This window comes from Pleurodeles waltl, chromosome 2_2, assembly GCF_031143425.1.
Source record: "Pleurodeles waltl isolate 20211129_DDA chromosome 2_2, aPleWal1.hap1.20221129, whole genome shotgun sequence".
NCBI classification, from domain to species: Eukaryota; Metazoa; Chordata; class Amphibia; order Caudata; family Salamandridae; genus Pleurodeles; species Pleurodeles waltl.
The window spans coordinates 448,507,558-449,084,273 of record NC_090439.1 but is presented as its reverse complement, the minus strand read 5'-3'; positions in this window follow the sequence as shown (position 1 = coordinate 449,084,273).

The following is a 576,716-nucleotide window of genomic DNA, read 5'->3' as shown; positions in this document are numbered from 1 at the left end:
TAGCAGTTGTAGGCATTAAAAAATGCTGATAAAATGGTGCAAAGGAATCTCAGAGATTCAGTTTTGCCATTTTTACACCCCCCCCCCCTTAGCGCCAGAACGCCCCACTTGCATACATTATGCGTGGCGCAGGCATAATGTGGCGCAAGGAGTTACAAAGTGGCGCAAAGCAAGCATTGCACCACTTTGTAAATATGGTGTGTGGTTTTCCCCTTCCAATGCCACATTAGCGTAAAAAAATGACGCTCATGTGGCATTGGAATGGTGCAAGGCCAGCATAAATCTGGCCCTTAATGTCTAAAATAGGTGTTTGTCTCCTTAGGCAACTTTTTTTTTATATTTTATTAATCCTGAGCATATCACAGGTCAAATGACATGTGATGTCACTTCCACAACCCCTGGCATTTTGCTGAATCGATATTCAAAGATATAAGACTGTTTTGTGGTTGCCTTTTTTTGTGGCATTAGGGTAGAGACTGGGAGCCAAAAGAAGAACTCAGCAAGTGTGAACAACATATTTGGAATGGGCATGAACCATAACACACATAAAGGCTTTGATGGTAAAGACCAGTTTATGATTCTAAAAATCTTAGTTGATAAGTGTGTTGCGGTTGAGGCATTTAATTCTCATTTTTTAACAAATTGACCTAGGGTGGTAGAAACCATGCATGGGAACGCTCTGAGTTAATTTAATGCTCCATGTATAAATTGTGTCATGGGGATTCATAGTTACGCACTTGGGCCCTCATTACGAGATTGGTGGTCTGCAGACCGTCATGGTGGAGATGGAGATTGCACCACTGCGGGACTGACAGTATAGACCGCCATATTACGAGTACTGGGAAGGCACCTGCAGAACACAGTCAAGTTTCCGTCCGAACCACCAATGTTGATGGACCGCTGTTGGAATATGTGACAGAACAACTAGGCCCTAAACAACTATAGCCTAAACCACTACTGCTAAACAACTAAAAGTCTCTACAACTGAGTACTGAACAACTACTGCCTAAACAACAATTGTGCCTGAATGACAATTGCGTGAACAACTAATATTTATATATATATATATATATATATATATATATTTATATTTTTTCTAAAAAACTAATAAAGCATAAAAACCAAAAAGAAAACCTTACCTTAAAATTAGTTGTTCAGGCAATTGGTATTCAGACACAATTGTTGTTTAGGCAGTAGTTGTTCAGTACTTAGTTATTGAGACTTTTTAGTTGTTTAGCAGTAGTGGTTCAGGCAAGTAGTGGTTTAGACCTAGTTGTTCAGGATGTTTCTCCTGCTGTTGCCGATGGAAGGCCTCTTCAGGCTGGCGGGGAGACAGTTTTCGTCCACCCTATTTCGAGGTTGCACACCGCCAGATCTTCAGGGGCGGTCTAACCGCCGTGAAAACCATGGTGGAAATGAACAACGTAAAAGGAAACACCCACCTTCTGGAACACAGGCACGTCCGTAGGCGCTATGACATGCGAATTGCAAGTCTTTCCAATGCTACTGCTGGCCACTGACATTCAGGACCAGCGACACCGATAGACACCGGCTGTAAGTACCCCATCCTAGGACACACTGGAGGGACATTAGTACACACACACACACACAGTCACCATACGAACATGTGCAAGGAAAGCCAAGACAAGCTATGTAGCATCGGCACCAAGGGTGCCGTTGTAGATAAATATTATTGGAAATATCAAAAATGTAATGATAATAACTATTTACAAAATGCCACAAGGGCCAGTGCATCACTGTCCAAATGTCCTGGGCACACTGTGCATGTGAGGAGTGCCCAACCTGAATCCTGACTGCAATGTGCAGACCTCCACAGGGTAGGTGCATCAATGAGTCATGTAGGCACCTCAGGGATTGGGGGGTGGGGGGGTGATCAGGGTTTGGATGGGGGAGTCCTTCTTCTTCTCAGGCATACCCTCCTTACTGTTCTGCTTTCAGGGGGATACCTTAGCCTTGACCCTCTTTCCTACCTTCTTAGATGGAACAGCGGTGGAGGCCACCACAGCAGGGGACCCAGGTGGAGTGCTACCAGGGCTGGAGGCATGAGGAGCAGGTGCCTAGAGTGCCCACAGACAGCACTGTAGACTGCAGTCTGTGGGGCATGGCTCAGCCCAGAGGAGGACAGGGAGGTGGAAGGCAAGGCTCTGGGAAGGGTAGCAGGGTGCTTGGGAGGAACAGGGACTGGGCCAGGAGATGGGAACAGGGAAAACTCATGCAGGAATCTCTTTCTAGGGGCAACTTGTAGGTCATGGGTTAGGTGTTTGGGAGTGGAGGGAAAGTGGATGGTTGATAGGTGTGTATGTGGATATGGTTTGGGTGCTGATGTGTGGGTGTATGAAATGTGTGTGCTGGGTATGTGTTGGGTGGATGAGTGTGGGCGTAAAGGTATATTGGAAGGAGGAGTGCAGGAGACACAGGGAGATGGCAGGAGGTGTGAGAGTGAATGTTGGGGTACTGTCTGCAGGTAGGGTGGATGTGCTGCATGTGGTTGTGTTGACTGTTGTGGTACGTGAGGATGTGGTGTATGGGGTGCATGCATGGGGTCAGCTGTTGTGGTGATGGTGGCAGTGACAGGACATGTGTCTGGAGCTAGGACTGATGATGTGGTGTCTGCATGTGTGAGTGGTGATGTGATTGTGAAGGGGAGCAGGTGGGGGAGTCATGGTAGGTAGTGAATGTTGTTGTACAGGGAGTGCAGAATTATTAGGCAAATGTGTATTTTGACCACATCATCCTCTTTATGCACGTTGTCTTACTCCAAGCTGTATAGGCTCGAAAGCCTACTACCAAGTAAGCATATTAGGTGATGTGCATCTCTGTAATGAGAAGGGGTGTGGTCTAATGACATCAACACCCTATATCAGGTGTGCATAATTATTAGGCAACTTCCTTTCCTTTGGCAAAATGGGTCAAAAGAAGGACTTGACAGGCTCAGAAAAGTCAAAAATAGTGAGATATCTTGCAGAGGGATGCATCACTCTTAAAATTGCAAAGCTTCTGAAGCGTGATCATCGAACAATCAAGCGTTTCATTCAAAATAGTCAACAGGGTCGCAAGAAGCGTGTGGAAAAACCAAGGCGCAAAATAACTGCCCATGAACTGAGAAAAGTCAAGCGTGCAGCTGCCACGATGCCACTTGCCACCAGTTTGGCCATATTTCAGAGCTGCAACATCACTGGAGTGCCCAAAAGCACAAGGTGTGCAATACTCAGAGACATGGCCAAGGTAAGAAAGGCTGAAAGACGACCACCACTGAACAAGACACACAAGCTGAAACGTCCAGACTGGGCCAAGAAATATCTCAAGACTGATTTTTCTAAGGTTTTATGGACTGATGAAATGAGAGTGAGTCTTGATGGGCCAGATGGATGGGCCCGTGGCTGGATTGGAAAAGGGCAGAGAGCTCCAGTCCGACTCAGACGCCAGCAAGCTGGAGGTGGAGTGCTGGTTTGGGCTGGTATCATCAAAGATGAGCTTGTGGGGCCTTTTCGGGTTGAGGATGGAGTCAAGCTCAACTCCCAGTCCTACTGCCAGTTCCTGGAAGACACCTTCTTCAAGCAGTGGTACAGGAAGAAGTCTGCATCCTTCAAGAAAAACATGATTTTCATGCAGGACAATGCTCCATCACACGCGTCCAAGTACTCCACAGCGTGGCTGGCAAGAAAGGGTATAAAAGAAGGAAATCTAATGACATGGCCTCCTTGTTCACCTGATCTGAACCCCATTGAGAACCTGTGGTCCATCATCAAATGTGAGATTTACAAGGAGGGAAAACAGTACACCTCTCTGAACAGTGTCTGGGAGGCTGTGGTTGCTGCTGCACGCAATGTTGATGGTGAACAGATCAAAACACTGACAGAATCCATGGATGGCAGGCTTTTGAGTGTCCTTGCAAAGAAAGGTGGCTATATTGGTCACTGATTTGTTTTTGTTTTGTTTTTGAATGTCAGAAATGTATATTTGTGAATGTTGAGATGTTATATTGGTTTCACTGGTAATGATAAATAATTGAAATGGGATTATATTTTTTTTTGTTAAGTTGCCTAATAATTATGCACAGTGATAGTCACCTGCACACACAGATATCCCCCTAACATAGCTAAATCTAAAAACAAACTAAAAACTACTTCCAAAAATATTCAGTTTTGATATTAATGAGTTTTTTGGGTTCATTGAGAACATGGTTGTTGTTCAATAATAAAATTAATCCTCAAAAATACAACTTGCCTAATAATTCTGCACTCCCTGTATGTGTGTCTGAATGGCGGGTGTGTGTCTGGCATTGGTAGCGTTTGTGTTGCATGTGAATGTCCTTGAGCTCTCGGTCTGTTGGTGGGGATGCATGCTGGTATGAAAGTGTGCTCTGGATGGGAAATGGGAGAGGGATGTGGGAGTGGGAACAGGTAGTTGGAGGGGGGACGGAAGAAGAAGGAACACTGGCTGCCATCAATGAGGAGGCCAGAACCTGAAACGATCTCTGAAGGGCAGAGGGCACCGTGAATGCCTTCCAGTAACACATTGGACTGTTGCATCTGGATGCCAGTCCCTGCATGACATTCATGATGGTTGTCTGCCCAACAGAGATGGACCTCAGGAGGTCAATAGCCTCCTCACTGAGGGCAGCAGGGCTGACTGGGGCAGGGGCAGAGGTGCCTGGAGCAAAGGAGATGCCCACCTTTCTGGATGAGTGGGCACCGAAAACTGGGTGGGGAGCTACAGGGAGGGCGGTGCTGGTAAGGGGGGTGGCGGGCAAAGATGGTGCATGCATAGGTCCTGAAGGCTCCGCCACCACCAGGGAGTCACCATAGGAGGAAGAATCAGATGATGCTGTAGATGTTCCAGTCTCCCCTGTGGTGCTATACTCACACTCTGTCCCACTGGTACCCTCGGCTCCACTGGTATCAGCCTCCTGGATCCTGTTAGGATGCAGCTTCCCCACTTGCCTGTGCCCCTTCTCCTTCACCAGATGTTGCTGTTGCACACAAAGACAAAGGGAGGGAGGGTGGGACAGTGAGAGACAGAGTGGGAGAAAGAGAAAAAGGAAGCAAGTGGTCAATGCCAGCACAAATGCCACATACAAGTCACTAAAACATACTCCAGGACCATGTCATTACATGCCATGCCTTCACACTCACATGCCACTGCAATGACAGCCCATGCGTGCCACCTCAGTCATGCACATGAGTTTCACACATACTGACACACATTCAATCCTGTACAGGATGAAACCCACCCCATTGGCTCATGGCTCTATACGATCACTAGACCCAAACTTTGTACTCTATGGGCGCTTGGTCACATACTTCCACAGCTACATAACCTAAGCACATATAGCTGTATGATGTGAAACCTCAGACTTCACAGACTACAGATACACCACATGGCAGCAGACAGCAGATAGGGATATGGCCCCAGCAACACTGATTCGATAGTTGGGAGTACAATGTGTGTCAACTCTAGAAACAGGAACCCTGTCCACATCTAAGACCCTGCTCATGTACTACACAGTTGCCCTGTCATCGATGCCATTTAGCAGTAAAGTCAACCCCAACTCACATCCTGCATGGCATATGAACACATGTATGTAGCACATTCAGCATCAATGTGTCCCAAGCCTTGTCATACAGTAGCTACCTAGCACACAGTCCACAGCCTTCACACACTGTACAGGGTACACCTATCACTCACCACACAACCTAAGAATGAATGTGAACTTACTCCCTTGTGGCTGCTGTGCTGTCCTCAAGTGCCCATCCACCTCAGGGGATGCCACCGCCAAAATGCGGGACATAAGGGGGGTCAGGGTCCGATGGGCACCCCTCTCTCGTTGGGAGGACGCCCCCAGCTGGGTCTCACCGCTCTTCCTCGCCCAGAGTCGCAGGTCCTCCCACCTCTTCCTGCAGTGGGTCCTCCTCCGGACATGGACCCCCAGAGTCCTCACTTGTTTGGTGATGGCACGCCAGATCCCCTTCTCTTGATGGGTGCTCACCTGCATGGATAACACAGAGAAAAGGAGACAGTCTTGTAGCATGGCATCTTAGGGACTCCAGTGGACACAATACATCCCTTGAACATACGCACATTTTAACCTTCCAGTTGTCCTCACAGCCCTCAGCCAGGTCCTTCCACAAGTCACTCATCCTCGTCCCAAGAACCCATCTACATTTAATTCACTCACAATCATAGTGCACTCACCTGCTACCCTGGTGCCCATACAACTGGGCATATAGGGGTAGGACACCCTCCATAAGCTTCTCAAATTCCTCCTGTGAGAAGGCTGGGGCCCTATCCCCTGCAGCATGTGGCATCTTGGCTACCAGTGGCAGAACACAGCTGCACACACAATGGAGGTATACTCAGCACGAGTGCCAGGAGTCAAGTGAACATGAGCACATGAAATGGTGGCCACAGCCACTGCGGACATCACTGCCACCACCACATTGATCGCCATTGGCTCATGTCTCCCAGAGGCAACTATGTTAACCAATGGAGAGTTGCACGGCGGTTGCAACCGCTTTCCGCCATGACGTCTTACGCCAGCAGAATTCGCTCACTTCCATCTGTCCTGTGCATGCAGGACAGGCAGCTGCCATTTTACTTTAACAATGTGTACAGAGGGAGTTTATGAGGTGCGTCATGGATGTTTAATAGTGGCCTGTGTACAGCTCCACTTCGTCCACACAGTCCTTTAAGCACATAATGATTGCCACTCCCTCCTGTTCCCAGGTACAGTGGAAGAATGATGGTGAGGAATGCTCCTGTCTAGAGGCCCCTATTCGATCTTTCCACCCTTGAAGGGAGTCACATCATCCTGTGCTATCAGCTCGACCGTCAGACCATCATGGATCTTGTGAGGCTGTTGGAGCCGGATCTGCGGCCTGGTCTTTGTCATCACAATGCCATCACACCCACAGTACAGTCCTCCACTTGGCAGTCCTCCACTTCCTCGCTCAGGGTTCATCCAAATAACAGTGGGCTTGACTGCCGGAATATCCCAGCCCATGTTCAGCAATGTCTTGAAGAACGTCTTATGTGCCCTACTGAAACATATTGGCAGCTATCAGGTTCCCCCAACGTGACGGTCTGTCCACTGTGAAAGCAGCCTTCTATGCCGTAGAACATGTGCCACATGTGACCGGGTCTATTGATGGTGCCCACATTGCCCTGGTGCCACCCAGGAGGAGTGAACAGGTGTTTAGGAACCATAAAAACTACTACTCAACCAATGTTCAGGTGGTATGTCTCGCAGACCTCGACATCACTCATATGACTGCCAGGTTCCCGGGGTCAGTGCATGATGCATACATAATGCGGAACAACATTATTCCACACCTAATGGCATCACTGCAAAGGGATTGTGTCTGGCTCATCGTTATGTATCATGTCATATGTGTGCCTCTGTATTCTGCACAATCTACATCACCTTCCAGATTTACCTACAGTTTTCAATATGCCAATTACATCTGTGCATACAAGTGACTCTGGTTATCCCAACCTGCCATGGCTACTGACACCTTTCAGGCATCCGACTACAGCAGCAGAAAACTGTTTCAATGAGGTCCATGGTAGGATCCAACGGGTAATCGAATGCACCTTTAGAGTGCTGAAAGCCAGATTCAGGTGCCTGCACCTCACTGGAGGGGCCCTACTGTACAGACCAGCATAAGTTGCCAGATCATTGTGGCGTGCTGCATGTTGCACAATGTGGCTATCAGACATCACATGCTATTACTGGATGCTGAGGAGGGTGCAGCTGTGCCAGTGGTTGCTGAAAGGAACATGGGGAGTGAAGAGGAGAATGATGACGAGGATGCAACTGATTCCAGAACAGAGCTGATACAACAATATTTCCACTGACATAAAGGTATGTGTCAGAGCCAAGCTATGTCAACAGTTGCAATGTCTGCCCTGTGCAGGGCTGCTACCTGGGTTGTGACTTTAATGTGGCTGTAGTGTGTACACATTACTATAGATGTGGTGCTGTTAACTGTGTAACCGAACTTGTAAATGATTGCTCCCCCTCTGGCACAGTCACATAAATTGGTAGGTCAATGGTCTTCCTGTTACATATGTGATGGCTGTACATAACATACTCATGGTAGATAAAGACGTAGACAGAGACTGTGCTCAAAGATGTTTATTTTATAATACAAGTGCAAGGGCTGATGAGTGGGGTCTGGGCAAGTGGGATCATCAGAGTACTTAGCCCACCTGTGGGGAGTCATTGTCCAGTATGATGGCCATGTGAAAAAGGTGTTATGAGAGTGGACAGTCAACATGGTGTCTCTGTGACACACAAGGGGTTATGTTCTGAAGTGGCTCACTTCCTGGCGGTGGCCTTGGCCTTGGCATCAGTGGATGCTGGATGTCTGGTTGGACGTTCTTGCTTGCGTGGGGGCTTCTCAGCTACAGGGGAAGGGGTGCTGATGTCCTGCGTGTCCTGTGTCAGGGCTTCTATTCCACTGGTTGCGGCTGACGTGGACAGCTCAGATGTGATCTGGATTATGGTAGGGGCCTGCTGGTGGGAGGTAGACTGATGCTGGATGGTGGCAAGTTCCGTTAGCACCCTTGCTATGGTGTCTACAGTGGCATTGTGGGTCTGCCACTGCTGCATGGCCTCATGATGGTTCTCCCTCTGTAGCGTCTTAGTCTCCTGTAGGGTAGTAAGGATCTGGGCCATGATGTCCTGGGTTTGGTGGTATGCACTCAGGACCTGGAGGAGGGCCTCCTGGCCAGTCTGATGTTGTTGCTGCCCCCTCCTTTGACCACAGATCCCCTTCCACTAGCCCTGGCCCCCTGTGCCTGTGCCCCTGTCACAGTGTGCCCAATCCCAGTAGCACCAAGGCCTTCATTGTCTGGTGCGGGTGCCCTTGACTCAGGCCCTTGTATTGTGGGGCACACCTCTAATTGAATGGTCCCTGAGGCACTGATTTGGGGACGAGGGGCTAGCTGTGGTGTTGTAGCCACACAGGAGGGTGAATCTGTGTGGTCCAGGTTGTGGCTCCTGGAGGTGGACTGGCCAGTCACTCCAGATGGCCAAGGCATTTCGTCGTCCTCCAGGCATCCACTGGGGCCTTCATCCTGGGAAGGGCTGTCTGACTCTGACAAACTCTGCTGGATGGCAGTAGCAGGGTTTGCTGTGGATGGAAAGGATGAGAGTTATTACGTGGAAATTGTCATTGTAGTGTTATGGTGTGCCACTTGTAGTGGGTGGAATCGTTACCCAGGGAAGGCAATGGCATTTGACGCAATGCTGACACCCCATGGTGAATTGCCTTTGGGCCATGCTTGTCATATTAATTGTAGTTGTGGGTTTGCTGTTTGACATTGCTGTAATTGGCATTGGTAGTGAGGTGGTGTTGGCTAGCAGTCTGGGTGGGCTGTGCGATGACTGTCCATGCAGGTGCACCATTGTGAGTTGTGAGTGTGATTCGGATCTGGCATTCCTAGTGATGGAAAGTGGGACTGGTAGTTGAAGAGATAGTAAAGGTTTAGCGTGTATTGTGTGGAGTGGGTGTGTGGATGGTGGTAGATGGGTGGTGTGGCATGCAGAGTAGGAAGGTGGGGTGATACTGGGGGTTGCATTCAATCCCTCCAATGATTCCTGTCAGGCCCTCAGGTTGCATGATGTCGAAGACCTTCTCCTCCCAGGTTGTCAGGTCAAAGGGAGGAGGTGGGGGTCCATCGCCAGTCTTGTTGAGGGCGATGTTGTGCCTAGATGCTCTGGAACAGACCTTCCCCCTGAGATTGTTCCACCTCTTTCTGATGTCCTCCTTTGTGCATGGGTAGCTGCTGACTGCGTTCACCCTGTCGACGATCCCCTGCCATAGCTTGGTTTTCCTGGCAATTAATGTTTGCTGGTCTTGTGCTCCCATCAGTTGTGGCTCTACTCTGACGATCTCATCCACCATGACCCGCAACTCATTGTGGGTGAAGCGTGTGTGCTTGTGGCGTGACATGTTTTAGGGGGTGCGTGCTATGCATGCGAGGTGAAGTGTGGGTGGATGATTGTTGTGGGGGTGTGTGCAACATGTGAATTATTGCTCTATGTGCAGTGGTTCGTGGGTCAAATATCTCTGGCTCATGGTGATATTCTCAAGGGTCTGTGGGGGCGTGAGGGGATGTGTATTATAAAGGGGGGAGCAGTTGTGTGTGGTGTGTGTATATTCAGGTGAGCGGTATTTAAACTGTCCAATCTGGTGTTCCCTTCTATTGGTGGTGATTTTCAAGCCCGCCGTGGGGCGCACCACCAATGGTTTACTGCCGTGCAGGTTCCGATGTGCTGATTTGTAACTCATAATGTGGCGGCCGGAATGGTGTGAGTGTGGCGGGCCCGGCAGACCGACAGTCGCTCTTTTGCCATCAGTAGCACTGGCGGTGTTGGATTTCTCGCTGTGTTATGTCGGCTTGGTGTTTGTGACTCGTAATACGGCAGGCACTGTACCACCAACACTGGAGGGATGGTGGCAGAATGTAGCATGTCGGTCTTGTCCGAAGACTGCCAAACTCGTAATGATGGCCTTGGTCTTCAAAAACAGAAATGTAGTGTCTCTTTAGTCTCTTTTAGAGTTAATTGCCAGAGGCTGCATTTTTGCATCTGAAAAGTTCCCCAATACTCCTCTCTGAATAAGAGATATTTTAAACTACTAAACAGCACATTCAAGATCTTGTTTTCTGTTCAAGTCTGATATCCTTGGCTGAGGTATTTAAGGAGTAAGAACATATTAGAATACTGTTGGAAAGTGGATTATTGGTAAGGGCAGGTAAGTACCTACACTGCGCAATAGGCCACTAACCTCACCTTAGGTCCAGTTAGGTCTCAATAAATTAAACCCAGCTCAACCCTTGGTAGCTTGGCAATGAGCAACAAGGCTTAATTTAGGAGACAAGTGTGTAATGCATTTAAAAATCAAAAAACAGTAAATAAGTAAAACACAAAACACAATAAAAATTCAACACCAAAACATAAAAATAGATCATATTTTTATCTTTAAAATGACACCAAAGCTAATAAAATCAGATAATGGTAACCGAGATTTTGTAAGAATAAGCATTTTTTTAGCGTCTAGAAACAAAAAGCTCCAATCTGGTCACACGTCGACCCGGGCAAAGTCAAAGTTTAAGGCTGACCGCGATGGAGCCCTGCTCGGCTGCAGCAAGCGGGAGGCCTCAGTCAAAAGTTTACCTTTGGACTTAGAGATTTTCTTCAGTGGGACAAAGTCGCCAGTCCGTTCCGACGTCCCTGGAGCCCTTCCTCAGAGACGTCTCATGGGAGACCTCGGTGAATATTTCTATGTATGCACTTAGATAATTTTTCTAGACAAAAATCTTTGATTGGCCAAACCTGAATCTTGATCTGACGTCCCTGGAGCCCTCTTCACATATGCTGCGTGGGAGGTCCCGGTCAACTTTCTATTTTGGACTAAGTCACTTTTTAGGAGATTTTCTTCAGCAGGACGAACCTGCAGGTCAGACTGGGTCGCGGTTGAGGCAAGCTGGTTAGACTCACCGTAGTGGGACGGTCCCTCTTTGGAGCTTTTTCCTAAAAGTTCACCAGTCTTCTCCAAACTTCTGGATCTTCTTCCAGAAGGTCTTTGAAGGTCCTTTATGAGTCCAAAGCTCACGCCAAGTTTCCAGAAGCTCTGAGTTGCTCCTTGAGCGTGCAGACTCCAACTCCAAGAATGCACCTGACTCAAACTCCAAAATGGCCACTGGACAGTGGGCAGCTGGTCAGTTTCTTCAGGATTTGATGCAGGGGACTCTGGTTAGCTATTTTTTACCTATAGCGAACAGGGAGTCCCTTCTTGAACCAGTTGAAGCCAGGCAAAGTAATTATTGTAGTGAAGCCCAAGTGTGCAGCTGGTGTAGACCTTCAGAGTGCAGTGTCCAAGTGCCAGTGAGGGGACCAGCAGGGCAGTCCTTCTTCTTCTGATGTTCTTCCTTGTAGGGATCTGAGGTGTGGGTGCAGCTCTGCCATATTTATCCTTGCTCCTGGGAGGAAAGCAGGGTATCAAGTCACAGGCAGGCCCCTTCCCCCTTTGATGACCACTTCCTGGGAAGTGTGGCAAAAATCAATCCTAGGGCGCAACATTTCTAAGAACTCCAACATGGCTGAAAGTGATTTTTGGAGGTTTGATCTGGCTGACACCACTCACTGGTGTGGCTAAAACTCCTAAACACACTCCTCTCCTAATTCAATCAAGAGGGCACCTAATTGTCTGGGGTTGCAGGATGTGAGGGAGGTGCTGGGCTGCTCCAAATGCCCTTCCCTGCTATTGAAGACCAGTTTAGCTGCTCTTCTCCCCATCCTGTTTCCCCATCTCCTGAGGCAGATCTCTTCCCCCAGGCACATCCTTTGTGTTCAGCCGAGGCCACTTCACACATCATCAAGGCAGCTTGGCAAGGCTGCTAGAGGCTGGGCAGTCAGAGAAGGCACTATGGAGCTGAAGTTTATAACTTTCAGGTAGAGTTTTAAATCTCTTTACTTGAAATAGTTATATTAAATCCAACAATTGTAAGTTGTGGGATGTATTAAAAAATAAATTTGATACCAAACTCAAGGCATCTGACACTTAAGGGGACTTTGTTAATTAAAATAAATTCTCCCCAATTTAGCCTATAGAGCCCATTCACTACAGTGAAGGAAAACTAATTTGGCTATTTCACCTCACCAGGGCTTATAATATAATTGTTATAAGGTCCCTGCATATAGCTACATGGCACCCAACCCTAGGGATACATAGAGCACACCTTAGGGGTGACTTATATGTAAAAATAAGGTAGTTTAAGACTTTGGAAGTGCTTTTATTTCCAAGTCGAAATTGCATATAAATTCAGGTTAAAAGCAGCCACCAAGACAGGCCTACCTTTAAAATGAGACTGGGCACCTCAGCAGTGCACCTATGGGTGCACTACCTATGCTGTGGTCCCTAAACCTACGTGCCCAACCATATACTAGGGACTTATAGGTTGACATAGCAAATTATAGTTAGCCTAATTTGCATACTCTTTTTATACTACGCACAGGTCCTGGGACTGGTTAGCAGGTACCCGGGCATCATCAGAGTCAGGAAAACACCAGCAAAAAGTGAAAAAAAGGCAAAAAGTTAGGGGGCCTCTGCAATCAGCCCTGTTTTCTCACAAATACATTATGTAATTAATTTAAAAGTTTCTTTTCTACCACTAAACTAATTTTCCTATTGCATCTTTTAAAAGACTCTCACATGCCCAATTATTAGGTGTTAGGGCCCTCACTTAGAAAGCCATGAGAAATCCCTCCTTTACATTCTTCAAATTTTGATGATTGTGCCACTTTGAGACAGGAAGCTCCCTGCCACTGTAGTGTACAGAATCTAATATATGCTAACTTAGACAGAGGAAGTTATTGGAGGAGCCGAGGGGCACCAATAGCTGCAAAAAAGGGCATGAATATAACACCACAGTAGAGGATCCACTTCTTTCCATGCTCTCTCTATGGAAAGGTGCCTCTTGTGACTTGTAAAGTGTAATATATGTGGTTTGAAGAATACTGTTTGGCTAGAGCATGAATGTTGAAGTTCAGATCATTTAACTGGGATATTGGCCTGCATGTGCACTTTTAAGCTTCACACAAGGACCTGGCTAACATTTGCTTTCTCAGTCTTCAAAAGACCCTTGAAAAATCCCTATCAGGATCTAGCTGCAGAAAATACCGATGATTCTACCCCGTGCTTAACTTGAGCAGTCTGCTTGCACATCCTTATTGTGGGGGCCTTCAAACTCACCGTTGAATTCAGAGCGACTCCCAGCTTTCAATATGTGAGTGGCTTGGTCTCAGTCATCACTAACCAGTGAACAGCAAATAAAGGACAAAGGGGACGTGCAGGAAGGTGTAAATTAATTCTTAGATTGACAACAATAAGAAGTGACCATAATAGTGGCTATATTGTGGAAGGAACAATGTTGTGTGTGGGGTGTTGTAAGACAGTAGGCTGCTGGTTAACTGGGGTGTAAGCTCCAGGCAAGCAGCAATCACAAGTATTCTCAGCGGAAAGCCCCAAGTAAACCCTAAATTTACCTGTGCTAAACCTTCAAGTAGCTTGGCTTAGAGCAGTCAGGCTTAACTCAGAGGCAATGTGTAAAGTAATTGTGCAACACTTCAAACAGTAACACAGTGGAAATGCACTACAACATATATACATATTATTATAGGATCCAACAGCAGTTTGAGAAAAAGAGTAGTATTTAAGAAACAAAACAAGACTAAAACAACAAAATCCAACAGTGGAACCAGAGATATTCACTTTTAGAGAGAAAAAAAAACTAAAAAGCACAAAGTGCCAACTGTGGATAAATGTTCGCTCTGGACCCCGACAAAGTCACAAGTTCAGGTTGATTACGATGGAGTGTGAGCTGACTACAGAGACCCAGTTAGGTTCACTGAACAGAGAATTTTTAATCCTTGTTTGCTGAGCGTTGTGAGGGTATGCATTGAAGATGTGTCGATCAGCCAAAGCGATGCATCAGTTATGAGGTGCAGCAAGGCTGTGATGCGAGGCCCTGCCTCGCCGTCAAGGATCCTGTTGATGGGGGCTTGCGATGCAAAGTCCTGCTTCGATGATGCATTGTGCAGTCAGGATGATGTGTCAGTTCTGAGGAGCTGTAAGGCTGTGATGTGGAGTCCAGAGTCATTGTCGAGGCAGCTGTCGAAGAGGGATGCAAAGGCCTGCATTAGGGATGCATCACACAGTGGCGTCTCTGATGAGGCAATGGGCTGTGATGTAATGTGGTTCTTTGTGGAGATACCAGTCCACGCAGCAGTGGTGATACATCAGTTCTGCTCGGGCTGTGTCATGCAGCAAAAAAACTGCGTCCATTCACCTGGGTCCTCAGTCATTGACAGAGCACCTTAGGCCCACCTCCAAGGGTACAGGACCAGTCTGGCACCACTTGGCAGAGTAGACTTACAGATGGCAAACTCAAGGTGCAGGTGCAGGTGCAAGGTTGTTAGAAGTCTGTGGTGCCCCTGAGGCATCAGAGCAGGGTGCTAGACAACTAGCCCTTGGAGTCACTCTGGGGTTCTGGGTTCAAGAGATGCTTTTCCAGTCCTTCTCACTCAGACAAGAGAGCAGCAGGTGAGAACAGCAGGGCAGCAGTTCTTTTAGAGAAGCAGTCCAGCAAAGTTGCAGCACAGCAGTCATTCCTCCTGGTACAGTAGCCACAGGTCCAGAAGTGTGCTGAAGAGTTTATGTCTCAGGTCCAATATTCATACCCAGGTATGCCTTTGAATTGGAGAGAAACTTCTAGCGACATACTTTTGCAGTGCACAGGTACTTTGCCTTCCTGACCATGTCTCCAGAATAACTACAAGGGATATGCAGCTGTTTGTGTTGAGTCAGGACTTACCCTATTTAAGTGTAAATCGGACTGGGTTCTGTACCTCCCTCCTATCCTGCCAGTGATGGCCCATGCAGGCACACAAATGTCCCTATTGTGTGTGTCCGTCTAGGAGGAATATACAAAGCCCAGCTGCAAACTTCCCTCAGTCATTTGACCTATAGACAGCCTGCAGGCACCAAATGACTAAGGCAGGAAAATGCCAACATTGTAGGTGTATCATTTTCAAAATTGTAATTAAAAATCTGACGTCGCCACATTAGGATTTTTCATTACAATTGCAAATAGCACAAACATGAACTTTTTACCTGGTCCCATTTGGAACTTACAGCTTATTAAATATAACAAGCTAACTCGAATGCTATCCTCTGGGAGAGGTAGGCATTGTAATAGTGAAAAGCAAATTTTTACTACCAGGACATGTAAAATGCAAGAGTACATGACAAACCTTTTAAATACACTGCACCCTGCCCTCTGGGGTGTCCAGGGCCTACCTTAGGGGTGACTTTCATGTATGGAAAAGGAAGGCTTGGACCTGTCAAAAAATGTATCTTGCCAGGTCGAAATAGCAGTTCAAACTGCTTACACAGGCTTCAGTGGCATTTCTGAGGCATGTGCTACTTCAGTGTATAGCATAATCAGTGCTGCAGGCCAACTAGCAGAATATATTTTACAGCCATGGGCATAGGTAGTGCCACTTTACCAATGACTTACAAGTAAATTAAACATGCCAATTGGGTATAAGCCAATTATACCATGCTTTAAGGGGAGAGAGCACAAGCAAAGTGTGTAAGTGCTCAAAGTTCTGGAAGCTAAGAAAAACAGGCAGAAAACAGGAGGATAAAGGCAAAAAGTTTGGCAATGACACTGCAGGAAGCGTCACACAGGTCTTTATAGGAAATTCAGCCATTGTTCATGTTGGACCACAGACTTTATGCTACCAGATGTAGGTAATAGAGATGTACCTAAAAAGTTGAAGAATGTTATCAGTTCTTAAATATTCTGTCTTTTTAACATGCTGGAAGGTATTGCCCCAATGAATTATGGACATAACTTTTTGTAACATTCTGCTATATTTGTCTGTGATGGGGAGGCCTTTTTAATGCTAACAAATGTGGTGGTGGATCTTCTACGTCAAATGGCAGATTTTACAAAATCTTTGCAGACCAAGCAGTAAACCTGAATGGATCACTTTGACTTCACCTGCTGGAAATCTGCCATCAAGGGCACCCTAAGGCCCTGATAATGAGAGTCAGAGGAGGGTAAGCTATTTAACAAATCTGGTAAATACCATTACCAAAGGATGAATTATTTTCTGTTGAGTAATACCTCATTATCCATTTTGTTCACTAGGAAATGAGGCACAATGCATGGAACTTGTATGAAGCACAGCAACTTTGTTTTGTTTTGGCTGTGTAAGGAGCCCTCAACTACCCCCAAAAATGTTGGCAGGTATGATTTGCCTCGGGAAAACCAGAAGGAGGGCATATTTATCACACAGCTTGGAATTCACATTCTCTTACAAACTGCTTGCAAAGCAATTGCAGTTTAACACCATGACTGAATCATGAACTTACACATGATGGTCCGATGATTGAAGTAGGAACGAAGGATACACACTCCTTCACAAAAACCCATTACTGTCCTCCTTTAAATCAAGTCTTTAGTACATGCAATTTTAAATTTACCTAAATTACTGAACATTTCCTTTAATTATAATTAAAAATGTAATTCTCACTGGTGTGGTAGGATGCTATTACACTACCGACCTTAGTAAAATGTGCATGTGCAAAGGCAGAAACAGCCCAGGAAGGGGGCCATGCACCTCCCTTCCCCCTTTTTGTTTATGGCCAGCCCCCAGGGGGGTGATAGTACCCAAGGCCAAAATTCGCCCAGGAGGGGGGCTGCAAGTCCACCTCAACACCTTTGCTAATGGTCAGGTCTCGGGTGTTGGAGGTCCCCTGACCTGCTCATAATTAAAAATTATAAATTTCCCCACAACCTGGAATAACTGGGGGGCAAAAAAACAGGTACAGGAGACAACACTTACTTTTTCAATTGTGCAGTGATTTGCAGATCCTCCGCTAATTCATGAAAACATTTTAAAAAACTGTTTTTGATCCCACCATGATGCCTAGAAGGTCAGGTTATTCCTACTTGCCCTTGTCTTATTTCTTGGGAGCTGGCTGAGTCTGAGTCCCAAGTTGGCTGCCAACACTTCCTGGTTGAAGTGGTGGCAGCCAATCAGATCTTATTTTGGGATCTGTCAGATCCGTGGAGGATTTGCATCCCTAGATATACATAAGTATTTTTTTCTTCAATAATTCTAAAAGTCCTAAATGGATTTCCACTAAATTACAAAAGGGTTCTTTCTGGACCAAGTTCTACCTTTCAGCCAAATTTGCTTTAATTCCGTTCAGCGATTCTGGTTGTAGTCATGTTCACAATCCCTACAAAAAATTGAATTGGAGAAACACGTTTTGTGAACACCCCTCTTTTTTCGGCCCCCACATGACAAATGACCCTGACATAGCAGATGCACTGGCTGACTGACTGGAGTACTGGTTTTGAAAATTTCATGGAAATGTGTCAAACGGCGCCAAAGTTATTACAAAAACAAAAAATGATCCACCTATGGAAACAAACATATATATATATATATATATATATTTAAGACCCATTGTCATACATAAGGACCCCCTCACAGACCCACTCAGACTCACACACTCACTCACAGACCCACAGAGACACTCATGCATCCACTCACAGACCCACTCAAACTCCCACACTTATACTCACAGACCCACACATTGACTTACACACCCACTCACTGGCACACTCTCACACTCACTGTCACAACCAAACACACCCTCTCACACTCAGAGAGGTAGGCCCTGTGGACAACTCCCCCCACACTTGGCCAAATGCCATACGCAGCATAGGGTTCGTGGTTATAGGGGTTGACCACAGCAGACAATCCCCTCCATGTGTAGCTGAAGGCCATGCAGGGTGGGGTAGGATTAACATATAATAATACAACATTACTGTTCATTAAAAAAAACATAGAAATTAACTGAAAAAAACAAAGGTTACAGGGACATTATAGTTACATTCTGGCACAAAACCAGAGAAATTCAGCAGTTATAGATATTTTAACTAACTATTACTCATGGCCTAAGATAACTCGCACCCTCAACATGCACTCCTAATTACCCGAGATGTTACAGCACTTATGACAACTTTTATATTATCAATAAAAATATCAATTAAATATTAGAAGTTAAATTATTGAAAAAACTGCATGCATTGTAGTTACCATAGGTCACGAGTTGTAGTTACTTGAAATACCTCTAACTATAACTGCTGAATTTCTCTGGTTTGGTGTGAGTAAATTGTGTGAATAAATTCAGAACCTAACTCTAACGTCCAGGTAACCTTTGGTTTCTTAAGTGAATATATATATATATATGTATATATTTCCTAGTAGTAGTTACAGTTACGATTTAGGGGCATATTTATACTCTGTTTGCACCAAATTAGCGTCATTTTGTTTTTACCCTAATTCGGTGCAAAACTAACTCCATATTCATACTTTGGTGCTAGACCCGTCTAGAGCCAAATTTATGGAGTTAAAGTCATTTTTTGGAAGTTGAATTCTACCTTGCCTTAATGAGATGCAATGTAGGCGTTCCCGTGCAAAAAATGACTCTATGGCCTCAACGCCATATTTATACTTCCGTGCAAAAATGGTGCACAGGAGGAAGAAGGGGTCAAACAATGGAGCAAAGCTAGCTTTGCCCCGTTTTTTAACTCCTGGGTCAGGGCAGGCATTAGGGGACCTGTGTGCCTATTTCCATGGTAGAACACCATGGAGTAAGCCCACAGGTGCCCTTCCCAGGCCCCAGGGGCACCCCCACCCACACCATAGGAACTGCGGAGGATGGGGGACCCATCTCAGGTAAGTACAGATAAGTACAGGTAAGTATTGCATTTTATTTTTTAAATTGCCATAGGGGGCCCTGAAATGGGCCCCCATACTTGGCACAGGGTGCAATGGCCATACCGAGGGGACCCTTGTCCCCTGTGCTTGCCATTGGGGTGGTGGGCATGACTCCTGCCTTTTCTAAGGCAGGAGTCATGTGGCATGGTAGGTTTAGCATCTTAAAATTACGCTAATCTGGTTAGAGTCTTTTTTTTTTTTTTTACTCTAACCTGCCTAAAGTCATTTTTTGGTGCTAAACCCTCTTCTTCTATACTGCCAGCCCCACCCGACTGAAGTCATTTTTTTTTACTCTAGCCTACCCTTTGCACCGGCTTGCACCATTCCATAAATATGGTGCCCGGCTGGTGCACAGAAATGGTGCAAGCCGGTGCTAAACATTTTGGTGCAAAACTGCGTTAGTGCAGTTTTGCACCAAAAAGTATAAATAAGGGCCCTAGGCCCATATTTTTACATTTTGACGCAAAACTGTGCCGACGCAGTTTTGCGTCAAAAATGTTACCGCCAGCTAACGCCATTTCTTTGCGCCTTGCAGGCGTCAAATTTATACTTTGACGCACAGCGGCGCAAACCACAGGTGTGAGTCATTTTCTCTGACGTACACCACAGCGTCACGTCGTAAAGGAAAATGACGTTAACGCGGTGGAAATGACTGTGAGCCGATTTACGACACCGCAAACCGGATATGTAGCGGTTTTTTACGCAATTGCGTCAAAATTCGCCACAAACACAGCAATTTGTGCAGAGGAGAGCCAAAATGGATCCCAGATGCTTGCACAGACCCCAGGAAAATGACAACAGACCAGGAACCAGCCAGGAGGACCCACACAACACCCATGACAGGAAGAAGAAGAAAAGAAAGTGTTGTATCAGTGCAGAGGAGCAGGAAATTCTGGTGACAGAGGTGACGAAACACCAGCACCAACTTTTTGTCACCTCAATGTTGCCAATCAGTAGGAGAGAGGCAATATGGCAACACATTGTTGACAAGAGTAACAGTGTGGCAGAAGTACGCAGAACAGTCATCGAGTGCAAGGAACGCTGGCATGATTGGAAGAGCAGGACCAAGGAAAAGATGGCCAGGAACAGGAAGGCAGCACTGCAGACTGGAGGTGGGAGTCCAGCACACCAGGAGGCCCTGGACCACATGGAGGAGATGGTCACAGCCGTCATCCCTGAGGAGATTGTCACAGAGATTCAAGGACAGGACAGCGCAGACTACCAGGAGACAACGCACATGTAGGGTAAGTCGCATGGGGAATTAAAATGCACAAATGTTAACTGCCAGCGGGGGGTATACCTACTACACAATGCATGTAAGTCATGATATTCAGGGAGTGGCATGGGTAAAGAGGCACGGAACGGGGGCATGGCCCGTTCAGAGGAAACCTGGGGCACACCACTACACAATACCAACAACCTTTCCATGGGGGTATGCAGCCATGCCAAGGATGTTGCAAAGATAAAGCCAGGCCAGGAGGGAAGGGCACAACGTCAAACTGGCATCCTGTCACAGATCAGCCACTATACTCCCTACATTAACTTGGGCCCAATTAACAACCTCTGGCCATACCTACAAGTGGAATGTTACACTGACAACAGTTGCCACTACCACCTCCACTGTGTGTGCTGGTCAAGTAGCTGATGGCAGTAACGTCCCCATGGATCTAAAACACCCAAATTATAGGGTTCAGGATGACAACGTTAACAATCCCCTGAAACAAGACAAATGTTCCAGTCCTGTCAAATGTGAATGTCCATAGTTGCCGCAAACATCAGTCAATGTCATCAACATTAGGAGGTACACAGCACTAATGTCATACCCATGCTGCATATGTCAGGGTCCACCCTGTCCCTGGGTCACAATGCAACATCCCAAATGTCATACTGCTCTGACAACAGCATTGAGGGGGAGGACACATGTAACTGGTCACAGAAATACACCTGCACAGTCAGAGGAGGAAATAGAACACTGCTACGACAATCGGACAATCCAATGTACCACACATTCCCCAACATCAGCAGTACACATTGCCAATGCTGACATCCATATTGTGCCATAACAATGCTATACATAGTATATGCTACATTTCAACTACATATAGGTGGATGTGAAAGATTAGAGACTGTGGCAGGTCCAGATTGTTCAGTGTGGTGCTAGTGCCATCAGAGCAACCACAGCCAGTGAAAGGCCTCACCATGAGAATGGAAGTAGAAGGAGGGTTGAGTAGGACAAGAAGGGGGCAATTCACTATTTGGCCAGAACCAACACCTAGAGGAGATGATGCTGACAAGTCCACAAACTGACCACAATACATGTGACATGCAGGTGGGGCATAGGCCTGGGAGAATGCCAATCTGAAAGACAGGAACAATGAACAGGAACCAAGATCACAATGTGAAAATAATCACGAGGCAGGCATGCCACATTACAAATGCCACAACACAGACACACTAATTGTACCGTATTTCATTACAGAGGACGATGGATCTCCTGCGGGTATGCCTGTCCAGGACTACCCTGGTGACATGGATGACGAGCTGACAAACATCAGCCAGCAGACCCTCCAAGAGGTCTTTGAAACCCTCCAGACCCCACCTTCAGTCACAAGGAGGAGCACAGAACTAGCAGCCATCACAGAGGACCCACCCACAACCACTATTGTACGACCTGCCAGCTCCAATACAGCTGAGGACTCTGACTACACTGGCACCAGCTTTGAGAGAACTGTAGTCGGAGTCCAGCAGGAGCTGGCCAAGGAGGGGCGGGTGGGGATGCAAACTATGGCAGCCAGCCTAGAAGGGGTGCGTTCGTGCATGATGTCAACTGAAGAACAGGCAGCAGCTATGCAAGGGCGAACAACTATCTTGCAGGAAGTAGAAAAAAGTCTGAAGGAAATCAGCACAGCCATAATACAATTGACCCAACACCTACAACAGCAATCCTGTCAACGCATGCACAAATGCAAAATTGAACCCCTCAGGGCCGACCTGGCTGCCTACCACCGTGATGTGGCTGCTATTCTTAGGAACCAGCAGATCCTCCTTGCTGCAGTCCTGCCCTTAAGACCCCCACAGTTAGCAGCTACTGGGATGTCTGACTCCATGTTTACACACACTGAGGTGTGTGTTGCCCCTTCACAACCACCACCACCAAGGGCAGAGGAGGCAACACACACATCAGAAGATTAAGACCAGGAACAGATCACCTTCACACTTAAGGGTACCCGGGAGCACTACTCCCTGCCACAGAGCCACCTATTACCAAGGTCCTGCGCTTTGTAACATGCCAGTCTTGCAACAACTGTACTCAAGTACTGTTCTGCAACCCACTGTTTATCTTGTCAGCCTGCCCTATGATTGCCTCTCACTAACTCATTGGCAAATCCTGTCCCTCTCCACTGTCTGACACTTCGCCCCAGCATGTCCAATGACATGTCCTTTTGCACTTGTGTAGGATTACAATGGAAGATGTCACTATAATGGACTCACAATCATGGACAATGTACATTTAGCACTACAGCACAGCCTATACTAACCTAACACTAAGCCCCCTAAACCCACAAAGTGGAAGGACCAGGAAAGAGGAGGGAGGGGAGGGAATCATGTCCGTCTTGATGTCTGCAGGTTGGCCCTCCTCAGGGTCTTCCTGATGGAATGCACCCGCCGGTTGACCTGTGCCACCTCCTGCTGCAATCTGTTCATCTTTGTTAGGACACGGTCCAATTTCCTTTGCATCTGAGCAAAAGCAGCAGGGTCAATGGCTGCAGCAGGGGTGGTCTGGGTGCCAGCCTAGGAAGTATGGGCCTGTGTTGTAGCAATGGCTGTAGGCTGCCCTGCAAGTGGTGCTGTGCTTAGTCCTGGAGCAGTTGCAGTTGATGGTCCCGTAAAAGTCCCAGCTGCTGTTGGTGCCACCTGGGTGGTAGTGGTGGTGCTGCTGGTGGTGGCTGTGGTAGACACAGAAGGGCCCCCTTGTGAAAATGCCCTCCAAGCTCAGGAGGCTCATTCATGGCGATATCTTCAGGCCATGTTGCGGTACCCAGACTCGACATCAAGTATGTGGCGGTATCACATTGCCCACCGTTGAAACTCCCTGACCTGGATGGGAGTCATATTTGCAGCTGTTAAGACAAATAGAAAATCAAACATTACGTACCGCATTGTGTGAAATGGCACAAGAAGTAAATCAGACAGTACATCTAATGTATTTGTAACAGCACATATCATCATACAGATCATTGATTGTCCCTGAGGAAGTACATGGCAAGCCAGCCTACAAAGGTCCTATCACACATAGCACATCCAAACCCTGCAAGATGGGTAACAACTGGCATGATTTTGGCATCACAGTTCTGCCAGTTGTCAGTTACAAATGATGCTGCACATCCTCCACCACTGCCAGGGCAACACATGTCATTGTACTGGATGGCAATCTAGGGCCACAAGATCTGCGAGTTATAAATGGACTTGCCAGAATTGAAAGCATGTGCTAATCATGAGTGGGTATACTAGGTTCCGACAAGTGCTTTACTGATTTACATGTCTGTGCACCAAACTTGTATCCTCAGTCCTAGGTACACTATTCGCAACCCTACGCCTGTGTCTGAGGGGGGGTGGACAATCAACTAATAATTTCTAACAACAAGCACACCCAGGAAGCTTAGGAAAGCTAGACATGTGTTTGGCCCAGCACACACACCACAGGTAAGGAGGATCTTCAAATAGGAGACAGCTAACCCTTGGACAATCCCATCAACACTCATGTTTGGAAATGCAGACCTTTATCCACATCATTTACTACCAGTAAGCCATGACACACACCTAGGCCATTGTACTCAAGTGCCACATACTCGTAGCACTACATGTGGAGCTACATGCTACTAGGAAGTTTGACATACAGTTTAACATGTTCGTTAGTGAATAGGGAAGCAGAAGTCTGTGGGTAAGACTTTGGCATCTCTATTCTGTGAGAATTTGGGTCTGGCTAGCTGACTAATTCACTAATATGGTCCACTGCTACTTTTTCTGAATCAGGTTTTATCCACATGACTCATCCCTATTCACATTGCCGTGCCTACAGGACTGACCTAGAATACTAAAATATGACGATAAGGATTCGCCAACTCAAAGATGGTAATAAAATGATATTCCACTAATGGAACAAAACAAATGATTGGCCAGCGTATCACCCCTTGCTATGTGTCCAACACACAGGAGTCCATCACACATCACCAGCTAACACAACACATAACAGAAATATCAACACTTACTGGAGATGTCCTCAAATCGAGCTACCCCGCCAACAGTGTAGGGTGCCAGTCCACCTGTAAGGCACAGAAGGGAGAAATGTGCTCAATGTCTGTGCACTGTACAACAATTCAAAGGACAAATACTATGTGTAAGATTAAATCAGAAAGTAAAGCCTCTCAAACATGATGGTACTGCATACTACATACCACAGCAAACATGTACAGACCCAGGGACTCCAGTGAGTGATACACACATATCTGCACACATGCAGTGGCACTAACTATCATGTGTTTGCAAACATGCTCCTTCATTAGTGAGCAGACAAAATCATGGAGTGTATTCGTCTCATCATGTGTATCCATGAGGGACATCCAAAGCCACTTTCCGTGAGGGCTGCATTACCAGTCAACCAGCCATTGTGACTATGACCAATTTATGACACAAAGGTACAATGTACAGAGGGCCAAGGACAGTTGTTAGCCGTCAATTTGTATCAGTTTTTTTCATTTTATGTGGCACAGCTATGATGAGTTGCACCAACCATAGAGAGATGAACCCATGTGCATACCTTTTGCCTGCCATCCCTAATTTAAATGTGGCACTACAAACTCCAAATACCAGCCTAAGATGTTAGCTGAGCGCAGCTAGAACGTGTTACGTATGTGTCCAAATCCAGATCAGACATGTATCCGAAATGAATGGAGGGGCACAATAATTCCTAATATTTTTTGGATTTCCATGATCGGTTTCCTGACACACTCACCGAACACACATGAGACATATGTTAGCGCCACATTGCTATCATCAATTGACGTGAAGCCTGCACTAATTTTCAAGCTCCTGTTGTGTTTATAAAGTTAGTCTAGCTGTTGCGTCAACAAATGACGGAAATGTGTCGGAAAATGCTATACCTCACAGGCAACTGTGGCCTATATCTATACACATTTTGCACCTGATTTGTGTTGCTGTTTGACACAAAGGCGGTGCAAACGTACTAAATACAAATGTATTCAGTAAGTCTGCGGAGCTCTTGCTTCCAAACAGCTCGCAATTGTGGTCCTTAACAAAGTAGAAATATGGCCCAGTATGTTTCACTAGCATTCCACACACTCAACAACATTGCCGGCAGATATTGTAAAAATCAGCTAATGTCACTACAAAGCACTTAAATGTGCACATCAGCATGGTTTGTACTCACCAACAGGGCCACCAATCACAATCCCCAGGTGGTCCAGCAGATCTTGTTCCCTGGAGACGAGGTCAGCCCAGCGGTGCTTCAGCTGGTGGTCGTTTCGTGGTGTTTTGTATATCCTCTGCAGATGATCATCAGGGGTAGGAAATGGCACACCAGCAAAATGAACCCACCCAGCTCCTCCTCTCCCATCCTGCCAATACGAGGCCTACCCAACATAATGGTACAAAATAGAAATAGGGGATAAAGGGGAACAAAGGAGAATAGGGGGAAAGTAGGACAGGGCATTTTTTTTAAAAAACTACTAACACACCCCAACTATACCCAAACTACCACTACCCACAACAGACTCCCAACAAAACAAAGACAATTGTTGACAACCTAAATGACCACAAAAACACTCAGACAGGATACCACAGACAGTTTTTATACACAAAAAGACAATTAAAAGACCACACTGGAGACAAAATCACTAAATGCACAGAGACAAATCGAGGCACAGTCAGGAAATATCACAGACTGCAAAGTGAAAGTGAAAGTACACCCACTGCACCTATTCTGTAAACAGGATATCCTATTATATCACTTTCTGCCTAAAATGTGGTGCGTTTTTATTGTCATGCGTCAAGTTATTATGACGCATGCAGTCTGCGCATCATTTTTTATTGACGCACAGGAGTAGATTTAACCCCGTATCCATATGGTTAAAAATTGTTTCCAAATTAACCAATTTTCAGAGGTACAGTGTGGAAAATGCCGCTCAGGGTCAATGGTTCTTTCAGGGCATTATGCGTCATTTTTCGGGCATAAGTGTCATTTTTAGACGCATGTGCATAATTTTTTTACGTGTATGAGGCAAAATTTCTGGCATTAACTGGGTTTGGGTCATTTTACCATTTTAATGGTACATTACAGTTGTGACAATACTGAGATAGGCTGATTGCACTCACTTTGGGCATGACGGTGTATGGGCACATGTGACACATCATACTACTGTGGACCATGATCCGCTACTTCATGTATAGGATTTTCACTCTTGACTGACGCAATAGATGACCAAACGTGTGTACTACATATATGTAGTACACAAATTGGGCATGTTTGGCGTCAGGAGAGGATAGCAAGGTGATGCACATAAGTACAATAACTCAATGCCTAATAGTAGTAGTACAAAACTTAATTCGACTTTCAGCAAGTCATAAAAGTATCAATTAAAACAAAATACGTCTATATATAATGACACGGTAAATAAATAAAAAGTGTAAAAGATATAAATATAAATGACAGTAATAAAAATACATATGAATCAATTTTCCATTCACACATGGCTATATGACCTCATTTAAATTTACACCAATGCCCCCATAGACCTTCTTACAGCTAGTACCGAACATAAAAAATTTGCCAAGGTTCCACACATTTCAATAGAGGATAAAACCTGTATGCTGATATACGCACTACGGGACTGACGCAAGTTAAGCGATCTTAAAAGAGGAACTAGGAGGGTCTTTCTCTGTTTTGTATAAAATTTGCAGAACAAAACCACATGAATCGTAGACTGTAATGACGTTGCGTCACAAGGACATGCCCTTAAGATTGGACTCCAATCATTCATAGTCGGGAAAGTTACTAAACGGTGGAAGGTATCTAACCTTAGTCTTGCGAGAACAAAGCGGTTCTGAGGATTTACCACATTTGCCAGATAGGGCTGCATACCCTCCACGGACAGAATTAATTGGTTAGACATTACACTGGGCTTTTTTGATTCCGCTTCCCATAGACGTTCTTCTAAATACTTCAGTGTTAAGACACTCCGTTCCTTCCTAGTAATGTATTCCAATGAGTCCGGATTTGTGTAGTATTCTTTACTACCCATGTCTTCAAAAAAGGTCTTAATATATCTCAACCAGGGGACTCTTAACGAATATGTTAGAGAAATACAATCAGATAAAATAGTTTTGTTTAGTCCAGTGTGTTCAGAGGTCCAAACTTTGTGCCATAATAACAGTGGCTGTATCCTTATCAGATCAGATAAAAACGAGACCCCTAACTCTGCGTGGATTATATACTATGATGTACCATTTGGTACCAATAACAGGTGTCTGAGGAAGTCATTTTCCACCCTCTGGATTGGTTTACAATTAATATATCCCCAGATACCTGATCCATACATCGCAGACGGAATACACTTGACTTTATAAATTTTTACCATGTTCGGGCGGGTAATCCCTCCTAGCTTTTTTGAGAAGATTTTCAGAGCCGCCGTTGTCTTGATAATCTGGTCCTTTTTCGTTTTCATACAGTGTGCCCAGGAACCCTTTATATCAAACATTATGCCCAAGTTTGAAAATGTTCGAGCTATGTCGACCTTCCCCCCTTGGGTAGTAATGTTTTTGATCTTGCCCTGTTTTCTACCACAATTCATTATGAAAGTTTTGGAGTGATTAACAGAGAGGCCCAAGTCTGTCATAAATCTTATGCAGGCAGTTAAAAGTTTTTGAAGGGCTAATGGTGTCCTAGCCATAAGAACTGCATCATCTGCGTAGAGTAGTACCGGAACGGCACGATTGCCTATTTGGGGAAGATCTTTACATCTAGTTGTCAGTTCAGATTCTAAATTGTTTATGTATAGTGCAAACAAGAGCGGGGCGAGTACACAACCTTGGCGAACTTCTCTTTATATGCTAAAAGGCCTAGTGCATTCCCCTCTTGTCCCATACCTTACTCTTGCTTTGCACCCTGTATAGAGGTCCCATATGAACTGAATTATTGATGAATCTACACCGATTCTACTTAGAATATCCCATAACTTCTCATGTAGTATGCAATCAAAGGCTGAAGATGAATCTATAAAAGCCAAGTACAAATTACTCTCTCTGGTCCTTGTGTACTTTCCAATTATGATGCTTAAGTTCAAACCCTGCTCCACCATTCCTATTCCTGTACGGAAGCCATATTGTACTGGAGACAAAATACCTTTTTCATCTGCCCATGTTTGTAATCTATTCAAGATAATTCTCCCTGCTATTTTAGCTGATGTGTCGAGTAGAGAGATTGGCCTATAGAAAACCCGGTTCAGCCGGTCGCCCTTTTTGTATATAGGGACGATAAAAGAGTCTCGCCATGATGATGGAAGGGCCTGTATACAGAGTGCCCTCAGTGTCTGAGTCAATAAGGGGCCCCATAGCTGCGTATTAGACTTGTATAAATCTATCAGGACACCATCAGGACCCGGCGCCTTCCCCGCTTTGCAAAAATTTATGGCTTCCACTACTTCCTCTAAACTGAACTGAGGTATTACTGTCAGGCGTGGGCTTTCCTGGACAACTAAATCTTTTGAAAGTTCTGGAGACTCTCGGTGGCTGGGGTAAGAATAAAGTTTTGAAAAATGTGCAATCCAATCCTCTTCGGAAATTGCAATTTCCATCCTGGGAGTGTGTCTATCCCCCAGCATTGGAGTGTTTATTGTTTTCCAGAAGAGGATGTTGTCCTTCGTTCGGCTAGCTTCATGTAAAGTTTCCCACAATTTTTCTTTCAAGATAGATTTCCTTTTTTTATGGCTATTTTGTATTCCTGCCTGTACGTGCGTATTTCAGTCTGACACCTTATTGGGAAACTTAGAGCCTTTTTTAATCTCTTGTGTGCTTTCGTGCAGTCATGGTCAAACCAGCCCATTTCCCTTCTCTGTCCTACCTTTCCCGTTCTAATTGTGAGAGCTTCATTTACACCTTGCGTAATCTGCAAGAAGGCACTTAGACACTTTCCTTGGTCAATGTTCTCGCTAAGGCAATCTATAAAGGCTTGATTATGGTCACGTATTAGTTGCTTAAGTAAGGTCTGTGGATCCGTTTGGGCCCATTGCAATGTGTATACGTTGCGTGAGGCTAATTCGATATCATTTACCACTGTGACCTTGTCAGGTTTGACCGTTATGGGGTGAGTTAGGGAAAGGTTCACACTCTGAGGGAAGTGATCACTTATCACAATGTCAAATAACGTATAGTTAGTAAGGTAATGTGCAAGATGGGTTGAAGTTAACACATAATCAATGACTGTATCTGCATCCCTTCCATTAAAGGTTGGTTTCAACTGAAGTGGTTCCGAAAATTGTTCCTTTACAAACGACAGATTAAACCTTTGGATCATTAGGTTCATTGCTTCTCCTTGGGTGCTATGAGTAAAATGGGGCCTTAAGCCAGTGTTTTCAGTGTCCCAGCCACATACCTCCCCTGAAAGTTCTTTACAAGGATGGACATTAAAATCACCGCCCCATATAATGAGGGTCTCACGCCTGTTATTTGCCCATATTTTCTCCAAGTCCTCACCCATCTCCGTTAAAATATTGGGAACTTCCCCTGGTGGTGCATTATTGTAAAAGTTAATGATCACTAGCTGGGTCTGCTGATCCAAATTACTTTCTATCATTTGATAATACGGTCTCATGGCTTGCATCTTTAAATTCCGTAACCATACTTTATTGGAAATATATGTGCATAGGCCTCCTTTTGGCCTACCGTGGTTAGTTTGCACAGCTGGAGTGTGGAAATTCTTATAGCCGCTTATATGAACAGGATCCAATAACCAAGTCTCCTGGAGACATAGGCATGAGAAATCTTCTATGAAGTTCACCCAGACTGGGTTATTGATCTTATTAGTTAGGCCTGCCACATTCCAATAAACTAGGGTTATTTCGAGTTTCTGCTGGTTTTGGCAATACACATTATTTATGATTATGGGGGGTATGTCACCATCTATTGAGTGGGTTACTGTTGGGAGGGGGTCTCTCTGGTTTATCTGGATTCCTACTAAGTTCCTTTCAGATTCCACTTCAGCAGGTATATCTTTCTTAGTTGTGAGAGACACTTCTATATTCGATTCTGGGGCCAGTTCGTAGGGTACATATTTCTTATTAATGCCGAGTCAATCTATGTCTTCTAAAGTTTTAAGAGGATGAAATCTATTGAAAAAGGGGATGGGATCTGGTCTGTTTATGGGTATTTTACTTGTTGATTGTGAGATCTCAGTATAGTGCCGCGCCAGTCTTTGATAAAAGAATCCCAGGGGTAGAAGGGAAATTCCTTCGGGGGTGACTTGCCTGGGTCCTAGTTTGCGGATAATTCTATCCACCAAATCAGGAGATGTAAATGAAAGGACCACACAGTCTCCCTCCAGTACCTTCCTACTACTTCCTACTCACTTGACTCTTCTGATCATTTTAATATCATCAAAGAGGGCCCCCACTGTTCCGGGGCCCAGACGGGTACCTATCCAATTAAGTGCCTTGTTCCTTAGTGCCGTCCACGATTCCTGCTGTTGATCTTCCGCAGGTGGGACGTTGGCCAAAACCACTACATATGGGGTGGCCTCCGGAGGAAGGTGTAAAAAGTCACTTGGGATGTATATAAGCTTCGAGGGTCTTATTCCACTGGGATGACTCCATCCTGAATCTGCCTTGGGGTGATCTATCCTAGTCATGGATGGAAGATTATTTGTTGTATTTGCTGTATTTAACGGAGTATAACTAATGTTAGATACTGTTGGAAGTGGTTGTGACTTGGTCAAAGGTTTGGAGATTGGGTATGATTGCCTAATGTTTAATGCTATTGATGGTGATGATGGTTGTAATTTCCTCTGGGGCTTTGGGTTCAAGTATAAATCATCTGCCCTATCTTTCGTGGCAGGTTGAGTATTAGTCTCATAATTTAAAATCAACGATGATGTACTAAAGGCTTTCTGTGCATCATATAAGTCCTTAGGTTGCAGGGATTTTATGATTCATAAACCTACTTCAAGATTAGATTCTACAATTTTTAGGCGCTCTGACAAAGAATCCAATGAAGCCTCAATTGATGATTTCAAGGTGTTTACTAAATCGTAGAGATTTATGAGGAGGGTTCGGGTTGTATCTGCTGAATTACTTAGAATTTTCCTTCGGGACGGTTTCTTTGATGGCAATTGGCCTGGAATCATTACTGAGTCTTTCTTTGACAATTTTTTTGGACCATTAGCTACCGTTCCTTCCACTGGCTTCTTTGAGCGTTTGGCAACCGGGGAAAGATCATCCGAAGTGTAGATTAAATCCGAATTATTTTGAATACATCCATTTATGTGGCTTTCTTCTATATTTACAGGCCCACAATTACTATGATTAGCATCATCTAATATCCCAATATAATTCGAAGATTGGGAGGTATGTTTGTTAGGAGTCAGCAATTTTCCCTCCGCATTAGCAATCTGTTTGTCTGTCATCCCCATCGCTCCTGAGATGTATTTTAATATGGATGTACTATCTTTTAAATTTGCGGGGTGATTCAGTGTTGAGTGTTTTCTTTTGCCCATATCTTATACTCTAACAGGCTTATTCTGAAAAAGAAGAAAAGCTGAGAGGGTGAATACAAATTGATTTGACTTGCCAACCAACCCTCAGCAATGCACTGCCCCAATTAGATTACTTGACCAAAGGATTAAATACACAATCAATATACACTGGGTTGTCAGACAGCTCAAGAGTCAGATCTCATATGAAAATAAAACGTTCTCACTTGTGTGTCCAGTAAACAGAGGACTTAAAGTGCTCCTCGGGATAAATGTATTTCCGAAACTTAGAAGACTTTACTGCCCCCTCGTCAAATCCACCGCACAATTACCAGTATTACGAAGGGCTACTCCAAGGATTCCACAGAAAAAAAATAATAATAATAATTAAAGAGGGGGGCCCAGCCCAGCCTCTTCCTGGCAATGACGGGCGAAGGACGGGCCCGCCCTTGGCCCAAGCTTCGCCTGGGCGCCGCCTGCGCGCGTCCCGTGAGGCAGGAGCACAAAGATGGTTTTATAGGGCTCCTGCCCTTCACTGCTGCCACCTCCTCTGTGAGCGTGTCCCACGAGGCGGGAACGCGATGGTAAATTTAAAGGGCTCCTGCCCCTGACTGCAGCCACCGCCTCCACAACAACGAGCACGTCCCGCGAGGCGGGAGCGCAAAGATGGTTTTATAGGGCTCCTGCCCTTTACTGCAGCCACCTCCTCTGCGAGCGCGTCCCGCGAGACGGGAACGCAATGGTAAATTTAGAGGGCTCCTGCCCCTGACTGCAACCACCGCCTCCACGAAAACGAGCGCGTCCCGCGAGGTGGGAGCGCAAAGATGGTTTTATAGGGCTCCTGCCCTTTACTGCCGCCGCCTCCTCTGCGAGCGCGTCCCGCGAGCGGGAACACAGTGGTAAATTTAAAGGGCTCCTGCCCCTGACTGCAACCACCGCCTCCACAACAACGAGCGCGTCCCCTCGTGCCTATGGGTCAATGTGTGTGCTTGGGCTACTAATATTGTTGTTGACCCACTGTGTGACAATCACAAGATGCATTATAGGAAATATGCTTGTATGCATGTGGAGTCAATGTGTCCAACCCTCAGATGCAAGTCAGTGTGGAAATGAGAGAGGACATTTGTTAGTCATACATGTAGCAACAACTGCTGTGTGCACTTTATAGTTTTTGGATAACATAAACACCACAAAAGACAAAGCATGCACTGGATAGATAGCAGACGGTTGTTCTTGTCAATGGTCCAAAACTTGGCCATCACATGTCATGGAATGTTGGATACTGCTTCCTAGGCACTTGTTGGTGAATCCACCATGAGTCAGGCACATGTACATACTAAGTGAGTACCATGTTTTGTGACACGGAGAGCCAAAGATAAACCACATTTGTAATGTCACGCCACAGTTGAGGTCATATAACTGAGCCACAACTCTCCTGTGGCAGTGGAGGACCAGCAGACTAAGCAGCACGTGGCCACATATATCCAGTTATCAAATGCACAGAGGTGTCTGGTTCATGTGTGTGGGCCAATGTTTAGCCTGTATATTTTATGGGGTCTATGTTGTCACAGTTATGTCCAAGTCTAGTCCTGAGTCTGTGGTGGCTAATCTACTAAGTCTCTTTCAGAGACCAATGGAAGTAAAGCCAATGAGGATTTGAGAACCCACATGGGGATGGTCCTACCCTGTCACTGCAGACGTGTTATGAGACTGTCAACAGGGCAACCTTGGTGTGCTGATATGATAATATCTCAGGATTCTTGTACTGGCAGGTGTCATCACAACATTTGTACACAGGTTGGCCTCTAAAATTCCCACTGCATCTGGGAACATCATAGCCTCTGTGCTGATTATTCTCGCAGCTATTCACCACGCACAGCCTATCAATATGTTGGGATCAATGTGAATCAGCGTGTGGACTGTCAGGGTCCTAACATGTGTGGACTTTTCATGCACATTATCTGACGTTGCTGGTTGTGCTGGAGGCACCATACCCAATCCCTGCATACAGCCATTGTACACTGTCACAATTTGTCACTCATACATACATGAGACCCAGACATGGGATAGGCCATGATTTGGGTATTTGGAGACAAGTTCCCAACAATGGTACGGTAAATAAACAGATTGTGCTATACAATGTATTTGAGTATGCATTGTAGACCCACCTGACAAAATACCCCAGGAGGAATGTGAGGGTTGGGAAAGCAACTATGATACAAATGTAGCCACAAGGAACCTTTAGGGTAATGCACAGACAGGAGCCAGTCAGGCTAACAGGATGCAGGGTCAATCAGGATCCAGACATTTCACAAGGTAAATACTCAGTGGTCTGACTGAGACTGGTCAGAGGAGGAACAAGACAGTTGAAATGGAAAACTGTGTTTGTCCTGTGTTTTGGAAGGTGACACATTACCCCATTACACAGCTGATTTGTATGGCAATGCATAACAGTGTGATCGATAAAATGGCAGCTTCTATGCTATTCCAAGCATCTGCAAGGGCAGTGCATGTTCAAATGGCTGGTCTGCATGGAGGTGCTCACAGGTGTGTGCTGCATCAGTTTCTCACAAGTCCTGTAGGTGAGATTTGAGTTCAAATGGCCAACAGTACCTTTCACATGGGAAGCAATCTACAGGTGAGAACAGGGCTTAGAGACTACAAGTCAGTGTATTATGTAACCTGACATCCATGCAGACAGAAGTACAATGACTATGGCATACCATACTAAAGGATGAAGCACACTGGATTAACATTGTGAGTCTGTGTGTGTGTAGAGGAGGGATTATCTGGGTACACATATTGCCATTCCAGGGACCTCTTAAGACGGGTGGGGTGAGACCGGGAACATGGGCGTGTCAGGACTTAGGACATGGGCTGACATGTACATGGAATGTCATGTGCGCAATGCTTGTCATAGCTGTGGCACTTGTGCTATCTATTTTCTGCTTATATGGAATTCTAGTCACACATAGTCCTTGCAGAGATAGGTGATGTAACAGTTACTGATATCAAGGGTCTGGCCATACATTCCTGTTACTAATGCAATTGCACATCCACTGCCTCATGTATGATGCTTTTTGTTCCATTATTGACTGATGGTGTCTTAGTTGTAAGCCATATGCAGCAATGAACCATGTTGCCAACATGTATGTGTGAAATAGGTGTGGTCCTCTGCTATTGCCCTTCAAAGGTGAAATGTACAGGATATATGTAATTTACAGTGTGTGTGAATGTGACTGTTGATTCATACGTATCACAATTGCTTTGGAAATGTCTGTGTCCTGATCGGTATATCAGCAATGCTTCATGAGGCTACACTCTTATTCTGATAGTTAGAGATAATGTTATCCAAAATGATTACCCAGACCATGATATGGTGATTATTATAGGTGTTTATTTACATATGTTAAAACAGTGGTGATGGTGAGTTGAGTCAAAAGAAATTGTTGACAATATGTTGGCGCCTACGCAATCCTGCAGCTGTGTTAGGTTGGTCCCCCTCATGTTGATGACCAGCATCCTCCTCTTCCTCCTCTTCAGGCATTTGTGGCTCTGGTTCTAATAAGGGAATGTTCATTCGTACACAAATGTTGTGTAGGATGGCATAGGTTAAAATGATCTTGCAGACCATTTCTAGTGAGTATAGGCACCTGAATCTTGACTTTAGGATGCCAAAGGTCCTCTCGACTATGGTGCGTGTCCTCCTATGTGCCTCATTATAGGCACGCTCTGCTGCAGTGCTTGGGTTGGCAAATGGGGTCATAATCCATGGCTGGATCCCATATCCCTGATCAGCTGAAAGAGAAAATGATTGAGATCATTTTGATGTAGCTTGCCCGATTAATATCACCTTGCATGGCAGTAGTTCTCTTGTGTTGTCTGTGACTCATTTGTGTTTGTGTTATTGTGTCGATTCCTAGGCTTCTAGGATGTACCATCAGCAGTGGGTTGTTTCCTTAGCTGGACGAGTGTTTGGCTGCTGACCGGATGTAAGCAGTATATTTTGAGAGTTGCAGTACAGTGTGTACTCCCTTGCATTGTGACTTGTGATACAGGTGTCCCTGTGTCTTCACTGGGGGTGAGATGATAGTTCCATACACAGAATCAAATCAACAGTGGTGGTAACACGTTTGCATCTATGTACCCTGGACATCCCATACATTTTGACATATGCAATAGATTAATTTAACCATAAATGAGACGCTTATATTTTGCAAGGTGACAATTAGCTAAACTTCTCCATACGTTGTGATCACTGACGTCTTAACATTTGACTGTACACTAATTTCACATGTGTGACAAGTTCACTGCAGACCTATTTCTCTGACTTGGCAAATTGACTCAGGTTGTAATGTCTACCTAGACTACTGAACATGGTCTAGTTCAGCTGGCTAACTTGGTTGTGAGATTGTCATTTTGAGTTTCAGAAGGTCCGTATGGCAGTACATCTGTTGTGTGTGTGTTAATTTGTCACAATGTGTATGTGTAGGGATGTGCACTTTCCATATTGTCCCATCAAGATGTGTTCTTCGCACAGTCCACTTGCCTCTTGTTAGTGGGCAATGGGAGAGCAGGAGTGATGTGAGATATTGGAACGGCCTCAATGATTGATTGTGACCTTTATTGTAGTCATCATACTGCTATGTGTGTCATGGTGTTTGACCTGAAGCAAATAACATTCCACACCCCTTACACAGTACGTAATGATTTGAAGGGTGTTTGATTGGGTGTTATTGATGTGTTATTGAAGTTTTATCTTTGCAGATGTGATGCCAGTTGGTGCCATGTGTTTGTCATTGTGTTGTTTTACATTTTCCCCTTGTGTCTGTGGAGTGCATCAGTTTTTATTTGGAATGGTACTTTGTCCCTAGGTGTGTCTCCCATTGGGTGAGAATATCACACATGCTTAGCGGTGTCATAACCTCAGTGTGTTCCTGTCCACACATCGATGTCGTGGTGTATGTGTTGCTTTTCCTAGAGGGTTGCTGTGCAGTGGGTATATAAGTAGGTTTCTGTACTTACCAACAAGTAGTCCATTTCCATATCGTCCATCCTGGAAGTGTTGATTGATGGTTCAGTGATGGAAGGGAATGAATCATGTACACTCCCAGGATACTTTGCCACGATGTTGGTGATCAATCCATGGTGATCCACAATGGCCTGCACATTGATGGAGTGTGTGTGCTTCCTGTTGCTGTATAGATGTTCAGTTGCAGCAGGAGGCACCAGGCGTACATGTGTGCAGTCAATGGCACCAAGGACGTGTGGGAATCCATCAATGAGGTAAAACCCCTGTTTTGTCTCCTGGTGCTTCTGCTGTGTTTTGGGGAAGCAGATATGGCAGGGTGTGAGTGTGATGATGGCATCCAGTACCTTGGGCAAGAAGGCGGAGATTGATGGCTGTGAGATCCCAGCAACTAGGGCGCCAGTGGTTTGAAAGGAGCCACTTGCCAACATGTGTAGTACAGCTAGCAGCTTGGTTTCTGGTGGGATGGTGCGGGGTGACTGCAAGCTCGGTGCCAACTGTGGCTCAATGTTGTGCAGCAGCTGCTGAATGGCTTGGCAGTTCAACTTGTACCCCTGGATGATGTCATGTTCCCTGAGGCCATGAAGGGTTGTCCTGGTGCGGAATATCCTCTCCTGCCTTCTGCGTTACCTTTGGGGTCCCTGCTGGTATTGTGGAAGCTGCTGTTCCCGTGCTCTGCGTCTGCGTGCACGCTGGATGAGAAGCACCTCCATGTCTTCCTTTTGGAGCTCTGCTGTTGCTTCTGTGTGTTTTAATTAAATACAGGTGTGTTTGCCCCATTTTAACACCTGTCCTGACCCAGGCGTTAATTTTTGACACAAATTGGGCTGTGCGTCATTTTCCGACTCCACCTCCCGGTCGTGCGGGATTTTTGCGTGGTAGCATAAATAAGGCGCTCAGGTTTTGAGTCATTTTTTGGACGGGAACGCCTACCTTGCTTGTCATTAACGCAAGGCGGTTTCCCTCATCCAGAAAATGATACACATGGTGGGATTTTGACATCCGCGGGCTCGGCGTCAAAGTTTAAATATGGTGCACGGTTTGCGCCAATGTGCGTCAACATTTTTGAGACACATTCAGCGCAAACGGAGTATAAATATGCCCCTTAGTTTCTATATAAAAAAATGTTTTTTTACTTGCGTATTTCTTTGGTTCCGCTTGATGAATCTCCACGAAACTTTCCTAAAAATTTGCCGGTTACGTCAGCTGCTTTCTGGAAAGCTTCAGGATGATGCATCCAGGGGGGCAGAGAAAAAGGGGGTCCCAAAACGCATTTTCCCCTTTCATTTTTCCATAGGGATTTTGAACAGCGATAGCACCCAAAACTACTAGACAGAATTACACCAAATTTGGCAGAAAGTAAGATCCTGGTCCAAAAAGCAAACTTTTTGTTTTGGTGTAATTCTGTTCTGTAGTCTTTGAAAAATTAAGGGGAAAACAAATGTGCATATATATGGATATGTATCTTTCACGCATCCAGCACACAGCGAATCCAACTGTGGCTCAATGTTGTGCAGCAGCTGCTGAATGGCTTGCCAGTTCAACTTGTACCCCTGGATGATGTCATGTTCCCTGAGGCCATGAAGGGTTGTCCTGGTGCGGAATATCCTCTCCTGCCTTCTGCGTTACCTTTGGGGTCCCTGCTGGTATTGTGGAAGCTGCTGTTCCCGTGCTCTGCATCTGCGTGCACGCTGGATGAGAAGCACCTCCATGTCTTCCTTTTGGAGCTCTGCTGTTGTTTCTGTGTGTTTTAATTAAATACAGGTGTGTTTGCCCCATTTTAACACCTGTCCTGACCCAGGCGTTAATTTTTGACACAAATTGGGCTGTGCGTCATTTTCCGACTCCACCTCCCGGCCGTGCGGGATTTTTGCGTGGTAGCATAAATAAGGCGCTCAGGTTTTGAGTCATTTTTTGGACGGGAACGCCTACCTTGCTTGTCATTAACGCAAGGCGGTTTCCCTCATGCAGAAAATGATACACATGGTGGGATTTTGACATCCGCGGGCTCGGCGTCAAAGTTTAAATATGGTGCACGGTTTGCGCCAATGTGCGTCAACATTTTTGAGACACATTCAGCGCAAACGGAGTATAAATATGCCCCTTAGTTTCTATATAAAAAAATGTTTTTTTACTTGCGTATTTCTTTGGTTCCGCTTGATGAATCTCCACGAAACTTTCCTAAAAAATTTGCCGGTTACGTCAGCTGCTTTCTGGAAAGCTTCAGGATGATGCATCCAGGGGGGCAGAGAAAAAGGGGGTCCCAAAACGCATTTTCCCCTTTCATTTTTCCATAGGGATTTTGAACAGCGATAGCACCCAAAACTACTAGACAGAATTACACCAAATTTGGCAGAAAGTAAGATCCTGGTCCAAAAAGCAAACTTTTTGTTTTGGTGTAATTCTGTTCTGTAGTCTTTGAAAAATTAAGGGGAAAACAAATTTGCATATATATGGATATGTATCTTTCACGCATCCAGCACACAGCGAATCCACGAGACATGAAGGGCTTTATTTGGCTTAGTGCAAGCTCTTCCGAAAGTTGCGCCCACCAGAAATGGGCAGAAGGGGTCAGGGTAGAAGTACTCTGACCCCATGGGAATAATGTATGGGCTTGTAAGGCATATATTATGAGTTTGAAAAGGTAATTACAAATCAACCACTCTGTCACTCTGCTCAGCGTGTCCGCCCGTGTAACATCACACCTGAGTGATGAACCCACCAATGAAAGGAAACAAAATGTATATTTCAGCAGATATTGCTGCACACACTGTGACACTCTCTCACAGACCCAGTCAGAGACTCATGCACCCACTCACATACACACTCTGATACTCATGTAGGCACTGATAAGGCTCACTGAGACACTCAGGTACCCACTCACTGGCCCACCCAAAGAGTCATGCACCCACTCACAGACCACTCAGAGCCTCATGCACCCACTCACAAATCCACTCAGAGCTGTATGCACCCACTAACAGACCCACTCAAACACTCATACACTCAATCACAGACCCACTGAGAGACTCATGCACTCACTCAGAGATCCACTCAGAGCCTCATGCACCCATTCACTGACCCATTCAAACACTCACACCCTCATCACAGACCCACTCATAGACTCATACACCCACTGATATAGTGATGTAGTCACTCAGAGGCCCACTGAGACACTCACACACTCACTTAGAGACCCACTCAGAGACTCATGAACCCACTCACAGACTCACTGAGAGACACATGCACTCACACAGAGATCCACTTAGAGCACCATGCACCCACTCACCAACCCACTCAAACCCACACAGATTCACATAACCACTCATAGACTCATGCACCCACTCACACACACACTGAGATATTTATGTAGGCACTCAGAAGTCTACTGAGACACTCATGCATACCACTTACAGACCCACTCAGAGACTCACACACCCACTCATAGACCCACTGAGAGACTGATGCACTCACTCACAGACCCACTAATAGACTCATGCACCCACACACAGACCCAGTCAGAGCCTCCTGCACCCACTCACAGACCCACACAAGCACTCAAACACTTACTTAAAGATCCACTGAGAGATTCATCCTCTCACTCAGAGGGCCACTCAGACCCTCATTCACCCAATCACAGACCCACTCAAAGGCTCACAACTCACACACTCATTCACAGACCCACTCAGAGACTCATGCAGCCACTCACATACCCACTCAGATAGTCATGTAGGCACTGACAGGCCTGCTGAGACACACAAGCATGCACTCACAGACACACTCAGAGACTTATACACACTCTCACAGACCACTCAGAGCCTCATACGCTCACTCACAGATCCACTCAGAGCCTCATGCATCCTCTAAAGGAGCCACCCAAATACTCACATGCACTCACAGACCCACTCAGAAACTCATACACCCACTCACAGACCACTCAGAGCCTCATGTGGCCACTCACAGATCCACTCAGAGCCTCATGCACTCATTCATAGACTCCCTGAGAGACTAATGCATCCACTCCTAGACCCACTCAGAGCCTCATGCGCCCACTCATAGACCCACTCAAGCACACACACTCATTCACATGCCCACTGAAACACTCATGCACCCACTCACATACCCACCCGAGTATTCACACACTCACTTAGAGACCCACTGAGAGAGTCATCCAGTCACTCAGAGATCCAATGAGACACTCATGCACCCACTCACAGACCTAATCACACAGCCTTCCACCCACTTATAAACCCACTCAGAACCTCATGCTCCAAGTCACAGATCCACTTATAGCCTCATGCACCCACTCAAAGACCCAATTAAGCACACACACACTAACTCACAGATCCACTCAGAGACTCATGCACCCACTCACATATCTACTCAGATAGGCATGTAGGCACTCACAGGCCCACAGAGACACTCATGCCCCCACTCACAGACCCACTGATAGACCTACAAACCACTCAGTGTCATGAGCCGAGTCACAGATTCACTTAGAGCCTAATGCACCCACTCACAGACCCACTAAAGCACTCATACACAGACCCATTAAGACACTCATCCAATCACTCACAGACCCTCTCAGATACACTTCCACTAATTGATAAGCCTAGTCAGAACATTCTCCATTGAATAATAATTGGTAATTGTAATTCCTGTGATGTATTCTAAAATGTAGTGATATATATGTTTAATAAGTAAAAACATATGCAAAATATGCTGGTTATTATTGTAGGAGGCTGGCCTGGTTTGTAGTGGGTACCTAAGGCACCTACACCTTATACAAAGTCCAGTGATCCCATATTAGTGAAATGTGCGCAGTGTCTAGCAGGTTGGGCTGACTAGGGGTAGCTGTATCAGAGCAGCCAAGGCTGAACTAGGAGACATGCAAAGCTCTTGCAATACCACTATTTTAGTGACACAAGGCCAAACATATCTTAGAGGCAATACTCCTACTGAAGGTAAGTATTTTGCACAATATACATATTAGTAACCAAAATCAGGTACGTAAACAGTCATAAAATAGTGCAAATAGTGAAAAAAAACAATAGGTTGCAATGGACCTAGGGGCAACACAGACCATATACTAAAATAGTAGAATGCGAATGTCGAATTCCCCCCTAGGCAAGCATAGTGTGAGGAGGGGCACTGGGAGTGTAGGAAAACACCAAAGGTTAGTAAAGTACCCCACCCAAGAGCCCAGGAAAGCAGGAGTAAAGTACAGCAAGGTTACTCAGAACACACTACAAGTCGTGATGAATAATAATTCAAGAACCAAGCAAGACTGCAAGCAACCAACAGGGGATTCCTGGACCTGAAGACCCGTGGAGAGAGGAGACCAAGTCCAGAGGTGGATGAAGAGTCCAGGAAGAACAGGAGCCCCTGCCCACCTGGAAGAAGGTGCAAAAGTGGATTCTCTAATTGGAAGAAACGTACAGAAATGCACCAAAGGAGATAGCTGTGGGTTCCAGCTTGGTGCAAGAGATGTCCCACGTCGGGTTGTTGGATGCTGGCTGTTTGCGTCTTTGGACTCCACCAACAAACCTTGGTTCACACAAGTACATGTTTTGCATCAAAGAGGAGCTGCCCGGACCCAGGAGGGACCTGGGGGTCTCAACTCAGACTGAGGAGACAGAGGGGGCTCTCAGCACCTCAGAGAGCCCTCAGAAGACCAGGCATCACCCAGGGGTGTCCCAGGATATGGGTATAAAGCAGTTGCAAAGTGTGGTTATTCCAGCACTACACAGAAGGATCCCACGCTGCTGGAGAACAACTCAGTGAGCTGTGCGTCACAAGATGGAGTGCTGGGAACCCGGGCTACGCTGTGCATTAAGAACTTTTGGAAGAAGTGCACAGAAGCCCAAGGAGCTGCAGAGGACGTGATGACAGGGATACTGTCTGGCACAGGGAAGCAAGCTCTTATCTCCACCAAATTTGGACAGCTGGACCTTTGGACAGGTGGGGTCACTTTGGTCCGCCACCTGTGTTCCAGGGATCATGCTCGTTGACAGGAGAGGGATCCCAGAGTACAGGGTGAAGACAGGCAGTCCTCAGAGACTGCATACCTTGGAAACTGTTGAATTTGCTGGCTGGAGATGAAGTTGGTGGTCAGAGGTGCCTTCCTGGATTCTTTGTTGCAGTTGATACGATGGTCATAAGCTGAAGCAGAGGATGAAGAGGAGTCCTGGAGGAATCTTGCAAACCGAATCTAAGGAAACACCCAAAGAAGACCCCGTAAATATGCCTGGGAGGGGGATTGGCTTCCTATCTGGAGGGGTCTCTGATGTCACCAACTGGCACTGGCCACTCAGATGCTCCCAGAGGGTCCCCACACCTTGGAATCCAAGATGGCTAATGCCGAGGACACTCTGGAGGAGCTCTGGGCAGCACCCCTGGAGTGGTGATGGACAGGGGAGTGGTCACTCCCCTTTCCTTTGTCCAGTTTCGCAACAGAGCAGGGACCGGGGGTCCCTGAACCAGTGTAGACTGGATTAAGCAAGGAGGGCACGGGTTGTGCCCTTCAAAGTATTTCCAGGGGCTCTGGGAGTGTACCCCTCCAATGCCTGTAACACCTATTTCCAATATGAGAGGGTGTAACACCCCTCTCCTAAAGAAAATGCATTGTTCAGCCTTCCTGGGATTGATCTGCTCAATCCCCAGAAGGGCAGAAACCTGTCTGTGAGGTGGCAGCAGCAGGGGCTGCGGTGGGAACCTCAGAGATCTGGTTTGGCAGTATTGGGGGTCCATGGTGGAGCGCCCAGGGTGCATGGAATTGGACCCCCAATACCAAATTTGGATTGGGGGTTCAATTTCTCAACCTTAGACACCTCACATGGCCATATTTTGAGTTACCATTGTGAAGCTTTATTTATGTATTGACATGTATGTAGTGCACGCTTATACTGGTGTCCCCGCACTCACGAAGTCTGGTGAATTGGCCCTGGACAATATGGGGGCACCTTTGCTAGTGAAAGGGTGCCCTCACACACAGTAACTTTGCACCTAGCCTTCAGTAAATGAAGGTTAGAGATATAGGTGAATTATAAGTTTCCTATATGTGCAGTATAAGGTGCAGTGAAAAATGACTGTGAAATAGTGTGTGCAATATTTCACTCAGGCTGCAGTGGCAGTCCTGAGGAAAGATTTGTATGAGCTCCTTATGGGTGGCAAAAGAAATGCTGCAGCCCATAAGGATCTCCTGGAACCCCAATGCCCTGGATACCTAGGTACCATATACTAGGGACTCTATAAGGGGAGTCCAGTGTGCCAATCAGAATTGGAATATGGAGTCACTAAACTATAGTGATAAATTTGGTAAACAGAGAGAGCATAAGCACTGGAGTTCTAGTTAGCAAAATTCCAGTGTCACAGTCAAGCATACTAACAACATATGTAACCACAAACTACGAGCACTGGGGTCCTGGCTAGCAGGATCCCAGTGAGACAGTAGAAACACTCTGACAAACAGGCAGATATGGTGGGTAACATGACAAAAAATATGATACTTTCCTACAATTGTGCATTGAATTGTGCTTTTAATTTGCAAATCCATGACCAAGTTGTGACTCCAATTTGTTCTTTAAAAAATAAATCAGAGTTTCTTTTACATTTAAAAAGTGTTTGGAATGTAGGATGGCTTTAATAGGAGCATTTATGTATCTTGGATGTATATGTTCAGTGAATATATGAGCAAATGCACAGTTTTAAGTTACTGAGGGATACTCTGTTGCCCTCATCTGTGAAGTGAACTCCATCTCTTCTGTATATTGCATCCATGTCAAAGTGAAAGTTATTAAGGTACATTGAGCCCATGTTATGGTCTATGAGAAATGATAAAACAGTGGTATTGACATGTTTCCTGGATTAGTCTATTTGTGGACAGAATGGAGTTGACCTCTGCCATTTCTGCCTCTGTCATATATTAGAGAACACGAAGGCAGTGTGAGGGGAAAGGTGCATTAATTGAACTAAGGTATCTGTCATTAGTATTTCAAGTCCTACTCACTGTGCCAATTTCATTACCACTACAGTGCACAATGATGAGGTGAGGGGGTTGGCTACCTCTAATACTATCAACCAAGGGAAGCAATTGCTGCCACCGTAATCAAATCTGGCCAACCCACATAATATCCACATTAGGAAAACCCAGGTACCTGTTAATGCCACTTTTGCTAGCATACTCACTAGCCCAAAAAAACATAGCTGTGACCTACAATCCACACTCAGAACATTTTGAAAGGAAGGAGTGTTTGCACACAGGAGAAGGCTGCAGCTGAATGAAGGAGCTTTCTAAATATGAGGTGGGTAAAATGGAGGGACTTGTACATTTAAAAAAATGCATGTATTCAATTGGATGTTGTGAAAAGAGTTATATGTTAAAGTATGTTGTGACTAACAAACATAAGTTAGTGAATATGGGATGGGTTCTTATTTTTTTAAGACCAATATATATTTTTTTTTATGTGGTCATATTTAGTGGTTATAAACCACACCTGCTGCAGCATTCAGTAAAGCTAGACTGCTGATAGCAGTCAATGTACTGAACCTTTGAACTCCTGGTACAGTACAGTGGTCTAGAGGAGGTTGCTATGGCACCTGTTGACATTCAGGGTAGGGAGAAGAATAGCTCTTAAAGGAAACAAACATTTGTCAGTAAAGAAGAGAATATGGAGGAGTAGGTTTTGAAACACGTTTTCCCAGATAAATAGCATGTGTATTTTTATGTGAAAAATGTTTAATAGAATAAAGAGAAATACGTTTTTTTTTCTTCCCTACTGGATTTCGGACTCAGTCGCAAAGTTACATGGTGGGGTCCATGCAGGGGGATTCGAAGGAGTCGCGACTCCTACAACACACAATAGGAAATTGGTCTACTGACTAAGAGTACAATATGGGGTTAACAGACAGTAACCATGAAAAACAAGTGTAACATAAATAAAACATGAAACAGAGCTTGTGATTTGAAAAGCATCAAAGTATTACAAAGAGCAAAGATGAATAGGTTGCCATTACTGGCTCCTTGAAGTGAGAGTGCGGTACCATTCTTAGTCTGAAATTTTATTCACTTTAAAAAATAAGAAGAGAAATGACATTGTGAACATGATTTATCTAATATCAAAAGGTATATAAATTCAAGTATTATTTTTAAAGTGAGTTCTGTCCATTAATAAAAGTAAATTAAAAAAAACTGTACGTTACATGCAAAAAAGTATAGTACATAAGGTCTGCTGACGTAGATGTTGATTATTTCATAAAAATGATTATTTGGTGGTACTAGACATTTTGAGTCAATGTTTGAGAATTGAAATTTACTTTTTATGTGGAAAGGCATTTGAAGCACTATAACTTAAATTTTTCCTTGATATTGGTTATGGTTGAAACATGAGGTTCATAGCTTACAGAAGTTACTGTAGGGGCCATTGGAATTATGCGGGAGAGATGGGACAAATTATGTGGCAGCATTGAATAAATTATGTAGGAAGTTAAGGAAAATTATGTGGCATATGCGGCAGGATTTTCTGATACTATTGCTTAATTATTTTGTTGTTTTCAAACTTGTTAACATTGTGTTTGTATTGTTGGACTAGTTATTAGTACTATTTCAACACCCAAATATAGTAATATAGCAAGAAAGATAAAACTATAGAAACGGTCTTACACTGAGTGGAAATACATGTGTTGTATTTTTACTAACGTTTTTTACAGTTTGAGTTAGAAATAATTTTTATGATTTTTTAAAAATGTGCAGAGTGTGTTGCAGATGTTGCATTATGTGGCAAATACTGCAAATGTGTAACTATGCAGAAATCACCAAAGCCTCACAATTGCGTATTTACAGTGAGCTTGTGTATAATATGTGAATATAATGAAAGATATATAGGTGCAGATTTCTAGGGTTTATGTTGTAAAGAAATGTAAGTATTAATGTATATTGTTGTGCAACTCTATTTTAACATGTGAAAAAAATAGACTATTTGTAATATTAACATGAATTTGTCCTGTTTCCTGTTGTGGTGATGTAGAAATATATGGGTAGATCTAATGCAGAGAATCATTCACCATGGTGCATAGGTTGTTGAGTTGTGAAAAATAATATTTTTCTTATGGACAAAATGAGACTATTGTATAAAGAAGCAATTTTGAAATATTGTTTTATTTGCACAGATCTATTTCTGCAGTAGAAGACATTTTAAAGATGCCAAAGAACACTCAACAGAAAAAGAAAGTGCACAAATTATATTTTCTACTTGCAGCTCATAAAAAACGAAAACAGCATGTACAGAATGTCAGTAAACACAAAGAATTTGGTGGTATGCCAACCAAAAAAACAACAGTTGTGGCAAACTGAAATACTTGCAAGATAGAAAAAAGAAACAGAAAAGTTCTAAATCCGTTGTACAAAGTAAAAGAAGTTATGAGAATAGAGGGAGGAAGTCAAACAAGAAAGGCAAAAGCTCACCTAGAAGGCAGCAACAGTTCAAGGAAATTAGAGTGAGGATGTTTCGTTCTACAGTTATTCAGAATCCTATAAAGAATATGAAGAAGTACAGAAAAAGAACAAAAGTGTTGAAACAAAAAGAATTGTTGAGGATACAGTTGATAGACATTTGATTTGAAGAAGAAATTGTGATAATTGAGAGGATGAGAGTGTTGGACAAAATGGTGTTGGATGTGAAAAGATGCAGCTAAAGGAAAAGACTTGTTCATAAAAGTAATTTTTGTAAAATATTTAGTGGAGAATGGAATCATACATCCAGCACAGAACCTTACTTTAATGAAGAAGCATATCTTCAAGAGAACACATAAGTACCTGCAGTGGATTCAACTGGTCGATGTCATGAAATGAAGAAAGGGACTCTAATTGAAAAATAAAAGATTATTCCCAGAGATAAGGAAACATTGATAGCTGAAGATGTTCAGGGTAGACATACACAGCACCCTATTTACCAGTGGAGTTTCTGTAGTATTTGTACCATTGAAAAACAATCTATTGATTTATTAAGAGCTGTTGTATGTGAATTTCCATGTTGATATCTTAAGAGAAAACTTTCAATTTTGCAAGGCTTAGATCTTTGCAAAGTAAGAAAGGTAAAACATTTACCAGGACATTCTTTGGCATGTTTATCTAGGAAAGTTTGCTATAGCACCTTTCATCACTTTATAATGTTATTAGTTTGCCATTCAAAGATGAGGAGTTTAGTTAGGAGACTTTACTATGTGAAGACACCAGCAGTATATTTGGGAGAGATGAATAGAATACTTTTGCATGGTACTGTACAAGAGCTAGAAAAAGCTAGTGACGATGTCCAGTTTTGTTTTTTTGATCCTGAAGAGGACGGTAAAGTGAATGAGGAATTTGTAGGTGTAGATTTTGCAGAACTGAGTTCAGGAATTGGTAATGATAACTTCCAGGAAGAGATTACAACATTTAATAGAACTAGTTCTGAGAAGCCAAATTATGTGTGTAGTTTTCTGTAGATGCAGGATACAAAAAGGAAATAAAGTTGTTATAAACTGAAGAGGAAAACAAGGAAAAGTGGGAAGAACTTGCTGCTTATTTGCTTGCAGAAGAATGTTTTAATTTGTCAATTCAACAAGTAATTTGTAAGCATTGCTATGACAAGTGAGAGGATGAGAGAACACCACCTAGAGGAGTCTATAATGGGTTAAAACATATAACTATCCCAGAAAAACTACAGTATTTGGATCTGTCCTTATACAATATGTACATCCGTTTCAAGCAATTATACATTTGGAACCAAAGACAGGTAAATTGCGTCCAACAGAGTTATTGAAAGGTCTTAAGGGAAGATTAGTGTATTTGCCATTAGACTTTAAAGAATGTTGAAACTATAAGAGATAATGAAGAATCGCCTATTAGTTTGGTAAATGCTGTACCTCAACCAATCAATCATAGTGTTTGTAGAGCATGCTACTCACGCGTGAGGGTCTCAAGGAACTTTTGAGGGGGTGGGAGAAGCTGCTACTGCTCGAACAGTCAGGTCTTGAGGAATCTCCTGAAGGTCAGTACCTACTAAGGATAGTACCTACTAAGAATGGGACAATTTGGCAAGAGTTGGTTGATGTTAATAAAGTTAAATAAGCCACATTATATATGGTACAAAATAATGTTTATGATAACAATTCTGATGTTGAGAAAAATATTGAAAATTCTGATGGTGAGACTTTGTCTGCAAGAGGATAAATAGAAAAAGTAGATTCATCCCGTTCAGAAAAAAATCTATGAGCACTACAATGTCCATCCATTACATTCCAAAGAAGTCACTGGTGATGCTATAGACCTGTACCATATGAAACAAGCTAAGGGAGAACCAATGAGTGCTTGGAAGAGTTTGGAGAATTGCTACTTTCCAAACTTGTTTTCCACAGGAGTTGGAGGCCAGTATGATGCTCAGCCTATACAAATACTTGCAGCTGAATAGCGATCAACAAGATTACACTCAGACGATCCAAGATTTAGACAGTGTATTCCATATATTTCCCTTCTATTTAAGAGTGACTTGTCTGGAATCTCATACACAGTGAGTCATATCTTAAAAACAGGAGTTAATCTTCAAAATATATGTGGAAGAGAGTTTCTTTACAAAGGTGAAGAAACAGATGAAAACTTCAAGTACAACAATCAATTTAATGGCGTGCCTATGTGGTACCAATGAATACTGGTTCCGTCATCATGGAGAAGTAAAATGTATACTGAGACCTAGGACAACCAATATGTTTTTTTACATTGAGTTGTGAAAAGTATGCATGGAATAATCTGATAGAAATCTTGAGTGGAGCAAACTATAATCTAAAATATGTTAATTTGAAGACAGCTGGAGAACTCTGCTCATTAGATCCTGCTAATGTTTGCAGATATTTCAACCACAGGTTCCAAGCTATGCTCACTTTTATCTGCATCAAAACCAATCCTCCTCTTGGAGAAGTAAATGATTTCTTTTGGCGGAAAGAGTACCAGTCAAGAGGTGATCCTCACATTCACATGCTACTATGGATAAGAGACACACCCATGTTTGGATCAGAAAGTGATCACTGTTTTGTTTTTTATAGAGCACTACGTGACATGTAACATACCAAACCAGACTCAAGTCTCAGAGCACAGGTGTTGCATTTAAAACACATGTATGTGGGAAGTATTGTCATTGAAGAAACAGGCACATAGAAAAATTCTACACACAATGTCGATTAGGATTTCCACGACCTGTTATTTCAAAAGGAAGAGTAAACAGCTTCCTGTCTTCAATGAGACATATACTAACACAGAACTCACCAAAGAACACAAATAACTTTTAAAAAAGTGAAGATTCCAAATATTTTAATGACTACAATCCTGGGATTTGAAAAATCTGGAATGCTAATATGGACATTCAGTTTGTTACAGATAACTCCATTGCTGTGGCTTGCTATGTGACATCATACATTATAAATTCTGAGAAAACTGCAATGAAGGAAATGTGAGAGGAGATTTCTGTATAGAAGACTTAGCAACAAATTGAATTTGTTCAGCTTGGAAATTCCTTACCATAGAGAAATGGGGAGTTATGAGGCATGTGACAGGTTAAGTTTGGCAAGTTTGTTCTCAAAATCTAAAGGAATTGTGAGGGTTAGTCTCGCTCTGTCTACCACAAGAAACAGAATATTGAAGTGTTTACCTGAAATGCGGTTCCTGCCAGAGTTTAACCCACAAAGTACTGACATTATTAAATCAAATATGTTGGACGTATACTATCCAAGAAGAAGTGCACATCTAGAGGACAAGTGTCTTTATGAAATTCTTCCAAACTACAGATATGAAAGTAATGTATCTGAGAATATGGACAAAGGAAAATATGCAGTTCATGGATGTATTAGATGTTTAGTCAAACATGAAAAAGAAAATGCAATTAACCAGCGGAGATTGACCTGTCAAACTCATGAAAGAAGAGAACTGTTTTAGTTAGCACTCCTTTGGTTGTTCAAACCCTGGAGTTGTGAATTGAAATTACTCGGGGATTACAACTGGTATGAAGATTGACTTAATGCTGTGAAAGCTACTGTTCAGGGTCCCATGTTCAATAACTACTAAAAAAATTTAAATGATGAGATACAAAAGGAAGCTATGATTGCAGTTGAGGATGCTAAGGATAGCTCTCAAAGCAGCCATAGCTCAGTACCTTCAATTCAGGATCCTCTTGGAAAACCTATTATTGAAAATTAAGCTGTAATAGCTATGAATGAAGTGGAAACTACAAAGCATTTGATTGTTTTTGGAGACCTATTACAACTCACTCCAGCAAAAGGGCTTTTTCACATGAAGAGATTTGAAACTCATTGGGAAATATTTGCAATGTCAACATGTGACTTTTTTTTAATATAAAGAACTTGTGAAAAATATGCATCAAACCTCTGATATGGACTATGGAAACATTCTAAAGGACATTAGAGTAGGAGTTCTAACAAAAGAGTGAAAACGTATGTTGAAAAGCGTACTTATTGAAAAACTGTTCTCCTGTGAGAACAAAGCAGCAAAGTGAATGTATAATTTTTGTAAAGAGGGAAAACATATAGTTTGTTTGATGCCTACCATTCAAATATTAAATGTTTAGAGTTATTATGCATAGTATAGGTAATTTTGAGTACTTCCTATATGCTTATGGGGATTTTTCAAATCCACATGACTGTTTTTATCCCCCACTTTTCAGTGATGAGATGCTATATACAGGTATTTTATAGTGTAATAGTATAGCTACTGAGAATAGTGGAGAGGATGAAATATAACATGTCTATAAAATGTGTAATTGCTGGGTTAGAAATTAAAAGTCACTTGTATTTTGTTCATAATATTATAATTTATTTTGCAGTTTACCAAGTGTAAATAGATATAAAAAAACATTTAAAAGGTTAACTATTATTTGTGTCATTTTTATCTTTAATACAGATCAAAGTACATTTTCTTATGACAAATAAACATAAGTAATTACTTGTTGCTTCATTATTCCATAAACCATAAATACACATATATATCCATTCACTCAGAGTCAGTTATCCACTCATTCACTCACTCTTTTGTATCCTTATCCATCCAGTCAATCATGTATACATCAATTCATACACTGTTACACTAAAATATACAATACATTATTCACTCAGTCAGTTACCTACAAAATCGCACATGCAAAGTAATTTACCTATACGTCCAGTCATACGCACTATGATTTAATTGTAGATGTACTGAGACACCAGTAGGTCACCTATGCAGCCACTAATGCACCCAGTAACTTACCTATATAGCTACTCCTACACCCAGTCAGTTATCCATATACTCACTCATGCACATATTCACTCACCCTTGCAGACAATAATGCAACCACTCATTCACCTATGCAAACACTATAACACCCAGTGGGTCACTCTTACAGAGACTTATGCAACTAGTCAGTTAACTATTCACATTCTTATGCACCCAGTCACTCACCTATACAGGCATACACTCTTGCAGTGGCTCACCCACCCAGTCCTCATGCACACAGTCATATATAAAGGAACCTAGTCACTCACCCATACAGGCAGTCATGCACATAGTCACTCAGCAATACAGCTATACATGCAGCCAGTTACTTGCCCATTCAGATAGACACTCATGCAGTTAGTTCTTCATATAGACACCTTTACACCTAGTTACTCAACCACATAGCCCTTGATGGATCCAGTCACTCACCTATACTGCCATTTAGCAGTCACTTGTTCACCTATACAACTACTCAGACACCCAGAAAGTCACCCATTCAGCGAACCACACACCCATGCAGCCACTCATAGACCAATGCATTCATGTATACTTGATATTGCACATGCAGTCACTCACTTATACAGATATTGATCCATGCTGTCACATATATATAGAGGCACTCACACAATCTGTCACTCAGCAAAAGATGGTCTCACATACCCAGTCATTGCACATGCAGTCAGTCACTTATACAGATATTGATCCATGGTGTCACATATCCATAGAGGCACTCACACAATCTGTCACTCAGCAACAGATGCTCTCACATACCCAGTCATTCACCTGTACATCAACTATCACACACAGTTTCTCACTGATACCAGCAGTTTTGGACTCAAACATTCACTCATTCAACCAATGAGATATGCCGTCACTTACCCATACAGCCACTTATACAGCCAGTCACTCACCTTTACATGCATGCCTGAGCCACTTGTGTTGAATGCTTTGGACTTAAGTGCTTATATTTGCTGCTCATGCCACAGGAATACTTTCTTTCACTCCCACTGGATAAAATCGTATTACCAAGCATGCATGTGACTTTTCGTGCATGTACCTTTTTTTCTCCCCCTGGCAGTCTAAAAACTGGCAGACAACACTTTCTTTCTTTCTTCGTGGAACAAAGGTCAAGGGCTGCTCCCCAGGGGGGCAACATATTTTTAGGCCCTTTCTGGCCCCCCCGGGGCCAGATCGGCCTATTATAATTAGACACTAGGGATTTTTTGGGGTTTATTTTGCATTTTACACGTGGGGCAAGGGTTGCTCCCCTGGGGATGCAAGTTGTTTTTAGGCCATTTCTCCCCCACTAGGGGGAAGCTAGGCCTATTTTTATTAGGCCAATCTAAAACTATTACACACCAGGGTTTTTTGATGACAGTTTCACGTGAGGGGAGCGACCCCTTAGGCAAGGGTCGCTCCCCTTGGGGGCAAATTTGTTTTAGACCATTTCTACCCCCCTTAGGGGCAGATCGGCCTATTGTAATTAGGCAGATCTGCCCCCAGGGGGGCAGAAACCCCTAGACACCAGGGATCTTTTTTACTTTATTTTATTTATATGTGGGTAGCGACCCGTTAGGCAAGGGTCGCTCCCCTGGGGGAGCAAATTGTCTTTAGGTCATTTCTGCTCCCCTTGGGGGCAGATTGGCCTATTTTTATTAGGCCAATCTGCCCTTAAGGGGGGCAGAAACCACTAGACACCAGGGATTTGTATTTTTGTGTGTTAATTTCACGCAAGGGGAGCGACTCCTTAGGCAAGTGTCGCACCCCTGGGGGGGCAAATTTATTTTAGGCCTTTCTGCTCCCCTTGGGGGCAGATCGGCCTATTTCTATGATGCTAATCTGCCCTCGGGGGCAGAAACTTCTTAGGCACCAGGGATTGGTGTAAGTGTCTGTGTGTGTTTTATTTGGGGGGCAGCCCCGTGGGCGAGGGTTGCTCCCTATGGGGGCACATTACTGTTGGCCATATCTGCCCCCCTTTGGGCAGATTGGCCTATTTTTGCATGGCCCACCTGCCCCCAAGGGGGGGGCAGAAAGCTCACCAGAGACTAGGGAAGATTTTTTTTTTTTTAAAAGAGGGTGGGAGTACGGCCATACCCCCACCCCAAGTAAATGGGGCCAAAGTTGTTCTGCCCACCAGTGGGCAGATATGGGAATGACCCCCAATTCACTCCCTGGGGGGAGGCAGAAAACCTACTAGATGTCAGGGAATTTAAAAAAAAATAGTGGAGTGGTGGCAACCAACCAGGATGGGCATGGTAAAGCCCCCACACCAACTGAAGGGGATAACAGTCTTTAATCTCTACCTCCGCACACTAAAACGTCTTATCACACGCCAAGCAAGAGGACATTTGATTATTTAGTTTGTGCTTTTACACTTGGGCCATGAGAGCTTGGCTAACTCTCAAAATCGTCCCACTTGGAATGGTGAGGGCTGCACTTTTTGGACTTTGGGAAGCTGCCATGTAGAAATATCCACAAGACCTAGGCACATCTGAAAACTAAACATCTGGGTGAGTTCAGGGTGGTCTGCTTCACATGCACCTCGAACCATTTTACTACGCACAATGCCCTGCAAACCTCCAACTTTGCTGGAAATCACACATTTTTCCACATTTTTGTGATGGAACTTTCCAGAATCTGCAGGAATTTACAAAAATTCTACCACCCACCTACACAATACAAATTCTGCCCCACTTGTCAGCCTAAAAATGTTTTTTTTTTCAAACTGCCCTTTTTTGACCCGCTTTGGTTCCCCCTCAATTTTGACATATTTTTGCCTCTTCCCTGTCACAGACACTTGGCCCACCTACACAAGTGAGGTATCATTTTTACCAGGAGACTGCAGGGAACGTTGGGTGGTAGGAAATTTGTCCCGGTGCGGTGATGCCACACAGAAATGTGGGAAAAATTCGATTTTGTAGCTAAATTTAAGGTTTGCTGAGGATTCTGTGGAAGAAAACACTGGGAGATCCATGCAAGTTACACCTCCCTGGACTCCCTCAGGTGTCTAGTTTTTAGAAATGTGTGGGTTTGAAAGGTTTCCCTATATGGCTGCTGACCCCAGGACCAAAATGGCAGGTACTCCCTCTACAAAAACAGGTAGTTTTGTATTTGATAAGTTTGATGTGTCCAGATAATGTTTTGGGGCATTTCCTTTTGCGGGCACTATGCCTACCCACACAAGTGAGTACCATTTTATTGGGAGACTTGGGGGAACACTAGGTGGAAGCAAATTTGTGGCTCCTCTCAAATTCCAGAACTTTCTGTCAATGAAACCAGATGAAAAAGTGTTTTTTTGGCCAAATGTTGAGGTTTGCAAAGGATTATGTGTAACAGAACCTTGCGAGAGCCCCACAAGTCACCCCATCTTGGATTCCCCTAGGTGTCTAGTTTTAAAAAATGCACAGGTGTAGTAGGTTTCCCTAGGTGCCGGCTGCGCTAGAGGCCAAAATCCACAGCTAGGCACTTTGCAAAAAAACTGCTCTGTTTTCTTTGGGAAAATGTGATGTGTCCACCTTGTGTTTTTGGGCATTTCCTGTCACGGGCACTAGGCCTACCCACACAAGTAAGATACTGTTTTTATCAGAAGACTTGGTGGAATGCTGGGTGGAAGGAAATTTATACCTCCTCTCAGATTCGAGAACTTTCTGTCATCGAAATGTGAGGAAAAATTGTTTTTTGGCCACATTTTGAGGTTTGCAAAGGATTCTGGGTAACAGAAACTGGTGAGGGCCCCACAAGTAACCCCATCTTGGATTTTCATAGGTGTATAGTTTCCAAAAATGCACACGTTTGGTAGGTTTCCCTAGGTGCTGGCTGAGCTACAGGCCAAAATCCACAGGTAGGCACTTTCTAAAAAACACATCCGTTTTCAATGTAAAAATGTGATGGGTCCATGTTGCATTTCCTGTCACAGGCATTAGGCCTACCCACGCAAGTGAGGTACCATTTTATTGGGAGAATTGGGGGAACACAGAATAGCAGAACAAGTACGTAAGACAGTGTGTAAAAAAGAAGTCTATTTGAGAAATGCCCTGTAATTCACATGCTAGTAACCCAGAATTCAGAGATGTCCAAACAACCACTGTTTCTCAACACCTTATCTTGTGCCCATTTTGGAAATGCAAAGGCTTTCTTGATATCTGTTTTTCACTCTTTATAGTTCACCAAATGAATTGCTGTATACCCGGTATACAATGAAAACCCATTGCAAGGTGCAGCTCATTTATTGGTTCTGGGTACCTAGGGTTCTTGATGAACCTACACGCTCTATATATCCCCACAACTAGAAGAGTCCATTAGACGGTATATTGCTTTAAACAATTGACATCGCAGGCAAAAGTTACAGAGTAAAATGTGGAGAAAACTGGCAGTTTTTTTTACCTCAATTTCAGTATTTTTTTTATTTCAGCTGTCATGACCCCTTGTCATTCAGAATTTCGTCAACTTTTCAGAAATGTTTAGCTTTCTGGGGTCCAGCATTGGTTTCACACCCATTTCTGTCACTAACTGGAAGGAGGCTAAAAGCACAAAAAATAGTAAAAATGTGGTATGTCCCAGTAAAATGCCAAAATTGTGTTGAAAATGTGGTTTTCTGATTCAAGATTGCCTGTTCCTCAAAGCTGGGAAGATGGTGATTTTAGCACTGCAAACACTTTGTTGATGCCATTTTCAGGGAAAAAACCACAAGCCTTCTTCTGCAGCCCTTTTGTCCCATTTAAAAAAACCAAAATCTTTGCTGTCTGTTGGCTAATTTCTTTGTCCCCTCCAGGGGAATCCACAAACTCTGGGTACCTCTAGAAACCCTAGGATGTTGGAAACAATTATGCAAATTTGGCAAGGGTAGCTTATGTGGACAAAAAGTATGACAGCCTAAGCGCAAACTGTTCCAAATAGACATAAAAAGGTCTAGCACCTGAGATGGAAAAGGCCTGGCAGTGAAGGGGTTAAAGGTGGGACATGTACTGATGTGTTTTACCTGGCCTAACAGTGAAATACTGCCACATTAGGTTGTCACTGTTGCAAGGCCTATTTCTCTCATAGGTTAACATGGGGACTGCCTTTAGATATCTTTTGACTGCAGTTTCCCTTTATGAGCAGATAGAAATGTGGAGTTTGGTGTCCTTGAACTCACAATTTAAAAATACATCTTTTGGTGAAGTTGGTTTTTAAATTTAAATTGTCAGTTTAAAAATGCCTCTTTTAGAAAGTCTGGCATTTTCTTGCCTAAACCGTTCTGAGACATTGCTTGTTTGTGGATTCCCTGTCTGATTCAGACTGACTGTTGGGCTGTTTGTGAATCCCCTCTAGACAGTGAGACAAAGGGAGATGGTGTGTAGCCTGCATATCCGGATGGGCGATATGAGCTAGAGTGGAGGGAGTAATGGGCACTAACACCTGAATGGGCTGTGCCTGCCCGCACACAATGCAGTCTCCAATCCCCTGGTGCATGTCTGGGGCCAGGCCTGGACAAGTCAGGATCCTGTGAACAACAGAGACTTTCTTCTGAAGTTTGCCCACATGAAAGGCTGAAAGGGGTATAAGTAGTGGCCCCAAAATCCTAGATTTTTAGATGACTTATGGAAACAAGAGGAACCTCTGCCAAGGAGAAGAGCTGAATAGCTGGAGGAAGAGTACTGCCCCCTTGCCTGTGACTGCGTTTTGCTGGGTTGGCACGAAGTTGCTGCTTCTGCCTGAAAGAGGACAAAGACTGGACTTTGTTGTACATTCCTGCTTGAAGAAGAATCTCTAAGGGCTTGAACTGAGCTTGCCTCCTGTTTTGAAGTATCAGGGCCATCATAAACTTCCCCTGCCAGCACCTGGACTCTCTGCTGAGACTCCTGCAAGTGGTGCCCTATCCAGTCCCTGGGCCCTTGAAAGGTGAAGTTGGCAGAACAAGAGCTGAAATCCATGCACAGAACGCCTTGCGAGGAAAGCTTCAACGCACGATCTGCAACGCGGCTGATAAATGATGAGCCACCCACTTTGCAGCTGTAATCGCATTCCACCTGCATTTCGGCTGGAATATCGATGCATCATGGCTGGTGAAACAACGCAATACCCACTTGCGGCCGCTGATAACAATGCAAACCCCACACAGCGTTATTTTCTAACACCACAGGACTAGATTTCACATGCATTGTCCTTGGGCGTCAAAGTCATCATGAACCTGCGCAGATCTGACGTGCCCTGTCCGGAAATCGACGCTTCGCTCTCTCTCTACCCAACCAGAGAAGAAACAATGCACATCCTCACTTTCAAGTAAGGAATTGATGCATTGCTGACTTTTTCACTTTATTTGGAGTAGGACTCTTATTCTTTTGAAAATGTATATCTTGATTTGTGTATGTTGGATTTGAGTCATTTTGGTCTTGTTTGATTCAGATAAATATTACCTACTTTTCTAAACAGGTGTGGTGTCCATTTTGAGGTGTTTTCACAGCATTACTGTGTGTTGGTACAAATACTTTATACATTGTTTTAGAAATGGGGTCTTTGGTTGGAGTCAGGTTACCCCCTGTCCAAGCAAGGACCCTCACTCTAGTCAGGGTAAGTCACACACAATCCAAATTATCCTCTGCCCACCCTCTGGTAGCTTGGCACTGAGCAGTTAGGCTTAACCTAGAAGGCAATGTGTAAAGTATTTGTGCAATAAATCATGCAGTACCACAGTAGAACACCACAGAAATACACCACACAGTGTTTAGAAAAATATATAGTATTTTTCTGGTAAGATGCAGGTCAAAACGATCAAGATTCAATAAGTATGCACTGAAATATCACTATAAAAATGATATAAAGTGTTGTTAGTCTTTGAAAAAGCAACAAGTGTCTCATGCAAGCACAAAGTACTTGGTTTGCGTTCAAATTCTCCACAAGGGACCGCAGAGGAGGAGATGCGTGGAAAACGGGGAGGTGTGTGGCAATTTTTCCAGTGCACACAGACGGTGTGTCATTGAGTTCTCACACAGGGCAGACTTTGCGTTGATTTACGGCATGTAGAATGTGATCCTCTTTGGGTTGCGGGGTTTTTGGATGCCTGATGTGCAGGGCGAAGTTACAGGAGCTACGTCGATCCGGTGGGGGATGCATGGAAAATTCCTCTCATGAAGTCAGGCTGCGTTGTTCTGGCTCGGCTTTGCATCAATCCAGTGGGCTGTACGTTGAATTTCCAGTCGCAACACTGGTGCTGCATTGATCTTGTCCTTGTGTAGTCAGGCTGCGTCATTCGGGTTCAGCGTGCAGTGATGCAGGCTGTGCAAAGTTTCTTGCAGGCTGTGTGGCAGTTTTTGCCACACAAGGAGTTCTTTTGCAGGAATGAAGTCTTTTTGGTCCTGAGACTTCAGGGAACAGGAGGCAAGGTCTATCCAATCCCTTGGAGAGCACTTCTCAGCACAGCCTGAGAGCAGCAAGGCAGCAGGGCAACAGCAAGGCAGCAGTCCTTCTCATAAAAGCAGTCCAGGTGAGTCCTTTGGGCAGCCAGGCAGTTCTTCTTGGCAGGTTGCAGGTTCTGGTTCAGGGTTTCTTCTCCAGGAAGTGTCTGAGTTGGTAGGGTCAGAGACCCTGCTTACATACCCAAATGTGCCTTTGAAGTGGGGGAGACTTTAAAGAGTGTCTTAGAAGTGCACAAGGTCCCCTTTAAGTTCTATCCTGTCTGCCAGGGTCCCAGTAGAGGGTGTGGCAGTCCTTTGTGTGAGGGCAGGCTACTGTCCTTTGACATGTAAGTGTCAGGCCCTCCACCCTCCCAGCCCAGGAAGACCCATTCAATATTCAGCTGTATGCAAGTGTGACTGAGCATCCTGTGTTTGGGGTTGTCTGAGGGAATGCACAAGGGAGCTGTCAACTAAACCTAGCCAGACGTGGATTTGTAAGGCACAGGAGGATTTAAGTGCAGAGAAATCCTTACTTTCTAAAAGTAGCATTTCTAAAATAGTAATATTAAATCCAACTTCACCAGTTAGCAGGATTTTGTATTACCATTCTGGCCACACTAAATATGATCTTGTTACTTCTTTCAGATCAGAATCTACCACTCAAACAGCCTATGAGGGTAGCCCTAATGTTATCCTAAGAAAGGAGCAGGCCTCACAGCAGTGTAAAACGAGTTTAGGAGTTTTACACTACCTGGACATATAAACTGCACAGTTACATGTCCTGCCTTTTATCTACATAGCACCCTACCCTATGAGCTACCTAGAGCGTACCTTAGGGGGTGCTAACATGTAGAAAAAGGGGAGTTTAAGGCTTAGCAGATACTTTTAAATGCCAAGTCAAAGTGGCAATGAAACTTCACACACAGGCCTTACAATGGCAGGCCTGAGGCATGGTTAAGCGGCTACTTGTGTGGGTGGCACAATCAGTGCTGCAGGCCCACTAGCAGCATTTATTCTACAGGCCCTGGGCACATGTAGTGCACTTTACTGGGGTCTTACAAGTAAATTACAAAAGTCAATTAGGTATTAACAAATGTCACCATGTTTTAAGGGCGAGAGCTTATGTACTAAAGTGTGCATAGCCCTAAAACCAGCATAAACAGTGTCCAAAAAGTGGAGGGACGCAGGCAAAAAGTTAGGGGTGACCACTCTAAGGCTGTCGGGTCTAACACATTGTTTCTGGGTTAAGTCTTTCTGCTCGTGCCAAGCTACCAAGGGTATGAATTGGGGTTAGCTAGCTGTGTTTCTCCTTTGCCCTGACTAGAGTGAGGATCCTTGCTTTGACAGGGTGTAACCTGACTGCCAAAAAAATACCTCATTTCTAACAATGACAAACATATTTATGATTTGTGGTTCAATTAGTGGCGCAACATTGGGAGCACAGAGGGAAATCTGAAATAATCAACAGATAAGGAGAAAAGAACAATCAATATTATTTGTTATATTGTCAGCCCATATCCCCCTTGCCCACTCTGCGACAGCTACATTTTGAGTGCATTAAAAATACCATAACTTAGTTCTAGGTGAAAAAAAGGTGTCATTGCCCAATGTTCATTTATTGACTTTATCAATAAAGAAAGATTTTTTAGGAATGAGTGGCAGGTAGGGTGTCAACTTAGTTGAGTAGAGTCCACAGATAAAATTAGCAATCCATGATGGTCTACAACTGACACAATGGAAAATATAGACAGAGAAACTACTTACAAAAATGATATACAAAAAAGAAAGACTCAAGGTTCAAGTACTTTAATGGGACCTCTCCCTCTGTCCCACCACAGGAAAAAGCCTCTATGTGTAGAAATATAGATATACACTTACAGAATAGTTATATGTTGAGATAGATGATGGACTCAAAAAATTCCAGATGTAAGGAGAGGACTTACTTTTGGGGAAACAATCAAAATCTTCCAAAGATCTATAATGCCGTCCTGATCCAAATGAAAAGGATGGCAAAGATGTCTGTGCTTAAATATCTTTATCCTTTTTTTGCACATTCATAAAAAGTAATTTAGGATATAAGGTCATTTTAACTCATATTGTTTTCACTCACCTTCTCACTGAGATATCCTTTAGTTCATTTGGATAACCAGATACTGAAGTGAATGGAGACCCCGTGATGATGACACCCACAAAATCACCTCACAGTGGTAACATTCACCGTTGAGGGTAGAATACGTGGTTGAGGGTATGTTGAGAAAGATCTCAGAGGGCCTGGAATGATATGTTATGAGAGTTCACTTCTTTTGGTTTTTAGTGTTTGGACAAAGGAAGCTGAATGAACCTTAGAGACAGCTTCTTTCTCCCTCCTTCACTGGTTTAGAGGTACAGACAGATCCATTCACTTAAACAAAAAGCTAGCAGTACATCTAATCTATCACCTGTACAGGCACTCACTCACCCAGTCACTCACTGATACAGTAAGAAACACACTATCTACATGCAAACACACACCCAGTCACCTCTATAGCTATTCACACTCCCAGTCAGACATCTATACAGCCACTTATACTCAGTTGATAATGTCAGCAGTGGTATCTTCAGTGATGTAACTGACCATGTCTTTGAGTGATATAATATGTGAGGTCATAAGCAGTGCATTACCGTGCACAAGTTATAGGTAGGTGACATAATTATAACTCAACAATTTCAGTGGTTTTGCATGTTTGAAAAATACTCCTAACTATAACATCACCATAACCTTTGTTTTTGTTAATGAATACACATATATATCACCAGTAGGTATTTATAGTTAGGACCATGTTTCCATACAAAAAAGCTTTTTTGTTACTTGTCCATATCTTTGGTGCCGTTTGATGAGAATTCATGAAATTTTCCCAAAAAAAGGGTTTCGGAGGATCTTGTACATGGGAAGATTCTGGGTGATCCATCAAGTGGGGGCTGATAAAAAGGGGAGGTGTCAAAAAATGTGCCTTTCACATTATGAATCCCATAGTGATTTTGAACAAGACTTTAGTCCGAATGGCAAGATGGAATTTACCTAATTTTGCCAGAAAAGTTAGCTTTTTGTTGTTTTGTGTAAATCTGCTCAGTAGTTTTTGAGATATTAAAAGAAAACCAACCATATATATATATATATATATATATATATATATATATATATATATATATATATATATATATATATATATCTGGAGCCACAAGCACTTTGCAAATTCACTTGCCCCGTACTCGCAAACCCTCAAGCCACAGGAATGCTCTTATTGGCTGGCCACAACCTAATCTGAAAGTTGTAGCCAGGCCCTATGGCCAACCCCTGTTACATGCAGCCAAATGCTGTGCGGGGCACAGGGCTGGGTGATTATAAGGGTTTTTGCAGCAGGTCCTGGCAGAAGCTTATGTCTGTGGCCGAACCTCTGCTGTTCACAGTCAAAGGTCTTGTGCAGCGCAGGGTTTGGTGGCTATAGGGGATAGCACCAGAGCCTGGCTGCAAGCCAGGCCTTTTGATGAAACACTGTTGTGCGGGGGCGAAGGTAGTGCCCGGTGCAAGGATGGGTGGTTATAGGGGCTTGGCCCTGCAGTCAGCCTCTGTTGCCCACAGCCAAAGGCTGTGCATACCGGTGGATGGATTAACATATAGTAATTAAAATAAAAGTTCACGCACCCTAAGGTAACTATAGCTCATGCCCTTGCCATGTTCTGTTAATTATCCTCCAAATTATAGCACTCATAACATATTTGATAACAACATTGATAATCTCACTGTAACATCTGCAGTAAAATTATTAATAAGGCAACTGTACATGATGGAGGCACAAGTTATAGCTACTTGAAATAACACTAGTTACAACTGTTGATTTTTTCTGGTTCTAAATGAGAAAATTCAGAACATAGGCCCTCATTACAACCCTGGCAGTAAATGCCGCCTAACTCCGTGCTGATGGCCGGCAACATACTGTGACCGCGGCGGTATGCCGCTATAGGTATTATGACCCACACAGAGAAATCTGTTACTATACAGACACCCACACAAGTCCGCCACACCAAAGGTCAGTGATAAATCGGCGGTACCAAAACCAACACCATTACGCCAACAGGAATACGCCCACAGTAATAGTACCCACGAATCACTGTGGTGGTCTTTCAACTGCGGTAAACCATTGGCAGTACACACCCCTGCGCTCAAAATACACACACACTTACAAAACTACACCACATCGGACAATTCAAAATACACACACCTGACACACATACACACACCACACCCACACCACTATAAAACACCCACCCACATTACCCACAACCCTTTCAACGAAAAAAAAGATAGCAAACAGAGAGCGACAAGCCAGGAGCACCCACTCATTCAGAGCCACTAAACACCATCACCCATACACCATCAACGTACCTCACAGCACACACTCCAACACATCACCCCACACATCACCCCACACATCCTCACACATACCACTCACACCATATCCATGGCACACCAAAGACACCCCAGGTTTTCAGAGGAGGAGCTAAGGGTCATGGTGAAGGTGGAACGACCTACGGGGAAGGTACGTTCCGTGGTTGCAAGACACCAGGTAGCTGTAAGAGGACTGGCGGTGGACCCCCACCTCCTCCCCCACAACTAACAACATGGGAGGAGCAAATCTTGGCGATCATGCATCCTGAAGGCCTGGCAGGAGTATCAGGAGGACTGGACTCTGGTAAGTCAATTCTTTACTACTTTATCCCCCCTACCTGCATGCCATCACATACCCTCACCCTCACTCCCATCACTCCACCACCTCATATATACCCCACTATCACAACCCACCCATCCCAATACCAAGCCCTGCATGCCACAACAATCCATGGAACCCCATCACAGACCTGCATGGACACCCATCACCACAGCATGCCCAGTAGAGAGAATCACCTAGCCCACAAACTCACCACGCACACAAGCCAAAGCTGACAGGGAAATCACAACCATAGAGCGAAACACACCCATTCACAAGATGGCACACGCAGATACAATAACACTTCATTTGCATCCCCACAGGACCCCTACTCAACATCACCAGAGAGGAGTTGACAGCAACATCCAGTCCACCCCCACAAGAGGCCAACAGTGACTACAGCAGCTCTGCACGCCTGGATCCTGATGACCAACCTGGCCCATCAGGGACCTCTGGGCAGTCGGTTACCCTGCCACAGTCCCAAGCCACCACGGAGCCTCCCTCCTTAGGAAACACTACCACAGCACCCACCCAGCGAGCCCATGCCACTGTCCCCAGGACACATCAATCAGCAGTGTGTCCACCATTACAGGGACCCCAGGCCACCCCACAAACACAGGACGATCAGGGACATGGGGTCAGTGGCAGTGGGCACACGGTTCAGGGGACAGAGGCATAGGACAACAGTGAAGCTGGGAGAACTGCTGTGCGACAGGGGGAGGACCGGCCCAGGGAACCCACCCTCCAAGAGGCACTCACCAACATCCTGGGAGTATACCACCATTCCCAGAAGACGATGGGCCAGATACTGGCCAAGTTGCAGGATACTCAGCGGCTGCAGGAGGGACAGTACCTGGGGATCAGGGAGGAACTCAAACACATCTACACCATCCTGGTCACCATTGCAGGGGTGCTGGCTGACATGGCCAACACCATGAGGGGAGCAGTGGCACACCAACGGGCCCCTGACACTAGCCACGCCGAAGAACAGCCCTCCACCTCCACCGGCACTAGTGGACACAGGAACAACAGGTCACCAGCACCCCACCTCCTGTAGGAGAACCACCCCGCAAGCAGTCTCTGCGATCCAGGCAGAAGCCAGAGAACATTGCAAAGACCCCTGCCAGGAAATAAGACTCTCCTGTTTGTCACCCTTCTGTCCCACTCTGTCACCCTTCTATCCACCTTGAACTGCCATTACTCCCCTTCCTATGCTCCCTTGGACAATGCACCTGTGATACCAAGAGACTGGACTAGAACTGGACCTTCCTCCACCTTCACCCCAGCCCACTGCACATCCCCCTCTACTTATAAGCACCCTTGGAACAATTACAAATCTGGAGTCTGCCAAATTAGTCAAATATGTATTAGTGCAACATTATCAAAGCATTGCAAGTCATATGCACAGTCATATTTACATTGGAATGACTTTTAGTGGGCAGCAGCAAAGGGTACAGTATGTGGCCATAGACATAGGGAAATCAGACTGCCATGTAAAATGTCCAACAGAAAACTGAAAAGTTGGGTGAAGTTACAGTGTCTTGCCTGTGTGTCACTGGAAGTACTGCTGTATAATATTACTTCTGTAGTCTACATCTTCTTCCTCTGCCTCCTCTTCCTCACTGTCCACAGGCTCCACCGCTGCCACAAGACCATCTCCAGGCTCATCCTCCTGCAGAAAAGGCACCTGGCACCTCAAGGCCAGGTTGTGCAACATGCAACATGCAGCGATGATCTGGCACACCTTCTTGGGTGAGTAGTACAGGGATCCACCTGTTAGATGGAGGCACCGGAACCTGGCCGTCAGGAGGCCAAAGGTTCTTTCAATTTTCCTCCTTGTTCGCCCATGTGCCTCATTGTAACGTTCCTCTGCCCTTGTCCTAGCATTCCTCACTGGGGTCAGTAGCCATGAGAGGTTTGGGGTAACCAGAGTCACCTGCAAATATCAAGGGATACCTGTTAGACACACACTAACCCTTAGGGACAACCCCATACCCAGACACCATCTTAAACTGTGTGGGGGCCTTGGGCTCACCTATTAACCACACCTGTTGCCTCTGGAGTTGGCCTATCACATATGGGATGCTGCTATACCTCAAGATGAAGGTGTCATGCACAGAGCCAGGATACTTGGCATTCACATGGGAGATTTACTGGCCCGCAAACACACCATCTGCACATTCATAGAGTGATAGCTTTTCCTATTCCTGAACACTTGTTCATTTCTCCGGGGGGGGCAACAAAAGCTACATGTGTACCATCAATGGCACCAATGATGTTGGGGATATGTCCCAGGGCATGAAAGTCAACTTTCACTGTGGCCAAATCCTCCACCTGGGGAAATAGGATGTAGCTGTCCATGTGTTTCAGCAGGACTGACAACACTCTGGTCAACACGTTGGAAAACATAGGCTGTGACTTCCCTGATGCCATGGCCACTGTTGTTTGGAAGGACCCACTTGCCAGGAAATGGAGCACTGACAGGACCTGCTCTAGAGGGGGTATACCTGTGGGCTGGCAGATAGCTGACATCAGGTCTGGGTCCAATTGGGCACACAGTTCTTGGATTGTGGCCCGATCATGTCTGTAGGTTAGGATAATGTGTCTGCCCTCCATTGTCACAAGGTCCACCAGGGGTCTGTACACCGGAGGATGTTGCCAGCTCATGTTCATTCTCAGCGGTCGAAGCCTATGGAGGAAAACGGTGAGCAGAGGGTCATATTCACACATCAATTGAAATAATGATGTATCTTTTCCTTTACAGAACCAGTATGTGAACTCGAGAGTCAGTTTCTGTGCCAATGTCTGCTGTGGCGCAGTTAGGTGCCATGGCCTGTGCCCCCTGAAATGGCGGCTGCCTGACCTATGAGGTGGGACAAGTGGAAATGAGGTAATTCCGCTGGCGTTGTGCACAACTTCACATTGGTTATCATTGGGCCCTATGGGTTCTAGGAGCCAATGGCGATGTACTCCAGTGGTGACGGTACGCACTGCAGCGGACGTGACCGCAATTTTCTATCTATTCACTCACTTGCTACCTGACCTTCAACAGGAGAGGACCTACACTGCAAGTGTTGCTGTGACCTGTGTCTGGAAGCGACAATGGCTCAAGTGTCTGGGGAAAGGGCCCCTGTCTTCACTTGGGAGGAGCTGGAGAGACTGGTGGATGGGGTCATACCCCAGTACACATTACTCTACGGTCCTCCAGACAAACAGGTGAGTACACTGTGAGCATGATGCGTGGGCCATGAATGTATGCGCTATGTGTGTAAGCCACATGTAGGGGGGGCTGAGGTGTCTTGAGCAGAGGGCTGCATGTATGGTGGTCAATGTATGTGCATCAGGGGATGGGAGGGATATGGTGGGCCATGAGTGTGATGGTCCTGACGGTTAACTAATTCCCTTTTCTGATGTCTTTTTCCTGTAGGTGAGCACCCATCAGAAAAAGGGTATTTGGCATGCCATCACCAAGGAGGTGCGGACCCTGGGGGTCTTTGACAGGCGGAGCACCCACTGCCACAAACAGTGGGAGGACCGTCGCTGCTGGGCAAGGAAGACGGCGGAGCTGGGGCTGCCCTCCTAACGAGGACGGGGTGCCCATCGTACCCTGACCCCCCTGATGTTCTGCATCCTGGCGGTGGCCTATCCGGAGTTAGATGGTTGCTTGAAGGCATCACAGCAGCCACAAGGGGGTGAGTACAGAATCTGAATCATGACTGTGCACGCGTTAAGGTTTACCTGGGTGGGGGATGGGGGCTGTGGGTGCCCCTAGGCTAGGGCGAACATGGCAGGGTAGGTCCCTTGTTGGGCAGGCTCTGAAGCACCTCTACCCCAATAGTATTAATGACCATCTACTACTAGACAGGGCCCTGTGGGTTTCAGGTGTGCAGCTAATGTCGTTAGGCAATGTACCCCATGGGCTGGTGACTAGCTTTGTAACTGGTAGTGAACGGCCTAGTGCATAGGGCTGCTCCCTGTGTGTTGTGTACGCCAGCTGTATTGTTGTTGGTGGTGTTGACCAAGTGTATCCTCTGTCTCCCCCCCCCTTTTTGTTTTGTCACCTTGCCCTTGTGTGCATTAGCATCATCTGGCAGAGGAGCAGAGGCATCAGTGACGGGGGAGCTGCATCCCACATGGGCCTGGAGGCCGAATCCACCGACGGTGAGGGCACCAGTTGGACGGAGAGTGAGGGGAGTACCACAACAGGGATAGGAGGGGAGACTGCAGACAGCTACTCCTCCGATGTAAGCTCCCTGGCGGTGGAGGACATCTCTGTGCCCACCCCAATAACAGGTACAGCCACCACCCCCCCACCAGCACCGCCCTCCCACCAGTCCCTCAGCGTGTTTCCCGTGCCCGCTCACCCAGGAGGATGGGTATCTCCTTCACCACAGGCACCACAGGCCCTGCCCCAGTCAGCCCTTCTGCCCTCAGTGAAGAGGCTATTGACCTCCTGAGATCCCTCACTGTTGGGCAGTCAACCATTCTGAATGCCATCCAGAGTGTTGAGAGGCATTTGCAACAAACAAATGCATGCCTGGAGGGCATTCACTCTGGCGTGGCGGCCCAACAGAGAGCATTTCAGGCTCTGGCCTCAGCACTGATAGAAGCCATTCCCAATCCCCTCAACCTATCCTATCCCAAGCACACCTTCAGACCAGCAGTCACCCAAATCAACACATAAAAGCGGCTCAGGAAAACACAAGCACCACACTTCATCTCACAGCACCATCCCCATGCAGACACACCAACATCCACTGCCTCCACTGTGTCCCCCTCCTCCTCCTTGTCCACCTCCCTCCCAGTAACGTCTCCACTCACACCTGCATGCACTACATCCTCATCCACTACCTCCATCACCAGCATGCCCATCACTACACATCCCTCACTGGCAGTCACCACCCCCACATCCATTCACACGTCCCCTGTGTCCTCTCCCACTGTGTCTGTGACCCCTCCTCCCAAAGTACCCAAACGCAAGCTCCCACCTACCCAACAGCCATCCACTTCACAATAGTATCCAGCCTGTGCACCTGCACCCAAACTCAAAGACTCCAGCTGCCAAACCTAAGGTCAGGAAGGGGCACAAACCACCAGGCAAGGCACGTCAGCCTTCCGAGGCTGCAGGTGAAGGCATGGTGGCTACCAGCACAACCGCAAGCACCACCACCTGCACCGCAGCCAGCACCGCCAGCAGCCCCGCCCCTAGGACCGCCACAAGCACCGCCACCTGCACCACCGCAAGCACCACTACTGTCAGCAGCAGCAGCCCCAGTGGGCAGCCATCCGAGGCTGCAGGAGAAGGGCTGGAGCCTCCCTCACAGCACCCCCACCAGCACCGGCACTACCACCACTTTTTGCAGCCTCCCTCCACCACTGGCAGACCTGGCACCTTCACCGCGGCCAGTACCGCCACCTGCACCTCTGCCAACACCGCTGCAGGCACTGCCGACAGTAGCACCACTACCAGCAGCAGCAGCACCAGTGGTCAGCCGTCCGAGGCTGCAGGAGAAGGGCTGGAGCCTCCCTCACAGCACCCCCACCAGCACCGGCACTACCAACACTTTGCAGCCGTAGCTGCCAGCAGATGGAGTCTAGCCCTGCCTCCATAGACTATAATGCAACCTGGTCCCTGCAAATCTCGTGCCTCAGACACCCAGGTGAGGGACTGTGATCTGCCACACCCCAAGTGTTGCATCACTGGGCACAAATCCCCCTCCAGAACCAGTAGAAGAAGGCATCCACTCACCCTATTCTTGGCAGAATGAAGCACACTGGGCACAAAGCCCCCTCCAGAACCAGTGGGGATATGCATCCACTCACCCTATCCTTGGCAGGATGAAGCACACCGGGCACAAAGCCCCCTCCAGAACCAGTGGAAGAAGCCATCCACTCACCACATCCTTGGCAGGATGAAGCACACTGGGCACAAAGCCCCCTCCAGAACCAGTGGAGGAAGCCATCCACTCACCCTATCCTTGGTAGGATGAAGCACACTGGACACAAGGCCCCCTCCAGAACCAGTGGAGAAGCCATCCACTCCAGAGACTGTGGCCTTGCACTCCCCAGGACCAAGCAGTGGGCAAACCCCCCACTTGAGAGACTGTGGCTTTGCACTTCCCAGTACCAAGCAGTGGGCAAACCACCCACTTGAAAGACTGTGGCTTTGCACTCCCCATGACCAAGCAGTGGGCAAACCACCCACTTGAAAGACTTGAGAGACTGCAGCTTTGCACACCACAGGACCAAGCAGTGGGCAAACCACCCACTTGAGAGACTTGAGAGACTGCGGCTTTGCACTCCCCAGGACCGAGCAGTGGGCAAACCACCAACTTGAAAGACTTGAGAGACTGTGGCTTTGCACCCCACAGGACTAAGCAGTGGGCAAACCACCCACTTGAAAGACTTGAGAGACTGTGGCTTTGCACTCCCCAGGACCAAGCATTGGGCAAACCACCCACTAGAGAGACTGGCTTTGCACTTCCCAGGTCCGAGCAGTGGGCACACCACCCACTTGAGAGACTTGAGAGACTGTGGCCTTGCACTCCCCAGGACATTGCTGTGGGCATGGAGCCCCTTGAGGAGCAGTGGTGTTGTCCCATCTTCCGGCTGAGGTGCCCCCCCTCCCCGTCCCCATGAGGAGCCTGTCTGTTTTCGACCTGATGTCCCTATAGTGTTCTCTCCGTATTGAGGCAGGAGTCAAGTGTGCGTTTGGTCTATGAGGTTTGGCTCAGTGGCCCACGGACATTTTGAGTGGACAATGTACTGCCTTATGTACATATTGTACATATTTTGTCAATACTGTATTTCAAGGTCTTGCGTATATCTGACTATTACTAAAATATCACTGATTTTACTCTACTCCTTTTGTCCTTGCATTCTTCCATGGGGTTACGGGGTGTAAATGTAATGTTGATGCATGTGCTTCTGTGTATGTGTTGTGGGTGTGGGTGGGGATGGGGGTGTTGCGTGTGTGTGTCACTCTCTTTTTCCTCCCCCTCTCCCCTGTGTACTAGGTGCAGTACACACCAATATTGTCGCCACTGCCGTTCGTACTCCTGGTGGATGAGGAGGTAGACCAGCATGGGCAGGATATCCAGCTCATGCTCCATGGCGTCCTGGTTGAGTGGTTTCCCTTCCAAGTACTGTTTACGCCGTGCTTTTGATGGTGTTGGTACCACCTCGGAAAAGCTGGCGGATGGGCGGGATGTGATGGGGTGCGTGGTACATTGACTTCCGCCTGTCTGTTGGCGGTTGCCGCTGCGGTGTTTGTTGCTACCGCTGTGGCGGTCAGTGTGTTAAAGTGACTGTATGTGTTGGCAGTTTCCGCCGTGGTTGTGATCCCATTTTTTTTACCACCGGCCTGTTGGCAGTATTACTGCTGCTTTAACACCGACCGCCAGGGTTGTAATGAGGGGCATAAATATAACGTTCCTGTAAGCTTTGGTTTTTAAGTAAATTTCAGGTTTTTTTTTATTCGAATTCCTAATTATGACCTCCCAGTAACATCGGTATTTTTAGAGAATAAACAATATATATATATATATATATATATATATATATATATATATATATATATATATATATATATATATATATATATATACATATATATATATATATATGTGTGTGTGTGTGTGTGTGTTTATATATATGTTTATATATATGTGTATATATATATATATATATATATATATATATATATATATATATATATATATATATATGTTATTGATGGATATATATATATGTGTGTGTGCGTGTGTGTATATATGTGTGTATATATATATATTTCTGACACATGAAAAAACTTTGGAGAAAATATTTATAATCCCCAAAAAAGGTTGGATTTTTTGTATGCAAAAAAAAAACAAGGTCAATAGTTTAATGCTAATATATTTTTCTGGTTTTAAGATCTGTAGAATTTATGCTTTGATTTATCACTGTGGAATGTGGGAATGAAGTCTTTATTGGATTTGTTATAGGAATAAATGTATAGAATGACAAAAAGGTGTTTATAACTACATTTCCCAGAATGCTGCATAATGGCAGACAATAGGAAAAAGTATAAATTGAGTGGTAAATGGATCACTCATTCACCGTGATCAAGACCTTTGGTGGTTGAAACGCGTTGGTGAAGTTTGGGTTTCTTTTCTCTTTTGGAAGAATAAATTCTTCAAACACAAGGTTTCCTGTGTGTGCAGTGTCTGACCTTGTGTCATTTGGTGGAGAAAGTAATTACAGGGTTGGCCCGTCCCTGACACGAGCACTGACTTAATGGACCGTGCTTTGATTGGGGCCATTTGGAGAAAAAAAAAAAATATATATATATACATATATAAAACCTAGGATCATGTTTCCATAGAAAACTCATTTTTTTGGCTTGCCTATATCTTCAACATAATTTGATGAATCTTCATGCAATTTTCCAAAAACGTTTGCAGGTGAATGGAAAGTTTCTGAGAGGAGGAACATTTCTAAACTAAACATCAGACCACAACACAAGGATGTATACAAGCAAAGTCACAACACAACAAAACATGACTAAGCAAAATAAAATATTAAAAGCAGAATGCAGCATTACAACTAGAGTACAACACTGCAACACTGCAATACCACAATACAGTAATACAGCATAAAAGCACAGTGGCACAATCCTGACAATGTTTCACATCAGCGTCTGCAAGATATCTATTCACCCCTAGTTATTTAAAATATGTTACCTCCCTGTTTAAACTAGTGTATTGGATTGGAACCCTGCAGTGCTTGATCCTACAGGGGCTACAAAGAAAAAAGACACACAGATGTATTTACAAGCCCCTGTGCGCTGCCGGAACATCACTTTTAATGATAGTCCAGTGGTGCACACTGCAGAGCCATATCTACAAGGCCACATAAGCCACCCTGTGTTGATTTTCTTGGCCTTGTAGATATGGAGTGAGGCAATGCAGCGCAAGTCACTGCGTTGTCTCACACTGCTATAGGGAGGCGTGTCATGAGCGTTATGGTGGGCGTTCCCATGTAACACCCATGGCGATTGACACTTTGCCAGATTTACAACATGCTGTTAACCTAAGAATGCATCAAAACCCTACGCCTTTCCTAGGGGAGGTGTGTCAAGGATAAATAACATAACTTCTCCTCATCTTTTTCTGTTACTATGAGTGTTGCATTCTGCAGCACACTTAGTAAAATGAAATCACCTCCATTGATTTTTTTTTTCAGGAAGGTGCACTTTCCTCCACAAAAATAATAATTGCCACAACTCGTTGTGCAAAGATGCCTGCATTGTCAATGACAGCCAATTGTGCCCCAGCGCTGTGATAGTTGACAGGAATGTGCTGTATCCTATAGATACTGTGCATTACTGCTCTGTTCTTTTGATTCAGCGCAGGACTGCAAGAAGGTTTGCAGTGCTGTCCTGCACCAAAACATTGTAACAGAGGCCCACAGTTTCTTTCAGTTCACTGTCAGGACCACAATGAACCTGAGGCTATCAAAGGAATCTGTCACCTATCCAGTTCACGCCACACATCACAAAGATACAACAACATATTGACTGCATATAGTAAGATCACATGCTTTTACCAAGCTTCGGTTATACCTTGATCAACCTCTTATTTCCTGACAAAACAAGCCAGTTGTTCTGTCACAAATGCGACAAGCACAGGAGAGAGGGGCATTCCTTCCATGTGACCTTCCTATCTTCCTTGAAATATCTGTGAATAATAGCCTGATACATAACTCTATTTTATTCTTGAAACAAGTCACCCCAAAAATTATAAATAATGTTACGTTGATGAGTATTCTACAGTAAACAATAATAGACTGTTATGGAATATCACCCAGGCAAAATATTCTGTATTGTGTGCTAAATTCTTCAACTGAGGCATGTATAGAAACATATTCAGTTCTGTATGGAAATTGTGATGTTTTGAATGCTAGAATTATTTCCTGCCATTGCATGCATGTCCCTTCAAGCATACTGTAGTCTCCTGTGTCCCAGCCATATGCCAAATTATTTCACCACCTTGGAATACCCATTCCCTCCATGCCAATGGTGGGTGGGTAACATGTCCAGACGAACATTTACCACACATTTACAGCACCTGACCATAATATCACATTACTCACCAGATGAGCCAACAGACTTGAGAGCTGCTGAAAAAAATGTTTTGTACCATTGTGGGCATAAAGAAATACTAGAGTCAGTGGTTCCCATTCTGACGGGGCCTCCACTACCACATACCTACATTCTTTATCTTACCATGCAGCTTTATTCTCTAAGGAGACCATTGGTTTGGTCCAAAGCAATGCCCCATTTGCATAGCACTACAAATATGTGCTGCAGTGTTGAGCCCTTCATCTTTTCTGGATTTCAATACCTTTCCTCTTAATAAGAAGTGATTGCTGAAAAGCAACATGTGCTCCCCTAGGTTTCAGGTATCCTTGTTATTTCTTTCTTTTGAAAGGAATTCCACTTATATTTTGTGTTAAAAATCTGTATTGGAGCGGATTCCTTAAATCATAAGGCAATTTGTGAGTGTTTCATCCCCTTTTGACAAGTGCCAATGCATGTCAATGCCCCAGAACCCAATTGCTACATTACTCTCAAATACACATGCATTGAGTTCTAATATCACCAATCCCTAAGTAGACCATCGAGACTGGAGGTATAACCAAAACTATATTCCATATACCAGTGGTTCCCAACCTGTGGTCTGGGGACCCCTGGGGGTCTGTGAAGCTTCTTCAGAGGGTCCGCGACTCCTTAGAAAATTAAATAATATTTCCAGATTAGGTCCACTGCTTTCAGCAATGTCTCAGTAAGGGGTCTCTGGTTCCGGTAATGATTCAGTGGGGGTCCCCGAGTTTCAGTAATGATAAAGTGGGGGTCTACAGAAGTCAAAAGGTTGGGAACCACTACCATACACCATAACCTCCATGACAAAACAAAATGTAGACTCATCTATCCTTAACTTAATAACAAAAAGTGTTGCTTGGTGCCCAGTAAGAGCCAACAGTTAGACAAATCAAACAGGTGATGTATAACGCTCAATAATCACAGCCTTTTAGCTGGGAGATCGGTGCACCACTCTATTATCCACTTAAAAACATTGTTGGGCTATAAAATTGTTTCTTAAATAGTGCAATATCTAGAACATCATGGAGCATGATATGGAAGGATATAATATTGTTTCTATGCTTGGTAAAAATATTGTTGTTTATAATAATGTGCACTTTTCATCATAGAAAATAATGTTGTTTTTGAACTATTTTTTCTGTTTTAATTTTTTTTGTTGTTCAAATAATTGTATTGAAGAAGGAAAATAACCGAAAAAAGATTAGGTGATGAGTGCACACAGCAGTGTACAGAGTGTATCAAGGGATATTGAACCACAGTCAAACATTTAAAGTATTGTACAGTAATGATGGCAATGTCTGTTGGTACAATTGTAATATATATTGGGTGTACTGTGATCATTTGTTGAAAACCAAAACACAGGACACCATTTGGCGTGAAGTCTGAGGACTCTGTGTGTGCCCGAGGTGTATGGATAAAGAGGAGACAGAAACAGACTGTACTTTTGCAGGTGTGATTTTGGCAAGGAAGGGGGATTGCCACATACTGTCCTAGGTGGCATCCAGTAAGTGAGAGGAGAGTTCCTCAGTTATGTATTGAGGTCAATTCTTTTTCATGCCTTTTAAAGTTACCCAATAAGCTGGGAAGATCAGATATGAGGTTTTTGTAGTTTCTTAATGGCGCTTTTGAGTTGAGAACTTGATAGGTGGGAGGGTCTGATGTCTGCTTAGGCAGGCAAAAGAAATGGGGCTCAAGATTGTCCCTAGGTCTCCAACAGAGTTCATTTTCTTTTTGGCTCTTTTCTCCTTCTAAATAAGTCCAGCGATTTGTCTAGTGACAGCTTTAAAGACGGAGGAGGATAAATTCATGGGGAGCATGCTCGAGAGGAAACTGATCAGAGGAACGATCATCAACTTGATGGAGTCCGTCCTACCCCACCATGTTATGTGTTTGGGGGACAAAGTTAGGTAGATCCTTGACTTTGGACAGTGCTTTGATCTCATTAATGTTGAGGGAGGATTTTTCTTTGCCAAAACCAGATGGCAAGATATTTGAGTGTAGTGAGTTGCCATTTCAGACCAGAGTTACCCACAATTGAGGATGTGCAGTGGATATTCATTGAGAAAATGTCTGCCTCCATGCCGCTGAGTATGTAGCTGAGAATTTGGGAGTATTTATCAGTTTCAGACATAATGTGGGGACTAGCCATATCTGCGTCTTCAGTGAAAATTAGAACATCAGCAGCGTAGGCTGTGACAGGTTATCTGTCTGAGTGGAATGGTATACCTGTGATGTTGACATTCTGTTTTAGGGAGGACAGAAGTGGATCATTAGCTAGTAGAAATAGAAGCGGAGCAGAGGGTCTAACTTCCTAGTCCCATGGGCCAGTTGGAATGTATAGAATAGTCAACCATTTATTCTGACTCTAGCCACTGGGTCTTTGTATAGTGCCATGACTATATGGATAAATGCCTTGCCAAGGTTGAATTTCTGTATTACCCCACACAGAAAGATCCAAGAAACTTTATCAAAGGTTTTTTCTGCGTCAAGAGCCATTGCAGCAGTTGACATGGTAGTAACCACGCTCTTTCTAGTGCATGGCTGAAGACCCGGATATTATCAGCGGCGAGTCTGCCCTTTAGAAATCCTATTTGGGATGGGGAAATAAGATTTAGTGTAACCCTCTAAAGTCTCTGCACCAGGACTTTGGGGTATAATGTACAGTTGGTGTTGATCAATGAGCTTGTTTTGAAATTCTTTACATCTAGGGCGTCTTTGCCCTCTTTCGGGATCACAACTATTGTTGCTTGAGCAGCGGACCCAGATATGTGTCCGGTTGAAGCATATTGGAAAAGGACTAGGAGGGAGTCAGATAGAAGTTCAGTGTAAGTTTTGTAAAACTTTACAGAGTAGCCATGAGGACCCAAGTCCTTCCCTGGTGTGAGAGATTTGATGGCAGAGATGATTTCTTCAGTTGTTATTAGGCCGTTGAGAAGGGATGTTTCTTCTAGGGAAGTTGAAGGGAGGATGAAGGGAGGATGCAGGGGTAAGATGAACAACAATTTGGATTAATTCATGTATTTGGCATGTACAGTTCAGAATAGAATTTATGAAATACCTCTAGGAATCTTTGTGGTGAGGTGACTGTTACACCAGTTCTAATCCAGTGATGGGTCTGTTGTTAGAGTATTTTAGGTACTTTGCTAGGGGCTTTCCAGCTCTATCTTTGCTGATTGACTTCTCCTTTCTGGTAATGGTCACCCATTTCTGCTCTCTTAAGCTTAGTATTTGGTTATTTTCATACTGTAAATTGCTCAGCTTAGGGATGTCCTTGAGGCAGCGGAGTGCTTGATGGATTTTTAATCACAGATTCAAGAGACTCAAGAAGTTTATTCAGGGATTTGTTTCTGGTTGCAGCTAGGTTCATCAAGGTCCCTCTAAGACATGCTTTCAAGGCATCCCTTCTGGTGGAGTCTGAAGTGTTGCCCAATTTGCTTTCTTTCAGGAATTGGTGTATTTTCTTGCTGATCTTGAGTTGTGAGGATTTATTATCAAGAGTGATCTTAAAGGTGGCATAACTTAGATGGGGGCTGGGTTTTGGAGATATTGAGGTCAAGTGATATACATGCATGGTCACTAATTATTATGGGTTTGATTTTGGGATTGCGTGATAGGGACAAGGGATTTTTTTACTATGATGCAGTTGATTCTATTGAATGTGTGATGGGTTGCAGAGTAAACTGTGAAGTCACTGCCGGATGGGTTAAGTAGTCTCCAGATATCATACAGGTTATTGTTTTTACAGCAAAGTACCATTTGTTTGTGAGACGTCCAAAGAATGTGTGTGAGGAAAGTCTATCTAGGACGCTTGCCTTTGGCAGATTGAATCCCCACCTGCGATTATGCCAATATTCTCTGGAATTTCTGAGAGATGTTTGTCTAGCTTTTTCCAGAATGCAAACAAATTGTCATTTGGGGCAAGTGATATTTACAATGGCAAGTTCTCTATTTTTGTGTTGAAATCCTAGTAATCAGCTATCATCTCTGACGGTCATGTGAGTGTGAGGGAACCTTGACTTCTGATCTCCTTGCAAATACAGTCTACAACTGGGGAAATTAACATTTTGGGATGCTCCGTGGAATAGAATCTGGCATCTCTGGTGGGCTATTAGTTTTTTTCAGTAAGATTGTGTTCCCCTTTGGTTTATTTCAATAATCTGCAATTATTTTGCTTTTTACTGGATGCTAGAGACCTTTAAGGTTTAGTGGAAAAATTCTCAGTATGGCTATATGTAATGACATAGAGGACTGGTTGTGTATGAATAGATCTTGGAGTATGAGAGGGAGACAACTTGGTGGAAAATAGATGAGGATCAATTGCAACATGACCATGAAGACCATGTGCCTGGGTCTGGCATGTGGTTTGAGGAGGTACGAGGTATTGGTATATATCGTTTTGTAGGAAATACCCAGTAAAGAAGGATCACTGTTTTATATATCTTGAGAAAATATGTTATAAGAGATACATAGGGAGTGTTGTAGGAGGAAGTTGTGGTTTTCTGCGTTCCTAGTTGCTGGAGTATATACCCTGACATAATGTCAGGAGAGTGGACTGGGTTGATGTATGAAGTATGTGGACACATAGCGGACCTGTTGTTAAGAGTAAGTCATGTGTGGATTTTATGACAGTCTGGGAGGTTAGGAATGACTAAGGGGGTTATTACAACTTTGGAGGAGGTGTTAATCTGTCCCAAAAGTGACGGTAAAGTGACGGATATACCACCAGCCGTATTACGAGTCCATTATATCCTATGGAACCCGTAATACGCCTGGTGGTATATCCGTTACATTTGGGACGGATTAACACCTCCTCCAAAGTTGTAATAACCCCCTAAGTGTGAGGGGGCAGTGAGATGGATAGTGGAGGGAAAGGAGAGGGAAAGCAAGAAAGATAGAGTTTGAGCAAAACAAAACCCCGGAGGATATCCCACGTGACACCCATACCCTGCTGTACATGAAACTCACAATTCCCAACCCTGTTTCGAATTAGAGTGAGCTAAGTCATGAGATGGCCAAGCATCAAAAGCGGTTCTCACAGCTCCATCTCACAGATGGTATAGAGTGCCTATGTAAGTATGCAAGCGACGAACAAGGTATAAGCAGATGAATGAGTCACATGTTGATTGTAAAGTCTGTAATATTGGTAGCCATGAAAGCAGCAACAAGACACCAACAGTTGAAGCATCACATGGCATGAAATGCAGGAAGAAAAACACAGTACTTGGTCTTGTAGTACACTATGATCAACAGCTGGGGTATCCCATGGCAAAAAGTACAAGTAGGTGCAATTGGTTAAACACAGTAGCTGATTGTGTGGTACATTAAGTACATTAAGAATGTCATGTGCATTAAGTACAATTTGTAATATAATGTAAGTACAACGTATGGTACACAATTTTCCTCATCATGCAGTACAGCAACATACGAAGTGATCATTTAACAAAGTAGTTAAGTGGTTAAGCAAGTAGTTAACTAATAAATTAAATGATTGTCATAGCTCAGTGAAGTCTGAAGGGTAAGTAGATGTGACTGCCATGGGGGAGTAGCAGAAAAGGAGCAGTACTGGTCAAGTCCTATGGGTTGGAGTGCAAGTCAGAGCTCACGTATTACAATAGAAGATGGTACTATGAGGAAATAAAGAATGACTGCCGAAATGGAACAGCAGAGAGGAAATAAACAAGATAGCATCCCTCATGGAGTAAGGGTCCTTACAGTTTGAGTGCTAGTAATGCAACAATAAACTTCTCATTAGGTACCATAGGATGTTGGTGGGCCAACATTTTACAATCAGTACAATTAAGCAAAAACAAGTGTTAGACCAGGAGTAGATCATAACTACATTGAGCAGGTACAATGAAGATGACCCAAAATGAAAGACACTTGGTAACAAGAAGGACAGGCTATGGATATAATGACCACTTCAGATTATGGTCTATGGGTACAGTAAAGGGAAGTTCAATATATTTTAAGCTTACATTTCAGTTTGGGTAAAATTATCCATAAAGGCCATGATGTCTGCTGGGGAGTTGAAGTACAGCACTTTGCCATTATAAATTATGCAAAACCTAGCCAGGCCTGCGAGGGAGAAGAGAATGTTGTCATTTCTCAGGGTTTGATGAACAACCATGAAACTTTTCTATTGTAGATATTCACCTTTGAGGAATCCTGAGATATTAACATGCAAGCTCCATTCCAATGGATTTACTGTTCTTTCCTCATGTGGGCAAGGATCGCCTCCATGTAGTAAAAGATTAGAGGTCAAAAGATCATAGTTTTGGGGCATTTAGAGCTTCCAGAAGATGGGTTTGTGGGTATACCTGAGGGAATCCTGTGCGCCCTCTTGGTTTCAATGTCCTTCTCAAAGGTAATGCTCAAAGTACATGGGATCCATGATTCTAGGAATACGGTGCAGGAGTTGGCATAATTTTTCACATTCTCTGGTACACCAGGAGTGATATGAGTGGTCCGTGCATTTTAGAGTTGAGCTGTTAGAGTCTTCTAAAGAGTTGATTCTAAACTCAGCTTTGGTAAGTCTGTTTGAGAGTCCCTGAGAAGGTCGGGGAGGGCTTGGATATCATGATCCGTGGCATTGGTGTTAAGTTTGGTTTCTTGCGCCAAATTGTGTAAGGCCACATGATGCTGTATTATGACCTTGATGTATGTAGACATATCCTCCTTGACTTTCATTGAGGATTCTGGTAATGGGGAGTCTGATTTGGGGTGTTTGTGTGGGGCCTTGCTGTATTTTTGCTGCCATGGTGAAGATGGGCTACAGGTAATTAGTAAGCTGGTAAGCCCTGTTGTGATGGGGGGGACAACTGAAGGTCAGAGATAGCTGAAGGGGGAGGCCAATGGTGTAATGACCCACCAATTATATAGAGAGGTGGCTCCTTGAGGCTCCCTGAGGATCCTTGGATCTTGGTTTAAGGTTCCTTGGGTCGATTATGCACAGTAGAGGAAAGTAGATTTTTTGGGGGTGATAAAACCCTGGGATGCACCTAGGATAGGGAGCTGAGCTGAGGTGAGCAGAGCGTGAAGAGAGTGAAAAGGAAGCGTGGTGCAGTCACTTCTCTGTGAAGCATGTAGCAGAGTGTAGGCAAGTTGGATGACGGCTGCCATATTGGAGCCAGGCATTAAAGTATGCCCATGCATTGATTGTTAGGAGTTGAGATCCCCAGAGGCAGTGTGCCTTTGGCAGTCACTGGAGCAAGTCTGTTCTAGATGAGACAGTGACCCCATAGGTGTGCAGAAATATTGGACAATGCGTTTCCCTTTCTAGAGGTCCAACAGTGTGCCAGCCACCAGTTTGAAACCAGGAATTGTGGCTAGCTACAGGTAATACAGACCAAGGTGTTCAGTGAATTTCTGTTAGGTGTACTAAGATGAAAATAAGTGGGCCCAGTGAGCAGGTAGAGAGGCATGATGTAAATGCCAATTGATTGGGGGGGTTCAGCTCCTGTCTTGGCGGTGTGAGTACAGCAGGTGAGGTGATAAGGAAGTGGACCATTGGCAGCCTGCAGAGGTTGGTTAAGCCTCACTGGACCAGTTTCCATTCCAATGGTTGAAAATACATTTTAATGCCTAAAAGGCCATCAGGAGAGAATGTGAGGCATGTGTTTAGGAAGCGCTGAGCTGTTTATGGGGTGATAGTTTCACCACGCAGGGATGATCTACTGCATACACATTTCACATATTTGATCTGTTGTGCAAAACAGCTGTCAGATTGCAACAAATTGTGAGAGCCTACTGGCATTGTTTGCCTGGCTGCTCATTGGTCTCTGTGCTGACATGTTAAACTGTTCTGCAATTAGTGAATATCGCACGATTCAAGGTGCTGAAACTGGTTGAGTTTGAAACATCGAGGGTGACGCTGGAATGGTGGTCTCCATCTTGAGTCCCACTCTGCCAGTGTACCTGGAGAAGAAAACTCAAATTCTCATCTGGTTCCAATGTCAATTTTTTCTGCAAAAAGTATTATGTGTGTGTTACGTTTTTTTGCTTTTGTTGACATGCTTTCTTTGTTAGGATGGACAAGCTGGGTTTGTGATGAGAGAGGATGGAGTGCAGAGCCGGCAGAGCAGACCGCCATTGCTCTTGAGTGCAAGACAGCCCCCCCCCCACCGTTTTAATTTCAAATGTGAAAATTTTATTCTAAGAGTTGTGTGTGTTTTGTGTTATTTTAAGTCATTTAAGTTGGTATGGATTTTGTTTTCTATTATGATTTCAAAGTGTTAAATGACATCTTTTAATGATTATATGTGGCAAGACATTAATTACATTAATATCATTTTGATTTGCTGCATTGTTTGATACTTTATTTAATTTTAATGAGCTGTGAATATTTGCAGTGGAATAGCGTGGGGAGTGTTAAAAGAATATTAAATAAATGCTTTAGTTATTCAGTTTGAAGTACATTCATTATAATATGTGATTAAAAATGTACACTAAACTTTAATGGGGTGTTGTTTTAGTAAGCGAATGGGTGTGATCTTTTAAATAAAAGTATAGTTCATTGATAAGAAATTTGTTTATATTTACATTATAATTGATGCATTATTTAGAATAATTTACTAATATATTTATTTAAATTAAAAACAGAGCAATATATTGTTTTTTTTACTAAAAGGTGTAAGGGGAGGAGATGTTTTATACTAATAAGAACAATTGTTTATGTTTTAATAATTCAAGAAGGTGATTTATTATTAATATATTTATTTTTCTTTAATAAATTGGGGTTGAAAATAAATGAGATTTGGCATTTGAGGGAGAGAAGTTGTTTTAAAAAATTGCAATAGAAAATAAATATTGTATTTTAGTAGCAATTATATTTTAGCATTTTAGTATATAATCTTTAATTAAGCAGACTAAGGGGGTCATTATGACCCTGGCGGAAGGCGGAGAAGCGGCGGTACGACCGCCAACAGGCTGGCGTTTTTTTTTGTTGTATTATGACCATGGCGGTTACCGCCATGGTCATCCGCCGGTTCTCCGTTCCGCCCGCCGGGCTGGAGACCAGGGTCTCCAGCCCGGCAGCCGTCACTATACCGCCGGCGGTATTTTGACCCGGCTTACTGCCATGGATTTCATGCGGTTTGAAACCGCCATGAAATCCATGGTGGTAAGCACTATCAGTGCCAGGGAATTCCTTCCCTGGCACTAAAAGGGGTCTCCCCCACCCCCCTCACCCCCACCCAACTCCCTCCCCTACTCCCCCCACTACCCCTGCCACCCCCCAAAGGTGGCAGGACCCCCCTCCCCACCCCGACCCCCAACATAGCATCACTCATACACACACGACACGCACGCAGGCACCACCAACACACATACACTCACACTCACCGACATACATGCAAACATCCACACACACAGTCAGACACGCACATCCACATTCAAACATACACGCACACATCCATAAAGACATACCTACAGACATACACGCACCCATTCCCAAACACACAACACCCCCGCAAGCATACACACACTCACACACCCCCTCTACATACACAGACGCACACCCCCATGCACGCACACAACACACAACACCCCCCCACCCCCCTCCCCTAACGGACGATCGACTTACCTTGTCCGTCGATCCTCCGGGAGGGGATGGGATCCATGGGGGCTGCTCCGCCGACACCACACCGCCAACAGAGCAACCTCCACTTCCCCGCCGCCCGCCAGTATGGCTGTTGGCGGCTCTCCATCCGTAAAAGGATGGAGAGCTGCCAACGGTCATAATAGGCCGAGCAGCAAACCGCCACCACTGGCGGTCTTCCGCACGGCGGTCCCTCAGCGGTCTTTTTCCATTACCAATGATTTCATGTCTGCTAATCGCCATTTTCACTACTCCCCATTTTGCAAAAAAAAAGCCACAATTATTTACACATCTTTTCCCCTTGCAACTCCAGTCTAAGGCGGGTATCTAATCCTTGATCAATGTGTGCAATTTCTCATCAGTCCCGGAACATGGTTAGCTGGTTAGCTAACTGGCTCTGTGGACGCTGTGGACGTTGATGCCGGGAGGCTTCCGGCAAGGAGAGGAAAGACACCTTGGGCACCGGAAAAGTGCTGACGTTCCGATGTGCCGCAGGTGCTGTGGGTGTTGCTGCCATGGCCACAGCATCGCAAGGGGGGCGTAAGGCCTGCACCACAAAGTAATGCAGCCAGAGGGGGAGTGCCGCTAGTGCTGCTGCAGGGCCTGTGTCGAGCCATGAGAAGAGCAGAGAGGTCTCTGGTCAGGTTTCCTGCCCCGTCCATCTCCCATTAGCCTATCTACCAATGTCCCTGCTTGACGCTCAGCGCTATGCGCTACGGAGGTTTCCCTGGCTGCCTTGCCTCTTCTCTTGTCCTGCTGCAGTTGTGATCCTGTGGCCCAGTTTGTGTCCCTGAGTGTAGCCAGCTGGCCAGGTCCCGGAGTGGAGGGGAGCTGTTTGTGGCCCAGAGTGCCAGGTCTAGCCCCTTTGATAAGGAAGAAGATAGCAGGTGGTCGCAGAGGGGGAGTGTTGTGTGTGGCAGTTGTGGGACTTCTTTGGAGAAACTTTGGAGGACCACCCCACCCTCCCCAGTCCCAATTGGCTTCTGGCTCACCGACCTTATCGGCCACCTGGTTCAACATTGGCAAATATTTGCTTATATTTGCCTCACCGTCTCATTAGAGAACATTGTGGCAGCTGGACTTTGGGGCTTCTCTGCTCATAACAATTAAGAGGAGGCCCCAAGAGAAACAGTGGTCTTGAGAAGGAGGCCCTGAGGAAGAGGAAGGGTGTGGAGTGCCGAGTGTGGTGTTAGTTGGCAGAGTACAAATCAAACATATGAGCCGGCACCTGGCGGTGATGGTGAACATAAAGGGCCAAAGGGCTCAAAGGGGGCACAGGTCGTGCAAAGTGGGTAGGGACTCGAGGTTATGAACTGTGAATTGCGGAGGCGGTCCTGAGCTGGGATGCAGTTGGAACCAGAAATTGGCAGTAAAACTACAATAAACTCTTCTTTCACTGGCGGTGCTGGTGGCGGTGTTGGTTTCGGTGCTGGCAGTGGTGGGGGAGGCTCCAACCCATCCCCTGCAGCCTTGGACGACTGCACACTTGGGCTGCTGCTGCTGGTAGTGGTGCTGGTGACAGTGCTAGTGGCAGTGCTGGCAGTGGTGGGGGGAGGCTCCAGCCCATCCCCTGCAGCCTCGGACGGCTGCCCACTGGGGCTGCTGCTGCTGGCCGTGGTGCTGGTGGCAGTGCTGCTGGTGGTGCTGGCAGTGGTAGGGGGAGGCTCCAGCACTTCCCCTGCAGCTTCGGACAGTTGCACCACCATGGTTGCTAATGGGGGCTCTGAATGAGTCCCAGCACCAGGCCTCCTGTTCTTCCTGTTAGCAGCTAGGGATTTCTCCTTGCCCTTCCCTGTCGCAGCTGGTGTTGCCTCCTTGCCCTTCCTATACACTGCTGGTGGTGCCTCCTTGCCTTTCCCTGTCGTAGCTGGTGGTGCCTTCTTGCCCTTCCTTGATGCACCTGGTGCAGGCACCCTGTCAGGTGCCCGGGATCCTCTCCCACCTGCAGTAGCACTGTGCCCCTGGACTGGATGGCTGAGGTGCTTGCCTGGGTTTTCTTCACCCTGGCCTGACGTCAAGGACGGGGGAGGGGAGGGGTTGGGAAGAGGTCAATGTAAGAGAAGAAAAGCTTCTTAGGGACTTTGGGGCGGGAAGATGGTGAAGGTTTGGGAGTGGAGGAAGAGGAAGTGGTTGTAGGAGGTGTCTGCTGTGTTTGGGTGCAGGTGCATGGGCTGGATGCTGTTGTGAGATGGATGGCTGTTGGATGACTGAGTGCCTGCATTTGTGTATTGTGGGAAGAGTGGGCACAGATACAGTGGGAGAAGACACAGGGGACGTGTGCATGGAAGTGGGGGTGGTGACTGCCATTGAGGGGCGTGTAGTGATAGGCGTGATGGTGGTAGTGGATGAGGATGTAGTGAGGATGTGTGAGTGTAGACGCTACTGGGAGGAAGGTGGACAACGAGGAGGCATGTAGGAAAGTAGCCTCTTTCTAGCATGGTTACCCCCACTTATGGCCTGTTTGTGATTGTGTGTCAGTGTGTTTTTACTGTGTCACTGGGATTCTGCTAGCCAGGACCTCAGTGCTCATAGATAAAAACCTATATGTCAGTGTGTTTTGCCTGTCTCAGTGGGATCCTGCTAGCCAGGACCCCAGTTCTCATAGTTTGTGGCCTGATATGTATGCCTGTGTAGTGCCTAGCTGTGTCACTGAGGCTCTGCTGATCAGAACCTCAATGCTTATGCTCTCCCTGCTTTTAAATTTGTCACTGTAGGCCAATGACTACATTTACAATTTCAATTGGCATACTGGACCCCCCTTATAAGTGCCATTTATATGGTACCTAGGTACCCAGGGCACTGGGGTTCCAGGAGATCAATATGGGCTGCAGCATTTCTTTTGCCACCCATAGGGAGCTCAGACAAACCCCTACACAGGACTGCCCCTGCAGCCTTTGTGAAATAACGCACATGTTATTTCACAGCCATTTTCACTGCACCTATTTAACTTATAAGTCACCTATATGTCTAACCTTACCTTGCTGAAGGTTAAGTGCAAAGTTACCAATTGTGAGGGCACCCTTGCACTAGCAAAGGTGCCCCCACATAGTTCAGGCATTTCCCCATACTTATGAGTGTGTGGACGTCATTACATGTGTGCACTACATACAGGCCAATACCTATACGTAGCTTCACAATGGTGACTCCGAATATGGCCATGTAACATGTCTAAGATCATGCAATTGCCCCCCCATTCCAAATCTGGTATTGGGGAGCCAATTCCATGCATCCTGGGGCCTCCACCATGGACCCCCAGTTCTGCCAAACTAGCTCTCTGAGGCTTGCACTGCAGCTACAGCTGCTGCCACCTCACAGACAGGGTTCTGCCCTCCTGGGGTCTGGGAAGCCCAGTCCCAGGAAGGCAGAACAAAGCATTTCCTCTGAGAGCAGGGTGTTACACCCTCGCCCTTTCGAAATAGGTGTTACAGGCTGGGGAGGGGTAGCCTCCACCAGCCTCTGGAAATGCTTTGAAGGGCTGAGATGGTGCCCTCCTTGCATAAACCATTCTACACCAGTTCAGGGACCCTTTCTCCCCTGCTGTGGCAGGAAAGTGGACAAAGGAAAGGGGAGAGACCACTCCCCTGTCCATCACCACCCCAGGGGTTGTGCCCAGAGGTCCTCCAATGTATCCCAGACTTCAGCCATCTTGCTTTGCAAGGTGTGGGGGCACTCTGGAGGGCTCTGAGTGGCCAGTGCCAACAGGTGACGCTAGAGACCCCTCCTGATAGATCCATACCTGATAAGGTAGCCAATCCCCCTCTCAGGGCTATTTAGGGTCTCTCTTGTGGGTTCTCTTCAGATTCTGCTTGCAAGTTTCCTTCAGGAATCCTCTGCAACAACTTCAGCATCCTCTGACCTTGGATCAACCGCTGCCTGCTCCAAGTAACGCTGTAATTGCAACAAAGTGCCTACAAGAGACACTTTTCTTCAGCAACCTCAGCTCCAAGTCAGCAACTGCAACAGTTTCCACAGTGTGCATGCTCTGGGGACTCCCTGTCTTCATCCTGCACCAGAAGGACTAAAGAAATCTCCTGTGGAGTGACAGAGTCACTCCCCTGCTCCAAGCATGCACCTTCCAAGGCGACGACTGGAACCCTGGGACTCCTCTCATGGTGACGAGCATGCTCCTAGGGACACAGAGGGTAAACTTTATCAACATAGACTGTCCTGAGGTCCTGCTGATGCAATTTGGAGGAGGTAAGACCTTGCCTTCCCCAAGAATTACAGTACCCCGGTGTTTTGTGTCTTCTTCGCCTCCTGAGGCCTCTGTGCACTCTTTGCAAAATTCCTTCATGCACAGCCTGGCCCAGGTCCCCAGCACTCCACCCTGTGACGCTCAACTCGCTGAGTTGTTCTCCGGCGGTGTGGGACCTTCTTTTGTTGTGCTGCATCAACCATGTTTTGCTCCTCCTTTGAACCTGGATCCTGCGGCTTCTGGGGGTGCTTTCTGTCATCCTGAGGGCTCTATAAAGTGCTGAGAGCCCCCTCTTCCTCCTCACACAGAGATGAGCCCCCCAGGTCCCTCCTGGGTCCATCCAGTGCCATTTTGATGAAGAATTCACTTTTGCCATAGCAAAGGTTTGTTGGCGCCTTCCAACACGAAATCTAATATGCAATGATCTTAATGCTGTGGGACATCTTTTGTATCATGCAGGAACCCGCTGGCATCTCTCTAGGGTGCATTTCTGAAGTCTTCAACTAACTGGGGACTCTTCTATTGCACCCTCTTCTGGGTTGGCAGGGGCTCCTGTCCTTCCTGGAACTTCTTTTGACTTCTGGACTTGGTCCCCTTCCTTTGCAGGTCTCAGGTCCAATAATCCAGCAGTTGTTCTTTACAGACTTGGTTGGCTGCTGCAAAATCCCAAAAGCGAGGTGTAGTGTGTCCTAAGGAAACTTGCAGTACTTTAATCCTGATTTTCTGGGCTCTGGGGTGGGCTAATTTACTTACCTCTACTGTATTCTTACTCTCCCAGCAATTCTGCACACACTACACTTGTCTTTGTGGTTCACATTCCACTTTTTTAGTATATGGTTTGTGTTGCCACTGGACCTATTTTCTCCCATTGCATTATATAGAATTTCCTACTATTTGCATTGTTCTATGACTATTTATTTGTCTAATTTTGGTGTCTAGTGTAAATATTGTGTATAATTCTTACCTCCAGAACGAGTATTGTCTCTAAGATATTTTTGGTACTGTGTCACCCAAATAAATACCTTTATTATATTGTCTTTACTTGTGTATAAGTAATTTGTAACTATAAGTGGTATTTCATGAGCTTTGAATGTCTCCAAGTTCAGCCTAAGCTGCTCTGCTATAGCTACCTCTATCAGCCTAAGCTGCTAGAATACAACTACGTTCACTAACAAGGGATAACTGGACCTGGTGTAAGGTGTAAGTACCCAAGGTACCCACTACAAACCAGGCCAGCCTCCTACAAGGAGGGGGACACAGTGGAGGCAGTGGATGTTAGTATGTCTGCATCTGGATGGTGTTTGGTTGAGTACCTGTGTGATGATGTGTGGTGCTTGTGTTTGCCTGAACCACACCTGTGTGTTGTCCTGGGTGCATGCTGGTCTGCCTGTGTGCTTGGGATAGGTTGGGGTTGAGGGGAATGGGATTGGGCAGATGAGGTTGGAGGGGGGAGGCTAGAAAGAGGGACAATGGCTGCCATCAGGGAGGAGGCCAGAGCCTGGATTGATCTCTGTTGGGCCGCCATGCCAGAGTGAATGCACTCCAGGCATGCATTTGTTTGTTGCAAATGGTCTGGCATCCCCTGGATGGCATTCACAATGGTTGACTGCCCAACAGAGATGGATTGCAGGAGGTCAATAGACTCCTCGCTCAAGGCAGCAGGGCTAACTGGGGCAGGGCCTGAGGTGCATGGAGGGAAGGAGATGCCCACCCTCCTGGGTGAGCGGGCACGGGAAACACGCAGTGGGGCTGCTGGGAGGGCGGTGCTGGTACGGGGGTGGTGGCTGTACGTGTAGTTTGGGTGGGCACAGAGGTGTCTGCCACCACCAGGGATCTTCCATCAGAGGAGGTATCACTGTCAGAACTGTCCCCTCCTGTCTCCGCCATTGTGCTCCTCATGCCCTCCATCCCACTGGTGCCCTCACCGTAGGTGGAGTTGGCCTCCTGGGCCCTGTGGGATGCAGCTCTCCCCGTCGCCGGTGCCGCTGCTCCTCCGCCAGATAATGCTAATGCACATAAGGACAGGGTGACAAATCAAAAAGGGGGGGAGTCAAAGGATACCCTTGGTCAATGGCAGCAACAACACTACTGTTGGCGTACATGACACACACACAGGGAACAGCCCTATGTACTAGGCAATGCATTACCAGTCACAATGCTAGTCACCGGGCCCATGGACAGGGATACCTAACGTCAAAAGCAGCCTACCTGAGACCCACAGACCCCTACTCAGTAGTGGAGGCCTACTGGCTTGGTGAGAGGAGGTTGACATCAGACCCTGCCCAACATGGGCCCTACCCTGCACTGTCTGGCCTGGCCTAGGAGCACCCACAGGCCCACATCCCCAACTTTAAGGCCACCCCACCACACACAAGTAGTATATTGGGGCACTGTACTCACCCCCTTGTGGCTGTTGTGATGCTGCCAAGCGCCCATCTAGCTCCGGATACGCAACCACCAGTATACTGACCATGAGGGTGGTCAGGGTTCGACGGGCACCCGTTCCTCGTTGTGAGGCCATCCCCAGCTGGGCCTCCACCCGTCTTCCGTGCCCAGCGTCTCAGGTCCTCCCACCGTTTGCGACAGTGGGTGCTCTGCCTGCCATAGACCCCCATGGTCCCCACGTCCATGGCGATGGAATGCCATATACCCTCTTCATGATGGGCACTGACCAGCAGAGAAATACACATAGGAAAAGGTATCAGTCAGACCATCCTGCCTGTTACACTCATGGCCCACAATAGCCCTCACATCCCCTTACACACAGACATTGCCCACCATACATGCAGCACTCTGCCAAGGGCCCTTACACCAAAGCCCCCCCACATGAGGCCCATACACACAGCACTCCATGCATTCATGCCCCATTCATCGTGCTCACAGTGTACTCACCTGTTGGGCTGGAGGCCCATGCAGCAATCGGTTGTGGGGTAGGACCCCATCCACCAGTCTCACCTACTCTGTGGGGGTGAAAGCAGAGGCCCTTTCCCCAGTGACACGAGCCATGGTCTGTTCCAGACACAGGCCACAGCAGCACTTGCAGTGTAGGTCCTCTCCTGTTGTAGGTCAGGTAGCAAGTGAGTGAACAGATAGAAAATGGCAGTCACGTTCGCAGTGATACGTACCGTCACCCCCGGCGTACATCACCATTGGCCACTGTAACCCATAGGGCCCAATGAAATCTATTGAGGATATGCACGGCGGTTTTCGACCGCCTCCCGCAATGACGCACAACGTCAGCAGAATTACCTCATTTCCACCTGTCCCTCCAAACAGGACAGGCGGACACCATTTCAGGGGGTGGCACACCATGGCACCTAATTGTATCACAGTACACATAGGCACTATTTGTGCCTATACATCAATATTGTGTTATAGTCACAACATGCAATGCAGTGTAGTGTTTGGAAATATAGAATACTGACCAGCTACTCACCGTTTGCCCCCTAGATTACAACCGCTGCGGAAGTATTGGAGATGGAGGCATCCCCCGTGTGCAGGCCCCTGGTGGACTTGGCAACAATGACAGGCACATTATCCTCACTTACAGACTGGACAGGGCCACAATCACAGAGCTGTGTGCCCAAGTGGAACCTGACCTGATATCTGCTATCCGTCAGCCCACCGGGATCCCCCCCTCTTGTGCAAGTCCTATCTGTGCTCCATTACCTGGCATGTGGCTCCTTCCAAGTGACAGTGGGCTTGGCAGCAGGAATTCCTCAGCCAATGTTCTCAATAGAGTTGACCAGAGTATTGTCTGCCCTGATTAAACACATGGGCAGCTACATCATTTTCCCCCAGGTGGAGGATTTGGCCACAATGAAAGATGATTTCTATGCTATAGGACATATCCCCAACATTATTGGGGCAATAAATGGTACACATATTGCATTTCTCCCCCGAGAAATGACCAGGTGTTCAGAAATCTAAAGAGCTTTCACTACATGAATGTACAGATAGTGTGCCTGGCGGACCAGTACATCTCCAATTTCAATGCAAATTATTCTGGGTCTATGCACGATGCCTTTATCATGAGGAATAGCAGCATCCCATATGTGATGGCTCAACTCCAGAGGCACCGGGTGTGGCTAATAGGTGAGCCCTGGTTGCCACACAGGGATTGTTGATGTATGGGTATGGTGTGGGCCCTAAGGGTTAGTGTGTGTCTAACAGTTGTCCTTCGATACTTGCAGGTGACTCTGGCTACCCCAACCTCTCATGGCTACTGACTGCATGAGGAATCCCAGGACAAGGGCAGCGGAACGTTACAATGAGGCACATGAGCAAACAAGAAGAATAATAGAAAGAATGTCGGCCTCCTGAAGGCCAGGTTTCGTTGCCTCCATCTAACAGGTGGATCCCTCTACTACTCACCCAAGAAAGTGTGCCAGGTCATCGTGGCATGCTGTATGTTACACAACCTTGCCTTATGTCACCAGGTGCCTTTTCTGCAGGAGGCGGAGGCTGGGGATGGGTGTGTGGCAGCAGTGGACCCTGTGGACAGTGAAGATAAGGAGGCAGAGGATGAGGACAACAGAAGTGCTATAATACGACAGTACTTCCAATGGCACACAGGTAAGACACTGTAATTACACCTTACATTGACAGTTTTGTATTTGACATTGTCACTGGCAGGCTGATTTTCCCACTTCAATGGCCACTTAAAGTGCCCTTTGGCATCTCTATTTGCAGATATTTGTGCCCCATTATCGCTCCTGGTGTGTTGACTGCAGCCAACTACAGGTCATTTCTATGTATACATTACTGTACAGTTATCTTGCAGTGTTTAAAGCTTGTAAAACAAATACATGGTTAAATGATTTACTTTTATTTATTCAAATGGCATTTATTTAAGTGCTAATGATTAGAGGGGGATGCACAATGGGCTGGGGTGATGATGGAGGAAAGTCCAGGGTAAAGTCCAGTCTATTTGTATCACAGGTGCATTGTCCAAGGGGGCATAGGAAGGGGAGCAATGGCAGTTTAAGGTGGAAAGGGTGACAGAGTGGGACACAAGGGTGACAATCAGGAGAGTCTTATTTCCTGGTGGGGGTCTTGGCAATAGTCTTTGGCTTCTGCCTGGATTGCAGGGACCGTTTGCGGGTCGGTTCTCCTTCTACAGGGGGAGGGGTGCTGGTGGCCTGTTGTTCCTGTGGCGGGGCCTCCTGTCTACTAGCAGCAGTGGAGGGGAGGGCTGTTTGGCGGTTTGGGTAATGTCAGGGGCCCAGTGGTGTGCCACTGCCTCCCTTATAGTGTTCGCCATTTTTGCCAGTACGTCTGCAATGGAGACCAGGGTGGTGTTGATGTCCTTCAAGTCCTCCCTGATCCCCAGGTACTGTCTCTCCTGCAGCCGCTGGGTCTCCAGCAACTTGTCCAGAACCTGGCCCATGATCTCCTGGGAATGGTGGTATGATCCCAGGATGTTAGTGAGGGCCTCCTGGAGAGTCGGTTCCCTGCGCCTGTCCTCCCCCTGTCACACAGCAGTCCTCCCAGCTTCCCTGTTGTCCTGTGCCTTTGTCTCCTGAACCGTGTGCCCCTGCCATTGACCCCAGGTCCCTGATTGTCCTGTGTTTGTGGGGTAGCCTGGGGTCCCTGTAGTGGTGGACACACTGCTGGTTGACGTGTCCTTGGGACAGAGGTATGGGCCCGCTGGTTGGGTACTGTGCTGGTGTTCCTGAGGGGGGAGGCTCTGTAGTGGTTTTGGGACTGTGCCTGGTTTACCGACTGTTGGAGATCCCTGATGGGCCAGGTTGGTCATCCAGATCCAGGCATCCAGAGCTGCTGTCATCACTGTGGGCCTCTTCTGGGGGTGGACTGGAAGTTGCTGGCACCTCCTCTCCGGTGACGTTGGGTGGGGGACCTGTGGGGATGCAAATGCAGTGTTGTTGTTTCTGTGTGTGTCATCTTGTGCATGGATGTGTTGCCCTGTATGGTTGTTATTGCCCTGACAGCTTTGCCTTGTGTGACTAGTGATTTTGTGGGCTAGGTGATTCTCTCTAATGTGAATGCCATAGTGATGGGTTTCCATGCAGGTCTGTGAGAGGTGTCCATGCCTTGGTGTTGCATGCAGGGCTTGGTATCGGGATGAGTGGGTTGTGATGGTGGGGTATGTGGGAGGTGGTGAAGTGATGGGAGTGAGGGTAAGGGTGGGGGTTTGTGATGGCATGCAGGTAGGAGGGGTGATAGTAATAGAGATTTGACTTACCAGATTCCAGTCCTCCTCCTAGTCTTGCCAGGCCCTCAGGATGCATGTCCGCCAAGACTTACTCCTCCCATGTTGTTAGTTGTGGGGGAGGAGGTGGGGGTCCACCGCCAGTCCTCTGTACAGCTATTTGGTGTCTTCCTGCTGTGGAACGTACCTTCCCCTGTAGGTTGTTCCACCTCTTCCTGATGTCATCCCTTGTTCTGGGGTGTTGTCCCATGGCGTTGACCCTGTCCACGATTCTCTGCCATAGCTCCATCTTCCTAGCAATGGACGTCTGCTGCACCTGTGATCCGAATAGCTGTGGCTCTACCCAGATGATTTCCTCCACCATGACCCTTAGCTCCTCCTCAGAGAACCTGGGGTGTTGTTGCTGTGACATGGGTATATTGTGAGTGGTGTAAGTGAGGGTGTGTGGGGTGCTGTGTTAGGGTGTGTGAAGTAGGGTGCATGGATGGTTTATAGGTGATGGTGGTGTGTGGCTGCGGTCTTGTGTGTGGTCTTGCTATCTCTCTTGTGGCACTTGTTTGTGATGGTAAAGGGTTGAGGGTAATCTGGATGTGTGTTTTATAGTGGTGAGGGTGTGGTGCATGTGTATGTGTCAGGTGTGTGTAGTTTGAATTGTCCAATGTGGTGTAGTTTTGTTAGGTTGTGTGTATTTTGAGCGTGGCAGTATGGACTGCCAATGGTTTACCGCCATTTAATGTCCGCTTTGGTGATTCATGGGTCATAATGCTGCGGGTGTAGTTCTGTTGGCCTAACAGTGTGGGTTTTGCTACTGCCAGTTTATCATTGACCTTTGGGCTGGCGGACCTGTGTGTGTGGCTGTATTGTGACGGATTGCTATGAGTGTGTCATAATATGGGTGGCAGTAATCCTCTGCGGTGACGGTATGTTGGCGGCAATCAGCATGGCAGTAAGTGGGATTTACGCCAATGTCATAATGAGGGACATATTCTTCAAAGGTTCATAGCTCCGGTTCCCCTTATCTGATTTTATTTGTTTTGATGTCAAATTAAAGATAAAAATATTTCCTATTTTGGTTTTGGATTTTTAAACCATTTCCTGTGTTTTATTTTATTACTGTTTTGTGATATTTTGACGCTTTACACACTTTGGGGCAGATTTATGGAAAGTGTTGCTGCACCAAGTGCAGCACCACTTTCCCTGTGCCCCTTAACACCCCCCTCTACCGCCACAATGTGTGCGCTGTATTTAAAATATGGCGCACCATGGCACAGGGTAGGGGCAATAGCATAATTTCTCATGATGCTATTGATGTACTCTTCAGGAGTAGTGCCAAAATATTGGCCCTACTCCTGCAGAGTGCATAGTGCCCCATTCTTAGGAATGGAAGCTCCCTTTTAACGCCTGCTCTTGCCAGCCCCACCAAGTACAGAGGTTCATGAGGAATCCAATCCTGAGGGGAAGGATCTGACTTCTTATGGAGGTACACCTTCCCTGCAAGTTCTGCTTGATTTGGCAGAATTGCAGGGGCAGGTGGGTCCTCTAGAGGAGAATGTGGCCAGGGACAAAGAGAGTGTCCCACTCTTGAGAGCCTGAGGCAGACTGACCCCAGGTAAGAACAAGGGGATGTTAGTGGGCCCCACAAGATTTATTGGCCGGATGGAGTCATCTACACTGAGTCCAGGGACCCCAAACCAGGGACAACCAGGAGAGTGGTAGTCCCTCAGAAGTATAGAGAATTCCTCCTAACTCTGAGCCATGATATCCCCTTAGCAGGGCATTTGGGGCAGGCCCAGACCTTGAACAGGCTCGTCAATAATTTTTACTGGCCCCATATATCAGAAAATGCCAAGGAGCTTTGCAGCTCCTGTGTCTTCTGTCAGGCCTGTGGCAAGACAGGTGGGACGCCAAAGGCTCCCTTGATACCACTACCAGTGGTTGGGATTCTCTTTGAGAGGTTGGAGATTGACATTGTTTGTCCCTAGACCCACCAATTGCCTCAAAGAACAGATAAATTTTGGTGGTAGTGACCATGCCACCAGGTATCAAGCGGCAATACCCCTCAGGACAGTCACTGTTCCCACAGGTGTGTTCACCAGAGTAGGATTCCCAAAGGAGGTGGTCTCAGTTGGGGCACACAATTTATGTCAGCCTGTTAGAAAGCAATCTGAGAAGATTGTGGTGTTACCTATAAGTTTTCCACCCCCTATCACCCCAGACCAAAGGTCTGGTGGAGAGGTTTAACAAGACCCTGAAGGGCATGATAATGGGTTTGTCTGACAAACTCACAAGGAGATGGGATGTTCTCCTCCTATGCCTTCTGTTTGCATACAGGGAGGTACCACAAAAGGGAGTTGGATTCAGCCCCTTTGAGTTACTGGTTGGGCATCCTGTGAGAAGCCCATTGTATTTGGTGAGAGAGTCTTGGGAGAAGTCTCTCAAGGAGTACAAGTAAAATGTGCTTAAATATGTGCTGAGCCTACGTTCACACATGGCCGAGTACATGAAAAAGGCAAACAGTAACCTGGAGGCCAGCCAAGATCTCATGAAGCTCTGACATGACCAGAAGACTATCATGCCTGAGTATCACCCAGGTCAGCTTGTTTGGGGTTTGGAGCCTTTGGCTCCTAGGGCATTTCAGGCCAAATGGACTGGGCCCTATCTAATTTTGGAGAAGAAGTGTAAGGTCACCTACATTGTGGACCTTGGCAACCCCAGGGTTCCTCACAGGATCCTGCATGTGAACAGATTAAAACCCAACCAAGGCAGGGCAGACATGACAATGCTTATGGTCTCAGATAGAGGGAAAGGAAGAGGACAGTGAACTTCAGCCAAACCTCCTATCCAGCAATGCACAAGATGGGTCAGTGGAGGGAGAAGTACTCTCCCAAGTTGACAGCCCAGCAGCAGAAAGACTGCAGACAATTTTTAGAACAGTTTGCTGAACTGTTCTCTCTTACTCCTGGACTCACCAATTAGTGTGTCCATTATATTGATACTGGTGGCAGCTTACCTGTCAAAAATAAGTTGTACAGGTTATCAGATCAGATCAAGGCCAAGATCAAGCTAAGGTAGCTAAGATGTTGGAATTAAAGGTAATTGAGCCCTCTGGTAGTCTTTGGGCCAGTTCAGTGGTACTGGTACCCAAACCTAGTCCCCTAGGTGGGAAAAAAGAGCTAAGATTTTGTGTAGACTACAGAGGTCTAAATGTAGTCACTAAGACTGAGTGCTCACCCCATACCTAGAGCTAATGAGCTCATTGACGGGTTGGGGGCTGCTAAGTTCCTGAGTATATTTGATCTGACCTCAGGATACTGGCAGATTGCCTTAAGATCAGGAGCTAAGGAGAAGTCTGCATTTTCTACCACAGAAGACCACTTTCAGTTCAAGGTGATGCCCTTTGGGTTGAAAAGTGTCCCTACCACCTTCCAACGGTTGGTTAAAAGAGTCTTGTCTGGGTTGCTTTAGGCCCTGCTCCAAGCAGACCTTACTATCAAGGCAATCAAGTGGCAGATAGGGCAGAGTTCAGTGGTGTACCTGGTCCACCTTGTTGGTGGAGGCCATGTATAGCCTGTCCAGCCACGATCCAGATTACCCAGGATTGGGAGGCTCCTAAAACCCAGACTCAGGTCAGGGCCTTTTTTGGTCTGACTGGTTATTACAGGAGGTTTGTTAAGAGCTGTTCAGAATTATGGGACCATTGTGGCCCCTCTGACAGAACTCACCTGAAAGAGACAGCTCAAGAAGGTCATTCGGACACCAGAGTGTCAGAAAGTCTTTGGTACTCTGAAAAAGGCTTTGTGTTCTGCACCGGTTCTAATGGCCCCTGACTACAGTAAAGAGTTTATAGTACAGACAGATGCTTCAGAAGAAGTGGTTAGGGCAGTGTTATCACAAGTCACTGAAGAGGGCTTGGATCAGTCAGTTACCTTCATCAGCAGGTGACTCCTCCCCAGAGAGAGAAAATGGAAGGCCAATAAGAGTGAGGCATTTGCTGTGGTCTGGTCTCTGAAGAAGTTGAGGCCATACCTGTTTGGCACTCACTTTCTTGTTCAAACTAACCACAGACCTCTCAGATGGTTCATGCATATGAGGGGGGAGAACCCAAAACTTCTAAGATGATCCATTTCCATACAGGGGATGGACTTCACAGTGGAACATAGACCTGGGCGTGCCCGTGCCAACAGAGATGGCTTCTCCAGGTTTTTCCACTTAGCTGATCATGACTACCAGGGTGTAGGTTAGTACTCATCACCTTTTATCTGGTTGGGCAGTGTAGGAAAGCCCTCCTTTTTGCCCTGGGCACCCCCAAACCTTTTGGACAGATTCTGGTGGTTACTGACTCTTGGCTGTGCCCTGGGTACTGCTAACCAGGGCGAGTGCTCTATGTAAAGTGTATATACAAATTAGGCTAATTATAATTGTCAGTACAAACCTACCTATGAGTCCCTAATATATGGTAGGCATGTAGGTGTACAGCCCCAGCATAGGTAGTGCACCCATAGGTGCACTGCTGAGGTGCTCAGGGTCATTTTAAAGATGAGTTATAGTTCTTAACATTTGTTTTTTTAAATTATATATATATATATAGATATATATATATATATATATATATATTTTTTTTTACGTTTTATTTTGTTGTTATTTTGGTGATGTAATGTAATCATTATTATGCAATTCAATATTTCTGACTAAAGGTTAGAATATTTTAATTTTCAATATCTTTATCAATATTAGGAAAGGCTTATACTTTTTCTTAGTTAAATATAGGAGGCCGCTATTTTTATAAATGATATTTGATGTTTATTTTTTTATTTATTTTGTGAATCAATATTGTGTGCATTGATATTGTGTAATCAATCTGCATCTGGAGAAATTTATATTTTTATGGGATTCAGTAAGGTGTGAATGGGCGCACAGGTTAACTGTTTTGCATCTAAATTAATAATGTTAGTGAATGATGTACACAATGGGGGGCCATGTCAAGGAGCTGTCGAGATTTCCAAGCCAATCTCTGTCTCTGTCAGAACTCAGCCTTGGGCTAGTTTTACCACCATCAGCACAACACAGTTCACACCAGCATTTCAGGGTGTCAAAAGGAGGTTTTCTTGTCAACAGTTATGAGGTTTTCTTAGTTGACAGGAAAAGACAATTATTCCCTGAAACAAAATCAGTGCTAGGATTAAACTGGAAACCCAAGACTGTGCCAAAAACAATGCCCAATTTTAAGGGGAAAAAATGTAAACCAGAAAAACCTTCCTTCTGTCAGACTAAGACGAAAAGCTAAAAAAGGCAGGAACAAGATTGGGGAATTCCATCTGAGCCCAGTGAGTGAACAATTGGTAAAATACAACTGTGACACAACTCAAGTCCATCTGGACCTAGGAGCCTTAGAAGTATCCCCATCTTGAGATTTGGAAAAATATTAGAGAAAAATAATTTTAAAAAGATAAATAAACCTAAGAATAACATAGAAGTCAAATGTGATTAAGATGTGTAAACAAATTTGCTGTAATACAACTTGACCTGAACTATGACATTTCAAAGAGGCCATAGGTTAAAATGATCTATTCTACATGCACTGTTCCAGAGACACCAGCTTTAGAAAACTCATCCCAGAATTACTAGCATACATTTCACTTTGACTAAGCTGAGACTTGCTAGAGAAAAGTAAAACAAGACCCACAGATGCTCTCAGAAGGAGAAGGAACACAAGCAGGAAACAACAGGGAGCTGCTGCCATGATCTAGGCTTGTAGGGATGATAAGGTACGGATGTTCTTCTTAGACAGGTTCTGTTGTCTCTTCAGAATAGAGCATGCACTCAACGCTTGTCCCGTGTTGATCCTCTCTCAGTGTTCTCCCTAGTAGTGCCTGTATATGCAGAGATTGCAAAAAGAACCACAATCAGTCAGTGGAAACCAGGGTGTGTGGGCCATGCCAGAAAGCCACTCTAGGTCGGGGCTTAAATCCATTAGTCCTCTGGAGAGTGCAACCCATCCCCGAGTAACAGGATTGACACCTTCTCCCCTTCCGACATAGGAGAAAAAGCTTAGGTGGATTTTAGCTGCAAGTATCCAGGGAACATCACGTTCCTCCCCAAAGACCAGGTATCTAAGGTTCCAAGTGGTGCTGAGTTGAACACTGAAAATGTGTGTGTCATTGACAAGACCTTGTGGTGAGAGTTGGTTGCCCAATAAGAAACCTTGGGAGTTTGATTTTTTGCAATAGTTGATTTGAATACTATAGGATTTGAGTGGAGTCAGTAATTGGGAGCAAGACGGTTGTTGTTGTTATGCAATATGAGAAGGAAATCACTTTTGTTCATTCAGATTTTGAGTGTGTTGGATAGCCTTGGTTGAAATGCTTTGTATCCTTTCTTAAGTTTGGTAGCATCTTGTTAGGATTTGAGTTTTGCCAGTGCATTAGTGGCTTTTCAAATCTAGTTCTCTGAGTCTTTCATTGAGGAGTGCATTGTATAAGTTGAAGAGTGTGAGAGATACAATGGAGCTCTGTGGACACCCAAATAGTCATAATATTTTACCAGTTCTATCTGTTCACCCTCTATGGTCACCCTCCCTCTAAAACAGAGATGAGAGTTGATTACCCTATATTTGGATTTTGATTAATTTAATTCTAGACCTCTGTATGAGCAGAAGACTACAAATGAATCTAGTTCAGAATGGAGACCCATAGGGGTTCTACATATGAGGCAAGAGTCATCGGCAAACATAAAGGAGGGGGATTAGTACTCCAGTGGACTTGGGCACATCATGTCTACAGTTATTCAGCCACTCCACTGCCCTATTGATGTAAAGGCTGAACAAAGTAGGTACAACAATGCATCTTTGCCTCATACCCTGGTTTATTAGAATCATATCAGTAAGATCCCCTTTCATATTCCACCTGACCCTCGCAAACGCATTAGCATGTAAAACTATCAGGATCTAGAGAAGATCACTTAGAATTTTATAACCTTCCCTAACCCTCAACAGGTTAGCCCTCGGAACAAGGTCGAAAGCCACTCTCAGGCCTATAAATGCTAGGTAAAGATGATCTTGCTTCAAGGTTACATAATTCCAACATAACACACTGAAGCAAAAGACCTGATCAAGGGTACCAACCCCACTCCAAAGCCAGCCTCTATGTCTTCAAGAGTATGGTTGTCCTGTATCCAATTTTGTCATCTGGCCAAAATCTGCCTACAAAAACATTTTGGTTAATATCTATTAGACAAATCGGTCTATAGTTAGCTGGTGAATCCCTGTTTCTCTTCTTGTATATTGGGATAATAATCACTCCTTGTCAAGACGGGGATAGCCACTCCCTTCATAATGGCATTACTAAGGACATTGAGATAAGGTATCCATACCTCCTGGTGGGATAAATACAAGTCACCAGGGATGCTTTTTCTTTTTTCATTTGTTTTATGGGCTGTAGCCAGTTCAACCATGCTGAAGCTAGTCGTTGAATGTTCCACCACTCCTAACACTCCCTCGAAGCAGCTTAATGCTGGGGGTTCAGATATAATAGACTTATCTTGTTCAAAGTTATGGGCCTTAGCCTGATCCCATTCGTTATATAGGTCACTAAAGTGGACTACTCACTTTTCTGGCAATACCACTACTTGAAGATGATTGTCAATGGTGCGTGAGCCTACAGGAACTAATTACCAGAAGGCCTTTGTATCTCTATTATGTAGTGCTCCAGTTAGTTGTGCCCATTGTTGAGCTTCCCGCCTTCTTTTTGCTCCTCTTAAAGTAACCTTGTACCTTCTTCTTGCAGAAACTCTATTGTACTGGTTGCCTCATTTAATTCAACCCACTGGAGCGTTTTTTGTCAAATGACAATCCCTAGAGAACCAACTTGACAGAGTTTTATAGAAATTGCCCCTATGGCCTTCTATAACAAAGAAATGCCTCAATTGTGCCATTAATTGCCAATGTAAAGTGACAAAGTTAAACTCAGCCAGTGCCTTAGGTCTAGTCATTTATAATTTTTTAACAAATAGCTCATTTATTTAATTTTGAACTACTATATTATTCTCAATTGCTGACCATTTAACATTCCTATTGTCTTTAGATGTCTCAATCGGCACTATATTTGCAACAATTTCCTGATTTAAATTTCAAGATATAGTAGTTAAAAATCTAGTGCACAGGGCTTCATGGTCACTATCAGCTCTTGTCATATCAACTAAAAACAGTCATAAGGCCCATTCAAGAAAAACATAATCTATGTTACTAGTGGTCAAGCCCCTTTGGAAAGTTGGTCGAGGAAGGGAATCAGATATTCTATCACCATTTATAAGTCTCATTCCAGACACCACAGTCAGAGCCTCTAGCTGTGGTGTCACACTAGTAGATTTTTCCCCACAGCCAGAGGATCCCCTGAACTGGTCTTTGCCACATTTAAGGGTACCAATTGATCTTCCATCAACCCTCCATACTTAAGTTAAATATTACAGTCTCCAGCTAGAATTCTATAGGCATTCCAATGGAATTGGCCCAACATATCAGCAAGTTCATCCTCGTATCAGACTCAGATCTTAACTATGGCAATACAAATAGCCCTTGAATTTCAGTGTCCAAAAGGTATTTACTAGTCATGAGGATTACTTTGACTGAAGGTAACAGGTCCAGCCTCAGCCAAACCAATAACCCACCAAAAGCCCTGCCAGCAGGAAACAGTACAGTATTGATGTTAAAAGTGACAAACCCCGATCTATATACTGGGTCAGTTGGATGTTTTTCCTTACATAATATAAGGTGATGATGATCTATAGAGTCCCCCCACACTGGATCTGTGAGCTTTGACCTAATCCCAGTGACATTCCATGGCAACAGCCTAATGGAGTCATCCTGATACAGCTTGCTTTTGGGCTTGCCTAGTAATTCGCCTGAATTTGGGGATCAGAAAACAAATGGTCTTTTTTGAGCATTAGAAAATATACAAGATGTTTGCTCAACTATTCTGATACAGTCCATAATACATAGGGGCTGTGGCTACATGGGGCAGCTGATTCTACCCCAGTGCAATCTGGAGGAATCTTGACCCCACCCCCATTGCCATTCAGTCAGTCAATTTCTGAGAGATTATTTGGGGCCCTGTGGAATGCAGATTCAGGGCGTGGATACTTTGGGTTGAATGGGACCTAAGGCTTAAATGCTCTTCCATACCATAAGGGGTTTTACCTTAGCCTTATCTGTGATCTCATGGTAGTTCTAAACCTCGGCTCAAGGGGCATTTATCCTTCCAATAGACCATGATTCCTCTGTTTCAACCCTACTGAATCTTTTTGCAAACCAGAGGTGCTACACCATCAAGCGTATAGGATGTCATCCCTAATAATAGATCTGCAGCCTCTTGTGTGTCTCAGCCAATGAATTGCTATGTTAATAAGTGAATCTCGAGTCTCCCTAGTTGTAGGCAGAAGTTTTGGAATGGTTATCATATATATCATACTGGTTAATATGGGACTTGCATCAATCACCACTACTGTTCTTCCCTTGTGACATGCACCAATTAACAAAGGCTCTTTTTGCTTTAATTGAGCCTTTAATTGAGATCCCTGGATCCCTGTAAGAATTGTGCCTTTGAGCAGCCAATGGTCCTGATCAACTTGCACTAGTATGCAGCCCTGCAGATTTAGACTGGCCACTAATCCTAGGGAGAGGTACTTTATCCTCATGGTCATGTTTCTCTCGGCCAGGACTTAGGGGGTCATTCTAACCCCGGCGGGCGGCGGGCGCCGCCCGCCTGGCGGGAACCGCCACTTGGCCGCTCCGCGGTCAAAAGACCGCAGAGGTCATTCAGACTTTCCCGCTGGGCTGGCGGGCGCCCGCCAAGGGAGTGCCCGCCGGCCCAGCGGGAAAGGCCCTGCAACATTGAAGCCGGCTCCGAATGGAGCCGGCCGTGTTGCAGGGGTGCGACGGGTGCAGTTGCACCCGTCGCGATTTTCACTGTCTGCTATGCAGACAGTGAAAATCATGCTGAGGCCCTGTAAGGGGGCCCCACGACACCCGTTCCCACCATCCTGTTTCTGGTGGTGAAAACCGCCAGAAACAGGCTGCCGGGAAGGATCCCCATGGCGGCGCTGCTTGCAGCGCCGCCATGGAGGATTCTCCCAGCCGGGGGTAATCCGGTGGGAAACCGCCGGACCAGGCTGGGCGACCGCGGCTGTCGGAATGCCAAATGAAGCACCACCAGCCTGTTGGCGGTGCTTCCGGCGACATCCACCCTGGCGGTCATAGACCGCCAGGGTTGGAATGAGGGCCTTAGTCTGGAGCAAATAGAAGTTACCTCACCTCTGTTAGTTAATAATGTACTATTTATATGTGATACCAGGGCAGAAAGATTATCCAACTCTTCAATCAATGCTTCAGCCAATCTGCACATTCAATCATGTAATGTCAAAGTATCTCCTTTTAAGACATTTGACTGAGCAATGGTACCTGTGGGACCTTCTTTATCCACAACCCAGAGTGACTTGTGGTCTACTGTTGTTCAATGTTAGACATCAAAATTTCAAATCAATTAGTCTGCTCAATATCAGATAGTAGAGGAGCAGACGATAACACCTATTGAGTCAGAAAGTCACAGAGTGATTCAGCTTGTACTAAATATTGAGAAGGTATCAGAAGATTAATGCCACTGGACTGTTTCTCCTTTATATTAACTCATGCAATACAACCCCCCTTTGTCCTAGTGAGGCATGAGTCAGTGAGCTTCTGTGCATTTCCCCTCCCCCTCTTTCCTCTGTGCTCCTACTTTAACTTAGATGCTAGCAAACATTCTACTTCCTCTATCAGTGCATCTTGTTGAGAGTGCAATTTCCTGCTGAATGTTGAGGTATTTCTTAACGCCTCCTCCCTCAGATAGCTTATCAGTTGCTTTTCTTTTCACCATGGCTGTTATAAACACCTTAATTTAGAGCAGCGCTACCAGTGTCTATTAAATAACATTAACATTCTGGATCTAACCAACAGTCTACCTCAGTGCAAATATAAATAGGAGCCTGGAAAATGCATGGCATAAATCATAAACAGCACTGTTTAACTCCACCACATGCTGCGGGTTAGTCAATTGTTTTAATGTAGTGGTTCCTTCCCACAGCCTGACGCCAGGAGGTTCCCTTAGATTTGTGTTAAATGAAACAGTTCAAATTCATAGTCTATTCTTACCAGTTACCATCAGGTTTAAACAATAAAGGTCGGGGTGGCCCTGCCTCTTCCTGTTACTGACCGGTGGAAGAAGGGCCCCCCTTGGCCCAGGTGTGGTCCGCGTGCATTCCACCCAGTGGGACTAATTGCCACGCTCCATAGCGCCTTGTCAGAAGGCAGCTGTGGATCATTGGCTCCTGTGACCCTCAGGATTCTGGGCAGTGAAGTCCCCCACTGAAACAATGCTGATGGACCCACACCTCAGGACTAGTTGCTGCGCTATATAGTGCCTTGCCAGAAAGCAGCTGTGGCTCAGTGCAGGGTCTGCCTTCCATGACCTTGAGGATTCTGGGCAGTGAATTCCCCCACTGAAGCAGTGCAGATGGACATGCACTGCAGGACTAGCTGCCATGTTATATAGCACCTTGCCAGAAAGCAACTGTCGCTTATTGCAGGGTTGGTATCCCATGCCCCTGAGCATTCTGGGCAGTGAAGTCCTTCGTTGAAGCAGTGCTGATGGACACGCACTACTGGACTAGCCATCACACAATATACTGTAGTGCCTTGCCAGAAAGCAGCTGTGATTCATTGCAGGGTCAACCCTCCATGACCCTGAGGATTCTGGACAGTGAGGTCCCCTGCTGAAGCAGTGCTGATGGACACGCACTGCGGGAGTAGATGCCACGCTATACACACATTGCCAGAAAGCAACTCTGGCTTGTTGCAGGGTACGTCTCCTGTGACCCTGAGGATAATGGGCAGTGAAGTCCCCACTGAAGCAGTGCTGATGAAGGTGCACTGCGGGACTAGCCGCTGCACTACATAGCACCTTGTCAGAAAACAGCTGTGGGTCATTGTAGGGTCCACCTCCCATGACCCTGAGGATTCTGGGCAGTGAGGATTTTTGCAGGTTATTTAGCTTCGCTACTCAAATAAAAGATTTTACTGGCTGGTTAACACTGCATTTATTATTTCAGTGGTGTTAAAAAAACTGGTTGCAGCAGACCTGTTAACCTCACCTTTTAAGGCCCATCCCTGATACAAGCACCAACCAACAAATTATCTACAGTGGGCAAAATTAAATATAAGTGAAGAACTCTGTGAGTTAAGAGTTACAATGTTACACATTGCATTTTATTTTATTTCTGTATGTATGACTTGTTATGCATATTCTATTGTATCAATGTCATAATTTTTTTTATTATAGAATACATTTTTTAATGTCCTTAAAATGCACTTTGCATTAATGATTTTACTTATATTACAATAATGTTGCATAAAACACATTTTAAATATTAGCATTTTATCCCCAACAGAAACCCACATTTCTCCAAATACTGAACAGATATTGCAATCTCAGGCTAACAAGAAATATTAAACATATGATGCTCAAAGGTACAAATCTTTCTAATGAGTACCAAAATCAATTAATAAAATTGCTTAATAAATCATGTAATATTGAAATGCATAACAAGTAACATATGTAATATAGTCCTTTATTGCTTTGGCAGGGCTTATAAATGTAGACACAAATATCATTGAAAGCCTTCAATGTCACTATATTAGGTTAGGTATTCTCCCTCTATATATATGTATATTACAGAAACTGCAGTAGTACCTCTGTATCTGTAGATATCATTAGGTAACTGTTTTCATCGAAAAGCCATTTCTATTTGCTAAATAGATGTTATATGTTTGGCTCTATCACAAAAAAGGTGTGTTTTTATTCCTCAAAACTGAAAAAAGCCTGAAATGTTACTCAAGAAAGTGCCTCTCCTTGGTGTAAATCATTCAGTAGTTTTCAATCCATAGACAACTTATATCACATTTCAAATGCTAAATGTACACTGTTGGACAGAGGAGCTTTGTCTCACATCACAGCATGCATTGTAGATCGGTAAATCATGCTGTAGACTTGTTGCACTTTGATTGTCTAGTCCTAAAACACATTATTGCAGCACCATTAACTAAAATGGTGCAAAGAGCATACCCAGACCACCAGGCCCATGTGGAAAGAGGACATAGGGATGCCCATAGCATGTAAAAACAAAATAGGTTGCTGTTTTCAACAGCACCACAGTGGGGTTTGGCACTTTGAGTAGAATGAAATGCAGGCTTGGCCCCAGACCAGGCATGGCAAATGGCTGTGCATAGCTGGGTTTGGCACCCTATGGCATTTAGCCAGGCACTATGAACAAGCCCTGCTGCACACGGCCAGACATGCACAGCTGGGGTTTGACATTCTGTGGGGGGGTTGAGCACAGGGCCTGGACAGAGCCCAAGACCTGCACCCAACCCCTGCTGTGCACTGCTTCTTACAGGCTCTGTGGCAATCTTGTGCTGTGCATGGGCAACAGTTTTGGGCCAACATGCCAAACAACATGACATTAAAGCTAGTAAAGCTGGTGATAACAAGATCCATTAAAAAAAATAAACACAACTTTTTGGGGATTAAAATAAAAATAACTGATAACACAGTGTCTAAATGATAGATGAGAAACAAAAATTGTTTTACAAATTATATTATTGGTCATATCACTGATTATATTTAAATGGCAACATTATTAATGAGATAAACTAATGATTCTGACACTGCTTTTCGCTTTGTGAATGAGGACCAATACAATAGCCAACGGTTGTCCTCTTATAAGATTCTCTGTAAGCCTTCAAATGATGCAAGAGAAACTGGATATTTCAGAAATGAAGCACTTTTGAGAAATACGATTGCCTTTTTATTTATATTCACTGATAGGATGGGTGCAGTGGTGGAAGGTCACCTGTAAAAACCTAGCTGCTGAACATTATTGCACGTTACACCCTTTGTTCAACCATCGCTGTGAAGACGGAAAGCTGAATAAGTAGGGTTTTAGTTGATCATTAAAGGGTACACACAAGACGTGGAGAGAGGCGAGCCTTGTAACCAACCACCTTGTTGGCTATGTCCAGCCAGAGTAGGAAACATGTGGATTGTTTGGTGCAGGGCCCAGCCACAGGGCAATCCAACCACCCAACGCGTAATTTATATTGGATGCAGAATCTGATGTGCACCAGGGCTTGCCAACACCCCTCACTGTTTATGTCAAACGTCTGTGCGGACTGGGACTGGCTGCATGGATAAGTTGATGCAGACCCTGGCCACAGGCTATGGTGTGTGGCAAATTTGCCCTATTTATGTATGGCTGAATACCATGTGCAGTGGAAGTTTGATGCTTAGGAAGGATTGGGTGCAGGGCCTTGCCAGAGCCTAAGCATTGAGTCCAAGACTAGAAGTGGATAGACAGCAGGAACTGGCCAGAGATTATGAGTGATGTCATCAATTATGTCATTTACCAGGTGATGAATGATGTAGTACATGAGGTCATAAGCAGTGCATGACAAAGAGCAAGTTAAAGTTAGTATATCAAGTTAAAAGCAGCGTATTTCAGTGCCTTTTCAGTTATTTTGTGTTAGCTCATTTCTCATTCCAACACCTAACCATAACATCATTTTAAGTGTGTTTATTTTAACATAATTTAAGGTTTTAGTAGTTAATCAAACTGTAACATAACTTTAGCAATTGCTTTTTCAATGAATATATGCGGGCTCACAAACACACACACACACACACATTCACAAACAGATAGTCAAACCATAGTTCTCTGCAAATTCTTTAAGGAATCACTGCCTGTACTCGCTGGTGTTAACACAAATATTTTAGGTAGAAATTATTATTGAATGTTTGTAATGAATTATGAAGTAAAATAATTAACATAGAAAAATAATGTGCATGTTTGAAATTGTGACCTCGGGGAGCGATCACCAAGATTCACAAATTATATTAAAGGACCAAGTAAAACATGTGAAATATTGAAAAATGTATTAGATTAATGTAGTAATATGTCATATTGAGAGATATATCCTATGTTTTGCAGTATGTTGTAGGCTTAACTTGGCTAAAGTCTTGGCCCAGTTTTGCCAGGCCTCGTGCAGAAGTTGTATTTCTAATGTGCAACAAAAAATGCTGACCATCTGAACTAACTGTGAACCGCTCATTGTTTAATAAAATTTTGCTTAGCTGAAACCTTTGCATGAAACAACGGACAGGAGATGATGGAAGAGAAATGTAGCAAATAGTGTGTAAAGTGCACTGAGTGTACTTTCCCAGGACTCGAACAATGAAGACACTGACTGGAGAAGAAGATGCAACATTTTCGATACCTGAGAACTGTGTAATATTAGAATTCATAGATTTGAGTTACGAAAATTATTGGGTGGAGTAAAATCGTGTGATTAATTGACCAATTAGGAATTGGGGGATAGTATGGGTGACCCTGATATAATGACGGGACAGAGGGAATTACAGAGAGATGATAGGGGAGAGACTGCGAGAGACAAGAAGAGATTCAAGATTCTGTCATTGGGCTCATACTCTTCGAGAGTCTGATGTGATGCTGATCAACTGATAACCTGAAGACGAAGACTGACTTTGTTGCTGATCCACATCGAGGATAGGTAAATATGACAATATGACTGGATTACCTTTTGTGTCTTTTCTTTCTAGGTACCAACTGCGATGTCTAATAGTTTTTCTCTGACTAGATGTTTTCCAAATTCATATTCTAAATAGTTTTTACATGAAGTCACACATACTGATGCTAATCTGGGTTAGGTGAGGTTCTCTACTCTGTGACACTGACAGAATTACAGAGATAAATGATTGACGGACTGATTTGCTGAACTTTGCTACTTATGTTGAAACATTTGCCTTTGATTCTATTGATGATTTATGCTAATACTCTAGAATATATACTGTTGCAAGTTTCAACTTGGTTATGATTTTGGATTTTACTAATGAATTAATGAGAGAATTGTTTTGAATTGAATAAAGTTTGAAATAAATTCATGATTTAGTATTGTAACAAATAGGGAATAAAAATTACTAAACACATACTGAGTTGTGGCTATTCATGACTGAAGGTCATGGTGTGATGATTATTAATTGTTGATTAATGACTAGATTTATGGTTATTGAGTTCTGTGTATCGATTAATCATAATCGTTGGTCACATCATAGCTAGGATACTCCATGCAAATCAAAAGGTTCATTGACCTATGCGTGTCTCCTTGTAAGCTTACTTATTAAGGACCAGGCGTGCTTGCAGTTTTTGGTAGGAGCTTGATGGTTAGTTTCTTTGGAGAACTAGTTATGTGGTGACCAAGGGTTATGGTGGTAGTTTGAGTTAAGTTAGTTGTTCATTATTACTGTAATTTGGATTTTGTTTTTCGAAATGGCAATTGTAGCAAGAAAGATGTCTCCCTAAGCCCAGAAATGACTTTCCCAGATCCTGGATCCTGCTACTAGAGTTGGGTATGTTCTCGGCGTCCTAGTGATAGTGTCAAAGTGATAGATTGTGCTTGCAAAGCTTAAGCAACTCACAGGTGAATTGTGACACATGTGAGGGAAGGTAGGGAGTCTGCGTACTCCAGCTGAGGTTTTAGTAGGAGTGTGCACACACCACAGAATGAGAGTAGGGAGGGGGTGAACTTCATATGTGTGAGGCACTTTGTGCTCAAAAATTGTCCACGTGGTTGTTGTTGATGTACGGACCCTGTGTGGTCTAAGACTCCGGAGTATATTGACAAGTGTAGGAGACACTTGGTTATATGTTGTAATCTGTCTGGTTTAAGTAGGTTGATCGGGCATGGTCAACAAATCAGTGTGAGAGGTAAAAGAGTAGGAGATAAATTTAGACAGAGATTTGGCGAGTTCTATGTGCACCAGGACAGACCCATTGGTCAGTTGAGAGTAAAATTTGCAGGTGGAATTTTGCTTGTGAATGTGGGAGACTGAGAAAGAGGAATAGCTGCATGAGTGAAAGGGCCATCAGTGAAAATCTGTAAGGCCGCTGAAGAGATTGTGTTACCTTCCTGTAGAAAACCAGCAGATTTGTTTTGGTTATTGGTTTGGTTAGTGCTCGCAATAAATTTGCATTAGTTGTGAGGTTCAGACTTTAGGAGGACGAGCTGCAAGACTTTGTCAGCCGCAGTGTGTGTGAGTGTGACATCATTTGAGCCCCGCTGGGATAGGTCGATTAGTGAGAAGAGTCCCGCACGGATTGGCAGCCGTCCGTGAAAGGCAATTGGTTGAGAACGTGGGTGAAAGGAATCCTGGCAGTAAAAGTCATTTTCTGAATTGATTTAAATAGACTAAAGTAGAAAAGATGACGTTTTTCAAAGCGTTTAAGAGTGCCATGAAGGGTGATACATACATTAAGGCCACAGTGGGGGAGCCTACCCCACCGGAGGGTTCTCCGGCTTATATTGTGATGGAGGAGCGAGGTGTCCCACCATGTCTTTGGTTAAAGCAATGGTGCAAGTTAACAGAGAAACAAGGAGCTTCAGCATTATCTGAGCATGGAATGTTTAATTTGAGAATTTTGGATCAATTACGGATGGCATTGTATGAGACAAGGGCCCTTCCAAGAGCACTATAATTTGAGGCTTTAGCAGTTTGAAAGCTCATAGCGAGACAGCAGCAAGAGATAAAGTTTCAAAGGAAAATAAGAAAGGTGAAGAAGTCTTTAGCTGAAGCAAGATGGGATTGAGAGCAAAAGAAGTGGAGAACAGTGACATTGCAGGACGTTAAGTTATTTCCAGCTATCACAGAAGAAAATGAGTCAGAAGGGAAAGGGGAGACTAGCAAAAGTGATAAGAGTTCGCCAGGGAGTAAAAAGAAGAAAAAGGCCTACATAGAAGAAGAAGATTCAGATGTTGAGGATCTTATAACTCAGGTGCTGAGGGACCGACCTCCACCATATGCGGTGCATGAGGGGGGTTCGAGTACTAGCTATGCTCCAGCTGCCCCAGCACAAGTGTCGGGGACAGTGGGACCAGTGCAAGCAGATAGTGGACAGGTGCAATGGGTAGTGCAGAGTACTCCTAATGTGTTCACTACGTCAGTGGTTCAAGCACAGATGCATCCACCACCAATACAGAGAATTTACCCACAGATACTTAGTGGTCCCTGCGGAGCACGTGGTTCTGAGACCATTGTTAGTCCAGACAGAACTGACTCTGATATTGATGCCCTAGGCACAGCCACAGGGTTTGCAGAAGTTTACACTAAAAACAGGGACACAGTCAGATGTGACTCCAGTGATGAATCAGAGCATGGGAGTAGCCCTTCCACAGAAGCAGCTCCAGATGCAATATGACTGCTGATTACTGTTGGTCCAACAGTACCATTATTTGCACAAAAGAAACCGATCACAGCAGAGCAGGGCGAAATGTCATAGAGCCTTGTGAGAAGAGGGGTAAGAGAACATGTCAAGTAGTTTCACCAATGGGTCAGACTTATGATGGATCTAGGTCATTAATGATCTTAGTCCACTCGTTGCACTTCCAGAAGCCGCAAATGGTCTGAGTGTAAGTCAGAGCTTAAAGCTTTTGACACCACAAACTCCAGGTACAGTGGTACAACAGGTGCCATTGCCAAATGCAAGTAATATTGCATTACAGTGATTGAGAGTACAGCAGCTGAATGAGAGGCTAGACAGTTTGAATATTCCACAGAATGTATTCAAGGGTGAAGAGCAGATTGATCCCGTTAGGCTGGCTACAGAAATAACTGAACTAGTTGAGGGATCCATGGGAGTAAATAGGTTAGAATCCTAGACGGAAGAAGAGTTGAGATACTTATGTCTGAGAATCACAAGAGAGAGATACATCAGAGATTGGCAGACTTGGCAGAAAAACATGATATAGAAATTTGAAAAACAAAACATCTGAAAAGAAGCTATTGGTTGGATTTTGAGGCAAAGGATTTTGAACACATGAGATCAGCTGGGATGATGGCGCACCTTAAGTAATTATTGCAAAGTGCTCAGATATGGGGAGAAGTGGGAAGGCAGATGGACAAAGAAGGATAAACAGAAACAAGATTCACAAGAAGGGTCTGAAAGTGTACAAAAAACATAAGGATCCATTAAAAACGTTTCCAATGAGGGAAATTCCAGGAGGGCAGTTTGTTCATGTTCCTTGGCACAGAAGTGATATTCTGTCATTCACAACTGATTACCCAAAGCTAAGGGAGAAACCAGTTGAATGGTATCAGCAGACAGACAGATTTGTAAAGCTTTCAAAATGTCTGTGGGAAGACTTGAATACTAATTTGGAAATAATGGTACCAGCAGATTTGTGGGTCGCATGCAAGAGGGCAGTAGATTGGCCAACAAGTGAACCAGAAAGGGATAGAGTTACAGGTGTACCCGCACCTGAAGTAATGAAACATTATTATAAGGTGATTGAGTTCCTGAAGACGAGAATTTCGCCTAAAAATATTGACTGGCAGAGAATTGACAGGACAGTGCAGGAGGTAAAGGACTCAATACATGCGTACTATGAGAGATTGTTGAAAGCGTTCAAGGAGTACCGTGGTAAGGAAGCCAAAGGACATGTTGGATCTTGCGTTCAGATTTGTAGAAGGATTGAGACCTGAAATAGGTCAGAAGATTAAGAGTCATTTGATTTGTTGGCAAGCAAAGCCTATTGATGCGGTGTTGCAGTATGTAAAATACTGTAGTGACAGACAGATTTGTAAAGCTTTCAAAATGTCTGTGGGAAGACTTGAATACTGATTTGGAAATAGTGGTACTAGCTGATTTGTGGGTCGAATGCAAGAGGGCAGTAGATTGGCCAACAAGTGAACCAGAAAGGGATAGAGTTACAGGTGCACCCACACCTGAAGTAATGAAACATTATTATAAGGTGATTGAGTTCCTGAAGACGAGAATTTTGCCTAAAAATATTGACTGGCAGAGAATTGACAGGACAGTGCAGGAGGTAAAGGACTCAATACATGGGTACTATGAGAGATTGTTGAAAGCGTTCAAGGAGTACAGTGGTAAGGAAGCCATCGAACCAAAGGACATGTTGCATCTTGTGTTCAGATTTGTAGAAAGATTGAGACCTGAAATAGGTCAGATGATTAATAGTCAGTTGATTTGTTGGCAAGCAAAGCCTATTGATGAGGTGTTGCAGTATGTAAAATACTGTAGTGTTGAAATCAAGTAGAAGCAGAAGAAGTTGAAGGGGAAGGCAATGGTGATGCAGATTAAGGCAGCTCAAACAGGAGTGCAGAGAGCTTTTGTGCAACAGATACCGGAGCAGCAGGGAACTGTTTTGTTCCAGCCTCAGATGAGAGGTAGGGGACATAGAGTCAATATGAATCGTGGACTGGATTTGAGTACTGTGGTGGTTCAGAATGATGTGCAAAGGATGAAGAAGATGTTACCGTGTCACATTTGTGGAGCTGTGGGACATTGGAAGCAGGAGTGTCCAATGATGGTACAGGAAGGTGTTGTTCAGCAAAGTAGTGACGTCAATACATTTCAAAACGTGAAAGTCTCAAGAATGAGAGGTCTTAATCCAAATTGTCAGAATAACATGAATCAGATGCAGACTCTTCAACCCATGCAGCAGGTACAAATGCCCTGTGCACAAATGACACAGTTGCAACCAATGCAGCAGCAGGGTCCTATGGTACCTAGACAGCAAATCAATCAAAAAAACCTCAAGCCCCGATGGAACAGCAACAAATGATGCTTACTCAGCAGGTCACGGGTCAGAGACAAGACAGAAGTAATGAAACAGTGCATCAATTCCCATTACATAGCGAGAATTAAATAAATGGGGAATGGATGAGTGATAGTTCGGATGAGGAGCCATGTATGCTTGCAGCCTCATTAAAGGGTAGATCAGCGAGGACCTTTGTAAGAGGGAAGGTAATGGGTCACAAGGTCTCATTTTCGGTGGACACAGAAGCTACATGTTCTACAGTGAGGAGTGCAGAAGTTCTAAACTTACCTCTTTCAGGAAGAACAGTCCAGATTGTGGGGGTAGCGAATACGCATTTGACAAATCCGATTACAGATCCAGTACAGGTTGAAATTGGCAACTTTCGGGGACTGCATAAGTTTGTAGTCTGTGATTCAAGTCCAGTATCCCTACTGGGGAGGGAATTATTGTGCAAGACCAAATGCTTAATTACTTGTTCAACGACTGGAATAGAGACAAATAGTGATGATGAAGAAGAAATAACTCCAGAAATTGAAAATGAGACTACTAATGAGGAATACCCATTGATTGAGTGTGTCCCAATGTTTACAGTGAAAGAGCTTCATGCAGATTTGCAGGGAATAGTACAGGAAAATGTGTGGGACCTGACAGGTAAAGAAGTTTGTTTGATCAAGGGAGTGGAGCCGATTAAAGTTACTTTGAAACAGAATGTAGTTTTTCCACAGCTTCCACAGTACAATATGGCACAAGATGTTCTAATAAAAGTTGCATAGATAATTAAAGATTTCTTGAAGCAAAGAGTTTTGAAAGAAGGGCTGAGTAGCCCATGTAATTCACCGATAATGGGCCTGAAGAAACCTTGTGGGAAAGTGTGAATTGTACAGGATTTGCAAAAAGTGAATGACATGGTGGTCAAGTGTTGTCCTGTGGTGCCAACTCCAGCAGTAATAATTTTCCAAATTCCATGCGATGCAGAATGGTTCACAGTGGTTGATTTGTCACAAGCTTTCTTTTCTGTGCCTCTTCATGAGGATAGTCAGTTTCTATTTAGTTTCAAATTCCTAGACAGAGTCTACAGCTGGTGCAGGCTTCCTCAAGGGTACACATCCTTGTTTTATCAGATTCTGAAAAAGAATTGGGAGTCATTGGAACTACCGTACTAATTGACTCTGGGGTAATATATTGATGATTTGCTGATCGCATGCAAAACAAGGGATCTTTGTAAGTACGACTCGCTTGCCCTATTGAATCACTTGGGAAAATTTGGACATAAGGTGTCACCTTTAAAATTGCAGTATTGTCAGAAGTCAGTGAAATATTTGGGACACCAAATTGAGAAAGGGTCAAGGAGGATTTCCAGAGAAAGGATTACAATGATATTGCAAAGAAGTCCTCCGACTTCACAAAGGGATGTCAGAATGTTCCTGGGAATGGTAGGTTATCGTTGTCGGTGGATTCCAAATTTTGCTGAGATTGCCAACCCACTGCAACAGCTGACACATAAGGATGTTACAGATCCTATTACATTAGATCAGGACCAGATGAAAGTGTTTACTGAGTTGAGAGAGAGATTTTGTGCAGAGCTCCAGCGTGAGGAATGTCTGATTACACAAGGCCATTCACATTGTTTTGTCATGAATGTGATGCTTGTTCTTTGTCTGTCTTGACACTGGTCCATGGAGGTACTTATCACGCAGTAGCCTATTTTTCAGCTACCTTGGACCCAGTTGCAGCAGCCTTACCGGGCTGTTTGCATGCAGTTGCCGCAGTTGGTCAAAGCCTTTCACAATCTGAGGGAGGAGTGATGGGATACCTCTAACGGTAATGGTAGCGAACTCGGTTGAAACTTTACTGAGAAGGACGAAAATCCAATATTTCACTGGTGCCAGACTGACAAGGCATGAGACAAGCATTTTAGGTGCTCCAAATGTAACATTGAAAAGATGTACAGTGCTGAACCCGGCAACATTACTTCCAAGTGATACTGTTGAAATTGAAAAAGAGGAAGACATTGAGCATGATTGTCTTGAGGTAAGAGAATTATGCACAAAACCAAGACCTGACATCAGAGATACACGACTGAAAGAAAATGGTTAAATTGTCTTTGTTGATTGTTCATGTCTTAGAGATGGAACAGGAACATTGAGAGCAGGCTATGCCGTGTGCATGATTACAGGTACATTAGAAGCTTCTTGGCTTCGAGGTGTATATTCTGCACAAGTAGCAGAATTGGTAGCTCTTGCTAGAGTGTGCCATGTATCTGCAAGATTGAGAGTCACTATCTACACAGATAGCCAAAACGGATTTGGAATTGTTCATGATTTTGGCCAATTGTGGTCGCAAAGAGGTTTCCTGACCTCTATTGGTTCCCCAGTAAGAAATGGCAACAGAATAAAGGAATTGCTTTATGCAATACAGCTGCCAGAAGAAATTGCAGTGGTAAAATGCTACGCACATCTAAAATCCGAGGACTAATTGTCACAAGGGAATGGATATGCGGATCAAGTCGCAAGGTTTTGCGCATTGAACTGTATATCGTTCAAGGACAAGTGGGAGTTGATGTCTGAAGAAGACACTACTTGTTCAGGTTTTGTATTAAGGGTGATTGACACAATGGAAGAATTTAAAACGTTGCACGGCAATGTTGACAAGGAAGAAAAGAAATTGTGGCTAAGGGTGAAATGTGTACAAAGACAATATGAGCTATGGGTATCAGAAGAGGGTCAGATGGTTTTGCCAAATAGTTTGCTGTCACAAATGCAAGATATTACCATGGTCAGGCACATATTGGGAGGGATGCCATGGTTCATTTGTTCAAAATCGATTGGTTTAATCCCAATTTTAAGGAAGCCGCAGAAGCAGTATGTCATCGCTGTGTTATTTGTCAGCAGTTAAATGCGGGAAAAGGGACCGTGGTAAACTGGAGCCACATTGGAAGAGCAGGAGGTCCATTCAGCAGAATGTAATTGGATTTCACTGAGATGCCTGCGTGTGGAGGTTTAAAATATGTGTTGGTGATTGTGTGCATTTTTTGTCACTGGATTGAAGCATACACCACAAGAAGAAATGATAGCCTCACAGTAGCGAAGTTACTTAGAGAGTTGATACCATGTTTTGGGTTTCCGATCTCTTTAGAATCAGATAGGGTAACACACTTCAATAACGAGGTGATCAAACTTTTGCATGCAGCACTAAACATTGACCAGAAGTTGCATTGTAGCTACCGCCCTGAAGCATCAGGACTAGTGGAGCAGATGAATTGTACCTTGAAATCAAGAATTGCTAAGATATGTGCAGCTACGAATCTGAAATGGCCAGATGCATTGCCTTTGGTATTGATGTCAATGAGAAATATACCTGACAAGAAGACTGGACTATCGCCCCATGAGATTCTTGTGGACAGAGCAATGAGATTACCAGCAGTACTGGCCAATGCACTTGTAAATATTACAGATGACATGGTGATGGACTACAGCAAAGGTCTGGCTGATGTGGCTCGCTCTTTTTCTCATCAGGTAAAAGCCACCACACTGCCACCAATTCACGATCCAGGGCACAACCTGAGAGCTGACAAGTGGATTGTTGTCCGAAAACATGTTTGCAAGATGTGCTTGGAGACACTTTGGAGAAGACCTTACCAGGTGATTCTAACAACTACGACAGCTGTGAAGTGTGCAGTACTCCTGAACTAGATTCACACAAGTCACATTAAGAAAGTGGTATGTCTACTGGATCATGAAGAAGCGTTGTTGAGAGCACCAACAACAGTGAAACAGGGTGCCGTTCCTGAACCAGAAAAAGGACAAAGAGAGTCTGAAATTGAACAAAAGCTTGTGGATTAAGGCTCAATCACCCATGTAAGAGACAAAGGTGAAGAATTACTGGAGGGTGCAGAAGAAACAAGCTCGACGGATACGGCAGGAGAGCCTAGCGCAGCAGGGGTTCCCCCAGAAGCAGACGGTGCTGAGAGACAAACAGAGCAAGTGCTAGTCTGAGAAGGGGAGGGAGTCGAGACGGATCAAAGTCAAAGCGATCTGACTCTTCCTGAGCCTGTTGCAGGTCACCAAGAGAAAACACCACAGAGAAAGAGAAGGATAAGAGTCCAATCCTGAAAAGAATACTGACAGAAGGATTGAGAAAAGGAGATAATTGGCCTGAGTCACAAGTAGAGGCAAGAAAGGAAGTGGTCATAAATCAAACAAAAGAGGAAGAAGTAGATACTACCAGAAAGGAAGAATTGAGTGAAGGGGAATAAAGTGGCGATCAAAAGTTGAAATGGAAGAGATTAGCAAGTTGGAGATACGCAGGTCCTGAATGGGCATATGCAACTACTAATGAATGGCAGCATGAGTTCATGTCTTTGTTTTGATAGGGAAGTTCCGAGTCAGTATTTTGATGTAACCTGAACTGTTGAACCAGTTTGAAATATTTCGAGAAAAGAGACTATTGAAAAAGAAACTGGAAGAGACATTGATAACCTGATTTGACATTGAAAACCAGATGTGACAAGCTGCTAATCGATTTTGACAAAGGAAAAGGGGTTCCTGGATGCAAATCTGTACTGCTGATAGAAGAATTGTCTATTTTTGAAATTTTCTGCGCTTGTCAAAAGTTACTTCTGCTTTCTGATTCCTTACAGATCATGGCTGAGTTAAATAATCAAGTCAGGGATCCTTGGAGCTGGAAATATATGAGTATTGGATTGGCAATTATATGTGAAATTTTGTTTATAGTGGTGATTGTGGGAATGTTTGTTCTTGATATGAAAGGAGCCAATCATACTTCTGCTTCTGAGACTACTACACCAACGGCTTTGGAGAAGTTTAAGCTAGAAGAGAAATATTTGCATGATTATACTAATGCTCAAGGAGAACTTTCTTCTAATGTTTTCTATTGGTTGTTGAGTGAGTATGTTGAGACGATGGATGCAAGGGATTGTCTTGTGTGTAAGCAAATTTCTTCGTCAGTTGAGGAAGGAGTTACGTACCATAGTCTTCCACTAACCTATGGGGTAAGTTGTAGCCTGCTACTAACAAGGTTCTATGATCAGGAGTATATTCAGTATTTCTATTCCAATTACGATGTAGTCTTCTTGTTTGTTCCTATCATTAGATATTTGAGTAGAATAGCTAGGGATCATGACATAGTATTGGTTAGAAGATTCTTTGAGCCTTCCCTAACGTTTGGGACAGCTTATGTGCACAAAATAACTTATCCTGCTTGCTTACACCTCTAGAGAAGAGCTTCTTAGGGCATACTGATGATAGGAGAAAAGCATTTAAAGAAAAATGAGAAAAAGGTTTAGAGAAAAGGAATGACAAGAATGACTATGCTTACACTGAAATGAGCTTTAGATTCATTACACATAGAGAAACTTTGTATATATAGGCCAAAATCGCTCACTGACACTTTAATTGTGGGAACCAGTGAATGTAGGCATGTGTTTTTGTTTCAGAGTAAACAGACTTTTATGTTGAATGGACAGGACCCTGCATTTCCAGGAATGTATTATATTTGTGGACTTGAAGCATATTATCATCTTCCAAGAGGATGGTATGGGACATGTTATTTGGGGATAGTATTCCCAAAGATTTATCAGATTGCTGACTTGAAAAAGTTTCTGAAATTAACTGAATTACATTGTAAGCGACAGAGGAGGGAATCCTCTTCTGTAGTAGTGGGAGATATATTTGGTGTGGTGATTCCTTCACTGGGAGTCATCCTGAACTCAATCAAGATATGAAAGTTATCTACTATTGTGAATAACATGTTGACAAATTTTACAGGGGCAATACTCCTGAAAGATGCTGAATTGGCTGTGGATAGAGCTATGACTCTTCAAAATCGTCTTGCTTTAGACATCCTTCTAGCGAGGGACAGCGGAGTCTGTAAAATGATTAACTCTAGGCATTGTTGTTCTCACCTTCCTAACAATAGTAAGGAGATAAGAGACTTACTTACTACCCTGACTAACTCAAGTAAGGATCTGAAAGAATTGAAGGAACCAGGGGTTTGGGAGAAGGTTGGAAAAGGATTTATTTCAGTGGGAAATTGGCTTAGTAATATTTGGAATGGGGTATTATTAAAAATCTTACAGGGAAATATTAATTGTAATTGTGTGCATATTAGGATTATGGGGTTCATGTATATTGTGTCAAAAGATTAAATTGAGGAGGTCTAAAAATAATCAGAGGCTGAAAAACAAAACAGGGAAAGAATCTATAGGGAAGATCTGAAAAGGAGACAAAATGCAGATGAAACTGAATTATAAGACTATAGATGATAAAAGTAGTGTGATGGCATATTTAGTCATCAGAGGAGGGATTGTTAACGCAAAAATGTTAATTAGAAATTATTATTGAATGTTCGTAATGAATTATTAAGTAAAATTATTAACAAAGAAAAATAATGTGCATTGTTGAAATTGTGACCTCAGAGAGCGATCACCAAGATTCACAAATTATATTAAAGGACCAACTAAAACATGTGAAATATTGAAAAATGTAGTAGATTAATGTAGTAATGTGTCATATTGAGAGATATATCCTATGTTTTGCAGTATGTTGTAGGCTTAACTTGACTAAAGTCTTGGCCTAGTTTTGCCAGGCCTCATGCAGAAACTGTATTTCTAATGTGCAACAAAAAATGCTGACGAGCTGAACTAAGTGTGAACTGCTCATTGTTTAATAAAATTTTGCTTAGCTGAAACCTTTGCATGAACCAACGGACAGGAGATGATGGAACAGACACATTTGCCTTTGATTCTATTGATGATTTATGCTAATGCTTTAGAATAAATCCTGTTGCAAGTTTCGACTAGGTTATGCTTTTGGCGTTTACCAATGAATTAATGAGAGAATTGTTTTGAATTGAATAAAGTTTGAAATAAATTCATGACTTAGTATTGTAAAAAATAAGGAATAAAAATTACTAAACGTATACTGAGTTGTGGTTATTCATGACTGAAGGTCATGTGTGATGATCATTAATTGTTGGTTATGGTTATTGAGTTCTGTGTATTGATTACTGAGAATCATGGTCACATCATAGCTAGGATACTCCATGCGAATCAAAAGGTTCATCGACCTATGCTCGTCTCCTTGCAAGTTTACTTATTAAGGACCAGGCGTGCTTCCACTGGTTATCCTGAGACATGCTTTAATGCATATTTTACTTCATAGAGATGGATAGATAGATAGATAGATAGATAGATAGATAGATAGATAGATAGATAGATAGATAGATAGATAGATAGATAGATAGATAGATAGATAGATAGATAGATAGATAGATAGATAGATAGATAGATAGATAGATCGATCGATCTACCAAAATGTGGAAAGAGAATGCTGCACTTATGCAGAAGTCTTTCACTTTAGGTATTTTTAGCCCCTTTACAAAATCCATTAAGACTCAATTACTAAATACCCACATGACCCCTTCACATTTTTAACCCTCTACTTTCATGCCTGCTTTAATATCGCATTACTCATTAATTCAGCCTGCACTTCAGGAAAGGCTTTCAATTCCACAGCTGCTATTCCAACATACTGGTGTTCAGGAATGCCTTGTTTTTCCTTTGAACGCAAAAATGTTAGCTTGTTCATTATAATTTGGATGAGGAAGATATTTAATAACTCATAGAAAATGGTCCTCATTTAGTTTTTTAAGAACATAATCTATAATTTGCATGTGAAAAAGGAATTCCTCAGATAGCGTACTGTGTGCCACACGTTTCTCATAATTGCAGAATGTAAGTACTCGAATTGTTCATTAGAACACTGTTGGAAGCTGCAGTAGAACACTGGGGATTTTACTGACAGACTGCTGAGGGTGCTGAAAGTACATTTCAACCTGCATATCAGAATGTGTTACTGACATGGATAAGAACATTATTTGAGTACTAATAGAAAATTGTGGAGCACCCACCATAATTTCTATGACAAAAAGAAACCCCTCATTTTGTTAATTTAAAAAGAAATTGCTTCATGTTTTACAGCTTGTTTTGCATCATGATGGCATCAGGTTTGCTACACGTTCCTAATAAGTACAAAAAGCTGTGCTTTAGCTGTTCATTAGAACACTGTGGGAAGCAGCAGTAGAACACAGGGAATCACCTACAGACCTTCAGGTCTGCGCCCCAGCTTCTGCAATGCCATCTCTGATTTTATCCCATGTCTCGCCATTGACTCCAAGCACTACATCTTCCTCGGAAACTTCAATTTCCACCTTGACGACCTTGAATACACCAACACCACCAACCTCCTCGAAAGCATGAACACCCTTGGCCTCACTCAACCAGCCACCAACCTCAAGGACATCACAGGATACCCAGTTGACTCCATCTTCACAGCCAGAAACAGAATCAAGTACAGCCACATTGTCAAACTCACCTGGACAGACCATTCCATTTTCCACTTCACCATCTTAAGCCCCCCCAAGCACGACCCCCATACCACCCAGTTCCTCTTACTTAAGATTGAACAAGAAACCAGAGAGCCAATGGGCTGATGCCCTCAACACCATACACATTCCCAACACCATTTCTTTTGCTTTAGGATGCATTTCTTAGGACTTTATAAAAGAATTGTCCTTTGTTTTTTCTCTGTCTCCCTTGTTTATGAGAACCATTGCTTTGTTTTTTTTCTTTATAGAGCACTTGGTGTTCACTTGTCACACTAAGTACTTTTTGTAAAATTATTTTAATTGTTCTCTATGCTGTATACAACATAACTACTAGAATCAAGTAATACCTATACTAATTGGTTTCGTCGTACCCTTCATTTGTATAATAAGGATATATATAACAATACATCATAGAATACTGTTGGAATTAATCACCTTTTTTTTAAATGATACTTATACGGACCTGTGGTTTGAAACAATACCCATGTCCATGTGGCGGTACAGCCTGCTCCAGTAAATATATACACACTTTTGCCCAATAAGCACTGCTGCACAAGCAATCATTTCTCATCTTTCTGGGAAGGGGTGACTTCTTCCAGGCCTGCCACCTACCACGAACATTCAGGGGCGGTGCCTGTAAACAAAAAATAAGTGCAGGCTCCTCAAACACTGAGAAGAAGTAATGTGGCCTGAGTAGTGACAATGGCAGGCCCTTCCCCATCATGATCTGACTTGCTACCATACTGCTGACAAGCAAAGTAATAAAATAAAAAAACAATAAAAAATAAAAAAGTAAATGTATTAAAGAAGAAATAGAAATGATAAATGTACCAAAGCGACCAGGAAAATAAATTAGGAATAAAACACTAAAAAACAAAAAAGAAGCATGGATAAGTAAATTACCTTGAGTTCACAAGCTTCCTATGACATAGCATTTACCACAGTAGTTTTACATCATGGTAAATATTACACTGGAATTCATTACTTTGTAGGACAGCACATCAAAATTGTGATTTCACATGTAGGTAAGCAATTATGTATTATAATTTTTGTAAAAATTGTTTTGGGGTTTGGTGATTATTTGGTTACATTTGCAATTTTATAAAAGGTTTGTGGTTAGGTTTTAAGTTATGGAGGTTTGGGATAATTGGGCTCAGAGATGCATATTTCTATTTTGGGATTGCAGCATTTTATTTTTAGTTTTTAGAGTTCAGGGTCATGGGGGAGATTGTTGTGTTTAAATGGCTATAAGGGGTTAATACTTCAATTTGAATTTATTTATTGGGATTTTAAAGTGTGGGTTAATTGGATATTAGTTTTTAGTTGTGGATATTTTTGGGATGCAGCATTGTATTTATATTTTTTAGGGTTCAGACACAGGTTTTTATGAATGACTATTGGAGCTACAGGGTTTATGTATAGAAACTGTATTAATTCACCTGTTTCTATAGGGTTCAGGACTGTTTTTAAAGCAATGGGTTATTGAGATATTAGGGTTGGGTGTTTTGGGGTGCTCACATTTAATTTTAAATTTTTAAGGTTCAGGGACATGGTTTTAGCATTTTAGGCACATGTTATTGGGAGTTTTGGAACAATGGGCGGGTAGTGTTTTAAATATTTGTGAGAACATTATTATAACTTAGAATTGTTAGAATAATCAAATGAAAAACACAACATGCTTTTTTGAAGCTTAATTATCGTAATTTATGTTTTCAAAAGGTTTTTAGTCATTAAACAATTATAAAATATGTTTTTATTGTAGCAACAATTATTTAGAATACTATAGAACTATTATTTTTTAGAATAAAGTTGTAAATATTTAATTAATTCAATACATTTCTTTAGTCTTTTTGTTTCCACCGATTCATATGGTAGGAATTGTCCTGCTTCTGAATTTAGGGTCACCATCTTTTTTACATTCCCTATTGTTACATTTGCTTCATCAGTCAGTGGAGACTAAGGGTAAAGATTAGAGTGGTGCAGCTGCAACTGCAGCCATCAGGTAAGAAACCTTTTTCTACATATACCTTAGGGGTATATTGATTGTATGGAAAAGGTAGAACAGGTTTAGGTAGGGGGTAATGTTGGTATTCTGAACTGCTTTTGTGTTTTAGCCATTTTTTTTCTTTAAAATGTTTTAGAGGTTTATGATGGTCTTGATTTTGGATGAAGCACTTATATGGATATGAGGCACTTATTTTTCAATGTTACGTGGATGTTGAAGGCACAACCTGGCTTCATTACCTCTTAACCTTCATTTCTCCATTAGTAATGGAGATTTTCCGTAGTAAAACATATTTTCCGGGTTTTTAAAGGCCACCGAGTTGGAATTGATATTGAATGTACTCTTAGTGGTGAATGTGTAACGCAAGCCCAAAATCCGATTTCTGAAGACATCCAAGGCTACCTTGTTTGGCCCTGAGTGGCTTCATAAATTTGGAGTAAAGCAATGCAGCACAAATCATTTTGTTATTCTGCCCTGCGTTCCTCTGCCCCAGGGAGGCGTTCCATTGGTGTTGTATGGCTATTCCTATGCAACATCCATGGATTTTGATACATTCCCAGATTTACGAGAAGTAGTAGACCTGAAATGCAACCAAATTGATATGTCTTCCCAGGTGAGGCGTAACAAAGAGAAATCTCTTTATTTCTCCTTGTTTTTAACTCTTTATATGTGTGCTGCATTTTGCAGCACATATGGAAAGAGGAAAACGACTCAGGGGATTGTTTTTGTGCAGGAAGCTGCCCCTTCCTGCACAAAAACTATCCTCCTCAAAATGCAGGCCCCCTTGCATCATGTTGCAAGAGTGCTTGCCCTGGGGCTAGGCAGCCAAAACAGCTTCAGCGCAGAGACAATGACAGAAATGCAATGTATTCTTTTAAATAAGCCCTTTCCCTGGCACTCAGCACAGTGCATCAAGGTGACTTGCTGTGCTGTGTGACTTAGGTATAGATATGAGCCATAGTGCTTTGTTCTTTCCCAAACAAAGTTGATGGTACAAACTCCAAACAAACCTATATTTGAATTCTCATTTTTTGGGTCTACTTGGTGTATTTATTGAACAATAAGCCATATTTTGGTGGAGTTTTTGATGGTTTGATTGTTGGATTTTTTTGCAGATGATTGGCTATCTTTGTAATTGAGAGGGAACCTAACACTACACCTTTTTATTTGAACAAAGAAGACAACCAAAGGTAATATTGAACTTTTCTTACTGTGAAATACCATGGTAATTTTTTTTGCAAGATAAGGTATCCAGGCCAAATTTGCCCTTTTTTCCAAAATCCTGGGAATTGTAAAGGTACCAAGGGTTTGTGAATTCCCCTGGAGGGACCAAGAGAATAGACAAAATATAGTAACATTTTGAGGTTTAAAAAAAAAACAAAAAAAAAATGCTCTAGATAAAAGTGTCTGTTTATTTCCCTAAAAAGATCATCCACAAATGGTTTACTGTTCTAAAGTCACCTCCTTCTTTCAAGCTTTTAGGGACATGCAGAGTTAAATAAAAAAATTGAATTTTGTACCAGCGTTTTGGCATTTTTCTAAGAGGTAGCCTGTTTTCCTTATTTTTTTGTGTGCTCTCAACCTGCTTCCAGTTTGTAGTAGAAACCAATGTTAAACTCATGGATGATCCAAAGAATCTATAGATTTATGCAAAGCAGACAACATTCCAAATCCAGCAAGGGGTCATATGTGTAGATCCTTCAAGGTTTCCCTAAGAAAAAAATGTTAAAATAAAGAAATATTACAAATGAGAAGAAAGATACAGGTATTTGTGACAACATTATGTCCACTAGACTTTTCTGGTTCCAGGAATGTGTTGGGTTTGCAGGTTTCCCAAGAACCCAAGGTACCCAAACCCAACAACTGAGCTGCACCATACAATGGGTTTTCATTGAGTACAGAGTACAGACCAATTCATATAGCGAAATAGGCAGAGTAAAAATATATATTTAATAAGTTATGTATTTCTGAAATTGGCACAAGATATGGAGTTTAGGAGCTGTGGCTATATATACATCTGTGAATTTGTAGGTACCTGTACTAGTGTACGATTTAGAGGGTCATTTTCTAAATTACATCTATATATACACTGGCTAACATTTGAAGTGCACAAATGCAGTGAGATCCAATTGATAATAACAATTGTTCTACTACTCTATCTTCTCACAAGTCTTCTGTTAATAATGGTGCCTCACTTGTGTGGGTAGGCCCAGTGGCCGCAGCAGGAAATTGACGAAAATGCAACATGAACTTATAACATTCTTCCTCTGAACACGAACCCTTTTTTCCAATGTGGGCAGCTCTAGATTTTGGACCCTTGCTCAGCTGGACCCTAGGAAAACCTACCCAACTTGTACATTTTAAACAACTAGACACCTAGAGGTATTTAGAGTGGGCTGACCTTCATGGTTCTCACTTCATTGTTTTACCCAAAATCCCTTGTAAACCTCAAACTTTGAATAAAAAGCACATTTTCCTCATATTTCTATGAGGGAAAGTTCTGAAAAACCTAAGTCTCCCAAAACAATGGTACCTCAATTGCATGGATAGGCCTAGCGCCCATGACAGGAAATGGACCAAAACACAACATGGACGCATCACATTTTTCCACCAAAAGCTGACCATTTTTCTCCAATGTGCATAGCTCTAGATTTTGGACCTTAGCTCAGCTGGGCACCAAGGGAAGCCTAGCCAATCTGTATATTTTTTAATGCTAGGCACCTATGGGTATCCAGGGCTTTTTCTTACCCAGAATCCCTTGCAAACCCCAAACTTTGACTAAAAAAACATTTTCTTCATATTTCTGTGATGGAAAGTTCTGGAATCTGCAGGCAGCCACAAACTTCCTTCCACCCTGCATTCCCCCTAAAAATAGTACATCACATGTGTGGGTAGGCCTAGTGCCAGTGACAGAAACAGATCAAACCAAGCTCAATGGGAGTACCCTGGCAAGGGCTCCCATTGACTTTGGTTTGAGCCCCTCCTGTAGCGGCCACTAGGCCCAGCCACACAAGTGGGCCGGCATTTTTACTGGCACAAGCGGGGTGATGTAGAGTGGTAGGAGTTTTGTCATTTCCTGTGGATTCCAGAACTTTTGGATACAAAACCTTGAGTGATCCATGCAAGTCACACTACCCCAGACTTACCTAGTTGTCTAGTGTTTAAAAATGTCTCTTGTTTGTAGGTTTGCATAGGTGACACCACAGCACAGTCCCAAATACTGCACCGATCCCATTTGCTTATCTCTCAAAATAGTGATTTAAGGCCTTCCACAAACGTATAAGAACTCAGGGTGATCAGAAACCTGTAGCTCCATGCAGAGTCCATGTCTCTCCATCATAGAAATGTGAGGAAAGTGTATGTACCTTAACAAAGTTTACCATTTGCAAGGGCTTCTGGGTAATATTTCTTTGACTTCCCTGGTTGTCTGTTTTTCAAACATTTGCAGGTTTGCCTATGTGTCGGCTGAGCTAGGGCCCAAATTCAATAGCTACCCATAATAAGAATAAAAAGGAGATCTTAGTAAGAGCCATCTTACTGAAAAAAAGGAGTTTTAATAAGAGCCATCTTACTGCCACAGATATAAATCTAGTACTAATATTTTGAAGTTAATCCACCACTTACACTGATTGGTTTTAGCATCTCCTGATATGATGGCTTCAAAGCACAAATATCTATTAAAGTATCTGAATATTCAAACCAAGAATTCTGAATGTGAGCCTTAAAGCCACGTCAAGACACCAACCACTTTATGGTCCATTCACACCCATTCATGCATCAGTCATGCATCATACACAATATTTTTATACCACAGGTCACGCACTCAATGCAACCGATCAGTGAGGTCAGATCAACATTGTAGGAAAGTACCATCTTTCTTGGCATGTTACCCCCAATTACTGCCCGATTGTCAGTGTGTTTTTACTGTCTCACTGGGATCCTGCTAGTCAGGGCCCCAGTGCTCCTAGTTTGTGGCCTATATGTGTTGTCAGTATGCTTGACTGTGTCACTGGAGTTCTGCTAACCAGAATGCTTATGCATTCTCTGTTTACCAAATTCGTCTCTATAGTTTAGTGAGTCCATATTCCAATTCAGATTGGCACGCTGGACCCCCCTTATAAGTCCCTAGTATATGGTACCTAAGTCCCCGGGCTATTTGGGTTTCATGAGATCCTTATGGGCTGCAGCATTTCTTTTACCACCCAGTAGGAGCTCATACAAATATTCTTTCAGGACTGCCTCTGCAGCCTGAGTGAAATAGTGCACACACTATTTCACAGCCATTTTCACTGCACCAGGTAACTTATGAGTCACCTATATGTCTAACCTTCAGATGCTGAAGGATAGGTGCAAAGTTACTGTGTGTGACGGCACCGTTGCACTAGCAAAGGTGCCTCCATGTTGCCCAGGACCAAATTCCCAGACTTCGTGAGTGCAGAGACACCATTATAAGTGTGCACCACATATATGTCAATACATATATGTAGCTTCACAATGGTAACTCCGAATATGGCCATGCGAGGTGTCTAAGATTGTGAAACTGAACCCCCAATCCAAATCTGGTATTGAAGGCCAATTCCAGAGCCTTTGGAAATTCTTTGAAGGGCACAAACGGTGCCCTCCTTGCAGAATCCAGTCTACACCTGCTCAGATGTGAAACTGGACAAAGGAAAGGGGAGTGACCACTCCCCTGTCCATCACCACCCCAGGGGTGGTGCCCAGCGCTCCTCCAGAGTGTCCCTGGAGTTATCCATCTTGGATTTCAAGTTGTGTGGATCCTCTGGGAGCATCTGAGTGGCCAGTGCCAGCAGGTGACATCAGAGATCCCTCCTGATAGGTGCATACCTGGATCCACCTCTCAAGGCTATTTAGGGTCTCTCCTCTGGGTGTTTCCTCAGATTCGGTTTGCAAGACTCCATCAGGACTCCTCTGCATCCTCTGCTTCAGCTTCAAACCATCGGATCAACCGCAGACTGCTCCAGGAACTGCAGGAATTGCAACAAAGGCCCTGATTTATACTTTTTTGGGCAAAACTTCACTAACACAGTTTTGCACCAAAAAGTTTAGCACCGGCTTGCACCATTTCTGTGCACCAGTCGGGCACCATATTTATGGAATGGTGCAAGCCGGTGCATAGGGTAGGCTAATGTTAAAAAAAAAGACGTTAGTCGGGTGGGGCTGCAGGCAGGTTAGAGTAAATAAAAATGCTTCATTTTGTGATTCAAAACATCCATACCACAAACCTCCTGTCTTAGAAAAGACAGGAGTCAGGCCCACCACTCCAATGGCCAGCACAGGAGACCAGGGTCCCCTGGGCATGGCTATTGCACCCTGTGCCATGTATGGGGGCCCATTTCAGGGCCCCCTATGGCACTTTAAAAAATTAAAATAAAATACTTACCTGTACTCACCTGGGATGGGGTACCCCATCCTCCGCTGTCCCTCTGGTGTGGGTGGGGGTGTCCCTGGGGACTGGGGAGGGCACCTATGGGCTTATTCCATGGTGTTTCAGCCAACCCGCGAATGTCATTATATGGCAGGAAGTACCGCCAGCCTGTTGACTGTACTTACCGCCACATTATCGCCAACCGCCGGAGTAGTAATGAGCCCCATTGTGTCCTATACCCCTTTTTAATAATGTTGGTTATGATATAACTTACCAATTGTGTTTGCACACTTTCAATGCAACTAGAAATGTTGTTGAATATGTCTCACAAGACATTTCTTGACTTACTATACTTACTCTGGTTCCCATGGGCAATCAAGGTGGTCCTTGTGTAGTATAGATAGGTTCCCCAACAAGCACTTCAAGATCTAGTCAAGCCTTTAAAATTTTGGGTACTCCGTGAAAACAAGATATACGTTCTGTCCACCAGTATGTGCTGTGTGGGGACTATACTACACTGGTCAATCAACAAACAAAACACCTACCACATTCTGACAGCAGATAAAAGTATCAGGCAAGCCATAAAGAAGTCTATGATTTCCTCAAGTATAGGAACTAAACTTTTGCAGCTGCTAGCCTAGCAATGTAGTGGTTCATGGATGGTAGGTTTCCATGCACAGCCATTGAACAGTTTTCCTAAGGACTGCTCCACCCCAGTTATTTTCCCAGTACTTCCCTTTTGTATGATACAGCATAAAGCAAGTAGGAAAACAAAGGACTGTCCCTAATGAGCACTGGGAACAGTAAACATGACTCTCCTCCCTATTTCTCTTTTTGAAGCAGACATTAAAACAACTCAGCCTTTTTGGGTGCTTTAGAATGTGTTCAGTAGTGTTGCTCCAGTAGCCTTGCTGCACCCTCCAGAACATATGAAGTAGAGGCTGCAGCCTCTGTAGCAGTAAGCCGTTAAATGACGGACAAGCGAATGTACAGGAAGACATGAGTCTTCCTGTGGTTATCTGATAATAAACAACATACACATTGTACTTTGTCATCTGGATCATGTGGGTAAAATGTTTCTTGAATCAAGTGTGAGTTTTATGATTCACATTGTATGGCTGAAGAATCTGGTTGTTCACTCTGCTCATGTACTTTTTGTAATCAAGTATACAGGTAGGCTTGTAAACTTTGGCTATTTGACACCTAACCATCATGTCTATCCAATAACTTGATTGCGAGCAGTTCCTTCTCAGACAACTCAGTGCTCTGGGATTCCTGGAGGTTCTTTAAAAGAAGCTCCTGTAGGAATCCTTTGTGGCAACAAAGAACTATACCTCAGGCCACAATGCCAGCTTTGTGCAGCTCACTGCACAACACTATTCCGCTATAGATATTGTCCACATGAAGGTTATAACCTTTGTGAAGGAATGGCTAGACAAGCTCTCATACAACCTATCCTGCGACTCCGAGCCTGGAAGGGCAACCTGTAGGGTTAAGAGTGGAGTCTTTCTTTGTATACACTCTGTACTTATGACCAGGAGAGCTCTCACACAGCATATACAGCTTGATGCCAAAGCAACTGTTATGCTTGGAATGTACTGCCTGAACAGCAGCTGCCCTCTGTGCAAGATCAAGGACCCATCAATGATTATCAACTCCTCAAGCGAAGTGGGAGTACTCTGGTGTGCCCTAGAACAAAAACAAACAGTGCCTCCATGCTCCATCAGAAATTGTAAGGCACGCATGCTACACAGTTTGCTCAAGAAAGGCAGCATCCAAAAAGAGATGGACATAGTCAAATAGCAGAATGTTGGCTGTATTAACTTTACATTCAGCATCGCCAGCGAAAGGTAGAATTTGTGGCTGAACTAAATTGGGGGGCTGCCAAGGGATGATTCTGTATGTGCATATGGTCACACGTGCCTGATTTCTGGGTTGGTTAAACCTGCGACTGTTGTCCCACTGCACAAACTATGCTTGCAAAAGGACAGTAAGACTGTCATTTTGTCCCTCAGAATCGCTGGAAGATGATTCATTGGATGGAACTCAGCTGACTGAAAAATCACTTCCATATTCTGCCCCATTTTCCTCTCCCTCAGATGTTGCCTTAGTAGCTGCTGTCTCAGTCTCTAATTCTGCCTCAGAGCTGTTCTCCATAACCCGAGTTAGAGCTTCAGCAGTCATCCACTTTTTGAGTTTTTCTAGGAAGGTGGCATTTCTGTTTGCAACTCACTTAGCTCTCAGGGTTATAACTTTGCATACAACAGAGGTCTCCTCGCAAATGATCTTACAGTGGTGGATTTCACACTGTAAATGATTCTGAGGGGTAGAATATTTATCTAAAAATGAGTTTGGAATCAATAAAATATGTAATAAAAATATGTGATAAAACCTTATTTTTTGTTGAAGTGTAGATTCTAACATTTAGAAATAGCACAGAAGTAGAGTAATAGAAAATAGTAGCCATGCCAATAGATGAACAGATCTGAATCCATTTTGTATAGTTAATCATATTTTAAAATCATACTGTAAATCATATAAACCACTTTTTAAATAAAATGGTTTACACCATATTAAATATTGCAAGACAAAAGATTATTTTTACAGTCAAAAATTAAAGTAAATATATTAACATGAAATAAACAATGCATGGTAAAGAAAAAATACATTTGTATACATCACATTGTGATGGAAAGGCAATTGTGGTAAAAACCACGAGGTGCAACAAGGTATTGCAGCATAATGTGTTACAACCTATTTACGGATTGAGCAAAAGAAAACAAATGAAAAATTGCAAGCTGCGTTTAAAAAAAATGAAATAGTTGGGCAGGGAGATGTTACTAGATAAGCACAGAACCAGCTACCACCTGACTTTGGCTTCACACTTGAATATGTCAAGTGATGGCATAATGGGCTGGCATATCGTATCATATTTTGGATGCAAGTGCAGCATTGAGGACATTTACCTGCATGATCCCTGCCTAACTTTCTTAATAAGCCTAGTTCTCATAACAATTCTATGTATTTTGCATTAAATTCTGCCATTTTCCTAGAGTGGAATGGGTATTGATTCAGGATTGAACTCTGCAATGCAAAAGGTTACACCACAACATATCAGCACAATGCATAAATTACATTGTTTTGAGAGTGCTGGGTTTTTGCATTTTTGTCGCCAATAGAGCGCATACTGCTCTGGTGATGACAGTACTCCCCTCTCCTAGCGCTCTAGCGCCTGGTTTGCTTGGATTAAGACGATGAAAGTGTCTCACAAATACTGGAGCATGAACATCAGATGCGGAAACCCATGAGTTACTTTCAGGACCATAACCTTTCCATGAGATTAAGTACCATAGATTATGCCCTCTCAGTTTAGAATCCAACACTTTCTTGACTTTGTATTCTTCTTCCCCTTGTACAAGAACAGGAGCTGGATGAGGGTGGACCTTTTGGACTACCTTTTTCAAGAGGGAAGTGTGGAACACTGGATGAATCCGTAAGGATCTGGGCAATTGTAGTTTATAGGTCACCGGATTGATTTGCTGAAGGACAGTATAAGGACCTATGAATTTGGGGTTAAACATGTGCTTCTTCTTGAAGTCTATATGTTTTGTAGAAAGCTACACTTTGTCACCTGGTTGATATTGCGGTCCCTCACAATGTTTCTTGTCAAAATGCCTTTTATATTTTTGTTTGGCTTTTTCTAAATGCTGTTGAATCAGTTTCTGGGTTTGATGTACATGCCGAATGGTTTCTGACACAGCTGGAGTAAGAGAACTTTCTTGAGGAATTGTGATGGGCAAGGTGTCAGGATGATAGCCGAATAAACCAAAAAAGGGTTTAACGCCAATAGAAGTGTGGAATGAGTTATTGTAAGCTAACTCAGCTAACCAGAGCATAGATATCCAAGAATGAAGTGCCTTTTCAGTGTAGGCACGTAGGTATTGTTTTAAAGTCTGATTTAGTCTCTCCGTTTGACCATCTGTTTGAGGATGGTGACTAGTAGATAGCATAGATGTCACTTGGAGTGTTTTACACCATGTCTTCCAGAAATTGGAGGAAAATTGTGACCCCTGATCGGAGAGGATACCCTTTGGCAGTCCATGATAACGAACCACTCTGTTCAGTAAAATAGTTGCCAATTCACTAGAAGTGGGCAATTTTTTGCAGGCGATGAAATGTCTATATTTCGTGAGACTATCTACTACGACCAGAATTACTGAATGCTGTTGAACCACTGGCAGACCAGTAATAAAGTCTAAAGAAATGTGCTCCCATGGACGACTTGGGTTTGGAAGTGGATGTAACAACCCTTTTGGTTTTGAATGACTTGTTTTAATGCGAGCACAAACTTCACAGTTGTTTACCATTGCTTTTACATCTTTTGTTAAGGTAGGCCACCAAAAATAGCGTTGGATCAGTTCAAGAATTTTAGGAGTACCTGGGTGACCTGCCGTAGGTATAACATGCAACCAATGAAACACTATCTTGCGAAGTTTGTTAGTGGGTACGAACAAACGAGCGTCATGAAAGGGTAAACTTTGCTTGATTGACCTTTTGGGATCTGCTTGGGCCCATGTTTGCCATTTTTCAACAGTGAAAGAGTTGTGAATTTCTTCAAAGAAATCTTCAGTTTTTATGATACATAGAACCTTGTCAGGAGCAATGATACCTCTGGAGGCTTGAAATGCAGGCAACGTGGTAGACTCTTAACGGGACAAGGCGTCAGCCTTGCGATTATCTTTACCAGGCCGGAAGGTTAATACAAAATCAAATTCGGCAAAAAAAAGCATCCAGCGTAATTGCCGAGGGGTCAAAAGTCTAGCGGAACTCATGAATTGAAGATTACAATGATCAGTATATACTGTGACAGTGTATTTGGCACCCAACAAATGATGTCTCCATTCTTTAAAGGCGTCACGAATCGCCAGAAGCTCTTTTTCAGCAATTACATAGTTCTGTTCGGCTTCGTTCAACTTCCGAGACATATAAGCTACAGGATGAAGTTGACCAGTGTCTTTATTTTGTTGTGATAAGACGGCTCCTATTGCTACATCTGAAGCATCAGCTTCCACTATGAAAGGTTGATTCGCATCAGGATGAGTCAAGACTGGGGCAGTGGAGAAAGCTTCCTTCAAAGTCGAGAAGGTTTGATCAGCTTCTGGGGACCATACAAACTTTTCTTTCTTTCTTAGTAGCTTAGTGATTGGAGCCACTGACTGGGAGAAATGATTTATGAACCTCCGGTAAAAATGTGCAAACCCCAGGAAACATTGTACATCACGAACAGTCTTTGGGGTGGGCCAATCAGATACAGCTTTTACTTTCTTTTCTGCCATCACCATACCTTGAGGGGTAAGAATAACCCCTAAAAACTCAACTGTGGTAACTTGAAACTCACACTTGGTTAGTTTGCAATATAAATGGTGTTTTCGAAGGGCTGCAAGAATTTTCTTGACATGTTGGGCATGTTCGTTTACATTGTCTGAGTAGATCAAAATGTCATCGATGTAGACAATGGCAAATATGTCGAGGTACTCTCTAAGAACATCATTCAAGAAAAATTAAAATGCTGCTGGAGCATTACACAGACCAAAAGGCATGACTGTGTATTCAAAAAGGCCATATCTTGTCTTGAACGCTGTTTTCCATTCGTCACCCTCTCTCATTCTGACCAAATGATAAGCACCTCGAAGGTCAAGCTTCGTGTAGATTTTTTCTCTCTTTACTTGTTCCAATAAGACCGGAATTAGGGGTAAAGGATATTTATTCTTGATGGTGACTTTGTTCAATCCCCTATAGTCGATGCAAGATCAAACTTCTCCATAAGCTTTTAGAACAAAAAACAAAGGCGAAGCTGCAGGAGACTTAGAGGGGCGAATGAAGCCATTCTCCAAAAATTGATCTAGGTATTTCCTTAAATGTTGATTTTGATGTTCTGACAGGGCATATACACGACAGTTGGGAAGAATAGCACCTGGGGCTAGATCAATTTGACAGTCATAAGATCTATGAGGAGGTAGAGTCTCTGCTCCTTTCTCATCAAATACATCTTTGTAAGATGAATACTGTTTGGACAGCTGAATTTCTTTCTCCGCGCAAGTAGCTATGTAAGAGTTGCAAACTCTTGGTACTTGAATCTTTTGGAGACATTGTTCGTTACATAGTGCAGATGAGAACACGATTTTTCGTTCTGCCCAATTGATCTCCGGATTGTGATGAGTTAACCATGGCAAGCTGAGGATAATCCCATATTGGGGAGCATGGATCACGTCAAGAATGATTTTCTCTTTATTTTTCTTTCTTTGATTCTTATCTTCACAAATCGGTGACAAAGGGATAGTCTGAAGAGTTACCGGACCTCCAGTCAAGAGTTTTCCATCGACTGCCTGGATGATTTCTGGGGTCTTCTTTTCAATACATGGGATCCCCCATGCACAAACCAATTGGGCATCAATAAAGTTCCCAGTACCCCCAGAATGGACTAGAGCTTTTTTGAAATAGATCTTTTTCTTGACCTGAACTCTTATTTCCAGTTTAAGATGTCTAGATTGTGAAGGGTCCACAGTGACACCCAAGAGCAACCCTTCTCTGCATCTTGGGTGTTTTTGTTACGTACTGCGCTGGACTTCTCACTTCTGGATTTTGGATTGGCGAATACACCAAGTCTTCCACAGGTTCTGGATAATCCCAGATAAGGGCGACCCCTTCTAGTAGCCATGGTGCCGCTTGACAGGCTACGCCAAAGCAGACCATACCCTCCAGAAGGAGTCCCAGAGGGGAAAAAACCCAACACTGGGGAAAAAACCTCTAATGGGAACTCCTGAAGGAAAACAAGATAAAACAGGACTTGACAACAGGAAACAAAAATAGGCAATATCCAGGGTATAAGGCAGGAAAAATGGAACAGGCAAAAATATCCCAAGGCAAAAGCAGGAACAAAGAAGAGGCAAAAATCTCCCAACGCAAAAGCAGGAACAAAGAACAGGCAAAAATCTCCCAAGGCAAAAAAGCAAGAACAAAGAACAGGAGCGAACAGCACAACCAGAAGGAAGTGTTTGCAACGCAAGGAGGAACAAGACTGACTGACTTATATACTGAGAAAAGGTAAGTGACATCACAGGAAAAGGAAGTAAGACCATCTTGGATTGGGAAAAGCCCATAGACCAGTATAGGAAAAAGAAAATAGTATAAAAGAAAAACAGAGCGTGCTGGGACAAAGGCACAAAGAAGACAAGATGGACACAACATGGCTAGAGACAGGCAAAAGGACCAACAAAAACCCACCGCCACCAACAAAAGAAGAAAAAAGGGCTACAAATAAGTGTAGCGCGACCAGGAGCGAAATATATGCTTCCCAGAAAGCATAGTCAAAAAACGCGGGGAACGGCGATCGGTAGCGCGTCCCACCCGCGAGGACAGAAAGAGACGCCACGTCATAGTGCGGCGTTACAGTTTTAGTTTAGTTTAGTTTTCCAACTCGACTGGTGCATTGGCTGAGACCTTCTGAACTGGACCTTGCTTGTTCTTTGGTTTGATTGGACAATCTTTGGCAAAATGACCTTTTCACCCACAATAAAGACATTGTCCATTTTTTCTGTGTAGGTCCTTTTCATCTTTGGTCAAAGGTCTTCTGATGGTTCCAATTTCCATTGGTTCCGGCGTTTTTTCATTCAGAGTTGTTGAGTCTCTGTTATCATGAACGCGCCATGAATATTTTTCAATCTTTTTGCGCGTTTCTTTACGTTCTGCTGAACGATGATCAAGTCTCAAGACAAGATTTATTCATTCTTGACAGTCTGTAGGTTGTGGGTCGATTTGCGCTAAGATATCTTTTAGTTCCTCTTTGAGTCCCTTGTAAAACAAGACCACTTGTTTTTCTTCAGGCCAGGAGATCTCAGCAACCAGCCGGTTAAAGTTGGCTAAATACGACACTAGGTCTTTATTCCCTTGGCGTAAATCTAATAATTCATGATCTGTTGACTGTGTTACAGTTCTACGATCAAAAACTCTCTCAAATTCATGAACAAAATTTCTCCAGTTGTACAACAAGGGACTATTTTTACGCACAAGAGGAATTGCCCAAGTAGCTGCATCCCCAGAAAGATATGATAACAAGAAAGCTACTTTGGACTGGGCATCTGGGAAAGTATTTGGTCTGCAGGTGAAGTGTAGTTCCACTTGAACCAGGAAAGACTGCGCTTTCAAAGGGTCACCTGAGAAACGTTCTAGGGGAGCTAAAGGAATTGCAGAGGGAACATTTAGGGAAATCGGATTACTTCCAGAAGCCTAAGAAGAAGTACCTGGCCAAAACACCTGTGGGGCTTTGTTCCTTCTTCTCTACCTTTTCTTGCAACTGACTCACTCTCTCTGCTAAGCTAGTTGTCAATTCTTTGGATGATACCACCTCTGCTTAGAGCTGGGTGATAGCCTTGACTAACTCGTCTAGCGTGGCCATGCTGAGAACATACACAAGCCAGGAGGATAATAATTTGTGGGCTCACTATTCTGTCAGAGTCACCAGATCCTAGGGGTCTGTGCACGTTCCCATCACGTCCACCACTGAACAGCTCCAAGACTCTGATAGATAAATCACAGAGACTGAGAGAGTCCAAGAGGGGAAGAGGGGATTAGGAAGGGAACCGCTGGGAAGGAGACCTGTAGTAAGGAAAAGGTTAGAACACACAATATGAACATTATATCTACTGAAATCAATACTAAACTATGATTCTAAGCCTAGTCACTCTGAAAACATGAACAATCTAAGAGTTAAGTTTAAAATGACTAAGTTTCAAGATGGCCAGATACCTGTAGGGGAATCAAGATGAATTAAATGAAAACTTTCTTATTCAAGTACTTTCCTTTACATGAGAATCAGAAAAACATTCTGACTAAATTTTAAACCAGTCATATAAACCCTGTTTTGAGAATGTATACTAGGACCATACAATATTGCATCTAGAAACTCTGGCCTTCTGTGTACTCCTAAAATGTTTCAACACAAATTGCGCATATAGCAGATATATATATATAGTAAACACCATAAAAGGATTGTGCACCATGAATAACACAATATGGATTCAGGAAACAAATCACATAACTTGTCAACTCGAATATTACATAATAAATATCTTAGAATAGTGGCACACAATAAACAACATGAAATAAACTCGAGGAGAGAATCGTGCGTCTTGCCGATTCAAGTGTCACCATGTAAAATGCCAAGAAATGGAAGCATGCAATGGATATCAAAGTCAAATCATCATTAATCGAATTGCGCGTCTTGCTGACACGATGTAAATGTCAAGAAATAGCAGCTCACAATGAATAACAAGATCAAAGTACAATGAAACAAATCGCGCTTCTTTTGCCGATTCTTAAGCCACCATGTAAATGTCAAGAATTGGTAGCGCGCAATGAACAACAAAGTTAAATCCTCATGAAACTAGTTGCGCCTCTTGCCAATTCATAAAACATCATGTAAATGTCAAGAAATAGTAGCGCGCAATGGACACAATGTTTAAACACCATAAAACAAATTGCGCATCTTGCCGATTCTTAAGCCACCATGCCAATGTCAAGAAATGGTAGCACGCATTGAATAACAAAGTCAAACCTTTATGAAACAAATCGTGTGTCTTGCCTATTTGTAAACTACCATATAAATGTCATGCCATGTCAAGAAATGGTAGCGCACAAGTAATCTGTTACTCATTTAAGAATTAAACCAAGAATATGAAAATTCTCAATAACGGTGTTGGGACAGTCCAACCACCGTCTTACTGCCTGGAACAATGATCACCAATGAAGGATGAAGGGCAGAAGACTGGAAGATCCAAATAGGCCGCCGGGACAGGAGCTCAGGAAGAAGCTGCTGCTCTGCACCGGGACCTCTGAATAGTGAGCACTGGGAGTTGGGCTGGCTCTCTTTTATAGAGTCTTGACCCAGCCCAGAACCACGCCCAGGCATGTTGCAGGGAAAGTCTCTGGAAGGCCCTGGAAAGGGGCCACACCCGAACACACTCTGAAAACCTGCAGCAATACATTGCAAAGGAACAGTATTTGTAAGCATATTAAAAATAACTTTTCAGGATTGAACTCTGCAATGCAAAAGGTTAAACCACAACATATCAGCACAATGCATAAATTACGTTGTTTTGAGAGTGCTGGGTTTTTGCATTTTTGTCAATGATAGAGCGTGTACTGCTCTGGTGTTGACACAAGCACAAATGCCTGCATTAGGTGAGCTGATACTGTTCCATCTGTGGTCAGTCATGAGAGTGTTATGGTGATGTTGTACACGATTATTCAGCCCACGCAATTTGTCAGTAGTTTAGCTTTTTCAAATACATGCCCACTGCAAACTGTGTCCTCATCCCATACAGTACTTAGAACATGTTGCTAGGAATGCCATGGGACTTACAATGTGCTTAGACAACCAATCTGTGACCTCAATTTCCCTGACAATGTGGGCCAGATTAGGTGGTCCAGAGGAGGGATTGGCATGCTGACAACATGGCATATCTAATACTGTGGTATATGTGGTAGGGCCTGCAATTGGTTGTTTTTCCTCACTTATGGTGTTTTGAGTCAATTTTTGTGCAAGCTACTGAGTAGAAGTATCCAGCTGAATGTAGGCTGTATGTTACAGGGCATCATGTTTCCCTACTTCCTTTACTTTTCAAACGCTGACACTAATGCTTTCCCTTTTTGCAGAAGTCGGTGTGGTCACAACTGTAAATTAATGTGATGACTACAGACTACTTTCACACAGTTTAATGGATTGTAACTTTTGGCATGTTCTCACACTGGTTATGTGTACCTCAAACTGACTGTCCATTGTATGAATTCACATATTGCATGATATTTGTCCAGGAAAATACAGGTCAATACATTGCATATTGTTGTAATTGAAGCACAAAACCTTCAGTTGTGCTCTAGTGTGTTTATTGAAGTGACAAAAAGGAAGGGATAGTGCAATAAAGGGGGGTGATGGTGGATGAAATCTTTAATGTAGTGGCCTAGTTGGTTTGTGGCACAGGTCCATAATCCATTGGGCCATAGGAAAAGGAGCAATGGCAGTCCAAAGTGAACAAGGTGTCTCAGTGGCACACAAGGGAGATATTCAGGAGGGGCTAATTTCCTTGCAGTAGTTTGGGTCTAGGCTACAGTTTCTGGTGTCTGTCTGGGTCTCAGAGAACATTTGTGGGGTGCTGGTGGCCTGTGAGTCTTGTGGCAGGTCCTACTGTCCACTAGTACATGTAGAAGGCTGGTGAGTACACTGGCTAGTGGAAGGGGCCCACTGGTGTATTGTGTACTCAGGCATGATGTTCGCCATGTAACCCAGTACCCCTGCAATGGAGGCCATGTAGGAATATAAGGCCTGCAACTGCTGCATGACCTCCTAGTGGTTTTCCCCCTGCAGCCACTGGTTCTCCTGCAAGATGGTAAGTACCTGGCCCATCCTGGCCTGGTATTGTTGAATTTCAGTACCAGGGTCTTATCATAGAGTAGCAGGGTTCCTATTATGGTCCTCTCATTCTGACTGACACACAAGCTGCCTGTGTACATTTATGTAGCATTTGCTGCTGAAACAGGTCTTTGTACTTAACAGACACCAGCTTTGTGTAAAGTGTAATTAAATATTAATGTGACTACTAAACACTGAACATATACAAAAATGAAGTGAATGCCCACAATTTAATAGGAAGTAAAGAAAATTACAAGACTCATATTTAAAAATATTTTTTTTGAAGAAGCTCACTCAAAACATGTATTGTATGACCACATATTTGTAATTGTATTATGAATAAATAGACAATAGTACATACCCAAGAGTTAGTACTTCATAAAAGTTTACATTTATCATAACTTGCTTAGCTTATATGGATGAGATAGAAAGTCGCACTGGTGTTGGTAATGAGTATGCTATGCTAGGTTCAGCTCAAGCTTTGAATAACACTGGGTATTTTAAAGAACACTGCTCTTACTGAATAAATCCATGTGCCGTCATGAGCTGTTTTGTTTCTTACGGAGCAGTGAACTCTAAATGTACCTTGTTGTAATAGAAAGCTCTGTATGCTCATGTGTATAATCGAGAGCAGAATCCGAGATTGTCTAGTTATTAAGCTTGGGTGAGGGCATTCTTCTGCCATGCCAAAGACCAAATACCATGGCATGCTCTGGGTCCAAAGTTTCAAGTAACATTGCCCCATTACATGCAAAAGAAATCTGTGTGTTACTATCTAATAATACTATATTACTTTGGGGGTTATTGCTATAGAAGACATACGCCCTCATTACAACCCTGGTGGTCCAAGACTGCCAGGGCTGTTCTGGAGGAAGCACCGCCAACAGGCTGGCGGTGCTTCCCAGGTCATTACGACCGCAGCGGAAGTGCCGTGGTTGCACCGCTGGGGCCGGCGGTTTCCCGCCACAATTGCCCCGGCGGTAGCAATCCGCCAGGGCAGTGCTGCTAGCAGCGCTGCCCAGGGGATTACGAGTCCCCCTACCACCAGCCTTTTCCTGGTGGTTAGATCTGCCAGGAAAAGGCTGGCGGTACGGGGAGTCGCGGGGCCCCTGCACTGCCCATGCCTCTGGCATGGGCAGTGGAGGGGCCCCATGACAGGGCCCGGTGCAGCTTTTCACTGTCTGCTATGCAGACAGTGAAAAGCGCGACGGGTGCAACTGCACCCGTCGCACGGCCGCAACACCGCTGGCTCCATTTAGAGACGCCTCCTGTGTTACAGCCGAGATCCCCGCTGGGCCGGCGGGGGGAAACTAGGTTTCCGACCGCCAGCCCTGCGGGGATCTCCAAATACCCACGGCGGGGGTGCGCCGCATTGGCGGCCGCCCTCCAAGGTCGTAATGAGGGCCATAATATTTTGGATGCCCTGAGAACTGATTCTTTAGGGTGTTTTTTACTGTAACACAGCATATTCTGATTGTAAGAAACTGGGTTACTGGTTGAGGGGCTGAAAGCCTACTTAAGCAGAAACCACAGTCCTTAACAGGGTGAAGTCAGAAACAAGCCCCACATTAATAAAAGAACTTAAATCCTGGTTGGGGAGCGTTTTGAAGTCCCATGTCCAGGATGTGTTGCACAGCTGAGGCCATGTGGGGTGCAGGTTTGAGATGCATCATGCAGCATCAGTTTCAGGGAGCTTTGGGGCTTCAATGTGAACTTCTTCATCATTGCTGAGGAGGCTATTGACAAGGGAAGCTTGTGTTGAGAAGTCCTGCATCAGAGAAGGATTGTGCAGCAGCAGTTCAGATGACTCTCTGGGCTGCGAGGTTGATGAGGAGTCCCTGTACGGGAAGAGTCCTCACAGCAGAGGCAATGCGTTGGTTCTGCTCTGGTTTTTACTGCATGGCAGAGAAGATGTGTTGGTTCTATCTCATTCTCAGGTGTGCTAGCAGAGCACCTTCAGGCCTCCTTCCAAGACTCCAGGACTGGGGTGACACCACCTGGCAGTGTAGAACTCACTGTAGAGTCCAGAGATTAGCCCTTGGAGTCACCCCGGTGGTCCAGGGTACAGGTTGCAGGTCCAGTCCTTCTCACTCAGGCAAGAGGGCAGCAGGCACCTGGTGAGCACAACAGTCCTCCTTCCTGACAGAGTCTTCCACAGGTGTAGAAGTGTACTGAAGAGGTCATATCTAAGGTCCAACATTTATACCTGGTGACTCCTTTGAAGTGAGAGAAGCTTTTAGAGGTTTCCCTTTTAAGTGCACATGTTTCCTGCCTCCCCTCGCCTCCCCTGCCCTGACTCTAGACTAGCTACAGGGGGTATGCAATCCTTGTGTGAAGGCAGGGCACAGTCTATTCAGGTGTAAGTAGGGCTGTGTGTAGCACCACCCACCCATGCTGCCAGTGATGTCCCATCCAGGCACACCTCAGGTGTCTATTGTGTGTGGCTATTTAGGAGGATTGCACAAAGACCCACTGTCATCTACACCCAGTCATGTGATCCAGATACAGACTACTGGCACTGAATGGCTAAGGCACGAATATGACAACTCTCTAAAAGTGGCATTTTCAAAACTGTAATCAAAAATCTGGTTCGACCATAAAAGAGGATTTTTCATTACAAGACAAAAGACACAAAGCATGAACTGTTTAGACGCTCCCATTTGGAGGTTACAGCTTCCTAAATGTAACAAAGTAACTCCAATGTTATCCTTTGGAAGAGATAGGCAGTGCAATAGTGAACAATAAAATTAAGAGATTTTCACTATCAGGACAAGTAAAACAAAATCAGATGTCTTCATTTTTAAATATACAGCATCCTGCCCTGTGGACTGTTTAAGGCCTATCCTAGTGGTGACTTACACGTATTATTAAAGCTGGTTTCAGCCTGGCAAAAGGTTTATTTTCCCAGGTCAAAATGGCAATGAAAAGCTGCACACACATGCTGCAATAGCAGGCCTGAGACAGATTTTCAAGCCTACTTAAGTTGGTGACACAACACATGCTGCAGGCCCACCAGTAACATTTAATTTACAGGGCCAGGGAACATGTAGTACCACTTTGCTAAGTATTTATAAGTAAATTCAATATGCCAGTCAGGGATAAGTCAATGTTATCATGTGAATTGAGTGTGCGCTTCTGACAATCATGGGAAGCTGGACCTACCTTGAGGTTTCATATGCTTCTCAAAGTTCACAGTTTCCTTTTCAGGATGCAGAAGTCCTCGCCCAACATGGTGGCATGTTCCATCATCAGGCAGACACTTCAACATCCAACAGATCTCAATGAGCTTGCATTGTTGTTTTCTTGTGTTTCATAGTATCTACGAATAAGCCTTTACTTTTGAAGGATGTCAATGTAGCCCATGTGCACACTTTAGTTCTCAATGGCATCAGTTGTTGCAATAGAGAAAGCTCATTATATTTCTCCTCAGGCATAATATTCATTACACACCACTGTCGATGATGAAAGGTATAGAAAAAACATTTATTTTCAATGTGATCTTCGGACGAAATTTTAATGGCTTTCGTGTCTACTTTTATTTGACTGGTATTTTAATTCCAAAGCAGCCAGTCCAACATGTGCACATTTTTCTGATGAAAACATCAACTCTCAACAATCATCTTATTCACTTTCGCTTGATACTGAGAAACTTTTTGACAATGATTTAGATGACGATTAACTTAGTTTGGTGTTGATTTGTCTCAATTGAATTTGTCGCTTGAAACAACACTTCTGGAACATTCAACCGGCCATTTTGTTTTCTCGCCATGGTACACTTACCTTTTCCTTTGCTTTGCAAACAGTTACAAAATGGTTACCCTTATCAGAGCCTTTGCATACCTGTCCAATGGCAGGACATTTTCCTTTGTGTGGAAATGACAATCTACACCTGAAACAAAATTTATTTTTCCTTGGTGACATCACCTTGTGTCCTTCAGATTTGTGTTTCTGATTGCTTTTCATGTTCATGACTGATTCACGATAGGCACCTCTGAGGCCTCCATTTCAGCAGCTTGTTGATTAGCCTGTTCTTCAGCTCTGGTAGACATGAGAACTTACTCCACACTAAGAATTTCTTTCAGCATTCGTCGTCTCAATGACTCTGACAGGCATCGATCAATAACTTTGATATGTATTGCTTCTTCATCATTGAATTCTTTGAATCTACAGTGTTTAATGAGCGTATCCAGTCTCTCAACACATTTGTCTATGGTTTCTCCAGCTCTTTGTCCTTCTTGACTGAAAATGTTAAATTTTGCTATCTACATTCAGCATTCAATTGAACTTGAAATTCAAAGCTTCTTTAATTTGACAGCATGTGGCTCCATCAGCTTGCTCCATTTTTTTATGACTTCTTTTACACTTTCACCAGCCAGATTCTTCAGGTACTTGATAATCTTTTTGTTATCTGTTCTTCTAGAACATCAATGAAACCATCAAATGTCTCCATCCAAGCAGTCCATCTAATTCTAATATTTTGCTTTTTGGTTATGTCCAATGGTGGAGGTGGTTTCAGGAAGACGGCAGCAATGTCACTATTCACTGGAATATCTGGGACTGGAGTTCTCTCCAAATTCACTTGGCGGTCCTGATGAATTTGTTCATGCACACCATCTATGAGGCCTTGTGGTGTGCTGGGCTCCGGGTCATCTTGGACAGTCTGTGGAACAGTGACTGCTTTGTTGGTCTCCATTGGAGCCCTTGACTTTCTGGAGAAATCTAGAGTTGTGCTGAGGTGCCTCCTGTCAGCTTTGGTAGTGTGCCGCTTCAGGTATTGAACAACTCAGTAAGCACAACCCTTGTGCTTTTTATTGGGTCTCTTCACCCGCCGCTGAGATCGTAGTGCTCTCCTGCTCAAGGCTAAGGTAAGAGTAACAACAGTATGTTTTGTTATCAGTTGTTCTGTCATCTAGCACTTTTTTCTGTGTCTGTTTGTGACCACTTTAGGTGCAATCACTCTGTTCACTGTTTACCTTAAAATTGCATAGTAGTGCAGGACCTCTCTGTATGGCCTTTCTAGCCAATTCTTGGACAAAAACGCTTAGACTTCTCAGTGAAGCTTTCTTTATCTTCAAACGCTTCACATCAGCTAGAGTTTTGATTGGACTCCACATACACCACCTGTTGATTCTACACTTTGACAAAGTCACACGTGGCACGCACAAGAGGTTTGCTTGGACCACAGCAAACTCTCTTGAGAGCACTTTCGATCTTCGGGTTACTTATACCCTATCTCGTCACCAGTTGTAGCATCCTCCCCAGCCTGGGTAACTGCCAATGAATACACCACACACTGAGGTATGTATTACACATGTTTATTCATCTGAAACCCAAACTCAACATTCTAAACCTGCAATCACTCCACCATATTCTAACACTCATCACAACTCTATGGAGTCCTTCTGGAGCCGAAAAGGTTCCAGCACTCATACTCATACTCATACGACACAACATGTGGGTCAGATCAGGACCAAAGCCTCCTGTATGTAACAGACAGATGGCTTTGGTACAATGAGAATCCTCCACATTTTAGCAGTTTACAGTGCTTAAATAAAGAATGAGTGCCAGTGGTCAAAGCTCTGCTTAGCAGTTCTATAAAAAATGTGCCTGTCAAATACCAAGACTGCATAATCTTAAATTAATCTCTGGCTTCTATGAACCATTTCCAGACACTGTTGCCCATGTATCTCACTCTTACCTGTCCCTGCTTTTGCACTTTGGGGGTCATTACAACATTGCCGGTAAAAGCCGCTTACCGCCGTTCAGAAGACTGCCAACACACTGCCAACAAACCGCCGCGGCCGCAGAATTCCGCCACTGCTATTATGACCCACATCTCGAAATCCGACAAAATTCAGACACCCACACAAGTCCGCCACACCAAAGGTCAGTGATAAACTGGCGGAAAAAAAACCTCCACCGTCACGCCAACAGAAATACGCCCACACTATCCACGTGGCGGTCTTTCAACTGCAGTATCCCATTGGCGGTACACATCCCGTGCTCAAAATACACACACTTCTACGAAACACCGCCACATTGGACAATTCGAAATACACACACCTGATACACATCCACACACCACTCCCACACACCCATTGCAATATAAAAAACGCACCCACATCACCCACAAACCCCTACGACCAAAAATACAGAGAGAAGGCCAGAGAGAGACACCAACATCCACAAACTAGCAGCCACAGGCACACAACACCATCACCCACACAACTTCCACACACAAAACACCACACACCACTACATATCACCACACTTATCACCACACACACCACCCCACACATCACCTACGCCACCCCATGGCACGGCAAAGACACCCCAGGTTCTCGGAGGAGGAGCTCAGGGTCATGGTGGAGGAAATCGTCCGGGTGGAGCCACAGCCATTTGGAGCACAGGTGCAGCACACCTCAATTGCAAGGAAAATGGAGCTATGGCGAAGAATAGTCGACAGGGTCAACGCAGTGGGACAACAACCAAGAAATCGGGACGACATCAGGAAGAGGTGGAACGACCTACGGGGGAAGGTGTGTTCCGTGGTCTCAAGACACCTCCAGGCGGTTCAGCGGACTGGCGGTGGACCCCCACCTCCTCACCCACATCTAACAACATGGGAGGAGCAGATCTTGGCGATTCTGCATCCTGAGGGCCTCGCAGGAGTCGGTGAGAAATGGACTCTGGTAAGTCAAACCTTTAACTACCATATCCCCCACCCTAACTGCATGCTATCACATACCCCCACCCTTGTCCCCACCCCTATCACTCCAACTCCTCAAAAATGTACCAATATCACAAACCACACATCCCAACACCAAGCCCTGCATGCAACAACAACGCATGGACACCCATCACTAAAGCATGCCCACTGCACATACCCATACACCCCCCTAAACCATTATCACACAAGCCCCCACACAGGAATGCCAGCACTGGGGTACACAGTCACCCACCCATTGCACACCATGACACACACAGATCCAATAATCATGCTTTTCCACCCCTGCAGGACCACTACCCAACATCACCGGACAGGAGAGTCCAGACATCTCCACCCCACCCACAGTAGAGGCCCACAGTGATGACAGCAGCTCTGTCCAAGTGGATCTAGATGACCAGCCCGGACCATCGTGGGACAGTCAGTTCCCCTCACACAGACACAGGCCACCACAGACCTTCCCCCCTCTGGTAACACCAGCACAGCATCCACCCAGCGGGCCCATACCTCCGTCCCCAGGACACGTCAATCAGCTGTGTGTCCACCACTACAGGGAACCCAGGATAACCCACCACCCCAACAACAAAAGGGACCTGGGGGCAGTGGTAGTGGGCACACGGTCCAGGGGACGGAGGCCCAGGAACACAGGGGAACTGGGAGGTCTGCTGTGCGACAGGGGGCGGACAGGCCAAGGGAACCCACTCTCCACAAGGCCCTCTCCTCCATCATGGGAGCATACCACCACTCCCAGGAAACGATGGCAACGGTCCTGGCAAAGTTTCAGGAGACCCAGCGCATGCAGGAAGAACAGTATTTGGGGTTCAGGGAGGAACTCAGAACCATCAGCTCTGCCCTGGGCACCATCGTAGGGGTGCTGAAGGAAATACTCAACGCCAGGAGGGACACTGTGGCTCTACAAGGGGCCCCTGAAACTAGCATGGACGATGAACTGCCCACCACCTGCGCCGGCGCTAGTGGACAGGAGGCACCGCCACAGGACCACCACACCAGCACCCCACCCCCTGCAGACGGAGAACCACCCCGCAAACGGTCCCTGAGATCCAGGAACAAGACAGAGCACGATGCCAAGACCCCCGCCAAGAAATGAGACCACCCTGATTGTCAACCCACTGTCCCACTTTGTCATCCTGTCCATATTGAAACTGCCCCAGCTCCACTTCCTATGCCCATATGGGCAATGCACCTATGAGACAAGTAGACTGGACTCTGCCATGGACACTCCTCCGCCATCACCCTTCACCATTTAACTTCCCCCTCCAATATTTTGTATGTAAATAAACACACCTAAAGCACCAAAAGATCTGGAGTCTGTCTGTGATTTTGAAATAGTGCATTTGCAATTACAGTGACAACATTTTCAGGAAATAGTAATGTCAACATACCTATGTTACGCAGCTCTAGTCCCTGAGGAATCTAAGCAGATGACACACGTTGGGACCCACACCTGTGAAACCGTAAGTGAAAGTGAAAACTCAGTGACCATACACTGGGTGAAATAGACAGACAGGATAGAGGTAGAAGCGTAAAAGTACTTGTTGTAGACAGGAATGTATTGTCACCTGTGTTTCACTGGAATTATTGCTGGATGACTGAGTCCCTGTTGTCAATGTCTTCTTCCTCCTCATCACTGTCCACAGGCTCCACAGCTGCAACAACACCGCTATCTGGACCATCCTCCTGCAGAAAAGGCACCTGCGTGGCAAAGCCAAGTTACGAAGCATACAGCAGGCCACGATGATCTGGCACACTTTCTTTGTGGAGTAGAATAGGGATCCACCTGTCATATAGAGGCACCGGAATCTGGCCTTCAGGAGGCCGAAGGTACGCTCGATCACCCTCCTAGTACACCCATGGGCCTCATTGTAGCGTTCCTCTACCCTGGTCCTGGGATTCCTCACTGGGGTCAGTAGCCATGACAGGTTGGGGTAACCAGAGTCACCTAATAGCCATACACAGTGCCTCTGGAGTTGACCCATCACATAAGGGATGCTGCTATTCCGCATGATGTAGGCGTCATGCACTGAGGCACCTGAACCTGGCCTTCAGGAGGCCGAAGGTCTGCTCGATCACCCTCCTAGTTAGCCCATGGGCCTCATTGTAGCGTTCCTCTGTCCTTGTCCTGGGATTCCTCACTGGGGTCAGTAGCCATGACAGGGTGGGGTAACCAGAGTCACCTGCAAATGGCGAGGGGCAACTGTTAGACACACACTAACCTGGAGGGATAACCCCAGACCCAGACAACCATTCCCACTGACTTGCTTCCAGGTGCTCACCTAATAGCCACACACGGTGCCTCTGGAGTTGACCCACCACATAAGGGATGCTGCTATTCCGCAGGATGTAGACGTCATGCACTGAGCCAGGGAACAAGGCATTCACATGGGAGATGTACTGATCGGCCAAACATACCATCTGTACATTCATGGAATGATAACTCTTCCGGTTCCTGTACACCTGTTCACTCCTGTGGGGGGGGACCAAAGCCACATGGGTCCCATCAATGGCACCTATGATGTTGGGGATATGTCCAAGGGCATAGAAGTCACCTTTCACTGTAGGCAAGTCCTCCACCTGAGGGAAAACGATGTAGCTCTGCATGTGTTTCAGAAGGGCAGACAACACTCTGGACAATACGTTGGAAAACATAGGCTGGGACATTAATGATGCCATGGCCACAGTTGTTTGAAAAGACCCACTTGCTAGGAAATGGAGCACTGATAGCACCTGCACTTGAGGGGGGATTCCTGTGGGATGGCGGATTGCTGACATCAGGTCTGGCTCCAACTGGGTACACAGTTCCTGGATTGTGGCACGGTCAAACCTGTAGGTGATTATCAGATTTCTTTCCTCAGTTGTCAACAGGTCCACCAGCGGTCGGTACACCGGAGGATTCCCCCATCTCCTCACATGTCCCAGTGGACGGTGCCTATGAAGGACAACAGCGACCAGAGAGTCAAACAAGTCAGAGGTATGTACCCACAGTCTACACAGAACACGAATCATACACAAAATCTGGCCTGTATGTGTGTGGAGAGTAGGCCTAGGTATGTATGACGCAGTTGGTAATTAGGCCTTGTGGGCCCCTGAAATGGCGGATGCCTTACCTCTAAAGTGGGACAATGGGATGTGAGATAACTGCGCTGGCGTTGTACACCGTCACAGTAGGCGCACTGCTGCATTGGTTAACATTGGACCCTATGGGTCCCAGGAGCCAATGATGATGTATGCCGGCGGTGATGGTATGCACCGCCGCAGACGTGACTGCCGTGGACGTGACCGCCATTTTCTAGCTGTTGAATCTCTCGATACCTGATCTTCGACAGGAGAGGACCTACACTGCAAGTGCTGCTGTGACCTCGGTCTGGAAGAGGCAATGGCTTGTGCGTCTGGGGAAAGGGCCCCTGCCTTCACATCGGAGGAGTTGGAGAAGCTCATCGACGGGGTCCTCCCCCAGTACACGCTACTCTACGGTCCTCCAGACCAACAGGTAAGTACACAAGGGGCATGTTGTATGGGCTATGCCTGTGTGGAGAGGGCTGGTTGTAAGAAGGAAGGGGGCAGAATTCTGAGTGCATGAAAGATGGTGGGTGCATGTGCCACATGGCAAGGGTAGGGATAGGGGCCACTCACTTTGACGGCGCAGTTGGTAATGACTTCTCTTCTTCCCCTGTACATTTCATGTAGGTCAGCGCCCACCAGAAGAAGGATATTTGCCGTGCCATCGCCAAGGACGTCCGGACCCTGGGGGTCCACCACAGACGGAGCACCCACTGCCGGAAGAGATGGAGGACATTCGCCGCTGGAGCAAGAAGATGGCGGAGGCTCAGCTGGGGATGGCCTCCCATAGTGGGAGGGGTGCCCTTCGAACCATGACCCCCCTGATGTTCCGGATCCTGGCGGTGGCCTACCCGGAGTTGGATGGGCGCTTGAGGGCATCACAGCAGACACAAGGGGGTGAGTAGACTCTCATTCAGCTGACTTTGCGCGCAGTGGAGGGGTCTGGGTGGGGGAGGAAGGCTCTGGGTTTCCCTAGGTCAGGGCGAGTTCCGTAGGCTAGGCCTCTTCGTAAGGCATGGCCCTGTGGCCCCCCACCTCTGTAGAGTGCCAAGTACAGGCATTCATGCACCTGTGTCATCTATGTGTGCAGATGTCGTCCATAGCCTTGTAGGCCATTTCCCAGGAATTGCACTTTAGAGCCCAACAGCGCGAAGTAGTGCAGGGGGCTGCTGTGTCTGTCTTGTCCGCCAACGGTAGCGGTAAGCCATGCACTCAACCTGTCTTTCTTCTGTTTCCCCCCCCTTTTTTGCGACCTCCCTGTTCTTGTGTGCATTAGCATCATCAGGCGGAGGAGCAGTGGCACCGGAGCACGAGGGAGCTGCGTCCCACATGGCCATGGAGGGCCACACTACGGACTCTGAATACACCAGTGGGACGGAGGGCGAGGGGAGCACCACGGCGGTGACAGGTGCTGAAACAAGCGACACAGACTTGTCCTCCGATGGGATCTCCTTTGTGGTGGTGGCAACATCTGTGCCCCCCACTACTACAGGTACAGCCGCCACCCCCCCTACCAGCACCGCCCTCCCAGCAGCCCCTCAGCGCGTGCCCCGTGCCCGCTCACCCAGGAGGGTGGGCATCACCTTCGCTCCAGGCACCTCAGCCCCTGCCCCTGTCACCTCTGCTGCCCTCAGTGAAGAGGCCATTGACCTCCTCAAGTCCCTCACTGTTGGGAAGTCTACCATTTTGAATGCCATCCAGGGTGTAGAAAGGGATTTGCAACAAACAAATGTATTCCTAGAGGGCATTCATTCTGGTCAGGCTGCCCTTCATCGAACCTTTCAAACTCTGGCCTCAGCACTGATGGCAGCCATTGTCCCTGTGTCTAGCCTCCCCCCTCCAACTTCCTCCACCCAGACCCAATCCCCTGTACCTCTGCCTATCCCAAGCACACCATCAGACCAGCCTGCACACATCTCACCACACAAGGGAAGCTCATGCAAACATAAGCACCACACATCCCACAGGCACTCACGCAAGTATCACTCACATGCAGACACACCAACATTCACTGCCTCCACTGTGTCCCCCTCCTCCTCGTCTCCCTCTTCCCTCCCAGTCTCGTCTACGCTCACACCTGCATGCACTACCACTACAGCCACTACGTCCCGCACCAGCACACCCACCACCACACCCCACTCACGTGCAGTCACCACCCCCACTACCATTCACACATCCCCTGTGTCCTCTCCCAGTGTGTCTGTGACGCCTCCTCCCAAGATACACAAAAACAGGTACACACCCACCCAAATACATCCACCTCACAACAGCCTCCAGCGCATGCACCTGCACCCAAAACCACAAAAGTTACACCTCCTACAACCACCACCTCTTCCTCCACTCCCAAACCCCCTCCAGCTACCCGTCCCAGTGTCTCCAAACAACTTTTCCTGTCCACCCTTAACCTATTTCCCACCACCCCCGTCCAACTCATAGGTCCCGTACTAGCACCTCAGCAACAAAATCTCTGGGACCAGTGGTGCCTGTTGTCACAGGTATGTGGAGGGCACCATGCCAGCCAGTGTATCACGGAGCCAGAGCACAGCCAGTCCCCCCCCTGTGAAGGGAGAGGGGGAAGACTCCAGCCACCCAAGCCGCTCACAGGGGTCCCAGGGGGAGTGTGGACTCAGCTGTGACTCCTCCCAAGGTGGGGAAGGGGCAAAAGAAACCCGCAAAGTCTGGGAGGAGCAGCATGGCGGAGAAGACCGCCATCATCCCTGCTGGCCAGGAGGCCACCGCCAGCCCCATCGTCGCTGCCCAGGAGGCCACCACCAGCCCCATCGTCACTGCCCAGGACGCCATCGCCAGCCCCATCGTCGCTGCCCAGGAGGACCCCGCCAGCCACAGCCTCACTGTCCAGGAGGACCCCGCCAGCCACAGCCCAGCTGCCCAGGAGGGTCCCGCCAGCCACAGCCCAGCTGCCCAGGAGGGCCCCGCCAGCCATAGCCCAGCTGCCCAGGAGGACCCCACCTGCCACAGCCCAGCTGCCCAGGAGGGCCCCGCCAACCACAGCCCATCTGACCAATGAAGGACTGCCAGCCCCAGCCCAGCTGGGCAATGAAGGACCTCCAAGTCAAGCACCGCTGAACAGGGCAAGGACCGCCAAGTCAAGCACTGCTGAACAGGGCAAGGACTGCTGAACAGGGCAAGGACCGACAAGTCAAACACCGCTGAACAGGGCAAGCACCGCTGAACAGGGCAAGGACCACCAAGTCAAGCACCGCTGAACAGGGCAAGCACCGCTGAACAGGGCAAGGACTGCCAAGTCAAGCACCGCTGAACAGGGCAAGCACCGCCGAACAGGGCAAGGACCGCCAAGTCAAGCTCCGCTAGCCCATGAGCGGCAGGGGCATTGACGCAACTGGGACCGTCACGGGGTGAGTGATGCACTCTGGGCATCAGTCCCCCTCCAGAACCAGTGGAGACATGCATCCACTACTTCAGTCCTGCACAGGATGATGCACTCTGGGCGCCAGTCCCCCTCCAGAACCAGTGGAGACATGCATCCACTACCTCAGTCCTGCACAGGATGAAGCACTCTGAGCACCAGTCCCCTCCAGAACCAGTGGAGACATGCATCCACTCCGTTTTTCCTGCACAGGATGAAGCACTCTGGGCACCAGTCACCCCCCAGAAACAGTGGAGACATGCATCCACTACCTCTGCCCTGCACAGGATGAAGCACTCTGGGCACCAGTCCCCCCCCCCAGAACCAGTGGAGAGATCCATCCATTACCTCTGTCCTTCACAGGATGTAGCACTCTGGGCAACAGTCCCCCTCCAGAACCAGTGGAGACTGTTATCCACTTGAGAGACTGTGGCTTTGCACTCTCTAGGATAAAGCAGTGGGCAAACCACCCACTGGAGAGACTTGAGAGACTGTGGCTTTGCACTCCCCAGGATAAAGCAGTGGGAAAACCACCCACTGGAGAGACTTGCGAAACTGTGGCTTTGCACACCCCAGGATGGTACAGTGGGCAAACGACCCACTGTAGAGTCTTGAGAGACTGTGGCTTTGCACTCCCCAGGATAAAGCAGTGAGCAAACCACCCACTGGAGAGACTTGAGAGACTGTGGCTCTGCACTCCCCAGGATGGCACAGTGGGCAAACCACCCACTGTAGAGACTTGAGAGACTGTGGCTTGGCACTTACCAGGATACATCAATGGGCATGGAGCCCCCTCGTGGATCTGGCATCGTGAACTCATCCGGCTGATGATGGTGTATATTTTGTAAATAGTGTATATATGTATATATTTGCTTACTGAATTTTTATATATTACAATGGTTACCTTCATTATCTTTTGTCTTTGCATTTTTCTGGGGGGGTTGAGGGGTGTTACTGTAATGTTTGGATATGCATTGGTGTGTGTGTTGTAGTGGGTGAGGGTGGGGGTGGGGGTTGGGGTGTTGCGTGCGTGTGTCCCTGTTTTTTCCCTCCACCCTCCTCTATGTCTGTAGGTGCAGTACTCACTGTGGTCTTCGCCGCCGGCGTTGGTGCTCCTGGTACAGGAGCAGGAAGACTGCCGCAGGAAGAATATGGAGTTCCGGCTCCATGGTGTCGTCGTTCCTCGTGGAGTGTGTAGAGGTGAGCGTTTTTCCTTCGAAATTATTGTTTCCGCCGTGTTTTTATCCGCGGTGAATCCGCCCCAGAAAAGGTGTCGGATTGGCCTGTCATAATAGTGTGGGCGGTACATTGTCTCCCGCCTGTCTGTTGCCGGTGACCGCCGAGCTGTTTGTTTGTACCGCCGTGTCGGTCGGAGTGTTAAAGTGGCTGTCTTTGTTGGCGGTTTCCGCCACAGTCGTAATTCCCAAAAAATTTCCAAACGCCTGTTGGCGGTCTTACCGCCGCTTTAACACTGTCCGCTAGGGTTGTAATGACCATTGTTTTTTCCGTCTTTCCCTTCTTTGTCCTTTCTTATTTAGGTTTTTCCTTCTCTTGCTCTCGGTCAAAATCTTTAAGGAAAGATAAGTGCTGATCCCCAAAAATTAGTTCTGGTGGGCCCCAATGGCAACCACCTGCTCAAAATAATTACAGCCAGTTTGGCAAAGACAAAAAATCAGAGTATTTCATATCTAGAACTGGCAACAAAAGAGTAATTCATGACGCAGCATTCGTCTGTCAGTCTCCAACACACCCTCACCATTATTCGTGCACTATCAGTGAATAAAACACTGCTAATATTTAGCAAATAAACTCAATAAAGATTTATTGATAAATAATCAATATCGTCGAACAACTAGTGAACGCAAGGTAAACATGATAGAAATTTCTTTTTAAAACGCGCTCATTTCAGTATCAGTCCTAGAAAAGCAATTTAAGCATCTGTCTCTCAAGCACTTTCAGTCACATCTCAGTAGCACAGTGTAGCAGAGAAAAAGATTATTTAGTACTAAGAAATTATAACTCCCCTGTCTTCTGATTTTAAATGCCAAAAATGCTTCAGTATTGATTCTTGGCTCAGCTCGCCACTACAGCACACTGGGAAGCGGAAAATATCGTAGGTCAAAGCAAGTGCTAATATATACGAATAGTTCAATGCCATATTACAGTTCTGAACGATTTTCATTATTTTTTTCTCTTTTGGTTGTCCGCAGATTTGTGTATTTAGTAGGAAATACAAAATGCTATTTTGTTCTAATTTATGACATGCACCAGTGCTGGAATTTGAGGTTAACAGCTTTCCACAATAGTAAATATATTTCTTGAAACTATCAATAAAAATACACTATTTGTCAGCATTGTTTATTCCCTGTTCTGAATTGAAAAAAAATTGTAACGCCCAGTATGCAGCTCAAACATGCGCCTAAATTGTATTGCTTGTAATGTGATCTCTCACTGCTCTGCACCATTACTCAGTGCATTGTTTCAATCATTGCAGATACTCTATTAGGTTGACTGTCACACGATGTGTGAAGAAACTGCTCAAGAACCATGACACAGTCTCACCTTGATTATTGTGTATTTGATTTTGCCATTAGGGTTGCTGACATTTGAAAGGTTAACTGCTGGGTCCAGCCAGGGAGTATTTAGGAATTTACTAAAGGGATTCTGAAAGACAGATCTCAAAAGATTGCTATCCTTCAATGAACTAAGGCCCATATTTATGGATGGGTAGTGTCGCTTTGGTGCCATTAATTTTGACGCTAAAACGTCACTAACCTAACTCCATATTTATATTTTCACTATAGACCTGTCTAGCATCAAAATATTGGAGTTAGCGCCATGTGTAGGATGCACAAAACCACCTGCGTCAATGAGATCCAAGATAGGCGTTCCAATCCTAAACACAACGCTAACCCCCTAGCGCCATATTTATCTCCATTTGCAGAAACAAAGTGAAAGGAAGAGGCAAGCATAAATAATGGTACTAAGCCCGTTTAGAACCATTATTTAACGCCTGGGTCAAATCAGGCTTTAGCGTGTAGGTAGGCCCATTACCATGGTGGAACACCATGAATTGGGAACAAAGATGCCCACCCCAAGATCCAGGAACACCACCACCCACACCACAGGGGCACTACAGGAGGGGGACCCCATGCCAGGTAAGTTTAGGTAAGTATAATATTTTTTTAAGTCCCTTTGGGGGCCCCTTACATGGGGCCTCCTGCCTGGCACTGGGTATGTTGGGCTTGCCCAGCGGAAACCAGTCCCCTGTGGTGGGAACTGGGGTAGTGGTAATGAATACTGTCTACACTTAGACAGGACGACAAAGCAAAAACAATAAGTGATGGGCGGAATGCTGAACATTGTCAAACATTCACCCCCAGTACAATGATCTAGGCCTAAATCCATTGTTTTTTTGCTGCCCATGCCATTCCAGTTTGGACCCAGCCATATGCAAATCATTCTTGACCCTGTTCCACATGGGAACAGTCCAGCCCGAACTGCTAGACCAGGTCTTCCCTGGACTGGAAACAAGCATCCTGGGACCGGTTTCAGGGTTTCACCCCTCATCAGCCAGGCTAGTTTGAATCCAGTGGCATGAGAAGCACGGGACACACATCTGGGCATACCTTTCCCACTTAGGGCGACAAAGCAAAACAACAAGTGATGGACAGAATGCTGAACGTTGTCAAACATTCACCCCCAGTACAGTGATCTGGGCCTAAATCCATTGTTTTTTTGCTGCCCTTGCCATTCCAGTTTGGACCCAGCCATATGCAAATCAGTCTTGACCCTGTTCCCCATGGGAACAGTCCAGCCCGAACTGCTAGACCAGATCTTCCCTGGACTGGAAACAAGCATCCTGGGACCAGTTTCAGAGTTTCACCTCTCATCAACCAGGCTAGCTTGAATCCAGTGGCATGAGAAGCACGGGACCCACGTCTGGGCATACCCTTCCCACTTAGGGCGACAAAGCAAAAACAAGTGATGGACGGAATGCTGAACATTGTCAAACATTCACCCCCAGTACAGTGATCTGGGCCTAAATCCATTGTTTTTTTTGCTGTCCATGCCATTCCAGTTTGGACCCAGCCATATGCAAATCAGTCTTGACCCTGTTCCCCATGGGGTGGCATGGTGAGCAAAATAATGGATGGATTAAATCCAGATCTGTGACTGGGGGTGAATGTTTGATTGGTTCTGCATTCCGTCCATCCAGTTACGCTATCCCACAGCATTTGTGTTTTGCTTTGATTTTGCCACCCTAAGTGCGCCGGGTATGCGCAAGACGTGGGTCCCGGGCTCACTGTGCCACTGGATTCAAGCTAGCCTAGCTGATGAGGGGTGAAACCTTGAAACCAGTCCCCGGATGCTTGTTTCTGGTCCAGGGAGAACCTGGCCTGGCAGTTCGGGCTGGACTGTTCCCATGAAGAACAGGGTCAAGACTGATTTGTATATGGCTGGGTTCAAACTGGGGTGGCATGGTGAGCAAAATAACGGATGGATTAAACCCAGATCTGTGACTGGGGGTGAATGTTTGATTGGTTCTGCATTCCGTTCATCCAATTACGCTATCCCACAGCGTTTGTGTTTTCGGGCTCACTGTGCCACTGTATTCAAGCTAGCCTGGCTGATGAGGGGTGAAACCCCGAAACTGTTCCCAGGATGCTTGTTTTCGGTCCAGGGAGAACCTTGCCTGGCAGTTCGGGCTGGACTGTTCCCATGAGGAACAGGGTCAAGACTGATTTGCATATGGCTGGGTTCAAACTGGGGTGGCATGGTGAGCAAAATAATGGATGGATTAAACCCAGATCTGTGACTGGGGGTGAATGTTTGATTGGTTCTGCATTCCGTCCATCCAGTTACGCTATCCCACAGCGTTTGTGTTTTGCTTTGATTTTGCCGCCCTAAGTGCGCCGGGTATGCCCAGACGTGGGTCCCGGGCTCACTGTGCCTCTGGATTCAAGCTAGCCTGGCTGATGAGGGGTGAAACCCCGAAACCGGTCCCAGGGTGCCTGTTTCCAGTCCAGGGAGAACCTGGCCTGGCAGTTCGGGCTGGACTGTTCCCATGAGGAACAGGGTTAAGACTGATTTGTATATGGCTGGGTTCAAACTGGGGTGGCATGGTGAGCAAAATAATGGATGGATTAAACCCAGATCTGTGACTGGGGGTGAATGTTTGATTGGTTCTGCATTCCGTCCATCCAGTTACGCTATCCCACAGCGTTTGTGTTTTGCTTACACTTAGACAGGAGCCATATTATTTGCCGCTAACCACTCTAATGCCATTTCAGACCCACTAGCGCCATTTTCCCTACCGCTATCCCTGACCGTCTAGCATCTTTTTTTTTAGACGCTAGCTAGTCCTTAGAGCCATCTTGCATCGTTTAATAAATATGGTGCAAAGTTGGCTCTAGGAAATGGCGTTAAGAAAAATGATGCAAAACTGCATTAGCACAGTTTTGTGTAAATTTTCAGAAATATAGGCCTAAGAATACTGGTTTGAGGCATGAAGGGGGAGATGTACAACGGTCAAGTAGTATTAGCACTGCGTCAAAAATCAGTGTTGTGCTGCAAGCATCAAACCTAATAGTGCTGGGTCACGGACTCAAGAATGCATACAAATAATGAAGTGTCACAGAGCGAAATGTAAGTGCTTCATGCATGTACTTAAAAAAATGATGCAAAACAGAGTAAAAGGACGCAGCGTATTTTGGAAGTAGTACACAAAATGGCTGAGAATCTTGCATCACAACATAAACATGTTGTAAGGCAGTTAGAAAAGGATCCTGCTTCCAAAAACTCTCTGGGAGGATCATAGGATAAATATTTTACACTAGAGGAGGTAGAAATATTAATAGCTGAGATAAGCACATCTAAGCATTAGCTGTTTGCTAATTCAAAAATACCTCAAGCAAAAACAAACCTTATTGTGGAATTCCACAGTAGCCAAAATAAATGCAATAGCACCTACCTCTAAAACTGTTGAAGAGTGCAAAAAGCATTGGCATGACTTCAAATGAAACGACAGCACATAATCTGCGTGCTGCCCTGACAACTGGAAGTGGACCTGAGAGCAACATTGAATGAACATCTATGGAGGCACAAGTTGCAGGTGTAATAGGACCTGACTTGGCTGGTGGAGTACAAGGTCCAGACACAGCTGACCTTGAGGACAATTAAGTTCATAGTTCATATTATATACATTTATATGGATTTAAAAAAGATAATGTTTCTTGCATTCATATTGTAAATATGTATTGATCACAGTAGTATTTGCCTATGCATATGCTATACGTGTTTTGTAGAAGAATGTAATAATGTGAGATGCATCACAGTTAAAGGGTGTCTGCGTGAGTCTACAATACAATTTGGACTAGAAGTGTAATCTTCCAGTGCAACAAAAAAAAGCCCATGCAAACTAAAATCATGTCCCTACTTTGTGTGAGTGGGGTACAATGCAGCACAAAATTTGGATAACAAAGGATAGAAAAGTATTTAAGTATTTAGGCCCATATTTATACTTTTTGACGCAAAACTGCGCAGGCGCAGTTTTGCGTCAAAAATATTACCGCCGGCTAACGCCATTTTGGTGCGCCGTGCGGGCGTCATATTTATACTTTGACGCACGGCGTCGCAAACAACAGGTGGGAGTCATTATTTTTGACGCACACCGCGGCGTCAAGTCGGAAAGGAAAACGCCATTAACGCGGCGGAAATAACTGTGGGTCGATTTACGACACCGCAAACCGGATATGCGCCGTTTTTTGATGCAATAGCGTAAAAAAAAAACACGGACACTGCCAGTTCACCAGAGGAGAGCCAAAATGGATCCCAGATGCCACTACAGACCCCAGGAAGATGACAGCAGACCAGGAACCAGCCAGGAGGACCCACACAAGAACCAGGACACTTTTAAGAAGAAAAGAAAGTGTCGCTTCAGTGCAGAGGAGCAGGAAATCCTGGTTAAAGAGGTGACGGAACACCAGCACCAACTGTTTATCACCTCAAAGTTGCCAATCAGTAGGAGAGAGGCTATATGGCAACAAATTGTCGACAAGATTAACAGTGTGGCTGAAGTACGCAGAACAGTCATCGAGTGCAAGAAACGCTGGCATGACTGCAAACGCAGGACCAAGGAAAAGATGGCAAGGAACAGGAAGGCAGCACTGCAGACTGGAGGGGGAGTCCAGCACACCAGGAGGCCCTGGACCACATGGAGGAGATGGTCGCAGCCGTGATCCCTGAGGAGATTGTCACAGGGATTCAAGGACAGGACAGCGCAGACTACCAGGACACAACGCACATGCAGGGTAAGTCACATGGGGAATTGAAACGCACTAATGTCAACTGCAACCGGGGGGGGGAAATACCTACTACACATTGCATGTAAGTCGTCATTTACATGGAGTGGCATGGGTAAAGGGGCACGGCAGGGGGGCATGGCCCGTTCTGAGAAGACCTGGGGCACACCATTACACAACACCAACAACAGTCCCATGGGGCATGCTGTCATGCCAACGATGGAGCAAAGGGAAAGCCACGACAGGAGGGAAGGTCACTACGTCAAACTGACATTCTGGCACTCGTCAGCCAACATACCTCCTACGTTAACTAGGGCCCTATTAACAATCCTCTAGCCAAACCGACAACTGCAATGTAACTGCAACAACAGTTGCCACTACCACCTCTGATCTGTGTGCAGCTCAAGTAGCCAATGGCAGTAACCTGCCCATGGAACATACATACCTAAATTAGGGGGTGAGGATGACATCTGCAACAATCTCCTGAAACAAGACAAAGGCCCCAGTACTTTCAAATGTCAATGCCTATAGTTGTCACAAACATCAGCCAAAGTAAACAACAATAGGAGCGACACAGCACTAAGGACACACCCATGCTGCATATGTCAGGGTCCATCCTGTGCCTGGGTAACAAGGCAACATCACAAATGTCATACTGCTCAGACAACAGCATTGAGGAGGGGACACATGTAACTGGTCACTGAAATACACCTGCACAGTCAGAGGACGAAATAGGACACTGATACGACAATCCAATGTAACACACATTACCCAACATCAGCAGGACCCATTAACAATGTCAACATCCATATCAGACCATAACATTGCCATGCTTAGGATATGCCACATGTCAATTACATTTAAGTCGATGTGAACGATCAGGGATTGGGGCAGGTCCAGATTGTTAAGTGTGCTGCCAGGGCCATAAGAACACCCACAGCCAGTGAAAGGTCTCACCATGAGAATGGATGTACACGGAGGGTCGAGTAGGACAAGAAGGTGGTAATTCTCGATTTGGCATAAACCAACACCTGGAGGCGATGAGGCTGACAAGTCTGATAACTCAATAACATATATGTGACACACAGGTGGGCCATAGGCCTGAAACAATGCCCATCTGAAGGACTGCAGATATTAATACAAAACAAGATCACAAAGTGAATTCATCAAAAGGCAGGCACGTCACGTCAAAATTGTCACAACACAGACACACTCATTGTACCCTGTTTCATTGCAGAGGAAGATGGATCTCCTGCCGATATGCCTGTCCCAGATTTCCCTGATGACATGGATGACGAGCCGATAAACATTCCCCAGGAGACTATCCAAAAGGTCCTTGAAACCCTCCAGACCCCACCTTCAGTCACAAGGAGGAGCACAGAACAAACAGCCATCGCAGAGGATCCACCCACCACCCCAATTGTAAGACCTGCCAGCTCCAATACAGCTCAGGACTCAGACGACACTGGCACCAGCTTTGAGAGAGCTGTAGTTGGAGTACAGCGGGAGCTGGCCAAGGAAGTGCGGGTGGGGATGCAAAATATGGCAGCCAGCCTTGAGGGGGTGCGTTCGTGCATGATGTCATCTGCAGATCAGGCAGCAGCTATGCAAGCCCTAAAATCTATCTTGCAGGAACTTCAGAAAACCCAGAAGGAAATCAGCACAGCTGTAATACAGTTGACCCAACACCTACAACAGCAATCCTGTCAATGCGTGCACAAATGCAACATTTAACCACTCAGGGCCGACCTGGCTGCTTACCATTGTGATGTGGCTGCTATTCTCAAGAACCAGCAGGCCCTCCTTGCAGCAGTACTGCCCTGAAGACCTTCACAGGGAGCTGTGACCAGGATGTCTGACTCCACTTCTTCCAACACTGAGGTGTGTGTTGCCCCTTCACAACCAACAACAACAAGGACAATGCAGGCAACACACACATCAGAAGAAGAAGACATGGAACAGATCACATTCCCAAGGAAAATGACCCGGAAGCACTAGTCCCTGCCACATGGCTGACATTTACCAAGGTCCTGCGCTTTGTAACTTGCCATTCTTGCAACAACTGTACTCAAGCATTGTTCTGCAAACTACTGTATATCTTGTCACCCAGCCCAGTGATTGTCTCTCTCCGACTCATTGGCTAAGTCTGTCCCTCTGCACTGTCTGAAACAGCAACCCCAGCATGACAGAAGCATTTTGGTAAACCCTTGTGTTGGATCACAATGGAAGATATCACTATAATGGACTCACAGTCATGGACAATGTACATATAGCACTACAGCCCTTTTCAATAAATAGCACTTACACAACAAATCTGTCTCTGGGTAATGTGACATATCAACTGCGCAGTAGATAATTGAAATGTCCCTACTGCCAAATAACTTAGCTTGTCAATACAACTGTCCAGATATTATGTAGTTAGAGAAATCTGCACAGTGACTATGATTGCATCATACTGTGCCCATCCTGAGGGAATAATCTGATGAAGTGAGAAACCATACACCACCATGCTGTGTTTCGCAGCAGCTGCTGAATGGCCTGCCAGTTCAACCGGTACCTCTGTATGATGTCGTGTTCCCTGAGGCCCTGAAGGGTTGTTCTTGGGTGGAATATCCTCTCCTGCCTTCTGCGCTGCCTTTGGGGTCCCTGCTGGTGTTGTTGTAGCTGCTGTTTTTGTTGCTGGGCTCTGCGTCTGCGTGCATGCTGGATTAGAATCACCTCCATGGCTCCCTGTTGCTGCTCTGCTGCTCTGCTGTTTGTTCTGTGTGTTCTGATTATATACAGGTGTGTTTGCCCCATTTTAACACCTGCCCTGACCCATGCGTTATTTTTTTACGCAAATCGGGCTGTGCGTCATTTTCTGGCTCCTCCTCCCGGCCGTGCGTCATTTTTGCCCAAAAGCATAAATACGACGCACGGATGTTTAAGACATTTTTTGGACGGGAACGCCTACCTTGCATATATTTAACGCAAGGCGGGTTGCCGCATCCAAAAAATTACGCACACAGCGGAATTTTGTCGTCCGCGGGCTCAGGCGTCACAGTTTAAATACGGGGCAACGTTTGCGCTGATTGTGCGTCAAAAACTTTGACGCACAATCGGCGCAGACGGAGTATAAATATGCCCCTAAACTCCTGATTCAATGTTTTGTGAAAAACTCTTGTTGGTAGATATGTAGTTGTATCAAAAGCATGGTTGGTGGCACAGGGAGGCACATATACCACCCATGTAAAGCCTCTCTGATCCAGAGTAATGCAAAGCATTCAGGTCTCAGTATTAACTCAATGTAAGTATCACTCACACACATGCAGAAAGCCAAGACACCCACAAAAGTGTAGGAGTAACTTTGAGACTTTTGGTCTTGATAAAATCAAAGATTTTTGTTACAATAGCACTAGAACATTTACTATCAAACATTTTATCAACTGTAACACAAAATTTGTTGTTTATGTTTTGGGATGCACTTGCAAAACCATCTATGTGGGAAGCACTAAGGCCCGTATTTATACTTTTTGACGCTAAACTGCGCTAACGCAGTTTAGCGTCAAAAAATTTTGCGCCGGCTAACGCCATTCTGAAGCACCATGCGGGCGCCGTATTTATTCAATGGCGTTAGCCGGCGCAAGCAGACCGGCGCTGCCTGGTGTGCGTGGAAAAAAACCACGTACACCAGGCAGCGCCGGCGTAGGGAAAAATGGCGCTAGGGCGTCTTAAAAATGGTGCAAGTCAGGTTGACGCAAAAAATCGCCTCCACCCGATTTGCGCCATTTTTAACGACGCCCAGACGCCATTTACATGACTCCTGTCTTAGTAAAGACAGGAGTCATGCCCCCTTGCCCAATGGCCATGCCCAGGGGACTTCTGTCCCCTGGGCATGGTCATTGGGCATTGAGGCATGTAGGGGGGCACAAATCAGGCCCCCCTATGCCACAAAAAAATATTTTTTAAAAAAATATTTATACTTACCTGAACTTACCTGAATGTCCCTGGGGTGGGTCCCTCCATCCTTGGGTGTCCTCCTGGGGTGGGCAAGGGTGGCAGGGGGGGTCCCTGGGGGCATGGGAGGGCAGCTGTGGGCTCATTTTGAGCCCACAGGTCCCTTAACGCCTGCCCTGACCCAGGCGTTAAAAAGTGGCGCAAATGCGGGGTTTTCTGCCCCGCCAACTCCCGGGCGTGATTTATGCCCGGGAGTATAAATACGACGCATTTGCGTCGCAGTCATTTTTTTGGACGGGAACGCCTACCTTGCATCTCATTAACGCAAGGAAGGCGTTCACGCTAAAAAATTACGCTCTTTACTCATACTTTGGCGCTAGACGCGTCTAGCGCCAAAGTATAAATATGGCGTTAGTTTTGCGCCTAATTTACGTCGAAAAAAACGACGCTAATTCGGCGCAAACGGAGTATAAATATGCCCCTAAACGTTCTTTGAAACTTAGAATACAGGAACACTTACGTGCCCTCAAAAACAATGATACGAGCTATCCACTAACTGCACACATAGCTTTGGCTCATCCCAACAATGGGATTTGGTTTCATGGGATTGACCACATTCCTACACATCCTAGAGGGGGCAACAGAGAACTAATATTACGTCAAAGGGAGACATTCTGGATCTGCCACTTACGTGCAGTTGACTTGGGTTATAACACCGATCACGAACTGCATTATTTCTTACAAGCGTAGTCCTGCTGTTTGCACTACACTTATAATCTTATATTGGGACAACAATGCTAAACTATATTATGAAGACTGTTTTTTTGTTATTCAAATGTTACTTAAGTTACAATGTATTCATCTTGATTTTCCATTTTGATTGGAACATATCCATTTATATAATATACATATTTACATTATTTGTGAAATTGGGCTGTTGTACTGATATGGACACCTACTATCAGATTTTCCTGGCTGCCCATTTTTGTATATTTTTCTGGTTTGATTATATTTGTGCTAATCACTTTTGGAATTTAATAACACACTAACCCCGCTGGGCCTTGAGGGCTTGCCTCTATTTGTACTCCATCTACTATTGTGTTACATTTGGCCCAATACTCTATATTGTTCTAGTATCTGATGATATCCAGTTTGTCTTCCTCTGTGTCATCTCTTATTTTAAGATGGACTTTTCATCCTAGTTTATCCATTTCTTTTCCCCTTTTATTTATTTTTATAATACTGTATTATTTCCTCTGTTCCTTCAAGTCTCTAGTGACCCTCTTTTTGCTTTGCCTCTCTGATGAGGTGGCATTTCTAAATATACCCATAATTGTATTTTTCTTCTTTTGTGTTTCTTTTGGACATCGTGTTCCGGCACTTTGGTGCTCCTATGTAATTGATCTTGATACATTTAAGATGGCCGCTGTTGTTTTGTTCATTTTTTATTTTTCGTCCTCTACTTGCATTTGTGACATTATCTATGCTCTGAATACACCCAAGATGGCTGCCGTCCTTTATGTCCTTCTTCTATTTTCCAATCTTTTTTTTACCCGGACTTCTGGCTTCCATTTACCCTTTAAAACGCTACTCCCGCAGGAGGCTTCTCCCCTTTTACTAAGCACCGGGACCGGCGCGTCACTTTTACCGGCTCGTCCTTCATACAAGACAACGGTCGCTCGGACCGTATTACTAATTACGGATTTGAACTGTCTGACTTGGTTTAACACTTTTCTTCTATGTGGTAAGATATCCCATGTCTTTACTTTTATTTCAAGGGAATTATTACCGCGTTATGGCGGTTCTACTCAGGGTTTTTCTTTTATACATAGGGTGTATCAACCGCATTATTTTGTAACGTTGTTCGGACCGCTTTACTCATGTTGGATCTTGACTAATTTTCACCATCTACTATTTTTGGTAAGACAATTTCCCTACTCTTTTTATTGTGCTCGCCGCTATATGATGGCAGAGTTACTTGGGGTTTCTTGTCTCTACACTTAGAGTGCACAGACCGCTTGCCTACTATATATATTTTTAAATATATTGCTTACTGTTTTTTCATTTAGGCAGTTTTCTTCTTGCCCCACTACTATTGATTTTTATTAATGACATGGATATCATCCTGGCGTGCCTAACTTATTTGCTTCTCACTTATGGTGGTGGTTCCTGTCTTTCGCATACATATATTATCCTGTGACATTTGCATTTATTTAAGTACACCATCACTTCACTCATCTGGCTCTTGATTTTTAGAATAGTTCGGCACTGGGTAGAAATTTTTGGTCTCTCTGCCTGTACAGCATTGATTTATCCACCTCTATTTTTCATCACATTTTCTCTGTCAGATTTTGCGAACTGTCTTGATTCTTCCCATTCACTTCCTGTGTCACCGATATGATACTACCTGTGCACTTTTAATGCATGTCCAGCGCATCCCACCAAACTGCTAACAGTAATTCACTCGGTGTTGGTACGCAGTGTATTATCATGATTGGTAACATGTAACTATTACCTTTCTCACATGTTATATGTTTCTGTTCTATGTTGCATTACAGCCCTGAAGAAGCCCCTTTGTTGATGGGGAAAACGCGTTAACACTTTTCTTCTTTGTGGGTGTATTGACCGCATTATTTTGTAACGGTTGTTCGGACCGCTTTACTCATGTTGGATCTTGACTAATTTTCACCATCTACTATTTTTGCCCTGAAGAAGCCCCTTTGTTGATAGGCGAAACGCGTTGGCTGTTATTTTTTGAACTACATGCTGCAATATGAACATGATAATTGTGTGGAATTAAAATAATCAAATGGAGGATTTGACTCATCTCTACTACTGGAGTATTGGATTGCTTGTTCATTATTTTTAATGACTCGTTTTCCTTGCGGTGCACCACCTGCTTTTTGTTTAACTCCAGGGCCTTACGGCCCTCTGTGCAGCAGGGGCCTTGGTGAAGTTGCATGCCTTCTTGATACTAGAAGTTATTACTTCCTTACTGAACACTGGGACAATCAAGCACTCTTAGGGATTTTGTGCGTTACCTATGAGCGTGCTGCATGGACTTTTTTAGAAGTAACAGTCAACCTACACAGATTGACATTGCCGATATGACAAACACATTAAAAAATATTGGATACAGTTACTGGTCTCAGAGATGATTTCAAATATATCACATAACTAAATGCTCTACTGTTGACTTCACGGGAAAAGATAGCTTCTGTCCTGGAGCACATTGCTGTAGCACAGGAGTCCCAGAATGCAACTATGAATGTAAATCAAGATCACTATAAAAATGTAGGCAACCACAGGAAGACAGTGTCTTCTTCTAAGGATGCATCTAATGTGATGTCCAATGAAGAAGAGGAACTGGGTCAAAAAGTGCAAATGAAATACTAACGTATTTACACTACATAAACTTCTGTTTACACTTAAAATATTACACATCTTGTGCATACATTGTCATGCAATATTCATGATACAAATGTGTATGTGAGTATTAATTATAAAGGTTTTTATTTAAATAACATTATCCATCATCTAATGTTGCTGTAATGTTCCTGAAAAAAGGTATAAACAAATGCGAAAAATGTTTTTCAAGAGATATATGAACAATAAAAAGCTTATAGAATATACATAAGACTTGTACTTTTTTCTACCTGAAATATGATTAGGAGCTTGCAATCAATACGTAGATTGTGAAATCTATAACATTCAAATACTTCCACAAGAAGCTGTGTCAGTAGAGATAGGCATAATTCACAATATAAATTGGCATGCATGAAGGGAAACATTTCTTCACTGTTGTGCAGCATTTTTATGATGCAAGCCCCAAGATTTACTTATTTGACTGTGCAGCACAAATATTATTGTGGGCTTGAAAGTGCTCTCATAGTGTAACCCTGCACCTAGGTCTTCCTTGATTTTCTCGGTGTTAAGGGGATGTTGCAAGGCTGTTAGATTGAAAATTCTTTGCAACTACCCATGTTTTGTGAAGCAAAACATGGTGTACTAAGTAAAGTGAGCAGAGCATTGGCCCCAAAATGCTGTCACTTTGAACTAGTCTTGAATGAAAAGGATGAATAAACCCTGGAGGCCCAGGGTTTGGGCCCCAAAAAATCCCTGTCGACTGGTAGGGAGGGCAGCTCACTCACAGACTCTAAAATGGCACCTCAGGACAAGCCACTGGGGCCTGGTGGTTGGTTGGCAGCATTATCACCCACAGGATTAGGATTATTCCTTTCATGCATGCAGTACGTGTACACGTTGACAACTTATGTTCTCCTGATATTCTAGGGGTCCTCACCTCCACCTTGTATCTGGCCTGAACAATCTCACACCCTAATCCCCTGCTGCTGACGTTCAAATGGAGAGGGACATGCACCTGCATTCCTAATTGGCACCTGAAAGCGATGAGCCTTGGGGACCCACGCTCGGCAAGTTAATTAGTGTGGGTAATAAGCATCATTTTGATGAGAACACTTGCTGTGCTTCCTCTCTACCTGTGGAGTGGTAGGCCTTTAAGGTTGTCATTCAGGGGCACTGTTTGTCAGAGTCCGTGGGGGTCTAAAAGACCCTATAGAGGGATATCATTGTTCATGAGCGGATCCTTAGGAATCCAAAGCACTTGCACCCAGAGAGACCGGACCTGCAGAATGAGTTGCTAGATGCAGAGTAGAGGAATGTGGAACATGTAGAGTGACTCCAATGTCTTGACGACCATAAAGCCGCTAAACACAGATATTGTGCTGCAACCATTTGCAGACTTCTGTGCTTAATTTTGACATCCCAGCAGGTTGGTTCCTGCTATATGATGCCCTAAATGGAGCTAAGCACATGATCTTGGGAGAGTGAGGTGTGGAGCCCCAGCTGCTTCATAGTTGCCTCTTCCTGTGTGACACCTCTAACACTGCTCTCTGGTCTCTGGATTGCACAGCACGCTGCAAGAGGATGTGTGTTCCCCCTTACAGCGCTGCTTGACTGCTGGGGCACAGACCTGAGGGCCCCCATTTCAGACAGGGGCTGATCTAAGATATGTGAGGCGGCACCTAAAAGTTCTTGGAACATCCGTTTCAGACTCATACATTTTTACATCCTTCACTAGGCATACCTCACACCCCTGAAGCTTAGTGTCTGTTTTCCACCAACCTCACCTGACTGCCCACGTTGTTGCGTTACTGCTGGAGATATCCTTCACATGCTATGTAGTTGCCCTCAGTGACCCTTTTAGTAATTCTGTGGTGCACCTATTGGCAGAGCCTACGAACAGTACCCTGACCCCCCATGCCTGGTTTTGCCCCTTGGTCCTTTATTATAGAGCTGCTAAACACAAAATCACCAGCAGGTTCACTGACCTAACTTTAGTGCTTGCCTTGCACAGAATCACAATGCACTGGAAACATGCAGAGGGTCCCCAGTTGAAAGGCTGGAGAGAAAATGTCATGCAATGGATGACGTGGGAACGATTGCTTAACTCCACAAGGAATGCCATTGTAAAATACCTATGGAGTTTGCACAGTGGTGGCTGACTTTCAGGGGTGCAAGGATGTGTGCACAGGGGATGTTTCTAAGTGTTTCATGGGAGGGGTGTCTGGTCTTCTTCGGTCCCTGATGAGGAGATGCCTCAGTATTGGATTTGTATACCGATCCCCTGGACTGGCACTGACCCCCGAGGACTAGCACACACTTCAAGAAGCTGGGAGAGGGCTGCCTTCCTATTTAATTCTTTTCAAGATTGCATCAGGTGGGGGGGAGCAGACGAAGTCAGCTGGGGCGAGAAGTCCGGGGTTGTTTTTAGGTTTATTGTTCAATGCTTTCAGATAGAGCTATTTGTGATCACAGTTATTAGGCCTTCTTACGACATGACTGCACTGTGAGTGCTCTTCTAGGGTGTTCCCCTGGAATGTTGTTTTGTGCCCTCTTATTTGTTTCAAGAAACTGTGACCATTATGCCGAATCCTGTGTTAGACATGGCCTTTATGGTACGTTTGTGTATATTTAGCTGAAAGTGCACTGGTGGCAATATTATATGTTTATGACAATAAAACTAAAACTCTGTTGTTAGAGGATGGTTCTGACCATCGGGTCTGCCCTGATTTTTCACTTTTTGACCTCCTGGTTTTTGACTTTTTACTGTGAGGAAGCCTCTAATGAGGGGACTCACGCACATTAAACACATGGTAAAATGGACTGCGCGTGTTTACCACTGGTGCCGCCGTGCTAAGGAAAGGCTGCTGTGGCGCTGCAAGGGCAGAAGGCCCCGGGCAGGTTACATGTGATCATGTGTGCGCATGGATGTGCATCCATGTGAGGGCTGTGGGAGGAGTAATCCTTGTGCAGGAGGAACTATGCAGAGTGGGTGGTGACCTGGAGTAGGTCTCATGAAAGGGGTGTACACATGTGAGGGAGAGTCAGTGTGCTTACTGTCTTTTCACTGTAGGGACACTCAGTTCAATGCCAATGTCAGTGTGCTTAAGGTATTTGCATTGTAGGGATACTCCATTAAATGTCAATGGGAAAGGAGGGCCTAGGGTGCAACTCCAGTTCTCTGGGGTCCACCAAGACCAGAGTCACACCAAAGCACACTGTAACCTGTAAGAAAAGAATGATGCAGTAGGTTACAAGAGCAAAGTTGTACAATTTATGGGTCATCCATGGATGTCATCTTTCTATGACTCAGCTCAGGATTAGGGCCAATTACTGCTCTGTCCAGTTGCTTGAGCAGGGCCTTGCATCAATCAGCCAGCTGTCATTCCGTGCCAGGAGCAGGCTGGGGCGGCCCTGCGAGGAATGTCAGTAAGGAGGGGCTGAGACTTTCAGAGCACATGTGGCAACTAACTCCTGGATGATGCCATTTTGAGATATCCCAGAAGACTGTGCAAGAAGGAGGGGACGGGGGCAAGGAAGTGACATGGCACATCTGGATAGGCCAGAGGTGCAGACCTGCTGGACACTTCCGCCCCCACTTAAAAGGTCCTGCACAGGGGAGAGCTCTCTCTCTTGGCTGTGCTTCACTGCTGGACACTGGGACTGCAGACGGGCATCATGGATAACTGGAAGGAAGAACCTCCTGACTGCCCTTGGGGCAGGGACTCTGCCCCTGAAGGATTCCAGGACAGCGAGGCGAAGGCCAGGGCCAGGCAAGCTGGCCCCCTTACCCCCAAGAGGACTAGTTGGGGAAAGGACTGGGCTAGTGCAAGGAGACCACGCTGCCCAGAAGGAAAAGAGTGAACCCAGAGGAAAGGTTGGCGCAGGGAGTTAGTGGGAGTGGCTCCCTATAATCTGGGACCCTTCGAGGCCAGGAGGCCTGAGGAGAGTGCTCCTGGTGGAAAGGGCTTGTCACCAGGAGTAAAACAACACATGAATGATGAAAATCGGCCAGGAAAAAGGATTGTGACCTTTGGAGAAGCAGTTAAGAAGCGCATGGGGCTCCGCAGCTGCTCGAGACCGTGCCCACGGGGTGGGCCAGGGCCCGGGGGCTGCTCCAGGAGGAAAAGGAGCGAGGGGAGTGCTGTTGCACTCCTCTTCTGGACGCAGAAGGGTCCCATGAAGGTTAGCCCGAAGTGAGTTGATGGGGGGGCACCGTCACGCACCCCCCTGCTGCAGTGGGTAGGGACCCCGGACCCTATCCCGGTGCCCCCTGTGGCCGAAGCAAAGCCGGGCGAAGATGTGGGGTTGGGGGTCCGGACCCCATCCTGGAGCCCATGAAGACTGAGGAGTGTGGGCCCCAAGAAGAAAGTGGCATCGGGGAGCGCCGTTGCGCTCCACGTAGAGATGAGGAGGGGCCCCGGACCCCATCCCGGGGCCCTGAAGGTCCCAGGAGGAAGGGGGAGTGCCGTTGCACTCCCCCAAGCAGCCCGTCCGGCCGCAAGCCTCCACGCGTCACGGTCAGACAAAACAGAGAAGGCCGTCTCCCGCGGCAGCACACGGAGGTGCTGGCCGTGCGGGGAGCCGGCGGGTGCAGCCAGGGGTGGGCTCCCTGGGCCGCCCTCCAACGAGGGAGCACTTGCCTTGTGTGGGGGTGTCTTGGTGGGACTCGGCATCCCCCAGGAAAAGTCTCCGTTTTGCTTGCACGGCGGCTCTCCCCAGCGCAGCAGGAGAGCCGCTCCTCTGCGGCTGCCCAAGCATGCTTTGCGGGGCAGGAGCTGCTGTTTGGTCCCCTAAACCAGCGTGTGGTGGTCCCAGGGAGATGGGGCCACCACCATATACTGTACATGCCCATGGACAGGGGGAGCTGCAGGAGCAGCGCAGCCTCCCCCCAACGCAGTTGGTGTCCCCACCCTAGGTAGGGTGGGACAATTGATTGATAACCCCCCCAAGGGCTCTACATGTTGTTACAGCCCAAGCTTCTGTGAAGTTTTGTTCCAGCTTGTGGGACTGTGCCTACCAGAAGTGTAAGCTAATATTGTCCAATGTATTGAACTGTTATTCAATGGTCAATTAGAAGTAATTCAAAAGTATTCCAAAAGTAATCTGAAAGTAATTCTAATGGTAAAATTGCTTGAATATGGTTCTATATGTTCCCTGATGATATTAATTTGAAAAATGACACTGACAGCTATCTTCTGGCAAGATAGAGGTATTTAATTGCAAATGTAGGTGTGTTCATTTCACCTTATTGTCAAATGTCAAATGTTCAAATGTCGTGGGATTGTTGGATTATATTCTACCTGGAGGAGACATGAGAGATTACACAATGTTTTCCCAGAGTGATTCCATCACTTTGTGTATATTTGTAGATTGTTACATAGTATTGAGTAGTGTGTGTGAGTATTAAATGTCCTTTTACTTTACCCTATGAGAGTCAAGCGCTACAATGGGGTGTTTGGTTCCCAGTGGCGGTCGTGTGTGGACTCATTACTTGTGCAGGCCACACAACTAATGACCCACCTTCCAACATCTGTAAAAAAAAAGAATAATAATTGTGCACATGGAAAAATGAGTAAGATGACAGTATAATCTACTCTAACATTAACCATCTAAAAAATGTGAAATACAGATATGATGATAGCAATGGAAAATAATGTCCACCACTGTATATAATGATTGTGATCTTTCAACATTGTTTTTTGAGGTTATGTGTGATATTTTCTCACAAACCCAAACAAAATGGTTTGCCAGCAACGCAAAATGTTGCAAGCATATTTTGTCATTGTGCAGCCCACATGTGCGCAGGTAGATGCATTTTATTTTCCATTTTGGACTACAATATACTCAAAAAATAATTTTTAGGAGAAAGTCAGCTAAAGTGGTAGATTGCACATTCCTGCAATGCCACACAGATATTTAGACAAATCAGGATTTTCTTGATAAACATTTGTGTTCTGTGCAAGGTCCGGAGATTTCCAAAACATCATGAGAAAACAGAGAAAAGTGCTAGTTGCAGCAACAGCAGGAAAATATTTAATGCCGAAGAAATAGGGATGTTTCCGTATTAGGTTGTACGGTACCTACCGCAAATGCTTCAAGCAGGAGGACATCTGGACCAAGGTTGTCCACTAGACGAGAGAAAAGGTCGGGGGGATAGACTTGCCTACTGAGTGAGAGAAGCCAGTGGAGCTGAACGGACTATCCAACAGGTGTAACATTGCTGGTCAAATATCGTAGCAAACGACAATAATTTGCTTCATCATGTTAGAATTGAAGTCAATGGACCTGTGGTTAGGTATATGAAAATATTGACATAAATACAGAAATGCCCCATTCTGTGTCCTAACATACATTTCAATTACAGTTATTTGATAATATACATTTATCGTTGCAATATGTAAGGCAATAGGTATCTTTTAATATAATAATATGATAAAGTGAGTAATATGGCTTCATAATTTTTTTAATTGAATTATTTCATATTATAAAGCCAATATCTATCTATCTATCTATCTATCTATCTATCTATCTATCTATCTATCTATCTATCTATCTATCTATCATCTATTTATCTATCTACCTATCTATTTATCTATCTATCTCTAGAAGTTTGCTACTACTCGGGGATAGTGTCCGACTAGACATTCAACTTGGGCAGATGCTAACCTACTGATATGCAGGTTGAAACAGCCAGATTTTAAGGGGGAAGCACAAGCACTTTAGCACTGAGTCCTAATGCAACCAACAACAAAAATGCAAAAAGTAGTAGTAGGAAGCTAAAACATTTAAAGACCATGCAGAAAGGGCCTGGTCCAACAAGTCCTTTACCTCCGTAAGATTTTCTGAGTTACACATCATTGTCACCTTTGCCCTGCACATGGCCAACATGCCAATTGAGCAGCATCTATCTCCTAACACCGGGCAACAGGAGGCCACTTGACATACCTCAGAAGTGTATCATGCTCCCTCCAACCCTCTCTTCATTCTCACAGGGCACAATCGGCTTGACAAGGACATGCCAATTTCAAAGAAAGACTACATGAATTATAAAATTCAAATTATAAAACTATATGAATTAGATGAAGTAAATGTAGCCTCTAATGCATATTCATATGTGTAAGCGTGTTTTATTATTAGTATTTTTTAAAAGGTGTACTAATGATTTTTCTTTCAAAAAGTATTTTTCTTTATATTGGAGATATCAAAAGATTATCAGCATTTGACAGCATATGACAGTCTCATACAGAACAAAGAAAAAGAGGAACATGCCATGTCAGTATACGTCATAAAGAGAAATTGTGAGAAAAGGCAAATCAATCATGTACCAAAGAAGAGGTGAGAGGCAAAGAGGAGAAGGAGCTAGTTAAGATCAGAGAGATAGGAGAGAGGAAGAGATGTGGTGTAGAGCATTAGTTAGATGTTTTGAGTGAAGGATACAGCAAATGGGGGAAACACATGGGCAAGTAGAGTCTTTAGTGGTTTAATTGTGTTTAAGTATAGGTCCAACTTCGACCATAGTAGCCTGGAATGATTGGTATAAAAGGTGCCATTGTGTATGATGCTGTACCCACTGACAAAGCGGACCAATACCCACCAAGCATGGAATGAGATAATATTAGCTTTTTTTCCAACTTTTCCAGGTAGTCTTGATACCTACTCAGTAGGTCTAAGAGGTGAAGGTCCCAAATGTCAAACTGTACAGAATGTGCAATAGTCAAAGGACTAAGTGCAACAATCAAATGATTTAGAGTAAGACTCATATTAAAGATGTTGTTTAAAGTATATTCAATAATTTGCGATACGTTGATTGTGACACGCAAAACCATGTCGCAATGCGATGCATCAAAAATTAGCAAATTGCAATTATTCGCAGAATGGCCTTTTGCGCATGTAATATACCACGAATTGCAATTAGGAGGTAACCAGGTGCAACCTATATAAAGATGCCCAGAATGACTCTACATGTGCAGGTTTGAGGAGCGGGAGGAGGAGACAGGAGCGCATTATCAGAGTGCGTATAACCCTTTTTGACCAGACAGAGGAGAAAATGCATGAGATGTACAGGTTAAGCCCAGCCATGATACTTGACCTGTTAGCAGATCTACAACCCTTACTGCAGCGCACCACACACAGGACCAATAGTATACCCACCCATGTGCAGGTATTATGCTCCCTGCACCTATGAGCCTCAGGGAGCTATCAAGGGGTCATAGCAGCAGCAGGAGGGGCTTCACAGAGTGCTCTCTCACACTTCTTCAATGCATTTCTCAATTCCATGCTGAGCAAAATACAAGAGCACATAAGATTCACCAACACCCCACATGAATTACAACAGACGAAAATAAATTTCTATCAGATTGCACAATTCTCACATGTCATAGGTGCCATCGATGGGACACATGTAGCAATCTGTCCACCATCGGCCACCGAGTATGTGTATCGGAACCGCAAGAACCATCATTCCATGTACATAAAGGTGATTAGCAATGCCTCCAACATCATAACTGATCTCGTGGCCAGGTACCCAGGTAGCACACACGACTTGTACATCTTTCGCCACAGCGGGATTCACACAAGACTAATTGCTGGTGAGTTTGGCGAAGGATATCTACTGGGTAATGTAATAGTTGACAATGTTGCATTGATGTAAATGTGACGTCATATATCAACAGTACTCATTTTACTCTCTGTTCATTCTAGGAGACAGTGCCTACGCAGTGCAGACCTATATACTGATGCCCTACCTGAGCCCTGCAACGCCAGCAGAGAGGAAGTACAATGCTGCACACAGGGCAATCCGCAGTGTGGTGGAGTGGACCTTCAGACTTCTCAAGAGCCGCTAGAGGTTGCATCCATGAGTGGAGGTGCACTACACTACAGCCCAGAGACGACCTGCAAAATTGTGGCTACATGTGCTACGTTGCAGAACATTGCAACGAGAAGGGGCATACCAGTTGAACCCATGGAGCCGGACTCAGCTGAAGATGGGGATCCCTTACCACCCCATCACCCAGTAGACAGGAGAAGTGGTGCAGAGGGCAGGCAAAGACGTGCTGACATCACGCACAACCGTTTCTGATATTAGTAATAACAACACCACTTCAATATTATGCATTACTGTAGTTAGCAACTTTATTACCTTGACTTCAGGTAACGTATGTATCAATAGGACATAGCCATGCATTGTAAGCAAACGTGCGATTAACAGTGTCACACTATTTGCATTATAGTATAACTGTATAGCTACATGTTACGGTAGTCCCCTGTAGCCCTCAATATTACTTCCTACGTCCACGCACTCCACTTGAGTGCTCAGTGGCCTCACTGGCACCTCTTGTAGCGGGTTCACTGACAGTACTGTGTCTGGTACTGTGACGCCTAGGATCCATCACAGGGGCTGTAAGACTTCTGAGGCTAGAGAACTCTTCACTATCCCCACCACCCAGTTCGCTATTTGTGGCACTGCGTGCTGTCTGAATTGCATTCTGAATTTTGGTTATTTGCACCAATCCCTGTGCAAAGTCCCGACTGCAATGTGCCATCTCCACCTGTATGCCCACGTCACGTCATGAAATCAAGGCAGTTGAGCTAGCGAGCCGATTGACCAACCTGCAGAATCAATCAAACCTTCCCATACATTGGTGATGGCGTCTACGATGGCTGACACGCCCCTGCTGAATCTCAGTGCAGAGGCCCCTAATGGCATTTGTCAACTCCTTTGTGTTTTCTGCTGCTGTTTGCTGTCCCTCATTCAGAGACTCCAACTGCTTGTGCATTGTTCCAATGTTTTCATTGAGTGCATCCATCTGCTTGTGCAGTACTCCCATATTGTCATTGTGAAACTCAAACTGCCTGTGCATTGCGCCAATGTTATGATCGATTGACACCAACTGCCTGTGCATTGGCCTCATGTAATTGCTTTGTAGGCGCTGCACTTTCAGCATGGAAGCTTTAAGGCCACCAAAGATTGATGGGCCCTCTTCTTCATCTATGTACTGTCTGCCTGCTGTATGACGCCCCCTGAGGGGAGTTGACTGACACTGGGGCAGGGACTGCTGTCTTCCTGTGGATCTAGCCTCTGGGGGTTGTGTGGGGACTTCATCCGGCATTTCATCTGAGTCCAGGTTATACTCTGGGAGAGGTAACACCCTTGCCATGTGTCTAGTTGGTGCAATACTGTAAGACTCACTGGTGTTTGAGTCGGACTGTGGCTGTGCTTTGACATCCCTCACATTTCCACATTCTGCTGCATCACGGCCCGGGACATCTGCAACGACAATGTGCAGCATGTCATTTATGAATATATCACAAGATGTTGCAAAATAGTAATAAATGTACACTGACATCGGATCACTGTGAGTTGTGTGTGCTGTTCTACTTATCACAATGCATCAAACTAACAGCTATTTTCTAAGGGGCATTTGTACATGCACATATGGGGATACACATCATTGCTGGCCTTACCTTTGCTGGTGCTGGGTGTCCCTGAGGTGTTAACGTCAGTGACACCACTGATAGCTTCAGGAAGCAGTGTGGGCTCCACCATGTCTTCCATTGGTGTGGACAGTGTATGGGTGGGTGGTCCTCCTCTGGTGCTCCTTGCCTCTTTTAGCCTGCTGGCTACCCTCTCTTTGACTTGGGAACACAAGTCATACCATTGCTTGCGTATCTCCTCAACATAGTGCTGCGCAACACCCACTGCGCATATTGTGGTCTGGATTTCAGACCCCAGTTTCCTCTTCTCACTTTCAGGTACCTGGAGTGCGTTCCTCCCAAAACGTTTGTCATTGTTCCTGACTACCTCTTCAGTGAGCACCTCCAATTCCTGCTCACTGAATTTGAGCTTGCACTTTCTGTCTCCTTTCTCCTTCACATTCCCATCATTGGCCATGTTAATGTTTGGTCCTGGCTGGATCACAAAGCTGGCTCCCCGGTGCTGGGCTGTGTCTCTCTGCCTGTTCCTTGGGGTGTGGCTCCTGGAAACAGGATAGGTTGAATCATTTCATGGTTGTGATGTCATCAGGCTGTTCTAGTTTGCAGATTTCGCAATGTGCGATGTTCAAATACCAAATCTCTATTTTTTTGCAATTCGGTATTTGCTAATCGCAAATTGCATTTGCAAACTTTAAGAAATCGCTATTACCAACTCGCAATTTTAATACATCCCATTTTGCATTTGCAAAATAGCTATTTTTTAAAATTTGCTATTTAAGAAATGCAAACCGGGAGCTTGATACATCTGGCCTAATATTTCTAAATGGTAACAGTTCATAATAATGAGTTACATTGAAAGCTACATAAACATAACAATCCAGATTTATAAAGTCAATATCCCAAGTCATATCTAACAAGGTTACAGTGCATAAAAGATTAGATTTGTTAAAATAACCCTTGTGTGACCCTTGTTTGTGTTTCTCATATTTGCTGGGCCAACAAAAGAAAAAATAATATTCAATGATCTCGAGTCAGGTCTCATAGATAAGATTTTAGTCCCTGCAGGTCACTGTCGGTTTGGCATATTCTTGGGATATACCAATCTTATAACCCTTCCAATCTAGTGATTTCATTTTTCTCAGTCATTCCAGAATAAGTTTTCTACGTTGATTATACAGTGATCTTAAAAGTATTGGTCTCGGGTTGGAAAGGGATGTTGAGCTTCGAGATAGAATTCTATGTGCTCTTTCAATTTCACAACTGAGATCCACAAAGATTGTGGCTGTCAGGTTTAAATAAAGGGAACACAAGAGTGGGCTTCCTATTTCACAAACCTACTATTCAGTTGATTCCAACTTCCGTGTCAGTCAGTGCATTTCATTAACACATTTTGAGCGTCTATTGTTTTATTGATTCTGAAATCAGCGTCCTCAAGTGTTTGCCAAGGCTTTGACATCTTGATGCAGAGCTGACATTTTTGATTGCAAACATTCAGGGGCATATTTATACTCCGTTTGCGCCGGAATTGCGTCGTTTTTTTTTACGCAATTCCGACGCAAAACTAACTCCATATTTATACTTTGGCGTTAGACGCGTCTAGCGCCAAAGTCCATGGAGTTTGCGTCATTTTTTAGCGTGGACACCTACTTTGCGTTAATGAGATGCAAGGTAGGCGTTCACGTCTAAAAAATTGACTCCGAGGCCTGTGCGTCGTATTTATACTCCCGGGCAAAATTCACGCCCGGGAGTGGGCGGGTCAAAAAAAATGACATACGGCCGCTTTTGCGCCGTTTTTTAGCGCCTGCAAAAGGCAGGCGTTAAGGGACCTGTGGGCTCTGAAGGAGCCCAGAGGTGCCCTCCCATGCCCCCAGGGACACCCCCTGTCACCCTTGCCCACCCCAGGAGGACACCCAAGGCTGGAGGGACCCATCCCAGGGACATTAAGGTAAGTTCAGGTAAGTAATTTTTTTTTTTTTTTTGTGGCATAGGGGGGCCTGTTTTGTGCCCCCCTACATGCCACTATGCCCAATGACCATGCCCACGGGACATAAGTCCCCTGGGCATGGCCATTGGGCAAGGGGGCATGACTCCTGTCTTTGCTAAGACAGGAGTCATTTCAATGGGGGTTGGGAGTGAAAAAAAATGACGCAAATCGGGTTGAGGCGAAAAATTTGCCTCAGCCTGACTTGCCCCATTTTTTCACGCCCAAACTCCATTTTCCCCTACGCCGGCGCTGCCTGGTGTACGTCGTTTTTTTCCACGCACACCAGGCAGCGCCGGCGGCTAACGCCGGCTAACGTCATTGATTAAATACGGCGCCCGCATGGCGCTTCAGAATGGCGTTAGCCGGCGCTAATTTGTTTGACGCAAAACTGCGTTAGTGCAGTTTTCCATCAAAAAGTATAAATATGGGCCTCAGTGTTTGCTTTAGTACTTTGCATCTTTTCATATAGTGATTTAAGTCACTGTAAAATTATGTCAGTATTGTTAGTCTTGCCATGTTTCCATTCCATAGGAGAGGTGAGAGATGGTGGGTCTGGATTAGACATGCTTTGTGTCCTAGTTTGCTTGTGTTCCGGTTGAGTGAGGACCTTACCTGGATTTTCAGGCTGGACTGTTCCCATTGGAACAGGGTCAAAAATGATTTGCATATGTCTGGGTTCAAACTAAGGTTCATGGTTTCCAAAATAATGAATGGCTGGGATGTGGCTCAAAAAATGAACGTGGCTAAGATGAAATCAAGCATTCCATTAATCACTTTTTTGTATACTTTAGTGTGTCACCCTAAGTGGTGCAGATGTGGGTCAAATGCACACTGTCTCACTGGAACCAAGGTATACCTTGCAGATGAGCCCTAATTAGGGAAAAACTTTTTCTAGGATGCTTGTGTTCTGGTTCAGAGAGGACCTGGCTTGGCTTTTTTGGCTCGAGTGTCAAAATTGATTAACATATGGATGGACTGAGATTCTGCTCACGTAATTACATTGACTGAGATTAATTCAAGTATTCCATTCATTCCTTTTTTGTATACTGACATTGCATAATTATGTACCATTTGTTGTAAACTTTTACAGTGAATGCCCCATTAGCTATAAAAACAACTATAATGAACAACAGCACCAAAGGCACCACATGCCAGTTTTGAGTTTTATGTAACACCAAGTAATTTGATGTAATTTTGCTGAAATTTCATGTAAATGTAGAAGCAAATTATGCAAATATCACACATCCTTACATTTTACCTTAGTAGCTCATAAAATTATTTGTTTATATACCAATGAACACAAAGACTCCTAGGGGCCATTTTCACAACCATATTTATGATTAAGGGAAGTAGCACTATATGGCTTTGTGAGTCAGCCCCGAAGCATGCAACCACTGATTATTGAATGTGCAAAGGGGACACAGTCCATTAAATGTTGAAATAATTGAATGTGATTATCCCATCAATATTCCAATGTTTTGCCAACTTCAGATGTTGCAGCCACTTCTCAGAATGGTGTAAGAGTATGTACAAAAGAATTAAAGAGGTACTGTTTTAGATACACCAAAATGCCTTTATGAATGGGTCACTGATGTCTAATGTGAAAGAGCAACACATATGTATATTTGGCCGGATGATTTTCACAGAGTGCAGCAGTTTCAATTTCACTGTTTTTCCAGCATCCTGTGTTTATACAAGTATGTCTTCAGCAAATTATGCCTCTCAGAAATATGTGTGGATTTTAGAAATAGGCTTAAACGCCATATCCCATAAAAGTTCCCTAACATCCTTTCTCATGTCCATGATGCACTTAAAGTTAAGCCACAGAGAGTTCTGTGCTAGCACATTTTAAAGATTACACAAGGTGCAGTTCCTCCATTCACAACAAGAAACATTTTCAGTCATGGTGCTCAATTTATTTTCTTTGATGATCCGTAAATTCCAACTTATCTTTCATGCAATGCAGTTTTTCAGATACTTCCAAACCATGAAGCCACTGAAAGACAGTGACTAGCCACTTAAACAGGATGGGCATTTGTATGATGCCCTTCCCTACCATTCCTTCCACAAATCTTTACTTTTGATACCATTAACCAATAAATATTCCAGATGGCAAAACATCATTCTAGTCACATTGCCATTACAATGGCACTGAATAGAATCTCTGGGTGAAATACTACCCCTCCACCTTATCACAAGACAACTGGGCCACAATTTACAATGGGGTGTTACTCGACTGAGAATTTATCTTAAATAACAAGAGACAAAAGGCGTCTGGCAAAACAGAAAATGGTTTGTTCAATAAAACATTACAGCTGGGAGAGCACTTACAGAATCAGGGTCTGAGGACTGTCTCTCATTGTATGTTGAATTGAAGCACGTTTTATATATTTCTCTGGGTGCATTAAAGTCATAAAACATTCCTGCCTCTGTAAAAAATGTGAACAGTTATCAATAAGTTGTAAATTTAATCCCAGATAGGAAATGCAGGTGAGCCTCGACCAGGGTTGGACACAATGAGGGCCAGTGAGTACGTCTCCAGATGTCCAGCCTGAGGGACGCTTGGTCACTGCATGTGCTGTGTGTGATGTGTCCTTATTGGTTAAATCTACCTAACTAAATGTGGCATCTAATGTTATGGTGTTTTTGGGGAATGCTCCCATCCCTCAGGCTATGTGTGCTTTATTGGGGACAATCCCCTGGGACCCTTGTAGTGTTGTTGCCTATCTGTGGGATCTGACCTAAGTTTTCATGTTTGTGTGTTTGCCTGTCAGCTAAATGTTACCTCACATGTGACCTGTCAGTCATTTACCTTCAGATCTGGGATGCAGTGCCTGCCTGACAATGTACCTACGTGCTGAGGTTGACGGAGAGTTCATGACGGGGGAATCTGTGTATGATAATGAATCTTTTGTGTATAAAAATGTCTTGTCATGCACATCATCATGCATTAATCCTATATCAACAGGGGCTTTACATGGGTGGTACTTCGGAGTTCCCAAGCAAACACCATACTTTATGATGCAAAACCCTTTCTGCCAGCATTAGTAAGCACAGTTTTGTACCAAAAAATAACACTGATGGAAAGCAGGCAGTTAAAACATTTTCAGAAGTAACCTGGTCTCAAACATACCTTGAGAGCTTTTTAACTTCCAACCTATGTGCTCAGTGAAGCCTGGTAAGCCATTTCCTTGTGAATGTCTCGGATTCCAAAATATGTATCAAATACTGGTTTTGGAGTGCCATTAACTCCAATCTATGTATTGATTTTTCATTGTAGTGACCTAACCCTACCTAGTACTCCCAGTTCTTCTTTGAGAATTTCAGAAGATTCCACTAGTTTATCTGATTCAACTGCTCCAATGTTATGATTATTTAAGAAACCTGTGAGTGTGAAAAAACAAAAGTATTCTGCTGTAAACTGTATAGAGATTATATGCACTCATGTCAACTGCCTTGTCTTGTAATTTCCAGTGCATTGTGTTTTCACGATAACCAGAAGTGCTGACTCGCAAACATCCATTTTCGATAAAAACAGAAGGTCAAGAAGTGACAACCCTGTTAAGCAGAGTAGCACCATTGCAGAGCAGAAACAGTATTGTAAGTTTTCTTGTTTATTATTTTGTCCTTTCCCCTTCTAGAAGTCTCTGAATACTAGGAATTCTTTCACAGGGCTTGCTTTCTCTTAGATTTGTGAGTGGGGGACTACTATCGGCTCCAGTGTCCCCTCCCCCCGATGGTTGGAACCAGGTGAGAGTGTGACATGTCATGCCCGTCCCAACATTGATGTTACACCGTATTACACCAATATAATGTATCATATACCCAAAAGACAGATAAACATTCAGATTCTTTTTTAATAAAAAAGAATCATTCTTCAGGATAATTGACTTACAAAACCGATCAAGAATCCATATTTCTGTGTCATGCCAAGCAATTATCTAATGGATAAATAAAAGAGTCCCTGGCAGATGTAAAGTAAGCAAAAAACAATATGCCCAATGCTACAAACTAATCAAATATTTATAGTACAAGCCCAACCCAAGTTTGAGGTTGTTCGTATGACCTTCCTTATTATTAATAAATGTTGTCTGTTTATTTGATGCCCAGATAGGCGACTCTATCACACAATCTTTAATCACAAACTATTTTGATTTGCTTGAAATGTCTCTTCATTTTATTGATTTAGTAAAAAAATGGTTTCCTGACTTTCTTAGTGTTTACCTAGTCAGGTGTTCTTTCTTTACAATTTTCCTTTCAATTTATCAGACAATTTTGTGTGTATAATATTCTTATGTCAACTGCATCAAAATTGGATGCCTGTCTCTTTAGACTTCCTTTCATTTAAATATTATCCTAAGGGTCATCATTTGGAATGTGACAAATGATTTGTCATACATTTTTTTGGCAGTCTAGGCCATACTTATTGGTGCTTCAGGTTTGTACATACTCATGTTAAAGCAGTGCACATATTTTGGTTTGTCTGGTTGTCTGCCCAACAACTCCTGCATGGGCATGGATCATGTATATCACACAAACTGAACTACATGTTAAATGTACATGTTTAGTAAAGATTTCTCATATAAAGATGGAGTCATTTGTCCTACTTCACTTCATAACTGTAGCTTAAACTGCTAAAATATGGATAGGATCCCTTTTTCTTGGTGTTCTTTGTGAAAGTGTCCTTTGCACTCTCTGCTCTGATCAAAATATTGCTCAAAATCTTATTGGGTTTATATAGACCACAATAGAAGGAGTGTACAAAATTAATAGTAAGTGTGGATTTGATAACAGCACTACTGCGAACGGTAGGTTCCCACACTTGAAATGTAATGTTAATGGATGATACTCTACTGAACCTTGGCAGCAACTTCCTTTGAACTTTTATCTTATTCCTTGGATTATATTACTTCTCTCAAATCTAAGTGCGCCAATCTGCAAGCTGACTCTATGCTGAACTCTCACCCTAAATTTGGGAACATATCACCATCTTACTGATTAAAGTGCACTGAATTGGACTTAAGAGATCCAGGGGGTGATTCTGCCAGGGTCGGCGGGAGCACCGCCAACAGGCTGGTGGTGCTCCGCAGGACATTTTGACCGCAGCGGTTCAGCCGCGGACAGAACAGGAAAACCGGCGGTCTCCCGACGGTTTTCCGCTGTCCTGCAGAATCCTCCATGGCGGCGCAGCTTGCTGCGCCGCCATGGGGATTCTGACACCCCATACCGCCATCCTGTTCCTGGCGGTTCGCCCGCCAGGAACAGGATGGCGGTATGGGGTGTCGTGGGGCCCCTGGGGGCCCCTGCAGTGCCCATGCCAATGGCATGGGCACTGCAGGGGCCCCCGTAAGAGGGCCCCACAAAGAATTTCAGTGTCTGCTGAGCAGACACTGAAATTTGCGACGGGTGCAACTGCACCCGTCGCGCATCCTCATAGAGGGGTGTTTCCCACTGGGCTGGCGGGCGGCCTTTTGGCGGTCGCCCGCCAGCCCAGTGGGAAACCCAGAATCACCGCAGCGGTCTTCTGACCGCGGAGCGGTGTTCTGGAGGGGGGAACTCTGGCGGGCGGCCTCCGCCGCCCGTCAGAGTTAGAATGACCCCCTCAGTTTGTTCCTTCCTTATTTGAAATTCTACCATTAACATTACATTTCAAGTGTGGGAACCTACCGTTCACAGTAGTGTTGTTTACCAAGGGAGGATTTGGGTCCATGTCCTCCGGTTTAAGCTCCCACAGCACAGAATAAAGGCATTTAATACAGGAAGTTATCCTGTTTGGACCCTCCTGTCTTGTTGGATGCACTTTTTTTTGGGTTTGATAACAGAATATGCCCATTATTTTTGATAATTAATTTAATGTGTGATGACAGTGGAACATATTTACTAATAAATGTATATCCACTTTTGTAATTTGTTTTTTTTTAATACCAGTGTGATTTTGATTGCGTTTTTCTTTGAGCTGCTGTGAATATGTCTTCTTTGTGGTGCCTTTTGCAAAAGTGTTCCAAACGCTGCTTTTGTAGCACTCTTAAAAGCTGATTCAGCTGATATTTGTTTGAGACTCAAGATGTGACTATATTAGAGTCCTGCAAAAAGATCTGGGGCAGTATACTACAAAGTGTCCTGGGGGCACAACAGTCGTGTGTGTCTGCTTTGTGCTAACCCAGGACTCTTTGGTATTACAGAAGGGGTTGCAGACACTTTTGTGGACACTTCGGTAATACTGATAGCACTGGTGCACATTGCACAGCGGCATTGCCCCATTCAAATGAGGGAATCTCTTTGCCTCAATGCCCACACTGTATTATGGATGAGGGCGCAAAGAAGCAGCGAGGAGGTGCACTGAGAGTGCGTCACAAAAAGGTGGCCTGCTCTCAGTGTGTCCCTAGAGGGTATCCCTTATGAAGGAGGTCCCCTGGACCCATAGACATCCCCTGCAGGCATGTACAATCAATCACTGCACCCCCCTGCAAGGAGATATATCTCCCCAGTTTGAGGTTAGTGGCTTGTAAACAGCTGTTCTGTATTTCACTTGAATGTCACCAGGGAAGTGTGAGGGCAGTGCGCACACCCTATTAGAGTGCACTTTCCCTATTGTGTCTGGTGCTCCTCTTGAAAGGTGCATCATGGCTGAAACAGGGACAGTGCAACCTATAAGTAATATGGCCCCTGAAGGATAAAAGGTTGTGATATATAACAGAGTCCGGACCTGTAGTTTTAAAAATATATATTTGGAACAAAACTACCATTTCAAGCAGTAATGTCAGCATTGAAATAATTGACATTTGGATTGTCTATTGACAAAGAACATTGGTTTCCGGGGTCAAGATTGTTTTATCAACTTGCTAGCACATTATGAAAATTAGCAACTTTTAACTGAATTTGCATACGCTTTGTAATTGAGCTGACAGCTGAGTGAAAAAAGAAACATTTAGGCCCATATTTATACTTTTTGCGGCAAACCTGCGCTAGCGCAGGTTTGCATCAAAAAGTAGAACGCCGGCTACCGCCATTCCTACGCACCAGCCAGGTGCCTTATTTAAGGAATGGTGGTAGCCGGCACAGGGCCTGGTTAGCGTAAAAATAAATGACTCTAACCAGGCAGCGGAGGCGTAGGGAAGAATGGGGGTTGTGCGCCAAAGAATGGAGCAAGTCAGATTAGAGTCAAAAATATGACTCTAACCTGACTTGCGCCATTTTTTGGCGCACAAGCCCCTGGACACGACTCCTGTCTTAGCAAAGACAGGAGTCATGCCCCCCTGCCCAATGGCCATGCCCAGGGGACTTATGTCACCTGGGCATGGCCATTGGCCACAGTGGCATGTAGGGGGCCCCACTTAGGCCTACCTATGCCACTTTAACATATTTTAAAAAATACTTACCTCCACTTACCTCTACTTGCTGTCGCTGGGTCTCTCCATCCTTGGGTGTACTCCAGGGGTGGGCGAGGGTGGCAGTGGGTGTCCCTGAGGGCAGGGGAGGGTACCTGTGGCCTGTTTCGATTGTCTGCGACCATGGAAGTAAGCCCACAGGTCCCTTAACGCCTGCCTTGACCCAGCGTTAAAAAATTAGTCTAAACGGGTATAGAGTCATTTTTTAAGGCCCTCCCCTTCCAGTGCGCCATTTTCACCCAGATGGATAAATATGGCGCATGGGTGTTTGAGTAATTTTTTGTATGGGAACGCCTACCTTGCATCTCATTAGCGCAAGGTAGTTTCCTGCATCCACAAAATGACTCTAACTCCATCTTTGTGGTGCTAGACGGGTCTAGCGCCAAAGTATAAATATGGAGTTAAGTTTGCGCCAAAACAAAAGGCACAAATCCGGCTCAAACTGAGTATAAATATGCCCCTTAGACTGGAAAACTTGAAACCTTCAGACTGAGGACCAGATTTACAACTCTGTCACACAATCCAGTGCATCATCCAAAGTTGCAGCCCTGTGTAACAGGAGGAGAAGAGTGGAAAGTGCTGTAGTGCTGTGTGAGTATGAATGACGGAACCCTTTTGGCTCCTGAAGGACTCCGTCTAACTGTGACTTAAGTGTTAGAATGCGGTGAAGTGAATGCAGGTTTAGATGTTGACTTTGCGGTTACACACAGACAAATAAAGACGTGTAATACATAGCTCTCTGTGTGGCATATTCATTAGTTGGTACCCAGGCTTGGGAAGTTGCTTCAACTGGTGACAAGATAGGGGATAAGTAACCCAAAGATCAACAGAGTTCTCCCAGAGAGTTTGCCATGGTCGAAGCAAATTGCTCATGCATACCATGTGTGTCTTCGTCGAAGTGTAGAACCGACTGCTTGCATATGTTCTGTCCAAATGCAACTCCAGCCGGTGTGAAGATAAGGAATGCGTCACTGAGATGTTTATGCGTTGTTGGCCAAGATCCTGCTAGCAGGGCCATGTAGAGAGGTACAGCGCACAGTGAAAGAAGTAAAAGAGTGCCAACTGACAGAACAATTCATAACAAAACATACTGTTGTTACGGAGTTGTTAATCAATGTCTGTCAGATTCATTCAGAAGATGAATACTGAGAAAACTTTTTGAGTCATTTCTAATGGCTGCCAGAGCTGAAGTGCGTTTTGATCTACAAGCTGCTGACTTGGAGACTGGAGGTCTACAATGTGAGTCAGTCATGAAGATGAACAGCAAGCAGAAAACCACAGCTGAAGGACACAAGGTGATGGCTCCATGGAAAAAGAAGTTGTGTTTTAGGGGTGGATTGTTTTTTCTACATGAAGGTAAATGTCCCGCTATTGGACAGATATGCAAAGGCTGTGGTAAGTAGAAACATTTTGTGATGGTTTGCAAGGTGAAGAAAAAGTAAATGCAACACAGCAAGACCACAAAATGGCTGACCAAATGTTCCAGAAGAATTGCTTGATGTATGCCTCCAAGGCTAAGTTACAACATCAGTTGAGACAGATTAACACAAAAGAAGTTGATCGTCATCTAAATCATCTTCAAAAGGTTTGTGAGTATCAGCATCAAGTGGAAGTGAAAAAGGTGATTGTGCAATGTCGATGTTTACTTCAGAGAAATGCACACAATCTGAACTGGCCTATTGGGAAAACAATACTAGTAAAAAAAAAGACAACATGAAAAAGCACCAAAGTCATTTAAACGTTGTACGAAGTTTACAGAGAAAATAAACAGTTGCTCCACACCATTCATCATCGACAGTGGTGCTTTGATAAATATTATGCCTAAAGAGAGGTATAATGAACTACTTCAATTGCTATGACTGATGCCAGTGAAAACTGAAGTGTACACATGGGCTGCATCAACACTCTTGAAAAGTAAAGGTTCATTCGTAGGGACTATGAAACACAAGAAAACATAAGTGCAAGCACTCATCCATGTACTTCAAGGTACCTCGTCAAGTCCCTGTTTACTCATATTCAGAACAGCTACAGATATGGGATTGATCTCAGTGAACTACAACATGAATGCTCATCGCAAAATAGTAAGTCAGCTCCCTTCATTATTTCATGCGTTAGGAAACTTAAGACTATGAAATTACAATTGCACGTTAATGAGGATGTCCATCCTATTACACAAAGACAGAAGAATTGCATTTAATTTACAAGAAGCTGCTGAAAAGGATCTTGAATCATTAGTTAAACATGATGTCATTGAGGGCTCTACTGGTCTGATGCAATGGGTTTCTCCCATTGTGGTAGTGCCCAAAAAGGACAGTGCAGAAGCTGTATGCATCTGGTGGATATGCGTCAAATGAACAAGGCAATAGAAAGGGAAGGACATCCAGGTTCACACATTGCTTACATGATAACACAATTGAATGGTGCAAAAGTCTTCTCTTGCTTTGATTTCAATAAAGGATATCATCACTTGGAACTCGAGAAGAATTACAGGTACATTACAACCTTTTCTACACATACTGATCTGTTTTAATACAAAAGACTCAGGCGGTCATTACAACATTGGCGGTAAAAGGCGCTTACCGCCGTGCAGAAGACCGCCAACACACCGCCGCGGACGCGGAATTCCGCCACAGCTATTATGACCCACAGCTCGGAATCCGCCAAAAGTCAGACACCCACACAAGTCCGCCACACCAAAGGTCAGTGATAAACTGGCAAAAACAAATCCTCCACCGTCACGCCAACAGAAATATGCCCACACTATCACGACACACGAATCCACGTGGTGGTCTTTCAACCTCGGTATTCCATTGGCGGTACACACCGCTGCGCTCAAAATACACACACTCTTACAAAACACAGCCACATTGGACAATTCAAAATACACACACCTTATACACATACACACCACTCCCACATACCCATTACAATATAAAACACACACCCACATCACCCACAAACCCCTACGACAAAAAATCTTGAAAGAAGGCCAGAGAGAGACATCACCAGCAAGAACAACAGCATCCACAGGCACACAACACCATTACGCACACAACTCCCACGCACCTCACACAACACACCACTCCTTATCACCACACTTATCACCACACACTCCACCCCACACATCACCTACACCACCCCATGGCACGGCAAAGACACCCCAGGTTCTCGGAGGAGGAGCTCAGGATCATGGTGGAGGAAATCGTCCGGGTAGAGCCACAGCTATTCAGAGCACAGGTGCAGCACACCTCCATAGCTAGGAAGATGGAGCTATGGCGCAGAATAGTGGACAGGTTCAACGCAGTGGGACAGCACCCAATAAATCGGGAGGACATCAGGAAGAGGTGGAACGACCTACGGGGAAGGTGCGTTCCGTGGTCTCAAGACACCATCTGGCGGTTCAGCGGACTGGCGGCAGACCCCCACCTCCTCACCCACAACTAACAACATGGGAGGAGCAGGTCTTGGCGATTCTGCATCCTGAGGGCCTCGCAGGAGTAGGTGGAGGAATGGACTCTGGTAAGACAAAGCTTTACTATTACATCCCCCACCCTACCTGCATGCTATCACATACCCCCACCCTCACCCCCAGCACCCCAACTCCTCACATATGTCCCAACATCACAACCCACACATCCCAACACCAAGCCCTGCATGCAACAACAAGGCATGGATACCCATCACCAAAGCATGCCCACTGCACATACCCATACACCCCCCTAAACCATCATCACACAAGGTCCCACACAGGAATCCTAGCACTGGGGTTCACGGTCACCCACCCATTGCACACCATTACACACACAGATTTAATAAACATCCTTTTATACCCCTGTAGGACCCCTACCCAACATCAACCGACAGGAGGGTCCACACATGTCCACACCACCAACAGAAGAGGCCCACAGTGATGACAGTACCTCAGTCCAACTGGATCTAGATGACCAGCCTGGACCATTGGGGACCTCTGGACAGTCGGTTCCCCTCACACAGGCACAGGCCACCACAGACCTTCCCCCATCTGGAAACACCAGCACAGCACCCACCCAGCGGGTCCATACCTCCGTTCCCAGGACACGTCAGTCAGCTGTGTGTCCACCACTACAGGGAACCCAGGATAACCCACCACCCCAACAACAACAGGGACCTGGAGTCAGTGGTAGTGGGCACACGGTCCAGGGGACGGAGGCCCAGGAACACAGAGGAACTGGGAGGGCTGCTGTGTGACAGGGGGTGGACAGGCCAAGGGAACCCACTCTCCACGAGGCACTCTCCTCCATCATGGGAGCCTACCACCACTCCCTCCCAGGAGATGATGGCAACGGTACTGGCCAAGTTTCAGGAGATCCAGCGCATGCAGGAGGAACAGTATTTGGGCTTCAGGGAGGAACTCAGAACCATCAGCTCCACCCTGGGCAGCATCGTAGGGGTGCTGAAGGAAGTACTCAACACCAGGAGGGACACTGTGACACTACAAGGGGCCCCTGACACTAGCATGGACGATGAACTGCCAACCACCTCCGCCGGCGCTAGTGGACAGGACGCCCCGCCACAGGACCACCACACCAGCACCACACCCCCTGCAGAGGGAGAACCATCTCGCAAACGGTCCCTGAGATCCAGGAACAAGACAGAGAACGATGCCAAGACCCCCGCCAAGAAATGAGACCACCCTGATTGTTATCCTACTGTCCCACTTTGTCACCCTGTCCATAATTAAACTGCCCCAGCTCCACTTCCTATGCCCATATGAGCAATGCACCTGTGAGACTAATAGACTGGACTCTGCCTTGGACACTCCTCCGCCATCAACCCTCACCATTTCACTACCCCCTCCAATATTGAGCATTTAAATAAACACACCTAAATCACAAAATGATCTGGAGTCTGTCTGTGATTTCGAAATAGTGTATGAGCAATTACAGTGACAAAATGTTTTTTAAATAGTAATGTCAACATACCTATGTCACACAGCTCTAGTCCATGAGGAATCTAAGCAGATGTCACACAGTGTGACCCACATCTGTGAAATCGTAAGGGAAAGTGAAAACTCAGTGACCATACACTGGGTGAAAACGACAGACATGAGAGAGGTAGTAGTGTCTAAGTACATGTAGCAGGCAGGTTTGTATTCCTACCTGTGTCTCACTGGAAATATTGCAGGATCAATGAGTCCCTGTTGTGCATGTCTTCTTCCTCTGCTTCCTCCTCATCACTGTCCACAGGCTCCACAGCTGCAACAACATCACCATCTGGACCATCCTCCTGCAGAAAAGGCACCTGGTGTCGCAAAGCCAAGTTATGAAGCATACAGCAAGCCACGATGATCTGGCACACCTTCTTTGGTGAGTAGAATAGGGATCTACCTGTCATATGAAGGCACCTGAACCTGGCCTTCAGGAGGCCGAAGGTCCGCTCGATCACCCTCCTAGTTCGCCCATGGGCCTCATTGTATCGTTCCTCTGTCCTTGTCCTGGGATTCCTCACTGGGGTCAGTAGCCATGACAGGTTGGGGTAACCAGAGTCACCTGCAAATGGCGAGGGGCAACTGTTAGACACACACTAACCTGGAGGGATAACCCCAGACGCAGACAACCATTCCCACTGACTTGCTTCCAGGTGCTCACCTAATAGCCACACACAGTGCCTCTGGAGTTGACCCATCACATAAGGGATGCTGCTATTCCGCAGGATGTAGATGTCATGCACTGAGCCAGGGAACAAGGCATTCACATGGGAGATGTACTGGTCGGCCAAACATACCATCTGTACATTCATGGAATGATAACTCTTCCGGTTCCTGTACACCTGTTCACTCCTGTGGGGGGGGACCAAAGCCACATGGGTCCCATCAATGGCACCTATGATGTTGGGGATATGTCCAATGGCATAGAAGTCACCTTTCACTGTAGGCAAGTCCTCCACCTGAGGGAAAACGATTTAGCTCTGCATGTGTTTCAGAAGGGCAGACAACACTCTGGACAATATGTTGGAAAACATAGGCTGGGACATCCCTGATGCCATGGCCACAGTTGTTTGAAATGACCCACTTGCAAGGAAATGGAGCACTGACAGCACCTGCACTTGAGGGGGGATTCCTGTGGGATGGCGGATTGCTGACATCAGGTCTGGCTCCAACTGGGTACACAGTTCCTGGATTGTGGCACAGTCAAGCCTGTAGGTGATTATCAAATGTCGCTCCTCCATTGTCGACAGGTCCACCAACGGTCGGTAAACCAGAGGATGCTGCCATCTTCTCACATGTCCCAGCGGACGGTGGCTGTAAGGAAATGCCTCCTTGGCATGGTTACCCCCTGACTTTTTGCCTTTGCTGATGCCAAGTTATGATTTGAAAGTGTGCTGAGGCCTGCTAATCAGGCGCCAGCACCAGTGTTCTTTCCCTAACCTGTACCTTTGTTTCCACAATTGTCACACCCTGGCATCCAGGTAAGTCCCTTGTAACTGGTACCCCTGGTACCAAGGGCCCTGATGCCAGGGAAGGTCTCTAAGGGCTGCAGCATGTCTTTTGCCACCCTGGGGACCCCTCACCCAGCACTGACACACTGCTTACCAGCTTGTGTGTGCTAGTGGGGATAAAAAGACTAAGGGCCAGATGTAGCAAAGGATTTGCGCCTCGCAAACGGCGAAAATGCCTCTTTGCTATGCAGAAATGCATATTGCGAGTCGGGACCGACTCGCAATATGCATTTCAGAATCGCAAATAGGAAGGGGTGTTCCCTTCCTATTTGCGAGTCTGAGTGGTATGCAATACCATTTGCGACCGCGTACGTGGTCGCAAATGGTATCGCAGTTACCATCCACTTCAAGTGGATGGTAACCCACTCGCAATTTGGAAGGGGTCCACATGGGACCCCTTCCACTTTGTGAATGGACCCCAAAATATTTTTTCAGGGCAGGGAGTGGTCCAAGGGACCACTCCCTGCCCTGAAAAAATACCGAAACTAAAGGTTTCGTTTTTTTTTTTTAAGTGCAGCTCGTTTTCCTTTAAGGAAAACGGGCTATACTTGAAAAAAAAAAAACTGCTTTATTGAAAGCAGTCACGAACATGGAGGTCTGCTGACGACAGCAGGCCTCCATGTTTGCGAGTGCCTATACTCGCTATGGGGCCGCAATTTGCGACCCACCTCATGAATATTGATGAGGTGGGTCATTGCGACCCCATAGCGAGTTGCAGTCGGTGTCTGCATACCAATTTGCGAGTTGCAAATTGCGAGTCGCATGGACTCGCACTTTGCAACTCGCAAATCTTTTATTTGCTACATCTGGCCCTAAGTCGACATGGCACTCCCCTCAGGGTGCCATGCCAACCTCACACTGCCTATAGGTATAGATAAGTCACCCCTCTAGCAGGCCTTACAGCCCTAAAGCAGGGTGCACTATACCATAGGTGAGGGCATACGTGCATGAGCACTATGCCCCTACAGTGTCTAAACAAAACCTTAGACATTTTAAGTGCAGGGTAGCCATAAGAGTATATGGTCTGGGAGCCTGTCATGCATGAACTCCACAGCACCATAATGGCTACACGGAAAACTGGGACGTTTGGTATCAAACTTCTCAGCACAATAAATGCACACTGATGCCAGTGTACATTTTATTGTAACATACACCCCAGAGGGCATCTTAGAGGTGCCCCCTGAAACCTTAACCAACTACCAGTGTGGGCTGACTAGTTTTAGCAGCCTGCCACACACCAGACATATTGCTGGCCACATGGGGAGAGTGCCTTTGTCACTCTGTGGCTAGTAACAAAGCCTGTACTGGGTGGAGGTGCTTCTTACCTCCCCCTGCAGGAACTGTAACACCTGGCGGTGAGCCTCAAAGGCTCACCCCCTTTGTTACAGCACCCCAGGGCACTCCAGCTAGTGGAGTTGCCCTCCCCCTCTGGCCACGGCCCCACTTTTGGCGGCAAGGCCGGAGGAGATAATGAGAAAAACAAGGAGGAGTCACTGGCCAGTCAGGACAGCCCCTAAGGTGTCCTGAGCTGAGGTGACTCTGACTTCTAGAAATCCTCCATCTTGCAGATGGAGGATTCCCCCAATAGGATTAGGGATTTGCCCCCCTCCCCTCAGAGAGGAGGCACAAAGAGGGTGTAGCCACCCTCAGGGCTAGTAGCCATTCTCTACTAACCCCCAGACCTAAACACACCTCTAAATTGAGTATTTAGGGGCTCCCAGAACACACCAAGATAGATTTCCTGCAACCTAAGAAGAAGAAGGACTGCTGAGCTGAAAACCTGCAGAGAAGACGGAGACACCAACTGCTTTGGCACCAGCTCTAACAGCCTGTCTCCCCACTTCTAAAGACACTGCTCCAGCGACGCGTTCCACAGGGTCCAGCGACGTCTGAAGCCTCAGAGGACTACCCTGCATCTAGAAGGACCAATAACTCCAGAGGACAGCGGCTCTGTTCCACAAAGACTGCAACTTTGCAACAAAGAAGCAACTTTGAAACAACACACGTTTCCCGCCGGAAGCGTGAGACTTTGCACTCTGCACCTGACGCCCCCGGCTTGACTTGTGGAGAACAAAAACCACAGGGAGGACTCCCCAGCGACTACGAGACCGTGAGTAGCCAGAGTTGACCCCCCTGAGCCCCCACAGCGACGCTTTCAGAGGGAATCCTGAGGCTCCTCCTGACCGCGACTGCCTGCTTCAAAGACCCGACGCCTGGTAAAGACACTGCACCCGCAGCCCCCAGGACCTGAAGGATCTGACCTCCAGTGCAGGAGCGACCCCCAGGTGGCCCTCTCCCTTGCCCAGGTGGTGGCTACCCCGAGGAGCACCCCCCTTGCCCGCCTGCATCGCTGAAGAGACGCCTTGGTCTCCCATTGAAACCCATTGCGAACCCGACGCCTGTTTGCACACTCCACCCGGCCGCCCCCGTGCCACTGAGGGTCTACTTTTTGTGCTGACTTGTGTCCCCCGTGGTGCCCTACAAAACACCCCTGGTCTGCCCTCCGAAGACGCGGGTACTTACCTGCTGGCAGACTGGAACCGGGGCACCCCCTTCTCCATTGAAGCCTATGCGTTTTGGGCACCACTTTGACCTCTGCACCTGACCGGCCCTGAGCTTCTGGTGTGGTAACTTTGATGTTGCTCTGAGCCCCCAACGGTGGGCTACCTTGGACCCAACTTTCAACCCCGTAGGTGGTTTACTTACCTGCAAATCTAACAAACAGTTACCTCCCCCAGGAACTGTGGAAAATTGCACGGTGTCTAGTTTTAAAATAGCTTATTGCCATTTGTGTGAAAACTGTATATGCTATTTTGCTAATTCAAAGTTCCTAAGTGAAATACCTTTGATTTAAAGTATTGTTTGTAAATCTTGAACCTGTGGTTCTTAAAATAAACTAAGAAAATATATTTTTCTATATAAAAACCTATTGGCCTGGAATTGTCTTTGAGTGTGTGGTCCTCATTTATTGCCTGTGTGTGTACAACAAATGCTTAACACTACCCTCTGATAAGCCTACTGCTCGACCACACTACCACAAAATAGAGCATTAGAACTATCTCTTTTTGCCACTATCTTACCTCTAAGGGGAACCCTTGGACTCTGTGCATACTGTTCCTTACTTTGAAAAGTACATACAGAGCCAACTTCCTACATTGGTGGATCAGCGGTGGGGTACAAGACTTTGCATTTGCTGGACTACTCAGCCAATACCTGATCACATGACTGAATTCCAAAAATTGTCATTAGAAACTGATTTTTTAAATTTGAGCTATTTTTCTACATTTTTCAAAGTCCTGCTATGGCCTTGTGTTAGTCCCTGTTAGCATTTCTTTTAGAGTTGAAAAGTTTTGTAAAAGTTTGAGTTAAGTTCTAGAGATAGTTTTAGATTCTTAAAAAGTATTCCAACTTTTAGAAACATAGGGGTCATTACAACATTGGCGGTAAAAGCTGCTTACTGCCGTGCAGAAGACCGCCAATACACCGCTGCGGCGGCGGGAGACCGCCACAGCTATTATGACACACATCACGGATTCCGCCGAAATTCAGACACCCACACAAGTCCGCCACACCAAAGGTCAGCGATAAATATGCGGAAACAAATCCTCCACCTCCACGCCAACAGAAACACGCCCATGCTATTACGACCCACGAATCCACGCGGCGGTCTTTCAACCGTGGGATTCCATTGGCGGTACACACCGCTGCGCTAAAAATATACACACACCTCCAAAACACCGCCACATTGGACAATTACAAATACACACACCTGATACACATACACACACCACTCCCACACACCCAACACAATATAAAACACACACCCACATCACCCACAAACCCCTACGACCACAAATTAGAGACTAAGGCCATAGAGAGACAGCACAGAATACATGACACCATCACACAGAGGCACACTACACCATCTCCCACACAACATCCACGCACAAAACACCACATACCACTACACTCACCACACTCATCAACACATACACCACCCCACACATCACACACACCACCCCATGTCACGCCAAAGACACCCCCGCTTCTCCGAGGAGGAGCTCAGGGTCATGGTCGAGGAAATCATCAGGGTAGAGCCACAGCTGTTTGGCTCACAGGTACAGTACACATCCATAGCTAGGAAGATGGAGCTATGGCGAAGAATAGTCGACAGGCTCAACGCAGTGGGACAGCACCCAAGAAATAGGGAGGACATCAGGAAGAGGTGGAACGACCTACGGGGGAAGGTGCGTTCCACGGTATCCAGGCACCACATCGCGGTACAGCGGACTGGCGGCGGACCCCCACCTCCTCCCCCACAACTAACAACATGGGAGGAGCAAGTCTTGTCCATCCTGCATCCTGACGGCCTCGCAGGAGTCGTTGGAGGAACGGACACTGGTAAGTCAAATCTTCACTATCATATCCCCCACCCTACCTGCATGCTATCACACACCCCCACCCTCACACCCTCCCCTATCATCCTAACTCCTCACTAATCTACCCATAACACCAACCACCCATCCCAACCCCAAGACCTGCATGACACAACTAAGCATGGACACCCATCACTAAAGCATGCCCACTGCACATACCCACAACACCCCCCAAACATCACCACACAAGCCCCCACACAGGAATGCCTGCACTGGGGTTCACGCACACCCAACCATTGAACACCATGAAACACACACATGCAATAATCATGTACTTATACCCCCGCAGGAACCCGAAGGATGTCACCGCACCAGAGGGTCCAGACAACACCACTCCACCCCCAGAAGAGGCCCACAGTGACGACAGCAGCTCTGCCCTACTGGATCTTGATGACCAGCCCGGACCATCGTGGGCCTCAGGACAGTCGGTTCCCCGTGCCCAGCCACAGCCCAACACCGAGCTTACACCCTCTGGTAACCCCAGCACAGCACCCACCCAGCGGGCCCATACCTCCCTACCCAGGACAGGTCATTCAGCGGTGCGTCCACCACTACAGGGCACCCAGGGTAACCCACCACCCCAACAACAACAGGGACCTGGGGGCAGTGGTAGAGGGCACAGGGTCCAGGGGACGGAGGCACAGGAACACCGGGGAACTGGGAGGGCTGCTGTGCGACAGAGGGAGGACAGGCCAAGGGAACCTACTCTCAACGAGGCCCTATCCTCCATCATGGAAGCATACCACCACTCCCAGGAGACGATGGCAACGGTCCTGGACAAGTTGCAGGAGACCCTGCGTCTGCAGGAGGAGCAGTATTTGGGGTTCAGGGAGGAGCTCAGGACCATCGGCTCCGCCCTGGGCACCATTGTAGGGGTGCTGACGGACATTCAAAAGACCTTGAGGGACACCGTGGCACTCCAAGGGGCCCCTGACACTAGCCAGGACGATGAAATGCTCACCACCTCCGCCGGCGCTAGTGGACAGGACGCCCCGCCACAGGACCAACACACCAGCACCCCACCCCCTGCAGATGGAGAACCACCACAAAAGCGGGCCCTGAGATCCAGGAACAGGACAGAGCAAGATGGCAAGACCCCCGCCAGGAAATAAGACCACCCTGATTCTCCCCCCACTGTCCCACTTTGTTACCCTGTCCAGCTTGGAACTGCCCCAGCTCCACTTCCAATGGCCAGATGTGCAATGTACCTGTGAGACTTTTAGACTGGACTCTGCCATGGACATTCTTCCACCATGACCTCTCCCCATTTCACAACCCCCCTACATTTTTATGCACTTCAATAAACACCCTTGAAACCTCAATAATATTGGAGTCAGTCAATGATTGTGAACTTTGTATTGTCAATTACAGTGTTAAAAAAGGTTACCCATTGGAAGGTCAACATACCAATGTCACACATCACAAGCCTTTCAAGGGTGCAAGCTGTTGACACGTAGGTTACCACATTACTGAAACTGAAATGGAAGGGGACAACTCAGTTACCAAATAGGGAGTGAAATGTAGGTACAGGATAGAGGTAGACGTGTGAAATGTAATATAATGTGAAACATGAAATTGTACTCACCTGTGTCTCATTGAAAATATTGCTGTATGACTGACTCCCTGTTGTCGTTTTCATCTTCATCAGCTTCATCCTCATCACTGTCCACAGGCTCCACAGGCTCAACCGCTGCAACAACACCGTCATCTGGATCATCCTCCTGCAGAAAAGGCACCTGTCGTTGCAATGCCAAGTTATGGAGCATGGAGCTGGCGATGATGATGTCGCACACCTTCTTCGGTGAGTAGAATAGGGACCCACCTGTCATATGGAGGCACCTGAACCTGGCCTTCAGGAGGCCAAAGGTCCGCTCGATCACCCTCCTAGTCCACCCATGGGCCTCATTGTACCGTTCCTCTGCCCTGGTCCTGGGATTCCTCACTGGGGTCAGTAGCCAGGACAGGTTGGGGTAACCAGAGTCCCCCAATAGCCATGCACGGTGCCTCTGGAGTTCACCCATCATATCAGGGATGCTGCTATTCCGCAGGATGTAGGCGTCATGCACTGAGCCAGGGAAAATTGCATTTACCTGCGAGATGTACTGGTCTGCTAAACAGACCATCTGGACATTCATGGAATGATAACTCTTCCTGTTCCTGTACACCTGTTCATTCCTGCGGGGGAGGACCAGAGCTACATGGGGCCCATCAATGGCACCTATGACGTTGGGGATATGTCCAAGGGCATAGAAGTCACCTTTCACTGTAGGCAAATCCGCTACCTCAGGGAAAATGATGTATCTCCTTACGTGTTTCAGCAGGGCAGACAACACTCTGGACAACACGTTGGAAAACATAGGCTGGGACATCCCTGATGCCATGGCCACTGTTGTCTGAAAAGACCCACTTGCAAGAAAATGGAGCACTGACAGCACCTGCACGTCAGTGTGGATTCCAGTCGGATGGCGGATTGGTGACATCAGGTCTGGCTCCAACTGGGTACATAGTTCCTGGATTGTTTAACGGTCAAACCGGTAGGTCACGATGACATGTCGCTCTTCCATTGTCAACAGGTCCACCAGCGGTCGGTACACCAGCGGATTCCGCCATCTTCCAATATGTCCCAACTGACGGTGCCTAAGAAGGACAACAGCGAAGAAACTGTCAGCATTCCTCCAGGTATGTACCCACAGTCACACACAAGACTACAACAGACAATTAACCCATCCGGGAAAGGTTTTGAGTGTAGGCCTCGGTATGTGTGACGCAGTAGTAATTGAAGCCATGTGGGCCCCTGAAATGGCGGCTGTATGACCTCTAAACTGGGAATAGTGGGGTAACTGCGCTGGCGTTGGACACCGTCGCGGTAGGCGGTCGTAGAGCGCGGCGCAATGCTGCATTGGTTAACATTGGACCCTATGGGTCCCAGGAGCCAATGAACAAGTGCGCTGGCGGTGATGATGCACACCGCCGTGGACGTCACCGCCGCGGACGTCACCGCCGCGGACGTCAGCACCATTTTCTATCTGTTCAATCACTAGATACCTGACCATCGACAGGAGAGGACCTACACTGCTAGTGCTGCTGCGACCTCGGTCTGGAAGCGACGATGGCTGCTGCGTCTGGGGAAAGGGCCCCTGCCTTCACTGCACAGGAGTTGGAGAAACTTGTGGATGGGGTCCTCCACCAGTATACGCTACTCTACGGTCCTCCAGACCAACGGGTTAGTACACAGGGAGCACGTTGTATGGGCTAGGCCTGGGTGGAGAGGGCTGGGTGGATGAGGGAAGGGGGCAGAGTACATAGAACAGTCATGCATGGGGATGAATGGGCCACAGGGATAGAGTTGGGAGGGGGTCAATTACAACGACAGTGCTGTAGGTAATGACTGTTCCTCTTTCCTTGTGCATGTCATGTAGGTCAGCGCCCACCAGAAGAGGGACATTTGGCGTGCCATCACCAAGGAAGTCCGGACCCTGGGGGCCCACCAGAGACGGGGCACCCACTGCCGGAAGAGATGGGAGGACATTCGCGGCTGCAGCAAGAAGACAGCAGAGCCTCAGCTGGGGATGGCCTCCTAACATGGGAGGGGTGCCCGTCGCACCATGACCCCCCTGATGTTCCGGATCCTGGTGGAGGCCTACCCGGAGTTGGATGGGCGCTTAAGGACATCACAGCAGACACAAGGGGGTGAGTACAACCTCATCCTATGGACTTTGCGTGCAGTGGAGCTGTCTGGCTGGGGGTGGTGGGCTGTGGGTGTCCCTAGGCCAGGGCGAGTTAGGTAGGCAAGGCCCCTCCGTTATGTAGGCCATGTGGCACTCTACCCCAGCTCAAAAAAATGGCAAATTGATGTATAGTTGCCCCTTTGCCATCCATGTGGGCAGATTTCTACCATTGCCATGTAGGCCATATCCCAGAAATTGCATGTGCAGAGGGCAGGAGCACGGCGTAATGCAGGGGGCTGCTGCGTTTGTCTTGTCCGCCAACGGTAGCGGTATGCCATGCACTAAAACTCTCTTTCTTCTGTCTCCACCCTTTTTCTGCTCTCCCTGTCCTTCTGTACATCAGCATCAACAGGCGGAGGTACAGTGGCACCGGAGCACGAGGGAGCTGCATCCCACATGGCCATGGAGGGCCACACCACAGACTCTGAATTCACCAGTGGGACGAAGGGCGAGGGGAGCTTCACGTCCGCCACAGGATCACCAAACAGCGACACGGACTCGTCCGCCAATGGGAGCTCCCCTGTGGTGGCGGCACCATCTGTGCGCCCCACTTCTACAGGTACAGCCGCCACCTCCCCTACCAGCACCGCCCTCCCAGCAGCCCCTCAGCGTTCGCCCCGTGCCCGCTCACCCAGGAGGGTGAGCATCACCTTCGCCCCAGGCACCTCAGGCCCTGCCCCAGTCACCCCAGCTGCCCTCAGTGAGGAGGCCATTGACCTCCTCAGGTCACTCACTGTTGGGCAGTCTACCATTGTGAATGCCATCCAGGGTGTAGAACGAGAGTTGAAACACGGTAATGCATTCCTGGAAGGCATTCATTCTGGTCAGGCTGTCCTTCAGCGAACCCTGCAATCTCTGGCCTCAGCACTGATGGCAGCCATTGTCCCTGTGTCCAGCCTCCCCCCTCCAACTTCCTCCACCCAGACCCAATCCCCTGTACCCCAGCCCATCCCAAGCACACCTACAGACCAGCATGCACACAAGTCAGCACAAACAAGTAGCTCAAGCAAACATAGGCACCACACATACCACAGGCACTCACACAAGCATCAGACCCATCCAGACACAGCAACATCCACTGTCTCCACTGTGTCCCCCTCCTCCTCTTCTCCCTCCTCCCTCCCAGTCTCATCTACACACACACCTGCATGCACCACATCTGCAGGCACTAGGACTCGCACCAGGACACCCAGCACCACAAGCCGCTCACCTGCACTCACCACCTCCACTGCCATTTACACGTCCCCTGTGTCCTCTCCCAGTGTGTCTGTGACGCCCCCTCCCAAAGTACACAAACACCGGCAATCACTCACCCAACATCCATCCATCTCACGACAGCCTCCAGTACCTGCACCTGCACCCAAAACAGCTAAAGTGACACCTCCTACAACCACCTTCCACTCCCAGAGCCCCTCCTGCTACCCATCCCAGTGTACGTCAGAAAATGTCCCTATGTCAAATTGACCTTTTTGCCCCCACCCCCCCTCCAATTCATCAGTCCCGTTGTAGCGCCTCAGCCAAAAAGCCTCCAGTACCAGTGGTGCGTGTACCAGGTTTTTGGAGTGCCCCGTCCACCAGTGCAGGCAGTAGGACCCGGAGCCAAGGCACTGTCAGCCCACCCCCTGTAAAGGCTCCGAAATTGGAGAGTGGACGACGGGACCGTGTCAAGACTCCTGGTGGGACAAACAGTGAAATGGGATCCAAGGCGATTGGTGAGTCATCTGTAACTCAAAAGAAGGTGGGGAAGGTCCTGAGGAAGTCTCCCCAACCTGTTGTGAGTGTCACGGCGGAGAAGTGCGCCATCATTTCCGGCGGTCCAGACACAACCGCCAGCACTGTCGTTACTGGTCAAGAGACCACCGCCAGAGTCATAGCCCAGGAGGGCTCAAGTATCGTAACTGGTCCGGAGACCACCGCCAGAGTCACAGCCCAGGAGGGCTCAAGTATCGTAACTGGTCCGGAGACCACCGCCAGAGTCATAGCCCAGGAGGGCTCAAGTATCGTCACTGGTCAGGAGACCACCGCCAGAGTCATAGCCCAGGAGTGCTCAAATATCGTAACTGGTCCAGAGACCACCGCCAGAGTCATAGCCCAGGAGGGCTCAAGTATTGTAACTGGTCCGGAGACCACCGCCAGAGTCATAGCCCAGGAGGGCTCAAGTATCGTAACTGGTCCAGAAACCACCGCCAGAGTCATAGCCCAGGAGGGCCCAAGTATCGTTACTGGTCAGGAGACCACCGCCACCGCCGGAGTCACAGCCCAGGAGGGCTCAAGTATCGTAACTGGTCAGGAGACCACCGCCAGAGTCATAGCCCAGGAGGGCCCAAGTATCGTTACTGGTCAGGAGACCACCGCCGGAGTCACACGCCCATAAGGGTCCAGAATCCCACAGCCCCGCTGGGCAATGATGGAACGTCAAGCCACACACCAACGTCCAGTGTGGAGTTCGTCATGCCACACACCAATGTCCAGTATGGAGTTCGTCATGCCACACCAATGTCCAGTGTGGAGTTAGTCATGCCACACACCAATGTCCAGTGTGGAGTTCGTCATGCCACACACCAATGTCCAGTGTGGAGATCGTAATGCCACACACCAATATCCGTACCAAAACCGCCATGGCAAAGCACCGCTGAACAGGGCAAAGACCGCCATGGTGAAGACCGCTGAACAGGGCAAAGACCGCCATGGTGAAGACCGCTGAACAGGGCAAAGACCGCCATGGCTAAGCACCGCTGAACAAGGCCAAGACTGCCATGGTGAAGACCGCTGAACAGGGCAAAGACCGCCATGGTGAAGACTGCTGAACAGGGCAAAGACCGCCATGGTGAAGACCGCTGAACAGGGCAAAGACCGCCATGGCTAAGCACCGCTGAACAAGGCCAAGACTGCCATGGTGAAGACCGCTGAACAGGGCAAAGACCGCCATGGTGAAGACCGCTGAACAGGGCAAAGACCGCCATGGTGAAGACCGCTGAACAGGGCAAAGACCGCCATGGCTAAGCACCACTGAACAGGGCAAAGACCGCCATGGTGAAGACCGCTGAACAGGGCAAAGACCGTGTGGGTATGAATAGTCCGGCACATCAGGCATCGTTCTCCCATGTGCAGCTGGGACTGTGACAGGACATGTACTTTCACGGGGAGACTCATCCAGTCTGGGCACCAGTCCCACCCAGTACCAGTAGAGAACTGCATCTACTTGCGAAGATGTGTCTTTGCACTCCCCAGGATGTAACAGTGGGCAAGCCACCCACTGTAGAGACTTGAGAGACTGTGGCTTTGCACTCCCCAGGATGGCATAGTGGGCAACCCACCCACTGTAGAGACTTGAGAGACTGTGGCTTTGCACTCCCCAGGATTGAACAGTGAGCAAACCACCCACTGTAGAGACTTGAGAGACTGTGGCTTTGCACTCTCCAGGATTGAACAGTAGGCAAACCACCCACTGTAGAGACTTGAGAGACTGTGGCTTTGCACTCCTCAGGATGGCACAGTGGGCAACCCACCCACTGTAGAGACTTGAGCCACCCACTGTAGAGACTTGAGAGACTGTGGCTTTGCACTCCCCAGGATTGAACAGTGGGCAAACCACCCACTGTAGAGACTTGAGAGACTGTGGCTTTGCACTCCCCAGGATACATCAATGGGCATGGAGCCCCGTCGTGGATCTGGCTTCGCATTCATCTTGCTGAGGTGCCGTCCCTTCCCTTCCCCCTGAGGTGCCTGTATTGTTTCTATCTGATGCCCCGGCAGTGTTCTCTCGGATTTTGGTCAGGTATCTATTGCGGGCGTCACCCATGCATTTTTGGACTGTTGGTGCACAGACATTGTTGTGTACATCTCTGCACTACTTCTTGTATTGTACATTTATTTTTGACAGATTTCGTGATATATATATCCGTATATTTTTTAATGAGTAGTATATTGCCACAATACAAAATTTGACCGCTATTCGCTTTGTCTTTGCATTCTTCCGGGGGGATTGTGGGTTGTTACTGTGACTTTTGTGAATGCATTGGTGTGTATGTTGTAATATGCGAGGGTGTGGGTGGGCATGTTTGGTGGGTGTCCCCGTAACTTTTGCCTCCCCCCTCCCCTGTGTCGTAGGTGCTGTACTCACCGGTATGTTCTGCGCCTATGTCGCTGTTGGTCGTAGATGAGCAGGAATGCAAGGGCAGGTAAGATTTGTAGTTCCGACTCCATGGTGTCCTCGTTCCTCGTGGGATGTGTTGAGGTGAGCGTTTTCCCATAGCACAAGCTGTTTCCGCCGTGTTTTTATCCACAGTGAATCCGTCCCGGAAAAGGTTGCGGATTGGTGTGTTGTGATAGTGTGGGCGGTACAATATCTTCCGCCTGTCTGTTGGCGGTGACCGCCGCGCTGTTTGTCTGTACCGCCGTGGCGGGCGATGTGTTAAAGTGGCAGTCTTAGTTGGCGGTTTCCGCCAGGGTCGTAATTCACTTTTTTTGTCGGCCGGCCTGTTTGTGGTATTACCGCAGCTTTAACACCGTCCGCCAGGGTTGTAATGACCACCATAATGTCTAATGCAGAAGAGAATGTGATGGAACTCAACGTCACCCCTTACCTGCATCTTAGGATGTCAGAATTAAGGTCTCTCTGCAAAACCAAAAAGATTAAAACTGGTTCAAACCCTACCAAAGCACAGCTCCAGGAGCTCTTGGCAGAGTTTGCTAAGAACAACCCCTCTGAGGATAACTTCCCAGAGGGGGAAGCTATTGATGTGGAGGAATTCCCACCTCCAGTCCTAGTTAGGGAGAACAGGGTCTCTTAAACCCTGACTCCAAATGTGATAGTCAGAGATGCTGCTTCTCTCACAGGAGAGTCCAGGAACTCTGGAAGCATTGAGGACAACCTCAATGAAGATGACTTACTGTTAGCCAGGATGGTCAAAAGATTGGCTTTAGAGAGACAGATCCTAGCCATAGAAAGGGAAAGACAAGAGATGGGTTTTGGTCCCATCCATGGTGGCAGCAACATAAATAGGGTCAGAGATTCTCCTGACATGTTGAAAATCCCAAAAGGGATTGTAACTAAATATGAAGATGGTAATGACATCACCAAATGGTTCACAGCTTTTGAGAGGGCTTGTGCAACCAGAAAAGTAAACAGAGCTCACTGGGGTGCTCTCCTTTGGGAAATGTTCACTGGAAAGTGTAGGGATAGACTCAAAGACCGCCGGGGTTAGAATCAGGGCCATAGAGTCTATTGGGAAGATGGACTCCTTTACACTGAGGCAAGAGATCCCAAACCTGGTGCCACTAGGAGAGTGGTAGTGCCTCAGGAGTTTAGGAAGTTCATTCTGACCTTAGCTCATGATATTCCTCTTGCTGGGCATTTGGGACAGACCAAGACGTGGGAGAGATTAGTCAACCACTTCTATTGGCCCAACATGTCCCAGAAGGTCAAGGAGTTTTGTGTCTCCTGTGCCACCTGTCAAGCCAGTGGTAAGACAGGTGGGCACCCAAAGGCCCCCCTCATTCCACTTCCAGTGGTGAGGGTCCCCTTTGAAAGAGTGGGTGTGGACAAAGTGGGTCCACTTGAACCTCCCACAGCCTCAGGGAACCAATACATACTAGTAGTAGTGGATCATGCTACTAGATACCCTGAAGCAATTCCCCTTAGGTCGACTACTGCCCCTGCAGTAGCCAAAGCACTCATTGGTATTTTTGCCAGAGTGGGATTTCCTAAGGAGGTGGTGTCTGACAGAGTTACCAACTTTATGTCAGCATACCTGAAACACATGTGGAATGAGTGTGGGGTGACTTACAAATTCACCACACTATACCATCCACAATCCAATGGTCTTGTTGAAAGAATTAAGAAGACATTGAAAGTCATGATCATGGGGCTCCCTGAAAAACTCAAAAGGAGATGGGATGTCCTCTTGCCATGTCTGCTTTTCACATACAGAGGTGCCTCAGAAGGGAGTAGGGTTTTCCCCCTTTGAACTTCTGTTTGGCCACCCTGTAAAGGGACCACTAGCTCTTGTAAAAGAAGGCTGGGAGAGACCTCTTCATGAGCCTAAACAAGATATAGTGGACTACTAGGCCTACGTTTAAGGATGGCAGAGTATATGGAAAAGGCAAGCAAAAACCTTGAGGCCAGCCAACAACTCCAGAAGTTTTGGTATGACCAAAAGGCTGCTATGGTTGAGTTTCAGCCAGGGCAGAAAGTCTGGGTTCTGGAGCCTGTGGCTCCCAAGGCACTTCAGGACAGATGAAGTGGCCCTTACCCAGTGCTAGAAAGGAAGAGTCAGGTCACATACCTGGTAGACCTAGGCACTAGCAGGACCCCCAAAAGGGTGATCCATGTGAACCGCCTCAAACTCTTCTATGACAAGGCAGATGTGAATCTGTTGATGGTGACGGATGAGGACCAGGAAGCTGAGAGTGAACCTCTCCCTGATCTCCTCTCCACAGACCCTAAAGATGGTTCAGTAGATGGAGTGATTTATTCAGACACCCTCTCTGGCCAACAGCAATCTGACTGTAGGAAGGTCCTGCAACAGTTTGCTGAGCTCTTTTCCCTAACCCCTGGTCAGACACACCTGTGTACCCATGATGTGGACACAGGAGACAGCATGCCTGTCAAAAACAAAATTTTCAGACAGTCTGACCAAGTTAAGGAAAGCATCAAAGTGGAAGTCCACAAGATGCTGGAATTGGGAGTCAGTGAGCACTCTGACGGTCCCTGGGCTAGCCCAGTGGTCTTAGTCCCCAAACCTCACGCCAAAGATGGAAATAGAGAGATGAGGTTTTGTGTGGACTACAGAGGACTTAATTCTGTCACCAAGACAGATGCCCATCCCATTCCAAGGGCAGATGAATTGATAGACAAACTAGGTGCTGCCAGATACTTAAGTACCTTTGACTTGACAGCAGGGTACTGGCAAATCAAAATGGCACCAGGAGCAAAAGAAAAGACAGCATTCTCCACACCTGATGGGCATTATCAGTTTACTGTTATGCCCTTTGGTTTAAAGAATGCCCCTGCCACCTTCCAAAGGTTGGTGAATCAAGTCCTTGCTGGCTTGGAGTCCTTTAGTGCAGCTTATCTTGACGATATTGCTGTCTTTAGCTCCAGCTGGTAGGATCACCTGGTCCACCTGAAGAAGGTTTTGAAGGCCCTGCAAGCAGCAGGCCTCTCTATCAAGGCATCCAAATGACAGATAAGGCAGGGAACGGTGGTTTACTTGGGACACCTTTTAGGTAGAGGCCAAGTTCAGCCATTCCAGCCCAAGATCCAGACTATTCTGGACTGGGCACCTCCAAAAACCCAGAATCAAGTCAGGGTATTCCTTGGCTTGACTAGGTACTACAGGAGGTTTGTGAAGGGATATGGATCTATAGTGACACCCCTCACAGAACTTACCTCCAAGAAAATGCCCAAGAAGGTAAACTGGACGGTAGAATGCCAACAGGCCTTTGACACCGTGAAACAAGCAATGTGCACAGCACCAGTTCTCAAAGCTCCAGATTACTCCAAGCAGTTCATTGTGCAGACTGATGCCTCTGAACATGGGATAGGGGCAGTTTTGTCCCAAACAAAGGATGATGGCCCTGACCAGCCTGTTGCTTTCATTAGCAGGAGGTTACTCCCCAGGGAGCAGCGTTGGAGTGCCATTGAGAGGGAGGCCTTTGCTGTGGTTTGGTCCCTGAAGAAGCTGAGACCGTACCTCTTTGATACTCACTTTGTAGTTCAAACTGACCACAGACCTGTCAGATGGCTAATGCAAATGAAAGGTGAAAATCCAAAACTGTTAAGGTGGTTGTTCTATCCAGGTGGCTGGTTCACCTGTTCGGTATAAGTCAATAAGGACGCTCAATGAAGGACCACACGCAAAATATGAATAAATTTGGCTTTACTACAATTTTAGATAAATGCAGGCATTTAGCACATTAACAATAGTGAAATAAGCATGACAATGAAAAGCACCTATTCATACATATGTACACTACAGATAGTATCTATGTATACGAATGAGCAAAGAGTTCATTGACAGAGTAAGAATAGTAAATAAATAAAAATATCTATATAAATGTTTACATATAAGTACACTACAAAGAGCATCTATGCATACGTCTGAGTAAAGAGTTAATTGACAGATATAAACTTGGAATAACTGTATACCAACATGTGATACACTACGATGTTCAGGGAGCAGAATATTAACGAGTTGAACACTTCAGATAAGCTTTGATTTACTGCACACTAAAATGCACATTTCAATTACTGTGACAGATTTACACTACGATGTTCAGTAAAGCAGGAAAAAACTATAAATGAGATGAATTTCTCAGATTATAAACACAGTGCAAATATAATAATCAATCATAATAATAGAGCAGAGAAACGAAAAGCCTTTCATCCCTGGGTGGAACCTAACTTAGTCACTTAGTCCACGAGTGCTGGGAAGCCCTCTACCGCCCGCTTGGACCTCTCTCCCCCTCGAGCGTCACGGTCTTGGAACAGCAAAACAGGGAGGCAGCGCTGGATCTGAAGATGACAGTTTCATAACTCCATCTGCGAGCTTCAAAATTCCCTCACCCACCTTTCAGTTTTTAAATAACCTGAAGCTTGGATTCTACCCCCTTCCAGTATTTTCTAGCTATGTTATCAGTATATGTCTCTTGGCTGCCTTGCCATTCCCTGGCCATTGTTTTCATTCCATCTTTTTCTGTGGTCTCGTTCTCAAGGCTGAGACTGACTCTCCTTTGCAGTCTGTTTCTCACACATGCAGCTGTGAATAAGTTTATCTACGGAATGTCAAAAGAAAACAAGCTTGAAAGCGAACATCGTGAATTTCTTTCACGTTGTTCTGGCTTCGGCAGGCATCACGCTCATCTACACTGTTCAAGCTAATTAACCCTTCGCGTTACAATGTCTTCCGCATCTTTCCCTACTGCTACACTGATCAGTGGTCCATCTCCCTACAGGGAATGGACTTTATAGTGGAACACAGACCTGGGATTGCCCATGCCAATGCAGATGGCCTTTCCAGGTTCTTCCACTTAGAAAATGAAGACTCTCTTGGGAAAGGTTAGTTTCATCCTGTTTCGTTTGGGGGGGGGGGGGTTGGGTAAGGAAATGCCTCCTTGGCATGGTTAACCCCTGACTTTTTGGATTTGCTGATGCCAAGTTATGATTTGAAAGTGTGCTGAGGCCTGCTAATCAGGCCCCAGCACCAGTGTTATTTCCCTAACCTGTACCTTTGTTTCCACAATTGGCACACCCTGGCATCCAGGTAAGTCCCTTGTAACTGGTACCCCTGGTACCAAGGGCCCTGATGCCAGGGAAGGTCTCTAAGGGCTGCAGCATGTCTTATGCCACCCTGGGGACCCCTCACCTAGCACTGACACACTGCTTGCCAGCTTGCGTGTGCTAGTGGGGATAAAAAGACTAAGTCGACATGGCACTCCCCTCAGGGTGCCATGCCAACCTCACACTGCCTATAGGTATAGAAAAGTCACCCCTCTAGCAGGCCTTACAGCCCTAAGGCAGGGTGCACTATACCATAGGTGAGGGCATAAGTGCATGAGCACTATGCCCCTACAGTGTCTAAACAAAACCTTAGACATTGTAAGTGCAGGGTAGCCATAAGAGTATATGGTCTGGGAGTCTGTCATGCATGAACTCCACAGCACCATAATGGCTACACTGACAACTGGGAAGTTTGGTATCAAACTTCTCAGCACAATAAATGCACACTGATGCCAGTGTACATTTTATTGTAACATACACCCCAGAGAGCACCTTAGAGGTGCCCCCTGAAACCTTAACCGACTACCAGTGTGGGCTGACTAGTTTTAGCAGCCTGCCACACACCAGACATGTTGCTGGCCACATGGGGAGAGTGCCTTTGTCACTCTGTGGCTAGTAACAAAGCCTGTACTGGGTGGAGGTGCTTCTCACCTCCCCCTGCAGGAACTGTAACCCCAGGGCACTCCAGCTAGTGGAGTTGCCCGCCCCCTCCGGCCACGGCCTCACTTTTGGCGGCAAGGCCGGAGGAGATAATGAGAAAAACAAGGAGGAGTCACTGGCCAGTCAGGACAGCCCCGAAGGTGTCCTGAGCTGAGGTGACTCTGACTTCTAGAAATCCTCCATCTTGCAGATGGAGGATTCCCCCAATAGGATTAGGGATGTGTCCCCCTCCCCTCAGGGAGGAGGCACAAAGAGGGTGTGGCCACCCTCAGGGCTAGTAGCCATTGGCTACTAACCCCCCAGACCTAAACACACCCCTAAATTGAGTATTTAGGGGCTCCCAGAACACAGCAAGATAGATTTCCTGCAACCTAAGAAGAAGAAGGACTGCTGAGCTGAAAACCCGCAGAGAAGATGGAGACACCAACTGCTTTGGCCCCAGCTCTAACGGCCTGTCTCTCCACTTCTAAAGACACTGCTCCAGCGACGCGTTCCACGGGGTCCAGCGACCTCTGAAGCCTCAAAGGACTACCCTGCATCTAGAAGGACCAATACCTCCAGAGGACAGCGGCTCTGTTCCACAAAGACTGCAACTTTACAACAAAAAGCAACTTTGAAACAACACACGTTTCCCGCCGGAAGCGTGAGATTTTGCACTCTGCACCAGACGCCCCCGGCTCGACTTTTGGAGAACAAACACCACAGGGAGGACTCCCCGGTGACTACGAGACCGTGAGTAGCCAGAGTTGACCCCCCTGAGCCCCCACAGCGACGCTTGCAGAGGGAATCCCGAGGCACCCCCTGACCGATACTGCCTGCTTCAAAGACCCGATGCCTGGTAAAGACACTGCACCCGCAGCCCCCAGGACCTGAAGGATCCGACCTCCAGTGCAGGAGCAACCCCCAGGTGTCCCTCTCCCTTGCCCAGGTGGTGGCTACCCCAAGGACCCCCCCCCTTGCCTGCCTGCATCGCTGAAGAGACCTGTTGGTCTCCCCTTGAAACCTATTGCAAACCCGATGCCTGTTTGCACATTGCACCCGGCCGCCCCGTGCCGCTGAGGGTGTACTTTTTGTGCTGACTTGTTTCCCCCCCGGTGCCCTACAAAACCCCCCTAGTCTGCCCTCCGAAGACGCGGGTACTTACCTGCTGGAAGACTGGAACCGGGGTACCCCCTTCTCCATTGAAGCCTATGCGTTTTGGGCACCACTTTGACCTCTGCACCTGACTGGCCCTGAGCTGCTGGTGTGGTAACTTTGGGGTTGCTCTGAACCCCCAACGGTGGACCCAAATTTCTTACCTGCAAATCTAACAAACACTTACCTCCCCCAGGAACTGTTGAAAATTGCACTGTCTAGTTTTAAAATAGCTTATTGCCATTTGTGAGAAAACTGTATACGCTAATTTGCTAATTCAAAGTTCCTAAAGTTCCTAAGTGAAATACCTTTCATTTAAAGTATTGTTTGTAAATCTTGAACCTGTGGTTCTTTAAATAAACTAAGAAAATATATTTTTCTATATAAAAACCTATTGGCCTGGAATTGTCTTTGAGTGTGTGTTCCTCATTTGTTGCCTGTGTGTGTACAACAAATGCTTAACACTACCCTCTGATAAGCCTACTGCTCGACCACACTACCACAAAATAGAGCATTAGAATTATCTCTTTTTGCCACTATCTTACCTCTAAGGGGAACCCGTGGACTCTGTGCATACTATTCCTTACTTTGAAATAGTACATACAGAGGCAACTTCCTACAGTGCCTATGAAGGACAACAGCGAGCACAGAGTCAAACAACTCCGAGGTACGTACCCACAGTTTACCCAGAACACCAATCATACCCAAAAGGTGGCCTGTATGTGTGTTGAGTCTAGGCCTAGGTATGTGTGACGCAGTTGAAAATTAAGCCATGTGGGCCCCTGAAATGGCGGCTGCCTGACCTCTAAAGTGGGACAATGGGATGTGAGGTAACTGCGCTGGCGTTGTACACTGTCACTGTAGGCGGTCAAAGACCGCAGGGCAATGCTGCATTAGTTAACATTGGACCCAATGGGTCCCAGGAGCCAATGACGATGCACGCCGGCGGTGATGGTACGCACCGCTGCAGACGTGACCGCCATTTTCTATCTGTTCAATCACTCAATACCTGATCTTCGACAGGAGAGGACCTACACTGCAAGTGCTGCTGTGACCTCGGTCTGGAAGAGACAATGGCTCGTGTGTCTGGGGAAAGGGCTCCTGCTTTCACATCGGAGGAGTTGGAGAAGCTCGTGGATGGGGTCCTCCCCCAGTACACGCTACTCTACGGTCCTCCAGACAAACAGGTAAGTACACAGGGAGCATGTTGTATGGGCTATGCCTGTGTGGAGAGGGCTGGAGGTAAGAAGGAAGGGGGCATAGTGCTGTGTGCATGAAAGACGGTGAATGCAAGTGCCACATGGCAAGGGTAGGGATGGGGGCCAATCACTTTGACGGTGCAGTTGGTAATGACTTCTCTTCTTCCCCTGTACATTTCATGTAGGTCAGCGTCCACCAGAATAAAGATATTTGGCATGCCATTGCCAAGGATGTCCGGACCCTGGGGGTCTACCACAGATGGAGCACCCACTGCCGGAAAAGATGGGAGGACATTCACCGCTGGAGCAAGAAGACGGCGGAGGCTCAGCTGGGGATGGTCTCCCAACGTGGGAGGGGTGCCCGTCGCACCATGACCCCCCTGATGTTCAGGATCGTGGCGGTGGCCTACCCGGAGTTGGATGGGCGCTTGAGGGCATCACAGCAGACACAAGGGGGTGAGTACACTCTCATTCGGCTGACTTTGCGCGCAGTGGAGGTGTCTGGGTGGGGGAGGAGGGCTGTGGGTTTCCCTAGGCCAGGGCAAGTTCCGTAGGCAAGGCCCCTCCGTAAGGCAGGCCGTGTGGCACCCCACCTCTGTAGAGTGCCAAGTACAGCTATTCATGCCCCTGTGTCATCTATGTGTGCAGATGTCGTCCATAGCCTTGTAGGCCATTTCCCAGGAATTGAACAGTGGAGCCCAAGAGCGCGGCGTAGTGCAGGGGGCTTCTGTGTCTCTCATGTCCGCCAACTGTAGCAGTAATCCATGCACTCAACATGTCTTTCTTCTGTCGTTCCCCCGCCCTTTTTGTGGTCTCCCGGTTCTTGTGTGCATTAGCATCATCAGGCGGAGGAGCAGTGGCACCGGAGCAGGAGGGAGCTGCATCCCACATGGCCCTGGAGGGCGAGACTACTGAATCGGAATTCACCAGTGGGACGGAGTGCGAGGGGAGCTCTACGGCGGGGCAGGAGCTGACACCAGCGACACAGACTCGTCCTCTGATGGGAGCTCCCTTGTGGTGGCGACAACATCTGTGCCCCCCACATCTACAGGTACAGCCGCCATCCCCCCTACCAGCACCGCCCCCCCCAGCAGCCCCTCAGCCTTCGCCTTGTGCCCGCTCACCCAGGAGGGTGGGCATCACCTTTGCCCCAGGCACCTCAGGCCCTGCCCCAGTCACCCCTGCTGCCATCAGTGAGGAGGACATTGACCTCCTCAGGTCCCTCACTGTTGGGCAGTCTACCATTTTGAATGCCATCCAGGGTGTAGAAAGGCAGTTGCAACAAACTAATGCATTCCTGGAGGGCATTCATTCTGGTCAGGCAGTCCTTCACCAAGCTTTTCAAACTCTGGCCTCAGCACTGCTGGCAGCCATCGTCCCCGTCTCTAGCCTCCATCCTCCAACTTCCTCCACCCAGACCCAATCCGCTGTACCTCTGCCTATCCCAAGCACACCATCAGACCAGCCTGCACACACAAGGGAAGCTCAGGCAAACATAAGCACCACACATCCCACAGGCACTCACGCAAGCAACACACACATGCAGACACACCAACATCCACTGCCTCCACTGTGTCCCCCTCCTCGTCATCTCCCTCCTCCCTCCCAGTCTCGTCTCCACTCACACCTGCATGCACTACCTCTACAGCCACTACGTCCCTCTCCAGTACACCCACCACCACACCCCGCTCACGTGCAGTCACCACCCCCACTACCATTCACACGTCCCCTGTGTCCTCTCCCAGTGTGTCTGTGACACCCCCTCCCACGATACACAAACGCAGGCACACACCCACCCAACAGCCATCCACCTCACGACAGCCTCCAGCGCATGCACCTTCACCCAAAGTCAGCAAACGAACACCTCCTACAACCACCACCTCTTCCTCCACTCCCAAACCCCCTCCAGCTACCCGTCCCAGTGTGTCCAAAAAACCTTTCCTGTCCACCTTTGACCTTTTTCCCACACCTCCCCCACCCCGTCCATCTCATAGGTCCCAAAGTAGCACCTCAGCCAAAACATCTCCGGGACGAGTGGTGCCTGTAGTCACCGGTATGTGGAGTGCACCGGCCACCAGGACAGCCAATGTGGCACGGAGCGACAGGACAGACAGTCCCCCACCTGTGAAGCATCATAAGTTGGCCAGTGCCGGGCGGGAGAGGGGGAAGACTCCAGCCACCAAAGCCGCTCCCAGTGGTCCCGGTGGGAGTGTGGAGTCAGCTGTGACACCTTCCAAGGTGGGGAAGGGCCACAAGAAACCTGGCAAGTCTGGGAAGAGCTGCACAGCAGAAAAGACCGCCATCATCCCCGCTGCCCAGGAGGCCACCGCCAGCCCCAGCCCAGCTGGCCAGGAGACCACCGCCAGGCCCAGCCCAGCTGCCCAGGAGGCCACCGCCAGCTCCAGCCCAGCTGCCCAGGAGGCCACCGCCAGCCCCAGCCCAGCTGTCCAGGAGGCCACCGCCAGCACCAGCCCCGCTGGGCCATGAATGACCGCCAGCACCAGCCCCGCTTGGCCATGAAGGATCGCCAGCAAAAGCCCCTCTGGGCCATGAAGGACTGCCGTCTCAAGCCCCGCTGAACAGGGCACCGCCAACTCAAGCCCCGCTGAACAGGGAACCGCCAACTCAAGCACCGCTGAACTTGGCACCACCAACTCAAGCCCCGCTAAACAGGGCACCGCCAACTCAAGCACCGCTGAACAGGGCACCGCCAACTCAATCCCCGCTGAACAGGGCACCGCCAACTCAAGCCCCGCTGAACAGGGCACCGCCAACTCAAGCACCGCTGAACAGGGCACCACCAACTCAAGCACCGCTGAACAGGGCACTGCCAACTCAAGCACCGCTAGCCCATGAGCGGCAGGGGCACTGACGCAACTGGGTCCGTCACGGGGTGAGTGATGCACTCTGGGCACCAGTCCCCCTCTAGAACCAGTGGAGACACCCATCCACTATCTTTGTTCTTCACAGGATGAAGCACTCTGGGCACCAGTCCCCCTCCAGAACCAGTGGAGACATCCATCCACTACCTCTGTCCTAAACAGGATGAAGCACTCTGGGCACCATGGCCCCTCCAGAACCAGTGGAGACTGTTATCCACATGAGAAACTGTGGCTTTGCACTCCCCAGGATTGAACAGTGGTCAACCCACCCACAGTAGAGACTTGAGAGACTTTGGCTTTGCACTCCCCAGGATTGAACAGTGGGCAACCCACCCACTGTAGAGACTTGAGAGACTGTGGCTTTGCACTCCCCAGGATTGAACAGTGGGCAACCCACACACTGTAGAGACTTGAGAGACTGTGGCTTTGCACTCCCCAGGATTGAACAGTGGGCAACCCACCCACTGTAGAGACTTGAGAGACTGTGCCTTTGCACTTCCCAGGATGGAACAGTGGGCATGTGGCCCCCTCGTGGGTTTGGTGTCGTGCACTCTAGAAGCTGAGGTGCCCCCCCTTTCCCTCCCCCTGAGGTGCCTGTTTAGTTGCTGTCTGATGCCCCTGCAGTGTTCTCTCCGTCATGGTCATGGATCTTGTGTGGGCCTCGCCCATACCGTGTGGTCCCAGTGTTCCACGGACTTTCTTTGTGCAGTACCTGGACTACTATGCCTGGTATATATTATGTACATGGTGTGTATATATATATATATATATATATATGTATATATATATATATATATATATATATATATATATTTCTGCCTTCTTGTTTGTAATATATTCCGATGGTTACACTCATTTTCTTTGGTCTTTGCATTCTTCCGGGGGGTGGTTGGGGGTGTAACTGTGATGTATTGATATGCATTAGTGTGTGTGTTGTAGTGGGTGAGGGTGGGGGTGAGGGTGGGCTTGTTGTGTGTGTGTGTCCCTGTTTTTTCCCTCCCCCCTCCCCTGTGTCGTAGGTGCAGTACTCACCATGGTCTTCGCCGCCGGCATTTGTGCTCCTGGTAGAGGAGCAGGAAGACTATCGCAGGTAGGATTTGGAGTTCCGGTTCCATGGTGTCCTCGTTCCTCGTGGAGTGTGTAGAGGTAAGCGTTTTCCCTTCGAAATTCCTGTTTCAGACGTGTTTTTATCCGCGGTGAATCAACCCCGGAAAAGGTGGCGGATTGGCCTGTCATAATAGTGGGGGCGGTTCTATGTTGTCCGCCTGTCTGTTGGCGGTGTCCGCCGCGCTGTTTGTTTGTACCGCCGTGGCGGTCGGAGTGTTAAAGTGGCTTTCTTTGTTGGCGGTTTCCTCCACGGTCGTAATTGCAATTTTTTTACTGCCGGCCTGTTGGCGGTCTTACCGCCGCTTTAACACAGTCCACCAGGGTTGTAATGACCACCTCAGTTTTAGTGTGTCATCAGATGCAGAGATTTTCAAGATGTCATCAGACATATAATACAGCCTGTTGTGAATGGTCTTGACTATAGCAACACGTATCAGTTTTTGGAGCTACACAGAAGGAGCACGATAAAGCTCTCAGGATAGTGTATTGTTTACTTGTTGATGCAGGTTTAACACTAAAGCCCTCATTACAACCCTGGTGGTCAGTGATAAAGCGGCGGTAATACCACCAAAAGGCAGGCAGTAAAATAAATTGAATTATGACCATGGGGTAAACCGCCAACACAGACAGCCACTTTAACACTCCGACCGCCACGGCGGTAGAAACAAACAACGTGGCTGTAACCGCCAACAGACAGGCGGAAGACAATGTACTGCCCACACTATTACAAGGCACCAATCTGCCAGCTATTCCGGGGCGGTACCAACGCCTCAAAAGCACGGCGGAAACAGTCTTTGGACACCCAAAAAGGAACCAGGAAGCCATGTAGCCCAAACTACAGGTGTTACCAATATTGGTGTATCTTCTCATCTATCAGGAGTACGAAGGACAGCGGCGACAACCACGGTGAGTACTGCACCTAGTTCACAGGGGAGGGGAGGAGGGAAAAGAGAGTGACACACACGCAACACCCCCACCAACAACAACACACATACAAATATTCAATCACATCACAGATACACCCCGTCACCCCCTGGAAGAACACAAGGACCAAACAAAATGAGTTTAACTAGTGTAATATTCGAACAATCAGATAGCCCAAGAGAACAGTAAATAAAGTGTATACAAATATTTACAGCAAGTACACAAGTCCGCACTCTGTCCCATTAAATGTCTGTGGACCAGTGGTCCCAAAAGGCATGGGTAAAGCCCACACATGACACCTGCCTCAAAATGGAGAGAACACTGCAGGGGCATCAGGTCGATAAAAAAACAGTCACCTCAGGGGGAAGAGGAGGGGGGCACCTCAGCCGGATGTTGGGACAACGCCACTGCCCACTGCTTGCTCCTGGGGAGTGCAAAGCCACAATCTCTCTAGTGGGTGGTTTGCCCACTGCTTGGTCCTGGGGACTGCAAAGCCACAGTCTCTCAAGTGGGTGGTTTGCCCAATGCTTGGTCCTGGGGAGTGCAAAGCCACAGTCTCTCAAGTGGGTGATTTGCTTACTGCTTGCTCCTGGGGAGTGCAAAGCCACAGTCTCTCAAGTCAGTGACATGGTTCTGGAGGGGGCTTGGTGCTCAGAGTGCTTCATCCTGCCAAGGACTGTGTTAGTGGATGCTTTTCTCCACTGGTTCTGGAGGGGGCTTGGTGCCCAGAGTGCTTCATCCTGCCAAGGACTGTGTTAGTGGATGCTTTTCTCCACTGGTTCTGGAGGGGGCTTGGTGCCCAGTGATGCTGCACCTAGGGTGTGGCAGTTCCCATTCCCTCAACTGGGTGTCTGAGCCATGAGATTTTTAGGGGATAGGTAGCATAATACTCCATGGAGGCAGAGCCACACTCCACCTTGTGGTGACTTAGGCTGCAAACTGCTGGTAGTGCCAGTGCTGATGGTGGTGCCTCATGTAGTGTGTGCAGGGTCCAGGATGTCTCATGCAACCTCAGACAGCTGCCCACTGGGGATGCTGCTGATATCCGCTGTAGTGGCACTGGCTGGGCACGTCGTGGGGCAGGTGTCGGTGGCTGCAGCGGTGTCTGTGGCGGAGATGCTGGCGGTGCTGCCCGTGGTGCAGGTGTCTGTAGTAGTGGAGGGAGACACCAGGCCGTCTCCAGCAGCCTCTGATGGCTGCTCACTGGGGACGATGCTGGTGACTGTAGATGTGGCAACTGCTGTGCAGCTGGCGGTGCAGGTGGCGGTCGTTGCGGCGGTGCTCACCGTGGTACAGGTTGGTGGCCTGTCATGAGAAATGGGGTTCACCAGTCTCTCACCAGGAGGCTCAGCGCCCTGAGGTGACTTTCCTTTGCTTTTGTGTCCCTTCCCCACCTTGGTAGTCGCTGCTGTGACCTTGGCACTGTCCTCTTTGTTGTGGATGAGGCCTTGCTGGGTGGGTGGTGTGGCGTTTCCCTTCTGAATGCTGGCCCCGTCTTCACCTTGGCAGGTGGCGGAATCGGGTGGTCCTTAGCTTCAGTAGGTGGCAAACTGGCAGCCCTGATGGGTGCACCCTTCGATCCTCCCGGACTTGCAGAGACCACAGTGGACGGCGATTTGGTGGCTGGGGTGCTGGTCTGGGCTGGTCTTGGCTCTAGACATCCTGGCTCTAGGGGAAGGACGGGGGAGGTGTAGGGAAGAGGTCAATGTTAGCCAGGAAAAGTTTTTTAGACACACTGGGACGGGAAGATGCAGGGGGTTTGGGAGTTGAGGAAGAGGTAGTGGTTGTAGGAGGTGTACGTCTGCTGAGTTTGGGTGAAGGTGCATGGGTTGGAGGCTGTTGTGAGGTGGATGGCTGTTGAGTGGGAGTGTGCCGGCGTTTGTGTACTTTGGAAGGAGTCTCAGACACACTGGGAGAGGACACGGGGACGTGTGAATGGTAGTGGGATGGTGATTGCACATGAGCTGTGTGTAGTGATGGGTGTGCTGGTGATGGAGGTAGTGGCTGAGGATGTAGTGCATGCAGGTGTGAGTGGAGACAAGACTGGGAGGGAGGGGGAGGACATGGAGGAGGGGGACACAGTGGAGGTAGTGGATGTTGGTGTGTCTGCATGGGTATGGTGCTTGTGTGAGTGCCTGTGGGATCTGTGGTGCTTATCTTTACCAGAGCCACTTTTGTGTGTTGATGTGTGTGCTTGCTGGTCTGATGGTGTGCTGGGATAGGCTGAGGTAGAGGGGATTGGGTCTGGGTAGTGGAAGTTGGAGGGGGGAGGCTGGACACAGGGACAATGGCTGACATCAGTGCTGAGGCGAGAGCCTGAAATGCTCTCTGATGGGCCGCCACGCCAGAATGAATGCCCTCCAGGTATGCATTTGTTTGTTGCAAATGCCTCTCGACACCCTGGATGGCATTCAAAATGGTTGACTGCCCAATAGTGAGGGATCTCAGGAGGTCAATAGCCTCCTCACTGAGGGCAGCAGGGGTGACTGGGGCAGGGACTGAGGTGCCTGAGGCGAAGGAGATGCCCACCCTCCTGGGTGAGCGGGCACGGGAAACACGCTGAGGGACTGCTGGGAGGGTGGTGCTTGTAGGGGGGGGTGGCAGCTGTACCTGTTGTTGCGGTGGGCACAGAGGTGCCCGCCACCGCAAGGGAGCTCCTATCAGAAGAGGAGTCGCTGTCACTGGTGTCCCCTCCTGTCCCTGTCGTGGAGCTCCCCTTTCCCTCCGTCCCACTGGTGCCTTCAGACTCCATACATTCACCCTCCTGGGCCATGTGGGATGCAGCTCCCTCCGTCTCCGGTACCTCTGCTCCTCCACCAGATGATGCTAATGCACACAAGGACAGGGTGACAAAACAAAAAGGGGGGAAGACAGAGGAGACACATGGTCAATGCCAGCAACACCACTACCGTTGGTGAACACAACACACAGGAAGCAGCCCTATGCACTAGGCCATGCACTATCAGTTAGTAGGAAAAACACCTGCCCATGGGGGACTATGCCTAACCCCATTTGCTGCACACCTGGAACCCACAGGAGGCTGACTAGTTGTAGATGGCCACTACCACTATTAGGGTTGGAGTGCCACAGAGCCTGCCTAACAAGGGACCTACCCCACCAAGTTCGCCTTGGCCTAGGGGAACCCACAGCCCACATCCCCCACCCAGACACCTCGTAAAGCGCGCACAGTCAGCTGGATGAGACTGTACTCACCCCCTTGTGGCTGCTGTGATGCCCTCAAGCGCCCATTTAACTCTGGATATGCCACTGCCAGGATCCGAAACATCAGGGGGACACGGTGCGACGGGCACCCCTTCCAAGTCGGGAGGTCATCCCCAGCTGGGCCTCCACCGTCTTCTTGCTTCAGCGGCCGCAGGTCCTCCCATCTATTGCGGCAGTGGGGGCTCCATCTATGATAGACCCCCAGGGTCCGCATTCCCTTGGCGATGGCATGCCAAATACCCTTCTCTTAGTGGGCGCTGACCTAGACGAAAGGGAAAGCTTGAAAGGAACTTACTCCCCCGTCCGGTTCATCATACTCATTACCCACCACTTCCCACCCATGCCCTGACACACATACACTCACCATCCTCACATGCAGGCCTCAGCCCCCCCACATGTATCTTCCATCCACACCACTCCATATATTCATGTCCCACTCACCATGCTCACAGTTTACTCACCTGTTTGTCTGGAGGACCGTAGAGTAGCGTATACTGGGAGAGGACCCCATCCACTAGTCTCTCCAACTCCTCCAAACTGAAGGCAGGGGCGCTTTCCCCAGACACTCGAGCCATTGTCGCTTGCAGACACAGGTCACAGCAGCACTTGCAGTTTAGGACCTCTCCTGTTGAAGGTCAGGTATCAAGTGAGTGAACAGATAGAAAATGGCGGTCACGTCCATGGCGGTGCGTACCGTCACCGCCGGAGTAATCGTTATTGGCTCCTGGAACCCACAGGGCCCAATGTTAACCAATGCTGAATTGTGCGGCGGTCTTCAACCGCCTACCGCGACGCTGCACAGCACCAGCGCAGTTACCTCATTTCCCCTTGTCCCTCCTTACAGGTCAGGCAGCCGCCATTTCAGGGTGGCACATGGCATGGCACCTAACTGCGTCACAGCACATTTGGGCAGAAATACGGACAGACAGCGCCACACACGGATTTACTCACAATACTGCAAAAACACTTGTGCAACCTATGTGGTACTTGACCTTCTGCTCACCATTCTCCTCCATAGGGCACATCCGCTGGGGTAGATGATGAGATGGCATCATCCTCCGGTGTACAGACCCCTCGTGGACCTGTCGCCAATGGAAGACAGACACATCATTATCACCTACAGACTTGATTGTGCCACAATCCAAGAGCTGTGTGCCCAATTTGAGCCAGACCTGATGTCAGCTATCCGCCATCCCACAGGTAATCCCCCCTCTAGTGCAGGTCCTGTCAGTGCTCCATTTCCTGGCAAGTGGTTCCTTTCAAACAACAGTGGACATGGCATCAGGGATGTCTCAGCCAATGTTTTCTAACGTGTTGACCAGAGTGTTATATGCCCTTCTGAAACACATGCGCAGCTACATCGTTTTCCCCCAGGTGGAGGATTTGGCCACAGTGAAAGCTGACTACTATGCCCTGGGACACATCCCCAACATCGTTGGTGCCATTGATGGTACATATGTGGCATTTGTCCCCCCCCCACAGGAATGAACTGATGTACAGAAATCGAAAAAGCTACCATTCAATGAATGTGCGGATGGTGTGTTTGGCAGACCAGTACATCTCTCATGTGAATGCCAAGTATCCTGGCTCTGTGTATGACGCTTACATTTTGAGGAATAGCAGCATCCTTTATGTGATGGTACAACTCCAGAGGCACCGGGTGTGGCTAATAGGTGAGCCCAAGTTCCCCACACAGTATGAATAGGTGTCTGGGTATGGGGTAGTCCCTAAGGGTTGGTGTGTGTATAACAGATATCCATCGAGATTTGCAGGTGACTCTGGTTACCCCAGCTGCTCATGGCTACTGACCTCAGTGAGGAATGCTAGGACAAGGGCAGAGGAACACTACAATGAGGCACATGGGTGAACTAGGCATATTACTGAGTGGACTTTCGGCCTCCTGAAGGCCAGATTCTGGTGCCTCCATCTAACAGATGGCTCCCTATAGTACTCACCAAAAAAGGTGTGCCAGATCATCGTGGCATGCTGTATGTTGAACAACCTGGCTTTGCAACAACAGGTGCCTTTTCTGCAGGAGGATGGCCCTGGTGTCGGTCTTGTGGCAGCTGTGGAGCCTGTGGACAGTGAGGAAGAGGAGACAGAGGAGGAAGATATTGACAACCAAAACAACATCATCATGCCGTACTTCCAGTGAGACACAGGTAAGAGACTGGCACTGCTCATCTCATATCTGACTACTGTAGGACATTGTATAAGTCAGCTTTTTAACCTCTGTGTATGGACCCTGCCAGTTCACTGTGGCTTTCCTTTTTACAGATCTGGGTACCTCATTCTGTATTCTGCTATGTTTACTGCTGCCCAACAACTGTTATACATTGGTATGTGTAAATGAACATTTACATTGATATTTGTCGAATAAGTTGTAATAATACATTTGTGAAAGTACAGACTGACTCCAGATTGTTTTATGATTCAAAGGTTGTTTATTTAAGTGCTAATAAGTAGAGAGGGATATACAATGGGCTGGGGCGATGGTGGAGGAATATCCATGGTAGAGTCCAGTCTCTTGGTATCACAGGTGCATTGTCCAAGGGGGCATAGGAAGTGGAGCAATGGCAGTTCAAGGTGGTTAGGGTGACATAGTGGGACAGAAGGGTGACAATCAGGAGAGTCTTATTTCCTGGCGGGGATCTTGGTAATGTTCTCTGTCATGTGCTTGGATCGTAGGGACCATTTGCGGGGTAGTTCTCCTTGTGCAGGGGGTGGGTGTATTGGCCTGTTGGTCCCATGGCGGGACCTCCTGTCCACTAGCGCCGGCTGACGTGGAAGGCTGTTCATCGTTCGGGCTGGTGTCAGGGGCCCGGTGATATGCCACTGTCTCCCTCATGGTGTTGGCCATGTCAGCCAGCACCCCTGTAATGATGACCAGGGTGGTGTTAATGGACTTCAAGTCCTCCCTGATCCCCAGGTACTGTTCCTCTTGCAGCCGCTGGGTCTCCTGAAACTTGGCCAGTACCGTGCCCATGGTCTCACGGGAATGGTGGTATACTCCCATGATGTTTGAGAGTGCCTCCCCCTGTCACACAGCAGTCCTCCCAGCTTCCCTGTTATCCTGTGCCTCTGTCCCCTGAACCGTGTGCCCACTGACCCCAGGTCCCTGATCGTGCTGTGTTAGTGGGGTTGCTTGGGGTCCATGTAGTGGTGGACACACTGCTAATTGACGTGTCCTGGGGACAGTGGCATGGGCCCACTTGGTGGGTGCTGTGGTGGTGTTTCCTGAGGGGGGAGGTTCAGTGGTGGTTTTGGACTGTGGCAGGGGAACCAACTGTCCAGTGGTCCCTGATGGGCCGGGCTGGTCATCTTGATCCAGGCGTGCAGAGCTGCTGTCGTCATTGTGGGCCTCTTCTGTTGGGGTACTGGATATGGCTGGCACCTCTTGTCCGGTGACGCTGTGTAGGGGTCCTGTTGGGGTGTAAATGCATTGTTATAGTATCTGTGTGTGCCATCTTGTGCATTGGGTGTGTTTCCCTCTACTACTGTGCTAGCAATATGGCCTTGGCCCTTGTGTGAGTGGTGATTGTGTGACCTGGGTGAGTCTCTCCGTTGGACATGCTTTGGTGATGGGTGTCCATGCAGGTCTGTGATGGGTGTCCATGCATTGTTGTCACATGCAGGGCTTGGTATTGGGATGTGTGGGTTGTGATAGTGGGGTATATGTGAGGTGTTGGGGTGATGGGTATGAGGGTAGGGGATGGGGTTTGTGATGGCATGCATGTAGGGTGGGGGGGATATAATAGTAGAGATATGACTTACCAGAGTCCAGTCCTCCTGCTACTCCTGCGAGGCCCTCAAAATGCATGATTGCCAAGACTTGCTCCTCCCATGTTGTTAGTTGTGGGGGAGGAGGTGGGGGTCCACTGCCAGTCCTCTGTACGGCTACCTGGTGTCTGGATACCACGGAAGGTACCTTCCCCGTAGGTCGTTCCACCTCCTCCTGATGTCATCCCGTATTCTTGGATGCTGTCCCGCTGCGTTGACCCTGTCGACAATTCTCCGCCATTGCTCCATCTTCCTAGCAATGGACGTCTGCTGCACCTGTGATATGAACAGCTCTAGCTCTACCCGGATGATTTCCTCCACCATGACCCTGAGCTCCTCCTCAGAAAACCTGGGTCTGTCTTGAAGGTGCCATGATGTGATGTGGGTGATGTGTGAGGTGATGGTTGATGTGATGTGTGGGGTGATGTGTTGGGGTGTGTGGTGTTTTGTGCGTGGATGGTGTATGAGTGATGGTGTTGTGTGCCTCTGGATGTTTGTGTTGTCTTAGCTTTTCTCTCTCGGTGCTTCTTCCAAAAATGTCACTGTAAGGGGTTGTGGGTAATATGGGTGTGTGTTTTATAGTGGTGTGAGTGTGTGGGTGTGTGTATGTGTGTCAGGTGTGTATATTTTGGATTGTCCAATGTGGTTCTGTTTTGTAAATGTGTGTGTATTTTGAGCACGGCGGTGTGTACCGACAATGGTTTACCGCGGTTGAATGACTGCCGCATTGATTCGTGGGTCGTGATAATGTGGGCGTATTCCTGTTGGCGTAACGGTGTGGCTTTTGGTACCACCAGTTTATCACTGACCTTTGGTGTGACGGACTTGTGATAGTGTCTGTATTGGTGAGGATTTCTAAGTGTGGGTCATAATACCCGTAGCAGATTTCCGCCTTGGACACAGTATGTTGGCGGCCTTCAACACGGCAGTCAGCAGACTTTAACACCAGGGTTGTAATGAGGACCTAAATGTCAGAAAATTTTAATCCAGTGAGACAAAGCTAACATTTTTTGGCCATATCTATTCTGATGGGGGCATGAGACCAAATCCAGCTAAAGTGATAGTGCTGTCAACTGCCAGTCCCCCACAAGATGTTTCCATGTTACGTTCATTCCTTGGCATGGCAAGTTTCAGTTCCAGGTACTTATAAGACTTTGCCACTGTGAGTATTCTGCTGAGAGATTTGATGATTAAGAATGTTTGATTTCTCTGGTCACATGAATGTGAGCAAAGTTTTTTAGAAAATCAAACAAGTTATTGAAAATGTGGCTTCAATTGCATATTTTGATCCAAAGTTACACTCAAATGCTCAAAGATATATTGGACCTCATTGTGACATTGGCGGTAAATCCCACTTACCGCCACGCTGACTGCCGCCAACTTACTGCCGCAGCAGCGGATATCCGTTCACTGTAATATGACACACATACACCAATCCGTCAGTACTCAGCCACATACACAAATCCGCCAGTCCAAGGGTCAGGGATAAACTGGCGGAATCAAAACCCACACTTTTACACCAACAGAACAACACCCACCACTTATGAACCACGAATCACCACGGTGAACATTCAACAGCATTGGCGGCCCATACTGCCACGCTAAAAATTGACACAAACAAACAAAACAACACCACATTGGACAATTCAAACAACACACACCTGACACCCATACATACACCACACATACACACCCACACCACTATAAAACAAACACACACATCCACAACCCTTTACGACTACAAACCATTTCCACCAGAGAAACATCAAGACCACAAACACAACCAGAGCCACACACTATACACACCTATACACCACTCACGCACCCCACATCACACCCCCAACACATTACCCAACACACCCTCACCTACACCCCTCACATAACAATCATGGCACCACACAGACCCCCGCTTTACAGAGAAGGAGCTACGGGTCATGGTGGAGGAAATCAACATGGTAGAGCCACAGCTATTTGGAGCACAGGTGCAGCAGATATCGATAGCTAGGAAGATTAAGCTATGGCAGAGAATCGTGGACAGGGTCAACGCCGTGGGACAGCACCCAAGAACAAGGGATGACATCAGGAAGAGGTGGAACGACCTATGGGGGAAGATGCGTTCCATTGCAGCAAGACACCAGCTCGCTGTATAGAGGACTGGTTGTGGACCCCCACCTCCGCCCCCACAACTAACAGCATGGGAGAAGCAAGTCTTGGCAATCCTGAGGGCCTGGCCGGAGTAGAAGGAGGACTGGACAATGGAAAGTCAACTCTCTACTACTATAGCCCCCCTACTTGCATGCCATCACATTCCCCCACCCTCACTCCCATCAGATCTCACTCATAACAATGCTAAGCCCTGCATGCTCTAGCAATGCATGGACACCACTCGCAGCCCTGCATGGATACTCATCACTAAAGCATGCACACCATAGAGAACTAACAATCCCACCATACATCAACGTACACGAGTGAAATCTGCCAGGGCAAATACAACCAAAGAAGGCAAGCCATGGATGCACAATATGTCATACACAGAAACCATAACACATCATTTACATCCCCACAGGTACCCCAGCCAATGTCAGCGGAGAGGAGGTGCCAGCAATATCCAGTCCCCACCAGAAGAGGCCCACAGTGATGACAGCAACTCTGGTCTTCAGGATCTAGATGACCAACCTGGCCCATCAGGCACCTCTGGACAGCCGGTTATCCAGGTCCAGTCACACCACCACAGAGCCTCCCCCATGATGAAACACCACCACATCACCCACCCAGCGTACCCACACTTCTGTCCCCAGGACACGTCAAACAGCAGTGTGTCCCCCTCTACAGGGACCCCAGGCAACACCTCATACCAAAGACAATCAGGGATCTGGGGTTCTGGGGTCAGTGGTAGTGGACACACGGTTCAGGGGACAGAGGCGCAAGCCACCAGGGACTCTGTGAGGACTGCTGTGTGCCAGGGGGAGGACAGGCCCAGAGAACTGACTCTCCAGCAGGCACTTGCAGAGATCCTGGGAGCCTATCAACATTCCCAGAACACGATGGGCCAGATCCTGGACAATGTGCAGGAGAACAGGCGGCTGCAGGAGGGACAGTACCAGGGGATCAGGGAGGACTTGAAGGCCATTAACAACACCCTGATCTCCATAGCAGGGGTGCTGGCAGACATAGCCAACATTATGAGGGAGGCAGTCACACAGCAGCGGGCCCCTGCCACTAGCCAGACATCTGAACAGCCTTCCACCTCTGCTGCCGCTAGTGGCCAGGAGGCCCCGCCACAGGACTCACAGGCCACCAGCACCCCTCCCCCTGCAGAAGGAGTACCACCCCACGAACATTCCCTGCGATCCAGACAGAAGCCAGAGACACTTGCCAAGACCCCCACCAGGAAATGAGACTCTCCTGATTGTCCCCCTTGTGTCCCACACAGTCACCCTGTCCACCTTGAACTGCCATTGCTCCGCTTCCTATGTCCCCTTGGACAATGCACCTGTGCTACAAACAGACTTGAACAATACCCTGGACTTTCCTCCATCATCACCCTATCCCCTGGCACTAGCTACCCATTATGTGAGCACTTCAATAAACACCCTTGGAAAAAAAGAAGTTTGGAGTATGTCATATTTTTCAAGTATGTATTCATTGAAAAGGGTACAAACATTGCAATTCAACTGTACAGAAAATGACCATAGATTAATGACCTGTAGCTGGCTGCAGTGATCACCACACCAGGAGTATATGTGAGTTCGCCAACATCTGCAAAATGAATTGCCAGAGGGTACAGTAAGTGGGCATAGAAGTGGGAAATAACAGCATGCCAGTGCCACAGAAATTCAAAAAAAGTCATTGAAATGTGAAGTAACACTGTCCTACATATGTGTCATTGGAAGTATTGTCTGATCATTGATGTTCTGTTGTCCTCATCCTCTGCCTCCTCATCCTCACTGTCCACAGGGTCCACTTCTGGTGCATGGGCATGTCCAGCCTCCTCCTGCAGAAAAGGCACATGGTGTCTCATGGCAAGGTTGTGCAACATGCAGCATGCCACTACTATCTGGCAGACCTTCTTGGGTGAGTAGCACAGGGATCCACCTGTTAGATGGAGGCACCGGATCCTGGCCTTCAGGAGGCCAAAGGTCCTTTCTATTATCCTTCTGGTTCACCCATGGGCCTCATTATAATGTTCTTTTGCCCTTGTCCTGGCATTCCTCACAGGGGTCAGCAGCCATGATGGGTTAGGGTAACCAGAATCACCTGCAAATACTGAGGGACAACATTCAGCCACACACTATCCCACATGGCCCACACCATACCCATACACCAACATATACTGGGTGGGAACCTGGGTGCCTCTGTAGTTGGCCCATCACATTTGGGATGCTGCTAGTCCTCAGGACAAAGGCATCATGCACCGACCCAGGATACTTAGCATTTATGTGGGAGATGTACTGGTACACCAAGCACACCATCTGTACATTCATAGAGTGGAAACTCTTACGATTCCTGAACACCTGTTCATTCTGACTGGGGACAAATGCAATATGTGTTCCATCAATCGCCCTAATTATGTTGGGGATATGTCCCATTGCATAGAACTCGGCCTTCACTGTGGCCAAATCTTCAACCTGGGGAAATGCAATGTAGCTGCACATGTGTTTAATCAGGGCAGGCAACACTCTTGTCAGCACTATTGAGAACATTGGCTTTGAAATTCCTGCTGCAAAGCCCACTGTCATGTGGAAAGAACCGGTTGCCAGGTAATGGAGCACAGATAGAACTTGCACAAGAGGGGGGATCCCAGTGGGGTGGCGGATAGCAGATATCAGGTCAGGCTCCAATTGAGCACACAGCTCTGTGATTGTGGCCCTGTCAAGTCTATAGGTGAGGATAATGTGCCTGTTCTCCATTGTTGCCAAGTCCACCACGGGTCTGTACATGGGGTATTTCTCCATCTCCTATTCCTCTGCAGCGGTAGGAATCTATGGGGCAAAAGAGTGAGGAGACAGTCACAAACTGAACAATGGAGCTACAACTGAACTTTGCATGCAGTAAACTTGTAATGGGTAAGTGTGATTTGTCCAGTATGTCCAAATTTCACCAGTGATGCAGCAATTTTCCAGGGCCTCCCCCTCCAGAAATGGTTTCTGCCTGCTCTGTGTGGTGGGACAGGTGGAAGTGAGTTAATTCTGCTGACGTTGTGTGCCATTGTATGAGGCGGTCGGGAACTGTCATGCAATTCCTCATTGGTTATCATTGGGCCCTATGAGTTACAGTGGCCAATGGTGATCTACGCCGGCGGTGATGGCATGCACCGCCTCAGACACGACCGCCATTTTCTATCTGATCCCTCACTTGCTACCTGATCTTCCACAGGAGAGGACCTACACTGCATGTGCTCCTGTGACCTGTGTCTGGAACCTACCATGGCCCATGTGACTGGGGAAAGGGCCCCAGCATTCACTTCTGAGGAGTTGGAGAGACTGGTGGATGGGGTCCTACCCCAGTATGGACTGCTGTATGGGCCTGCAGACCAAAGGTGAGTACACTGTGGGCACGATCCATGTGGCAAGAATGCATGGAGTGGTCTGTGTAAAGGCCTCGTGTAATGGGGGTGGGTGGATGTCCTCTGGGCAGCGTATATGTTCTGTGCTGGGCCATGTGTGTGTAAATGGTGATGTGAAGGGGTATGGTGGGTCATAAATGTAACAGGCAGGACTGTTTGGCTAATTCGATTTTCCTGTGTGTATTGCCTTTGCAGGTCAGTGCCCATCAAAAGAAGCGTATATGGCATGCCATCGCCAAGGAGGTGCGGATCCTGGGGGTCTATGGCAGGTGGAGTACCCACTGTCACAAACGGAGGGAGGACCTGAGACTCTGGGCACGGAAGCTCGCGGAGGCCCAGCTGGGGATGGCCCTGACCCCCCTGATGGCCCGCATAATGGCAGAGGCCTTTCTAGAGATGGATGGGTGCTTGAGGGCATTACAGCAGCTACAAGGGGGTGAGTACAGTGCCCATCATTACAACTTACGCATGGTAGGGTGGTATCCGGGTGGGGGATGTGTGTCAGTGGGTGCCCCTAGGCCAGGCCTGACATTGCTGCATAGGTCCCCTGGTGGTTAGGGTTTTGAAGGGGAAATCTTGCTACCTATCTCGTAGGCATCCACTACAGGTCAGTGCTGCGTGTGTCCCAGGTGTGCTGCATTTAGCGGTATGTGCCCCTCCCCATGCCTTGGATGCTATTTCCCTGGTAGTGCTATGGCATATTGCGTAGGCCTGTTCCCTGTGTGTGAGGGTGCTATGTACGGCAACGGTGGTCTTGGTGCAGCCATTGACCAAGTGTATCCTTTGTCTCTTTCCTCCTCCATTTGTGTTTTGTCATACTGTCCTTATGTGCATTAGCATCATCTGGCGGAGGAGCAGAGGCACCGGCCACGGAGGGAGCGGCATCCCACAGGACCCAGGAGGCTGAGTCCACCAACAGTGAGGGCACCAATGGGACAGAGGGCGAGGGGAGCACCACAGCAGAGACTGGAGGGGACAGTTCTGACACAGATACCCCCTCCGATGGAAGCTCCCTGATTGTGGCAGGCACTTCTGTGACCACCCCAGCTACAGGTACATCCACCACCCCGTACCAGTACTGCCCTCCCAGCGCCCCTCATCGAGTTGCCCATGCCCGCTGACCCAGGAGGGTGGGCATCTCCTTTGCCCCAGCACCTCAGGCCCTGTCCCAGTGAGCCCTGCTGCCCTGCGTGAGGAGGCTATTGACCTCCTGAGATCCATCTCTGTAGGGCAGTCAACCATTGTGAATGCCATGAAGGGGCTGGCAGCCCAGATGCAACAGAATAATGCATTCCTGTAGGGCATTCACACTGGATTGCCGGCCCAACAGAGATCAATCCAGGCTCTGGCCTCCTCTCTGATGGCAGCCATTGTCCCTGTTTCTACCCTCTCCCCTCCACCTTCCTCTTCCCAGTCCCATTCTCCTCAACAGCAACCCATTCCAAGCACTCAGCCAGACGAGCATGCACACAAGACAACACACAAGAGTGGTACAGGCAAACGCAAGCACCACACTTCATCCCACAGGCATTCACACGAACATCATCCAGATGCAGACACACCAACATCCACTATTTCCACTGTCTCCCCCTCCTCCTCCACCTCCCTCCCAGTTCCGTCTCCACTCAAACCTGCATGCACTAAATCATCATCCATTACCAGCATCATCACCACACCAAGCAGAACACACACCTCACTGGCAGACATCTCCACAACAGCCATGCACACCCCCGTGTCCTCTCCCACTGTGTCTGTCCCCCCTTCTAACATACACAAGCGCTCAGACACCCAACAGCCAAACAATCTCACAACAGCATACAGGTCATGCACATGCACCCAGAAGCAGCAGACAGACACCTCCAACAACCACTCCCTCTTCCTACACTCCCATTAATTCTCCCTCTTCCCACCCCATAAAAAGCTATTCCTTGCCCAACTTGACCTCTTCCCTACCCCTGCCCCCGTGTGGCCAGCATATCATGAACCAGCCAAGCACCTCAGCCACCCAGCCCACGGGCCCAGTCGTCACCATACCCACTCATGTGGAAAAGCATTCAGGCCACATGGCCTGAAGGTGAAGGAGCCTGCACTAGGCAGCCTCAAGGGAAAGGAGCCTGCCCCAACTGCCAGAAAGACCAAGGATCCTGCCCCAGCAGGCAAGAAGGGAAAGGAGCCTGGCCCAATTGCCAGAGAGAGCAAAGAGCCTGCCCCAGCAGGCACGAAGGGAAGGAGCCTACCCCAGCTGCCAGGAAGACAAAGGAGCCTACACCAGCAGGCAGGAAGAGCAAGGGTCCTGGGGTAGGAACTGCAATGGAGCCCCCACTACCAACCATGGTTGTGCAGTCGTCCAAGGTTGCAGAGGATGGTCAGGAGCCTCCACACTCCCAGCAGCTCCACCACCTCCACTGAGCAGCCATCCGAGGTTGCAGGGGATGGGCAGGAGCCTCCCCCGAGCAGCACCACCACCTCCACTGAGCAGCCGTCACCGCCGATGGACGGTATGTAAACCTGCCTCCATGGGTTGCTGTGCAGCCTGCCCCCTGCAAATCCAGTGGGTATGACACCCACCTGAGAGACGGCGACCTTGCACTCCCCAGGATCAAGAGCACAGCACACGAGGCCCCCTCCAGAACCAGTGGGGAAGACATCCACGTGCCCAGCATGCCCCAGGATTAAGAGCAGAGGGCACGAGGCCCCCTCCAGAACCCGTGGAGAAGTCACCCACTCGAGAGACTGTGGCCTTGCACTCCCCAGGACCAAGCATAGGGCATGTTGCCCCCTGTAAGAGGCTGGCCTGGCTTATAGTGGGTACCTAATGGTACTTACACCTTGTGCCAGGTCCAGTTATCCCTTATTAGTAGATTAGTAGTGTTCTAGCAGCTTAGGCTGATAGAGGTAGCTATAGCAGAGCAGCGTAGGCTGATCTAGGAGACATGCAAAGCTCCTACTACACCACTTATATCAGATAGCACTATATCATAAGAATCACAATACTTAGAGTTACTAAAAATAAAGGTACTTTATTTTAGTGACAATGTCCCAAAAATATCCGGGGGATATACTCCCTTAGGAGTAAGTAAAATACACAAAATATACACACAAACCAAAATCAGGTAAGTAAACAGTTAGAAAAGTAGTGCAAACACTGTAACATACAATAGGATGCAATAGGCCTAGGGGGAACACAAACCATACACTAAGAAAGTGGAATGTGAACCACTTAGGGACCCCAGTCCTAGTGTAGTGTGTAGAGGGTCGCTGGGAGTGTAAGAAAATACTAAGGGTGTCCAAGATACCCCACCCCAAGACCCTGAAAAGTAGGAGTAAAGTGACCCTACTTCCCCAGAAACACACTAAAGTCGTGATAGGAGATTCAGCAAAGATAATAACTGACAGCAAAGCACTGAAGATGGATTCCTGGACCTAAGGACCTGCAAAGGAAGGGGACCAAGTCCAAGAGTCACGAAAGTGCCCGGGGGGGCAGGAGCCAATTAAACCCCGGATGAAGGCGCAAAATGGCTGCCTCCGGGTGGAAGAAGCTGAAGATTCTGCAACAACGGAAGATGCCAGGAACTTTCCTTTGCACAGAAGATGTCTCACAGCGTGCTGGAGGATGCAGAGTTGTTTCCACGCAGAAAGACTGCAAACAAGCCTTGCTAGCTGCATAGGTCGTGGTTGAAGAAAATGGGTGCTGCCCGGGCCCAGGAAGGACCCCTCTAACCAGGTAAGCACCTATCAGGAGGGGTCTCTGACGTCACCTGCTGGCACTGGCCACTCAGAGGCCTCCATTGTGCCCTCATACCTCTGCATTGAAGATGGAAGAGGTCTGGGACACACTGGAGGAGCTCTGGGCACCACCCCTGGGGTGGTGATGGACAGGAGAGTGGTGAATCCCATTTCCTTTGTCCATTTATGTGCCAGAGCAGGGGCTGGGGGATCCCTGAACCGGTGTAGACTGGCTTATGCAAGGAGGGCACCATCTGTGCCCTCCAAAGCATTTCCAGAGGCTGGGGGAGGCTACTCCTCCCCTGCCTTTAACACCTATTTCCAAAGGGAGAAGGTGTAACACCTTCTCTCTGAGCAAATCCTTTGTTCTGCCTTCCTGGGACTGGGATGCCCAGACCCCAGGAGGGCAGAAACCTGTCTGAGGGTTGGCAGCAGCGGTAGCTGCAGTGAAAACCCCAGAGAGCTAGTTTGGCAGTACCCGGGGTCCATGCTGGAGCCCCGGAGATGCATGAGATTGGCACCCCAATATCAGATTTTGCATGGGGGACAATTCCCTGATCTTAGACATGTTACATGGCCATATTCGGAGTTACCATTGTGAAGCTACATATAGGTATTGACCTATATGTAGTGCACGTGTGTAATGGTATCCCCGCTCTCACAAATTCCGAGGAAATTGCCCTGAACAATGTAGGGGCACCTTGGCTAGTGCCAGGGTGCCCTCACACTTAGGGGCATAGTTATACTCTGTTTGCGACGAATGTACATCAAAATGTTTGACGCACAACTGCATTGGCGCAGTTGTGCGTCAAAAAGTATAAATATGGGCCTTAGTACTTTGCACCTAACCTTCACTTGGTGAGGGTTAGACATATAGGTGACTTATAAGTTACTTAAGTGAAGTGTAAAATGCCTGTGAAATAACGTGGTAGTTATTTCACTCAGGCTGCAGTGGCAGTCCTGTGTAAGAATTGTCTGAGCTCCCAATGGGTGGCAAAAGAAATGCTGCAGCCCATAGGGATCTCCTGTAAGCCCAATACGCTGGGTACCTAGGTACCGTATACTAGGGAATTATAAGGGTATTCCAGTGTGCCAATCGGAATTAGTGAAAATGGTCACCAGCCTGTAGTGACAATTTAAGAAGCAGAGAGAGCATAAGCACTGAGATTCTGGTTAGCAGAGCCTCAGTGACACAGTTAGGCACCACACAGGGAACACATTTAGGCCACAAACTATGAGCACTGAGGTCCTGGCTAGCCGGATCCCAGTGAGACAGGCAAAAACAAATTGACACAGAAGTGAAAATGCCAGGCAAGGTGGTACTTTCCTACACCACCTCCATAACAAGTGGGCAAGTCACCCACTCGAGAGACTGTAGCCTTGCACACCCCAGCACCAAGCACAGGGCATGTTGCCCCCTCCCAAGCAAGTAGGCAAGTCACCCACTCGTGAGACTGTGGCCTTGCACTCCCTAGGACCAAGCACAGGGCATGTTTCCCCCTGCAGATCCAATAGCCTTGTAACTTCTCCCGGCTGAGGTGACCCCATCCCCCTTCTCCCTGAGGTGCATGACTATTTACCCACCGATGCCCCTGTAGTGTTCTCTCCGTGTTGAGGCAGGTGACATGTGTGGCCTTGGACTTTGGCCTGTGGCCATGTGGCCTACAAACATTGTGGACTGGGCTGTGACCCTTTTTCTGTACTTATGTATATATCTATTATCTTGCCTAACTTATTTTTCATGCTGTGCTGCTCTCATTATATTCACTTTTTCAAAACTGGTTTGTCCTTGCATTATTCATCCGAGTTACTGGGTAAAATTATTTTAATAATGCAGCTGATTGTGTGTATGGAGTTGGAGGTGGGGGGTGGTGTGTGTGTCACTCTCTTTTTCCTCCCTCCCTCCCTTGTGTGCTAGGCGTCTGTACTCACAGTTGTGGTCTTTTCTAGTTTTGATATTCATGGTGGAGCAGCACATAGAAGATGATGGGGAAGACATGCAGTTCGGGGTCCATGGCGGCGTGGTTGTTCCCTGTGTCTCCAATGGTGAGTCCTTTCCCTTTTGAGCTCAGTTTCTGCCAGGCTTTTGATGTCGTTGGTACCGCCCCGGAAAAGGTGCCAGATTGCAGGGTCTTAATATGGTGGGCGGAACATTGACTTCCTCCTGGCTTTAGGCGGCAGGACCACACTGTTTCCGCCCTGGCGGTCAGTGTGGTACATTGGCTGTCTATCGGAGATCTTTCCGCCATGGTCATAATTTGGCAGTAGTTACCACCAGCCTGTTACCGGCACTTTAACACCAACCACCAGAGTTGTAATGAGGGCCATTGTGTCTTACCAAGCAGAAGTTTCTCCCAGACTGAATGGGCTTATTCACAACCTGAAAAGAGAGTTTAGCAGTACTGTGGGCTTCTGTACATTTCCAATTGTTCCTAAATGGAAAAATGTTTATGCTTGTGACAGATCATAAAGCATTGTTGACCACCTTTTGCAATCCAAAGGCCAAGATTCCTCCATGTTTTGAATGTTGGGGTCTACAATTACAAGAGTACAACTACAGAATTGAGCACCATCCAGGGAAGGATCAAAACCCTGCCAACTACTTCTCCAGAGTGCCTATACACTAAAGAAGAAACCCGTAAAAAAGACTTAGCTTGTAAAAAGAAAATGAAGGCCCATGCAGACAAGAGATGAGATGCAAAAGACATTGGGGGTTATTCTAACTTTGGAGGAGTGTTAATCCGTCCCAAAAGTGACGGTAAAGTGACGGATATACCACCAGCCGTATTACGAGTTCCATAGGATATAATGGACTCGTAATACGGCTGGTGGTAAATCCGTCACTTTTCCGTCACTTTTGGGACGGATTAACACCTCCTCCAAAGTTAGAATACCCCCCTTTGTCTTCACCAGAAATGATCGATGAATTGTCCATCGGCAAAAAAAAAGTAAGTCTAACGCTCCACGTGATGCTTAGCCATTCCATGACGCAGCCAGTGAAGGACAAATGGTGAGGGACCAAAGTCCTGGGAAATCCATTATGTGAGATTCCTCACATTTGACTCATCACTCAATAGCTACTGATGTCAACGTACAGTCTGATTCAGAAAGGACAATCAGAAAACTCAAAGCTGCTGTTGCCCTTGCACTGCCAATACAGATCATAGACACTGCTGTTGCTGATTCCCACTTTCCGCAGGCACGATCGAGATGAGTTATCAAATGACCAAGAAGGCTTATTAAAGAGCTATGACTGTGTAGATTTTTTTTTTTTTTTTTTTATTTAACAAAGGGGAGGATGTAGTGTTGGGTAAGTATGAACGGCAGAGCCCTTTTAGCTCCTGAAGGACTCCGTAGAGCTGTGACGTAAGTGTTAGAACATGGTGAAGTGAATGCAGGTTTAGAATGTCGAGTTCACAGTTACTCACAGATGAATAAAGACGTGTAATACATAGTTCCATGATTGGCGTCTTTATTACTGGGTACCCAGGCTGTAGAAAACACTACAAGTGCCACATTTACAGACATATGGCACTCTCCTCCCCTCCTCTAAGCACAAGTGCACAATCAGGCTGCTGATTGCCATTCACATACTTTTGCACCATAAGTCTAGCATAGATTTTGTTCTGGAACGGTAAAACTGTAAATCTTTTCCTATTTTGTATGTGTTCTGTACAGTGCAACAAACATGCAAAGTTGGAAAATTAAAGATATTTCTCCCTTTAACGCCCACTTCAAAGTGGAATTATTGCTGCGCACGAAACCACGTCAATTGTTAATTGATAGAGTTTCGCATCAACAAGCCTGGTCAGTAACGCCCCTCTGATGTAGTTACTACTAAGCAATGGTTTCATACATTATTCCTGGGTCAGGTGTAATGTGGCTCAAGGCAAACTGGCACACTGGTATCATTGCACCAGTTTTTCAATGCAACGCTGCGTGGGGCACTGTTTGTGCTGCTGCATCATAAAAAAGTGATGCTACAGTGGTGCAAGGGGCTTGTAAATGAGCCCCTTAGTTTTTCAGCATGAAGTCTATTTGATTGCAAAGTCAATTATAATGAACTTGCCGTCATGTTGTATAATTTGAGGTACGCAGTTTGGCATTCTAGTTTTCAAAATGCAGAACCTTTTGCTTTTGTGAAGAACTACTTCATTGTTATCTCCTTTACTTTGCTGTTCAACATATTAAATTGCATGGGATCTTAAGGAAGGCCAGAATTTAAATACTATTCTTAAGGCCTCATTTGCAAGTCATTTTAAAAGAACAGGCATGTGTTGTATTTACAGAAATATGACGCATCCGTGTAATTTTCTCTGCACTAGCACGCGAACTGCTGCCTGGAACCAATGCAGGCACCCTTGTGCCATGGTGCAGGGTGCCTGTGTTGCATGGGTGATTGTTTATGTGCAGGAAGGGCCACCTTCCTGCACTTAAACAATCATTAGTGGTGTTTACCTCCTTCTATGTGTGCTTCAGAATGCAGCACTCATAGAAAGAGGAAAAAACAGAGTCTCCCCATTGTGCCACTTTAACGCCATTCCTGAGGTGGTGTACGTATATGACACATTCCCAGCCCTGTAAATCTGGGAATGCATCAGATTCCGTCAGGTTCCATGAGTGTTGCATTAGAACACCCACAGAAACACCCATGGAACTCCCCTTTCACGATAGGGGGCCATACTTACAAGACCATGAAAAACCACAAATGGTGGCACTGTGTGGCTTTGTAAATATGGCCCGGCACACTGTGCACTGAACTCTAAAAAAAAAATGATGCTCCAGTGGCTCAGTGTGCCTTGTAAATGAGGCCTTTCTTGTTATTTTTGGTGGTAATTGACATACAATTTCCTCATTGCACAATTATGTCTCAGTATGCATAATTTCAATTCTGTAATTGCACTGGCTAGACGTTCCTTTGAGAAAGAACTGTATACAATGTCGACTACATGAATATTCAAAAAATGTATCCAGAATTTTATTTGAAAACTAGCAGTGTTTAAAATACTGATCTCTTCAAAGCCTCACTAATCTGTTGTCTAGAGTAGAGAGATGCATGCAGGCAGTGAATAGTCAGGCGATTATTCGTTGAGGGCATTGCTTGATCTGAAAATGTGTCAGTTTTTGTAAGAAAGTGAAGTATATAGAAGTGGCCATCTATAATATGGTGAGGAACCAGCCTTTATCTTTTCTAGTAGTGGTTAGTAGTTCCACTTTCTTATTGTAGCAATGTTGCTTTCTTTGTTGCTTGTCTGATTCATAGGATATGTTAATGTCTTCTTTATGCAGTCTCTGCTATTCAAATAAAGGATTTATTCTTGTGCTTAGTTATTTAAGACTTCGGACCAATTCTAGAGAGCATTTCTAAATCTATACAGAGGTACTCTAGCAGTAGTACTTTCATACTTACCAATGAAAATCACTAATCTACTGCTGAAATTCGCCTCCTATGCCTGTTTTAACTCCCATGCTCCAAGTTCTCCACCAAAAGTGGAATTACTTACAAAACATGCTCAAATCTACTACAACCAAGTTTTGGAGGAAATCAAGCCCCGAACAAGACCATTCATCGGTATTGCAAATCACTCCATAGAAATCAATGTAGGCAGAGGAGAAAACCACCACCACTTAGGAAATAAAGGGAAAATATGTTTATGTGCACAAAATAAAATAAACTGTATTTTATAAGTATATTTTCATCCCTTTAAATAAAGCAACACAGACACATAACACTAAACATAGCTAGAAATACTGGAGAACGCATATTACAAAAGGGCTTCATTAACAATCGACACCTTCTACTGCAATGTGGGGAGGTGATCAGTGAGGACTTCACCACACTCATCAACAGATGAAACTCACTACATGAACCAATCACTCATAGCCTGTCCAAATAAGAAATTGACACGAGGGTGCATTATGAGCTAAAATATAGCACCTAATGCTGGCCTTGAAGTTTGATTAATAGGACTTATTTTTTCTGAAATGTCACCTAATTTTGCACACTTCTACTAAAAACATCCTGATACTGGATACTAACAGTGTAGTATGCAGGGCATGGGAGACAACTGAATACCATTCAGTTGACGTTCCCGTCCCAACATCATCACAAACATAGTCGCTCAGAAGCTTCAACCTAACACAAACAATCAATCAGAGTTTATAGAGCGCAGCTACTCATCTGTTAGGGTCTCAAGGCCCAGGGGGGGTGTAGCATGTACCGGAGGTAGATTAAAAAAGCCATGTCTTCAGTTCCTTAGTGAAGCTGGGGAGGGAGGTAGTTTGCCTGATATGGATGGGTAGGGTGTTCCAGGTGGTGGAGGTGTGGTGGAGGGCTTTGTGTGCGTAGGTGTGGATTTTGAAAGTGATTCTTTTGTCAATGGGGAGCCAGTCCAGTGTGTGTAGGTGTTGTGAGATGTGGCAGTGTTGCAGTAGGTCGAGGATCAATGTGGCGGCGGCGTTCTGGATGCTTTGCAAATTGAAGGTGAGTTTTTTGCCGTGGTCCAGTCTGCTGGTGATGAGGGTGTGTGTGATGGTCTTTCTATGCTCAAGGGGGATCCATTTGAAGGTTTGAAGGTCTTGCGCATGAGGCGAAGAGTGCGGAAGCAGGTGGAGGTGACTGCATTGATCTGATGGTTCATGCTGAGGTCGGGGTCCAGAATGATTCCGAGGTTGCAGGTATGGCTGACGGGGTGGGTGTGTTTCCGAGGGTCGGTGGCCACCAGAAGTCACTCCATGCATGGGGTTGGGGGCCCAGGAGGAGTACCTCGGTCTTGTTTGTGTTGAGTTGGCGACTTCTTTAATGCCCTCGTGGAAGTTGTGTCTGCCTTGTCTGGTTCGTTGGAGAGGATGAGTTTTGTTGTCATCAGCATAGGAGACTATGTTTATTCCGTAGCTTCTGACAATGGTGGCTAGCAGGGTCATGTAGATGTTGAACAGCGTGGGGCTGAGGGAGGATCCTTGGGACATTCCGCAGGTGGTGGGTGTGGGTTCTGCAAGGAAGGGAGGGTGAGTCTCACTCGCTCCGTTCTGGATCCAGTCGAGGGCCCTGTCTCTGATGCCGCCTTTGTGGAGTCTTCTAATCAGGGTGTGATGGGAGACTGTGTTGAACGCTTCCGAGAGGTCAAGAAGGATGAGTGTCGCCATCTCTCCCTTGTCCAGTATGGAGCAGATGTCGTCTGTTGCAGACAGGAAGGCCATTTTGGTGCTGTTATTTGACCTGAATCCAGATTGGGAGATGTCGAGAATGTTGTGGCTTTCTAAAAATGTGGTGAGTTGGCTGTTGACAGCTTTTTCTATAACTTTCACAGGAAATGGAAGTAGGGAGATGGGCCTGAGGTTTTTGAGGTTGGTGGGATAAGTCCTGTCCCCATATCTTCAACCCTTTTTGACACCCAACCACGCAGCCTCAACAGCAATTTAGACAGTTGCATCACATCAATATGCAACAAGGCCGACATATAAACCTGACCCCTGAGCTACAGCTCCATTAGGGTCCTGGGATAGGACACAGAACAGATGTCAGAGTCTGCAAGAGTATGACCATTTCGGTCACCTGCGCTGCAAGTTTGGTTGCTTCATCACAATCAGCTAGTATTGAGTCCATAATGATGCAGTTTGTCACCATCCATAAATAACATGCTGAGACACCACTAATGCTGTCTCAATGAAAATTGTAAGTCTTTATGTAAGATGCCTCTTCTTACACGTCACTCACATACCAATACGGAGGGTAAATATATAACAACATTCTTACTCACACACACCTCTTGTATTTTACATAAATAAATATCAAACAGATGTAGGAATACATATGTGCATCTTTATAATTACAACTTATACTTCTGTTCAACATTATGTGTACATTTTATTTGAACTTTCAAAACCCCAGACATATGCAACTCTTGATGTTCTGTGTAATACTAGTCCATTTAGGTTTTGGATTTCTCCGTCTTGGCTATGTATCTGGGACGGTGTTATCTGCCTATCATGATGAACAGGAGATGACTTCAAGGAACAAGAAATAGATAAATCCTAAGCCATCCTAATACTTCAACATAATTCCCCTTCATCCTGCTGTTCCTTCTAGTACAGATATTCCCCAAATGGCTGATGATCAAAAACAAAGGGCCCTTAGTTTCTCCTAGGAGGAATCAGACATTATCGCGAAGCAGTTCCTCCAGAAGTATTCCCATCAGTATGGGGACTTAAACTCAAGCTGAGATGTGCAGCCAGACCAGGATCTGCCTGGGCATTGCCATGTGCTGCAGTGCAATGGTAATTCTGAACCGAAGAGCCAGGGAACTGTGGTGCTGGGCATGCCTGAATGTACAAGATGCACTGTGGTGTCCACCCAGCCATATATGTGACATCCTAGTATCTAACTACAGAACAGGATGGTCCTGAGAACAACATGATTAACCTTCTAGTCTCAACATGAGACAAATAGTAGCAGCAAGGTGGTAATTCTTCCAAATCAAGAAAATATGTATCTGTAATGTGAAAGTTTCATAGTTTGTTGCTTTGTGCTTCTTTGTATTTTTTGCATGTTTTCAGCATCATATGTTGTAAAATAGATGGTTTTGTTGTATGATTGATATCAATGCAAACATCGATGCAAACATCTATTAAATATTGAAATTGAATACAAGTGAATATTTTTAATGTACAGCATATCATGTTGGCACATAAGAAACATTTTTGTAAATAAAACAATACATTTATCAAAAGTGCACATCATCATTGCCATATAGCTCTATTTATTTCAAAGATATATGACTTGATTTAGAGCTTGGAGGCCAGGATATGCATTCACAAACATGAAAGAGAGAGAAACTCTCGGTCTGCCCACTGCCCAGATTTACCAAGGGATTGTATAGTTGTTGCTGCATCATGCAAGGCTGCGCAAGGTAATGTAAGGCATTAGGTCAGATTCACCCTGCCACGCTGAGCGACCTTATATGGCTCTGCATGGCATAGTAAATCTGGAGCAATGCAAGGCAGCGCAAATCTCTGCCTTGCGTTACTTCACTGAGAATGTGTTCCATGGGTGGAACATGAGTATTCCCACGCATCCACCCGTGGTTTATGGGGCATTGCCAGACTTACTATCAATAGTAAACCTGGGAATACGTCAAAAGGCTATGCCTTCCCAGGTGAGGCGTAGCAAGAGAAATGAGTTTATTTCTCCTTGTTTTTCCCTCGTTCTACCTGTGCTGCAGCTCTAACAGTGTGCAACACACATGTTTATCTTGTTATGTTGTGCACTAGTACAGCAATCACATGTCTACATCATTTCTGGCATGCTGTTCCAATAAGTCATTTATTCTGTGCCTTCAAATCATGCCTCAAGTTAGTTCTCCTTAACAACAGAGTGGAATGTTAGAGTGACATTTTCTCTGTTTCCCTAGGTGTCCCTTATGCCAAGGTGACATTTCTATTTCATACATAAAAAACAACATTTATTTGTGAACAAATATGTGCATCATTTGTATCTTTGGGTAATCGAAGTAACCCACTGTTGAAAGTGGCATGTGTTCTTCAAAAACGTGCATGGCAAAGTAGCATTCATTTTTTGTTCCATTTAAATGTCAAATATTATTTTTGTATTTAAATTATATAGTGCAAGTATCCACTTGCGTTTCTTTTTCTTGATTTTCCTTTTCAGCAGTAAGGCAGTGATAAAGCAGGGGAAAGAGGGACCAGCGGTGGCAGCATAAAAGAAACTCAGCCAATACGCATAAATAGGAAGACAAAGACTCAAGCTGCAGAGAACAAAGAAGCATTCACCAGCTTTACCCACCAAGAATCTAATTTTTTCTAGGTGGAGACTACAAAGAAGTATGAGGGAATGGCCGATCAGGACTTCGAATGGCAGGAAGAGGAAAATTATAATGCTCCTGCTAGCAACAAGAATTTACATTGGTGCCCAAAAGCAGTCCCCACAGTCATCAGGTCCTGAAGCCACTCTTTGCACCACAATGGGCCCCCAGCTTTTATCCTTCATTCTCCTGCAATTGCCTGCTTAGAAGTTGTGCTTTGCTACTGACACATTTGAGCCATCTGGAAGTGTCCCTCCCTGGTCCCTAGTGGTTCCCAAACTGGGAGCTGCGGTTCCCTTGTGCACCATCAAAACTAGCCAGGGGCGCCGCACACAGTTTGGGAACCACTGAACTATTTCAAGGGCTTTGGAAGAGGCAGCTGAATGCATTCAAGAGGGTGTCGGAAAGGTGAAGGTCCATTTAGAGGTGTTTTCTGACCAGCACAGAGGACTCAGATGCATCCTGTCCTCCTGGAATTCAGCTGTTGTCACCCTCCCCTACTTGTGTTGCTGTGCTCCCTATTATGTCTGCCCCCTTAGTCCTGAACCAATTTTACAGTGTCCAGAATCTCAGTTTGGTGTCCAATCCCACAGCACAACCCAAAGTTAGCATTTAAGCTGGAAATGAACGTGCCCCTAGCCTTGGACTGGAAAGATGGTCAGAAATGTTTTCCCTCAACCCAGGAAAGCAATTCAGACACCCCATCCGGGTTGGAAGATGGACTTTCAATCTATGTTAATGTCTTGGTTTTCATTTTGCATTTGAACATCTGTTTAGGGCTTGGGCCTTATTTAGATCTTGGTGGAGGGGACATTCACAAACATTGCAGATATCTCACCTTCTGTATTATGATACCATTATATTCTATGGAGATTGTAATACGGGGGGGATATTTGTCACATTTGCGACAGAGTATTCCATCTTCCAAGATCTACATCAGGTCCTTTGTAACTTTGTTGTGGATTTTATAGTTGTTTTTTTTTTTTTTTACATTTACATTTTGTATAATGATTACTCATTTGACTTTGCATATAGACGGATCCCCTGAAATTCCTGATTTCCATTTTTTTCAGTAGCCCACACCATTCGCAAGTTCTGTCTACTTTCATAGATTGATGTGTCGCGTAGGCTCTCATTATCCTAATGAGACTACTGGATTTTGAGCGGCAAGATCGTTCACAGTGCGGGGGACTAAGTCTGACCCACGGTGAAGGACCCTTGTCACTCTAAATCCTGGTTTTGCTCCGGCTAACTAGCAGTGCCTCATCTCTCCCAAAGGGAAGAGACAATTGGGCAGCCGAGAGCATGACATCTTAGTACTTCCTAGGGAAGTCGTGGTCACTCAGGTCACAAATAGTTCTCTCATACACAGTTCGGTCTCATATATAAATGACAAAGGCAGATTGAGTTTTAAAGATTGGTTTAATAAAACGACTGCATTTTAGATAGCAAAGCGTGAGCTGCAATAACCAGAACTACACAACACAGAAGGATTAAAATAGTAACGATGAGAGTGAAGCACAAGAATAAGGCTATCATAGTGCAACTAGATTAGGTTCTCTATAACTTATATTCTGAGCACAGAATGTAAAGCTCTAAGCCTGCCTTTCAGGTTCCCCCGGGAGGACATCAACCCTCATACCTGAGCAAAGGCCTGTAATCTGCATCAGCATCTGCAAGGGGGCAGTCAGCATCTAGTTGTAGGTTCCTGGTCGGGATCTCCCTCTGACGTGTACTAGGACTAGAAAGAGTTTTTATAACTAACACGCAGATGTTCTAAGAAAATGTCCCTACGTAAGGATGTGTTTTTTCTACGAACACTAGAGACTAAACTTCTACCATGTGTACCGGCAATGTACCAGACTGTAGCCTTGACTGAAGCACAGGGTGAGCAAGAATGCAGTGTTTAAGAACACAGTGCTGAACTAAGCTAAACAGTGTGATAGAAAGAAATAAAAACAAGACCGTAAAACTGGTTATTGTAAAATAACAGTGCAAGACTGAATAAAATGTATCTAGGGCAAAGTGCACAGAGGCCTAATATGTTAACCTAACGTGCATGAAGCTATATTAAAAATAGCTGCACTACAGATGTACTATGTTTTACTTCCTCTCCTTTCCAAGGACAGTGGGCACTTTCCCAAAGCAGATGCTAACATTATTTTTATTATTATTTTATTTATATTATAAACAGAAATATGTTTTTTTTAAACAACTCTCATATAGTTGCGTGTGTACTTTCTTCTGGGTACAGAGATCACAGTAGATATGTGTGAATGTGTTCTTTAAGGGTTATTGTCTAATTTTCCAAAGTTTCTCACACACGTAATTCTGTTATTTTCATACACCCATATTCATGAATAGACACAGAAGAGTTGACACATGTGAAAGGTAGGTGCAAGTGAAATGTATTGAATTAGTTTAACATTAAAACTGTTTCCATTGACATTCAAAAGTTTGGAATGAAGACTTCTAAAAGCTGGTATCAATGGGTGGAGCTCAACAGTTTGTCTGCTTGTCTTTTTATGTAATACTTGCTCCAGATTAAGAGGAGAGTGTGGTGTGGAAGGTGCGCAGGTGTGTTTATGGATCGGACAGGTGGTTATTGGTATGGTTGTTGGTGAAGTGTCCCTTGTAATTTGGTGTTGTGCCCCAGTTAACTGAGACGTATGACTTGGTCATGCAGATTTACACCGCATATCATATTCATGCACAGGACCAGACACCTTCCATCTTCCACCATTAAAACAAAGAGATGTTCCTGGAACAACTATACCATCTCCTAAAGATGCTTTTAATGACTTCCGAGACACAGATCTCTCTTTCAATTAACCTTTGGACCAGTTCCTGTTGGATTTCTTTATTGCACAGGCTCATCTATATGGAAGAACATCCCCAGCACAGAGGATTGCTGTTGGAACAATTGATAATCCAGAGGGCAGGATTTGACCAAGCGCTGCACCTCCACATTTGTAGCCAACTAACAAGGCAAGTGAGTTGTCAAATATTTTGAGAGTCTGTGTCTAGAAGTTTGTATGAGGGAGCACTGCATCCACAAGTTTTTTTCTCCTCAAAGGATTGAGTGAAGACTGGAGTTGCACGTGCATTGGAAAGTGGACCAGGGGAGTCAACTGAAATAACTATAGGATGAGGGTGGGTTCAGGAGGGTGCCGATGCCTGGTACAAGCATCTATGACTTTGTAGCTGTCACCCAGATACTTGCATTGTAGTTCGTTAGGAGCAAACCTGCTGGTTGGCCTTGAGGTCTTTTGAAGAGGTTTTCCTGGGTAGTACCAACAGTTTCCTCCTACTTCTCCTTTTGGATCTAGGAGGTGCCAGATGTAGAAACTTGTAAAAGGATAGAGTTGTCTTCCTGGTGTGCATGCAGACGTCCATGTTTAGATGGTAAAATATTATCAATAGATGCTTGGTCCCCAGGAACTAAAGCAAAAGTGTAATATAGCTACAATGTTTGACATTACAGATTGTGTGTCTGCCTTAAACAGAGTTATACATCAGTTGAAAGCAAATGGTGACCCTTTAGCAGAGAGAAATCCTACATTAAAATATTATACAATGTATAGTAAAGTCTTACCTGCACTTGCAACAAATGCTGCCTTTGTGGATGGACCACTAGATGTCAGCTGCTGAACCTGTCATGGAAGAAGGTGGTAGATACATCTCACTTGATTCAGCAGCTGTTGTAAAACATATAAGAATAATTCAGAATTGTGAAAGTGGGCTATAACCAATTCTACAGTTAACATACCTGTTATCAAGGTAGCAGTAAAAACTTAAATAGACACATGGCATTTTCAAATGCAAGAGAGGAAATAGTCAATGAAAGTCATTTTTTAAAAAGATGACAAGGTGAAAATAAGTTAAAATAACTGTGGATAGTAGTGCATGAGTTGATGTCACAGACTTATTTGACCAACAGATAAACAGTGTTGCTTGTTTTATGTCCCTGATCTCATGGGATGGTTGGAGCGTAATGTGCATGCCAACAGCCATTTTCTCACTACAGATGTTAAGAGAGACATACAGAATTAGTCAACATGCCTGCAAAAATGCTGTCAGTGCATACCAATAAGGCATTAATACAGATGGGACATGCCATGATCTGAAAAAAGTTAGAAGGACAAAATTATTAACTTGAGCCAGACAAACTCATAAAGTGAGATACTGTTAGGTAGGATGACCTAACATATATTACTCACTGATTGTATGTAATGGGGACATTAGTGGATAGAGTGGGACTAATGTGACATGCACATCTGTTAGTAATGGGTCTCTATTTGGCAGTCAGTTTACACCCTGTGAAAGTAGGGATCCTCATTCTAGTCAGAATAAGGGAGATACACACCTAGGATAACCCGTGCTCAACCCATTGGCACAAGCAGTCAGGCTTATCTCAGAGGCAATGTGTAAAAATATTTGTACCAACACACACACTAACACAGTGAAAAACCCACAAAAGCACTCAACACCAGTTTAGAAAAATAGCCAATATTTATGTGAGTAAAACAAGGCCACAACAACAAAAACCCAACATGCACAAGTAAAGTTATACATTTTTCAAATATTAAACTTGAATATAGTGCTTAGAAACAGAAATGCTTCAATTTGGTGTTCTCACGGCATCGTGACGGAGTCATTCTCAACACTTCGACGCCAATTGCACCGGTCACGGAGTCGCACGGACCATCAGATACAGTACCTTTTGAAAGTGAGGAAACAAGCCGGTGCACGGAGTCGGGGAAGCAAGGCATCGCTGGATCCGGTGTGGCGTTGGTTCTGGTGCTGCCGAGCAGTGGAGCGGAGGTGTCAGTACGAAGCATCGGGCCTTGCTTCGGAGCAGGGAAGATGAGGCAATGGCTGCGTGAAGCGTCAGGACCTTACGCTCCAGCAGGGTTGTTGTCTGGCAGGTCAAGATGCCGTGGGGCGACCTCACGGGGTTGCAAGCACGCCATGGGGCTGCAGGCCCTGCAGTGGAGTTGGTTGTTACGGATGTCAGTGAAATGGCACTCAGGACTCACAGAGTCACAGCATGTGAGCAGGCCTGTAGCGGCATCAAGCCAGTGATGTCAGTCGGGGTAGTCCCACTCCAACGGGGACAACAGCTTTGTTTACAGGCAGCATCGTAGGGTCAGGCAGCAGTGTCATTCCGGGTGTCGTCCAGGATTGGTGCACTTGTTTTTTTTTTTTTTTTTTTAAGTAGCTTTCACTCCCAAGGGCCCGGAAACTGGAATAGGCACCACTTGGTGAGTTAGTGTCCACAGCAAGTTAACCTAGAGGCTGGTAGGTGAAGTCTTTGCTGTCCCTGACACTTTGAAACAGGAGGTAAGCTTAGTCCAAGCCCTTGGAGACACTTCACAAGGAGGATACACAGCAAAGTCCAGTCTTTGTCCTCTCTAAGGCAGAAGCAGCAACTGCAGGCCAACCCAGCAAAGCACACACAGCAAAGAGACAGCGCTCCTCTTCCAGCTCTTCAGTTCTGCAGTGGCAAGTCTGAGCCATGTTTACAGGTCTACTCTTGTGGGTGGCCCAATCGGTGCTTCAGGCCCACTAATAGCTGTCACAGTGCCCTTTCCTCGGGATCTGCACGCTGCTGAACAAAAGGTCAACCTCCTGGCTTCACCAACTCAGACAGCTATTATAGCACAGAGTTATGATGAAGCCAGGCAGGGGGACGGGAATCAGGGTAGGAACTGCAGGGAGAGAGATCTGAAAAGAAAAGGTTAGAACAAATATGCATATACTCATTCATAACAGTATAACTCAGCAATAGACTCTTGAATAAAGGCATCTCCGTGATATCAGATTGAGACCCTTTGTGAATTGGGCATAGCCTCTTCTTTGAATCATGGAACAAGAACAAACTGCAACCTCTGAACCTAGAGATGGCAAGAGCTTTGGACTATCGACATACTCTGAATATCAATCATGTAACAACTATGCATTCATAAACATAAACGTTTGATCTTAGCCTAGAAATTCTCAAAGACTTAAATATGTATCTCACATATTATGCTTCCCAAAAAACAATGAAACTATAATTTGCTTATCTCCGAAAAGTTTTCACATTTACTACCTAGGCCTAACAGTTTTACTCATTGAACTTGAAGCGCTCTGTTCGTTTGGCAGAAGCGCCTTGCTTGTTGTTCATTTAGTGCTTTGATCATCATACATGAAGCGTTTTGTTCAATATGCCAGAGAGCGCTTTAACTTGCTTTGTCTGAAGTGCTACGCTCGTTATGCTAAGGGGCGCTTTACTCATGTGGCCTGAAGCGTTTCGATCCTCGTGTCAAGACCACTTTACTCATGTGACCTGAAGCACTTTGATTGTCGTGCCAAGGGTGTTTTACTCATGTGGCATGAAGCGCTTTGATTGCCCTGCCAAGGGCGCTTTACTCATGTGGACTGAAGTGCTTTGATTGACGTTCAAAGGGCGCTCTACTCATGTGGACTGAAGCTCTTTGATTGCCGTGCCAAGGGCGCTTTACTCATGTGAACTGAAGCGCTTTGGTTGCCGTGCCAAGGGCGCTTTACTCATGTGGACTGAAGCGATTTGATTGCCGTGCCAAGGGTGCTTTACTCATGTGGACTGAAGTGCTTTGATTGTCGTGCATACGGCGCTTTACAAGTGTGGCCTGAATCGCTTCGCTCGTTGTGCTAAGGGGTGCTTTACTCATGTAATCCAAAGCGCTTTGATCGTCGTGCCAAGGGCGCTTTTAACTTTGAACTGAAAACACTTTGCTCATTGTGCTAAGGGGCGCTTTACTCATGTGGCCTGAAGCGTTTCGATCCTCGTGTCAAGACCACTTTACCCATGTGACCTGAAGCACTTTGATTGTCGTGCCAAGGGCGTTTTACTCATGTGGCATGAAGCGCTTTGATTGCCGTGCCAAGGGCGCTTTACTCATGTGGACTGAAGCGCTTTGATTGCCGTTCCAAGGGCGCTCTACTCATGTGGACTGAAGCCCTTTGATTGCCGTGCCAAGGGCGCTTTACTCATGTGGACTGAAGCGCTTTGATTGCCGTGCCAAGGGCGCTTTACTCATGTGGACTGAAGCGATTTGATTGCCGTGCCAAGGGTGCTTTTCTCATGTGGACTGAAGTGCTTTGATTGTCGTGCATACGGCGCTTTCCAAGTGTGGCCTGAATCGCTTTGCTCGTTGTGCTAAGGGGTGCTTTACTCATGTAATCCAAAGCGCTTTGATCGTCATGCCAAGGGCGCTTTTAAATTTGAACTGAAAACACTTTGCTCATTGTGCTAAGGGGCGCTTTACTCTTGTGATCTTAAGCGATTTGATCGTCGCGCCAAGGCCGCTTTTCTCTTTAAACTGAAAACGCTTTGCTCGTTGTGCTAAGGGGCGCTTTACTTTTGGAAGTAACAACTCCCTTCAAGATTGGGCTCATCAAGACCTTACCGCTACGAGTACGACCTACTCGTATCTGAATTCACCATGGAAACAAGGATATTCCGATTTACTGTCAATCTGCCATTCAGGAAATCTGCTCTTCTTCAGAGAAACCCCCACGAGGTCTGACTGCATCGAAGTCTTCAAAATAGTGAGCAATGTGCTTGGGTGTGGCTGGGCTTTATAGACCTCCCACACCCCAAGATGGCCGCTGTCTCTAGAAACCTGGGAATTGTAGTTCATTACTAAAATAGCACTGATAAGTGCATCTTGTCCACCAATGTCCTGACCCTGCAGCTACATGAGCTTTACCACAGGGCAGGCGACGCTGATGACCACTTTTAGAACAAGAGGGGATGACAAGTGGTGCGCATGAAGCACCGCAAATACGTGCAGCAGAGTTTTGGGCAGGACCTGGACTGCGCACAGCATTATTCCTGACAGTAGCATTTGATGTACAGGGCATGGGCACCTCTAGTGCACTTTACCAGGGACTTGGTAGCAAACCAAATATGCCCATCATGAAAAAGCCAATCACCAATACAATTTACACAGAGAGCACTTGCACCTTAGCACTGGTCAGCAGTGGTAAAAGTACCCAGAGTACCAAAACATCAAAAACGAAGTCCAGCACACAGTGAAAAATACAAGAAGCAGAGACAAAAAGACAGGGGAAACCATGCCAAGTATGCGAGGTCTAACAACATCCTTCCCAGTGAAACAGCACAATGAAAGGATATATTCAATGACAAAAGTACTCGTTAGAATGCTTTTTGATACACGCAGAACATGGAGTTTACAATATGTTATAGAATAATATGTTACATATCCTGACACGTATACAGAGTGAAATATGGTTACACACACTCCAATTAATCTGGCCATTAATGTACCAGGCTCTGCTATATACCTGTTGTGCATAGCAAGTCCACATGTTGGCACATTGACTGGAGCACAAAAGGAGTTAGTAGTAGTTGGCAGATGGGCAGTGACAAGACTACCAGGGGATACAAGAAACAAAGGAGACCACTGACGGCAAACCAGGGTCTTTAGAAGAACGCAAACCATAGATAGGGCACAGGCAGTACTGAAGCCCAAGCTCTTCCACCCTCAACTGTGAATTGGGCCACCAAAAATTCACAAGACCATTGAAGTAGTTGAAGAACCAAATGTCCTTTTGTCATCAGCAACGGGCAGGTCCATAGTGCAAGGCACGGGAGACTTTTGCTCTCTAGCACACTGCATAACTCTAGCGTACTTCTCTTACTCACAGAAGCCTTCTCCTGCAGAGCTTGAACTCTCACAATATCAGAAGCCATACTGGCCACTGCCGTGTATAAAAGGCCATGCCCGCCTGATTAATTAACTATTATTTACTTCTTACCTGCAAGTGTGGTTGGACTCTCGTCGGCTCTTCCATCTTCAGTAGATGATGCCTGGATCTACCAACATTTCAGCTTCTGCAGTCCTCAAACTCTCCAAGCTTTGGTTCACCTCTTTCCCTGAAACTAGAAAATCTGAAAGATAATGAAGAACAATAGAATTCTGCCCTTTGGATTAAACAGTAAAGCATGAGCAAGCAGCGGAGCAAGGCACACTTACTATCCTAAGAAGGATCCCCCATCTGTCACATGTCATAGTACTTTCAACTTGAGCAGCCATTATGCGACCAGTTGAGATATGTCTTGTCTTTTGCAGGACTCTGCAAAGCCTAAGTGCAATTAGGGATTTTAAGTAGTTTGCAACGCAATGTTCAGTAACAGTGCTTACAGTGACTAATCGGTTTGTGGGTAGTCTTGAAAGGTCACTCTTAGGGCCTGATTTAAGAGCTTCTAGCCCCAGCCCAATGACACATTAGTGTAATTTTTTTACGCTAATGTGGCATAGATGGCAACAAAGCTGCGCCATATTTACAAAGTGGTGCAATGCATGCATTGTGCCACTTTGTAACCCTTTGCGCTACATTATGCCTGAGCCAGCCATAATGTATGCAAAGGGGGCATTCCCCTGTTGGGGGGAGGGCAAAAAATTGGTGCAGGAAATCTAAGAGATTGCCTTGTGCCATTTTTTTGTCACATTTAAGGCCTTCTCAGAGCAGGCATTAAAAGGGGGCATGCCATTCAGTACAATGGGGCCCTATGTACTCTGCAGGAGTAACACCAAAATGTTGGCGCTACTCCTGCAGAGTAAATCCATAGCATCAGGAATTCTGCGCCATGGTGCGTGTCGTATTTTAAATACGGTACACGCATGGTGGTGGTAGGGGGTGCTAAGGGCTACAAGGAAAGTGGTGCTGCACTATGTACAGCACCAATTTTCTTAAATCAGCCACTTGGTCCTAGGGGACTTGTAACCCAGCAATGTACAAGGTTTTCAAGATTACAAGGAATGCCTGAATACAGAACCTCAACTCTCTGAAGTTACAGTATTCATCCAACTTATTTTAAGAGAAAGGTGGGCAATGGTTAACGTTAGATAGGAAAATGTAGGTTTGTCAGATAATCCTTTTTTATCTCTCCTTCTGAGGGGTTTCCACTCATTTGCCAAGATACACCACACTGGTTAGTGAGAAAGAGGGAATAGAGTGGCAAGCCCAGTCATTGCTTTCAATCAGAGGGGTCAAACGAAAGGTTTAATCAGAATCATATGCACATACTAAATCTATTGTGTAATTCCATACAGTTCATCAGATACTTCATCACTCCACGACCAGCGTCCTCTAGTGACTCAGAGAATGGTCACACATGACAAGTTCAGACCAGCTCGATGCATCACAGAGAAAGTCTTCATTTCTTCTATTGAATCCCATTCCACTTTTCTCATAGTGCAATGAATGGTTCTCAAAATACCTGTAGGTGTTGGGCCCAGTTAATCCAGAGTGGAGTTGGGAACTAAACTCAGTGGCCTCATCACACCTCCATGTGATTGTACGAGATAAGTTTAGTGCTCCGAATCCCGACAGGCAGTGAACACAGGGACTTGAAAAGTGAAAGATGACATTTATGAGCGCATTAGAGAATACATTAAATTACAATACACATATTGAGTGAATTTTATCTCGAATAATAAAAATGATGTCAATGTTGAGGTAGGACAAACTAAGACATAACATTTTGTTGAGTGTGTTAGTGACATTGCTTCCGATAGGGAGCCTGGTTCTTACCCAAAAACTGTAAAGACTTAGGGCCGTATTTATAGGCCCCTAACACCACAGGAGTGTCACTTTTTGTGACGTTCCTGTGGTGCTAAGCACAGCGCCGTATTTACAAGGTGGCGTTAAGCCACTTTTTGTGGCTTAATGCCACCTTGTAAATATGGCCCCCTTCCCACGCAGCACTGTGCGTGGTAGGGGTGTGCCATGGGTGCTGCTGTGGGCGTGCCACAGCAACACCCACTGCATTTTGACGCTGCCTCAGATTTATGAAATTTCATAAACCTGAGGCAGCGACAAAATCTAACGCCGTCCCCAGGGGTGGCGTTAGCAAGCTGCAATGAGGAGGAATATGTTTTATTCCTCCTCATTTTTAGCTTTTTCTATGCGTGCTGCATTCTGCTGCACGCATCAAAAAAGCAAAATGTCAGAAATTATTGTTTATGTGCAGGAAGGTGTCCCTTCCTGCACATAAACAATCATTTTAAAATCACGCTTTGGCACTTCTGTGTGTGCTGCATTATGCAGCACACACAGAATTGCCAAGTGGCCATTAGTGATTGTTTATGAGCAGGAAAGGACACCTTCCCGCACATCAACAATCACACCCCTCAACACAGACATCCTTGTACGATGGTGTAAGGATGCCTGCGTTGGCGCTGGCAGCTAAATTTAGCGCCAGCACAGGGGCAAACGCAGGGGTGCACCACATTCCCTTAAATATGGCACATCCCTGCATTTATAAAGTGATGCAGCGCAGCACTGCCAATTTTGGCGCAGCACCAAATTTCTTAAAATCTGCTCTTAGCGTGTTTTAGCTGTTGCTAACAATGCACTTGATATAAAGACTGTATTGAAGAAAGAGTGCAATAAGAATGATATCATGGATGTCCACGTTAAAGCAGAGGTTGAAACTGGCTGTGAGGGAAATGTGGGAGATGTGTACTTATTTTTGTGGAGCAGGACAGTAGGATATAAGCGGGGAGTAGTAACATTAGTTTTATTTCGTGCCTTACTTGTCTTTGAGATATCTAGGAAAAGACAGGCTATAATTACAGGTTAGGATGGAAAGTGAGTGTTAGACCTGACAGCCTTAGAGTGGTCTTCCCTCAGACATTTGCCTTTTACCTCCTGTTTTTGCTGTATCTTTGTTGTTGGCCTTAGGGCTCTGAGTACTTTGCCACTACTGACTAGTGCTAAAGTGTATGTGTTTCCCCCCCAAACATGGTAACAATGTTTTATCCACAAATGGCATATTTAATTTACTTGTAAGTCTCTTGTAAACTGGTAAATCATATACCCAGGGCCTACAATTTAAATGCTACTAGTGGGCCTGTAGCACAAATTGTCCCCCCCCCCCCCCACACAGGTAGCCTTTCAAACCTGTTTCAGGGCTGCCATTGCAGAGCCTGTGTGTGCAGTTTAACTGTCACTTTGATATGGCATGTACAACCCCTTGTCAAGTTTTAAATTTCCCTTTCATTACATATAGGTCACCACTAAGATAGACCCTAGGTAGCCCTTAGGTAATTGTGTTATGTATGTAAAAGGCAGGATAAGTACTTATAGGTCCTGGTAGTGAAATCTCCCAAGGTCATTCACCACTGTGAGGCCTACTCCTCTTACAGGCAAGCATTTGGAATTCATTAATATACATTTAAGCTATAATTTCTTATCATAAATGAGTAGTTAAATCATGTTGCATATCATTGGAATTGTAATAAGTCCTCATTACTAGTAAAGTTGGATTTAACATTACTATTTTAGAAATGTCACTTTCAGAAAGTGGTAATCTCTCTGCTCCTTCTACTGTGTGTCTTTCAGCCTGTCTCTATGTTGGAAATAGGTTTTCTGGTTGGCTAGGGTATGCACCTAAGCCAGGCAGAACCCACCACTCTAGTCAGGGCAAGGGACTTACACACCCCAGATAACCCGTGCTCACCTACTTGGTAGCTTGGCACGAGCAGTCAGACTTATCTCAGAGGCAATGTGTAAAGCATTTGCACAACGCCCATGATACAATATATACACCACAAAGGAAACACAAAACCAAGTTATATAAAAATAAACTGTATTGCACAAAACATCCTTAGAACAAACACAACATGGCAGTAATACCCTGCTACACAAGCAGTTGCCAGAACATTACACCCTTACTAGGACTCTGCAGAAGCAAGCAGTAGTCACATAAAACACATAGGTTACTTGTTATACTGCAACATAAGCAGTAGTCAGGTTGCCATTGTTACCAAAGATATACGTAATAGCAAACACATAATTATAAAATGCCAAAACAACATCATGAATGTCCATAAAAATGAAACATCAGAAAAGCTCATGGAATCATCATCACTGTAACACATTATCATGACTGCACCTGCGATGAAAACATCCCCAAAAATACACAGGATGCAGTGAGCACATTTAGAGGCCCAGACATTATCCTAAAGGCATGTCCAATTAACTGTTCCCTTCTGACATGTGTCAGGCACTGAAAAGAAATCCGCATATCACTTTATAATATTCTCACCAGAACTGGTGAGTGTGATCTGCCCCCTACATGAGCGCCAGCACTCAAAATGATGAGGGCCAAAGGGGACGTCCGTGTACCAATCCTGGAGCTCCTGCACACTGATTCCTAAGGGGCGCAGAGTGCCCCCCAGCAGGATGCGTCCTCCGTTGAGGCTTCTGTCCGTCCCGTGAATCGCAGCCCCAAGAAAAACAAGGCCCCCCGATCCCAAGGGATTCTATGGAGGGGTGGGGGGAAGAAGATCACACACCTTCATACTCAGCGGGGAGACCTCTCCCTGATCTCCCAGAGTATAGCGGTTAGCCAGAGGGGCTTGGAGGGGTGGCCCGCAGATCCATAGGGGAGCCATGACTCCATCCAGCAAACTCCTTTGTGGCTGCTTTTGTGGCAGCGCGGCAGCCACCTAACCTTCGCAGGGCCTGTCTTGCCCTTGATGCTCACTGGGCCAGGAGGGCGGCTGCTGCAGGCTTCAGTGGCAGTTTCCCCTCACCCATGATGGCCCACTGTGAGTGCGGCCCGGGCAGCTGTGGTGAAAGCACCTAAACAGGTGCCTGCCAGTGCCTGGGGGCAGTCCCCACAGCGCTCCTTGCCCAGGGGGCACCACACAGAGCGTGATCACTCCAGACTTTCCAATCACTTCCTTATAAAATCCAGTGCTCCTCATGCGCTGGGGAACTGCCGATCAAGTGCCCTTCCAGCGCTTTAAGAAATACAATTGAAAGTGAACAGGGGAAGCAGCACCCAACCCCTGGAGACAGCAAAAGGGGGCACAGGGTTGTAGGGCCCAAGCAAACAGGCCAGCACAAGGTATTTCAGACAGTGGCAGTTCATCCTAGTGACCCAGCAGGTCACAGGTCAGCACAACAGCAGCAGTCCAAAGGCAGTTCCTGGCAAGTCCCTCCAGCAGCATCCTGTGTCCTGTTCAATAGCCCATTAGTGTCTCTCTAATATGGGGAAAACCCCCTGTACTTATACTCATTTTGCGCAGGCTCCACTGAAGGGGGAGAAGGGGTTCCAACCAGTACTAACTGGTTCCAGGAGTGTCCCCTTCTCTCCTCCAGCACATGCTCAAGACATCAGTTGGGGGTAAACAAGCCCTTTGTGTGAAGCCAGGGCACAGCCTTTACAAATGAAGGTGTGCCCCACCTCTCCCTCTCTCAGCCCAGGAAGACCAGTCAATATGCGGATGCACCTCAGTGACACCTCCACCCTCCCTGTGTGCAGGCTGTCTGAAAAGTATGCACAAAGCCCAGCTGTCACTCTGCCCCAGATGTGGATTGGAGTCAAGCTGCAAAACATCAGAGTCATGAGCATAGAGAAATGCCCTGGGGGCAGATCGGCCTATTGTTGGTAGGCCGATCTGCCCCCAGGAGGAGCAGAAACCACTCGGAGCCAGGGATACTTTTTTGTGGTTTATTTTGATTTTTAGAGTGGGGAGCAACCCCTTAGGCAAGGGTCGCTCCCCTAGGGGGCAAATTATATTTAGGCAATTTCTGCACCCCTTGGGGGCAGATCGGGGGTCACTCCCCGGGGGGGGGGGTTTATTTTAGGCCATTTCTGCCCTCCCTGGGGCAGATCAGCCTATTGTTATTAGGCCGATCTGCCCCCAGAGGGGGCAGAACCCTCTAGATGCCAGGGATTATTTTTTTGTTGTTTTTATTTTCTTTCGTTTTGTGTTTTAGAGTTGGAGAGCGACCCCTTAGGCAAGGGTCGCTCCCCTAGGGGGCAAATTGTATTTAGACAATTTCTGCCACCCTTGGGGGCAGATCGGGTGATTTTTTTTTAGGCCAATCTGCCACTAGGCCCCGGGGATTTTTTTTTGCGCCAATTTCACGCAAGGGGGGTGACCCTTAGGCAAGGGTCGCCACCCTGTGGGGGGGGAATTTATTTTTGGCCATTTCTGCTCCCCTTGGGGGCAGACTGGCGTATTTCTATTGAGCCGATCTGCCTCTAGGGGGGCAGAAACCACTTAGGCACCAGGGATTGGTGTGTGTGTATGTGTGTGATTTCTTTAGGGGGGCAGCCCCTTGGGTAAGGGTCGCTCCCCATAGGGGCACATCACTGTTGGCCATATCTGCCCCCTTGGGGCAGTTTGCCCTATTTCTGGAAGGCCCATCTGCTCCCAAGGGGGGGCTGAAAGCCCAATAGAGACCAGGAAAGTTTTTTTTCCTCCAAAATAGGAGGGTGGAGGTATGGACATACCCCCACCCCAAATAATTGGGGCCAAAGTTGTTCTGCCCACCAGCGGGGAGATGGGGCAATTATCCCTGATCCACACCCCGGGGGGTCGGAAAGTCTACTAGATGCCAGGGAATAAAAAATAAAAAAACAGTGGGGTGGTGGCTACCAACCAGTATGGGCGTGGTTATGCCCCCACCCCAACTGAAGGTGGTAACAGTCTTTCAGCTCTCTGCTGCACTCTAAAACATCTTATCCCACAGCAAGCAAGAGGACATTTGATTATTTTGGGGTTTGGTTTCACATTTGGGCCATGAGAGCTTGGCTAACTCTCAAATTTGTCCCACTTGGAATGGTGAGGGCTGTACTTCATGGACTTTGGGACGCTGCCATGCAGAAAAATCCACAAGACCCAGACACATCTGAAAACTAAACAGCTGGGTGATTCCAGGGTGGTGTGCTTCGCATGCACCCCGCACCAATTTCTTACCCACAATGCCCTGCAAACCTCCAACTTTGCTAGAAATCACACATTTTCCCCACGTTTCTGTGATTCCGGAATCTGCAGGAATCCACAAAATTCATACCACCCAGCATTGTCTCATATATACCGATAACAATTCTGCTGCACTTGTCAGCCTAAAAATGTTTTTTTTCAAACTGCCCTTTTGGAACCACTTTGGTTCCCTCTCAATTTCGACAAGTTTTTGGCTCTTCCCTGTCACAAGCACTTAGCCCACCTACACAAATGAGGTATCAATTTTACCGGGAGACTGAGGGGAACGTTGTGTTGTTTGAGATTTGCCCCGGTGCAGTGATCCCACACGGAAATGGGGGAAAAATTTGATTTTTTAGCTAAATTTGATGTTTGCTGAGGATTCTGGGTAAGAAAACATTGGGGGATCCACGCAAGTCACACCTCCCTGGACTCCCTCGGGTGTCTAGTTTTCAGAAATGTCTGGGTTTGGTAGGTTTCCCCTAGATGGCTGCTGAGCCCAGGACCAAAAACGCAGGTGCCCCCCGCAAAAACAGGTAGTTTTGTATTTGATATTTTTTATGTGTCGAGATGTGTTTTGGGGCATTTCCTTTTGCAGTCAGTTGGCCTAACCACAAAAGTGAGGTACCTTTTTTATCGGGAGACTTGGGGGAATGCTGGGTGGAAGGAAATGTGTGGCTCCTCTCTGATTCCAGACCGTTTTGTCACCGATATGAGAGGAAAAAGTGTTTTTTTGGCCAAATTGTGAGGTTTGCAAAGGATTCTGGGTGACAGAACCTGGTCAGAGACTCACAAGTCACCCCATCTTGGATTTCCCTAGGTGTCTAGTTTTAAAAAATGCACAGGTTTGCTAGGTTTCCCTAGGCACCGGCTGAGCTAGAGGTCAAAATCCAAAGCTAGGCACTTTGCAAAGAACAGCTCTGTTTTCTTTGTGAAAATGTGATGTGTTCATGTTGTGTTTTGGGGCATTTCCTGTCGCGGGCGCTAGGCCTACCCTTACAAGTGAGGTACTACTTTTATCGGGATACTTGGAGGAATGCTGGGTGGAAGGAAATTTGTGGCTCCTATCTGATTCCAGAAATTTCTGTCACCGAAATGAGAGGCAAAAGAGTTTCTTTTTGCTAAATTCTGGGGTTTGCAAAGGATTCTGGGTAACAGAACCTGGTCAGAGCCCCACAAGTCACACCATCACGGATTCCTCAAGGTGTCTAGTTTTAAAAAATGCACAGGTTTGCTGGGTTTCCCTAGGTGCCGGGTGAGCTAGAGGCCAAAATCCACAGCTAGGCACTTTGCAAAAAACAGCTCTGTTTTCTTTGTGAAAATGTGATGTGTCCATGTTGTGTTTTGGGGTATTTCCTGACGCAGGCGCTAGGACTACCCCCACAAATGAGGTACATTTTTTATCGGGAGACTTCGGGGAACGCTGGGTGGAAGGAAATTTGTGGCTCCTCTCTGATTCCAGAACTTTCTTTCACCAAAATGAGAGAAAAAGTGTTTGTTTTGGCACATTTTGAGGTTTGCTAAGGATTCTGGGTAACAGAACCTGGTCAGAGCCCCACAAGTCACCGCATCTTGGATTTCCCTAGGTGTCTAGTTTTCAAAACTGCACATGTTTGCTAGGTTTCCCTAGGTCCCGGCTGAGCTAGAGATCATAATCCACAGCTAGGCACTTTGCAAAAAACAGCTCTGTTTTCTTTGTGAAAATGTGAGGTGTCCATGTTGTGTTTTGGGGCATTTCCTGTTACGGGCGCTAGGCCTACCCACGCAAATGAGGTACCATTTTTATTGGGAGACTTGGGGGAACACATAATAGCAAAACAAGTGTTATTGCCCTTCTCCTTCTCTACATTTGTTCCTTCCAAATGTAAGACAATGTGTAAAAAAGACGTCTGTTTGAGAAATGCCCTGTAATTCACATGTTAGTATGGGCACTCCAGAATTCAGAGATGTGCAAATAACCACTGCTTCTCAACACCTCATCTTGTGACCATTTTGGAAATACAAAGGTTTTCTTGATACCTATTTTTCACTTTTTATATTTCAGCAAATGAATTGCTGTATACCTGGTATAGAATGAAAACCCATTGCAAGGTGCAGCTCATTTATTGGCTCTGGGTACCCAGGGTTCTTGCTGAACCTACAAGCCCTATATATCCCCGCAACCAAAAGAGGCCAGCTCACGTAACAGTATATTGCTTTCAAAAATCTGACATCGCAGGAAAACGTTACAGAGCAAAACGTGGAGAAAAATTGCAGTTTCTTTCGCCTCAATTTCAACATTCTTTAATTTCAGCTTTTATTTTCTGTAGGAAACACTTGTAGGATCTACACAAATGACCCCTTGCTGAATTCAGAATTTTTATCTACTTTCCAGAAATGTTTAGCTTTCTGGGATCCAGCATTGGTTTCTTAATCATTTTAGTCACTAACTGGAAGGGGGCTGAAAGCACAAAAATAGTAAAAATGGGGAATGTCCCAGTAAAATGTCAAAATTGGGTTGAAAAATTGGGTTTTATAATTGAAGTCTGCCTGTTCCTGAGAGCTAGGATGATGGTGATTTTACCACTGCAAACCCTTTGTTGATGCTGTTTTCAGGGGAAAAAACACGAGCCTTCTTCTGCAGCCCTTTTTCCCATTTTTTTTAAAGAAATGTAATGTTTGCAGTATTTTGTCTAATTTCTTTGTCTGCTTCAGGGGAACCCACAAAGTCTGGGTACCTCTAGAATCCCTAGGATGTTGGCAAAAAAGGATGCAAATTTTGCTTGGATAGCTTATGTGAACAAAAAGTATGAGGGCCTAAGTGTGAACTGCCCAAAATAGCCAAAAAAAGGCTCAGCACAGGAGGGGAAAAGGCCTGGCAGCGAAGGGGTTAAACTTGCCTTCTCTGTGAAAAGCTAAAAGAGGGTGAGCATAGGTTATCTCTAAGTGTGTATCCAGCATACCCTGACTAGAAGTGGGGGTTCCTAGTTGTACAGGGTACATAATCTGACATCCAGAAACTCCAGTTCTAACAGTGAGGAACATGCATTTATTGAGTAGGGTCAGACACTGACAGGATCCATCACATGGAAGAACATTTGCCATCTGGATCTTGGTAAAGTTCTCCTTCACTCACCTGCTAACATCTCATCTTGCCACTTTTTCTTGAGGTCCCTGAGTGTGCGAACTACAAATATTAAAGTATGGATAGAGTTTGTCATCTTCTGCCACATAATGGCTTCCCAACTACAGAGCAGATGGATGGATTCAGACAATTTACATATATGTGGGCTGTTTTTGAAAGAGGTGCCTGCAATATCTGTCTCCTCCTCACAGTCTCCTCCTTAGTGAAGTTTCTCATCCTTTTGAATGAAGTTGGATGTATCCTGGGTGCTGTAGCAGGTCTTAGGGTCTGTGTCAGTGAGCAAAGTAACAGTGCAAGGGGATGTTGACAGAACCTTGTATGTGGATAGAATTTATGTTATGTGCTTGCACAGTTAATTTGTGTCAGGTGTGACTTATTTAGGTGAGGTGAATGCTATTTCCTAGTCGGAAGAACTTTTGTATTTCTTTTTTTTATTTTTTTATGTTTAATATATACCATACCAAAAACAATGAAGACACAATGGCCCAATTGCAGATCATATCTGTAGGTGTCAAAGCAATATGCTCATGCATTGTCACATAATTTAAGGAAAAAACATTGACAATGTTGACAGTAGGAAAGGATATTATCGTTTCTCAAGAAATTCCCCATCTATGACCCTTCTTTCCATGTCAAAGAATATGCAGTCCTGGATTCCCAAAAGTCCTTTGGTCCTGAGGCACTTGGTAGTTCCTCTGTGTAAGTCTCTAGTTGGTCTCTGCAGAAGGTGATTTCTCTGAACCATTGTTTCAGGGTTGGATATGTTTTCTTCCCCCAGTGAATGTCAACCCTTCTTGTAGCAAGCAAAGGGGTGATAGCGATCAGCTTACGATTGATGGGCTAAAGAGGCTTAACATAACCCAGCAGACATTTGCGGGGATTGCAGGGTATAGGTTCCAGTGTCACAACACCTAATGTCAGTGTAATTTGTCCCAATACCGGACAAGTGTAGGAAGTCTACACCTGGCCTACCACACCTCTCATATTTATCCTCATGTCTAAGTGTAAATCTGACCAGCTGAGTGGGCATATTGTACATCTGCTATAAAAATCTGTAATTAATAATACACAAATTTCCATTGGCGTGAGCTTCCCTGTCAACTCACAACAAAAAGTCCACTCAGCTTGTGCCACTTTGTGTAAGGTAGTGAGAAGGACCATGTTGGTGGACATTGTTAACGGAGTCTGAAGCATCTGAAAATTGGGGGGCTGTGGAAAGAATGGGTAATGAACTCGCAGCTCGCAGGGCTGGCAGTAATGTCATATGAGTGAAGTGCAATAGTGGCAAGCAGTGACTACTCTCTAGCAGATTCAATAGTATGACAAAGTGATCATCCGGATATACATACCCCAGCACCTTGAGTCCCACCGCAGGTAGAAGGGTTAGTGCCCACGGCTGCTGAATAACAGACAGAGCTGGATGATGAGCATGCAGAAGTGCTGAGGCATAAAGTGGCCATGTGCCCGCTCTCTTGTAGAGCACCTGCCAAGCCTCTAGAGTACAGTTGATGGTATTAACCCCTTCGCTGCCAGGCCTTTTCCCCCTCCTGTGCCGAGCCTTTTTTTGGCTATTTGGAGCAGTTCGCGCTTAGGCCCTCATAACTTTTTGTTCACATAAGCTACCCATGCCAAATTTGCGTCCTTTTTTTCCAACATCCTAGGGATTCTAGAGGTACCCAGACTTTGTGGGTTCCCCAGAAGGAGGCCAAGAAATTAGCCAAAAAACAGTGAAAATTTTGTTTTTTTCAAAAAAATTGGAAAAATGGGCTGCAGAAGAAGGCTTGTGGTTTTTTCCCTGAAAAGGGCATTAACAAAGGGTTTGCGGTGATAAAATCACCAGCTTCCCAGCTTTCAGGAACAGGCAGACTTGAATCAGAAAACCCAATTTTTCAACACAATTTTGGCATTTTACGGGGACATACCCCATTTTTACGATTTTTTGTGCTTTCAGCCTCCTTCCAGTCAGTGACAGAAATGGGCATGAAACCAACGATGGATCCCAAAAACCGCAACATTTTTGAAAAGTAGACAAAAATCTGAATTCAGCAAGGGGTAATTTGTGTAGATCCTACAAGGGTTTCCTACAGAAAATAACAACTGAAAAAGAAAAATATTGAAATTGAGGTGAAAAAAACATCAATTTTTCTCTACGTTTTACTCTGTAACTTTTACCTGCAATGTCAGATTTTCAAAAGTAATATACCGTTACGTCTGCTGGACTATTCTGGTTGCGGGGATATATAGGGCTTATAGGTTCATCAAGAACTCTAGGTACCCAGAGCCAATAAATGACCTGCACCCTGCAGTGGGTTTTCAATCTATGCCGGGTATACAGCAATTCATTTGCTGAAATACAAAGAGTAAAAAATAGCTATCAAGAAAACCTTTGTATTTCCAAAATGGGCACAAGATAAGGTGTTGAGAAGCAGTGGTTATTTGCACATCTCTGAATTCCGGGGTGCCCATACTAGCATTTGAATTACAGGGCATTTCTCAAATAGACGTCTTTTTTACACACTGTCTTACATTTGGAAGGGAAAAATGTAGAGAAAGACAAGGGGCAATAACACTTGTTTTGCTATTCTATGTTCCCCCAAGTCTCCCGATAAAAATGATACCTCACTTGTGTGGGTAGGCCTAGCGCCCGCGATAGGATATGCCCCAAAACACAACGTGGACACATCACAGAAAACAGAGCTGTTTTTAGCAAAGTGACTACCTGTAGATTTTGGCCTGTAGCTCAGCCGCCACCTAGGGAAACCTACCAAACCTGTGCATTTCTGAAAACTAGAGAACTAGGGGAATCCAAGATGGGGTGGCTTGTGTGGCTCAGACCAGGTTCTGTTACCCAGAATCCTTTGCAAACCTCAAAATTTGGCTAAAAAAACACATGTTCCTCATATTTCTGTGGCAGAAAGTTCTGGAATCTGAGAGGAGCCACAAATTTCCTTCCACCCAGCGTTCCCCCACGTCTCCCGATAAAAATGATACCTCACTTGTGTGGGTAGGCCTAGCGCCGGCGACAGAAAACGCCCGAAAGCGCAACGTGGACACATCCAAATTTGTGAAGGAAAACAGAGGTGTTTTTTGCAAAGTGCCTACCTGCAGATTTTGGCCTGTAGCTCAGCCGCCACTTAGGGAAACCTACCAAACCTGTGCATTTCTGAAAACTAGAGACCTAGGGGAATCCAAGATGGGGTGACTTGTGTGGCTCGGACCAGGTTCTGTTACCCAGAATCCTTTGCAAACCTCAAAATGTGGCTAAAAAAACACATGTTCCTCACATTTCTGTGGCAGAAAGTTCTGGAATCTGAGAGGAGCCACGAATTTCCTTCCACCCAGCGTTCCCCCACGTCTCCCGATAAAAATGATACCTCACTTGTGTGGGTAGGCCTAGCGCCCGTGACAGGAAATGCCCCAAAGCGCAACGTGGACACAGCCAAATTGGTGAAGGAAAACAGAGGTGTTTTTTGCAAAGTGCCTACCTGTAGATTTTGGCCTGTAGCTCAGCCGCCACCTAGGGAAACCTACCGAAGCTGTGCATTTCTGAAAACTAGAGACCTAGGGGAATCCAAGATGGGGTAACTTGTGTGGCTCGGACCAGGTTCTGTTACCTAGAATCCTTCGCAAACCTCAAAATTTGGCTAAAAAAACACATGTTCCTCACATTTCTGTGGCAGAAAGTCCTGGAATCTGAGAGGAGCAACAGATTTCCTTCCACCCAGCGTTCCCCCACGTCTCCCGATAAAAATGATACCTCACTTGTGTGGGTAGGCCTAGCGCCCGTGACAGGAAATGCCCCAAAGCGCAACGTGGACACAGCCAAATTGGTGAAGGAAAACAGAGGTGTTTTTTGCAAAGTGCCTACCTGTAGATTTTGGCCTGTAGCTCAGCCGCCACATAGGGAACCCTTCCAAACCTGTGCATTTCTGAAAACTAGAGACCTAGGGGAATCCACGATGGGGTGACTTGTGTGGCTCGGACCAGGTTCTGTTACCCAGAATCCTTTGCAAACCTCAAAATTTGGCTAAAAAAACACATGTTCCTCACATTTCTGTGGCAGAAAGTTCTGGAATCTGAGAGGAGCCACGAATGTCCTTCCACCCAGCGTTCCCCCACGTCTCCCGATAAAAATGATACCTCACTTGTGTGGGTAGGCCTAGCGCCCGTGACAGGAAATGCCCCAAAGCGCAACGTGGACACAGCCAAATTGGTGAAGGAAAACAGAGGTGTTTTTTGCAAAGTGCCTACCTGTAGATTTTGGCCTGTAGCTCAGCCGCCACCTAGGGAAACCTACCAAACCTGTGCATTTCTGAAAACTAGAGACCTAGGGGAATCCAAGATGGGGTGACTTGTGTGGCTCGAACCAGGTTCTGTTACCCAGAATCCTTTGCAAACCTCAAAATTTGGCTAAAAAAACACATGTTCCTCACATTTCTGTGGCAGAAAGTTCTGGAATCTGAGAGGAGCCACAAATTTCCTTCCACCCAGCGTTCCCCCACGTCTCCCGATAAAAATGATACCTCACTTGTGTGGGTAGGCCTAGCGCCCGTGACAGGAAATGCCCCAAAGCGCAACGTGGACACAGCCAAATTGGTGAAGGAAAACAGAGGTGTTTTTTGCAAAGTGCCTACCTGTAGATTTTGGCATGTAGCTCAGCCGCCACATAGGGAAACCTACCAAACCTGTGCATTTCTGAAAACTAGAGAACTAGGGGAATCCAAGATGGGGTGACTTGTGTGGCTCGGACCAGGTTCTGTTACCCAGAATCCTTTGCAAACCTCAAAATTTGGCTAAAAAAACACATGTTCCTCACATTTCTGTGGCAGAAAGTTCTGGAATCTGAGAGGAGCCACGAATGTCCTTCCACCCAGCGTTCCCCCACGTCTCCCGATAAAAATGATACCTCACTTGTGTGGGTAGGCCTAGCGCCCGTGACAGGAAATGCCCCAAAGCGCAACGTGGACACAGCCAAATTGGTGAAGGAAAACAGAGGTGTTTTTTGCAAAGTGCCTACCTGTAGATTTTGGCCTGTAGCTCAGCCGCCACCTAGGGAAACCTACCAAACCTGTGCATTTCTGAAAACTAGAGACCTAGGGGAATCCAAGATGGGGTGACTTGTGTGGCTCGGACCAGGTTCTGTTACCCAGAATCCTTTGCAAACCTCAAAATTTGGCTAAAAAAACACATGTTCCTCACATTTCTGTGGCAGAAAGTTCTGGAATCTGAGAGGAGCCACAAATTTCCTTCCACCCAGCGTTCCCCCACGTCTCCCGATAAAAATGATACCTCACTTGTGTGGGTAGGCCTAGCGCCCGTGACAGGAAATGCCCCAAAGCGCAACGTGGACACAGCCAAATTGGTGAAGGAAAACAGAGGTGTTTTTTGCAAAGTGCCTACCTGTAGATTTTGGCCTGTAGCTCAGCCGCCACATAGGGAAACCTACCAAACCTGTGCATTTCTGAAAACTAGAGAACTAGGGGAATCCAAGATGGGGTGACTTGTGTGGCTCGGACCAGGTTCTGTTACCCAGAATCCTTCGCAAACCTCAAAATTTGGCTAAAAAAACACATGTTCCTCACATTTCTGTGACAGAAAGTTCTGGAATCTGAGAGGAGCCACAAATTTCCTTCCACCCAGCGTTCCCCCACGTCTCCCGATAAAAATGATACCTCACTTGTGTGGATAGGCCTAGCGCCCGTGACAGGAAATGCCCCAAAGCGCAACGTGGACACAGCCAAATTTGTGAAGGAAAACAGAGGTGTTTTTTGCAAAGTGCCTACCTGCAGATTTTGGCCTGTAGCTCAGCCGCCACTTAGGGAAACCTACCAAACCTGTGCATTTCTGAAAACTAGAGACCTAGGGGAATCCAAGATGGGGTGACTTGTGTGGCTCGGACCAGGTTCTGTTACCCAGAATCCTTTGCAAACCTCAAAATGTGGCTAAAAAAACACATGTTCCTCACATTTCTGTGGCAGAAAGTTCTGGAATCTGAGAGGAGCCACGAATTTCCTTCCACCCAGCGTTCCCCCACGTCTCCCGATAAAAATGATACCTCACTTGTGTGGGTAGGCCTAGCGCCCGTGACAGGAAATGCCCCAAAGCGCAACGTGGACACAGCCAAATTGGTGAAGGAAAACAGAGGTGTTTTTTGCAAAGTGCCTACCTGTAGATTTTGGCCTGTAGCTCAGCCGCCACCTAGGGAAACCTACCAAAGCTGTGCATTTCTGAAAACTAGAGACCTAGGGGAATCCAAGATGGGGTAACTTGTGTGGCTCGGACCAGGTTCTGTTACCTAGAATCCTTCGCAAACCTCAAAATTTGGCTAAAAAAACACATGTTCCTCACATTTCTGTGGCAGAAAGTTCTGGAATCTGAGAGGAGCAACAGATTTCCTTCCACCCAGCGTTCCCCCACGTCTCCCGATAAAAATGATACCTCACTTGTGTGGGTAGGCCTAGCGCCCGTGACAGGAAATGCCCCAAAGCGCAACGTGGACACAGCCAAATTGGTGAAGGAAAACAGAGGTGTTTTTTGCAAAGTGCCTACCTGTAGATTTTGGCCTGTAGCTCAGCCGCCACATAGGGAACCCTTCCAAACCTGTGCATTTCTGAAAACTAGAGACCTAGGGGAATCCACGATGGGGTGACTTGTGTGGCTCGGACCAGGTTCTGTTACCCAGAATCCTTTGCAAACCTCAAAATTTGGCTAAAAAAACACATGTTCCTCACATTTCTGTGGCAGAAAGTTCTGGAATCTGAGAGGAGCCACAAATTTCCTTCCACCCAGCGTTCCCCCACGTCTCCCGATAAAAATGATACCTCACTTGTGTGGGTAGGCCTAGCGCCCGTGACAGGAAATGCCCCAAAGCGCAACGTGGACACAGCCAAATTGGTGAAGGAAAACAGAGGTGTTTTTTGCAAAGTGCCTACCTGTAGATTTTGGCCTGTAGCTCAGCCGCCACATAGGGAAACCTACCAAACCTGTGCATTTCTGAAAACTAGAGAACTAGGGGAATCCAAGATGGGGTGACTTGTGTGGCTCGGACCAGGTTCTGTTACCCAGAATCCTTCGCAAACCTCAAAATTTGGCTAAAAAAAACACATGTTCCTCACATTTCTGTGGCAGAAAGTTCTGGAATCTGAGAGGAGCCACAAATTTCCTTCCACCCAGCGTTCCCCCACGTCTCCCGATAAAAATGATACCTCACTTGTGTGGATAGGCCGAGCGCCCGTGACAGGAAATGCCCCAAAGCGCAACGTGGACACAGCCAAATTGGTGAAGGAAAACAGTGGTGTTTTTTGCAAAGTGCCTACCTGTAGATTTTGGCCTGTAGCTCAGCCGCCACCTAGGGAAACCTACCAAACCTGTGCATTTCTGAAAACTAGAGACCTAGGGGAATCCAAGATGGGGTGACTTGTGTGGCTCGGACCAGGTTCTGTTACCCAGAATCATTTGCAAACCTCAAAATTTGGCTAAAAAAACACATGTTCCTCACATTTCTGTGGCAGAAAGTTCTGGAATCTGAGAGGAGCCACAAATTTCCTTCCACCCAGCGTTCCCCCACGTCTCCCGATAAAAATGATACCTCACTTGTGTGGGTAGGCCTAGCGCCCGTGACAGGAAATGCCCCAAAGCGCAACGTGGACACAGCCAAAGTGGTGAAGGAAAACAGAGGTGTTTTTTGCAAAGTGCCTATCTGTAGATTTTGGCCTGTAGCTCAGCCGCCACATAGGGAAACCTACCAAACCTGTGCATTTCTGAAAACTAGAGAACTAGGGGAATCCAAGATGGGGTGACTTGTGTGGCTCGGACCAGGTTCTGTTACCCAGAATCCTTCGCAAACCTCAAAATTTGGCTAAAAAAACACATGTTCCTCACATTTCTGTGGCAGAAAGTTCTGGAATCTGAGAGGAGCCACAAATTTCCTTCCACCCAGCGTTCCCCCACGTCTCCCGATAAAAATGATACCTCACTTGTGTGGATAGGCCTAGCGCCCGCGACAGGAAACGCCCCAAAGCGCAACGTGGACACATCCAAATTTTTGAAGGAAAACAGAGTTGTTTTTTGCAAAGTGCCTACCTGTAGATTTTGGCCTGTAGCTCAGCCGCCACCTAGGGAAACCTACCAAACCTGTGCATTTCTGAAAACTAGAGACCTAGGGGAATTCAAGATGGGGTGACTTGTGTGGCTCGGACCAGGTTCTGTTACCCAGAATCCTTTGCAAACCTCAAAATTTGGCTAAAAAAACACATGTTCCTCACATTTCTGTGGCAGAAAGTTCTGGAATCTGAGAGGAGCCACGAATTTCCTTCCACCCAGCGTTCCCCCACGTCTCCCGATAAAAATGATACCTCACTTGTGTGGGTAGGCCTAGCGCCCGCGACAGGAAACGCCACAAAGCGCAACGTGGACACAGCCAAATTTTTGAAGGAAAACAGAGGTGTTTTTTGCAAAGTGCCTACCTGTAGATTTTGGCCTGTAGCTCAGCCGCCACCTAAGGAAACCTACCAAACCTGTGCATTTCTGAAAACTAGAGACCTAGGGGAATCCAAGATGGGGTGACTTGTGTGGCTCGGACCAGGTTCTGTTACCCAGAATCCTTTGCAAACCTCAAAATTTGGCTAAAAAACCACATGTTCCTCACATTTCTGTGGCAGAAAGTTCTGGAATCTGAGAGGAGCCACAAATTTCCATCCACCCAACGTTCCCCCACATCTCCCGATAAAAATGATACCTCACTTGTGTGGGTAGGCCTAGCGCTCGCGACAGGAAACGGACCAAAACACAACGTGGACACATCAAATTTTTTCATGGAAAACAGTGCTTACCTGTGGATTTTGGCCTCTAGCTCAGCCGGCACCTGGGGAAACCTAGTAAACCAGCGCATTTTTGAAAACTAGAGACCTAGGGGAATCCAAGATGGGGTGATTTGCGGGGCTCTGACCAGGTTCTGTTACCCAGAATCCTTTGCAAACATCAAAATTTGGCCCAAAAACACTTTTTCCTCTCATTTCTTTGACAGAAAGTTCTGGAATCTGAGAGGAGCCACAAATTTCCTTCCACCCAGCGTTCCCCTAAGTCTCTCCATACAAATGGTACCTCACTTGTGTGGGTAGGCCTAACGCCCACGAAAGGAAATGGCCCAAAACACAACGTGGACACAACATATTTTTTCACAGAAAACAGAGGTGTTTTTTGCAAAGTGCCTACCTGTGGATTTTGACCTCTAGCTCAGCCGGCCCCAGGGGGGGGGGGGGGGGGTGGGGGGGGGGGGAAATGCCCTAAAATAAATTTGACCCCCCTGCCCAGGAGCGACCCTTGCCTACGGGGTCGCTCCCCCTGCGTGACATTGGCGCCAAACAACAAATCCCCGGTGCCTAGTGGTTTCTGCCCCCTTGGGGGCAAATTGCCCTAAAATTGACCAATCTGCCCCCAAGGGGGGCAGAAATGGTCTAAACACACTTTGCCCCCCAGGGGAGCGACCCTTGTCTGATGGGTCGCTCCCCATCTCTAAAAAAACAAACAAACAAACAAAAAAAACACAACAAACAAATTTGTCCTGGCGCCTACAGGTTTCTGCCCCCCCCTGGGGGCAGATCGGCCTAATAATAGGCTGATCTTCCCCCAGGGGGGTCAGAAATGGCCTAAAATAAATTTGCCCCCCGAACCTCCACCCCCCCCGGGAGCGACCCTTGCCTACGGGGTCGCTCCCCCTGCGTGACATTGGCGCCAAAAAACAAATCCCCGGTGCCTAGTGGTTTCTGCCCCCTTGGGGGCAGATTGACCTAAAATCGACCAATCTGCCCCCAAGAGGGGCAGAAATGCTCTAAATACAGTTTGCCCCCCAGGGGAGCAACCCTTGTCTGATGGGTCGCTCCCCATCTAAAAAAAAAACACACAAAAAAAAATTGCCCTGGCGCTAGGGGGGGCAGATCGGCCTAATAATAGGCCGATCTTCCCCCAGGGGGGGCAGAAATGGCCTAAAATAAATTTGCCCCCCCAACCCCCACCCCCCACCAGGAGCGACCCTTGCCTACGGGGTCGCTCCCCCTGCGTGACATTGGCGCCAAAAAACAAATCCCCGGTGCCTAGTGGTTTCTGACCCCTTGGGGGCAGATTGACGTAAATTCGACCAATCTGCCCCCAAGGGGGGCAGAAATGGTCTAAACACAGTTTGCCCCCCAGGGGAGCAACCCTTGTCTGATGGGTCGCTCCCCATCTCTAAAAAAACAAACAAAAAAAACAAAAAAATTGGCCCTGGCGCCTAGAGGTTTCTGCCCCCCCTGGGGGTAGATCGGCCTAATACCAATAGGCCGATCTGCCCCCAGGGGGGGCAGAAATGGCCTAAAATAAATTTGCCCCCCCAACCCCCACCCCCCCACCAGGAGCGACCCTTACCTACGGGGTCGCTCCCCCCTGCGTGACATTGGCACCAAAAAACAAATCCCCGGTGCCTAGTGGTTTCTGCCCCCTTGGGGGCAGATTGACATAAAATCGACCAATCTGCCCCCAAGGGGGGCAGGAATGGTCTAAACACAGTTTGCCCCCCAGGGGAGCGACCTTTGTCTGATGGGTCGCTCCCCATCTCTAAAAAAACAAACAAAAAAAAAAAAAAAAAAAATTGCCCTGGCGCCTAGAGGTTTCTGCCCCCCCTGGGGGTAGATCGGCCTAATACCAATAGGCCGATCTGCCCCCAGGGGGGGCAGAGATGGCCTAAAATAATTTTGTCCCCCCCACCCCCCCAGACCCCCCCCCCCCGGGGAGCAACCCTTGCCTACAAGGTCCCTCCCCTTGCGTGACGGCGCAAAAAAATGATCCCTGGTGCCTAGTGGTTTCTGCCCCCCTTGGGGGCAGATTGACCTAAAATCGGCCGATCTGCCCCCAAAGTGGGCAGAAATGGCCTAAATACATTTTGCCCCTCCAGGGGAGCGACCCTTGTCCAAGGGGTCGCTCCCCATCTGTAAAACAAAAAAACAAAAAAATCCCTGGTGCCTAGTGGTTTCTGCCCCCCTTGGGGGCAGATCAGCCGAATCAAAATAGGCTGATCTACCCCCCAGGGGGGCAGAAATGGCCTAAAATAATCCCCCCCCCCAGGGAGCGACCCTTGCCTAAGGGATCGCTCCCCTTGCGTGAAATTCACGCAAAAAAAAAACTCCCTGGTGTCTAATGGTTTCTGCCCCCCTTGGGGGCAGATTGGCCTCATCAAAATAGGCCAATCTGCCCCCAAGGGGGACAGAAATGGCCTAAATATAATTTGCCCCCTAGGGGAGCGACCCTTGCCTAAGGGGTCGCTCCCCACCTAAAAAAAAAAGAAAACATAACAAAAAGAAAAAAGAAAAGAAATGATCCCTGGTGCCTAGAGGTTTCTGCCCCCCCCTGGGGGCAGATCGGCCTAATAATAGGCCGATCTGCCCCCAGGGGGGGCAGAAAAGGCCTTCCCAAAAAAATGCCCCCCCTGGGAGCGACCCTTGCCCAAGGGGTCGCTCCTGTTGCGTGAAATTTGTGCAAAAAAAAAAAACTCCCTGGTGTCTAATGGTTTCTGCCCCCCTAGGGGGCAGATTGGCCTCATCAAAATAGGCCAATCTGCCCCCAAGGGGGGCAGAAATGGCCTAAATATATGTTGCCCCGTAGGGGAGCGACCCTTGCCTAAGGGATCGCTCCCCACCTAAAAAAAAAAGAACATCACAAAAAAAAAAAAGCTCCCTGGTGCCTAGAGGTTTCTGCCCCCCCGGGGGCAGATCGGCCTAATAATAGGCCAATCTGCCCCCAGGGGGGGCAGATAAGGCCTTCCCAAAAAAATGCCCCCCCTGGGAGCGACCCTTGCCCAAGGGGTCGCTCCCATTTCGTGAAATTCGCGCGCAAAAAAAACCTCACTGGTGTCTAATGGTTTCTGCCCCCCTTGGGGGCAGATTGGCCTCATCAAAATAGGCCAATCTGCCCCCAAGGGGGGCAGAAATGGCCTAAATATAATTTGCCCCCCATGGGAGCGACCCTTGCCTAAGGGGTCGCTCCCCACCTACAAAAAAAGAAAACATCACAAAAAAAAACAAAACAAAAAAAAAAGGTCCCTGGTGCCTAGAGGTTTCTGCCCCCAGGGGGGGCAGAAAAGGCCTTCCTAAAAAAATGCCCCCCTGGGAGCGACCCTTGCCAAGGGGTCGCTCCTTTTTGCCAATTTCATTGAGAAAAAAAAAATCCCTGGTGTCTAGTGGGGTTTCAAAAGCCGGATTGCAAGCAATCCGGCTTTTGAAACCTGTGAGAGACTTCAAAGGGAAGGAAATACATTTCCTTCCCTTTTGAAGCCTCTCGGGCCTCCCCCAGTGATTGAAAGTGAAATGCAAAAGCCATGGGGAGACCCTGTGACTAATCAGCGCGCGCTCGCGCGCCGACGTCACAGGGGGGGTTGGGGGGGTCGGGGGTGGAAGGGGAAGGGCTTCCCCTTCCATCCCTGACTTTGGGGGGGTGGGGGGAAGCACACAGAGGGAGCGAGAGCGCTCCCTCTGGGCTGTGTGCCGAGGACGTAGTGGTTACGTCCTCTGCACAGCAGCACTGTGCCGCAGGACGTAACCACTACGTCCGCGGCACAGAAGGGGTTAATGCTGCCATGCACTGCATCCACCCACATAATAGGAGCAATGAGAGTGGTATAGGATATGCTTTATCATTCTGAATCGCCAAGTTTGGAGTGCATCATTGGGCATGCACCCAATAATGCGCATGTTGAGCTTCAGCACACAGATAATAGAGGCAGACATCTGGGGCATTAAACCCTCCCTGGTCAAAATGAAGTGTGAGTTGATGCTATGCTTTTCTCTGCTGTTTCCTGGCCCATACCAGCGATATCAGAACAGATTGTACTGTTTTAAAGAAGGCCTGAGTGAGAGGCACCATTATATTAATAAACAAACAAGTAAAGGAGCTCAGGCAAGAGCCCCATTTTCAGCACTACTACCTGACCTGCTAGGGATAAAGGCAATCTCGACCACCTCCATACTTAGGCCTCTAGTTTGGAGATTGTCCTGCCGTAATTATATCTCATGACAAGGTCCAGGTCTCTGTGTAACCAGCCACCCAATTACTTAACCGGCTCTGAGCACCACTGCAAAGGGAATTCCATAGGATACTGTGTGGCATGGATGGTAAGGGATAAAACATACAGGGCCTCATTTATACTTTTTGGTGCAAAACTGCACTAACGCAGTTTTGCACCAAAATGTTTTGCACCAGCTTGCACCATTTGTTAGCACCAGCTGGGCATCATATTTATGGAATGGTGCAAGCCGGTGCAAAGGGTAGGCTAGCTTAAAAAAAAATGACATTAGGCAGGTTTGAGTCAAAATAAATGACTCTGACCAGATTAGCATCATTTTTTGATGCTAAGGGGCATATTTATACTCTGTTTGCACTGAATTAGCGTCATTTTTTTTTTTACTCTAATTCAGTGCAAAACTAACTCCATATTTATACTTTGGTGCTAGACCCCTCTAGCGCCCAATTTATGGAGTTAAAGTCATTTTTTGGAAGTGGAAACCTACCTTGCCTTAATGAGATGCAAGATAGGCGTTCCCGTGCAAAAAATGACTCTGTGGCCTTAACGAGTAAAAAAAAATGACACTAATTCGGTGCAAACAGATTATAAATATGCCCCACAATGTCCCCAATTGATGCTCAGACCTGATTGTCACTCAAAGGGCAATGTAGTTGAAACTGCAAGGCTGCCGCTGCATGTCTAATCATACAGGCCAGGGGTTCCAGAGCGAGGACGAAGAGGATCAGCGACAGGGGGCCTGGCGCATCTCCTGTACACCCGGACAGGGTCTGAGATGAGACCATTAACGTGCACCCTGCCAAATGGCTCCATATATCTAAGCTGTAGCCATCTGGCAAAAGCAAGGAGGATCCCCATTCTTTGCAGAATGGTTAACATATAGGTCCAGGCAAGAGCATCAAATGGATTGGGGGTATCCAGAAGAACCTTGACAACCCTTACAGAGGGGTCCAGAGTGTAATAAGACAGAAAGCGTGTGGAGATCCTGAGTGTTGGAGCAGGTCGGTATAATCCCCACCTGGTCCAGCAAGACTATCCTAGTAAGCAAGGACTAGAGTCTGATTGCTAGTACTTTGGCTAAGATTTTGGTGCCTATATTAATGGAGACAGCAGGCAATAGGAGTCACAGTGTTCAGGTGGTTTATTAGGCTTCGCGAGTAAGGGGGAGCAAGTCTCTGAGGGTGGGGGGGCAGCTGCTGTGTTGTGTAGGCTTCCTCGAACTTTTTCTGCAAATGAGACAAAATCAGGTCAGCGTATTCCTTATAAACCTCACTAGGAAGATCATCCATCGCCGTGGCTTTGCCACTTAGTAGGCCACAAAGGGCCTCTTGGATTTCCTCAATGGTGAAGGATTGAGTGAGGTATTCCCTTTGACCAGGAGATAGTCAGGCCAAAGCAATGCCCTCAAGGTATTGGGCTATTTCAGCTGCATTTACTGATTCTCAGAAGCCATAAACGTCAGCATAAAAGTCTGAAAACACTTCCAGAATGGACAGGGAGTCCAAGCATAACGTACCATCAGACCTATCAGTATGTACTATAAGAGCATGTGCTCTGTGGTCCTTAAGCTTAGTAGCCAGCGTATGCCCTGGTGTGCCTCCCTCACTGTATGCTACAGGCCACATGCCTGCAAGACAAATGGCGCACCTCCTGCTCTGCTGTTTCATTATACATGGTCACCTGCTCTTGAATAGATGCCAGAATTCTACATTCCGGATGCGTTTCATAGTCACATCCCAGCCCTTGAAGCTTAACCTCTATGTTCTGCAAGTGAGCCGGTATATCCTTCAGGATACTTGTCTGTGTTCCTATGTAGACACCCGTAACAGTGGACCTGAAGGCCTCCCACAGCATACCCACACTCTCAACAGAGTCCTTGTTCAGGAAAAAGAATTCTACAGTAGCCTTACAAACTTCCCCCGAACACTGGGTCTAGTAAGGCTGTGGGTTGTAGTCGCCACCAGAATTGTGTAGGGATATTTGTAGGAATCGTCAGCATCAAGTGTACTGGTGCATGGTCATTGTTCTAGGAAGATGGCAAATATTTCCCACCCAGGTTTCGACCTCCCTGGTAACAAATCAATAGTCTAGATGTGACCAGGAGCCATGAACTGTTGAGGTGAATACCCTCCTTTATCCCTGGGTGCGAGAATCCCACACATCCATAACCCTAAATTCTAACATGACAGTCTCATAATCTGAGCCACACACTTACCCTGCCCACCTGTTGTGGATGCCCTATCTAGCAGAGGGGCAAGGCATAAATTGAAATAGCACCCCCAAAGCATGGGGGTTGAGGGCAAAGCATACACCTGTTGCCAGAGCAGTGCGAAGTATTCAGGGTCATCCATTTTAGGCCCATACCTGTTGACCATGGTAACCATGGTGCTACACAGTCTTCCCTGAATGATCATGCAGCATCCCTGAGATGTCAGTCTGTTAATGTACAGGCTCGAATGGCTCTCCCTTCTCAATTAATATGAGCATCCTTCGAGCATACGTGAAGTAGGTAGCGAACAAGCGGCATCCCACCCACCGTTCACCTACTACATTAGCCTCATGATTCGACCGATGCGTTTCCTGAATAAAAACAAAGAACACATGTTGGCAAACTAGATAGGCCAGTACCCGTCTAGTTTTTTTCTAGGTTGTTCAGAAACCTATTGTTCCAGAACAAGAAAGTGAGGGGAGCTGCAGTGGAATCATTGCTAACACTCATGCTAGTCTGTCAACTCTAAGGTGTGACAATTGTGAGAGCCAGGGCTCAGCAGAGCTCTGATTAAGCACAATATGCAAGTAATTGCAACCAAACCAAAAATCCCTCCTCCCTCCCACTTCAGCTTCCCCATCTTGCTAAAGGCACATCCCAATGTACTCAGACGTCCCATTGTCAACAGCAACCAAACATTTCCCCAATAAACAGAAAATGCACAGAGTGACATCCAAGGCACATGGGGTGTTCCTACTGGGGGCCAGCTAGAGATCCGATAAGCCTACCGGTAGAAGGAGGTGACCTGGAATCTGACCCATCCCATAGCACTGAAGTCATACTCTGAAACTGTGCAGGACAGTGTTTCAAACTACCAAAATGTCCTAACATTGTGCAATGAGAGGTAAACCAACATTTCCAGTCCCCATCTCCACCCTTTTACCATTATGCCCCAATACCAGTCAAAATGTTATGTCTAATGAGATGGTGCAGCCAATTCCTGCTTTCTCCAAAAAGCCAGAGGTTACTTGTGAGATGGAGAATATTTTCTGACCTTTTTTCAGATTGATGCACAGCCTGGACAGGTAGAACATTGTGAACCCCACACAAGCCTGCTGTAGCTTCTTCCTCACAAGCAGAAACTTGTATCTTGCAGCCTGGGCCATTGTGGTAAAATCTGGGAAAAATGCAATTTAATTTCCTTGATGTTGGGTCATTTTTTCTATATGGAAAGGTGGAGCCCCGCATCCTGATCACGGTAATCAAGCAGCCACGCAATGACAGGAGCAGGGGGGCCCAAGGAGTCGGGCACATCACCAAGGATCTGTGGGCATGGTCCACAATAAGCATATTAGAGAACGGATCCGCACCAAAGACATCATGCAGCAGTTATTCAACAAATAGTTGCATCCTTCCCGCATTGGTGGTTTCCGGAAGGCCAATGATGCATATGTTATTTCTGCACCTCAAGATCTTTGTTTTTAGCCTGAAAAACTGCTATCACCTCCATGCTGAGCCAAATTTCTCTCTTGGTCTGTAATGTATCTTCAGTCGTGGATGCACGCTGCTCAGCCTCAGTTACTTGTGCCACTTGTTTGTCAAGTTTATTTGCCATGTGATTTATTGTAAATTCCCAGCGTCAATTTTGCTATTGATTGACTATAAGCTCGGCTGCATAGCCAAAAGTGTTGTCTCCAGCACCTTGCCCCCCTGTGGTGGCCCCTTGTGATCAGGGCCCGACAGAGCCTCTAATTGAGGTTGGCTGGCACGCTTACATTCAAAGGTAATACAGGATTGTTGCTTATCTCTATTTCCTATCTTGAGAGGAGGGCCGTATGTTCCAGCCAAAGGGGTGAGCCAAGTCACTGAGCGGTGAGAGCAGGGAAGTGCAGCAACTTATTGTACTATAGTATAGCTCAATGTATCAGTGGGTGGGCAAGAGGTATCACAGCAACTAGACTCCTCAGTTCATCCACCATCATCACATTCAGTCCTATCCTCTTACCACCACCGTGGGTACTGCCCTGTACACAAGTGGCAATGCTGGGGGGGCCACTCAACACGTGCACGTGGTGCCCGAGGGCGGCTCAATTCTGCCACACTTTCAAGGTCAGCGCAGCTTGGTGCCCTCAGGTCCTACAACAGTTCAGATGGTTGCACCAAAGTCAGCAATTCCCACAAAGCAAATGAGGAATGCACAGGTCGTCACTTATCTCCTCTCTTCCCTGCGCTCCAGTATTGTCATAGGCGAAGTGTGCCACTGGTATCAAAAGCCCTCCATTTCTCTGTGCCTCCCTCTGAGTGTTCCCTATTGGAGCAGCGTGTCACTGCAGTGGGACCTCCAGCTGCGGACCACCAAGGGACTAGCTGGCTCCTCCCGTGTAGCTCCCCCAGTTGGATCACTGGGTCTCCACTCAATCCCTCCTCAGCCCCAAAGCAGCGGGTAAGTCAGATCCCGTAATGATCCACTGCATATTCTCCCTCATGCAGTCCTGTAGCCTGCTGGTAGTGCTCACAGCTATGGGGCTCTGGCAGTGTGGCTTGCTGTACCTTCACTGACCCCGCTCAGACCAGAGCGGGTGCATTAGGCCATGTCGGTCCTTCCCAGCAGTGGTCAGGGCTTGTACACTGGGCTCTTGCCCTCACCATGGCTCATGTCTTCAGCAGGAGTCCCCTGTTTCCCTAGCTCACTTGCCAAGCTCAAGGCGGTCATCATTCAAAGGTCAGTTGATTGGCTGGGACATGGCTCCCGAGGGCTCACCTCTGTCACCACAGAGTGGAAAGGCTCCTCATGCAGTATGGTGCCTCCACCATGTTGTGCTGCAAGGAGGCCAGGGTGAGGTTATCAGAGCCACATCACTGTGGGGGTACATTTATTCCATTGCCTCCAACACAGCAAGCCACTGCCAGCACAGGGCATATCGTTCTCAGCTGAGATGGGTGCGTAGGTGCAGGATATTGTTTGGCTATTATGTCCCAGTCCACAGAGCTGCACTACACTGCGGCCATCTTGTGTCAGGCTCTCTAGCACCCCACTGGAAATATATGTTTATGGACATCTTGACACATGCAATTCCCTTTTTGAATGGGGACCTTCATCTTCTGAACAGTTTCAATCATTTTTTAACAGTTCACTCAATGATATATTGACTTGGATGCCCAATATATGCATATAATACGAATTTGCTTGATATTTCTTTATGATAGAGGAGTCTTTCTTTGACCGAGAGTCTCTTTCCAGGAATGTGATTCTACTGTGAGATGTACTGCTTGTAATATCAATATTGTAGCTGTTTTTTTAGGAGTGCTAGATATTAATATTGTGTTTTTTCCTACTTTTGCCAAACCAGTATGATGTTGTTTGTATATCTGCTATGGAATATATTGTGTGGCAAGTAAGGGCCAGATGTAGGAAGGAAGCAATTTGCGAGTTGCAAATTGCGAGTCCTTCCGACTCGCAATTTGCAACTCGCAAATTGCTATGCAGTACGGTGTCTCAGACACCGACTGCAACTCGCTATGGGGTCGCAATGACCCACCTCATGAATATTCATGAGGTGGGTCGCAAATTGCGGCCCCATAGCGAGTATAGGCACTCGCTAACATGGAGGCCTGCTGTAGTCAGCAGGCCTCCATGTTAGCGACCTGCTTTTCAATAAAGCAGTTTTTTCTTTTTTTTTTAAATGTAGCCCGTTTTCCCTAAGGGAAAACGAGCTGCATTTCAAAAAATCCGAAACCTTTTGTTTCGGTTTTTTCAGGGCAGGGAGTGGTCCCTTGGACCACTCCCTGCCCTGAAAAAATATTTTGGGGTCCATTCACAAAGGGGAAGGGGTTCCATGGGGACCCCTTCCCGTTTGCAAATGTGTTACCAACCACTTCAAGTGGATGGTAACTGCGACTCCATTTGCGACCGCATAAGCGGTCACAAATGGAATTGCATACCATTGCGAATCGCAAATAGGAAGGGAACACCCCTTCCAATTTGCGATTCGGAAATGCATTTTGCGAGTCGGTAACGACTCGCAAAATGCATTTCTGCATAGGAAACACGCATTTGCGAGTCGCAAACGGCAAATTTTGCCGTTTGCGACTCGCAAAGTGCTTCCTACATCTGGCCCAAAGTGATTGTTAGAATTTGAGTTTCTGGGTGGCAGAGGTATGCACCCTGTCCAAGCAGAAACCATACTTCTAGTCAGGGTAAGTTAGACACACACCCTAAATTAACTTGTGCTCACCCTCTGGTAGCTTGGCAAGGCTTAACTAAAGAGGCAATGTGTAAAGTACTTGTGCAACACTTTAAACGGTAAAACAGTGAAAACACCACACAAAAAGATACCACGCCTGATTAGAAAAATAGGGCCACATTTACAAGAACTGATGCATCACAGCTGCAACAGTGATGTGTCAGAAATCCTTGTGCTGCAGTAAGACAGTTTAATGCTCCATGGACGCACCATATTTATGACACACCATGTCATAACTTACCATGGTGTGTCAAAACAAACGATGCATCCATGGGACGGCTGCTGCAGGAAAGTGACACAGGTGCAGCAAAAGTGACGTCAGGGTGCTTTGTGGCATGCAAAAGTAGCACAAATCAGCCTAGCGCCACTTTGGGTGCATCATTCACTGCAGGAGGCAGCTCAGAGAAATGTAACAGAGATGCCTCTTGCAGAAAAGTAACGGAGTTAAAAAGATATTTGCAAGGTGACAAAAGTTCCGATTTTGAACTGGTGAGCTACAAGCTGTCCATAATAATATAAATTGTGGCGTGCGTGCACAATTCTGAACACATTGCAGCAGTTGATAACAATGCTTGAGTATGATGATGTTTGGGCTCAACTCTACAAGATGTACATCTAACTTTAGGTGTTGGTGTTAACATTGTGTTCTAGCAATCTTCAGACCATTCTGTTATAGTGGATGGTTGACCAATTTAAAGCATGTCTAAATCTTTACTGATGGGTAAATTATTGGACCAATTTAATTTTCTAATTATTCAGTTTCATTATTACACCATATTATTACCACAAGCAAATTGGTTTAGCAAAATCTCAACCACTATTTTAGTAAGTAATTAAAGCAAAGGCCGGTAAAGCAGGCAGAAGAGAGTGACTCATGATGCATGATTCAGGCTCTTTTCTGAATTTATGGCACAGTAGTCAACACTCATTAGCTCTTCTGCAGCGATGAATTATAGGTAAGAGTTACAGAAAGGGAGAATAGACTGTCGAGTCTTTCCATCAACCCGTGTCTCGCTGCTAACAAGGAAGTGATCCGTGACTCAAACAAGCTATTTCTGGACGTGTTTAAACTTGGCAACTGAATGGATTCAGACGAGGGCACGTCAGTTCAAATTCAAAGAAGGAAACTGGGCCCCCGTCTCCTGGTTTATGCTAATAAAACAGCAACTAGAAAATACATCACCTGACAAGGTTTTTCTCATTTTATAATCCTTGAAATTAAGACGTCTTTAACTTTTTGAATATGTACCAGAGCCACTGCGTCGTTTCCTATGCCTGGGTCATAGAGGCATAGAACTTTTGGCACATTTCAGGCACCTAAAAGATGCGTAGCAATGCGTCTGTTGTAAGTGATATTTCACGATGGAACGCCTACCCTGCATACATAATTAACTGTATGGCCCAGCCGGTTCTAGTGCAGGTATTTTTTGATACAGGCATACAAAAGCTGATGCATTGGGCTTAATGCGTCGACTTGTAAATGTGGAGCAAAGAAAGCACTGCCGGGGTGTAAAAAAATAATTATGCACAAGCTCCATATAAATAAGCCCCAAAGATCTTAATGTAATGAAAAAAACAAGACCAAAACGACAAAAATCCAATAAGTCAAACTCAAGATATGAGTTATTAAAAAATAAACTTAGTTGTAGTGCTTAAAAGCATAAAGCTCTAAAAGCACCTACCTGATCACACTAGAACGGGTCACATATAAAAAAATGTCAGGCCAACTGCGATTAAGCGCAGGTCGGATACAGGTACCTTGGTTCTGAGTTGTGTCAATGATCCGAGGAGCAAAGGAGGTGATACAGTGTCATCGATACCCAAGATGTAGACAATGCCTGAGCCTAAGCTGTGTAAAGTCAGAGATGTGTGGGGAATGTGCAGTTGACAATGTGGACTTCCTGATCCTTGCAACAGCAGTGATGAACCCGGCGTCATCATTGATGTGGTGTCCTCAATCCTCGCAGTAGTGGTGATGCATTGTAGTTAATGGGGATGCGCTGGTACCGAGTGACACAACAGTGTCAGTGCATGGATTTTGAACTGGAGCAGCACTTTATGACCATTTCCAAGAATTCAGGACTGGGTTGGTGAAACTTGGTGGGGCAAGCCTCACCGATGGCAGAGTCCAGGTGCTGTAGGTGAGGAGTCGGAAGTCTTTTGTGCCCCTGAGACTTCAGAAGAACAGGAGACAATCCATGAAGCCCTTGGAGTCACTGTGGTTCTTTGTTCAAATGGGGCCAGTCCTTCTCACCCAGGCAAAAAGGGCAGCATGCATCAGGTTAGCACAGAAAGAGGTTATTCCGGAGCAGTAGTCCAGCATAGTAGCAGTCCTTGTAGCAGCACAGTAGTCCTTCTTGGGAGACTATCCACAGGTCCAGATGTGTACTGACTTGGCAGGATCAGAAGTCCAGTTCTTATACTTAGTGGTGCTTTTGAAGTATGGGAGACTTCAAGGAAGGGCTTTGAAGTGCACAGAGGTCTTTCCTTCCTCCCCTGGCTCCAGACACATTACAGGGAGTTAAGCAGTCTTTTGTGTGAGAATAGGTTTTAGCCTGTTCAGGTGTAAGTGTGAGGCTGTGCCCAGCTCTTCCCTCCTACCCTACCCAGGATGTCCCATCAGAATGTTTATGGCAAATGAGTCACATAAAAGCTCCCTTTGTGTGTGGCTGTCTAGAGAGAATGCACAAGGCCAGCTGTCATCTCATCCCAGACATGTATTGGAGATGGGCTGCAGACACACAGGGCTAACGGCAGGAAAATGCCAATGTTCTAAGAGTGGCATTTTCAAAATTGTAAAAATAAATCTGACTTCACAATTAATTAGGATTATCCTTAAAACGTCATATGTATCAAGCATAACAGGTCTAGCCCTTTTCAATCAGGAATTACAGCTTATTAAATTTAATCGGGAATCCCCAATGCTATCATATGGGCGGGGTAGGACTCACAGTAGTGAAAAATGAATATGAGAGTTTTTCACTACCAGGACATGAAAATCTTAAAGTACATATCCTGCATTTTAATTATGTAGCACCCTGCCCTGTGGCTACGGAGGGCCTACCTTAGGGGTGACTTATATGTAATAAAAGGGGAGTTAAAGCCTTGGCAAGAGGTTATAAATGCAAAGTCAACATGGCAGTGTAAAACTGCATTCAAGCTGCTCTGGCAGGCCTGAGTCATGTTTTAAAGTGCTACATAAGTGGGAGGCACAAGCAGTGCTGCAGGCCCAATAGTAGCATTTAATTTACAGTCCCTGCGCATATGTAGTACACTTTACTAGGGACATATGATTCAATTCAATATGCCATTTATGTGTATACCAATCAAAACATGTTTTAGGGCTGGAGCATATGCACTGAGCACTGGTTAGTGGTGTTAAAGTGCTTAGATTTCTAATGCCCACTAAAAGAAGGGTAATAGCATAGTGCTAACACCAAGCCTGATTCCTTTAGCATGTGAATCCCTTCATAACATCCCATAATGGTCATATTTCAATCCCCTGACTTTCACAGATCTCACCAACACATTCCACTGCCTTCAAAAAACATCCTATGAAGATGATATATTGCCCCCATTCTTCATAAAGGCAATTTCTGAAATAGCTTTCTAACTTCTTCACCCTCCCTAATGGCTCACTCACTCAGGCCATGTTCCAGAAGTTCTTAAGACAGGCCAGAGCACCCAGCTCCTGAAAAGACCATGTGACTTCAGCAATCACCACCATATTAGATGTCAACCCTTCACCTCTAAAAGCATTGAAAAAGCAGTCTATGACCAAAACCCCACTCACATCAACATTACCCATTTCATAAAAGACAACCAATACGGTTTCAATGGACATGCAGTATTGAGAAAGCTACTACACACATCAGAGATTATACCATCCTCATCAAGGATCAAGATGAGCTTCAGCACTGATGAGCAGTCCACCTTCATCCAGATCCTGACGTCTTGAGTGAGATTCACTGGCTGTCCCTTTGAACTGTGCTTATCCTGCTCATTCAACCAACAGTAGTTCATTAACATGGGCATCACCGGATGTCAAAAGTCACCCATTACCTGCTGCTGACACAGGGGTCCCTCCTGTCACTCCCTTTTCTAAGAGCAACAACTAATCTGAACTAGACTCTACAACAGAACCTTGATGAATTCAAACTCCAGCTTTCAACCTATGCAAAGTAACATGGATTTATCCTAAACACTGCAGGAGGCTGGCCTGGTTTATAGTGGGTACCTTGGGTACTTACACCTTATACCAGGTCCAGTTATCCCTGATTAGTGAAATGTAGTAGTGTTATAACAGCTTAGGCTGATAGAGGTAGCTATAGCAGAGCAGCTTAGGCTGAACTAGCAGACATGCAAAGCTCATGCAATACCACTTTTAGGGCCATATGTAAGAAAACTTTTTCCCATAGACACAGAATGGGTAAAATCCTTTGGTACATCTGGCCCTTAGTTACACAGTAATAATACACAAGTAAATACAATACTCAGTGTTACCAAACATAAAGATATTTATTTGGGTGACACAGTACCAAAACTATCTTAGAGACAATACTCCTTCTGGAGGTAAGTACTATACACAATATATACACTAGACACCAAAATTAGACAAGTAGATAGTCATGGAACAATGCAAACAATAGGAAATGCTATAGAATGCAATGGGAGAAAATAGGTCTAGGGGCAACACAAACCATATACTAAGAAAGTGAAATGCGAATCTCAAATTCCCCCCCAGACAATTGTAGCGTGTGTAGTATTTTACCCCACCCCAGAGCCCAGAAAAGCAGGAGTAAAGTACTGCAAATTTCCTTAGGACACACTACACCTTGTGGTTGGGATTTTGCAGTAACCAATCAAGTCTGCAAACTACAACTGCTGGATTCCTAGACCTGAAGACCTGCAAGAGAAGGGGTCCAAGTCCAAAAGTCAAAAGAAGTTCCAGGAAGGGACGGAGCCCCTGCCAACCCAGAAGAGGGTGCAAAAGAGGAGTCCGCAGTTAGTCGAAAACTGCAGGAAGGCAGCCTAGGAAGATGCCAGTGGGTTCCTGTGTGATGTAATGGATGTCCCACAACGTGAAGATGGATGCAGACGTGATTTCGTGTTGGAAGTCACCAACAAACCTTGGTTACGACAAAAGTGCATTTTGCATCAAAATGGCACTGGCTGGACCCAGGAGGGACCATGGGGCCTCAACTTTGAGGAGGAAGAGGGGGCTCTCAGCACTTCAGGGAGCCCTCAGGATGCCAGGCAGCACCCACGGGAGTCCCAGGACACGGGGAGAAAGGAGGTGCAAAATGTGGTTGGTGCAGCACAAAAAAGGAAGGTCCCACGATGCCAGAGAACAAATCAGCTACTTGAGCTTCAGAGGATGGAGTGCCGGGGAACTGGGCCAGGCTGTGCACAAAGGAATTTAGCAAATAGTGCACAGAGGCCTCAGGAGGTGAAGAAGATGCCGTTCACAGGGGTACCATCGCTCTCATGGAAGGCAAGGTCTTACCTCCTCCAAATTGTGTCAGGAAAGTCTATGTCGATGGAGTCCAACCTCTGTGTCCTTAGGAGCACGCTTGTTGCTGTGAGGGGAGTCTAAAGGTACCAGTTGTTGTCTTAGAAGGTGTCTGTTGGAGCAGGAGAGTGACTTTGTCACCCCACAGGAGATTTCTTCGGTCCTTCTGATGAAGGATGAAGCAAGGGAGTCCTCAGAGCGTGCACACCATGAAAACTGTTGCAGTTGCTGGCTGGAGCTGCAGAGGAAGTATCCCTTGTGAATACTTTGTTGCTGTTACAGCGGTTCCTGGAGCAGGCTGCGGTTGATCAGAGGATGAATTAGTAGTTGCAGAGGATTCCTGAGGGAAACTCGCAAGCAGAATCTGAAGAGAACCCACAGGAGAGACCCGAAATAGCCCTGAGAGGGGGATTGACTAGCTTATCAGGTAAGGACCTATCAGCAGGGGTCTCTGATATCACCTGCTGGCACTGGCCACTCAGAGTCCTCCAGAGTGCACCCACACCTTGCAAAGCAAGATGGATGAAGTCTGGGACACACTGGAGGAGCTCTGGGCACCACCCCTAGGGGGGTGATGGACAGGGGAGTGGTCACTCCCCTTTTCTTTGTCCAGTTTCGCGCCACAGCAGGGGACAAGGGGTCCCTGAACCGATGAAGACTGGTTTCTCCAAAGAGGGCACCATCTATGCCCTTCAAAGCATTTCCAGAGGCTGGGGGAGGCTACCCCTCCCCAGCTTGCAACACCTACTGTATTTCCAAAGGGAGACGGTGTAACACCCTGCTCTCAGAGGAAATGCTTTGTTCTGCCTTCCTGGAACTGAGCTGCTCAGACCCCAGGAGGGCAGAACCCTGTCTGTGAGGTGGCAGCAGCTGTAGCTGCAGTGCAAGCCTCAGAGAGCTGGTTTGGCAGTACTGGGGGTTCATAGTGGAGCCACCAGGATGCATGGAATTGGCTCCCCAATACCATATTTGGAATGGGGGGGACAATTCCATGATCTTAGACATCTTACATGGCCACGTTTGGAGTTACCATTGTGAAGCTACATATAGGTATTAACCTATATGTAGTGCACGCGTGTAAAGGTGTCCCCACACTCACAATTCCCAGAAAATGCCCCTGAACTACATGGAGGGCACCTTTGCTAGTGTAAGGGTGCCCTCACACTTGGTAACTTTGCACCTAACCTTCAGCAAGTGAAGGTTAGACATATAGGTGACTTATAAGTTACTTAAGTGCAGTGAAATGGCTGTGAAATAGTGTGTGCACTATTTCATGCAGGCTCCAATGGCAGGCCTGTGGAAGGGTTTGTATCAGCTCCTTATGGGTGGCAAAAGAAATGTTGCAACCCCTAAGGATCTCCTTGAACCCCAATGCCCTGGGTGCCTAGGTACCATATACTAGGGACTTATAAGGGGGATCTAGTGTGCCAATTGAAATAGGTAAATTAAGTCACTAGCCTATATTGACAAATTTAAAAGCAGAGAGAGCATAAGCACTGAGGTTCTGATGAACAGAGCCCTAGTGACACAGGCAGGCACTAATGACAACACACACATTAGGCCACAAACTATGAGCACTGGAGTCCTGGCTAGCAGGATCCCAGTGAGACAGGTAAAACACACTGACATATATATTTTTATCTCTTAGCACTGGGGTCCTGGCTAGCAGGATCCCAGTGACACAGTAAAAACACACTGACACACACTAACAAACAGACCAAAAGTGGAGGTAACCATGCTAAAAAGAGGCTACTTTCTCACACAACCCCTCCCCCAAACGAAGGACAATAAGGCTAATGTTGGCCAGTTGAAACTTTATGGTCTAAGTGGTGATAAGTGGAGGGTAGATCTGCAATAGAGTGGTTTCTCCCTTTATCATCCACTATATGGTTACTTCCCTGTGGGGATGTAAACCACCATGTTTGGAGATTTCTACCTAACCAACAGTGCGAGTGTAAATTCTTAGAGTTTATATTAGTATGTTTTAAAGTTGGGCAGTGGGATTGGTCCACTGGACCTATGTCAAATACAGGAAATGCTAGAAAGGGATGCTGTCTCAATAAAGCCGTAGCTGGGCAAAATCTTTGTCCACATGGCTGTAAGAGAGAACAGGTTTGTTGTTTCACTTGAGTTGGAGCAGGGCAGGGCTGCTGTCCTATAAGCTCCACACTCAGACAGGGCTGCTGTCCTACATGTTTAGAGGTAGTGCAGGGCTGTTGTACTAAAGTTTATCTGAGACGGCTGGTGGGATGCTCCATATTTACTAAAATGGTGCAATTTTGCACATCTGCTTTAGTGGTTCCACAGAGAGGTACTTTTCCCTCTGGGAGTCCAGCTGTGGTAGCTGAGGGCTCCTTTGGTACAGGTTCAACCCCGAGAGAGGTTTCTCCCACCACAGGAATGGTATTCTTAGTGTCAAGGTAGGAAAGGGATTCTTTGATACCCTTCTTACCTGATGGTGGAGAGAGATCCTGAGATTTCAGGCCTCTTTCTCTTCTTGGCTTTTCATTTCACCAGAAATGAAAGGAAGCAATTCTTCAGGGATACCCAGCATGGATGCATGGGTCCTAAACTCTACCTCAGCCCAACCTGAGGCCTCTAGGTAATTCCTTAAGAGACAATCTACAGGTAAGCTAGCTGATACTACCACCTGCTTAGGGCCAGTAACTCCACCCCAACTAAGTTGAACTACAGCTAAGGGCAGAGACTGGGTGGAGTTATTGACACCAGGTTTTCATTCACCAAAGTGATACTGGCACCTTTGTCCCTGTAGACCTGGGCCTCAACACCATTTAATAAGATTGACTGCCTGTACTTATCCATGTTAAGGAGACAAGCAGCCAAGGTGGCAAGGCCTAGGCCACCAGGTGTGACAGAAACTATCTTGGGACTGTCTACCCCAGTTTCTAATATGGTCCCAAAAGTGAACCCAACTACACCTTTAGTTTGACTATTGCCAGTAGTCCCACCACTATTACCACTCCTGCTAGGGGCACTAGAGTCTGATGTCTTAGTGGTGGTAGGCTCAGGGGCTCTACCTGTGCAGGACCTATCCCCTGGCCAATGGCCTTTACCTCTACTCACATAGCACCAAAGCTTTTTCTGATTGTGTGAAGAGTATAAGAAGATAAAGAAGTTTTATCCCCACCCCCAGAGGAGTGTTTTGGACCTGAAGAAGGATCTTTGTGCTTACATTTATCCCCATGCTTGTCCTGAGATTTTTCACCATCTTTCTTTTTGATGTCTTTGTCACCCCCTGTATGAGCTTTTCTGCTCACCCTTGTTCTGACCCATTTGTCGACCTTCTTTCCCAGTTCTTGGGGAACAGTCAGATCTGAGTCCACAAGATACTGATGTAACAAGTCAGACCCACAATTATTTAAAATATGCTCTCTCAGAATCAAGTTATATAGACGTTCATAGTCAGTCACCTTACTGCCATTTAACCAACCGTCTAGGGCCTTCACAGAACACTCTACAAAGTCTGTCCAGTTCTGTGCTGACTCCTTTCTGGTCTCTCTGACCTTAAGTCTGTACTGTTCAGTAGCTAAGCCCAGACCATTCAAGAGTGCATTTTTCAGAATTTGATAGTTATCTGCATCATCCTCTCTGAAAATAAGAAGTCTGTCTCTCCCTTTGCCAGAAAAGGATAACCAAAGGATAGCAGCCCACTGCACATGAGGGACCTTCTGAACTTTACAGGCCCTCTCAAGTGCAGCAAACCACTTGCAGATGTCATCACCATCCTTTTAGGGGGGACAACTTAGTGCAGATTTCTAGAATCAAATGAAGATTCCCTAACATCTGTATTTCTAAAACTGCTGCTGCCACCATGGGGAACTAACCCCAAACCCTGCCTCTCTTACTCCACAGCCAGGGATCCCCTGTCTAAGGCCAACTATTGCTGCATTAGCCTCAGTCTGGCCTCCTCTAACCTCGGCTTTCTGAGTTCCCTATCTAGGGACTGGTCCTCAGGGTTAGAATTGTGGGATACCTCTGAAACAGAGGTAACATGAGAGTGTGCAAAGGCAGATCTATCTCTTACAGGGGCCACTCTAGTGACCTGGCCTCTAGGGGTGAAGGGAGCCCTACTTGTGTGTGAACCCTTCCCACTACCAGTTATACTAGGGGACGTCTTGACAGATATATGGGTGGAAGTACCCTCCCCAGGACTGTCATTCTGCTCCTCTGAGCCTTCCTGGTTGGAGTCATCCTCTACCTCTTCCCCTGTCTGATCTGGACCAGTGCTGGGTCCCTCGTCATCTTGAAGAAGAAGATCTAAGAAGAACTCCTTATTGTGGTTCTTCCCAATGCCTAAACTTATTTCAATACAGAGACCCCTCAAACTTTTAAAGTTCAGATTTTCATATGTTGTTTTCACAACTCTAGGGGTAGCATCTATGGAAGACATATTGAAAGAATAATGTTTAGGAAAGTGAGTAAAAAGTTAGTAGAAAAACAGAGCTAGCTTTTTAGAGAAAAGAAGAAAACGTTTCAAGACTGTAAAAACTTTTGGAAAGTTTAATGAACTTTTTAGAAAGTTAGAACATTGTTTCAAGGTATATATCATACATGCTCTAAGTGTTGGTGCAAGCTTTTATTGTTAAAAGCACAGGTAACAAAGTGGTAAAGCAACTGCAAGTACTTATCCAACCGCTGCACCACCAATGTAGGAGGCTGGCCTAGTTTGTAGTGGGTACCTTGGGTACTTACACCTTTTACCAGGTCCAGTTATTCCTTATTAGTGAAATGTAGTCATGTTCTAGCAGCTTAGGCTGATGGTGGTAGCTATAGCAGACCAGCTTAGGCTCAACTATGAGACATGCAAAGCTCATGCAATACCACTTATAGTTACACAGTCCTCATACACAAGTAAAGACAATACTCAGTGTTATCAAAAATAAAGGTATTTAATTGGGTGACACAGTACCAAAAATATCTTAGAGACAATATTCCTTCTGGAGGTAAGTATTATACACAATATATACACTAGACACCAAAATTAGACAAGTAAATAGTCATAGAACAATGCAAACAATAGGTAAAGCTATAGAATGCAATGGAAGAAAATAGGTATAGGGACAACCCAAACCATATACCAAGAAAGTGGAATGTGAATCACAAATTCCCCCCTTGACAAGTGTAGTGTGTTCACAATCGCTGGGAGAGTAAGAATACAGTAATGGTAAGTAAATTACCCCAACCCAGAGCCCAGAAAAGAAGGAGTAAAGTACTGCAAGTTTCCTTAGGACACACTACACCTGTTGATTAGGATTTTGCAGTAACCAACCAAGTCTGCAAACACAAAGTGCTGGATTCCTGGACCTGAAGATGTGCAAGAGAAGAGGACCAAGTCCACAAGTCGAAAGAAGTTCCAGGAAGGGCAGGAGCCCCTGCCAACCCAGAATAGGGTGCAGAAGAGGAGTCCCTGGTTAGTCGAAGACTGCAGTAATGCACCCTAGGAAGATGCCAGTGGGTTCCTGCATGATGCAAAGGATGTCCCAAGACGTGAAGATGACTGCAGATGTGATTTCGTTGTGGAAGTCGACAGCATGCCTTGGTTACGACAAAAGTGCATTTGAATCAAAATGATGCTGGATGGACTCAGGAGGGACCTGGGGGCCTCAACTCTGTGTGAGGAGGAAGAGGGGGCTCTCAGGACTTTTGAGTGCCCTCAGGATGCCAAGCAGCATCCACGGGAGTCCCAGGACATGGGGATAAAGGAGGTGCAAAATGCAGTTTGTGCAGCACAACAAAGGAAGGTCCCACACAGCTGGAGAACAACTTAGCTAGTTGAGCATCGCAGGATGGAACACTGGGGACCTGGGCCAGGCTGGCAATGAAGGAATTTTCCAAATAGTGCACAGAGGCCTCAGGATGTGAAGAAGACGCAGTACTCATGGCTACCGTCATTCTCAGGGAAGGCAAGGTCTTACCTCCTCCAAATTGCGTAAGCAGGACCTCAGGACAGTCTATGTTGATGGGGTCCAACCTCTGTGTCCTTAGGAGCATGCTTGTTGCTGTGAGAGGGGTTCAATGGTACCGGTCGTCGTCTTAGAAGGTGCCTGTCGGAGCAGGGGAGTGACTGTCACCCCACATGTGATTTCTTCGGTCCTTCTTGTGCAGGATGAAGACAGGGAGTCCTCAGAGTGTGCACACTGTGGAAACCGTTGCAGTTGCTAGCTGGAGCTGAAGTTGCAGAGGGAAAGTATCACTTGTGGATACTTTGTTGCTGTTACAGCGGTTCCTGGAGCACGCTGCGGTTGATCCGAGGTCAGAGGATGAAGTAATAGTTGCAGAGGATTCCTGAAGGAAACTTGCAAGCAGATTCTGAAGAGAACTGACAGGAGAGACCCTAAGTAGCCCTGGGAGGGGGATTGGCTACCTCATCAGGTAAGGACCTATCAGGAGGGGTCTCTGACGTCACCTGCTGGCACTGGCTACTCAGAGGCCTCCAGATTGCACCCACACCTTGCAAAGCAAGATGGCTTAAGTCTGTAACACGCTGGAGGAGCTCTGGGCACCACCCCTAGGGTAGTGATGGACAGGGGAGTAGTCGCTCCCCTTTCCTTTGTGCAGTTTTGCACCAGAGCAGGGACAAGGGGTCTCTGAACTGATGTAGACTGGTTTATGCAAGGAGGGCACCATCTGTGCCTTTCAAAGCATTTTCAGAGGCCGGGGGAAGCTGCCCCTTCCCAGCCTGTAACACCTATTTTCAAAGGGTGAGGGTGTAACACCCTCTTCCCAAAAGAAATGCTTTGTTCTGCCTTCCTGGGACTGAGCTGCTCAGACCCCAGGAGGGCAGAACCCTACCTGTGAGATGGCAGCAGCTTCAGCTGCAGTGCAAGCACTATTCACAACACACAGATTATGCCACAAACTATGAGCACTGGGGTCCTGACCAGCAGGATCCCCGTGAGAAAGACAAAAACATACTGACATACAGGTAATAATGGTGGTAACATGACAAGAAAGATGATACTTTCCTACACAACACCCCCAAACGAGGAACAATAAGGCTAACCTTGCCCAGATGAGTCTTTATTGTCTAAGTGGAAATATCTGGTGAGTCCGTCTGTATTGGAGTGGGTACTCCCAGGTCTATGTTCCACTGTAAAGTCTATACCCTGTTGGGAAATGGACCACCTCAACAATTTAGGGGTTTCACCTTTCATTTGTTTGTGCCATAATAGAGGTTTCTGGTCTGTTTAAACAATGAAGTGAGTCCCAAACAAGTTGGGTCTCAGCTTTTCAAGGCCCAGACCACAGCAAAGGCCTCCCTCTCTATGGCAGATCAACGCTTTTCTCTAGGGGCAAACCTCCTGCTGATAAACGCAACAGGTTGATCCTGGCCCTCTGAGTTAAGTTGGGATAGTACTGCCCCTACCCCTAATTCAGAAGCATCTTTTTGGACAATGAATTGTTTGGAGTAGTTTGGGCTTTTTCAGACAGGTACAGTGCACATGGCCTGCTTAAGCTCCTCAAAAGCTTTCTGACAGCTAGCTGTCCACAATACCTTTTTAGGCTTTTTCTTTGAAGTGAGGTCATTAAGAGGGGCAACAATGGAGCCATAGTTCTTAATGAACCTCCTGTAATATCCAGTGAGACCTAAGAAGGCTCTGACCTGGGTCTGTGTAGTAGGGGGAGCCCAGTACATAATGGTCTAGATCTTCCCCTGTTGTGGTTAAATCTATCCTCCACCTACCAAGGCCCAGTCAAACCATTTTCCCCTACCCTATCCGGCACTTTGAAACCCTGATAGTTAGGTCTGCCTTTTGCAGGACCTCCAAAACTTTCCATAGGTGGACCTGGTGGTCATCCCAGGTGGAACTAAAGACAGTACTATCATCAAAGTATGCTGCACTAATAGCTTTCAAACCTTGGTGGACTGTATTCACCAGCCTCTGGAAAGTGACATGTGCATTTTTCAAACCAAAGGGCATAACAGTGAATTAATAACGCCCTTCTATGGAAGAAAATGCATTTTTTGCTTTAGCATCCCCTGATAACTTGATCTGCCAATACCATGCAGTCAAATCAAAGGTGCTTAGATACCTGGCAGATTCCAGTGTATCTATTAGCTCATCTGCCCTGGGTATAGGGTGAGCATCAGTTTTGGTTACAGTATTAAGACCCCTATAATCCACAAAAAACGCATTTCCCTCTTTCCTTCTTTGCTATGCGGTTTGGGGACAAGCACCACTGGGCTGCTCCAGGGGCTATCAGAGGTCTCAATAACTCCTACATCCAAAATTTTCTCTACCTCAGTTTTATTGCAACTCTGACATGGTCAGGCTGCCTGTAAATTGTACTTTTGACAGGTAAACCGTTTCCATCATCAATTGAATGTTCACACCAGGTAGTTGTACCAGGTATGAGAGAACAGAGGTCAGAAAACTGTCCTAGGAGATTTTTGCAGTCCTCCCTCTGCTCAGCAGTGAAGCAGTCTCTAAGCACCACTCCCTCCACTAAGCCATCAGCTTCTGTGTTATAGAAGAAGTCAGGGAGAGGGTCACTCTCTTCCTCCTGCCCCTCATCTGTGGCCATGAGCGGGTTTAAGTCAGCCCTGTTATAGTAAGGTTTAAGACAATTGACATGAAGCACCCTAAGGGGGCTTCTGGCAGTGCCCAGGTCCACCAGATAGATGACCTTACCTTTCTTCTCCACAATGAGATGGGGTCCATTCCATTTGTCATGGAATGCTCTTGGGGCCACATGCTCCAATACCCACTCCTTCTGTCCTGGTTGGTACTCTGTCGGGACAGCCTTCTGGTCATGCCATTGCTTTCGGAGCTCTTGGCTGGCCTGAAGGTTTTTAGTGGCCTTTTTCATGTACTCAGCCATTCTAGATTTTAGGCCAAGTACATAGTCCACAATGTCGTGTTTAGGGGGCTTTAAAGATTGCTCCCAACCCTCGTTCACAAGAGCAAGGGGACCCCTAACAGAGTGACCAAAGAGGAGCTCAAAGGGGCTTTAGCCCACTCCTTTTTGGGGTACCTACCTGTAGGCGAAAAGGAGGCATGGCAAGAGGGCATCCCATCTTCTTCTGAGTTTCTCAGAGTGTCACATGATCATGCCTTTGAGAGTTTTATTAAACCTCTTAACCAATCCATTTGTTTGTGGATGATAAGTGGTGGTGAACTTGTAGGTAACACCACACTCCTTCCACATTGCCTTGAGGTATATAGACATGAAGTTACCACCTTGTCTGAAACAACTTCCTTAGGGAAACCCACCCTGGAACAGATTCCCAGGAGGGGTTTTGTACTGCAGGTGATGTAGTGGTCCTTAAGGGGATGGCTTCTAGATACCTTGTGCCATAGTCCACTACCACAAGGATGAATCTATTGGCAGAAGCTGTTGGAAGGTCAAGGGGGCCAACTATGTCAACTCCTGCCTTCACAAAAGGTACCCCGACCACTGGCCGTGGGATTAAGGGGGCCTGCAGGGTGCCACCAGTCTTGCCACTGGCTTGGCAGGTGACACAGGAGCGACAAAACTAATTTGTGTCTTCTGACATGTGGGGCCAGTGAAAATGGGGAACAAGTCTATCCCATCTTTTACTTTGGCCCAAATGCCCAGCCGAGGGAATGTCATGAGCTAAAGTTAGGAGGAATTCCCTATACTGGAGGGGGGTGACCAGTCTCCTGGTGGAACCAGGTGTAGGGTCCCTTGCTTCACTATAGAGGAGATTATTCTCCCAATAAACTCTGTGGTTGTCCTTGACATTTCCATTCTGCTGTTTGACAGCTTGCTGTCTGAGACCCTCTAGTGTGGGACAGGTCTGCTGTGCCACACTTAGTTCCTCCCAGGCAGGCCCCCCTGCTCCCAAAAACTCAGCTGTGTCAGCTTCAAGCTCCTCTGGTGCAGGTTCTGCACAGGGAGAAGACTCATCCACATCAAAAGGGGAATCATCTGGAGAGGGAGGGTAGTGGACAAGGATTTGCCATTTCTACCCCTAGTTTTTGGGAGCACTTGGTCCATTGTTCCAGGATCCAAATTTCCTTGTCCCCTTTGCTTATTGGCCTGATCGCTAGTAAGAGCAAGGATATGCCCAGGAATGCCCAGCATTGCGGCATGGACTTCCAACTCCACTTCAGCCCAAGCTGACGTCTCCAAATCGTTTCCTAATAGACACTCTACAGGTAAGTCAGAGGATACCACAACTTTCTTTGGGCCAGTGACCCCTCCCCCAGTTGAGATTCACAAAAGCCATTGTGCGGCTAACAGTGTTGTTATGGGCATCTATCACTTGGTACTGATGACCAAGTAGGTGTTCCTCAGGAGCTACCAGTTTATCCATTACCATAGTGACACTGTCACCTGTGTCCCTGTAGGCCTCAACCTAAACACCATTGATAAGGGGCTACTTGCTTGTACTTATCCATATTAAGGGGACAAGCAACTAGGGTGGCAAGGTCAATGCCACCATCAGAGAACAAAACAGCCTCAGTGGTCTCCCCAACTAGACCAACCCCCAATACATTACCAAATGTGAGCCCAGCTACACCCTTTGACTGGCTATTTGTAGTGTTGTTCCCACCACCACTGCTATTACTAGGGGCACTAGTGGAAGCAGTGGAGGTTCTGGTGGTGGGAGGTTTGGTGTTTCTTCTTGGACAAGTGGAGTCACTTACCCAATGACCTTTGGCTTTACAGAGATAACACCATTGCTTTTTCTTATTGTGTGAAGAAGATTTGTGCCCACCACCCCCACAGGATTTTTGTGTGCCTTATGAAGGCTCAGAAGAATTCTTTATCTTTGTCCCCACCCTTGCCATGAGACTTACCATCCTTCTTCTTGCTGTCTTTGTCTCCCCTTTATGAGCTTTTCTGCTCACCCTTGTTCTGACCCATTTGTCTGCCTTCTTTCCCAAACTGTTGCAATTGCTGGCTAGAACTGAAGGTCAGATCTGAGTCCACAAGATACAGATGCAACAAATCAGACCCACAATTTTTCTATATATTCTCTCACAGAATCAAGTTATATAGGCTTTCATAGTCAGTCACCTTACTGCCATTTAACCAACCTTCAAGGGCCTTCACTAAACAGTCTACAATATCTGTCCAATCCTGTGATGACTCCTTTCTGGTCTATCTGAACATTGTCCTGTATTGTTCAGTGGTTAAGCCCAGACCATCTAAGAGTGGACTTTTGATTATATGGTAGTTATCTGCACCATCCTCCCTGACAATGAGGAGTCTGTCTCTCCCTTTGCCTGTGAAAGATAGCCACAGGAAAGCAGCCTACTGAACTTGAGGGACCGTCTGAACTTTACAGGCCCTCTCAAGTGTTGCAAACCACTTGTATATGTCAACTCCATCCTTGTAAGGAGGGAAAACTTTGTGTAGATTTCTTGAATCAAATGTAGGTTCCTGAAACTGCTGTTGCTACCACAGGGAACTAACCCCAACCCCTGCCTTTCCCTTTCCACAGCCAGAGATTCCCTGGCTAAGGCCAACTGTTGCTGCTGTAGCCTCAGTCTGGCCTCTTCTAACCTCAGCTTTAAGAGTTCCCAATCTAGGGACTGGTCCTCAGGGTGAGAAGTGGGGGATGCTTCTGAAACACAAGTAACACTGAAATTGGCAGAGGCTGTTCTTTCCCTAACTGGAACCACCCTAGTAACCTGGTCTCTAAGTGTGAAGCGAGCCCCACTAGGGTGTGAAGCCTTCCCACTCCCAGTTATACTATGGGGTTTGTTGACAGAAAGATCAGTGGAAGGACCCTCCCCAGGATTATCAGAATGCTCCTCTGAGCCTGCCTGGTTGGACTCTTCCTCTACTCCCCTATCTGGATGTACCTGACCAGTGCTAAGTCCCTGGTCATCCTTCAGAAGAAGATTTAAAAGGAATTCCTCATTGGGGTTCTTCCCAATCCCTAAACTCCTTTCAATGCAGAGACACCTCAAACTTTTAAAGTTAAGATTCTCATATGTTGTTTTCACAACTCTAGGGGTAGCTTCTACAGTAGGCATGTTGAAGGAAAAAGAGTTTAGGAAAAAAAGGGTTAAAGGTTAGTAGACTAGCAGGCCTAAATTTTTAGAGAACCAAAGAAACTTTTCAGAAACTCTGTAAAACTTTTGCAAAGTATAAAGAACTTTTTAGAAAGTAAGATATTACTTCTAGTACAATTATGTATAGCTCTAAGTATTGGAGCAAGCTTTTCTTGTGAAAAGCACTAGTAACAAAGTGGTAAAGCAATTGGAAGAACTTATACCACCAATGTAGGAGGCTGGCCTGGTTTGTAGTGGGTACCTTGGGTACTTACACCTTATACCAGGTCCAGGTATCTTTTATTAGTGACAACTTTGTGTAGATTTCTTGAATCAAATGTAGGTTCCTGAAACTGCTGTTGCTACCACGGGGAACTAACCCCAACCCCTGCCTTTCCCTTTCCACAGCCAGAGATTCCCTGGCTAAGGCCAACTGTTGCTGCTGTAGCCTCAGTCTGGCCTCTTCTAACCTCAGCTTTAAGAGTTCCCAATCTAGGGACTGGTCCTCAGGGTGAGAAGTGGGGGATGCTTCTGAAACACAAGTAACACTGAAATTGGCAGAGGCTGTTCTTTCCCTAACTGGAACCACCCTAGTGACCTGGTCTCTAAGTGTGAAGCGAGCCCCACTAGGATGTGAAGCCTTCCCACTCCCAGTTATACTATGAGGTTTGTTGACAGAAAGATCAGTGGAAGGACCCTCCCCAGGATTATCAGAATGCTCCTCTGAGCCTGCCTGGTTGGACTCTTCCTCTACTCCCCTATCTGGATGTACCTGACCAGTGCTAAGTCCCTGGTCATCCTTCAGAAGAAGATTTAAAAGGAATTCCTCATTGGTGTTCTTCCCAATCCCTAAACTCCTTTCAATGCAGAGACACCTCAAACTTTTAAAGTTAAGATTCTCATATGTTGTTTTCGCAACTCTAGGGGTAGCTTCTACAGTAGGCATGTTGAAGGAAAAAGAGTTTAGGAAAAAAAGGGTTAAAGGTTAGTAGACTAGCAGGCCTAAATTTTTAGAGAACCGAAGAAACTTTTCAGAAACTCTGTAAAACTTTTGCAAAGTATAAAGAACTTTTTAGAAAGTAAGATATTACTTCTAGTACAATTATGTATAGCTCTAAGTATTGGAGCAAGCTTTTCTTGTGAAAAGCACTAGTAACAAAGTGGTAAAGCAATTGGAAGAACTTATACCACCAATGTAGGAGGCTGGCCTGGTTTGTAGTGGGTACCTTGGGTACTTACACCTTATACCAGGTCCAGGTATCTTTTATTAGTGAAATGTAGTAGTGTTCTAGCAGCTTAGGCTGATAGAGGTAGCTATCGCAGAGCAGCTTAGGCTGAACTAGGAGACATGCAAAGCTCCTACAATACCACTTATAGTTACACAGTACTTATACACAAGTAAAGACAATACTCAGTGTTACCAAAAATAAAGGCAGTTTATTTGGGTGACACAAGGCCACTCCTTCTGGAGGTAAGTATTATACACATTATATAAACTAGAAACCAAAATAAGGTAAGTAGTTAGACATAGGATAGTGCAAACAATAGGAAATGCTATAGAATGCAATGGGAGAAAATAGGTCTAGGAGCAACACAAACCATATACTGAGAAAGTGTAATGCGAATCACAAATTCCCCCTAGACAAGTGTAGTGTGTAGAGAATTGCTGGGAGAGTAAGAATACCATAAAGGTGAGTAAAATAGCCTACCCCAGAGCCCAGGAAAGTAGGAGTAAAGTACTGAAAGTTTCCTTAGGACACACTACAAGTCGTGATTAGAGTTATTGCAAGAACCAAGCAAGACTGCAAACAACAAATGGTGGATTTCTGGACCTGAACACCTGCAAAGAGAGGAGACCAAGTCCAGAAGTCGAAAGAAGTTCCTGGAAGGACAGCGGCCCCTGCCAACCAAGAAGAGGGTGCAAATGTTGGACGAAGGCTGCAGAAATGCACCAAAGGAAGATGGCTGTGGGTTCCTGTGTGATGCAATGGATGTCCCACAAAGAGATGTTGGATGCAGGAGAGTTTCGGCACTGGATTTGTCCAACAAGCCTTGGTTCAAGCAAAGTCGGAGATTGCATCAAAGTGGTGCTAGCTGGACCCAGGAGGGACCTGGGGGCCTCAACTCAGACTGAGGAGGCAGAGGGGGCTCCCAGCACGGGAGGGAACCATAGATGACCAGGCAGCACCCACGGAGGTCCCAGGACATGGGAACAAAGAAGGTGCAAATTACGGTTGGTGCAACACTACAAAAGAAGGTCCCACGCCACCGGAGGTCAACTCAGTGAGTTGAGCATTACAGCATAGAACCTGGGCCAAGCTGTGCACAAATGATTCTTGCAAATAGTACTCAGAGGACCCAGGAGGTGAAGATGACGCTGTGCACAGGGGTACCTTCGCTAACGGGGAAGGCAACCTCTTACCTCCTCCAATTTTGGACAGAAGGACCTTAGGACAGTCTGTGTCGAAGGGTTCCACTACCTGTGTTCCAAGGAGCACGCTCGTCACCAGGAGAGGAGTCCCAGAGAACGGGTCGTCGACTTAGAGGGTGCCTGCAAGAGCAGGAAAGTGATTCCCTCACTCCACAGGAGATTTATTTGATCCTTTTGGTGCAGGGTGAGGACAGGGAGTCCCCGGAGCGTGCACACCATGGAAACTGTTGCAGTTGCTGGCTGGAGCTGAAGTTGCAGAGGAAAAGTAGCCCTTCTGGATACTTTGTTGCTGTTACAGCGGTTTGTGGAGCAGTTTGCGGTTAATCCTAGGTCGGAGGATGAAGTGGTAGTTGCAGAGGATTCCTGCTGGAAACTTGCAAGTAGACTCTCAAGAGAAACCCTAAATAGCATTGAGAGGGGGATTGGCTTCCTTATCAGGTAAGGACCTACCAGGAGGGATCTCTGACATCACATGCTGGCACTGGCCACTCAGAGGCCTCCAGAGTGTCCCCATACCTTGGAAAACAAGATGGCTGAAGTCTGGGACACACTGGAGGAGCTCTGGACACCAACCCTGGGGTGGTGATGGACAGGGGAGTGGTCACTCCCCTTTCCTTTGTCCAGTTGCGTGCCAGAGAAGGAACTGGGGGTCCCTGAACCAGTGTAGACTGGCTTATGCAAGGAGGGCATTATCTGTGCCTTTCAAAGCATTATCAGAGGCTTGGGGAGGCTACCCCTCCCCAGCCTGTAACACCTATTTCCAAAGGGAGAGGCTGTAACCCCCTCCTCCCAAAGGAAATGCTTTGTTCTGCCTTCCTGGGACTGAGCTGCTCAGACCCCAGAAGGGCAGAACCCTGTCTGTGAGGTGGCAGCAGCTGTAGCTGCAGTGCAAGCCTCAGAGAGCTGGTTTCACAGTACTGGGGGTCCATGGTGGAGCTCCCAGGTTGCATGGAATTGGCTCTCCAAAACCAGATTTGGAATGGGGGGACAATTCCATGATCTTAGACACTTTACATGGCTATATTCGGAGTTACCATTGTGAAGCTACTTATAGGTATTGACCTATATGGAGTGCATGCATGTAATGGCGTCCCCCCACTCACAAAATCCGGGGAATTGGCCTTGGACTGCGCGGGGGCACCTTTGCTTGTGCAAGAGTGTGCTCACACTTAGTAACTTTGCACCTAGCCTTCAGTAAATGAAGATTAGACCTATAGGTGACGTATAAGTTACTTAAGTGCAGTGAAAATGCCTGTGAAATAATGTGTGCACTATTTCAAGCAGTTTGCAGTGGCAGTCCTGTGAAAGGGTTTGTCTGAGCTCCTTATGGGTGGCAAAAGAAATGGTGCAGCCCATAAGGATCTCCTGGAACCCCAATGCCCTGGGTACCTAGGTACCATATACTAGGGACTTATACGGGGGTGTCCAGTGTGGCAATTGAAGTTGGTAAATGAAGTCACTAGCCTTTAGGGACAAATTTAAAAGCAGAGAGAGCATAAGCATTGAGGTTCTGATTAGCAGAGCCTCAGTGACACAGTTAAACACTATTCACAACACACACATTAGGCCACAAACTTTGGGCACTGGGGTCCTGATCAGCAGGATCCTAGTGAGACAGACAAAAACATACTGATATACAGGTGAAAATGGGGGTAACATGCCAAGAAAGATGGTACTTTCCTACATACTGCACCCTGCCCATGTGGCTACCTATGGACTACCTTAGAGGGTTCTTACATGTAAGAAAAGGAAAGGTTTAGGCCTGGCAAGTGGGTACACTTGCCAAGTCAAATTAGCCGTTTATAACTGCACACACAGACACTGCAGTAGCAGGTCTGAGCCATATTTACAGGGCTGCTCATGTGAGTGGCACAACCAGTGCTGCAGGCCCACTAATAGCATTTGATTTACAGGCCCTAGGCACCTCTAGAACATGGTACTAGGGACGTGATAGAAAATCAAATATGCCAATCATGGAAAGCCAATTACACATACATTTTACATAGAAGAACTTGCACTTTAGCACTGGATAGCAGTTAAAGTGCCCAGAGTAACAAAAACAGCAAAAACAGAGTCCAGCACACATCAACAACCTGGGAAAGAGAGGCAACATGTTTGTGGAGACCACACCAAGGATGCCAAGTCTAACAATAATACTGTACACAAAAAGACATTCTTGCACCATGGTGCACGAGTGCCTGTGTTAGCACTAGGCTGCCAAAACGGCACCACCTCAGGAGGAGTCCAGCACACATCAACAACCTGGGAAACAGAGGCAAAAAGATAGGGGAGACCACGCCAAGGATGCCAAGTCTAACAGCTAACATATACAGATATGTGCTAGAACCATACATATATGTCTGAGCTACATTGTTCATGTTTCGCTGAGGACAGTCCGCTGACAATTTTCACAGGCATAGCACATTGTTGTGCCACTCTGCACATACATGACTTATGGAAAACACTCATCCATGACTCCCTATACACCTGTGTCACTTTTGTCATCATTTGTACAGGGGCATACAACATACTACAGTGGTCAGGTGAATTGGTTGACAACCTTGCCCCACTGCATCTTCAGTGCCTCTGTTTGGTACCCAAGAATCACACGGCCACCCACAGCCCCCATATTGGGCAGGTAGTGACAAACTAGTCATATCAAACCTCCTAGCTCATCAGCCATCATATGCGGGGCCCTTCCCTTCCCAGACATGTCCCACCCAAAACCACTGTACCCCAAAACCCACAGAAAATACCTCAAAATACCCCCAACTACCCCAACAAACTAATGTACCCCAGAGATGGACACCCAACAATACACAGTTAAGTATAAGGGCAAAAAACACATCAAAAAAGATTTTAGGGACACAAAGCAGATAGCAGAAAGCACAAAATACTGACAAAAACCTCTCCTCACACCAGCACACAAAACCTCTCACTGCACAGACTAAAAGACTGTAAAGGGAAAGTAAAAATAACATGACCTTTCCACGTGTACAGCAAGGAAGTTCAATTGCATCACTTCCTGGGTGTTTGCTCCATGTTTTGATGTCACACATCGTTTTTTTTAATGCATGACTGCCATGCATGTATTTTTCATGGACGGCTGACAGCATTAATTTTAACGGGCGGGGACGTTACGTAATTTTTTTAGAATACGCAATGGCGAGAAATGACCACATGCATCTTTGTTTGCCGCAAAAAGTGAAATGTGTGTCTTAATGTACATTGGTATGTGGGGTGCATGGAAGGAGTGATATGAACTGCAAGTGTGCACGTGTATGGTTTTACTTCCCAAATTCCTGTCTTTACATGTGTAGAATGGTTGTACTATGAGTGTGCAAATGTGAGGTAACTTGCATTAGTGGTTCCATACTACGCAGTTGGCACATCTCTGTTTGTTTAGCCACATAGCTTAGAATAGCTTGCCCATGTGCGAAACATGTTCATGCACATGATACCCTTAACAGCAGTATACCCAGAGATACTTGGCCTTGAATGTGGTTCGCTAACCGAGATCTATGTAAGTGCATGTGTGTGTGACAATCTATGGTGTGCCCCAAGGGGCAGACATCATCATTTAATGCAACACATGTAAATTACAGTTCCCCATCCATGCAAGTTTTTGTATATGGTGAATTGACATGTGCCATGGTTGTTTTTGTCTGCCATGCTAGTGAGTAGTACGTGTTCTTCATGTGTGATCTGTAATGCCTTATACAGTTGTGTGTTCAAGGATGTAACTTCTACAATTCTTTGAACGCTTTATGGTGAATTGTGCTCCATCAGTGCAAAAAGTGTTGCTGAAGTCAGTGATTGACATGTTACCCTATGTAGATACAGATGTCCTGTATCTAAATGTTCAGAGGTGGTTTTCACAAACACCATGCCATATGTTGTAAGTTTTCCTCTGTCTATGCACAATGTTACAGGCCATATCAAGCTTGGGGCACTTTGTGTTTTGTGTATTTTGTATACATTTTATTTGCACATGCACTTTAACTGTACAATTCTTCACCATGTTGTTTTGCATGGACGTCCTTTTTAGCACACACTCTGTATGGTAGGTCTGCAGTCGAACAGGGATGGCAGGCTACACATCAGTGCACCAGTGGCATATTAAACACCCCCACAGCTCCCTTGGTGCTGGTGTGGCCATGAGCTCAAGGTGGACCCCTCATCACAGTACACTGTGTACAGTTGGCAGGCCCCTGACTGTGTACAGTGTGGATAGAGCCCTCTCAGGGACTTTGCAGGAGGGGCATCCTCAAGTTTTACAAGCCAATGCAGTGCGCAGACAAAGCCCAGGAGTCCGACTGAACAGCCAAAGTCCCCTGCCCCATCATGTAATAGGGACTTACAGGTTGTTGATGTCAGCCTTGCCCCATTATGTGCTATGGATTTACAGGTAGTTGATGTCAGCCGTGCTCTCTTATGTAATAGGGACTTACAGGTTGTTGATGTCAGCCTTGCCCTTGTATGTACCAGGGACTTTCAGGTTGTTGATGTCAGCCTTGTCCTGCTATGTACTGGGGACCTACAGATTGTTGCTGTCAGCCTTGCCCTCTTATATACTGGGGGCTTACAGGTTGGTAGTATTGGACTTATCCTATCATATACTAGGGATTGACATAACTATGTATTTTTGGTTGTTATTTGTTCCTCTTATGCATTGTTAGGTCATTGGTAGATAGTGGAACAGGTGCTTGCCCACAGACCCAGGGTACAAATAGTGTCAGTTTCCACTTGCATCACTTACTTGTTTTCAAGTTTCAAGTTTCAAGTTTCAAGTTTATTATGTTCCGGAACTCCACTTTCCTAGACAGTTGGTTACATTATTACAATGTTAAAAAACACTTAAAATAATTAAAAACTCTGACACAAAACATTTAATTTGGTCTTTACTTACTTACTTTTTGTGCTGGGCAATCACACAGATGGAGTTGCTGGCAATGGTACTGGGATATTTACTGTCCTAACAAATGCCTGTGATTATGTGTATGGACTTACACGGCTACAATGTTGTTTTGTAAAGTGAGTTTTGACAAGGTGTGATCATTCACACGCTCACTGAAGCCAGATTGCGTACTGTAAGCTTCTAGGTTAATGTTGCTGGCACATGTCCTTGTTACTCATCTTCCTTATCTTCACTCTCCAGTCTTTCATGCATGTCATAGTATTTCATACATACGAAAATTACCAAAGGACTTTGTATCTTCTTCAGGCTAAGCAATTTTTGCCATTACATTTCCATTGTTTGCAAGATGAGTGACTGACACCTACACATCTCTCACCTCCAGCCACAGTACTTGTGCAGTCTCTGAGTCACCTCCACATATTGGCTGGCAGAGTTAAGTAGAGGAGTGCCTCAGCTGTCCTTCCACATTTTATGTTTGATATGAGCAGTCACACACAGCTGCATTCACCATTGTTTGTCACTTGCACTATGAGTGTGTTTGGATTGTGTGAGTACTACTGATAGCTGTGAGTAGAACATGCATGTTTCAACATGTCTGTGTCCTTATTCACATGTGCAGTTTGCCAAAGGGCTGTGACTTGCTTTGACATTGCTTGACATGCAAGCAAGATACTAACTGATTTCAGTCTGACAGACCTAGACATTCAGGTACATGGTTCTCTCTATTTAACTCTCTATTAGTCACACATGCGAGTGCCATGGAGGGGTATTTTGTAAGGTGTAACCTGTAATTGTGGCATTCAGACATTAAGTTGTTACATAGGAGGCACTAACCTACTGTTGTAGCTACTGATTACTCTTTTCCTACCTAGGGCAGACATCTGATCAGCAGTTATCACATGTTTTTCAATGTGGCTGCTGCCAAATGCAAACAGACAGACTTGTGTGTTATGCGTGTTTCTATGTAAAATATTTGTTCGACAAGCTATGCATACTTTACACCCACACATTTACTGATTAGTGCATTGTGTGTAGTTGTTTAGTGTTTCTGAGTGTGTTCCTAATTGATTTTCGAAATTATTATTTTACACTCAAGGGGTGGTGCATATAATAGTCTTCCTCCAGATACCTGAAGGCACCTGAACCTGGATTTCAGAATGCCAAATGTCCTCTACACCATATTTCTGGTCCTTTTATGTGCATCATTGTAAGCCTTTTTGGCATCTGTATGTGGGTTTTCCGTATGGGGTCATGACCCATGGCTGGATGCCGTAACCTTGTTCTGCTGCAATGGAAGGGGAGAAACAGTGTCAGACTTGCAATTGTGTTTCTTTCTAACTGGCCTGGAACAGTATCTATCAATGGAGTAGAGAATGAGACTTGCATCTGGCATTGTGTGGGTTCATGATTGCATGCATGATTGTATTGGTGTGTGGGGGTGCACTTTCCAGTTAAGGGTACAGCCTCAGGGGCATGATGATTGCATGATTTGTGTGGCATGACAGTTCACCCATGTAGGATGGTGATGTTGCAGATCATTGTACATTTCTCTTAGAACTTATGATCTGCAAAGGAGAATTGTTGGGAGAGTTATAACCTATTTTGTATGGTGTTTTGAATGAGACGGACTTTGCACCCTGTGTTGCATGTGAACCCCCCTTGGACAAAGTACACCTCCCTTGCACACAGAGCTGTTATTGATATTTGCTGGATAGCATGCATCTGTGTATGTGGAGATCATGCATAGTGTAGCATAGTAGCTTGAGATTTATTGCCATATATGTGACTATTTACAAATCCATGTGGCACAAGGCAGGGCATAAGGTGTTTTCTGCACTGCCCTTAGCCATGGGTAAAGGCCAGCAATGTGCCATATCTCTTAGATATGGTGCATTTCTGACCTCTACAAGTGCACTGGCAGTAGATCAGCTGCCAAGCTCCAATGTAGACACCATTGTAGCAGGGTAGAAAGATGGCAGCTTTGTGGGGTTGTAGGGGGCTGGCCTGGCTTATAGTGGGTACCTGATGGTACTTACACCTTGTGCTAGGTCCAGATGTCCCTTAATAGTAGATTAGTAGTGTTCTAGCAGCTTAGGCTGATAGAGGTAGCTATAGCAGAGCAGCTTAGGCTGAACTAGGAGACATGCAAAGCTCCTACTATACCACTTATATCATAAGAAAACACAATACACAGAGTTACTAAAAATAAAGGTACTTTATTTTAGTGACAATATGCCAAAAGTATCTCAGACGATATACTCCCTTAGGAGGTAAGTAAAATACACAAAATATACACACAAACCTAAATCAGATAAGTAAAACACTTAGAAAAAGTAGTGCAAACACTGTAGAACACAATAGAATGCAATAGGAGAAAATAGGCCTAGGGGCAACACAAACCACATACTCCAAAAGTGGAATGCCTACCACGAATAAACCCCAGGCCTAGTGTAGAGTGTATTGTGTAGATGGTCGCTGGGAGTGTAAGAAAACACTAAGGGTGTCCAAGATACCCCACCCCAAGACCCTTAAAAGTAGGAGTAAAGTTATCCTACTACCCCGGAAAGACAGTAAAGACGAGATGGGGGATTCTGCAAAGGCAACAACTGACTGCAAAGCACTGAAGACGGATTCCTGGACCTGAGGACCTGTAAAGGAAGGGGACCAAGTCCAAGAGTCACGCAAGTGTCCATGGGGGGCAGGAGCCTACTAAACTCTGGATGAAGGTGCAAAAGGGCTGCCTGTGGGAGGAAGAAGCCAAAGATTCTGCAACAACAGAAGGTGCCAGGAACTTCTCCTTTGGTCAGAAGATGTCTCATGGTGTGCTGGAGGATGCAGAGTTGTTTCCCCACAGAAAGACTGCAAACAAGCCTTGCTAGCTTCAAGAGTCGTGGTTGAGGATTTTGGGTGCTGTCCTGGCCCAGGAAGGACCAGGAGGTCGCCCCTTGGAGGAGGAGACAGAAACGGCGCTCAGCAACACAGAGAGCCCAGGCAGAAGCAGGCAGCACCTGCATAAGCACCTGAACAGGTGTTCAGAAGATCTGAGCATGATGGTCATCTCAGCACAACAAAAGGAAATCCCACGAAGTCGGAGGGCAACTCAGCGAGTTGGGCAATGCAGGATGGAGTGCTGGGGACCTGGGTTGTGCTGTGCATGAAGGAAGTCTTGCAAAAGTGCACAGAAGCCCTAGCAGCTGCAGTTCACGCAGTACACAGGATTACTGTTTGGCATGGGGAGGCAAGGACTTACCTCCACTAAATTTGGACAGAAGGGCCACTGGACTGTCGGGGACACTTGAATCCAGCTCCTGTGTTCCAGAGACCACGCTCGTCAAGATAAGAGGGGACCCAGAGGACTGGTGATGCAGAAGTTTGGTGCCTGCGTTGGCAGGGGAAAGAGTCCGTCGACCCACGGGAGACTTCTTCTTGGCTTCCAGTGCAGGGTGAAGGCAGACAGCCCTCAGAGCATGCACCACCAGGAAACAGTTGAGAAAGCTTGCAGGATGAGGTGCTACAATGTTGCTGGTAGTCTTCTTGCTACTTTGTTGCAGTTTTGCAGGCGTCCTGGAGCAGTCAGCGGAAGATCCTTGGCAGAAGTCGAAGAGAGAAGTGCAGAGGAATTCTGGTGAGCTCTTGCATTCGTTATCCAGTGAGAAACCCACAGGAGAGACCCTAAATAGTCCTCAGAGGAGGATTGGCGATAGATAGAGGTAAGCACCTGCTAACGCGTCCCTTTATGATAATTTATTACACATCAGGACTCGTTTTAGGCCAATGAATCTTTTGACCCAGTTGAGAGACACCTTAGGAGGAGATAGCTAATCAATATGTCAATCAATACGTCAATAATGTCATCAATATTTATCATAACAATACATTTCACTTTAGTCAAAGTCATCAATTAATTCAAGACACTACCATGACCTTGCAGTCATGAATAACCACACCAGTTTAGTAGAATTTTATGAAATTTTATTCCCTATTGATTAACATTCTAAAAGCAGATGCGTTAATCTCAAAACCAAGAAACATAATAGCATAGTCACGATATGGCAACTTTGATAAGATTTCATTAAGGCGAGAATCACAAACATCAAGACATAACACGGCGTAAACATAGATCAATTAGCAGAGTGTCAATAACGCGTCAGGTCAACAAAACATAGATTTGGTTGTTTGTCTATTTGCATCAATTTAATGAACACCTGTCCTTACCACTAATTAGCATTGGCATGTTGGGCTTCATGCAAAACAAATTTAGAACACCAATTTGGAAAACATCTAACTATGGTCTCTGTCAAAAGTAAGCAGTTGGTGCCTAGAAAGGAAAAGCAAACAGACAAATCACAAATGCATTGTCACAGTTACCCTCAAAAGTTTAGGTCAGCACACAGGTTCAGTCTTCGTCTTCAGGACATCAGTCAAATCGCCATCAGTCAGAACTCAGCTCCGGGGCAAAGGGGCACTTCCCTCATAAGGAGGTTAAGTGTAAAATGGCCAAATCTAAGGACAAGGATGGTTTTAAGCAAACCAATAAGTCACCAAACAGAGTGACAAAGTTTCTGGATAAAATCAATAGCATTCCCTACCTAATTCTAAATGGCTCCCGTGTTATGGGTTTTTATCCCTTTTTCGTTGTACATTCCCCTAAAATTTGATTGGTCCGTGTTTATACCCCACTATCTTTAACCTATCAGAAAATACATTAGGTCATTAATCTTTCACCCCATATTATTTTACAAGTCTCTCATTGGTTCTCCTGTTCGATGTCTTCAGAGGTGGCACGTCCGGTATGATTTCATCTTTCTGTAATTCTTTGCACATCTTTTGGTCAGTAGCTCCATTGTCTTCACCGGTTTGAATGACCTTGTACATTACATTAATCTACACTGTTTCATTTTGTTTAATATCACCCTACAGGCAATGAAGAATGCATGAGAACGGATCTAGTATGGTTACATTTCAGCTTCTAATTTGAAGAAAACAAGAGGTCATGTCCTTTTGCGAGTCAGCACACTGCAAGATAGGAAAAATACATTTAATATGAGAGCCAAGCAGCTAAGCTTCGGCTCATGCTAACTTAAGGCCTACAAGGATGTCAGCACAATTCAATAACACAATGATTAATGATTAGTATAGAACTTATTCAATATAACATTTTAGTTATCATTATTAGTCTATGTATACATTGGTGGCCAATCCCTGTGGTCAGATTTCAAGTGCACGTTTAAGCAAAATTTACTATTACAGTTTCTATGCGGCATTATCACACATTAATTCATAAACATTTCATGTTAATATAGATTATATAAACTACGCTCTCTCACACCTATCAGGAGGGGTCTCTGACGTCACCTGCTGGCACTGGCCGCTCAGAGGTCTCCATTGTGCCCTCACACCTCGGCATTCAAGATGGCAGAGGTCTGGGACACTCTGGAGGAGTTCTGGGCACCTCCCCTTGGGAGGTACTGGTCAGAGGAGTGGTCACTCCCCTTTCCTTTGTCCATTTTCGCACCAGAGCAGGGCTCGGGGGATCCCTGAACCAGTGTGAACTGGCTTATGAAAGGAGGGCACCATCTGTGCCCTGCAAAGCATTTCCAGAGGCCAGGAGAGGATACTCCTCTTAGGCCCTGAACACCTATTTCCAAAGGGAGAGGGTGTAACACCCTCTCTCAGAGGAAATCCTTTTTTCTGCCTTCCTGGGACTAGGCTGTCTGAGGGTTAGCAGCAGCGGTAGCTGCAGAGAAAACCCCAGAGAGTTAGTTTGGCAGTACCAGGGCTCTATGCTGGAGCTCCGGGGATGCATGGAATTGTTCCCCCAATACCAGAGTGATATTGGGATGACAATCCCATGATCCTAGACATGTTAGATGGCCATGTTCGGAGTTACCATGGTGACGCTACATATAGGCATTGACCTATATGTAGTTCATGCATGTAATGGTGTCACCGCACTCACAAAGTCCGGGGATATTGCCCTGAACAATGTGTAGGCCACTTGGCTAGTGCCAGGGTGCTCTCACACTTAGTAACTTTGCACCTACCCTTCACTAAGTGAGGGTTAGACATATAGGTGACTTATAAGTTAATTAAGTGCAGTGTAAATTGGCTGTGAAATAACGTGAACGTTATTTCACTCAGGCTGCAGTGGCAGTCCTGTGTAAGAATTGTCTGAGCTCCCTATGGGTGGCAAAAGAAATGCTGCAGCCCATAGGGATCTCCTGGAACCCCAACACCCTGTGAATACCACATACTAGGAAATTATAAGGGTGTTCCAGTTTGCCAATCAGAATTGGTAAAATTAGTCACTAGCCTGCAGTGACAATTTTAAAAGCAGAGAGAGTATAAACACTGAGGTTCTGATTAGCAGAGCCTCAGTGATACAATTAGGCACCACACAAGAAACACATATAGGCCACAAACTATGAGCACTGGGGTCCTGGCTAGCAGGATCCCAGTGACACATATCAAACACACACTGACAACATAGGGTTTCCACTATGAGAACTGTGGTCCTGGCTAGCAGGATCCCAGTGAGACAGATAAAACACCCTGACATATACTCACAAACAGGCCAAAAGTGGGGGTAACAAGGCTAGAAAGAGGCTACCTTCCTACAAGGGGTTAAATGATTTTGTGTAGTAAGATGTCACTTCCTACACATGACCAATCAATGATGGCAATTCCCTCTTTCTATGTGTGCTGCAGTATGCACCATACATGAGAGAAGTCTACACAATGAGCATATAAAGTATTTGTCTTTATAGGACAATGGTAATGCCCCCTAAGCTGGCTTTATTTGTTGTTATTGGCTCAGGTTTACAGGTTGTCATAAATGTGGGGCATTGTCAATATCCAAGGTGTGTGACGGTGGCATGCCCACTGCAAAACCCATTGCAGACCATGTCCACACTAAGGGCCTCATTACAAGTTTTGCGGAGGGGATTACTCTGTAGTGTATCCATTTTAGCTAAAGCTCCGTGCTTGTTATTTTAACACACTAGGCTAAGCCGCTGTGCACTCTAACCTAGATATATTTTATTTGGCTTCACTGTATTGTTACAATAGCCACTTTTACGGTCTTGTTTTTTTTCTGTTTATATATTTGTTTTCCTAAGCCAGCACAATGTTCTCAAACAAGACATTCTTGCTCACTCTGTACTTCTTCCAAGGCTACAGCACAGGACATTGCCGGTGAACGTGGTATAAGTTAAGTCTCTGACATTCGTAGAAAATACACATCTTTACGTAGGGACATTTTCTCAGAACATCAGCGTGTTTAATTATAAAAGCACTTCTTTGTCCCTTAACACCTTAGAGGGAGGTTCAAGCCACAGAACCACAACAGTATGCTGATTGCCAAATGCTTCGCTACAGATGCTAACGCAAACTGCAGGCCTTTGCTCAGGTGTGGGGGATGATTTCTTCCCAGAGGAACCTCAAGGGCAGAATTAGAGCTTAATATGCTGTGTTCTAATATAGTTTAGGTAGGAATTAGTCTATCAACTGTAGCGACAATATGATAGCATTATGTCTATGATTCACTCTGCTCGTTACCATTTTAATTTTGTCATGCTGTGTCGTCCTGGTTATTGCAGCTCATGCTTTGCTATCTAAGATGCAGTCATTTTATTAAAATCATTATTAAAACATATACTGCCTCTGTTTGTCATTTATATATGAGACTAAGGTAACCGAGTGAAACGAATGAGACCTGAGTGACCTGAGTGACCACGGCTTCTCTGACAAACCAATTATGTCATGCGCTTGGCTGCCCAGTCATCCCTGCCCTTGGGTGGAGATAAGGCACTGCTAGTTCGCCGGAGCAAACCCTGGGTTGGAACGACGGTGTCACCTGAAGTGGGTTAGACTCAGTCTCCCACACCGCGGGTGATTCTGCTGCTCGAAATCCAGTAGACTCATTAGAATAATGAGAGCCTATGCGACAACATAATGGATATCCTATGGAACTTCTACTATGGCGGACAGGGTATCCGTCAAGTTTGGGATGAAGTAATCCCCCTCCGTGTAGGAGGCTGGCCTGGTTTGTAGTGGGTACCAAAGGTACTTACACCCTATACCAGGTTCAGTTATCGCTTATTAGTGAAATGTAGTCAGCGTCTAGAAGCCAGGCTGTCTAGGGATAGCTGTAGCTGAGCAGCGAAGGCTGAACTAGGAAAAATGCAAATATCTTGTAATACCACTGCAGTCACACAATACTCACACACATGAGGTACTTTATTTTGGTGACACCAATGCCCAAAATACCTTAGAGACTCTACTCTATTAGGAGGTAAGTAATATACACAACATATACACTAGTATCAAAAACAGGTAAGTAAACAGTTGGGAAAAAGTGAAAATCACAATAGGTTGCAATGGGTCTGGGGGAGCACAAACCATATACTAAAATATTGGAATGCGAAAGTTGATTTCCCACCTAGGCAAGTGTAGTGTGTAGAGGGCCCTGGGAGTGTAAGAAAACTCCAAAGGTAAGTATTAGAACCCACCCCAGAGCCAAGGAAAACAGGAGTACATCACAGTAAGTTTCCTGAAACACACAAGAAGATTATGCAAGAACCAGAACCAGGGGAGGGCTCTGAAGTCACCTTCTGGCACTGGCCACTCAGATGCTCCCAGAGTGCCCCACCACATTGGAATCCAAGATGGCAATCCACAGGAACACTCTGGAGGAGCTCTGGGCACCACCCCTGGGGTGATGATGGACAGGGGAGTGGTCACTCACCTTTCCTTTGCCCAGTTTCACACCAGAGCAGGGACTGGCGGTCCCTGAACCGGTGTAGACTGGATTATGCAAGGAGGGCACCATCTGTGCCCTTCAAAGCATTTCCAGAGGCTCCTGGAGGCTACCCCCCCATGCCTATAACACCCATTTCCAAAGGGAGAGGGTGTAATATCCCTCTCCCAGAGTAAATCGTTTGTTCTGCCTTCCTGGGCTTCAGCTGCTCAAGCAACAGGAGGACAGAAACCTGTCTGTGAGGTGGCAGCTGCAGGGGCTGGCTGGAAAACCTCAGAAGACTGGTATGGCAGTATTGGGGGTCCACTGTGGAACCCCCAGAGTACATGCGACCAATACTGGAATCAGTAATGGGGCTCAATTGCCAGTTCTTAGACACCTTTCATGGCCATATTCAGAGTTACCATTGTGAAGCTCTACATAGGTATTGCCTTATGTCCAGTGCACACTTAAAATGGTGTCGCTGTACTCACGAAGTCTGGGAAAATGGGCCTGGGCAGGAGTGCCCTCACACACAGGTACTTTGCACTTAGCCTTCAGAGTCTAAAGGGCTGACAAATAGGTGACTTATAAGTGACCAGGTGCAGTGAAAATGGCTGTGAAAAAGTGCATGCCCTATTTTACACAAGGATCCCCTGGCACCCCAATGCCCTGGGTACCTAGGTACCATACTAGGGACTTATAATGGGGGAGTCAGTGTGCCAAGTTGGGTGAAATACTGGGTTACCTGTATGTAAGGACAAATTTGGAACTAGGTTGAGTGACCATAAGCACTAGGGTACTGGTTAGCAGGATCTCAGTGACATAGTAAAGCAGACAGACGAAAACAGTGAAACAGTTAAACATACTGACAAATGAGCCACAAACCGTAAGCACTGACGTCCTGACTAGTAGGACCCCAGTGACACAGTCAAAACACACTGACAAACAGGCCAAGGGTAACCATGCTAGAAAGAGGCTACTTTTTCTCATTCAGAGATCTCAGGGACATTAAAAACTTCACTCCACTCTGCAACATGTTTTGGACTCTGCTAATTGCGAGTCCTATCCTGCCAAGTAGTGCCAATCCAGTCTGGGCCCTTGGAAATGGGTGCTGTAGCTGTGTTAAGTGAAAATCCATGCATCATCATCAGTGCGCCAATCTGAATCTCCGCATCGTTCCTCGACACAGACACATCGCTTCTGCCGCTGAAGATGAGGACTTCCCATTGTCGATTGTGTGACACATCAACCTTTTCATTGCTGGTTACGCAGCTCGAAGACATTGCATTGACAACTGTGCAACTTTACAATGACCCATGTCCTGACTGCATGGATCAGAACTGATGCATCGCCTATGCATCACCTCCTCTGCTCCTCGCATCAGATCCTCAGTGTTGATCTGCCACACAAGGTACTGTTTCAGCAGGTTAAGGCTGGTCCCTGCAGCCGGCCTGCACTCCATCACATATGGCCTGAACTTTGGATTTACCCAGGTCTAGCAGGAACAGATAGTCCCAGTTGGTACTTGAAATTTCTAAGCACTGCATTTGCAGATATGCAGATTGGCTGCCAACACTTCAAACCAGGAAGTGTTGGCAGTCATCCTGGGACACAGCTTGAGCAGAGTCCCAGAAAAAAAGTAAAAGAAAAAGAAAAGGGTGCAGGGCAGAGAAACCCTGGCCCCTTAGCACAAGTGGGGAGTCCCTATGGGACCCCAAAGAGCAAAAAACATTTTTAAAAATACATTTTTGCCTCAACAGAAAAAAAAGCAAGCCCGGGTTTCCGCGTTTGTTTTTTTATATGCCCCAAGAATAGCCAGGGACATTAACAATTTTGGTGAGGGGGCTCCCAGCCCCCCCAGAGCCTTGGGAACGCCAGTAACCAAGAGCTTTTGTTTTTAAAAATGTGCGGGGGCCCGTTGCCCTGGGTACCGACACCTCCCCAGGGCTTCCGTTAATGTGTATGTGGGAGGGCCCGGGGCCCTACGCTGCCCTGGGGACCGCCACTTTCCCAGGGCTTCCATTTTTATATATGTGGGAAGGCCCGCTGCCCTGGGGGCCACCACTTCCCCAAGGCAAATATTTTAAAAAAGAAAGGGGGTTCCCTTTGGGACATCCGTGACTCAGGGACCACAGCCCCCTGGGGCTAGTCTAGTTGGACATGTACTGGGGTATCATATGAAATGCTTTAGCAAGTACATTGCATGCTTGCTCAAGCAATGGAACCTGGGGGGAAGTTGCTTCCCTCCCAGTGCCAGGTAGTCTGTAAAGGGCATTTTATTTTTTAATAAATATTAAAAAAAAAAATGTAAAAATATATAGGGACCACGGGGGAGCCCCCTTGAGGGCTACCTCGTGGTCCCAGATAGCCCATAAAGGGCTAATATATATATTTTTTTTAAATAAACAAAAACCCAGTAGCTCTGAATGAAGGTGTGTGATTTTCACACTGAGATTTGGGGGTTGGAGTCCAGCTGGGCTCATTTCAATTGTTTTTGCTTTTATCAAGAATAAATATTATATTTAAGAAAAAAATACATTTTCCATCAGTACTGGGTTTTAATTAAACCTTGTTTCCTATTGTGTGTCAGTGTCACTACTCATTCCGTGGCGTTGGGTCTGTCACTTGTAAATTGATGCAACACTGGACACAAAACAAACATCCACATTTAAGGATGTCCTACTTGCCTGTGCACCCCATAGAGAGGCATATGCTGATGCTGTTTTTATCAAAATCATTACAGATAAAAGAAGAACATAAAAGACATAAAAGACATAAAATAAGAAATGTATTTATCTCAGCTGTTTAGAATGAGTGTGAAATAATTGTGTGTATGTAGCACATACTATAGATGCGTGCGCCGACATGCTTGTTCCATGCAAGCCCATTCACACAAGAGGTATGCCCACATTACCTAATATTTGGTTGAGGTCGCAATACCCGGACAGAATGCAACAGCTTGCTTTTTACATGCATCTCTGTGCAATAGGGGTAGATTTTCTGTCCCTTTGCATGTACATTATTGTACATCACACAGCAACCAGTGGCGGCTACACTCAACAAAGGTGGCAGGGTGGAGTGTGGCTGAAAGGGTTGAATTTTTTTTTTAATGTTAAAAAAAACAGCTCACAGGAGACACGTTCGTCTCCCCTCCATCCTCGTCCTCTTAATGGCTCACACAGGCTCCCAGCCAATCACAAAGCTGCTGCCACCAGCATGACAGCAGTGTCGTTATTGGTCTGAGTGACCTGCTTCGCCTCTTAGACTGGGAGTGGGAGCCTGTACATATTCTCCATTCTGCTGTGCAATACAGCCGGGTACAGAACATGCAAAGTGTGTATGTCTGTTTGGCTGGTCCAACACTGCCAGCCAAACAGACATGTACACTTTGTGCAGCAAATGCCCTCCTCCGGTCCCCTCCATCCAGCACAGGCCCACCCACCCCTTACTCCCAGGAAGAATAAAATGATAATAACATCACATTATTATAATTTTCTTCTTCCTTTCCCCACAATCCAGTGAGGTGACGCTCCTCCATCTCAGCGAAAAAGACACCCCTGACAGCAACACATATAAACATGCATAGGATGGACTCAGTATGGTGTATCCCAGGTACTTCTGCCAGCATGCACATTGTTGAGGTCATGGTCATTGTTTTTTTGTGAGCTCTTACCATCTTAGGTGTATATTGACATTGTATTTGGACTGGTGGTAGATGTCTCTGTAGTCACACTGGCAAAATTTAGACAAAGTGATTAATGCACCTTTAACCTAGTTACCATCAAAACGTTTCATGGAAGTTCAGGAAATGCTCAATTTAGCACTTCAAGGGTTGCATGCCACAGTGCACCCAACACCTGTACCGCTATTTTCTCATTGTTTCCTCATTGTACTTAAGGTGTGTTTCCGATCTCCAAAGGCGGGTGGGTGGGGCTGCGTGGCCGTGATGCTTCAGAATATCAGTCACAAAGCAAGGCTATCGGGGTGGGCAATCTTTGGGAAATGTAGTTATTTTGCAGAGATTACGGCTTTCAGGGGGTCATTCTGACCCCCGCGGGCGACGGAAGCCGCCCGCCTGGCGGGAACCGCCAGAAGACCGTACTGCGGTCAAATGACCGCGGCGGTCATTTTGACTTTCCCGCTGGACGGGCGGGCGACCGCCAGAAGGCCGCCCGCCCGCCCAGCGGGAAAGCCCCAACAACGATGAAGCCGGCTCCGAATGGAGCCGGCGGAGTTGCTGGTGTGCGACGGGTGCAGTGGCACCCGTCGCGATTTTCAGTGTCTGCTAGGCAGACACTGAAAATCATTATGGGGCCCTATTAGGGGGCCCCTGCACTGCCCATGCCTGTGGCATGGGCAGTGCAGGGGCCCCCAGGGGCCCCACGACACCCGTCCCTGCCATCCTGTTCCTGGCGGTTTTTACCGCCAGGACCAGGATGGCGGGAAGGGGGTCGGAATCCCCATGGCAGTGCTGCGAGCAGCGCAGCCATGGAGGATTCTTTGGGGCAGGGGTAAACCGGCGGGAAACCGCCGGTTGCCCTTTTCTGACCGCTGCTTTACCGCCGCGGTCAGAATTGCCCCTGAAGCACCGCCAGCCTGTTGGCGGTGCTTCCTCCGTCCCCGGCCCTGGCGGTCCATGACCGCCAGGGTCGGAATGACCCCCTCAGTGTCTTGTGATGTTAGCGTGGGATGACTCTGGGTAGGTGGAGTCAAGTGATGTATACACCCTGTTAATTGTCTACTGAAGTGGGCTCGTCAGGAAGACAGTGGACACAGGTGAAACATTTGGGTGTTTGGAACATAACAGGAACAATGTGCGGAATCTAACCAAATGATTAAGCGTATTCACATAGCTGCATCTGTAGTTTCACGAAGAGCTACTGTCATGGTCATTTGCCGTAGTGTATATTATGTAGTGCAAGATGATGATCTTCAGCCCATGAATACATAATAGAAATTGGCAAAATGTACCCTACCAATATTTGGTTTTGACATAACAGAACATGTGTACAGGATATTAATTGTGCGTCTACATCTGTAGTTTCTTGAGGAATAACTGTCATAGTCCTCTACCTCTATTTATCCTATCCAGTCGGAATGCCACTACCTTCATTCATACATAATAATTACTGGGCAATATGTATCCTCCCAGTATCTCCAAGAGAGGTGTAAAGTGTGTGCAGTAAACTTTGTGTGTTTGGCATCGCACCAATGGTATTGTGTCCCTTGATTAGCACCTGGTATTTTTCCCCAGGTAGGCAGTATTGTTAATTAAGAAGTGAAAAGTGTATGATAAGATCTTGAACTATTGCTACATGCTCTATTACTCATTTCATAATTAAAATATTGCTGAGATTCCACTGGATATGGTCACTAACGCCTAGTTTGTTCATGTACAATATATATACCCATCTCTGTATCCTTACTGTTAGGATCTTGGCTGTGTTCTGGGTCAATTTGACTTCTTCAAGACCATCCATTTTATATCCTCTTCACTGTGTCCTTTGAATATGAAGTGGTTTGTCATTCTGGTCGTATTTCAGATGCATCTAATTGTATTGGGATGTTGTGTAACTCCCAACTGAACCTTTCTGATAGTCGTTCCTGTATATTTTAGGATACATTGGCATGTGATCATGTAAGTTACATTGCTAGAGTTACAATTGTTGTGGTTGCTTAGGGCCAGATTTAAGAAGCCCGTAGCTCCACCTTGCACCACAGTTGTGTCATTTGTTTACGCAAATGTGACCTTAGGTTGGCAAAAATGCTGCACCGTATTTACAAATTGGAGCAATGACCCTTGTGCCACATTATTCCTGCGCCAGGCATAATGTATGCAAGGGGGCATTACGGCTTTAGGTGGCCCTGCCTAAGGCAAGAGTTAAAATGACACTCCTGTTGTTTTCAAAGGCCCTTCCTTCACTTTTCAGGATTAGCGTCAAAACTGTTGGTGCTAATTCAGCAAAGCACCAACGTTTTAGACACTAGTTCCCTAACGTGCGCCATGGTGCACCGTATCATAAATACGGGGCACATATGGTGGCGTTAGGGGGGCTTAATGGGGTGCAAGAAAAGTGGCGCATCATAACAAGACGCGCTACTTTTCATAAATATGCCACTAAGGTTCCACATGTATTCCAGGCCAAGATTCAAGGTATGTGTGATAGGGGTACTTGTGCACACCATAAAATGAACACAAGGTAAATGCCCTTTACCAGGTCAGAGGTTCCAGAGTGTTTTTTGTTCTCCCCTCTTGTTTACTTTAGGTCCTGTGTGGACTAACATGTTCCTTATATGTTTAAAAGAAAAAAGAGGGATTTCTAAGTAGTGGTTGTTGCTCTTCACAATCCTCTAATGCTTGTTGATGATCTTTCTAAGCTTGTTTGAAACATTTCTGTGAGTCTTCACACTTGCAATTAGTTTATTGTCATGTTTCTCTCTGTCGGTTCAGGAGGCAATCCCTGTCACTATATCTGCCACTTTTCTCTGCCTTCCATATGAAATAGGATGGATATTGTCTATCTTTTAGTTTCTCCATCAATATGTTTGCCTCTGTTTTGAAATCTTGGAGGCTGGAACAGTTCCTTCTAATGCATAAGAACTGCAAGACCGATAGATTCTCTGTGTTAGAAATGGGGTCTTTGGTTGGCAGTCAGGTTTCCCCCTGTCCAAGCAAGGACCCTCACTCCAGTCAGGGTAAGTCACACACAAACCAACCTATCCTGTGCCCACCCTCTGGCAACTTGGGACTGAGCAGTCAGGCTTAACTTACAAAGCAATGTGTAAAGTACTTGTGCAATAAATCATGCAATGAGACAGTATAACACCACAAAAATACACCACACAGTATTTAGAAAATATAGAATATGTATCTGGTTAAATACAGGTCAAAACAATCAAGATTCAATAGGGACACATTGAAATATTAAAGAAAATTAAATAAAGAGTCTAGTTCTTAAAAAGCAACAAATGTCTCTTGCAAGCACAAAGTACCTGGTTTGTGTTCAAATTCTCCGCAAGGGACCACAGAGGAGGAGATGCGTGGAAAACGGGGAGGTGTGCATCGATTTTTCTAGTGCACACAGACGATGCATCGTTGAGCTTTCACACAAGGAAGGCTGTGCATCGATTTCCGGTGTGCTGACCGGGATCCTCTTCGGGTTGCAGGGTTTTGGGACGCCCTAGGGATGATGCTTTGAAATCCTGGGTGTGCAGGACGAAGTCACAGGAGCTGCGTCAATCCGGTGGGCGATGTGTGGAAATTTCTGCCGCACAGCTGGTGCTTGCGTCGATTCCTCTCAGGAAGTCGGGCTGTGTCGTTCCGGCTCGGCTTTACGTTGATTCTGTGGGCCGTGCATTGAAGTTCCGGTTGCAACGCTGGCGCAGCTTGATCTCCTCTCCATGAAGCCGGACTGAGTCATTCCGGTACGGCGTGCAGTGATTTTCACACCCAGATGCAGGCTGTGCGTCGTTTCTTGCAAGCTGTGTGTCAAATTTTCACCACACAAGGGGTTCTTTTGCAGGATGAAGTCTTTTTGGTCCTGAGACTTCAAGGAAGCTTCTCCGCAGAGCCAGAGGACAGCAAGGCAGCAGGACAACAGCAGGGCAGCAGTCCTTTGCAGAAAAGCAGTCAGGTGAGTCCTTTGAGCAGCAACGCAGTTTCTCTGAGCAGGTTGCAGGTTCTGGGTCAGGTATTCTTCTCCAGTGGTACCTTGTCCAGAAGTGTCTAAGTTGGTTGGGTCAGAGGCCCTTTTTAAATACCCAAATGTGCCTTTGAAGTGGGGGAGACTTCAAAGAGTGGCTTATAGGTGCACACGGTCTGCTTTCAGTTCCAACCTGTCTGCCAGGGTGCATGTAGCGGGTTTGGCAGTCCATTCTGTGAAGGAAGGCCACTGTCCTTTGACATGTAAGTGTCAGGCCCTCCACCCTCACAGTCCAGGAAGACCCATTCAGTATGCAGATGTGTGCAGGTGTGACTGAGCATCCTGTGTTTGGGGTTGTCTGAGTGAAATGCAAAAGGGAGTTGTCAACTAACCTAGCCAGACATGGGCTGTAAGGCACAGAAGGATTTAAGTGTAGAGAAATGCTCACTTTCTAAAAGTGGCATTTCTAGAATAGCAATATTAAATCCAACTTCACCAATAAACAGGATTTTCTATTAACATTCTGGCCATGCTAAATATGATCTGGTTACTCTTTTCAGATCAGAATCTACCACTCAAACAGTATATGAGGGTAGCCCTAATGCTATCCTATGAAAGGGGCAGGCCTCACATTAGTGGAAAATGAATTTAGGAGTTTTACACTACTAGGATTTAACACTACTAGGACATATAGAACATACAAGTTCATGTCCTGCCTTTTACGTAAATAGAACCCTGCCTATAGGCTACCTAGGGCGTACCTTAGGGGTGACTTAGATGTAGAAAAAGGGGAGTTTAAGGCTTGACAATTACTTTTAAATGCCATGTAGAAGTGGCAGTGAAACTGCACACACCGGCCCTGCAGTGGCAGGCCTGAGACATGGTTAGGGGGCTATTTATGTGGGTGGCACAACCAGTGTTGCAGCCCACTAGTAGCATTTAATTTACAATTTCCTGGGCACATGTACTGCACTTGACTAGGGACTCACAAGTAAATTAAATAAGCCAATTGAGTATGAGCCAGTATTACCATGTTTTAAGGAGGGAGCATATGCACTTAAGCACTGGTTAGCAGAGGTAAAGTGCACAGAGTCCTAAAACCAGCAAAGGTCAGAAAAAGAGAAGGAGGAAGGCAAAAAGATTGGGGGTGACCCTGCAGAAAGGCCGTTTCCAACACTCTGTTAATGATCTAGGGTGTGCATTGTTGAATCTTAGGAGACTGTTTATGTCTGTAAGTTTGGTATAGACCTTGGTGACCAAGGTCCCTTCTGATGTTCGAATTAAGAGGTCAAGGAAAGGTAATTCACAGTTACTGTATGTCTTGGCAAAGTTGAGATTTTTGGTATGTACCCATTTATATTTCATTGTCTTAGTGCATCTTTATGATTTTGATGAAAATAGACACCAGTATATGCCTTTCCATTTGGGGCACAGGCAAGTGGGCCAACCTCATCTGTGGATGTTTGTTTTGTGCCCAGTGTTGCAACAATTTACAAGTGACAGACCCAACGCCACGGAATGAATAGTGACACTGACACACAATAGGAACCGGGTTTTAATAACCAATCAGTCCTAATGAAAGCCCAGGAGCCTGTAGGGGCCATAAGGAAGGGCTGAAACATGTTGACGTAGTGTGGGGGTCTGTGTGAAGTAACTCTCCCCTTATTTCATCTGAGTAATTTTTTCACATTTTAGTCATACCAGTGAAACTGGGGTGACCTGTAGGTATTTTGAATATTTCTGTGTCACGTCAGGATCTGAATATTATTCAAAGTGCTCCCTGGAACATGGTAGAGCCTACCATGATTTTTAGGAACCGAAGTATGACCTGATGATGAAGCATGACTCCAATAGGGTGTCCACAATAAAAATATTGAGAAAAATTTCGGGGGCAGGATGGCAAAACTAAAATAAACCATTACTATTAGGGTGGTAGGATACCTGTTAAAAGTGAATTCTAGATAAGGAGATAGTATCCTGCATTTCCCAACATAAAAAGTTCTCTCTCCCTTCCCCACATGTCAGTGTAGATTTTTGTCAGAGGAACGATTAATTAACCATATTTATGAGCCCCTAGCACCATCCTAATGACATATTAGCGTCATTTTTTTGATGCTAATGTGGTGTTAGATGGCCAAAAATGCTGCGCCAAATTTACACAGTGGCAGAATGCATGCATTGCGACTCTTTGTAACCCTTTGCGCTACATTATGCAAGTGCCAGATATAATGTATGCAAAGGAGGCTTTCCCCTGTTAGAGGGGCTGAAATAAATGACTCTAAAAGGTTTTCTTGCGGGATTTTTTTCAGCACTGTTAATGCCTGCTCAAAGCAGCCGTTAAAAGGGGGCATGCCATTGAATACAAGGGGCCCCTACATACTCTGTAGGAGTAGCACCAAATTTTGGTGCTACTTTTGCAGAGTACATTAATAGCGTCAAAAATAATGACAGTATTTCCCCCTATCCTGCGCCAGGATGCATTATATTTTAAATATTGGGCACACATGGCAGTAGGGGGGCGCTAAGGGGTTCAAGGAAAGTGGCCCTGCACTGGGAGCAACACCACATTTCTTAAATTAACCCCTTAGTACTTTCTATCTCCTCTGTACGGCATTTTCCTCATCAATGTTTGTTATTTTCACTTGACATTATATTACAAGCCCATGGTTTTTACCTAATTAATTTCCTGTGACAAATCCTCAGGTCAAATCTTGGGAAGTTTTTCTGGGAAAAGGACCAGATTTGAATGCTCACATTTAGATATTGGTGTGGCCACACCAAGTCCTGCAACTTATGCCCCATTCCTTCGAAGTCCTACGGGAACATAAATACCACCATAACCCAATATTAGTCATGCCCCTACACATAATACAGTAACATAGCATATATGTAGCCACTTGTAATGAGGGCCCGATGCCTACTACCACTTGCAGGAGCCATAGAGAGAAGGTGTCACATCATCTTTTTTAAACTTTAAAAGGAATGCTTAATTTGTGAAATCTGCATGAAAAGAAGCATTTAACAGGGGCGTGGCTGGAGGTCACGCAAGATGGCCGCTGCTCTTTTGAGCTGAGGCTTCAGCACTTCCTGGAAAGAAGGAGATATTTTCACATCAAAATGATTAATTTCTTCAGCATTTTTTAGCACGGAGCTCTGCCACAGCATAAATATGCCTTTATCTTACAGAGACATTGAGTAATTATTTATCTGCCTCATTTGCATTTCACTCTGTAAACCTCTGCACAAACCTAAACTTTCACAGAGATGTTTCTATTTGACTTTTAACTGCTTGCCTGGATGTGATTCTACAAATCTAGTTTCCTCTGCAATGGAATATTTATTACCTTCTGACAGCCAGCTGATCTTTTGACCTCTCTCTTCAAACACATTTAGCTGAGGTTTTCAACTTTCAGTATTCACTGGCAGCTCTTGTAAAGGAGCTCTTTCAAATTGCTCTTCATAACATGGCAAATGCTTTCCTTTGACGGAGGGGATTTTTTCCTTTTCAGAAGGTTCCCTTAAAACTAGTCACCAATTGTTTGACTATGTGCAGAAAGTGCTTTGCACTTGTGGTATTCTGTCATGCCTGTTATGAGAGAATAATTTAGGATTTTCTATTTGTGAGAAAACAGGGCTGATTGCAGAGGCCCCTTAAATATTTCCCCCCATTTTCCACTTTTTGATGGTGTTTTCCTGACTCTGATGGTGCCCTGGGTACTGCTAACCAGTCCCAGGGCCTGTGCTGTGTGTAAAATGGATATGCAAATTAGGCTAATTATAATTGACTAAGTTAACCTACCTATAAGTCCCTAGTATATGGTAGGGCATGTAGGTTTAGGGACCACAGCATAGGTAGTGCACCCATAGGTGCACTGCTGAGGTTCCAAGTGTCATTTTAAAGGCAGGCCTGCCTTGCTGGCTGCTTTTAAATTAAAGTTATATACAAATTTGACTTTGGAATTAAAAGTAGTTCCAAAGTCTTAAACTACCTTATTTTTACATATAAGTCACACCTAAGGTGTGCCCTATGTGCCCCTAGGGCTGGGTGCCATGCAACTATAAGCAGGGACCTTTAAAAAATAGTTTTTTAAGCCCTGGTGAGGTAAAAACAGCCAAATTAGTTTTTTCTCTCATAGTAGTGAATGGCCTTCATAGGCTAGAATTGGGAGACTTTATTTTAATTTTTAAAGTCTCCTTAAATTATGCATACCAAGAGTTTGGTATCAAATTAATTGTTGTAATAAATCCCACAACTTCCAGTTGTGGGATTTAATATAACTTGTTCAGGTAAAGAGTTTTAAACTTTACCTGAAAAGTTGCCAATTTCAGCCCTGCATTGTTTTTGCTGCTTTGCTCTGATTGGCCAGCCTCTAGCAGCCTGGCTAGGCTGCCTTGATGAGGTGTGAAGTGGCCTGGCTTCACACAAAGGAATGTGCCTGTGGGAGGGAATCTCCCCTCAGCAGATGGTGAGGCAGGAAGGGAGAGGGCTGCCAAACTGGTCTTCAAAGGCAGAGACGGACATTTGGAGCAACCAGCAACACCTCCACATCCTGCAACCCCAGACAACTAGGTGCCCCCTTGATTAGATTAGGAGAGGGCAGGAGAGGGGTGTGTTTATGATTTTTAGCCACAGCAGTGGGTGGGCTCAGCCAGATGTAACCTCCAAAAATCAGATTCAGCCATAATGGATTTTTGGACAATGTTGCCTCCTGGGATTGATTTTTGCCACACTTCCCAGGAAGTGGTCATCACAGGGGGAAGGACCCTGCACCTGATTGGAGAACCAGGACCCCCCTGCTTTTCACCCAGGAGCAAGGATAAGACTGGCAGACCTGCACCCACACCTCAGTTCCCTACCACATCCAACAAGGAAGAACAACAGAAGAAGAAGGAATGCCCTGCTGGACCCCTGGCCTGCACCTGGAACCTGCACTCAGAAGGACTGCACCAGCTGCACACCTGGGCTTCACCACAAGAAGGACTTTGCCTGGCTTCAAATGGTTCAAGGAGGGACTCCCTGTTTGCTACAGGTGAAAAATTGCTAACCAGAGTCCCCTGCACCAACTCCTGAAGAAAGCGACCAGCTGACCACTGTCCAGTGGCCAAAAAGGAGTTTGCGCCAGGTGCATTCTGGGAGTTGTAGTCCGCACCACCCAAGGACCATCTCAGAACTTCTGGACCCTTGGGGTGAGCTGTGGACCTGAAAAGAACCTTAAAAGGACATCTGGGAGAAGCCCCAGAAGTTTGGAGAAGTTTGGAGAAGTTTTGAGAAAAAGCTCCATAGAGGGACCGACCCCCGGCAGCAACTCTAGCCGGCTTGCCTCAACCGTGACCCGGCCTGATTTGCTGGTTCGCCCTGCTAAAGAAAATCTCCGAAAAAGAGACTAAGTCCGAAGGTAAAAAGTTGACCGGGACCTCCCAGCCAGCGTATCCGAGGAGGGCTCCAGGGACGTCGGATCAAGATCCAGATTTACCCCGGTCGGAGGATTTTCACCTCGAAAAAATGACTAAGTCTGAAGGTAAAAATCTCCACAGAGGATTCCCGCTTCGCGTATCCGGAGAAGGGCTCCAGGAGGTCGGATTGGACTGGCAGGTTCGTCCCGCTGAAGAAAATCTTCGTAAAAGAGACTAAGGGGGTCATTCCAACCCTGGCGGACGGTGTTAAAGCGGTGACCAACCCGCCAACAGGCAGGCAGTAAAAAAAATGGAATTCGGCCACTGGCGGGAACCGCCAACACAGATCGCCACTTTAACACTCCGACCGCCACGGCGGGACAAACAAACAGCGCGGCGCTCACCGCCAACAGACAGGCGGCAGACAATGTACCGCCCACCCTATCACAACTCAACAATCCGCCACCTTTTCCGGGGCGGGAGCCCCGCCGATAAAAACACGGCGGAAACAGACTACGAACGGGAAAACGCTCACCTCTATACACTCCACGAGGAACCTGGACAGCATGGAACCCGAATGAAACATCCTACCATCTATTGTCTACCTGCTCCTCTACCAGGAGCACGAACGCCGGCGCAGACGACAACGGTGAGTACTACACCTACGACACAGGGGAGGGGGGAGGAGAAAAGGTTACGGGCACACACATACGCGACACACCCACCCCCCCGCCCCCCCTAAATCCCTACACACCAATGCAGAGCAACAAGTCAGAGTGACACCCCCCAAACCCCACGGAATAATGCAAAGACAAAATAAAATGATCATTAAAAGTGAAGTATATTATAGCACATTTGAAGTTATGTGAAATATGAAATATATAAATAAAATAAATAACATCATGAACAATATATACATAGGCCAAAAGTCCGGCACATTTTGGCAACTTTCCATTGTTCGTGGGCCAATGTGCATAAACACATGGGCAAAGCCCACACACAAGACCCGATTCCATTGGAGAGAACACTGCTGGGGCATCAGATAATAAAACTACAGGCACCTCAGGGGGAAGGGAAGGGGGGGCACCTCAGCCACATGAGTCCACGACGCCAGATCCACGAGGGGCCTCCATGCCCACTGTACCATCCTGGGGAGTGCAAAGCCACAGTCTCCCAAGTCTCTACAGTGGGTGGATTGCCCACTGTGCCATCCTGGGGAGTGCAAAGCCACAGTCTTTCAAGTCTCTACAGTGGGTGGTTTGCCCACTGCTGCATCCTGGGGAGTGCAAAGCCACAGTCTCACAAGTCTCTACAGTTGGTGGTTTGCACCTGCTTTATCCTGGGGAGTGCAAAGCCACAGTCTCACAAGTCTCTACAGTGGCTGGTTTGCCCACTGCTTTATCCTGGGGAGTGCAAAGCCACAGTCCATCAGGTGGATTACAGACTCCACTGGTTATGGAGGAGGCATGTTGGCCAGAGTGCTTCATGAAGCCCTGCCCGACAAAGATCCGGCCCTGCCAATGGGCCAGCGGTGCTTAACAGGAAGGGCCCAGCAGAGCAGTTCAGAGACGGTGGTGCCCAGCGGAGCGGTGCTTGACAGGAAGGGCCCAGCGGAGCAGTTCAGAGACGGCGGTGCACAGCGGAGCGGTGCTTGACAGGAAGGGCCCAGCGGAGCGGTGCTTGAGATGAAGGGCCCAGCGGAGCGGTGCTTGAGATGAAGGGCCCAGCGGAGCGGTGCTTGACAGGAAGGGCCCAGCGGAGCGGTGCTTGAGATGAAGGGCCCAGCGGAGCGGTGCTTGAGATGAAGGGCCCAGCGGAGCGGTGCTTGACAGGAAGGGCCCAGCGGAGCGGTGCTTGACAGGAAGGGCCCAGCGGAGCAGTTCAGAGACGACGGTGCCCAGCGGAGCGGTGCTTGACAGGAAGGGCCCAGCGGAGCAGTGCTTGAGATGAAGGGCCCAGCGGAGCGGTCCTTGAGATGAAGGGCCCAGCGGAGCGGTGCTTGACAGGAAGGGCCCAGCGGAGCGGTGCTTGACAGGAAGGGCCCAGCGGAGCGGTGCTTGACAGGAAGGGCCCAGCAGAGCAGTTCAGAGACGGCGGTGCCCAGCAGATCGGTGCTTGACAGGAAGGGCCCAGCGGAGCGGTGCTTGAGATGAAGGGCCCAGCGGAGCAGTGCTTGAGATGAAGGGCCCAGCGAAGCGGTGCTTGACAAGAAGGGCCCAGCGGAGCGGTGCTTGACAGGAAGGGCCCAGCGGAGCGGTGCTTGAGATGAAGGGCCCAGCGGAGCGGTGCTTGACAGGAAGGGCCCAGCAGAGTGGTGCTTGTCTTGGTGGGGCCCTGTTCAGCGGTGCTTGTCTTGAAGGTCCCTGTTCAGCAGTGCTTGTCTTGAAGGGCCCTGTTCAGCGGTGCTTCTCACGGTGGGCCCTGTTCAGCGGTGCCTGTCACGGCGGGCCCTGTTCAGCGGTGCTTGTCTTGAAGGGCCCTGTTCAGCGGTGCTTCTCACGGCGGGCCCCTGTTCAGCGGTGCTTCTCACGGTGGGCCCTGTTCAGCGGTGCCTGTCACGGCGGGGCCCTGTTCAGCGGTGCTTTTCACAGCGGGCCCTGTTCAGCGGTGCTTCTCACGGCGGGGCCTGTTCAGCGGTGCCTGTCACGGCGGGCCCTGTTCAGCGGTGCTTTTCTTGAAGGGCCCTGTTCAGTGGTGCTTCTCACGGCGGGGCCCTGTTCAGCGGTGCTTCTCACGGCGTGGCTTGTTCAGCGGTGCTTCTCACGGCGGGCCCTGTTCAGCGGTGCCTGTCACGGCGGGGCCTGTTCAGCGGTGCTTGTCTTGTGTTCCTAGGGAACCAGATCTGGCCAATATTTCCCGCTCAGTCGCCATCCGACCTTTCGCTTGCGGGGCCCTCCTGTGCTGGAGTCCTTGGCCCGTGGGTGTCCTCCGTCACACCCGAAATGGGGCTGGTGGGGCCCTCCTGGGCAGCTCGCCTGCTGCCGGACTTGTCCGCCCTGCTGCCCTTGCCCTCCTTCGCCGAATCTCTGGGGCCCTTGCCTCCCTTTGTGGATGTGCCAGGTGACGGGGCAAGGCTAGTGTCCTTGGGGGCAGCCGTCTCAGGCCTGTCGCGCCGGCCCTTCACTTTTTTGGTTCTCTTCCCAGGGGGTGGGCTGGCTGTCTCCTTGCTGCTGGCCGATGTTCCTGCCCTAGGAGCTGGTGGACTCCAATAGCCCTGAACTATGGTCCTAGTAGATGCAGGGCTTGTGGTGGCTGATGTGCTGTTTGGACTCTTACGAGAGGGAGGGGGTGGGTCAGGTGATGCAAAGAGATTAATTTTGTAGAGGAAAAGTTTTTTAGGAGCAATGGGAAGGGTTGGTGCAGTGGGTATGGGAGTGGAGAAAGAGGATGTGGTTGTAGGAGAGTCAAGTGTGCTGTCTTTGGGTGCAGGTGCTTGTGACGGAGGCTGTCGTGAGGTGGATGGCTTTTGGGTGGGTGGCTGCCTGCGTTTGTGTGGTTTGGAAGAGGGGGTGACAGACACAGTGGGAGAGGACACAGGGGACGTGTAAATAGCAGTGGGGGTGGTGTCTGCACGTGTGCGGAGTGTTCTGGAGGGTGTGCTGGTGATGGACGTACTGGCTGATGGTGGTGTGCATGCAGGTGTGAGTGGAGACGTCACAGGGAGTGAGGAGGGAGATGAGGAGGAGGGGGACACAGAGGAGGCAGTAGCTGTTGGCATGTCTGCATGTGGATGTTGCTTGTGTGAATGCTTGTGTGATCTGTGGTGCTTATGTCTGGATGAGCAGCCCTTGGGTGTTGAGGTGTGTGCAGGCTGGTCTGTAGGTGTGGCTGGGATAGGCAGAGGAACAGGGGAGTGGGACTGGGTGGAGGGAGTTGGAGGAGGGAGGCTGGAGACAGGGACAATGGCTGCCATCAGTGCTGAGGCCAGAGCGTTGAACGATCGCTGATGGGCAGCCTGACCCGAATGAATGCCCTCCAGGTATGCATTGCTCCGATGCACCTCCCTTTCTACCCCCTGGATGGCATTCAAAAGGGTAGACTGCCCAACAATGAGCGTCTGGAGGAGGTCAATGATCTCCGCACTGAGGGCAGCAGGGGTAACTGGGGCAGGGCCTGAGGTTTCTGCGGCGAAGGAGATGCCCGGCTTCCTGGCCGAGCGGGCACGGGGCGAACGCTGAGGGGCTGCTGGGAGGGCGGAGCTGGTGCACTGGGTGGCGGCTGTACCTGTTGTAGCGGTGGGCACGGATGTTGCCGCCACCACAAGGGAGCTCCCTTCCGAGGACGTGTCGGTGTCGCTGACTTCTCCACGGGTCCCCGTTGTGGAGCTCCCCTCGCCCGCTGTCTCACTGGTGAACTCGGAGTCGGTTGCATGGCCCTCCGGGGCCATGTGAGATGCAGCTCCCTCGTGCACCGATGCCACTTCTCCTCCGCCTGATGATGCTAATGCACACATGAACAGGAAGACCAAAAAAAAGGGGGGGAGAACAAATAAAGACATGTTGAGTGCATGCATTGGCGACACCGTTGGCGGAGAGGACAGACACAGAAGCCCCCTGCACTACGCCGTGCACTTGGTGTTCACTACTCAATCAGTGGGACATGGCCTACAAGCCTATGGACGACAACTGCACACATAGATGACACAGGGCCATGAATAGCTGTACTAGGCACCCTACAGAGGTGGGGGCACAGGGCCATGCCTCACGGAGGGGCCTAGCCTACAGAAATCGCCCTGGCCTAGGGATACCCACAGCCCTCCTCCCCCACCCAGGCACCTCCACTGCGCACAAAGATAGCAGAATGAGAGTGTACTCACCCCCTTGTGTCTGCTGTGATGTCCTCATGCGCCCATCCAAATCGGGGTAGGCCACCGCCAGGATCCGGGACATCAGGGGGGGTCAATTGCCGTGTGGCACCCCTCCTAGGTTGGGAGGCCATCCCCAGCAGAGCCTCGGCGGTCTTTCTGCTCCCGCGGCGGATGTCCGCCCACCTCTTGCGGCAGTGGGTGCCCCGTCTGTTGTGGACCCCCAAGGCCCGGACGTCCTTGGCGATGGCACGCCAAATGTCGATCTTCTGATGGGCGCTGACCTATGTGACATGTACAGGGTGGGAAAAGAAACATCATCACTTTTCTGCATGGTCGATGTGAGTGGCCCCCCCTCCCCAACCTTGCCATGTGGCACATGCTCTCATCTGTTGTGCGATGCATTCCTCATTCGCTCCCCTCCCCACCATCGTTCATTCACCCCACTCAACCTAGCCATTGCCCACTAAGCATGGTCCCAGTGTACTCACCTGTTGGTCTGGAGGACCGTAGAGTAGCGCATACTGGGGGAGGACCCCATCCACGAGTGTCTCCAACTCTTCTGAAGTGAAGGCAGGGGCCCTTTCCCCAGTCGCAGCAGCCATTGTCACTTCCAGACCGAGGTCACAGCAGCACTTGCAGTATAGGTCCTCTCCTGTGGATGATCAGGTGTCGAGTGATTAAGCAGATAGAAAATGGCGGTTACGCCCGCGGCGGTGCGTACCGCGGCGGTGCGTACCACGACCGCCGGCGCACATCCTCATTGGCTCCTGAAACTTATAGGGTTCAATGTTAACCAATGCGGCTTTGCACCGCGGTCTGCGACCGCCTACCGCCACGGTGTGCCACGCCATCGCAATGAGCTCACATCCCATTGTCACACTTCACAGGTCAGGCAGCCGCCATTTCAAAGGCCCACATGGCTTAATTTCTACTGCGTCACACAGGCCTAGGTCTTGCATTGCCACTCATACATGCCATTCAATGCATAGAGAATCGTGTACTGTGCAAGCTGTGGGAACGTACCTGTGGGTTGATTGACTCTGTGCTCCATGTTGTCCTTCCTAGGCACCGTCCGCTGGGACTTGCGAGGAGATGGAGGGCTGTTCCCGTGTACAGACCGCTGGTGGACCTGTCGACAATGGAAGAACGACATGTCATACTCACCTACAGACTTGACCGTGCCACTATACAGGAACTGTGTGCCCAGCTGGAGCCAGACCTGATGTCACCCATCCGCCAACCCACAGGGATTCCCCCTCTAGTGCAGGTTCTGTCAGTACTCCATTTTTTGGCAAGTGGATCATTCCAAACAACAGTGGCCATTTCATCTGGGATGTCTCAGCCTATGTTTTCTAAGGTTTTATCCAGAGTGTTGTCTGCCCTGATGAAATACATGCAGAGCTACATTGTTTTCCCTGAGGTGGAGGATTTGGCTACAGTGAAGGGTGATTTCTATACCCTTGGACATATTCCCAACATCATTGGTGCCATTGATGGGACCCATGTGGCTTTGGTACCCCCCAGAGGAAGTGAACAGGTGTACAGGAACAGAAAAAGTTATCATTCGATGAATGTCCAGGTGGTCTGTTTGGCTGACCAGTACATCTCCCATGTAAATGCCAAGTTCCCTGGGTCAGTGCATGACGCGTACATCATGCGAAATAGCAGCATCCCTTATGTGATGGGACAGCTACAGAGACACCGTGTGTGGCTAATAGGTGACTCTGGTTACCCCAACCTGTCGTGTCTACTGACCCCAGTGAGGAATCCCAGGACCAGGGCAGAGGAACGGTACAATAAGGCCCATGGGCATACTAGGAGGGTGATTGAGCGGACCTTCGGCCTCCTGAAGGCCAGGTTTAGGTGCCTGCATATGACAGGTGGATCCCTAATGTACTCACCAAAGAAGGTGTGTCATATCATCGTGGCCTGCTGTATGCTTCACAACCTGGCTTTGCGACGCCAGGTGCCTTTCCTGCAGGAGGATGGTCCAGATGGTGGTGTTGTGGCAGCGGTGGAACCTGTGGAGAGTGAAGAGGAGGAAGAAGACGGGGACGACACAAACAACAGGGACACAGTGATACTACAGTATTTTCAATAACTGGTAAGAATCAACACCGGCATTTTACACTTACTTACAGTCTCCTGCCTCTCTACTGTCTGTCCTATTCCCCCAGTGTATGTTAACTGAGTTGTGACTTTCCCTTCCAATTTCAGAGATGTGGCCCCCACTGCGTGACCTCTGCTTTGTTTCCCCATGGACTGCAGCTGTACGACTGTGGTATGTTTTCATCACTGTGTAACTGGACATTTTGGCAGCATTATGTTTAATACATTTGTTCACAATACAGGCAGACTCCAGATTGTTTTTGTGCAATACGTGTTTTTATTAAAATTTATATTTAGGGACATGGTGGGAAATCGGTGATGGGTGATGGTGGAGGAATGTCCATGGCAGAGTCCAGCTTTTCAGTCCCACAGGTGCATTGTCCATATGCCTGTGGAAGGTGGAGCAGGGGCAGTTAAAGGTTGGACAGGGTGACAATGTGGGACAGTGGGATGACATCAGGGGGTATCCTTTGCTGGCGGGGGTCTTGACATCCTACTCTGTCTTCTTACGAGATCTCAGGCCCCGCTTGCGGGGTGGTTCTTCTTCTGCAGGAGGTGGGGTTCTGGTGGCCTGTTGTTGTGTGGGGGCCTCCTGTCCACTAGCGCCGGTGGAGGTGGTTGCCTGTTCTTGGTCCATGCTAGTGACAGGGGTCCTTTGTGGTGCCACATGGTCCCGCAATGAGGTGACAATCTGGTTGAGTGCCCCTATGATGGTGCCCATTGCGGAACTGATGCTTCTAAGTTCTTCCCTGAACCCCATGTACTGTTGCTCCTGCATGACCTGGATCTCCTGGAACCTGGCCAGTACCGTCGCCATCGTCTCCTGGGAGTGGTGGTATGCTCCCATGATGGAGGAGAGGGCCTCGTGGAGAGTGGGTTCCCTATGCCTGTCCCCACCCTGTCGCACAGCAGCCCTCCCAGTTCCCCTGTTTCCTTGGGCCTCTGTCCCCTGGACCGTGTGCCCACTACCACTGCCCCCAGGTCCCTGTTGTTGTTGGGGTGGTGGGTTAACCTGGGTGCCCTGTAGTGGTGGACACACCGCTGATTGACGTGTCCTGGAGACAGAGGCATGGGCCCGCTGGGTGGGAGCTGTGCTGGTGTTCCCAGAGGGGGTTGGGTCTGCTGTGGCCTGTGGCTGTGTGAGGGGAACCGACTGTCCCGAGGTCCCCGATGGTCCGGGCTGGTCATCTGGGTCCAGGGAGACAGAGCTGCTGTCATCACTGGTGGCCTCTTCTGGGGGAGGGATGGACATTTCTGGACCCTTCTGGGCGGTGTGGTAGCGTTCGGGTCCTGCAGGGGTATAGAGGTATGGTTATTGCTTCAGTGTGTGCCATATCGGTCAATGGGTGCGTGCCCGTGTATTCCTGTGTGGGGGCTGTTGTGACGGTGGCTTGTGGGGGAGATTTGTATGTGCAGTGGGCATGCTTTGGTGATGGGTGTCCATGCTTTGTGGACGCATGCAGGTCTAGGTGTTGGGATGGGTGGGTTGTGATGGTGAGCCATTTGCAGGGAGTAGGTGTGATGGGGGTGGGGGTGAGGGTGGGGGTATGATTTGGGATGCAGGTGGGGTGGGGGTGGGAAGAAGTAGTTAAGATTTGACTTACCAGAGTCCATTCCTCCAGATACTCCTTTGAGGCCCTCAGGATGCAGGATGTGCAAGACTTCCTCCTCCCATGCTGTAAATTCTGGGGGAGTAGGTGGGGGTCCGCCGCCAGTCTTCTGCACTGCGATGTTGTGCCTTGATACCATGGAACGCACCTTCCCCCGTAGGTCGTTCCACCGCTTCCTGATGTCATCCCGATTTCGTGGATGCTGTCCCACAGCGTTGACCCTGTCGACTATCCTTTGCCATAGCTCCATCTTCCTGGCAATGCTGGTGTGCTGCACTTGTGTCCAGAAGAGCTGGGGCTCTACCCGAACTATTTCCTCCACCATGACCCGGAGTTCGGCGTCTGAGAACCGGGGGTGTCTTTGGGGTGCCATAGGGTGATGTGGATGAAGTGTGGGGTGGTGTATGTGTTGTAGAGTGTGGTGAGTGTGGTGATGTGTGGTGTTTTGTGCGTGGATATTGTGTGGGTGATGGTGTGGTTTGCCTCTGTGTGATGGTGTTGTCTAAGCAGTGCTGTCTATCTCTGGCTTTCTGTCGTTTTTTTTTTTTCGTAGGGGTTTGTGGGTGATGTGGGTGTGTGTTTTATATTGTATTGGGTGTGTGGGTGTGTTGTTTGTATGTGTATCAGGTGTGTGTGTTTCAAATTGTCCAATGTGGTTGTGTTTTGTAAGTGTGTGTGTATTTTGAGCGCGGCGGTGTGTACCGCCAATGGAATACCGCGGTTGAAAGACCGCCGCGTGGATTCGTGGGTCGGAATGGCATGGGCATTTTTCTGTTGGCGTGACGGTGGAGGTTTGGTCATCGCCAGTTTTTCGCTGACCTTGGGTGTGGCGAACTTTTGTTGATGTTGGGTTTTTGGCGGTTTGCCAGTTGCGGATCAGAATGACCGTGGCGGTTTACCGCGGCCACGGCGGTGTTATGGTGGTCTTCTGACCGGCGGTAAGCACCTTTTACCGCTGAGGTCAGAATGACCCCCTAAGTGTGAAGGTAAACTTTTAACCGAGGCCTCCCGGGGCCTGTAGCCGAGCAGGGCTCCATCGCGGTCGGCCTTAAACTTTGACTTTGCCCCGGTCGAGGTGCAACCAGATGACCCGATTGGCGCTTTTTGTTTCTAGGCGCTAAAAAAAAAAAAATTGTTTAAAAATTCATATCTCCGGTTCCCCTTATCCGATTTTATTAGTTTTTGTGTCATTTTAAAGATAAAAATATAATCTATGTTTATTAATTGGTTTTGGATTTTTAAACTGTTTCCTGTGTTTTATTTAATTACTGTTTTGTGATATTTGAATGCTTTACACTCTGTCTCCTAGGTTAAGCCTTGACGCTCGTTGCCAAGCTACCAAGGGTTGAGCTGGGTTTAATTTACTGAGACCTAACTGGACCTAAGTGGAGGTTAGTGGCCTATTGCTAAGTTTAGGTACCTACCTGCCATTACCAATAGCCCATTTTCCAACACTATTTATATATTTTTTATTATATTTTGCTCTGTTGTTGGAAACTTCTGGCAGCAGCTTCTCATCATAATATAATTTCATCAACAACTCACATTGTAGGTTTCCTATTACCAAATTGTTCCTGGCTTTTATGGGGAGACCACATAATTCTCAGAGTTGCCAGTCATCATTTTTCTCCAAGTCTAATAATCCTCTTCGAGTGGTGCGCACACATATAACTAAATCTTCTCTACCATCAGCTTTAACAATGGATAGTGCTGCAGTCTTTTTAAAGGATAGTGCCTCTTCATCTCATGCTGCTGGCGCAATTGCGAAAAAAACATCTTACACCTCCTCCGTCAAGCGCCCAAAAAAAGACCTTGATTCTCCCTCAAAATCACCTACACATCTTACTCTAGATGATGTCATGGAGGAATTGCGTGCACTAAAGCTCTTTATGATGGACACTAGTGCCTCTTTGCAACGTATTGAAGATCAATTGTCCCAACACGAATTGTACTCTGGAACAGAGTCAGTAGACTTGAAGATTGTAACACTGTCAATCCTCAGATCTCTAAAGAAATAGCTCAACTTAAAAGGCTTACCGAAAACTTAGAAAACAGAAATAGGAGAAATAATCTTTGCCTTTTTGGGATTCCAGAAGGTTCTGAAGGCTCTAACATGATTGCATTCCTTCAAACAGCAATACCTTCAATTCTTCGCTTGCCTCCTACCTCTCCCCTTTCTATCCAACAGGCACATCGTTTAGGTCCACAGACTTCAACTGGCCCTCGTTCACATCCTAGAGGAATTATTATTCTCTTTCTCCAATTTACTGACTTGATGCAAATACTCTCGGAAGACAAAAAGATGGGCTCTTTGCTATGGTCAGCTCATAAAGTGTTTTTCAAACAAGTCTTCTCTCCTGCTACAGCTGCACGTCACAAACAGTTTTTGGACTTACGTCCACAACTCAAATCCTTGAATATTCGATATGGGCTTCTTCACCCATGCCTTTTCAAAATTACATCCAAGGACAAATCTTACTCGTTTGAGGAACCTTCAGCACTACAAACGTTTATTAACCAACACAAAACAGAAGCAATGGAACTAGGAGCATCTGCAATTACTTGAAGATATAATTTAATTTGTCTTTAATGTCCTTTCTTTTTTTTTTTCCTCTGGACAGTTTAATAGTAATGGTTATGTTTAATATTTATGTCCATGGTTTTCCTTCTCTGCATATTCTTATTTTCTTATATATATATTTTTTTTTAGATAGTGTTCTTTATGCAATCCTCATGTTCCTTTCCCAACTGTATCCCTTTCTCACCATCCAAACTGTTCTCCTACACGTTCCACTGGTAAGCTTTGATTTTTAATGTTTTTCATGTCACAGTCCTTTACTGTAGTTATTACGTTATTTGGTCTCCTAAATGGTATATTTTTCATTTGTATGTTTTTTTTTTCTTCCATGAAACTCACCTTCATATGTTTTAATATCTAATATCACTTTTCTTGTGCTGAAGCCACTCTTGCCTGTCTTTTCAGGTTCTCCGCTGTCCCTCTACCTTTTGGGGTATTCACTTTCTATATTGTTTTCTTTAGCTTTCGTGGACTTTAGTCCCTGTATTGCCACATCCATGTATATACAACTTCTGGAGGTCATCTTCGTCCTTTTCTTTTTCTTTACTATCTTGTTTCTTTCCCATTTATTTGCTTTTGCAAAATTGATATGCCTAGTTTGTTTCCTTGTTACACTTCGTGTTATGCAACTTAGAACTGTTACTTGGAATGTTAAGGGGCTTAAACACCCCATTAAACGTCAGCGTGTCTTATCTCACCTAGCTCGTTTGAAATGCCACATTGCTTTGTTGCAAGAGACTCACCTCAACGACTCTAAGGCAATTAAACTTAAAAACAATGGGTGGGGGACATTTTCTACTCCCCTTCCATCACAAACAAAAATGGGGTAATTATACTCTGTCATAAATCTCTCAAACCTACCATAATTTCACAGCATCAAGATACAGAAGGTCGCTGGGTACTTGCTACATTTTCAATTGACAATATTTCTCTTACTATCCTAAATATATACAGCCCCACACATACAGATCAAATTTTTGGAAGAATCTTTCACACATTGTCTCTGAACATTCCTCAAACCATTTACTAATAGGTGGGGACTGCAACCATATTCTCGATCCATTTTTGGACAGACGTTCCATGTCACGTTTCATTCCACATGCCTCCCACAAAGCTTTTAAAAACTTTATTTTACAGCATTTTCTCTCTGATTCCTGGAGAGTATGCAATCCCGACCTCTTGGAATACTCTTTTTATTCTCCTACCCACCATTCCCATTCTAGGCTTGATTATACCTTTCTGAGTAAAGGTTTATTGCAACATATGGTCAACTCTGAAATCGGTGCTATTTTGATCTCAGATCACGCACCTGTGAGAACTGGCGTAGATCTTTTTCTTAATGGTTCTAAATCATCTTCATGGAGGTTTAATAACTCTACTTTCAGATGCTTTATCGCTTCCTACAGTAAGTTTATAGAAGAATACTTTCACATCAATGATAGTGATCAACTATCATTTCATTTTGTGTGGGATGCATTCAAAGCAGCCTCTAGGGGTTTCATCATAAGTTACACTCACTCAAAAAAAAAGTCTGCTCAACAAAAATCGACTTCCATCCATGAAAATATAAAGTCCCTAGAACATGAATACTATACTCACAAAACTAGTAAATCACATATTGAAGCACTAGTCTAAGCTAAAATGGAGTTTAACCAATATACCACTGAACAAGCATGCAGCACCCTCCTGAAAATAAATGCCAGATATTATGGTGGTAACAATAAAGCTGGTTCTCTTCTAGCTCGATATTTGAAACAAAGAAAAGAAAAAACAACTATTAAATCTATCACAGATAACAATGGTATTAAACACTTTAGAGATAAAGATATAGCATTGTGTTTCACTTCTTACTATAAGGACCTGTACACTCCAGAACACATACCAACAGTTGAATCTATCAACCAATATTTCTCTAATCTCAAACCAAGAGACCCATTGCAGATTGACCTCTCATCTTTAGACCAACCCCTACAACTTACCGAACTATATACAGCTTTACAATCTCTCCCCAAGGGTAAGGCTCCAGGCCCAGATGGCTTCACAGTAGAATTCTTTATTCAGTTTGCTAAGTCTCTTTTCCCCAAACTCTTTCAATTACTTAATCACTTTATAATGTCAGGTTCTGCATCTGGCTCATTTACGGAGGCCATGATTTGTCTTATTCCCAAAAAAAGATCGGGATGCGACTGACTGTAAAAATTATAGACCCATATCTTTAATTAATACTGATTGTAAACTCTATGCCAAAGTTTTAGCTCTCAGTTTACTCCCATATATACCTGACCTTATTGATTCTCATCAATCTGGTTTTATCCCTAATAGAAATGTAGCAGATAATTCCCGTACTTTTTAAAATATTATTAATAAGGCATCTAAACTTAAGATTCCTCTGGCAGCTTTATCATTGGATGCAGAAAAGGCCTTTGATAGGGTCTACTGGGGTTTCTTGTCGAAAGCATTGGAATGGCATGGACTAGGTACTAAATTCCGACATTTTATATCCATTCTTTATTCCTCACCATGTTCCTCGGTTATAACAAACTGTATCCGATCTCCTTTTTTCCCTCTTAAAAGGGGTACGCTTCAGGGATGCCCATTATCTCCTTTACTATTTATTTTGGCTCTCGAACCTTTTCTATACCAATTAAAATGTCTGAACAATTTACGGGGTTTCATATTAATAATGCAGACATCAAATTTATGGCATATGCTGATGATATTCTTTTGTTCATGTCTCACCCTGACACTTCTCTTTCTGCATTCCTGCATGAGCTCAACTTATATTCTGATGTATCTGGCTATAAACTTAATATAGACAAAACAGTGGTCTTACCACTTAATGCTCATTGCACTGGCTCTGTCTTCCTTGATGCAGGATTATCTTGGAATTCTTCTAAAATTAAATGCCTGGGGGTATGGTACTGCACTGCTCTCAAGGATACATTAAGGACTAATTTAGAAATCTTATCTGCAAAGGTTGTAGATCTCACACAGAAATGGTCTCCGTTATATCTCACGTGGTGGGGCCACTTGGACACCATTAAGATGATGCTTCTCCCTATCATTAACTTCTTCCTTATGATGCTTCCTTCCTATTAAGATACCTAAACAATTTTTTTAGTTTAATTGATAAAATTCTATCCAAGTTCCTGTGGAATGGTAAACAATCCTGAATGTTTCTCTCACAAAATTAAAACTTCCTAAAGTACAAGGTGGAGTTAATTTTCCTGACTTTTTAACTTATCACAAATCTTTTGGCATTAAGCAAATACATCCCTATTTATCTACACTCAATGATGCCCATCAAAAGCTATGGATCGCTTTGGAAGAAACATTTATTTCTCCCTTTTCCCATAAACACATTATATTTATGTCTAACCCCCCAAAATTCTGGTTGCCCAGCACTATCTCTCATTCAGTCAACTTACTGAAACCTTTTTTTATTTCGCATCTTACCCCCATTAATCAATTCTTTAACAGTCCTATTTGGCACAACAGTTCGCTTAGGAAACAAGGTAAAACCTTGTGTTGGAAGGCTTGAATGACTAAAGGTATTCTTCTCATTTCCCAATTATATCATAAAGACTCTATCATCCCTTTTACTACTCTCTCAGCAATTTATAATCTCCCTATTCGCATGAAATCCCAATATATCATTCTTTCTACTCTAGTCCAAGAGGCCCACAATAAACGTATACATCATAATCATTCTTCTCTTGCATCATCTCCACACCCGATTGTAACTTCTAATTATCCTAGGGCAGCTAGAATTTATAAACTTTTAAGAACGTCTTTTTCACCTAGACTCAAATCACCTATTGAGACATTATGGGAATCAGATCTTGGTGTTGTTTGGCCAACTTCTTTATGGGATAGAATATGGTATAAGATACATTCCACTGCACGCACTGCAAGCCTCACACAGACCCTATATTTTTTTTATAATAGACTTTTCTACACTCCTGTACGCCTTTACAAACTCAAACTTGCACAAAATTACAATTGTTGGTGCTGCCACACTCAGCAGGGTACTGACTTTCACATGTGTTTTTCCTGTCCATCCCTATCTACTTTTTGGTCCTCCATATGGTCTCGCATTTCAGCAATAGCTCAGATCTCCTTACCAATGTCATATGAATTACTGTTTTTGTGTGGTATACACGGTATCTGGAGTTTGTTCCGGCCTCTTGGAAAATTGGTGGACCTTTTGCTTTCTATTGCAATCTCTATTATTACTTCTAACTGGAAATCTTCGGAGAACATTACTCTCAGACAGTGGTGGAATTCTGTATGTTATCATCATAGACTTGAGAGCTACAAGCTTGATTCAACAGGAACTTTCTTCAAACATCATCAGCTATGGTTGCCATTAAGTAACTATCTCTCATGCACTGCGAGGGAAATTGATTTTTCTCCTCCTTTTTAAAAAATGTCAATATATTTCCTGTTTTTCTTCTTATATATACTTATTTAATCTTACATTCGCTGTAACTAATGTCTATTACTCTCTCTCCACATGGCTATCACTTGATTCCCTTTTCTATCCCTATAGCTCTTTTCCCTCTACCTCTCTCTTTCTTCTTTCTTTATTCAGACTTGGAGTCTTTGATACTATATTGCTGTATATGCCTAATTCATGTACATGTTTAATATGCATTTATAAGTACAATATTGCTTATGCATATATATTCACAACTGCATATCTCTGTCCTGGCAATGTTAAGTTAATGTTCTTGTATTTGACTCAATAAAAAACATCTTAAAAAAAAGAAAAAAAAAGAAGCATTTAACATCTCCCTCTAGTAATATTAGGCTTTTGAATGTACTGCTAATAAGTAACATGCATGAGACATTTTTTAGAGCTAAAAGGTTCCATATCAACCACTGCTAAACCTGAGCCATGCAACATAAGGCATAAATAGCTGTGCTTCCATCAAGCAGAAAGCTATACTAAATACACTAAGGCCCATATTTATACTTTTTTTAGCACCCCATTTGCGTTATTTTTTTATGCAAAAGCGGCGCAAACTTACAAAATTCAATTACATTTTTAAAGTTTTCGCATCAAAAAATGACACAAATGTGGCGCTTAAAAAGTATGAATAAGGCCCTTAGTACTAAATTTAAGAGCATGAGTAACTCCATTATTTCAGGTTTAGTCGAACCACTTCAGTGGGGTAATGCACCACTGATTTCATAAGAAGTATTTTCATTTGAATTAACTTGTTCCACTTGTCTGCAAACAGCAGGTGATCGTCTTGGCTGCAAAAAGCAGATAACAATACAGGAATATAAAACACATCTCACTTCTATCCAATTTACACTCAGCAGAAGCAAGTCTCTTTTTTGCCAAATCCCTGGTTCTAAGGCGCTGTTTTACTTAATCTTCTGTTCATGCTCTTACAAAGGGAGATTTTCATTAGCATGCTCACCTTGCTCTTCAGACATTGATTTCACCCAAGAAGGCCGCAGAACAAATCCTCTCTACAAATTGTTCACTTGTTCGATAAAAGAAGGACATTGCAACCAGTGTCTCTTTTTCCTTGTAAGAGTTGTTGCACGCGCACAGCGTAGCTACGACAATTTTACGTCCAGCCTATGATATGTTAAAATCTGCAGGGAGGAAAAGGGGTTCCATTGTAGTACCCTAATATAATGCAACATATATATGCATTCATGCATTCAACCTTTCTATTTTACTCATAGTGACTAATGCTAAATTACTTAAATGAGTTGGATACTTGAACTATATATATATATATATATACATATATTTATATATATATATATATATATATATATATATATATATATATATATATATATATATACAAACATAGTTATATATTTTTTTCACATAAAAAACGAAAGGTTACTGAGAAGTTATAGTTAGGTTCTGAACCTAGGTGTAAAAAACCTTAAAAATTCACCAGTTATAGTTATAGTTATTTCAAATACCTATAACTCATGCCCTAAGGTAACTATAACTTGCGCTCTCACCATACACTGCTAATTACCTCAAATAATTCAGCACTCATGACATGTTTTGTAACATCATTGATATCACTGTAATATTGTGTCAAATTATTCATACAATAACTGTGAATGATGGGGGCATGAGTTATAGTTACCTTACGGCACAAGTTATACTTACTTGAAAGGACTACAACTATAACTGGTGAATTTCTAAGGTTTTGTATGAGTAAACTCAGAACCTAACTATAACGTCCCTGGTAACCTTTAGGCCCATATTTATGGGAAAATAACGGAGTGCGACGATGCACCAAAATTGGCAGCGCTGCGCTCCGTCATTTTCACAATGCATGGATGCTCCGTATTTACGTGAATACGGCACACCCCTGTGTTGCCCCCTACCATGGTGCTAATTTTAGCTCCCAGTGCCAACACAGGCATCCTTGCACCATCATGCAAGTATGTCTGTGCTAAGGGGTGTGATTGTTTATGTGCGGGAAGGTGTTCCAAACAATCACTAATGGTGCATTGGCACTCTGTGTGTGCTGCAGAATGCAGCACAGAGAAGTGCCAAAGCGTCATTTTCAAATGATTGTTTATGTGCAGGAAAGGGCACCTTCGCGCACACAAACAATTATTTGTGGCATTTTGCTCTTTCTATGCGTGCTGCAAAATGCAATATGCATAGAAAAAGCAAAAAACTACGAGGAATACAGGTGGCGTTAGATTTTTGCACTGCCTCAGATTTACAAATTCTTGTAAATCTGAGGCAGCGTCAAAATGTAACACACAGCAACACCCAATGTATCTCCCTCTGATGCAGAATACTGCGTCGAAGGGGCCCATATTTACAAGGAGGCGTAACTCCACAAAATGTGGCTTTACACTACCCTGTACATATGGAGCAGAGGTTAGCGCCACTGGACGGTCACATAACTGACGCTCCAGTGGCGCTGGGGCTCATAAGTATACCCCTTAGTTTTTTAAGTGAATTTCTATGTTTTAAAAAAAATCTATTTCCTGACCATAACGTCCTGTAACCTTTGGATCGTTCCGTGAATTTCTATGTTTTTTTTTAAATTGAAAGACATTTTTATTACTATACGTTAATCAAACCAATGCTGCACATGACCTTCGGCTGTGCACGTCAGGCATTCGACATAGGGCCTGGCCTGTCGCCTGACCTTGTGGCCAACACCCCTAACCACCCAACCCTATGCTGCACATGGCCAGAGGCCGTGCGCAGCTGAAGTTGGCCACAACCTGTCTCTATGGGTGTGAGAGGGTGCATCTGGGTGTGAGAGTGACTGTGAGGGTGTCTGTCAGGGTGCGAGAGTGGGTGCATCAGTGTGTTACTGGATTTGTGAGTCGGTGTGTCAGTGTCTGTGTGGTCTGTAATGGGTGAGTGAGGGTTTCAGTGGGTCTGTGAGTGGGTGTGTGAGAGTTTGAGTGGGTCTGTAAATGGGTGCATGAGTGTCTGAGCCAGTTGGTGAGTGGGTGTGTGAGTGTCTGAGTGGGGCAGTGAGTGGGTGCATGAGGGTCTAAGTGAAGCTATGAGTAAGTGCACAAGGGTCTGAGTGGGTCTCTGAGTGCACCCGTGAGCATCTGTGCGAGTCTGTGAGTGGGTGCGTAAGGGACTGAGTGGGTGTGTGAGTGGGAGAAAGAGATTGTAAGGGAGAAATTGATAGAGAGTGAAAGAGAGTGAAAAGAAGAGAGATTGAGAGTTTTTAGGATTTGATGAATGATATACTTAGAATGAGATATTTATGGACAAATTGAAACAAAAAAATTATTCTTCAATTAAAAAGAGTGTGATCACCTTTCAGTATGAGCCTTAAACTTTTGAAGTTTAAAAGAAATTAAGGAAAGAATATAACCAGAGACTCTTCTGGAGGAGAACCCTCTATTTTCACTGTGAGAGTCTGTGACATTAACCTTTAGGCCATAGGTGACTCCTTACTGTGTTGCTTCCAGACATATGAAGGACAGTGAACCCATGCATGTGGCTGGAAACAAACGTGAGCGCTCCCTCACTAGGAAGGTTTAACAGTTAAAATACAAACAATAAACAAACAATGCCAAGCGATACTAGGATTTGAACCTTCATCCTACTGAGTCACAGAACAAGTCCTTGCCAATTAGGTCAGAATTTACTCTCTTCCACTCTGTATCCAAGGTTCCACTCTGTATCCCAGCGTAACTAGAGCATTTGTACCAAACATCTTGCTAGTCTGACTCTTTGGTAGACTAATATGGTCTGATATGGTAGACGCGAGCGTGCACTAGAGAGCCCGCCGTCACTTAGTAACATAAATCCGGAAGACACGACTTGAGGCATATTTGCCGTGATGTGCTCTCACACGGGCTACCGCCGCTCGCGGTAGAGGGTTTGATTCCTGGCGTCGTGCTTACGATAAAATAAACTGATTAACAAGGATTACAAAATAAGTACTAGAGGATGGTAGGCAGCAACTCCCCTCTTCATCTAAAGTCCAGAGATGATATTGCCCTTCTCCAGTCCTGATGAGGCCCTAAATCAGAAGGCCGAAACGCGTTGACTTTTTTTCTTGCAAGTGTGTGGGCTCGCTAAATAATGGACTACAATTCAAAGACTTGAGATGCACCATATAATGCCTGTGGGAAAGAAATACACAGCATTATGATAGCTAAGTGCACTTAAAGCCCACAGCCATAGCAAGTAGGAGTGGATCACAATTGTATTCACATGACAGTGACCACTGATTAAATGTGTGGGGCACAACCCTCCTTGGGTTTCTTATATTGTTAACCTCTAATTATTTGTTAGTAATGTGAGTAATGTTCCGTCTATTGTTTATGTATTAACCATGTGTGTTTGTATTGGTGTGGTGTTTAATTACTTATTGAACAACCACAGCTCCTTTTTTCAGATTGTTTGAAATAAATATGGGAAAGATATTAACCCAAAAGTAACAGAATTAGGTACTGTTCTTTGAACTTAGTATTGGATTTGACCCTACCTGCCGCCTAGTTTTTGATGAGTCTGACTCTTTGAAGTCATTGTATGGGAAGACCATTACAATTACACACTCTCTCTCTCTCTTTCATCCCTTTACGAAATAGAAAAGAAAGAGTGACTGGACCACAGAGGAAGCTCAAGGTCCCTGTGCTCCTAGCCTGCTCCCCACATCATGCCAGAGCCAGCATTGCTCCCACAAACAGGGAGCTGCTTTAACCCCCTATGTGCCAAGGATGAAATGGTTACGTCCAGTGGCATGTCGCTCGTGTGCCACGGATGTAAGCATTACGTCCGGGCACTGGCCCTCAAGGGAAGCACTAGTACTCCCAGAGTGCCTCCCACCCCTCTCCCCTGGGCAGAGATGGAAGGAGAAGCTCTTCCCCTACCACCCCTGGCCCCTCTGACCCCCTGACCCCTCCCAGTGACATCTAATGACGTCAGTTTGTGATCGCTTACTGACCTCATCAGAGGTCACCCCCTTCCAGCATGATCGGAAAAGAAATGCTTTTGTTTCTCCTCCAATCAGGGGATGGGGAAGATCAGAGAGAGAGGCAGAAAGAGGAAAGGAAAGGCTTCTACTTTCCTTTCATGTCTCTCTGAGCATTCCTGCAGCATGATTGCATAGTGATCGTGCTGCAAGAGTGCCCACTAGACAACAGGGAGGTTTTTTTTCTTAATACAAACAATGAAGAGGAGCGACCCCTTGGGCAAGAGTCACTCCTGTGGGAGACATTTTTTTAAGGCCTTTTCTACCCCCCTTGGGGGCAGATCAGCCTATTTTTATTAGGCCAATCTGCCCCCAAGGGGCGCAGAAACCACTAGACACCAGGGATTTTTTTTTGCTATTTTATGTAAGGGGAGCAGCCCCTTGGGCAAGGACCATTCCTCATGGTGACAAATAATTTAGGGCATTTCTGCCCCTCTTTGGGGCAGCTTGGCCTATTTTAATAAGGCCAATCTGCCCCTAAGGGGGAAGAAACCACTAGACTCCAGGAATTTATTTTGCACCAATTTCACGCAAGGGGGCGACCTCTCAGGCAAGGGTAGCTCCCCTGGGGACAATTTTATTTTAGACAATTTCTGCCCCCCTTGGGGGCAGATCGGCCTACTTTTATTAGACCAATCTGCCCCCAAGGGAACCAGAAACCACTAGACACCAGGGCTTTTTTTAAACTATTTTACGTAAGTGTAGCAGCCCCTTGGGCAAGGGCCGTTCCTCATGGGGACAAATTATTTAGGCCTTTCCTGCCCCCCTTACGGGCAAATTGGCAAATTTCTATTAGGCCCATCTGCCCCCAAGGGGGGCAGAAACCACTTAGGCACCAGGGATTGGTGTGCATGTGTTTTGTTTGGGGGGGCAGCCCTTTGGGCAGTGATCGCTCCCCATGGGGGCACATTACTGATGGTCATTTCTGCCTCCCATTGCTGCTCAAAATGAATGGGGAAAATGTGTTTTCAGACCCTCCTCCTTTTTATCCCCCCCCGCCAAGGATGGATCACCTGCAACTTTCCAGGCAGCAGCTGGTGGGACAAAAACATTTTCTGGAAAGTTTTGTGAGGATCCGTCAAGCGGAACCAAAAATATAGGCAAATAAAAAACGCTTTTTATATAGAAATTAGGTCATCCGCCACTAGGTATTTTAAATATATAGATAGATAGATAGATAGATAGATAGATAGATAGATAGATAGATAGATAGATAGATAGATAGATAGATAGATAGATAGATAGATTAATGTGACATCTGACATGACATAATTGATAACAACACTGTGCACAGCAAGAACGTGAGTTATAGTTACTTCAGTCACCTATAACTGGTATATTGCATTTACCAATCCAAAATTTTAATTGTGTGTCTAGAATGTTCAAACGCATTTGTCATTTTTTGGCTTGGTATGGAAAGTGCTTACTATTTCTATTCCTAAATACTTTGGTATAAACAGCTTGGATGGCACTGGACTTATACTATGCTCAAAAATCCTGCTAGAAAAACAAAGATTTGAGATGAACAGATTTAAAATGCCAATGGTATTGTAGATGTGCTCCACATAAAGGAGCAGCTCTGTACTTAAGACTGACAGCTTTATGGTTTCCTACTTATCTTTTGCATAATTTATGTATCATTTTCAACCTGGCAAAGCAGTTTTGGGATATGTGTGTGTGTGTGTGTGTGTGTGTGTGTGTGGGTTGGAGGGGGCATGTATAACCCCCGCTGTGAGGACCAGATCGGTCCTCATAGCATGGGTAAACCCTGACAGGCCCAGACCAACACTATGGCCCTCAATATGCCATTGACAGTAACGATCCCACCACTCTGTCGATGGCGGGTGGACCACCGCCAAGCTGGCGGTGCAGACCGCAATATTACGACCATAGTGGTCAACCCACTGAAACAGAGCCAGTTTGCCGCCAGTGCGGCCAGACTGCCAACGATGGCAGTTGCCATCCCTGGCCTATTACAACACTGCAGAGAGCCATGATTTCCGGGGCGGAACCACCCAAAGCCTGGTGGAAACAGCAAGTAGAAAAGGACCCACTCACCTCCAGGGACACATACGACTAAGCAGAAGCCATGGAACGCCGCCTTGAAATCTTCTCAGTGCACTTCCTCGCCTTCCTCCATGACCGCCAACACCATCGATGAGTACACCTGCAGAGCACACAAGGGGAGAAGAGTAGAGTGACACACCCACATGCAACATATACACCATGCACGGACTCCAACACGTACACACGCTCACACATGGAACACAACACCCGTACTGAGGCACATACACACACAAAACACAGCCACACCAAACACACACGTCAAATACACACACCCCGGCTCACAACTACACAACCACACCAATAGCACCAACAAGCAGAGACACACAAACCAATACAAAGATACAACACTACATACAATGCCCAAATATAGGAAAGAACAGTGAATCTGAATGAAAAAAGGCCTAGAAATGAACATTGTATAGCATATGATAGATGGATGGAAAGTCACCAGTAAACAAAAAGATTCAACAACTTTATGTTAAGGAAACCAACAGGAATCGTGTTGTGTAAATATATTAATAACAAATGCAATGTAAATGTGCAACAAAAAGCACCAAGGCCCAATGGGACAGGCAGGCACTTCAAGGGTCTGGGGGCTGTGGGGTTGGGTTTGGCAGGGGGTTCCTTGGGCTTTGGCTTGAGAAGGGTCTCCTTTGGCTTTGGTCTGGGAGGGGTTGGGTTTTCAGTTTTGCTCTGGACGGAGGTGCAGGGGCTTTAGATCCATGTTTTGGGACAGGTTTTTTGGGGGGGACAGGGGAAGGCTTTTTTATGAGTATAGGGGCAGCAGAGGTAGAAGGGGGGTCATGGGAGGACTTGGAGGTGGAAGGACTTGGCTTGAGGAGTGAACCATGACTTTGAGGGGCAACACGGGGTGGGACAGGTTCAGGGAACAGGTTAAGGCGGGAATGGAAAAACTTCTTAGGAACAAGAGGGTTGGATTGCAAAACTGGTTTGGAAGTGGAGGTAGAGGGAATGATAGCAGGACGTGTAGTTGTGCTGGATATGGGTGCAGATGTATGCAGAGTATGTATGTTTGAGGTGGAGGAATGTTCAGTGTCTAAGTGTGGGTGTTTATGTGTTTTGGGAGGAGGGAGGGGAGAGAGGATAGGAGAGGACAGACAGGTCATGTGGATGTATGTTGGGGTGGTGTCTGCATGGAAGGTGGGTGTGCTGCATGTGTCAGTGATCGTGGTTGTGGTGAGTGCGGATGTGGTGCGTGGGGTGTATGTATGAGTATCTGCTGTTGTGGTGACTGAGGGCAAAGTGGTTACAGGAACTGGGAATGAGGTTGCAGTGCTGGCAGGTGTGAGTGGTGATGTGACTGTAAGGGAGGAGGTGCTGGAGGAGACAAGGGAGGTAGTGGCTGATGTTGTGTATGCTTTTGTGTGTTGAGTGTGTGCATGCTTGTGATGTGATTTGTGGTGCCTGTGTTTGTCCTTGCGTACCTTTTCTGTTGATTTGGGTGAGTGCTTGTCTGTGTGTTGCTTGGCTGGGAGAGGGGAGAGGGCTTTGGGATGGGGCACAGGCAGCAGGAGGGAGGACGGAAGTACTAGGGACACTGGCTGCCATCAATGAAGGGGCCAGACCCTGAAATTATTTCTGTAGGCCAATCAAGGCACCATGGATGACCTCCAGGTAAGCATTAGTCTGCTGCATCTGGAACGCCAGGCATGGATGTCATTCATGATGGTTGACTGCCCTACAGAGATGGACCTCAGGAGGTCAATAACCTCAGCATTGATGGCAGTAGGGCTGACTGGGGCACAGAGGAGCCTGCAGCGAAGGAGACACCCACCTTCCTGGGTAAGTGACCACGGGTAGTTGGGTGGGGAACAACTGGCAGGGCGTTGCTAGTAAGGTGGTGGCGGATGAGGATGGTGCTGGGATGGTGCCAGAAGGTGGTGCAATTGCAAGGGAGCTTCCATCGGAGGAGAAATCATTGTCATTGTTATATGATCGAGTCTCCCCCGTGGTGCTCCCCTCGCCCTCCAACTCACAGGTCCCCTCGACTTTGGTGGTCTCTGCCTCCTGGGTCCCTTGGGCTACAGCCACCCACTCGCCAGTGCCCCTACTCTTTCGTCTGAAGATACTTATACACACAAGGATAGGATAGTACAAAAAGGAGGGGAGGGGTGAAAAGATGGGAGCATAGGGTCAATACCAATCCCCGTTGCACATTTGTACATTCCAAGAACATGACTCATTAAACATTCCTGAATGCACTCTCTGCAACATAAATAGACATATCCCCACACCCACTGTGCATACACTCTGCTGTGCATACACAATCATGGAACTGTAGGAGGCTGGCCTGGCTTATAGTGGGTACCTTGTGGTACTTACACCTTGTGCCAGGTCCAGTTATCCTTTATTAGTAGAATAGAGGTGTTTTAGTAGCTTAGGCTGATAGAGGTAGCTATAGCAGAGCAGCTTAGGCTGAACTAGGAGTCAAAGCTCTTACTATACCACTTATATCATTTAGCACTATGTCACAAGAAAACACAATACTCAGAGTTACTAAAAATAAAGGTACTTTATTTTAGTGACAATATGCCAAAAGTATCTCAGAGGATACCCTCATTTAGGAGGTAAGTAATATACACAAATTATATGTACACAATCCAAAAATCTGGTAAGTAACAGTAAGAAAAGAAGTGCAAACAATGTAGAATCACAATAGAATGCAATAGGTAGAAATAGGCCCAGGGGAAACACAAACCATATACTCCAAAAGTGGAATGCAAATCACGAATGGACCCAAGGCCTATGGTAGGTTGTAGAGGGTTGCTGGGACTGTTAGAAAACACTAAGGGTGTCCAAGATACCCAAACCCAAGACCCTGAAAAGAAGGAATAAAGTTACCCTACTACCCCAGAAAGACAGTATAGTCAAGATAGGGGAATCTGCAAGAACAACAACTGCCAGCAAAACACTGAAGACGGATTCCTGGACCTGAGGACCTGAGGACCTGTAAAGGAAGGGGACCAAGTCCAAGAGTCACGCAAGCGTCCGGGGGGGGGACATGAGCCCACTAAGCCCGGATGAAAGTGCAAAAGGGGTGCCTCTGGGTAGAAGAAGCCAAAGATTCTGCAATTACGGAAGGTGCCAGGAACTTCTCCTTTGATCAGAAGATGTCCCACGGTGTGTTGGAGGATGCAGAGTTGTTTCCATGCAGAAAAAATGCAAACAAGCCTTGCTAGCTGCAAGAGTTGCGATTGAGGATTTTTGGTGCTGCTGGGGACCAGGAAGGACCAGGATGTCGCCCCTTAGAGGAGGAGACAGAGGGGGCACTCAGCTACTCAGAAAGCCCCCACAAAAGCAGGCAGCACCTGCAGAAGTACCAGAACAGGCACTTAGAAGATCTGAGGACAGCGGTCGACTCAGAGTCACAAAGGAGGGTCCCATGACGTCGGAGTCCAACTCAGCAAATGGGCAATGCAGGACGGAGTGCTGGGGACCTGGGCTAGGCTGGGCACAAAGGAATCCTTGGAAAAGTGCACAGAAGCCGGAGCAGCTGCAGTTTATGCACTACATAGGAATACTGTCTGGCGTGGTGAGGCAAGGACTTACCTCCACCAAATTTGGACAGAAGGGTCACTGGACTGTGGGAGACACTTGGACCCAGCTCCTGTGTTCCAGGGACCACGCTCGTCAGGATGAGAGGGGACCCAGAGGACCGGTGATGCAGAAGTTTGGTGCCTGCGTTAGCAGGGGGAAGATTCCGTCGACCCACAGAAGATTCCTTCTTGGCTTCCAGTGCAGAGTGAAGGGCGACAGCCCTCAGAGCATGCACCACCAGGAAACAGTTGAGAAAGCAGGCAGGATGAGGCACTACAATGCTGCTGGTAGTCTTCTTGCTACTTTGTTGCGGTTATGCAGGCGTCCTGGAGCAGTCAGCGGTCAATCCTTGGCTGAAGTCGAAGAGGGAAGTGCAGAGGAACTCTGGTGAGCTCTTGCATTTGTTATCTGAGGAATAGCCCAGAGGAGAGACCCTAAATAGCCCACAGAGGAGGATTGGCTACTGATAAAGGTAAGCACCTATTGGGAGGGTCTATGACATCACCTGCTGGCACTGGCCACTCAGAGCTGTCCATTGTGCCCCAACTCCTCTGTATCCAAGATGGCAGAGGTCTGGGACACACTGGAGGAACTCTGGGCACCTCCCCTGGGAGGTGCTGGTCAGGGAAGTGGTCATCCCCCTTTCCTTTGTCCAGTTTCATGCCAGAGCAGGGCTGGGGGATCTCTGAACTGGTGTAGACTGGCTTATGCAGAGAGGGCACCATCTGCGCCCATCAAAGCATTTCCAGAGGATGGGGGAGGCTACTCCTCTTAGGCCCTTCACACCTATTTCCAAAGGGAGAGGGTGTAGCACCTTCTCTCAGAGGAAATCCTTTGTTCTGCCTTCCTGGGACCAGGCTGCCCAGGGCCCAGGGGGGCAGAAACCTGTCTGAGGGGTTGGCAGCAGCAGTAGCTGCAGTGGAGACCCCGGAAAGCAAGTTTGGCAGTACCAGGGTTCTGTGCTAGAGACCCGGGAATGCATGGAGCTGTCCCCCCAATACTAGAATGGTATTGGGGTGACAATTCCATGAGCCTAGACATGTTACCATTGTGACGCTACATTTGGTAGTGACCTATATGTAGTGCACGCGTGTAATGGTGTCCCCGCACTCACAAGGTCCGGGGAATTTGCCCTGAACAATGTGGGGGCATCTTGGCTAGTGCCAGGGCGCCCACACACTAAGTAACTTTGCACCTAACCAAGTGAGTGTTAGACATATCGGTGACTTATAAGTTATTTATGTGCAGTGAAAAATGACTGTAAAATAATGTGGATGTTATTTCCCTCAGGCTGCAGCGGCAGTCCTGTGTAAGAATTTCCTGAGCTCCCTATGGGTGGCAAAAGAAATGCTGCAGCTCATAGGGATCTCCTGGAACCCTAATTCCCTGCGTACCTAGATACCATATACAAGGGAATTATAAAGGTATTACAGTGTGCCAATGGGAATTGGTAAAATTAGTCACTCGCCTGCAGTGACAATTTTAAAAAGCAGAGAGAGCATAAACACTGAGGTTCTGGTTAGCAGAGCCTCAGTGATACAGTTAGGCACCACACAGGGAACACATACAGGGCATACATTATGAGCACTGGGGTCCTGCCTAGCAGGATCCCATTGACACATAGGCAAAAACAAACATACATACAGTGAAAATGGGGTTCACATGCCAGGCAAGATGGTACTTTCCTACAGGAACCACTAAAATTACACCTGGATACTACTCTACACTGTAAGGGCTCTTGAATACAGGATCATTACTGTAAGGAGTTAGTCCATGAGTGTCATTTGTACTTTGTCATACCTACCTTTGTCACCCATAATGAACATGAATATACATGTATTGGAACTAACTTAAGATCCTGTATGTCCATGTCATATCCTACAATTGGCACTGAACAAATGCCATGGCAACCTGTTGCATAGATGCTCACCTATCACAGCTACTAATGTTCACAGCACAACAGTATCCTACCTACATTAACTGTCATAGCTACAGTAAACATCCTTAATCCCATGGCTAACACACCACTTCCAGTCTAAAGCAAACTGTACAGGAAATATACTCTGTGACTCACCCCCTTGTGGCTGCTGTATTGCCCTCAAGCGCCCTTCCAAATCTGGGTAGGCCACCACCAGTATGTGGGCCATGAGGGGATCAGGATCCGACGAGCACCTCCTTCTCATTGGGAGGGCATCCCCAACTGGGCCTCTGTGGTCTTCCAGGCCCAGCATCTCAGGTCCTCCCACTGCTTCCTGCAGTGGGTGCTCTGCAGGATATGAACCCCTAGGGTCCGCACATCCTTGGCAATGACTTTCCACAAGGATTTTTTTTCTGATGGGCACTGACCTGCATGGGGGACACAGAAGGAAAGGCACATTAATATAGACCCAACAACCTACAACATTCATATGCATACTAACACTACGCATATCAGCATTGCACAGACGTTCACACTTTCAAAACATTCCTAGCATTTATATCTGTAGGTACACCCTCTACTGGAACATCCTGCATACATATGCTGACACACTTAAATACTCATGTGGCAACTAAAAAAAACATAATGTGACCTACCTGCTGTTCTGGAGTTACATACAGCTTTGTGTACAGGAGTAGGACCCCATCTACAAGTTTCTCCAGTTCTTCCAATGTGAAGGCGGGGGCCCTATCCCCTATAACACCTGCCATTGTGGCTCACAGGAACACGACACAGCAGCACACTCAGTGGAGGTCTTGATGGCTGGAGAGTCAGGAGTCAAGTGACATACACTGTAGAAAATGGCGGGCACGGCCGTAGCGGTATGCACCATCACCACCGGCGGTAATCGTCCTTGGTCACTGTATGCCAAAGAAGTCAATGTTAACCAATGAGGAGTTGCACAATGGTTTCGCCCGCCTACCGCCATAATGGCATACGCCGGTAATATGAGCTCACTGACATCTGTCCCCTGCATGCAGGACAGGCAGCAGCCATTTTGCACTGCAACTGTCACAAATACATAACTTCAGAGCATCACTACTCATTTCCATCATGGACATGTGATGAGTTATGCCCTGGGCCAGTGAAAATTACAATCAGGCAGTATAAATTTGGAGAGTGTACAGATTCAGAAAATGACATCATGACAGTGTGGGAATTACCTTACATGTTGGAGGTGACTGTACACTAGCAGTGACAGACAATCATCCCACTGATGTCATCTATTGAAAATACGATGGTATATGTGCAACTAACATGGGAATTTCAACAGCTCAGCACACTGAAGTCTGCTTTGCATGCAACAAGGGGTAGCAGATGTGATATTGATTCTCCATTTGTGACCCTGCAGTAGCATGCATGAATTATAATTGTTAACGCAGTTGTATTGTATGCCATGTGTAGATGCCGACCACTGTGGAGGGTGAGGCATGCACCTGGTCACCGGCCCCTAGTTGACTTGGCAACAATGGAAATAACCCAACATCATCTCCCACTATTGAATGAACCGTGCTACAATCAGGGAGCTGTGTACTCAGTAGGAGTCTGATCTGCTGCCAGCTATTGACAGCCTACAGCCATTCCTCCAACTGTGCGGGTGCTATCCATCCTCAATTCTTGGTAACTGGCTCATTCCAGGGGATAGTAGGAATGGCAACAGGCATGGCTCAACCTATGGTCAACAATGTGTTGAGGAATGTCTATGGACAACTACATTCAATTTCCCAATCCTGTAGATTTGGCCAGTGCGAAGGCTGGTTTCTATGCAATGGGACATATCTCTCATGTGGTTGGGGCCATAGATGGCACCCACATTGCATTAATACCTTCCAGGACTGATAAGCAAGGGTACAGGAACCGTAAGGGCTTTCACTCCATTGTTGTGCATATGGTCAGCTTAGCTGACCAGTACATCTCCCAGGTGACTGCAAGGTTTCCACGGTCTGTTCATGATTCATACATCCTCAGAAATAGCAGTGTCCCATGGTTGATGGTGCTGCTACAAAGAGTGAGGGCCTACCTCATCGGTGAGTATGATGAGTGTATATGTAATTACTGTTACCCCAGCCTTCCTACTTAGTTTGTATGTGACATTGTGGATTGTAAATGTTAGTTTACCCTGTAGAGAGGTGATTCAGGTTATTCCAGTCTCTCCTGGCTACTGACACTCTTGAGGAATCCAAGGACCAGGGCTGAAGAACAGTACAATGAGGCTCATGGGAGGACAAGAAGGGTGATGGAAAGGAAATTCGATCTGTTGAAGGCAAGGTTCATATGTCTGCACATTTCTGGGGGTTACCTACAGTATTTACCACAGAAGGTGTGCCAGACTGTGGTGGCCTGCTGCATGCTCCACAATCTGGCACTGAGGAGGAATATTCCATTGCTGGAGGAGGTAGGAGTAGGGGACAATCTGGTAGCAGAGGAGGGAGGAAATATGAGTGACGAAGATGGGGATAAGGAAGATGTAGGCACAAGGACAGATCTCATCTAGCAGTACTTCAGCTAAGCTTCTGGTAGGTACTTCACTACGTTTAACATGTCACATGTTGGTGTACAGATTGGGTGTACTTCCTTATCCATTCCTCATATGAGTAGGTGTTGACCCCATTTGGGTATTAGACGAGTGTATACATGAGTGGTCTGCCGTGTAGGTCAACAGTCCCACTATGTTGTTAGCTAGTTCATCTGTCTTTGTTGTATATAGTTCAGACATTCTATCTACTTCTTCATACATTTCATACATTTGTGACTTCTACATTCGGATATCACATGGTCATTGGCATAGTTTGCTGCTTCTTGTGACTTCAAGTGATGTAAATACTTGGCACCAAGGGTGTGAGTTTTGTAGTACAACTACAATGAGTGTCTATGACTCAGGTCATTACTGTTAGATGCAACGATTATCTTGTCTCATAGTACCTGAACAGGGTTGTGGTCATGTGTGCAATAGCATTGTATTGTTTACCAATTTGTAAACCTACAGTGTAAATCGTTTAACCATCATGATATGCAGGTACATACTGTAGGCACAGTGAAAATAATATGTGAAGTACATTCTGTGCTATCAATTGCAGATGTGCTATGGATGATGTTTCACTACTCTTCCAAGTCTGCTACCTGAGGACCCAGGGATGTGTGGACACTGACTTTGCCACATTAAAACTAGATGACAGCATGATACATACACATCTGTTTTATGACTTAATGTCTGTGACATGTCACACATTTGTTGCACTATAACAATGAGTAAACACATGACACCATAACTTGTGTGTAAGTGTATTTATTGTATATACCAAAAGGTGGAAATGGTGCAAAGCAGTGGGACCATGGTGTTCAATTCCATCAGTCTGTAAGGCCAAGCAGTTGGTAGCACACATCCAGTATCCATGTGGCATTTGGAGATGGGGCTATTGCAGTTGGAAGTCAACAAGGTGTCTCAGTGGCACATCAGGGAGACAGTTCTTGAGAGGCTCATTTCCTAGCAGTGGGGCTGGTCTTGGCGTCTGTCCCTGCAGGATGTCTGGGTCTGCAACCACACTTGCATGGGGATTCCTCAGCAACAGGGGGTGTCTCAGTAGTGGCTTGTGTCTCCTCAGGCATGACCGCCACCACACTAGCTGCAGCAAATGTAGAGGGCTGGTCAGTAGGTTGGCTAATGGAAGGGGCCTAGTGGTGGTTGGAGGACTCATGCAGGACTGTGATGTGATCCTGTATCAAACCTTTCAGGGAGGCCATGGTGGCATTGAGGGCATGCCACTCCTGCATGGCCTCCTGGTGATACTCCCTTTGCTGGCTCAGGTTTTCCACCAACAGGTCTAATATCTGGGCCATCTTGTCCTGGGATAGGTTGTACGATTCCAAGACCTGTGCAATAGCCTCATGAGCAGCTGGCTTTCTGGGTTGCCCCACTCTGTGGCCCCTAGGTGCCTTTCCGCTGGCCCTAGCCCCGTGTTCCTGTGTCTGCAGCACAGGGTGTCCACTCCCACTTTCACCAGAACCATCATCATCTTGTGTGGTGGGTTCTGACTCAGGTCCCTGTACAGCTAGGCACACTATGGATTGAGGTGGCCCTGAGACAGTGGTGTGGAGGCATTGGGCAATAGGTGTTGTGGTGGCAGTAGTTGTGGGGGGCTCCATGGTGTACTGTGTGAGGCTGGTGGAGGTGGACTGCCCAGACAGCATGGATGGACCAGGTAGGTCTTCCAGTTCCAGACATCCTGTGTCGCTGTCATCACTGGGATCTTCATCAGGTGGGGATCTGTCTGACAACATTCTCAATGGCAACTATGGATGACAGGGATTGTTATTCACATCTGCCTGATGTACTTTACAGGGGCTGCGAGGTGAGTGCTATGTGTCATGCCTCAGTACTCAGGTGTAGTTATGCGAGGGGAATGTGCATTGTTAGGTGGCTAAAGGGTGATGCATTGTGGGCATCTTAGTGCTTTCTGCTGTACATGCATTGGGTGCATTTGGGAGTGTGGACTTTGGGTTTGGTGTTAGTGGGGTGGGGGCATGCAGTGGATGGGGACGCATGCATTACAGGTATACTTCATACAATGGGATTATAGGTGACTTACCACTTTCCAGTCCTCTGGGGATTCCAATGAGACCCTCAGGTGCAGGATCACCGAGACCTTCCCCTCTCATGATGTTGGCTCCGGCGAAGGAGGTGGGGGACCACCACCAGTCTTCATGAGGGCGATTTGGTGTCTAGACGCCATGGGCAGGACCTCCCCCCTCAGGTTGTTCCACCTCTTCCGTATGTCGTCTCTTGTGCGTGGGTGGCTTCCCACTGAGTTCCCCTTGTCGATGATCCTCTGCCATAACTCCATCTTCTTTGCCATTGACGTTTGCTGGACTCATGTCCTGAACAGCTGTGGCTCTACCCTGATGATTTCATCCACCATGGTCCTTAATTTATCATCAGTGAAATGGGCTTTCTTTTATCGGGACAAGGTGAGTTTGATGTGTGTGAGTGTAAATTATTTTGAGTGACGTGTGATGCGTGAGAGGTGTGCAGATGTCTGTGATATCTGTGTGCAGTGCGACCTTCAGCATGGTTGTGCAATGTATGTCAGTTGTTTGTCATAGCAAGGGGTTGTGTGTGTGTGTGTGTTTTATGGGAGGAGCTGTGGTGTGTGTATGTTGTTTGAGGTGTGGGGTATTCAAATTGGCTTATTTGGCGTTGTGGGGTAGTGGAGGTTCTATTCCAGCCACCACAGTCCTGACCGCCAATAGATTACCGGCACGTTATGACCGATGTGTTGATTTGTGTGTCGTTTTGGAGGGCGCTTTCTTTTTCTGCTGTGACAGTGTGGGTGGTGGGACTGCCTCTCTGACTCCGTCGTTCGGCCTGACGGTGTCAGTTACATGGTTCTGTTCTGGCTGTTTTGTTTTTGTGTGTCATAATTGGGTGGATTACTGCTGCCACTGCTGTTTTTTGGCGGCCGCCAGCACAACGGTCTTCGGGAAAGACTGCCAATGTCATAATGAGGGCCTATGTTTTTGAAGACCGGTGTGTTATGAGGACCGATCCCCGTACAGTGTTTAGGTAGTTTTGAGTGAGTGCATCAAAAAACTAAGGGTATATTTAGGGGATTTGGTGCAGGGCAGCTCAGCAAGGTGCCCTGCAACTCAAAAAAAAGAACACCAGGACCCAATTGCACGCCCAGGTTCTATTGGAACATCTCAAGAATAACACCATTCTACAGGGCTTACAAGTTAAAAATATTCCCGTAATTTTTACAGGCGACCCGAAATACTTGACCCAATTCAGTGGAGTAGGCACTAAATGCTCAAGAGATTGGCTAGCTCTCTCAGTTGAGACAGCACTGAGGATCAGTGAAGCTGAGTTAAGGGAAATTGCTGAATTAGAAAACGACATTGCTTCAGACAACACGATACAGAATGCTCAACAATTGTTGGAATCTGTGAATAAAACAATATTAGAGTTCAAAACAAACACGATCAATCAAAAAATCACAAAATTATCACGAGATATAAAAAAAATTGACATTACGAGTGTTTATCCTTACCTGAAAACAGGTAGGAATAACAATCCTAGCAATCTGAATTTACAGTACCAAACGAGATCACGCAAAAGATTTATTATTTTTTCAGACACCTCTTCTGATTCAGAGTTAGAATCACAAGCGATAGCCCATCCGGCACATCCTTTTTTAGGCAGAGGGAACCGGAGAGGGGCAAGAGGGGGAGGTATTCCCAGGGGTCAATTTCAAGAACAGAATTTTTTCCGGACCAGGAGAAGAGCCTACAGGAGGCAATAATGCAATCAGAAGACCCCATCCCTATTTACAACCTATCTTCGTACTCTCTTTCACAGGTAGAGAAACAGGTTTTGAGCAAGGGATTGTCCTTTGTTCCAATGAGAAATCAGGACCCCATAGACAGCAAAATAGAAGTACTGAGCTTTCTTCGTAAAGTCAGATTGAGGTCTTTCTTTAGCTCAGCAACTCCACAAGAAGTCAGCTCGAATAGTGGTCTTAAACCAAAATCTACCTTTCTACCTGATAGAAATGAGATGCCTAGGGAAATCAAAGTGTTCGAAGATCTAGTACTTAAGGAACTAGATTTCCTGAACTCTAAAAAAACGTTTTTTAAAGACAACTGCTCTAAAATAGAAAAAGTAGCTATTGCTGATCTTGCTGAAAACAAAGACATCGTAATTAAACCAGCGGGCAAAGGTGGTGGAATTGTCATTTGGGGAGCAGAACAGTATAATAAAGAAGTAATGAGGCAGTTGAGCAATCATACACATTACTGTGAGCTGCCGGGTAATACACCCAAACAAGTCCAGCATCAGGTTGCTGAACTGGCACAGACAGCTAGAGATCGAGGTTGGATTAATAAAAAGGAATTTGAATTCCTAAATCAAAGTGAGGGAAGGATTCCATGCTTCTATATCCTCCCAAAGATCCATAAAAACACTAAAGACCCACCAGGAAGACCGATAGTCTCGGCGTGCGGCTCCATTTTGGAACCTCTTGCCCAATTTGTGGGCGTGTTTTTGAAACCGTTTGTATTGAAAACGCCAGCTTATGTTCAAGACTCTATGGATATCATCAATAAGCTTGAAAACTTAGCATATAGTGAGGACAACCAAATTTTGGTCACCTTTGACATAGAGTCTCTATACACTAATATTCCACAGGATGAGGCATTAGAGATTATCAGACAGGTGTTAAATGATAATACAGAACCAGTTAGCACTCCTACAGACTTTCTTGTTGATCTGGCTTCATTATGTCTGAAAAAGATTTTTTTTAAATTCAATGAAAGACTTTATCGGCAAGTAAAAGGTGTAGCAATGGGGTGCAGCTTTGCCCCGGGAATTGCCAAGCTGGTTATGGATTATTTCTAGCATAAATGGATCTATGAGCAATCTAACCCTTTTAAAATTTACATCTCCCAATTATTCGGATACATAGACGACATCCTAATGATTTGGCAAGGCACGGAAGTCATGTTGGATGCTTTCTTTGATTGGCTCAACCAACGTGCTGCTGATTTCAAGTTCACTATGAGTAAGGATAGATGTAAAATCAATTTTGGGGATTTGTGGATTCTAGCCAGGAACGGTAGGTTGGAAGTAAGTCTGTATAAAAAACCTACAGACCGTAATACACTTCTACATTTTTCCAGCGGCCATCCCAGAACTCTCAAAGAAAATCTACCGTACGGCCAGTTCCTCAGGATAAGAAGAAATTGTACAGATAGAAACGATTTCTGTAATCATGCTGAAGAATTGGTTAAAAAATTAACAGCGAGAGGGTATCCGAAAAAGTTAGTTAAAAATGCTGCTAAAAGAGCCTGGTTTACCCCAAGGGAAACACTCCTGATACCCAAGAAACAAACAACAGAGATCCCTCTTACGTGTGTTTTGACTTTTAGTCCGAAGGCTAATAAGGTACGCACAATTATAGAAAAAAATTGGCGAATCATTAAAGATCTAAATATAGAGAAACCATTGTTCTCCTTCAAGAGAGCGAGGAGTTTAAAAGATCAGTTGGTACAGGCCGCAGAAAAGAAAACAGACAAGAAAGATCTAAGGACAATGCTTCATCTCCCAACCCTTCAGGGACACTTTAGGTGTTGTAAGTGTACTGCATGCCAATTTACACTAGATTCAAAAGAGGTAACAATAAATGGAAGAAAGCATGTACAATATGACTTTTCAAACTGCAACACAAAAAATGTCATTTATTGTATCTCTTGTCCATGTAATAGAACATATATTGGCCAAACTTCACAAGCAGTTAAAAGCTGTATTCTCCAACATCGATCAAGAAATAAATGTGCCATAAAAGGTGTACCGTTAGTTGAACACTTTTTGGAACTCAAACATAAAGCAGACGAGATTCAATGGACAGTGCTGGCTGTAATACAACCGAAGATGGATGGCCCGACAACCTTGACAAGGCTTTTGAAGTTGGAAGCAAGAATGATTGAGAAATTTCAAACAGCCAAAACGGGACTCAATGACTGTGATGAAGCGTGGTCCCTAATTAGGTGACGCAATTTGTTTGGACATTAAACTTTGTTGATTTGTCTTGTTGATAACATCATGGCCGCGAGGCTCCTATTCACGTTCTAATGTTGTTGATTTTGATAATTTGGCTGTATGCACTATAGACAAATTGAAATGAAAGAATGCTTTAGAAAGTACTTTTTCTATTACTGTATAATTAGATGCATTATTGACCAACTTAAGATGGTTCATATATAAGTGCTGATGGTATAGACTATACGTACCAGGTTTAAACGAGTTGAAGCACAGACTCAGGGTAAAAATAGAGAAAAAAAGATACAAGAGCTGTGCTCGTGTCTGCTGATTATGTTTCAAGCATTTCCAAGATGGCCACCGCAGTAAACTATATCTGGACCAGGGGCCTGGAACTTATTGAGAAACCAAGATTTGTTGGTGAATGCTTTTTCAGTAGCAGTAGGGCTTTTTTCCCCCTGGACGCTTTTCTTGATAGATAAGGGGTATCACATAACCTGGTTGTTTCCGAGTTGGGTAATGGTAGAGAAGTAGTGCGGGACTTGCAAGATGGCGCCTACACTTATCCATGAGAATAGACAGACACGGGCTGGTTTCAGCCTGCCGTATAACTTTAAAGTCTTCCATTAATGAGCCGGAGCTTTCGCGACTCACGGAAGAGTAGAAACGACGTCCCATTTTTAGCCGGTTACACAGGGACCGTTAACATTTTCGGATTGGCTTAATGGAGGAAGTAAGTGCTCTTGGACCATGGAGAACGATTTTGATAGTTTATCTCGCATACGTGTAGATCCATCCGCATCTTACCATAGATTTTTATGCGCCCTCCACTTGTTGTTTATAGAACACGACGAATTAGCATATAGACGCTGTTATTTAAACCGAGTGGCGCGAACAGATAGGTAAGACAAGACCTTTTTAATACAACATCACTTTCGATGGCACTGTGCCTGCCGGATTGAGGGCTAATGAGTATGGTCTTCTTGTTGTCTCTCTCCCCCCCTTTTTCTTGGGTTACAGCACTCGGGAACGGATTGATCAAGCTCGGACACTTTCTATAATTAGATAGAAAGGTATGAGTTATAGCCCGGGTTTACACTTGGTCTGCATGTCTAAGTTTGCATGCTTGACAACTTGAGCCACCTGGGTTTGGCCTTTTGGCCTGTGTGTAATTTGGAAATGCCAAAAGAATTTTCCAGTTACAACTAATGTATGATAGTTTCCGTTTAAGAGCCATATAGAGTTGCTAACAAAACATTCACAGGGGTCTACAATTGGTAGTCTGGTACTGATACTTGTCACATTTGGTGTTAGCTGGTGGAAAGATCAATTATATTAGGTTGATTTTAATGTGTTTTTTCAATTTTTGTAGTAGTGCCAGTGCACTCCGACAGTCCTGATGAGGCCTTGAGGTTTTAGGCCGAAACGCGTCGACATATTTCTAATGGGTACAAGGGGTCTGGAAAAATAATGAATTGATTAACAAAATTTGTTTAGCACTACTTACTACCTTATCAAAAAAATAGAGGTAGCCTACAGCTGGGTGCAAGACCCGTGGCCACCATGTGTCTCTTGATCACTTTGTTTATTGTGTTTTAGTGACTATCTTATAAAGTGTTGGAGTGGGGCACATGCTTTAAGACATTGTATGTATTGTTTGTTACACATGTCTGTTATAAATGTATATGTATATAGAAGTGTATATATTTTCACCTGAGTGTCATAGATTTATAGATAGGTAGCTTTCCTTTGACTCTGATGCTGTTGTCTATTATTAAATGGAATAAATAAGGGGAAACAGCTTTACCTCTTGGAACCAAGAGTTAATATTGGTTTCTTGTAATAATTATTGAATTTGTCCCTTTCCTGCTAAGTTTTGTGAGTATTGTTAAGTTGGTATCCTAAGCAGGTGAGGGTTATAGGATACTCCCCCCCTTTTTGGCATCAAAGTGAAAGGGCAGGAATGCATCTTGTCTAAGGCACATGGAGCATTCCTGTTCTTTCCCGCTGCGTTTGTTCACAATTGACTGCCTTGACCCAATGCAGATCCCATTGCACAATAGTGCAAGGGTGTATGCATTGCATGCTGGGTCGTTTTTGAGCAGAAAAGGGTACCTTCCTGCAGAAAAACAATCCTTGGAGGCGTCTTTATCTGTCTGTGTGTGCTGCAGAACGCAGCACACATAGAAATAGGAAGAAACAAGTAGAAATAAAGATATTTCTTTGTGTTGCACATCCTGTGGGGAGGTGTAAGGTTTTGGAACGTTTCCAGATTTACAAGCCCTTGTAAATCAGGGGATGCATCAGAATCCAAGGGTGTTGCATGAGAACACTCACCAAAATGCCCTTGGAACACCTCCCATGAGTGAGGCAACCCATTGATTTTCGCTGCTTTGCCTTACTCAGTATCTATGAGAGCATTCAAAGCCATGCAAAGTGGCTTTGTGTGGCCTCATAGATATGAGTTCAAGGTATGCACCGCAGTTGCATCACAAAAGTGATGCAATGGTGGCACAAGGGCTCATAAATATGCCCCTAAAAGTGTGCTTATATTTGCCTTGTTCCACTTTATAACCTATCCTACTATCAAAGTTTATGTGAAGTTGGAATAGTAAATACACACTTCATTACAGTCAGTGGCTGGTCCTCACAATAATAAGTATGACATGTTGTGTGTGTATTTGTATGTATGAAGGCAAGCAAGTATGATATAGAGCAAGTCTCTGTTGTGTACTTGGGCAACATGATAAGTGGATGCCATGTACAACCTCTCTAACCCAAATCTAGACCATCCTGGCTTGGTAGGTTCCAAAGACACATATCCAGGTCAGAGCTTTTCTTGGCCTGGCTGGGTACCATAGAAGTGAAGGGGCATGGTAGCATTGTGGCACAAATGGAAAAACTTACTTCCAAAAAGCAACCAGAGAAAGTCATTTGAACTTTAGGGTGTCAAAAGGCGTTTGACATCCTGAAAATCCTGAAAAAGGCTATGTGCTCAGCAACTGTCCCAGAAGCACCTTATTACATCAAAGAGGTAATTGTCCAAAAAAATGTTTCTGAACACGGACTTGACAGTGCAGGCACAGGTGGATAATGAGGGCCAGGATCAACCAGTTTCCTTCATCTGACTCTTCTTCAGAGAGCACTGCTGGAGTGCCATTGAGAGGGAATCCTTTGATGTGGTTTGGTCCGAAAGAAGCTGAGACCCTACCTGTTTGGGACTTTCTTCAGAGTTCATACTGATCACAGGCCTCTCAGGTAATGTATGCAGACTAGAAGCGAGAACCCTCAAACTGTTGAGGTGGTTCATTTCCCTTTAAGGTATGGAATTTACAGTGAAACACAGACCTGGAAGTGACTATGTCAATGCAGATGGCCTTTCCAGGTTCTTCCTTAGAAGGTGACAAGTACCAGGGCATAGGTTAGTTGTTTATCATCTTTCACCTGGAGTGTGCTTTGTTAGGAATTGCCTTTTTTTGCATGATCACCCCCAAAGGTTTGGATTCATGCTGCTGTTTTTTTTACTCTGAAAGTACACTTAGGCCTGCCAACCAGGCCCCAGTAACGGTGTTCTAACCCTTAAAAGTATATGTTTATTTGGTTTAACCCCAATTGGAATAATTAAATTTACCTCTAAACCCCTGGTATATGACACTAGAGGTACTCATGGCCTTTTAGTTAAGTATGCCTTGTGCACTGAAGCACATATTGTGCCACCCAGAGTGTGACAAAGCAAAGCATAACTCCCAGTACAGCGGTTTTTATTCTGCTAATTAAACTTTGTCATTTCATTGTTTGGCAAACTCTAAACATTCCTTTTTAATCTCTGTATGTCACACCTAACATAGGCCCAATAATCCCAAAAGGCAGGGTGCTTTATATTAAAAAGAAGGACATGTGTTTTCAAATCTCTTTATATTAAAAACTCAGCATTCTCTTTTTTACTGTAGTAAGGCTATCAGCCCCATTGGTGAGTATGGAATTACATGCTGACAACTCAGTAGTACCAACTTCCAAATGAGTCTACTAAATTTGGTACTTGAAGGTATCAAAACAAATGTTGCATTAAACCTGACTTGATGCTCAGGTCGAAATTCATATAACTATTTTACAAATGACAACTTTAGAAAGTTGCCACTTTGTTTCCCAGTTTTCTAGCAGCCATTTTCAGTCGCACACAGCTTCTGTCCTTGAGACAGTCTGCTACTCTCTTGGGAAGAGGTGAGAACAACTCTCAGGAAGAGGAACAAAGGACCTGCCAATGGAAGAGGTTTGACCTTTTCCAGGCAGGATAGCCACAGTGGATGTGGGCCCAAAAGACGAGCTTCAGAGTGGAAGCTGCCTTTGAAAGGCAAATGGTAGTTACACTAGGATGGGTCTGCTCTTTTGTATAGGCAGACAGGCTGGCATCTTCAGCAGAAAGGGAAAAGCTGTTGTCAAGCCTGTTTTTTCATGGTGAGTGTAGCCCCGGTTAGCCCCCACCTACGGTTGCGGTTTAGGGAGCTGCATACCCTGAGAGAAGGGTCTTGTCATGTTGGGAGTGGACAGTATAGTGCACTTTGGAATACCACATTTCGCAGCAAGTAGTCAAAAAGCTGGAAGGGTATTTAATAGTTCATTGATTATTTAGTTGCCACCTCCCCTAGAGCTCATTGTCACCAATGTAACCGTAACTGGTCTCTGTGTTTTATACATTGCGATAAGCTAGAGGGAATCAACATGCATGAAGCATTCCATGTCTTGTTGTGCCACTGTGAAACTCAGGAAGACACAGGTCATTCTACACATTGTCTTGGACCAGAAGAACACCAGGAATCCCATAGAGGCCTAAGACCTGGACTGGTAGCTCGCTCACAAATACAGCCTTAGATCCCAGAAATGCTAATCATTTCTAAAGAATTATATCCATGGGTTTGATCCATAAATGAATCAAACGATAAAGAACAAAATCACAGAAACATGAAGCTTTCAGTAGGTCTGAATAGTTATTGGGTTCTTATGTTTCTCAGAACTGCAATATATTTTACATTTTAAGCCAAATGCCCCGGTGTGAGTTACGACATAAAGGTCAATGTAATTGCTGGAGCTATCAGTTTATAATGTGGTTTCTGGTGATGAATTCTGAAATTGCTGTCCAAATCTCATTAGGAAAATCAACATCACTCTTCTTAAATAAGCTATGTCTGAAACCACAGGAGTCCATCTCTTATGTTAGGCAATAATAACAGAGGCAATTCTACCTATATAAAATTCAACTTCTTTTGTAACAATGCAAGGTATTACAGATAAATTTTTAGGACAACCAATTTCCTAATTCCAAAATGTAAATTGCCTTCTTTTTCTCTGTAAAATATTGTTCTGAATGTCAAAATCCATAGGCAAAAACCTTATTCTGTAGCGCGATAGCATTGACTTACAGGAAGCTGCAGGAGCTGCCTTTAAATGAAGAAATTAATTGTAATTTGTATGTTTATACAGCACCTAACAGATCTAGATTTATTTATCCATTGCAAGAATGAAGTCATCAATGGTTACATGGTTTAGTGGCATTTTAATAACATTTCACCATCTCCTTCAACAAAACCGAATTGGTACTTTTGAAACAATTTGTTTAAGGTATTTAACCAAGATCTTGGTTTAATAATCTGATAATCATTTTTATTGTATATGTGTCTTGATTTCAATTTTTCAGGAAAAGAGAAATGTTAAATTGGTCTGGGGGTCAGCATATGCCTGTGTTAAGGAAATAAGGGTCAGATTTAATAGAAAATGATGGTGCACAGGGGTGCACCAAATTTGGCAGCGTCGTGCACGGTCATTTTCAAAACGCTGGGATGCGCCGTATTTACTACAAAACAGTGCACCCCTGTGTTTCCCCCTGAGCTGACTCTAAATTTGCTGCCATGCGCCAATGCAGCAATCCATGCATCATTATTCAAGAATGGCTGCGTTGAGGAGGAGATTGTTTTTGTGCAGGAAGGAACACCTTCCTGCACAAAAACAATCTTAATTGGTGATTTGTTCTTTTTATGTGTGCTGCAGAAAGAGCAAACAATGAGGAGAAATGAAAGAATCAAATCAAATCATAAACATTTATAAAGCGCGCTACTCACCCGTGAGGGTCTCAAGGCGCTAGGGGGATGGGGTTACTGCTGCTCGAAGAGCCAGGTCTTGAGTTGCCTCTGGAATGCGAGGTGGTCCTGGGTGGTCCTAAGGTTGGTGGCGAGGGAATTCCATGTCTTGGCCGCCAGGTAGGAGAAGGATTTCCCACCTGCCGTGGTGCGGAACCCAGGAGTGTTGGTAAATTTTGGCACTCCCTCGGGTTTACGAAACTCTTAAATCTGGGGCAGTGTCAAAATGCAACAGGTGTTGGAGTGGAACGCCCACAGCAACAGCAATTGCATGCCCCTTCCAAGCAAAGTGCAGAGTGTGAAGGGGCCGTATTTACAAGTGGTATTAAGCCACAAAAAGTGGCTTAACGCCACTGTGTAAATACGGCGAAGGGCCTTGCGCTATGGGAGCATCACGTAAAGTACAGTGAAATATAGGCAAATTTGAAACAAATGTAGGGTGGAACAACAAATGCTTGAACCATGCTTGCCTGAACAATGCGGTCGGAACAGCGATCATGTTGTTACCACGAATGCCTTTACCATGCATGCCTTTACAACAATTTTTTGTTGTAAAAGTATGCCTAGTAAAGGCATGGGTGGGAATGGCATACATAGTTTTAGCATATGACCGCCCACCTGCCCTAAGGCCCAGAAGTACCCCACCCCCTAATACTAAAACTACTCCGACCCCCTACCCCTAAAACAAAACTACCCCAGATACCTCCCACTCACCCTGAGCCCTAAACCCTTCCCAACCTCATCACCCACCCTAAAGACAACCAACCCCCACCCGCCCCTAAAAACCAAACTACCCTGATCTGCCACCCCCACCCCCACCCCCAAAAACCAAACTACCCGATCCCCCCACCCGCCACCTAAAAACAAAAGTACCCCAATCCCCCACCCTTAAAAACCTAATTGCCCTGATCCCCCTCCCCCAAAACCCTAACTACCCCAATCCCCCACCCAAAGAAACAAAGTATCCCGATCCCCTACCCCCAAGTACCAAAACTACCCCGACCCCCACTCCCAAAAACCTTACTACCCTGACCCCCCAACCGCAAAAACCTAACTACCAGACCCCCACCCCAAAAACAAAACTATCCCACCCCTACCCTCAAAACAAAACTACCCGAACCCCCCACCCGCCCCAAAAACAAAACTACCCTGACCCCCACCCCCAAAAACCTAACTACCCCAACTCCCACCCCCAAAAACCAAACTACCTTGATCCCCTACTCCCCACCCCTAAAAAACAAATAACCCCACCCACACCCCCAAAAACAAAAGAACTCTGACCCCCCCCAAAACAAAACCACCCCAACCCCCTAACCCCAAAAAACAAACTACCCTGACCCCAACCCAAAAAAAACAACTAGCCCAATCCCCCACCCCCAAAAACCAAGTTACCCTGCCCCCACCCCCAAAAACAAAAGTACCCAGACCCCCAAAAACAAAATTACCCCGACCCCCAAAACAAAACTACCCAGACCCCCACCCCTAAAAACAGAACTGCCCCAATCCCCCACCCCTAAAAATCAGAACTACCCCGATCCCCCCACCCTTCCACTAAAAAGACAAACTACACTGCCCACCCCCAACCCTGCCCCAAGCCGTTAATCTGTCTCCCACCCCTAAAAACTACCCCACAATCCTACCCCAGCCCCACTTAACTGACCGCGTCCTCTCCTGATACACTCTACCTTTTCTCTGCCTTAACCATGCATGTGCGTTGTTCAGCACATGCGTGGTTAAGGCAGAGAAAAAGGGAGTCATTGGTAACGAAAGCGTGGTTCCGTTAACAGTGCCTTTGTTGTGTGTTTTTTGATGTTGAGCTCTACAATCAAGAGCCAACACTGAGTATTACTGAATATTGTCCACGAGGGCATACAAATGAGTGGGATGTTCAGTACATTTTTGGTGCTTATGATCAATTTTCAGCTTCCGCCACACAAACAACATGCGTTCTTATTTTGGGGCTTATCATTTTTGCAGAGATGAGAGATGAGAGATCAAACAGGGTCAAATAAGCAATCAGTACAAGCAGGGGCACAACTAGACTCAAATTTGGTGGGGGAGAGTGGGCTAACATTTTGAATCATGGGTGCGGAGCCATGTTCAGATCCTTTATTAAAACTCCTCATGAGGAAGGGCAAATTAACACGGTTAAATTATTCATTTTAATGCACTTGGGGCAGTTGACCTGGCAGGATATAGGATTTTGAATTCTATTTTCAGGGGCAATCTGTATCAAATGGAATATTCTACAACACTCTTTGGGCTGCTGAATCGGCCTCAGCATAAAAACCTATTTGTTTAGCAATTGTTCTGTTCATACTCTATGTACTAGCACATAATAAATTTACAGTACTTGCAGGATAAGATGTAAGTACACAAAACAACACTCTTGGGCCCATATTTATACTTTTTGACACACACCAGCGCCGGCGCTGGTTTGCGTCAAAAATGTTACCACCGGTTAACGCCATTCCTACGCGCCATGCGGGTGCCTTATTTAAGGACTGACGTTAGCCAGCGCTGGTCAGAGTAAAAAAATATGACTCAAACCAGGCAGCGCCGGCATAGGGAAAAATGGGGGTTGTGCGTCATAAAATGGTGCAAGTCAGGTTTGAGTCAAAATTCATGGCTCAAACCGGACTTGCGCCATTTTTTAACGCACAACCCCCATTGAAATGACTCAGGGGACTTCTGTCCCCTGGGCATGGCCATTGGGCACAGTGGCATGTAGAGGGGCCCAAGTTAGGCCCCCCATGCCACCTTAAAAAAATAAAAAAATTATACTTACCCCAACTTACCTGTACCTTCCTGGGATGGGTCCCCCCATCCATGGGCGTCCTCCAGGGGTGGGTGGGAGTGACAGGCGGTGGCCCTGGGGGCAGAGGAGGGCACCTGTGGACTGCTTCCATGGTCAGAGACCATGGAAGTGAGCCCACAGGTCCCTTAATGCCTGCCCTCACCCAGGCATTAAAAAACAACGTACATCAAGTTGGGTGACCTTTTTTTAAGGCGCACAGGCCTTAAAGTCATTTTTGGGACAGGAACTCCTACCTTGCATGTCATTAATGCAAGGCGGTGTCCCCCATCCAAAAAATGGCGCACACAGAGGATTTTCTGTCTGTGGGGGTCGGGCGTCAAAGTATAAATATGGGGCAAGGTTTGCGCTGAATATGCATCAAAAATTTGGACGCACATTCGGTGCAAACAGAGTACAAAATATGCCCCTTGGGCCCTGATTTAGACTTTTTTTTACACTGCATTACCGTCATTTTCTGACGCAAAAGCGGAGCAAAAAAGTATAATCAGGGCCTTGATGTCATGGGCAGGGTGCCTTGATTCCAGGCACTACAAGCACATAGGATGCAGAATCTGGAAACCTTGATAATGCATAGTAACCCAGAGTTCTAGGTCCCATCAAATATTCTTGCTTTAATACAGTCGGACACTTTCGTCGCCTGAATGCAACACACAGTTGGAAAGATGTTAGCCATACAATAAAAAGAAGCACCAAAAGAAAACACAATGCATGAATAGCTATGGTGCTGCCACAGAAAAGACCCCATACCACTAGTGGTTTCTGATGATAGGGGGAAGGGCTGAGCCCAGAGCTTTACAAACCCTATGGATGTTATTTGTGAAAATCAATTACCATCCAAATTGCTGTTACCTGCCAAGAGTAAAACTCCTCAAAACGGACGCCGGGCAGACAGACTAGTGCGCATTTACAAGCTAAGGGTGTGAAATCTGAGCAGCCTTGGGGCTGAAATGGTGCCCGCCCAGGCCTTCAATAGCTGTGGTCCCTGGGGACCACCCAGTAATGACTCAATGCAATGTCGTGTTTTGACTATAGCCCGCGCATGTACAGTGTCAGCCCGGTACTTCCTTGGGCTGTCTGTCAGCTCCAAGCCGCCTCTCACCACCCCTCCCATTCAAAGGGAGGTGTTCCTGCCTTTGGGAAAGTGACTGAGGTAACAGAGTCATGAAACTCAACTCACAGCCCTGTGAAGTCAGTCACATGCTGACTGCTCTGATCAGATATATATACTTTGCACACTTCTGCACCTCATGCATATCTTTTTAGAGTATTTCGGCAGCTGCCATTGGTAGATTTGATAACGAACTAGATAAAAAAAAATAAAAAAAACAACAACAACAAAGCCAAGAGACAAACTGGTCAACGCAGTCTTATGGCACTTTATGACAGGGAGCAGATTTTCCGGCCATCGTGGGCTGTGAGGTGCTTGGCTGTTCTAGGGCAGACCAAATGGGCAGCTGGAGAGTAAATACAGTTCACCAGCACACCTACCTGACCTCGGCTTTTTTTCTGCAGCAAGGACGGTAAGCTCTCTGTGTTTATGTCCATTGAATACCAGCTTCGCAGTTTCTGTTCCCAGTACAAACCTTTCAGATCATCACACCGTATGAATAGCTCCAGCTGTGACTGCCATTCATTGAGCCTGCATCACTCTCTTAGCAGTAGCACTGACCACAAACCATTCTAATGTGCACTACTTTCATTTTACAAAAGTGCAAGGGGGGTGGAATGGTGAGTGGTTGCTGTTTCTATGAGACTTGGGGCCAGTGTAGTGCTTAATTTGTGCTTATTGTTTCCGGTGCTGAGCACCGGCCCTTATATTTGAGGGCCGGAGCTTATTCTTCTGTCTCAAGCATTTGCTGCGAACAAAAGACATATATGGGAGAGACAGAGAAAGGGAAAAACGAAAAAGCGTCACAAAGGGAGAAAGCTGAAAGAGTCAGCTGAAGGGGCAGGGAGTGGCTTTATATGGATTGAAGAGGCCCGAGGTGGCTTCAGGATTACGCCGCTTCAGTATTCCCTGTTCCCACATTTAATTACAGCAGCCGTGTGTTTAAAAGGAGGGCTTTGGGCACCGGCACGTTTTTATTTACAAATTAAGCACTGTGCCAGTGTAGTGTAATATCTGGCGTCCTGGTGAATTGGTGTATCCTTTGCCCTTAGGATGTATTTGGGCCTCCTCTCTTACTATAGTGCTTGCTAACTAAGTGCCAAGGTCTGCTACGACAGCTGTTTCCTACCCTTGCCTCTCACCGACCAAGATGTCTTAACCTGCACTTCTCAGAATAAACCAGAACACAGTTGAGTTTAGTTTGCACTTATTTATAATAATCTTAATAAAAATGGTCCCTTTAGGATCGGTAATGGGAAAGCACCAAGATTTTCTGCGCTTCGCAGACTCTATAAAGCTATTTCTACAGCTTTGGTATGAATAATCAACAGATCTAAAGGCTGCTTGATAGCCAGTATATGGTTTAAAATGATGGAGTAACTTGAGTCTTCATGATGAGGGGATTCATCTTTTCCAGATGTACAGTAAGAGTTTTACCAGCAGAGTTGTGGTGCTCGCCCTTCTAATGGAAACCTCTGATTGAAATGTACAGTTTGAAAACATTGTTTTCAACACTGAATTTTAAATACTGAAGCTTTTTGTGGCTTCCTATTTTATACTGTGTGTGATATAATAATAAAACAGTGACTTACATATTTACAGTTCTTATATTCAGAAGCTTGGACTTTGTAGCTTCATAAGTATACATTTTGCTATTTCCCACTGCACCAACAGGTTCAATTCTCCGACTCGTTACACATAGACATCTGCAGTGACTGCCTCAACGAACTCACTTTTCATAACTTAACAGTCACATTTTCCACCAGTTACTTTAATTTGCATTTACGTTTCATTTAAGAGGTGTGTGTGTGTGTTTTCCTCCCATCTTCTCGGTCCTTCTGCAGACCGCACAGAGCAACTCTCATGTATCCCAGTTGTGATTCTGTGCAAATACATGTGAAGGAGGCATACAGTTGTGAAAATGTTGACACAGCAAAATTCAAAGAAAATGCAGTGCTTACAGGTGAGTTGATGCATTGTGTGTTTAGGAATGGTAAAGTGAAGGAGATAGGAGGAAGTGCATTCACAAGATGTGAGAGAAAAATGCACCGCAATTGCTCCATAGTACGCCCATCTTTTAAAGATTTCCCAGGGGAGGACCTTCGAAAACACAGTAAAACATTGTGCTTGCTCGCTCGCGCAAAAAAAATCAATGCATTGCTTTTACGCCCCGTCACTTTAAAATTCCACCAGCGCCACTGCCAGGTACCGAAACTTGCAACATAACCATGAAAACTAGGGGGAGCAGACTGTGAAACAATAGCGCCTTTTGTGAAATTATATGCCAAAAGTGCATGAATAACACACTAATTCTGTGGAATATGTGCAAATGTGCTCACTCATGGCATGATATTTTAATATAATTTATGTACAATGCGTCGGTATCCTGAAATAAAGCTTCTTATGAAGATACAGTGGCGTAACACATTTCTTGCATTAAAACTTGTACATGCATAAACTGGTTTCTATCTGGACTCTGGTGGCGTCTATACTTCCAGCGGCCCAGCTGCCTCTCCCTCTCTACCAAATCCTTTTTCAGAATTGGGCACACAGCAAAATGTAAGGTCCGGGTAGGATCATGATGGCAGGGACATTTTAATGATTTTGGGGACCCAGGGCCAAACGCATCTTGGGGGCCCCCTGTTTGGAACAGCTTTGAATTTATGTTCCAATGTCAGCTCTTCCATACCTTCTTTGGACAGGTCACTGACAGCGTATGGGCATGTCCAAATTCTAACTGTGTTTACATCTGATATTCAGGGATAGTGACATGCTCTTTTAATATTGTAACACAGCAGGAGCTAACTTATATCACTGAAAATAATCTCTGTACCACCCTCCAATTTCTCATAAGTAAGGTCCCCTGTTTTGAACTAAAAGAAATCTTTTCATAGATGTTGCATGACACATACACATACATTTCTCTGAAATTTCTCCGTAATAGACTCTGTCATATCACCTATATTAAAAAATAAAGGAAAACAGTATTTTTAGTAGAGCTGTTTAACCCCTTAGCTGCTGGGCCTTACACCCTACCAAACTCCCCCTGGTCTGAGCACTTTTTGGGCTATTTGGGGTAGTTCACACTTAGGCCTTCATAACTTTTTGTCCACATAAGCTATCCGCACCAAATGTGTGTCATTTTTTTCCAGCATCCTAGGGATTCTAAAGGTATCCAGAGTTTGTTGGTTCCCCTGGAGGAGACCAATAAAGTAGCCAAAATACAGCTAATGTTTTTTTTTTTTTTCCGAAAATGGGAAAAAAGGGCTGCAGAAGAAAGCATGTGTTTTTTTCCCCTGAAAATTGTATCAACAAAGAGTTTGTGGTACTAAAATCACCATCTTCCCAGCTTTCAGGAACAGGCAGACTTGAATCAGAAAACCACATTTTACAACACAATTGTGGCATTTTACTGGGACATTTTTACTATTTTTTGTACTTTCAGCCTCCTTCCAGTTCGTGACAGAAATGGGTGTGGAACCAATGCTGGATCCCGGAGAGCTAAACATTTGTGAAATGTAGACAAAATTCTGAATTCAGCAAGGGGTCATTTGTTTAGATCCTACAAGGTTTTCCTACAGAAACAAACAGCTAAAATAAAACGATACTGAAACTGAGCTGAAAAAACAGCCATTTTTCTCCACAATTTACTCTGCAACTTTTTCCTGCGATGTCAAATTCTCAAAAGCAATATACCATTACGTCTGCTGGACTCTCCTGGTTGTGGGGATATATAGGGCTTGTAGGTTCATCAAGAACCCTAGCTACCCAGAGCCAATAAATGAGCTGCACCTTGATATGGGTTTTCATTGTATTCCGGGTGTTCAGCAAGTCATTTGGTGAAATATAAAGACTGAAAAATAGGTATCAAGGAAACTTTTGTATTTCCAAAAGGAGCACAAGATAAGGTGTTAAGAAGCAGTGGGTATTTGCACATCTCTGAAATCTGGGGTCCCCATACTAGCATGTGAAATTCAGGGCATTTCTCAAATAGACGTGTTTTTTACACACCGTCTTACATTTGGAAGGAACAAATATAGAGAAAGTTAAGGGGCAATAACACTTTTTGTAATACTCTGTGTTCCCCCAAGTCTCCCAATAAAAATGATACCTCACTGGTGTGGGTAGGCCTAATGCCTGTGACAGGAAACGCAACATGGACACATCACATTTTTACATTGAAATCTGACGTGTTTTTTGGAAAGTGCCTAGCTATGGACCTACCAAACCTGTGCATTTTGAAAACTAGACACCTAGGGGAATCCAGGATGGGGTGACTTGTGGGGCTCTCACTAGGCTCTGTTACCCAGAAGCCTTTGCAAACCTCAAAATATAGCAAATAAAACACTTTTCCCTCACATTTCCGTGCTGCAGAGTTCTGGAATCTGAGAGGAGCGACAAACTTCCTTCCACTCAGCATTCCCCCACGTCTCCTGATAAAAATGGTACCTCACTTGTGTGGGTACGCCTAGTGCCTGCAACAGGAAATGCCCAAAAACACAACGTGGACACATCACATTTTCCCAAAGAAAACTAACCTGTTTTTTGCAAAGTGACTAGCTGTGGTCTTTGGCCTCTAACTCAGCCGGCACCTAGGGAAACCCAGCAAAGCTATACATTTTTAAAAACGAGGCATCTAGGGGAACTCCGAATGGGGTGACTTATGGGGCTCTCACCAGGTTCTGTTACCCAAAATCCTTTGCAAACTAAAAATTTGGCAAAAATAAAAACCTTTTTCCTCACATTTTGGTGATGGTAAGTTCTGGAATTTGAGAGGACCCACAAATTTCCTTCCACCCTGCATCCCCCCAAGTCTCCCAATAAAAATGGTACCTCACTTGTGTTGATATACATGGTGCCCGTAACAGGAAATGCCCCAAAACTCAACAAGGACACATCAAACTTTTACATTGAAAACTGACGTGTTTTTGGAAAGTGCCTAGCTGTGGATTTTGGTCTCTAGTTCAGCTGGTAACTAGGAAAACCTACCAAACCTGTGCATTTTTTAAAACTAGACACCTAGGGGAACCCAAGATGGGGTAACTTGTGGTGCTCTCACCAGGTTTTGTTACCCCCAATCCTTTGCAAATCTCAATATTTGAAAAAAAAAAAACTTTTTCCGCACATTTCAGTGATAGAAAGTTCTGGAACCTGAAAGGAGCCACATATTTCCTTCCACCCAGCATTCCTCCAAGTCCCCCTATAAAAATGTTACCTCTCTTGTGTGAGTAGGCCTAGTGCCTGGGTCAGGAATTGACCACACAATGGTCAATGTTGGTCCTTACATGAGGGTAACTGTTGACCCTGGGGTGATCCATTCCTGATGCAGGCACTAGGTACAGGCACTCAAGTGAGGTAGCGTTTTTATCAGGACAGGTGGGGAAACACTGGGTTGTAGGAATTTTGTGGATCCCAGCATATTCCTGTAGTTTGTGTGACAGAAATTCAAGAAAAATCGAGTTTTTATTCAACATTTCAACTTTGCAAGGTATTCTGGGTAAGAAGCGTTGGGGAATAAACACAAGCCACACCTCTGTGGACTTCCCCAGATGTCTAGTTTCCAGAAATGTCTGGGTTTGGTAGGTTTCCCCATATGGCCGCAGAGCTCGGGACCAAACACGCAGGTGCCTGCCTTACAAAACCAGGTTGTTTTGTGATAGATAATTTGTATGTCTCCACAATACGATTTGGGTGGTGGAATTTGGGGATGAACTAAATTGGGGAGCTCCAAAGAGAGCACTCTCTCTGTGCTTGGCACTGCATGCACCTGCTCTCTGGGTTGGGCTATCCCGCTATTGTCCCTCTGAACAGACTGTGCTTGCTAAGGGACAGCAGGACTCTCCTCATCACCTCCCTCATAATCACTGGAAGAGGAGTTATCAAATGGGACTCCTCTGATTGAAAATCACTCCCAGATTCTGCACCATTACCCTATCCCTCAGATGCTGTCTCAGTATCTGCTGTCTCAGTCTCTGATCCTACGTCAGAGCTGTCCTCTATAACCCCAGTTAGGGCTTGAGCAGCAGTCATCCGACGAGATGCCATCTCTGCTACTGGCTAAACTGTCGCTCTAAAACACTAGCCTATGTAGACAGTTACAAAATTGCTGGTTGGTGTGTGTGTGATACCTGCAACAGTAGAGGTCACCTTACCTTCGCTTCTTTCCTCAATCAGCATGTTCTCTCAAGACACTGAAAAAAACAAAAAAGACACACTATTACATCACCTTGTCACATGCCAATAGTCAGAGTCACAGTCTTTAGCGCCTCTAGAACCCAGTCCAACAATCATTTTTGGTTCTCCCCCTCCCATTACCTCCTCCTCGGATTCCTTCACTACCATCCAGAAAAAGTGCATTTCATCTCTCCATAGTCCCCTTCGCACATACATTTCATTTGTATTATAGCACAGGTAATGTCTGGCTTTACTAATCCACTCAGATATTCACATATAATACAGTTGTGATCCTTGCAGTAGGCATATAAACCTTCAGCTCTTCTTTATGGCATCAAAAATGCCACTAGACAAAAGTCAAATCCTTTTCTAGCAGAAACATAATCACAGGAGTTACTTGACTTAATTATTGCTGCCTAAAAGCTACAGTTGAAAAGTGTCAGTTGAAGTATATGCATTGCTTTGAAGACGCAAGCTGCAACTGCAAGAGAACTGGTGATGAATATATATATATATATATATATATATATATATATATATATATATATATATGTATGTAAGTAAAGAGATAACTTTTATATGTGGGTGTGGTTTCCTGGGGGCTGGTGACAGCACCCAGGGAAACCACACACGTTGGCAAAACTGATTCTCTCTCTCTCTCTCTCTCTCTCTCTCTCTCTCTCTCTCTCTCGCTCTCTCTCTCCATCTAAATATCTATATATATATATATCTATATATATATATATATATATATATATATATATATAGATATAGATATAGATATATCTATATCAAACACTTGGTCTTAAACAACGACGTGCCTGTCTGCCAGTGCTGCGTTTAGGGTAAAAGACCGAAACCCTTAAATATGCACACAGAAAAATAACGCTGCACTCCCGGAGGCTGAATTAAAACTTTTCATTTATCCCTGTTGGTTTCTTCACAAGGGCTTTCATCCGACACCACAACGCGTTTCAACTTAATTGTCTTCTTCCAGGTGGTTTCCGTCCGATGTCATCCATGTTCACGGGCGACCCCCTGTCAATTTCATTTTCTTTTTTTTAAAAACATTTGACAATTTTTTTACACACCTGGGGGGCACGGCTGGGTACAATTGTGCCCCCCAGTGGTAAACCTACCTTTAACAAAAACAATTGCCCCGGACAGGGGTGGCCCGTTTGCGGACGGGGACAACTCCCCCAAGTGAAATCCCTGGAGTCCAGCGGGGCTTTCCTGGTTGAAGGGCCAGGAAACTGGTTCAGGAAGGCCTCGTTTGAAAGAGGAGAGTGTCCCCTTTCAAACGAGGCCTTTCTGAATGTCAGGAAGGCCTTTTGGGCCTGTTTCCCCTACGGGAGCAGGAAGCGGCCGCAAAGCTGCTTTCTGCTCCGGTAGAGAAAAAAACAGTGGTGTCAGCGTGCCTCGATGCACGCTGATGTCACAAAGAGGCTGGTAGAGGGGCAGAGGGAGACACAGAAGATATTCTGTGTCTCCCGGGGGTCGTTTAATGAAAAACAATTATCCGATGCAACGCGTCAGAGGATTTTTTAACCCCCTCCCTGGTGTCGGCCACTGGTTGTGACCCCCGCACAGTAGAGGTTAAGAATTATTTAAGTTCATCAGGGCAAGACTCTCTGCAGAGCAGAGCTGGTTCTGCCAGACCCCCTCTGAAAGGCTGGGGGCCCTGGACCAGAGCCCACTTTGCCCCGGCCTTAAAAGGTCTCTGAATAAGAGGTATCTGTGTTGACACTCTGGAGTAGATAAACAGGCTCTTGGAAGCTCTTACTGTCTGGCCTAGTAATTCTTGAACAGTGCACCAAGTTCTAAATCTACCCCGCAGAGATAAACCTGCATTTGCATACTGCACATTATAATGCTTTTTCCTTCTCTCCCTACTGGTTGGTCAGGTGTCTAAGGGTGGCTATCTATGATATACAGCATGTTTTAAACAGAAAATACTGCCCGGACTCTGAAGTAGGAAAATTAGAGCGTTTGATGGTACAAATGATGTGCAAAGCAAAATCAACAAAAATCAACAGCAGGGGACAGGGGTGGCTGGAGACATAGATGGATGCTTTCTGTTTGTGCTGCAGACTGACTCCTTGTTATTTAGGTGGTGCACATCATCAGAGCAGCATGAGATGATCAAGAGGGACATGTGTGTTTGTGGACATTTACAGCACCCCTGATAACTACACCTTTGGGAGCTCCCATGATAGCATCATCCAGTGCATCTACCAACCCATTTCAGCTTATAAACTGAAATGTACACCAAAACCGGTTGGATCCAGGACAATGGTGGAAATTCTTGTGTAGCCACCCCACAAAGGGGAATCAGGTAGCCTAGGAAGTATCAAGGACAGTCTCTGCTGGATAGCGCTGTGTGAGAGTGTTTTGTGCATTGTGGTTGCAGTTAAAATGGGACTGTGGTCTACTGGTAAGCTGCTATTTGAAACCGTTTCTATGATGTTCAATGTCATAATTCTATGTTCCTGAGTACTGTGGTTACCAGCATCTTCAACCTGCTTGGACAAGAACACCTCATCTGCAGGCCCCAGTATTGATGTGTTTTTGATTTTGGCTCTAACCTTTGTACTGTGAAGAAAAGGCAAGATTACCTTGCAGAATGTGGCATGGAATTCGGTAATTTTGTCTTCATCTTTCCTATCATCTCTCTGTAATATGATTGCAGTTTAAAAGAAAAAAGGGGACTTGTTTACACCAGATAATGATGGGTCTAAAAGTAGGAGTACCAATCTTCCTGTGAGAGCCATAAACACTCCGAAATGATGATCTGTGAATGTGCTACGTTTGGGTCCCACAATATCATGCACTCAGAGCCGTAATATGAAACTAAATTGAGTAAAAACATTTTGAGGGGCATTGAGAAGAAAATAGAATACTTGAGTTGAGACGTGTATATTGTATAACTGAAAGAGAAGATAAAGAGAAAATGGACATCATTGGCAAAGCAATCAACAGAGGTTGCAATTGAAGTGCGAGAAATTAAGTCCTCTGGTGCTCTAGTGCAGAGCAAGTGTTTATCTCTGGGTGGTCTTAATCACAACCCTTGGTTTAGTTACATTAAGACTCTCTGTATGAAGCTGAGCAAGCAAAATTAGTTTACTGACTCTGTAGGTCTGCAGAAGATTGGAAGGAAAGATCTGAGGCAGTCCTTGCTTCAGTTCAGAGAGAATGAACATTTCCTGTTAGCTAGATTTAGTTGTAACACTATCCATCTGTATGTAGCTTTTATGGAAGGGGGAGGGACCTTTTTTAACTTGCAGTGAGTCCATAAGATTACTTTTCTGAACAGTTTTACAACTTGTAATCTTCTGTAGGTTTTATCACTCTTAAAGGAAGAAGTATATTTCACCCCTGTTAAAGGTTTACACTTTGTACAATGCACACAGGCTGTATTATATTTATAGCAGCTCCACTTGCATTTTATATGCTTTTCTGTAGGAACACTTTTAATGTAGGTTGTGCTGACACCTTAACACCCCACAATCCGACATCTGCACCAATCACAGCACTGAGACCACCCTGATTGCAGCCATGTACAACAGCTGTACATTTCTTTACTATGGAGAAATAGCAACCCTGATTCTCCTCAATCTCTTGGCAGCCTTCAATAACGTATCCCAATACACACTGGTCAAAAGGCTCCACCACATTGACATCCAAGGAGAAGCACTCAGATGGATCTCCTTCTTCCTCATAGGAAGAACCCAGAGGTGTTTAAACCTACCTCCTTTCACCTCTGAATCAAAAGATATCACCTGCGGAGTCCCCCAAGGATCACACCTCAGCCCTATGCTTATTAAGGCATATATGAACTCGCAAGCCAACATCATCAGATCCCACAGCATCAACATAATCTCCTAGGTAAAACCAGCTTCAAAAGATACATGACAAGCAACACCAACTGGATGAAAGAAAACTGCCTGCTTCTAAACACAGACAAGACTGAAGTTCTGATCTTCTGCAAGAGCAGCAACACATGGAATGACTCCTGGTGGCCTTCAGATCTAGGACCCACAAGCACTCCTTCCAAATATGCCTGAAACCTAAGAATCATCAATGACAACAGGCTTACCATGGAATCACAGATAACACAGTTTCCTCCAGCTGCTTTTTCACCCTGAGCTTGCAACAGAAGATCTTCAAGTGGCCACCCCAAAACACATGATGCACCATGAGATAGACCCTCATCACTGGTCAACTAGATTTCGCCATAGCCCTCTACGTAGGAATCGCCTTGCAGCTCCTACAAAGGCTTCAGACCATAAAGAATGCCGCAGCCAGAATCATCCTTGACCTTCCCTGACGATCCCACATCACACCATACCTCAGGCACCTCCACTGGCTCCCCGAGCAGAAGAGATGTGTATTCAAGCCTCTGACCCACGCACACAAAAATCTATACAAGCATGGACCCACCTACATTAACCACTGCCTGAATTTACATCAACTGTCAAGAAGACTATGCTCCACCTTCCTATTGCTTGTCCGCACTCCCTGCATTCACTAAAGCAGAAGTGAAGGTCGTGCCTTCTCCCACATAGCAGCAAAAACCTGCAACAACTACCCACACCTCTCTGGACCATCACCTCTCATGCAGAATTCTGTAGACACATCAGGACCTAGCTATTGGAATGAGCCGCTGAGACCTGTATACACCAGGATACCCTTGAGAGTGATCACTCACACTTTAAAAATCCTGTTTTATTGATTGATTGAGTGACTGAGAACAAGTAAATGCATCCTGCAAGCTTTTCTATGTAACGGTACCAGCATTACCTTTTTCAAGGTTAGATTGTCAGCTGTTTTATTGTAGTGGGTTCTATGTCTATTTGACATTTTTTTATGTGATGTTCAATTATTTGTCATAATGACATGTTATATATATTGTATTTTTATATCTGTTAAGAAGTCATAAAAGGTGCTCCAAATAAAGATTATTCATGATGATGATAATGATAATTAAAAGGTGACACTAGATTTTTTGCACTTGTCAACAGCTGAGATTCCTGGAGCATACTTCCCCCACACATAAAATTCAGTTAACCATTTGTTATTTTGGGGCCTTACATCCTACTACACTGATCAAGAAGAGGGCCCTGCAAGAGGAAATAAAACACGGAGAAAAGAGGGTTACATATTTAGGCTCTCACTATGACATTGGTGGTAAATGCCACCTACTGCCACACTGACGGCGTGGCGAATATCCGTTTACCGTATTATAACACACACACCAATCCGACAGAATACAGCCACATACACAAATCCGCCAGACCAAAGGTCAGTGATAAAGTGGTGGTCCCAAAACCCATACGGTTACGCCAACAAAACAACACCCACCACATTATGACCCACGAATCACCATGGCAGACATTCAACACATTCAATGGCGGTAAACAATTGGCAGTACATACTGCCGCGCTCAGAATGGACACCCACAGACAAAACAACACTACATTGGCCAATACTAAAAACACACACCTGACACCCATACACACACCACACCCACACCACTATAAAACACACGCCCAGATTATCCACAATCCTTTATGAATGCAAGTTATTGACAGCAGACTGACAAGAATTCCACTTAGACAACTAGACACACACCAATTACACCCATACATCCCTCACGCACCCCACATTACACACCCCACCACATTACTTAATACACTCTCACCAACACACACCACACAATACCCATGGCACCACAAAGGCCCCCCCGTTTCACTGAGGAGGAGTTAAGGGTCATGTGGAGGAAATAGTCAGGATAGAGGGACATCTCTTTGGAGCACAGGTACAACAGATATCCATTGCCAGGAAGATGGAGCTATGGCAGAGAATCGTGGACAGAGTGAACACCGTGAGACAGCCCCTAAGAACAAGGGACGACATCAGGAAGAGGTGGAATGACTTAAGGGGGAAGGTAAGTTCCATTGCAGCAAGGCACCAGCTCGCCATCTAGAGGACTGGTGGTGGACCCCCACCTCCTCCCCAACAGCTCACAGCATGGGAGGAGCAAGTACTGGCAATACTGCATCCTGAGGGACTCGCTGGAGTAGCCAGAGGACTGGACACTGGAAAGTCAATATTTACTACTCATCAACCCAATACCTGCATGCCATCACAGCCCCTCACCCTCACTCCCATCACTCCACTCCATCCCACACACTGCACCTCCACATATGACTAACCACAATGCCAATCCCTGCATGCTATACCAATGCATGGACACTCCTCCCAGCCCTGCATGGACACGCATCACAAAAGCATGCACAGCATACGGAAACTTGCATTCCCACAATACATCACCATACACAAGCAAAAGGTGGCAGGGCAACACCAATGATAGAGGGGAAGCCAGAGATGTACAAATGTCATGCACATGAAGCATAATACATCACTTACATCCCCACAGGTACCCCAACCAATGTCAGTGGAGAGGAGGTCCCCCAACAGAAGATGCCCCCAGTGATGACATTAACTCTGGACTTCTGGATCTGGATGACCTACCTGGCCCATCAGGGACCACTGGACAGCTTGTCACCCAAGCCCACTCACAGACCACCACAGAGCCTACCCCATCAGGATCCAACACCACAGCACCAATTCAGCATACCTACACCTCTGTCCCCAGGACACATCAATCAGCAGTGTGCCCACCTGTACAGGGATCCCAGGCCATACCTCACCCCCCAAGACAATCTGGGACCTGAGGTCAGTGGCAGTGGGCACACCGTTCAGGGGACAGTGGCACAGGCCAACAGGGACACTGGGAGGACTGCTGTGCACCAGGGGGAGGACAGGACCAATGAACCGACCCTCCAGGAGGCACTCTCCGAGATCCTGGGCCAGATCATTGACAACATGCAGGAGAACAGGCAGCAGCAGGAGGGACAGTATCAGGGGATCAGAGAGGACTTGCAGGCCATTAACACCACCCTGATCTATATAGCAGGGGTTCTGGCAGACATGGACAACATCATGAGGGAGGCAACAGCACACCAGCGGGCCCCTACTACCAGCCATTCCATTGACCAGCTCTCCACTTCTGCTGGCGCTAGTGGGCAGGAGGCCCTGCTACAGGGCCCACAGGCCACCAGCATCCCTCCCCCTGCAGAAGGTTACCCACCCTGAAAACATTCCCTTTGACCCAGAGAGAAGCCAGAGACACTTGCCAAGACCATTGTCAGGAAATGAGACTCTCCTGATTGTCCCCCTTGTGTCCCACTCAGTCACGTTGTCCACCTTGAACTGCCGTTGGTCCACTTACTATGGCCACTTGGACACTGCACCTGGGCTACAAATAGACTGGAACAATACCTTGGACTTTCCTCCATCATCAGCCCATTCAATTGCACTATTCCCTCAATTTGTCAGCACTAAAATAAACACCCTTGAACACAACTCAACTACTAGTATTTCATGTATTGAAAATCTGTATTTATGGACATTGCAAATCAACTGTACATTGTGAGAGCATAGAAATAATGATCTGTAGCTGGCTGTAGTCAGATCATCAGTACACATTTGTTATATCACCAAAATCTGTAAAATGACACACCGTAGGTGACAGTAAGTAGAAGTAAAAGGAAGTTAATGCCATCATGCCATAGCCACACAAAATACACCAATAGTCATAGAAATGTGATGTTGCACTGTCTCACCTGTCTGTCATTGGAAGTACTGATGGATAACTGATGTTCTGTTGTCCTCATCCTCATCCTCAGCCTCTTCATCCTCACTGTCATCAGGGTCTACTGCAGCCACAGGGTCCTCTCCAGTCTCCTCCCCCTGCAGAAAAGGTACATGGCGTCTGAGGGCCAGGTTGTGCAACATGCTGCATGACACTACTATCTGGCAGACCTTCTCGGGTCAAAAGCACAGGGATCCACCTGTCAGATGGAGGCACCTGAACCTGGCCTTCAGGAGGCCGAAGGTTCTCTTGATGATCCTCCTGGTTCACCCATGTGCCTCATTATAACGTTCTTCAGCCATTGTCCTGGCATTCCTCACAGGGGTCTGCAGCCGCAATAGGTTTGGGTAGCCAGAGTCACCTGCAGGTATTGAGGGACAACATTTAGCCACACACTATCCTACAAGGTTAACATCAGAGGCATACACTAACATACATAGGGTGAGGACCAAGGCTCACCTATAAGCCACACCCTGTGCCTCTGTAGTTGGGCCATAACATTTGGGATGCTGCTATTCCTCAGGACAAAGGCATCATGCACCGACCCAGGATACTTAGCATTGACGTGGGAGATGTACTGGTCCGTCAGGCCCACCATCTGCACATTCAGTAGGTGGAAACCCTTATGATTCCTGAACACCTGTTCATTCTGGCGGGGGGGGACAAACGCAATATGTGTCCTGTCAATCGCCCCAATCATATTGGGGATATGTCCCATTGCATAGAATCCGGCCTTAACAGTGGCCAAATCTTCCACCTGGGGGAAAGCAATGTAGCTGCACATGTGTTTTACCAGGGCAGACAAGACTCTTGCCAGCTCAACTGAGAACATTGGCTGTGACGGTCCTGCTGCCAAGTCCACTGTCACTTGGAAAGAACCTGTCGCCAGGAAATGGAGCACTGATAACACTTGCACAAGAGGAGGGATCTCATTCGGATGACGGATAGATGAGATCAATTCTGGCTCCAGCTGGGAACACAGCTCTGTGATTGTGGCCCTGTCCAGTCTATAGGTGAGTATAATGTGCCTGTCTTCCAGTGTAGCCAAGACCACCAGGGGTCTGTACACAGGGGTATGTCTCCACCGCCTATTCATCCATAGCGGTAGGTATCTAAGGGACACAAGAGTGAGTAGGCTGTCACAATATGAACAACAAAACCACAACAGCAGTCCACATGGTGCACTTATGTAATGGTACAGTGCTAATGGCGAAGTATGTGCCAATCTAATCTGTGATGCAGTAATTGTCGATATGCCTGATCCCCCACCCCGAAATGGCGACTGTCTGTACTGTATGTAGGGACAGGTGGAAGTGAGGTAACTCCGCCGACGTTGGGCGTTGTGGCGGAAGGCGGTCTTGCACCGCCATGCAATTCCTCATTGGATGATATGGGGCTCTATGGAGTACTGTGCCCAATGGGGATCTACACTGGCGGTGACGATGTACACCGCGTCAGAAGTAACCGCCATTTTCTATCTTAATCCTCACTTGTTTCCTGACCTTCAACAGGAGAAGACCTACACTGCCTGTGCTGCTGTGACCTGTGTCTGGAACCTATCATGGTCTGTATGACCGGGGAAAGGGCCCCTGCCTTCACTTCGGAGGAGTTTGTGAGACTGGTGGATGGGGTCCTACCCCAGTACGGACAGCTGTATGGGCCTCCAGACCAACAGGTGAGTACACTTTGGCCATGATGCATATGGCAAAGATGCATGGTGATGTGTGTGCAAGCATCGTGTGAGGGTGGGTGGAAGTTGGGGGGATTGTCTGTTGGCAGTGTAAATGTTGTGCACTGGCCTATGTGTGTGCCAATGGTGATGGAAACAGGCTGGACTGTTTGGTTAATTGTGTTGTCTTGTCTGTATTGCCTCTGCAGGTCAATGCCCATCAAAAGAAGGGATTAAGGCATACCATCACCAAGGACGTGCGGACCCTGGGGGTCTATGGCAGGCGGAGCACCCACTGTTAGGAACGATGGGAGGACCAGAGACGCTGGGCATGGCAGACTGCGCAGGCCCAGCTGGCGATGGCCTCCCAACGAGGAAGGGGTGCCCGTCGGACCCTGACCGCTCTAATGGCCCGCATACTGGCAGTGGCCTACCCTGAGCTGGATGGGCGATTGAGGGCATCACAGCAGCCACAAGGTGATGAGTACAGTGAGTATCAATACATATTTTGGCTGGTGGAGTGGTATCCGGGTGGTGGATGTCTGTTAGTGGGTGCCCCTAAGGCCAGGCTAGACATTGCAGCCTAGGTCATCTGAAAGGTAATGGGATGGCAAATACAGGTGACATAGCTTGTTAGCAGTCCATGTCAGCCAGGGCATCATGGGTCCCAGGAGTGCTGCTTTATAGAGGGTGTGGTCTTCATCTTGCCTAAGTGACTAGCCATATCCCTGGTAGTGCAATGCATAGTGCTTAAGCCTGCTCCCTGAATGTGACAGTGATGTGTATGCCAACTGTGGTTTTGGTGCAGTCATTGACCCAGTGTATCCTTTGTCTGTCCCTCCCTTTCTTGTTTTGTCATCCTATCCTTGTGTGCATTAGCATCATCTGACAGAGGAACAGGGGCACCGGTGGCAGAGGGAGCTGCATTCCACATGACCAAGGTGGCAGAGTCCAACGACGCAGGCGGACACCTCTGTAACCACCCCAGCTGAAGATACAGGCGCCAACCCTGTACCAGCCCCGCCCTCCCATCAGCCCCCTAGGGAGTTTCCCATTCCCGCTCACCCAGGAGGGTGGGCATCTCCTTCACCCCAAGCACCTCAGGCTCTGCCCCAGTAAGCCTTGCTGCCCTGAGTGAGGAGGCTATTGACCTCCTGAGTTCCATCTCTGTAGAGCAGTCAACCATTGTGAATGCTATCCACGGGCTGGCATCCCAGATGTAGCAATGCATTGCTTTCCTGGAGGGCATTCACACAGGATTGGCGGCCCAAAAGAGATCGATCCAGGCTCTGGCCTCCTCTCTGATGGCAGCCATTGTCCCTGTTTCTACCATCCCCCTCCAACTTCCACTTCACAGTCCCATTCTCCTTGACCTCAACCCATCCCAGGCACACATACAGATGAGCATGCACACAAGACAACACCCATGAGTGGCACAGGCAAACACAAGCACCACACTTCATCCCACAAGCACTCTCGCAAAGACCCTTCAGATGCAGAAACAACAACATCCACTGCCTCCACTGTCTCCCCCTCTTCCTCCTCCTCCACCATTGCCCTCCCAGTCATGTCCACTCTCACACGCGCATGTACTACATCAACATCCACTACCAGCATCACCACATCAAGCAGAACACACACCTCACTGGCAGACACCTCTACAACAGCCATGCACGGGTCCCCTCTGTCCTCTCCCACCCTGCCTGTCCCCTCTCCTAAAGGACACAAATGCAAGCACTCATGCACCCAATAGCCATCCACCTCACATCAGCATACAGCCCATACACCTGCACCCACGTCCAGCAGACATACACCTCCAACAACCACTTCCTCAACCTCCACTCCCATTATTCTTCCCTCCTCCCTCCTCCCCCAACTTCCCTAAAAAGCTTTTCCTTTCCCAACTTGACCTCTTCCATCCCCCTTCTCCCCCAGTCTTGCCCGTATAAGCAGGGTACCAAGGACACAGCCTAGCACCTCAGCCAAACAGTCTACGGGAACAGTGGTGGCACCACCCACTTGTGCTGGTAAGGATACCACACCTCCATCGAGGAAAGGCAAGGAGCCTGCACCACCAGGCAAGAAGGGCAAGGAGCCTGCACCAACAGGCAAGAAGAGGAAGGAGCCTGCACCACCAGGCAAGAAGGGGAAGGAGCCTGCATCACCAAGCAGGAAGGGGAAGAGCCCATCCACCCCTGCCAGCAAGGGTAACGGATCCCCACCCCATGTACTGGAGGAGACGAAGCCCTCTACTCCAGCGGAGGCTGTCAGGGTGACACCTCGACCACCACCAGCTGTCACGGGGACCACACCACCAGCTGATGAATTGCAGCCATCAGAAAGTGCAGAGGCTGCCCAAGAGCCTCCTCCACCCCTACCACACTGCAGCCACCAGAAATTGCAGATGATGCCCAGGAGGTTCTTCCATCCCCCACCACACTGCAGCCATCAGAAGGTGCAGAGGCTGCCCAGGAGTCTCCTCCATCCCCACCACCACACTGCAGCCATCAGAAGGTGCAGAGACGGGCCAGGAGGCTCCTCCATCCACCACAACACTGCAGCTGTCACTGCCAGCGGACACCAGGTAGGCCACACTCCAGGGGCTGCTGTGCGAGTTGCCCCCTTCAGATCCAGTGGGGTGGTCACCCACTCCTGAGACTATGGCCTTGCACTCCCCAGGACAGAGATATGGGCATGGAGCCCCCTCCAGAACCAGTGGGAAGGTCACCCACCTGAGAGACTGTGGCTGTGCACTCCCCAGGACAGAGATATGGGCGTGGAGCCCCCTCCACAACCAGTGGGCTTGTTCCCGCATCCGGCTGAGATGCCCCCCTGAGGTGCCTGCCTATTTGCAAATTGATGCCCCTGCAGTGTACTATCCAGATGTGGTCAGGATTTGAGTTGGGCCTTATACTGTGGCCATGTTGTCCCTTTGAACATTGGACTGGGAAGTGTCCCTTTGTGTACATATCTGTTTTATTGACAAATCTAATTAGTAATTTTGATTTTGATATGATTACAATCACTTTCGTCAATTCCTGTTGTCCTTGCAGTATTCTGCTGTTTTCCGGGGACAAATTGTTTTTCATGTGTATGGTGTGTGTGTGTGTGTCTGATGTGTGTCATACGTGTGTGTGTGTCACTGTCATTTTCCTCCCATTCTTCCTTGTGTGCTAGGCAGCTGTACTCACCGTCGTCATCTTCGTCGGCGTTGGTGTTCCATGTGGAGCATTATGTACAAGATCATCGGAAAGACTTGCAGTTCGGGTTCCGTGACGGCGTTATTCTTCCCTGTGTCTCCGATGGTGAGTCCTTTCTCTTCAGTGATGCATTTCTGCCAGGCTTTTGATGGCATTGGTACCCCCCCGTAAAAGGTGGCAGAGTGATGTGTCTTAATATGGTGGGCTGTACTTTGTCTTCTGCCTAGCGTTTTTGGCTACTGCCGTGGTGAGTATGGTTTCCACCCTGGGGGTTGGTGTGGTACATTGGCTGTCTATGGTTTTCACCGCCATGGTCATAATTTGGCAGTACTACCCGCCAGACTGTTGGAGGTATCACCGCCACTTTATAACTCACCGCAAGGGTCATAATGAGGGCCTTAGGGGGTTATTCTAACTTTGGAGGAGTGTTAATCCGTCCCAAAAGTGACGGTAAAGTGACGGATATACCACCAGCCGTATTACGAGTTCCATAGGATATAATGGACTCGTAATACGGCTGGTGGTAAATCCGTCACTTTTCCGTCACTTTTGGGACGGATTAACACCTCCTCCAAAGTTAGAATAACCCCCTTAGTGTGCTTTCCTGTACCCCTGAGTGTGGTTCTCAAATGAACAAGTTTTATCTTCTAACAGGTTGAATTTGTAAAGTCTTTTTGGTGAGCTTGGGTCCATGAACTGAATGATTTAATGTGGATCACAACACCTGAGGACCGCAGTACAGGCTCTGGGTGTCTTCTTATATTGGGGTACTTTGATGACTTCTTGGTGTTGTGGCATTATTTTCTCCAATCAGTAAGCCAGAGGACTACTCTTGAAGGGATGTGAGAGGTCATCTATTGTTGTTGAGTCATATTTTCTGTTTTTTGTCCCTGCTACCCCCTCCCCTCTAAACGTGCTTGAGCAAACAATACTAAAGACAACAGTGTCAAACCTAGCTGAAGAAATCCCCTTTCCAAATAATTTGATGAATGCCTAATTACTTTATTTTTTCTTTTATTTTGTTGCATGTATTTGTTCATTGAAACTGAATATGTCCTAGTATATTCCACTGTGACCTGTGGGTTATGCTTTTTGTATGCCAATACATGCATTTGAGCCACAAATCAAGCAACAAAGTTATCTTATCTGTTAAAAATGCTTTGTGGTAATATTTAATATGTGCAGACATATTGAACAAAGTACCTTTAGATCGGGGGGGATAAATGCCACTATATCACGTTAAAGGATATGGGTCATAAATTCTGCATCCCACAGAAATGTGGTGTAGATGTGGTTTAATGACTACGAAATTAACAGAGTTCTGATCATGGTCTCCTTTTGTGACAAATCTTAAATCCTGGGTGTAACGCTTATCTCCCCATGGCACCCTTCCTACAGCAGCCAAAGAAACTGAAATTGTCAAGAGATTATCAATTTGGATTTTGCTCTACACAAGAAACAACTAAAGAAATGCTCTCTCAAGTGATGTACTGAAGGAGTCCTGCATAGCCACCCCTCACCTCCACGTCCAATAATAATGATCCAAGGCAGAATTACCAACTGCCAAGAATTGTGAAGATACATCCTGGCAGACAGGCCTAGCAGCTGGAGCATACAAGATGGAATGTTGAAGAACCTCTGCTCAAGGTTTAGTTCTTAGGCTTCATCCTACCATTGTGACAATTTTCATGCCATATTTAACACTGCACAGCAATGTTGTACAATGTGATGTAGGCACACATGTATGAGCATACTGAAGGACACTCATGAAACGTGGCTGCATTGAAAACTGGATTCAGGATGTCTAAGTCTCTATCTATAATTGCCAGTGCATTCCTGTGTACTCGGCTGAGCCTCCTGTACAGGTGTTGTTTTTGCACTCCTGAGTACCTATGTATCTTTTCTGGTACGAGTGTTCCCTTACTGATTGAATCGGGCTCTTAAAGATGACACTGAGTTCTTACTTTGTAAGGTCCTGACATACCATGCTTGATACTACATAACCTAATGTTAATGCTGGAAACAATTGAACCCTTGAGCCTTGTGCTTTGATTTTGAACACTGAATCTTCCTTGTGTGTTTCAATCGCAATAGCATCTGGAGTGAAGTAAATCGAGACTTGTAAGAGCAAAACTCTATAATTTGTACACCCAAAAATTTACCTCATTCAGTTCTCCCATAGTTTTCTGGATAGAAGACAGTGTTAAACCTCCATTTCAGGATACAATGTATCTCCAAATCAAGGCACCTAGCAAAAAAATAAATTAGTAGAGCAAAACAGCTCATTAAGTAACAGGGCCCACTCAACAATTGAGTTCTAGATCAATAAAAAGTTAAAGGGTTTCATTACAAACATTCAAAATAAGCTGTGCAGAGTCAATACCATGCAGGATCTCAGATGTATATTTATGCAGAATATTTAAAATGATAAACTATTCTAAGTATCAAGGGGCAGCAAAATCACAAGAAAATTTAATAGCATCCGTAGTAGAATAGGAAAGTCTTCTCACTCACCCCCAAAATTAAGGAGTTTTTATTCATAATTACTGCATAGTAAATTAAAACAAATGCTAAATCATCATGGTGTGAACAGACATATTACTTTTTTCAGCAAATCAGAACATACAGATAATACAGATCATTCATTACCTTAACACATAAGCAATAGGGGAGGGCATAATTCATGGAATTTTACTCTGTGGATAGAATCCCACAGAGTTACATAAAAACTTTCTGAGATTCCTTGGAGTTCCACTAATTGGCAGACAAAATGTATATTGCACTGTCCGTGCTGAGATTTAGTGCTGATAGCATATTACACACTGAGAAGTCAGCATAAACAACACCATATGGTGCGCAAGAGCATGCAACCATTCCAGTTTATTTTGCTGCCCCTCAATGAGAAAATCAAGCTGTGCTCACCTGTGCCTGCTGCCTTCATGCCTGGGAGTAAGAAGGACTAGACCTGCATCTTGCCAGTCCAGAGTGACTTCAAGGGACTAGCCTTCTGTTATCCGAAGTCTCAGGGACACAAAAGACTTCAAACCAAACTGCTCTTGCACCTGGACTCTGCCATCTGTGAGTTTGCCCTACCAAGTGGTACCACCCCAGTCCTGGACCCTTGAAATTGGGTCTATAGTGCTCTGCCCTCTGTGGTCCTCCCCGGAACTGCAACAAAGTCTCACAAATCAATGCCACAACAGTAAGTTATTGTGTTCAGAGGGTCTACCTGGGTCTCTGTATCTAGTGCCGTCAGCCTGAAGTCCTGACTTTGACCCAGTCTAGTGCCACCAGCTAGCCACTGTTGGCTCTTTGCACTTTTATGAGCTATTTTCACTTAAATCTTTAAACCTGTATATGTCAGCATCTATTGTTGGGTTTTGTCATTTTGGACTTGGTTTACTCAGACAAGTATTCTCTGTTTTTCTAAACTTGTATGGAATAGTTTTTGTAGTGTTTTCACTTTTCTGGGTGAGCACAGGTCAATTTAGGGAGTGTAAATGACTTACCCTGACTAGGATTGTGGTCCCTACTTGGACAGGGTGCTTACCTCTGTCAACTTGAGACCCAATTTCTAACATTGGTGATCACCAGTGAGGATAGGACTTGTCTTTGTGCAGTGCCTTACAGTAATTTGGTGAACACTACTACCCACATCTAAGACATCTGTTTTTCCCAACTCTATCTGAATGGCATTTGTAAGTTGTTAATTCCTCCCTGACTGGTACTTTTCAATAAATCATCTCTCTGAATGGAGGTCCCATAACTGCACCTGTACCTGCACCTGCAGACCTGGATAGTGAGTTGGCCAACTGGAAAAGCATATATTGACACATGGTAAACATTTCTGTAAGGTGTTTGGGGTTTTCGCCAAAGGCTTCACCAAGAAGGTGGAGCTGCAAAAGGAAAGAAGCTGGAGATGCAGCCCACGAGGCCTCTGAGGATGACGATGTGGAAATTGAGGTTGATGAGGAGCGGGACCAGTTATTCAGAGAGAACCTGGGGCTGCCTGTGAGCAAGGGGACAACCCCGTGCAAGGAGAAGTGATTCTTCCCAGGCCAGGGAGCAGCATCTCATCAAGAGGCTTGTCCCAGAGGAACCGGAGGACAGGAGGGACGAGAGAAAATTTAAATCGGAATTTGCTAAGCTTCAACTGGAGAAACAGAGGGCTCTAGAAGACAAAGAGATTGGCCATGGAGGAATGGAAACTTGTGTTGGCTGATGAGCTGAGCATAAAAGTGCTGGGCATTAATGCCAGGCAGGCTGAGTCGAACAGTGGTGGTGGCAGCAGACCTGCAGTGTCTGCTGATGAAGAGAGGGTCTGTATCCCAAAGGATCTGGTGTCCAGCTATGTGGCTGGAGATGATATTGACAACTGGTTCTCAGCCATGAGGTGGCTCTCTGAGTGCACAAGGTTCTTGAAGAGGACTGTGAGAGGGGGGCTTTTAGACGTTTATGCCCACAGAGGGGAAGGACACACTCCTCACACTAGAAGCAGAGGCTCAGGCACAATACACTCCCATGAAGGCTATACTCATCAGCAAGTTTAGGTTAACTTCGGAGAAATACCTCAAGAGATTTAGGAAGAGCCAAACATTTCCCACACAAACCTGGGTGGATTTCCTTAATTATTCCAGCAAAGGACTAAAGGGCTGGGTGAGGGGCATCAAAGTAGATGGCATTGATGGACTGTACAACCTAGGAAGGTGCACATGTTTGAAGTTTATTTTCCAGAGCTGCAACAGCACTTAGTGGATAGCAAGCTGCCACACCCCAGGAAGCTTGCAGAAGAGGTGGACTACTGGGTCAGCATCAGAGTGTCCGGAAAGGTGTCTGGAGGGACTTCCAAAAGGGTGGAAAGGGTTTCCACCAGAAGGAGGGGGAGATAAAAAAGAAGAGCTCTCAAGGCCCCCAAAATAGTTTTCAGGGCAAAGGGTCTCATACCCAATCTGGCCACCAGAAAAAAAAGATTCACTGACAAGAGTCAGAAGAAGCAGTCTAGGTGCTATGAATTCCATGAGTATGGACAATACAAAGTGGTATCCCTAGTGTCCGAAGAGGGCACAGCATCCCACTGGAGGTAAAACACCAGGGATGGCAAGTGTAGTGCTTGAGAAGGAGTTTGTCCCAGTTAGTGGGGGGGGCTTAGTGGGGATACCCTAGAGTCCCTGGTTGATGTGGATATGGTCCCAAAGACCCATATGCATCCAATACTACAAATTATAGGCAGTGTGGTGCCATCAATGGGCAATGTGTTGAGGATCTGAGGCTCTGAAGGGCACGGATGCCAGTATGGTTATGGCATGGAGCTATCTTGTGCCCCCAGAGCAGATTTTACCCATTTATTCCACTAGGCTGTGGTAAGAGACAACTGTGAGGGTCACTACACATTGACCCTTGTTCCTTTTGAGTGGGGGGGTCGCAGGTCTTATGCAAGTAGCTGTACGACCTACCATGCCTATTGACTATTTGCTTGGGAATGACCTAGAGTACACTACCTGAAAGGATGTGGAGCTTAGGTCACACCTGAAAATGTTGGGAGTGCCTGAGTGGGCTTGTGCTACCAACAGGTCCATGGCTCCCTGGAGAGGTAGTCAGAAGGGTCTGGAGCAATTGCCCAGACAGCTGTGAATCCAAGAAAGGATTAGAGAACTGGAGAGCCATCCCCTGAATGTCTCCCAACTGAGATGGTTGGCGGGGCCTGATGAGGCTCTTCTACAGCCCAACATTGAGAACACTGTCTCTTTTGGTGACCTACTGGATCTTGCTGGATGGCAGGTAGACCAAGTTCTCACCAGGAAGGAATTCTGCAAGGCTCAGAGGGAGTGCCCAGCCTTGGAGGGCATGAGGTGACAAGCTGAAATCCAGGCAGCAGCTGATGCCTTTGGTAATTACTACATTTACTAGGAGGGCAACCTCCTGTAAAGTGAGCCTAAGGAACCACACATGGGTCAGCAAGGGCACTGGTGGTCCTCCTGTAGTACCAGTCCTATCTACTGGTGCTGGCTCATAAGATTTCCCTGGCAGGACATCTGGGCCAGGATCAGACCTTAGCCATGCACGTCCCCCAATTTTTACTGACCCCAGATGAGGAGGTCTTGAAATAGATTCTGTAGGACCTCTGAGACCTGCTAGGACAATGGGAAGACAGGACAGAATCTAAAGGCTCCCCTGTCTCCCTTGCCTGTTGTTGGCATCCCCTTTGAGAGGGTGGCATTAGCATTGTGGGGTCCATGAATCCACAGATCTCTTCTGGCTACAGGTACATCCTGGTTCTGGTAGATCACACCACTAAGTACCCAGAAGCCATGCCTCTGAGTTCTACTAATGCACCTGCAGTGGCTAGAGCCCTGTTTTGTTACCCGAGTGGGTTTCCCCAAGGAAGTAGTGCCTCACAGGGGCACCAATTTCAGATCTGCGTATCTGCAGTCAATGTAGAAGGAGTGTGGAGTTACCTATAAGATCCCCACCCCCTACTATCCCCAAGCCAATGAGCTTCTTGAGAGATTCAACGAGACCCTGAAAGGCATCATCAGAAGTCTACCTGTTGCTCTGAGGTGTAAGATGAACATCCTTCTGCCATGCCTGCTTTTTACATATAGAGAGGTGCCACCGAAAGGGGTTGGATTCAGGCAGCCCCTTTGAGCTTCTGTACGGGCACACAGTAAGAAGACCTCTCAATCAGGTAAACGAAGAGTGGTAGCAATCTCCCAGGAAGCCTCCCAGGAAGTAACTAAGTACATGGTGGCATTTGGGAGCCAGATGGCCAAGTTGTGGAAGCAAGCTTGAGACAACTTAGAGGCCAGCCAGGAAGTAATGAAGCAGTAGTACGACCAGACGGTGGTCCTTGTGGATGCACATCTTGGGGGTGATGGAGCCTGTAGAGCGCAGGTACTCTAAGACTGTTGGAATGGGCCCCCAGAGATTGTTTAGCTGAAGGGGAGGGCCACCTACTGTGCGGCGCCACATTCCTTGCTCCCCTTAGCGCCCCCCTACACCACCATGTGTACACCGTATCTAAGATACGGCACACCATGGCACAGGGTAAGGGGCAATAGCATCATTTTTATGGATGCTATTGATGTACTCTGCAGGAGTAGCACTAAAATACTTGCGCTGCTGTTGCATCACTTTTTTTGACACAATAACGGCACAAACCACTAAATCGTGTTTATGAGGCCGCGCAAAGCCATTGTGGGTGGCTTTGAATGGCCTCATAAATATGGAATAGGGCAAGGCAGCGCAAATTCCTGCATTGTCTTACTCTGAGGTGTTCTATAGGTGTTGTGGTGGGTTTTTCCACGCCACACCCATGAATTGTGACGTATCCCAAGATTTACAAGACCTTGAGAAATATCACAATTTCTCCTCGCTTTGTAATCTTTCTATGTGTGCTGCATTGTGCAAGAACAATTGTGAGAAATGGGGTCTTTGGTTGGCAGTCAAGTTACTCCCTGTCCAAGCAAGAACCCTCACTCTAGTCAGGGTAAAGGAGAATCACACTCAGTTAACCCGTGCTCACCCCCTTGGTAGCTTAGCGCAAGCGGGCAAGCTTAACTTCAGAAGCAATGTGTGAAGTATTTGTACCAACACACACAGTAATACACTGAATGACACAACACAGGCTTAGAAAAATAGGTAATATTTATTTAAACAAAACAAGACAAAAACAACAAAAATCCAAAATACACAAGTCAAGATATGAATTTAAAAATAAAATAAGAGTCTTCATCCTTAAAAAACAGTGAGAATGCTGTTGTTACACAAAGTACCTGGTCAGCTTGAAAAATAAAGCCGCACGGGCGGGCGTGCATCAGAAAAGTCAGCGATGCGTCGATTCATTACTCGCAAGTGAGGTCGTGTGTCGTTTCCTTCGCCGGTCGGGTCAGTGATGGATGGAGGTAAGCACAGTTCAAACCCTTGGAGATTCTTCTCAAGCAGTAATGCACAACAGAGTCCATTCTTTGTCCCCTTTCACATGCAGCAGAAGCAACTGCAGCAAAGCACAGTTACAGGCAGGGTCAGCACTTCTCCTCAGCTCTTCTCCTTGGCAGAGGTTTCTCTTGATTCCAGAAGTGATCTGATTTACTGGGGTTTTGGGTACTCTTCTTATACTTCTTTCTGCCTCTGAAGTAAGCCTACTTCAAAGAGAAGTCTCTGTTGTTTTTAAGATCCTGCCTTGCCCAGGCCAGGCCCCAGACACACTCCAGGGGGTTGGAGACAGCATTGAGTGAGGGCAGGCACAGCCCTTTAAGGTATAAGTGGCTACTCCTCCCCTCCCTCCCAGCACAGATGGCTCATTTGGATATGCAGGCTACACCCCAGCTCCCTTTGTGTCACTGCTTAGAGAGAGGTGCAAATAGCCCAACTGTCAAACTGACCCAGACAAGGAATCCACAAACAGGCAGAGTCACAGAATGGTTTAAGCAAGAAAATGCCTACTTTCTAAAAGTTGCATTTTCAAACACATAATCTGAAACAAACTTTACTAAAAGATGTATTTTTTTAATTGTGAGCTCAGAGACCCTAAACTCCTTATTTCCATTTGCTCCCAAAGGGAATCAGCACTTTAATAATATTTGAAGACAGCCCCCATGTTAACCTATGAAAGAGATAGGCCTTGCACAGTGAAAACCGAATTTGGCAGTATTTCACTGTATATTAATACAGTTCATGTATATTAATATATGTCCTACCTTAAACATACACTGCACCCTGCCCATGGGGGTACCTAGGGCCTACCTTAGGGGTGCCTCACATGTAAGAAAAAAGAAGGTTTAGGATTTGCAAGTGGGTACACTTGCCAAGTCGAATTGGCAGTTTAAAACTGCATACACAGATACTGCAGTGGCAGGTCTGAGCCATGTTTACAGGGCTATTCATATGTGTGACACAACTAGTGCTGCAGGCCCACTAGTAGCATTTGATTTACAGGCCCTGGGCACCTCTAGTGCACTATACTAGGGACGTAATAGTAAATCAAATATGCCAATCATGGAAAGCCAAATACACATACATTTTACATATGAGCACTTGTACTTTAGCACTGGATAGCAGTGGCAAAGTGCCCAGAGTATCAAAAACAGCAAAAACAGAGTCCAGCAAACATCAACAACCTGGGAAACTGAGGCAAAGAGTTAAGGGAGACCACACCAAGGATGCCAAGTCTAACAACAATACTGTACGCAACACAGACATCCTTGCACCATGGTGCAAGAGTGCCTGCGTTAGCACTAGGCTGCCAAAGAGGCACCAGCTCTGGGGGAAAGGACAGCAATGCACCATATGCCATAAATATCGTGCATTTCTATCCTGTCCTGGTGATTCAGGCATTGCAGCAAGGTAAATTGCTGCACTATCCTAAGCCAAAAAAACATAAATATGCCTATGAGATGTCCGTATTCTGGAGGTATACAATGGTGAAGATGTTGCATGACTTTACCATGGAGGTTTGAGGGTTTACTATTCTGATCATTGACAGTACCATTTCCTTTGCTATGGCATGTGACAAATACCTCTTACATGCTATTCCCCGACTGTACATCTGTCATTGTTCAGGTCATCCTCAAGCATTCTTTTGTTGAAAGATTTGTGCTTATTTCAGTCAGTTGTAAGGTCCAAGGCCAGTTGAGGGTGCTGCAACAATGTAATGTCTTCTCAATAACCCCTACATAAACATGCCCCAACCAGAGGAATTCCACTGACTTGAACAAAAAAGGACATACAAGACTTTATGATTGAAAAAAAGATGCTTAATCGTCCAAATCAATGTAGCTGGCACCTTGCAATGTTGGTTAGTTGAATGCCTTGTGAACATGTTCATGCCATTTAAATATGGCTGGCAGGCAGTGAGCAGGGGAATGCTACAATGAATAAATAGTTCCAACTGCTCCATATCCAGGTGCATGTCATGGAAAGGTTTTAAAGATGCTTATGCCAATGAATCTGTTGCTTTTAGCTGCAATATTCTGATACTTTTGTAGTGAAGGTCAGGCCCGAAACCTGACGTAGTGACAACCTGTAAGCACATCTTTGTTAGTAATCAGGATTTCTCTTAAGAGTCTCTGCTTTTTACTTTTAATACTCTTTCAGTGGAGTACAAAAATGAGTATGAGGTACATAGTGAAGAACATTTTTGAAAATGAAAAGTTAGAACTTCCTGTACATAGAATCACAGAAGTGCCCTTCATTGGCCTTTGCAGAGTTAGCAGTGGCATCAGCAATCAGCGTAGCATTGCTGTCTTAGAAGCAAATACCACACTTAAAATTCGTCCTGAAAAAGATATCTGCCTTAGCCAGTAAGACCAATGCAATTGCAGATTGATTTGATAATTTTGTAGTCATTAGTGTCTGATTAAATAGTTTCACTGAGGGAATAATGCATTTGATATTAGATAGTTGACATGCTTTGAACTCATTTCAGGATGCAAATTTATCAAGGACTGAACAATGAAGAGCAGTTGAGAGCTCTTCTTGATTGCCCAAGACAAGGTCGTTCTGTCCCAATATCCATGGGGCCACTCCGGTGTGAAGAGTCTCACCAGGAGTCTCCTTAAAAATACAAAAATGGATAAAAAGATGTCCTTGACAATCTTGCTACTTGATTGAAGACGAAAATGATAACAAAAGTTATTTGTAAGACACCAAACTACACTTACGTCAGGGAAAAGAGCAAATCAAGTAAATTGAGAACTAAATGCAGTAGGGTTTATGTTATGTAATATTGTGAATAATTGTAGGGGGGCTTAGTTTTCCCGAGAGGGCATCCAGGCATTTAAGCAGGGACATACCTGTTCTGTCCTAGGACTAAGCTGGCAGGACTTATTTTAAAATCCATGCCTTCATAATCTTGCAGAATTCGAGAATGGGTCAGGCATCCCTGATGTGGAGTGACATCTTGTTACATGCTTTAAGATCGACATAGGAGAAGGCCTGGCTGCAAGGTCAGAATCTGCAATATGCAGGGAATGTTTTTGAGTGGTAATCTGGCTTAGAAGAGGTGTCTGGTAGGTTTGTGGAATGGTTTGTGGTTGTTGAGGTGAGGTAGGCTGGGTTCATGTTGGTAGGATCTTACTGGTATATGGGAAGCCATTGGAGTTCCCTAAGGTGCAGGGTGATGTATGTGCCAGGTGGTAGGCTAGGTGTGATCCTGGCTGATGAGTTCTCGATGGTTTGGAGATGCCTGGTCAGTTGCATGCTGATTCAACTGTAGAAGGTGTTTCCATAATCTATTTTGTTTGGGATGAAGGTGTGAGAACTTGGTATGTGGGTGCTGATGGGGAGCAATTTGAAGATTTTTTTCAGCATCTTCAGGGTGTGGATGCAGGATTTGGTTACTGCATTGTCTTGGGTGGTCATGGTGAGAGGATTGCTGTTAACAATACAGAGGTTTTTGGGATGGTAGTTGGCGTGGGTTTGGGGTGAGTTCTGCTAGCCACCTGGTGGAGTCTGTTGGTGAAGATTTTCTGTAGAAAATCATGACCTCTCTGCATTCATTGTTCAGTTTGAGACATGCAGGTGGTAATAACTGTCTGGGTGTTAGGTATTTTGTCCGAGAGGGGAAGTATCAGCTGTGTGCTATCGGTGTAGGATATTGTTACCATGGACATGGATGATGCTGCCCAGTGGGATCTTGTAAGTGTTAAAGTGGGTGGAGCTCAGTGATGAGCCTTGTGGGCATTCCACAGCTTAGGTTGTTGGCATCCGAGCAGTAGGAGGCCAGGCTGACTTACTGGGTATGAGCAGTCAGGAAAAAGCATATCAAGCAGAGTGTAGGTCCTTAGATGCTGCTTTCATGTAGTTGTGTGAGGTGGGATCCAGTGGCAAAGGCCTCAGAGAGGTCTAGTAGGTGAGGGCTGCAATATCTCCTCCTTCTGTTATCATGCAGAGTTTTCCCATTGCGGCAATGAGGACTGTTTCTGTGCTGTGGTTTGGTCTGAGTCTTGATTGAGTGGTATTGAAGAGATGGTTTTGGTTGCAAAAAAGCCAAAATTAGGAACAAAAATAGTAGTCAGTGGGTAAAGAATTTAACAAACAATAATGGAACTAAAGTCTCTCAACCCATCATTACTACCCAAAATGTTTCCTTATATCTCATTCAAACCAGGAGTGGGTGTAATTCACAGAGTTTTACTCCATGGAATTCCACAGAGTTACAAAAATATCTTTGTGGGATTCCAAGGAGTTCCGCGAATGGACGGGAAATATGGATGTCACTCTGCCCATGGTGCAATTTAGAGCCGGTGGTATGAACAGCGCTGAAAAGTCAGCCCAAATGGCACCATGCGCTGTGCAAGAGCACACAGCCATTCAAGTTGATTTTGCAGTTGCTCTCATAGAAAATCTACTTGAGTGGTAGCAAATCTACTCTTGAAGCAGCCCTCTTTCGGTGACAGCTTGCGAACACTCACGTGAGTAAATCACACTAGGGAACGCCAACTCTCACTCATGCTCACTAGCTCGCAATTCTGGATCCTTGCAGGGAAAAAAATTGCAATGGGGAAATTGGTGGAGTTTGGCCAGAGCTGTGCGTTACAAGACTAACGCTGAGGTGCCAAATTCTGCCAAATACATGGGAGGAATAAAACATTCTGCCCTGTCCCCCCAATAAAAAAGAGCTGACAACACAGAATAAAGCTTTACTACATCTTGGATTAGGAACTTCAGAAACAGTTCTCTGGACAGACCACCATCTAGGAAAGAGCAGTTAATAAGGCTTGTCCATGCTCATTTCCCAAAACTCATAGTGTTGGTTTGGAATATGACAAAGAAGTCTAAGTTTAACATTGTTTGCCCAGCGCTGTCCACAGTCCCAATATTGGTCTTCTTAGCTGATGCTGGGAGAAACACCACTGTGTTGACTAAGTAGCAAAGAAGCTCAACTACTGCTGCTTGGCTGCTGGAGGAGTGTCTTTTCCTGTACACTTGCAATCTCAAATAAGCTATCGGGCCAAATGTAACAAAAAGGTTTGCTCAATTGTAGAGATAGAAATGACAAGAGGAGACAATTTGTCAAAATTAGGTTGACAATTATCAATTTTAAATTAGAACTTTTTCTTATATTTCAATAAAAAGATTGTTCCATTAATTTTTCAATTGAAAGTAGGGTATTAAAATACTGTAGAGGTAAAATAATAAATCTGTACAATTTTTTAATATATATATTAACATTAAACTACATTTAATTATATTTTAACATTTTTCTGTTTTTTTTAATTGAATGTCATTTACTTTAGGCTTTTATTCTAATTCCCCACTTCCATTATTTTCTATGCGAAGGTGTTACAGTACCAATGGCTGGCCAGGTGTGATTCTGGAAGCACTACTGTTTGTGTTATAGTAATTTATGCTTTTGAGCAAGTTTATTACTTTTTGCTTACAACAAAAGGTGAGTGTAACACTCAAATTTAGTTATTAAGCAAAAGTAGTAAACTCACTCAAAAGTGTAAATTAATCGAAACTGCATAAGCTTTTTGAATCAGATTCTATATTGTCAGTGGCCGAGCCAATTGAAGACCACTCCAGTCCAGTTGATCCGCTTATTAGCTTTTTTCTACAAACTTTGGTGTTTTTTATTTTTCTGCAATTTAGTTTTTGAACCACAACCAAATTCCTTTGTAAAGTATGCACTTGATTACGTCTATCTGCTATGAATGTCATGCCCATTAGTATTGCATATTAAGGGTGGGTTGTAGGAGGCTGGCCTGGATTATAGTGGGTACCTGATGATACTTACACCTTGTGCCAGGTCCAGTTATCCCTTATTAGTAGATTAGTAGTGTTCTAGCAGCTTAGGCTGATAAAGGTAGCTATAGCAGAGCAGCTTAGGCTGAACTAGGAGACATGCAAAGCTCCTACTATACCACTTATATCATATAGCACTAGATCACAAGAAACACAATACTCAGAGTTACTAAAAATAAAGGTATTTCATTTTAGTGACAATATGCCAAAAATATCTCAGAGGATATACTCCCTTAGGAGGTAAGTAAAATACACAAAATATACACACAAACCAAAATCAGGTAAGTAAACCGAAAAGTAGTGCAAACACTGAAGAATACATTAGGATGGAATAGTCCTAGGGGCAACACAAACCATATACTCCAAAAGTGGAATGTGAACCACGAATGGACCCCAGGTCTATTGTAGTGTGTAGAGGGTCGCTGTGAGTGTAAGAAAACACTAAGGGTGTCCAAGATACCCCACCCCAAGACCCTGAAAAGTAGGAGTAAAGTTAACCTACTACCCCAGAAAGACAGTAAAGTCGAGATAGGGAATTCTGCACAGGCAACAACTGACTGCAAAGCACTGAAGACAGATTCCTGGACCTGAGGACTTGCAAAGGAAGGGGACCAAGTCCAAGAGTCAAGCAAGTGTCAGGGGGGGCAGGAGCCCACTAAACCCCAGGTGAAGGTAAAAAAGGGCTGCCTCTGGGTGGAAGAAGCCAAAAATTCTGCAACAATGGAAGGTGCCAGGAACTTCTCCTTTGGTCAGAAGGTGTCCACGGTTTGCTGGAGGATGCAAAGTTGTTTCCACACAGAAAGACTGCAAACAAGCCTTGCTAACTACAAGAGTCATAGTTGAAGATACTGGGTGCTGCCCGGGCCCAGGAAGGACCAGGAGGTCGCCTCTTGGAGGCGGAGACAGAGGGGGTGCTCAGCAAGAGGGAGAACCCATGCAGAAGCAAGCAGCACCAACAGAAGCACTTGAACAGGCATTCAAGAAATCTGAGCACTGCAGTTGTCTCAACACAACAAAGGAGGATCCCACAAAGCCAGTGGTCAACTCAGCGAGTTGAGCAATGCAGGACGGAGTGCTGGGGACCTGGGCTATGCTGTGCACAAAGGAATCCTTGCAAGAGTGCACAGAAGCCTTAGCAGCTGCAGCTCACGCAGTACACAGGATTACTCTCTCGCGTGGGGAGGCAAGGACATACCTACACCAAATTTTGACAGAAGGACCACTGGACTGTCGGGGTCACTCGGATCTAGCTACTGTGTTCCAGGGACCAAGCTTATCTAGATTAGAGGGGACCCAGAGGACCCGTGATGCAGAAGTTTGGTGCCTGCGTTAGCAGGGGGAAGATTCCGTCGACCCACAAGAGATTTCATCTTGGCTTCCAGGGCAGGGTGAAGGCCGACAGCCCTCAGAGCATGCACCCCCAGGAAACAGTCGAGAAAGCCAGCAGGATAAGGCGCTACAATGTTGCTGGTAGTCTTTTTGCTATTTTGTTGCGGTTTTGCAGGTGTCCGGGAGCAGTCAGAGGTCCATCCTCGGCAGAAGTCGAAGAGGGAGATGCAGAGGAACTCTGGTGAACTCTTGCATTCGTTATATGAAGAGAAACCCACAGGAGAGACCCTAAATAGCCCTCAGAGGAAGATTGGCTACCTAACCAGGTAAGAGCCTATCAGAAGGGGTCTCTGACGTCTCCTGCTGGCACTGGCCACTCAGAGGTCTCCATTGTGCCCTCACACCTCTGCATTCAAGATGGCAGAGGTCTGGGACATACTGGAGGAGCTCTGGGCACCACCCCAGGGGTGGTTATGGACAGGGGAGTGATCACTCCCCTTTCCTTTGTCCAGTTTCACGTCAGAGCAGGGGCTGGGGGATCCCTGAACCAGAGAAGACTGGTTTATGCAAAGAGGGCACCATCTGTGCCCTTCAAAACATTCCCAGAGGCCAGAAGAGGCTACTCCTCTCAGGCCCTTAACACCTATTTCCAAAGGGAGAGGGTGTAACACCCTCTCTCAGAGGAAGTCCTTTGTTCTGCCTTCCTGGGACTGGGCTGCCCAGATGCCAGGAGCGCAGAAACCTGTCTGAGGGTTGGCAGCAGAGGTAGCTGCAGAGGAACCCCCCGAGAGCTAGTTTGGCAGTACTCATGGTCCATGCTGGAGCCCCTGGGATGCATGGGATTGGCACCCCAATACCAGATTTGGCATGGGGGGGACAATTCCATGATCTTAGACATGTTACATGGCCATGTTTCGGAGTTACCATTGTGAAGCTACATATAGGTATTGACCTATATGTAGTGCACGCGTGTATTGGTGTCCCCGCACTCACAAAGTCTGGGGAAATTGCCCTAAACAATGTGGGGGCACCTTGGCTAGTGCCAGGGTATCCTCACACTTAGTAACTTTGCACCTAATCTTCACTAAGTGAGGGTTTGAGATATAGGTGACTTATAAGTTACTTAAGTGCAGTGTAAAATGGCTGTGAAATAATGTGGACGTTATTTCACTCAGGCTGCAGTGGCAGTCCTGTGTAAGAATTGTCTGAGCTCCCTATGGGTGACAAAAGAAATGATGCAGCCCATAGGGATCTCCTGGAACCCTCATTCCCTGGGTACCTGGGTACCATATATTATGGAATTATAAGGGTGTTCCAGTGTGCCAATCAGAATTGGTGAAAATGGTCAATAACCTGTAGTGACAATTTAAAAAGTAGAGTAAGCATAAACACTGAGGTTCTGGTTAGCTGAGCCTCAGTGATACAGTTAGGCACCACACAGGGAACACATATAGGCCACAAACTATGAGTACTGGGGTCCTGGCTAGCAGGATCCCAGTGACACATATTAAACACACTGACAAATAGGGTTTCCACTATGAGCACTGGGGTCCTGGCTAGCAGGATCCCAGAGAGATAGTAAAAACACCCTGAGATATACTCACAAACAGGCCAAAAGTGGGGGTAACAATGCTGGACAGATGCTACCTTCCTACAAGGGTCAATTCCTTTTTTTAAGTTGTAGCAAGCATATTGGAAGTTTCAGTTACTTCTGCCCCTTTCTGCTGGTTTCAAGATTAAATGTACGGCAGACTTCTGGAGAAGTGCCCTAAACCACAATAAGTCTTCATTCTCTGCAGTGATGAAAATGAGGAAGAGGAATATTGATGCCATCTAGGACTATCAAGGGTTGGAAAATCCTTAATTTGCCTTAATTTAGTTGCACTGCCTGACCCCTAAGACAGAATGAAAGCAAGTTTCCTGCAGCAGAGGATCTATGTGGTGACAGCTTCAAGACTGCCATGAGGATCATGTAGGCAGGTGCTGTACACAAACTACCTTCTGCTGCTGGGGAAATTGCTTTCACCCACATCTATATTTGCCTGTATATTTTGCCCAGCATGGCGTAAATAGGATAAGCTTGATATGGGCTGCAGTTTGGCTTGAATATATATTTTATATGCCTATATCTCAAAATTCACAGATATGGGGTTCCTGATATGATGCACATCTAAGAAAGGGTACCCTAAAACAATGATAAAGAAGCGGGACAGGGGTAAACAGCAACAAAAGAAACAGAAAACCCACCTCCACAACTAGTTCCAATATGTGGAATCTCTATATGTGATAAGAATCACAAGTCAAGCCAAAGTCATAAAAATATAATTGTACAAAAAGATACAGAAAATATATGTCATTTTATTTACCTACAGAAATCAATACACTTGATACCAACTATACATATAAACATAAATTGGTCTGTGAGGCCTGTGAATAGTCAAAGGTAAAAAAACATTCACTCAACTTCAATCACACTCATTAAAAACAGAGAAAAGATACAGTAGGACAATTCTCAAAAGGAGAGATGATTACCTAATAATTACAAAAAATCTATTCAGGAGAGTACTTCTCTTATGAAATATTAATCATCATTTTTTGTTACTTTCAATCATAGAGTCTAATATTTCAGGATCACAAATCAGAAAGTTCATATAAAGAGAAATAAGGTCCAATCCACAGTTCTGCCCCAGTTGAAGTGCAGACACGAGTTTCGGTGCCACATGACCAAAAAGGTGACCCATCTTCCTCAGCAAATATGTTGTGTTAAAAAACCTCCCCAAGAGAGGCTTGTTATCCTCATGATAACAGTACTATAAATATAAAATAGTATAATTCTGATTAATGGCTTGACTGGGAAAATGTATCTCTCCATGGTGGTCTTGTCTCCAAAACAAACAAGTATCAGGTCAGTGGATCCCCCTGTGATGATACCATAATTCTTTGATGTGCCTGCATGTTTCCCAACATGCAAAGTATAAGTATGGCTGTGAAATGAAATTCTCCCTAGCATGCACAGTCATCCCATATGGACTCTCTCGAGAGTCAAAATAATCTCAAGGGGACCTTGTTTTTCACATGTCTCTATGCCTATTCAGAGGCACATTATTTAATAAGATAAAGAGTTATGAGCATGCAATAGGACCAAAGACTTGGTTTATATTAACCTTCAACATTATAGAAGGAAAAAACAGGGATAATAACTACTTATGAATGAAGAAAATCGGCCTCCAAGCTCAATATGATTGGGGATTTCCATAGCTCCATAGGTTCTCTCTTTTAAAAAAGTAGTGCTTCTTTCTGCGCATAACATAGGAAACAAGTGAGACCCATATATAACTCGTCTGCGTGCCTATTTAGCAGTGAATTGTATTAGATACTATAGAATGTAACGAACTGAACTTATTATAATCGGAGGATCCAAAACTCCTTAAATTCTCCTTTTTACAAAGATGGTGCTTCTTTCTAAGTACAGAACAAGACATGCAAGAACTCATGTAAGACAAATGTTACTAAATCTCTCTGCATAGATGTAGGAGGCTGGCCTGGCTTATAGTGGGTATCTGATGGCACTTACACCTTGTGCCAGGTCCAGTTATCCCTTATTAGTAGATTAGTAGTGTTCTAGCAGCTTAGGCTGATAGAGGTAGCTATAGCAGAGCAGCTTAGGCTGAACTAGGAGACATGCAAAGCTCCTACTATACCACTTATATCACATAGCACTATATCATAAGAAACACAATACTCAGCGTCAATAAAAATAAAGGTACTTTATTTTAGTGACAATGTGTCAGAAATATCTCAGAGGATATACTCCCTTAGGAGGTACGTAAAATACACAAAATATACACACAAACCAAAATCAGGTAAGTAAACAGTTAGAAACGTAGTGCAAACACTGTAGAAAACAATAGGATGCAATACGTCTAGGGGCAGCACAAACCATATACTCCAAAAGTGGAATGCGAACCACGAATGGACCCTAGGCCTAGTGTAGTGTGTAGAGGGTCGCTGGGAGTGTAAGAAAACACTAAAGGTGTCCAAGATACCCCTCCCTGAGACCCTGAAAAGTAGAAGTAAAGATACCCTACTTCCCCCAGAAACACACTAAAGTTGTGATAGGAGATACTGCAAGGACAACAACCGACTGCAAAGCACTGAAGACGGATTCCTGGACCTGAGGACCTGTAAAGGAAGGGGACCAAGTCCAAGAGCCACGCAAGTGCCCGAGGGGGGCAGGAGCCCACTAAACCCCAGATGGAGGTGCAAAAGGGCTGCCTCCTGCTGGAAGAAGCTGAAGATGCTGCAACAGCGAAAGATGCAGGAACTTCTCCTTTGCACAGAAGATGTCCAACGGTGTTCTGGAGAATGCAGAGTTATTCCCATGCAGAAAGACCGCAAACAAGCCTTGCTAGCTGCAAAGGCCGCGGTTGAAGAAAATAGGTGCTGCCCGGGCCCAGGAAGGACCAGGAGGTCGCCCCTTGGAGGAGGAGACAGAGGGGGCGCTCAGCAGCACACAGAGCCCATGCAGAAGCAAGCAGCACCCGCAGAAGCACTTGAACAGGCAATCAAGAAAACTGAGCATGGAAGTAATCTCAACACTGCAAAAGAGGGCCCCATGAAGCCGGTGGTCAATTCAGCGAGTTGAGCAATGCAGGACGGAGTGCTGGAGACCTGGGCTATGCTGTGCATGAAGGATTCCTTGCAAAAGTGCACAGAAGGCATAGCAGCTGCAGTTCATGCAGTACACAGGATTACTGTCTGGCGTGGGGAGGCAAGGACTTACCTCCACCAAATTTGGACACAAGGACCTCCGGACTGTCGGGGTGACGTGGATCCAGCTCCTGTGTTCCAGGGACCATGTTCGTCAAGATGAGAGGGGACCCAGAGGACCGGTGATGCAGAAGTTTGGTGTCTGCGTTAGCAGGGGGAAGATTCCGTCGACCGACTGGAGATTTCTTCTTGGCTTCCAGTGCAGGGTGAAGGCAGACAGCCCTCAGAGCATGCACCACCAGGAAACAGTTGAGAAAGCTGGCAGGATTAGCCGCTACAATGTTGCTGGTAGTCGTCTTGCTACTTTGTTGCGGTCTTGCAGGCGTCCTGGAGCAGTCAGCTGTTGATCCTTGGCAGAAGTCAAAGAGGGAGATGCAGAGGAACTCTGGTGAGCTCTTGCATTTGTTATCTGAAGAGAAGCTCACAGGGGAGACCATAAATAGCCTTCAGAGGAGGATTGGCCACCCAATCAGGTAAGCATCTATCAGGAGGGGTCTCCGACATCACCTGCTGGCACTGGCCACTCAGAGGCCTCTATGGTGCCCTCACACCACTGCATTCAAGATGGCAGAGGTCTTGGACGCACTGGAGGAGTTCTGGGCACCACCCCTGGGTGGTGATGGACAGGGGAGGGGTCACTTCCCTTTCCTTGGCCAGTTTCACACCAGATCAGGGGTTGGGGGATCCCTGAACCGGTGTAGACTGGCTTATGCAAGGAGGGCACCATCTGTGCCCTTCAAAGCATTCCCAGAGGCTGGGGGAGGCTACTCCTCCGCAGCCCGTAACACCTATTTCCAAAGGGAGAGGTGTAACAACCTCTCTCAGAGGAAATTCTTTGTTCTGCCTTCCTGGGACTGGGCTGCCCAGACCCCAGGAGGGCATAAGCCTGCCTGTTGGTTGGCAGCAGTGGTAGCTGCAGTGAAAAACCCAGAGAGCTAGTTTGGCAGTACCCGGGGTCCATGCTGGAGCCCCGGGATGCATGGGATTGGCACCCCAATAGCAGATTTGGCATGGGGGACAATTCCATGATCTTAGACATGTTACATGGCCATATTCGGAGTTACCATTGTGAAGCTACATATAGGTATTGACCTATATGTAGTGCACGCGTGTAATGGTGTTCCCGCACTCACAAAGTCTAGGGAAATTGCCCTGAATAATGTGGGGGCACCTTGGCTAGTGCCAGGGTGCCCTCACACTGAGTAACTTTTCACCTAACCTTCACCAAGTGAGGGGTAGACATATAGGTGATTTATATGTTACTTAAGTGCAGTGTAAAATGGCTGTGAAATAACTTGGACGTTATTTCACTCAGGCTGCAGTGGCAGTCCTATGTAAGGGCTCCCTATGGGTGGCAAAAGAAATGCTGCAACCCATAAGGATCTTCTGGAACCCCAATGCCCTGGGTACCTAAGTACAATATACTAGATAATTATAAGGGTGTTCCAGTGTGCCAATCAGAATTGTTAAAAATGGTCACTAGGCTGCAGTGACAATTGTAAAAGCAGAGAGAGCATAAGCACTGAGATTCTGGTTATCAGAGTCTCAGTGACACAGTTAGGCACCACACAGGGAACACATTCAGGTCACAAACTATGAGCACTGGGGTCCTGGCTAGCAGGATTTCAGTAAGACATATGAAACACACTGACAAATAGGGTTTTCACTATGAGCACTGGGGTCCTGGCTAGCAGGATCCCAGTGAGACAGTAAAAACACCCTGACATATACTCACAAACAGGATAAAAGTAAGAAATTCTTACGATGCAGCCTGAAAATGTCAAAAGTGAGCCAGACCTCATTTTGCTTACCTGTCTGATGGAAAATAGAGAGGTCTTCTTATTCCTTGTAGTCCTTGTCCTACCGAGGAAGAGAGTGTGAAAAAGACGCAAGGTCTATTTCAAAGGGTGCGGAAACAAGTTTGCCTCCGAGTGACAAACTTTTAACCTGAAAGTGGTGTAACGGGTGGGTCGGACTTCCCGATACTATACTAGTCGAAACAACTTGAGTGCAAAAAGGTTTCTTTTAGTAGAGATAGCACTTTTTTACTGGGTCCAGGTCCGAACAGACGAGAACCCAAATAAAAAGAGCGCTACCATGTCTATCTACATATGTTTATTACAAAAAGGAAAATAAAGATTTCCTTTTGTGTATACTGGCAATAGCCAAATATGGATCTAATTTCATTCTACTTGCCTAACCGACAGAGGACAAAGAGAGAGGTTTTACTATCCCCAATAATTCTCGTTCTTCTGAGTCAGGGAATGAGAATAAACTCTTTTTGTTTCAGAGAGCGCTTGAAACAAATGCAACTTTCAATGACATAGTTGTTACCAGGGTCTAACCAATGCAATAAACGGGCCAAATAGATATAGGTGCAACATAATCTACTTAATTGTGACCTTCCAAGATTGTAAAAGGAATATAAGTTTCAATAATATCACATAAATATCTGCATCAGTAGTGTCACATCAGAAACTTCCCTAGATCTAACTAGTTCACAAGATGGACCAAAGAGAGGTCACTGTAGCATAGCTGCCGATAGGGAGTAGTGCCCCAAATATTCTCACTAATTACTAGGGAGAGCAGGCAAAAAGTCATTTTAAAGGAATGCATTTTCCCAAAGGATCCTATCATTGAGCCCTCGAAGCACTGTATCTAAGAAATAGATCCAAAAGACCTCTCTTTTTCTTCTGTATTTATTATTGTCTATAGTAGATGAGGTGACTTTCTCCAAATTTGGCCATTTTAAGTCATTTTCCTTATGGTTCTTCTCCATGCAATGACCAACCAAAGAAGACTGAAGTCTGCAATTCTTGATCGCTGATTTATGTTCACTGAATCAGATTCTGAACTGTTTACCTGTTTTCCATACATATCCAAGGTGGCAAGGGCAGGTAATACCATATACCATGTTTGAACTCTGACAGTTAGTCATAGTCCTGAACTTGATTGTTTTTTTGTTGTACAGAAACATGTCTGATACAATAGCCTGAGCACATGCATGAGATCTTCCACAGCTGTGGTTACCCAAAATAGGATTAGTTCCCATTATAGTCTTGTGAATAAATGAGTTGTCTTTCATAACTCTGGCTTTAACCAATGTATCCCTATTGATTGCTATGCCTCTGCTAGATTGTCTTAAATGTTTATGCTAGATCCTTGATATTTATTTTGTTTTTATTTCAGTCATAATAGATTGTCGTTGTATTGTGTGGTGCCTGTACTGCACCTTTGTGCTGTTCTCTATAATTAATAAATGTGAATAAAGTCTCAAGTAAACGAAGAATACTTAAAATTCATAAACTATCAAATTCTACAATGGGACTGAAAAGCTGTTTGAATGACAGGGACCATCAACATATTACAATGGTGCAAAAACGTTACTGGGATATAATTATTCTTTCACATGAAAAACAAGTATGTTAGAACATTGTACTGCTGCCAAATACCAGATCTTATAAGTTGAACTCTAAATGTCAATTATTCATTAAGTTTAAAAAGATTTACAACATTGACCTCGGAATAATTGTATTGAGGTGCAATGCAGGAGTTCCTGTTTCGAGATCTGATATCTATTTTTGATCCGCCTCTTTATAAGTAAGTGCATTTAATCTCAACAAAATGCACAAAACAATGCATGTCCTAGATTAGCAGTGATCTCCAGGAGTCTGTGCAATTTTTAGGGTCGAGCCTGCATCGCATGCGCTTGCGCATGCGTATCGCTAGCGAGACACTTTAGGAATTAGAAAAGGGCTCAGAGCCCCGTTCACGTTACGTCAGTGTCTTTCATTGATTTGTGGGCTTGCCTGTTAAAATCGGCTTGCTTTCATTACTGGAAGGCACGCATACGTCATGCCTTTTCCGGTGATTAGCCCTCCTCGAGCACAGCGATCAAATTCTGAAAACATGCGAGGCTCGCTGTTTTCCGTCCCGTTTGTGGACTACTTTTTATTATCTTTTGCTCGATCTCGCTTGGCAGAAGTCGAGCGTTTTCCATAACATCGGCCCTGTTACATAGTTAATAGAACTTTTGCCAGTTACAGAGATAATTGCACTTTTGCCAATAGGTTTAATTACGAGTAAACTGTAGCAGCGCGATCGCGCTGTTTTTGGAGATGCTGTGCCATCCCCACCGGCTGTGCATACTACCCAGGGTCCAAGCTGACTGAAATTGTACCATACCTCAATCTAGATATATATTGTTGGGAGGGTATGACCTAGGTTCAGAGGTTGTAAATATGTGGCACATAGAGCTGCCAGGGTAATTGGGTGCTAGACTGGGTAGTCCCCGAGAGGGGGGGAAATACAGAACCCTAGGATGAAGGGGCAATTGGCACGTACGAGAGGCTATGCCCTGTCCAGGCATGAGGTGGGAGATCAGTTCTCGGTAACTGTTGGGGTGTGGCTGGAGGGATCTAGGAAATATAAGTTTATTGGCTATTTTTTTTTCTTCCACTGCAAATGCATTTCTTTTAATATAAATATTTGCCTCCCCAGCTGCCCCTCTCTCAAATCATGGTCACAGCTACTATTGGGTTTGCTAACGTCAGAGGTTTTTTAAAAATGGCTTTAAGGTGCACGCCGCAATGTACACTATTGTTACAGCACATCATAGAACAAAGCAGCATTCTGTAGGACGTGTTTTTATTTTCAGTATGTGACTGCCCACTGGAGTGACTATAATAAAATAAATAAAGTGTGAAAAATGGTTCTCAATTTGGGTTCTGAGGTCTGGTCTTCTACTTATCGGACGTGTTTGGTAAGAAACGGGTTAGGCACTTAGTAAAGTGCCATGTGTAGCAGTATTGCCCTTTGTCAGAAGACCGTTAAAGGTGCATGAGTGATTAAAGATTAGAATGCTTCATTAGTTGTTTTTTTGGGTAATTATAGTTGTTAATGTAAACACATTTAGGGTGCAGCAAAAATGCATTTCAAGTAAATGTAAGACTGCCTTCCGAAACGTTTTCTGCCTAACAGGCTGCAAGCTTGTTTATATAGGGGGAAGATTTTATAATTGGATCTTTGTAAAAAGAGGACGTGCGCAGACTTGGAGAAACAAGTTAATAAGTTGCGTTGGAACACGTTGGTAGCACATTTACAAGAATCAGTCAAGGAAACGTTAAGCAGTGTATGCATACATTGCAACAGATGATTAAGTTAACTCAGCTATTTTAGGCAAGTTTGCCAAATACATGCAACATGTGCAGTTTGTAATAGAATATTCCAGGTCCAAGACATATTAATCTGTCGCCCGCTCTGTACTTTCCTATATTTTAGTTTTTATGCTGATCCATTGTACAGCAAGTGTACATGTATAAGCCACACATTCTCATTTAAAATGCAATCTCAAGTACATTGCTTGCTATTCTGCAGCATGAAGAGTGGTTTCCTTATCTAAACGCGATGAGGTTTCCATTTTCCAGTATGTCATTTCTTGCATAGCATTGATTCCCTGAGATCCACGTTTCATTTTTAGGTCGAGCAGTGCAACACGCATGCACTGCTTTTCCGACGTGTTGGTGTGCATCTAGGCTTTTAACAACACCCACCTCACACCCATCACAACCACTCGTTCATGGGCTTGCCCTTCAAAAATGTTTTGATTACATTGGTAAATGGTTTACCTTTGTCCCTCCTTGGGAAGGGAAGGTTTTGTTACTGCCCTGGCCATCGCCCCTGTTACATGGCTAATTGCTGTTTTTCCAATAAGTTTAACTGCAAGCCAGCTTCTTTTCCTTTTTTGTATCTCTTCACGCTGATGCTCATGGCGGCCGTGGCCCTGTGAATCGGCTCCCTTATGTGAAAGTGTTTAACTTTCAATTTTCAATTTATGTGGCAAGAAAAGACGGGTTAGGAGTTTATAACGCTAATAGCTCTAACTCGAGCAGATGTGAGACCCATTGCATTGCAAATGCTTGTTACAGCTTTTTATGGTTGCAATGACATAGTATAATTCATGGTTACTAGTTCTTGATCTTCAGACTGGTATAGAAAAGGTAAATGTTGAAATTGCTCAGCTCACTTCGGAACGACTAGAAAAACGCTAAGCAATCATAGAGTCAAAAACATGCTTTTATCATCCACTGCGTAAACCCAACATGCTCTAAAATTTCTCCTTATCCTGATAACTCTAAAAAATCAGCTGGTTTATCCCGCCTCTGTCCTAATCCCAATCTATCCTAAAAAATAAGCAACTCATCCTACCTGCTTCATATCACCAACTCTTCTTCGTAGTCCCACCCCACAACTCATTCCCCGTACCACTCTAGCCTGTTTGAACCTAAAAAAATCACAATTCCCCACTGCTGTTGAAAAGTGAAAATGATAAGTTTGAGGTTGTTTGTCATTTTGTGTAGTGTGTATTGTCCCTGCTGGGCTATAAAACATGATGCGTAATCCATTTGGCCTGACTAACACCCTTAGCTTTCTCTCTTTGAAAATGCTCTGTGTCCCTTGTGTCTGCTTGCTCATTAAAACCCGACCTGTCAGGGAATGTAGATTAACAATACAAAATTACAAATTTGGTGGACTGTGACATACTGCTGCTTCGAATGGCGAAGACTCTTCCTTATGGATTATAGCTGATGGAAGTGGTGATGTTGGTTTCTTGGCATTTCCTCCAGTTACTCCACATCTCCTCCAGCTTTCCACTGTAGGAGGCTGGCCTGGCTTATAGTGGGTACCTAGTGGTACTTACACCTTGTGCCAGGTCCAGTTATCCCTTATTAGTAGATTAGAGGTGTTCTTGCAGTTTAGGCTGATAGAGGTAGCTATAGTAGAGCAGTTTAGGCTGAACTAGGAGACATGCAAAGTTCTTACTATACCACTTATATCATATAGCACTATATCACAAGAAAACACAATACTCAGAGTTACTAAAAAAAAAAAGGTATTTTATTTTAGTGACAATATGCCAAAAGTATCTCAGAGGATATACTCCCTTAGGAGGTAAGTAATATACACAAAATATACACACAAACCAAAATCAGGTAAGTAAACAGTTAGAAAAGTAGTGCAAACACTGTAGAACACAATAGAATGCAATTCGAGACAATCGACCTAGGGGCAACATAAACCATATACTCCAAATGTGGAATGCAAACCACAAATAGACCCCAGGCCTAGTGTAGTGTGTAGAGGGTCACTGGGAATGTAAGAAAACACTAGGAGTGTTCAAGATACCCCACCCCAAGACCCTGAAAAGTAGGAGTAAAGTTACCCTACTACCCGAGAAAGACAGTAAAGTAGAGATAGGGGATTCTGCAAAGTCAACAACTGACTGCAAAGCACTGAAGATGGATTCCTGGACCTGAGGGCCTGCAAAGGAAGGGGACCAAGTCCAAGGGTCACGCAAGTGTCCGGGGGGGCAGGAGCCCACTAAACCCCGGATGAAGGTGCAAAAGGGCTGCCTCTGGGTGGAAGAAGCCTGAAGATTCTGCAACAACGGAAGGTGCCAGGAACTTCTCCTTTGGTCAGAAGATGTCCCACAGCGTGCTGGAGGATGCAGAGTTATTCCCATGCAGAAAGACGGCAAATAAGCCTTGCTAGCTGCAAGAGTCGCGGTTGAAGGTTTTGGGTGCTGCCACAGCCCAGGAAGGACCAGGAGGTCGCCCCTTGGAGGAGGAGACAGAGGGGGCACCCAGCAAGACAGAGAGCCCAAGCAGAAGCAGGCAGCACCCACAGAGGCACCTGAACAGGTGTTCAGAATATCTGAGCACGGTGGTCGTCTCAGCACAATAAAAGAGGGTCCCACGAAGTCGGAGGTCAACTCAGCGAGTTGGGCAATGCAGGACAGAGTGCTGGGGCCCTGGGCTGTGCTGTGCATGAAGAAACTTTTGCAAAAGTGCACAGAAGCCCTAGCAGCTGCAGTTCAAAGAGAACACCAGATTACTGTCTGGCATGGGGAGGCAAGGGCTTACCTCCACCAAATTTGGACAGAAGGGCCACTGGACTGTCTGGGACACTTGGATTCAGCTCCTGTGTTCCAGGGACCATGCTTGTCACGATGAACGGGGACCCAGAGGACTTGTGATGCAGAAGTTTGGTGCCTGCGTTAGCAGTGGGAAGATTCCATCTACCCACGGGAGATTTCTTCTTGGCTTCCAGTGCAGGGTGAAGGCAGACAGCACTCAGAGCATGCACCACCAGGAAACAGTCGAGAAAGCTGGCAGGATGAGGTGCTACAATGTTGCTGGTAGTCTTCTTGCTACTTTGTTGAGGTTATGCAGGCGTCCTGGAGCAGTCAGCGGTAGATCCTTGGCAGAAGTCAAAGAGAGAAGTGCAGAGGAACTCTGGTGAACTCTTGCATTCAATATCTGGGAAGAAACCCACAGGAGAGACCCTAAATAGCCCTCAGAGAAGGATTGGCTACAGAGAGAGGTAAGCACCTATCAGGAGGGGTCTCTGATGCCACCTGCTGGCACTGTCCACTCAGAGGTCTCCATTGTGCCCTCACACCTCTGCATTCAAGATGGCAGAGGTCTGGGACACACTGGAGTAGCTCTGGGCACCTTCCCTGGGGAGGCGCTGGTCAGGGGAGTGGTCACTCCCCTTTCCTTTGCCCAGTTTCACGCCAGAGCAGGGCTGGGGAATCCCTGAACCGTTTTAGACTGGCATATGCAAGGAGGGCACCATCTATGCCCTTCAAAGCATTTCCAGAGGCCAGGAGAGGCTACTCCTCTCAGGCTCTTGTTTTTCCTTCCTTGGACTGGGCTGCCCAGGCCCCAGGGGGGCAGAAACCTGTCTGAGGGTTGGCAGCAGCGGTAGCTGCAGAGAAAACCCCAGAGAGTTAGTTTGGCAGTACCCAGGCTCTATGCTGGAGCCCCGGGGATGCATGGAATTGTCCCGCCAATATCAGAATGGTTTTGGGGTGACAATTCCATGATCCTAGACATGTTACATGGCCATATTCGGAGTTACAATTGTGAAGCTACATAGAGGCATTGACCTATATGTAGTTCACACGTGTAATGGTGTCCCCGCATTCACAAAGTCTGGGGAATTTGTCCTGAACAATGTGGGTGCACCTTGGCTAGTGCCAGGGTGCCCTCACACTAAGTGAAGGTTAGACATATAGGTGACTTGTAAGTTACTTAATGTAGTGTAAAATGGCTGTGAAATAACGTGGACGTTATTTCACTCAGGCTGCAGTGGCAGTCCTGTGTAAGAATTGTCTGAGCTCCCTATGGGTGACAAAAGAAATGCTGCAGCCCATAGGGATCTCCTGGAACCCCAATACCCTGGGTACCTAGGTAACATATACTAGGGAATTATAAGGGTGTTCCAGTGTGGCAATAAGAATTGGTAAAATTTGTCACTAGCCTGCAGTGACAATTTTAAAAGCAGAGAGAGCATAAGCACTGAGGTTGTGGTTAGCACATCCTCAGTGATACTGTTAGGCACCACACAGGGAACACATACAGGTCACAAACCTATGAGCACTGGGGTCGTGGCTAGCAGGATCCCAGTGACACATATCAAACACACGGACAACATAGGGTTTCCACTATGAGAACTGGGGCCCTGGCTAGCTGGATCCCAGTGAGTCAGTATAAACACCCTGACATATACTCACAAACAGGACAAAAGTGGGGGTAACAAGGTTAGAAAGAGGATACTTTCCTACATCCACTTTGCAATGAATTAGGTTACGTCTGGTGCCTTTCGAAGTCTCCTATCTCACAAAGGTAGTTATTGGTGCGCCCAGCCCTTTTGGGCATCCACCAGCTGCCAGAATTGATCTAGCATTGTTCATTCCAGGTTGTCTTGACACACCTGCCTAGCTATCTGTCCCCTTGATTGGTATCTCATGTAGAGGCCTGTTGAGGTTTGCTGGCACTTTCAATTATTGGACACTGCTGTTCTGACAAGGGAAAATGTATTTATGGGATTCCCACCAACATAAGCACTTGTCAACAACTATTCTAGTTGTTGATAATAATGTAGTAGGGAGCAAAATAAGAAGTTAAAACACTAGGGGGCATATTTATAATCCATTAACTTCATTATTTTTTACGTTAATGTGGCCCAACGAGGCCGAAATCCCTGCCCTGTATTTACAGAGTGGTGCAATGCATGCATTGCACCACTCTGTAACCCTTTGCACTGCATTATGCCTGCCCCAGGCATAATGAATGCAAAGGGAACATTCCCCTTTGAGGGGAGCCGGAAAAATGTTGCAATGAAATCTATGAGATTTCCCTGTGCCATTTTTTACGGCACTTTTAATGCCTTATCAAGAGCAGGCATTAAAAGGGGGCTTTGATTCTTTAGAATGGGCCCCTATGCACTCTGCAGGAGTAGCACCAATATTTTGGCTCTACTCCTGCAGAGTGATGCTCAATGTCATCTGTGTGAACTAATTTGTAACTAAACTCCTGTGAGAAATACACATGACAATCCTTGCACTTAATTTCATGTTTCTAATTCAAGTTTAAATATTTCCTCAAATTTTATATTGATGGCCCATTAAACATTCATCTCCATTTTCTGCTACATGTGTCTTGCCTTTCATGCTAATTCTGTAACATGTTCAAGTTTCTTTTCATGCATTATTCTGTTCACTGCTCTAATTTTGTCAAGATCATTGTGTGATCTGCTTCAAGTATTCTTTTCAAATCTGATCCCGGAGATTGTAGTGAAATGAGACCTGGAGTCTGTAATATATCAAACACTGCTGTTTCCAGTAATGACCAAATACATGGGTTGCCTTCTTCCCATCATCAAATAACAAAGCTTTATTACCCAAATTCTCCTTGTTTTCCTGACTTTTGTGGACCACGTTCAGCTTACTTCTTGTAAAATGTCCCAAATGACCCTAGTTATTATTATTATTATTATCATTGTTGTTGTTGTTATTATTATTATTATTATTATTATTATTATTATTATTATTATTCCAAACTGTTTATTTCGGATACAAAGATCCATGAAACACACTTAAATTCATGATGTCACATATTGATTAGAAGTATTAGACACAACAATATTACATACAATATAAAATTCTGCTTCTGTAATCACATAGTGAGTACTTAAAACAAATCAATTTGGCACACTAATTGTGATATATCACATAAAAGTGCTAAAAATAATAAAACTAGCACCCATAGAGAAACATCCTATGCATGCATCCTACAAGGATATGTATTACAGATTAAAATATAAAAGACAAAACAGAAAAAAAACTAAAAATCAAATTGAATGAAGACCATTTTTAAATGTTCCACATGATAACATTCCAATAATTTTATTGACATCAGTAGGAGATGCTTCTTTATGATAGGATCTCAAAATTACCGTTTACAAAAAAATTAACTTGGTTCCAATCAAAGCTAATTGGAGAGTGCTTATTTTGCCCTGAAAATTGAAATGACATGGCCTCCTCCCAAAAATAGATTTATTAGCTCAACATACATTACAGAAACCTGCTAAAACCTCCTAAAAGTCAATTAAGGAGGAGCCAAGAGCCCAAATTAGTCCAAATCAGAACCTATGATACTCTAAAATCTCAGAGCCGCCTTGTCTCGGACATATGCAACTATTAATAAAAATCAACTTATTCCAAACACTATGTAAGGAGTGGTGTTGGACTCTAAAATTCTTAGGGCGTCCTGATATTTCCTAACTCCTAAGTTATTGCAAATCAGACAAATCCATTTCCTTTTAGGCTTCTCGCAAGCTTTACAGAAGAATAAGACGTGCTCAATAGTTTCATTTCCATCCCTTTTGAATAATCTACAAACTGGATCATCTCTATTATAATTCTGTTGGTCTCATTTAGTAGTGAATGTCCTTACTTGAAGGGTATCGTACCAAAACTTCATATAGACTGTTTGTGCATGACTTGGTTAGACTTTATCTAACCACTCCTCAAAGCTGGAGTTTGGTTTAACATTTAAAAATTGGGAAGTCAACCTTCCAAGTTGATAATTTTGATGGAGATTACTAAGGAGGTGATCCCAGTACACTTGTTTCAAATAGTCCTTTGAATGCACTGTGAGAGTATGAGGTGTGTCCCAAAAAGAGTTAAGTCCAAGTTTAAAAAAACATTTCCTAACATGACAAAGGCTGCAAAAAGTTACATATTTATCAAGATCCAGCAACACAGTTAACGCTTCCCTATGATGGGTCCGATCTTGTGTCGTCCATAATCTGATCAATAAAGTATTTGCCTTAGAGCTGCTAGATGATCAATCTGTTTTAGATTCAAATCAAAGAACATTGGAATCAAAGGTGTTGAAGCAGATAATCCTAAAATAGCTCTCATCAACTTATTGACTTCCAGTGATAGTTGTTTCATATTAGTAATTCCCAACAGCTCTGCCCCATATAAAGTGGTAGCCTGAGCCTTATGTTTGTAAACCTCAAACACAGGAGATACTACTTATACTCGCATATTTCAATGTTTATTACTAATTGCTAGAGAGTTATGAAGGAGTAACATGTTTGCTTTATCCACTTGAGGGGCCCAAGATAACTTGGAATCCAACATCACACCTAGATAATCAACATTTTTCACACTCTCAAGTTTTTGACTTTGGATCATAAGGTTTCTCTTAAACCATCTATAGGGTTTGTTGGAAAATGGATTATCGGTAAGGGCAGGTAAGTACCTACACTTAGCAATAGGCCACTAACCTCCACTTAGGTCCAGTTAGGTCTCAATAAATTTAACCCAGCTCAACTCTTGGTAGCTGGTGATGAGCGACAAGGCTTAACTTAGGAGACAATTGTGTAAAGCATTTAAAGATCACAAAACAGAAAATAAGTAAAACACAAAACACTATAAAAATTTAACAGCAATTTATAACAATAGATTATATTTTTATCTTTAAAATTACACCACAACAATTAAAATCAGATAAGGGGAACCGGAGATATGAATTTTTAAAGAATTAGGGAATAGTTATACTTTTTGGTGCAAAACTGCACTAACACATTTTTGCACCAAAAAGTTTTGCACCGGCTTGCACCATTTTTTAGCACCAGCTGGGCACCATTTTTATGGAATGGTGCAAGCCAGTGCAAAGGGTAGGCTAGCGTAAAAAAAAGAAAATGACGTTAGGCAGGTTAGAGTGCAAATAAATGACTCTAACTAGATTAGTGTCATTTTTTTACGCTAAAGGGCATATTTATACTCTGTTTGCACTGAATTAGCGTTTTACTCTAATTCGGTGCAAAACTAACTCCAAATTTATACCTTGGTGCTAGATCCGTCTAGCGCCAAATGTATGGAGTTAAATTAAGTTTTTGGAAGTGGAAACCTACCTTGCCTTCATGAGATGCAAGGTAGGTATTCCCGTGCAAAACACGCCATATTTATACTCCCATGCAAAAATGGTGCAAGAGAGGGAGAAGGGGTACAAAAATTGTGCAAAGCTTGCTTTGCCCCATTTTTTAAAGCCTGGGTCAGGGCAGGCGTTAGGGGACCTGTGGGCCTATTTCCATGGCACCCCCACCCACACCAGAGGGACTGCGGAGGATGGGGACCCCATCCCAGGTAAGTACAGGTAAGATTGCATTTTATTTTTGAAAGTGCCGTAGGGGCCCTGAAATGGGCCACCATACATGGCACAGGGTGCAATGGCCCTGCCCAGGGGACCCTTGTCCTCTGTGCTGGCCATTGGGGTGGTGGGCATGACTCCTGCCTTTTGTGAGCAGGAGTCATGTGGCATGGTAGGTTTAGCACCATAAAATGACGCTAATCTGGTTAGAGTAATTTGTTGTTTTTTTACTCTAACCTGCCTAAAGTAATTTTTTGGTGCTAAACCCTCTTCTTCTATGCCGCCAGCCCCACCCGACTAAAGTTATTTTTTTTTACTCTAGCCTACTCTTTGCACCGGCTTGCACCATTCCATAAATATGGTGCCCCGCTGGTGCACAGAAATGGTGCAAGCTGGTGCTAAACTTTTTGGTGCAAAACTGAGTTAGTGAAGTTTTGCAGCAAAAAGTATAAATAAGGGCCAATGTTTTGTAAGTTTGTACAACTTTTGCTTCAAAAAATGACATTAATGCGGCGCAAAAAAATGATAAATCAGGGCCTTGGTGCTAGACGGGTCTAGCACCAAAGTATAAATATAGAGTTGGTTTTGCACCAAATTAGAGTGAAAAAAATGACGCTAATTTGGTGCAAACAAAATATAAATATGCCCTAGAGTTTAAATATGACCCTAAATATGGCGTTAAGGCCATAGAGTCATTTTGTGCATGGGAACACCTACCTTGCATCTCATTAGGGCAAGGTAGGTCTCCACTTCCAAAAATGACTTTAACTCCATAAATTTGGGACTAGACGGGTCCAGCACCAAAGTATAAACATGGAGTTAGTTTTGCACCGAATTAGAGTTAAACAAAATTACGCTAATTCGGTGCAAACAGAGTAAAAATATGCCCCTTAATGCTTTCCAGCACATAGAAGCAACTAGCGCTCAAAGGGTTAAAAAAGGTCACACTGGAAAGGAACAAAATCCAGATTTCAGGCCACTCATGAGGTAACACTGTCACACTTACTTTCAGAATTGTTTCTTGATTCAGTAAAGTGGTCCAAAGTGCCAGCCAAGGGTTCAGAGGCTCTAGTTTGCCTCTTGGGTCTGGGACTACAACTCCCACAATGCACCTCTTCAACTTATGGAGTTGTTCCAAACATCTCCACACTTATGGATCTTCTTCCAGAGGTCCTTTGTGGGTCTTTGAAGTGTTCACAACTTGATCCAAGGTTCCAGAAGCTCTGAGTTACCCTTGGGAGTTGGTACTACAATTCCCAGAATGCACCTAGTCAGACTCCTCAAATGGCCACTGAACGCTGGTCACCTGAGCGCTGCTTGCAGGACTCGATGCAGGGGACTCTGGGCAGCTCCTTTGTACCAGTGGCAAACAGGGAGTCCCTTCTTGAAGCAGTAGAAGAAAGGCAAAGTCCTTTTAGTGGTGAAGCCCAATTGTGCAGATGGTGCAGTCCTTCAGAGTGCAGTGTCTAGGTAGGGGTCAGGGGTCCAGCAGGGCAGTCCTTCTTCTTCTGATGTTCTTCCTTGTTGGGACCTGGTAGGGAACTGAGGTGTTGGTTCAGCTCTAACATATTTATCCTTGCTCCTGGGTGAAAAACAGGGGGTCCTGGTTTTCCAGTCAGGTGCAGGGTCCTTCCCCAGGTGATGACCACTTCCTGGGACGTGTGGCACAAATCAATCCCAGGGAGCAACATTCCTCAAAAATCCATCATGGCTGAAACTGATTGGTGGAGGTTACACCTGGCTGAGCCCACCCACTGGTGTGGCTAAAAATCCTAAACACACCCTTCTCCTGCCCTCTCCTAATCTAATCAAGGGGGCACCTAATTGAATGGGGTTGCAGGATGTGAAGAAGTTGCTGGGTTACTCCAAATGTCCTTCCCTGCCTTTGAAGACCAGCTTGGCAGCCCTCCCCTTCCTGCTTCCCCATTTGCTGAGGTAGGTCTCCTTCCCTATGCATATTCCTTCGTGTTCAGCCCATGCTACTTCACACCTCATCAAGGCAACCTGGCCAGGCTGCCAGATACTGGCCAATCAGAGCAGACCACTACAGAGCTAAAATTGGCAAATTTTTAGGCAGAGTTTAAAACTCTTTACCTGAGCAAGTTATATTAAATCCAACAATTGTAATTTGTGGGATTTATTATAACAAGTAATTTGATACCCAACTTGATATATCGGACACTTAAGGGGACTTTATAAATTAAAATAAAGTCTCCCCATTCTAGCCTATAGAGGCCTTTCACTACAATGAGGGAAAAATGAATTTTAACTCACCATGGCTTATAAAACTATTTTTATAAGGCCCCTGCTTATATTTACAGGGCACCCAGACCCTGGGGCACATAGGCACACCTTAGGGGTGACTTATATGTAAAAACAAGGTAGTTTAAGACTTTGGAAGTACTTTTAATCTTTTAATTCCAGTCGAATTTGCATGTAACTTTAAAAGCAGCAATCAAGGCAGGCCTGCCTTTAAAATGACCCTGGGGTGCACTATCTATGCTGGGGATCCTAAACCTACATGCCCTACCATATACTAGGGACTTATAGGTAGGTTGACATAGCCAATTATAATTAGCCTAATTTGCATACTTATTTTTATAAAGAACACAGGCCCTGGGACTGATTAGCAGTACCAGTGGCACCATCAGACTCAGGAAAACACCAGCAAAAAGTGAAAAATGGGGGCAAAAAGTTAGGGGGCCTCTGCAATCAGCCGTGTTTTCTCTCATGGTTTGACAATCAGATATTAAGTCTTTTGTACATTAATTTCTAACCCTTTTAGCATGCAATATTCATTGATTTCTTCCTAATAAACGTTGCAAGCCCAAAGACATCAAAGTAGTATCATCCACAAGGAGAAGTGCAGGGACAAAGTCCCCGCATAATTTAGGGGGGCTTGGACACACTGCTTAAGTTGGCCGACTAAATTGTTGATGTAGAGTAAGAATAGGGTTGGTGCGAGCACACACCCCTGTCTCACTCCCCTAGTAATAGGGATAGTTTCTATTAGTTCACCATTCAGGCCCCACTGAATCTTTGCATAATTGCCCTCCTTCAACTTGATTACCTGGAATATGAGATCTTCTGGGATACCCTGTTTCCTTACTGAGGGCCATAAAGAACGTCTTGGGACCAAATCAAATGCAGCACGTAGATCTATGAATGCAATGTAGAGATGACTTCCCTTTAGTTTGGTATATTTCCACATGGTACATAGAAGCATGAACCCTGTTAAATTGTTGATTTGTGGCCCAAAGCCTGTTTGGTAGGGTGTTAAGATGTTACCTTCCTCCTTCCAATCAGCTATTTTGTTTAGTAGCTGCCTGGCATAGATTTTTTGTAGCACATCTATGAAGCTAATCGGCCTATAAATTTTAGGCTTCTGCCTGACAACTTTTTTGTAAATCGGAATAATTTCCACACGTTTCCACATTTCGGGGACAAGGACCCCAAATGCTACTGGTATGCTAATTAGATTTATGAATGGAGCCCATATTTCAATCATGTGTCTGATTAGGTTCCACAGGATCTTATCCAAACCCAGGGCTTTGCCCAGTTTTCTAGCCTCAGTGGCCACCACCATCTCCTCTAGACTAAAGCTGGTTTCAATTGCTATAGCCTTGGTTGGCTGTCCCCTGGAGCAATGGGAGTGTTGAGAGTGCACAAGTGGTTCAGAATAGAGATCAGTCAAACCATGTAACAGGATCTAAATAATGCTCGGTGTTAGATACCCCCTCTTTGCTTCCATGGGTATCTATCCTCCAGTAAGTTACTGTGTCTTTATGCTTGGCGGCATAGAGAAGATCAGCCAAATTCTGTTCTTCACAATTTTTCTCTGCATTAATCAAAGCATTTTTGTGACTAGCCCTTGCCTCTCGACTAGCCCTTACCTCCCGATTATTATTATTTTTATTATTATTATTATTGTAATTATTATTATTATTGTTATTATTATTATTGTTTAGCATTTGTAAAGCACATCTATTACATCAAATGTATTGTGGGGCTCCCCTCTTATAGAACACCACTAGTCAGTCAGTGGGCCCTTAACATTCATTGTATGGGAAGATCCACGTTTTCAGTGTCCTCCTAAATTGAAATAAATCCTGACTATTAATCAAAGGTGCTGGTAGCTTATTTCAGAGCTGTGCCACCTTAACTGAGAATGCTTGCCCTATCTGTATTAATTTTCAAAATGTAGGAATGCATGTAGAAGATTTGCAGTGGACAAACATATGTTCCTTGAAGGCACATATCACTTGAATTTCCTCTGCAGGGGTATGGGACCCTTTTCCTGGCTCAGAAAACTATGCATAATTATTTAAATGCTGTTCTTTCCTTTACTGGGAGTCAGTGGGACTATTTGAGTGATATGAGGAACATGATATTCTTGGCTGGTTTAGTGCTAGTTTTGTGGCTGCTGCTTGTACTATGTTTAGTCTTTTTATTAATATTAAAAAAATGCAATATATATTACAAGCCAAGAAAAATGGGCACCCATGGGCAGCCTCTCAACTTATGTGATGTTGGGCAAGTCATTCTGCATGAGTCATTTGGAATCCAATGCACCACCTATACTTGCCCTAATAATTTCCAACTGGGCCTTTGGCAATAGAACTGGCCAATAATAATCCTAAACATTTATATCAACCCATGCTCTAGACAAAATCTTAATCCAGCTAATAATTTAAGAAGTGGTAACTCAAGAAGAATGGATGTGCGTTGAGTAATACCATTAGAAACTTAAAAATGAAGCTGTATTAATACAATAGACCACGTTCTCCTCTGCACTTTAGAGGCCCTTTGATTTTGGGCACTCAACAGGTGCTGCCAAGGTGATAACCCAGTGACTGCTTGTAGCCGGCTATCGGATATCCCGTCACGGAATCGGGAACGGTGTACCGATTCTGCTTCGTGGACGACGCCCCGCCCGGATGTCATGGCAACGTAGACGCCAGAAAAATCTGGGTTCCCGAAAGAGTAGAAAGGGAGAACGGACTTCACGCGCGGCGCGCAGAGAGAGAAGAAAATGCCGACGGAGGAGAAAAAGGAGGGGACGAACGAACGGAGGACAGAAGAAGAAACTTGAACAGCGAAGAAATCCTGGAGGCAAGCGACCAAGGGCGGATCAAGAGCAAGAGGAGACCCGAAGGACGCGGACGTGGCTTAACAAGGTATGGTCCTTTGTAAAGGACAACTTCTGGCAAAAGGGGAAAGTGAAAACAGGAGAGGGGAGGGGAGAGATAGTACAGGGAGAGGGGAAGGGGAATTTGGAGGGAGAGGAAGAGGAAAGGGACATTAATAAGGTGAAAGAAGAGCACGAAGAAATAGGACATCTGAAAGAAGAGCACGAAGATATAGGACACCCATAGGGGAAAGAACCGAAATCCGGAATTCAAAGAGCACTACACAGAAAGAATTAAAGAGCACCCAGGGGTAGAAACCTCACTCTAAGAAGACACTAAGAGGTGATTGTTTTCTGCACACTCTGATTTTCAAGTTCAACACACTTTCCAAAGGGGAGTCTCTCTCTCTCTCTCTCTCTCTCTCTCTCTCTCTCTTTCTCTCTCTCTCTCTTTCTCCCTTTCTCTCTCTCTCTCTCTCTCTCTCTCTCTCTCCTGTACTATTAATACTACCCGTACCTCTATACCATCCCGACTTACCCTTATCTCCATTCCTATTATTTCCGGTGCGTCTGGGAGCCAGAGAAGAACATCTTCGCCAGTCAAGAGGGGACCTGGAAAGAGAGAAGAGACATTCTATTATGGAGAGCACACCACCTATATATTATTGAAGAATTTCACATATCGTTAAAGAACTTTAAATAAAATCACTAATTCTAACCCACTCGAGCATCCTAGTCCTTATTATCGCCACACCGACGGCCACACTGCTACAAGAAAATCGCTCAAATCTGAGACCGTCTTGGGCTATATTTTTGTCATGCTTCCCATGTTTAATAGAATTGTTAGTTGTAACATAGGTGAAAGATGTGAGAGTGATCATTCACCTCAGATCATTAGGATCAAGAATTCTAATAAATTTGTATATGCTTACGATGCCATCTGTACTCAGGATGTCGGCAGACAGTCGAAAAGGGTAAGATTCTCTACACCTGCTTCGGCAGAATAGAAGTAGACCAGTATGACATTAAATTAGGGCCATGACGATCCAATCAGGGCGTGACAAATTATGTTAGATTAACTCAAAAGCCATCTCTCAAAATGTATTGAACAACCCCGCAGAAGTCTCAATTAAGAACAATTTAAAGTTTTACTGGAAAACTTTAAGGCTCCAAAGACCAGCAAAGACAACTCAAATAAAAACTATCAATACTCATCCCGATCCTGCATTCTAGCAAGAAAAATTCTGCGAGCTAAGCAAGAATCTAAAAAAGCAGTCTCTTTGGCAAAAAGTTCTCAAACTGAAAAGGGTTGGATTGACATCATGCAGGCTTGTAAAAGCAATAATCCTACAGCTTGGTGGTCATTGATCAATCAACTAGACAGAGTTCTGACTGATACTATAAATAACAATGTCACTGAAACAACATGGGTGAGGCATAGTGAATTCTTATATAAAAGTGAAGATCCAAGCCCTCTTCCATTGCACAATGATAACTGCACAATCACCTTATCCTTCTCTGTGAATGACGTTAAGGGAAACATTGAGAAATGTAGAAGGGCTGGGGCACCTGGCCCAAATGGACTTCCTGCAGGTATTTACAAACAACATTGCAATTTTTGATGTGCATGTCTCTACTCTTTGTTCATCTTTTGGCTAAAGGAAAAGGTTGTCCTGAAATCATGGTGTAGCTCAATCTTCCAACCCATCTACAAGAAAGGGAGTTACAATTCCCCTTACCGCTATCGTATGATCACCCTTTTGGATGTAGAAGCTAAAATCTTTAGTAGCTTATTATTGGCAGAGCTGGACGCCTGGGCAGAAAGGGATAAATGAATTGCATTCAATCAAAATGGATTCCACAGATAATCTAGTTGCACTCTCAATTATTGCTGAGAAATATATCATTAACAGGAAGCAGCTGTTATTCCTGCTTGGTGGAATTTTCCAAAGCATTCAATCATGTCAACCATAATCTCTCATGGAGAATGCTGGCCGACTGGAACATTCCAGCAAACCTACTAAATGCCATTCAACTATTGTACTCAAACAACTTGGCAATGGTCAAACTTGGCTCAAACAATGGTTAGAGGTCCAAAATAGCATTGAAAAGGGGCCTGAAACAAGGATGTGTCCAGTCCGCACTGCTCTTTCATCTGTTTATATCGGACTTGAGTGTGCCTCTAGACGTTGCCAGATCTCATCCCCCAAAACTGGGACATCGGCTGATGACCTTGTTACAATAAGTGGATAATGTACTTTGGTTAAACTTCACAGGCACTAGACTCCAGAGGCTCTTAAACAATCTTCATGCCTAATGTGTCAAAAATGAAATGGTGGTGAACCTCTCAAAAACTCAGATCATAGTATTCGGAAGGTCTGGAAGAAAGGTAACTTGTTTCTAAGTGGTCTGCCAGTTTCAAAAGGCACTTGTTATAAATATCTTGGTGTTTGGCTGCAGGAACGTCTATCCTTCCACTTAAATCTAAATTCAATAAAGCCAAAGACTGCCTCGTTATTGCAGCCTTTCAATCCTTACTTCAAAAAGTACAAAGTTCAACCTTGGTGCCCCTTCTTGTCGTGATAAAAGCCACATTTATTCCAACAATTAGTTTAGGTTCAGTGGCCTTTCCGGGGAAGCCTGGGACCTCGCTCAACTGCACAAAGCAAAGCATTTTGCACTCTTTTTTGTCTACTGCAAAGCACAGCTCTGGCTCAAGTGCAGCTAGGTTTTTGGCCGACTAAATCAAGTATTAATACAACATGGTTCACTACTTAAGTACATGTCATTACTAAGGCTAGCCAACAGATCGTCTTTGCATGCTGAAATATGGGAAGAAATCCAAATGGCATCTCCAAAAACAAACAGTTGGGCTCAGGCTTTTGTTTTAGCTATGGAAGTCCTTGAGGTAAACAATGTATGTGAGGTAACACTGTTGTATACCCTCTTCAAAACAAGCTTGAACAAGAAAATAAATATTTGATGGCTGAAGGACAAGAGAGATTTTAGTAAAAGAAGCCATGCGTGGACAGTGATCGGCTCTTACAAACAACCCAACCAGCGACCATATTTAACTATTTTAATGCGTTTTTTTTTATTGAAATCAAGTTTCTTCAAGCACACTTCGGTTAGGTGAAACTAATGATCGCTCTCCAAAACGGATAAGAAAACCTTCAAGTTTTAAAGGCAGGATATGTCGATTCATATGGAAAGTTTGACTCATATCGCCACTACTTGTCCCAAGCTGCTAATTGAAAGTAAGGCTTTGCTGCATAATTTTTTAACAGTATGGTATTAGAAAATGCCATCATGCCTTTCTCTTTTGTCTTAAAGGCGAATGTCCCCGAATAATTGCAGCTTTTGCAAAATGCATTACAAAGGCCGATATGCTGCTATTGGATAACGACCCAAAGGCTGTAATGAGAAGGAAACATGACCAATAGCTCCTCTCTTTTAGCCTCGCTTTTATTTCAGCATTTTACTTTCATTTCATGGCATCGGTTTCATAAGGTCGTGATGAAGAATACCAAGGTCTGAAGAAATTCGAGATTCGTGGGGAGAATATTCAGGATTACCATGTTTAGGTGCTTTTGATCACAAAGGTGTACATTTTTGTGAATTTTGCTCCAATTTTGCATCAATTGTTGGGCCTTACGGACAGGTCATTGGGAGATAAAATGTTTTTTTGTATATCATTGGAAGAGTAGTGAGAAGTAAATACTCCCTACTCCTACTGAAACTGTATTACACATGTTATTGTGTCATCATTGCACTTTATATTTGGTATTATGCAAGAAGCATTGAGATAATAGGCATCATGGATAACAAGAGGGTATGCGGTATCGTTGCCTGTAAAGAGTTTTCCCTTAGCATGTTAATTATGTTAGGTCTGACTTTTCTCACTCTTCTTGCTACTACGAGCCCCCTAGGCGGAAGCATAACAATATAAGTAGGGATTGAATTAGGTAATGTTAGATTTTATTATTTGTGCTGTGCATTTATGGTTTTTATTAAGTGAAATAGGCCTGATTTTATATTCTGATGCTCCCAGTAACAGCGCATTGCAGTAACCAAGACTGCTTAAGGTAGTGCATTGTACTATCAGTGTGCTTAACAGTGTGGGTCGTACAGGTAAACGTTTCCTCACTTTGCAGAGTAATGCAAAGCAGGTAGCCGCCATCTCACTGAAAATGGCTCTCCATGGATATCTTGTAATCAAAGATGACCCCAAGATTTGAGCTATCTGTGATGCTTCTAAATTTCCATCATTTGTCAATGGTCAGAAATTGGTTGATGGTTCCCTGAAGAATTAATTGGCTGAGCAAAAAATAATTTTGGGTTTGTCACCATTAAACTTTAAGGAGTTGTTGCTTAGCCATTTCACAATGTCCTTCAGACAGTTATGCAATGAATCTAGTGATTTCGGCATGTTGTTTCTTAGGAGAATCAGTTGAGTGTTATCTTCATAATTACCAAGGCTGATACCATAGAGTTTAGGCTTTCAGAAATGTCAAAAATCACTTACTCACACATCATTCCAGCATTTTCACAGGAATTGGTAATTGAGATATCGGTCTTGTTGGAAATGGCTCTTTTTGCAGGATCATCTCTAAACTTTTTGCCTTCTTCCTCCTAGTTTTTCTGACTGGTTTTTGTTGGCTATAGGACTCTGTGCACTGCTAACCAGTGCTAAAGTGCATATGCTCTCTGTGTAAATTGTATTGTTGATTGGTTTATCCATGATTGGCATATTTGATTTACTAGTACATCTCTAGTAAAGTGCACCAGCGGTGCACAGGGCCTGTAAATTAAATGCTACTAGTGGGCCTGCAGCATTGGTTGTGCCACCCAGATTAGTAGCCTTGTAAACATGGCAAAGACCTGCCTCTGCAGTGTCTGTAGGTGCATTTTTAATCGATCAATTCGACTTGGCAAGTGGACCCACTAGCCAGGCTTAAACCTTCCCTTTTCATACATGTAAGGAACAGCTAAGGTAGGCCCTAGGTAACCCCATGGGCAGGGGGCAGTGTATGTTAAATGTGGGACATGTATTGATGTGCTGTACGTGTCCTAACAGTGAAATACAGTCTTCACTGTTGCAAGGTCTATCTCTCTCATAGTTTAACATGGTGTAGGATAGTACTATCTTGCCTGGCATGTTACCCCCATATTTCACTGTATATATGTTGTTTTAGTGTATGTGTCACTGGGACCCTGCCAGCCAGGGCCCCAGTGCTCATAAGTGTGCCCTGTATGTGTTCCCTGTGTGATGACTAACTGTCTCACTGAGGCTCTGCTAACCAGAACTTCAGTGGTTATGCTCTCTCTGCTTTCTAAATTGTCACTAACAGGCTAGTGACCAATTTCACCAATTCACATTGGCATACTGGAACACCCTTATTAATTCCCTAGTATATGGTACTGAGGTACCCAGGGTACTGGGGTTCCAGGAGATCCCTATGGGCTGTAACATTTCTTTTGCCACCCATAGGGAGATCTGACAATTCTTACGCAGGCCTGCCACTGCAGCCTCAGTGAAATAACGTCCATGTTATTTCACAGCCATTTACCACTGCACTTAAGTAACTTATAAGTCACCTATATGTCTACCCTTCACCTGGTGAAGGTTGGGTGCAAAGTTACTTAGTGTGTGGGCACCCTGGCACTAGCCAAGGTGCCCCCACATCGTTCAGGGCAAATTCCCCGGACTTTGTGAGTGCGGGGACACCATTTCACGCGTGCACTATACATAGGTCACTACCTATGTATAGCGTCACAATGGTAACTCCGAACATGGCCATGTAACATGTCTAAGATCATGGAATTGTCACCCCAATGCCATTCTGGCATTGGGGAGACAATTCCATGATCCCCGAGTCTCTAGCACAGACCCGGGTACTGCCAAACTGCCTTTCCCGGGGTTTCACTGCAGCTGCTGCCAACCCCTCAGACAGGTTCCTGCCCTCCTGGGGTCCAGCCAGGAAGGCAGAACAAAGGACTTCCTCAGAGAGAGGGTGTTACACCCTCTCCCTTTGGAAAAAGGTGTCAGGGCTGGGGAGGAGTAGCCTCCCCCAGCCTCTGGTAATGCTTTGATGGGCACAGATGGTGCCCATCTCTGCATAAGCCAGTCTGCACCGGTTCAGGGATCCCCCAGCCCTGCTCTGGCATGAAACTGGACAAAGGAAAGGGGAGTGACCACTCCCCTGACCTGCACCTCCCAGGGGAGGTGCCCAGAGCTCCTCCAGCGTGCCCCAGACCTCTGCCATCTCGGATTCAGAGGTGTGCTGGCACACTGGACTGCTCTGAGTGGCCAGGGCCAGCAGGTGAAGTCAGAGGCTCCTTCTGATAGGCTCTTACCTGTGTTACTAGCCTATCATCCTTCCTAGGTAGCCAAACCTCCTTTTCTGGCTATTTAGGGTCTCTGCTTTTGGGAATTCTTCAGATACCGAATGCAAGAGCTCACCAGAGTTCCTCTGCATCTCTCTCTTCACCTTCTGCCAAAGGATCGACCGCTGACTGCTCAGGACGCCTGCAAAACCGCAACAAAGTAGCAAAGACGACTACTGCAACCTTGTTTCGCTTATCCTGCCGCCTTCTCGACTGTTTCCTGGTGGTGCATGCTCTGGGGGTAGCCTGCCTCCTTTCTGCACCAGGAGCTCTGAAGAAATCTCCTGTGGGTCGACGGAATCTTCCCCCTGCAACCGCAGGCAACAAAAGACTGCATCACAGGTCCTCTGGGTCCCCTCTCAGCACGACGAGCGTGGTCCCTGGAACTCAGCAACTCTGTCCAAATGACTCCCACAGTCCAGTGACTCTTCAGTCCAAGTTTAGTGGAGGTAAGTCCTTGCCTCCCCACTCTAGACTGCATTGCTGGGTACCGCGGGATTTGCAGCTGCTCCGGCTCCTGTGCACTCTTCCAGGATTTCTTTTGTGCACAGCCAAGCCTGGGTCCCCGACACTCTAACCTGCAGTGCACAACCTTCTGAGTTGTCCTCTGGCGTCGTGGGAGTCCCTTTTGTGTCTTCAGGTGGACTCCGGTTCACTCCTCTTCCAAGTGCCTGTTCTGGTACTTCTGCGGGTGCTGCCTGCTTTTGTGAGGGCTCCCTGACTTGCTGGGCACTGCCTCTGTCTCCTCATCCAAGTGGCAACATCCTGGTCCCTCCTGGGCCACAGCAGCATCCAAAAACCCTAACCGCGACCCTTGCAGCTAGCAAGGCTTGTTTGCGGTCTTTCTGCGTGGTAACATGCCTGCAAGCTTCTTCACGACGTGGGACATCCATCCTCCAAAGGGGAAGTTTCTAGCCCTCTTCATTCTTGCAGAATCTACAGCTTCTACCATCCGGTGGCAGCTTCTTTGCACCCTCAGCTGGCATTTCCTGGGCATCTGCCCACTCTCGACATTGTCGCGACTCTTGGACTTGGTCCCCTTGTTCCACAGGTATTCAGGTCCGGAAATCCACTGTTGTTGCTTTGCTGGTGTTGGTCTTCCTTGCAGAAACCCCCTATCACGACTTCTGTGCTCTCTGGGGGTTATAGGTGCACTTTACACCTACTTTTCAGGGTCTTGGGGTGGGCTATTTTTTTAACCCTCACTGTCTTCTTACAGCCCCAGCGACCTTCTACAACAAGCTCACATAGGTTTGGGGTCCATTCGTGGTTCGCATTCCACTTTTGGATTATATGATTTGTGTTGCCCCTATACCCATGTGCTCCCATTGCAATCTATTGTAACTTTACACTGCTTGCATTACTTCCTTTTGCTATTCCTGTATATTTTTGGTATTGTGTACATATATCTTGTGTATATTTGGCATCCTCATACTGAGATACTTTTGGCATATTGTCATAAAAATAAAGTACCTTTATTTTTAGTATATCTGTGTATTGTGTCTTCTTATGATATTGTGCATATGACACCAATGGTATAGTAGGAGCTTTGCATGTCTCCTAGTTCAGCCTAAGCTGCTCTGCTATAGCTACCTTCTATCAGCCTAAGCTGCTAGAAACACCTCTTCTACACTAATAAGGGATAACTGGACCTGGTACAGAGTGTAAGTACCCCTTGGTACCCACTACAAGCCAGGACAGCCTGCTACATTGGTGGTGTCGGTGGGATAAGTACTTGCAACTACTTACCACTTTGTCATTGTGTACTTTTCATAAGAGAATAATATACAAAACAAGTTCAGTGTATGTACACCTAACCAAAAAGTTTTGCTTCTCTTCTCTTACACTATCTTCTAAGTGCTGAAAAGTACTCCTAAAACTTTCAAAAAGTTTCAATGCAAGAGCTCACCAGAGTTCCTCTGCATCTCTCTCTTCACCTTCTGCCAAAGGACGCCTGCAAAACCGCAACAAAGTAGCAAAGACGACTACTGCAACCTTGTATCTCTTATCCTGTCGCCTTCTCGACTGTTTCCTGGTGGTGCATGCTCTGGGGGTAGCCTGCCTCCTTTCTGCACCAGGAGCTCTGAAGAAATGTCCTGTGGGTCGACGGAATCTTCCCCCTGCAACCTCAGGCAACAAAAGACTGCATCACAGGTCCTCTGGGTCCCCTCTCAGCACGATGAGCGTGGTCCGTGGAACTCAGCAACTCTGTCCAGCCTCCTACACATGGGGGCTGCCTTTAAATAGTCTTAAAGTGCAGATTCACTTTGAAAGCAGATAGAAATATGGAGTTTGGGGTCTCTGAACTCACAATTTAAAAATACATATTTTAGTGAAGTTGGTTTTTAGATTGTTAGTTTGTAAATACCATTTTTAGAAAGTAAGCATTTTATTGCTTAAAACATTCTGTGACTCTGCCTGTTTGTGGATTGCCTGTCTGGGTCAGTACGACAGTTGAGCTGTTTGTGAATCCCTTCTAGACAGTGGGACAAAGGGAAATGGGGTGTAGCCTGCATATCCTGATGAGCCATCTCTGCTAAAGTGGAGAGAGGAGTGGTCACTTACACCTGAATGTGTTGTGCCTGCCATCTCACACTGCAGTCTCCAACCCCCTTGTGTGTGTCTGGAGCCTGGCCTGGGCAAGGCAGGATCTTGCAAACAAGAGAGTCTCCCCTTTGAAGTGTGCCTACTTCAAAGACAGAAAGAGTAGTGGACCCAAAATCCCAGACATTAGATTTTCTTCAAGATCACTTCTGGAACCAAGAGAATCCTCTGCCAAGGAGAAGAGTTGAAGAGCTAAGGAGGAGTGCTGCCTCTGCCTGTGACTGTGCTTTGTTGGGCTATGCTGCAGTTGCTGCTTCTGCGTGTGAAGGGGGACAAAGACTGGACTTTGTTGTATATTTCTGCTTGTGAAGAATCTCCAAGGGCTTGAGTTGAACTTGCCTCCTGTTTTGAAGTCTCAGGGCCATCAAAGACTCCCTCTGCTAACATCTGGACTCTCTGCTGAGACTCCTGCCCTTCATAGTGGTGTGCTATCCAGTCCCTGGGCCCTTGAAAGGTGGCGTTGGCAGACAAGAGCTGAAAATCCTCGCACAGAACGCTGTGCAGGGAAATTTATGACGCACCATCTGCAACGCAGCTGATAAACGATGAGCCACCGGCTTCGTGGCTAAAATTGATGCTCCACCTGCATCGCGGCTGGGAGATTAATGCATCGTGGCTAGAGAAACGATGCACAACACCGTTTGCAGCTTCTGATAACAATGCAAACTCCACTCAGTGCTGTTTTCTAACACCGTGCAACAGGATTTTCCACGCATCGTCCCTGGGCGTCAAAGTCAACCCGACCCTGTACGGATACAAGGTGCCCTGTTCGGAAATCAATGCATTGCTCTCTTGTGAGGGAGAAAAATTACGCATTGCTGACCCAACCAGAGAAGAAATGATGCACGGCCTCCCTTGCGAGGAATGAATCGGCGCATCGTTGCCTTTTCTGATGTACGCTCACCCATGTGGCTTTATTTTTGACACTAACCAGGTACTTTGTGCAAAATCATTGTTTCCATTGTTTTCTATGGAATAAGATTCTTATTCTTTTGAAAATTCATATTTTAACTTGTGTATGTTGGATGTTTGCCATTTTTGTGTTGTTTGATTTAGATAAATATTACCTATTTTCTAAAGTAGTGTGGTGTCCATTTTGTAGTGTTTTCACTGAGTTACTGTGTGTGCTGGTACAAATACTTTACACATTGCTTCTGAAGATAAGCCTGTCTGCTTGTGCCAAGGTACCAAGGGGGTGAGCGGGGGTTAATTGAGGGTGATTCTCCTTTACCCTAACTAGAGTGAGGGTCCTTGCTTGGACAGGGGGTAACCTGACTGCCAACCAAAGACCCCATTTCTAAAAGGTCTATAATTAGTAAGCATAGAGGGATCGACTTTAGGCGTTTTTACTAGAGAAGTGCTCATGTAATTTTCCAGGCCTAAGGGACTTGGCCTATTTGCAGCTAGTGATTACATATTGTTAATAGTGCAGTATAAAGATCCTTGGCTAAGCATTTCCATATTCTAGGCAGTAGAGGGTGCAGTAGAGAGCCTGATGAAATAGATATTGCTGTACATCTAAAACTTTGCTCTGTTATTACGTCAAAGGTCTCAAACTTATTAGTGGATCTGCTTGAGATATCAGCCACCCTGAAATCACCCAGTGATGGCTAATCTATCGTTGGAGTAGTCTTTTCCATATCCACTATAATCTTGTTAAATTTGCTCTTAATGAACATTGCTAAGTCATCACAGAGTACTTGACAGAACGTAACTGTTTGTTTAGTGTAGTCTGTGTTCATCAGTTCCCGCATGATGTCAAATACCTTTTTTGACCTTTTTGCAGCCTCTACGACTGTCTTATTATAATAACTCCTTTTTGCTTTGTGTGCTTCTTTCTTATATGCACTTAGCATGACTTTTAATAAATGTTTATCCTCCTCTGTGTAGGGTTTTTTCTATATCCTTTCTAACTCTTTACATGCTTGTTTTGTTTCTTTCTGTAGTTCTGTGTACCAAGGTACTGAAGGCTTTTGATGAGTTTTACCCTTTTTAATAGATATTACATGGTCCAGCTTCTTTAAGATCTTTACATATAAGATTTTGTAGATAGCACCTATTGTGTTTGTGGCATCAAAGCATGTTTCCAGGCCGAATAACTTCCCAACTTCTGGTTTATTCAAATCATGCCATGCTCTGATTTTCTTTGTCTTGGTAGGTTCTTCATTCAGAATGAAATGTTTGAATCCATTTATAGCAAAGACCACCAATGCATGGTCAGTCCAGCTCAAGGAGGTAATGCCCTCTACCAAGTTTGAATCTTTTGATGAGATCATAAGATCAAGGGCCACATGTACGAATGTGAGGTTTTGCGACTCGCAAATTGCGGGTCATAGCGAGTCGCAAAACCTGATGTACAACAGTGTCAATGACACAGTTTGCGATTCCCAATGGGGTTGCAAATGATCTACCTCATAATACTCATGTGGTAGGTCGCAATTTGAGACCCCATTGGGAATGGCCGCCCTCACAGGGATGGTGGCATGCCAGGGACAGCAGACCACCATGTCTGTGACTTCTTTTAAATAAAGCAGTTTTTGTTTTTGAAATGCAGCCCGTTTTTCTTAAAGAAAAACGGGATGCATTACAAAAACAAAAATGAAAAGTTTTCTTTTCATTTTTTAAGATCAGGCAGTGGTCCATGGGACCACTGCCTGCTGTGAACAAAAATGTTCACTTCCATTCACAAAGGGGAAAGGGTCCCATTGGGACCCCATCCTGTTTGCGAATGGGTTAGCACCAGTTTGAAAATGGTGCATTATCTCACATGACCCTTGAAGATCTCTACAGGATTGTGACAGCTCATCCCCTATCCACATATTAAAATGCCACTGAAGAAAGTGATTAGAGTGTGTGACGGCAATGCTTGAAATCAACTCAATAAAAGGTAGTAAAAAGGGGCTTATCAGTCCTGATCGTCGATAACATAGGATTCCAGAGAATACATTACCCATTATTCCAATTCCCACCATTTTGTCTAGGTGTGGACTGGTGATATTCCAATTTTCTTTAAAAATTACCACAACACTGCCCCCTCTTCTAGCCTCTCTCAGTCAGTGCAGGCCTTTATAACCTGGTGGACATATCCATCAACAATCAACATCTGAATCTTGTGAGGCCCATGTATCTGTAAGGAATAGTTCATTCCAACATTAGCTTCTAATAACATATTAAACTCCAATGAGTGTTTTATCACCAACAGTGTATTCAGCAGGCCACATCTGAACTTATGAGGCCTTTTCTTAAGGTTTAGTAGGGGATTATTGGGGTCTTCCTTCACGCTGACTGTTTCCCACCTTAAATTATCTTGGTTGCAGTTATTACCTATCTGCTTCAGTTGGTAGCTTGAGCAGTAACTATGTTCCATCTATATTTGCTCACTTTCCTGTCTGACTCGCTATGGCAACCAGCAGCATGGCTGGTGCTGTGCACGGTCGGTCCACAGATGGGCAGAAATGGGCTTGTATTTGGCGCACCGTCAAAAGGCAACCACATCTGTTGCGTGGTTGTTCCAGAGACCACCTTAAATGGCCCTTCCAGTTCAAAACACTAGACCGCTAACACAAATAGCAGCAATCAAGTGTCTCAACGTATTAGTCTGAGGAGAGCAGTCAAATTCATTGGCATTTAAAACTTTAAAGACATGAAATTCAGTCACTCCCAGTGATTAGTGTAAAGTATCTAGTAACAACTTTTAATTTTGAGGCAAGCGCGTTCATGCCAGGGTCCACCTTAAATGACCCTTCCTGCTCGAAACACTAGACCGCTAACAAAAATGTTGGCCATCGAGTGTCTCAGCATCTATACATTATCAGAGCAGTCAAGTTTATTTGCATTTAAACCCTTAAAAATACATTAAACACAGTCCTCCCCCATTGACTAGTGCAAAGTATTTAGGAGCAGCATTTAATTATGGGACAAGTGCGGTTGCACCAGAGTTCACCTTAAATGGCCCTTCCTGCTTGAAACACTAGACTGCTAACACAAATGTTGGCCATCAAGTGTCTCAGCGTATTGACGCTATTAAAGCAGTAACATTTATATGCACTTAAAACTTTTAAAAAAGCCCACCAAAATCTGCCCCCCCCGGTGATTAGTGCAGAGTATCTAGAAGCAGCTTTTCGCTCTGAGACAAAAGAGTGAAAGGTGTGGTTTCTCAACTCTTTTCAAACAACAGGGCAAAATGGAAGTAGTAGACTGACAGTTACATACTATATAAAAGTGTCAGGAGGCAGGATAACTCAATCATGTTTTTCTTAGTAGCATAAGTTAGGTTTTGTTGTCTTTGAACAGCGAATTAACTTTAATTTCATGATGAATTGTTTTTGATGCATTTATGGATTTCTGTCTGCTTTTCGTTATGGTTTATTTGAAACTTCTACACCCCAATAGCCATTAGTGGCATCTTTGCTATAGTAACATTCAATTATTATATTTCTGATTAGATGATTTTGACATAATGCTCCCTGTGTTTTCCTTGCTGCTCCCCAATATTTTATTTTCTCCAAATTGCAGGTCTTTAAGCCTGTTTGTGTTTTGTATGAAGCTTGTATGTCTTTGATATCAGTACTAGACTTTCCATCTGAGCCACATGTTCTTCATAGACATCACCAACTCAGATGCATCTTCTGCTGGTCAAAAAACTCCTAACTCTCTAACGTAATAATAAAATAATAGGGCAAATGTAGGCTCTCCTAAGAACTCATTTTATTCATTTTATACAAGGTTACCTGCCAGGTTATGTATTTACATTTACATCTCTACCTCTCTATTAGGAATTAATATGGCAGCTGTAGGCGGATCTGCCGGAAAGTTATTTTATTCAGTTTACTCCTGGTTACCTGCCAGGTCATATGATTACTTTTGTGGATGTTATAATTGGTTAGCCAAATGAAATGGTAAATGGCAAACAGTCAGCAAAACTAAAAATAGGAAAAGTAAAAAAAACACATAAATATTACATTTACCACAGAAAAATAGTCTTAATTTCTAGGACAGTGTTTCACTATTCTTCAAGTTGCTATTTTGTGTCCTGCCCTTTTGATCCATTACAGTGAATGCTTCGTGCTCTACCATGCCATGGACAATTAATGCTATTTAATAAACAAAATTAAAATTAATGTAATGCTGATCTTAGTTTGTCCTTATGGCGTGGCATTCTTGCAGTCCCTGCCTGGCCTTCACCTTTGTTGGTATGTATGTCATCAGGGATAATAACACGCCAGCAGCTAGATTTGTAGCAAATCCTATCACCATTGCTCTCCAAACCTTTAGTAATTCTGTTTTTTTCCACTGGGTTTGCAATGACTCCTTAGTGGAGTACCCTTAACTGCTTTAACAGCAATGCAACGTATGTGCAAAGTAAGGCAAACAAATATCGAAAAAAACATAATTGCGAAATACTTGCAAGCAAATTGTTTTGTTTTTAATATAAATGTCTTTATTGCGTGCCTACCTAAACTAACATTAAAATAAGTCTATTGCACTGCTGACTGCAGTATTTGATACACCGTCTGTACATATAATTAATGTCTGCTGCTTAGTGTAGTGTTGGGGTCCCTAGGCCCTCATGCTACTGAAATGACTGACACATACACGGTAGCGTGGTTGTAGGAACTGGCCATAGGCACGTGCGCCCAGCCCTTTTTATTGGCCTGTGTTGGGTGGGTGTGGGGTGTGACTGCAAGGCCAGCCATCAGCCGAGTGGCTGGTTAAACACTAGAACATGTCCAGAAGGACACTACATCCCTCCCTAACTTTATTGAGGAACGAAACAACAAAGTCCAACCTGTGGGAGAGAAACAAAGACACAAACGATATATACAGAGTCTCTTCAGGCGGTCCGCCTGACCTGCGGCATGGAACAGGTGCAGCTGGGCACTCGGCATCATAGCACACCTCTGTTGTTCAACCAGACTGCGCTGGACATGAACAGCAGTGCAGATGACATCCAAATACTTAATTCGCTTGTCCACGACCGCACAGTTCACTGAGGATTGTTGGTCTGGTCCCGCCTGGGCTCACGTTATTAAAGTCTATGTACAACTTCTGATGCAGTGCATCTAGAGCACTGGGTAGTCTAATGTACACAGTTCTGGATGGCATTCCGGCTCTGGAGATTGTCCACCTCCTAAGACTGCAGATGACATGACGGCCTGGTGCACCTGAGTGTCCAGAGGCAGAGCAGCAGTAGGCTTCCCTCTCGTGCCAGACCTCCATCAAACAGGAGTTTCCTCGAAGCCCTTTGGTGGGCTGCCACGGGACTGTGTGGACTGTGCCGACCTATTGCAGGCCCAGCAAAGGTGTTGCAGAGGAACTACAGGACCACATCCTAATCTCGCATGGAGCCACAAGGGTGGTTGTTGCAGGGTCAGCTTGCTCGAGCCATCAGGATTCAGGTGCTCTGGCCATAGGGCAAAGTCTTTGGGTGACCAGTCACTCCATATGAGACCTCCGTGCTTCCCAATGCCTGATTTGGAGCTGTCTCAGACGCATCTCTTGCAGCAGGATTCCTCTCTCACCAGAATTCCTTGGAGCCCCTTGCCCCTGGATTGCCACAGGACTGCGTGGGCTGTGCTGACCAGTGTAGGCCATGCCAAAGTAGTTGCTCTGAACTCCACGTCCACGTCTAGATGGTCCAAATGGTTCGGTCTGCTCTCACTGGCAGGTGTCGGGTTCACGGGCTCATGGCAGGTGGCAAGTTTCCATGATGCAAGATATGCCTGGTCAGCGTTGGTTCTTGTTGCTGACTCTGGCTCCACTCAGGTGGTGCTGTACTCCTTCAATGTTTGGGCGATGCACTTCATCAAGATGATGAAGTTTTTCATCCTTCTGTATGAGGCGGCGTCTTTGTAGGCAGAAAGATCATTTGATGGAATTCGTGGCACTGGTGTGTCTTGCATGGCCTGCAGTTGGCGACAGGGATGCCATCGCAATCAAGCAGCTGGTGACAAGTGGCAGGACGGTTGCACTGAGAAGCATGGGGGTCGATCCGCGTAGCTGTCTTCAGTGACGTCTGCTCACCCCGGTGGCTGTCTTGTGCTGATGGATACCTTCTCATCTGCTCACATGAATCCTCAGTTGTGTCACTCTTCCTCCTTCCGCTTGCACACCTGTGATGGAGTTGATCTGTGGTGTGACCAGTCTGTCACACTCCTCTCTTCTTCTCGTCCTTTCTCATTGTGACATCGTGCCACACTCTCTTTTCCTTTTCCTGCTTGTCATGGCGTTGTGCCACAGGTCTCATGATGCGACACATGGACCTATCACTGCACCTCTGGCGGTGCATCTTGCTCGGTAGCAGTCCTATCAGTAGGACTTGATCCGCTCCTTTGGCAGACCTCTCGCCGGTCTGGTCCATTCTGGGATCGTCTTGGTGGACCGCTCCATGGCAGGAAGGTCACTGTTCTCTTCCTCTGAGTCTTTGCTCAATGGCGCCACTCTTGCGCCTCAAGACTGCGCTGTTGCGGCGCTCTCTCCTGCATCCATCTGCTTGGCAGGGTCGGTCAGTTCTGCTGACCTGCTCAATGATGGGCCAACGGTGGCCATCTTCTGTTGTTGTGTGGCTGGCTGGCGTGACCTCTTGTCCAGTGCATTACGTCACGCTCTCGGTTACTCTCTCCATCGTCTCTGGCTTCTGCCTGTGTCGTCATTTTCTCTGGTACAGCTATCAGCACACTTGTGACATAGGTGGTCATTCTGACCCTGGCGGTCTTTGACCGCCAGGGCGGAGGACCGCGGGAGCACCGCCGACAGGCCGGCGGTGCTCCAATGGGGATTCCGACCGCGGCGGTAAAGCCGCGGTCGGACCGGCACCACTGGCGGGGTCCCGCCAGTGTACCGCCGCCCCATTGAATCCTCCGCGGCGGGGCAGCTTGCTGCACCGCCGCGGGGATTCCGACCCCCCCTACCGCCATCCAGATCCCGGCGGTCGGACCGCCGAGATCCGGATGGCGGTAGGGGGGGTCGCGGGGCCCCTGGGGGCCCCTGCAGTGCCCATGCCACTGGCATGGGCATTGCAGGGGCCCCCGTAAGAGGGCCCCTACATGTATTTCACTGTCTGCTGCGCAGACAGTGAAATACGCGACGGGTGCAACTGCACCCGTCGCACAGCTTCCACTCCGCCGGCTCGATTCCGAGCCGGCTTCATCGTGGAAGCCTCTTTCCCGCTGGGCTGGCTGGCGGTCTGAAGGCAACCGCCCGCCAGCCCAGCGGGAAAGTCAGAATTACCGCCGCGGTCTTTCGACCGCGGAACGGTAACCTGACGGCGGGACTTTGGCGGGCGGCCTCCGCCGCCCGCCAAGGTCAGAATGAGGGCCATAGTCTCTTTTTTTACTTCTGGGTGTCTTTTGTTGACACCTGACATGTCCCTTTCTTGTCTTACAGTGATGTCCATCACTGCTGAGACATGTGGCATTCTTTTGGCGGTGGCGGCAGATGGCTGCCAGGCACTGCGCAGGCCATACTTGCTCTCCTAGTGCCTCGCATGGTACTTAAGTCCATTTCTCACTGTTGGAGCTTGGCTGGGACAGCTACAGTCTTCTCCTTTGGTGTACAGTGCCGTACACGTCGTTTCTGTCTTCTGCTCCGTTTTAGTCCGCAGGCGTGCTGTTGGTCTGGAACAGTCACTTTCTGGGTTGTTGCTGGCACCTGGCTTTCAACAAAGCTTGTTTCCCTGGTAAAATAGAAACAAGGGTGAAGTACCTACTTTGACCACTAGATGCCACAGTTGCACTTCTTTCCAGCTGGAGGACAGTCTTTCCTCCTACTGGGCCTCGTTTGTTGAAAGCTGATGACGGTGAGGAGCCATGCTTCCATGGAGGAGTTCATCAGGCCAGAGGGGGCTGCCGGAGTTGCGGGTAAGTTCCATTTTATTCATTTCTCGTTCTTCTCTTTGCTTGTCTCTTTTGTTCCTTTTTTTTTCCAAACAAAAGACACAGCCTCGTGGGAAGAGGCAGGTAAGCTGTTGGTCGGGAGGGCTCTGGATGGTTCACATGTTTTTTTTTTCCTCTGGTGTGTGGCAGCACCTTTCCGCCAGTGTGCTCCTGGCCTAGCAGCCTTCCCTCACACTGCGGGCTGCTCTCATGGCCTTTCTGGGGGGAGGTGGCCCTGGCCACCTCTCTCACGATTCTTTGGTGCGTGTCTGCACCCTTACACTTTCAACCTCACTTGGGGCCGTGGCAGCCTCTCGTGACAGTGCGTGCCATGCTGCTGAGAAGGGTGGGCTGCCCTGGGCATTTCTCCCTTGACTTTGGTGCAGGCCAGCACATCTCCACGCAGCAGCACCTTTTTCTTGCACGCCCGCAGCAGCATACCTGACGCTGCGGGCCGCGTTGCCATCCTGGGGGTGGGGATGGGGGCGGCTGACCCGGATATTGTTTGATGTTCTTTTTTTTAAAATCTACGATGTGCGACAGCACCATTTGCCCTCCTCCTACGCGCCCCAGCAGCCTTTCTTCGTGCTTCGGGCCGCTCTTCAGCTGACAAAGGGTGGCTCCGGGCATTTTCACTCGGTGCAGACAGCACCATTTCCTTCCCATGTTGCGGCCGCGGCAGCCTTATCTAATGCTGCAGTCTGTTCCTGCAGATAAGGGAGTAATTCTTTTCGATTTTCTTTCAGTGCGTGTCTACACCTGCACACTGCCATCCCTGTGGCCGCAGCCGGGCCTCGGAGCAACTCCTGTGGGCTTTAGGGAGGGGCTTCCTTCTGGCGCAGCACATCTCCTCTCCTTAATATTAGACCCTCATGGGCCGATTCTGCTTGTGCTTCTGCTTGTGGGCACACCTCAAGCCCGGTGGACTGTCGTGCACTTCTTTAGGGATGTCGCCACCTTCCTAAGGTCACGGCACCCTAGACAGCATTCCGGATTCATGGCACAGACCGCATCACATAAGGGTGCTTCCTTCACTTTCTTGCCGTCTGGCAATTCTCTCTTGGGAGTGGGCAGCCCCAGTCGGGGATGTGAAGTGGTGCCTTATTCTAAGGCTCCCTTCCCCTCTTGCACAACATCGAAGTTGCTACTTACGGCCACGTGGGATCAGACCCCCTCGTCGCCATTGTACTGTTGGGGGCCCTAGGCCCTCATGCTACTGAAATGACTGACACATACATGGTAGCATGATTGTCGGAACTGGCCATGGGCACGTGCGTCCGGCCCTTTTTTTTGGCAGGGTCACCTGACTGGTGACACCTGTGTTGGGTGGGTGTGGGGTGTGACTGTAAGGCCAGCCCTCAGCCGAGTGGCTGATTAAACACACTAGAACGTGTCCAGCAGGACACTACACTTAGCTTGAGGCTTGAAATGTCATCTGCGACCCATAGTCTGAGGTGACAGTACAAAGCATTTTCCTGAATGTGATGCCTCTTGATACTCTATGCTTGGCCCTACTTAAGTTTCTATACCCACATTTGGAGACCAAACCTTATGCCCACCAGCTCCCAGCCACACTTGCAGAAGACTCCATGTGTAAGCATGATGAAAGAGTGAACAGGCCCTTCTATTTAAGCAGTCAGCTTTCAACCTTTATCAGCTGTGCATATCCTGGTGAGCAGACATGTTTTACAAGCATGGATGGCCCCACAGCTTCCACAAGTTCACCCCTAGTGTAAGGAGAAGCATAAAGCTGGGAGAAAAGGCTTCTTTAACAGGCCCAAGGCTCACCCATCATTGTAAGAGGTAAAACAGTGATGATAGAGCCTTTGGCAAAAATACTGTGCATGCCTTAAATAAGGTCATAGACATGTACAAAGTAACAATTCGTGGTAAACAGAGACTGAAAGCAACAACAAAAGAAAACACAGCTCCTGAAAGGAAAGCAGTGATCGATACATACACACCAACCTTGATTTTAGGTTAGGTGTTAAAAATTGAAAAAGTGTGTAACTTGGCAAACAACAAGTACAGTATGTGTACGCCTTTGGAGAGAGATAAGGGCATTAGAGGAACAGAAATATGCCATCTGCCATTTAAACAGGGATAGCATAGGTGTTAAAAAATACAGTTACTATGCGGAGTATAATTAACTGGAGATTCCGCAAGCCAAATGCTAGGAGTGAGCTGGCTTTTTACTGAGGTAGTGTGTGTTTTGTGCTAGTGTAACACCTTTTAAAAATCTCCAAATCCATTTGAAATATTTAGGTCCACATGTGCAAAGCATTTTTCGTTTGCGAGTATAAATATGTTTTTTGAGATGTACAAAGCCCAAATTGCGATTCAGTAATTTGATACCGAATTGCAATTTGGGTTTCACGATTCGGTATTAAGAAGGGGCATGTTCAGGGCGTCCATTCCGAATATCGAATCTGAATGGTATGTATGATTGTTTTGTTACTGTGAACGCAGTCGCGAAACAATTGCAGTTAGCACAAATTTCAAATTGGTGTTAACCCATTCACAAAGAGGAGGGACCTCTTCCCCTTTGTGAATGCATGTGAAAATGCTTTTTTAAGAGCAGGCAGTGGTGGTCCACTGCCTAGTCTTAAAAAATTAAAGTGAAACGTTTATTTTTTTTAATTTTTAATGCATCCCGTTTTTCTTTAAGGAAAACAGGCTATGTTACTTTATTTATAAGCAACCACAGACATGGTGGTCGGCTGACCCAAACAGGCCACCATCCGTGTGATTTTTACAATGCCCAATGGGTTGCAAATTGCAAACTACCTCATTAATATTGATGAGGTAGGACTATTTGCAACCCTCGGTGAATTGCAAAGAAAACTCAATGGTGTTTCTTACATTTGAAATTGCAATTTCCTAATTGCGATTCACATGGAATTACAATTCTGAAATCGCAGTTCCAAATGTTCAGACATGTGGAACTAAATTAAGATAAAACTGTGATCACAGACCTAATGAAATCAACAAGTAACTGTGATTTCTAATGAAGCAGTAAAGATTTTTCATCAGCAAAAGCACAACCTTGATTTGTGCACATTTTGGGGGTTCTATTTACACAATAACCTTTGATGGACCCTTAAAATGTGAACCTTCACTGGAGCAAATCATAATTAAGAACTTCACTAGAAAGATTGTGAAACATTAAAATGTGGCCAACATAAAAGGCGTCCTGAAGTGTAGAAAACTGCTACATGATCTTGAAAAAAGGAATGATATGCAAATACAAATATCATAGAATAGAGAAACGTGTTATGTTGTAACCTAAAGTTGTTCATAGACCAGAAGTACACATTGTCACAGAGCAGGAAAGCATGAAGTAGAATCTGAGAAGGATTTGCGCAATACCACAATGTGAAATAAGATATTGAACAGTCCACCAGATGGCTCTAAATCTAATGATTCAATACGTTGTGGGTACAAAATATTTCAGTATTATGTGCTTCATTCCCATGTTTTTCTAAATCTCCATAAACTATAGATTGAGAGACTATCAAAATATGCTTCTTATCTACTCTTATCCTCTTCTATATTTTATAAGATTTGGGGCCTAATTACATGGTAGGTGGATACGTGCTGAAATTCCAGATGACTGGAATTTTCTTTACTGCCTGGTATTTCCACATATTACATGCATTCCCTTACCATGGTGAGGGTTTCACTGGAGACCAGGGATAAACTGCACTGCAGTTGTTTACCAAAGCTGTGTTACTGGCTGGATTTACTGGTCGGTAAAATCGAGTCCGACATTCAAACACCTGGAAAATCTGGTTCCTGGACCACCCCCTCTTCTAAAATTGAGAAGAGTGTAATTCTGCCTGGAATCCCGCTCCACTCAAATTGTAATCAGATCATAATGTACATCATACATAGGTAAGGTATACCTGCTATACATTGTAACAAAATTGTAAGTCACCATGGGCTTCCTGACTACATAGAAGAACAAGGCAAAATCTGTTATTGTGACCGGATTGCTTAGTATCCAGATCACAATGGATTAGTAATAGATATCATTCAAAAAGTTAATTAAGAGGCAGTCTCCAGCAATGCTAGCAAACTACAGCATGCATTTTGTTTAGTTGAAAGCAACTTTATTTCAGCCACTAGAGCCATAAAAGCACATGACAATACAAAGAAATAAATAAATATGTTTAAAAATAAAATCATTACAATACATTTCATAAAAGCCTAAGAACCTTAATGCTCATCATAAACGTTCTTCAGTGCATATAACTATTTATACAAATGCATCACATAAGTGAGTACAACATTTTTGCTCTGAGAGTCCTCATAGCCCCAAGAAACTTGACAACAGCAGTAACCAGTGCAGGTGGGTGTCTGATCTAAGATTTCGGAGAGCAACAGAGTTCCTACGAACACCCAAAAATCTACAGGCAGGAGAAAGCCATTTCTTATGAGGGTTTGCATAAGCAGGGCAAATATATAAAACATGAGGCAGGTTTTCGATTGGAGCATTGAAGGCTGGCAAGTGGTTACCCCCTCAAATGACCAATGGCTGATAAATGTTCTTAATAATAAAGTTCCTAATTGGAACTGGAAATACAAATTCCTGCCTTTAGGGACCGAAATTGCATCCCAGAATGCTTCATACCTGCACACATCTCTCAGATCAACAAAGTCATATGAAAATTAGGAATGGAGTGCTACACACAACTCCTCAGAGTCTACCACCCTCCAATAATGCTTTTTTAGATCATGTTTCTACAGGACGGGAGCACTGACTGGGAAATCCCAGAGCTTGCTGAGACCGAGCATATAAAATGACTCTTTGATGTATGTGAGCCAAGGAATGCTCGGGGAGAGATTAGTTTCCACTACGGCCTGCAGGGATACAGTGTAAGAGGCAAGCTCTGGTGTAGACTAAACCCGCCTCTAGTAAAAAAGAGGGCATAAGCAAACATTATGACCTATACCCTTAATTCCCAAGTCCGTAAAAAGATGAAGAAGTGGAATGCTCAGTGGAAGTGAGACAAGCTTCCTTAGAAAGATATTCTCAACTAGTGATATTTCTTTGGATTTAACATGGTCCCACAGTTCTGCACCATAGAGAGCAGAACTCACAGCCTTGGCCCCATAGATGTGGAGTGATGGGCGTATCGACTTAGTGTAAGAACGCCAAAATCCTTGATTAAAACCCCTGTAATTTGCTTTTGCTTCAACACCAGCTTGACAATATGTGATTTTCAGGACATATTCTCCGTTAACATAAGGACAAAGTAACTAAACAATTTCACCTTCTCAAGTGGAATACCTCCAAGTTAATACTTAGTTTTCAAAGTATTAATTTCCAATCCCAGAAAGGAGCAGAACTCCTCAAAGCACGTAAAGAGTTTCCGTAAACCACTCAGGGTCTTAGATATTAAAAGGGTGTCACCTGCAAATTGCAAGACAGGAAATGTATGTGTGCCTACGGATGGTGCATCTGCCTCCACCTTGAGTAGGAAAGGAACAATGTCAATAATATATAATGAGAACAAAATTGGAGCAAGGATACACCCTTGATGTACTCCCCTTGACACTGGGATTTTGTCAGTAAGCTACCCCAGATCACCCCACCTGACGTGTGCAAAGGTTGCCCTCATGAGCCGTATTAATAAGGGAAGAATGTGGGTGGCGATTGCTATCCCAGAGAGGATTTCCCACAACTTGTTACCAGGCACTAAATTGAATGCAAATTTCAAATCTACAAGAGCAAAATACAGATTCCCCTTGCCAATAAAAAATGTCTTCCAATATAAGAGCAGAAAACTAAAAGCTTGATCAATAGTGGAAAGTTTCTTACGGAAGCCAGCCTGCAATGAACTAAGTATATCATGCTCAGACATCCAATCCTGAATCGCCCCCAGGAGACAGTGGCAGAAGACTTTCTGCATACAGTCCAATAGGCTAATAGGCCTGTATTTTCAGGGTAAGGCTCTATCACCCTTTTTGTAGATAGGGACTACAACAGCACCCTTCCATGACTCAGGAATTGGTGTCCCCGCCACTATTGCATTGGATATGACGGTAATGTATCTCAACCAGACTTCAACATCAGTTAAAATTAAATCTGCTGGAACGCCATCCAGACCAGACCACCTGTGGCACTTTAAAGTACCTAATGAGTGCACAACATCCGAGAGAGTAAACAATTGGAAAGGTGAAAGGTTAGGAGTTTGGTCAATGGTGGTAGGAGGGACCTTATCAAATTCACATACCATAGAAGATGATCGACAGAATACATTCAGCTAAAGTGGTCCTCCCACTCTGTTGTAGCAATGTTCGTTGCAACATTCAATGCACTATTATCAGGGCCATGAGCAACCAAAGACAAGAATGTTGTACAGTTCTTCTCACGCGAAGCATCATTTATTGCAGCCCACCACTTATTGTCCTGCTCACATTTGGCTTTACAAATGGCGGCCTTATAAGACTTCCTAGCTATACGGATAGCAACTACATCCTTGGATTTGATGGCATTTAACAATAGTTTATTTAAGGCCCAACATTCCTTATAAAACCAGGAATTTTCCCCTTTGGGACTTCCACCACCAGAATCAATACCTGACGTAAAATGGGCTACACTACTCTCACAACACAAAGCATGGGATGTAACTAAATGCTCACCAGTGGTTACAACACCCGCCTCTAAATGCACCAATAAGGTCCTCCAAACAGCATTTGCAGAGCTTAGGATATCTGGCCGGACTGCTACCTTGTGCCACTTCATGTAGCCTTTATCATTGGTCATACTTATATTCATTTGTGATATAGTAGGGATATTAATTGTAGACATTTGATTACACAGGGCAAGCATTTGGACCAAGAGCGGATTGTGATCGCTCTGTGTTCTCTCAATAACTATCATGTCAATGACTAAAGGCCACAGGCTTGTATCAACTGAACAGTAGTCGATTCTACTTGTGTGGTCAACCTTGTTGTAGGTATGGCAATCCTTTGCATCAGATTTTTTCCTACCATTGAATGCTCTAAGCCCAAATTCAATACTCAAAGTTTTTAGCTGTACAGCTACATGTGACCACCTCTTGATGGGGGAATGTCCAAAGAAGGGCTAGACCATACCTGATCCTCCTGTTGAGTAAGCCCAAGATCATTCCAGTTAAGAGGTTCAAATGTGACATTGAAATCACCTGCCACAATAATTTTGACTTAGTAACATCTCCAGAGCACGGAGGGTACCGGAAGCCAACCCCCCCAATCCTTCTTACATAGATGTTAGGAATGATCACACCTTTGTTTGCCCCAGATGATAACCGGATGCCTAATATGTCAGGGGTAACTGAGATAAACAGCAGTTTAAAAATGTTCTAGCACATACGGTTAAACCGCCAGATGGTCTGCCCCTACTACTAGGAAGTGCCGGCATGTAAAAATGTAAGTAGCCAGGCCGAAAAAATTAGATCAACTGACCAAGTTTCCTGAAAAAGACAGAAGTCATGGTCTTCAATGAATGAAATAAAAGCTGGAAGGGAGACAACAGATCTAAAACCTGCCACATTCCAGGAAGCGTAGCGCACCTTAACGTTTTGAGATGCTAACCGGAGCATAGATATGGTATTAGTCAAATGGCTAGATAGTACTGAGTTGACTGGTAAGATCTATCAGAAGAAGAGGAGTTAGTGAGCTCATAAACAAGAATGGGGGAGACATCAGTGCCAGGGCTAATTGCTTCATATGAGGCAGAAACCAGACAGATGAACTACACCCCAGATGAGCTTTGTGATGTAAGAGAAGACTAGGGTATTTAAACTGGATACAAGAATGCCTAGGGGCACTCGTCCTATCATCTACAGCCATCCACTTGTCTACCATACTCTTGTCCCTGAGTGCTAGTTCAATCATATCATAATGTGTGACAGGACCAGGACTTCTAACTGCCTCAATTATATCCTCATGTATCACAGAGTAACCACCTCTCACATGCCGGATCCAATGAATCACCTGATTTTTTACTGATTCTACCGCTTCTCCAGGAGCCGCTGGATGTAACTTGGGCACATTAACCATCAAGAAGGGGTTGGTAGATTTGGACCTATCAGCAACAGAGTGTTCAATATGATTAGAAACATTATCAACCACAGGCCTAGAAACGTGACAGCAGACTGTTGGTTCCTTAACCGAGCCCAGACCATTGCAGGTGGAGACCTGTTGAGAGTTACCAGTCCTGCCACCAGCTGGGCAATGGCCAACACAGGGAACCAAGATGGCAGCAGTAGAAAGGGTAGCGCAAGTATGATTCATATTACAGGCTGACAAAGGCAATTTAGGCAACGGAGCCAGGAGGCATGAAGAATTAAGGCCCTCATTACAACCCTGGCGGTCGGTGATAAAGTGGCGGTAATACCGCCAACAGGCCGGCGGTAATAAATATGAAATTATGACCACGACCGAAACCGCTCAGACAGACAGCCACTTTAACACACCGACCCCCAGGGTGAAATCAACAGGCAACACGGCAGTAACCGCCTACAGCCAAGTGGAAGACAATGTTCCGCCCACTGTATTATGACACACCAATCCACCACCTTTTCCGAGGCAGTATCAACGACATCAAAAGACTGGTGGAAACACGTCCGTGGTCAAAGGGCTCACCTGTGAAGTTTCAGGGAAGAACCATGATGCCATGGAACCCGAGTTGCGTGGGTTCCCCAGGCTCTTCTACCTTCTGCTCCACTACGAACACCATCGCCGGCGAAGACGACCATGGTGAGTACAGCCCCCTAGTACACAGGGGAGGATAGGAGAAAATAGAGATTGACACACACACGTAATACCCCCATCCCCCAGCCCCCCCCACCATACACATAAGCAGATCCACTAACATTACATATTCACCCCGTACCCTCAGGAATAATGCAAGGACAAAAAGAATTGATCAAAGTGAGTGTAATAAGATAAAATAGTATAAATACGTGCATCCAAATAAAAAAGTATGTACATATTTACAAATGTAGGGACACTGCCCAGTCCTCAATGTCCGTGGGCCACAGAGCCACATCACATAGTCCAAGGCAACAACACAGAGAGAACACTGCAGGGGCATCAGGTTGAAAATAGCCAGGCACCTCAGGGGGACGAGGAACGGGGGGCACCTCAGTTGGAAGATGGTACAATGCCACTGGTCCTGGAGGGGGCAACATGCCTATTACTCTGTCCTGGGGAGTGCAAGACCACAGTCTCTCAAGTGGATGACTTGCCCACTGGCTCTGCAGGGGGCTAAATGCCCATTACTCTGTCCCGGGGAGTACAAGGCCACAGTCTCTCAAGTTGGTGACTTGCACACTGGCTCTGGGGGGCTACATGCCCATTACTTGGTCCTGGGGAGTGCAAGGTCACAGTCTCTCAAGTGGGTGACTTGCCCACATGCTCTGGAGGGGGCAACATGCCTTGTGCTTGGTCCTGGGGAGTGCAAGGCCACAGTATCTCAAGTGGGTGACTTACACCTATGCTCGGGGGGCAACATGCCCTGTGCTTGATCCTGGGGAGTGCAAGGCCACAGTCTCTCAAGTGGGTAACCTGCCCACTGGCTCTGGAGGGGGCAACATGCCCTGTCCTTGATCCTGGGGAGTGCAAGGCCACAGTCTCTCAAGTAGGTGACTTGCACACATGCTGTGGAGGGGGCAACATGCCCAGTGAGCTTCATCCTCAGGAAGATGGGGTGAGTGAATGGCTTCTCCACTGGTTCTGGAGGGGGCATTGTGCCCAGTGAGCTTCATCCTGGGGAGGATGGGGCGAGTGGATGGCTTCTCCACTGGTTCTTGAGGGGGTATTGTGCCCAGTGATCTTCATCCTGGGGTGGATGGGGTGAGTGAATGGCTTCTCCACTGGTTCTGGAGGGAGCATTGTGCCCAGTGATGCAGATCTTTGGAGAATGCAAGGTCACTGTCTCTAACCTGGGTGTCAGACCTACAGGATTTGCAGGGGCCAGACCACACAACAGCCCATGGACGCAGGTCTACACACTGTCAGCCGGAGGAGATGACGGCTACTCAGTGGTGGCAGTGGTGCTGCTAATGGTGAAATTGGCAGTGGTGGGGGAGGCTCAAGTCCATCCCCTGCAGCCTCGGACAGCTGCCCACTGGAGCTGCTGCCAGTGTGCTGGTGGTGGTGCTGGCAGTGGTGGGGGAGGCTCCAGCCCATCCCTTGCAGCCTTGGACAGCTGCCCACTGGGGCTGCTGCTGCTGGTGGCGTTGCTGGCAGTGGTGATGGGAGGCTCCAGTCCATCCCCTGCAGCCTCGGACGGCTGCCCACTGGGGATGCTGCTGCTGGTGGCAGTGCTGGAGGTGGTGCTGGCAGTGATGGGGGGAGGCTTCAGCCCATCCCCTGCAGCCTTGGACAGCTGCACCACCATGGTTGGTGGTGGGGGCTCCAACTGAGTCCCACCACCAGGCCCCTTGTCTCTACTGCCTGCTGTTGCAGGCCCCTTGCCCCTCCTTCCTGCAGATGGGGCGGCCTCCTTGCCATTCCTTCCTGCAGCTGGGGCTGCCTCCTTGCCCTTCCTTCCTGCAGCTGTGGCTGCATCCTTGCCATTCCGTCCTGCAGCTGGGGCTGCCTCCTTGCCCTTCTGTCCTGGAGCAGGGGCTGCCTGCTTGGCATTCCGTCCTGCAGCTGGGGCTGCCTCCTTTCCCTTCCTTGATGCACTTGGGGCTGGACCCCTGTCCGTCTGGCTGGCTGGTGGTCGGGATCCTTTACCACCTGGAGTAGTTGGGACACTATTATGCCTGTGGACTGGGTGGCTGAGGTGCTTGCCTGGGATTTGACCACCCTGGCCTGATGTGAGGGATGGGGGAGGGGAAGGGAAGAGGTCAATGTTGGCGAGGAAAAGCCTCTTAGGGACATTGGGGTGGGAAGAGGGAGATGGTTTGGGAGTGGAGGTAGATGGAGTGATTGTAGGAGGTGTCAGTCTGCTGGGTTTGGGTGCATGTGCATGGGCTGGATGCTATTGTGAGGTGGATGACTGTTGTTTTCCGAGTGCTTGCGTTTGTGTACTTTGGGAGGAGGGCCACAGACACAGTGAGAGGGGACACAGGGGACATGTGCATGGATGTGGGGGTGGTGACTGCCAGTGAGGGGCGTTTACTGATAGGTGTGCTGGTGATGGTGGTAGTGGATGAGGATGTAGTGCATGCAGTTGTGAGTGGAGACGCAACTGGGAAGGCGGTGAACGGCGGGGAGGAGGGGGCCACAGTGGAGGCAGTGGATGTTGGAATGTCTGCTTCTGGATGATGTTTGTGTGAGTGCCTGTGTGATGAAGTGTGGTGCTTGTGTTTGCCATGTCTACTCTTGTGTGTTGTCCTGGGTGCATGCTCGTCTGCTTGTGTGCCTGGGATTGGTTGGGGTTGAGGGGAATGGGATTGGGAAGAGGAAGTTGGTGGGGGGAGGCTGGAAACAGGGGCAATGGCTGCCACCAGAGAGGAGGCCAGAGCCTGGATTGATCTATGTTGGGCCGCCAAGCCAGTGTGACTACCCTCCAGGAATGCATTTAGCTGTTGGATTTGGGCTGCCAGCCCCTGGATGGCAGTCACAATGGTTGACTGACCAACAGAGCTGGATTGCAGGAGGTCAACAGACTCCTCACTCAGGGCAGCAGGGCTCACTGGGGCAGGGCCTAAGGTGCCTGGGGCGAAGGAGATGCCCACCCTCCTGGGTGAGCGGGCATGGGAAACTCACTGAGGGGCTGCTGGGAGGGTGGTGCTGGTACAGGGGGGCTGCTGTAGCTGGGGTGGGCACAGAGGTGTCCGCCACCACCAAGGAGCTTCCATTGGAGGAGTTATCCGTGTCCAAACTGTCCCATCCTGTCTCCGCCGTGTGGTCCTCTCACCTTCCGTCCCACGGGTGCCCTCACCGTCGGTGGATTCGGCCTCCTGGGTCCTATGGGATGCAGCTCCCTCCATCGCCGGTGCCCCTGCTCCTCCGCCAGATGATGCTAATGCACATAAGGTCAGGGTGACAAAACAAAAAGGGAGGGAGAAACAAAGGATACAGTTGATCAATGGAACCAACACCACCACCGTTGGCGTACACAATACACTCACAAAAGAGTACTACCAGTCACAATGCTAGTCACCAGCCCATGGATAGGGACACCTAACTCAAATTGCAGCATACCTGAGACCCACAGACCCCTGCCCAGTAGTGGATGCCTACTAGCTTGGTAGGAGTACTTTCACATCAGAACTCTTCCCAACGTGGGACCTACCCTGCAAAGCCAGGCCTGGGCTAGGAGCACCCACAGGGCCCACACTCCCCACCCGGATACCACCCCACCAGGCGTAAGTTGTAATTACAGGCACTGTACTCACCCCCTTGTGGCTGCTGTGATGCCCCTTAAGTGCCCATCTAGCTCCGGATAGGCCACCGCCAGTATGCAGGCCATCAAAGGGGTTAGGGTTCCACGGTTCCACGGGCATCCCTTCCTCGTTGGGAGGCCATCCCCAGCTGGGCCTCTGCCGTCTTCAGTACCAATTGTCTCAGTTCCTCCCGCTGTTTGTGACAGTGGGTGCTCCCCCTGCCATAGACCCGCAGGGTCCGCTTGTCCTTGGCGATGGCATACCATTTTCCCTTTCTTTTTGACCTGCAGGGAAATAGACACCGGGAAAGATATTAGTCTGACCGTCCGGACTATTACACTCATGGACCACCATGCCCCTCCCCATCCCCCTTAGCACAGACATAGCCCACCATACATGCTGCACGCTGCCCAGGGCCCATCCACCAACCCCCCTACACGAGGCCTTCACACACAGCACTCCATGCATTCACACCCCATGCATCGTAATCACGGTGTACTCACCTGTTTGTCTGGAGGCCCATACAGCAGTCAGTACTGGGGTAGGACTCCATCCACCAGTCTCTCCAAGTCCGCCGAGGTGAAGGCAGGGGCCCTTCCCCAGTCACAAGAGCCATGGTCGGGTCCAGACACAGGTCACAGCAGCACATGCAGTGTAGGCCCTCTCCTGTTGAAGGTCAGGTAGCAAGTGAGTGCACAGATAGAAAATGGCGGCCACGTCCACGGCGGTGCATACCGTCACCGCCGGCATACATCAACATTGGCCACTGTATCCCATAGGGCCCCATTGTTAACCAATGAGGAGTTTCACAGAGGTTCTCGATCGCCTCCCGCAATGGCGCACACCATCAGCAGAATTACTTCATTCCACCTGTCTCTCCATACTGGAAAGGTGGATGCCATTTCAGGGGGGGTGCAGGCCATGGATCCAAATTGCGTCACAGCACACAAATGCACCATTTGGACATCTCCAACAAAAAATTGTTACAATCACAACATGCATTGAACTGTAGTGGTTGGAATGTTGAAATAATGACTTTCCAATGTAAACATTACTGTACATTTGAAATGCAATGTTTAAACCTTGTTAAACAAATACATACTTAAATCATTTGACATAATCCATACTTGTATTTTTTCAAAGGGTGTTTATTTAAGTGCTAAGAAGTAGAGGGGCAAGTGCAATGGGCTGGGGTGATGATGGAGGAAAGTCCAGGGTAGAGTCCAGTCTATTTGTATCACAGGTGCATTATCCAATGGAGCATAAGAAGGGGAGCAATGGCAGTTGAAGGTGGACAGGGTGACAGAGTGGGACACAAGGGTGACAATCAGGAGAGTCTTATTTCCTGGTGGGAGACTTGGAAATTGTTTCTGGCTTCTGCCTGGATGGTAGGGAATGTTTGTGGGGTGGTTCTCCTTCTGCAGGGGGACGGGTGCTGGTGGCCTGTTGTTTCTTTGGCGGGGCATCCTGTCCACTAGAAGCAGTAGAGGTGGAGGGCTGTTCAGCAGTTTGGCTAGTGTCAGGGGCCCGGTGGTGTGTGACTGCCTCCCTCATAGTGTTGGCCATGTCGACAGCACCCCTGCAGGGTGGTGTTGATGTCCTTCAATTCCTCCCTGATCCCCAGGTACTGTCCCTCCTGCAGCTGCATGTTCTCCTGCAACGTGTCCAGTATCTGGCCCAGTGTATCCTGGGAGTGTTAGTATGCTCCGAGGATGGTGTTGAGTGCCTCATGGAGAGTCGGTTCCCTGGTCCTGTCCTCCCCCTGTCGTACTGCAGTCCTCCCAGCTTCCCTGAGGTCCTGTGGTCTGTCCCCTAGACCTTGGGCCCTCTGCCACTGACCCAGGTCCCTGATCGTCCTGTGTTCATGGTGTTCCCTGGGGTCCCTGTAGTGGAGGACACACTGCTGATTGACGTGTCCTGGGGACAGAGGTATGGGCCTGCTGGGTGGGTGCTGTGGTGGTGTTTTCTGAGGGGGAGGCTCTGTGGTGGTGTGAGAGTGTGCCTGGGCAACCGACTGTCTGGAGATCCCTGATGGGCCAGGTTGGTCCTCCACATCCAGGAGACCAGAGCTGCTGTCATCACTGTGGGCCTCTTCTGTGGGGGGACTGGATGTTGCTGGATGTTGCTTTCACCTCTTCGCCTGAGACATTGGCAGAGTTACCTGTGGGGATGTATTTGCAGTGTTATTGTTTCTGCGTGTGATATATTGTGCATGGGTGGGTTGCCCTCTATGGTTGTTATTGCCCTGGCAGCTTTGCCTTGTGTGAGTTGTTATTTATTTGGCCTAGGTGATTGTCTCCAGTGTGCACGCAGTGGTGATAGGTGCCCATGCAGGTCTGTGAGGGCTGTCCATGCATTGGTGTTATATGCAGGGCTTGGCACTGGGATGAGTGGGTTGTGATGGTGGGGTGTGTGGGAGGGGGTGGAGTGATGGGAGTGAGGGTGAGGGTGGGGGTATGAGATGGCATGCAGGTAGGGGGGTGATAGTAGTATAGAGTTGACTTACCAGAGTCCAGTCCTCCTACTCCTGCCAGGCCCTCAGGGTGCATGATTGCCTAGACTTGCTCCTTCCATATTGTTAGTTGTGGGGGAAGAGAGGGGTCCATCCCCATTCCTCTGTACAGCGAGTTGGTGTCTAGCTGCAATGGAACTTACCTTCCCCCATAGGTCGTTCCACCTCTTCCTGATGTCATCCCTGTTCTGGGGTGCTGTCCCATGGCATTGACATTGTCCACGATTCTCTGCCATAGCTCCGTCTTCCTAGCAATGGGGATCTGCGGCACCTGTGATCAAAATAGCTGATGCTCTACCAGGAGGATTTCCTCCACCATGACCCTCAGCTCCTCCTCAGAGAATCTGGGGTGTCGTTGTGATGTCGTGGGTGTAGTGTGAGTGGCATGGGTGAGGGTGTATGGGGTGATGTGTTGGGGTGTGTGATGTGATATGCGTGGGTGGTGTATAGGTGATGGTGGTATGTGGCTCTGGTTGTGTGAGTGCTCTTGCTGTCTCTCTCTGCTGGCAATTAATAGTAGTTGTAAAGGGTTGTGGGTAATGTGGGTGTTTGTTTTATAGTGGTGTGGGTGTGGTATGTGTATGTGTGTCAGGTGTGTGTAGTTTGAATTGTCTAATGTGGTTTTGTTTTGTTTGAGTATGTATATTTTGAGCGCTGAGATATGTACCGCCATTGAATGTCCGTCGGGGTGATTCGTGGGTCATACTGTTGTGGGCGATGTCCTGTTGGTGTAGCAGTGTGGGTTTGTGGACCGCCAGTTTATCACTGACCTTTAGGCTGGCGGACTTGTGTGTGTGGCTGTATAGTGACGGATTGGTATGTGTGTGTCATAATATGGTGGGCGGTTATCCGCCGCAGCGGTGTTATGTTGGCGACAGTCGGCATGGCGGTAAGTGGGATTTACCGCCAATGTCATAGTGAGGGTCTAAGTATGGGATTATGGGCACGATCTAAGGTAGTTGTCCCATCTGCTGGCATTATCTGTTTAACCATAGAGATTAAGATAGTTCACATAGATTTAAGCTGGGCCATCTCACACTTTAGATCTTGTATGTAGAAAGTGTACTGGGCCTCAGACACAACAGGGACAACATAATCCCCCCCTTCCTTATGGATGCTAAATCCTGCATCTCATACTTTTTTAACATACCTGGGATTCTCCTGTGGTACACCCCCAAGTTAGTAGGGGAGCACACGGTCTGAGTGCCTTCAAGAACGTTGCCAAGGGGAGAGGTTAATATTTCTGTGCATTCAACCAAAAAAATATCAATTCTTTCCATTGCTGCATGCTTCTGCCTCCTATGTTTTTTCTTGTGCACCACCGCAGCCCAGCCCTTGGTCACCTTCCTTTTACCCATCAGTAATCCTAAATTCAATAAGTGGGTAGGCCCTTGAGGATCACCTAAATCATACAGCTCCCACCAAAATGCAACAGAAAAATGGAGTCTACAAAAGCCTACTTAATAGAAGATGTTAGAGGGGTGGTCCAGCCCAGCCTCCTTCGGGCTCCGGCGGGTGTGGATGAGCCTGAGCGCAGCCTTGGCATGTCACGCGCTGCGAGAGAATGAAAGCGCTTATGAGCGTGAGTCAGTGCCAGTGGGCCTGGGACTGCCTCATGGGGCCCTGAGCTTGCTGGGACCTGCAGTCTCCCCTTAAAACTGGTGGTGTTATTGTCCTGCACTGTGGGAGAAAGAAAGTGCTTATGAGCCCGAGTCAGTGCCATGTGTGCCGGTGTGCCTGTGACTGCCTCCTGGGTCCCTGAGCCTTCTGGGACCTGCAGTCTCCCCTTGAAACTGGTGCTGGTGCTGTTAGCTTCCCGCACTGCGAATGAAAGCACTTATGAGCGCAGGTCAGTGCCGGTCTGCCTGTGGGCCTGTGACCACCTCCTGGGGCCCTGGGGTCCTGAGCCTGCTGGGACCTCTGGTCTCCCCTTGAAACTGGTGCTGGTGCTTTTAGTGTCCCACGCTGCGGGAGAATGAAATCGCTTATGAGCATGAGTCAGTGCTAGAATGCTGGTGGGCCTGGGACCACCTCCTGGAGCCGTGATCCTGCTGGGACCTGTGGACTCCACTTGAAACTGGTGCTGGTGCTGTTAGCATCCCGGGCTCAGGGAAAATGAAAGAGCTTATGAGCCTGAGTCAGTGCCGGTGTGCCAGTGGGCCTGGGACCATCTCATGGGGCCCTGAGCCTGCTGGGACCTGCAGTCTCCCCTTGAAACTGTTGCTGGTGCAGTTAGTGTCCCGTGCTGAGGGAGAATCAAAGCACTTATGAGCACAAGTCAGTGTCAATGTGCTGGTGGGCCAGGGACCTGCGATCTCCCCTTGAAATTGGTGCTGGTGCTACAGCATACAGTTTTCCTCAAGAAAACAATAAGAAAAATGGTGGTCATTATGAACATGGCGGTAAACACCGCCCTGCCGGCAGTGGCGGTAACTACCACCAACAGGCTGGCAGACTGGACATCCAAATAATGAAGCATATGAAAAACAAGTAGTGGTCTGTCCACACACCGCCATCTTTGTAGTCCCGACAAGGACGGAGGAGGCTGCCCACAGGGCGTTAGAAAGGTCCTACCCACCAACCAAATAATGAAACACCAGACCTTCATCAGTTCTGGGGCGGGAACCACCACCAGGCAAAGTGTGATGGAAATTAACAATATAAAAGGAAACACTCACCGGAGGCACACAGAAAACACCAACGCAGACATTGAGCGAGAGTTGGAAATATTTCCTGTGCTGCTCCTTTCCATGTTCCTCCAAGACCGTGACCTATGATGAAGACACGGTAAGTACTGCAGACTAGTACACATGGAAAGAAAGGGCACCGTTACACATCCACCCCACCCACCCTGCAATGTATTCCCAACTCTTCCCACATCCCAAGCCATACATACCGTAACAAAATGACACAAGCCAACAAAGACCTGCACCAAAGTACACACATGTGCACACCAAACCCCGACAGTGAAACGCTGAACAACATCCCTATATTGTGCCAACAGCACCACTGGGCACTCAAATTTATTTACATGGAAAAAGGTAATGTCCAAATAAGGCGATTGGCCAGTCCATTAGAAAATCCCAGAAGGGCCAGTATAGGCCAAACTTGACTCCCACATGTGCAATGGGAACTCCACTCGAAAGGGGCATCAATGGGGCAGCCAGGCACCTCAGGCAACAGGGGGAGGGGATGGCAGGGGTGGGGACTTACATTTGGAAGGGGGGCTTGGGCTTAGGTTTGGGAGGTGGAGGGGGTTTTTGCTTACCCTTGGAAGGAGGTGGACTGGGATTGGACCGGGGATGGCAGAGGGACCTGGGGCAACATAGGGCCTCTTCCTCCCTGGAGAAGGGGCTCTGGTATGGGAATGGCGGACTGGGGTGGACTTGGATGAGGAAGGAGTGGACATGGGCACTTTTAGGGACAGGACGGGGTGGGAAAGTGGGTTCAAACAGGTCAACACAGGATAGGAAAAGCTTCTTAGGTGCAGTTGGAGGGGATTTGGAGGAAGGTCTGAGAGTGGAGGTTGAGGGAGTGCTTGTATCAAGTGTAGGTGTGCCGAATGTGGATGCAGGTGCCTGTAAAGTATGATTATGTGAGGTGGATCTGTGTGGTGTGGATGTGTGTGAATGTTTGAGTGTTTTGGGAGGAGGGGGGGTGGACACAGTGGAACAAGACAGGCTGCCAGTGTACATGGATGTGGTCTGTGTGTCTGCAGGTCTGGTGAGTGTGCTGCAAGTGCCTGTCAATGTAGTCGTGGTGAGTGTAGGTGTGGTGTCTGTGGTGCATGTCTGGATGTCAGATGTTGTGGTGACTGCATAAATGGTGGCAGCAGCAGTGACTGAGGGTGCAGTGCGTGTGGGTGTGCTGGTGAGGTGACAGACAGGTTGGCAGGGGAGGTTGACCCACTGGGGAAAGTGGATGTTGTTGTGTGTGCATTTGTATGTTGGGTGTGTGCATGCCTGTAGTGGGAAGTGTGGTGCTTGTGTTTTTCAGTGTGCTTCTTGTGTGTTGACCTGTGTGCATGGCTGTCTGTATGTATGCTTGGGATGGGTGAAGAGAGTGGGGTGCTGGAAGGGCTAGAGGTGGTGGGAGGGGTGATGGAAAGATCAGGGACACTGGCTGCCATTAAAGAGGAGGCCAGAGCCTGAAAAGATCTCCGTAGGCCAGACATGCCACGGTGAATGCCTTCCAGGTATACATTACATTGTTGCATCTGGGATGCTGGTCCCTGGATGGCATTCACAATGGTTGTCTGCCCTACAGAGATGGTTCTCAGGATGTCAACAGCCTCCTCCCTGAGGGCAGTAGAGCTGACTGGGGCAGGGGATGAGGTGCTTGGGTCGAAGGAGACGCCCACCCACCTGGGTGAGCAGGCACGGGCAACTCGGTGGGGAGCAACTGGGAGGGCGGTGATGGTTTGGGGGGTGGCAAAAGATGGCAAAGAATTGGTGGGCCCAGTTAGGTGTGACACCACCAGGGAGCTGCCATCGGAGGAGGTATCAGACTCACTACCACCAGTGGTAGTTGCCTTCCACGTGGTACTCCCTTCGCCCGCCAACACACTGGTCCCCTTGGCATCGCTCGACTCTGCCTCTTTGGAACTGTGGGCTGCTGCATCCCCACTCGCCGGTGCCTCAGCTCCCTCACCAGATGATGCTAATGTACACAAAGGACACAAGAGCACAGGGGTGGGGAAACAAAACAAGGGAGAACTATGTTAAATCCTTAATATATGTACATTTGGCTCACACACACTCCCATCCAGGTCACGCACGTACCCTCAGCAAAGACAACATACGTAATGAATGTGCCCCCGACTAGTGGGCATGACCCCAGAATACACCACATAACCCTCATGAAACCGGAACCTGATTCACTGTGTGCAGTACACCCATGAGAGACTATGCCCGGCCAATGCACTTACAAGTCCCTAAAGCCACAATGAATACCAGATGACAGAAAGGGGAACCCTCATAGGCCTGTGTAGCCCTCGCACCATCCCAAGGACTAGGAGGGGGCAGGACTGCAGGAACAAACCTGTCCAAGTGCCTGGCACTATAGTGCATGCATACCACAGCATGCAAATACATCCATCACAGCGGTATCACAACAGTGTTGCTACTCACCCTCTTGTGGCTGCTGTGCTGCCATCAAGTGCCCATCCAGATAGACCACCACCAGAATGCTGGCAATTAAGGGGGCCAGGGTCCGATGGGCACCCCTTCCTTGTTGGGAGGCCTCCCCCAGCTGGGCCTCTACGGTCTTCCTGGCCCAGCGCCTCAGGTCCTCCCACGGCTTCTTGCAGACGGTGCTCCACCGGTTGTAAACCCCTAGGGCCCACGCCTCCTTGGCGATGGCTTGCCACAGGCCTTTCTTTTGATGGGCACTGACCTGCATGGGACACACAGAGCAAAGAAACAGACAACAGTATGTGTGCAGCGAATACAAATGCCATGTCATCATCATTCATTACTTTATTCGGTACAAAAAGACCATAAAAGACATCAAATAAATAAAACATACAAATTTCTCATTCATAAAAATTGCTAAAAAAACGTTATTAGTACATTTTCCGAATACCCTGAGCAGCGTATATAAAATTTAACACAGCCTGAATTATGTCAATGTTTCCCAAGTTATGTAAGTGAGAATAAGCAAGCTGGCTAGTTCTAATTCGTTTAGGCAAGAATAACGGACGTAAAAACCTTTTTCTCGGAACAACATATAAAGTGCAAAAAAGCATAAAGTGCAATGTACTCTGAAATGTCTTTCAATCACAGCGACAAGGAGGAAGGTTTTTGAACCAGGTTCTGCATACTGGAAATGCTACTAGGTAATGTAAGGTATTTAAACGTAACCTCGTGAGTAAAAACCTTTGTCGCTCATGATTGATAATAGTCAAATATAGCTTTGGTTGAAGTTGTTGTATCTCATGCCTCATCCATGATCTAATTACTCCCGAGTCTGGCTCCATGTCCTGATTTTTCTGCCATAATATGTCTTTAACCTTCTTAATGTCCTGTCTTGTTAAAGTATCTGGTTTAAGGAAAAATTCTCCTAATCCTAATGATAGGAGGGAGGAATAGACATATCTAAGTCAGGGTATGTCCAGAGATCGTGATAAGAGGAGACAATCCTGTATCACCTTTCTACATAAAGACGCTTCTGGCTTAGTTCAGATTTGTACACACAGTAATACAGGTTGAAGCTTTATATGGCTAGATATATGTCTCAAGCCTACTTCTTTATTACAAAACATTGCTGGTGTAGATTGGGGGACTGCTAATAACCTTCTTAAAAATGTATTTTCTACAGTCTGAAGTCCTGTACATTCTGCATACCCCCAAACCCCAGCTCCAAATGTCGCGATAGAAAGACACTTAGAGGAGAAATCAGTCATCATTTCTTTAACAGGGTTATGTCGGAGTCTTTTCGCAAACCTAAAAACTTCTTCTATGGCTTTCTGGAATTATATTGAACGTATATTAACTAAAAATTTCCAATTAAAATCCACATCAATGGGGACCCCCAGATACGTAAAATGTGGGACCTTGAGTATCTCATGCCCATCTAAAACAAATGTTTTTGTTTTTGCTAATTTGGGTCCGGCCTTCATCACAAATTATTTAGTTCTATTAATTTTAAGGCTGTGGTTCCCCATAAAAGTATTAAAAGCATTTAATAAAATCTGGAGGCCATTTGCTGTCCTTGAGATGAGGACGGCATCGTCCGCATACAGGAGTACAGGAATTGGGGAGTTATTGATGACTGGGGAATCCTTCCCTGATTTACAAAGAAATTTCTCGAACCCATTTATATACAGAAGAAAACGAAAAGGGGCAAGGACACAACCCTGTCTAACCCCCTTTAGAGAGGGAAATTTCTCTGTCAAACCTCCCTCCCGGGAATAGTGGACCCGAGCCTCTGTACAGGCGTGAAGTTTACTAAGTAAAATGACTATGGTGGTCATTACAACCCTGGCGGACGGTGTTAAAGATGCGGTAATACCGCAAACAGTCAGACGGACAAAAAAAGGGAATTATGACCCTGGCAGGAACCGCCAACAAAGACAGCCACTTTAACACACCGCCCGCCACGGCGGTACAGACAAGCAGCGCGGCGGTCACCGCCAACAGACAGGCGGGAGACAATGTACCCAATCACAAAAAAGGGGAGTACGGGGTTGTTTATAAAGTAGGGGGGTCAGTAGTGTACTAATTGTGACGCTAGACCACTCGTAGTCCTCAACTAGAGGTGAAAATTGGGTGGGCTGTGTAGTGATGTTCGGTCTGGGGGGAAGGGGAGGAGCTGGGGAAAAAAACAAGGAAAGGAAAGTTTCCTTTACGGACTAGGTGGTCTCACACACTATATAGTGTCATGCTTCATCATATGACCACCCAGCCCCACCCAGGTAGGACAGTGCTACCCCATTTTAGACAGGTGACCTTGTGAGTCATTGCTCTCACACTGGTTCCCCATCCTTTTTAACCACACCACAGAGGACCCCCATTAAAGTTACCCGGGTACCTGAGTAGGTGTTTTTATTTCCCTAGTATAGCTGGATCCCTATTTCCAGGAATAAGATTAATTTACGCACTCCCTCCTGTTCCTTTAACAGTGAGGTCGAATCCGCCCAGGTGGCACTGTCCTACACATCACTACACAGCCCACCCAATTTTCACCTCTAGTTGAGGACTACGAGTGGTCTAGCGTCACAATTAGTACACTACTGACCCCCCTACTTTATAAACAACCCCGTACTCCCCTTTTTTGTGATTGTGTTCTTGTGGGAGTCGAGTACGGTTTGGTTTTTTTCCCCTTGCTCCCATCCGCTCTCCCTTGTGTAATGTGGGAGACAATGTACCGCCCACAGTATCACAACAGGCCAATCCATCACCTTTTCCGGGGTGGATTCACTGTGGATAAAAACACGGCGGAAACAGCTTTTGCTATGGGAAAAAGCTCACCTTCTACACATCCCACGAGGAACGACGACTCCATGGAGCCGGAACTCCAAATACTACCTGCCCTTGTCTTTCTGCTCATTTACGACCAACAGCGACGTAGGCGCAGAAGATACCGGTGAATACTGCACCTACGACACGGGGAGGGGGGAGGCAAAAGTTAGGGGGACACCCACCAAACACCCCCACCCCCAACCTCGCATAGTACAACATACACACCAATGCAGTCACAAAAAGAACAGTAACAACCCACAATCCCCCCGGAAGAATGCAAAGACAATGCGAATTTCGTGCAAACATTATAATGTGCCAATATACATGTCATACAAAAATATACAAATATATGTATTCCAAAATCACTCATATTTACATAAATAATCCGATAAGTATTGCAGATATGTACACAACAATGTCCGTGCACAAACAGTCCAAAAATGCATGGGCGAGGCCCACAATAGATACCTGACCAAAATCCGAGAGAACACTGCCGGGGCATCAGATAGAAACACTACAGGCACCTCAGGGGGAAGGGGGGACACCTCAGCCAGATGAATGCAAAGCCAGATCCACGACGGGGCTCCATGCCCATTGATGTATCCTGGGGAGTACAAAGCCACAGTCTCTCAAGTCTCTACAGTGGGTGGCTTGCCCACTGCTCAATCCTGGGGAGTGCAAAGCAACAGTCTCTCAAGTCTCTACAGTGGGTGGGTTGCCCACTCTACCATCCTGAGGAGTGCAAAGCCACAGTCTCTCAAGTCTCTACAGTGGGTGGCTTGCCCACTGTTCAATCCTGGGGAGTGCAAAGCCACAGTCTCTCAAGTCTCTACAGTGGGTGGGTTGCCTACTGTGCCATCCTGGGGAGTGCAAAGCCACAGTCTCTCAAGTCTCTACAGGGGGTGGGTTGCCCACTGTTCAATCCTGGGGAGTGCAAAGCCAGAGTCTCTCAAGTCTCTACAGTGGGTGGCTTGCCCACTGTGCCATCCTGGGGAGTGCAAAGCCACAGTCTCTCAAGTCTCTACAGTGGGTGGGTTGCCCACTGTTCAATCCTGGGGAGTGCAAAGCCAGAGTCTCTCAAGTCTCTACAGTGGGTGGCTTGCCCACGGTTCAATCCTGGGGAGTGCAAAGCCACAGTCACTCAAGTCTCTACAGTGGGTGGGTTGCCCACTGTTACATCCTGGGGAGTGCAAAGCCACAGTCTCTCAAGTCGATGCAGGTCCATACTGGTACTGGGGGGTGACTGGTGCCCAGACTGGATGAGTCTCCCCGTGAAAGGTAGTGTCCTGTCACTGTCCCAGCTGCACATGGGATAAGGATGCCTGATGTGGTGGGCCATTCATTCCTTCCTGGTGCATTGCCCTGTTCAGCGGTGCTTTGCCATGGCGGTTCTGGACTGTTCAGCGGTGCTTTGCCATGGCGGTCTTTGCCATGTTCAGCGGTGCTTTTCCATGGCAGTCCTGGACTGTTCAGCAGTGCTTTGCCATGGCGGTCTTTGCCCTGTTCAGCGGTGCTTTGCCATGGCGGTTCTGGACTGTTCAGCAGTGCTTTGCCATGGCGGTTCTGGACTGTTCAGCGGTGCTTTGCCATGGCGGTCTTTGCCCTGTTCAGCGGTGCTTTGACATGGCGGTCTTTGCCCTGTTCAGCGGTGCTTTGCCATGGCGGTTCTGGACTGTTCAGCGGTGCTTTGCCATGGCGGTCTATGCCATGTTCAGCGGTGCTTTGCCATGGCGGTCTCTGGACTGATCAGCGGTGCTTTGCCATGGTGGTTCTGGACTGTTCAGCAGTGCTTTGCCATGGCAGTCTTTGCCCTGTTCAGCGGTGCTTTGCCATGGCGGTCTCTGGACTGTTCAGCGGTGCTTTGCCATGGCGGTCTGTGGCCTGTTCAGCGGTGCTTTGCCATGGCGGTCTTTGCCCTGTTCAGCTGTGCTTTGCCATGGCGGTTCTGGACTGTTCAGCTGTGCTTTGCCATGGCGGTTTTTGCCCTGTTCAGCGGTGCTTTGACATGGCGGTCTCTGGACTGTTCAGCGGTGCTTTGACATGGCGGTTCTGATACGGACATTGGTGTGTGGCATGACGAACTCCACACTGGACATTGGTGTGTGGCATGACGATCTCCATACTGGACATTGGTGTGTGGCATGACGAACTCCACACTGGACATTGGTGTGTGGCATGATGTTCCATCATTGCCCAGCGGGGCTGTGGCATCCTGGCCCTGCCTGGGCTGTGTCTTGTGCGGTGGTCTCTGGACCAGTGACAATACTTGGGCCCTCCTGGGCTGTGTCTTGTGCGGTGGTCTCAGGACCAGTGACGATACTTGGGCCCTCCTGGGCTGTGTCTTGTGCGGTGGTCTCAGGACCAGTGATGATACTTGGGCCCTCCTGGGCACTGACTCTGGCGGTGGGCTCTGGACCCGTTACGATACTTGGGCCCTCCTGGGCACTGACTCTGGCGGTGGGCTCTGGACCCGTTACGATACTTGGGCCCTCCTGGGCACTGACTCTGGCAGTGGGCTCTGGACCAGTGGCGACGGTGCTGGCGGTTGTGTCTGGACCGCCGGAAATGATGGCGCACTTCTCCGCCGTGACACTCACAACAGGCTGGGCAGACTTCCTCAGGACCTTCCCCACCTTTTTTGGAGTTACAGCTGACTCACCAATCGCCCTCGATCCCATTTCACTTGTTGTCCCACCAGGAGTCTTGACACGGTCCCGTCGTCCACTCTCCAATTTCGGAGCCTTTACAGGGGGTGGGCTGCCAGTGCCTTGGCTCCGGGTCCTACTGCCTGCCCTGGTGGACGGTGCACTCCAAAAACCTGGAACACGCACCACTGGTACTGTTGGCTTTTTGGCTGAGGCGCTACGACGGGACTGATGAATTGGAGGGGGGGTGGGGGCAAAAAGGTCAATTTGACAGAGGGACAGTTTCTGACGAACACTGGGATGGGTAGCTGGAGGGCGTCTGGGAGTGGAGGAAGAGGAGGTGGTTGTAGGAGGTGTCACTTTAGCTGTTTTGGGTGCAGGTGCAGGTACTGGAGGCTGTCGTGAGGTGGATCGATGTTGGGTGAGTGATTGCCGGCGTTTGGGTACTTTGGGAGGGGGCGTCACAGACACACTGGGAGAGGACACAGGGGACGTGTAAATGGTAGTGGGGGTGGTGAGTGCAGGTGAGCGGCGTGTGGTGCTGGGTGTCCTGGTGCGAGTCCTAGTGCCTGTAGATGAGGTGCATGCAGGTGTGTGTGTAGACAAGACTGGGAGGGAGAAGAGGAGGAGGGGGACACAGTGGAGACAGTGGATATTGCTGTGTCTGTATGGGTGTGATGCTTGTGTGAGTGCCTGTGGGATGTGTGGGGCCTATGTTTGCCTGAGCTACTTTTGTGTGTTGACTTGTGTGCATGCTGGTCTGTAGGTGTGCTTGGGATGGGCTGGGGTACAGGGGATTGGGTCTGGGTGGAGGAAGTTGGAGGGGGGAGGCTGGACACAGGGTCAATTGCTGCCATCAGTGCTGAGGCCAGAGATTGCAGGGTTCGCTGAAGGACAGCCTGACCAGAATGAATGCCCTCCAGGAATGCATTACTGTGTTGCAACGCCCTTTCTACACCCTGGATGGCATTCACAATGGTAGACTGCCCAACAGTGAGTGACCTGAGGAGGTCAATGGCCTCCTCACTGAGGGCAGCAGGGGTGACTGGGGCAGGGCCGGAGGTGCCTGGGGCGAAGGTGATGCCCACCCTCCTGGGTGAGCGGGCACGGGGCGAATGCATGGCATACCGCTACCGTTGGTGGACAAGACAGACGCAGCAGCCCCATGCACAACGCCGCGCTCCTGCCCTCTGCACATGCAATTTCTGGGATATGGCCTACATGGCATTGATGGAAATCTGCGCACATTGATGCCACAGGGGCAACTATACCTCAACTTGATAATTTACTGAGGTGGGGTAGAGTGCCACATGGCCTACATTACGGAGGGGCCTTGCCTACATAACTCACCCTGGCCTAGGGACACCCAGAGCCCACCTCCCCCACCCAGACACCTCCACTGCACACAAAGTCCGCAGAATGTGAGTGTACTCACCCCCTTGTGTCTGCTGTGATGTCCTTAAGCGCCCATCCAACTCCGGGTAGGCCACCGCCAGGATCTGGAACATCAGGGGGGTCATGGTACGACGGGCACCCCTCCCACGTTGAGAGGCCATCCCCAGCTGAGCCTCCGCCGTCTTCTTGCTGCAGCGGCGAATGTCCTCCCATGTCTTACGGCAGTGGGTGCCCCATCACTGGTGGGCCCCCAGGGTCCGGACCTTCTTGGCGATGGCACGCCAAATGTCCCTCTTCTGGTGGGCGCTGACCTACATGACATGCACAAGGAAAGATGAACAGTCATTACCAACTGCACCATCAATGTGAGTGGCCCCCTCCCTACTCTGACCATGTGGCCCATTTATTCCCATGCTTTACTGTAGTATGACTTCTGCCCCCTTCCCTCTTCCACCCAGCCCTGTCCACCCAGGCCTAGCCACTACAACGTGCTCCCTGTGTACTAACCTGTTGGTCTGAAGGACCGTAGAGTAGCATGTACTGGGGGAGGACCCCATCCACAAGTTTCTCCAACTCTTGTGCAGTGAAGGCAGGGGCCCTTTCCCCAGACGCAGCAGCCATCGTCGCTTCCAGACCGAAGTCACAGCAGCACTAGCAGTGTAGGTCCTCTCCTGTCAAAGGTCAGGTATCTAGTGATTGAACAGATAGAAAATGGTGGTCACATCCGCGGCGGTGACGTCCGTGGTGGGGCACATCATCACCGCCAGCGCACCTGTTTATTGGCTCCTGGGACCCATAGGGTCCAATGTTAACCAATGCAGCATAGCACTGCGGTCTACGACCGCCTACCTCGACGGTGTGCAACGCCAGCGCTGTTACCCCACAATCCCATTGTCCCAGTTTAGAGGTCAGGCAGCCGCCATTTCAGAGGCCCACATGGATTCATTTTCAACTGTGTCACACATACTGAGGCCTACACTCAACACACATACAGGAAGGGTTTTGTGTCTGCTGTAGTCTTGTGTGTAACTGTGGGTACATACCTGGAGGAATAGCTGTTGTCCTTTTTAGGTACCGTCAGCTGGGACATATGAGAAGATGGCGGAATCCTCCGGTGTACCGACTGCTGGTGGACCTGTTGACAATGGAAGAGAGACATTTAATCGTGACCTACCGGTTTGATCGTGCTACAATCCAGGAACTATGTACCCAGTTGGAGCCAGACCTGATGTCACCAATCCACCATCCGACTGGAATCCCCCCTGACGTGCAGGTGCTGTCAGTGCTCCATTTCCTTGCAAGTGGGTCATTTCAAACAACAGTGGCCATGGCATCAGGGATGTCCCAGCCTATGTTTTCCAACGTGTTGTCCAGAGTTTTGTCTGTCCTGCTGAAACACGTAAGGAGATACATCATATTCTCTCAGGTGGAGGATTTGCCTACAGTGAAAGGTGACTTCTATGCCCTTGGACATATCCCCAACATCATAGGTGCCATTGATGGGACCCATGTAGCTCTGGTCCCCCCCGCAGGACTGAACAGGTGTACAGGAACAGGAATAGTTATCATTCCATGAATGTACAGATGGTCTGTTTGGCAGACCAGTACATCTCGCAGGTAAATGCTATGTTCCCTGACTCAGTGCATGACGCCTACATCCTGCGGAATAGCAGCATCCCTGATATGATGGGTGAACTCCAGAGGCACCGTGTATGGCTATTGGGGGACTCTGGTTACCCCAACCTTTCCTGGCTATTGACCCCAGTGAGGAATCCCAGGACCAGGGCAGAGGAACGCTACAATGAGGCCCATGGGCGGACTAGGAGGGTTATCGAACGCACCTTCGGCCTCCTTAAGGCTAGGTTCCGGTGCCTCCATATGACAGGTGGGTCCCTATTCTACTCACCGAAGAAGGTGTGCGACATCATCATCGCCTGCTCCATGCTCCATAACTTGGCATTGCGATGCCAGGTGCCTTTTCTGCAGGAGGATGATCCAGATGACGGTGTTGTGGCAGCTGTGGAGCCTGTGGACAGTGATGAGGATGAAGCTGAGGAAGACGAAAAGGACAACAGGGAGTCAGTCATTCAGCAATATTTCCAGTGAGACACAGGTGAGAACATTCTCATTTTTACCATTACATTGACTTTCACACATCTACCTCTATCCTGTACCAACATTTCACTCACTATTTGTTAACTGAGTTGTCCCCTTCCATTTCAGTTTCACAAATGTGGTAACCTACGTGTCAACTGTTTGCATCCTTGAAGGGCTTGTGATGTGTGACATAGGTATGTTAGCCTTCCAATAGGTAACCCATTATGAAACTGTAATTGATAATACAGATTTACAAATCATAGACTGACTCCATTTGTTTTTAGTGTTTCAAGGGTGTTTATTTAAGTGCTCAAAAAATGATGGGGGGTTGTAAACTGGTGATGGGTGATATTGGAGGAATATCCATGGCCGAGTCCAGTCTATTAGTCTCACAGGTACATTGCACATCTGGGCATTGGAAGTGGAGCTAGGTCAGTTCCGATTTGGACAGGGTAACAAAGTGGGACAGTGGGGGGACAATCAGGGTGGTCTTATTTCCTGGCGGGGGTCTTGCCATCTTGCTCTGTCCTGTTCCTGGATCTCAGGGCCCGCTTGCGTGGTGGTTGTCCGTCTGCAGGGGATGGGGTGCTGGTGTGTTGGTCCTGTGGCAGGGCGTCCTGTCCACTAGCGCCGGCGGAGGTGGTGGGCATTTCATCGTCCTGGCTAGTGTCAAGGGCCCCTTGGAGTGCCACGGTGTCCCTCAAGGTCTTCTGAATGTCCGTCAGCACCCCTACGATGGTGGGTAGGGCGGAGCCAATGGTCCTGAGCTCCTTCCTGAGCCCCAAATATTGTTCCTCCTGCAGACGCAGGGTCTCCTGCAACTTGTCCAGGATCGTGGCCATCGTCTCCTGGGAGTGGTGGTATGCTCCCATGATGGAGGAGAGGGCCTCGTTGAGAGTTGGTTCCCTTGGCCTGTCCTCCCTCTGTTGCACAGCAGCCCTCCCAGTTCCCCTGTGTTCCTGTGCCTCCTTCCCCTGGACCGTGTGCCCACTACCACTGCCCCCAGGTCCCTGTTGTTGTTGGGGTGGTGGGTTCGCCTGGGTGCCCTGTAGTGGTGGACACACCGCTGATTGACCTGTCCTGGGTAGGGAGGTTTGGGCCCGCTGGGTGGGTGCTGTGCTGGTGTTACCAGAGGGTGTAAGCTCGGTGTTGGGCTGTGGCTGGGCAAGGGGAACCGATTGTCCTGAGGCCCACGATGGTCCGGCCTGGTCATCAAGATCCAGTGGGGCAGAGCTGCTGTTGTCACTGTGGGCCTCTTCTGGGGGTGGAGTGGTGTTGTATGGACCCTCTGGTGTGGTGACATTCCTTCGGGTTCCTGCAGGGGTATAAGTACATGATTATTGCATGTGTGTGTTTCATGGAGTGCAATGGTTTGGTGTTTGTGAACCCCAGTGCAGGCATTCCTGTGTGGGGGCTTGTGTGCTGATGGTTGGGGGGTGTTGTGGGTCTGTGCAGTGGGCATGCTTTGGTGATGGGTGTCCATGCTTAGTTATGTCATGCAGGTCTTGGGGTTGGATTGGGTGGTTGGTGTCATGGGTAGATAGTTGAGGATTTGGGGTGATAGGGGAGGGTATGATGGTGGGGGTGTGTGATATCATGCAGGTATGGTGGGGGTATGATGGTTAAGATTAGACTTACCAGTGTCCGTTCCTCCAACGACTCCTCCGAGGCCCTCAGGATGCAAGATGGACAAAACTTGCTCCTCCCATGTTGTTAGTTGTGGCGGAGGAGGTGGGGGTCCGCCGCCAGTTCGCTGTACCGCGATGTGGTGCTGGATACCGTGGAACACACCTTCCCCCGTAGGTCGTTCCACCTCTTCCTGATGTCCTCCCTATTTCTTGGGTGCTGTCCCACAGCGTTGACCCTGTCCACTATTCTTTGCCATAGCTCCATCTTCCTGGCTATTGATGTGTGCTGTACCTGTGAGCCAAATAGCTGTGGCTCTACCCGGATGATTTCCTCCACCATGACCCTGAGCTCCTCCTTGGAGAAGCGGGGGTGTCTTTGGCGTGACATGGGGTGGTGTAGGTGATGTGTGTGGTGGTGTATGTGTTGATGAGTGTGGTGAGTGTAGTGGTATGTGGTGTTTTGTGCTTGGATGTTGCGTGGATGATGGTGTTGTGTGCCTCTGTGTGATGGGGTTGTCTGTTCTGTGCTGTCTCTCTGGCCTTCTCTCTGAATTTTTGGTAGTAGGGGTTTGTGGGTGATGTGGGTGTGTGTTTTATATAGTATTGAGTGTGTGGGAGTGGTGTGTGTATGTGTGTCAGGTGTGTGTATTTCAAATTGTCCAATGTGGCGGTGTTTTGGAGATGTGTGTGTATTTTGAGCGCGGCGGTGTGTACCGCCAATGGAATACTGCGGTTGAAAGACCGCCGCGTGGATTCGTGGGTCGTAATCGCATGGGCGTGTTTCTGTTGGCGTGGAGGTGGAGGATGTGTTTCCGCCAGTTTCTTGCTGACCTTTGGTGTGGCGGTATTGTGTGGGTATCTGAATTTCGGCGGATTCCGTGATGTGTGTCATAATAGCTGTGGCGGTCTACCGCGGCCGCAGCGGTGTATTGGCGGTCTTCTGCACGGCGGTAAGCGCCTTATACCGCCAATGTTGTAATGACCCCCTATATCTTTATCCACGCCCATGTCCAGCATTACCATCCACAGTTTCTCCCTGTTAACTGTATCAAAGGCACAGGACAGATCCATGAATGCTAGGTGTATACACCCCCTTTTGACTTTGGTATATTTCTGGACTATGAGGGTCAAGTTAAGAGTTTGTTCTACTGTTCCCACACCTGGCCGAAAGCCAAATTGTATTTCTGAAAGGGAGTGAGATTCAGTCGCCCATTTTTCTAGCTTATTTAAGATCACTCAACCTAAAATTTTGACTGAACTATCCAGTAAAGAAATTGGGCGATAGCACAAAGGGTCTGCCCGTCTCCCTTCTTGAAGATCGGGACGATGATCGTCTCTTTCCAAGAATCTACTAAAGGGCCTGCCACAGCCGATCTCAAGACATTGGTAAGCAGTGGTCCCCAGAAATCAGGAAGCGCTTTATATAAATCGGCAGGAATTCTGTCTGGGCTGGGGGCTTTCTCAGAGGGTCAGTCTTGGATGGCTTGTTTAACATCATCCATGCTTATAATATTACTAAAGGCCAGACTTAACTGATCATTTCCTATAAGTTTTGAACAGATTAACATTTCTAAATGAACATTTGTCTCTGTAGCAACAGTTTTTTTTAAATAGTCCACCCAAGTTTCGGCTGGAATGACAGTATCCATGACATCTCATTCAGCAGTGAAGAGTTAACCACATGCCAGAATACAGTCGTATCTTTAATTTGACTTGCTTCCATCAATTCCTCCCACGCAGACTCACTTAGTTCAGCTTTCCTTTTGGCAAGTACTTCCTTATAATTTTTCCTAGCAATTTTAATTGCTTGTCGATCTTAGGGAAATGTATTCATTATTTTCTTTAGCTTGCTTAAGGATGTGGTGCATGCGTGGTTAAACCATCTTGAGCCATAGACTTTGTTAGTGCCAGGGGGCTGTAGTTTCTCTGCCATGTACTTTGTCAGAGAGGAGAATGCACGGACAATTTCATGGGGGGCCCTATCTTCATCCAGAGATATCATAACGTCTGACCATTTAGTCAGCAATAGGTCTTTAAAGAAAGTATTGCTGTTTATCTTTCCCCATTTAATTGTGAGTCCTTTTGGGATTGAGAGCTTCATAGCAGGGTGACGCTTCCCACTTCTTGAATCGCCCCTCAAGTCCAAGTTAATCACAATAGATAAGGGGTTATGGTCACTAATACAGGTCAGGATCACCCTGAATTGCCCTGCAATAGAGGATAATTCTCTAGAGTAAAAAATATAGTAAATGGTAGTATGAGTATCCCCCCTTACAAATGTTGGTATCCCTCTAGTAAATGGCATGGGGAAAAATAGAGAATTTGCTGTTATCAGAGAGTTAAGAGCATTCCCATATGGAGAGTGTTTGAAAGAGTCCACAACAATCCAAGAACTCTGTCTCACAAATGCCATGTCATTCCATATGGAACGGCCATTGTTGACAGGCATGTTTTCAACTCACAGGCAGAACGTGCCAGACAATCTACAGCTGGGCAGTCACACATCGAACCCACATGCATACAGGCATCCACCACAATCACACAAATCTAAGGATGACAGATGCCAACTCACTTGCTCCTCTGGTCGCCCATACAACTTCTCATACAGGGGCAGGTCCCCATCCACCAGCATCTCCAGCTCCTCCACAGTGAAGGCCGGGGTCCGCTCCCCTGTAACACGCACCATCTCAGGGACCAGAGTCAGGACACAGCAGCACACGCAGTGGAGTACTACCCTTCACAGGAATCAGGAGTCACGTGTCAAGGGTTTGACAAAATTGCATAGGTTCTGCGGTGGTGTGCTCCGTCACCGCTGGCAGCGATCATGATTGGCCCAGGTTCCCCAGGGACAACCATGTAATCCAATGATCAGGTGCACAAGGGTGAACACCGCCTTCCGCCATGATGACTAACTCCAGCGGAATGAAGTCACTTCCACTCTATCATACCTGGATGGCAGGAGGCTGCCAGTTTGCTACCACCAAGTCTCCATAGCCCAATCTCTCTCCCCTTTGTTGCTTGCTTACATGGTTCTATAATCCTCACATGCACCCATCTTTGGAAGTGTGCCCACACTGTGATGCCATTATGACAGAGCTGACTCAGCACACATTTGCCTGACGGTGTACCTCATACTTTCCGTTTGTGTGTGTGACCTACGTGTCGTATTTTGAAAAATACAGTGATATCATGGGATGCAAGTGTACGTTGACACTCAGAATGTGTTCTTTCCTCCCCATTGGTACAGACCAGCGTGGCAAGGGAGGGCCCTATCTGTATACAGACCCCTGGTAGAACTGGAAACTATGGAGGAAACCGGCAAATCAAAATCAGCATGCCATCCCTACAACTGTGCAAGTGCTATCTGTGCTCCATTTTTTGGCTACATGCTCATTTCAGGTGATAGTGGGTATGGGTGCAGGGGTCTCACACCCAAATTCAGCCAAATCCTGTCCAACTTCCTGGATGCCTATATTCAACACTTGCAAGCATATGTCCACTTCCCACCATCAAATCTGGATTTTAGGCCTTCGCTAATATCCCCCATGTGATAGGTGCCATTGATGGAACCCTCATAGCTCGCATACCCCCAAGAGTGAATGAAAAGGTGTATAGGTATTGTAAGAACTACCACTCAATGAATGTACAATTGGTGTGTACTGCTGATCAGTACGTATCGCATGTCAATGCCAGGTTCCCAGGATCAGTCCATGATTCATTTGTCCTGAGAAACAGCAGTGTGCCACACATGATAGAAAAACAACAATGGGACAGAGGTTGGCTCATGGGTGAGTGTGTATGACACTGGAGCAGTACATAGCTGACAGCCAGCCTGTATGCAAGTAAAGGCAGTTTGTTAAAGTCCTCTTTCACCTTTTTTTGCAGGTGATTCTGGCTACCCCAACTTGCAATGGCTCCTGACTCCTGTGAGGAATCCCAGGACAGATGCAGAGAAGAATTATAATGAGGCCCATGGACGTACGAGAAGGGTGATTGAGTGCACTGTAGGTCTCCTGAAGGCAAGATTTTGTTGCCTCCATCTCCCTGGGGGATCCCTGTGCTATGTCCCTGACAAGGTGTGTAAGATAGTGGTGGCCTGCTGCATGCTGCACAACTTGGCTGTGAGGAAAGCTATCCCACTTTTTGAAGAGGAGGGTGCTGTCCAACCAGCCCTGCAACCTCACAGAGGATATGGGAGTGATGGTGAGGAAGAAGAGGAGGAAGATCTCAACTCCAGGATCCAGCTAATCTGCCTATACGTCCAGTGACTCCAAGGTACTGTTCAATGATGCTGATATATTCACTGCATAGTTTCAGTCTGACTCATGTGATAAGTACTGTGGTGCCTATTGTCAGTGACAATGTTAATTGATGACTGAAGTGGCATGTGCCAGGAAACCCAATATTATGTACAGTGTGACATACTTCAGACACTACAGTCTGTTGGATCCCCTCCTGCAATAAAGGTGTGATTATGATAGTAACTGGCTAATGCATACACACTCACACTCATCTTGCTGAGGGAGACATGATTTGAGTGCATAGTTGTATTTATTGAATGGCAAAATATACATAAGTGTTGGGACAGTGAAATAGAGTGGGCACATGGTGCAAATACATACTCAGGTAACTATGCCCAGTTCAGGGCAGAGTCACTTTCTGGTGCTGGCCTTGGTCTTAGATGGCGTTTCAGTGGCATATCTGGGTCTGAGGGCACATTTGCAAAGGTGCAGCTGGGCTGCAGAGGTAAGGGGTGCTGGTTTCCTGTATGTCCCCTGGTAGTGCCACCAATCCAGTAGCTGCTGAAGATGTAGATGGCAGGGCAGTGTCCTGGCTAGTGGTCGGGGCTTGCAGGTGGGTGGAGGTCTCAGACTTTCTGTGGTACTGGTGCTGCAGTACCCCGGCAATGGAGGCCCTGGTGGCATTGAGATGTTTCCATTGCTCCATGGCCTCCTGGTGGTGTACTTTCTGCAGCCTTTGAGTCTGCTCCATGGTGGCCAGGATCTGGCCCATCCTGTCCTGGGTATGGTGGTATGCTCCAAGGACCTCATAAATCGCCTCCTGGGCTGCTGCATCCATCCTTTGGCCACCCCCGGGTCACTGATGCCCTCCTACTGGCCCTCGCCCCCTGTGCCTGTGTCCCCTGCACAGGTCTGGCAGTCCCACTTGCAGTTTGTCCTTCATCATCCTGCCTGTTGGTGGGTGGAGACTCTGGCCTCTGTAATTGTGGTCTGTGACTGGGAGACACTGGTGTGGGGTCGTTTGGCCAGAGGAGATGATGGTGGCTGGGTGGTAGGGGTGTCAGTGGTATCCTGGGTGAGACTGCTGGAGGGTGACAGTCCAGGACTGTGAGATGGGCCAGGGAGTTCCTCTATTTCCAGACATCCCTCTGCACTCTCCTGAGTGGGGCCTCTGTCTTCTGGTGGAGCGCTGGCACTCCTTGACGTCTCCGTCCAGGTGGCATGGGTGGTGGTGCCTGTGTGAGGAGGAATAGACAGGTCGGTGTCAGGTACTTTATCGGCAATTGCTGCACTGCTCTGCCCTATTAGATGGTTACATTCCCCTGCCGTGGCATGCCAGGTCCCTTCGTGTACATTTAGTTGCATTTTATATGGGGGGTGGAGGTGCATTGTGGGTGCTGTAGTGCCACTGGGAATTCATGCAGGGGTAAGTGACTGTGCACTGGGGGCTAGATGGAGGTCTGTTTGTGGGGTTGTGGGCATGCAGGGAATTTGGATGTGGGTGTTGTGGACTGGGTAGGAGATGGGGTCCTGGTGGTAGTGAGAGGGGTGGGATGATACATGCAGTATAGGTGGGGTGACTGTTAAGGTATTATAGTTGACTTACCTGAGTCCAGTACTCCAGTGAGTCCGGGTGTAGGATAGCCAGAACCTTTTTCTCCCACTCGGTGTATTCGTGGGGAGTAGGTGGGGGACCACCACCAGTCGTCCCTATGGCAATGTTGTGCCTGGATGCCATTGACCGAACCTTTCCACGCAGGTCATTCCATCTCTTCCAGATGTCGTCCCTTGTGCAAGGATGGTTTCCCACTGCATTGACCTTGTTGACTATCTGCTGCCATAGCTCCATCTTCCTGGCCACAGGTGTCTGCTGCACCTGTGCCCCAAATAGTTGAGGCTTGAACCTGAGTATTTTGTCCACCATGGTCCTTAGCTTCCTGTCTGTGAAGCAGGGGTGCTTAGGGGGTGCCATGGTGTGTGTTGTGGGTGGTGTGTTGTGGGTGTACTGTTGAGGGTACTATTGTGTGTTTGTGGGTGTGGCTTGTGATTGTGTTTTGGGTATGTATGTGTTTCGGTGGTGTATTTGTGTGTGTGACTTGTGTGATGTTGGGTTCAGTGTATGCGTGTTGTCAATATCTATTGTGCTATTGGCGATGCAAAGGATTGTGGGGTGTGTATGTGAGTGTATTATATTGTTGTGGATGTGTGTCATGTGTGTGGGTTTCAGACTTGCCAATATGTGCATTTGTTGTTGGTGGGTTCCATTACTGGCCTTGGCGGTCCGTACTGCCAATGGTCAGTTAGCATTCACTATCCACCACACTGATTTGTGCATCATTATTTGGTCGGCGGAGGTTTGTCTGTATGGCGGTGGCGGGGTGTCCTGCCTTTCCGCCGTAGTAGGCCCTGGTGGTGGGTGAAGGTTGTAGGATTTTTGGAGGTTTAACTATTTGGCATCATTATTCAGCGGTGTGCAGTCTACCACCACTGGCGGTCTTCTGTCCACCGTCATCATGGTGGTCGGCAGTGAATACCGCCAAGTTCATAATGTGGGCCTATGCCTCTTAGGTGCCAAGTAGAGACCTAATTCTCACAAGTAGTCAAATTAGAACCATGTCCAGGTCTCAATTATGCGGCTTACCAACTAGGTAACACTCTCACCCTCATTTATACTATACTGAAGTGAGAAAAAAACAGGAAAAATATGAGGAAAAAGTGTGTTCAGAGTTTGCACATTTCCCTCATATTTAAACCATGTCCGCACCATTAGAGAAGTGGCCTTTAAAGCTGGCCAGAGTGGAAGGTGGGGAAAAAGTGTGGTAAAAGTGTGGTGTTATATTCTGCTTTTTTGTCACACTTTTTCCTCTTTAATCCCATTTATACTTGACTAAGGCAGTGACAAGATGGCAGCGAAAGCCATTAAAATACTTCCAGGATCGAGGTGGCAGTTAGATACATTTTGAGAAGAACTACTAAAAACCCTGCTTCTGCTGGAATTTCAGCCCAACTACAACAGCAGTAAAAGGTTTCTATGGCCACCAGAGTTGCATTCAGAAACTAAATAGAAGCTTGGACTATTAATACAACTTTTATGAGTAATAATGGATAAAAACAATGTCTAAGCCGGCAATTAACTTGGCTTTCAAAATAATTTGTTTCAACCTGTTAATCATTCATTACCACAACATGACTCACAAACTAAACACTGTATGTACATGTGAGCTGAGTAGCTCAGTGCCTGGAAAAATAAAATGCCATCTGCAGCCATACCAAATGTGTTTCCTCAAAACACCCAAGCACATGCATGAATCCAATGAGTCTCAGATAGTAGCTGCAGCAGCAAATGCTGATATGGATTATCTCAAGCACATCCATAAATACTGTGGTCCATATTTATCATAGTGTTGGGTCACCCTTGTGCCGCTCAAGGGTGACTCCATACAAAAGTCAGAGTTATCTAACTATTTAAGGTCACCTTGTGTGGCCCTGCATGGCTTGATAAATCTTGAGTAAATCAAGCCAGCGCAAATCACTGCCTTGGGTTACTGTGCCCCAGGGAGGCATTCCATGGGTGGAGCTTGTGTATTCCCACACATCCACCAATGGATTTTGGTGAATTGCCAGATTTACCTTTAGTGGTAGACCTGTGAACACACCAAAATGCTACTCCTCCCCAGGGGAAGCATAACGAGGCTAAATATCTTTATTTCTCCTTGCTGTATTCTCTTTCTATGTGTGCTGCATTTTGCAGCATACACAGAAAAAGGAAAATACCTCTCAGGACTGTTTTGCGCAGGAAAGTTCTCCTTCCTGTGCAAAACAATCCTACTTACAACGCAGGACGCATTGTACTCATTGGTGCTAGGCAGCCAAAAGTGCACCATCACAAGGAAAGGATAGGACTACGCCGTATGATGTTAAATATGGCACGTTACTGCCCTTTCATTTTCACGCAGCACACCAAAGTGGCTTGCTGCGGTTCACTGGGTAAAAGTGTGATAAATATGTAACTTATACTTTTATTGGGGATTCAGGAGCAGTGAAAAAGCTTGAAACTCAAAGCCCATTAAATAGATAATGCCTAAAAAGCTAACAATATTATCTATTTTGCAATTACCATGTGGTACCTCACTTCTTGATGCCCAGCCACAGGCAGCATACAGGTAAAATCATGAAATGCCCCTTCTACAAAATTCACAGTGTTGCATGCATGTCTGTTTGTCCAGGGAGCAGTGTAGATGCTGCAGGTGTTTTCTGATTTAGCTCCACAAAATGCCAGCAAGGTGTGTTTACGACCGCTGCATGGTGTGCTCCACACAAATATCATCCCCTGACTCAGCACATGTAGTTGTGTCATATAAACATGCCAGAAAACCACACCTTTCCCTAAAGATGCAATTTTCTATGAATTTGTTGTCCTTCCATTAATTACTTCTGCGGAATCGTTAGCTCTGGTAATTGAGCAGTAAAATATTGGAATATATGATCAAGTATATATGAGAGCTTCTATCTACTTCAAACATTTGTGTCACATGATTTATTGATTTTTTTAAATGAATTTCACCAGATTTGACAGATGTACAAATAAAACTGAGGACCACTGTTGGGGGGTGGGTCATAAGTTGTGTGGGACACTGGGAACTAAACACCCCATTGTAGTAATTGACTCTCATGGTGCAGAATTTCAGAGCAGTCCTAGGCTTACTCAAGGGAGGGGGAGTGGACTAGTAATCACCTTTCACAAGTTCACATGAATAACACTCAATAAATGACTGTCCAGTCTGTGCTTTTTCTTTTTTTCAAGAAAAAGTAGATTTATTACACACACACTACACAATACTGTGCACAAAGTTACAAATATGCACAAGCTGATGGAATTACTTTTGGGTGACGTGTAATCATTTGTGTCTCTCCCAAGGAGAGATGTAATACAACAACCACATGGCAAAACATTCAATTGTATTCCATTGCGATATCTGACTGTAATTTGGAGTGAGAGCACCTTATACTGGCAATAAAGTACTCAATAGTTAACAAGAAACATGTATAGGCATGTTGGATTGATTTGTGCTGTTATGATTACTCTCAGCAGGATCTATGCAGTCTAACCACACCACTAAAGGGTGTTGGCAGAGTTCATCATATTCCAAATTGAAGCATTAAACATAATAATGATGTAGAGTTGACAAAAGTCCCTAAGGGACATCACTTGGTTGTTTTCAGTTGTGTAATATCATCTTTCACCCCAAGATCGTGCCTTTTTATATGAGCATACACATGTCATTGGCCACAAAGCTGCACCCATACACTTTTAATCAGATTCAGCAAAACATGCAGTACTTTAACCACAGTCCCTAACGGACTCAATTTCTGTAAATACACATGTAAGTACAGCCTTTCACCCCTAGATGGCTCAGTTCCACCAACATCAACAAAGGTTCCAGCTGATACTGAACTTGAAAACACATTGGGACCCCCTTGAGGGTAAATTTTTTCCAAGTCCCCTGAAACCGATGGTGGGGACACCTGAACTCTTCTTGTGGGGGGCCTGGAATCCCCCTGCAGCTCACCCAGCACTTTGGAAACAATTTGGTGGTAACCCCTTTCTCCTGCGGTCCCCACTGTGTCAAAAACAAGCCATTTCTTGGTGTCTGTTGATGTCAGCATCACAAGGAATTATGGGGCGATCCTCCAGGAGTCTGTACATCTGAGCAGCTGCCCTTTTTACTGTGCCAGAGAGAGCTGCTCTGATTTTCCAGGTTGGTTGTTCCTTGTTGTTGGGGGTGCCTGGTCCAACCCGGACACCCGGCAGCCTTCACCAACATTGATGAGCAGCTCGGGGAGACCAGCTATTCTCACTGGCTCCACATGCGGCCAGCAGCATTGTGTGCTGCTGCAGGAGCCAGCTCTTCACTGATGCTTGTGGTGCTGCAGCTGGGCTGGTCACAAGGGGGAGTGCTGTGGCCCTCCCCCCTCCTTCTCCCACCATTGGGACCCAGGGATGGAGTCCACTACCCACTCTTCAACTTCGCCTTGGGGCGTGATGATCTTCCCCGAGTCAACTTTCACTGAGGCCCCACAGTAGGGTCCATGGCCCCTGGGAGGCATCAGAGAGAGCATGAAGGCACTCCCCAACTTCCCTTCTCTCACCCACACCTTCATAGGGAGTGCACCGACAATCATAACTCAGGCCAATTTGGACCATTTTGGATGCTTTTGGGCCCTGATTTATACTTTTTGGTGCAAAACTGCACCAACGCAGTTTTGCACCAAAAAGTTTAGCACTGGCTTGCACCATTTCTGAGCACCAGCCGGGCACCATATTTATGGAATGGTGCAAGCCGGTGCAAAGGGTAGGCTACCGTAAAAAAAATGATGTTAGCCCGGTGGGGCTGACGGTATGGAAGAAGGGTGTTTTGCACCAAAAAATGACGGTAGGCAGGTTAGAGTAAAAAAAAAAATCTAACCAGCCTAGCATCATTTTCTGAAGCAAAACCACCCATACCATATAACCCCTGCCTTTGAAAAGACAGGAGTCATACCCACTACCTAAATGGCCACCACAGGAGACCAGGGTCCCTGGGCATGGCCATTGCACCCAGTGGCATGTACGAGGACCCACTTCAGGGCCCCCAATGGTACTTTAGAAAAAAAAGTGCCATATGTACAAACCTTTTTGCACGTCGCAAACAGCGAATTTCGCTGTTTGCGACGTGCAAAAAGCACATCGTGATGCCCAATCCCCGTTTTGCGAGTCGGTAGCCTGGTTACGGACTCGCAAAATGGGAATGCGAGACACAATTAGGAAGGAGTGTTCCACTTCCTAATTGAGAGTCGCAGTGCAATGCTGTATTGTTTAGAGCCCGCGCACGCGGTCGCAGTTACCACCAGTGTCACACAGGTGGTAACACATTTGCAAAAGGTAAGGGGTCCCCATGGGACCCCTTCCCCTTTGTGAATGGCATGAAAAACATTTTTTCAGAGCAGGCAGTGGTCCTATGGACCACTGCCTGCTCTGAAAAAATGAAACAAAAACGTTTCATTTTTTAGTTTTGTAATGCATCTCGTTTTCTTTTAAGGAAAACGGGTGCATTACAAAAAAAACCTGCTTTATTTAAAAGCAGTCACAGACATGGGACCCACCTCATTAATATTAATGAGGTGGGCCTTTGCAACCCCCTTGCGAGTCGCAGATGGTGTCAGGGACACCATCCTACATTCTGGATTCCGACTCGCAAATTGCGAGTTGGTCTGACTCGCAATTTGCAAGTCGCAATTCAGATTTTTGCTACATCTGGCCCCAAATACTTACCTATTCTTACCTGGGATGGGGTCCCCCATCCTCCGCTGTCCCTCTGGTGTGGGTGGGGGTGTCCCTGGGGCCTGGGGAGGGCACCTGTGGGCTTACTCGATGGTGTTCCACCATGGAAATAGGCCCACAGGTCCCCTAACGCCAGCCCTGACCCAGGCGTTAAATAATGGTGCAAAACAAGCTTTGCACCATTATTTGACCCCCTCCCTGTGCATGATTTTAGCATGGGGGGATTAATATGGCACTAAAGCCGTAGAGTCATTTTTTTCACAGGAACACCTACATTGCATCTTATTGACGCAAAGTAGGTTTCCACATCCAAAAAATGACTTTAACTCCATAAATTTGGCGCTAGATGGGTCTAGCACCAAAGTATAAATATGGAGTTAGTTTTGCTCCAAACCTGTGTAAAAAAATTATGCAAATTTGACAGAAAACAATTATAAATATGCCCTTGGTCTCTCTTCACTCCTGGTAGCAAGCCCTTGCCACCTGGAGCACTTTTTTCAGGTTTCCTTACCTCAAAGGTAATTTCGCCCTGACTTCCTGCACTAGCTTTTAATTTGAGTGCTATCCTTGCACCAAAGCCAAGTCTTTCCCCAACTGGTAGTCAGGGGGAGTAAGGGGACCAGCTTATCTAGTCCTGGGGTGTGCTCCACTAGGTCTGGGGTCATTCAGGAGAAGAGTCCTTGCCCTTTGGGCAATCAGGGGGTTCTTCTTTCCAGTTGTCCCTGACACCTGTCTTCAACCCTAGTGTTCTGCAAAAAAGCACATCTAAGAGAGAGCTTTCTCCCCTGTGCAAGACCATTTAAAGGGGGCGAAAGTGTCCAGCTGTCCTATTCTGATGTGCCACATCACTTCACAGCTCCTGTCCCAACCTTCTTGCACAGTCTTCTGGGATAGCTGAAAACGGTGTCACCCAGGAGTCAGTTGCCACATGTGCTTTGAGGGCCTCAGCTCACCTCCTCCCTCACATTCCTGCCAGGGCCTCTCCCAGCAATTGCTCCAAGGAGTTCCTCTTTGTTGAGAGGCCTGGGTCAGGCCCAGTTCCTGGCATGAAATAACAGATGGCTGATTGATGCAGGACCCTGTTCCTACATCTGGAGAGAACAGTCAATAATCCAGCCTAGACCCTGACCCTGAGCTGAGTCAAAGAAATATGACATTCTTGGATGGCCCATAAGCTGTACAGATATGCTTTTGTAACCTACTACATTGTTCTTTGCATGCAGGTACAGTGTACATTGGTGCAACTCTGGAGTCTGTGAACCGTAGTGAACTGGATTTGCGCCCTAGAGCAGCCTTTCCAATTGGCATATAATGGAGTGTCACTACAATGAAGACAGTAAGCACAATTACTATCTCTCAAACGTGTACACCCATCTCACAAGACCTATTCCAGGTCACCACCCACTCTGCATGGTCCCTTCTGCACCAGGCTACCTAGATGCACTTCTTGGGCTGTGCACATCAGGAATCCTCCCCATACAGTCCTCACATGGGTGCACAGCTCGTGTGCACACCTGATCATTTGTAACCAGCTTTATGCCTCTTACCTTTGCTGCATCACAGCAGCCTTAGCTTAACAAGGTGGCACATGCGATGAACATGTGCCATGCATATTTACCATGAGTTTACTGTTGGTGAGCCCCAAACTATGTGGCCCCTCAAAGTAAAATGCCAAAGACCATGTAATCCAAAAGCAAAAAAATCTGGGCAGAGGAGATAGTCAGAACTGCCCTCTCACAACCACAAATCAGAATACATCCTGAAATAGGAGAAGTATCCTTATGTTAAGTCACAGTCCACCATTTTGGTCATTTGTTGCAGAATAAAGGGCAAATTAATTATGAAACCACAAACATATATTTGCTGTAAATGTTACAGCATAATGCATAATTGTCACCTCTTAATTTGGCAGTGGTGGCACTGTGCATGTGGGTCTATTGCTTTGCACATAGTTGCCACATCTGAGTAGGCATTGCTTGCTTTATGCCCTTCTGACATATGTCAACCTCTAAGGTATTTTAGGCAGAGATTCTGAAGCACTCAAAATGCAGTACATTGAGTTAAGAAAAGTTATAAACTGGCATCAATTGCATTAATTCATTTGCCCATCACAAAGGGCTCACATTGATGAATTGTGGTTTTTACTCGCATCATTTGGTGCTGATTGCAGCCATACACTTGCCTCAATGAATTAAGGGGCATGCTTAAGTGCCCCTAGTGCCTCCTTGCGGCACATTACCATTATTTTTTTGGCTATTGTGGCCCAACAAGGCCAAAATCCCCATGCATTGCGCCTCTTGTGCTACATTATGCCTGCACCAGGCATAATGTATGCAAAGGGGGTGTTCCCTAGTTAGGGGGGGCCGAAAAAATGGCACAAAGAAATCTAACAAATTGTAATAGTTTTTTTGGCACTTTTAACGCCTGCTCAGAGCAGGCGTTAAAAGGAGGCCCACCATTTATTACAATGGGCCTCAATGAGCTTTGCAGGATTAACGTCAACATTTTTTACGCTAATCCTGCAAACTCCGTACCTGCGTAAAAAAATTCTGATGCTAGTCCCCTAACTACCACCATGGTAGGCCTAATTTTAAATACGGTGAATACATGGTGGCATTAGGGGGGCGCTAGGGGCGCAAGGAAACAGGTGCTGCCCCTAAGTGCCTGATTTAAGAGGCCCTAGTGCCACCTTATCACCGTATTGTGTCATTTATTTACGCTAAGGCAGCACTAACGTGGCTTTTTACACATGCCATATTTACAACGTCGAGCAATGCATGCATTGCACCACTTTGTAAACACTTTCGCCAGATTATGCGTAAACCAGGCATAATGTATGCAAAGGGGCATTCCCCCGTTAAGAGGGGGTTAAAAAAATAGCGCAAGGAAATATAAGAGGTTTACTTGCACCATTTCTTTCGCGCTTTTAATGCCTGCTCAGAGCAGGCGTTAAAAGGGGACATGCCATTGAATACAAAGGGCCCCTATGTACTCTACTATGTAATTTTTGTTTAGGAATTCTGATGCCATTGCCCCCTACTCTGCACCATGGTGCACCGTATTTTAAATACTGCGCACACATGGTGATGGAAGGAGGGTGATAAGGGGCACAAGGCTCACTGGGTGCAGCTCCACTTTTCTTAAATCAGCCCCTAAGGCCATATTTAAGAAAAGTTAGCATTGCTTTTATGCCATATTTATTTACACAAAAGCGGTGGTAACCTAGCGCCATATATATATTTTGTTGCTAGACCCATCTAGCAACAACATTTCAGAGTTAGCATCATTTTTTGTTAGCACCACCCCGCATTGCCCCACTTTGTAATCCTTTGTGCTACATTATGTCTGCACCAGGCATAATGTATGCAAAAAGGGGTGTTCCCCCATGGGGGGGGGGGCGAACAAATGGCACAAAGAACTCTAACATATTTCTTTTCATTGTTTTTTTGGCACTTTTAACACTTGCTCAGAGCAGGCATTAAAAGGACGCACACTATTTATTACAATGGGCCTCAATGAGCTTTGCAGGTTTAGCATCAACATTTTTTACGCTAATCCTGCAAACTCCGGACTTTCATAAAAAAATTCTAATGCTAGTCCTCTAACTACCGCCATGGTGGGCCATATTTTAAATATGCTGAATACATGGTGGCATTAGGGAGATGCTAAGGTGGTACAAGAAAAGTGGTGCTGCCCCTAAGTGCTTTATTTAAGAGGCCCTAGTGCCACCTTAGCACCGTATTGTGTCATTTTTTTACACTAAGGCAGCACTAAAGTGGCTTTTTACACACGCCATATTTACAAAGTTTTGCAATGCATGCATTGCGCCACTTTGTAAACACACCAGATTATGCGTGAGCCAGGCATAATGTATGCAAAGGGGGCGTTCCCTCGTTAGATGGGGGCTGAAACAAAACAGCGTAAGCAAATATAAGATATTTACTTGCACCATTTCTTTCACGCTTTTAATGCCTGCTCAGAGCAGGCGTTAAAATGGGGACATGCAATTGAATACAATAGCCCCTATGTACTCTACTATGTACGTTTTGACACTGCTCCTGCAGAGTACATTAATAGTGCCTTGCGTTGTTTAGCGACAATGATATGCAAGGTAGGTGTTCCCTTCCAAAAATGACGCTAGCTCTCTAGCACCATATGTACTGCCTGATGCAAAAACAAAGCACGTTAAGCAACCAGTCCCAAAAAATTAGGCAAATTCCTATGAGTGTCAAAATTTAACGCCTGGTCTGACCAGGTGTTAAAATGAGGGCCAAACACTACTACATAGGGAAAACACACAGAAGGAGCATTGGCAACTCCCTGGGCAACGTGGATCTGTTATTGCTCCAGCTCGGCACATGCCGTAGGCGACAGTGACAACAACATGTCCTACCAGCACTACTGCAGCAACTCCAAACACCACCACAGCAGCCACAAAGGCAGCGCAAAAGGCGGGAGAGGACATTTCTACAGTGCACAACCATCCTTGTGCTCAATTAATAAAAGGTCATCAGAATATACCATCTGAAGCGAGAGTCAATTGTACGCCTGCTGCACCACATTGCGCCTAACATCACTACAAGGATGGAAACTTCAACAACAATTCCACCCATGGCAAAACTCAGGGCTGTCCTCCATATGCTGGCATCAGGATCGTTACAGACAAGTGGAGCATAAGTGGGTGGTATCTCTCTGCCATCCTTCTCTGCCTTCCTTCCAAAGGGTCTGGACGTAGTCATCCCCCTCACACCCCACCACCTAGCAACTGCAGCAGGAGACTAAACATGGTTTCTACTAAATTGCTGGGTTCCTGCATGTGCTGGGTGCAATGGACTGCACCCATGTCCAACTTGTGCCACCTGCTGCAATGGAACACTTCTACTGGAACCACAAACACACCCATTCTATAAATGTGCAGGCCATTGTGGACCACTGTGGGCTCTTTACAAACATCCTAGCCAAATATTCCGGCAGCGTCTATGATGCCTACATATTCCAGCACTCCACCAGCAACATGTGGTTTCAGGATGGGCAATATGTCAGTGGGATACTCATAGGTAAGCCACCATACTAATCATTACACAGACAACACACCAACCTTGTAGGACAACAATACATACACCACACTAAACACACATGGACAGGGGAACACAGATGTACATGCAACAACACATATGTCACATGCCACACTACACTGCATTAATTGCACATCATGCACACATACACCCATATGTACATAAAACAGGCACAACCTGACTGGCATCCCACATGAAGGACAGGTGGAGCTATGTCCCCTTTGCACACAGAAGCTGGGCCCAAACCACTACAAGTGTCCACTGGTTGACATCTAAATACAGATCCCACACACAAAACACCTAACAAGAAATAGCTCAGCTATGTGAATGGCATTGGCCATGTCATTGTAAAGAAAGTCACATATAGGCACAGCCCCGCATTATCATGGTGTAGAAACCTCCAGTGCACCAATATCAAATGCCATTCAAATGTTGCCATCACCAACTACATATCACCAAAACATACCAGGCATACCCATTGTGTTTACCTACACCTGTCTGGTGCATTGTGTGGCACACATAGGAATAGAACATCATCAGCTATGAAAGACCATGTGTAGTGATTGACACCTCACAGCACACCTACAATCCTAACTGGTAATCCCACAACTCCTTAACATGATACCAGGGTACCAACAGGATAGTGTGGCAGCTGGACTAGTGACAATGTACTGGGAGAGGCCAGAGATACATGTGAATGAGAAGACATGGGACTTAGCAGGACTGATCATGCGATGCAGGGCATTGCAGACAAACACACAATTCCCTCTCCTATTGCACAAGTGTCTGAAAACGCATGCATACATAACAAAACATACCATACAACTGTGCCAAACTCTGCCCATGATCCACATGCAGATATGTATGCCATCCAGCAATTGGCAACAACAGCACTTTGTACAAGGGAGCTTTTCCAAGGGAAAAGGGGTGGGCATACCATTCTACACACAAGACACAACACCTGTGTCATGACACACAACACACAAAGCATCACTCCCAGAACATCACTCTTCTGCAGGTCTAAAGTGAAGGGACTGAGGGCCACACATGAGGAAAGTGGTGCAGCATCGATAGAGGCGCAACTGTAATTGTGCCTCCATGTGGGGTCAATATACCATGGCGCAGAATAGTTGCAATAGTGTCAAGATAATGGATTACATTGATGAACACTGCAGGAATACTGACAACATACCTGACCAGTTCATGCACAGTACATAGGGACCCATTCAAATCTATGGTGTGCCCCCTCCTAATGCCTGCTCTGTGCAGGTGTTGAAAGTGTCTGTGAAAAATCATGTCTAGGGTACTTGGAGAATCCTCTTCACCAATTTTGTTAGTCCTTTTTGTATGAATCTACCCCTTGTACACATGATGCCTGGCACAGGCATATTCTGCCACAAAGGGTCACTAAGTGTTGCACTGCATGTGTAGTGCCACATGGAAACATGGTGGCCTGAGTTTGGGCGATTAGGGCTACCACAGTGTCAATACAAATGACGGTATTGTGGTGCAAGGAGGTGAAAAGTTCCTCTAACATTAGGACATAGCATCAATTATGGACAACACAACATATATTTGGCATGGTCGAACTGTAAGTTCAGATTTAATTTGACAATCACCAGGTCCCTGAGGCACAACCCATGATAATAATATCCATCACCACACACCAATGCAACCATTCAACAAATAGGAACACACACAATACCAGGGTCACCACTTCACCTAAAACTAACATCTGCCATAGCACATAGGAAACCACAAATATGCATGACAGACACATGTTCTCACAATCCTTTGCAGCAGACCAAGGTTACAGCATACAGCCATGGGTGATGACTCCTTATGGCAACCCGACAACAGAGGAAAAGCGGGCATGAAATAAAGGCCACAGAAGGACACAAAATGTGGTGGACAGAAAATGTGGGCTCCTGAAGTCAAGGTTCAGCTGCCTGGCCCTGACAGGAGAAAGCCTGATGTATGCACCACCCCTGGTATGCAAGATGATCCTTGTATGTGCAATCTTGCATAACATTTGTATTCGGACTAATGTCCCTTGGGATGAACCGATAAATGTCCCCAATGAGGAGGAGGATGACAATGGTGGGGCACAGGTAGAGGAGGAACAACAAAACACTGCTGCAGGAATATGCAGGAGACAACAAATGGTACATAACCCCTTCACCTAGTCACTGTACAACAAAAATCATCCTCTAAATATCACCATTAAATCACTTTGCGCCAAATTGTCCATGGCATACTCATTCTCTGCTTCATATGCTATTGGTAAGTTGCCCATACCTCAGAGAGCAGGAAAAAAACACAACAGTTACAAAGAATGTTGGAACATAGGTTGTGATTTAAGAGGGTCTAGCGCCTCCATGCTACCCATCAGTGTCACATTACTCACATGCGTGTGGCTCTCAAAGGCCTAGATCCACACACCAGAAATAAAAAATGCCTTAATGTATGCATTGTGCCATTTCTGACCCCTTGCACCACATCATGTCTATGCAAGGCAAGATGTATGCAAGGGAGGCATACATACGGTAGAAGCTGTTTCAAAACAGTGTACATGAAACCAAGCAATTGAACTGTGTCTCATCTCAGGCAGGTAGCTGTAACGCCAACACTGAGCAGGTGTGACAAGGGGGAACACCATTGTTCTCAATGGACAATTATGACTGGTTAGGGTTAGGGCCAAAGGTTTGCCCTTAACCCTGCACTGGATATCAATGGCATTACATACAGTAAGCGCTATTGGCCCCAACCTAGCAGCATGGTGTGCTGTCTCTCAAATATAGCACACACATGTTTGCTATGTGTGCGCTAAGGCCGCAAGACAAGTGAAGCAGCAGAGGGTGCTGATCCACTCTCCACACATATGCGCAATGGCCAGGAATTCTCAATAAAATGGGAGAATGCACCGCCACATAAATGTGTAGGTGGAATGTAGGCAGAGTCTGTAGCACTTCCGATGTACATTTTTAGAAACGTTACACAATTGTGTTGTCTTGACATATGCCTGCAGCCAATTTGGAAATACATGTGAAAACTGCTGTACCGGTGTATGGCCTAGGTAGGAAAGAGTTAGCAATTACCTACAATGGTTGGTTTGTGTCTGTAAGGTAACCCAGTAAAGTCTGTATGATGCAATCACACACAACATATAAAAATATACCTCTCATTGACACTCATGTGTCTGACCAAGAGAAAGCGACCTAATGTGACCAAAACCCTAAAGTTTCCAGGTCTCCCACATGTCAATCTGGTTTGAGATGTGCATGTCAGTCTAGCAATATCCAAACATGACACAGACTCATCCAAAATGGTATGGGTAAAGAAGGAGACAGAAATGTTGTATGCAGCATTTCACATATTCATAGCTGAGATGAGTACACACACTAACAACATTCACTCACGGTGAAAGTGACATAGATTGTGGAATGCAGATGCGAGTGCATGCCCATGTACACAAAAGGATGGGGAAGAACAGCTGAGACACTTCCTCAGACACTTGGATATACAACATGGGAAGGTCCCACTGACATTACACAAGTGCTGTGGCTGGTGTACTGTCATATTAGTGTGGAAGTCATGTAATCTAGCAAAACCTTCAAATAGGAGGGATAATATCACATAGCCAGTAGAAGAAGATGTGTTCGGCTACAAAGTACACAAGTCTCACCTAGCATCCTGTCCATGTATGATGGGATAATGTTACAGTAGAGGATGTGTACAAAGGTTAAGCAGCCTAAAGAATGCCAGCAATGAAGGACCAAATCAATTCCAAACAAGATATGCCGTTAATGTTGGAGAAGGTACACCCATAGACCAATACTGACTGTACAACACCACATTGTTAGCATGTGATCACCAGACATTTATATTCACAGAGGATGTCTAGGCCAGTAACTAACCCATACATTTTACAACAGCTACATTGATGTAGTTGGCCATCGCATACTATTGTGAGAGAAGGTAGTGACAGATGACATTACCTGTCCCCTGTGTCAGAAAACATAAACAAGTTACAATAGAAATAAATGTCCTAACCAAGCTTCACATGGAAAATACAAACAATGTATAACCATTTGTGTCAAACCATGCAAAATGATGAGACATGTCCTACACGAACAAGTAGCCAGTCCTCTGTACATGATAGGACAAGCCTTATATCAGGTATGCCAAAAACAACAAAACATGCTATGTCATAAGATCACACTTGTGCAGGTGTCTGTCTGAAAGGGACTGTGCAATGCGCTGCTGAAGATCAATCATGAGGAAGGTAGATCCCCACTCTACATTTCCTAACTTCCCTGCTGAGGCTACGTTGTCTCTTGACACAGTCAGGGGCCTGCTGCTTGTGCACAGTGGACTGAGCTGAGTGGAGCACCATCAACCTACGTCAGTACATGCAACCACAGGTCTGTGTGGGCACACAAAGTGCCACGGGAGCAATGATGACTAGGGTGCCATCATTGCCTGACAGCAACCCTGCAATACAGTTGTATACCATTGTATATAACAATCAAAACAAACATGTCTTGGTTGATTGTATGTACCAAGTGTGTGCCTTTCACACATATGCCTGAATTCTCAGCACTCATGTACCACTTGAATGGTTCAGGCCTGGACTTGTGTATTGGAGTATGCACAAAAACAACTTTCCACTAATGAAAATGTATATGTATCACAAGATCATACATAGACATAAATGACCTTCAGATATGTCCCCATACAGGGAAACATAGGTGGCAAAGATATGAACACACAGCCATGAAACAATGGCCAATGTATGTCCATGCGGGAAGAGAGATTTGGGAGGTTTCATATCCCATGAACACACTTCAATGACATTCATTAGACATATTACACTAAACATATCTTTTGACACACACGTCTCATACCGATGCACATTGACACTATAGGAAAGTACCATCTTGTCTGGCATGTTACCCCCATTTTTACGTGTGTTTCAGTTTGTTTTTGCCTGTGTCACTGGGATCCTGCTAGCCAGGACCCCAGTGCTCATAGGTTGTGGCCTATATGTGTACCCTGTGTGGTGCCTAACTGTATCACTGAGGCTCTGCTAACCAGAACCTCAGTGTTTATGCTCTCTATGCTTCTAAAATTGTCACTGCAGGCTAGTGACCATTTTCACCAATTCTATTTGGCACATTGGAACACCCTTCAAATTCCCTAGTGTATGGTACCTAGGTACCCAGGGTATTGGAGTTCCAAGAGATCCCTATGGGATCCATTGAACCACTGCCTGCTCTGAAAAATTATTATTTTTTCCAGACACAAAGGGGAAGGGGTCCCCTGGGGACCCCTTCCCGTTTGCGACTGGGCTACCATCCACTTCAAGTGGATGGTAACTGCGATTTCATTTGTGACCGTTTTCGCGGTTGCAAATGAAATTGAATAGCATTGCGAGTCGCAAATAGGAAGGGAACACCCCTTCCTATTTGCGAGTCGGAAATGGATTTTGCGAGTCGGATCCGACTCGCAAAATGCATTTCTGCATAGCAAAGAGGCTTTTGCGCCTCGCAAACGGCGTTTTTCGCTGTTTGCGAGGCGCAAACACTTTGCTACATCTGGCCCAAAGTTACTAAGTGTGAGGGCACCCTGGCACTAGCCAAGGTGCCCCCACATTGTTCAGGGCAAATTCCCCGAACTTTGTGAGTGCGGGGACACCATTACACGAGTGCACTACATATAAGTCAATACCTATATGTAGCTTCACAATGGTAACTCCGAATGCGGCCATGTAACATGTCTAAGATCAGGGAATTGTCCCCCCATGCTAAATCTGGAATTGGGTTGCCAGTCCCATGCATCCCCGGGGCTCCAGCATGGACCCCGGGTACTGCCAAACTAACTATCTGGGGTTTTCTCTGCAGCTACCGCTGCTGCCGACACTCAGACAGGTTTCTGTCCTCCTGGGGACTGGGGACCCCATTTCCAGGAAGGTAGAACAAAGGATTTCCTCTGAGAGAGGGTGTTACACTCTCTCCCTTTGGAAATAGGTGTTAAGGGCCTGAGAGGACTAGCCTCTCCTGGCCTCTGGGAATGCTTTGAAGGGCACTGATGGTGCCCTCCTTGCATCAACCAGTCTACACTGGTTCAGGGACCCCCCAGCCCCTGCTCTGGCGCGAAACTGGACAAAGGAAAGGGGAGGGACCACTCCCCTGTCCATCACCACCCCAGGGGTGGTGCCCAGAGCTCCTCCAGTGTGTCCCAGACCTCTGCCATCTTGAATGCAGAGGTGTGAGGGCACAGTGGAGGCCTCTGAGTGGCCAGTGCCAGCAGGTGACGTCAGAGACCCCTCCTGATAGGCTCTTACCTGGTTAGGTAGCCAATCCTCCTCTGAGGGCTAATTAGGGTCCCTCCTGTGGGTTCCTCTTCAGATAACGAATGCAAGAGCTCACCAGAGTTCCTCTGCATCTCCGTCTTCGACTTCTGCCAAGGATAGACCGCTGACTGTGCCAGGACGCCTGCAAAACTGCAACAAAGTAGCAAGAAGACTACCAGCAACATTGTAGCGCCTAATCCTGCCGGCTTTCCCTACTGTTTCCTGGTGGTGCATGATCTGAGGGCTGTCTGCCTTCACCTTGCACTGGAAGCCAAGAGGAAATCTCCAGTGAGTTGATGGAATCTTCCCCCTGCTAACACATGCACCGAACTTCTGTATCACCAGTCCTCTGGGTCCCCTCTCATCTTGACGAGCGTGGTCCCTGGAACACAGGAGCTGAATCCAAGTAACCCCGACAGTCCAGTGGTCCTTCTGTCCAGCTTTGGTGAAGGTAAGTCCTTACATCCCCACGCCAGACAGTAATCCTGTGCACAGCATGATCTGCAGCTGCTAGGGCTTCTGTGCACTTTTGCAAGTATTCCTTTGTGCACAGCACAGCCCAGGCCCCCAGCACTCCGTCCTGCATTGCTCAACTCACTGATTTGACCACCGACTTCATGGGACCCTCTTGTTGTGTTGAGATGACTGCCATGCTCAGATTTCTTGAACGCCTGTTCAAGTGCTTCTGCGGGTGCTGCCTGCTTCTGCATGAGCTGTATGTGTTGCTAAGCGCCTCCTCTGTCTCTTCCTCCAAGGGGTGACCTCCGGGTCCTTCCTGGGCCCGGACAGCACCCATTATCTTTAACCGCAAATCTTGCATCTAGCAAGGCTTATTTGTAGTCCTTCTGCATGGAAACAACTCTGCATCCTCCAGCATGCCGTGGGACATCTTCTGACCAAAGGAGAAGTTCCTGGTACCTTCCATTGTTGCAGAATCTTTGGCTTCTTCCACCAGGAGGCAACCCTTTTGCACGTTCATCCGGGGTTTAGTGGGCTCCTGCCCCCCTGGACACTTGTGTGACTCTTGGACTTGGTCCCCTTCCTTTACAGGTCTTCAGGTCCAGAAATCTGTCTTCTGTGCTTTGCAGTCAGTTGTTGCCTTTGCAGAATCCCCTATCTCAACTTTACTGTCTTTCTGGAGTAGTAGGGTAACTTTACTCCTACTTTTCAGGGCCTGGGGGTGGGATATCTTGGATACCCTTAGTGTTATCTTACACTCCTAGCAACCCTCTACACACTACACTAGGCGTGGGGTCCATTTGTGGTTTGCAGTCCACTTTTGGAGTATATTGTTTGTGTTGCCCCTAGGACTATTGCATCCTATTGTGTTCTATAGTGTTTGTACTATTTTTCTAACTGTTTACTTACCTGAGTTTGATTTGTGTGTATATGTTGTGTATTTTACTTACCTCCTAAGGGAGTATATCCTCTCAGATACTTTTGGCATATTGTCACTAAAATAAAGTACCTTTATTTTTAGTAACTCTGAGTATTGTGTTTCTTATGATATAGTGCTATGTGATATAAGTGGTATAGTAGGAGCTTTGCATGTCTCCTAGATCAGCCTAAGCTGCTCTGCTATAGCTACCTCTATCAGCCTAAGCTGCTAGAATACTACTAATCTACTGTTAAGGGATAACTGGACCTGGCACAAGGTGTAAGTACCATCAGATACCCACTACATGCCAGGCCAGCCTCCTACAGACACATGTCAGTACACTACCTCCTGCATCATATATGCATGGGGAACCATATGTTACACATGTAGAATAGCATCATAAACTCTGAACCACACAACACAGCACATTGTGGACACAAATGCACTCCATTGCCATGGGTTACGTGAAATCAACCCAGCAATAGTCCACTGCATCCTTTGAGTATGATTTCTCAAGGGTATCACATGCATGAATACGTATTGGACATAGCCCATTACATCTAAAGTGGTGTTGTCGAAAGTACAGTTGGAAATCAGACATGACAATGTGGTAGACCCACAAATATGAGTTACGTAACATATGTACACTCCCAGTACACATGTGGTGACATGTATGTGGAAAACGTCTACCAACACATGCACATATGCAAACAGTATCAGTCATTGCATGCATCACACACACATACAAACATATGGTAACACATTCCAATGTTACAGTTACATATATGAATGCACTTGCACACATACAAAGCCATAGCATGCTGACTACATGCATGCATATCCCTTGTAACAAGGAATGTGAATCTGGGTGCACTGTCAGCCTTTCCAACAAAATCCATGCATACCCGTTCTGCGTTAAAATGTTTGACATACACAACAATTCTCCATACATCGCATTTAAAAAAAATGACACCTGGCCCCTGCGCGTCAATCGCAAGTTGACAGGCCTTGTCAGCTTTCATGGAAAAAAAACACACTTTCCAATAATGCGTCAAACATTTTCACACAAACGACAATTCTCCATAAATTGCAAATCAATAAAATGACGCCTGGGCCCTGCTCATCAATTTCAAGTCAACATGCCTTATCAGCCTACATGGAACAAATACCACGAATGACCGTTGTGCATGAAAGAAAACGCATATCAGAAAACGTGATGTACATGCCCAGAAAGTGATGAAACAGGACTTCCTTGTTGCAAACATGGTACAGTGATTGCACTTTCACTTTTAGTTTACAGTCTTTTTGTCTGTGTTTGTAAGGGGGTGTGTGGAGCTGGGGGTCGAGAAGTGCTGTTTTTTTACAAAGTTTTTTGTGCTGTGTCCTGTTGCTGTCCTGTCAATTTTGTCATTTTGCTAAGTTTTGTGTAGTGTTTTTGTCCTGTCATAGTAATTGTTTTGTCAGGGGTTTGTCTTGGAATAGCCTAGTCTATTGGGTTATCTGGGGTTAGGTGGGGTCGTGTTTGATTATTTTTGGGGCTCATTTTTTGCAGTGGACGAAATTTGCAACATGTCGGGGAAGGGGAGAGTGCAATGCATGAATGGATATAAACAGGGAGGGTTCATCTGGTTGGTCAAGCACTACCTCCCCATGATATTGAGTATGGGTGGCCTGATCATCCATGGCTACCCAACGGAGGCACAGAAGCTGTGGTGGGGCAAGGTGTTCCACCAGATATGGAGGATCGTTGGTGTTGTGTAGACAGACCACCAACTCAAACACCTTTGGGCAGATCTCATTGAGCAAGAGGGAGATCTACTGGATCACCTGGTGTTTCGGATTGGTGGACCAGTTGGTAAGTACCCCTTTTGCACTGCAACATCCTTATTTGCATGTGCATGACAGGGGGACACAAGGTTGACTGTAGCATGCTTTACAAAGGGTCAGGACAGGAAGTTTAGTGTCTAAAGCAAACAGCATTTAAGAGAGCTTTCCTATGCACTGGTTGCATACACATTGCACATTCCTCTTTGTTTACGTTGTGTATCACATATGCACCATAAAGTGTCAAATACCAGACAAACATGTGCAATGGTGCACGGGTACATGTTTCCTATGCATAAAATTACGTGTCCATCATGATCATTACAACTGTGTAAATGGGGTAAGTAATGTTTAAGTGATGGGAAACATGATGCAGGAGTATTGTCAGTCATGGGTATGTGTGTGCGGATAGTCATGTATGTGCAGAGTGACATGACAGTTAGACAAATGTAAGCATGAGTGATTGCCATATGATGCTACATATCTGTCTAACTTTTTTGAAGGTAAAGTTGCCAGTGGAGGCAACTACTACCTAACTATATGTAAAATTTTGACCAGAGCAAGCATTGTGCCAGTGTGAAAGGCTGGTGCCACATGACAGCAGTTCCAGCCCTGAGGAATGCAAGCTGTGTATTCCTGCTGTAGGTGGCACCCAAAAAATATAGCCTTAACATCAACTTGGTTACACTGTTCCTTTATTGGAGTCAACTTACATTTCTGCCTGAGGCTGGTTGATTACCTGACTGTTCCCTTGTCATAAAGAAGCCAAATTCCATTGTGCACGTGTAGCATATTCATGCATGGTGCTAAACATGCCAAGTGTAACCATACTGACAGGTTTCCCAACATCAGTGTCCTGACATCCACCATGGTGTGCCATATGTTACATATGACACACACATAATGGAGGTATGTGTTGGTGCTATGTGATTTAAAACAGGCAAGCATCTGAGTGGTTGCCTGCTTCTTCACATAGGCCAACTACAAGAGGCTAAGCTTTAGCCAATGGCCAGCATCCTCCCCCCATATTGTCACATATATCTATCTGAAACATGTACGTATGTCTGCCACCCAAATCTGTGCATGCTCTTGTGAGATAACTATGAGCTACATATGTGAGAAACAGATGCTGCACAGTGTTGTGCCAATATCTGCAGCAATTTGCTACATGAATTTTAAAAACAGGCCTCCCCGGATAACCTAGAGTATGGGGCAGGCCTGCATCTGTGCCTGCACCTGCACATTACTCAGCAGCCGCACCAATGCAAGCACACTTGGACCACAGTGCAAGTGTGTCTGTGTTGAGGGGAGTGTCTATATGCAGCTAGTTATTCCTTCCTGGACATAAACAGTCAACAATGGTGATATGCCACTTCTATGTGTGATGCAGAATGCAGCCCTCATAGTAGTGCCAAAACATCTGTTATGTCAGTTTGTAAATGTGCAGGAAGGGACGCCTACCTGCAGATAACCAAAGACCCATGGCATTTTACCTCTACTGTGTGTTCCTTCATATGGCACACACATATTAGCACCAAGAAACAAGGAGGTATTAAAGCATTTCTCAACTCTTTGCAATGCTAACACCATCCCTGGGCTGTTGTTACTCTTTTGGTGCTGGCAGTAAGTATGATATTTTGAAAATCTGGTGCAAAGTCAAAAGCTATTGGTGTTACAATGGAATGGCCACTGCAACAACCATAGCATGCCCCTCTGGCGAGGAATACTATGTCATGCTGCCCCATATGTACATGGAGGCGTTACGCTACAAAAAGCAGCATAACAGCTACTTGTACATATGGTGCAGTCAAAAACACCACAGGAGAATCACGGAAAGTGACGCTCTGGTGGTGCCAGAGCCTCTTTAATCTGGCCCTTTGTCTTACACACAGAAATGTACTGGTTGTCAGTTGTTCATTCCTAATACCAATTTGACTAGCTTACTCAGCTTAACAAGTTAAATGTGTAACAGTTGTCCATGCTCAGAAATGTTCAAGAATCACAAAGCTATGTGTTCCTGTCTTAGTCTTGCAGGTAGACCTCCACCCTTCACAATTTGAGAGGTGTCCCAGTTTGAAGACCTCGATGCAGCCAGTAAGTGTCACCTTGTCTGTCACATGTGTTATTCCAGGGTTTTGTGTGATAGGGTATGATGCGTGCAATGCAATGTTGAAATGGCATGTGTGACCAATAGAATAACATCATCTAAGTTAGGGTATTGAGATAATGTCTGATGCAATGTTGAGGTCGAGATAAATTTGATTGTTGCACAAATGCCAACGTGTGATGCTATGGAATTGCGTGTGTTGGGAAAAGGAAAGCATGCCCACATACACAATGATGTCAGTCAAGATATGTGTCAGAGGTGCTGTTTATCTGATTAGCATGCATGTTGCCAACATATTTGTCACAGCACATTTTACAGCATTGTGTGCCACACGTTGCTTTAATTTACTCAGGACGTGGTACGAATGATGTACATGTGTTGAGGTCTTTAGGGGGCTTATCAAAGAGACACTTGCACCACTGGTGCCTCACTACTCTTCAGAAATTAAGAGATGCAGAGGCCGTGCCAGGAGCCATATAGTGCTGGGCAACAGTCAGTTGGGTACACAATGAGATTTCATCTCTGATCCAGATGGATGTGGGACATGTCGAAGGACTGAAGCAAACAATTGTGTGTGTGCATATTAACCACCATGATCTACCCATCATGATGATTGTGAGTGAGCTTGGTCACATCACATGTGTATAGACTGTGGATGCTGAGTGTAGACCTGGTACTTAGGAGATGTAAAATATACATGTGCACAGGTAGTTCAAAGAGAAGGAAAACTGTTGCTGCACCCAGTGCAGCCCCACTCCTCCTGTCCCCCTTAGGGCACCCCTAATGCCACCATGTGTACACTGCATATGAAATTTTGTACACCATGCCTCAGGGTAGGGGGCAATAGGTACAAAATCTGTAGACCATATAGATGCACTGTTCAGGCTTAGGGCAAACAATATGGGCACTAACCCTGAACTGTACATAGGAGCCCATTGTAAGCAATGGTGTGTCCCCTGCTCTGAGCAGATGTTAACCGAAGGAAACATAAATGATGCATTGGAATGTCTTAGAAAATCCCCCAAAACTTTACAAAAAAATATGTATTTGTTTAGGATATAGGTTAAGTTAGTACATGTGTAGCTTTGGTTATTGTTGTCCTACTCGTATCTTGTCTCTTTAAGGGGGTGGGGGTATAATGTTTAGTGTGTGGTGTTAAATGTATAAGGTAAGTTTAGATCAGGATAGATAGCTGTAGGGGTATGTTTAGATAAGTTAGTATAGGTTAGCTTGGTGTAGGATAGCGTCTAGTTTAGGTTTTTATAAGGTGTTGTTTTTATGTACGAATAAATCCTGTTAGTTGTAGACAATTAGGTGTCTATGATGATTGAGTGTCTGGGTGTTCTCATATGTGCACTGGCCAAGTTAGAGGAATGCCTTAGGGTATACTTTCTGTATTGATTTACATGCATGACTAGGCGTATCCCCTATGACCAAGAAGCTGTCTGATTGGCTGCAATATGACATTGGCTACTCAAAACATTTGTCATCCCCTATTCCTGACAATCACATTGTGTATACATGCAAACTCTTTGACAGGTAAGAATGGAAAATCAACTGTTGTTGTTAAAGTCTGTCACAAATAATCATCTAAGGTGTAGCATATATTACTTCACCTTATATGGGGTATGTATACTGCCACAGCTGCCTGTCAATTTGATCTGTTCCACGCATATTTGTTGTACTAGTGCTATCATCAGGGAAAATTCCAGACACTAGAGTTCTGACGTATACATGCCATATATCAACTTACATGGGTGTCTTTTCAATACATGCTTTTAAGGCTCTGTAAGTTGGTTGTAGCCCACAACACTATCAGTCACCTTTTTCATGTTAGAGTCCTAGTGTGTAGCTTTGTGTCTGACAGTAAGCCACATGTAATTAGGTTCTGTTCTCATTGACATAGCTTCACACAAAGCATACATTTAGATGAGTTGATGGATCACAGTAAAAGATGGCGTGATACATGTGAATATGGAGATTTATTTATATGTGCAAGTGAATTTTCCAATGCAGTACAATGACACCATGAGAGATCCTGAGCTATTTGTTGTACATTCAGAGTCCAAGGGTGAGGGACATGTCATGAGGCAAGGGTAGAAGAAGTGTGCATTAATGAGGAGGTGTCCAAATTGATAATAGGTAGGAATTGAGATAATGACAGTCCATAGCAGATAAGTCAACAGCGGTTGACTGAAGAGGGCACATTGCCAGCTGTCACAATACTGGCATGATCTTAAGCCAAGAACTAAGGAAATACAGTCCATGTCGCACAGACTGGTGCTACCATGTGGTGTTACGTGTGAATGTTTTTTCTTCCACATCTTCATCCTCTGATGCATGTGGTGCGTCCTCTATCATGGGTGGTGCTGTTGTTGAAGTTGAGGGGGCCACACACACACACATCAGGAGCTAGAGATGTGGAATCGAAGGTCCAGGCAGCTGCCATTTGCGGGAACACATAAGGCATCACTGCAGCAAGGAGAAACTGCTAATTTCACAACACTGCAGCTACATCACAGTGATAGGCAGCTGTGTTTTCCCTGAGGGAGCCCATGTCCTGCTGCATGGACACCTGGGGACATTTTCTATAACCCAGCCTGTTACCTATCAATGCTTCTGCCACTTTAGGAGGGCAATTGCGGGATGCAGCACACATAAGAAGGGCAATAACATGAGAAGGAAGGAAAGCATTTCACCTTGTTGCGCCATCCTAGTGCCACCCCTGCGGTGGTTTTGACTTTAGTCACAGTCTCAGATGAACGTGTTGGCTTGGATCTGGGGCAACAACAATATGCAATGGGGGTTGTTGTGGCACAGCCAAACTGATTGCATGCCCCTTTCAGGCAAAGTACTGCATGTGTAGGGGCCATGTTTACAAGGTGATGTTAAGCCACAGAAAGTGGCTCAACATCACATTGTGTATATCAGAGTGCATAGCGCTGTTAGCGCGCCTGGTCCTTAGTAAGTCAACTTTCAAGGGGACGAGTATAGGCCGATGAGCCTTTTGGATCGCATGGAATATCCTAGCTATGTAGTGACCCGTGGCATCAAAGATCAACACAGCCAGTTACTAACGTTAATTCAAATAATTATAACCATCTATTGATTAATACCCACAACTCCGTAAAGCGTTTTAACAATTTTTAGTTCCCTATTAGTTACAACACTAATTCATCAAGAAAGCTTAAACTTTATGTAGTTCACACAAAATAGTGTATTAATCATCATCAATACTGTAACTAATCAGAAACTGAAAACACATGCTGGAATCCTTCAACATAACCAATAAAGATGAATATGCAGCATTAATAGCAGAGTTCAGCAAGTAGTTTGTCAGTCATTTGTCACTGTCAAAGATTACCCCTAGAAAACCTACCTAACCAAGATTAGCATTAGCATGTGGGGCTTCATGCAAAACAATTTAGAAAACATGAATTTGTAAAAACATCTTACTATGAGAAAAACTATACGACAGCACAGTTGGTACCTAGAAGAAAAGGCACAAGTTAATCAGTCACATTGTCATAGCTACCTATCCACGGAATGGATCAGCAACAAAGTCAGTCTTCATCTTCAGGTCATCAATAGATCAGTACGCATCAGGCTCTCAAGAGTATGAGCCCAACGACAGAGTCTCAAACAGTATCTCCTGACGTCATCAATGTCTCCCCTCGCATCTGCCTAAATTCTGAAGTTTGAGCCCCTTGTCATGACTTTTTATTAGGGTCTCCCAGTCCATCCCCCTCATTTCCAATCGGTCAGTCAGTCACCAGATATGACTCTAACCTATAACATACATTTTCCAAATCTATACATTTTAATATTAGTCCTTTCACAGCACGCGGATTGGTCCACTACGATGTCCTCATCATCTGGCTCTTCAGATTTCGAACATGTTGCACGTTCCTCTTGAGTGAGTGCTTCCATTGTTCAAGTACATTTCGCCTACTCTGCACATAATTGTATCAAATTGTCTTCATCATCCCCTGTCTGTCAGTACATTGCAGAAAATTCTAGCTAAGCAACTTTAACATCGAGTGGTTCAGGGTCAGGCTATGCATCAGCTTCTCTGCAGTGCGTTGGTATTTCAGCCCCTGTTGTGAGGCCTTGAAGGCTAGGTGTTAACCTCAGCTAAGTTAACTTCTGTAAATTAATTCAAAACATAGGTTATACATTTTAATAGGACATTTTACTACATTATTCTTTTACATTTTCATTACTTCACACATCTTTTAGTTATTTTAGCACAACTTCGTATAAATGGCTGCCACTTCCCGTGATCACAATTTCAAAAGAACACTTTATTTTCTCTATGATTAATTTCTATATGAACTTTTCATTAATCAAAACACATAAACATTCAGTAATAATTTTCTAATTAGCATATTTGTGCCAGAAGTCCCTCCTCTGATGACTAAATGTGTCATCACACCTTTCTTTAGCCATATTTCATAATTCTGTCTCTGCTGTATTTTGCCTTCTTCTCAAATGTCCCCTATAAATCGTTCCCCTGTTTTGTTCTTCCCTCCTCTGATTATTTTTAGATTTCTTCAACTTTATCTTTTGCCATAATTTACATATACCCCATAATACTAATATACAAGCAATCACAATTAATATTCCCTGTACAATTTTTTATAATACCCCATTCCGAATTTGACTAAGCCAGTTGCCCACTGAAGCAAATCCTTTTCCAACTTTTTCCTAAACACCTGATTCCTTCAATTCTTTCAAATCCTTACTAGAATTAGTTAAGTTAGTGAGTAAGACTCTTACGGGCATATTTATACTCTGTTTGCGCCGAATGTGCGTCAAAAATGTTGACGTACATTCGGCGCAAACCATGCACCATATTTAAAATTCCTCCGTGTGCAGCATTTTTTGTGTCAAAAAATGACTTTAAGGCCTGTGTGCCTTATTTATACTCATTTTGATGCACAGGAGGGGGTGGGCCTTAAAAAACATCGCACAGCCTGATGTGCGCTGTTTTTTAACGCCTGGGTCAGGGCAGGCGTTAAGGGACCTGTGGGCTCACTTCCATGGTCTCTGACCATGGAAGAAGCCCAGAGGTGCCCTCCCCTGCCCCCAGGGACACCCCCTGCCACCCTCGCCCACCCCTGGAGGACACCCATGGATGGGGGGACCCATCCCAGATAAGTACAGGTAAGTTGAGGTAAGTATTTTTTTTTAAAAGTGGCGTAGAAAGGCCTAATTATGGCCCCCCTATATGCCACTGTGCCCAATGGTCATGCCCAAGGGACAGACGTCCCCTGGGCATGACCATTGGGCGAGGGGGCATGACTCCTGTCTTTGCTAAGACAGGAGTCATTTCAATGAGGGTTGTGCATCAAAAAATGGTGCAAGTCCGGTTTGAGGCATGATCTTTGCCTCAAATCTGACTTGCACCATTTTTTGACGCACAACCCCCATTTTCTCCTGCGCCGGCGCTGCCTGGTTTGAGTCATTTTTATTTACTCAGGCCAGTCCGCAGCGCCGGCTAACGTCATTCCTTAAATAAGGTGCCTGCATGGCGCGTAGGAATGGGGTTAGCCAGCGGTAAACTTTTTGGCTCACACCAGCGCCGGCGCTGGTTTGCGTCAAAAAGTATAAATATGGGCCGTATCTCTTTATCATTATTTAGTATAAATGAACAACAATGCCTAGCATTAATCATTTTACAGACTACGCCATCTTTCGCTAAAAAAATGTCTAAAGCAAGCCTATTTTGAAGTGTCATAGCTCTATCTGCTTCTAATTCAGTATCTAACAGGAGTATTGCCCCTGTAAAATTTGTCAGCATGTTATCCACAATAGTAGACAACTTTCATATCTTGATTGCATTTAAAATAACTCCCACCAAAGGAATTACTGCACCAAAAATACCTCCCACAATTGCAGAAGAGGTTTCCCTCCTCTGTCGCTTATGATGTAATTCGGTCATTTTCGGAAACTTTCTTAAATCGTCTATCTGATAAATTCTAGGGAAAACTATCCCCAAATAACATGTCCCATACCATCCTCTAGGAAGATGGTAATAAGCATTAAGTCCACAAATATAATAGATCCCAGGAATCTGAGGGGCCTGTCCATTCAGCATAAAAGTCCATTTACTCTGAAACAAAAACACATGCCTAAATTCACTGGTTCCCACAAATAAAGTGTCAGTGCGTGACTTTAGCCTATATATACAAAGCTTCCCTACATGTAATGCATCTAGTGCTAATTTCCCTTGTATTTTAATAGTGGTGTAAGCATAATCATTCTTATAAGTTCTTTTCCCTAATACTTTTTCTAATTTCTCCTTCAATGTTTTTCTCCTATCATCAGTATGCCCTATAAAGCTCATTTTTAAAGGTGTGAGCAAGCATGTCAAATTGTTTCTGTGGGCGTATGCTGTCCCAAAAGTTAATGTTGGTTCAAAGAATCCTCTAACTAGTACTATCTCATGCTCTTTAGCCACTTTACTCAAGTATCTAATAATAGGAACAAACACTGTATCATAATTTGAGTAAAAATACTGTACGCACTCTTGGTTATAGAATCTTGTTAGTAGCAAACTACAGTTTATGCCATAAGTTAAAGGCAGGCTATGGTATGTAACTCCTTCCTCTACTGATGAAGGAATTTGCGTACACACACGACAATTCCTCACATTCATTGTCTCAACATACTCACTCAACAATCGATAGAAAATGTTAGAAGAAAGCTTTCCTTGTGCATTAGTATAATCATGCAAGTATTTCTCATCTAACTTAAACCTCTCTAAAGCTGTTAGTGTAGTAGTTTCAGGAGCAGAAGTAATAGTAGCCTTTTTCATATCATGAATAGACATTCCCACAATCATAATTACAAACATTATTCCACCCATAACTGCCAATTCAACACTCATGTATCTACAGCGCTTAATATTTCTCTCTTGGTTATTTAGCTCAGCCATGATCTATAAAGAATCAGAAAGCAGAAGTAACTCTTAGATAAAGTGAAGCAAAAATCAAAAATGAAAGAAAAATGATTTTCTCACAGTTCAGTTTCATATCCAGGAACCCTTTTCCTTTTTCGAAATCAATTAGCAGTTTGTCACATCTGGTTTTCAATTGTCATATCAGATTATCAATGTCTCTTTTGGTTTTATTTCAACAGTTTTGTCCTTAAGTTTCTCAGATCCGCTCTACAATTCAGCTTTTCGATCACCTTCAGGTTACATCACAATACTTACTCAGAACTTCTCTATCAAAACAAAAAGACATAAACTCATGTTGCCATTCATTGGTAGTTGCTTATGCCCACTCAGGACCTGCGTAACGTCGACTTGCTATTCTCTTTCTTTTCAACCTTCGTTCACCACCTAATTCTCCTTTGCTTAATTCTTCCTTTCTCTTAGTATCCACTACTTCTTCTGTTGTTTCATTTATGACCAATTCCTTTTTCTTTCCAATCAGTGATTCAGGCCAATTGTCTCCTTTTCTTGTTCCTTCTGTCAATATTCTTCTCAAGATTGGACTCTTCTCTGTCTCTTTCTCTATGGTGTTTTCTCTTGATGGGCCTGCAACGGGCTCAGGAGGAGTTGAATCACTTGACTGTGATCCGTCTCAACTCTTTCACCCTCTTGGTCTGGCACTTGCTCTGTCTGCTTTTCAGCACCGTCTGCTTCTGGGAGAACCTCTGCTGAGCTAGGCTTGTTGTGTAGCCATTTAGTTATAGCTCCATGCACGTTAGCTTAACACACTAGGCTTCTGTGCACTTTGACCTAGATATATTTTATTCGTCTTCGCATTGTTATTTTTACAATAACCAGCTTTACGGTCTTGTTTTATTTTCATCTATCTAACTGTTTTTGCTTAGCCCAGCACTGTGTTCTCAAACAAGACATTCTTGATCCCTCTGTGCTTCAGTCAAGGCTACAGTTTGGTCCATTGCCAGTGAACGTGGTAGAAGTTTAGTCTCTGACATTCGTAGAAAATGCACATCCTTACGTAGGGACATTTTCTTAGAACATCAGCTGTGTTATTATAAAAACACTACTTAGTCCCATTACACATTAAGAGGGAGATTCCAGCCAGGGAACCACGACTGTATGCTGAATGCTTCGCTGCAGATGCCAACGTAGACTCCAGGCCTTTGCTCAGGTATGAGGGTAGATGTCCTCCCGAGGGAACCTGAAAGGCAGAATTAGAGCTTAACATGCTGTGCTCAGATTATGACTCAGATAGGAAATAGTTCATCAATCTTACTGACAACATGATAGCGTTATTCTTATGCTTCACGCTTCTCATCACCATTTTAATATTGTCATGTTGTGTCGTCCTGGGTATTGCAGCTCACGCTTTGCTATCTAGATGCAGTCGTTTTATTAAACCTATCATTGAAACATATACTGCTTCTGTCTATCATTTGTATATGAGACTGTATAGTGAATGAGAGAACCGGATGCGACCTGAGTGACCACGACTTCCCTGAGAAGTATGATATGTCATGCTCTCGGCTGTCCAATCATCTCTACCCATTGGTAGAGATGAGGCACTGCTAGTTAGCAGGAGCAAAACCCGGATTTAGAGCAACAGGTGTCACCCACAGTGGGTCAGACTCAGTCTCCCACACTGTGGACGATCTTGCTGCTCATAATCCAGTAGTCTCATTAGAATAATGTGAGCCTACGCAACAGGCTGTCCTGTTGTATCCGCTGAGATAGGCTCTTGCACAGCCTCCTGTAATTCTTCACTTTCATCTTTTACAGGGGTAATTGAACCATCTTCGACAACCTCTGGTTCAACTTCAGGCTCTCTTGGCTCCTTTTCTGGTTCAGGTGTGGCAACCTGTTTCGCTGTTGTTGGTGCTCTCAACAACACTTCTTCATGCTCCTATGGACACACCACTCTCTTTGTATGGCGTGCGTTTATCCAGTTCGGGAGACCTGCACTCTTTACAGATGTCGTAGTTGTTAGCACCACCTGGTAAGGACCCTTCCTACGTGGTTCCAAACAAGCCTTGCGAATGTGTTTCTTGACAACGACCCAGTCTCCAGCTCTCAGATTGTGACCTGGATCGGGGATGGGTGGCAGGGTAGTGGCCTGCACCTGCTGAGAGAAAGAGCGAACCACATCAGCCAGACCCTTGCAGTAGTCCAACACCATATCATCTGCAATATTGACCATTGCATTGGCTGCAACTGCTGGTAATCTCATTGCTCTTCCCATGAGGATTTCATGGGGTGACAGCCTTATCTTTCTGTCAGGTGTCTTTCTCATTGACATCGACACCAAAGGCAATGCATCTGGCAAATTCAGATTTGTAGCGGCACACATCTTGGCAATTCATGATTTCAAGGTACCATTCATCTGTTCCACTAGCCCTAATGCTTCAGGGCGATTGCTACAATGCAATTTTTGCTTAATTTTTAGTGCTGCACATAAGAGTTTAATCACCTCGTTATTGAAGTGAGTTCCCCTATCTGATTCTAAAGAGATCAGAAACCCGAAACGTGGTATCAACTCCCTAAGCAACAGTTTTGCTACTGTGAGACTGTAATTTCTCCTTGTGGGGTATGCTTCAATCCAGTGACTAAAGACACACACAATCACCAATACGTACTTCAAAACTCCACACACAGGCAATTCAATGAAACCCAATTGCATTCTGCTGAACGGACCTGCTCTTCCGATGTGGCTCAAATTCACTACTGTCCCTTTTCCCACGTTCAGTTGCTGACAAACTATAGAGCGATGACATGCTGCCTCTGCTGCTTGCCTAAATCTAGGATTAAACCAGTGAATCTTGAACAATCTAACCATTGCATCTCTTCCAATAATAATGGGCCATTTGCGACAATAAACTATTGGGCAGGACCATCTGACCCTCCTCAGAAATCCAGATTTCACCAGGTCTTCGGACACATTTTAACTTAACCCAGAGTTGTTTCTCTTCTTTGTCAACATTATCCTGCAATGTTTTTAACTCTTCCAAAGTATTAATCACCTTCAACGCAAAACTTGTGCAAGTACTGTCTTCTTCGGGCATCAATTCCCACTTGTCTTTAAAGGATATACAGTTCAATGCGCAAAACTTTGTGACTTGATCCGCATATCCATTTTCCAATGAGATGTAAACCTGTCCCATTTGATGTGCACTGGATTTTAACACGGCAATTTCTTCAGGCAACTGTATTGCGTACAACAACTCCTTTATCTTGTCGCTATTTCTCACTGGTGTATCAGTAGAGGTCAGGAAACCTCTTTGCGACCACAATTGACCAAAAGCATGAACAATTCTGAATCCATACTGACTGTCAGTATAGATTGTGACTCTCAGTCTCACAGAAACATAGCATGACCTAGTAAGAGCTACCAATTCTGCCACTTGTGCAGAATATACACCTCGAAGCCAGGAAGCTTCTAATGTGCCTGTGATTGTGCATCCAGCATATCCTGCTCTCAATGTCCCTGTACCATCTCTGAGACATGAACCATCGACAAAGACAATCTGGTCATTTTATTCCAATCATATATCTCTGATATCAGGCCTTGGTTTTGTACACAGTTCAGTTACCTCAAGACAATCATGCTCAATGTCTTCCTCCTTTTCAATTTCAACAGTATCACCTGGAAGCAATGTTGCTGGATTCAACACTGTACATCGTTTCAATGTAACATTTAGAGCACCTAATATGCTCGTCTCATACCTCATCAGTCTTGCACCAGTAAAATACTGTGTTTTCTTCCTTGTCAGTAAATTATCAACAGAGTGTGATACCATTACCGTCAAAGAGTATTCTATCACTACTCCTTCACATTGAGAAAGACTTTGATCAACTGTGGCTACTGCACGCAGACAACCTGGTAAAGCTGCTGCGACTGGGTCCAAGGTAGCTGAAAAATAAACTACTGGGCGATAAGCACCTCCATGGACCTGTGGCAAAACAGACAAGGAACAAGCATCACGTTCATGGCAAAACAATGTGAATGGTTTTGTGTAATCAGGCATTCCCAATGCTGGAGCTCTGCACAAACTCTCACTCAACTCAGTGAACGCTTTCATCTGATCCTCACCTAATGTAATGGGGTCTGTAACTTCCTTATGTATCAGCTGCTGCAATAGTTTGGCAACCTCAGCAAAATTTGGAATCCACTGTCGACAATACCCTACCCTTCCAAAAAACATTCTGACATCTCTTTGTGAAGTCGGAGGACTTCTCTGCAAAATCATGGTAATCTTCTCCCTGGAGATTCTCCTTGACCCTTTCTCAATCTGGTGTCCCAGGTATTACACTGATTTCTAACAATACACAGCTTCAACGGTGACACCTTATGTCCAATTTTTTCCAAATGATTAAATAGGGCAATTAAGTCATACTTACACTCGTCCCTTGTCCTGGATGTATTCAGCAAATCATCAATGTACTGCACTAGAGTCGATTGGTACGGTAGTTCCAATTACTCCAAATTCTTTTTCAGGATCTGATTAAAGAGAGACGGTGACTCTGTATACCCTTGTGGAAGTCTACCAGCTGTAGGCTCTGTCTAGGAATTTGAAACTAAAAAGAATCTGACTATCCTCATGAAGAAAAGAAAGCTTGTGACAAGTCAACCACTGTGAACCACTCTGCATCGCAAGGAATCAGAAACAGTATCACTGCTGGATTTGGCACTACAGGACAACACTTGACCACCATGTGTAGGAAAGTACCATCTTGCCTGGCATGTTACCCCCATTTTTCACTGTATATATGTTGTTTTAGTTGTATGTGTCACTGGGACCCTGCCAGCCAGGGCCCCAGTGCTCATAAGTGTGCCTGAATGTGTTACCTGTGTAGTGACTAACTGTCTCACTGAGGCTCTGCTATCCAGAACCTCAGTGGTTATGCTCTCTCATTTCTTTCAAATTGTCACTAACAGGCTAGTGACCAATTTTACCAATTTACATTGGCTTACTGGAACACCCTTATAATTCCCTAGTATATGGTACTGAGGTACCCAGGGTATTGGGGTTCCAGGAGATCCCTATGGGCTGCAGCATTTCTTTTGCCACCCATAGGAAGCTCTGACAATTCTTACACAGGCCTGCCACTGCTGCCTGAGTGAAATAATATCCATGTTATTTCACAGCCATTTACCACTGAACTTAAGTAACTTATAAGTCACCTATATGTCTAACCTTTACCTGGTAAAGGTTAGGTGCAAAGTTACTTAGTGTGAGGGCACCCTGGCACTAGCCAAGGTGCCCCCACATTGTTCAGGGCAAATTCCCCGGACTTTGTGAGTGCGGGGACACCATTACATGTGTGCACTACACATTGGTCACTACCTATATGTAGCTTCACAATGGTAACTCCGAATATGGCCATGTAACATGTCTATGATCATGGAATTGCCCCCTCTATGCCATCCTGGCATAGTTGGCACAATCCCATGATCCCAGTGGTCTGTAGCACAGACCCTGGTACTGCCAAACTGCCTTTTCAGGGGTTTCACTGCAGCTGCTACTGCTGCCAACCCCTCAGACAGGTTTATGCCCTCCTGGGGTCCAGCCAGGCTTGTCCCAGGATGGCAGAACAAAGGACTTCCTCTGAGAGAGGGTGTTACACCCTCTCCCCTTGGAAAATGGTGTGAAGGCAGGGGAGGAGTAGCCTCCCCCAGCCTCTGGAAATGCTTTCATGGGCACATTTGGTGCCCATTTCTGCATAAGCCAGTCTACACCGGTTCAGGGACCCCTTAGCCCTGCTCTGGCGTGAAACTGGACAAAGGAAAGGGGAGTGACCTCTCCCCTGACCTGCACCTCTCCTGGGAGGTGTCCAGAGCTCCTCCAGGGTGCTCCAGACCTCTGCCATCTTGGAAACAGAGGTGCTGCTGGCACACTGGACTGCTCTGAGTGGCCAGTGCCACCAGGTGACGTCAGAGACTCCTTCTGATAGGCTCCTTCAGGTGTTGCTAGCCTATCCTCTCTCCTAAGTAGCCAAACCCTCTTTTCTGGCTATTTAGGGTCTCTGCTTTGGGGATTTCCTTAGATAATGAATGCATGAGCTCATCAGAGTTCCTCTGCATCTCTCTCTTCACCTTCTGCCAAGGAATCGACTGCTGACCGCGCTGGAAGCCTGCAAAACTGCAACAAAGTAGCAAAGACAACTACTGCAACTCTGTAACGCTGATCCTGCCGCCTTCTCGACTGTTTTCCTGGTGGTGCATGCTGTGGGGGTAGTCTGCCTCCTCTCTGCACTAGAAGCTCCGAAGAAATCTCTCGTGGGTCGACGGAATCTTCCCCCTGCAACTGCAGGCACCAAAGAACTGTATCACGGTTCCCTGGGTCTCCTCTCAGCACGACGAGCGAGGTCCCTTGAATCCAGCAACTGTGTCCAAGTGACTCACACAGTCCAGTGACTCTACAGTCCAAGTTTGGTGGAGGTAAGCCCTTGCCTCCCCACGCCAGACTGCATTGCTGGGAACCGCGACTTTTGCAGCTACTCCGGCCTCTGTGCACTTCCGGCGGAAATCCTTTGTGCACAGCCAAGCCTGGGTCCACGGCACTCTAACCTGCATTGCACGTCTTTCTAAGTTGGTCTCCGGCGACGTGGGACTCCTTTGTGCAACTTCGGGTGAGCACCGTTTCACTCTTCTTCGTAGTGCCTGTTCCAGCACTTCTGAGGGTGCTGCCTGCTTCTGAGAGGGCTCCTTCTCTTGCTTAACGCCCCTTCTGTCCCCAGACGCAATTGACGACATCCTGGTCCCTCCTGGGCCACAGCAGCATCCAAAAACGCTAACTGCACGACTTGCAGCTAGCAAGGCTTGTTGGCGGTCTTTCGGCGGGAAAATACTTCTGCACGACTCACCACGGTGTGTGAGATCCATCCTCCAAAGGGAAAGTCTCTAGCCCTTGTCCTTCCTGCAGAATCCTCAGCTTCTACTGTCCAGTAGCAGCTTCTTTGCACCCACAGCTGGCATTTCCTGGGCATCTGCCCATCTCCGACTTGCTTGTGACTTTTGGACTTGGTCCCCTTGTTCCACAGGTACCCTCAACTGGAAATCCATCGTTGTTGCATTGCTGGTTTGTGTCTTTCCTGCAGAATTCCCCTACCACGACTTCTATGTCCTTTGGGGAACTTTAGTGCACTTTGCACTCACTTTTCAGGGTCTTGGGGTGGGCTATTTTTCTAACCCTCACTATTTTCTAATATTCCCCGCGACCCTCTACAAGGTCACATAGGTTTGGGGTCCATTCGTGGTTCGCATTCCACTTTTGGAGTATATGGTTTGTGTTGCCCCTAACCCTATGTGTCCCCATTGCATCCTATTGTAACTATACATTGTTTGCACTGTTTTCTAAGACTATACTGCATATTTTTGGTATTGTGTACATATATCTTGTGTATATTTGCTATCCTCATACTGAGGGTACACTTTGAGATACTTTGGCATATTGTCATAAAAAATAAAGTACCTTTATTTTTAGTATATCTGTGTATTGTGTTTTCTTATGATATTGTGCAAGTGACACTAGTGGTACTGTAGGAGCTTCACTCGTCTCCTAGTTCAGCCTAAGCTGCTCTGCTAAGCTACCATTATCTATCAGCCTTTGCTGCTAGACACCCTATACACTAATGAGGGATAACTGGGCCTGGTGCAAGGTGCAAGTACCCCTGGTACTCACTACAAGCCAGTCCAGCCTCCTACACCATGTCATTCACTTTTTGCTAGTCTTGCACAATGCGCACTTTTCCACACGGCTTTTTTGAGCCCATTATTGGTGAATTACATGGCCTGCTCAACACTTCTTTAAAAATTTCTTGTTTCAGAAAATCTCCAATTATCTTGACGTCCTGTGCCATGTTATACTGTGGAAGCTGCAGAAATACTACGTTTGGCTTCAAAGTGATCTTAATCGGATCCACTCCCTTAATCAAACCCACTTCTTTACCTGTCAGATCCCACACATTTTCCCGTACTGTTCCCTGTAGATCTGCATGCAATTCTTCCACAGTAAACATTGGGAAAAACTTGATCAATGGGTATTCCTCATTAACGTTGTTATTTATGGTCTTGGATGTCTGTTCTTCCTCATCATCACTATTCATTTGCACCTCTATTCCAGTATTCGAACAACTAATAGAGCACTTTGTCTTACACAACAAGTCCCTTCCCAGTAGGGATAGTGGACTTGAGTCACCGACTACAAACCTATGCAGTCCCTGGAAGTTACCAATTTCAACTTGTGCCAGTTCTGTGATTGGATTTGTCAACTGTCTGTTCTCTACTCCCACAACCTGAACTGTTCTGCCCGAAAGTGGTAAGTTTGGAACTTTTGCACTATTTACTGTAGAGCGTGTAGCTCCTGTGTCCACTAAAAATTAGACCTTGTTTCCCATCACCTTTCCTTTCACAAAAGGTCCTCTCTGATCTACTTCTAAGGACACCGCAAGCATACACGGTCCTTCATCCGAACTGTCACTCATCCATTCTTGGTTTATTTCAACCTCACTATGAAATTGGAATTGGTGTACTTTGTCATTACTTCTGTCTTGTTTCTGACCTGTGACCTGCTTAGTAAGCATCATCTGTTGCCGTTCCATCGGGGCTTGAGGTATCTGCATTTACTGTCTAGGTTCCATAGGAACCTGCTGCAGTATTGGCTGCAACTATGTCAGTTTTGCACTCAGCATTTGCACCTTCTGCATGGGTTGGAAATTCTGCACTTGGTTCTGAACATTCAGATTAAATCCTCTCATCCTTGGGACTTTTCGTTTGAAATGTATTGACATCACCACTTTGCTGAACAACACCATCCTGAACCATCAACGGACGCTCCCGCTTCCAGTGTCCCACGTTTGCGCACAAATGACACGGCAACATCTTTTTAATCTCCTGCATATCATTCTGGACCACTACAGTACTCAAATCCGGACCACGTGCCATGTTAACTCCACCACCCCTACCTCTCATCTGAGGCTGGAACATGACAGTTCCCTGCTGTTGCGGCATTTGTTCTACTAAAGCTCATTTCACTCATGTCTGAGCTGCCTTTATGTGCATCACCATCGCTTTCTCCTTCAAATTTTTCTGCTTCAATTTGATTTCATCACTACAGTATTTTGCATATTGCAACACTTCATCAATCGGCTTTGCTTTCCAACAAATCAAATGACTCTTAATCATCTGTCCTATTGCTGGTCTCAATCCCTCGACGAACCTGAACACAAAGTGCAACATGTCTTTGGGCTCAATTGCTTCCTCACTACTGTACTCTTTAAATGCTTTCAGCAATCTCTCATAATAGGTATGTATCAACTCTTTAGTTTCTTGCATGTTCCTGTCAATTCTCTGCCAATCAATATTTTTAGGAGAAATCCTCATCTTCAGGAACTCAATCACCTTATAATAATGTTTCATTACCTCAGGTGATGGTGCACCTGTAACTCTATCCCTTTCTGGTTCACTCGTCAGCCAATCCACTGCCCTCTTGCATTCAACCCATAAATCAGCTGGAACCACTATTTCCAACAATGTATTCAAGTCTTCCCACAGACATTTAGAAAGCTTCACAAACCTATTTGTTTGCTTCGACCACTCAACCGATTTCTCTCTCAGTTTTGAGTACTCATTGGTGAATGATAATATATTACTTCTGTGCCATGGGACATGAACAAACTGTCCTGGAATTTCTCTCATTGGTAACATTTTTACTGGATCCTTTTCTTTCCAAACACTTTCAGACCCTTCTTGTGAATCTCATTTCTGTTTGTCCTTCTTCTTTGCCCATCTACCTTCCCACTTCTCTAATGCTCCCCAGATCTGAGCACTTTGCAACAATTCTTTTAAGTGAGCCTTCATTCCTGCTGAGCTCATGTGCTTGAAATCCTTTGCTTCGAAATCTAACCTGTAAATTTGTTTCAAATTTTTTGTTCTCTCAATCTCTATATCATGTTTGTCTGCCAGCTCTGCCAATTTCTGATGTATCTTACTCACTTCCCTTGTAATCCTTGGGCAAAAATACCTCAGCTCTTCTTTGGTGTAGAATTCTAACCTGTTCACTCCCATTGTTCCTTTGACTACCTCAATTACTTCTGTAGCTACCCTCACACAATTTATCTGCTCTTCATCCTTGGATGTATTTTGAGGTGTATTTAAGCTATCCAACCATTCACTCAATTGATGTGCTGTCAATCCCTGTAACAAGATGTTACTTGCATTTGGCACTGGCACCTGTTGCATCGTTGCACCTGGAGTTTGCAGCGTCAAAAGCTTCAAACTTTGACTCGCACTCAGGCCATTTACTGCATCTGGAAGTGCTACGAGTGGACTAAGATCCATTAATGGTCTAGATCCATTAAAGGTCTGACCCATAGATGATACCACCTGCACATGATCACTCACTCCCCTCCTCACAAGGCCCTGTGACATTTCGCCCTGATCTCCTGCGACTGTTTTCTTTTGCAAAAATAATGGTACCGCTGGAAAAACAGTAATTGGTAGCGATGTTGCATCTGGAGCAGCCCTGACACTCACATTTTGTGGAAAGGTTACTCCCATAGTCTGATTCATCACTGGTGTGACATCTGACTTTGTCCCCGTTATTGGTGCAAACTTTGGTAAACCCTGTGGCTGTGCCTGAGGCAACAACATTGGAGTCTGCTCAGTCTGAACTAGCATTGGCCTCGGGAGCACTTGCTCCGATGGCACCACTAAGTTCGAAGTCGTCTCAAGAACTGGTACATCTGGATAGATTCTCTCTAATAATGGTGGGTACATCTGTGCAAGGACCACTGAAGTCGTCACAGCATTAGTAGTACTCTGCACTGCCCCTTGTACCTGTCCATTATCTGTCTGCACTGGTCCCTCTGTCCCTGATGCTTGTGCTGGAGCAGTTGGGGAAGAACTAGTACTTGGACCCCCTTTATGCGTCGTATTTGGCGGAGGTCGATCCCTCAACAACTGTGTACTAAGATCCTCAACATCTGAATCTTCTTCTTCGACATAGGTCTTTTTCTTCTTCTTAGTCCCTGAACTCTCATTACTCTTAGCAGCATCTTCTTTTTCTGACTCATCTTCCTCTGTGATTGCAGGAAATAATTTAATAACCTGTAATGTCTCTGTTCTCCACCTTTTCTGTTCCCAATCCCACCTTGCTTTTTCCAAGGACTTTTCTACCTTCTTTATTCTTCTCTGAAATTTCATCTCTTGTTGCTGCCAGGCTACTAACTCCCAAACCGCTAAAGCCTAAAACTGTGCTGGCCTCGGTAATGGCTTTGTCTCATATAATGTCATTCAAATTCATCCAAAATTCTCAAATTAAATGTCCCATGCTCTGGAAATGCTAGACCTCCCAATTTCTTTGTCGTCTTGCACCACTGCTTTAACCAAAGACATGGCACGACACCTCGTTCCTCCATCACAATATATGCCGGACAATTTTCCGGTGGGGTTGGCTCCCCCACTGTCGCCGTAATGTTAGAATCACCCTTCATGGCACTTCTAAACGCTTTGAAAAACTTCATTTTGTCTGTTGTATTTATTTTGATTCAATAATGAAATGACTTTTACTCCTGAGATTCCTTTCACCCGCTTACTCAACTGTTAGAAATGGGGTTTCTGGTTGGCTAGGGTATGCACCTCAGCCAGGCAGAACTTACCCACTCTAGTCAGGGCAAGGGAGTTACACGTCCAAGATAACCCCTGCTCACCCCCTTGGTAGCTTGGCACGAGCAGTCAGGCTTAACCCGGAGGCAATGCGTAAAGCGTTTGCACAACACAGACATACATGTGACGCAATATCCCCACCACAAAGGAAACACAACACCAGATTATATGAAAATATACTGTATTGTACACAACGTAATCATTAGACCAACATCACATAACAGTACTATCCTGCTACCTTAGCAGTTGTCAGAACGTTACACATTAGTTACTCTGCAAACTAGCAGTAGTCACACATAACACACAGGTTACTCAGTATTCTGCAACATAAGCAGTAGTCAGGAAACACGTTATCACATTAGAACACTTGTCATAAGAATATCATAAAACGCCAATAGTAGGAACATTAGAAAACCTATGGCAAGTTAGGGAAACATATTAGCAAGTCATGCCCATAAAAGGAACATGTGCACACATATGTAAAAGCATTATAGAACAGGTAGGTAATATAACACAATTAATAAAGTCTGTAGAAAGAACTTTAAATCGTAATTATATTTGTCCATTTAAAAGTACCTGGGAATGATGAAGAGGCACTTCCAGTGCCTAAAACGAATCATGTGGCCCCCGGCGCTCTTCTGCGCAAAACGGGGGCCTCCCTAAACTTGGCAAATAGAGAGGGGCGGCATGCACCCTCTCTGTTTCCTTGGCGGGCCCCTTCTGGGACCCGTGTTCATTGGAGGGCCCCCCGGGCCTCCATCGGCCCTCTCCAAGGGGGGCCCAAGTCAGGGAAATCCTCGGATTAAGGAGGGGGGCGCCACGCACCCCCTCCGATCTGCGAGCAGGCCCCTCTGGGGGCCCGCAACTTCCTGGGGTCTCCCGGGGCCTCCGTCGGCCCTTTCAGCAGGGGAGACCCCTTTGTGCTGGCCTCGGGCCCACGAGGGGGCCCACCAGAGAGCTGGCGGCGGGGGCGAGCCTCCGATGAGGCTGCCTCCCTGCCCGCACACGTCGGGGAGAGCCCTTCGGGGCTGGAGCAGGAGAGGGAGAGGCGTCCTCCTCTCCCTCCGGCTCCAACAACAAACGCCGGCACCAGGTCGGGCCGGCCGGTGCCCCGGGGGCGCTCCTCGGAGCGATCCCTACCCCGGGGGCACCGCTAGGAGCAGGCTTGCTCCTCGTTATTTCCGAAGTGGTTTCCTCGTGCCCCGGGGGCACGGAGCGGAGCGCGATCCTCGCGCTTCACAGCATTTATCTCCCTGGGCTGCGGCGGTGATTTTTTTACCAACGAAGCGCTTTTCACAGCGCTTAGGCAAATTATGCAGCCTGGGCTGCGGCGGTGATTTTCATCAACGAAGAAGCGCTTCACAAAGCGCTAGGGCACAGTTTAAAGCCCGGGCTGCGGCGGTGATTTCTTTTTGGAAAAGAAAAGCGCTTTCCAAGCGCTATAGTGCTTCAACAGCCCAGCAACTGAAGGAATGCCTTGTTCTCCTTCAAAGCATTCTGGGCAAAGGTTTAAACGAGCGTTGCAGGGATCAGGGGCCACAGCACCCTGCCCCTGGGAACAACCAAACCAGAAAAAGCACAAAGCTGGTGGGTCCAGCTACAGGCCAGCACAAGGGGTGCAGATGGTGGCAGTTCCTCCTAGTGACCAGGCAGGTCACAGGTCAGCACAGCAGCAGCAGTCCATGGCGGTTTCCTGGTGAGTCCATTCATCAGCGTTCTGTGTCCAGTTTCAAGTTCCAAGAATGTTCAAATTGTGGGGAAAATTCCCCTGTACTTATAGTCCTTTTTTTACAGTGTTTTACAATGATAGGGAGAGGAGGTTCCAGCCAGTTACAACTGGTTCTGGGAGTGCCCCCTCTCTCCTTTCAGCACAGGCTCCAAACATCAGTGGGGGGTTAACGACCCTATTGTGTGAGGCCAGGGCACAGCCTTTACAAATGTAGGTGTGCCCCGCCTCTCCCTTCTCTCAGCCCAGGAAGACTATTCAGTATGTAGATGCACCTCGGTGACACCTCCACCCTCCCTGTGTACAGGCTGTCTGAAAAGTATGCACAAAGCCCCAACTGTCACTCTGCCCAGACGTGGATTGGAGTCAAGCTGCAAAACACCAGAATTATAAGCACAGATAAATGCGCACTTTCTAGAAGTGGCATTTCTGTGATAGTAATAAAAAACACACCCACACCAGTAAGCAGTATTTATTATCACCATCACAACCACACCAAACATGCCTACGCTACCCCTCATAAATCAGACAATACCCCCTACACCTAAGGCAGGGCATTTCTAATGCAATCCTATGAGAAGGCAGCACTCACAGCAGTGAGACACCAAGTTAGGCTGTTTGTCACTACTAGGACAGGCCATGCAATATGGCACATGTCCTGCCTTTCTACATACATGGCACCCTGCCCATAGTGCTAGCTAGGGCGTACTTTAGGGGTGACTTACATGTAGTAAAAGGGGAGTTCTGGGCCTGGCAAGTAAATTTAGATGCCAGGTCCCTGTGGCAGAAAACTGCGCACACAGGCCCTGCGCTAGCAGGCCTGAGACAGGTTTGAAAGTCTACTTCAGTGGGTGGCGCAAGCAGCGCTGCAGGCCCACTAGTAGTATTTAATTTACAGGCCCTGGGTATAGAGATACCACTGTACAAGGGACTTATAGGTAAATTAAATATGCCAATTAGGTATAAGCCAATCATACCAACTTTAGATGGGAGAGCACCTGCACTTTAGCACTGGTCAGCAGTGATAAAGTGCTCAGAGACCTAGAGCCAACAGCGAAAGGTCAGAAAAACCAGGAGGAGGGAGGCAAAAAGACTAGGGATGACCATGCGTATGGCCAAAAGTCCAATATTCCTTTAACCACTGACGTATGTCACCCCCCTCTTGGAACCTAGGTACCAGATCTATGGGTATGTGAGGAACATCTTTGCTACAGCACTGTACATTGCTGCCACCACTGGACTCCACCTGCAACGCTGGTGAGTCCAGAACCTTCAGACTGCGCTCTAGAGCGAGTCTTTCTCTGGCAAAGGCCCTCTCTGCCTCTGCCATTCTCTCCTGTACTAAGGCCTTCTCTACCTCAGCCCTTCTCTCCTCAACAGCTAGGCGCGCTAACTGCAACTTCAGGTCCCTCTCTTCCTGCCTATCTCTTAGCTCATCAGGCGCCAAGGAATGAGAGGTAGCCCTGCTTCTTACACTGGACCCAGCAAGGGACTCCCTATCACTGGGCCCTTCCCTGTCAACTGGCGTCCCCAACCGGTCATTCTCACCCTCCTGATCAGTCTCTCTACCACTCTCTAGGGATAAGGTCTGGGAGCCCTCCCATTGGGAACCCTCGCTACACTCAGGATCCTCTGGGTACCCCCTACGCACACTCCCTTCCTGGGTAAATGTCACAAACCTTTCGAAAAAATTCAGAGATCTCCTGAGGTCCCCTTCTACAGGCAGCCCTCTCTCTCTACAGAACCCCTCTAATTCCCCCTGCGTGTAAAACGGCAGGTCCTCTAAATCAAAGGTAAGCCCCATCTTGAAAAAGGTACAAATAACTCAACTGTGACAATCACAATACTCAAGCGTGAGAACTGAAAACAGGAAAAATGACCAAAGAGAGAAAGTTAAGAGAAGCCAAACATGTGATGGTCTAAACGCAATCCTTGCAGTGAAATAATGAGTCACAATGGTATTGTGCAAGCGCAAGTCCTATCCTCACCGCTGACTTCCAATGTTAGAAATGGGGTTTCTGGTTGGCTAGGGTATGCACCTCAGCCAGGCAGAACTTACCCACTCTAGTCAGGGCAAGGGAGTTACACCTCCAAGATAACCCCTGCTCACCCCCTTGGTAGCTTGGCACGAGCAGTCAGGCTTAACCCAGAGGCAATGCGTAAAGCGTTTGCACAACACACACATACATGTGACGCAATATCCCCACCACAAAGGAAACACAACACCAGATTATATGAAAATATACTGTATTGTACACAACGTAATCATTAGACCAACATCACATAACAGTACTATCCTGCTACCTTAGCAGTTGTCAGAATGTTACACATTAGTTACTCTGCAAACTAGCAGTAGTCACACATAACACACAGGTTACTCAGTATTCTGCAACATAAGCAGTAGTCAGGAAACACGTTATCACATTAGAACACTTGTCATAAGAATATCATAAAACGCCCATAGTAGGAACATTAGAAAACCTATGGCAAGTTAGGGAAACATATTAGCAAGTCATGCCCATAAAAGGAACATGTGCACACATATGTAAAAGCATCATAGAACAGGTAGGTAATATAACACAATTAATAAAGTCTGTAGAAAGAACTTTAAATCGTAACTATATTTGTCCATTTAAAAGTACCTGGGAATGATGAAGAGGCACTTCCAGTGCCTAAATCGAATCATGGGGCCCCCGGCGCTCTTCTGCGCAAAACGGGGGCCTCCCTAAACTTGGCAAATAGAGAGGGGCGGCACGCACCCTCTCTGTTTCCTTGGCGGGCCCCTTCTGGGACCCGTGTTCATTGGAGGGCCCCCCGGGCCTCCACCGGCCCTCTCCAAGTGGGGCCCAAGTCAGGGAAATCCTCGGGTTAAGGAGGGGGGCGCCACGCACCCCCTCCGATCTGCGAGCGGGCCCCTCTGGGGGCCCGCAACTTCCTGGGGTCTCCCGGGGCCTCCGTCGGCCCTTTCAGCAGGGGAGACCCCTTTGTGCTGGCCTCGGGCCCACGAGGGGGCCCACCAGAGAGCTGGCGGCGGGGGCGAGCCTCCGATGAGGCTGCCTCCCTGCCCGCACACGTCGGGGAGAGCCCTTCGGGGCTGGAGCAGGAGAGGGAGAGGCGTCCTCCTCTCCCTCCAGCTCCAACAACAAACGCCAGCACCAGGTCGGGCCGGCCGGTGCCCCGGGGGCGCTCTTCGGAGCGATCCCTACCCCGGGGGCACCGCTAGGAGCAGGCTTGCTCCTCGTTATTTCCGAAGTGGTTTCCTCGTGCCCCGGGGGCACGGAGCGGAGCGCGATCCTCGCGCTTCACAGCATTTATCTCCCCGGGCTGCGGCGGTGATTTTTTTACCAACGAAGCGCTTTTCACAGCGCTTAGGCAAATTATGCAGCCTGGGCTGCGGCGGTGATTTTCATCAACGAAGAAGCGCTTCACAAAGCGCTAGGGCACAGTTTAAAGCCCGGGCTGCGGCGGTGATTTCTTTTTGGAAAAGAAAAGCGCTTTCCAAGCGCTATAGTGCATCAACAGCCCAGCAACTGAAGGAATGCCTTGTTCTCCTTCAAAGCATTCTGGGCAAAGGTTTAAACGAGCGTTGCAGGGATCAGGGGCCACAGCACCCTGCCCCTGGGAACAACCAAACCAGAAAAAGCACAAAGCTGGTGGGTCCAGCTACAGGCCAGCACAAGGGATGCAGATGGTGGCAGTTCCTCCTAGTGACCAGGCAGGTCACAGGTCAGCACAGCAGCAGCAGTCCATGGCGGTTTCCTGGTGAGTCCATTCATCAGCGTTCTGTGTCCAGTTTCAAGTTCCAAGAATGTTCAAATTGTGGGGAAAATTCCCCTGTACTTATAGTCCTTTTTTTTACAGTGTTTTACAATGATAGGGAGAGGAGGTTCCAGCCAGTTACAACTGGTTCTGGGAGTGCCCCCTCTCTCCTTTCAGCACAGGCTCCAAACATCAGTGGGGGGTTAACGACCCTATTGTGTGAGGCCAGGGCACAGCCTTTACAAATGTAGGTGTGCCCCGCCTCTCCCTTCTCTCAGCCCAGGAAGACTATTCAGTATGTAGATGCACCTCGGTGACACCTCCACCCTCCCTGTGTACAGGCTGTCTGAAAAGTATGCACAAAGCCCCAACTGTCCCTCTGCCCAGACGTGGATTGGAGTCAAGCTGCAAAACACCAGAATTATAAGCACAGATAAATGCGCACTTTCTAGAAGTGGCATTTCTGTGATAGTAATAAAAAACACACCCACACCAGTAAGCAGTATTTATTATCACCATCACAACCATACCAAACACGCCTACGCTACCCCTCATAAATCAGACAATACCCCTTACACCTAAGGCAGGGCATTTCTAATGCAATCCTATGAGAAGGCAGCACTCACAGCAGTGAGACACCAAGTTAGGCTGTTTGTCACTACTAGGACAGGCCATGCAATATGGCACATGTCCTGCCTTTCTACATACATGGCACCCTGCCCATAGGGCTAGCTAGGGCGTACTTTAGGGGTGACTTAGATGTAGTAAAAGGGGAGTTCTGGGCCTGGCAAGTAAATTTAGATGCCAGGTCCCTGTGGCAGAAAACTGCGCACACAGGCCCTGCGCTAGCAGGCCTGAGACAGGTTTGAAAGTCTACTTCAGTGGGTGGCGCAAGCAGCGCTGCAGGCCCACTAGTAGTATTTAATTTACAGGCCCTGGGTATAGAGATACCACTGTACAAGGGACTTATAGGTAAATTAAATATGCCAATTAGGTATAAGCCAATCATACCAACTTTAGATGGGAGAGCACCTGCACTTTAGCACTGGTCAGCAGTGATAAAGTGCTCAGAGTCCTAGAGCCAACAGCGAAAGGTCAGAAAAACCAGGAGGAAGGAGGCAAAAAGACTAGGGATGTCCATGCGTATGGCCAAAAGTCCAACATCAACCAATTGTCTTTTATGGACGGCTGCCAATCCGCTCGCGACTCTTCTTACTAACTAACCTATAACAGCGCGGCACACTCTGACGTCACACTAACACACTGTGGCTGACAAAGTCTTGCAGCTTGTCCTCCTACTTCAACTCACACAAACTAATGCAAAATTTTTGAGCACTTCACCAAAAACTCAATAGCCAAAAACAAACCTGCTGGTTTACTAAAGGAAGGTACACAATTGCTTCAGAGACCTTATGGATTTTCTTTAATGGCCCTTCCGCTCATGTAGCTATTCCTTGTTCTCAGTCTCCCACATTTGCAAGTAAAATTTGACCCACAAATTTCACTCTCAACTGATCAATGGGTCTGTCTTTGTGCACATAGGACTCATCAAATCTCAGTCAAAAAACATCTCTTACTTGTTTGACTTACACACCGATTTGTTGACCATGTCCGATCAACCTCCTAAATCAGACAGATTACAACATATAACCAAGTGTCTCCTACAGTTGTCAATATACTCTGGAGTCTTAGACCACGCAGGGTCCGTACATCACCAACAACAACGTGGACAATTTTTTAGCACAAGCGCCGCACACATATGAAATTCAACTACTTCCCTACTCTCGTACTGCGAAGTACGCACACTCCTACTAAACCTTAACTGGAGTATGCAAACTCCCTACTTTACCTCTCATACATCACAATTCACCTGCTATTTTGCTCAAGCCTCTGCAAGTGCAAACTACCACTTTTTATACTATCACAATACACGCCGAGAACATACCCAACTTTACTAGCGGGATCCAGGATCTGGGAAAGTCATTTCTGGGCTTAAGGGGACATCATCTTTGCTGCAAGTGCCATTTCAGAAAAAAAAAATCAAACCTCATAAAAATAAAAACAACTAACCCTAACTTAAACTACCACTATAACCAATAATCACCATATAACTAGTCTTCCAAGGAAACTAACCATCAAGCTGCTACCAAAAACTGTTAGCGCGCCTGGTCCTTAGTAAGTAAACTTACAAGGGGACGCGTATAGGCCGATGAACCTTTTGGATCGCATGGAATATCCTAGCTATGTAGTGACCAATGGCACCAACGATCAGCACAGCCAGTTACTAGCGTTAATTCAAATAATTATAACCATCTATTCATAAATAACCACAACTCCATAAAGCGTTTTAACAATTTTAATTTCCCTATTAGTTACAATACTAGTTCATCAAGTTAGCTCACACTTTATGCTGGTGTTTTCCTGACTCTGATGGTGCCCTGGGTACTGCTAACCAGTCCCAAGGCCAGTGCTCTGTGTAAAATCAATATGCAAATTAGGCTAATTATAATTGGCTAAGTCAACCTACCTATAACTCCCTAGTATATGGTAGGGCATGTAGGTTTAGGGACCACAGCATAGGTAGTGCACCCATGGGTACACTGCTGAGGTGCCCAGTGTCATTTTAAAGGCAGGCCTGCCTTGCTGGCTGCTTTTAAGTTAAAGTTATATGCAAATTCGACTTTGGAATTAAAAGTAATTCCAAAGTCTTAAATTACCTTATTTTTACATATAAGTCACCCCTAAGGTGTGCCCTATGTGCCCCTAGGGCTCGGTGCCATATAACTATAAGCAGGGACCTTATAAAAATAGTTTTATAAGCCCTGATGAGGTAAAAACAGCCAAATTTGTTTTTCCCTCATTGTACTAAATGGCCTTCATAGGCTAGAATGGGGAGACTTTATTTTAATTTTTAAAGTCCCCTTAAATGATGGATACCAAGAGTTTGGTATCAAATTAATTGTTATAATAAATCCCACAACTTCCAGTTGTTGGATTTAATATAACTTGTTCAGGTAAAGAGTTTTAAACTTTACCTGAAAAGTTGCCAATTTCAGCCCTACATTGTTTTTGCTGCTGTGCTCTGATTGGCCAGCCTCTGGCAGCTTAGCCAGGCTGCCTTGATGAGGTGTGAAGTTGCCTGGCTTCACACAAAGGAATGTGCCTGTGGGAGGAAATCTTCCCTCAGCAGATGGTGAGGCAGGAAGGGGGAGTTCTGCCAAACTGGTCTTCAAAGACAGAGAAGGACATTTGAAGCACCCCAGCAACACCCACACATCCTGCAACCCCAGACAACTAGGTGCCCCCTTGATTAGATTAGGAGAGGGCAGGAGAGGGGTGTGTTTATGATTTTTAGCCACACTAGTGGGTGGGCTCAGCCAGATGTAACCTCCAAAAATCAGATTCAGCCATAATGGAATTTTCAAGAATGTTGGCTCCTGGGACTGATTTTTGCCACACTTCCCAGGAAGTGGTCATCACAGGGGGAATGACCCTGCACCTGATTGGAGAATAAGGACCCCCCTGTTTTTCACCCAGGAGCAAGGATAAAACTGGCAGACTTGCACCCACACCTCAGTTCCCTACCCCATCCAACAAGGAAGAACCAAAGGAGAAGAAGGACTGCCCTGCTGGACCCCTGGCCTGCACCTGGAACCTGTACTCAGAAGGCCTGCACGAGCTGCACACTTGGGCTTCACCACAAGAAGGACTTTGCCTGGTTTCACCTGGTTCAAGGAGGGACTCCCTGTTTGCTACAGGTGAAAAATTGCTAACCAGAGTCCCCTGTACCATCTCCTGAAGAAATCAACCAGCTGACCAATGCCCAGTGGCCAAAAAGGAGTTTGTGCCACGTGCATTCTGGGAGTTGTAGTCCACACCCCCAAGGACCATCTCAGAACTTCTGGACCCTTGGGGTGAGCTGTGGACCTCAAAAGAACCTTAAAAGGACATCTGGGAGAAGCCCCAGAAGTTTGAAAATGTTTGGAGAACTTTTGAAAAAAAGCTCCATACGGGGACTGACCCGCTGCGGCAACTCTAGCCAGATTGCCTCAACCGCGACCCAACCTGATTTGCTGGTTTGTCCCAGTAAAGAAAATCTCAGAAAAAGAGACTAAGGGGGTCATTACAACCCTGGCGGATGGAGGAGAACTGGCGGTAAGACCGCCAACAGGCTGGCGGTCTTACCTTGGTGAATTATGACCATGGCGGTTACCGCCATGGTCATCCGCCGATTCTATGTCACGCCCGCCGGGCTGGAGACCTGGGTCTCCAGCCCTGCGGCCGTCAGTATACCGCCGGCTGTATTTGGACCCGGCTAACCGCCGTGGATTTCCAGCGGTTTGAACCGCCATGAAATCCATGGTGGTAAGCACTATCAGTGCCAGGGAATTCTTTCCCTGGCACTGATAGGGGTCTCCCCACCCCACCCCCCCACCCGACTACCTCCCCTACACCCCCCACCACCCCAGCTACCCCCCAAAGGTGGCAGGGCCCCCCTCCCCACCCGACCCCCAACATAACATTACTCACACACACCCGACACGCATGCAGGTACCACCAACACACACACGCACACACCCCGACATACATGCCCACAGACAGAGTCAGGCACGCACACCCACATTCAAACATACACGCACACATCCATACAGACATACCCACAGCCATACACGCACTCATTCCCATACACACAATCCCCCGCAAGCATACACGCACTCACACACCTCCTCTACATACACACACGCACACCCCCATGCACACACACAACACACAACACCCCCCTCCCCTAACGGACGATCAACTTACCTGTTCCGTCGATCCTCCAGGAGGGGACGAGAGCCAAGGGGGCAGCTCTGCCGACACCGCCACGCCAACAGAATACCGCCACGGTGAATCACAGGACGTGATTCGCTGGGCGGCGTTCAGTTGCCGTGGAGGTGGCGCAACCTCCACTTTCCCGCCACCCGCAAGTATGGCTGTTGGCGGCTCTCGGTCGGAATAACGATGGAGAGCAGCCAACAGTCATAATACGCCGGTATTCCGCACGGCGGTCCCTCGGCGGTCTTGCAAAAAGACAGCCGAGGTAGTAATGACCCCCTAAGTCCGAAGGTAAAAAGTTGACCGGGACCTCCCAGCCAGCATATCCGAGGAGGGCTCCAGGGACGTCGGATCAAGATCCAGGTTTACCCCGGTCGAAGGATTTTCACCTCGAAAAAACGACTAAGTCCAAAGGTAAAAATCTCCACCGAGGATTCCCGCGACGCGTATCCGGAGAAGGGCTCCAGGAGGTCGGATTGGACTGGCAGGTTTGTCCCGCTGATAAAAATCTTCAAAAAAGAGACTAAGGCGGTCATTACAACATTGGTGGTAAAAGCCGCTTACCGCCATGCAGAAGACCACCAACACATCGCCGCGGCTGCGGTATTCCACCACAGCTATTATGACCCACAGCACGGAATCCACCAATATTCAGACACCCACACAAGTCCGCCACACCAAAGGTCAGTGATAAACTGACGTAAACAAAACCGACACCGTCACGCCAACAGAAATACGCCCACACTATCATGACCCACAAATCCACGCGGCAGTCTTTCAACCGCGGTATTCCATTGGCAGTACACAACGCCGTCCTCAAAATACACACACACATAAAAAACACAACCACATTGGACAATTCCAAAAACACACACCTGATACACATACACACACCACTCCCACACACCCAATACAATATAAAACACACACCTACATCACCCACAAACCCCTACGACCACAATTGAGAAAGAAGCACAGAGAGAGACACCACCATCAACAATACTAGCATCCACAGGCACACAACACCATCACCCACAAAACTTCCACGCACCTCACACAACACACCACTACATATCAGCACACTTATCACCACACACACCACCCCACACATCACCCACACCCCCCCATGGCACAGCAAAGACACCCCAGGTTCTCTGAGGAGGAGCTCAGGGTCATGGTGGAGGAAATCGTCCGGGTAGAACCACAGCTATTCGGATCACAGGTGCAGCACACCTCCATAGCTAGGATGATGGAGCTATGGCGTAGAATAGTGGACAGGGTCAACGCAGTGGGACAGCACCCAAGAAATAGGGATGACATCAAGAAGAGGTGGAACGACCTACGGGGGAAGGTGCGTTCCGGGGTCTCAAGACACCACCTTGCGGTTCAGCGGATTGGCGGCGGACCCCCACCTCCTCCCCCACAACTAACAACATGGGAGGAGCAGGTCTTGGCGATTTCGTATCCTGAGGACCTTGCAGGAGTAGCTGGAGGAATGGACTCTGGTAAGTCAAATTTTTAACTACCAAATCCCCCACTCTACCTGCATGCTATCAAATAACCCCACACTCACCCTCACCCCCATCACTCTAACTCCTCACAAATGTCCCAACATCACAAACCACTCATCCTAACACCAAGCCCTGCATGCAACAACAAAGCATGGACACCCATCACTAAAGCAGGTCCACTGCACATACCCATACACCCCCCTAAACCATTATCACACAAGGTCCCACACTGGAATGCAAGCACTGGTGTACACGGTCACCCACCCATTGCACACCATGGCACACACAGATGTAATAAATATCCTTTTAGACCCCTGCAGGACCCCTACCCAACGTCACCTGACAGGAGGGTCCACACATGTCCACACCACCAACAAAAGAGGCCCACAGTGATGACAGCACCTCTGTCCAACTGGATCTAGATGACCAGCCCAGCCCACCGGGGACCTCGGGACAGTTGGTTCCCATCACACAGTCACAGGCCACTACAGAGTTTCCCCTCTCTGGAAACACCAGCACAGCACCCACCCAGCGGGCCCATACTTCCGTCTCCAGGACACGTCAATCAGCAGTGTGTCCACCACTACAGGGAACCCAGGATAACCCACCACCCCAACAACAACAGGGACCTGGGGGCAGTGGCAGTGGGCACACGGTCCAGGGGACGGAGGCCCAGGAACACAGGGGAACTGGGAGGGCAGCTGTGCGACAGGGGGAGGACAGGCCAAGGGAACCCACACTTCACGAGGCCCTCTCCAACATCATGGGAGCCTACCACAACTCCCAGGAGATGATGGCAGCGGTACTGGCCAAGTTTCAGGAGACCCAGCGCCTGCAGGAGGAACAGTATTTGGGCTTCAGGGAGGAAATCAGATCCATCAATTCCACCCTGGGCACCATCGTAGGGGTGCTGATGGAAGTACTCAACACCAGGAGGGACACTGTGGCACTACAAGGGGCCCCTGACACTAGCCTGGACGATGGACTGCCCACCACCTCCGCTGGCATTGGTGGACAGGAAACACCGCCACAGGACCACCACACCAGCACCCCACCCCCTGCAGAGGGAGAACCACTTTGCAAACGGTCCCTGAGATCCAGGACAAAGACAGAGAACGATGCCAAGACCCCCGCCAAGAAATAAGACCACCCTGAATGTCATCCTTCTGTCCCACTTAGTCACCCTGTCCATCCTTAAACTGCCCCAGCTCCAATTCCTATGCACATGTGGGCAATTCACCTGTGAGACTAATAGACTGGACTCTGCCACGGACATTCCTCCACCATCACCCCTCACCATTTTGCTACCCTCTCCAATATTGAGCACTAAAATAAACACCCTTAAAGCACAAAACAATCTGGAGTCAATCTGTGATTTCGGAATAGTGTATTAGCAATTCCAGTGTCAAAAAGCTCTTTCATTTGTAATGCCAACATACCTATGTCACACAGCTGTAGTCCATGAGGAATAAAAGCAGATGTCACACTGTGGGATTCACATCTGTGAAATCGTAAGGGAAAGTGACAACTGACAGTACAGAGGTAGTAGTGTTAAAGTACATGTAATAGGCAGGTTTATATTCTTACTTGTGTTTCACTGGAAATATTGATGGATCACTGAGTCCCTGTTGTCCATGTCTTCTTCTTCTGCTTCCTCGTCTTCACTGTCCACAGGCTCCACAGCTGCAACAACACCGCCATCTGGACCATCCTCTTGCAGAAAAGGCACCTGTCGTCGCAAAGCTAATCTTGTGAAGCATACAGCATGCCACGATGATCTGGCACACCTTCTTTGGTGAGTAGAATAGGGATCCACCTGTCATATGGAAGCACCGGAACCTGGCCTTCAGGAGATCGAAGGTCCGCTCGATTATCCGCCGTGTTCGCCCATGGGCCTCATTGTAGCGTTCATCTGCCCTTTTCCTGGGAATCCTCACTGGGGTCAGTAGCCATGACAGGTTGGGGTAACCAGAGTCACCTGCAAATGGCGAGGGACAACTGTTAGACACACACTAACTCATAGGGACATCCACAGACCCAGACAACCATTCCCACTGCTTGCTTCCAGGTGCTCACCTAATAGCCACACACGGTGCCTCTGGAGTTGACCCATCACATAAGGGATGCTGCTATTCCGTAGGATGTAGGCGTCATGCACTGAGCCAGGGAGCTTGGCATTAACATGGGAGATGTACTGGTCTGCCAAACATATCATCTGTACATTCATGGAATGGTAACTCTTCCGGTTTCTGTACACCTGTTCACTCCTGCGGGGGGGACCAAAGCCACATGGGTCCCATCAAAGGCCCTATGATGTTGGGGATATGTCCCAGGGCATATAAATCACCTTTCACTGTAGGCAAATCCTTCACCTGAGGGAAAACGATGTAGCTCCGCATGTGTTTCAGCAGGGCAGACAACACTCTCGACAACACGTTGGAAAACATAGGCTGGGACATCCCTGATGCACTGGCCACAGTTGTTTGAAATGACCCACTTGCAAGGAAATGGAGCACTGACAACACCTGCACTTGAGGGGGGATTCTTGTGGGATGGCGGATAGCTGACATCAGGTCTGGCTCCAGCTGGGTACACAGTTCCTGGATTGTGGCACGGTCAAGCCTGTAGGTGATGATCACATGTCTTTCCTCCATTGTCGACAGGTCCACCAACGGTCGGTACACTGGAGGATGCCGCCATCTTCTCACATGTCCCAGCGGATGGTGCCTATGAAGGACAACAGCGAGCACAGAGTCAACCAACTCAGAGGTACGTACCCACAGCTTACACAGAACACGAACCATAATACAAAAAGTGGTCTGTATGTGTGTTGAGTCTAGGCCTAGGTATGTGGACGCAGTTAAAAATGAAGCCATGTGGGCCCCTGAAATGGCAGCGGCCTGACCTCTAAAGTGGGACAATGGGATGTGAGGTAACTGCGCTGGCGTTGTACACCGACCACGGCAAAATGCTGCATTGGTTAACATTGGACCCTATGGGTCCCATGAGCCAATGACGATGTACGCCGGCGGTGACGGTACGCACTGCTGCGGACGTGACCACCATTTTCTATCTGTTCAATCACTCGATACCTGATCTTCAACAGGAGAGGACCTACACTGCAAGTGCTGCTGTGACCTCGGTCTGGAAGAGACAATGGCTCGAGTGTCTGGGGAAAGGGCCCCTGCCTTCACATTGGAGGAGAAACTCGTGGACGGGGTCCAACCCCCAGTATACGCTACTCTACGGTCCTCCAGACAAACAGGTAAGTACACTGGGAGCATGCTGTATGGGCTATGCCTGTGTGGAGTGGGGTGGATGTAAGAAGAGGGGGGAGATTGCGGCAGGCATGAAACGACGGTGAGTGCATGTGCCACATGGCAAGGGTAGGAATGGGGGCCAATGACTGTGCAGTTGGTAATAAGTTTCTCTTCCCCCTGTACAATTCATGTAGGTCAGCGCCCACCAGAAAAAATATATTTATCGTGCCATCGCCAAGGACGTCCGGACCCTGGGGGTCTACCACAGACGGAGCACCCACTGCCGGAAAAGATGGTAGGACATTTGCCGATGGAGCAAGAATACGGTGGAGGCTCAGCTGGGGATGGCCTCCCAACGTGGGAGGGGTGCCCATCGCACCATGACCCCCCTGATGTTCAGGATCCTGGCGGTGGCATACCTGGAGTTGGATGGGTGCTTGAGGGCATCATAGCAGCCACAAGGGGGTGAGTACACTCTCATCCTGCTGATTTTGCATGCAGTGGAGGTGTCTGGGTGGGGGAGGTGGGCTGTGGGTTTCCCTAGGACAGGGCGAGTTTTGTAGGCAAGGTCCCTCCGTAAGGCAGCCCATGTGGCACCCCACCCCACCTCCGTAGTGTGCCAAGTACACCTAGTCAAGCCCCTGTGTCATCAATGTGTGCAGATGTCGTCCATAGCCTAGTAGGCCATTTCCCAGGGATTGAACAGTGGAGCCCAAGAGCGTGGCGTAGTGCAGGAGGCTTCTGTGTCTGTCGTGTCCACCAACAGTAGCTGCAATGCATGCACTCAAAATGTCTTTCTTCTGTCGTCGTCCCCTTTTTGTGGTCTACCTGTTCTTGTGTGCATTAGCATCATCAGGCGGAGGAGCAGTGGCACCGGAGCACGAGGGGGCTGCATCCCACATGGCCATGGAGGGCCACACTACGGACTCGGACTTCACCAGTGGGACGGAGGGTGAGGGGAGCTCCACGGTGGGGACAGGAGCTGAGACCAGCGACACGGACTCGTCCTGTGATGGGAGCTCCCTTGTGATGGCGGCAACATCTGTGCCCCCCCATCTACAGGTACAGCCGTCACCCCCCCTACCAGCACTGCCCTCCCAGCAGCCCCTCAGCCTTTGCCCCGTGCCCGCTCACCCGGGAGGGTGGGCATCACCTTCGCCCCAGGCACATCAGCCCCTGCACCAGTCACCCCTGCTGCCCTCAGTGAGGAGGCCATTGACCTCCTCAGGTCACTCACTGTTGGGCAGTCTACCATTTTGAATGCCATCCAGGGTGTAGAAAGGCAGTTGCAACAAACAAATGCATTCCTGGAGGGCATTCATTCTGGTCAGACGGCCCTTCAGCGAGCTTTTCAGACTCTGGCCTCAGCACTGATGGCAGCCATTGTCCCTGTCTCTAGCCTCCCCCCTCCAACTTCCTCCACCCAGACCCAATCCCCTGTACCCCAGCCTATCACAAGCACACTTACAGACCAGCATGCACACACGTCAACACACAAGGGAAGCTCTGGCAAACATAAGCACCACACATCCCACAGGCACTCACCCAAGCATCAGACACATGCAGACACACCAACATCCACCTTGTCTCCCTCCTCCCTCCCAGTCTCGTCTACACTCACACCTGCATGCACTACATCTACAGCCACTACTGCCATCACCAGCACACCCACCACCACACCCCGCTCACGTGCAGTCACCGCCCCACTACCATTCACACGTCCCCTGTGTCCTCTCCCAGTGTGTCTGTGACGCCACCTCCCAAGATACACAAACGCAGGCACACACCCACCCAACAGCCATCCACCTCACAACAGCCTCCAGCCCATGCACCTTCACCCAAAGTCAGCAAACGAACACCTCCTACAACCTCTTTCTCCACTCCCAAACCCCCTAAGGCCACCCGTCCCAGTGTCTCCCAAAAACTTTTCCTGTCCAACCTTGACCTCTTTCCCACACCTCCCGCACCCCATCCGTCTCCTAGGTCCCGAACTAGCACCTCAGCCACAACATCTCCGGGACAAGTGGTGCTTGTAGTCACCAGAATCTGGAGTGCACCGGCCACCAGGGCAGCCAGTGTGGCACGGAGCCACAGCACGGACAGTCCCCCACCTGTGAAGCATCAAAAGTTGGCCAGTGCTTGGCGGGAGAGGGGGAAGACTCCAGCCATCAAAGCCACTCCCAGGGGTCCCGGTGGGAGTGTGGAGTCAGCTGCGACACCTTCCAAGGTGGGGAAGGGCCACAAGAAACCAGGAAAGTTTGGGAAGAGCAGCACGGCGGAGGAGACCGCCATCATCCCCGCTGGCCAGGAGGCCACCGCTATCATCCCCGCTGGCCAGGAGGCCACCGCTATCATCCCCGCTGCCCAGGATGCCACCGCCATCATCCCCACTGCCCAGGAGGCCACCGCCATCATCCCCGCTGGGACAGAGAGGACCGCCAGCACAAGCCCCGCTGGGCTAGGGAAGACAGCCAGCACAAGCCCTGCTAGGACAGAGAGGACCGCCAGCACAAGCCCCGCTGGACTAGAGAGGACTGCCAGCACAAGCCCCACTGGGAAAGAGAGGACCGCCAGAACAAGCCCCGCTGGGACAGAGAGGACCACCAACTCAAGCCCCGCTGGGCTAGAGAGGACCGCCAGCACAAGCCCCGCTGGGACAGAGAGGACCGCCAGCACAAGACCCACTGGGACAGAGAGGACCGCCAGCACAAGCCCTGCTGGGACAGAGAGGACCGCCAGCACAAGCCCTGCTGGGACAGAGAGGACCACCAGCACAAGCCCCACTGGGCTAGAGAGGACCGCCAGCACAAGCCCCGCTGGGACAGAGAGGACTGCCAGCACAAGCCCCGCTGGGCTAGAGAGGACCGCCAGCACAATCCCCGCTGGGACAGAGAGGACCGCCAGCAGCTGAGTCACTGCAAAGGAGCCCGCCGCCTCAAGCACGCTAAACAGGGCACCGCCGCCTCAAGCACCGCTAGACAGGGCACCGTCGCCTCAAGCACCGCTGAACAGGGTTCTGCCGCCTCAAGCACCGATGAACAGGGCACCGCAGCTCATGAGCGCCAAGGGCACTGATGCTACTGAGTCTGTCACGAGCAGGATGAAGCACTCTGGGCACAAGGCCCCCTCCAGAACCAGTAGAGAGATACATCCACTACCTCTGTCCTTGGCAGGATGAAGCACTCTGGGCACCATGCCCCCTCCAGAACCAGTGGAGAGATACATCCACTACCTCTGTCCTTAGCAGGATGAAGCACTCTGGGCACAAGGCCCCCTCCAGAACCAGTGGAGAGATACATCCACTACCTCTGTCCTTAGCAGGATGAAGCACTATGGGCACAGAGCCCCCTCCAGAACTATTGGAGAGATACATCCACTACCTCTGTCTTTAGCAGGATGAAGCACTCTGGGCACCATGCCCTCTCCAGAACCAGTGGAGAGATACATCCACTACCTCTGTCCTTAGCAGGATGAAGCACTCTGTGCACATAGTCCCCTCCAGAACCAGTGGAGACTGTCATCCACTTGAGAGACTGTGGCTTTCCACTCCCCAGGGTGGAACAGTGGGCAACCCACCCACTGTAGAGACTTGAGAGACTGTGGTTTTGCACTCCCCAGGATTGAACAGTGGGCAACCCACCCACTGTATAGACTTGAGAGACTGTGGCTTTGCACTCCCCAGGATTGAACAGTGGGCAACCCACCCACTGTAGAGACTTAAGAGACTGTGGCTTTGCACTCCCCAGGATGGAACAGTGGGCAACCCACCCACTGTATAGACTTGAGACTCTGTGGCTTTGCACTCCCCGGGATTGAACAGTGGGCAACCCACCCACTGTAGAGACTTGAGAGACTGTGGCTTTGCACTCCCCATGATTTAACAGTGGGCATGTGGCCCTCTCATGGATTTGGCGTTGTGCACTCAGCCTGCTGAGGTGCCCCCCCTTTCCCTCCCCCTGAGATGCCTGTTTTCTTGCTCTCTGATGCCTCTGCAGTGTTCTCTTCATCATGGTCGGGGATCTTGTGTGGGCTTCGCCCATACCGTGTGGGCCCAGTGTTCCACAGACTTCACTGGAGCACCACCTGGACTACTAAGCTTGGTGTATATTTTGTTTATGGTGTATATATATCTTTTTGCCTACTTGATTTTAATATATTACAATGGTTACACTCATTTTCTTTTGTCTTTGCATTCTTCCGGGGCGGTTGGGGGGTGTAACTATCATGTATAAATATGTATAAATGTGTGTGTTGTAGTGGGTGAGGGTGGGGGTGGGGGTGTTGCGTGTGTGTGTCCCTGTTTTTTCCCCACCCCCTCCCCTGTGTCGTAGGTGAGGTACTCACCGTGGTCTTCGCCGCCGGCGCTCGTGATTCTGGTAGGGGAGCAGGAAGACTATCGCAGGGAGAATTTGGAGTTCCGGCTCCATGGTGTCCTGGTTCCTCGTGGGGTGTGTAGAGGTGAGCGTTTTCCCTTCGAAATCCTCTTTCCACCGTGTTTTTATCCGTGGTGAATCCGCCCCGGAAAAGGTGGCGGATTGGTAGGTTGTGATACTGTGGGCGTTACTTTGTCTTACACCTGTCTAGTGGCAGTGACCGCCAAGCTGTTTGTCTGTACCGCCGTGGTGGTTGGAGTGTTAAAGTGGCTGTCTTTGTTGGCGGTTTCCCCCACGATCTTAATTGCAATTTTTTTACCTCCGGCCTGTTGGCGGTCTTACCGCCGCTTTAACACCGACCGCCAGGGTTGTAATGACCACCTAACTGTAAAGGTAAACTTTTAACCGAGGTCTTCCGCGGCCTGTAGCCGAGCAGGGCTCCATCGCAGTCGGCCTTAAACTTTGACTTTGCCCCGGTCGAGGTGCAACCAGATGGCCCGATTGGCGCTTTTTGTTTCTAGGCGCTAAAAAACAATGATTCTTTAAAAATTCATATCTCCAGTTCCCCTTATCTGATTTTATTCGTTTTAGTGTCATTTTAAAGATAAAAATATAATCTATTTCTATAAATTGGTTTTGGATTTTAAACTGTTTCCTGTCGCTCGTTGACAAGCTACCAAGGGTTGAGCTGGGTTTAATTTACTGAGACCTAACTGGACGCAAGTGTAGGTTAGTGGCCTATTGCTAAGTGTAGGTACCTACCTGCCCTTACCAATAACCCATTTTCCAACACTTTTCATTAATCAACATAAACATTCATTAATAATTTTCTAATTAGCATATTTACGCCAGCAGCGCCACCAGAGCGTCACTAAAAATGAGGCTTGGGTGGTGTTAGGGCCTTCTGATTCTGGCCCTATGTGCCCTGATGCGACCCTTTTGCATAAATTCAGTGTGTCCTATGTGCCTCTTGGCCTGTACTCTCCTTCTTGTCCCCCAATTTTTTTTCTTGCTTGTGCGTGTTTCTTTTACGATAATGCTGTTAAATATGGCACTAACATGTTTTGCGGCAAAAAACGTGTCGTAAAACGTTCTAGTGCCACTTTTGCTGGATTAGCGGTCATTGTGACTTACGGCATGTTGCAGGGGTTAGAGTCACTTTTTTTACGCTAACCATTCCTTAGCGCCATTGTGCATAATTTTTTTAATATGATGCACAGATGGCGCCAAGGAATGGTGTTAGCTTGCGGGTAATATTTTTGACACACAATTGTGCTAGTATTTTTGTTAAATATGGGCCTAACTTTTACAACAAACTTCCTGCCCCATAAGTCCCAAAAAACCTAAAATACATCCGACTATGGTACTTCAATAGCACTCTGTAATAACCTAAAGAACAGAATTCTTGATGTTACTTCCGTAGGACAGCAACAGCCACAACACTAATGAGATGCTTTATCTCCTTTATTATATATTTGATCAAAGCGGTTTAGAATAAAGCTTGAAAACACTCATTTCAAATTCATTCCAGTATTGTGATGAAACAAAATGCTAAACAGCTGGCTCTCTGTACTCAAAATCAAGTAAGTATTCTTCTCACCCGTTTCACAGCTTAAACCCAAGCTTGACCTTTAATTTCATTTATGAAGGGACTCCTGCGGGCTGAAATTTCTTTTCGTGCATCACTAAAGCGTCTCTTCTGAAATACATTGGTACAAAAATACAAGGTTAGTCAGTCCTTCAACAAACTCACACCTTTGACTTTGTTTTCTAGAAATGTTTCTTTGAATTATGTAATGAAAATATTTCCTGTGCAAAGGTAAAGTTTCTTGTTTATTGGGGTTTTCGTGTGTATACCAACACTTAAGGGAAAATAAATAAATATTAGGGTTAATTTCGAAATAATGCGCCGTGAGATGCTCACGCAGCTAATCATAATTCATAAATGTACTAGAATAAGTTAAATATAGGAATACATGACCCTCAGCTATGTAAGATACAAGTAAAAAGAGGCAAGGAAAATAAGATAACTAAAAGGGTAAATTATATTAACTTACAAATCAGTACTATGCGACTGAAAAAGAATGGTACCCAATTTCCCAATAGCACTATTTCTTTTAAACAGACTAAAAACCTTTATTTTCAACCAACACCTAAAGTAGAAGCCTATTCGGGCATAGGCTCTCGTCCATCCCCTAATCATTCCTCACCGCTCAAAGTTACCCCAACTTCTTTTCGTCCCTCTAACTTTGATGTTCACTTTCTCTTCACTTCTGCTTCGCTGTCCTCCATTCTACGTTATGTAATCTTCGTCCCTTTTCTGCTTCGCTACAGTCCCTTCCCCCTACACATTCCCACTCCTGTTTTAGCATTCATTCCTACTCATTCCCCATTCCACTACATCTACTACTATATCAATCCCTCCACATCTCACCACCTGCTCTCATTCGTCCTGTCCTAGCTCTCCTATCTCAGCTACCACCACATTTTTCTCCTCCTGATTTTCTCCTTCCTCTCTCCCTTTCTTCTTGTCTAACTCGCTCCAAAAACAATCTGCCCTGAATGGTTTTAAATTGTCTTTTTCTTACCGCCCCACCTCATCAAGGTTACCTGTCTGTTTCACTTTGTTTTAAAGATACAATTCACTTCTATGTTAATGTAATGTGAGAATGCCTCCGCGTTTCTGCTTACTATGAAGCTCACCAAAATCACTTGGTAGAGAGAGCTATATAAAATGCAAAACAAATGAACCCAGTTTTTAAGGCTGCCTTGAAACTCAGTGGGGCCCCTCGTGCTTTTCCAAATTCTCAAAATGCTTTACTTAGCTAGCATATCTGCAGATCTGATAAAACGTTTTCTAGAAGTTGAAAATGGAATTTCGTGTTCTTCAGTCTCAACATGATCAGTTTTATCAAACGACTTCTGACAACCTATTAGATCAGTTCCATAAATGTCATCCAAAATGTTAAAATCTCATAAAAAGATACATCAGATGATTCAAATTTGCTTTAGACTTTTTGTTTGCACAGCATAAATCATTTACTTTGATACAGTGTTTATGCATTTTGAAAGCTCATCAAGGGGCATATTTATACTCAGTTGCCTTTCACTGGTCACATGTAAACAATATTGCAATCTTGTTATAATAATCCTGCTTGTCATATCCAGTACATAATTGGATCCACCCACTTTCAAACTTTGCTGCTGTTTAAACATACGACACTTTGAGGATTGGGGTTTAGTTATGTCGTTGTGCCATAGTTGAACGAGATATTGCCTAGGATTATGTAAAATGATCTGGGAGAATTTTTGCAATCTCTTTACTGATCCCTTTTCATCTGATTTTATCATGTCACTAGACAGGTTTGGCGGTCATGTTCAAATGGAATTACACCAACACTGAGAAAGTTCAACTCTTTCAAAGTGATCTTCACAAGAGATATCTTTGAAATGCTCAACACTTAAAATAACATTTTGAAATGTTAAATCCATAAAGAGACGGTATAACGGAAAAAAGAACAAAGAAGGGAAGGCAAAAAAAAATAGGGGTGGGGTTTTATCGTGATCTTCGCAAGGATGATTGAAAAGAACAAATAGAACAAGGTAGGGTAAACGGGAATCACCCGGAACAACGAGTCCTAAACCACGAAGTCGTGGAAAACGAAAGCGGAACAACGGTTTGGTTTCCCAGGACTTGCTTGTTTTAGGGTCGTAACTACGCCTGTGTGAACTACGTACGTGCGTGGTGAACGCACAGAAGAAGGGAGTCGATGCAGTCAAGGAGGAGGTAAGTTGGGCTGGGACTGGGGCTGTGTTTTTGGGGGTGGGGAGCTTGGGGTGATTGGGGTTTAGGGGCTGGGAGGGAGGGTCAGGGTTTAGGTTTTCGGGGTGGGTTGGGGATTTGGGGTGCTTTAGGTTTTAGGGGCGCAGGGGACTCTGGGTATTTTTAGTTTTTGGGGGTGGGGGCTCGGGGTGATTAGGGTTTAGGGGCGGGGGAGGGTGGTCAAGGTTTAGGTTTTAGGGGTGGGGTGGGGGTTGGGGTGTTTTAGGTTTTAGGGGAGGGGGTGGGGACTCGGGGTATTTTTAGTTTTTGGGGGTGGGGTGGGGGCTCGTGATGATTAGGGTTTAGGGGTGGGGAGGAGGGCCAGGGTTTAGGTTTTAGGGGTGGGTTGGGGTGCTTTAGGTTTTGGTGAGAGGGGTTGGGCTTGTGGTAATTTTGGGGGTGGTAGTGGGGGTGGGGGGGTTGCAGTACTTTTAGGGGTGGGCACCGGGGGGATGGATACTGGAACCGTGCATGCTGATCACTAATGCCTTTACCAGGAATGCCGTTACAACAAAAAAACGTTGTTTTGGCATTCGTGGTAAAGGCATTAGTGATAACAACGAGGTCGTTGTTCCGACCTTGTTGTTGAGGCATGGGTGGTTGAAGCACTCGTTGTTTCAACATATAACCAGGGTAAACTTGGTAAATGAAAAAAAGAGGGGAGGTAAGGAAACAGGAAAATAGAGATTGCCGAATTACTTTCTGTAAGGAAAGAAAAAAGTGAGGGTGTGAGAATAAGACTACTCAAAGGACAACACCACGTTAGAAAATGAAAAACAAAAAATAGAATGAGAAAGAATGTTGTGTAAACAGGAAAATAAAGTTTACAAATAGCCACAAAAACGTGAAAGCAAAACACATTTTTGCAATAAAATTGAATTCATTATTTGAATTTGGTCAAAATAATAACTGAGTCCATGTTAATAACATTCTATGGGAAATAAGTTAAAGATTAGTAAAATTCTGATAACAACCACAGTCTTTATAAGTGAAGCTCGACCACTGAGTTTTTTTCTGTGATGACTGTGATGCTGCAAATCGTAAATCACCCAATTATACCAAAATGTATATAACATTAAAAGAGTGTTTTGGAAAAAGCTGTCTCATGCATTGGTTAGGACATTTGCTTGCCAAACACTTAGGGGAATATTTATACTTGCTTTGCGCCATTTTAGCGTCATTTATTTTGCGGCAAAATATAGGGAATGCGCCATATTGGGGATGCGTCAAACTACCTTGTTCTAATTAGATGCAAGGTAGCCATTCCCGTCCAAAATATCACGCTAACCCCCTAATGCCTTATTTATACTCGGGTGCAAAAATGACACTCACGTAGTAGGCGGACCCAAATAATGGTGCTCAGCCTGCTTAGCACCATTATTTAACTCCTGGGTCTGACCACGCATTAGGGGAAAGGTGGACCCATTTCCATGGCTAAACACCATGGAATGAGCCCACAGGTGCCCACCCCAAGCCCAAGGAACACACCCACCCACACCAGATGGATGCCATAGGAAGGGGGACACCACCCTGGGTAAGTAGAGGTAAGTATATATCTATCTATATATATATATAAATGTATATATCTATATATATTTTTTTTCAGTTGCATTGAGGGCCTCTTACATTGGGCCCCTCCCTGGCACTGGGTATGATGGCCATGCCCAGGGAACACTGGTCCCCTGTGCATTGGGGTGGTTGGCATGGCTCCTGTCTTTACTTAGACAGGAGTCATGTTTGGGTGGTAGTGCTTCAGGAAATGATGCTAGGCTGGTTAGAGGCATATTTATTGCCGCTAACCAGCCTAGCGTCATTCCTGGCCCACTAATGCTTTTTCCCCTCCTGCCATCCCCCCCTCGCTAGCGTCTTTTCTGTAGACAATAGCCTGTCCTTTGCGCTACCAGGCGCCATTCCATTAATATGGTTCCCTGCTGGCACTCTGAAATAGCGCTAGCAGGAGCTATGGATTTTGACTCAAGACTGCGCTAACGCAGTCTTGCATCAAAATCCATAAATGTGGGTCTTTGTGAATTAACTTATTTGATTTTGCATAACCCTACAAAAACACATGTGGAAGATGTATGTATTATTTGAAATTTCTCAGTACACCTATACTTAGTAGTAGCATTTTCACCGTGTGCTGCTTAAATAGTGTTGACTCAATGGCTACTTATTTCATCATTTCATATTTTCAAAACTGTACTTCACATTGATTATATTTCTGATCGACTGTGCTTTCACAATGTATCCAGGAAAAAGCTGTGACCGTTATTCTCTAAGAACATAGAAATTTGAAGCGTAAACTGCTTTTTCAAGCGATATATATGTAATTTCCAACTTTAACTGCCAACTGTTGTCAACCTTGAATAAGTCAGTGTACTCTGTAAAATGTTTTGGTTGAGTAATAAAAGATAAAGAAATAAAGGTAACTGAGAACTGTGACATGTAAGGTAAAGTTAATGAAGTAAGTAAATAATGCCTCTTAAAAACGATTTTGGCGAGTCTCCCATCTAAATTACTCGTTGGAATTGAACCATATGAAAATACGAGAGCATTACATCTCAAATTATTTTTGTTGAGAGTTTGGATTCTCATTTGTAAAAATATAAACAGGTTGCTCCTCTCTTATTCATGTTTCATTGTTTTAGAGGTTGAGTGGACCCCAGCAGACCAGCGTTTAAGAAACTCATCCGCCTTCGAATGACTGTGAAAAGGCAAAGCAGTGTCTGCCTCGGCATTATCATCCAGATTATGTTGACACGGCCCAGTTAGCTGCCTCGTCTAGGGATTAACACACAGCAATTGACCTACTCTTGACTGAGTGAGGAATCCATGTTCTTGCTTTGCTATTAAAAAGAGATCCCTTGAGGTAATTTCCATTCCCTTACCACAAGTTTATTGTTTCCCTAATGCCTTATAATTGTGTAGATGTAACGGTCTGGAGGCAGAGGTAGTATTCATCAAACTACTAACTGGTTTATGGATATAACATCTATTCTGGATTTTTTTTTGTTCGCTGGCTACAGCCAGAAGGGTGACACTTGCTTTTAAAAAAGCAGGACCACTATGAACACATGGGTCACTCATGTAAACTGATTTATTTTATTTTTAATTTTTCTCTGATACGCTCCATGAAGTGGTGTAAGTGTGCTCTAAATTAGAATAGAAATAAGCTCAAGCAAGGTCACAATTTACATTGCCATCATTGTGCTTTAGCACTAAAACTGTGCAGACAGAATACCTCAGTTCTCGTGAATATCATCATGTTAATATTAAAACAAAACTGTGGAGATGAACTACTCCGATTTCATTTGTATTGCAGTGGGAAGTTCCTTTAAAGCCATACCGTACATACAGACAGTTCTAGTGATGGACAATGTCTGTCATCTTAGAGTAACAATAACAAATATCTGAATGGTAGCCTTAACAGCTTGGGGCATAGTAGTCATGGAGCTGGAACTAGAGTAAGGTGAAAGCAGGGAATGGATAGACAGATCAAGATTGGGGGAAAAGGCAGTAGATGGAAAAGGAAGTGTGAGAAATTGAGTTGTTGGTTGACTAGGGTGTGAGCAAGCAGCAAACACAGACCTTGTAATAGTAAGACATACACAAACCCCAAACTAACCTATGCAAGACCCTCTGGTAGTTTGGCAGAGAGCAGTGATGTTTTACTTTAAGGTAATTTGAAAAGTATTAGTGAAACACTTCAAACAGTAAAACAGTAAAAACACCACACAAAAATGATCCCACACTAGGTTAGAATAATTGAATGTATTTAATAAATAAAACAAGAACAAAATGAGAAAAATCCAATAAGTAGAACTTGAGTTATTCATTTTTAAATCATAAACTGTAGAACAGCACATAGAAACAAGAAGCGCTAACCAGGAAAATCTGGTCGCACCAGATGGTGACATAGTCGAAAGTTTAGGCCGACCACGATTGAGCACAGACCAGCTACAGGGACCCACTTAAGCCCATGGAACAGAAGTACCTTAAATCTTGGTTGCATCTTCCGAGACAAAGATGTGTTGCACAGCCGATGTGATGTGTTGGTTCCGAGATGAGGCGAGGTTGTGGTGCAAGGTCCTGTTGCTTCACCACCAGCAGAGCTTGTGATGTGAATGCCGATGTTGAGGATGCGCTGCACAGTCAAGTCAATGCGTCAGTTCCAAAGAGTGATGAAGCAGCAACATGGAGCTTTGGCAATGTTGTTGAGGCTGCCGTCAACAAGGCAAATGAGGACCTGATCCAGAGAAGCATCGCATAGTGGCTGTTCCAAAAGCAATGCATCAAACGCAAGATGCAGACTACAGCAGAAATGTGAGGCTTATGTAGCACAGCCAAGAAAATGAGCTGATTCTGCTCGGGAATGCACTGATTAGCTGAGAAGATGTATTGGTTCTGCCCACGTATTCACCACTCAGCAGAAATGATGCACCAGTTACACTGGAAAGCCCCTTAGGCCCACTTTCAAGGGCCCAGAACTGTGGTGGCACCACTAAGTAGGATAGAATCACAGATGGTAGAGTCCAGGAGCTGGGAAGTTGGAAGTGTTTTATGTCCCTGAGACGACAGACCTGGAGGCCATCCAACTACCCCTTGGAGTCACTCTGGGTTCTGGGTTGGAGAGATGCAGGTCTAGTCCTTCTCACTCCCAGGCTAGAGGTCAATAGACAGCAGGTCAGCACAGAAAAGAAGACGTTCAGTGAAGTGTAGTCCAGCAGAGTGGCAATCCTTCAACAGCACAGCACTCCTTCCTGGTAGAGTATCCATAGGTCCATAAATGTACTGAGGTGGAGGTGTCTGAGGTCCAGTTCCGACACCCTCTGATTTCTTTCATGTGAGGGAGACTTCAAAGACATGCCTTTGATTTGAAGTGCACAGATGTCCTGCTGTCCTAGCCAGGCTCCAGACTCACTACAGGAGTGTATACAGTCCTTTGTGTGGGGACAGGACACAGCCTATTCAGGTGTAAGTGTGGCTGTGTCTAGCTCCTCCCTCCCATCCTGCCCAGAATGGCCCGTCAATGTCCATCAAGTCACACCTAAGTTCCTATTGATTGTGGCTGTCTAGCTGGAATACACAAAGTCTCCCACCCCAGACAAGTGATTGGAGACAGGCTGCAGGCATTGAATGGCTAAGGCAAGAAAATGCTGACTTTCTAAAAGTGCCATTTCCAGGTTTGCAATTTAAAATCTGACTTCACATAAGTTAGAATGTTAACTTGTGGTTCCATAGACACCAAACTTGGGGGCATTTCCCATTTGGAAATTACACTTCTAAGGTGTAATAAGGCAACTCCAATGTTATTCTGTGGGAGACAGGTCTTGAGGTAATGAAAAATGAATTTAGGAGTTTTTCACTACTAGGACAAGAAAAACGTAAAAGTACATGTCCAACTTTTTCAGTACACTGCACCCTGCCCTTGAGGCTGCCTAGTGCCTACCTTAGGGGTAACATATATGTAATAAAAAGGAAGGTTTTGGGCCTGACAAAAGGCTTGCTTTGCCAGGTTGACATAGCAGTTTAAAAGTGTACCCACAGGTTCTACAGTGGCAGGCCTGACACATGTTTAAAGGGCTACTTAAGTGGGTGGAAAATCAGTGCTGGAGGTCCACTGGCAGCATTTAAATTATAGGCCCTGGGCACAGGTAATGCATTTTACTAGGGACTTCTAAATAAATTAAATATGCAAGAAGGGATACTTGCCAATGTTATCATGTTTTAGGGAAATAGCACAGCACTTTACCACAAGGAGTGGTAAAGTGCGCTGAATCCTAAGGCCAGCAAAATCGAAGTTAGCAAAAACAGAAGGAGTGAAGGCAAAAAGTTGGGGAAAATCACACCAAGGATGCCGTGTATAACGAAGGATTGGAGGTGTCATAGTTACATGTTTTAGAGAAGATGTGGGAGGTAAAAAGAGGTAGAGGTAAAAGCAGAGAAAGTAGTGGTAGGGAAAGGAGATACAGTGGAGCAAAATAGATATTATATGGTAGAGTGTAGAAAAACAAAATGTGCGGAGTGGTTAAAGATAGGAAGGGACAGATTAGCAGAGAAAAGTAGTCTGACAAGGAGCAGAGCATATGGACAGCTAAGATAAATGTGAGGTTGTAGTGCAAGGGGGCTTAGCAGCAAGCGGCAAAGGAGAAACACAGAAGAGTGCTGGGGGTGTAGGTCCTGGTGGGCTCCTAGTTCAGGTATTGTTTGAAAATATATATATATATATTTTTTGAAAAATGTTAGTAGGACATCTTAGCTTCCTATTTTGGATGGGTGTGAGTTCCAGAAGAATGGGAATTCTTCAGAAAATGATTGGGAGGTTGTCAAATGTGTTTTTAGGCATTGAGATTCAAACTCAGTTGTTTCTTTGCTCTAGATTTTTTTAAGGTGGGGCATGGGTGTGATTAAAGGATATGTGTGTTTTATAGAGCATTTTGAGTTTGATTCTAGCATCTATTTGAAGTCGGGGCAGCTCTTTCAGAACCGGAATAACAAGGATACATTTTCTATTTCCTAATACAAGATCAGCCGCCATGTGGAATACAGAGGTGAGTGTGTGAATTTGTGGGAGCACCACTAATCATCCGAACCCAAATTGAATGATTTGGGTTTACTATATGTTATGGCTAGGAAGCTGTACTGTGCAGAACAGTCGCAAATACCATCCTGGGTCCTGTCAGGTACATTTATTTAACCTTAATTTCAATCCCAGATAGCTGTGGCTGCGAGTAGTAAGGTTTGCAAAGGAACAATGTGTAAAGCATTTAACAGCACCAAACAACATTATAAGAAAGTCACACAACATGAAATAAACAAGACACTGATTTATAAAAATATGGCTGATTTGTATACATTTTTAGAGACCTTAACTAGCAAAGTCCACCTGAGGGTTCTGATAGATTTGAGACCAAATGAATATCTTTGATATCAACCACAAACAAACATTGGCCAACAATAAGTTTAGAAACTTTTGAAATGCTTGAAAAAGTTAGTTAGACAACTCCGGCCTGAGATATGGGACCAAGTCTGGCAGAACAGAGCTATATAGGGCCAGAAAAGTCACTTTGGCCAGTTACCTGGCCACCAGAGCCTTTGTAGGACAAAATCTAAACTTTACAGGATGACTCCCATAGGCTACACTGGAGTGGCCCTGATGCTGAGGGATGCAGGCTAAAGATGCTCAAAGATGCTCCAAATCTCAGTTGAGGGGGACGAAGTTTGGTCTAGTCCTCGGGCCACATGTGAGTAGAGGTGATTGTGTCCAAGGACCTTGAGGGTTGCAGGAAGTCCTTTATGCAGGGTTCCAAGGGCTGCTGATGCAGACATTGTGCTTTTGCAACACAACAGTCATTGTTCAAACTTTGGTGGGGGCTAGTGTCCCTCTTGTTGATTAATCTGGTTACAATCAACACCCACTGGTCCAGAAGACATGGGTGCACCTTTTAGCTATCTTCAAATTGTCCTTTGAGGTGCCTGGAATCCAGTAGCGGCAAAACTTCTGGGGTGGCGACCAGGGATGCAGTTTGGTCCTTTTCAGCTTTACTGGCCCAGTGCCATTCTTAGAGGTCAGTCAACTGACCTTGGAACCTTTGCTTTGGACTAGAGCCAAGAATCAGCTTTTCCCTGAGCCAGGCATGCAGAACAAAATCCAAACTATGCTAGCTAAAGTGCAGCAGGTGCAGTCGCTCCAATGTTGCAGCCTTTCTTTGTGCATTTCCAATGAGTGCAAAGTAGTCTTCTACTCCTCCTCCTTCCAACTCTTATGAGTACTGAGATTAAACGTGCCAGGGGCACCATATTTGTCCCAGGAAGGTGCAATGAGGGGACCGCATGGTCACTAGCCAATGGGCTACTGCGTCCACTCCTGCCTAGTGGTGAAGTTCCTATGATGTGTGGCATCTGCCTACACAAAAATGCCACATTACTTCCCCCTTTCAAGATAGCAGGACCTTTCCTTGGTCGTCATTAGCAAGGTAGCCCACGGGATGGGGATACCTGAGGGCAAAACGCCCATGGTCAAACAATTTTGGAGGAGAGTTTCTTCTCTCTGGCTCAGTTTGCATGCTGTCTACAGGAACAAAATGCATCCTGCTCAGGGGTGTTGGATCGGGCGGCCCATCAGAGGTGGCTTCTCCTTTGAAGCTCACCTCTGGGATAAACCCTCAAGTGGCCATCCTGGTGACACCTCGCTGCTGTGGCACTTCCTTTGATCCCGAGCCTGGGAGTCATTCACACAACTCCCCAGGCAGTCAGAAACCTGTCTGTGTGTAAGTACCTATGTGATGCCACTGGATGAGCAGAGCACATAGTGGTAACGTTCTAAAAGATTCTTACCTTTAATAGTGACATTAATTTTGAACTGGCCATCATTTAATGCCATGATTAATTTGATGCCTTTCATGACCCAGTTTCATAATCCCAATCAAAAGTTCGCCACCAACTTTACCCTCAGCATAAAGACAATTTGGAAGTGTTGCTGTTAAGACATATTGAAAGCGATAAATAACTCCCTGCCATTGGATTCTCTAGGACTTCCTTAGGGGAGACTTAAATATAATTCTATGGAGTAAGGTGACTTTGCCATTGGTGGTAAAAGCTAAGTCAAACTGGCATAGAAGTCACTGCCCTTCCATTCTGCAGAGGCAGGCTCGGAGCCGTTTTATATCTTGTCACACAAAGAGTGGCACAAACAGTGCAGCAGCCCTGAGTGGACACTGTCTTGCATGCCTTACATGCCTTACATGCCTTGGATACTGTGTGGGGCTTATAAGTAAGTCAGGCCTTGCCAATTGGGTATATCCAATTTAACAAGTGATTTGTATGGGGTTAAAATACTGGCACTGAGTTCTGGGTGGAAGGCCTCAGTTCACTCTCAGAGTCAAAAAAACATCAGCTAGTAGTCCAAATGAGGACAAAAAGTGGGGGGAAACCTGCAAAAATCCTGTTTCCTTTCACCCAATATTTTATTTTCCCGAATTGTTACTGAGGGCAGTTCAGTTCAGAATCTCTCAATGTTCTATCTGTAAGAGCCTCATCAATAAAACATTAATTTAGCAGCGTAAAAATCAGAAGAAAAATAAGAGCAATTTAATAACTGAGCTCTGGATCAGAATAAGGAAAAATAGATTAATTACATAATTGCTAATAAGAACGATAGAGAGAAATTCATAAATCTGCCATAAAGGCTCAGGTACAGAAATACAGACTCACAAACCACAGCAAAAACCCTATTTAAGAAATCAAAAAAATTAATCTAGGAAAATTCTAAGGGTCAAACTCATTAGGAGAACTAACAGGATCGTAAGAGAGAAAACAAATGTCTCAAAATAATTTGAAAGTCTTGGGAGAAAAATGGGAAGTAACACCCAAACCCTGCACGCCAGCAGTGTTTATACACAACTTACACATAATAATTAATAAAACTACACATCCAGCATGGTATGATCAAGGTTAGGTTTGGTTGGTAGATCAAAAATAACCACACAGTTATTAAAGTTTGTTAGCATTAACCTATTTCTTAAGGTAAGAGAAATCTTCTCCTTGTTTCCGCAGCAACTGCACTCCGGAGAGGTACAACATAATATGAAATATTTCTCAAACAATAGCTCATAGAATTACGTTTTTCTGCACACCTGCATCGGGCTTCCAGTGGAAATCCCTCAAAATGATATATCATGTACCTGATAGAAATGATAATTCGCAATACGTTTTCTAATACTATTGTCCCTTCTTTTACTCCTCAGAAATCTTGGGGAGAGATGACTTTGCAGTGGGTCACAGGGGGGGGGGGTGACAGGAGCAAGATGACCCACACATCAGAAACTGCATCCATTTTAAGCCAATGGTGTCTCACAAATGTGGCATAACTAAACTATACTATTAATTACACTTCTAAACAAAACAATCAACTATTTTCAAGTGCAGCATTATCAATTCATCGGTTATGACTATATGCATCATTAAAATTATTACTTCCCACAACTAATTTGTCATGAAAAAAAGTGCAAATCAAAAAGAAAAGTTTGACATCCTCCCCTTGATTCTTAGACAAATGAACATTCTCCTCCCTTTGCATTAACTATTGGTACACTCAATTCATGTTTTCATCCTATTCCATATCCAATGATCTTTTTCTTGATTGATTATTGTTCTTTCTCTTACTATTATATCTACTCATACACTCAAATTATTTTAATAAAAGCATTAGAATAATGTACAAATCATAATAATTACTATAGAGATTTAGGGCCTGATTAGGAGTGGGACGGTTGAGCCACCACAATTCCAATACAGTGGTGAGGCAGCCGCAAGCAAGCGGACTCAGCATCGCTGCATTATGATGTTTTCATCAGGCTGATTGGCAGAAACCATTGTATTACGATGTTTCTGCTGGTAAGCCCAGTGGAAATAGTGGGGCGGCCCTGGCCTCGGCTCTGTTAGGGAGCCGAGGCCAATGCTGTCGCACACAGCACCCTTGGAAGGTGCTGACAGGGGCCCTCTGCACTACCCACAACGTGGTTGTGGGCAGTGCAGGCCCCCGTGGACCCTAGCACTGCCTTTCTGCCAGCCTTTTCATGGCAAGGCCCCAACCCCGATCTCGGCACCCACCGGATGGGATCCCTGATCTATGCAAAATTGTTGGGGTCCTGGCGGTCCAACCACCAGGATCATAATCTGGCGGTTGGACTCCCAGGAGTGCGGTGGTCCAACCACCACTGCGAGTTTGCCAGTCTCAAGACCCCCAAACTCACAATTAGGTCCTAAAACTGACTGAAAAACACCATCACCAATATTAACTAACCAGAAACCTACTTTACCAAAACAAATTCCTAAGCCATTCACCTAGGATCCTATAGACGTCCATAATCCTGGTTCCTCCAATAATCTAATCTTGTGAATGCAATGAATTATGTTAGTGATAAAGGAATCAACTTCTCCCCCATAATCTGGTGGGGAAGTGCAAGTCCTCTTAGCTTTAATTACCTTACAAACGGTGCCCTCTCTCACCAAAAGAATATCTAAGGTAAACTGATTCTGCATAACTGTTGTTCTGACTACCTCCATCTATTCATTCACTAACTTAAAATAGTCTGCTATATCTACAGCAAGTCTATCTACCACTGTAGACAACCATCTAATCTTCACACCATTCACTGCTATTCTCATTGAGGAATTATAGCTCCTATAATATCTCAAACTACCTATCCAAAACTTAATTTCACTTGACTCAAACTCTATTCCTTATTCAACTCATTCACATGATAAATTCTAGGAGAAATCAAAGCCAAATAACAGGAACCCACCCAATTTCTCAACAGATTAAAATAAGCAGTCTTTCTACAAACAATATTATTTCAACTCATAATAGGTTCTTCTCCAGTCAAAAGTTTTCCACTGACTTCATAAGATTTGTCGCAAACACTTTCACCTACAAATTCTACCATATCTCCTTACTTAAAATGTGACCTTACAATATATCTCTCACCTTTCCTTTCCCGATCTATTTTCAATCTAGGATGTAAACCTGAAAGCCAAAAAAGCAATCTTCTGGTCCTTTACATTTCTCACTATTTTCACTCCTCCTTCATTATATTCTCAAACAAATTCACACTCTTCATTATTCATAAGATACAAATAATCTCTATTCAGCTTAGTACCATGTTTGGTTTGTGCAAGTACTCTCAAATACCCATTATATTTAATTCCTTTATTATTCTGAGTAATAAATACATTCTGTAAAAACACATTAAAAGCAGTCAAATAAGGAGAATGAAATTCTTTGTGATTAAAAATAGCAATACAATATTACAACAGTGAGTGCGAAATTTCTAATTGTATATATGTCAAACCCTCTGCAACTGCAATAGGAAGCTAAGTGCATACATATCATCTACTAATCTTCAATATGTCTTTATAATCCACAATAAGTTTAATATACACATTCTCCTTAAAACCATTAACTAAATTTTCTTCATGAACTAATTTCATTTCTCTAAATTCTTTATGATTAGTTCTAACTCCACCATCACTATTTATATGATCTGAAACATTTCCCACAAGAGTCAGTGAGCACACCAACAAGCCAACTAATACTAATAGCAATATGATTAATAGTGTCATCCATGGAATTTTACAGCATTTCCCATCTTCCCAAAAAACTTTTGTGGCAAAAACAAAAATTAACCATATTTTTCTTTAGATAAAAAATACTTTTATTCTTGTCATTTTATTTCATTAAACCAATTATATACACCAACAAGAAAATCAGTATCAGTTGTTCAGTCGTTGTAAAATTTCAGATCCAAAAATTTGAAAGAATTCTTTCACAGATTTACTAGATCTCAGATATTATATAATTTTTTCCAGTCCCTAGGCAAAAACCTTTCCGTTCCGTTTAATATTTCTCATCAGAAGTCAATATTTTAAAGTCTCAATCTGACTTTTCAGGGTGATTCTTCTTCAGTGTCATTCTCTAGGTCTCAATCACTCCCAAATCAAGTCTGGCACCTGTTCATTTGGAAATAATCCACCACAATTGCATCTGTAGCTTCTTCTGATACTGTGACTAACTACACCCACTCTGGTGAGGCTTATTTTTTATTTAAAACGTTCCTTCTGGTTGAACTTTTAGCTGCTGACAATTCACTCTCACTCATTTCTGAGTTCAACTTTCTCCCAAAATCTCTTTCTGGTTCAAAATGCATCTGTTTGTAAGATCTCTTATTTGAAATGTCTTCTGGTTTCTCTTTTTTCTTAACAGCCTTACAATTGTTATCTTCTTTAAGTCTTTGACTTGAATTTGCTTGTTGATCAAGCTTGCCTTTGTCTCTTTTTTGGCAGTAAATCTCTTCCTTCCGAAACAGGTCTTTTCCATTTTGATTTTCATCTGCAACTTATCACTGCCTTAATCAGAGACTTCTTCTTGCTGCCACTCATTCTTTGCTCTTTAGTATAACAACAGCTCTTCACTCTGATCACTCTGTAACTGTACTTCAGGAGTTTCAGGTTCTTCATCTGAACTTTTGTTCACCTGAACTTCTGCTTTTGTTTTTTCATTTAATCTTTACCAGTTTTAAAACATTCAACCCCCCCTCTTGATTCAAACTGCAAACTTAGATTTGAGCTTAATCAGCAAACTGGGTATTTTGATGACTTACCTCATCCATTGCTTCACCTACTCTTACTCTGTTTTTGTGGGCAGTATGGATCCACTGAGGTACACCAGCACACTTGACAGTACTATTTGTCATTCAAATTACCTAGAAGGGCCCTCTTCATTATTCATCGAGACAGCCCTTGCAAACATGTTTTCAACTAACCACCCAATCTCCTATGTTTAGTCTGTGGCAGAGGGTATTCTTATAATCTTCGGTTGTCATGTTTGCCTGATGACAGAGAGATTTCACCACATCAGCTAGACCTTTGCAACAATCCAGCACAAAGTCATCAATTATTGAAACGAGTGCACCTGAAGGTACATGCGCAAGTCTTATTGCTCTGTTCATCACCACTTCATGGAGACACAAGCCTGTCTTCCTGTCAAGAGTACTTCTAATATTTATCAGAAGTAGGGGAAGAGCATGAGGCCACCTCAAACCAGTTGAAGCACAAACTTTCACCAGTTTTTTCTTGATGGAGATATTTGTCTGCTCCTATAAACCTGAGGGTTGTGGTAGATAGCTACAATTAAATCTTTCCTTGATCTCAAAAACTGTACAAATTATCTGCAACTCTTCTTTCTTGAAGTGTGCAACACAATCAGTCCCAATAGACATCAGGAGGCCAAATTAATGAATCAACTCCATTAACAATTTGGCAAATGAAAGGCTATCAGCTCTCTTGGTGGGAAATTCTTCCACGCATTTAGGGAACAGGTAGACAATTACTAAAACATACTTCAAACCATTACAGTGTGACATCTCAATAAAGTCTGACTATATTCTCGCAAACGGGCATTCTGATTTTTCACCCTGGTTATTTAAATTGGCATATCACAACAAATACACATATCTTCAGCAATATGTCAGAATCCTATATTTCTGTGTGTTGTTTGGGGTGTGTTTTATTGTTTTTATGTTCCAGTATTAATTTATGTACTTTGGAGATTTTATGTGACAATGGCCCTCATTCTGACCTTGGCGGGCGGCGGAGGCCGCCCGCCAAAGTCCCGCCGTCAGGTTACCGTTCCGCGGTCGAAAGACCGCGGCGGTAATTCTAACTTTCCCGCTGGGCTGGCGGGCGGTCGCCTTCAGACCGCCAGCCAGCCCAGCGGGAAAGAGGCTTCCACGATGAAGCCGGCTCGGAATCGAGCCGGCGGAGTGGAAGCTGTGCGACGGGTGCAGTTGCACCCGTCGCGTATTTCACTGTCTGCGCAGCAGACAGTGAAATACATGTAGGGGCCCTCTTACGGGGGCCCCTGCAATGCCCATGCCAGTGGCATGGGCACTGCAGGGGCCCCCAGGGGCCCCGCGACCCCCCCTACCGCCATCCGGATCTCGGCGGTCCGACCGCCGGGATCTGGATGGCGGTAGGGGGGGTCGGAATCCCCGCGGCGGTGCAGCAAGCTGCGCCGCCGCGGAGGATTCAATGGGGCGGCGGTACACTGGCGGGACCCCGCCAGTGGTGCCGGTCCGACCGCGGCTTTACCGCCGCGGTCGGAATCCCCATTGGAGCACCGCCGGCCTGTCGGCGGTGCTCCCGCGGTCCTCCGCCCTGGCGGTCAAAGACCGCCAGGGTCAGAATGACCCCCAATGTGTTTTAGATTTGTTTTAAAGACTAAGGTCTAAATCAACTTATGTATGGTACTGTAGCTCTTCCTGTCTGAGCTTGATTATGCAAATCTTTACATATGGGCTCCAACAATGAATCTTGCAGGATATACTTCTGTTCTACATTTACATACAAATCCGAATAACTATTTTTATAGCCACATTTTTCCCATTGTCTCACATTTTCAGGAGTATTTGCCTGCAAGTCTCTCAGTTCACTTAAAGATGTTTGAAGTGAATGCATAAAGAAACAATTTGCATTTGAACTTTGTGTAGTTTAACTTGTAAAATCATAATTTCCATTTTCTTCAACAATTGACTCTTCTTGCGGGGCACAATACCATGCCATCTGATCTGCATTTTTAATTCCTAATGTAACCATGTCTTAGGCAGCCTTCTTGGATGTGTGCTTCACAAATGCCACCTCTTTTGGCTTGGCTTCTGAATTGCATCCAACAAATCCAATATATACATGCTATTCCTAATTGGAGCACTTGAAGATGTCTTAAATTCCCCCTGTCATCACAGTTGCCCATAATCATGAAGAAAGACAAAACCATATTGGCTATCTGTATAAATTGTCACATTCACTTTCTCAGATAAGCAGCAAGATTTTGTTTAATGCAATCAATTCTACCATTTGCACTTTTCACAAGGAGAAGGTTTTGAGCATCTCTGTGAAGTCTACTGTACTGTCTCTTAAACAAGAACCATCAGCAATTAAAAGTAAATCTGCCAGTTCCAATTAAACTTCTTTTATATTTTGTAGGAAAGTGGATTATTAGTAAGTGGAAATCTACACCTTCAGCTATTATAATACCATCTCACTAAAAAAGGTTCAGTCAAATCTCAGTGAATTATTACTTGCTCAGCACTTGGTAGCTTGTCAAATGAGCAGTCAAGCTTTACTTGGGAGGCAGATATGTGTTAAGCATTTATTATCACCAAAACAGGAAATAAGTAAAAGACACAAAACAATAAGAACCCAACATCAATTTATAGAAATAGACAATATCTGTAACTTCAAAACAACACCAAAACCACAAAAATCAAATGTGGGAACCCAGAGATCTGACTTAATAAGGATTACATCAAAATTTGTGCATTCTAGTACCAAAAAGCTTAGCACCACTGATCACACTTACTGGGACAAAGTAAAAGGTTCGCCTGAACTCGATTGAGCATTGGTCGGATATTCTGAGTGCTATGTCCTGGTCAAAAGTTGAACTTCAGACTTCATTGTTTTCTTGGAGCTTTTCTCTTGTTAACAGGGTCGCCGGTGGATTCTCAGGTTTCTCAGATCTGAGGTTCAAGTTGATGATGGCAGCCTGCTGCAGCTTGACACCTCGGTGAAAAGACAGGCATCAAATCCTTAGCATAGACGGTGAGGGGGGTCTCAAAATGATTGTTGATGGCTTCCCTCTCGAGGCTGAGTTGGGCTCTCTTTCAAGGTTTTTAGCAGGACAAACCAGCAAGGTTGATCTATTCGGCAAAGCAACATTGGTGGCTTGGCTCTTGACATCAAGCAAGTCTCCTCTGGAACTCTATTGAAACTTTGCAGAAAGTTTCTAAACTGGAACTCTATTGAAACTTTGCAGAAAGTTTCTAAACTTTGAAAATCCTTCAATTTTGTGGTTCCTTCGGGGACAATGAATAGCCACTAGCTCAGTCCAGGAGTTCAGAACTCTGTATTGACTCTAGGGTGCTAGGACTCAATTTTCCAGAATGCACATGCAGAGTCCACGAAAAATCCAGTTACAACTGGTAAGCAGAGATGATGATCTCTTTGGTCTTGCAAGCAACATCTTCCAGCTGTATTTTACTTGTTGCTGATCAGAGAGTCCACTTTTTTCCTTTGAGTCAGGCATAGTCTTTTCTTTGTGGAGCCTTGGGAGTGCAGCAGGTGCAGTCCTTTTGAGTGCAAGCCTTCTGTGGTGCAGTACAAGGGTCCAGATGGGTAGTCCTTCTTCCTTTGTTCCAGGTAGTGTTCTGAGGAGCTCTATAGCTCTCTCATATTTATCCACCATTCTAAGCTGGTAAGAGAGGGGTACACCACAACCAATTGGGGTAAAGTTACCTCCTTTGACTATGACCACTTCCTGTGAAGAAGGGCATTTGTATTGACCCAGAATGCACTGTTCTGCCAAGTACACCAATACCAAGATGTGGTTAACTTCTGACTGCACTTTCCTTCCAGCCTCTCTCCAAATCTATTTAGGGGGCTCCCATCTGACTGAGGATCAATGAAGGGGGGGCTGGTTTAGGACCTGTGACATTTATTGCCCTGCTTTTAAAGTCCAGCCTATCTCCCCAGCCCCTTGTCCTTCCATTGCTTCTCCATTAGCAAGTCTCCTCCCACGAAATGGATGCATAGTTTCAGCTCGAGACCTCTTCACACCTACTCAGGAAGCAACTTGGCTCAGGCTGTCAAAGGCTGGCCAATCAAAAGAGGCTGCTATAGGGCTGCTTTAGATAACTTCAGGATAGTGAGTTTGCTATAATAGTCATAAGAAATCTGGCCTTGGCAAGTCGCTGGATTTGTTGTAACCAATATATCCTGGTATTTTGGGTAAAAAATGCATCTAGCATCTTCCTCACTTTGTGCAAAACAATTGTGTTCTTCTACACAAGTGCCTTCACCTGACTCACTATACTGTAATATCCGCTCCTCAATTAGGAGGGTTCTAGGTGAGGCAAATCTATTATCTGTGTACTCGTGTTTAAAAAGTGGCTTTTTTCTGCTTGGCCATACTTGGCATTTGGTTCTCATATGTTTCAAAGCATATCTTGGCAGGCCATCATGTAGACCATGAGTAAAAGCAAAAATGTACCCAGAGCCCAAAAGATTTTGTCTGTGATGTGACGAAGGGCTGCATTGATGCCAACAGTGGCAGTCAGTTGGGGAGTGTTCGCCCGTAAGGTTGGTGGAAAGGAAGCGAAGCGTATACATCTAGTGGCTGAACTGCACAATAAGAAACCAGAAAAAGTGAGATTAATTCCAGCATCCTCCACCAAATTGTCCACCAAATTGAGTGACTGTAGTCAATTGTTATATTTCAATTTCCCTCCTTTTTCATCATTATCTTATATAGAAGGACCATGAAATACACAACAGCAGAATGGGTGTTGTCCAAGTCTTTTCCTTTGTTTCTTTTAATAATGTATAATGTTGCTTGTGTACATTAATAATCTAGGCCATCGAAAAAATGCACTTAACCGCTGGCTTTCACTTATTTCCCTATAGGCCTTGTTGTAAGGGTGGGGGGAATTTATATCACTAAATGCTTGTTTGAAAGCTACAAGTTTAAAAAAATACTTCTCAATGCACTGATATAATCCAATCTACTAAGTTAAAACGGTTCTGCATATTATTGAAATACACTTTTTTGAATTCTGACGAGACTTAATCATATTTCTACACTTTTGCTGCAAGATGTAATTAACAAATTGAGCAGAACTACCGAGGTACTTTTTTTGAAACATCCATTAGACTTTTAAAAAATGCTTGTTTGTTTAGCAATCTTTTAACGTTTAGTGCTGAGTCGAGCATGTAGCAGTAGAATGCTTATGTTGACTACGGTGCAGCATATAAAGGTCAGGAGGGCCGCAGGAGGCCCCCAAGTCGTACTTTGAGCATCAATGATATAGGCTTTGCTCTTTGCTATAAATGTTGTTTTTGTGCATTCCCAGGACTGCTCAACCTACAACCCTCTACATATCAGACTTGACTTGCTGCACTACTCACTTATATTTACGGTTGGACCTCGTTAGTGACTTTGTTGGTGACATATGTATTATCTATGCTTAAAATAATCTTTTTTTCAGGATGTTTTCCTAGACATGGGGGCTTTTATGTCTCTTGCACATGCTTAGTGTCCGGCATGAGTTTTACTTTTTTGTTGTCCTTAGAGTTCTGCTCATCAATTGTTTTCTTTACTGGGTCTTTGTTTTATAAATATCTTTTTAATGATAATCAAACGTAGAAACATTTTCCACATTAGATAGACGATTTCCACCTTCCACTTAGAACCCTCCTAATTAAAGAGCAGACATTACAGCATTGTGGGTTAGGTAGGAAAAGGCACTTGTGTAGAAGAGACCTGGCTGTTCGAGCAGTAGCAGTACCGCCAAATGGCCGCTCCGTGGTCAGAAGCCCGCAGATGCCATTCTGTCTTTCCCGCTGGGCCGGCGGGCGACCGCCGGCCCAGCGGGAAAGACCCTGCAACAATGAAGCCGGTTCCGAATGGAGCCGGCGGAGTTGCAGGGGGGCGACGGGTGCAGTTGCACCCGTCGCGATTTTCACTGTCTGCAAAGCAGACAGTGAAAATCTTAATGGGGCCCTGTTAGGGGGCCCCTGCACTGCCCATGCCAGTGGCATGGGCAGTGCAGGGGCCCCCAGGGGCCCCATGACACCCGTTCCCGCCATCCGGTGTAAACCGCCTGAAACAGGCTGGCGGGAAGGGGGTCGGAATCCCCATGGCGGCGCTGCTTGGAGGATTCTCCGGGACAGGGGTAATCTGGCGGGAAACCGCCGGATCCCCTTTTCTGACCGTGGTCAGAATGGCCCTGGAAGCACCGCCAGCCTGTTGGCGGTGCTTCCGTGGTCCCCGGCGGAATGACCCCCTATATGTCCTTAAGGCCCACCTGAATTCCCCATCCCTTTAGAACTTTGCAGAGTCCATTTCTATTGCAAATAATAAAGGAGACAGGGGACACCCTTGCCTGGTGACTCTTTGTAATATAATTTCATCTGAAACTTAGCGACCAGTGCGGACCCTAGCTCTGGACTGAGAATACAGTAATTTCATCCATTAAATAAATCAATGGTCTAGTTGAATTTTTTCCAACACAGACCAGACATAGGGGGTCATTCTGACCCTGGCGGTAAAATCCGCCAGGGCCAACGACCGCGGGAGCACCGCCAACAGGCTGGCGGTGCTCCCATGGGCATTCTGACGGTCAGAAACGGAAAACCGGCGGTGTACCGCCGGTTTCCCGCTGCCCTGGGGAATCCTCCATGGCGGCGCAGCTTGCTGCGCCGCCATGGGGATTCCGACCCCCATTACCGCCATCCTGTTCCTGGCGGTTGTGGCCACCAGAAACAGGATGGCGGTAAGGGGTGTCGTGGGGCCCCTGGGGGCCCCTGCAGTGCCCATGCCAATGGCATGGGCACTGCAGGGGCCCCCGTAACAGGGCCCCACCAAGACTTTCAGTGTCTGCCATGCAGACACTGAAAATCGCGACGGGTGCAACTGCACCCGTCGCACCCCTTCCACTCCGCCGGCTCCATTCGGAGCCGGCATCCTCATGGAAGGGTGTTTCCCGCTGGGCGGGCAGGCAACCTTCTGGCGGTCGCCCGCCCAACGGGAAACCCGGAATACCCGCGGCAGTCTTTTGATGTCAATGTTTAGCATTGATATGGGGTGGTAGGAACCAGCATGCAACCAATCCTTGCCAGGTTTGGGTATTACTGCAATTAGCTCTTCCATCATAGACTGGGGAAGACATCTAGGGCCAGATTTGAAGAAAAGTGGTGCAGCGCAGTGCTGTACCAAAACTGGCAGCGCTGCGCTGCGTTACGTTAGGATCGCAAGGATGCACCATATTTAAGGGAATAAGGCGCCCCCTGTATTTCCCCCTGCACTGGCGCTAAATTTAGCTGCCAGCGCCAACGCAGGCATCCTTGCACCATTGTGCAAGGATGTCTGTTTTGAGGGGTGTGATTGTTTATGTGCAATGCAGCACACACAGAAGTGCCAAAGAGTCATTTTCAAATGATTGGTTATGTGCAGAAAGGGACACCTTCCCGCACATAAACAATAATTTCTGGCATTGTGCTTTTTCTATGCGTGCAGCAGAATGCAGCATGCATAGAAAAAGTAAAAAACTTGGAGGAATAAAATATTCGTCCTCATTGCGCCCTGCTAACGCCACCCCTGAGGGTGGCATTAGATTTGGCGCTGCCTCAGGTTTACGTGATTTCATAAATCTGAGGCAGCATCAAAATGCAATGGGTGCTGCTGTGACACGCCCACAGCAACACCCATTGCACGCCCCTTCCACGCACAGTGCT